Source organism: Pseudorca crassidens, chromosome 19 (genome assembly GCF_039906515.1).
Source record: "Pseudorca crassidens isolate mPseCra1 chromosome 19, mPseCra1.hap1, whole genome shotgun sequence".
Classification (NCBI taxonomy): Eukaryota; Metazoa; Chordata; class Mammalia; order Artiodactyla; family Delphinidae; genus Pseudorca; species Pseudorca crassidens.
This window is the reverse complement of record NC_090314.1, coordinates 34,665,037-35,241,752: the sequence shown is the minus strand read 5'-3', so window position 1 is coordinate 35,241,752 and position 576,716 is coordinate 34,665,037. Positions and strand designations below refer to the sequence as shown.

At 39.4% G+C, this 576,716-nt stretch overlaps 7 protein-coding genes, 2 non-coding genes and 4 pseudogenes across 26 annotated transcripts; 3 read left to right on the top strand and 10 right to left on the bottom strand.

Moving 5' to 3' along the window:
• Nucleotides 1–22,895: 22,895 nt before the first annotated feature.
• Nucleotides 22,896–86,158, bottom strand: YPEL2 (yippee like 2). Of its 5 annotated transcripts, none has more exons than XM_067715077.1 (6): nt 85,507–85,713; nt 70,112–70,185; nt 64,855–65,168; nt 32,751–32,794; nt 31,611–31,719; nt 22,896–27,611 (listed from the first exon to the last, which is right to left on the bottom strand). In XM_067715077.1, exons 3-6 carry the CDS (start codon nt 64,969–64,971, stop codon nt 27,522–27,524), a joined length of 360 nt encoding a protein of 119 aa, XP_067571178.1. In that variant the 5' UTR covers nt 64,972–65,168; nt 70,112–70,185; nt 85,507–85,713; the 3' UTR covers nt 22,896–27,521. The 5 variants fall into 5 exon arrangements, with proteins under 5 accessions (XP_067571178.1, XP_067571176.1, XP_067571177.1 ...); XM_067715075.1 differs by lacking the exon at nt 70,112–70,185 and adding an exon at nt 65,605–65,763; XM_067715076.1 differs by lacking the exon at nt 85,507–85,713 and adding an exon at nt 65,605–65,763 and having other exon boundaries at nt 70,112–70,160.
• Nucleotides 86,159–132,955: 46,797 nt separating this feature from the next.
• Nucleotides 132,956–177,236, bottom strand: GDPD1 (glycerophosphodiester phosphodiesterase domain containing 1). 2 transcript variants are annotated; one of them, XM_067715072.1, is made up of 10 exons: nt 176,759–177,236; nt 164,037–164,079; nt 152,283–152,418; nt 150,471–150,531; nt 143,592–143,710; nt 142,994–143,083; nt 138,876–139,009; nt 135,947–136,006; nt 134,167–134,218; nt 132,956–133,760 (listed from the first exon to the last, which is right to left on the bottom strand). In XM_067715072.1, exons 1-10 carry the CDS (start codon nt 177,234–177,236, stop codon nt 133,638–133,640), a joined length of 1,296 nt encoding a protein of 431 aa, XP_067571173.1. In that variant the 3' UTR covers nt 132,956–133,637. The 2 variants fall into 2 exon arrangements, with proteins under 2 accessions (XP_067571173.1, XP_067571174.1); XM_067715073.1 differs by having other exon boundaries at nt 150,471–150,516; nt 176,759–177,036.
• A 7,724-nt stretch (nt 177,237–184,960) lies between these two features.
• SMG8 (SMG8 nonsense mediated mRNA decay factor) lies at nt 184,961–189,536 on the bottom strand. Its single transcript, XM_067714084.1, has 4 exons — nt 187,728–189,536; nt 187,027–187,172; nt 185,869–186,741; nt 184,961–185,463 (listed from the first exon to the last, which is right to left on the bottom strand). The coding sequence occupies exons 1-4, from the start codon at nt 189,484–189,486 to the stop codon at nt 185,266–185,268; spliced, it is 2,976 nt and encodes a 991-aa protein (XP_067570185.1). The 5' UTR covers nt 189,487–189,536; the 3' UTR covers nt 184,961–185,265.
• A 4,950-nt stretch (nt 189,537–194,486) lies between these two features.
• PRR11 (proline rich 11) lies at nt 194,487–221,154 on the bottom strand. Of its 8 annotated transcripts, none has more exons than XM_067714088.1 (11): nt 220,697–221,154; nt 217,195–217,303; nt 208,284–208,416; nt 206,692–206,842; nt 205,946–206,068; nt 203,433–203,690; nt 202,056–202,154; nt 201,580–201,692; nt 200,621–200,680; nt 200,435–200,531; nt 194,487–196,416 (listed from the first exon to the last, which is right to left on the bottom strand). In XM_067714088.1, the coding sequence occupies exons 3-11, from the start codon at nt 208,409–208,411 to the stop codon at nt 196,294–196,296; spliced, it is 1,152 nt and encodes a 383-aa protein (XP_067570189.1). In that variant the 5' UTR covers nt 208,412–208,416; nt 217,195–217,303; nt 220,697–221,154; the 3' UTR covers nt 194,487–196,293. The 8 variants fall into 8 exon arrangements, with proteins under 8 accessions (XP_067570189.1, XP_067570190.1, XP_067570191.1 ...); XM_067714089.1 differs by lacking the exon at nt 220,697–221,154 and adding an exon at nt 220,547–220,686; XM_067714090.1 differs by lacking the exon at nt 220,697–221,154 and adding an exon at nt 219,239–219,365.
• Nucleotides 221,155–221,213: 59 nt separating this feature from the next.
• SKA2 (spindle and kinetochore associated complex subunit 2) lies at nt 221,214–249,504 on the top strand. Its single transcript, XM_067714102.1, has 4 exons — nt 221,214–221,369; nt 235,656–235,742; nt 243,974–244,150; nt 249,196–249,504. Exons 1-4 carry the CDS (start codon nt 221,337–221,339, stop codon nt 249,262–249,264), a joined length of 366 nt encoding a protein of 121 aa, XP_067570203.1. The 5' UTR covers nt 221,214–221,336; the 3' UTR covers nt 249,265–249,504.
• Nucleotides 249,505–253,181: 3,677 nt separating this feature from the next.
• Nucleotides 253,182–408,870, top strand: TRIM37 (tripartite motif containing 37). Of its 5 annotated transcripts, none has more exons than XM_067714078.1 (27): nt 253,182–253,625; nt 255,381–255,482; nt 265,997–266,037; nt 267,839–267,955; nt 269,891–269,978; nt 270,998–271,120; nt 272,801–272,924; nt 273,788–273,855; nt 284,749–284,873; nt 290,483–290,533; nt 291,604–291,685; nt 298,366–298,442; nt 313,971–314,150; nt 318,127–318,241; nt 319,126–319,344; nt 320,720–320,856; nt 325,650–325,735; nt 334,172–334,312; nt 334,974–335,168; nt 342,646–342,954; nt 355,700–355,828; nt 356,171–356,360; nt 358,235–358,353; nt 367,578–367,688; nt 369,005–369,083; nt 407,740–407,833; nt 408,511–408,866. In XM_067714078.1, exons 1-27 carry the CDS (start codon nt 253,605–253,607, stop codon nt 408,604–408,606), a joined length of 3,219 nt encoding a protein of 1,072 aa, XP_067570179.1. In that variant the 5' UTR covers nt 253,182–253,604; the 3' UTR covers nt 408,607–408,866. The 5 variants fall into 5 exon arrangements, with proteins under 5 accessions (XP_067570179.1, XP_067570182.1, XP_067570184.1 ...); XM_067714083.1 differs by having other exon boundaries at nt 253,503–253,625; nt 313,956–314,150; nt 408,511–408,870; XM_067714081.1 differs by lacking the exon at nt 334,172–334,312 and having other exon boundaries at nt 253,184–253,625; nt 408,511–408,861.
• LOC137211580 (palmitoyl-protein thioesterase 1 pseudogene) lies at nt 353,875–355,226 on the bottom strand (annotated as a pseudogene).
• Nucleotides 386,626–574,322, bottom strand: PPM1E (protein phosphatase, Mg2+/Mn2+ dependent 1E). Of its 2 annotated transcripts, XM_067714085.1 has the most exons (7): nt 573,721–574,322; nt 409,303–409,421; nt 403,426–403,625; nt 396,462–396,650; nt 393,940–394,083; nt 393,614–393,707; nt 386,626–388,652 (listed from the first exon to the last, which is right to left on the bottom strand). In XM_067714085.1, exons 1-7 carry the CDS (start codon nt 574,161–574,163, stop codon nt 387,592–387,594), a joined length of 2,250 nt encoding a protein of 749 aa, XP_067570186.1. In that variant the 5' UTR covers nt 574,164–574,322; the 3' UTR covers nt 386,626–387,591. The 2 variants fall into 2 exon arrangements, with proteins under 2 accessions (XP_067570186.1, XP_067570187.1); XM_067714086.1 differs by lacking the exon at nt 396,462–396,650.
• On the top strand, nt 421,799–423,001 carry LOC137212913 (peroxynitrite isomerase THAP4 pseudogene; annotated as a pseudogene).
• Nucleotides 472,941–473,048, bottom strand: LOC137213696 (U6 spliceosomal RNA). The gene has a single exon (XR_010938319.1). It is a non-coding gene; the product is annotated as a U6 spliceosomal RNA (small nuclear RNA).
• On the bottom strand, nt 556,135–556,900 carry LOC137211928 (synaptosomal-associated protein 23 pseudogene; annotated as a pseudogene).
• On the bottom strand, nt 566,162–566,997 carry LOC137212968 (small ubiquitin-related modifier 2 pseudogene; annotated as a pseudogene).
• On the bottom strand, nt 566,932–567,035 carry LOC137213710 (U6 spliceosomal RNA). Its single transcript, XR_010938333.1, has one exon. It is a non-coding gene; the product is annotated as a U6 spliceosomal RNA (small nuclear RNA).
• Nucleotides 574,323–576,716: the final 2,394 nt, after the last annotated feature.

Genomic DNA, 576,716 nt, shown 5'->3' with positions numbered 1-576,716 from the left:
TTTAATGTGACTGAGCACAGTTAGGGCCAGGATGCCCTGAACCCAGCATGGATCTCTTCTGGTCAGGCTGCTAAGACAAAGCTTTGATCTCATCCTGAGAAGCTCTCTGGCAGACTTCTTGCTGGAGGTCAGGAAGCAGGTTTCATTGGCCGGTCCCCGGAGAGAACCCAAGCTAACAGTGGAAACCCAGATTGAAACAATATGTTCCCATCCTCTCTTCTCCAAGGCAAAGCTGTTTTCTCATCTATTACCTGCCCCTATTTTTACCATGAGAAGCTCTCCAATGTCCCTTTAGCTATGATAATTGGCAATGAGTTTTGCAATTAACAGCAGCCCAGAATCAATTTCAAGGAGTTACACAGAAACCATTTCCAAAAAAGCACATTTGGGGATTACTCACTGCTTGCCTTTCCTCAATCCTTTTCCTACCCCACACATCATCTGCTGGAAGAACCTGAAACTTGAACCATGTGCCTAAATGCCCAGTTCTGAGTGTGTGGTAGATCTTTGAGAAATTCTCTGATTGATATGTATGTACCTAAGGAAAGGAATGGGCAGTTCCATAAGGAGTTGCTGTGTAATTCATAACAAAGAGCTGACTCATAACTCCTTTCTAATTTCAGACCAAAGCCCTCAGGGAAAGATTTGGGTAAAAAACTTGGCCTCAGAGAAAAGCCACTGAAGTTTATTTGTTCCCCCGAAGGAAAGCAATAGAGAATTGCCAACTGCGATGGGCACAGCTCAGTCTTTGCTGGTTTATCTTGCCCATCAGCCACACCAAGGAGGGCCCTCTGTGAAGCTGAACTTCCCACCCACCTCACCCAAGCCACGTGGAGACATAACCCAAGGCTTTGGTGAGTTTCTGAGCTTCTGCTCACATGTGGCATGGAGGGAGCCAGCGCTCTCACCAATACCCTCTAAATGACACTTCCAACACTGAAGACTGCGGGGCCTCCAATCACTTGAGAACCAGGAGGCGGATATTTATAGAAACATTCTGTCATCTGGGCAGCCTTGAGTGGATTTTTTTTTTTCTATCTTTCTTCAGCTCCTGATCTGGTGGGTTTGGGGCAAGGAAGCCTCCAAGGGCAGCAACCTCGGAGGAAGTGCTTGCTAATGCAAGAGAGGTGGGGCAAGGGGGCAGTCAGGGGGAGCTCAGGCTCCTGGAACCCTCAGCAGCTCAGGCCGAGACTTCCCCTCCTGATTCCACATCGAGCTTCCTTAAATCAGCCTCAGCGGAGCAGCTATCACGGGGCCTGGTGTTTACAGCTGAGCCCGAGACAACAGAGCCATGGAGATGCCGCCCCTGTTTCTACACTGACCCAGTGGTCAAGGAATCATCCCCTGGGCCCCAGGACAACCTCTGTTGCTTCCTCTCTGCAAAACACCAGAATGCCTTTGCCTCGAAGAGGTCGACTCTGTTGTCAGCTGTGGGAAAAAACAGCCAGAGTTGCTATTTACACCCTGAACTGCAAGCTGGGTAAAAATAGCACTAGCAGCTTTTGGTCCAGCTTCAAACCCCGCTGCAGAAAGAGATTATTTCTGGAAGAGAAGATTTTCCTCCCCACCCACAGATCTGAAAATGGTCACCTCCCTGGGGGAGAAGAGGAGAGACAACCCCACGCAAAGGTGAAATATACCCACTTCTCCACGTCCCCTGCCCAGGACGTGCACCAAGAGCCAGACTAGAAACGCCCTCCCCTTCAGGCCCCAGCACAGACACGCAGGTGACCTAGTTCAAGGTGCAGTGGGAATTAATTAACTTTGACTCCAGTGAGAGGAGGCTGCTCTCTGAACCTAGATGCTGCCATCATCCTGTTGACTGTTGTTGCTGGTAGGCTACCTGTTTGCCTTTCCAAAAAAGGAAGAAAAAAAGAATTGACCAAAAGAGTACATAAGACCCCAAAACAAGAGCCTAGATGATCTACTGCCTGAGGGCTTGGAAACTACCAAGCTTGGTCTGGTCCCACCTCAGTATTTAGGGTGCCCTGACTGCTGGGGGCTGAAACTCTTTCCTCATGTAAGTGCTGGAGTTTAGGACCTGGAGTTTGGGATCCCGGAATTTCTTTCAAGTTCAGGAAGTGGCCCATATGACAATCAGTGGAAGGAAAGTCACTTCTTTCTTTTCTGTGAAGAAGTACTTTATAGATACATATAACTGTGTAGATTATGACACCTTTGTAACTCTAAAGAGATATACACACATGGATAGTTCCTAGGATACGTGAAAAACAGCAGAGAAAAATACCAGATCCATGCTGTCATTCAATTGTCCTATAATCTGAGAGTGCCCAGGCCACCCAGAGCTGAGCCCAATAGGTACTTAATAAATATATTTAGGAAGGAAGGGGAAAAAGTCTCCCACATCCTATCTGCATTCTTCAGAGATCCAGGAACCAAAATGAATCTTCTACTTTGAGGAAACATACCTCAACTAACCAACTAACCAACTAAAAGAAAGGTGAGAAGATTGTAACATATCACTCCCCCACTTCTCAGCACCTCCCAGCAACACACATACAGACCTTTCCCACCTTGACCTCAGCATGAGTACTGGACTAGCAACAGAGGGGAGACAGCTGGGTCAAGGTAGAAGAAGCAGAAAAGGTAGGGATGTGCTTTAGGCACAAAGGCAGGAAGCCTGGCTTTTCTTCTGGCCTCAGACAGACCTAGTTTTTAGTACTATCTTTGTCACCTACTGTGTGACCAAGTCACTTTACCCTTCTGAATCTCACTTTTTTCCCCTTAGAAGAGGGGTAATAATACCCCCGTGTGGGGGCTGGTGCAGACTAAATGTAGCAACATATGCAGAACATGTGTTCTTTCAGAGCCTGGCACAGAGTAAGGGATACGCTGAACCCAGCATCCAGGAGCACTTCTATTTTTCCTGTGGCATGCCATAGCCAGATTTTGGAATCTATCCTGCTTCCAGCTGCCAGAGGAGGGCAAGTCTACCAAACGGCTAAAGTCTTAACTCCCTGAAGAAAGCATCACATCAACAGAAATTACTGAAAACTTTCTCCCACATTGTCAGGCCCTTCTGCACCATGCCCTTCATTCTCCCCTCGCACCTTTCTGTAACGCCCACTTTCCCAAGCCTTATCAAGAAGCCAGAAATAGAATCTCCTGCTCTGACGTCTCTGTCAATGGGAAGGTCTGGCCAGCCAAGGGCTGGGTCAGCACTGGCTTCTCAGTTGAGGGAGACCACAGAAATGTAGCCCCAGCACCTTTCCAAGACGCACCGACCGATGACATCGTGAGGGAAGGGTTGCAGCTCTGCTGAGTCGTAGCTATTTATTTGTTCTCAGGGCTCTGAGACTCCCCAAGGACCTGGGAAAGACAGCTGTATATCCCTTTGATCAGGACTGCTTCAGGTTTCTATTTCCAAAGTTGAGAAATCCAGACAGTGCTGACTCTGGCCCAGGAACGAAAGGAGCTCAGGTCTCTCTCTCTCGCTGACCTCTGGCCAAGGATTGTAGGCCAAGGTGGCCAGGCTCGCCCCTCCTGTCTAAGTCAGCTTCCTCCTGAGTCAGCTTTCTTCACCTCCCTATTAATAGCCACTGCTTTGGCTGGCTCCTCTCACAGTATGATCACAGTTTAATAATACATCTCAGATAAGGAAGCAGCAAACTTCCTGGAGCTGGGCTGCCGAGGGCTGGGAGAGCTCAGGCTCCATCCCAGACGGCAGAGGCAGAGGCTTGTCTCCTGCAGAAGGATAGAGGTCCAGGTGACTAAGTCACTGGTCTCCGAGACAAGACACTGCTTTGGGGTTTCTGTCTTGCTGAGATGCCTCTGGTTTAGGGCAGGAGACGATAATACAGGCTAACTTTCATTTTATTGGAGCTTTTATCCCCACAGATATTCCTGGACTGAAAAAGTGTGGTTCTTATCCAATGATGCAGATCCTTCAGCTACCTTGGATGGAAGTTTGGGCCAAGTTAACATTAGTCCCTACAGAAGTCACCTTTTCTCTGACACTACAGTAGCAAGGTGGCCTACTTAGAGAGGCTCGGGTTGTCTGGACAGGACAGGGTGCCGAGAGCCGACTGAACCCCAGCAAAAGAAAAATGCCCCCCTCCTCCCCCTCCTCTGTCACTTTCCAGTAAAAGCAAACAGCTAAACAATCTTTAGTGTTAGATTCATACTGATGAGTAATGTATTTGGGTTACCCTGTAATTTGTTCCAGCATTCTTGTTCTTCATGGGTCCTGGATGGGAAGAACACACAAATTTAGGAGCCGAGCAACCTGAGTACAAATTATGACTCAGTCTCTCAGCTGAGGGGCTTAGTAAATTTATTTTATTTTTCTGAACCTCCATCTTCTCACGTATATAAAAGAAATAATAATCTAGCCTGAAATGGTTTTATACCAGTGAAGTGAGACAACTTTGGAAAATGTGCCGAGTACAGTGCCTGGAATATAGTAGGTGATCAATAAACAGTCTTAACTTTATTTCCAGAAAATAAAATGTGGGGCTTCCCTGGCGGCGCAGTGGTTGGGAATCCACCTGCCAATGCAGGGCACATGGGTTCAAGCCCTGGTCCGGGAAGATCCCACATGCCGCAGAGCAACTAAGCCCGTGCGCCACAACTACTGAGCCTGCGCTCTAGAGGCTGCAAGCCACAACTACTGAGCCCGCATGCCACAACTACTGAAGCCCACGCGCCTAGAGCCTGTGCTCCGCAACGAGAGGCCACTGCAATGAGAAGCTCGCACACCGCAATGAAGAGTAGCCCCTGCTTGCCGCTACTAGAGAAAAGCCCGTGCACAGCAACGAAGACCCAATGCAGCCAAAAATAAATAAATAAAATAATTTTTTAAAATTAAAAGAAAATAAAATGTGAGGGCAAATCAAGGTCATCTAAGCCCCTCACACTAGTGGGAAAAAAAATGACCATCATCTCTAAATGTGCAGACCCACGATGGGAACATCTCTGATGTGAAAGCCCAGAAGAACAAGCAGAACTCTGTTTCCCTTCCTTAGATTCCTACCATCTAGAAGTCCCAAAGGGAGGCCCAATCTGTACTGTGATGCATCTCGCTGAGGCCATAGTGAGGAGTCTCCTGCCTCCATTTATCTTCTCTCGTGACATTTATCGGAGGTCTCACAGTTGAGAAACAAAGGATGGCACTGGGAAGAATGGGTAGGCACAGTGTAGGGTCTGTATGCTCAGCTACATTTCAAGGTCCCCCTTAAAAGAACCAGGACAATCAGACGTCATGGGCGAACCCTGCTCTCAGGAAGGCCAAAGGAGAAACAAAACATCATGCCTGCCCCGTTTTTCAACCTGCTGAGAAATAATCTGACCCTCAAACACCTGCTTATAAGATGGCAAATAACGGTCCCCTTAACCCGGTACCAGCTGGCTTCCCTCAGCTACTACTTGCAGTCTAGGAGGGTGACAGACTTTGTTCTTGCAACAGCTCGCTTCCTTCTCGCTTGCCAACAGCCGGCATATATCTGATAGGAGCTGGCGGGAGCTCCTGGCAGCACAACGTGGGGCAAGCCCCAGCATGACCTGCCCCCCGCTGGGCACTGAGTGGGGGCTGGTGTGGGGAGGAGAGACCAGGGCTGAGCTGACTTAGGCTCGTTTCCATAAAAGCAGTCCCCAGGGCTTCCCTGGTGGCGCAGTGGTTGAGAGTCCGCCTGCCGATGCAGGGGACGCGGGTTCGTGCCCCGGTCCGGGAAGATCCCACGTGCCGCGGAGTGGCTGGGCCCGTGAGCCATGGCCGCTGAGCCTGCGCGTCCGGAGCCTGTGCTGTGCAACGGGAGAGGCCACAACAGTGAGAGGCCCGCGTACCACAAAGAAAAAAAGCAGCGCCCAATGCCCTGCACCTCAGTCGGCAAAGGGGTAGGACTTCCTCAGACACCTCTTGGGGAGTGGTCCTGACTTCCCCTTTGGACCTATCCTTGGTATTAACCTAACATGATTTTCCTCATACGCAGACGTTGAGGGGAATGAACACACTGTGATTTATTTCCATGCCACAGAGACCACCCGTCTGAGGATCAGCCACCCAGACACCATTCATTCCTTCGCTCATGCAACAAATAGTTGTTGAACATTTCCCTCACACCAGCCCCGTTCTGGTTCTGAACACACACTGGTGAATAAAAAAAATGATGGTCTTTGCCCTAGGGGGAGAATTAGACACAGAATGTGAAAATTAGTAAGTATGTAATTCCAGTTGTGAGAAATGGTGGTAAGAGAAGTGCTCGGGTGCAGTAATAGAGAATGATAGTGGGGGGAGTTCCCTGGTCGTCCAGTGGTTAGGACTCCAGGCTTTCACTGCCGCGGGCCCAGGTTCAATCCCTGGTCAGGGAACTAAGATCCCACAAGCTGCTCAGCTCAGCAAAAAAAAAAAAAAAAAAGAGAGAGAATGATGGTGGGGGTGAGGGGTGTCTTATTTAGAGGAGAAGGTCAAGGGAGGCCACTCTGAGGAGGTGACATTTAAAAACTTGGTGGGATTTCGGTGGCAATTGTCTATGGAGGTCCCCCCTCACTGCTCAGCTAATTCCCTTCTCTCCCAATGAAAGACTATAAGAAGAAAAGGGTACCTCAGCCAGGGATGCAGTGAAGAACGTCCTGGGAGAAGGAAGGGGACTACAAAAGAAGTAGATACTGTGGGCATATCTACTTCTCTTCTCTCTCCTGCACCCCAGCTCCCATTTGTCCTCTGTCCAGGGCCTTCCTGGCACACGTTTCCCTACAAACCCTTCCTTGTTCCTCTCACCTGACAGGTTCTCATTACGGTGAGGACATTGCCCACCACTGGCACAGCCCAGAGGAGCCCATCATGGGCTCACTGTCTTTGAAAACAGTTTTCTCCAAGGTCCCCACAGGCCTGTCCTTGAATCTCCAGAAGCCAAATAGCTCTGACCTGCAATAGATAAAACCCATCATTCCTGCTGGGCCAGCAGGCTAATCACAGAGTCTTCTTTCTCCAACTCTTTATCTCAGGATTGTTTTCCTAAATTAGTATCAGCTAGGTTGACATCAGTGCCATCTACCGCCTACATTAAGGAGTTGGCCCTCTAGACCAGCGGTCCCCAACCTTTCTGGCACCAGGGACCGGTTTCGTAGAAGACGATTTTTTCACGGACGGAGGGGGGGCAATGGTTCAGGCAGTAATGCGAGCAATGGGGAGCGATGGGGAGCAGTGGGGAGTGGTGGGGAGTGGTGGGGAGCAGTGGGGAGTGGTGGGGAGCGATGGGGAGCGGTGGGGAGTGGTGGGGAGCGATGGGGAGCGGTGGGGAGCGATGGGGAGCGGTGGGGAGCGGTGGGGAGTGGTGGGGAGTGGTGGGGAGCGATGGGGAGCGGTGGGGAGCGATGGGGAGCGGTGGGGAGCGGTGGGGAGCGGTGGGGAGTGGTGGGGAGCGGTGGGGAGTGGTGGGGAGCGGCAGGTGAATCTTTGCTTGCTGGCATGCCACTCACCTCCTGCTGTGTGGCCTTGTTCCTAACAGGCTACAGACCCTTACTGGTCTGTGGCCCGGGGGTTGGGGACCCCTGCTCTAGACTGTTGGGGAACCAGCCCAGATATCAGAGCCAGACAGACGTGGATTTGAATCCCAGCTCCCCACTATTTTTTTTTAATGTATATATATTTTTTATATTTATTTTGTCTGCCCCAGATCTTAGTTGCAGCACACGGGATATTCCTTGCAACATGTGGGATCTTTTAGTTGCAGCATGTGGACTCTTAGTTGCAGCATGTGGGCTTCTTAGTTGCAGCATGCATGCGGGATCCAGTTCCCTGACCAGGGATCGAACCCAGGCCCCCTGCCTTGGGAGCACGGAGTCTTACCCACTGGACCAGGGAAGCCCCCCAGCTCCCCACTCTAACCAGCTCTGTGACCTTGGGCAAGTCGGGGGTCTTCTCTGGGCCTCAGGTTCCTTACATGCAAGACGAGGAGGGAGAAATTGCTTACTCTGCAGACTGGATGTAAGAATTAGCCAAGAGGGAGGCAAGGTGGATGAAACATAGTAGTGCACTACAAATGGGAGCCTTTGTTATGATATCAGCTATAGAATAACCTCAGTAGAGTTCTGGCAGTGCCTCTTTTAGGAAGGTGACCCATGGCTCTTCCAAGAATGGTGGCCAGGTCTCCATTTCACCAACCATTTGGCCACAGCAGCTCTTTAATACGAGTATTGCTAAGAACCAGGTGAAAGGAGGACACTTCAGGACACAGTAAAAGGCATGGATCCCAGAATCTCGGATTGGAAGGAATCCTAAGAAAATTCTAGTCCAAGTTCTTGCTATCAGGCAGGACTGAATTTCAGTTTGAGACAGATGGAAGTCTTTTCCAGTACATAGTTGAGCAGGCATCACCACGCTGCCCCAGCCATACTGTTCTTGTGATCACACAGACTTTACTATTCACTCAGTCCTTCAATCATTAATTCAGAAAATATTTATGGAGCAGTTACTATGTGCCGAGTACTATTCAAGGCACATGGATACGGAGGCAAGAAGACAAAGTCCTGTCCCTCATGGAGACCAGTTATATGTAGAGATTTTTAAAAGAGGGAGGGAGAAAGAGGAAGGAAGGAAGGGAGGAAGGAGGGGCGAGAGGGAGAAAGAGACAGAAAAAAAGAGAAGTGATATCAAGAAAATAAAACAAGGTAAGAGGATAGAGTGATGGGGGTGGGGGTAATGAGGTGCAGTGGTCAGAGATGCCCCTTTGAGGAGATGCCATCTGAGCAGAGGCCTGGTGGGTGAGGAGGAGGCAGGCATAGGAGGATGGGAAGAGCTTCATGCTTCAAGGCACAGAATGACTGTCCAGGTGGCTGTGGTAGTGTGACCGCAGGTATGAGAGCAAGTAGGGCCTTGAAGGTTGAATTTTATTCTAACTGCAGGGTTTTAAGCAGAGGACCGGCAACATCTGATTTATGCTTTGATTTTTTTTTTTTTTTTTTTTTTGGCTGCGTTGGGTCTTCATTTCTGTGCACGGGCTTTCTCTAGCTGCGGCGAGCGTGGGCTACTCTTCCTCGCGGTGCGCGGGCTTCTTGTTGCTGTGGCTTCTCATTTTGTGGAGCACAGGCTCTAGGTGCGCGGGCTTCAGTAGTGGCACATGGGCTCAGTAGTTGTGGCTTGCAGGCTCTAGAGCACAGGCTTAGTAGTTTTGGCACACAGGCTTAGTCGCTCCGCGACACGTGGGATCTTCCCGGACCAGGGCCCGAACCCGTGTCCCTTGCATTTGCAGGCAGATTCTTAAGCACTGCACCACCAGGGAAGTCCCTGATTTAAGCTTTGAAAAGATCCCTGTGGCTATTCTTGGAAATGTGCTATAAGGTGCATGAATGAAAGTAAGGAGACCAGTTAAGGAGGTCGTTGCCATGAGTCCAGGCAAGAGGAGATGGTAAAAACTGGCCAGATTTGAGATATCTTTTGAGGGTACAGCTAACAGGACTTAGCTATGGGTTAGATATGGGGGCTGGGTGTGCGGGGAGGGGGAAGGGGGGGTTGATAGGAACCAAAGATGACTCCTAGATTTTGAACCTAATAAACTGGGAGAATAGTAGTACTGTTTAATGAGATGGGTTTGTTTGGGAGAAATGACTAATTCCATGTCTTTCTCCTCTTCTGGACTATACATTCCATGAAGGCCGGGCCCCTAACTCTCTTGTTCACTGCTGTGTGCTCAGTGACTGGCACAACGTCTGGTTTGCAGAATAATAAAGGCAAACATATACCAATGACTGAGCGTGTAGTCCATGCCCCGTGCTGTGCTTCATGCTTAATAGTCATTCTCATTGAATTCTCACAAGACAAATGCGAGGAGATACTTGTTTGTATCCTCATTTTACAAACAAGGAGTTGGGTTCAGAGAGGTCACATGACAGCCTCAAGGTCTTGTAAGTACTAAGTGGTAAAGTTTAATAGTGGTGTTTCTGGCTCCAAACTCTAGGCTCTTCACCAGTGTACCACACAGTCAAAGGGTCTGGGTGGGTATATGGATGGGTGGGTGGGTGGGTGGATGGATCCAAGGATGGATGAACAGATGGATGGCTAGAAGGCAACACCACATGCTGAAAATCATTTATACCATAGTGTCTCTCTGAAAGTAAAAGAGATTCAAACTGGAAGGAGTAGATTCAGATCTACTCCTGAAAGGAAAAAATAGAAGAGCCAAGCATAAATTCCCACTAACGTTACTCCCAGGAATTCAGAGGAGATAGAATTCACCTGGGGGGGGAGGGGCGTGCAGGGGAGACAGAAAGTTCTAGAAAGCTTTGTTAAATTTTTTTTTAAACTTAGATATTTGAAGAAGTTATCTTTTCAGGGAGCATTTCCTAGTAGCTAGTACTTTTTTCAGTGACCTGGGATTACTTTAAGAGCATTAGGATCACATGAAATATTTTTGATATTTGAAAAATATCTTCTGAGAACAAAGGCAGAAAATCTTGCTATGAGTCAGGCAGCCCAGAACCTGGAGCTACTCAGGAGTGTCACTTATTACTTCCGTGGCTCAACAAGTACATCAAATCTTAGTTGTGGCCCATTAGGAACAGTTTCACAATGTTTTTTCAGTAGGTGCTCTATTAGATTACAACCTTCTCAGGGAGAGTAGCCTGCACCTAGTTGACATTGACAGTGACCCAGGTCAGGAACCCGGGACCCAGCCTAGATTCCTCCCCTTCTCATACTAAAATGATGTATACAGAAAATTTGTTGAGCACTTACTGTGCCAGACACTGTTCTCGACGCATGGATCTCATCTGATGTTAGCCACAACCCTTTGCTGTAAGTACTATTGTGTCCTCATGTTACAGATGAGAAGACCGAGGCAGGTGGGTTTAAGTATTAATACCTTGGCCAAGTCACATTGCTATGAAGTGTATGCAACCAGTGCAGTCTGGAGCCACATGCAGTTAACCATTACATTACCTCATGGTGAAGTTCCCCAACCAGGGATTGAACCTGGGCCCACAGTAGTGAAAGCGCAGAGTCCTAACCACTAGAGCACCAGGGAATTCCCTTGATACCCATCTGACTATGTCATGCTTCTGCTCAAAATCCTTTAATGGCTTCTTGTTGCCTGTGAGTTAAAGGCCCTTGTAAGGCCCTTCAAAGACCTGGTCCTGACCTCCTTGTGCAGCCTCATCCTCCGCTCCTGCTGTTTCCCTTGAACCCTGTGTTCCAGGCACACCAGGTATGAACACTATGCTTCCTTTTCCCCTCTGTGCAGTACCCCACCCCATATGCACAAGCACCTGTACACACATGTGTGCAGGCACACACACACATACACACTTTGCCTATTGGGTGATTTCTCTTTATTCTTTGAGACTCAGCTGCTTTTCCTCACTCTCACAATCAGATGTAGGTGCCTCTTCCTTCCCTTTGGCATTGTGCCTTCATAGCTCTGATAAAATACATCATTTTTTACTGTAATTGTCTCTCTACAAACTCTTTCTCTTTAAGATTGTCAGGTCCATGAGGGAGGGAACCATAGTTATCTTGTTACTATTGTATGCCCAGCATCTGTATATGTTCATAAATCTTTGTTAAATGAATGACTTGTTGAAATGAATTGATTTTCGAAGTAGAATTCAAAATCTGGGAAATTTTGGTCTTCACATTTTCCCGTTGTTAGACTTATCTACCTGTGGATTTTTGCTGCAATGGGGCTCTAGTTGAGATAGAATTTAGTAGTTGTTAAGAATGAAGACTCACATCACCTGGTTTTAACTTTTTTTTTTTTTTTTTTTCCTGCGGTACGCGGGCCTCTCACTGTTGTGGCCTCTCCCGTTGCGGAGCACAGGCTCCGGACGCGCAGGCGCAGCGGCCATGGCTCACGGGCCCAGCCGCTCCGCGGCATGTGGCATCTTCCCAGACCGGGGCACGAACCCGTGTCCCCTGCATCGGTAGGCGGACTCTCAATCACTGCGCCACCAGGGAAGCCCTGGTTTTAACATCTTTAAAAAATATTTATTTATTTATTTGTTTTGGCTGCGCCGGGTCTTAGTTGCAGCATGCCTGCAGGATCTGGTTCCCCAACCGGGGATTGAACCCGGGCTCCCTGCATTGGGAGCACAGAGCCTTACCCACTGGGCCACCAGGAAAGTCCCTCGCATTACCTGCTTTTAACTTGGCTCTACCATCTGCTATGGGCCCTTAGGTAAAAGTCACTCTCTCACTAAGCCTCAGTAAAACTGAGTTAATAATATCAATAGGACCTATCATAGGGCTAATGAGAGGGCTAATAAAAAAATAAAGAACAGGTGGGCTTCCCTGGTGGTGCAGTGGTTGAGAATCTGCCTGCCAATGCAGGGGACACGGGTTCGAGCCCTGGTCTGGGAGGATCCCACATGCCGTGGAGCAACTAGGCCCGTGAGCCACAACTACTGAGCCTGCGCATCTGGAGCCTGTGCTCCACAACAAGAGAGGCCGCGATAGTGAGAGGCCCGCGCACCGCGATGAAGAGTGGCTCTGCTTACCGCAACTAGAGAAAGCCCTCGTACAGAAACGAAGACCCAACACAGCCATAAATTAATTAATTAATTAAAAAAAAAAAAAAAAGAACATGGGAATTCCCTGTCGGTCCAGTGGTTAGGACTCAGCACTCTCACTGCCTGGGCCCCAGGTTCGATCCCTAGTCAGGGAAGTAAAATCCCATAAGCCGTGTGGTGTGGCCAAAAAAAAAAAAGACCATGTGGAGTGTCTGGTGGCTGGCACAGAGCAAGTGCTCAATACATATGAGCTATTATTAGTAGCTATCTTCCTGACAGCATCGCTTGACCCCATTGTGTCACCATCACTTTTTGAACCAAATGTCTAGAGTCTGGTTCTCAAACATGAACGCTCCGTTTCCGCATGCTCTCCATTTGCCAAAGTATTGGGTCACCCTGGATACAGGGCCTTGGGGAGTATGGTTGCAGATGACGGCTGAAGCCAGGAGTAGCCTTCTGCTTGTAAGTCATGATTTATTACCTAGAAACCAAAAATAAGCCTTGCCAACCAGTCAGCAGATTACCTGAATTCTTCAAAATTCCCACCCCTCTGCCCCCTTGCTGTCCCTTGCATTTGGTAAAAGAGAGGTGATAGGTGTAAGCAGCTTTGGATACAAGCAGCAATTTCTCCTTGGATGAAAGGAAGTGGGACATAGACTGTCAGGGTAGGATGTGGGGTGTTTTGTTCCTTTTGCTGGCTGCACAGAGGTGCAACCATGGATAAACAAAGCCCCTGGTGTGTGTCCCAAATACAGCTGGAAGAAATGCCTTCCTTTCAATTTTCATGCATAAGGAGGGGGTTGTAGTCTCTATTTCAGACCTGAGTTTTCTGGATCTCGATGCAAACAGCCTCTTTCAGAGGCCATAATAGTCTCAGTGGAGCCTGGAACTAAATGACCGAGATATAACTTGCAAGATTATCCTGAAAATGTGTGTGCCAATGAAGTGAATGAGGAGTGACAAGAAAAAAAAAAGATGAGTCCTCAGAAGAATTCAAAGACTCTTCATGTCAAATCACTTTCTAAAGAACTAAAAAATAACATAATTTTGGGTCAAGGGTGAGGTCTTCCTTTGCATGTGTATCTTTTATAATCATTTTCCATGTGGCTATTTTAGCAATGCCATTGTCCCACTCATCTTTCTGTGAGAGCTGGCATTTCTGGTTTAAAGGAGACTAAGGTGGAAAACAGGGGTTAACAAAAAGTGGTGGGTTTTATAATCTATGCTGAGAGCAGAAGTGAATTTTTCCCAATGGATTAATCAGAAAATTTGGCCAAAGGTATGTGTCCTACCTAGATGGGTAACAAAAAGGAACCATCCTGGAAAGGTTGAGACCCCATACCTCAGTCCCTCTTCCCAACACCTGCTCCTCACATCTTCATTTTTTCATTCTTATCTTTGTGTTTTCTTACGAAGCAAAATATATTTTTGCTTATTATGTAAATTTCCTCTTAAATTTCCTCTTGGCTTTATTTGGTCAGATAGGATTTTCTGCACATTTATCCCAAAGGAGAAACGTGTCAGTAGAAATCAGAAAGAAAAAAAAAAAGGAGTATCCACATCTATCAGAATGACTAAACTGAAAAATAAACAGACAGGCAATTCTGAGTACTGACACAGATGTGGAGCAACCAGACCTCTCACGCACTGCTGGCGGGAATGCGAAACGGCACAGCCCCTTTGGAAAAAGTTTGATGGTTTCTTCTAAATTTAAACATCCACTTGCCATGTGACCTAACAATCTTACAGCTAAGCATTTACCCAAGAAAAGTGAAAATATATACAAAATACATAACAAAACCTGTCCACAGATGTTAATAGCAGCTTTTTCATAACAGCCAGAAACTGGACACAACACAAATGTTCATCAACTGGTGAAAATACTGTGGTATATCCATAGAATGAAATACTATTAAGCAATTAAAAGGAATGACTTACAGATACATGCAATAGCGTGGATGAACCTCTCAAGTATTATGTTAAAGCGTTAGGAAAGAAGCCAGATTCAGAAGGCTGCTTATTACATGGCCTTCTGGAAAAGGCAGAACTATAGGAACAGAAAACAGATCAGCGGTTGTCAGGGGCTGGGGATGGGAGAAGTGGGTTCATTAGAAGAGGGACATGAAGGAACTTTTTGAGGTGAAGGAAATATTCTCTGTCTTGATTGTGGTGATGATTAGTTACATGACCGTACACATTTGTCAAAACTCATAGAACTGTATACCTAACAAAGTAAATTTTGCTGTCTGTAAATTACATCTGATTTGAAAAAATATTTGTATTTCTCTAGCTTTTGAGTTTCGAGTTTCAAAATCCTAGGTCATCAAGGGTAAGAAAAAAGGACTTTAGGCAAGAACAAGGTATGTGGGAGAAAACACCATAAATGAAAGCAAGATTTCCTCACTTCTGTCCTTCACTTGAAAGGGATTCCCTAGACCCTGAGAGATAGGGAAGAGAGAGGAAGAGGAAATGATTAGCGGGGCCTGGAGATGTAGAGGCTGAACTTAATGGGACCCACAAGAAGGATTAGAGTCCCTGTTCACCAGCTTCCCAGCCTATGACTGAGTGATAGGGAACCTCAACTTGTTGGCATCCAGGCCATACTGGTGAGGACTTTCCTCGGGCAGCAGACTGCTCATCACCCTCTGACCAGACAGCTGAAATAACTCATGTTTGTTCCCCCAAGACTGCCCAGCTCTCTGTCCGGCCTACCCCAGGTGGAGAAATCCTCCTGCCTTGCTATTACATGAGTGACTGCCCACCACCTCACGCTCCCCACCACTTGTAGTTGGTTAGACTGAATGAAACCATTTAAGAACCTTCACTCTCACCAGGAGATGTAAAACATGCCCACTTTAGGGCTTCCCTGGTAGCACAGTGGTTGAGAGTCCGCCTGCCGATGCAGGGGACGCGGGTTCGTGCCCCGGTCCGGAAGGATCCCACATGCCGCGGAGAAGCTGGGCCTGTGAGCCATGGCCGCTGAGCCTGCACATCCAGAGCCTGTGCTCCGCAACGGGAGAGGCCACAACAGTGAGAGGCCCGCGTACCGCAAAACAAACAAACAAACATGCTCACTTTAGTTACCTTTCCTGTCTTCTAAACTTTTCTCAGGAATTCCCTGGCGGTCCAGTGGTTAGGACTCCATGCTTTCACTGCCGAGGGCCTGGGTTCAATTCCTGATCTGGGAAAAAAGGTCCTGCAAGCTGTGCGGCGCGGCTGAAAATAAATAAATAAATAAATAAAAAGTAAACTCTCATTTACCTTATTGTTTCCAGTGGAAGGAAGGTAAAAGGTGAAGCAATCTTTCCTTTCCTCCACGTACGTTCAATAAATATCATGTTTCCTTTTGGGTTGGGATTGAAAGGAATAATACTTTTGTTGGCTGGCTGACCATCCCTTACATCCACACAATATTTTTTTTTGGCCACGCGGCTTGCGGGACCTCAGTTCCCCCATCAGGTATTGAACCTGGGCCATGGCTGTGAAAGGCCGGAATCCTAACCACTAGGCCACCAGGGAACTCCCCACGATTATTTGTTCATTAAACATTCACTGCTCGGCTATAAAGAGTCTGGGTCCCTGCCCAGGAAGGAGTCCTAAGGAAGGAGATAGACAATAAACTTGGTAAGGGCCATCGAAGAGGCCTGAGTCAAGTGCTAAAAGCACCCAGTGGGAGACAGGCAGCAAGGGGCTGCTGTGAAGCCTTTCTAGAACTATACTTTCTAGCCCAAGCCAGTAACTGCTGTGGTAACTCTGAGCTTTTCTTTACTGGGCAACCTCTCTCTCCCTTGTTACACAAGCACGTGCTGAAGAGATTGATGAAACTCCCTGAGGGCAGGGACCTAGTCTAGTTATCCCTAGCACAATGCCTGGCTCAAAAAGACTTGCTGGGGGGCTTCCCTGGTGGCGCAGTGGTTGAGAATCTGCCTGCTAATGCAGGGGGACACGGGTTCGAGCCCTGGTCTGGGAGGATCCCACATGCCGCGGAGCAACTAGGCCCGTGAGTCACAGCTACTGAGCCTGCGCATCTGGAGCCTGTGCTCCGCAACAAGAGAGGCCGCGATAGTGAGAGGCCCGCGCACCACGATGAAGAGCGGCCCCCGCTTGCCACAACTAGAGAAAGCCCTCGCACAGAAACGAAGACCCAACACAGCCATAAATTAATTAATTAATTAATAAAATAAACTCCTACCCCCAACATCTAAAAAAAAAAAAAAAAAGAAAGAAAGAAAAAAGACTTGCTGGGGCTTCCCTGGTGGCGCAGTAGTTAAGAGTCCCCCTGCCAATGCAGGGGACACAGGTTCGAGCCCTGGTCCGGGAAGATCCCACATGCCGCAGAGCAACTAAGCTCGTGTGCCACAACTACTGAGCCTGCGCTCTAGAGCCCGCAAGCCACAACTACTGAGCCCATGTGCCACAGCTACTGAAGCCCACGCGCCTAGAGCCTGTGCTCCGCAACAAGAGAAGCCACCGCAATGAGAAGCCCGCGCACCGCAGCGAAGAGTAGCCCCCGCTCGCCGCAACTAGAGAAAGCCCGCAACCAAGACCCAACACAGCCAAAAATAAAATAAATAAAATAAATAAATGTATAAAAGAAACAAAAGACTTGTTGAAAGAATGGGTAAGTTATTGTCCTTGGGGATATTTAATATTTGCCAAATATACAGAAATAAAGAAATATAAAATAAAACATGTTCAGAAAGTGCATGCAAAGAAAAAGGATAATTATAAACCAGCCTACTAATAATCCTTGTCATTTGACTATTGGTGCACATACACTTTTCCACTTTGAATAGCACACATCCGTGCTTTGCCTTTACCACTATTTAAGCAACAATAACCAACATTTCTTCAGCTCTGGGGTGCCGGGCACTTAATGTACATCATCTCACTTAGTCCTTACAATAACCCTCTTTTACAGATGAGTCAGCTGAGCCTCAAAAGGTAACCAACCTATCCAAGGTCACACAGCTAACTAAAGCCTGGAAGCCTGCTTTTTAATCCCCAAGTGCCTGGTAGTCTCATGCCCACAGGCAGAAAAGATCTCTCCAGGAATTCCCCTGTTGAGTTCTGTCTGCCTTATCTGCTTTTTCAGGTAAGTCTCCCTCAGGCTGAATCTAGCTCTACCCAAGGCAAGATGAAATATCTGATACATTGGACACAACAGGTCCAAACCAGTTATGTCAGTGGTAACTGACCTTTTCTTTGCAAGATGACTACCCAACTCCCCCTGGTTAGGCAGAAACTCCCAGAGCTCCCTCCTATAGCCAGGGCCCCAGAAGGTTAGTGGCTTTCCCTTTCCTCAACCTGCCTCCCTCATGTGGCTGACATTCTCGCTGGTACTTTCTTTATAATATTGTTGAGATATATACACGAAATGAAACCTGAGCCCTGGGTATGTCTCGTCACCATGGAAACGACTTCAAGCCTGAGTGCCTCCAGGAGATGTGGGTGCTATTCTTCCAATGGCCATGGAAATAAGGGTCTGGGAACTGGACAAAGCTAAAACAAGCCCCTGTTGGACTCATGGCAGTTTTGGTAATAAATACCATGTTCAATATAGGACTGTGTCATCAGCAGAGTGATCAACCCCTATTCTCAATTTCTGACACTGTGCTGGCTTGGTTCAGAACATACCAGCCCAATGAACATCAGCTCAAATTATCCTTCTTTTGTGAAGGGATGTTTTAAACACTACTAAGGTGGCTCAAAGACTATGGTAGACACACACACACAAAAAACATAAACAGTAATAAATTTCAAGAACATTCTGTAGATGAATTTTTGCTTCTGGGAATGGGAAACCAAAGTTTTCCCAAGAGATTTCATTATTAAAGCCATAAATAAAACATCCCTGATTCAGCTGCTTGGTTGCTGTGCTTGTGTGGCCGCGCTTTGGAGAAGTGGCTCAGAATCGGAGGCAGGCAGTCCAGGGAGGCTAGGGAGGTGAGCTCATCTGAGAACATCCTGCTTCTTCTCCTACAAGTGGCTAGCACATCAGTCCAGGGTGTAAGGATAATGAGCAAATTTTGCTTTATTGAAGACGACCCAAGGATGGTTACTACAAACATTTCAAACAGGATCCTAAAATGCAAGGATGTTTTTCTAGCTGACACCCTTTTTTTTTTTTCTTTCCCATAAAAGTACACACTCTTCTCTCAGAATAAAAGCAATAAAATAAAAGCAGCGTGGTGCAGGGACCACTCATCTGATTGCCTAGGTGCCCTGGGTTTCAGTTCCATTTCTGGAAACTTACCAGGCCCGTGACCAAGTGCTGGTTCTTAACTTCCCTGGGTGTCAGCCTCCTTTGTGGAGGGATGACTATTGGGTCCTAAATATCCTATGTGCTAGTAGTGCCCATAACAGTGAGTTCCAATCACTCAGCAAATAAAAAAGGACAAGTGACACATGTTAAGCCCTATTTGGTCTGGGCAATGTGCTGGGCCCTTTATGGCTGCTATCTGATCCTCACAGTAACTTATGCATCGTTGCTGGTACCCCCAATTTACAAATGATGGAAACTAGTCCTAAGAATTGCAGTGACTTCCTCAGAGTGATCAATGGATAAGCATGCAGTCAGGCTTCAAACCCCCATCTGTCCAACTCCAAAGTAACCTTCTTTCTATCTGACCTTGCTAATACCTGAGCTTGGGATAAATCATTAACATGATTTTAATTCAAAGTAAATATAACTCGCTAGTTCTGTCATAGCTTTCAAATAATTTGCTCATGCCTTGAAAAATTCAGCTTCTCTAGCCATTCTGTCTCTCATAAAAAAACGATCCTACAACAGTTGGGAATTAGAAGAATCTTCCTGCAACATGAACTTTTAATCTTGGCTTGTTCAAGCTGGCCTGGAGCATCACCCCCAATGGCCCCATAGAAATGCCATGTGTTAGGATACTTTACTCACTTCTGCGTGGGTAAGTTTTTGGGTTTCTGTCTTTTAAATCAGTCTGAACAACTGAAAGTAACACTTTTTTTTCCCCTCAAAAGAAATGAAAAATAATAGTGCTGCAATCAACAGCCATGAAATCCTGTAAAATAAAGGTATAATACAACAACTCTTCCTCGGTTCTAAGCTCTTGGCTTCCAGTGGAAAAGCCAGGGTTTCCATTTCATGAAAAAAGAATAAAATATGAGAGAGCAAAATAGCCATGACATTTTGGGTGTGTGCTTAGTCAGATCTGCCAGAAAGTTTCCTATTTGGTAGTTATTCGTTTTTCCTGAACAGCAGGCTGGGGACACAGATATGGTGTGGGCTTCAGAATCAGAGTTAAAAAAAAAATCCCAGCTCTTCCATGGACATGTTATTTATGCTCTCTGAACCTCAGTTTCTTCCTCTGTAAAATGGGGATGCTTCGTGGGATTGTTTTGAAATTCAACAAAAAATATACATAAAGAGCAAAATACAATAGTCTTCTTTACCCCACTCCAAATACAAAACAGACTTGAGCAATTCATAATGATAACAATCATTTTATTATCATTGACTCTTTACCAGGCACTGGGCTAGCCCTTTCCATAGATTACCTTTTTATTAAGGGAAACCAGTATTTGAAACCACGTGTTCTAATTCCAGGGCTTGCCCTGTGCCCTGCTCTGGTACACTATTATTGGGTTCAGATTAAAGGATTTATGAGCAATTGCTTCTGCAGGAAACAGCTGCCTGAGGGTCGTGGTCCATGTGGCTAGATATTCGGCCAACAGTAGGGAGAGCCATGCATAATCCTTTGTTCTCACTCCACACAATCAGTACCCCTGCTTTTCTGCTCCCTGGGGTTAGTTTCCTGACTAGACTAGGCACATAATAGATGCCCCCAAAGTACTTGCTGAATAAATAAATGCAAATTAGTAAACTGATTGCTCATGGTGTAACCATTTACTTTATGTAATATTTAATGCTAACCTCTTCTCCATTCTTCTCTTAGGGAAACTAACATGTTAAAGAGACTTTTTTCTTAACCTGTTAAGTCTCCACATTAATTCAGTGTTCACCAAGCACTTATTAAGTACCTACTATTAATCAAGGGGCCAAGGATTACATATGTAATCCATTACCGAGTATTAAAAAACAACAAAGCCCTGCTTATATTCAGCTGTGGAATACACAATACTTTGTAGGTAGCATTGACCTTTGTGGCTTTGTTTAATTTTCTAATTTGCATTCCCTGAACCCTATTTATTAGGCAGTCATGGTGGGCAGACTGGGAAAGTGTCTTTTTTTTTTTCTGGAGTATAATTGCTTTACATACAATGTTGTGTTAGTTTCTGCTGTACAACGAAGTGAATCAGCTATACGTATACATATAACCCCTCTCTCTTGAGACTTCCTCCCACTCCTCCTATCCCACCCCTCTGGTCATCAGAGAGCACAGAGCTGAGCTCCCTGTGCTATACAGCAGCTTCCCACCAGCTATCTATTTTACACAAGGTAGCGTATATATGTCAATGCTACTCTCTCAATTCATTCCCCCCCCCACTTCCCCGCTCCCGGGTCCACAAGTCTGTTCTCTACGTCTGTCTCTTTTCCCGCCCTGCAAATAGGTTCATCAGTACTGGGAAAGTGCCTTGTGAAGCCACACTAGAATTAAGGCTAGAGAGGAATCCCCTGGCGGTCCAGTGGTTACGACTCCACGCTTCCACTGTAAGGGGCATGGGTTCAATCCCTAGTCTGCATGCAATCCTGCATGCCACATGGCGCGGCCCAAAAAAAAAAAAGAAAGAAGAGGCTGGAGAAGAGAGAGGCTGAAATTTGGAACATGGTGTAGGGAAAGAACAAAGAACATAGGGCTGTGAAGTCCCACGGACTACGATTCCTGATCCTGTCACTAGCAAACCTCAATTCTGTCATCTACAAAATGAGGACGATCAGCATTTGTCACTGTTTTCCCACAGGGTGGGAAGGACTCCTAGGATGATACGAGGAAGTAAGTACCTCATTGTGAAGATCCTACGTGAGGTCACGGAAGCAAAGCACCCAACACAGGGTCTCACGCAAACCAAGCACTCCATGAGCATCTTTGCTCTCCCCTCCCTTTCTTCCAGCGTGATCTCCTGGACAGCCACTGTGGGCTATGAGAGCTTGGAAAGGTGAGAGGATCCAAGGGCTGCTGGTTTGAGACTGGTTGTCTCCTGCACATGTTATCTTTTCTCTCCTCCCTGCCTGCCAAAGGCAAACAAGAATGAAATGATAACAGGCATAGGCATTGAAGCAAAACAGGTCACAGGAATAAGATAATGCACTCAAGGACAAATAAAAGTTAACTGTAGCTGGGCCCAGAATAGGTAAGTAAAAAGTCTAGGGAAGTAGAGAAGGTATTTCCTATTTTATAGGGAATAGGCTTTTCAAGTATTATCACCAATGTGAAAACTCGCAAACACATACACTTGTGTGGCTTTAATATCCTCTTTGCTACTTTGGTTGCCTGCACAAGGTGGGAACGCTATAAGTTATGGATGCAAGCTTTTGAAAAAGTGCTTTAAAATATAGTATAGGGCTTCCCTGGTGGCGCAGTGGTTGAGAATCTGCCTGCCAATGCAGGGGACACGGGTTCGAGCCCTGGTCTGGGAGGATCCCACATGCCGCGGAGCAACTGGGCCCGTGAGCCACAACTTCTGAGCCAGCGCGTCTGGAGCTTGTGCTCTGCAACAAGAGAGGCCGCGACCCCGCTCGCCGCAACTAGAGAAAGCCCACGCACGGAAACGAAGACCCAACACAGCCAAAAATAAATGAATAAATAAATAAATAAAATTTAAAAAAATATATATATATAGTATAAATTGATGATGTCTAGGCAAATATGTTTTTAGCCTTGTTAAAACTGTACTTATAATGACTGGCTATGCAAGGTTGTGTGTACCTATGGACGAGACTGGAGGAAAGGTACTTGGGGAAAAAAACAGCTGCTTCATTAGGATGGTCGAATTGCCTTACTCAGTGGCTAGAACCTAACAGATGTTTAATATTTGTCCAGTGAGTGAGAAGACTTGATTTTCCATATATTATAACTGTGAATATGTATCTCCCTTTGTTAGCCAACCATTCAGAGATAATGTTGCCTCTTTTTGACATTATTTTGTTGTTTTACTTTTTTTCCCCTTCACCTAATGTATTTCTATCTCTAAAGAAAATTGATATTAACAGAAAAGCTTGCAGAGTCTAACAATACGGGGCTTAGTAGACAGAAATGATACATTTCTGCATTTCTGATCTCCAAAGCCAGGAGAAATGTTTGTAGATAAACAGAAGACCTGATTTGTATTCATCAATCAGCCAAGTGTCCTTAGGGAAAATAACCCCTCAGGGCCTCAGTTGACAGATCTGTGAATAGGGTTAGACAGATGACCACCTAAAGGTCTGTCAGTTACTTTAAATGTTAAATGTCAAGATAAAACATGCTGGGTCAATTAAGACAGATGAGCCCTCCAGAGAATTAATATTTGAAAACTTTATTTTCTCAAATGAGCACCAACACAGATTGGAAATATGACAGAAACAATGCACTTTTCTCTAATATTGAATCACTATGTACAAATACAGGAAAAGGTGAAGACAAATTACTTGAAAATAATTATCTTTGTTATTGAAGCAAAGTGACCTGAAAATGCCACTGAAAAAAAATTTTTAATTAAAAAAAAAAAAGAAAGAAAGACAAAACCCAAACCCAACAAATACAGTTTGTAAACACAAGCATAAATAGAGTCTGTATTGAAAGATAGTCTCTGCAGGTTGGAAAAGGGAACTGACTCTCACTTTCACCAAAATGTTATACAAAAACACAGGGACAGACAGAATTTGGTAATATGAGAACAGCTTGTTTCTTCTTGGCTTTACCTTTCACTGCTGGCCAATTTCACGACTGTATTTTATTTTAAATATTAAATATCTCTTTCCTTGAACTAGACCACTAGCATGTTTTCTCATTTGAGCAGACTCTTTTTTTAAAATATGTAAGATGATTGTGTTCAAGATTTGATTTCCCAGCCTCTTACTGAACCTGAGGCAATCTGACCTTAAAAAAAAAAAAAAAAAAGGTGTTTACCTCCAAGGTATGTGTATTATTTTATTGACGTTCTTTCTACCCAAACCAGTTTAATGTTTAACATGATGTGGCTTCCACAACAGCTGGAGCCCTGGGTTCATGATGAATACACTCACATCTCAGTGAGAAACACAGCTTTGACTCTGCTTGATCTTCACAACAACAGATTTCCTTTACAGTCTGTAAAAGTTGAGCACACAAAGAAAGACAAAAGGAGCAAACAGGCAACAGCTCCATGCTCAGGAAAACAAAGTCCTCGAGGGCTGTGCTGTTGGTCCGCTCAGAAACAAAACCACCAGAGAAAAAGAGAAGAAAAATCTTATGTGCCCAAGGTGTAAACTGTAGGTACAGTGTCCCCAATAAAAACGAAAACAGGAGGCACAATCCAAAGTGCTTTACACACACACACACACACACACACACACACACACACAAGTAAAAACAAGACTCCGAGACTCCAAACTGTTGGAAATTCTTCCAACAAGAGGAATCACTCTAACTTGTTACTAAATTTATTTGATTTTATCTATTTTCTTTTCTAGCCAATAGTGGTGCAACAAAATATTTCAATTCTCAACTTGGTAATGTGCTGCAGAGTCTGTTCCTTTGGGAAGAAATGCAGAGAGGCATTGCTTTATTGCCTCCGTCCAGACTAAAGTGATGGAGATCTTTTTTTTTCTTTTTTCTTTTTTAAGAGTATATTGGTGATCACTGTTTCCCTTAAGATATACTTCAAGAAATGCAGAGGAAACCACAGCATTTAAAAATGAAAATAAAAAGTGCTCTCAGGGGATCTGAGAAAACAGCACCAAATATATTATTTAAAAAATTAAATATTATTTACAAAAGTATATTTCACAAGCAACTGTTTCTTATATATCCACTTGAAAATCTTTTTGTCAAGGGGACACCTCTCTTTTACACACTGATCCACCAGTAAAGATTTACTCTGCTGTCTGGGGAATCGGGGGAGCACTCAGGCAGGCCCAGCTGACGATCGGTGGACATCGGCAGCCCGAGACTAACATCCCTCCCGGCAGGCTGGGTGTAATCCAGGACCGCGGAGGCCATATGACCTAGGGAGGTACAGGGGAGACGGAACTAGAGTCTGCCGGTTGGACTTCGGTTGAAAATGAAGGCAGCTGCTGGCTGAGGTATAAAACTTCTTCTGAACCTCAGTATAAATAAAAGGTTTTATACCTTTTCCCTTCTCACTTCTTCTCCCCTTCCCTACTCCCTGCACCCCACCCTAGCTTTATCATTGAACTCCAATTCCCCGAACCTCCCAGGGGTGAATGGATGAGGTCTTTGGTTATGCTCTGAGTCAATAATTTGGTGAGGAAACTAAGAAAGGAACTGACTGAGGCCTTGAGTTGACGCATCTCCATCGCTCAGCTGCGGTCTCTCCAATACTATAGACGGTAGATAGACAAGCATGAATGAAGCTAAAGTTATAAGAAGTACTTTTGGTTGACACAAAGGGAAAGCCTAACGAGTTGGGTTTTCTTCCCCTGTTGCAACATTCTGCTCAGATCTCTGGCACCAAGTACAGTGCCGTGCGCCCATTGGATGCTCAACGGATAGTAATTGAAAAAAATACCAGAACCAGGGTCTAACTGGAGCCTGCTCTGATCTGTGTAAGAGTCAGAGGCCCCATCCCCACAGACACAGTGGCACATCAGTCTCCTCTGCCCCTTGAAAATTCTAGGGGACCTCATGTCCAGTTTCTATATCACCACGCTCCGTTCTTACACACCTACCCATGTCCTCCCCAACCCCCCATACCGTCTTCTTTTTATGGAAAGGATTATCAATAGCCAGGACGTTTCCTGAGTCAAGGGGCTACTAAAAATACAGAAATGATTTTGTTATCCCTTCAGCAGGGATGGGGAGGGGAATCTATGATTTCTATGCTGGCAAGCCAGCTTAGGAATGTGAAAGTTGAATTTTTTTTTTTTTAATTGAGATCTGGGGCCTGGGAGCCAGAGGAACTATTTCTCTGGGATCGGAAATGAAAAGACTTCTTCTGAACCTCAGTCTGCTTTTTAGTAACGTGGAGAGAACAACTTAATCTCCCAGGCTACTAAAACCACCAAAAGATGTGGGCAAGAAGCCTTCGGGAACAAAATTCGATTTTTAAGAATCTTCTTTGTCTTACAGAAGCTGTCTGCTGCTAAACGTGTGGCTGGGCAGGACCACACCCATCTCAGCCCCTCGTTCCACAATCAGCACACAGAGACTCAAAAAGGCATTTCCACAACAGACTCGCCCCCTCTGGGAATTTGGCTCAATTCTGAAAATGTCCTGGGTTGGCTGCTTTAATCTTCGTTAAGAATTTTACAGGTTCTCATCTCCATGAACTCACTCTTTTGTGACTTTTAAGGTGAATTTTCCTATAGGATCAGCCTACTTGGGGAATGAGATGCTGAGAATTACCTAACATAACCGACACATATCTTAGCAATAATAATATTTTCAGTCTAAGCAATGAAATTAACTCAGTTAAATGAGTTTCGGTCATGCACCGTGTACTGGCTAAATTGCTGTAGAACAGACTTCACAGTGTTGATTAAACGTAACAAACTCCTCTCTCTCTCAAGAGCCTTACAGGGATTTGTTCTCCACTTCCCTAATATAATGAACTTTGGATGGGGAGGCGGGGAGTGGGGTGTAATACTGGAATTTATAACTTGCCGTTTGACATCAAATCTGAGACCTTCCCATCGCTGGATCACATTGACAGATTTGTCTCCACACAACACACGCAAGTAAAAGAGAACAGCTAGGGGCATGAGGAATCTACCGGCCAGGTTATCACTAAGCTCGAAGCCTTGGGACTTTGTTTTCCTGGATCTACAATGATAGAACTGGAGAAAAACACCCAAAACTCTGCGTACAAAGAATTGCTGATCTCAGTGAAGCCACTGCATACCAAAGAAGAAGATGCACTTAACCTGTTATGGTTCAAACCTAAACTATTCCCGGCACTGCCCCGCCCCACCCTCCCTTCCTTGCCACAATGCTCTTCTCTTACTAAGGTTCAGAAAAAAAGGTCAGTCAGAACTGCTAACTGGTTCTACTTTTTATTTTCTCTGGCCCAGTATCAGAGCCATTTCTGCAGGAGCACCTAAACTGCATCCCCCTTTGTTCCCTGTTACCCTCAATCACTGATTTTACTCGGTTGCTGGTCAAAGCCTTTGGGACGTTTGGATCTTGCACCCATTGCAAATGGCAGTCCCCTCTCCTGTCACCTACAGTGGCTGAAGAGGCAAAGATGATTACCCAGAGGAGCAGTGAGGCATCAGAGTCATCAAAACCATGTGGGCTTTTCCCGAGTCCCTCATTGCTGCCAGGACACCCCCCAGCTCGGCCCAGGGGAACCAGGCCGGCCCCTGCCCCGCCAGCTAGAATAAGGGCCACTTCTTGTGCTCATTTGCTAACCTGGCACATTTGGTGTCAGGAACAGAAGCTTCTGATCAGAGAGAATGCAGTCATGAGGTATTTTTTTTTCTCTTTGTCCTTTTAGACAAGTCGATTATTTCAAGCCTAAGTTCCCAGGTCTCCAGGAGCAGCACAAGTTTGTTCCTACCTCTACCCTCCCGTCCCCTACCCACCCAGGACCCTCCTGGTTCCCCTCTTCCTCACACCCCTGTGCTGTGCCACTGTTCTCCTGACAAGAGGCCATCAGGCAGCTCTTCAAGGGCCCTGGGCCCTTTATCAAAGTGGGCTGCCGCCATGCGGGCAGGCATCTGTTCCTTTTGTTGTTTTGCTTTCAGCCAACACTAGAACAGAGAGAGAAGCCAGGATCAACTCACAAACAGATACAAAGCAAAGAGACAGAGAGACAGCAATTTAGAGGCTGGTCACCAGAAAGATGGTGGCAGGGTGGGAGAATGCCCCAGATGGCAAGGCCCCTAAATGGATGGAACCAAGTGTTCAGTCACTCTCTCACGCTTGGGTAGAATGTTCGGTTGGATGGCATTCACGTGGACACTGGGTTGGGTAGATGCTCTCCAATCAGTCCCAGCCATTGTCCTTGATCATGTGTGCTAGCTCAATGATGTATTTGCCTTCTTTATATTTCTGGCTGCTTTCAAAGGCATGTTCCTAGGAAACACAAAGGAAGAGAAAAGACACTGAGTGACCAAAGACAAGCAGATGACTTTTGGGAGCATAGGAACCAAGGCGGGGCCAACGACAGGTATCAGGACCACTGAAGTCCGGCTCCGGCGTCACCCAGACTCACTGAGAATTCCTACCACTCAGCACACTATGTCCCCGTGGCTTAACTGCAGCACTGAGGCATCAGCAGGGCTTTCTCAATATTTACAATAGAATTTAAATATTTTTAAATTTAAATGTTCTGAATTTAAACATTCTAAATATTTTCTCAGTATTTGCAATAGCGTTTCTTCAGGATCTTTGCTCATTCAAGTCTCTGGCCAAACGTCACCATCTCAGTAAGGTCTTTACCAAAAATCACAACTTCCCAGGCAGCAATCCCTCCCCACCCCCCTCTTTTCCTGCTTTATTTTTCTCCACAGCACTTACCACATTCAAACATGCAGTATAACTTGCATATCTATTTTGTGTTTTGTCTGTCTCCCACTACCGCAAGATAAACTTCATGTTTTGTTCATTGATAGATCCATCTGTATGTGTGTGTGTGTGTGTACGCGCGTGTGAGTGTGCGTGTGTGTGTGTGTATAAAATCTTAGGGGCACTTGGTTTCTGATGTTTACCAGAAATCTGCCCTATGGAGGTATCCATAAAGTTTCTGTGTCATTATTTTATTTTATTATTATTTTTTGGCCGGTCTGTGTGGCTTCTGGGATCTTAGTTCCCCGACCAGAGATTAAACTCGAGCCCTCGGCAGTGAAAGCCCGGAGTCCTAAACACTGGACTGCCAGGGAATTCCCACTGTGTCATTATTTTAAACTGTGCTTGTTAGGCTTAGAGAAAAGACATTCAGGGACAGAAACAAAATAGATTGTGAGGCCAAACAGGTCTCTCTTTTATTTCTTATCTTGCTATTTCCATGTCAGATGTGTTAAGTTTGTTTTTCCATCATTGCTTTTCTCCAGGGAAAAAGGAGCTGTATGAACTCCAGGCTGAACGACCTGGCAGCCCTTGAGCCCTACCCAGCTGCCAGGCCTCCAGAGAAGGGCAAACCCAATGCAAACCAGCTGGGAGGTTACCAGCTGAAACTTACAGCACTGCAGGCTCTCCCAGCTAATAAGCCCCACAGAAATAAGTCCTGCATAGGTGTAGGGTCAAGGTGACATTCTATTTGCAGACACAGATACAAAAAACCATCTTGGTATATCATCTGAAAAACACTGGGTATCAGGGTCATCAGATGGCAAAGCTCATTGTGCAGAGCAGTGGACATCAGCTCTCCCTCCCGAGTCCCTAAATTAGGAAGGAGTTAAATAAATCCTACTGTCGATAGATTCCGGGCAGCATTTGTATGGACTGTATCTTCTGTTCTAGAGCTCAGGGGCTCCGGGTCTCAGAACAAGAGTTCAGACTCGAGCCTCTTGTTGAGAGAGGAATCATTCCACATAGCGGAGAGGGGAGGGGCACCGAGAGAAAGTGCAAACACACCACACACATACAAGAGCTGTGGGCTCAGCAGTAATTTCCCTGACACCTCATTATTCCCCAGCTCCGTTTGTGTGTGTGTGTGTGTGTGTGTGTGATGTGTACACAACCAGAGGAATGTGGTTTGGGAATAGGACCTATTGTTCCACAGTAGTGTATTCAGGATAGAGAGGAGGAAAAAACAAAACTAGCAAAGTGACAGTGTGTCCCTATTAAACAAAAAAAAAAGAAAGAAAAAAGTCAACACCCCCCAAGCCACAGGGCACTTACAAAATGTCACAACTGGATTCCAGTAGACAGCACTAGATCTGGAATTGAAACAAACATCCCCCCTAAACCCCACGTCTACTGCTTCCTAGCATCAGAAGCATCATTTAAGCATCTGACTTCCTTTTACAATTTACAAAATTATAAACTTTCTGTTTACAAAATTGGGATAATTACAAGTACTTCACAGGGTTATTATAAGGGTCGGAAGGAATAATTGAATGAAAGGTTGGAGCACTGGGCCTGGCATGTGAGAGGTGATCAATGAATGTCTGGGGAGATGGATGTTCCTCTGCTGTCCTGTCCAGCTGTTGTAACTTCACCTGTGGTTTTCCCCTTTGGTATCATGACTATAAACACCCTGAGGGCAAGAACTAGATCTCATTCACTTTTGTATCCAGCACAAAGGTTCTTAATAAAGCTTTGTCAAAGGACTGAATCATTTTACCTGAAGAAAGGAGCAAAACCAACCAAGTCAGATTTATCTTCTGTATATAAATCCAGCACATGTTCAAGGAATAAGACAGCCAAGAAGCTGGGAAACAAAGAAGCAGCAGAACACTTTTGGATAATCAAAACCAGACCTGTGGCCCCCAGGTCACTCAGAGGGGACCAGTGGCCATACAGGGGGAGAAGGGCCAAGGCCAGTTTCTCCCGTAGGAAGCTGTGGTTAAACCTTCTTGGCATCATGAAACACAGTGTCCAGGTTTTTTCATTCTCATTCTGAACGTTTCAAGGAAGACATGAAAAGATGGAATCTAAAGGCCATGCTGCTGCACTGCAGACTCCACCTGCAGCAGTTTTTTAGGTCTGCACTTTTTTTTTTTTTTTTGGCCAAGCCACGGAGCTTGTGGGATCTCAGTTCCCCACCCAGGGACTGAACCCGGGCCACAGCAGTGAAAGCCCGGAATCCTAACCACTAGGCCACCAGGTAACTCCCCAAGATCTGCACATTTTTGAACTTTATTTAAATGGAATCATACTTTCATGTCTGGCTTCTTTGGCTCAACATCTTTTTTCGCATACACTCATATCTTTAGAGCAGTTTTAGGTTCATCACAAAAAGGAGCACGAGGCACAGAGATTTCCCCTATGCTCCCTGCTCCCACGTGTGCACGAGCTCCCCCACTATCAAAGTCCTGCAGAGTGGGGCATTTACTGCAGTCAACAAACCTACACTGATGCAACCTCAACACGCTGTGGGCGGTTCTGACTACTCCTTCAGGCTCCTTCCCAAGCTAGCTAACGGCAGGTCCTATGAGCCAGCCCCACACTGATGCTCTGCAACGGACAGGACAGGGGATTTGAGGCATTTTACATGGAATAAATTGCCCTCCCAGAAACAGGAAGACTCATTTTTCAATATTCCCACAATGAGAGAGAGGGCAGAGAAAAGCACTGTGAAAAGATCTGCCAATAATAATAATAACAATAATACAGGTTGACTTTCACTGAACACATATACCTCCTCTCACCCTGGCAAGGGACTGCCTACTCTCCTAGGTACCAAGGAGATGTTAAAACTATCTATTGAGTTAAACAGTGCAGGAATAAATGTCCAGTTGGGCAAGTCCAGCCATGACTATATCTGACAGTGGACATTAATTAACACAATATTTGATGATGCCTAGCACAGGGTCTGGGACCTAAGAGATGTTTTGGGGACATTTACTGGAGCATCAAAGAACATGGGCTCTGCAGTCGGACCACCACCTGGACTCCTATCCTCGTTTGGCCATGTAATGGCTAGACAACACTGGACATACTATTAACCTCCCTAAGCCTCAGTTTCGTCACCCATAAACTAGGGATTAAAATGGGTAAATCCTTATATTCTAAGGATTCTGTGAAGAGTAAATAAAATAATGTACGTCTGGAACACAGTAAGTTGTCAGGAAATGTTATGTGCCATTGTTATTATTACTATTACTATTATTATTAATTAGAGAGGGTGTGTGTGTGTGTGTGTGTGTGTGTGTGTGTGTGTGCGCGTGCACGTGTATCAGGAGCAGGTGAAGAAAGGAGTAGGAGGGGTGGACTGTCAGTGAAAAGGGGATGAGTGTGGCAAACAGAAGTGTGCCAGGAACTGCTCTTTGAGCTCAGTTTCCCATCCTGGTCAAAGATAATCCCACAAGGCCACGGGAGGCAGGTAGAAGAAAACATTCTTCTAATGTGCGGCTCTCAGCTAGTTCCTTCATGGCCCTCTCTCCACCAGTCAGACTCTTTGGTACTTACATATTTCCAGCCCAGAGTGGTTTTGCAGTTTTCACAGTAAATGTCTGCGACGGCGTGCAGTCCTGTTAGCAACACGCGCTCTTCTGCCGGCCCGCAGCCCACGTTAACTCTGTGCCAAGGGACAGAGAGAGAGAGTGGGGCGTCAGGCACGTGCTCACCATCAGTTGTTCAAGCTGGACTCCCAGCAAAAAATTAACTGAGTACAGCTGCCTGAAGGGAAGCCAACACTGAGAAGAGCATCGTCTCTAACTGAAACCAGGAATAACCTCCGAAAAGGTAGCCACATGCAAACGTCTCCGTTGAGATGCATTTCAGATCTGCAAGTTCTGATTCAATGAGTCTACTAAAAGAAGTCTTTATGGTTGAGACTTTGCTCAGGATTTTTCTAACAAATGCTTTTAGCCTTGTGATTTAAGGGGACAAACTGACAACCACACTGAAGTCCACAGCCATGAGCACAGGTCCTCAGAGCTTCCTGAGGACTGATTGCAGCCAGAGATGTCAATCATGACGGCACAGTCCTGTCCTGATCACAAGGATGGGTGAGCCCCATCTATCAAATACATAGACTCCTTCACAGAGCACCTATTATTTTAGACTGAACACGCTAGATCTCCATTTTCACAGTTCATCAGGCTTGCTTTCCTAGAGAAAGCTGTAAGCAATGCTGAGGGCTGTGGCAGACTGTGCATCTGTAGGAGGGGATGAAGGCTCTTCACTAACTCCACTTTATGAAGGCTCCTCCAACCTTAGTCCTCCAGCAGACCCTGGGTCCTCTGTTCACCCTCCTTCTCTTCCCCAGAGACACATCTCAGGTCTAGTTATGAGACCTCCCATGTTGAAGCTCTCAGAAGCACTTCAGCTTCTTCCCTAGGAGACTACAGCCCTCTGTACTTACTGGGGGTAGTGACTATATTACTTTTAGCCAAAGATGATGCCCCCCCCCCGCAAAGTCCCCAAGGATGACTGGCTACAGCTTGTGGTAAATAATGCTCCATGGGTGTGTGTGTGTGTGTGTGTGTGTGTGTGTGTGTGTGTCAGAGAGGACAGGTTCCATTGTTTAATTATCATTGAGCGTTGCTTTTCCCCACCCCTCAAAATTTGCACCGAACAATGGATGTACCATTCAGAGACACTCACACTGAGTTAAAGAGGTATGCTCGTCCTTGACTTCCTTGGAACGACTGAAATGCAAGAAGACAAATCGATAGTTAGAGATCCGTTTCACCCACCCATTCGGGAAACCAGCCCCAAAGCACAACAGTCATGACCTTGCAGGGCTGACACGGCTAACAGGGAGCAGTGAGCCAGTTAACCCTCCAGCTAGCAGATGGCATGGTGGGAGGAGGAGAAGGCAGAATAAACAGAGCTACAGAGCCCGGGACAGCCCACGCTCGGACTGTTTTCACCAGCCCAGGTAAGAAAATATCATGAATCCACACTGGCCTTTCCTGGACCCACTGGATTTCAGCCACCTGTACTGCCCACAGCTCTCAAGGTCGGCTAGGGCATGGAAACCAGCACAAGCACCTCTGCTTGCCCTCTTGGTTCGACCCTGCAGACAGCAAAGAATCCCCAAGGTAAGAATAAACCACCAAACCCACACTTCTCACTGGTCTTGCTTTCTTGGAGATCTTAACTGCTAGATGAGTTACCATCCTCCCAAACGGCAGCACGAAAGCTCTCCTTCTGAGGTGTAAGCAACGTCAGCTCTAGATCACAGGAATGCTCATTAAACAGTAATCCCACTTTCACTTCCAGCTTAAAGAGGAGCTTCTTTCTTCTGGCTGGAGGATGGCAGGGAACAGGAGAAACAGGAGCCAGAGCTTGCCGTGCGACTTGGCATCTACTTCCATTAACACAGGCCCTATCCGTGTTTTCCTCCTCTGGTTACACTGAAACGTCTGGCTGACATGAGCCGTCCATGTACTGCATTTCTGCCTGCATTTTTAATGTGGCCTGACAACTGTACCCTGAATTAAACATCCTGGTCTGCTCTAAGACCACTCTTAAAATAAATAAACAAACAAACAAATAAAGGACTCTCCCATGACCTCTGCTATTCAGTGGCTGGAGAAGTCTATGGGTGACTGGTTAACAGATGACCAAAGGGTAGGAGAGAACCAGACGGGACACAGATCACTGCCCATGAGACAGCTGTTGTCAGAAGCACAGGACTTTAGGGATCAGTGCTGCCAGCCGGAGAGAAAGGTAAAATTCTTGACTTGTGGAAAAACTGCCTTTGGGGAAGCTAGATTGTTGGTTGCCTCCAACATACAAATGTACCAGAAGCCTTGGCTCCCAGGTGCAGCTCTGAGGAGCAAGCAGATGTTCCCCAGCTGCTGCTCAGGCTGAAACCAGCTCTCTTTCCTTTGGGTCTTGAAACATCCCCGGGGAACATAAGAGCTCCAGGCTAGCACTGAGCATGAATAGGAGTGTCACAGCCTCGAAACCTGGAACCCGGAAGTCCATGCCAAGTGTTTGGATGAGACAATGTCCCAGCAACACAGACCCTATATTTGGCCAACCTGTTAGTTCAACTTTGGAGCACAAGACATCCAAGCAGCGCCAGGATAGCAAAAGCTTCACGATCTGGTCCCACCAACCTCTGCAGTCTCTTCTCTTGCTACTTCCCCACTGTGTCCTTTGCTCTAGTCAGGCCGAACCACGTGCAATTCCTGGAACTTGCATTTCACCAACTCTGACCACCATCTTCCCTGAGATGGGGAGTCTCCTCCACTTGACCAATCCTAAGCCTGAGCTCAGCTTCCTCTCTTTCGTAAGGCTTTCTCTGACCTCCCCAGGAAGAGGTACCCATTGGTACCCATGTACTGGACTCCTCTTGTTCCCTGCCTGTTCCTTTTTCTTAGCTCTTAGCATACTGGATTTAAATTGTCTCTCTGTCTAACTCACTTACTAGATTGTGAGCTCCCTGAAGGCATGAACCATGTCTTCAATCTCTCTCTGAACTCACAACACATAGCATGAATCTGGCCATCATTTATAAAATATTTATTGCATGAGTCAATTGCCTCTAATTTCCTTTTTTTTGTTCTTTAAATGGCTTTATTGGTATATATCTGACATACAATAATAAAGTGTGTATATTTAAAGTGTACTATTTGATGAGTTTTGATACCTGCATATACCTGTGAAATCATCACCACAACCAATATTATGGACTATCTGTCACACCCAAAAGTTTCCTCATGTCCCTCAATCCGGCCATCTCTTCTCTCCTCACTCTCTTCCCACTCATCCTCAGGCAGACACTGTCTACTGTCACTATAGCTTGTATTTTCCATAATTTTTAATAAATGAAATCATACAGCATGTAGTGTTTCTTGCCTGGCTTCTTTCACACAGCATAATTCTTTTAAGATTCATCTATGTTGCTGTATATATCAATAGTTCATTCTCTTTTCATTGCTGAGTCATATTCCAGTCTGTGAATTTACCAGAGTTAATTTATTTTTGGTTTGATTTTAATAAGGGATTTGGACTAGTTGACCTCCAAGTCTCCTTCCAGCTCCAAAATTATATTCTCATATAATTCTGTGGTCCTACATTATGGATAATTGGGAGTGCCACCCTCGAGGAAACTTTTATCAAGATCTTCAAGCTAGAGCTTAGAAGAACGTGGTTATGGGAAAACAAATTCTAGAAGAAAGCAGACTGGAAAACGACAACATGAAGTAACACAGCTTCACCATTTATGGCAGGAAAAGACATTCACTTCTCAAAGACTCACAGATCACCTGCTACCTGCTGGGCACAATGGGAATGCAGGGAGAGAGGCAGCACTGCAAAGCTTTTCAGGGCAGCAGTCTCCCCAGAAGGTACACCAGACAATCCTTCAGGGTAGGGGGAAAATACTAGAAATTTTATCTATTTAAGTTTATCTTTAAAAAAAAAAAGTTTCACTAAACAGTATTTAGCAATGCTTTCATTTTATATGATCTTTGGAGTTCAGAATTGATATGCCTGTACAAAAATTAAAATGAAGGATATTCAAAAGAAAATGCAGGAGAAAATCTTTGTGACCTTGCGTTAGAAAACATTTCTTAGATACTACACCAGGAACACAATTTATAAAAGAAAAAACTGCTAAATTTCATCAAAATTTTAAACTTTTGCTCTGAAAAACACTTTTAAGAGAATGAAAAGATAAGTCATAGACTGGGAGAAAATATCTACAAATCACTTGTCTAACAAAGGACTTGTATCTAAAATATACAAAGAACTCTCAAAATTCAATAATAAAACAAGAAACCCAATTTTAAAATGGGCAGAGATTTGAACAGACTTCACCACATATAAACAGATGGGAAACAGGCCCATGCAAAGATGCTCAACATCACTAGTCATTAGGGGAATGCGAACTGAAAAACATAATTGAGATATCACTATACACACATTAAAATGGTCCAAAAATTTTTTTTAAACTGACAAAACTAAGTGCACTCAAGAATGTGTAGCAACTGAAATTCAGACATTGCAAAATGGCACAGCCATTTGGATAAGAGTTTGGCAGTTTCGATTACTCAAACGAAATGAAAACCTATGTTAATACACATAACATGGATGAATCTGAAATGCTTTAGCTAAGAAGATCATTGGTTGCCAAAGGTTATAGGTAAGGGGAAAGTGTGACTACACAGCGGTAACACAGGAGTTGGAATTTTCTTACCTTGATTTCAGTGGTGCATAAGTCTATGCATTTGTCAAAACTCATTGGATTTTTTAATTTTTAAATTTACATACAGTAAAATTCACTCTTGTTGGTGAAATCCAATAAAAATTTTAAAATAAGCCATCTCTAAACTCTCCTATATCTGAACACCGTACTCCTATATTTGTACAATTAGGAATTGTAAAAAATTTCCTGATCTATTTAAAAGTATTCCAAACAAAGAGCTTCAGAGGAGTTTGAAGTCTCGTTAAAAGGTACTTTTCTAAACTACAAAGTTCAGCAAAAACCTTTGTATAACTGGTGGGTGGGTTGGAAAATGGGGATCATGATTTTTGTAAGCTCAAGGATGCAAATGTTCCATTTGAATCTACCTTTGTAAGGAAGTTTTCATTACGGGCAACTGTTAAAATGAAGTATAGAAGTATACTTTCCTAGGGACACACCTCTGAATCACTGAATCACAAAGTGATAAACCAAGATTTTTTTTTTCCTAAAAAGAGGGCATATTCAATCATATATACCTTCAATAAAATAAGATTAAAAGCAAATTTACAATTGTTTTATTTTTTCTTCCATCCTTTTAAATTACAGAAATTATTAAAGTTTTCTAATATTTGTTTATAATGTAGGTATTACATAGTAACCCATGTATACCATTTATAAGTAAGTAGACATATTAGGAATACATGCTCAAACGCTTTACTGGTAGGGGTATATGATTTTAAAGGTTTGGAGGTCACTGTTCTGGGGGTTCCAATCTGTTTCAGGCAGGGCCTGAGAGTCACTTTCTCTGGCCTGACACAGATTCGAATTCCTAGAGAGTAGGGTTGGGGAGGGCACATGGCAGGGAAGAGAGTTGCCAGCCAGGCCCAGAGGCGCCTCACAAGGCCACCACGGTTCCTCCAGGCCTATTCTTCGAGAGAGAGTGCTGGCAGAGGTCCACACTCTGCAAAGGGTGCCGAACCCAATCAGGGCCGTCTCGGTGGCAATACCTACAGAGGTACCTCCCCAGCGACAGTATCTATGAGCCTGTCTCCTCAGCCTGGCACTCAGGACCAGCTGAATCTCTGGGGCAGGATTCTGGAAGCTTTTCCACCGTGGCTTCCACCCTGGGCCCCTGCCAAGCCAACATTTATGATGAGAAAAACATTCACAGAGGACAACAGGCATCTTGCAAAGAGACAGAGACAAGAATAGCCCGGCTGGGTCACTGTCTCCTGTGGGCCCCAGCCCAGCCTGGCACAAAGAGGCACGGTCTGGCGCTCCCTTGAGTGAGGGTGGTACCCAAGGTGGGGAGACTGAAAGGAAGTGAAGGAAGCAATTAGAATGAAGCAAACAGAATTTCAGACCAGGAGATCCCAAACAGACTGTCGGACACATTTGTTTGCTGTCATTACTGCCAGGCAACAAGGCAGCTCTCTTCCATGTTGTATATCAATGAAGGCTGGTATTCAGGACTCCAGAAAAGGTTTTCTTGTTTTTGTTTTTTAAATTATACAAAACTTTTCTTCTGTCCTTTGAAGGAAGGTAATAGTTCCAGGCCCAGCCCTTCCAGCCAGCTCAAAGGAACGGAAAGGGCTTTGAGTTTCCTGTTTAGTAGCCCAAACCACTGATTTCTGGCCCCTTTGAAAGTCTGGAAGGCAGCAATTCCTTTTAAAAAGTAGGAGGACCATTGAAAAAAAATGAATACTTGTGGGGGGAAGGTGGCAACAGAGCAAACATGTGGGCTCCTCCTTCACTTGAACAGGCTCAGGCATGAAGTCCTCCTAGCATGAAGCAGAGCCTCTCAATCGCCTCTCTCTGGGAACGTCAACCATCATCAACCGAGTATGTGCCCCAGGAAGTGCCCAGAGATGAGGGAAGCAGATACCCACCTGACTACTCAGCTGTAACATCTGGAAGCTAGACCAGCCCGTGCATATCTTCGTATGATAAGAGGATCTCACCTTGGCTCAGAAATTCAGGATAAAACCCTGGTTTTACAACTTCAACTTAATAGCTACTTGACCTTGGGAGAATTATTTAGCCTCTCTCGGCTGCCACATCTTTTACATCTGCAGATGGAAACCATGCCTATTTTCCAAGTTGTTGAGAACAAGAAGTAAAACAAGGTAAACAGAAGTGCAGAGTAGGGCTTCCCTGGTGGCGCAGTGGTTGAGAGTCCGTCTGCCGATGCAGGGGACGCGGGTTCGTGCCCCGGTCCGGGAAGATCCCACGTGCCGCGGAGCGGCTGGGCCCGTGAGCCATGGCCGCTGAGCCTGCGCGTCCGGAGACTGTGCTCCGCAACAGGAGAGGCCACAACAGTGAGAGGCCCGCGTACCGCAAAAAAAAAAAAAAAAAAAGTGCAGAGTAAAAAGATCAGTTCCCTACCTTCCCTTTTTGGCCTTTTCAGGAGCCTGGAGAAGAGAGAAGAAAAGGTTGACTCTCATCTATTTGGTTCTTCAAAATTCTTTTCTTCAGTGACTTTGGTGTCCCCCTTTCTCTATATTATGGCATAAGGCCACTCTTCCACTCTTTGTAACTCAATATCCATAAAAATGTAGGGATGGAACTGAAGCTCCCCATGATCCTTTCCACTTGTAATAATATGAGTATTTTAAAGCACCTGGTGCTTACTTCTCCAACCTACCATCCATAGGTACAGCATTCATTACATGGGCTTTGAAGAGGCAGGACTGCCAGAGTTTGAGCCCCGCTTGGCCATATACTCACTGTGTTACTAACTTGGTCAAGCCAATTAATTTCTCTGAGGCTCAATTTTCTAATCTGTAAAATGGGCACAATAATATAGTATTCACACTCACACCAGATCTGTGTAAGAAATAAATGAGATACTATATATGAAAGAGGTACTCCATAAACTTCAAGGTATGATAGGTAGATAGACAGATAGAACCTTACCATAAAAGTTACCTTTTTAAAAAAATAATTAATTTATTTATTTTGGCTGTGCTGGGTCTTCACTGCAGCACGCAGACTTCTCTAGTTGCGGCACGCGGGCTCTAGAGCACACAGGCTCAGTAGCCGTGGAGCGCAGGCTTAGTTGCGGTATGTGGGATCTTAGTTCCCTGACCAGGGATAAAACCCGGGCCCTCTGCATTGGGAGCTCAGAGTCTTAACCACTGGACCACCAGAGAAGTCCCAAAAGTCACCCTTAATGTATACAATTCAGGGGCTCTTGGTGTATTCACAAGATTGTGCAACCACACCACTATCTAATTGCAGAGCATTTTCACACCCCCAAAAGAAATCTTGCATCATTACCAGTCACCTTGCATTTCCCCTGTCCCTGGCAACCACAAACTTACTTTCTGTCTCTATGGATCTGCTCAAGGTACTATATGCTATACTATGTACCATCTCAGTGAGAAGGTAACAGAGGTATTAGATAGAGATACAATAGAGGATTTGTAAAACTCCTGCCTTGGGGTGTTGGCTAAATGTCGCACCTCAACATTTTGCTGGGGAAGGTCAGGGCAGTCCCTTTTCCTTTCTCATTCCTTTCTGCATCCATGGTAAAGCCTGGTAGAGTTTGCTATTCAGGGTCAAAGTAAACCACAGGTTCCATTCCAAAGAGCTGAAACCCAAGCAAAATAATACTGGATCTTGTTTGGATTTCACCCTTGAGGAAGCATATGGAGAAAGTGGGAAGGGTGGTAATAAAGAACAATGAAAATGATGAAAACTTCCACAATTAGAACCTGGTGCAGTTTAAAGAAAACTGAACAGTTAGCTAAGAGGAAAGAAGATTAAAGGGGATTTCTTCCATCTTCTCTGCAATAAGAACAAGAGGAAATAGAAGGAAATAAGAGAGACTTGGGTTAATTATAAGGGAAGAATTTCCTGACTCTGTATGACTTCCACACTAGGACACAGGTCACCAGGAAAGACTAGGAAAGAACAAAGCCATTTGTATGTGTTCATGGCTTACAAAAAGTTTTCACACATCTGTCTAGAAACTTCAAGATGGGGTAAAAAGCCATGTGTGTTGCCTAGGGGCAGAAGCATGGCTGCTTCCAGCCCTCTTTGGCTGGCTTCGAGCTTTGGTAGATCTCAACTGCTCTCCCATTCCTGAAACAGATGGAGGGAGGGGCAGGGAAGGGACTGGCTCTAAAGGAGGAAATATCTGCTGTGTGGAGTCATAAAATTCCAAGGGCATGGGAGCATACACGACGCAAACTATGCAAGGAACTGAATGGCAAAAACAAAAGGTGGTGTAGGGCCTGAGGCCTGGGGGCCACATTTAATTGCTGAAATGTGGAGATTTCGGGATCTAAGTCACTTAAATCATTTAACGATCAGACCTTTCAATTCAGCAGATGCCGCCAGCTCTCAACCTGCACTCCCTCCTGTTCTCCATAGAGAAGGCCTGGAAAACATGCATTCTCCACAGGGTTAAAGAGCAGGGGATTCGTATGATCAGACAAGCCCCATCCTCTACAGAAGAAAGGCTGACATGTCTGTTCCGGGAGACTGGCTTCCGAGTTAGAGAGTGAACAGGTGGAATCAGGATGTAATGGCAGCCAGTTGTTAATAGCTGGGTCCTTTGCAGTTCAAATATAAAACTAAAACTTTTAGGGGCTGAAATAATGGAGCTCAAATTTCTCTCAAAACCATCAGGCCGGGCTTCCCTGGTGGCGCAGTGGTTAAGAATCCGCCTGCCAATGCAGGGGACACAGGTTCGAGCCCTGGTCTGGGAAGATCCCACATGCCGCGGAGCGACTAAGCCCGTGCCCCACCACTACTGAGCCTTCACTCTACAGCCTGCGAGTCCCAACTACTGAAGCCCGTGTGCCACAACTACTGAAGCCCACACGCCTAGAGCCTGTGCTCTGCAACAAGAGAAGCCACCGCAGTGAGAAGCCCGCGCACCACAACAAAGAGTAGTCCCCCCCTCAGCAACTAGAGAAAACCCACATGCAAGCGAAAACACAATGCAGCCAAAAAACAAAAAATTAAATTAAATGAATAAATAAATTTATTAAAAAAAAAAAAAAAACACCAGGCCCTTCCACTTCCACCATCAGGTATATATTTGAAAAAACCAAAACACTAATTTGAAAAGATACCTGCACCCCAATGTTCACAGCAGCATTATCTGCAGTAGCCAAGGTATGGAAGCAACCTAAGTGTCCATCAACAGATGAATGGATAAAGAAGACGTGGGGGCTTCCCTGGTGGCGCAGTGGTTGAGAGTCCGTCTACTGATGCAGGGGACACGGGTTCGAGCCCTGGTCCGAGAGGATCCCACATGCCGCGGAGCGGCTAGGCCCGTGAGCCATGGCCGCTGAGCCTGTGCGTCCGGAGCCTGTGCTCCGCAACGGGAGGGGCCACAACAGTGAGAGGCCCGCGTACCGCAAAAAAAAAGCAAAAACAAACAAACAAAAAGAAGATGTGGTATACATATGGAATCTAAAAAAAGAAAAAAGTGGTTCTGAAGAACCTAGGGGCAGGACAGGAATAAAGACACAGACATAGAGAATAGACTTGAGGACATGGGGAGGGGGAAGGGTAAGCTGTGACAAAGTGAGAGATTGGCATGGACATATATACACTACCAAATGTAAAATACATAGCTATGGGAAGCAGCCGCATAGCACAGGGAGATCAGCTAGGTGGTTTGTGACCACCTAGAGGGGTGCGATAGGGAGGGTGAGAGGGAGACCCAAGAGGGAGGAGATATGGGGATATATGTATATGTATAGCTGATTCACTTTGTTATACAGCAGAAACTAACACACCATTGTAAAGTAATTATACTCCAATAAAGATGTTAAAAAAAAAAAAAGAAGATGTGATATAGATACACAACAGAATACTAGTCAGATGTAAAAAAAGAGTGAAATTTTGCCATTTGCAGCAACATGGATGGACTTGGAGTGTATTATTCTAAGTGAAGGAAGTCAGACAGAAAAAGACAAATACTGTATTTCACTTATATGTGGAATCTTAAAAACACAACAAACTAGCAAATAAAACAAAAAAGAAGCAGACTCACAGATATAGAGAACACACTAGTGGTTACCAGTGGGGAGAGGAAGGGAGGAGGGGCAACATAGGGGTAGGATTTTTTTAAAAAGGGTTATTATGGGATTATATGAAATCATGTGTGTGAAACTTTTGAAAATCATCAGGCCTTTGAAAACAATTCACTATGAGCTGCTGAAGTTAAGAAGACAATGCAAGTTAATACACCTAGGAAGAACACAGTCAATTTCCTGGATTTATGTTTCAATCTACACCTCTGCTCCCAAAACCACCTGGGCATTGGCGAATGGAAATGTCCTGACACTACAGAGGATTGCTGGAAAGTCAGTGGGCAAAACCTACAGACTCTCAAGGCAAGTCTTCCCCTGTAACCAATCCAGGCAGAAAGGCCGGAAGAGGTTTTCCTCCAAGACTAAAGCCACATGCCGCGGAGGGGGTTGCTTTTTAAACGTTTTCTAACCAGCAATCACTACAGTGAAACTGGAGGCAGTTTACAGATGAGACTGAGGTGGCTCATTAAAATAAATTGGAAATGGTGAAATAACAGCAGTCACAGCTCACATTTATACAGTGCCTACTATATGCCAGACAGATTCAAACTGTTTTACATAAGCCAAGTAATTTAATCCTCTCAACAATCTGATGAGGGAGGTACTTTTATCGTTCCCATTTGACAGATGAGGAAAGCAAGGCAGAGGTTAAGACGTATGCCCAGCATCAAATACCAACACATGACAGAGACCCAGGCAGTGCGGCTCCAAAATCTAGGGGAAAATGAAGATGGCATGACAAGGGTGTTGTCCAAGTGACTTCCTAAAAGAAAGGAGCTCAACAGAATTAGACTAATACTGACACGCTTACAGGACCTCAGAACGTACGAAGCACTTTCACATATATTAACTGATTAACCTTCAAACCGACAGAGGAGGAATCTGAGGTCCAGAGCTGTTGAGTGACTTACCCAGTTTCACAAAGCTTGTAAGTCAAGGTCAGAACTTAAACCAACAGCTTCTGACTCCAGGTCCCAAGATTTTTCTAGAATGTGTTCACTTGGAAAATCTGTCTCTTTGAAGAAGAAGGATGGATTAAGCTGTCAGAACTGATGAAAGTCTCTTAGGTTATTCACCTTCCTCTGCCCTGACTCCATATTTACTTAGCAACTGCCTAAATTTAATTCTCTCGCTCAGTGGGTTTACCTTCAAGGAAGATAACACACAGTCCAAGCTTTCGGGATTATCTGCTCCACTGTAAATTAATTAGAATTCTGGTCTACCAGTTAGCTTCCTACGAGTTGTGTTAGGGTGAATCACTTCACCAGAGCTTGGTCACTCTTGGGTGAATGGATAAAATTTAATTTGTAAACTTACAATGCTTAAGGCTGACAGGACCACCAAGAGAATGTTCTCTGCAACCTAACCTGAAAACAGCCTTCCCAGCTAACTACTGAATGAATGATTCTCGTTTCAAAACTCGTGGGAAAAAATAATTAAGGTAAAGAAGCCCTTTAAAGTACCCCCCCCCGCTTTTTTTTTTTTGGCACCTGGACTTCATGGCAAAGAATGAGCAGAGAACCCAGAAGAATGCTTTGGGGGGTTTTCAAAAAGAGAAATACTTAACTAATTGCAGTCTGCAGGAATCCCATGCAGTGGATTGTAGGTTGGGTAGAGTGGAGGATCTCAAAACAAAACAAAATATACTTATGACTTTATCCAGTTTTAATTTCATAGGTCACTGGAATTTGAGGAGCCCCAAAGTCAATTACACACCTGATGCAAAGCTCTTGTCCACATTTCTACCAAACCTCTGCTTAAATACTTCCAGGGATAGGGAATGCCTCCTCAGAAAGCCCATTCCACTGCCAGCAGTTCTGACAGTACCAGAACTCCTTCTACGAGCTCAACTCCTGAGAGCTCCCTGAATACTCCATCTTTACATCCTTTGGTGCCAAATAACTTTACAGCTTTGCCCATACCAAGGTCTCCTTCTGTGGGCTAAGCCTCTCCCAGTTCAGTAGATGAACTAGATTCAAATCCCAGTTCTGGCACTTTCTCTATTGTATGCTCTTAGGTACATTCACCTCTCTGTTCTCAAGTTCCTCACCTGTCAAATGGGCTAATAACACCCACCTCACAGACAGTAAAGTGCCTGGCATACGCCAGGCCCTCGAGAAGCAGTAGCATCCTTCCTTCTACCAGCTCCTTCAAATTTCCTGTACACAGCACGGTTTCACCCTCGTTGAGTCTACCACTGTGTTTTTTGTTGTTGTTGTTTTGTTTTGTTTTATTTATTTATTTGGCTGCATTGGGTCTTAGTTGCAGCACGTGTTATCTTCGCTGCGGCATGTGGGATCCTCAGTTGCAGCATGGGAACTCTTAGTTGCAGCATGCGGGATCTAGTTCCCTGACCAGGGATCGAACCCGGGCCCCTTTCACTGGGGGAGTAAAAAACCACCGTGTTTTTAACCTGATTTTTCATTTCATACTAGGTATTCCCTAAACACTTTCAACACTCTCCTCTCCTGGAAATGCTAATCAAAACACAAGGCCTTGCTTAAACAGTCAGGCTTCAGGTTGTACATACAAACTGAAGTAGGCCAAGTACTGTGTTCTCCCCCACCCCTCATGGCAGATGTCCAGCACTAGACTTTCCACCTGTGGCGTATTAGCATATATCTACATTTAACCTCTGTATTCATATACCCCCAGGGACGGGGCTGAGTTAGGAGTAGAGAGTTATATGAAATAGTTACCAACGAAGAGACAATGTTATTTAAAAGGGCTTGAAGAAACCACAGCCAGAGAGCTCTTATGAAAGAGACTTGAGCATACAAATGTTAGAAAGATGTGAGCATAAAGGGCTTGCCAACGTGCAAAAGTTGGGCACTGGTGGTTCTCAGTATTCCTTCTAGAAACAGAACACGACTGGGTCAGAACAACGAGCTGACCCCCTCCCACCCCTGCCAGGCAAGGCTAGATCATCTGCCTCCGACCAGCATGACTTCCTTAGGCAGACCCCTGATCCTCTGAACTGGGAGTTGCATCATCTGTGAAATGAGGGGGTTGAGTGAGGTTCCTTACGAGGGCGAATATTCCATGAGGCCATATTCTCAAGAGAGCAGACGCCTTGCACATTAAATGAACATTTCTGAGTCAGAGTTAGACCTCTTTTCTTGTGTTTTTAAACTTCCTGTTTATCTGCATAAAAGGGCTTTTCTGCTCATCAGCTGGTCTATCTTATCTAAGTCCTGGCTAAGACTCATCCTCAAGACACAGAGACTTAAATCCCTTTCACCTATTCTGGTGCTCAACATTTTCCCCTGGCCAACAAAAAAGCCTGAGGTACATTGTGAAATATCAGGCACTAGAAAATCATCTCCCAGGCAAAAAGGTTTTGTCACACTAAAGCAGTCTATGATAGTTTTTAAATGGCGGGGGGCGGGGGGAAGGGGGGAGATCTAAATCAACAAATATTTAATGTCCCAGACCTTGCTCAGCCCCAGAGTGTGTAGTGAGCAGCTCTGCCCAGAAGATGCTTCAATTCCAGCAGAGGGCTCTCCTGGGAGACAAAGTAGGGTGAAGAAGATGGCGAGGACCTAGTATAGCCTCAGCACAGCCTGTCTATATGCCCATCTCTTTCCCAGGGGAGGATAATAACTCCATGAGAAGTCAGCAGTGGTCCCTAGATATTTGCTACATAATAAGAAAAACAGTGATATCTTTTATCTCCCATAGTTGGATGCCAAGTCAGGGCATTGCCTCAGGTATTATCCCTGTTTTATAAGGCAGCTGATGGGGACAGAGTCACACCTGGAAGTTCAATCTCAAAAAGGCCCTGTCTCTCTTCTGGGCAGCTACTTCGTCTGGAAGTGTGTGTGAGCACTGTCCATTGTGTACACATCACTCCCCTCTCCACTGATCTTTCCTGTGGATGGGAGCGGACAGGGCGTGGGATCCTTAATAGCACTAGACAGCAAATTTGAAAGCAGACCTTGTTAGTTTTAAAACAAGGATCAGCCAGTTGGACCACAGAGTGGGTGTTCCCATGCAAATCCCAGCACTTTCAAGTTGCTCCCTGAACTGAGCCCAGCCAGGACAGCAAGCCGTGTTTTTTTGCAACAGGCACTTTGATTAGGTCTAGAGAGGGACTCAATTAGCATCATGGAAACACAGAGCAGATTTCAGAAAGGAAAGGTCAGCTGCAAGCCCTAGCATTTGCTATCAGCCATCTGCCAAGCAGGAAGTGCTACTCAGATCTATTTTTAATCGTCTTCCCTAGGCAAGGGTTCCTGGGAGAATTCAGAGGCCAGGCTTACTCCAAGAGAAACATTTAATTGCTACCTTTCTGTACACGTTTTTAAAATAGTCTCTGGATACTCTGGATATCATTTTAAATATATTCTGGACACCAACTTGTACACAGAGGCCCAGTTCTGTAATGGAGTGAGTGTACTAACTCCAGGGTTCATCTCCCAAACCAGTGAGACTGGCAAAGCTAACTGTGCAAGCTTCCTGGTCACTCTCATTTTTATTTTAAGTGCATCTATCACTTCAGAAAGGTAAACTAATACCAGTTCATCTGGCAGTAACTCATTTGTGACTCAAGATATGGACTGGCTAAAGAAAGGAGAAAGGCTTCATCTCTCCTCCCAGGGACCCAGCCTGTGCTGTGCTGGTCCACCCAGGCGCAGGAACGTTTTGTCCACTGGCTTCTTCCCCCTCCCAACTCGCAGCAGCACTCGTGTCTCAGTTCCATCCAGCCCGAGGAATGAAACATCTCTGCGAGGTCTGGACAGGGAGTCTGGCACGGCCATTGCAGATTATACAGAAACAGAGCCTGGCTCAGGAACCCCTGCATTCTCCCAGCCCACACACTGAACACCGAGTTTCCTTGTCTCTTGACACTTACAAACGTTCAGCCTCCAACTTCTAGCTTAAGGTAAAGCTTAGCGTATGTACAAGTATGCCTTAGCCAAGTCAAGCTCCATTTGCCAGTAAAGGACAGGGGCCAGGCAGCTGGCCACCACCCAGGGCTTGCCCCGCCAAACACAAAGCTGGGGAGCTACAGGACCCGCTGCACCCCATGACAAAGGGACAAAGGGGTCTGCCCCAGGTTTTACCCACCTCTCCACCCTCCCTCTTCCCTCCTCTTAGAAGCTTATCTGTCAGTGAGCAGCCGATGGGAAAGCTAAGCTGAAAGGGCACCTTGGCTGTGGGATCTTTGCCTGAGGATGTGAAATAAGAGACTGGGTATTTGGGGCAACTTAACACCAGTAGGAGCCCAGCCAGAGGGCCAGGGAGGAAGGGACTGAATAGGTAGACATGCGCCTCACAGGAGATCTAACCCCTCTGGGCTGGGGGGCTGGGAGTGTGGGGGAAGGGAGCAGGGCTGGAATCCCTCCCCTCAGTGGCATGGAACTCTGCTCTAGTGAGCTGTGGCATACAGGTCCCTGGGGGGAAGAAAAAAAAGGCCACTGCACAGGGTCACTCCCCCTGACCCAGTTGGACCACAAATCAATTGGGGCTTCTGAGCTCTGCTGAGTCTTGAGTTCCTCTTCTTTCTGGTTTCAGGAGCAAAGGGAGTTAATCAGTAAACAGCTTAAGAAAGAATAACTCTTCTTCTGCCCCTGCCAAAGATCACCTGTGCCCTTCCTCTGCCCCTTCCCCAGTTTGCCATGGCTGTACATGTCAGGAAACCCATTAACACAAACAAAAGGACACCCAAAGGAGAGCTGGGGTGTCATGTTTGGTCCAAGTGCTAAACCCCAGGTATAGAAAGTTACCTGGAGATTTCAGAGCCAGGCAGACTGCCTGGGAAGGACCAAGAGAGGGGGCTGGGCTAAGTTCCTTTGCTAATTCAGAGCAAGAAATAGGCCCTGTGGTAGAGCACTTAGGGGAGTGGCCTGGTGGGTCACACCTGAGTTCCAACTCTGGTTCTACCATTTCCTAGCGGAGTCCCCTTGATCAACTCAATTTGCCTAAGCCTCACTTTCTTCATCTGAAAATGGGAACAACAGGAGAAAAGGGAACCCTTCTATACTGTTGGTGGGAAATGTAAATTGGTGCAGCCACTATGGAAAACAGTATGGAGGTTCCTTAAAAGACTAAAAATAGAGTTGCCAGAAGATCCAGCAATCCCACTCCTGGGCACATATATGGAGAAAATTCTAATTCAAAAAGATACATGCACCCCAATGTTCATAGCGACACTATTTACAATAGCCAAGACATGGAAGCAACCTAAATGTCCATGACAAATGAATGGATAAAGAAGATGTGGTACATATATACAACGGAATACTACTCAACAATAAAGAAATAATGAAATAACGCCATTTGCAGCAACATGGACGAACCTGGAGGCATTATGCTAAGTGAAGCAAGTCAGAGAAAGACAAATACCATATGATATCATTTACATGTGGAATCTAAAAACATGATACAAATGAACTTATTTACAAAACAGAAATAGACTCAGACAAAGAAAACAAACTTATGGTTACTTAAGGGGATGGGGGGTGGGGAGTGAGATGTTAGGAATTGGGGATTAACAGATACATACTACTACATATAAAACAGGTAAGCAACAAGGACCTATTGTATAGCACAGGGAACTATACTCAATATCCTGTAATGACATATAATGGAGTGAGTGCCTCCTTAAATCTGGTGTCCTAGGTGACTTGTTTCTTTCCCCCATTAGGGGCTCTGATTCCCAGTCACATTCAGACCTACAGAATAGGAATTTCTGGAGGTGGGAACTTTGGATAAAAACCAGCCTTTTTATCCCAGCTTATTCTGATGTACTGTCAGATTCGGGAATCGCTGCCTAAGAATCCCCACTTTCCAATGCCAGTTTCAACTACTCTTAGGCCCTGAAAGCCATGCCTATTGCAGAAGCCACTTATTTTCCGCCTTCACTTTTCCCTGTCCTAAACTTCAAAACTACACCAAAGGCACCTGAATTCTGCAACTCAGTTCTCCCTTTAAAGTAACAGAAAAACTCAGACATGTGGGGTTGCAACGGCCAGCTTATGATGACTCAGTGAGTGAGCCTCAAGAAGCCAAGAGGGTCACATGAGAGGGAGTATCTTACCCAGAAAAGCAGGGAATCCAGGTCCTGGAGCACTCTGAAGGGCCCTCTTCTCAGTTATGGGTGCCTGGTGTTTGCCAATGATTTATCTGGTTGCTGTTTAGCTGAAGGCATCACCAGGAAGGGACTGACCCTGGTTATTAATTACAGCCACTGGCTTAATTATCGGTGCTTATTAACTTTATACAATATCAACATTCCTCTTCACACAAAGCTCACGGATATACAGTCTGTAGAAGTTAGAGAGAAGTCGAGTGCAGTATGAACCACATGCTATTACTCCCTTGCTTAAAAACTTTCCGTGGCTCCCCAGAGCATGCAGCATACACAATTGAGTCTAAACACCTTAGCTGGGCCTTCTGGGTGCTATGTGACCTATCCCTGCTGACCTCCTGCTTCCCTCTACATGCCCTCTCCATCTCTTACCTGTGGTCCCCAAGGCTGGATCTCCTCTAGAATGTTTCTATGCCTCTGCTCAGAATGGACTCCCCTTTCTTCTTCACTTAATAAACACTCATCTTGCTCTTTGCCCCCACAGCAGCCTGAATAATCACCTACTCAAAGCCTGTGTTTCACTACCTCGTATAATAGTTCACCTATTTGTCTTCCCCACTAGATCATGAGCTACTTAAGGGCAAGAATTTTGTTGTGTCCATTTCTGTATCCCCAGTGCCTCATACAGTAGTACTCAGTATGTGCTAAATGGTCAGAGAGCGGTCATTATCCAATGCCACCCTCCACAGTTAGTGGCGGGATTTCCCTGGTGGTCCAGTGGTTAAGAATCCACCTTCCAATGAAGGGGACGTGACTTCGATCCCTGGTCAGGGAACTAAGATCCCACATGCCACGGGACAACTAAGCCCATGCGCCACAACTACTGAGCCCGTGCGCCGCAACTAGAGAGAAGTTCCCACGCGCCACAATGAAGAGCCCACGTGCCACAGTGAAAGACCCTGCACGCCACAACGAAGATCCCACGTGCCGCAACTAAGACCCGACGCAGCCAAATAAATAAATAAAAAAGTCAGTGGCAGAGCCAGGCCCTAGAGCAGAGGTGGCCTGACCCTTTATTCAGGGCTTTTAAGGTGGTGCCAATGACTTGCCATCCACAGGGCCCCATATTGTTTTCCCACATAAGTGATGAGATTGTATGAAATTGTGTGCTCTGTCTGGCTTGGTTACCCTGTAACCTTTGGTGGGAACCAGCGTGCTAGATGGCTGAGGTTGAAGTTTGGCCTGTGCAGTAGAATTCTCTGGTGTCAATCAGACCTTGCCATTGAGCATAGTGCATCAAGTCCTATACTATCCCTACCAAGTGAAGCCACTGTGTTGATTTGGGATGCCTCCTGAAATCACATAAACTCATTTCTCCAACACCCATTTCACAACTGTCATTCCAATCTTCTATTCAGGGGTCAGCAAACAATGCACTAGGGCCAAATGGGGCCTCTCACCTGTTTTGTAAGTAAAGTGTTACTAGAACAGAGTCAGGCTCATTTGTTTATGTATCCACTATGGCTGCAGAGTTGAAACCCTATGGCCATCAAAGCCTGAAATACTATTATCTGGCCTTTACAGGTAAAGTTTTGCTGACCCCTGATCGAGCTGAAGGGAATGAAGACTCCAAACAGCCCTTCCCTTCTACCAAGAGTCTGGCTGCTCCCACTCTGGAAGTTAGTGGACCAACTGGCTTTTGCATGATGTCATTTCTTTTTTTAGCACTGGTTACAGGCCTGGGATCCAGGAGGAGATTTTGCCTACCAGAGGCACACAGGAGCCTGGAACACCTAAGCACAGGACCTGGCATTTAATGGTGATCAAGAAATGTGTATTAAATAAACAAACAAACAAAGGCCTGGGAAGTCAGCTAGTCTGTGCCCTGAACAAAGTCCATCCTCCCTCCTGTCCGTTTCAAGGTGACTAGTCACACAGGTGCCTGGAGCAGCCTGGTGACCTAGATTTGTCAGACCTTATCTTATCAGCTTTCCTTCCTCGTGTACTTACCCAGCACCTGGCCCCATAGTGCCCAGGGCAGACTGGCCTGTTGTTCTTCTAGAGAAGGAGACAGACTGGGAGGAACTCTCCTCCCCCACCGATACACTTTGCTGTTTTTCTTTCTCCTGCTAAGGGGAGGATCAAGATATACGGCGACTTGGAGCTTAAAGGAGCTCCAAGAAGTCTATTTTTTCTCACTTCCTCTCTCCTTAGGTTTCCTGGGTGAATGTGTCTAGGATGAACCTTAAAGGTTCCTCAGAGCCTTACCTGTCATTTGGAACATTCAGCATGTAAAGGGGAGGGACCGGCTGTGGGTAAAGTAAGCAAACCAGCAAAGAGGCCTGGTCCTAAGAACAGACATTCCTCCAAAGACATATCAGAGGACAGCAGGTCTGATTCGCTGGCCACCTCAAGCTGCAAGAGCCCGGCTGGCAGCTTTACAGCTCGGGCTGACACTGCAGGGGAAGCAGGGGTAATCAGGGGGAAAGCTGTACATATTTGGGCATCTCATGAAAATCAGGCAAATTGGGTAGAAAACAACATGGAACAACATGCCGGCCTCTCAGCTGCTCCAGACAACCCTGGGTACCAGGCTCACGATGGATCTCCCCACTTGTACTGCTGCCAGGTGCTTCTTCAGACTGGAGTCTGGGTACAAGTTGGGTGAGGGCAAGTTATACATCTGTTTGCCACTGTATCTCTCGTATCTAACAGGTCAGAGGAGCTCACTGAAAGCAGAACTGGTTGGGCTTAGTGCAGTAGGCTTCACACCAGGATCTTTTGTTTCGGCAAGGGAATGCTCTTCCAGGCCCCTCATTTACCTGTTAGAGTTGAAGTTACAGGGAATGCTCTTGGTGGGACCAGTCCTGAAAGGGAAGAGAAGGAATTTCCTGCCACCCCTCCCCCCGCAAAGAGAGATAATTTTCCTTTTGACAACCATAAATTGTCCCTTCAAAGATCCAAAGGCATTAGGGGATAGGGGGAGGGGAGAGTCCATGCCACCTGCTCTGCCTCTTGACATCACTGTGCTCTGGAGGGGAGGGAGTTTATGGACTGATTAGATGTTGTTGTTTTTAGCAGCAGCTGGTGGAGCTGTCTCCTCCTCTCCTCCCTCCTCCTCTCCTGAGTCACTGTCCAGCCACCAGCAACAGGCAGGGAGGGGATGGAAGCAGAGAGCTAAGGTTCTCCTTGGCTAAGCAGCCCTGACCCCAGAGACGATACTCTGGGTCACCAGGTCAAACCCTCCCCTCAGGAGTTGGCTGAGTGCTTTGGAAACAAAGGCATCAGAGATTCTTTTTTGGGTTTGTTTTCAAAGATAAGAAAAATGGCAGGGACGTCCCTGGTGGTGCAGTGGTTAAGTATCCACCTGCCAATGCAGTGGACACGGGTTCAAGACCTGGTCCGGGAAGATCCCACAAGCCGCGGAGCAACTAAGCCCGTGTGCCACAACTACTGAGCCTGCGCTCTAGAGCCTGCGAGCCACAACGAATGAGCCCAAGAACTACAACTTTTAAAGCCCGCATACCTAGAGCCCGTGCTCCGCGACAAGAGAAGCCACTGCAAAGAGAAGCCTGGGCGCCTCAACAAAGAGTAGCTCCCGCTCACCTCAACCAGAGAAAAGCCTGCATGCAGCAACGAAGACCCAACACAGCCTAAATAAATAAATAATGAAAACCATCTTTCTGTAACAAAAAAAAAAAGGAAAGAAGGAAAAATGGCTTCATTCAAAAGAAACTCGCCCCAGCCCCCCACCGTGGAACGTCACAGGGTGAACCAAACTGAGAAGCAATTCTCAGCTACTGCTGCAACACTCAGGCCCGGAATTCTCTTCCAGCTGCCCGGGCTGCTGTTGTCATGGTAGTTTGAGGTTTCTGTAACTGGCTGATGTGTGGTTCACGGGCAAAATAACCACCTGGCAGACAGGAAGGGAAGGGGGGTAGGGGGCAGATTTTTCCATTTAAATTCTAGAGAGGCCTCCCAGCTACTTGCAGGTAAGGCCCCCCAAAAGCAGAATGGAAGCTGCTGCTGCTGCCATTCAATTACCTCCAGAAACGTGTTGGTCCCTTTGGAATTACTATAAAGAACCAGAGACTTATACGGGTCTCAGAAGACTACTGACAACACCGTATAGCTAAAGGGCAATACCTGAGACTCAAAAAATGGAAGGAGTGAATATGCCAGAACTGTTATGGGTGTCAGGACCTGATTATGTTTGAGTGCCACTTTCTGTTTTTTGCTTAACGATATTCATAGATATAGAACATTTACTGAGCATTTACTATATGTCAGGCACTGTGAGAAGTACTTTATATTGATTGCCTCACTTAATTGCCACAAAAATCTTATAGGTATCTAACATTAATATGATTCCCCTTTTCCCAATGAGGGCACCAAGACACAGAGAGGTTACTTAACTTGCATAACTAATAGGCAAAGAAGCCAAGGTTTGAACCCAGGTAGCCTGACTCAGACGTTACACTGTTAACCACTAAGTTACGTTGCCTTGTATCATCTGCTGCTGCTATATTAGAATCAGAGGATGGGGGAGGTGGAAGGAACCTTTAATGACAGTCTAATCTAATGCCTCATTTGGATTGGGTGGATGAAGAAAAGGGAGAGCCTGAGAGAACAATCTTGCCCAAGACCTCACAGCTTGATACTTTCATTATCCCAGCTGCCAGCCCTCTCCTCCAGGGCTGCCTCTAGCATTTTCAAGCACCCCTTATGTGTAAGGCAGTAGGTGGCGTGTGTGGCAGGGAGGAGGTGGCAAAGTACAAAGTTAAGAGGCACTCGGTTTCCTAATCTGTAAAATGAGGAGTTGAACTAGAAAAACCCAGGGCCAAGGGCATTCGGAAAGTCTGTGACTCCAGGTTATTTAGAATCTTATTAGGAAACAAGACAATTACACATAAAAGTGCATGTAACCACAAAAACACAGACCGTATTATTACAAGAGTCATTACTAATTGCCAAATGAACAACCAGACAGTGAGTACTACAGATGTCCAGTGGAGGGAGAGAATCCTATAGTCCAGGAAGACATCCTAGGAAAAAATACTTAAGCTGGTCTTCAAGAATGGGTAGAAATTGAATAGAGAAAAAGAAGCATTCTCCAGGCAAGAGAAATGATAGGAGGGGAGAAGGGGTAGGATTTACCACCAATAGTACTGAGACCCAGAAAATAGTCAATGCCAAAAGGAGCTACCTAGGTCAAGCTATGAAAGAGGGTACAGACCTAGCTAGACCTGTATCCCATATGTTTTTGCTACCCCATGGCTTTAGGCAAGTCACTTAATCCCCACCTTGAAGGGATGTTGTAAAGTAAGGAGTCCCTAACACACAGTAGATCTTCAATAAATAATAGTTAATAGCAGCAATGTAGATTTTTCATCCTGTGTTTTTCATCCTGGCACCAGTACAACCTCATCTGTACCATTCTTCTGCCCTCCGTAGTGAGGCTTACATTCCCATGTACCCCAAAGATCACAGGCTCTCTGAGTGTAGGAATCCTGTTGGCTTCTCTCTATCCCTAGCACCCAGCCTAGGCCTGGCATGTTGTTTGAAACACAAAAAATATTATTGAACTCTATACAGCATCGCCACCAACAACCAAAAGCTGTAGCTACACATAACAAGATGAATAAATCTTTAAAATGTAATATTGAGCAAAGGAAGGAAGACATGAAAGATTTATACAGAGAAATTTTATTTATGTACATTTCAGAAACAGGCAAATCTAAATGTTCAAGTACTGAATATACACCTTGGTGGTTAAAATATGAAGAGAAAGGAGGAAATTCCTACACAAATCAGGATAATGGTAACATTCAAGGGGAAGGTTGAGAATAACTGTTGGCTTTTAGAGTTCTGTCAATGATCTACACTCAGTTACTTGAACTGGGTAGTGGTTAGATGAGCAATTCTTTAAGCCATACATTTGTGTTCTATGCATCTTTTTCTGTATATTTCATAATAAAAATTTAATGTATATCCTTAAAATACAAAATATATATATATATATTATTGAACTGAACAATTAGTGTATAATGGTAGATTCCAGTCAGACCCCAAAATACAAACAGCCAAAGAAGCAATGGTGCAGCTTTACCATTCCAGAGACCTAGGGAGTGCTGGTGCTCAAATGAAAACACAGGGGCAGGGGTTCTGCATCTACTTCTTGCTTCGCAGGGAGAACACCCTGCTGAAAAGAGACCGGATTTTCACGAGAAACACAGGCTTGCAATCACCAGCGTCCTTGCTGAATGCTGAGGCACGAACATACAAACCAAGCTTAGGACTGGAATCTTACAGGCATTTGCAAACCACAGAATTAACTTTCAGGGTATGCCTCATAGCTCAAGTCAACATTTCCTTTTGGTATTTAGAGCAACCACATAGAAAGGACCACATTTGAGCAGATTTGTGCTCCAGCTGCCTGCAGTCCACAGCAAAACACACAGATGATTCACTTGACTTGGTCCCTAGCAGTTCCTTTGGTAATAAATTGGTGAACAATTCTACTTATGCCCACCCAGATCATCAATTTTCACAGACTGTAGGACAGGTCTGCCTCCCAACCAAAGAGTGTGACTTCCTGAACTCAATTCCTCTTGTTCATGGCTATAAATGATAGAGAGAATTTTTCTAAGCCCTAGAATGCTTGTAGTTCTTTCCCAAGTGGTGATCAACAAGTATGTACTGAATGACCACCATGTGCCTGGACCACCTGCAGACCACTTAGGTGCATATACACTCGTTTCCCCAATTCTAGTCTCTTCTTAAGCAGTTCACCTAGGATACCACGACACCTGCCATCTAAAAGCAAAGCTCTGGTCATGTCATTACTTGCTCAAAAGTCTTCAGTGATGGGACTTCCCTGATGGTGCAGTGGTTAAGACTGCGCACTCCCAATGCAGGGGGCCCAGGTTCGATCCCTGGTCAGGGAACTAGATCCCAGATGCATGCCACAACTAAGAGTTTGCATGTCACAACTAAGGAGCTGGTGAGCCGCAACTAAGGAGCCCGCCTGCTGCAACTAAGACCCAGCGCAACCTAATTAATTAAAAAAAAAAAAAGAAGTCTTCAGTGGCGCCCAACTGCCAGCAAAATAAAGTCCGAACTTCTATTCTCCTAACAACCTGGCGTCAGCCTACTCTTTCAATCCGTTTTCGCACAGCTCTCAATGTTGCCCAAAAGAATGGCTCCTCCCCACACACTCCTGGCCTCTACTTCTTTGTTCGTGATGCTCCTTTTACCAGTCCCTCCCCATCCATTTCCACACGTCTAGGTTCTTGCCTCAAGGTACATCTCAGTGTCACTTCTACCAAGTCTTCCCAGAACTTCTGTTTCTAGACAGATGGATCTTAAGGGGGTTTTTTTGATCAACAATCCTTTGAGAACCTAATGAAAGCTATGGAACCCTCCCTAGAAAAATATACATACACATAGAATTAAACATACAATTTCAGAAATCCCTTGAAGCCAGCCCATGGACCCCAGATTAAGAGCCCCTTATTCTGTCTCTATCTTAGAGAACTAACAGTTATTTGCTCAGATATTCACTGAAAATTTACCAGTCTTTAGGAGCTGTGCTGGGTGCTAGAGACACAAAGATGATGTCACAATTATCTCCACAAGTAGTTCACAGACTAATGGGAGACATTCATCGTTATACTGTGATAAATGGTTTAAGATAAACATAAGGTGGGGAATTCCCTGGTGGTCCAGTGACTGGGACTCGGTGCTTTCATTGCCAGGGCCCGGGTTCAATCCCTGGTTGGGGACCTAAGATCCCACAAGCCGCGCAGTGTGGCCAAAAAAAAAAGAGAGAGACCACATAAAAAAACCATAAGGTGAAGGACAGTCATCCCACTGTGTCCACAGGGGACTGGTCCCAGAACCCACCTCAGATACTGAAATTCAAGGATGCTCAAGTCCCTTATATAAAATGACATGGTATTTGCATATAAACTACTATACTTTAAATCACCTCTAGGTTATTTATAACACCTAATACAATGTAAACGCTACGTAAATAGTTGCCAGCATGCATGCAGCAAATTCAAGTTTTGCTTTTTGGAACTTTCTGGAATTTTTTTCCTGAATTTTTTTTTTTTTTGCGGTACGCGGGCCTCTCACTGTCGTGGCCTCTCCCGCTCCGGAGCACAGGCTCTGGACGCGCAGGCTCAGCGGCCATGGCTCACAGGCCCAGCCGCTCCGCGGCATGTGGGATCTTCCCGGACCGGGGCACGAACCCGTGTCCCCTGCATTGGCAGGCGGACTCTCAACCACTGCGCCACCAGGGAAGCCCCTGAATTATTTTTGATCCACTGTTGGTTGAATCCCCAGATGTGGAACTGTGGATACAGAGGGTTGACCATACAAACTTCAAGAAGAGACAACTTATGGGGGAGGGGCCAAGACAGTGGGGTAGGAAGACCCTGAGCTCACCTCCTCCCATGGGCACACCTAAATTACAACTATTTATAGAGCAGCTACAATGACCTGGGGAATGACCTGAAGACTAGCAGAAAGGATCTTCTACAACTAAACGTATAAATAAGGAACCACAACCAGATGGGACTTGGAGAGCGCCCAGAAAACACCTTTACGGGTCCTTTATCAGAGGCCCTTAGCTGTGAGAACTCACACCATTCACTCTATGGAGACATGCTATGTGGATGGGCATCGTTTTTGCCTCTATCTAAAGATTCAAGTTGGAACCTACAATAAAGAGTTTGTACACGGAGGCTTTGGAAGAACCAGGCTGAACACTGACTCTGATTAATGTGACTGCAGACATTCCTGAGCTGGATGTTGTGTCTATAGAGGCTGACTGGCCCCCTGCTCTGGAGGACTAGCTTTCAAATTTGGAAACAAAGAGTAGGGTTTTGTGGCATGATGTGGACATCCATTCAGTATACACTATAAAATGGTTGTTGGGAGCTTCCCTGGTGGCGCAGTGGTTGAGAGTCCGCCTGCCGATGCAGGGGACACGGGTTTGTGCCCCGGTCCGGGAAGATCCCACATGCCGCGGAGCGGCTGGGCCCATGAGCCATGGCCGCTGAGCCTGCGCGTCCAGAGCCTGTGCTCCGCAACGGGAGAGGCCACAACAGTGAGAGGCCCACGTACTGAATAAAAAAAAAAAAAAAAAAAAAAAGGTTGTTGAACCACCATAACGGTGTCTTGGAAACGATTTGGATCATGTTGATCTACATATTTTAAATTTGTTGTAACATCTCAGGAGCTATACATGTGTATATTTTGTGTTAAATTGTTCTAAGGGAAAAAAAAGGGATGACTTATGAACCTTTTATCTCCCCAGACTAGAGTGAAAGTTCTTGAGGGTAAAATCCTCGAGGGTAGTATCATATCTAGTACAGTGCACCCCACCCCATTACATATTTTGTATTCGTGCAATAATAAAACAGAGCCAATGAGACAAAAGAGCAAGTTATAGGCACAGTCCCCACTGCCATCACCCACATGTACCAGAGGCCTCTGAGATCCAGTTAAGGTGGTCCCAACTTTGAACACTTATGCTGTACAAATTGTACCAGCCTAATTTATGATTTATCTCACCCTGACTTGATTCAATCTCTGCGCCCATGAGGAGAAGATACCATAAGATGTTCTATCTTACAAACTCTAAATAGTTTCTTTTCACCAAGAAACACTGTAATCTAACCACATTCCTTTGGAGATTTGCTGTAGACTGGGTTCACCTGTCACCCTTCCTGGGTGGTCGACAGATAGCTTATCTGTACCCCTCCAGAACTAACACTTCATTAGTAGGAGATTAGGGCTTTCAAAGATCAAATAGCTGAGGGAAAGAAGTAAGTAGTTTTAGGTTGGATATGTGATTTTCTTTACAAAAGCTAAATTGATTGAATGTGTTTTTAAACTGGGCTTATTGGTGTATGTTGGAACTCTTCCATAATTTGTTAATTCTGCCTTTACTGCACCTCAGAAATGCTCTTTAGGAAACTGACAAACACATAACAGTGTCTTGCAAACATTGCAAAAGAAGCAAAGGTGCCTGCTATATGGTATGGGTCCTGCAACGGTGATTGTTCTCAACCTTTTGTTTCTTAAAACCTAACAATCACTCTGGCCCTGGGTTTCCACTATTTTGGAAACAAAAAAATGGGCACTTATAATGAGACAGACATTTATAGGTTTACATGCAATCTGGCTTTTTTCCCTCTCCTGCTAGAATAGAAAAACTAATTTTACTGAATTATGGTTTTTGTAAAAATAATTGTCATCCACTGGATACCAAAACCTCTCAATTAATAAAACTACAATATGACATATATTTTGCAAGATAGATAAGCTCACAGAATTATCTTCAAAAGCCGTATCTTATTGTATACGTTCTTTAGGAATTATGCCTTTTAATGGGACACAGAGGTCACCAACACAACTAATACAATCTGATGCTCACTGTAACATTTTCCAGGGCACCTAGAGGAAAAGAAATGAATAGATTTTTAGAAGTTCTGTTCCTGTATTTATTTTTTACATGAAGTTTTTTCAGGACACAAATAACTGCATTAATATTTTGGAAAGTTAGTTTTATTGCACATTAAAGACAAGCTGGTGGGTAGTGGGGATTAAGAGAAACAAATACCTGAAACGTAGAGTTGACAGGATGGGACGGTACTCCCTCTTTGCCCACAACCTCTAAGTCACTGTGTTGGGGTACAAGACTTTTTGAGAGTCACTGGTGTAGAACGCTAGTGCTCAGAAGCAGAGGTGGGAGGCCGAGGGCAGAGTGGGCCTCTCAGCAGCCACCAGATCAATACAAGTCTTCAGGCTTCACAGCATCTTCCTCCCTGACACTTTTCTCAAAGCTATGCTGCGGCTTATGTCTAGGCAGGAAGGAAAAACCAAAATGTCACCACTGTGAGCCCAATGGAACCCCACAGGGAACAAAAAGAACCTGCCTCCTAATTAGACTGCAGCCTCAGAAGAGGCCCAGCTCCTCACACAGACAGCAGCTGAGGGGTGTGAGGCAGAGAAGCCCGACCCTGAGGCTGTGTAACCCCAGGCTGTCACTGAGTTGCCCACTCCACAGCCTCCAACACCTTCCCTCTAAGGACCCAGGGCACTTAGTGCAACCTGTGTCTTGGAATGAAGCCACCGTCCCCAAAGTGGGTTCATGATAGATTAATCCAATTCACCATTCTTAAATGGCCTACTTGCAACACCACTGAAGGGCTAGCAGGAGGGAGGCAAGGGAAGGACTGACTACAGATAATTTTTATGGAAAGTCTTGCAAAGATCCAGGTTTCCATAATAGATAGTATCCACTGAAATGAGCATTAGATTGTTTTCACTGGGGGCAACTAACTGTTCCAATTGAAACTATTATTATTTTATAACCAAAGTATATTTTTATACTGTGACTTGCACCATTAAGTGAGAAACAACAGCGTGAGCAATTCCTCGTGCCAACTCAAAATACCTCTGCGTGCAAACACTTCAGCATTTAGACCACAGCACCCCCGAAGAAAGAAATTGTAGGAGGCCTCAGCACATTCCCTAGATAGTTCTGTCATCGATTCAAAAAGCACCCCCAACGCCCCGCACCCCCCAGCGTCCTACAGAGCAAATGCTCTTACCTTTCTGCCAACACACACAACTTGGCTGTCCTTCTCTTCCATTGCCTTATTCTCTCAAATCCAACTCCTGTGCTCCAGGTTCTAAAGTGAAACTATCTTGGCTAAAGTAAAGTTGCTTAGGCAGTAACAATCCCCTCCACCCCACCTCCTTGCTTTGTTTTGTTTTTTTTTTTTTTTTTTGGACCTCAAGGCCAAGAGAAGCAAAGGGACTACTTTACATTTGCATAGAGCTTTGTGATTTGCAAGCCACCCACACATCGATGATCTCATCCAGCCTCCTAACAACCCAATGAGGTAAGCCTACTCCCCCCACTCTCAAATAAGGTAGGGCTACCTCCTAGGACTGTTCCGGCCATGGCACACAGTAAGCACACGAGTGCTAACTGCTAGCCATTAGACACAGCAAATATTATTTAACTCATTTTACTAGTGAGAAGCTGAGACTCAGAGGTTGGACAGCTGATTCCAGGCCTCTAGGAATCTGAAGCAAGCTGGGAAGACAGAAGGGCCTAGTGCAGGAGTCTTTCCACCACATCAGTACAGACCCTAACTGTTTAAAACTTGACAACTACACATTTCCACGGCGGCTTAGCCGTGCTGAGAAGACGGGAGCCCGAAGTCCTGATTCTGTTCCCAGTTCTCTGCTAGCCACGTGCTCTGAGCTTTAGTTCTCTGGACCTTTGTGTTGGCTTCTCCATAATGAAGGCAGACTCACTTTTTTTTAAAAAAAAAACAACAAACAATGGAATGTCAAGCTTCCAGATGAAAGTCTCTGTTACAAGTACAAAGTATCATTTAATTACACTGCTGCTCCAGTTAGCTGCTTCCCAGCTCCTAACTCCCACTGGGTGGATTCTGAAACCGCATAGGAGATTATGTCAAGAGGGGAGAACAGGAGAAACATTCTCTCCCTGAACTTTCTTAAATGGAAGAGAGGAACAAAATGAAAGGCCCATTTTCCAAGGAGGGGGCTGGGGCAGTGATCTTTCCATTAAGTGGACCTGCATAAGAATCTACAGATTATTTAGCGCCGGGGGTGGCTGTGGAATGAAGTAAAGGAATCTCTGTGCAATGCCAGCCACAGCCCCTCACTCTCTCCCCACCGTCAGGCATTTAACACAACTCTTTAATCACCAAGCTCTAATGCACCCCATCTGTACACGGGTTGTAGCCAATGAAACTGCAGCCTGTGCTGACTTTGGCCTGGACTTGTGAAGGAGCCTTTCTGCCCCAAAAGGGGCAGAAAGGAGGACATGAGGCCAACAGTCTTCTTGGCTCATCACTCATCTTCTCCCAAGGCTCAAGAGCCATCCATCTGTTTATCTGACCATTTATTGAGCTCTTGCTATGGGTCAGATTCTGACCCAGAGATACAAAGCTAATAGGACATGGCCCCAGGAGGAAAAGGATGTGTAAGAGCTCCTGTGAGAGAGGAAGGAGGTAAAGAAAAACGGATGCTTTTGGCTGAAGCACAGAGGCCCGAAACACCCCTATCTTCATATCCAGGGAAATGTTGCTCAGTTCCAAGTGGTTGGAACATAAATCAAGGAAGCAGCAGGGACCCTAACTCAAAAGCTAGGCTCTGCCACATCATCCAAGGCCCTGTGTACCAGCCAAAGAGGTAAGACATCAACTCTGAAGGCCACTGTCATCCCCGCATACTCCCTTCTGACCATTTCACAAGGCCCAGCTCAAATACCACCTCTTCCAGAAATTTTTCTTGAACACGCTCAAAGTAATTGCTCTCTCTTCTTTGAGAACTCAAGACCTGAGTTCTTAGACAACTTGTATGAGTCTCAGCTTCTCCATCCATATAATATATGACTAACATCACCTACCTTAAAGGCTTCTTATGAGGGTTAAGTGAGATAATATTTATAAAGTGTTAAGTAGCAGTTTTTAGCACACAGAAGGTGCTTAAATACAGTTTACGGTTACCTCCACTTCTTACGATACACAGTACTTCTTTTTTTTTCTTTTAATAAATTTAGTTATTTATTTTTAGCTGCATTGGGTCTTCGTTGCTGTGTGCGGGCTTTCTCTCTAGTTGCGGCGAGCGGGGGCTACTCTTCATTGCAGTGCACGGGCTTCTCATTGTGGTGGCTTCTCTTGTTGTGCAGCATGGGCTCTAGATGCATGGGCTTCAGTAGTTGTGGCTCGTGGGCTCAGTAGCTGTGGCTCGTGGGCTCTAGAGTGCAGGCTCAGTAGTTGTGGCTCAAGGGCTTAGTTGCTCCGTGGCATGTGGGATCTTCCCGGACCAGGGCTCGAACCCGTGTCCCCTGCATTGGCAGGCAGATTCTTAACCACTGCACCACCAGGGAAGTCCCCACAGTACTTCTGGATATTAAAAAGATGTCTTGGCTTCTACTCCTCTGGAGATTTCCAGAAGTAGGACAACTCATACTTTCCCTCCAAGCTTCCAAAGTGAAGAGGACTGACTCCCCTCTCCTCTCACTGACATAGCCTCCCCACATCCAAACTTCCAGGCTCCAGGGGTTCCCCAAAGGTCCAAGAGGAATCTGAGACAAGATGAGTTAGCTGACAGAGAAGGAAGCTATAGGCTGGCTGGAACACAAATAGCATAGAGGAGAGTAATTAGCAGAAACCTAGAGAAGGGAAAGCGGGCCAGAGACCAGGACTCTGAGGGCTGCAGGGTTCAAGCCTTTTGGTAACCCTAGACCCTAGAAGAGGCCTAGAAGGAGGAGTTCTTCCATCTGCAGTCCTGATTTGAGAATCCCCACTAACAGACGTGGTTGTTCAAGCAGCTTCTCCACTTCCTGTCAGATCAGCCAGCTGGACAGGGCTGTTCTGTAACTGCTGATCCTTCCTCCGGCTCTGCCCGGGGCTACCGAGCCAGAGGCAGGGAAAGTGATGCCACCTTTTCTAGCAGTTCTTGTAAACAGATCAAGAACACTAAATTTTTTTGTTTTTAAACTTTGTCTGAGTCCGCATAAATGTTTTTTTTTGTTTTTTTTTACTTTAATGGCATGAAGTCCAGGTTCTGAAGAAGGATGCTTTTTAAAGCGAAAAGTCCCCCATGAGCTCTTTCTCCTTTTCCTGCAGCCTACTAAAGCTGTTTCTCCTCCCTTGGCAAGAAGCTTGGGGCCAGGAGGGAGCAGCTCCCCTCTGAATGCTGCCTGAAGGAGCCAGTGTCTGGACTGCTCAACGGGACATTAGGTTTACTTATTTGTTAATAATCCCCCCACCCCAACTTCAGGAAGCAGGTGCCAAGGCTCCTCAGGGAAAATGGGGTTCCACTCTTTCTTCTGATTGTGACCAAACGTCATGCCATTTCACCTCACGTAGAAGCCCGAAAGGTCCCGACAAGCCAGTGGGTCAGCTCTTCACCAAGCCACTTTTGGTCCTCCAAAGGCCACCCATTTTAGTAACTAAATCATCTGGTAACCTTCCCTAGGGGCTTAAAAAGCAACATTCCCCTCTCTCATTTCAGCCATTAACCTCTCCTACAAGAGACCACCTTTCTCAGAATTCCTTTCTAGGCAGGCAGCACCCTACACCGCATGCACCTGCCAATACAGCCCAGGCAGGCAGAGCGCAAGGCTCCAATCCCTTTAGCCCCTCTCCCCTCCGGCTCGCGAGCCCCCAGCCCCCACAGACTCAACAGGGATGACATTTACTTTCCAAAGTTACAGATTAAACGAGTACACTCTCCCCCTAACTCCGAGTTATTTCTCAGCTGAGTGAGACAGCCATTTGGGTCAGCCCTCCCTGGACAAAAGAAGGAATACAAATGTTCCGGGCCCTTCGGCAGAGCTCATAAACGTCTGCAAACCTAGGAGCCAGAAGTGCCCTCCCCCAAGGTAGGCAAGGAAGGCCTGCAGGGAACATGTACCTTGGAAATAAGTTCATCATGATTGGCCAAGTGGGCTCTGCAGTGAATGCAGCTGTAGGTCCGGTGGCAAGAGGGCAGATATGCCTGGAAAGTCTTGGATCTTGTCATCTTCACCATTGGCGCTGCTGAGTGTGGGGTGAACTCTGGGGCGGCCCACGAGGCACTCCCACAGGATGGGTCGCACGGGAAACACCGGAAGACACAGGTAAAGGCCGTGGTTTGGCAGGGGGTGGGTGTGGGGCGGGCTCCACACACTGGTGATGTCTTCAGAGGAAGGACCCTCAAGCAGAGGTCTAGGGCTGGTTCTCAGCAGCCTGCAGTGCCAAGATAAGGAATATCATTAGCTGATGGGGCTGGGCTTCCTGCAAAGCCAGTACAGTAGAGTCCAACTGCCACCCGAGAGAGGGCAACATTTACAGGATAAAATGACCCCCCTCCTCTGTTCTTACACTGTGCCAAGATGCCCCATGAATAAGAAAGAAACCAATGGAGATCCCAACATTGCTGCAATTCTAGAGTCGGAGGTTCAGTATCAACTCAGGGCTCTCAGGAGTTACCCTACCAACATCTAGCAAACCGGCATGATCACCATTCCTAGGGAGCCCTAGAAAAGGCCAGGCTTAAAGATATGCTACCTCCAACCCCAGGGAGAGGACTCCTAAGGATCTCCTGATCCAACCAAGATAAATGGCTTGAAAAGTTTAGTCTCTAGAGATTTGCTACATCAACAGTCACAAGTGGATTTCTCACCCATTTCCAGATGCCAGGAGTCCTCCAGCACTTGCAACCACCATCTGAAGAGGCAACATCTTTTGCTTATGAGCCAACATCTTTTGCTTATGAACCAAGCATGGGATACAAAGGATCAAGTTCCCAGCCAGCAGGATCCCTCGCAGCTAGCCAGTACTTCTAGGAGAAGTGATTCTGTTTGTAATACCTTGCCCAGAAGTAGATGCTCAGCACATTTTTTTAAAGCAAGTAAATTAATGAAACTAAAGGCATAATCAGGATCCTGCATCTGAAATTCACAACGACAGTGAATCTGACCAGAATTTCTCTTCAACTCTCAAATTTTCCATTACTCATCCCACAGTACCCAGCATTTTTCCTTCCACAGCCTCAGCTTTTTTATTCTAATGGGAAAGAAGGAAACTGAGAAAGAGGGGTGGCTCCTAGGGCCGCCTAGGGTACGTCCGAGTAAAGGTCTGAGGGCAAAACCCCGAGGTCTGAGATCCGCTCCGTTTCTCTGTGGCTCACGTACCTGAGGCTCCTGGACCTACCTATTCCCTGGGCTTCACTGACGGGGGTGGTGTTCTCACTTGCCTACCTCCCAGGAGAGCCAGAGTGTTAATGAACGCCTGCGTCATGCTTTGAAGATAAAATTATTTAGAGAGACAGGGGAGGAAGACAAACAGAATCAGATCTTCCTTGCTGGACTATGCCTGGGGCCCATCTGGATGTTTGGAGAAAGCCCACAGATCATAGTCCTTTTTTTCCTCTGAACCTCACTGGAACCGAATCTTCAGCAGGGAAGCTGCCCTCTTCCCCGACCCAGGGTGACCAATTACACAAGATGTCCAACTGTTGAAGGGATTCAGACCTACAGGGGCCCAGGCATAATGTCTCCCCTGCTCGGTCTCCCACCGCTAATTCTAAAGATGAGTAATCAGATTAAACTGAACATCACAGAAATACTTCAAGAATATGGGGGTGAGAATTAACCTCCCCAGCTTTGCCTCGGAGGTAGGCCTGGCCATACACAGAGATAACACGACCCCTTGGATCAGAACCCCTGCGTCTCACCCAGGCATAGTGGAAGTGGAAGTGGAAGTGGAAGGTGAGTGGTCAAAACGAAAGCCCATGGTAGACCAATGTTGTTGGGTGTTGAAGTGGAAGAGGTGGTAGAAAGAGCTAAATACCCCACTTGGGGTTTCCTGAAATATCCTTGAACCTTCCAATACTCCTGTTCCACTCTCAGGAAGGACAGTATTTCCAGGAAAGTAAGGGGTGATAGGTCAGGGGGTAAGGAACAGGAAAGACGGAGGCAGGGGAAGCAAGCAGGAGGCTTGCCCCAGGCCAGCCGCTTCTGAAGTCCACAGCCTCAGCTGCCCGGTGGGGAGCTGGAGAGGCGCTGGCCCCATTCGCCTTATACAAACGCTGAAGGAAGGAAAGGAAACAATGAGCCCTGGCTGCCAGTCTGGGTTTACAGAGCAGCCACAGAGTCTGTTTTCTTACACATGCTGACGGCTTCTAAATTATGCCTTTCCCCAGAGTAGAATTATTTCTTTTCTCACTTCTCTTCTGTAGGAAACCCAAAAAAAGTTCACCGGCAGGGGTTTCTGCCGGTTTATGCTCAGCTTCAAATGTGAATCTCAAAACTTATTCATGGCTACCTTTGGAGAAATCAGCATTCACAGTCTGCATTAAATGTGAGTATGTCACATACAAACACATTCATTGCACACCACAGCTCAGAACTTAAAAAGAGACCATGCAAGCAACATCCCAGGCTGCCTGGTGCTGGAAAAGCCCCAGAGAGCCTAGGCTGCAGGCCTTGGACTTTGCCCTATGGTCATTCTGGTCCTCTCACTCTTTGCTAGGGATTGACAGGCACCCACAAAAGTGACTCCTTACCCAAGAAGGAAGAAAAGAAAAAGTGGCTTGCTGAAATATGAATCTTGGCCCACTGGTACAGGGCAATCAAGAAGGAATGAGAGGGCTTCCCTGGTGGCGCAGTGGTTGAGAGTCCGCCTGCCGATGCAGGGGACAGGGGTTCGTGCCCCGGTCCGGGAAGATCCCACATGCCGCGGAGCGGCTGGGCCCGTGAGCCATGGCCGCTGAGCCTGCGCGTCCGGAGCCTGTGCTCCGCAACAGGAGGGGCCACAACAGTGAGAGGCCTGTGTACCGCAAAAAAAAAAAAAAACAAAAAAGGAAGAAGGAATGAGAGAAGGAAAGTGGAAAGCAAAGTGAAGGAGAATCAAGAGGGGGTCCTCGTGCCTGAGAATAAAGGAAAGAACGGGATGAGTGAGAAAAAAACGTGAGAGCTAGGGGCCAAAAAATAATCACCTATTACTGTCTTCTTCCCTCTTAAGGGAAAATATTAAAAGCTGCTTTAAAAAGAAGTCTGTTTTTAAAAAGGAAGTAAAAAAGAAGTCAGTTTTTAGGAAGGAAGATGAAACAGATGTTTGTTTGGGTTTTTTTTATGGAAGAAATTAAGGGTATGGGGCTGTAGAACTCACCACATTTTAATTTTTGTACTCTGGTACCTGTTAATGGGGCCACAGGCTCCATGGGGCTTCATGAGTCCAACCCGCTGAACATACTGTGGAGTCTAAACTGATTTCCAACAATAATCAAATGAGTTCGCTTTTTTAAAGCCTCAGGGCACGTGTACAAATTAAACACCATTTTAAATGAAGTAATAATCCATCACAGTGGAAATTAAAGGAAGATTTGCTACCACCTCCAGCTGGCTCCCACTGGGCAGCACGGAAAGCAAAGATGTGAACTATTATGATTAAAAACAAAGACCTTAGGTACACCACTCTGAGAGCCAAACGCATAGGGAGCGCACAGCAAACCTGGCCGTCCCACCTCACGGGCTGGCCTTTTCCACAAGGAGCCACAATTGCAGGTGGAACTCAAAACAGAACCTTCTGAGTGTCCCCAGGATGGAGGGGTAGGAGGTACGAATTCCTCAGATAAGTCGGGAAGGAACTGGAAAAATGATGTGGGAACAAGATTGTACCGCCACACACAGAGCCACAGAAACCGAGAAGGTAGAACTTGCCAGGGGAAGTGACACCTCCAGCCACAGGACAGGACCACCCCTAGATGTGCCTCAGCGTTGCTGTTTTTGTGGGGTGTATTGGAGGAGGGTAGGTAAAGACTGTCTGGAAAAGAAGTGGGCTCTGGAATCAGAAGCCAGCTCTACTCCGTTCTAAATGAGTGACTTTGGCAAGTTATTCAACCACTCTGACCCTCAGCTTCCCCAATTCTAAGAAGACCAACATACACAGGGTTATGAGGATTAAATGAGACTGATGTAAGTACATACACAGTGCTAGCACACAAAACACACCAAAATTGTAGCTATTATTATTTTTAGTGGTTAATGAATTTTTAAAAATATATGTTGCTACTTAAAAAGAGAAGAAAAAGGAGGCCGAAGAGTTCAGAGACATACATAGTTTTCCTGCCACTTCCATGAGGACTCTCTAGCTTGTCTTCAAGCAAGGTAGATGGTACTACTGGGATGACGTTTCTCTAAACCTAGAATTCTCTTCTCAAGGTAAGACAAGGTGATGATGACCCTGGAGGAACCATAGGAGTATCTCCCTAAGAGGCGGTTTCCCCAGTGGCCATGCTCCCAAAGGCCCTAAAAGCACTGCCAGGAACCCAGCATCTCTGATTCACACAGCCCTGGCAGGCCCCTGAGCCTCCTTTCCCCCTTAAATCCACCCTCTGCATTTCAGCCGGTGTTATGCATTTAAAAAGCAGATCTCACAAACAATAAATGCTGGAGAGGGTGTGGAGAAAAGGGAAGCCTCATACACTGTTGGTGGAATGTAAATTGATACAGCCACTATGGAGAACAGTATGGAGGTTCCTTAAAAAACTAAAAATAGAATTACCATATGACCCAGTAATCCCACTACTGGGAATATACCCTGAGAAAACCATAATTCAAAAAGAGTCATGTACCACAATGTTCATTGCAGCTCTATTTACAATAGCCAGGACATGGAAGCAACCTAAATGCCCATCAACAGATGAATGGATAAAGAAGATGTGGCACATATATACAATGGATTATTACTCAGCCATAAAAAGAAATGAAATTGAGTTATTTGTAGTGAGGTGGATGCCCTAGAGTCTGTCATACAGAGTGAAGTAAGTCAGAAAGAGAAAAACAAATACTGTATGCTAACACATATATATGGAATCTAAAAAAAAAAAGGAAAAAAAATGGTTGTGAAGAACCTTGGGGCAGGACAGAATAAAGACGCAGACTGCATAGCACAGGGAGATCAGCTTGGTGTTTTGTGACCACCTAGAGGGGTGGGATAGGGAGGGTGGGAGGGAGATGCAAGAGGGAGGAGTTAGGGGGATATATGTATATGTATGGCTGATTCACTTTGTTATAAAGCAGAAACTAACACACCATTGTAAAGCAATTATACTCCAATAAAAACGTTAAAAAGAAAGAAAGAAAGAACTAAAGGAGGAGGAAAAGGAAAAAAAAAGCAGATCTCACCATGTCATCACTTTCATGTCCTTCAGAAAGGCAATACGGGACAGTGGGTAAGCAGATGGGTTCTGGATATTTAACTAAAGAAAACAAAAACACTAATTCAAAAAGATCTATGCACCTCTATGTTCATTGCAACACTATTTACAATAGCCAAGACATGGAAGCAATGTAAGTGTCCATCGATAGATGAATAGGAATGCGGTGTATGTGTGTGTGTATATATATATATATAAAATGGAATATTACTCAGCCATAGAAACAAATGAAATCTTGCCATCTGCAGCTACACGGTTGGACCTGGAGGGTATTGTGCAAGGTAAAATAAGTCAGAGAAAAACAAATACCATATGATTTCACTTACATGTCTAAAATACAAAGCAAATAAACCAACATAATAAAACAGAGTCGTAGATACAGAGAACAAACTGGTGGTTGCCAGAGAGGAGAGGAGTGCGGGGGGGACAAATGAAATAGGTGAGGTACAAACTTCCAGCTATAAAATAAATGTCATGAGGATGAAATGTACACATAGGGAATATAGTCAACAATACCGTAATTACTTTGTATGGTGACGGATGATGACGGCTGGTAACAGGTCTTATTGTGGTGATCATTTCATAATGTATAAACATATTGAATCACTATGTTGTACACAGAAAATGAATATTATATTGTACGTTAATTATAACTCAATTTTTTTAAAAAGACAGGTTCTGAAATCAGACTCCGAGGGTTTCAAATCTCAGTTCTATAATTTTCTAGCCGTGTGACCTTGAACAACTTACTTAACCTCTCTGGACCTTGCTCTTCTCATCAAAACCTAGGAACACTAATATTGACCTCATAAGGCTCTTGCGAGAATTAACTAAGCTAATACACATACAGTACTCAGCATATGCACCTGGCATGTAGTAAGCACCCAGTAAATTCCAAGTGTGTATTATTGCTGACAACCATTGACATCCATGAATGGCGTCCATGAGAGACTCACCTCTCATACTCTGTATACTCCATCTTTTGAACTGATATTTAAGGGTCTATTGTGTGTCAGGAACAGTCTCCTAAGTGTTCAGATTTGCCAGCCAAACTCTCTGTAGTTCCCCCGAATACACCACACCTGCATTTCACCCTTCCGTGGTTTTGCTGATGCCATTCCCTCCATCTGACATATCCTTCCCACCTCCTCACCAGGCCCTTACTTGTCCATTAAGACTCAGCTCAAATATCCCCTCAGCATTGGACTTCTTGACCCATCCTCTGTGCTCACTTCCATCTTAACACTTACCCTGTTGAAACTGAAATTATTCTCTTCTGCCTCTGTATCCTCTGCTAGAGGTAAGTGCCAAGAGTAGGGACCACATTTTAGTTGTTTCTGTACCCCCTGAACTCGGCAGCACAGAGCACACAGTAGCGGCCACTGTTGGACTGAACTACCCCTGCTTCTCCTTGGGCTGCTGACTAGACCAGTCTACTCATCCATGTGGGTAGCACAAATGATTGAGGCTCCTCCCTTCCCCCTGCCAGTAACGAAGCAGGACGCAGAATGACTCTGGCCCCATGGAACCCTATTCTCCCCGATAGCCCCCCCTCAGATCCTGTGCTGAGATGCCCGTAACTACAGTTCTTCTAGGCAACAGAAGGTTTTTTAAGTCCTGGATGTTAATCAAAGGCCTGTCATTGGCATCCATGCCCATTTTTCACACTCACAGGGTCTAGGTTAAAATATACTATAGTAAATATTTATATATATAGATACACATACATACACATATATATATATATCTGTTGAGGTAACAGCTTAACCATTTCCCAGCTTTCTCCATCTCTTACTTATTGTAGGAACTCTTAGAAAGCCTGAAGAGGCTTTAAGGACAGGAGGGTAGGAGCATGACTGAGTAGTCTGTTCCAGGAGCAAAGAGAGAAGCCCTGATTGGAGGCAATAAACAGGTGACAGTGGAAGGGGGATAGGTAAGCCATTTCTGGGACTGGAGACAGAAAAAAACAAAGAGACAGAATGGCTGTGGAAAGCCCCTATCCCAAGAGGGTAGTCCTCCTTCCCCATTCCTAATCTCATCAGAATCCTGGACTCAGACCAGGGAGCATAGAGACCCAGTTTCCCTGGGCTGCCACAAAGAGAAGTGGGTGGTGGTGTCGTCCACTGGTGAGGAGGACAGCATTAGAGACAGATGGACTTGGATTCTGTTTTGGTTCTTCTCACTAGCTGCATCACCACTGGGCAAGTTGCCTGAAAGGGAATAACAGTGCCTACTTCATGGAGGAGACAAAAGCGTCAAATGACATAAGGCAAGTGAAGCATTCAGCATAGCACCTGGCACATCATTAGTACTCAATAACCTTGATTAGCTGTGATCATCCTTACCAGGAAGGGAGAAAAAGCGTGGGAACTGTTCTTGTTCACAAGACCCAAATGAGCAGTGCTCCTGTCTGCCCGGTTGACTCATGGTGGCTAGAGGGTTAGGCCTAAATTAATCCACTTAAAGGTATACTGTGGTTTTAGTAGGTTTTGGTGGCTTAGCTGGGAATCTGACATTATTGCAATATCATTCCAAACAATAGACCATTCCATCACCTACTCAGTGAAGTGGAAGTTACCTCTGCAGTCTGCACTGACTCTACTAATCCCAGGATGAGGCCACTACTGACAACTTTACTGAAACTCCGCTATCAAAACCGCCACGATCTGATGTGCAAGACGTACTGGGAAAGCAATGCTATCACTTCATAGTTAACAACTTTATAGCTCTGGACCCAGGTGGTACTTCAAATCCATCCAGCTGATAATAAAAACCAGTTTGGATAGTCAAGAAACCACTCTTGGGCTTCCCTGGTGACACAGTGGTTAAGAATCTGCCTGCCAGTGCAGGAGACATGGGTTTGAGCCGTGGTCCAGGAAGATCCCACATACCGCGAAGCGACTAAGCCTGTGCGCCACAACTACTGAGCCTGCACTCTAGAGCCCGGGAAGCCACCGCAATGAGAAGCCCGCGCACCGCAACAAAGAGTAGCCCCCGCTGCCGCACCTAGCAGCAACAAAGACCCAACACAGCCAAAAATAAATAAAATCAAATTTTTTTTTTTTAAAAAAAAGAGAAGCCCGCACACCACAACGAAGAGTAGCCCCAGCTCGCCACAACTAGAGAAAGCCCGCGTGCTGCAACGAAGACCCAACGCAGCCAAAAATCAACAAATAAAAATAAATTAATTAATTAAAAAAAAAGAGAAACCACTCTCTTTCATAAACAAAACAAACCATTCATCTCTATGCTGGATACAGGGCCTAGTCTTGATTTCAGGAGCATTATCTGTCAGATGATAATCCTACATGATCTCTAGGGTTCCTTCACCTCCTGAAGTCCTGATTTCATGTTGTAATGATGTCTCTGCCAGCTGAACCCTGCCCCAGAACTGAGTACCCATCCACCCACCTTTATTCTGTTAAGACCTTGATTTCAGCGAGGTCACAGGACCTGCCAGTCTCGCAGAGTCCACTTGGATATGGCTGGACGGTGCTTTGCAACATCTGTTAGCAAAGCAATATATTTATCACATGGTCCTTAGTTCAGCACTCTGCCTGCCAGGCCCCCATGTGAGGCTTACATCTGTTAGAACATGGCACAGAGAAGAGGCACTTCCCCTTGAACATTCTGAAACCTGCATGTAATTTACTAGTTATTACATAGAAGTAGCTGTTGCTAGCTGGCTATGAAGAGATCAGATATCACTTTGGGTTGTTTCTACAATTTCAACCAAAAATGATGTGTCCGAAGATTTATTACCAAGGACGCTTGGCTAAAGTTCATCAATGGCTTTCTTCTTTTTCTTATACAACTCCAAGGTCCAAAAAGGATTTAAGGTGGCTTACAAAAACATAAACAATACTATACTATTAAAATAGATTAAGAAATTACGATAGGAGGAATAAAAGAACAAAAGGAGGGTTAGGACACAGAAATGCATACTATTAAATTGCTTAATATTTACTGAATTTCAACTGCAAATTTGGCTTTGAGCTCCCCAGTAACCAAGGCAGGAAAGAAAATACCAGCAGTTATAAGGTTTATATTTCCTATGAAATAAAAGCATCTTGGTTGTTCAGGATACAGATTTTCTGAGAGACATTTATTTCTCCTGTGGGTGGTCACAGGAGACAATGAACAACCCACCGCACAGAGCCCCAGCGCACATCAGCCCTCCCCACCATGGAACCCTCTTGCAAGACTTTCTTACAGGCCCCTCCATGAACACGGCCAGCGTAATGAACACCAAAGAGCAATTCAGTAAAAGGGATTCTACATGGGGTCAAATCAGGGCAGCCCAAGGACGTGGCAGCCCAAGGACCCAGATCCTGATGGTCTGGCTGGATCCAGTGATATCAGCTCTCCAGAGGAATGGAAGAGCTACAGAGCCTTCTGGCAATGCTCCATGAATATCATTTATCACAACCAGGCTTTTGAGTAACAAAAATATGGGCAGCCTCCAACATGCCAAGTCCAAACACTAATACTTTTGAATGCTAACGCTATTTGGCCCTGGTGCTGCATTCAGCTCTCTCATGGGCTGTTTTTTCTCTGAAACTCTCCCTTATGGGCCTCATCTTGTCTCTCTGGGTTCTTCTGTGTCTCTGACTGAGCCCCAATCTCCCTGGCTGCTCTTCCACCATATGCCTAGGTGCTTCCCGCCCCCAGCTTTCTCACCCATACCCAAGTCTTCTAAACACCTCTGTCCCCTGCTCCTGAACCCTGGATTCCTTTCTAAAGGGGGCCTCTTTCTGGCTCCTAGGAAGGCACTTCAAACTCCCAAAGCCAGCACCGTCTTTTCCCTTCCCCCTGATCCTATCCCCTTCACCCCCCTTCTGTTCCTTCCTCCTGAAGGTCCAGCTGCCCAAGCAGGAAACACCCTTTATTCTCTCTCTCTTCTATGTCACACTCCATCTGTCCCCTAGACAGTTGGTTGTGCCTCTCAATCCACCCTCCCGTTGCCATCCCCAGTCACAGCCAGCACATTGTGTGAGCCCCGTCCCCTCTCATCCTGAACCTCCTAAACTGGTCTCCCTGACTCAGCTCTTACCTCTCCAGCCCATTCTAGAATTCTATGTATACAGCACAATCTGATCACATCTCTCTCATGTTTCAAAGCCTCCAGTGGTTTCCTAGCAGCCTACAGGACAAGGTCCAACCCCTTAGGTGGCACGGAGAACCTGGGCCCAATTCTCCTTATCTTCTCATCACCTTCCCACCCCACTCCAAACCTGCTTCCCCAGCTGACCAAGCTCGTTCACCACCTTTTCTCAAGTTATTTCAGCCTCCTGCAAAGCCTTAACCTGTCTTCTCTGCCCGGGAAATGCCTGCTCATCCCTTAATATCCAGCTCAAATAAGACCCTAAGCAGAGCTGGGGACCCCCTTCTTCCAGCATGAAAAAAACTATTCTCTGGAATGACACTTTAACACACCACCGTTGTGTGTCTCCCAGACTGGAAAATTCCTGCAGTCAGAAGTCCAGTCTCTACCCGCCTTGGTTCCCCAGGACTCCTAGTATCCAGCACATTGGAGATTCTTGATAAATGTTAACTGAGTAAACTGAATGACCATCACTGGCACCGTGCTGCCCTTGTAAAGCTGATATTTTTTAGTCTCCTTGCTTTGCCACTATCCAGTACAATTTAAAATACTGAATTCTGAGCATTACATGGGACTCACACGCCATTAATGCTCCACAAAGTTTGGAAACTAGCAAACTCTTATGATGTAAACTTACTTGGGCTGCAAGTCCTGAGTCCTGAGGCTGCAACTCAGGACTGTGGAGCCATATCTCTGATGGGCCACACCACAAGAACCTCTGATGGTTTTACCCAGCTGCTGTCTGACGGCAGAAATATTTCCCATGCTGTCTCACCTGGCCCTTCCCACCATTTCTGTGTGTCACCTAGGGCAGCTTCCCGAGGGACCCTCCCCAGGCTGGCAGCAGCTTCTGGACCCCTAGAGAAACCCTTCCAGGTTGATCCCCACAACCCCCCCACGGCAGTCTGAGCTGCTGTTCTAGGCAAGACTGAGCCAGGGAAAACGCAGTGGGAGACTTGGTGCAGGCTAAGAGGGAAGGGGTCCCTCCGTCCTGCCTCTGCTCCACATTTCAGAGAAACCAGATCCACCGTTTTCTGCAGCTCCCAGAGACTGCCGCCCTCGGCATCAGTCCTGCACTTTGTATTTGGCCATGGTCAGAGATGATAATCCTGGTCAACACAAAGCGAATACTTTCTTCCCATGATCTGGGACCCAAAGAGAGATTGGGTCCACTCCACTGTCCCCAGACAAGGCTACACTTGAACTGTAATGTAAAAACAGACATTTAGAAGATCTATCAAGAAAACAACGTCTTGAAAAGCAGAGTAAGAGATGGCCAGTCTTCAGGCTACTTCACCAGGGAACCCTCCCTTTAGCCTCCTCCAACACCCACTAAGTCAGGCCCCCAATTCCAGAGGCATAGCACTTTTCACAGTTGTAGTTTTATTGAGATGATTATTTGATTGTCATCTGTGTCCCACACACTCAAATATCCAGTATTATTTACTGACTAAATGAATGTCTTTTGGAATATGGGCACTGTGTGACCTTGATTTCTCTTTAACTGCTGCTCCCCGAGGGCACAGCTGGGGCCTCAATTAATTACAAACCATCCATCCCAAATCTGCCAATACAATTCTATTGTTCAGCTGTCAGCATGCCTTTGGCTTTCTCACTTTAATCTCCCATTTCAAATAAATCCAAAACTCTAGACTCTCACATCTGTGGCTGGGCTCCCTGCCTTTCCACGACTGGAATTTGGAAATTGAACTTAAAACTCAAGAGAAAAAAAGGGCAGAGGCACTTTCAAAAGGATGCCTGTTGTATGTCCAAAGTCCCAGCCATCACCAACCCAAAGATGGATGCATTTTGTTCTAAGAATTAAACTGTCATCTAGCGTTGCCATTTATTGAAGCAGCGGAAAAGGAATAGGGTGGGGAAGACAGACTGATTCTAGAGCAAATTTCTGGATTTCTCCTATTACGGGAATGGGAGATAGATTTTAATAAGAAAGACAGCTTCTTTTCCTCTCAGGCCTGGCACACTAAGGGGAGCCTGCACATTGCCAGTGCAGCTTTTTCATATAATTTAGAAACCTCCACAAAGCTAGTAGTTTATGGGTCAATCTTCCCACTAGGCTGTGTGCTGTTCCTGACCACATCCAGAGACCATGTCTGGTTAATCACCCATCATAGCTAGCCCAAAGCCCCACGGGCACCAAGAGCTCAGAAAGTGTTGGTTGAAGGAGGGTGGGAAAGGAGGGGAGGAGATAGGGAGAGTCATCTGAGGCCCTTCAGCAACTGTCAGTAAGCCTCCAGGACTCTACAATTTATTAATTTCGTACTATGGGCCCATAAGGGGCCAAGTACTTGATATGCATTATCTCAGTCCTCACAACAACCCAGAGAGGCAGGCATTATGATGATTACTCCTATTTGAAAGATGAGGAAAAAGCTCAAGAGAAGTTAAGCAATTTGCCCAAGGTCACTCTACTAGAAAGTACCGTAACTGGGATCCTGGGAACAGCCCCCTCAACCTCCACCCCCCAGGGGATCCTTCAACCGAGACATGACAGAGGGGGGTCTGAAGATGTGCATCCTTGGTACTTGAGCCCTCTAAAACAAGCAGACTATCTCCCAGAGGGAGAGTCTAAGTCAATTAATCACAATGCAAAACAAAGATGTCAAGTTCTCTTAAAACATCTTCAGGCTGTCAGGGTTGGCTCAATGCATCAACTTTTAATTGCAGAAACCTGAGAAAACAAATAAGGGAAGGGAATAACCTGAACCAGAAGGTGGGACAACAGATTAGGCACAAGAAAAAGCTAGTTTTCAGTTCTTATCATCTCTTCATGCTAATGGGATATTTAGCTTTAAGGCTGCAGGCATGTGCGGGATACTTCTTCCCTCCAATCCTAAATAAAACAAATTAAGAATCATGTAAGCAAAACTAACCAAAAGCCCTATCTAATTTATATTTACATAATACACATGTTTATACCATTAGCACAGCAAATGCTGAAAGAGAATTCATTTCTACTTTATGGTCCATTTGGTGGTGGGTCACCTTAGGTAGGGACCCCCAACAGACAAAGACCAAAATGGTGATAAAAGAAGAGATAAAGGGAAAACAAACATAATGGATGACACACAGGAACATACAAACAAAAGAAGAAAAGGAAGAGGCAAAAATAGAAACTAAGGGAAAGGAGGCCAAAGGTTAAGGATGTTTAGTAGTTGGTATCTGCCAGGGAGAGCAACTACCTTAGTGATTTCCAGACCTCAGACGTGTGTGGGGTGGTCTGCATTAGGAAAACCTGGGAAATTGGGGTGGGGGAAGTGTAGGTATTAAATTCTGATTTTATAGCCTTTTGGCTGGGCCAGGAATTCTTAAGGCAACCAGGTTTGAGAATCCCTAGGGATAGTCTCACTTTTTTTTTTTGCGGTACGCAGGCCTCTCACTGCTGTGGCCTCTCCCGTTGCAGAGCACAGGCTCCGGATGCGCAGGCTCAGCAGCCATGGCTCATGCGCCCAGCTGCTCCGCGGCATGTGGGATCCTCCCGGACCGGGGCATGAACCCACGTCCCCTGCATCGGCAGGCGGACTCTCAACCACTGCGCCACCAGGGAAGCCCTAGTCTCACTTTTGAGGATGCCTATTATCTATATCAGCTAGCCTTCATCCTCCAGAGTTCTACTGCAAATGTAAGTCACGGTCCACATCTATGGAGCTCCTCTAAACTGTAGCAATGGTAGCCCAAGCAATATCTCCTTCCTGCATCTCATATGCCTCCTGAGCATTCCTCATACATTACCTGTCATGTCATTACCTCGGTGCCTTTGCACACACTGTTTCCCCTGGCGTGTTTCTGCATGTTTAAATCCTCTTCATTCTTCCCAGCCACATCTCCAAAATGCCTACCCTTCTTTCTGTATCTCTGTAATGAACTTAAACTCTTTCTACCTTGTACTCTGGTTATTGACATAGATGTCTTAATCACTCCTATTTGAGGATATGCTCTTAGGGGCAGGGGCCATATTATGACTTACCTTTTTCTCCCAAAGGTCTAATTATCTGTTGAATGATGAATACCCAGGAAAATAAAACAAAACAAAAATAAAACAAAATAAAAGATTGAGTTTCAGCCCCAGGCCAGAGGTTCCTCTTCTCTATCGCAAAATAGGAATCAAAATTTTCCTCAGGCAGGATATGTTCCAAGCCTATGCTCTCTTGCCCCAGGTACTCCCACCCAGAACACCATGGGAAAACAAAACAAATCATTAGGCAGGTCAATATTTCCTATAACTAAATTTCATATCAGATAGAATAAAACCACTTTCTTCTGCCCAACCAAACTCAACCACTGTTCACACCCAGCAGATCCTGTTTGAGCCTCAGTGGCATCCATATGCCATCTGGATATCAAGCCTTCCTTTCATGGCAAGAAATAGCCGAGGGAACTCCAGACACTAGAGGCTAATTTCATTCTGAGCAGGCAAGCTAATTTCACATAAAACCCACTAAGTCTGGACATACTACATTCTCAAGACCATGGGGGAGGGCTGACTGCCCTGCAACTCAGGAGACAGGAGAGCTCAGTGCTGCTGACCCAGCCAGGAAACAGGAATCAGAGTGGCAGTGCCACACCTCACTGGCAGATGTTGCTTTGTCCCATCACAGAGGGAAGGAAGGCTTTGCCTAGTATTGAGACATTATGGGTAATTTAGAGTTTAAGTCAGAAGTTGGTACTTTTCCAGAATGTACGGGAGTAGTAAGAGCCTTGGACCTGAGAAATAAAAGATATGATTTACAGTCTGTGCTTTGCCCAAATTAGTTCTGTCCTAAGCAAGTCCTTTTTGCCTGTTTGGGCCTCAATGTTTATATCTCTAAAATGTAACACCTAAAATGGATTTTAATACCCAATCCAGCATATATCTAATCAATAGAGTTATAAACCATTAACTTGAAAGCAAAGAAAATAAAATTATAGGGTTAACACTGGAAAAAATTGGGATGCAGGGCCCGACAGTTACTAAAGTCAAGCCACAAATTTGTTTCTCTGCTTCCTGGCAGCCAAAGCAAAAAAGAGAAACATGATCAGTTATATCCAATTGTCCACAAAGAAAAATCATGCCAGTTCCTTGGGAGAGGCAAAGCTTTTCCTAGCACTGGGTTCTGAAAGCAATTTCTCTGATTAACTTAACAGAGACATTAAGTGAAGTTGTAGCTTAAGTCTTCAACAATATAAATTCTTATAAGAAATGTAGTAGCAAGTTATATAAAGCTATTTTGGACAGCGTCCCTCCATAAAGCAAAGGGCAGGACACCCAAGTTCATCTCAGCGAAAACAATTCTGGAGGGGCTGAGGTAACATGGCCCAAGTATGCAGCTTTCAGTTGGCCCGGCTTAATTCAAGGATAAAACTTAAGACCAGGTAGACAACATATTCTTCCAAACACTTCTATAAATATTACTTCTTCCACATGGATGTTTATTAAGAGTTGGGTAGCAGTGTGCAATTAGATGACTTCTAAATTCCATTCTAGTTCTGATAAATCTAAGTGACATTTTTGGTCTTCATTTACTTACACTAATTTAAAATTTGGGAGTTTTCCCCCTCTTACTCCCCACTCCCAAATCAATGGATAGGGAATTCCTGCCAGTGAGAGAGGGAATCTAACTATTAATATTAGTCTTGTTATTAATAGCTAATACCAAGCGCTTATGTGCCAGGCTCTGTGTCTGGGTTCCCGTGCATTCTCTCATTGAATCTTCCCATCAATCCTGTATGATAGTAACTATTATTAGTCCCATTTTACAAATAAGGAACAGAGATGTAGAGAATTTTAGCAAATTGTCCTAGGTCACAGAGCTAATTATTCAGATCTTTCTGGTTCCAAAGCCAAGGCTCTTAGCTCTACTTATAGTGCCTAGTATTAATGAAATGTGATTACTGATAGAAATGCTTGTTTGTCAGAAGAACAGTGAAGCCTAGAATAAGGCTTGTAGGGGAGGCAAGAGTTATTAACAACAACAAAATAACAATGGAGCTTTTAGAGACTTTGGCAACCCATAAAAAAAATAAAAGGATGAAAAATATTGTGAAAAGCAGAAATCTCAAAAGAAAGTAATTCCAAGGGAACAGGAATTCCGAGGAAAAGAGAGAAAACTTCTTTTCCTCCTCTTCTCTTGAAAATAAGTATTATTTCTTACTCTTAAAGACTCTAAACCTTGGCTCTCTTGGTCATTCATTCATTCCACCAACAATTAGATATTTATCCTGTGCTACTCCCTGCTAGGCACTGTCAGCAGTGAGCAAGACAGACTGGGCTTCCAATCCAGCCATCAAGTAGACAATGCATTTCCAGATGGTATTAAAGTGCTTTGGAAAAAAAAAAAATTAAGGGGATTAAGGGCTGAGGGGCAGGGATGGAGGACTGTTCTAGATAACAGGTCAGGGAGGGGCTCTCTGAGACCCAAGTGTAGGAAGCCAATCATGCAAAAATTTGGAGACCAGTGACTACCAGTAGAAAGGCCCAAGGACAAAAACAAACCTTACTTGTTTTAGAAATCTCAGGAAGGCTAGTGCAGTTGGAGCTGGACTGAAGCAGAATGGACCAGGTGAGGGCTGGTAGGAGCTGGGGGGTGGGGGTGGGATGGGGGGTGGGGGGGTGGAGAAGTTGGGATGGGACGGGGGAGAGGTCTGCAATGCCTACAGGGAAAGGGGGTGGATTATTTCTGAAGGGCAATGTGAAAGTTGTAAACATGGGAGTGGCATAATCCTATTTACTTTATAAACCTCCAGTGCTGTATTTACAGCTCCCAGGGAAATTCAGGTAGGTGCAGTATCACCTTTTGTTAGGGATAATATCACTAAACTCTTAACAGAATCCCTTTAGCCTGTAGGCCCTGGCTTTCCATCATTGGATGCTAAAATTCAAAAGGACACTTCCTTTTCCAGAGCTTTATACCCCCTCATCATGCTAAGGGAATGCAACTGTCAGAGCAACTAGTGGTTTGGTTGACAGACCCTAGGGAAATGCCAAGATAATTTACAAAGAAAATTGATCCAGACCTCAATTTGAATCCCACCTGCTTTTCCTATCCTAGGATATGCCATCCTTTTGTTGTTTCCTTTTTTTCCATAGGCTCAAAACTAAACGTTAATGTGAGCTGCTTGACCAAACTGAACATTATTAAAGTTAATTTCAACAATCCTACAGTTAGTGTTCCCATATAAGGCATACCCTTGGCAGGAAGGACCACAGGTGAATTTGAATTTGGATAATTTAGAGTTCTCTTTGAAGCTAAATTGTAGCTTTGATAAATTCAAGGAAATTTCTTTTACCAACATGTTTGGACACAATAAGAGGGAAAGATACAACATGTGGAAGCATCAGGTGTGTGTATGTTTATGCTTGAAAGTAGAGACAGAGGTAACAGCATCAGAAACCAGAATACTAACAAGATCCACCTGCACACAGGAGCTGAGCTGTTACACAGGAAAGAACCAGGGCTGAGGCAGGCAAGGGGTTGGGGAGACTTGCACCTCTTCTTATTAACTGTTGACAGACAAGCCCCTGGCTCCCCTCCCCATGCCTAACAAAAATAAAATCACCAGTCTGCCCTTCTCCTAGATTACACAGCCTGGAATACACAGATATTAAAATCAACCTTTTCTGCTGCCCAAACCCTTCATGTCCCAGGCGCAATGACTGTGTCATTGACTCAAAACTATTAAAGTCATTAAAATAGTGAAAATTCACATAAATCTGTGAATAATACAGCAGGCTCAACAGCACTACTCATGACCCCAACCCCACACACCTAGAAACATCCAGTGGTACAGAACCATGAACAGCAGCCCTCAAGTGGGCTGGAGTGCAGGGATGTGGGGAGGGAAGGGGGGCTATCTCTTAGGGCCAATGCCTCATGACAGCTGAAATCAAACAACACTATACCCTTAGACTAGCCTGGGCTAGTGTGACAGATGAGGGATCCTGGGTTTGCATAGAGTATGGCTCACATATCTGACTAAGGCTTTGCATTCTTCTTATCTAAGTTAATGCCTTTCATTGTACATTGCCCCCAATTCCCACTAGTTCAGGGTTTCTTATCAACCACCTGTCTCACAACCTCATGGCCCATTTATTAAAAATGTGCCCCACTGAGAATAAACATCTCCAGACTGGACTTACATACTGCATTTTTAAACACTACCTGGGTCATCTTTATGCAGATTTAAGTTTGAGGACCTCTGCTCTACAGCAATGTTTCTTAAACTGTGGGCCGTGACCCGTTTGGTCAAGAAACCAAATAAATGAGTCATGACCAGCAGTTGATTTTTTTTTTAAGTAAGTAGGAAAAAATTATAAATAGAACACACTGCAGGTAGTCAGGGCAATTATTGTTTCTGGGAACTTATGCACTTGTGGACCTCTGTGCAGGGATGTAAAATGTATTCCTCACTGTGGATCCCACTCAAAGTTTGAAAACCACTATCCTAGAGGGAAAAAGGAAAACAATATTCTTGCACATGCGTTTATTTTCATTTTCCACCCCTAATTCCAAGCTTCTGGAGTTTAGTTCAAGCACAAGATATCAAGACAGAAAGGCTGTTATCAAATCCTAAACTGATAAGGCAAAGCCAAACTAAGGAGGGGGATGAGCCCAAGGCCCACACTCTGCTCCTGCCTGAGACCCTTATCATGGAGCTGGGGATAAGGAAAGGTGCCAAAGAGAAATTTGCACAACTCTCCTCAGGCTGGACCTGTTCCTTGGTAAAAAACCTGTAGCCACTTACTGTCACAGTTTAGAGGAATTAAAATGTTCCCCATGGGGGGGAATGGGGGGTCAGAGGAGGCTCAGTCTCAGTATAAGGGATAGACAGAAGTCAGGTTCAACCCATCTTTGCAGTCCTGTGGCAGTGACGAGGTCAAAGGAAAGTCAGGAAAGGGTGAATGGTCAAGTCTCACCCCAGCACCAGCGACATGAGTTGCCTTGGACAAGTCGCGTAACCTCTCAGTCCCCTAGGTTCCATGCATGGCTAATGTTCTGGGAGCAAGTGGGGCACACGCAATCAGACAGCTTCCCTTCTTGCCCAATGCTCTAGGACAGGGAGTCCCATCTTGCACATCTTGCCTGACCAGAAGAGAGGAACATGGGAGGAAGGGCAAGGGGGAAAAGATGGTAGCTAGCTGTGTTGTTAGCTTTCAGACTCACCAGAAGCAAGGACTTACTGAAAAGAGCCTCAAGACCCCAGGAGAGCAAACTGACAAGGAGGCCAGAGAGCAAAAAACCCAGCGAAGCCCAGGAGCATTTTCCCGTGCCATTCACAGCCGCGGGACTGCGGGAGGGTCAGCTACATAACAGAAATAAACGGAGGACACTCACTCACTTGGCTTTGTAAGCTCTCGTAAGCTGAGAGTGAAGTCAGAGGTGGCAGTCTCCTGGGCTGGGTCCAAAAGAACAGGTGGTTCCCCCCACCCGCCAACTAGAGAAAAGCCACCACTTGGGTAAAGACATCCAGAGGAAGTCAGCGGCCGAGGGTGAACTGGAAGCAGTGAGAGATCGGCGCTGCCCCTCAGCGCAAGTTCCCGAAAGGTACTCGCTGGAGAGGCCCCTTAATTCCGTCGGGCAGGAGTGAACTCGCGCCCACCCCTTTGGCAAGGGCACTGGGGAGGCGCCGGGAAGCGGCCAGGCAGGAACTCGGCTGCGGTTACCTCGGCCCAGGGCCGGCCAAGCGCTCCTCGGAGTCTTGAGGGCAGCCAGTCCCCCAAAGGCGGGGGCACCGAGGGCGGCGCCCCCGGACCCAGTGTCTCCAGCGGACACCCAGCGACACCGGGGACCGAAAACGCCCGAAGCTCCCACCCTGCCCCCCACAGACTCCGAACCCGCGGGAACTATGCTCAGGAAGAAGCAGCGACCAGGTCTCCAGGTCACCCCCCTACCGCCCCGCCAAACCGCGCGCGCCCTACTAGCCCCGCTCCTCGCACAGGTCCCGGGCCCCCGACCTGGGAACTCATGCCTTCTCGGCTCCTACCGCGGGCCGCCGCCAAGGCCCCGGCAGTGTTTGTAAACAAACCGGTCACGTGGCCCCGGCGGCCCGCTCCCCGCCCCCTGTGCCCGCGGCCCCCAGGGTGACCCCCCCACCGGACCCCGCCTCGGCCGCGCTGGGCAGAGGGTGCCGCGCGCTCCGGGGGAGCCGGGCCACAGGGACCACGGGACCTGCGCCCAGTGATGGGGGGGTCGGGCGCCCGCGCTGACAGCGCGCCCCACGCCCACGCACGCCCGGCTCGCGCAGTGCTCGCGTCTGCTTACCGGGCAGCAGGCAGCCCGGTCCGGCCAGCTCTGAGCTTGGCTCCGCGGGGGTGCGCAGCAGCAAAGGACCGCCCGGCCGGATCCCGGGCTCTGGGCGCGCTCTTAAAGCCACAGTCTCCGCCACTGCCGCCGCCGCCACTCCGCATCCCTCCGGGTCGGGGCCGGGGGCTGCCTGGTGACGGACGCGCCCCCGCGCCTATCCCCTCGGCTCAGCACATAGCAACACGCCGCGGGTTGGCTGGGCCCGGCCGCAGCCCATCCGTCTTGAGCCAATCAGCGAAGGACGGAACTCCGCCCCCTGCTTCCCCTACCTCCCACCCCCCACCTCTCGGCCCTGGCAGGGCTTGGGTGAGGGGAGTGTGGCGAGTGCCCGGCCAGGCCCTATGAGGCTCAGCCAGCGGAGCCTGGCCAAGCAGGGCAACTGGCCGGAGGAAGAGGGAGAAAGGGTGATGAGGATGGGTAGGCTCTCGGCGCTCGGGAGGAGGCCGTCTATTTGGGTTTGGAGTTTGTCCCCGCTTCAAGGCTGGGATTTCCAGAACCCGGGGTAGGGAGAGGGGAAGCTTTATAGTGCTTCTTCTACTCTCTAACTCCCTCCTCCCACCTTAGGTACCCCTAACTCAGAGGCTAAGTTACCTGAGGAAGCTCTTGGGAACCGGGGCAGTTGAATTAAATAAGACAGTGCCAGCCCGACGGGGCCCAGCCAGGACCTACTCAGAAGCAAGGCATTTCCCCTTTTCTCTCTGCTTTCTCAAATTTGGCGAATTAAAAGTAGGAACGAGGCATTACAGGAATTGGAAGGTACCTAGCCCCCAACTGCTGCTGATTTTCCAAGGCTTTTAAAGAGAAATGGTACGCCCCGGAGAGTAGGATTGTCAGTGATCATAGGGGAGGCGCCCACGTTCTGGGTCAGTGGAGTGGTGCTTTTCAAGGAAGAGAAGGTTAAAAAAATAAGCCCAGGGCAGTCAGGAAATCTAGGGAGGCACCAGGTGGGTGGAGTGGGGCAGTCTCCCAGCAAGAAAAAGGTCAGTTTGAGAAAGAATGCTGCCAGGGATCAGGGGCAGAGAGCAACCCAGCCTTTTCAGTTGGCCACTGTTAGTTCTGCAGTTCCTCAGAGAGAAGTAGGAAATGCGATGTTTTATTGAGCTGCTGTCAGAATGCGAGATGCTTCTGGGGGTGCTGCTGACTTCAGCCCTCTTCCCCACTGGTTTGCACATAAATGGAGAATGGTACGGGGTAGATCCCCAGGTGGCTCAAACTTCACCGCAACGCCACCTGGCAGTCTTTAAAATATATTTGATTCAGGGACTTCCCAGACGGTCCAGGGGTTAAGACTGCGCTCCTAGTGCAGGGGGCATGGGTTTGATCCCTAGTCGGAGATAGATAAATAGATAGATATTTGATTCAGTTAATATATTTTGCATTCAAATTGTATTCAGTTAATATACCTTGCATGGTTGGATGTGAATCCAGTCCTAATGTTAATAAAACGATAGTAAAAGCAACAAAAAATACCTCAAAAAATCGGTATCATACACATGTATCAGTCTCAGTGTAAGCAGTTTCAGTGTAAGCAAGAACACCTTGTCACTGTTCACAGTTGACAAAGTTGGAAAGTTTAAAACAGATTTTTTTAAAATGCTTTTCAGGTGAGAAAGAATCATGAACAAGAAACGTTTAATACTTAATCTATGAAGAGGTGGTGGATTCTTTAGAGTTTGATTTCTGCGCTCATCTGCCTCTTGGGCAAATTTCTTTGTCTCTCTAGGCCTTGGTTTCCACAGTTTAAAACAAAGAAAATTGAAATAGGATGATCTCTAAAGTCCCTTACCTCTCCAAAATCTAATCAGGGCCAGAAAGTCAAACTCGTTACAATGTTTCAGCAATATTCTCCTAGTGAATATTCATGTTGCCAGATCACCACTCCCCAACAGTAGATGTTGCATTAGTTTAACACCCTAGGATATTGGTATGTTATGTAACAAGATTGGTGGCTACCGTTTTCTGTTTAAGTAAAAGATAATGTGAGCTAAGGAGGACAAGCCTGGTGGGGTGGTTCAAGAGGGAGATGTGAGGACCCCTGCAGGCCTGCCGTGTGTATGCAGGGAACTGGAAGAGGCAGCGGGACTTGCAAGACCTGGAGACAATAGAACCAGCCGGCAACCAACCAAAAAAAGGGTGTACTAAGGCTGATGGTGCCTCCTCCCAGGCAGAAGAGCCAAGCACTGTGAGTTGTTAGGCCAGAAGGTAGAAGTGAAACAAAGTAGGAGAAGCAACTTCTCTTCCTCTCTGAAAGCACCTCGAATGGCCCCTCAGTACACATTTACTCAGTGCCTATTCTGTGCAGAACTTCCTGCTTGGCTTGGATGGTAGTTTTCTGAAGAATCTACCAAGAGGAGAGACCCTGAGGCCTAGGGAGAGTGTGTGAGAACTGACAGATATTTATCCCGTAGGGCAAAAATGAGGTGGAAAAAATATAGGGAGAGAAGTAAGTAAATTTGTTCAAATGTAGCCAGAGGGCTTTTTTTTTCCCCCTAGCAGTAAAAGTTTGAGAAGTTCCTAGCCTCGCAGACAGGATATCAGCTTGGCTTTGTCAGTGGCCCAGGACCCTTGTCTCCTCTGTGTGTGGCCAAATTCATTCATTGCCAAAGCCTTCCCAGCAATTATTTTCCAGCATCCCCTTTCTCCAATCCCACATTCCTACTGTTGCCACATTGACATCACTACTACCGTGAAAAGGTCACTTTTATGTGCTCATCTTAACTTCTCATAGCATTTGACATGATTCCATCCTCCTTTCCCTCAACCCCCACCACCAGTGCATCAGCAGGTCCTGTCAGCTCTACTTCAGAAATACATATTTGCTCTGAACACGTCTGTCTCTGCTGCTACCACCCTGGTCAGAGCCACCAACACCTCTTGCCTAGATGTTGCAACAGCCTGCCAACTCACCTCCCTGCTTCCAGTCTCTACACAGCAGCCAGATGGTAGTTCCTCAAAACAAACTCCTTACGATGGCCACAGGGCCCTACTAAGCCAACCTCTCTGGTCTTTCCCTGTTGCTCCTTTGCTCATGCTGCTCCAGTCAAGCTGGCCACCTTTCTGTTCCTCAAATACGCTGGGCCTGGTCTTGTTATAGTGTTTGTATTTGCTGTCCCATCCACCTAGAACACTGTCTCCAGAAGGCTGCCTCCTCACCGCTTGGTTTTCAGGTCAAACATTTCCTCCATAGAGGCCCCCCCGATACTTACATGCCCCCCAGGGTACCCTCTATTCTACCTACTCCCAAATTTTCTTTCTTTTTTCTTTTTAAATTTTATTTATTTATTTTTGGCTGCGTTGGGTCTTCGTTGCTGCGTGCGGGCTTTCTCTAGTTGTGGTGAGCTGGCTTCTCACTGCCATGGCTTCTCTTGTTGCGGAGCACGGGCTCTGGGGCGCTGGATTCAGTAGTTGTGGCTTGCAGTCTCAGTAGTTGTGGCGCACGGGCTTAGTTTGTCCGCGGCATGTGGGATCCTCCCAGACCAGGGCTCGAACCTGTGTCCCCTGCACTGGCAGGCGGATTCTTAACCACTGCACTGCCAGGGAAGTCCCGCAACTTTGCATAACACATATCTCTCCCTGAAATTACTTTCTTCGTGTTTTTATTTGTTTTCTGTCTCACCCACCTCTGAAGTGTAAACTCCATGAGAGCGTCCGGGACTTTGTCTGTCTTGCTTCCTGTTGTATCCCCAGTGCCAGCAACAGTTTCTGGCACTCAACCAATACTTGTTGAATAAATAACTGAACAAATGAATGAATATGCGCATCACCTCCTACACCATCTCCTGCAGTTTCTTTCACTTTCCTATATCTCCTTTCCGTCTTTGCTCTTTCCTCATTCCATCTCAAAGCCTTTTGCTTGATGACTCAATCCAAAGATCAGATCAAGTGTCACTTTTCTGGAAGAGTTTCCCCTAACCTCTCTAGAAAAACTAATCTTTCTCTTCTCAATACCTTCCATAGCACTGTATTCACAACTCTATTACATCACTCAGCACTCTACACTCCTTAGTAAGGGTTCTCAGTTATCCATTCTCTCTGCCAGTTCCTCCTGGGCTGCAACCTTATCAGATCGTCTTTGTATGTTTAGCACCTGGCACATGGCAGGCCCTCCCTCCAGGTTTATATTTGATTTGAATCCAGTAGGGATCCAAGCAGGAATGGATAGGTTCTGTCCTCAGAGTCTACTGATTTAACAGATAACAGTCTTACTTCATAGTATGAAAAGATTAACCTGAAACTTTAGGATATTCTATAATGAAAGGAGCTGCCTACATTTTAAAATCACAGCACAATGGAAACTTCCTGAATGCTAAAGGCTACAGGCTGTCACACTACCATACCACCTGGGAAAACATTCCCCTCTGCCTGTCTGGGGAGGGGGAGTTGCTCCTCCCAGGCTTCACTCCCATCTCCCCCCACAAGGAAAGTCCCATGACGTTACATCACAGAGGAGGGCCTGGTGCCATTTTCCTGCAGACACATCATGGCAACAGTGCTTTGTTTCTTTATGTACAATAAATGCTTTCTCTGATCCTTGTCCAAGTTCCTCACTTTCAGTCATGAAAGTGGCTGATTATGTGCCTTTCAGACTGTAAGTGGGTAAGGGTTATACATCAGCCCTCCTGAACACACTCTGAACAAAACAGCTGCTCTAATTTATTGAGCACATGTTGTGGACAGAGCAGTTTCTATTCTATCTTGTTATATTTAATCCTCAAAGCAACCTGCAAGATAGGTATTTTCCCCCATTTTTTAAAGAAGCTGATCCTATGGAATTTGAACCCTAATCTATCTGGCTTCAAATCCCATTCATTCTCTTTCTTCTACACCATCAAAGAGGACAAATGCTTCTCTCCTCTCCTCTTCAAATATCCCAATCCCTTTTACAAGGAAACTCATCTGAACATCAGACTACCCAACAAAGCAAAATTCAAAGTGCCCAGAAACAAGAGGTGTAAGGGCTTAGCACTTCCATCCTGAAAACAACAATGGAAACTATAATATTTACGTGGTGTTTCCTGTGTTCTGGGAGCTGGTACAGACACTTTACATGCATTGCTTAATTTAATCCAACCTTCACAACAACCGTATGAGGAAGATACCAGTGGGTCTACATACCTTAACCACAGTTCCAAAATCCAAAAAGCTCTAAAAATTAAAAGTAAGCTTGACACAGCTCATATGGAACAATAACAAGTCAATAGTATTCAATAACTAAAATCTGGGGACTTCCCTGGTGGCGCAGTGGTTAAGAATCCGCCTGCCAATGCAGGGGACACGGGTTTGAGCCCTGGTCTCGGAAGATCCCACATGCCGCGAAACAACTAAGCCCGTGTGCCACAACTACGGAGCCTGAGTGATACAGTACTGAAGCCGGTGCGCCCATGCTCTGCAACAAGAGAAGCCACACAGTGAGAAGCCCCCGCACCGCAATGAAGACCCAACACAGCCAAAAATAAATAATAAATAATTTTATAAAAAATAAAATAACTAAAATCTGTAGGGTAAAAAATATTTGGGAGGATACAGGAATTGTATTTTCCTTCTTTATTTTCACAAGCTACTAATAGTACTCTCATTGAGTATCTTTTAATTTCCAGTCCTTCCCATGTGGGCTAGTCTCAGTATTTGTCTAATCAATATGTTATATGTCATAATCAGTTACAGTACCATTGAGGATGTCTCTCTTCTGCACAATTAAAAAAAATTTTTTTTTATTTTTATTTTTGGCTGCATTGGGTCTTCGTTGCTGCGTGTGGGCTTTCTGTAGTCGTGGCGAGCGGGGGCTACTCTTCATTCCGGTGCGCGGGCTTCGCATTGCGGTGGCTTCTCTTGTTGCGGAGCACAGGCTCTAGGTGCGCAGGCTTCAGTAATTGTGGCGCTCGGGCTCAGTAGTTGTGGCTCACGGGCTCTAGAGCACAGGCTCAGTAGTTGTGGCACAGGGGCTTAGTTGCTTCCTGGCATGTGGGATCTTCCCGGGCCAGGGATCAAACCCGTGTCCCCTGCATTGGCAGGCGGATTCTTAACCACTCTGCCACCGGGGAAGTTCCCTGCACAATTTTTAAATTGATGTAATAAACCATAGAAGATTTTCTTATGCTCCACTTTCAAAAAACAAAAAATTTGACATAGCTCATTTGATGGCAAACTTCAGCTGACATGAGGTCATCCATAGGCTTTATTAATCTCATCTAGTATGTTCATATGTTTCTTAGAGGAATATTAATGTTCGGAAGAGCTCATACTCCCTAGTGTTTTATGTAATATGCAGTATATGCACTGAAAGTTTCTAGAATCTAAAACACATCTATGCCAGCGTTTCAAATATGGGATTGAGGACTACATTATTCTCCCTACTTTACAGATAAGTAACTTAGGTTCAGAGAGGTTAAGTAACTTGCCCAAAGTGACACAGCTAGTAAATAGTAGAACTACAATTAGAAATATGTCTGAATCTGTGAAAAAAAATATTTGGAACACATGTGACAGACTAAGGGCTAATTCTTCTGAAGGCAAAAATAGGAAGTGACAATTCACAGTAGAGGAAAAAGAAATAACTTGTAAAGATGTGAAAAAATATTCAGCTATAGTTATAACAAGAAAAAAAGTAAATTAAAATTACAATGAGGTACTATTTTTATCTTATCAGATTGGAAAGTAGTAAAAAGCTCAATAACACTGTGTTGGAGAAGATGTGACAGAACAGCCACTCGTATGTTGTTTGCAGTAAAGGTAAATTGGGACAGTTTCTATGAAGGGCAATTTGACAACCTCTCTCAAAATATACTCAGAAATTTCACTTGTAGGAATTTGTCTTTAAGATAGACTCACGCATGTGCACAAAGATGATATTAAAAGATATTGTAATATTGTTAGTATTAGCAAAAACTCTGACTCTCTGGGAAATGTAACTTTGCAGTTGATTAAAGCCCAGAAATTTTTTTTTTTTTTTTTTTTTTTTTTTTTTTTTTGCGGTACACGGGCCTCTCACTGTTGTGGCCTCTCCCGTTGCGGAGCATAGGCTCCCGACGCGCAGGCTCAGCGGCCATGGCTCACGGGCCCAGCCGCTCCGCGGCATGTGGGATCTTTCCAGACCGGGGCACGAACCCGCGTCCCCTCCATCGGCAGGTGGACTCTCAACCACTGCGCCACCAGGGAAGCCCTAAAGCCCAGAAATTTTACAACGCTCTAAAACTGATAATGGGGGATGATTATTTTTTTCTGTTCAATAGAAGAGAACCTCAAATGTTATTATTTTCACCCTATAGGACATTAGCCAGTTATCTACCAAAATTAGCAAAGTTATTTCAGAATTTCTTTTTATCCACTGACTTTACGATTTTCAACTTGCATATTATGTTTTGAACTCACTTGTCATCCTGGTGGTTTCTTCATTAATGAGTTAAATAAAACTTTAATATACAGTTTCTGTGCATTTATATTGGAAGTATGATTTTCATCTTTTAAAACTAATGCTTTGAAATAACCTAAATCCATCCATAAAGGACTGGTTGAATACATTACAATGCCTCTGCATGAAGGAATACTCTGCAGCCTTTAAAAAGAGGCAGGTTTATACATAGCTACTCCATGGGGGCAAGGATCTTTGTTTGGTTCCCCAATGAACCTAAGCACCTAGAATAGTACCTGGGCACATAGGGTTCTCAGTTTGCTTCTGGCTGTGATAACAAACAATTCCAAAATATCAGTGGTTAACCCACACATACACACAAAACACATTTATTTTTTTCTCATGGATATGTCAGGTAGCTATGGTGGCACTGCTCCAGGCTGAGGGTCACAGGCTGGGTTGAGGTTGTCTTCTAGTGTCTTCTTGTTTAGGGACCACGGATGTATAAGTACATGGTAACATACAATGCCTCTTAAAGCCTCTACTTTGAGTGACACATTGTCACTTAGGCCTGCAATCCACTGGTCAAAGAAAATCATGTGGGCAAGGGCTTCCCTGGTGGCGCAGTGGTTGAGAGTCTGCCTGCCGGGTTCGTGCCCCGGTCCGGGAGGATCCCACATGCCGCGGAGCGGCTGGGCCTGTGAGCCATGGCCGCTGAGCCTGCGCATCCGGAGGCTGTGCTCTGCAACGGGAGAGGCCACAGCAGTGAGAGGCCCATGTACTGCAAAAAAAAAAGAAAATCATATGGCCAAGTCCAAAGTCAAGAGAGAAGAGAAGTATACTTCACCTTCTTTACAGAAAGAGCCTCAAAAGTCACACGGCAGAGAGCAGGATGTATAACCCTCTTATGAGGAGTGGAGAACAATATTTCAATCTAGCATAATGCTTAATAAATATGTTAAATAGATGAATTGAATGAACAAACTCCAAGAATTCAGGGGGAGAAAAAGGCATGGGGCAGAACTATGGTACAAAGTATGCCACCATTTATTTTTTTAATATAAATATATAGAGAATGTATAGAAGTATGCTTGAATATGCCTTTACTATCCCTAGGAGAAAGCTCAAGAAGCTGGTACCTGTGGCTGCTGCTGGGAGAAGGACTGGGAGCCTGGGGGTGAGGAATGGGAGGGAGGCTTACCATTTAGTATCATGTGTATGTATTACCTATTAAAAAATAAAGTTAACTTCTCTACGGAGGACATAAAAAGAACAATCCAACGCAGTCTGACTGTAGAGTCCAAACACTAAAACCCTACGCTATGATAGCTTTGGGAGAAAGCCATGGATCAGAAGACTTCCTTTTGTTCTTAATTCATCGCAGACAAACCGTGCATGGCATCTCCTTTGTTTCAAGTTCCTGCAGACTCGCCTATAGCACCACACCAATTACAACAAAATTCCATCTCAGCCAATTTTTAAATGTTCCAGAACCATGATTTTCAAACCCAGTGGAAAGCTTCAGGAATGGAAGTCTCTGAAGAGAGAGGGGTGAAGCTAGTTCATCCTGATCCTTTCAACCAAATTAGTTCTGCTTTTAACTGTTTTGCTTCTGAGTTTAAATAAAACCCTTCTCCTAATAGTAAAATGAGATGATGACTATAGCTCTCTCATACTCACTTTGTGGTTCTGTGTGGAGCAGTACAGTCCTTAGGCGCCCTCAGAGCTTCAGGTAAAGTTCCCCTCCAGCAGTAACAATAAGGAGAATCAAAATGTGATGGAAGAGGGCTTCCCTGGTGGCGCAGTGGTTGAGAGTCCGCCTGCCGATGCAGGGGACACGGGTTCGTGCCCCGGTCCGGGAGGATCCCACATGCCGCGGAGCGGCTGGGCCCGTGAGCCATGGCCGCTGAGCCTGCGCGTCCGGAGCCTGTGCTCCGCAACGGGAGAGGCCACAGCAGTGAGAGGCCCGCGTACCGCAAAAAAAAAAAAAAAAAAATGTGATGGAAGAGATTGGACATCTACACAAAAGACTCCCTTCGTCAGTAAATGGGTAGATAGAGATTTAGGAGTGTCCATATTCAATTAGGGATTAGGGCATAATTTCTAAGTAAGAACGATTGTATACGTATTGCTATTGTACCCAAAGCTGTAAAATATTCTAGTCTCTGAGTGAGTGCATTGTGTTATATATTGTCTGAAGAATAGCCTCCTTCATTACTGAGATATCCCAGCAAAGAATGGGAATTCCACGACTGGAGGGTTGACAGTGTCACCTCATTCAATGGTTTCCTCTCAGCAGAGCCTGGGGAAACTTGCAGTTTAATGTGCCCTGTTTAATGGATTTACAGATTGTATTATATTACGGTGTTCAGTTTTCACTAAGTTAACCCTCATAAAATGGACAAGAGAGTCCCGAGTTTCCTGCAAAGAAACAGCAAATTAAAGATAATGCTAATAATTAAAGCCCAAGCCAGCAAGAAAGTGGTGGGGTTGACATTTCTCTTACCCTTAATATAAGCTGTCAGCCACATTACTCAGTAAAAAGCAATAACCTTCTTGTCGGATCTGACAAGAAGATACCAAAAAAATTCAAAATTATCCACAGATGATTTGAAAAAATGGATTTATTTTTGTTGTTGTTGTTGCTGTTAGGAACGTATAACCAGAAATGTTTGGAGACCCCTGGTTTGAAAAAATGACCCCTGAAGAGCAAGAATTCGTCAGTGACTCTCCAATGTGATTCAGACAGAAGGTGCCCAGCCAGAATCTGGGATATTTTATTCTGCTAATGGGTCACCCCTACAGAGAGGCTGAATGAATCCAGCTACTGTAGCTTGATGATACCGTCTTGTAAGATCACCTAACTCATTTCTCAATTATATTCTTTTTATTTTTTTATTTTTTGGCCACACCAAGCATCATGTGGGGTCTTAGTTCCCTGACCAGGGATCAAACCCACTCCCCCTGCATTGGAAGTGCGGAGTCTTAACCACCGAACCGCCAGGGAAGTCCCCTTAATTATATGCTTGATTTTCAAGTATAATTTATGGTTCTGATGTGGCTCCACATGTTGTCTTTCTTACAGATGTTTGAGAACGTACCATACAGTGTCGATGCCTGGTCATTGCATTATTCCAATATTGGACTCTTGTGAGCTTGGTTAATGTGGGTCCAACCCCGAGAGGCTGCTCACCTCTAAGTGTTATGACAAAATGAATTCCTGGATTGGTCAGAGTGATGCCCAGACCCTAGAAGACAGGGACCCTCAGTTTCCCCAGATGACTTCATCTCAGTACTCTCTCCTGGCAATGCTATAACCTAAATTCTTTTACCGAAGACCCTGAAAAGTGATACATATAGGAACCTGGGCCTTGTTTCTAAAAGAAGGGAGTTTCTAGCTCTGAATTGTATTCATTCTGTAGCACATCTAATGCTCTTCTTGCCCAACAGCTTTTTCTTCTGTGCTCTCAGTTTTTGAACAGTGTTAATTCACTAACTTGAAAGCTGATTGTTGCTTTGGTCTGCCAGGCACCAAGGCCCAGGCTCCCAACAAAGGCTCTTCAGACAACACAATAGCCAAGATAAACTGACCCGCAGAGCTGAGTTTACATAGGCTCCAAACTGCCTCTCTGCTCTCCTGGCCTGCTGCTGCAGCAGACTGCTAGATGATTGCACAGCCGGCCTCCGAAGCATTCTCCCTCCCGGACTCTTCCTTCTTTGAATAAAACTGACATAGATCCATTTCCTTTACTCAAATGACAATATCATCAGCTGTCTCAGCAGCTTGGCTGACCAGACTTTTATTTTTGCCTCACTGCCTGATGGCAATATTCCAACTCCAGCAATTTCTAGGAGTGAAGAGCAACCTATGCAGGAAAGGTAGGGTGGGCCCCATGGAACTGGGCTGACTTTAGATCAATTAGGACTGCCTGCGTTCTCAGCCTTGGTTGCATATTAGAGTCACCTGGAGAGCTTTTCAAACATAGCAATGCCTGTGCTGAACTCCTAGCAATTGTGATTTAATTAGTCTGGGGTGGAACCTGGGCATGGATGCCTTTAAAAGCCCCCAGGTGATAAGTGCAGTCAGTGGTGAAGACCACAGACTTGGGATCTTATCCTCCAAGGGAGGATTTGAGGCTGATACAATTCTTTTCTAAGCTAAAGCTAGAAAAAAAGCTTCTAGTCTAAAGCTCCCTCCATCATCTCCACAAATTCCATTCTGCAATTAGCTCACAGAGATATTTGCAAAAAGCTGCACAAGTAAACATGTGTTAATGATACAATGCCACACTTCACAGGTTCCAAGACATTTTCTCATATATTCTTTCCTTTGACTCAAAATAACCCAGTGAGGTAAACAGGACAGGTATTATTATCCACAATTTTCTGGTAAGGAAATTGGTATCCTGAGCCAACTGAGGACACAGACTTCTGGTTTTTGTTCAGCACTTTTTTTTTTTTTTTTTGGCTGCATTGGGTCTTCGTTGCTGCACTCAGGCTTTCTCTAGTTGTGGCGAGCGGGGACTATTCGTCATTGCGGTGCGCGGCCTTCTAATTGTGGTGGCTTCTTTGTTGCAGAGCACGGGCTCTAGGCACACAGGCTTCAGTAGTTGTGGCACGCAGGCTCAGTAGCTGTGGCGCACGGGCTTAGTTGCTCTGCAGCGTGTGGGATCTTCCCAGACCAGGGCTTAGAACCGTGTCCCCTGCATTGGCAGGCGGATTCTTAACCACTGCGCCACCAGGGAAGCCCCTGTTTAACACTTTTTAAATTACGTAATATATACTCTACAGTGACATGCATAACCTCAGCTGTCACATATAGGGAGGAAATATTGCACAGGAGTTAAAAGCAAAGTTGTAAAATCAGATGTAAAAATTTGAGTTTTAGTTTTCTCACATATTAGTTTTATGATATTGGGCAGATATATAATCTCTCTGAGACTCAATTTTCCTCTACTGGATATTGTCCTGGAATACCACCTTCAAAGGGGGTATCAGTGAGATATAATTGTTGATATTCTCATTATATGATCATGACACATTTACCTACTTGTGAGGATAGAAATAATTTCCAAGAATTATTTAAAGTCGGGACTTCCCTGGTGGCGCAGTGGTTAAGAATCCTCCTGCCAATGCAGGGGACACGGGTTCAATCCCTGGTCCGGGAAGATCCCACATGCCATGGAGCAACTAAGCCCGTGAGCCACAACTACTGAGCCTGCACTCTAGAGCCCGTGAGCCACAACTACTGAGCCCACATGCCACAACTACTGAAGCCCACGTGCCTAGAGCCCATGCTCCACAGCAAGAGAAGCCACCGCAATGAGAAGTCCACACACCGCAGCAAAGAATAGCCCCTGCTTGCTGTAACTCTGAGAGCCCATGCGTGGCAACAAAGACCCAACGCAGCCAAAAATAAATAAATAAATAATTTTTTTAAAAAAGAATTATTTAAAGTAGTTGACCTCCTTTATTCAAAGTTCTCTGCAGTATCAATCTTTGGCTTTCTTACCTGATACTCTGCAGAAAATGAGGGGCTTGATTGGTACTTGATAGTGGTATTTCTCACTACAGTCATCAAATGATTCCTTTTAAATCGGAAATCAGAATTCTAGCAAATCCACCATTTAAAATTTTTCTTCGTTTATTTTACCAAGGCAGGGCTTGATCAGGTGCTTTTTAAAAAAATTTTTTTGGCCATACCACATGGCATGTGGGATCTTAATTCCCTGACCAGGGATTGAACCCGTGTCCCCTACAGTGGAAGCGCAGAGCCTTAACCACTGGACCCACTGGATCACCAGGGGAGTCCCCAGGTGCTTTTAAAAAAATTTATAGACCTAATTTTTAGAGCAGTTTTAGATTTACAGAAAAATGAAGCAGAGGACAGAGTTCCCATATGATCCTTCCCCTGCACACAGTTTCCCCTATTATTAAAAATTTTTATTAGTATGGTACATTTGTTATAATTAATGAACCCATGTTGACACTTTATTATTAATTAAAGTTTGTAGTTATTCCGGTTTCCTTAATTTTTACCTAGTGCCCTTTTTCTGTTCCAGAATCTCATTCAGGTACCACCTTATCTTTAGTTGTCATGTCTCCGAGCTCCTCTTGGCTACAACAGTTTCTCAGACTTCCCTTATTTTTAATGACCTTGACAGTTTTGGGCAGTCCTGGTCAGGTATTTGTAGGATGCCCCTCTATTGGAATTTGTCTGATGTTTTTCTCATGATTAGACTGGGGTCATGAGGTTTGGGGAGGAGGATCACAGGGGTAAAGTGCCATTTTCATCACCCATGTCAAAGGTACATACTATCATTATGATTCATTGTTGTTGACCTCTGTCACCTGGCTGAGGTCGTGTTTGTCAGGTTTCTCCACTGCAGTTACTCCACACTCCCCTTTCTTTGGCAGCAAATTAGCATGTACAAACTACACTATGGGAATTAAGCTCCCCTCCTTTAGAGTGGCATATCTACGTGGTTTATTTGGAATTCTTCCGCACAGAAGATTGATCAAATGCTTTTGTTCATAAACCTCTTGCTGTCGTCACCCACCAAGTCATGACAATTAACCTACTTGGTAGTGGCCATAGCCCTGTGTGTTCCAGAATAGAACCATAATGGGGTCTAGGGAGACCTCTTGTGGCTAAATAAGGGCATAACCAGTCAGCTACAGGTTCTCACTATGCCACCAACATCCCTCCAGTTGTCCGGTGGTTCTCAATCAAGAGTGATTTTGGCCCCCAGCCCCAGGGAACATTTGGCAATATCTGGAGATGTCTTTGGTTGTCACACTTTTGGGGGGGTGATGCTACTGACATCTAGTATGAAGAGGGCAGGGATTCTGCTAAGCATCCTACAATGCACAGGACACATACAACAAAGAATTATCTGAGCTGACATATCAATAATGCTGAGGTTGAGAAGCCCTGTGGCCAACAGCTGTATACAGGTGTATAAAGGTGACAGCTATGCTCAAAGGAATATTGTTATAACAGGGACGGGGGGAAGACCCTTTTTTGTGGGAAAAGTAAAAGAACAAATTCTTCAATAAAATATGCAGCTCAACACTACTGATCACAACAGAGATAGAAGAAATGGTGAAGTGACTTCTAGACATGTGCAGTTTCTTTTCTTTTCTTTTCTTTTCTTTTTTTTTGGAAATGTGCAGTTTCTTTTTGGGCCAATCTTGTGCACATGGACCTGAGTGGCAAGAGCTCGTGCTACAGAGCTCTACAGAAGCAAATGGAAACAGGGAGCTGTTCTGAGCAGAAGAGGTACAGGTAAGAAAGAAATTAGACTGGGGCCAGTGTTTTGAGAAGGGGATTATGTGATAAAATTGTTCATTTCAGATAATTGTTTTAAAACTAAGAACAGTCTTGAGGGAAAAAATTTTAGCCAGTCCAATTGAACAACCACAATCCACAAATACTTTCAACTGTATTTCCTATACATACATATTTTTATGCTGTGGCAACTGATGAATATGACCATGCATATTCTGCTTTTTTCACTGAGTATTTTATCTGAAAATTTTTTCATATTCCTAGAGTCTCTATTATCTTTTTTAATGTCTCTATGATATTCCATAACATAGTTGCAACATACTACAGCCATTCTTCTATTGTTAGACAATAACATTGTGTCAATTTTTCCCTTTTCTAACACTGCAACATAGTGTTTTTCTACAGTTAAGTGTTTCCTTAGGTTTCCTTTCTAGGAGTCAGATTCTAGGGTCAAAAAGTATGAACAGTATGGCAACGTAGCAGAGTGGATAGGAACACAGAATTTGAAATTACACAACCTGGGTACAAAATTCACTCCTGCCCATTACCACCTACATGACTTGAATGATTTGCTTAAAGCTCCCAGATCCTCTGGGGACTGATATGATCCTGTATCTTTTTCCATCCCCTCACTTTCAGTCTGTATGTGTCCCTAGGTCTGAAGTGGGTCTCTTGTAGACAGCATATATATGGATCTTGTTTTTGTATCTATTCAGCGAGGCTGTGTCTTTTGGTTGGAGCGTTTAATCCATTCACATTTAAGGTAATTATCAATATGTATGTTCCTATTACCATTTTCTCTAATTGTTATGGGTTTGTTTTTGTAGGTCCTTTTCTTCTCTTGTGTTTCTCACTTAGAGAAGTTCCTTTAGCATTTGTTGTAGAGCTGGTTTGGTGGTCCTGAATTCTCTTAGCTTTTGCTTGTCTGTAAAGCTTTTGATTTCTCTGTGGAATCTGAATGAGATCCTTGCTGGGTAGAGTAATCATGCTTGTAGGTTCTTCCCTTTCATCACTTTAAATATATCATGCCACTCCCTTCTGGCTTGTAGAGTTTCTGCTGAGAAATCAGCTGTTAACCTTATGGGAGTTCCCTTGTATGTTATTTGTTGTTTTTCCCTTGTTGCTTTCAATCATTTTTCTTTGTCTTTAATTTTTGTCAATTTGATTACCATGTGTCTCGGCATGTTTCTCATTGGGTTTATCCTGCCTGGAACTCTCTGTGATTCCTGGACTTGGGTGGCTATTTCCTTTCCCATGTTAGGGAAGTTTTCGACTATTATCTCTTCAAATATTTTCTCGGGTCCTTTCTCTCTCTCTCTCCTTCTGGGACCCCTATAATGCGAATGTTTTTGTGTTTAATGTTGTCCCAGAGGTCTCTTAGGCTGTCTTCATTTCTTTTCATTCTTGTTTCTTTTTCTGTTCCATGGCAGTGAATTCCACCATTCTGTCTTCCAGTTCACTTATGCGTTCTTCTGCCTCAGTTATTCTGCTATTGATTCCTTCTAGTGTATTTTTCATTTCAGTTATTTTATTGTTCATCTCTGTTTGTTCTTTAATTCTTCTAGATCTTTGTTAAACATTTCTTGCATCTTCTCAATCTTTGCCTCCATTCTTTTTCCGAGGTCCTGGATCATCTTCACTATCAGTATTCTGAATTCTTTTTCTGGAAGGTTGCCTATCTCCATTTAGTTGTTTTTCTGGGGTTTTATCATGTTCCTTCATCTGGTACGTAGCCCTCTGCCTTTTCATCTTGTCTTTCTATGAATGTGGTTTTTGGTCCACAGGCTGCAGGATTGTAGTTCTTCTTGCTTCTGCTGTCTGCCCTCTGATGGATGAGGCTATCTAAGAGGCTTGTGCAAGTTTCCTGATGGGAGGGACTGGTGGTGGGTAGAGCTGGCTGTTGCTCTGGTGGGTAGAGCTCAGTAAAACTTTAACCTACTTGTCTGCTGATGGGTGGGGCTGGGTTCCCTCCCTGTTGGTTATTTGGCCTGAGGTGACCCAGCACTGGAGCCTACCCGGCTCTTTGGTGGGGTTAATGGCGGACTCTGAGAGGGCTCACATCAAGGAGTACTTCCCAGAACTTCTGCTGCCAGTGTCCTTGTCCCCATGGTGAGCCACAGCCACCGCCCACCTGTGCAGGAGACCCTCCAACACTAGCAGATAGGTCTAGTACAGTCTCCTATGGGGTCACTGCTCCTTCCCGTGGTTCCTGATGCACACACTACTTTTTGTGTGCCCTCCAAGAGTGAAGTCTCTGTTTCCCCCAGTCCTGTCAAAGTTCTGCAATCAAATCCTGCTAGCCTTCAAAGTCTGATTCTCTAGGAATTCTTCCTCCCATTGCCGGACCCCTAGGTTGGGAAGCCTGACGTGGGGCTCAGAACCTTCACTTCAGTGGGTGGACTTCTGTGTATACGTGTTCTCCAGTTTGTGAGTCACTCGCCCAGCAGTTATGGGGTTTGATTTTTATTGTGATTGTGCCCCTCCTACCATCTCACTGCGGCTTCTCCTTTGTCTTTACATGTGGGGTATCTTTTTTGTGAGTTCCAGTGTCTTCCTGTCGATGATTGTTCAGCAGTTGTGATTCCGGTGAGAGGGAGTGATCACACCTCCATCTACTCTGCCATCTTGAACCAATCTCCTCTTTGCTTGGTTGGTAGTTCTATTTTTTATTTATTTTTATTTTTTTATTTTTGGCCTCAATGCATGGCTTGCGGGATCTTAGTTCCCTGACCAGAGATTGAACCCAGGCCCCAGCAGTGAAAGCACCAAGCCCCAACCCATGGACCACCAGGGAATTCCCATATTTTTAATTTTTTGAGGAATCTCCATACTGTTTTCCATAGTGGATGCATAAATTTTCATTCCCACCAACAGTGCATGAGGGTCCTCTTTTCTTCACATCTGTTGCCAACACTTATTATTTGTTGTCTTTTTGATAATAGCCATTCTGACAGGTATGAGGTCATGTCTCATTGTGGTTTTGATTTGCATTCCCCTGACGATCAGTGACGTTGAGCAAAGAAGCTCATGCATCTGTTGGCTGTCTGTATGTCTTCTTTAGAAAAATAACTCTTCAGATCCTCTGCCCTTTTTTTTTTTTTTTTGCGGTATGAGGGCCTCTCACTGTTGTGGCCTCTCCCGTTGCGGAGCACAGGCTCCGGACGCGCAGGCTCAGCAGCCATGGCTCACGGGCCCAGCCGCTCCGCGGCATGTGGGATCTTGCCGGACCGGGGCACGAACCCGTGTCCCCTGAATTGGCAGGCGGACCCTCAACCACTGCGCCACCAGGGAAGCCCTCTCTGCCCATTTTTTAATCAGGTTGTTTATTTTTTTGATATTGAGTTGTGTGAGTTCTTTGTATATTTTGGATCTTAACCCCTTATATAATTTGCAAATATCTTCTCACATTCAGTAGGTAGCATTTTTGTTTTGTTGATAGTTTCCTTTGCTGTGCAAAAGCTTTTTAGTTTGATGTCATCCCATTTGATTATTGTTGCTTTTGTTTCCCTTGCTTAAGGAGGCATATCCAAAATTTTTTTCCTAAGACTGATGTCAAAGAGCATACTGCCTATCTTTTCTTCTAGAAGTTTTATGGTTTCGGGTCTTGCATTTAAGGATTTAATCCTTTTCAAATTTATTTTTATACATGATGTGAGAGAAAGTTCAGTTTGATTCTTTTGCAGGTAGCTGTCACGTTTTCCCAACAACATTTATTGAAGAGGCTGTCTTTTCCCCATCTTTTCCCAATTCTTGCCTCCTTTGTCATATATTAATTGTCCGTTTAAGTGTGGGTTTATTTCTGAGCTCTCTATTCTGTTTCATTGATCTATGTGTCTGTTTTTGTGCCGATACCATACTGTTTTAATTACCGTAGCTTTGTAATATAGTTTGTAATCAGGGCATGTGATACTCCAGCTTTGTTCTTTCTCAAGATTGTTTTGGTTATTTGGGATCTTTTGTGTTTCCATAAAAATTTTAGAATTATTTGTTCTGGTTCTGTGAAAATGTCATTGGTATTTTGATAAGAATTTCACTGAATCTGTAGATTGTCTTGGGTAGTATGGTCATTTTAACAATATTAATTCTTCCAATCCATGAGCAGCGTATAACTTTTCATTTTTGTGTATGTGTTTTCTTCAATTTCTTTCATCAGTGTCTTACAGTTTTTTGAGTACAAGTCTTTTACCTCCTTAGTTAGATTTATTCCTAGGTATTTTATTCTTTTTGATGCAATTGTCAATGGGATTGTTTTCTTAATTTCTCTTTCTGATAGCTTGTTGTTAGTGTATAGGAACACAACAGATTTGTCTATATTAATTTTGTATTCTGAGCTTTACCAATTGATGAGTTCTAGTAGTTGTTTGGTGACATCTTTAGGATTTTCTATGTATAGTATTACATCATCTGCAAACAGTGACAGTGTTACTTTGTCCTTTGAAATTTGGATTTCTTTTATTTCTTTTTCTTGTCTGATTGCTGTGGCTAGGACTGCCAATAGCATGTTAAATAAAAGTGGACATACTTATCTTATTCCTGATCTTAGAGAGAATGTTTTTTCAGCTTTTCACCACTGAGTATGATATTAGCTGTGGGCTTGTCACATATGGCCTTTATTATGTTGATGTATGTTAACTCTATACCCACATTTGTGGAGAGTTTTTATCATAAATGGAAGTTGAACTTTGTCAAAAGCTTGTTTCTGCATCTATTGACATGATCTTTTATTCTTCAGTTGTTAATGTTGTGTATTACATTGATTGATTTTCACATATTGAATCATCCTTGCATCCCGGGAATAAATCTCATTTGATCATGGTGTGGGATCCTTTTAATGTACTGTTGAATTTGTCTTGCTAATATTTTGTTGAGGATTTTTGCATCTTTGTTCATCAGTGATACTGGCCTGTAATTTTTGTGTGTGTGTGTGATATCTTTGTCTAGTTTGGGTAACAGGGTGATGCCGGCCTCATAGAATGTGGCAGTCTGATAGGTGTGGCTGCCCCCAGTCCAGTTGCTTGCCAGGCCCTGCCTTGTGCAGAGGCTGCCAGCTGCTGGTGGGTGGGGCCAGATCCCAGGGTCTTTGGCTGCAGAGCCCTGGAGGTCCTAGAGCTAGTATTGACCTGCTGGTAGGCAGGGCCAATTCTTGACATGGCTGGATGTGGGGTATGGGGTGTCCTGAAGCTGTATCTGCCTGCTGGTGGGTTGGGCTGGATTCCAGGGTCACTGGCTGAGGGGCCCAAAATGTCCCAGAGCTGGCATTGGCCAACTGGTAGGTGTGGTCAGGGCCCAGGGGGTCCTAGGGCTGATGCTGGCTTGCTGGTGGCCTGGGTTCTGACATGGCAGGCTGTGGGGCTGAGGTGGTCCTGGGGCTGTTGTCCATCTGCTGGTGGGCAGGGCTGGGGCCCAGGTGTTCCCAGAGCTATTGCTGGCCGCTGGAGGGCAAAGCCAGCTCCTGGAGTCTCTGGTGGATCAGGCTGGGTCCCGGGGCAGCAGGACACTCAAGGAGTCCTAAGGTAGTCGGCCCGCTGGTGGGTGTGGCTATGTCCCCACCTGGCTAGATGCTTGGCCTGAGGTGTCCCAGTTATGGTGCCAACAGGCTGGTGGGTGGGGCCAGGTCACAGCACTAATAAGCTAGAGGAAGACTCCAAAATGGGGCTTGTCAGCACCGTGGTAGAATGAGCTCCCAAAATGGTTGCCACCAGCATCTATGTCCCCAGGTTGAGCTCCAGTTGCTTCCTGCCCCTATAGGAGGCTCCAAGATCAGCAGATGGGCCTGAATTGGGCTTCTTTCAAGTTACTGTTTCTGCCCTGGGTCTCAGAGCTTGTGAGACTTTGTGAGTGAGTTTTTGTTTGTTTGCTTGCGGTGCGCGGGCCTCTCACTGCTGTGGCCTCTCCCGTCGCGGAGCACAGGCTCCGGACGCGCAGGCTCAGCGGCCATGGCTCACGGGTCCCCCCGCTCCGCGGCACGTGGGATCCTCCCGGACCGGGGCACAAACCCGCGTCTCCCGCATCGGCAGGCGGACTCTCAACCACTGTACCACCAGGGAAGCCCCTGACTTAAGTTTTTAACTGGACCGCTTTGGCTGCTCTGTTGAGAAAAGACTGAAGAAGAGCAATGGAAGAAGCAGAGCAGGGAAGAAGCAGGGAAAGCTTTTGCAGTAATCCAGGAGAGGGATGGTTTGGCTTGGCTCAGAGTTGCGGCAATACAGGAAAAAGTCAGAAGGGATCTGATTTTGCATACATTTTGAAAGTAGATTTGACAGGGTTCTTTCATGGGATTGGGGTAGAAGAAAAAGAGAGTATCAAGCATGGTTCCAGATTTTTTGCACAAACTTTCTGGTATAATTGATCACACAGAGAACCCGGCAGGAGTCAATCCTTCAAACCTCAAAATAGTAACGTAAAGTTTAGGAACTATTCCATGTGAAAACTTTTCTGTAATCGCCTTGAACCTACTTACACCTGTAATCAAAAAAATCATTTCTACTGGAGGAATTTAAGCCAGTTTACAATTATAACTGACAAAGAGTGGCTTTGTTTACGTCTCCTCCAAGGGCTCTAAATGCTTCACAAATCCCCCATGGCCAGTTGCTTCACCTCAACTACAAAGCCATTTCAAAAACAGAGAATTAAGAGGTGTGAAAGAGGCATGAGAATCTAGGTCAGGAAAGCTAACGCTGTCTCGTAAGAAAATAGGGCAAAGCTATCTGCAATGCTTAGTTAAGGCAAATAGAACTCTGAGTCTTACAAAACTGTTCAAAAATGACCTAAACAAGAAACAGCAGTACTCCTCTTATTTCCTACTGCAAGAGCAAAATTAAGGGAATTGCTTAGGGCATTCACAGAATGAAATGATCCTGGTCAATAAAAAGTTCAAGATTAGTATTAAATATGCACAACACAGCTGTTGGGTTTTCTCAGAAAATTATCCAAAATGCTTATGAGCCAGTTTTCCTACATGACAACAGCAAACCCCCATGGATTTCTGTCTTTATTGCCTTAATAAGGGGGTAAGATAAGTGCACACTACAATTTGTGTCACCTACTCTGAAAAAGGGGAATTCAAAAACTTTCAAGTGACAGGAAAAGTGTGAATAATCATCAGCAAGGCACACTAGACATGAAAGCATGAGGAAATGGCATCTTTTGCTGGCTTGTCCCGGTGCCCACATCTTCAAGTCAGCAGCCAGAACTGAGGGTGGAATTTGAGATTGCTACAGGTTCACCAGTGCAAAGCTGGTTTGCTCATTCACATGAGGATTAAATCCACAGACTTGGCCTCATCACCAGGTCCTAATTAACTGAACTAACTAGTCCTTTATGTCAGGGATTAGCAAAGTATGACTCATGGGCTAAATATTGCTTGGGTTTTCTGGGGGTTTTCTTGGGTTTTTTTTTTTTTTTTTTTTTTGGCTAGCCCACAAGCTAAGAATGGTTTCTACATTTTTAGATGGTTGAAAAAATCAAAAGGAGAAGAATATTTTGTGAAATGGGAAAATTACATAAAATGCAAATTTCAGTGTTCATAAATAAATTTAAATTGGAACACAATCCTACTTATCCATCTATGTAGGCTCTCTGGTTGCTTTTGCATTGTAACAGCAGAGCTGAGTAGTCATGACAGAGACCCTATAGCCTGCAAAGCCTAAAATATTTACTGACTAGTTCTTTACAGAACGTTTGCCAACTACCTACTCGATATCACACCGGTATATACAATGTAGAAATCACAGTTGAAGGAATTTATATTTCCAAAATGCAATTGAGGACACATCGTAGAAATGGAAAAGCACAGAAACAAAACTCTTTAATGTTGCATGTATATAGCTTTTACTTGCAGCACTTGGTGTTCATTCTTTCCAGGCAGTAGAAAGAAGAGTGATCACTTTTCCAAGTAAGGAAAGGGATACTAATACATTTAATCAGCTAGAATCAGATACTATTCATGTTTTCTGCTCTCAGATTGTTCTTTTCCATGGTGAGTTAGTAAAAGACAAAAGGGTGCTTAGAGACAGAAATTAGACAATGATGATTCAGTCAACATGCACACAGGTGGATTAAAATTTTAGAATGGATTTTCAGAATAGAGACCTTGCCTGTCTTTTTTCACTATGGTACACTAGAACCTTTACATGTGAGCACTCCAATATTTGTCAAATACTGCACTCAAATATCTGCACATACTTAATGAAGAAAGTTGGCTACTGTATCTCATACTTTCTTCAAGCAACAAATGAGCCATTTGGTTCTTGGCCTCTGATTGTTTTGGGGAAACTGAACCAGCAACACTTGAGACCTCTGCTCGGTTTCAGGATTAGAGTCCTCAGGAACCTAGTGGCCCCTTGTCTCCCTCTCTGTGCTCATGTCAAAGGGCAAGTATAGTTATTACTGAGTGAAGTCTCCACAGGAAGATTTATTTCTGGTTCCAACTTACTGGGTTGGCCAACATCAGACAAGCCTTGGGCCAGTATAAACAGAGTCATGTTGACGACACTGCTCAACCTCTATACCTCCTCTTCCTGCAGTCAAAGCCCTTTCCTTCTTGAAGAGTTTTTCAAAGACCAAAACAAAACAAAACCCAAACCAGAATGCTCTTATTAACACACAGGAAGCCATTTTATCTTCAATAAATACGGAAAGAAATTCATAGATCCCTTACCTAATTTTTTTAATTGCAAATATGGGATTAACTAAATTATCTGAAATATTAACCCTGAAGTATGTTGTTGTTGTTGTTGTCTACCCAAAATGAGAGTTTCCGTAGTTCAGTTTCTCTTTCCTAACTCTCTTCAACTTGACGTTTTAACGAAGATCTATCATGTACCTCCTATGCGTTTTGCCGAGTTGGGAAAGAGGTAAATAGCAGAGGTGAATGAGATGAGTTTCCTGCATTCCAGAAGCTCAAGGCAATAAAAGCTGTTTCTTGTGTGTGGCTGTAACCCCAAGGGAAAGTGAAATATATGCCTTCGCCACACGTTGCAGACAAAAAGAAAAATGTAAGAAATCTCTACTCCACGGGACAGAATTTACTTTAGCTTTATGACACCAACAAAAATTCCAACGAGAGCACTTTGGAGCGTTTATGCTATCATTGAAGACCTTTCAAAGATCGTTGTCTAAAGAGGTAAACAGCCAGAACACTGCTGGTTCTCCAAAATATTAAATACAAATGCACTACCAGCTAAGAATAAAAATTTTCCTTTCACCTACCATAACGAGACAGGAAATACAGAGAACGAAGTCAGATCTCCAGATTCTCTCCAAATTCAGATACTAAATCCTTCTTGTATATATCATGAGCTTTGCCTTTGAAAACCTCTGTGTGAATACTCTGTGATTTATTTCATCATCGACCTTGGGCAATTCTTGGCACTCTCTGAGCCTCTGTCTCTTCATGATTACCTCACAGGACTTCTGTGAGAATCAAGGAAGACAACGTATATAAAAATGCCTTATAAATTATAATTCCTCTCCAATTCCTTGAGAGTAAGAACTGCACCTTATTCCTTATCAAATCCCCAATGTCTAGGACAGTGCCTGGTATGTAGAAGACACTTAATTTTGACTGAAGGAATACTCTATAAGTATCAGTTATTATGTAGCAATTTTTACTATAGTTTGTGGATGAATAACAGGGTAGTAACCGAATATAAGATGCCAAGTTAGAAACTGTCCTTGGACCATTAAGCTCTTCTTCTGAGTCTTTCTCTCTAAAAGATGATTTTCCTTAAACAACAAGGTCCTACTGTATAGCACAGGGAACTATATCTAATATCCTGGGATGAACCATAATGGAAAAGAATATAAAAAAGAATGTATATATGTGTATAACTGAGTCACTTTGCTATACAGCAGAAATTAGCACAACTTTGTAAATCAACTACACTTCAATTAAAAAATATTAAAGATACAGAAACCTAAATAAATAAATAAATAAAATATGATTTTCCTGAGGGTAGGGTCCAACCACAGAGTTTTATACACATTAGACACTCCACATATGTGTATTAAATTAAGGAAATTGAGGGAATTCCCTGGTGGTCCAGTGGTTAAGACTCCGTGTTTTCACTGCCGAAGGCTGAGAACTAAGATCCTGCAAGCTGCGTGCAGCGGGGGTGGGGGTGGGGTGGGGTGGTAATGTACTTCTCAACTCCTCCGTGAAGCACTTTTTAAAAAATTACTTCAGGGCTTCCCTGGTGGCGCAGTGGTTGAGAGTCCGCCTGCCGATGCAGGGGACGTGGGTTCGTGCCCCGGTCCGGGAGGATCCCACGTGCCGCGGAGCGGCTGGGCCCGTGAGCCATGGCCGCTGAGCCTGTGCGTCCGGAGCCTGTGCTCCGCAGTGGGAGAAGCCACAAGAGTGAGAGGCCCACGTACAGAAAAAAAAAAAAAAAAAAATTACTTCAGATTACAATGGTTCTTATTACAGTCAAGCGTCAATGCAGGGGCTACAGGTTCGATCCCTGGCTGGGGAAATAAGATCCTGCAAGCTGTGTGATGCAGCCAAAAAAAAAAAATTAAATAAATAAATAAAGGAAATTGAATGTGGGCTTTTAAGGAAAAATGTCACTCCAAGGCTGATAGTACTGATGCCTATTATTTTGAAGATAATTTTATAACAATATCTGTTGGATATTGTGCTTAGAGCTTTCTCAGCAGTTTGCAGCGACCCAGCCACATTTCTCTCAGATTTTCTGAGAATAATGGCACACACTTGTGAAGCAGCTTGTCAGAGTTCAGTGATATGAAACAGTTCTTCTCCTCAAGAAGTGGCACATTCTGATGGGGCTCAAAGTCACACTGGCATCTCATTAACTCAGGTTCCAATTAATTAAACTAACCAGAGAGTAAAATGGCAGAGATATCAGGCAATTAAAAGATCAAGTAGGATTGGAGGCTCTGGGGATGAAAAGCACCATGGATAAATTCTAAAGATCAAATACCTTCAAAACTTTTTGTTTAAAACAAAAAATTTACTTTCAAAGTTTTTTGATTTTCTCTAACTTGTCTATTTATATCATTTGCTGCTATTTCTTTTGGATTTTTTTTTCACCATTTGTATGAGCTCTGTGTACACTAAAGAACTTAATCCTTTAACTACCATATGTGCTGCAAATATTTTTCACAGTTTGACTTGAGGGTATTTTTGGACACAAAGGAAATTTAAATTTTTAATACTTCATTGGGATATAATTCATGTTTCATACAATTCCAGAAGGTTTGATTTTTATATAGTCAAAAGTATCAATGTTCTTTGCTTTTTGATTTTATTTATTTTCTTCCAGTTTTATTGAAGTATAATTTACATACAGCACTATATATGTTTAAGGTATACAGCAATGATTTGACTTATATACATCATGAAATGATTATCACAGTAAGTTTGGTGAACATTCATCATCTCACATAGATACAAATTTTTAAAAATAGAAGAAAAAATTTCCCTGTGATGAGAACTCTTAGGATTTACACTCTTAACAACTTTTATAGATAACATATAGCAGTGTTAGTTGTGTTTATCATGTGGTACATTACATCCCTAGTACTTATTTATCTTATAACTGGAAGTTTGTACCCCCGAACCCTCGCCATCTCAGGTAACCACAAATCTGATCTCCATTTTTTTCTTGTTTATTTATTTTATTTTTGGCTGTATTGGGTCTTTGTTGCTGCGTGTGGGGTTTTCTCTAGTTGCGGTGAGCGGAAGCTACTCTTCGTTGCGGTGGCTTCTCTTGGTGCGGAGCGTGGGCTCTAGGTGCATAGGCTTCAGTAGTTGTGGCACGCAGGCTCAGTAGTTGTGGTGCACGGGCTTAGTTGCTCCATGGCATGTGGAATCTTCCCGGACCAGGGCTGGAACACCCGTGTCCCCTGCATTGACAGGCGGATTGTTAACCACTGCGCCACCAGTGAAGCCCTGATCTCCTTTTATATGAGTTTGTTTGTTTTTGAAGTATAATTGACCTACAACACTATGTTAGTTCCTGTTACACATGGTGATTTCATGTTTCTATATATTTCACAATTATTACCACAATAAGTCTAGTTACAATCTGTCACCATACAAAGATATTACATAGTTATAAACTATATTCTCAACACTGTACATTTCATACCCATGACTCATTTATTTTGCAACTAGAAATTTGTACCTTTAATCTTCCTCACATATTTCTTTCCTCCCCTCCCCTGCCACTGGCAACCACCTGTTTATTCTATGTATCTATGACTCTATTTCTGTTTTATGTTTGTTCATTTGTTTTACTTTTTAGATTTCACATATAAGTGAACTCATATAGTATTTGTCTGACTTATTTCTCTTAGCATAACACCCTCTAGGTCCATTCATGTTGTCACAAATGGCAAGACTTCATTCTTTTTTCATGGCTGAATAATATTCCATTGTATATATGTGCTATACACCTTTATCCATTCATCTATTGATGGGTACTTAGGTTGCTTCCACAACATGACTATCGTAAATAATGCACAATGAACATAGGGGCGCATATATCTGTTCTAATTAGTGTTTTCATTTTCTTCACATAAATATCCAGGAGTGAAATTATTGGATTATATGGTAGTTCTATTTTTAATTTTTTGAGGAATCTCCATACTGTTTCCCATAGTGGATGCACAAATTTTCATTCCCACCCAACAGTGCATGAGTGTTCTCTTTTCTTCACATCTGTTGCCAACATTTGTTATTTGTTGCCTTTTTGATAACAGCCTTCTGACAGTTATGAGGTGATATCTCATTGTGGTTTTGCATTTCCCTGATGATTAGTGATGTTGAGCAAGGATGCTCATGCATCTGTTGGCCATCTGTATGTCTTCTTTGGAAAAATATCTCTTCAGATCATCTGCCTATTTTTTAATCAGGTTGTTTATTTTTTTGATGTGAGTTTTATGAGTTCTTTGTATATTTTGGATATTAACTTCTTAGATATATTATCTGCAGATATCTTCTCCCATTAAAAAGTGGCCTTTTTGTTTTGTTGTAGTTTGCTGTGCAAAAGCTTTTTAGTTTGATGTCACCCCATTTGATTATTTTTGCTTTTGTTTCCCTTGCTTGAGGAGACATATCCAAAAAAAAAAAAAAAATCACTAAGACCAATGTCAAAGAGCCTACTGCCTATGTTTTCTTCTAGAACTTTTATTGTTTCACATCTTACATTTAAGTCTTTAATCCATTTAAAATCTATTTTTGTGTACAGTGTGAGAAAATAGTTTAGTTTTATTCTTTTGCATGTAGCTGTCCAATTTTCCCAACACCATTCATTGAAGAGGTTTTCTTGTCCCCCCTGTATATTCTTGCCTCCTTTGTCATAGATTAATTGCTCATTCAAGTGGGCTCTCTACTCTGTTCCGTTTACCTATGTGTCTGTTTTTGTGCCAATACCAAACTGTTTTAATTACTGTAGCTTTGTAGTATAGTTCATAATCAGGGAGTGTGATACCTCCAGCTTTGTTCTTTCTCAAGATTGTTTTGGCTATTTGGGATCTTTTGTGTTTCCATACAAATTTTAGAATTATTTGTTCTGGTTTTGTGAGAAATGTCATTAGTATTTTGATAGGGATTGCATTGAATCTGTAGATTGCCTTGGGTAGTATGGTCATTTTAAAAATATTAATTCTTCCAATTCATAAGCAGGGTATATCTTTACATTTTTTGTGTGTCTTCTTCAATTCTTTCATCACTGTCATAGTTATTTGAGTATAGGTCTTTTACCTCCTTAGTTAGATTTAGTTCTAGGAATTTTATTCCTTTTTTTTTCTTTATTTTTGGCAGCATTTGGTCTTCGTTGCTGCATGCAGGCTTTCTCTAGTTGTGGTGAACGTGGGCTACTATTTGTTGTGGTGCACGAGCTTCTCATTGTGGTGGCTTCTCTTGTTGCGGAGCACAGGCTCTAGGTGTGCGGGCTTCAGTAGCTGTGGCACGCAGCCTCAGTAGCTGTGGCTCACAGGCTCTAGAGCACAGGCTCAGTAGTTGTGGTGCATGGGCTTAGTTGCTCCGCAGCATGTGGGATCTTCCCGGACCAGGGCTCGAACCCATGTCCCCTACATTGGTGGACAGATTCTTAACCACTGAGTCACCAGGGAAGCCTGGAATTTTATCCTCTTTGATGCAATTGTCAATGGGATTGTTTTCCTAATTTCTCTTTCTGATAGTTAGTTATAAATGTATAGAGATACAACACATTTCTGTATATTAATTTTGTACCCTACAACTTTACCGAATTTATTGAGGAGTTCTATAGTTTTTTGGTGGCATCTTTAGAATTTTCTATGTGTAGTGTCATGTCATCTGCAAATAGTGACAGGGTCCTATGGCAGCCAGCCTGCTGGTGGGTGTGGCTATGTCCCCACCTGGCTAGATGCCTGAGGTGTCCCAGTTATGGTGCCAACAGGCTGTTAGGTGGGGCCAGGTCACAGCACTAATAAGCTAGAGGAAGATCCCAGAATGGGGCTTGTCAGCACCAGTGATAGAGTGAGCTCCCAGAATGGCTGCCACCAGCATCTATGTCCCCAGGGTGAGCTCCAGTTGCCTCCTGCGTCTATAGGCGTCTCTCCAAGATCAGCAGGTGGATCTGACTTGGGCTTCTTTCAAGTTACTGCTTCTGTCCTGGGTTTCAGAGCATGTGAGACTTTGAGTGAGTTCTTTAAGAAGGGAATTTCTATTTCCTACAGCCCTCTGGTTCTCCCAAAAGTAAGCCATACTGGCCTTCAAAGCCAAATGTTCTGGGGCTCATCTTCCCAGTGCAGGACCCCTGGGCTGGGGAGCCTGATGTGTGGCTCGGACCTCTCACTCCTTGCAGAGAACCTCTGCAACTGTAATTATCCTCCCATTTGTGGGTCATCACCCTACGGGTATGGGTCTTGACTATACAAATCTCTGCTCCTCTACCCACCTTGTTGTAGTGCCTTCTTTATATCTTTAGTTGTCGAAGATGTTTTCTGCCAATCTTGAGGTCTTTCTCACCAGTAGTTGCTCTGTAAATACTTGTAACTTTGAAGTGCCCAAGGGAGGAGGTGAGCTCAGGGTCTTTCTACTCCACCTTCTTGGCCCAAGCCTCTGGATTTTATTTTTATTTTATTTATTTGTTTGTCTGTCTGTTTATTTATTTTGGCTGTGCTGGGTCTTAGTTGCGGCACACGGGATCCTCGCCAGGCATGAGGACTCTTAGTTGCAGCATGCGAACTCTTAGTTGCGGCATGCCTGCAGGATCTAGTTCCCCAACCAGGAATCAAACCTGGGTCCCCTGCATTGGAAGCGTGGAATCTTACCCACTGGACCACCAGGGAAGTCCCCTGGATTTTATTTTTTAAAAAGACTTTTAAAATATGAGGTAGCATATAAATTTAGCCTATTTTTTTAAAAAAAGAATTCTTATGGTTTCATTTTATGACATTTAAAATAAATTTAGAATTTATTTTGTAATAAGATATGTGACAGGGATTCTTCTTTATTTTTTATTTCCCATGTAATTAGCAGATGTCACAATACCATAAAAATAATATTCCACATTTTCTCACTGGTTTGAAATATTATCTTTATAATGAACTTAATTCACATTTATATTTTTTCTAGAACCTATAGTTATTTTATTTTTTAATAAAAAATAAGGTTTTACTATACAAAATCAGTTTATGAGCATTGTAGAAAATATAAAAACGTTATACTAACACAACCAAAGATTACCTTAGTGTATATTCTTTTTTTTTCTTTTGGCTGCACCATACAAGCATGCAGAACTTCCCTGACCAGAGATTGAACCCATGGCCCCTGCAGTGGAAGCGTGGAGTCTTAACCACTGGACAACCAGGGAAGTCCTGTACATCCCATTGAGATATTTGTCTATGGAAAGATATATAGATATATGCATTTTTACCAAATGGGATTATATACATGTTGCTTTATGACCTTCAATTTATTAACCTCTACCTATTAATTTCAATAATTCTTCACCTCATTTAATACCCATATACAAATTTTACCAACCTCAAAATGGCCTTTACAGCTGGTTTATCAAAACCAGGATTTAGGGACTTCCCTGGTGGCACAGTGGTTGGGAATCCACCTGCTAATGCAGGGGACATGGGTTCAATCCCCGGTCTGGGAGGATCCCACATGCCGTGGAGCAACTAAGCCCATGAGCCACAACTATTGAGCCCGCAAGCCACAACTACTGAAGCCCACACGCCTAGAGCCCGTGCTCTGCAACAAGAGAAGCCACTGCAATGAGAAGCCCGCGCGCTGCAACAAAGAGTGGCCCCCACTCACCACAACTAGAGAAAGCCCTTGAGCAGCAACGAAGACCCAATACAGCCAATAAATAAATAAATAAATACCTACATACATTTATGTAAAAAACAAAAACAAACAAACAAACAAAAAACAGGATTTAATCCAGAACCACACATCTGGGTGTTATATCCCATAAGGGTCTTAAACTTGATGAAGTGGAAACACAGTGCAGATCTTTACTGGGGATCCTCCCCCAGTCCTTGAGAGTTTGTTCCTGGAGTACATAATGATGTTTCCACCTACAATTTGAATCATTATATGTCAGGAGTGTCATAGATGTTTCTACCAAGCCTGGCAGAATCTCTGACTTGACCCTAAAATAAATACCAGTTGCATACGAATGTAGACGTTAAGGAGCAAAATATGACCATTTCAAAGAGAATGTAGAGGAAGAACATGGAGCAAAGAAGTGACCCCTACCTGATCCCTCAGGAAGAAGCAATTAATATCCTCAGAAGAAAATAGGGTACTAGTGAGGCTACAGGATTTCTCTGTTGGTCAGGGATTTTTCAAGAATTGGTGCTAATAGTTTCAAGAACTCAGAAGAGGGACTTCCCCAGTGGCTTGGTGGTTAAGAATTCGGCTTCTAATGCAGGGGTCTTGGGTTCAATCCCTGGTCGGGGAACTAAGATCCCACATGTCACGGGACAACTAAGCCCACGTACAGCAAATACTGAACCTGTGTGTTCTAGAGCCTGAGCGCCACAGCTAGAGAGAAGCCATGCGCCAGAACGAAGATCCTGCATGCTGCAACTAAGACCCAAGGCAGCCAAATAAATAAATAAATATGTTTTTAAAAAACAACTCAAAAGAAAGACACCAGAAATTCAGAATACAGTAAAACACATTAACTTTGATGGTTTCCTATAGGAGCTCTTCAAAAGCAATTTGCCAGATTTTAAATTTGTTTTACCAGAGCTCAGGTTAGATATTATTCAAATCAGTCTTGTTTTGTGAGAAAATTTTCACATTTAAATAAAGAAGAGGTAAGACAGAGCAGTATCATGAAAATCCTTCCCAATGCATTGTTGTAGCCTACACTATGCTTTCACTAATGCCTCAAAATATCCCATGAATAGAATACGTTTGGATAATTAACACAGACTAGATTGCAAAATGAGAAAAGTAAGCCATAGAACAATATGAATAGTGTGATATGTGTGATAAAAATGGAATGATTTGTTTATACTTGAAAATATTCCAAACACATGACAAACAATTGTCATTTTTGGGATGTGGAGCTAGATAAAGAATGAGAGATCCATTTTTTTACTCTACGTGTGTCTGTAATTGTTGGATTTAAAAAACATAACATTTTTACCCTATTATGTTTCCTGAAGACCAAAACACATATGCTAAAATGTTATGTAAGTTAGAACACAGACCCTGAAAGCACATTCATTAATAAAGTGTAGTCATTTAGCTTTGTGATCCTTCCAAAGATGAGGATGAGTGGCTTCTGAGGCCATCTCCCACTCACCTCCCCATCTCCCCTAGGAGACTGTCATGAGACAGATTCTTTAAAAAAATAAAAATAAAATAAAGTGTAGTCATTTAAATGGTGGTATCAGGATAGAACAGACTCTAGTGCAACAAAATGATTTTCTTGTAGATTAGAGGTGGACAAAGCAGCAAAGCATAAGAAATTTGAGTTGCAAACCAAAGCGGACATCAAGGAGCTGAAATGGGTTGCTTCCCATAGTTATGAAAGCTCTCAATCACTGGAAGAACATGACTGGAGAGTAAATACTCTTCTATCAGGGATAGAAGTATTTCTGTTCGGGTAAGTTTAGAATAGATGATCAGTAAATGCTAATGTTCTAAAAGTATTAAAAATCTAAAATATTTCCATTTATTCCAATTTTGTTTAAGGACAGATGCAATGGGAATTTGCTGGTGATCCAGTGGTTAGGACTTGGTGCTTTCACTGCTGAGGGCCTGGGTTCAATCCCTGGCTGGGGAACTGAGATCCCGCAAGACATGTCCCCCCCATCCCCCCCCAAAAAAAAGACAGATGAAATAAACTTTTCTCTTCCCAAATTGTCAAGGTCTTATTAGGCCTACTAAATAACTTTAAAAATGGTTTTTAATTTTTAATTGTGATGAAATACACATGATATAAAATATGCTATCTTAATTTTTGTTTGTTTTGGATGGAGTTTTAATAAAATGTCAGTTGGCCAGTTACACACACATAAACTTTCACAGTTTGTTTTCAAATGATTGAGGTAGTATACGTTAGCAGAAATTACAGGCTCCCTTGTAACCTCTGGAGATGACTCTGTAGATGGAAAACCCTATTTATCCACCACCCAAAATTTACCAAATCTATTTTGAACTTATTTTCTAAAACCATGTTTTTATTTAATCCATCTTAACTATTTTTAAGTGTACAGTTCAGTGGCATTAAATCTATTCACATTGTTGTACACCCATCACTACCACCTATTTCCAGAACTTCTTTCATCTTACAAAACTGAAACTCTATCCATTAAACAAAAGCTCCTCATTCCTTTCTGCCCCAATCCCTGGCAACCATCATTCTACTTTCTGTCTCCATGAATTTGATTACTCTAGGTACTTCATATTAAGTGGACTCATACAATATTTGTCTTTTTGTGACTGGCATATTTCACTTAACATAATGTCCTCAAGGTTCATCCATGTTGTAGCATATTGCAGAATTTCCTTCCTTTTTAAGGCTGAGTAATATTCCATTGTATGTACATACCACATTTTGTTTATCCATTCATCTCTTGATGGTCACTTGGGTTGCTTCCACCCCTTGACTAATGTGAATAATGCTCCTGTGAACATGGGTGTACAAATATCTTGACAAGTCCCTGCTTTCAATTCTTTTGTATATTTAGCCAGAAATGGAATTGTTGATCATAGGTAACACTAGTTATAATTTTTTGAGGAATTGCCCTATTCTTTTTCTATAGCAGTCACACTATTTTGTATTCCCAACAGGGCATGAGGGTTCCAATTTCTCCACAGCCTCTTCTCTACTTGTTATTTTCTGGATTTTCTTAAATAGTAGTCATTCTAATGATTATGAGGTGGTCCTGATAACTTTTTTAAAAAATAACTTTATTTATTTGTTTATTTATTTATGGCTGTGTTGGGTCTTCATTGCTGCATGCAGGCTTTCTCTAGCTGTGGCGAGGGGGGGCTACTCTCGGTTGCAGTGCATGGGCTTCTCATTGTGGTGGCTTCTCTTGTTGCAGTGCACGGGCTCTAGAGCACAGGCTCAGTAGTTGTGGCACACGGGCTCAGTAGTTGTGGCGCATGGGCTTAGTTGCTCCACGGCATGTGGGATCTTCCCAGACCAGGGCTCGAACCTGTGTCTCCTGCATTGGCAGGTGGACTCTTATGATAACTTTTTAAAACAAATTGTTTGGGTGAAGTTATTTCAAAAACTGGTGAATTTGGAAAACAACAATTTTTTCTTGAGAAAAAATTTGCCATAGTTCTTCTCAACATTTCCCAATTGAGCCAAGAGGTATTTTTCTTCCAAGATGATATCATTTATCTAAGTTTTTGATAGATCACATTTGGATCGCTGTTAATGGTTAATAGGACAAAGTGTATCCTGTTACATTTTGTAAAACAGCCTAAATGTTTCTTATTTCAGAATCACGTGACCTAAAAGTGATGACTGCAGGTATATAACCAAGAAAAGGGGAAATAAATCAGCTACAGAGAAGGCACTGGGCAAAACTTGTAAAGAGTTATACAGCTCATCTGAACTTTTACTAAAGTACACAGAACTGTAGTTTCTTCATTGGTAAGTTTTAATATTTGACCTCAAAGATTGCAGAAAAGAGAAATGGTGAAATTCCTGAATTTTTTAAAACTCAAATTTCTTTATTTCATAATATGGTGAAAATGGTTAGAATGAGGAAATGAAAAAAAATCTCCTGTGTAACACCATACAACAGTTGGAAGAGGACCAGCACTGATGTATATCAAACATGAATTTGTTTAATCAAAAGTCTTGTTTGGAAAAGAAAGGAAAACAATTACATAAGAGCTAATTTAATTCTTTTTACCACACTCTTTCCATGGTCATATTTAAGAAATTAAGTGACCAAAGTTATGAGGAAAGAACCCACCTTTTAACAGCAGTGTTGTGTGGTGAAACAGCTTTGAACCTGGTCTCTGAAGAAATAGGCTTGCATATCAAGTTTACCACCTCACTAGCTGTGCAATCTTTTATGAGTCACTTAACCCATCTGGGCTTCTGTTTCCTCATCTGTAAACCGGAGATAACATCACAGGACTATGATAAAGATTAAATAAGATGATAGGTATGATGGCACCTGGCATACAAAACATATTGGATAAATGTTAACTTCATTCCTTTTTCCACAGTAGGGTCGGAGTTGTCTAGTTATTTTGTAGAGCTTTAAGCATGCGTACTCGGGCTGTGGATAGTGTTTCTCAAAGAATGACTTGAATCAGAATTTTTCATATTCCCTCCAGAAATATGTTTCTTTCCAATCTCAGTAAAGGACTCCACCATTCAATGATCCACTTGTAGAAGTCAAATCTATCAGTCAGCCTAGAGTTTTTCCCATTTCTTCCTCCACCAAGTCCACTGGTTCTACCTCCAAAATACATCTCAAATCCAGCCAGTTCTCTCCATCTTCACTCTCACTGCCATATCTCTATTTCCATCTTTTTTTTTCTTTTTTGTTATATTCACTAGTTTAGTTTTTAGATTCTACATATAAATGATAACATTCAGTATCTTTCTCTGACTTACTTCACTAAACATAATGCCCTCCAAGTCCATCCATGTTGTTGTAAATGGCAAAATTTCCTTCTTTTTTTTATGGCTGAGAAGTATTTCATTGTATATATATATATATATATATATATATATATATATATATATATATATGCCACATCTTCTTTATCCATTCATCTGTTGATGGACACTTAGGTTGCTTCTATATCTTGGCTATTGTAAATAGTGCTGCTGTGAACATTGGGATGCATGTATCTTACCAAATTAGTGTTTTTGTTTGGATATATACCAAGGAGTGGAATTGCTGGATCATACTCTATTTTTATTTATTTATTTATTCAATATTTATTTATTTGGTTGCACCGACACCTTAGTCGTGGCAGGCGGGCTCCTTAGTTGTGGCTCATGGGCTCCTTGGTTGTGGCATGTGAACTCTTAGTTGTGACATGCATGTGTGATCTAGTTCCCTGACCAGGGATCGAACCCAGGCCCCCTGCATTGGGAGCACAGAGTCTTATCCACTACGCCCCCAGGGAAGTCCCAATCAGACTCTGTTTTTAGTTTTTTGAGGAACCTCCATACTAATTTCCACAGTGGCTGCACCAATTTACATTCCCACCAACCATGTAATACAAGGCTTCCTTTTTCTCCACAACCTCATCATCATTTGTTATTTGTGGTTCTACTTCCATCTTGTCCTTTTCCAATCTATTCCTACTCAGCAGCAAGAATAATCTTTAAACATATACAACCCTCCTCTGCTTAAAATACTTAATGGTTCCTCATTGCCCTTGGAACAAAATGCAAATTCTTTACCATGGCCTGCCCAGGAGGCCCTACACCATCTGATTCCTGCCTAGCTCTCCAGCCTTATGGTGCAGTTTACTTTGCTCCAAGCACACTGGTTTCCTTTCTACTCTTTGAAAACGCCAAGCACTCTCCCACCTTTTGCACTTGTGGTTTCTTCTGCCTCAAATGCCCTTCCCTCAGGTTTTATCTCATGTTTCAGGCTGAAATGCCACCTCCACAGAGAGGCCTTCCCTGGTCACTGAATCTAAAGTTACCACCTGCTCCCTTAATCCTCTATCACATAATCATTAGCCATGATTAAGTTGCTTCCTTGTTGTGTGTCTCTTCTCTCAAAGGCAGGAACTGTGTCTCGTTACCTTTGTACCCATAACATCTTACCTGGTGCCAGGCACATGGGGCACTTAAAGAGCTGTTGAATGAATGAATAACTAAGTGAATTAATGAAAAGAAAGGGGGTAAAGGCTTGAAAATCTGCATTTTGGCTAGCTTCCCCAGTGAATTGGTCAGGGAATAAATAGGAAGCAGATGCATACTCAAATTAGACTAGTTTGAGTATTATTTAATAAGACATAATCTACAACGGTATGGGAAAACCACAAGGATAATAAAATGTCCAAGGACTAGTAATAGTGCTCTTACCACCCATAGAATGGAGAAAGTTTGGGAGCTGTTACTGGAACCTGGAAGGAGAGTGTCCTGGAGACAGAGCCACCTTGAAATAATCTTGCCCTTCAGTTAAAGGACTCAGTCAGCCCAAACTGATTTTATAGAAAGGAACCTGGGAAAAGCAATACCATTCTCTCTCTCTTCTCTCTGTCTCAACTCGTACTAGGGCTCCCCACTGGACAAACCAGAAGGAGATTCTGACTGGGGTTAGGGATCAGATAGCATTTTACCTGTAAGGTTTTATTTCTTCTGTTAGAAAAAACTAAAGCATATAAAATAAGATATAATGTCAATTCTGGGTGTTAGTTTCACAAATGTTTAATATTAGTTTTTGTTTTTATCTGAGATTTCTGAATTTCTCAGAAAAGTGGTGGTAGTTTTCCATTTACTTCCATGTTTAATGGTTTTGGTTAGTGATGGAATATCAACCATTGATTCCCATCTCCACGGTGCTGTCAACATTGTTTAAGTAACACTACCATATATAAAAAAGATAACTAATAAGGATCTACTGTATAGCACAGGGAACTCTTCTCAATACTCTGTAATGACCTATATGGGAAAAGAATCTAAAAAAGAGTACATATATGTATATGTATAACTGATTCACTTTGTTGTACAGCAGAAACTAACACAACATTTTAAATCAACTATACTCCAATTAAAAAAAATTGTCATGTCAGAGAACAGAACATACATTTGACATGTGGGAATTTTCTCTTCTGTAGCTTTTATTTGGAAATTTTACTTTTCATAGGATCACATTATGACCTCCCCTTCTACCTGGTTTTCGATGTTTCTCTCAGCACTGAATAGTGAATTGAAGACAAGTTAGAAAAATCAGAGTGAGTGTAAAAGTTAAGAAGACCCAAAATCACACCAATTCTAGCCTGGTGACCTTATAAATTCCCCCAATTTTAGTTTCATCTAAAAAACGGGGATGTGATTATATCAACTGCTCTACCAGGTTTTTGTGAGAAACACGTGAGAATGTATGTAAAAGTGAATAAAATCGAAATAGCTATATAAATGTAACATATTACCATTATTCAGCAATACCAAAACTTTTGAACCCACTGACACTTGAAGCTTAATTTGAATTTAAACGTTTGAAAAGGCGTTTGAGTTTGTTTTTTTTTTCTCCTTCTCTAACAACCTATGGGCTTGTTTGGTATCATCTATCTACGTAAATCTCCAAGTAGGTATCCTAGGAAACTAAGAAATACACAGCAGCTCCTCTCCGACAATTCCAGGCCACACTAGATTTCCTATTTTAGCCCCTCCATGGTCAGCTACAAGTGCTTCCTGCTCCAGCTCTCTCAGATTTCCTCAATTTACCCATCCTATCTCCACCTCCCCCCACAGGTAACCAATCTCCAGCTCTTCCACTTTGACCCCCCCATCCCCCCCGTTATGGACTGAATTGTGTCCCCCCTCCAAGTTCCTATGTTGAGGCTCTAAACCTCAGTGTGGCTGCATTTGGAATTAGGGCCTTTAAGGAAGTAATTAAGATTAAATGAGGTCATAAGACTAGGGCCCTAATCTGATAGGACTGTTGCCTTATAGGAGAAAGAGACACCAGAGACCTCCCTGTGTGCATATAGAGAAAAGGCCATGTGGGGATATAGCAAGAAGGAGCCATCTGCAAGTCAGGAAGAAAGGTCTCACCAGACACCACCCCTCCTGGTACCGCGATCTTGGACTTCTAGCCTCCAGAACTGAGAAAATTAATTTCTGTCATTTAAGCCTCCCAATCTGTGGTATTTTGCTATGGCAGCCCGAGCAGACTAATACACTACCTTTAGTTCTTCTATTTTCTTTCAAGTGCAAAAACATGCCAGTGTTGTACACTCCCAGTCTACCCTGGAGTATAAGAAAGAAAGATACCTCTTCCTCCTCTTCTCTCAGCTCTCGATTACCTACTAACTAAGCCATACATACCAAGGAGGGCAAGAATTTTTCTGTATGGCTTACATACATCTGTAACCCAAGTACCTGGCTTGGCAGGCATTCATAAATATTTGTTGGATAAATTACAACCTATTCAGTCTTGAAAGGGATCTTTGCCCACGTTCTTCTCTCTCCAATATTTCCAGTCTCTCTCCACTAGCTCCTTCACCTTTTCACACATTCATAAGCCTCCCCATTTAGGACACAACTCACTTGATACTGCTGCCTTTTCAAACGTCTTGGTTCTCCAGTTTCTTAGAATAAGTGGCTGATTTTTACTAGCCTCACTTAATACCATTCAGTCCTCTTCCCCCTTGCAGTCTGGTATCAATTCCATCAACCATAGGGATAAATAAACCCCAGTTAAGGAGGCCTCCTTTTTTTTTTTTTTTTACATCTTTATTAGAGTATAATTGCTTTACAATGGTGTGTTAGTTTCTGCTTTATAACAAAGTGAATCAGTTATACATATACATATGTTCCCATATCTCCTCCCTCTTGCATCTCCCTCCCTCCCACCCTCCCTATCCCACCCCTCCAGGCAGTCACAAAGCACTGAGCTGATCTCCCTGTGCTATGCGGCTGCTTCCCACTAGCTATCTACCTTACGTTTGGTAGTGTATATATGTCCATGCCTCTCTCTCGCTTTGTCCCAGCTTACCCTTCCCCCTCCCCATATCCTCAAGTCCATTCTCTAGTAGGTCTGTGTCTTTATTCCTGTCTTACTCTTAGGTTCTTCATGACATTTTTTCCCTTAAATTCCATATATATGTGTTAGCGTACGGTATTTGTCTTTCTCTTTCTGACTTACTTCACTCTGTATGACAGACTCTAGGTCTATCCACCTCATTACAAATAGCTCAATTTCGTTTCTTTTTATGGCTGAGTAATATTCCATTGTATATATGTGCCACATCTTCTTTATCCATTCATCCAGTGATGGGCACTTAGGTTGTTTCCATCTCCAGGCTATTGTAAATAGAGCTGCAATCCTTTTAAACCAGATGCAGCCATCCTTTCCAGGCCTTGCCTTCCTTGACCTCAATGTCCTATTAGGGACACTGCTGATAACCACTTTCTTAAATTCTCTTCTTTCATGCGGTTGAGGACACTCTACTTCCCTACTTCTCAGGCCACACATTCTCTGTTTCCTTTGAGCATATTCTAAGGCTTAACTCTCTGCTCAGTCGTTTCCCCCACTCACTTTTTTCAAGAATTTTTTTACTCTCCTAATTCAAATTATCAACAGGTTTGACTCTGGATAAATCACAGCTGAATTCATTTCATTTTAAATGCAGAATCTCAAGCCTCCAATTAGCACTCAGAACATCCCAAGAATCCCACTATGTTTCTCTAACAGGAACACATTCCCATTTCCCAAGGTGACTATGACAGAAAGGCTCCTGTTTCCTCAAAACTTTTACACCCCTTTCTCCATTCCCAGTTTTAGCAAAGACCTTGTCTCACCTGTCATCGAGAAATTAGAAACCATTGGATGAAAACTCTAATCTTCCCACCAACAAAGAACAAAGCCCTGCTTTCATTTGTACCTTGATTTTTTTCATTTACAATGGAGTAAGTGTCCTTCTTCCCATGAATAGCTAAGCTCTTCACTATGTCACATCCCACTCTTTTTTTTAATTTTTATTTTTTGGCCGCCCCTGGCGGCATGTGGGATCCTAGTCCCCCAACAAGGGATCGAACCTGTGCCCCCTGATTTGGAAGTGCCGAGTCTTAACCACTGGACCACCAGGAAAGCCCTGCCTCTTCTTTTTATTCTTAGTATCCACCAAGCTCTTTCCTGCCTCCGGGCCTTTGCATAAGCTCTTCCATCTGCTTAGAGTGCTCTTCCTCCTATTCTTTGGTTGGTTCATTCCTCTTGCTTTAGATCTCAGTATAAATGCCACCTCCTCAAAGAGACCTAACTTGACCATTTTACCTAGAATACGCTTGACTTTGTTCTTCCTTAGCTCAGTCCCTTGTTTATGTCCATAATATTTGCTTCAACTTGAAATTAACATTTGTTCACTTTTTTTGTTTGTATTCTCAAACTGAATGTAAGATCCATGAGTCTATATACGATGTCTGTCTGGCTTACCATTATACCTCCAGGTCTAATAAGTGACTGACCTACAGGAGGTGCTCAATAAATACCCACTGCATAAATATGTGATCATACTGATTTCCTACTTCCTCCAGAGAGGGAATTCAGTGATTGGAGGGTAGGAATGGGAAAGAGAAATTTCACCGTATATCCTTTTGTACTCTATGAACCAGTGAGTATATTACCTATTCAAAATAAATTACATTAAATTTAGAAAAAAGAAGGCAGTTGTATTGTTCCAGTCTATAGATGATGGTAGCTTGTACTAGGATGGTGGCAGTGGGGTTGAAAAGAAATATCAATAAATAGATTTGATATCTAGAATTTCATGACTGAGTATAAGGGGGTGAGGTATACATAAGAATGTTCATCACAGCATTATTTATAATAATGAATAATTGGAAACAAATTTCTAATGAAGGGAAATAGTTCAGTAAATCATGGCACATCTACTCAGTTAAATAGCATTCTACCTTTTTAAAAGAATTTATAACATGGGAAACTGTTCATGTAATATTAAGTGGAAAAAAACCCAAAATGTAAAAGTACATATAACAGTGTAATCATTACCATGAAGAAACCCCAAAAACTATGCACTGTAAAAAGATAGAAGAAAATAGAGCAAAAAATTAATAAAAAGTAAATGTCTTTGAGTTGTGGAGTTATGAATTTTTAAAAATTATTTTATTTATTTATTTTTGGTTGCATTGGGTCTTTGTTGCTGCATGCGGGCTTTCTCTAGTTGCGGCGAGCGGGAGCTACTCCAGATGTGGTGTGCGGGCTTCTTGTTGCAGTAGCTTCTCTTGTTGCAGAGCACGGGCTCTAGGCGCGCAGGCTTCAGTAGTTGTGGCATGCAAGCTCAGTAGTTGTGGCTCGCGGGCTCTAGAGTGCAGGCTCAGTAGTTGTGGCGCACGGGCTTAGTTGCTCCATGGCAGGTGGGATCTTCCCGGACCAGGGCTCAAACCCGTGTCCCCTGCATTGGCAGGTGGATTCTTAACCACTGCACCACCAGGGAAGTCCCTGGAATTATGAACTTTTAAAAAATGTCCAGATAATTTCTGGATCATATCCAAAGCAAAGCCATAATCCCTCTTTCCTGATTTGTTGGAAAGAAGTGGTTAAGCAGGAAAGCTGGATTCTTTGGTCAACTCCAAGTTGGCAGTTAAAGGTTTCTCTTCTCAAGAATTTGGAAAAAAGTCACCTGCTAAGGCCCTGGACACCTAACAAATCTGTGGTAGCTAGAAAGGATTTTATTTTTAAATTCTTTTAAAAATAATTGATCTCTATTAATTGTAGAAAAATTAGAAAACATAGACAAGTAAAAATAAGTCACTCATAATTCCATCATCACAAAAACCACAACTAACACTTTGGTAGCTATCATTCGCTTTTTAAATGAATATGTATAAATATTTTTTGATTATAGAGTATATGGTCTTATGGTTTAGTCTTTTTACTTAATAATATCTCACATCAGTACACACAGAACATTAATATTTTAATAATATCATTATTTGGATTTATCATAATTTATGTAACCAGTTCCTTCATGTTGCATACTTAGATTGTTTCTAACTTTTCACTATGCATATGTACCTTTGGGTACTTGTCTTGCTATTTTCTTAGGATATTATTCCTAGCACTGGAACTTCGGAGTGAAAGGATATATTTAAAAATACTGTCAAATTAATCCTCAAAGTGTTCTGCCAATTTATATTCCCACCAACAGTTCATGAGTGCCTGTGTCCCCATGCCTCTCACCAATGCTTTCACTCTTGCCCTTCTAAGTTAGAAATTGGTATCTCACTCAACGTTGTTTGAATTTATAGGTCTTTACTAGTGAGGTGAAACATTTTTTGATTGTTGACTTTTTATATTTGTGGATTACCTGTTCATATCTCCAACTCATTGTTCTTGAAAAGTTTTTGACCAGAAAGGACCATAAACCCTTGAGGAACTGACTGAATGAAAAAGGCTTAGAGTGAGTTAGGAAGGAAGGAAGAAAGAGCGGTTCTACTCAAGGCTGAAGGGGGAAAAGGTCTTAGATCAAAGATTACAGAAGCAAAGAAAAAATTTTTTTGCAGAAAACTCCTTTTCTAAGTCAAACTTTATGTGGAACTCACATATGAAACAGAAAAAAGTGAAGCAGCGCTTGTCGACTGGGAAGGGGTAACACCCAGCTATACCTGCTCAGCCCCCTCTTAGCATAACCATCCCAACTCACCCAGCAGAAGCTGCCTAGGCCCCGTCTTGGGGCTTCAAGGAACTAAAATTTACAACTAGTGGGCAATGGGGCTTCCCTGGTGGCGCAGTGGTTGGGAGTCCGCCTGCCGATGCAGGGGACACGGGTTCGTGCCCCGGTCCGGGAAGATCCCACATGCCTGGGCTCGTGAGCCATGGCCGCTGGGCCTGCGCGTCTGGAGCCTGTGTCCGCAACGCGAGAGGCCACAACAATGAGAGGCCTGCGTACTGCAAAAAAAAACCAAAAAACAAAAACTAGTGGGCAAACAAGACCAATGTATTTGTATTATTTTCATAAGCAATGAGTTAAAATTATGCCTTTTTATTATAGACTTCTCTACTTTTGAAAGAAGAGGGCATAAATGAGTGGGGAAAAATGTTATCATTCAGTCTCACTGTGGTATGAAGCATGCTATTCACAACATCTGGTGGCATAGCAACCTATTCAAATTGCAAGTAGAATACTGAGAAGGAACTAATATCACCTTTAAAGTGCTAGCTTTGGAACTTCCCTGGTGGCTCAGTGGTTAAGAATCCGCCTGCCAATGCAGCAGACATGGGTTTGATCCCTGGTCCGGGAAGATCCCACATGCCACAGAGTATCTAAGACCCTGTGCCACAACTACTGAGCCTGAGCTCTAGAGCCCGTGCTCCGCAACGGGAGAAGCCACCGCAATGAAAAGTCTGCTCACCACAACAAAGAGTAGCCCCCGCTCAACACAACTAGAGAAAGCCCACACGCAGCAACGAAGACCCAACACAACCAAAAATAAAATAAATACATAAAAAATAAATTAAAAACATAAACATTAAAAAGTAAATAAAAATAAAAACAGCTGAAATTTATGCTAAAAAATAAAGTGCTAGCTTCACAATACCTATAAAGTACACAAAATTCCTAAATCTATTCTTCCAGATCTATCCTTTCATCCTAGGGCTAATATACCTAAACTCGAACACCTTTCTGTCATTTCAAAGAGTACCCATATACATTATTTTTACCACCAAACTGGACCCCTCTCCAAGTTCCCCATTTCCTGCAGCTTTGGAGTTAGTAGTGAACTTTCTCTTCTCCTTTTAAGCTCATCTAGTCACTTATTAATTTTTCCGTTACAGAGACGCTTAGATTCATTGTTTCCCTACTTATATTGCCCCTGCTTTCATCTGGACACGTATTACTTCATTCCTGGATTGCTGCAAGAGTTTCCATCTTGTAGACTATTGCCAAATTAATTTTTATGCAATCTAATGTTAATTGGAACTGTATAGCCTTCTGACCTGGTTTCTGGACTATTCTCTGGTCTAGGCTTATATCCTTATTTCAGCTTATAGGATGATCCAACTTTCCAAACAATAGTTTGTCAGTGTTATACAAAAAAGGCAGAAAAAGATAAACATCACTAGTGGCTTTATGAATTATGTCGGTATGCTCCCAGCATTCTGATCTCTTTGACTCTTTGATCTGACCACTTTGGTCCTGATCTCGTTTTGGTGCCTGGTCTCTGACTGCTATTTACATCTTCCCTTTGGTACTGAAATGATTATGATATATTACTGTCTGGCAGTTTCAGTTCTTGTTTTTAACATCTCAAGTTTAGCCACCTACTTGACACATGACTTTTGATTCAGAACAAACTCTTCAACCTGGCATTCATGGCTTTCCTTAATTGGAAAGGAAACTTTTTTTTTTATCTATGGCAGATTCTCTCTTGATATATATTTTTTAAACCTTTTCAGGCCCACCATGTTGCACAACTCTAAGCAGAATCGTTCACATTGTATTTTGTGTCAATGATTTCCCATACTAGGACATACGATGATTTATGCTTTACGTTCTCTTTTCCTACCCCACTGCAGCCATTCTTTCTCCACAGTTGGGCTACTAGATGCCCACCTGTAGCCAGGGCCACACCCCAATTTCTAGAACAAGTCCTGGCCAGAAATGAGCGGTTGAACAGCTCTGGGACTCAGTGTCAACTTACTACTGTAATTAGTCCAGTGTTATCACTCTGTTTTTCGGTTCTATTAAATGAGCTTCTTTCCAAGATCTGGGTCCTAGTTCTTGTAACTTGTGTCCTGTTTTGCCTTGGTAACATGCCTCGGACCCTAGTCCTATAGAGAAACTCTTACTACTTCAAGTTAAAATTCACAAATTCCGGCAGGACTTCCCGGGTGGTCCAGTGGTTATGACTCCATGCTCCCAATGGAGGGGACACAGTTTCAATCCTGGGGAAGATCCCGCATGCCACGCAACGCGGCCAGAAAAAAAAAAAAGAAGATAGTAAGAAAATAAAATTCCCGGGCTTCCCTGGTGGCGCAGTAGTTGAGAGTTCACCTGCCGATGCAGGGAATACGGGTTCGTGCCCCGGTCCAGGAAGATCCCACATGCCGCGGAGCGGCTGGGCCCGTGAGCCATGGCTGCTGAGCCTGAGCGTCTGGAGCCTGTGCTCCACAACGGGAGAGGCCACAGCAGTGAGAGGCCTGCATACCACAAAAAAATTTAAAAAAAAAGAAAAGAAAATTCCCTCATGCCAATTTCCTACTGAAATACCTACCTGTAACTGCTGTCCACTGCCATGTATTTAGGATTCTACTGGCATGCTGGACTATAGGTCTGTCAAATCGTTTTTTTTTTTTTAGGCCACGCCTCATGGCTTGTGGGGATCTTAGTTCCCCACCCAGGGACTGAACCCGTGACCCCTGCATTTTAGGAGTGCAGAGTCTTAACAACTGGACCACCAGGGAAGTCCCTGGGTCTGTCAAATCTAGTGCCAGCTTCATCCCAGGCAAAGGGTCTAATCCCATCTTTTGACCACTTCTCTAGCCTTCCCTACCACGCAATGCCTAGCAATATCTCTCAGAATGAAAGGGAATCTAACCTCTTTTAAAATGTGATGCCCCAATCAGAAAAGCAATATTCAGATGTTATCTGATAACTCTCCTGTTATAGATACTATACTTTTATTAAATGAATTGAAGTCACCTTGACTATAAAATCATCAAACTTTTAAAACATGACTTTCTAAACATCTTTACCATGCTGAGTACTTTATCTTCTACTGATTGACACAAAAGATATGCTTGCCCTATAATATGAACTGCATCATAACTGAATCATAACAAAGCAAAAGCTGGAAAGGGTAAATTGCAAAAAGAATTATATCAAAGATGATCAAAAAGATCTCTAGCAACTATAATCATAAATTACTATAAGCGAAAGTGAAAATGATGGATTTAATGGATTACCTGCCCAAGTTATTTACTCAAATACCAAGCGGCAATTTCTTTACCATAAAAGTGTTTCTATATTTTATTTTCCTTACACTAGAGAGAAGTCTCAGGTGTATTTAGTTACACTATCAATTTACCATCTCATTAAATTCTGAAAAATAGTTATAAAGCATATTTGGAATTATGACTGCAAAACAAAAACACCACCAATGAAGAACGCTTACTTTGTTTCTGAAACTTTTATTTCAGTTTAAACAAAAAAACCAAATGTCATTTATGTCATCCAGGTGGGAGAGTATGATCATCCTTTGTAGCTGTTAGCTGGCAAACTTCAAATGTTCCAGATTATACTTACCTCCCAGAGAGATAACGAAAGTAAGTCAAAAAGATTAGAAACAGATTTACATGAAGTCACGTCAGAAAATCTGAGAAAGTGATGCCTAATGCTTTGAGAAATTCTCTTTCCACTAATACTCAGAAGAATAGATTCTTAAAGATCAGGAGGAGGTGGCTTATACTATAAGTTTTAGACACAGTGATACGCACTTTCATCAGTTTCATATGATTGTTAGGATTCAAGATGTTATTTAAAATCTAGATGTAGGTCCAGACAGTTAGTCATTGCCAACAATGGAAAATGTACATTTCTTTAGAGGAAACAAAAATGTGACTATTTGCATCTTGTCTTAATTTACAATTAAGTCCAATTTTAATGTTTACAAAAAAAAAAGACACAGTAGCTTTGTTACATACCTGAAAAAGATTCCAAATAGAATGTCCCTATTGACAACAGCAACCAAGAAATTCGAATTTAGTCTACAGATTTTATTTCTGATCATGTAATAAACTTTCAGTTATTTCTTTGAGTCTGCTTTCTGCTAACAATGTTCAACTTGTCAGATAATTACATCACTGATTTCCGAGCTCTCCTTTCACTGTATTTTTCCCCTTTAACTAAGATGTACCTAGAAATAAGAAGACAACTCGGATAGCTGTAATGGCCTTCAATAATTCTGTCTTACTGATTAGTTGATCTTATTCCAGTGAAGACTAATGTCAAATTTATCCAATAGTCTTTGATTTCAGAATTACTTATAATAGTAGAATACTGCATCATATACAGAAATCTTGATCGATAATCTTCTACTTACATCTCATAACCAGTTTTCTTTCTAAACAAACTATTTACAAATGTAAAATATGCAATATTGTTTAAAATAGATATACAATATATAGTTTCTACATTCTCAGACAGGCTTAAAAATGAGGTAATAAACACTTAACTGATTAAACCTTTTACCATTCCAGAAATGGCTTAGGGAAATAATAACAATTTTTTTTCTTAAGTCTTTTCATGTTTTCTTTGAATGCTTCTGAGTACCTCCTTTTCTATTCTGAAAAATTATGTAAAAAGTCCTTAAGTTTTGTTGGATAGTCTGTCATCACCCCAGTTGCTCCCAAATCAAAAGCTCTTTTGTATTCCTGCTCTTCATTTAATACCCAAATGTACACCTGAAAATTAGAAACATGAGAAATATGAGAAGAAATGTTAAAATAGAAAATTATTTTTATGGTAGCATTTATCCACTACAATCTCAGCACACTTAAAAATAACCTTTTAATAACCTGCAATTTTAAGAAATCGTTGAGCCCTTTAAACAAAGTCCACTTTGCTCATTAAATATGACCGTCCCACCTCTCGGCTTCAACTATTCTCACCAATACACAGGTGAATTCTGAAATGCCAATACTTTCTTGTTAACTGTAAGGCAGAGCTTAAGGTCTTCATATGAGAACCAGTAAAGCAGCAGAAGCAGAGTCAGGACCATAGTAAGTCAGTTAAAAGTTCCTGCCCCTTAAACTTGTGTTAAACTGCTAAACTACGCTGTTTCTAAAATGCATCATTCCAAAAGCTTACCTGAATGCCTCGGGCAGTGAGGTGGTCGAACAAAGCTTTTCTCATTAGTAGACTAGAAAAGAAAAGCACAACAGATTTAGGTACTCCTTAGCCCTAAAGGAGCACTAAAATTAGTCCTCAGTCCTAACTCAGTCAATTTAAAGTTTCTAATTCCTAGCTGAACTTAATCCCAACGTTTTGGCAATATAACCAACGGCCTCAAGCAATAATAGCTACTGTGGGTGCATTTGTATCTTAACTGCTGAAACTCCTTTCTACTCCTTGCTGCCACTAGATCCCCAGGAGATGTATTCTTATTGAAGCAGCTCAGTGCAGAAGGGGCTTCCTCACTTTCCTTGCTGGCATCATAATGAGAGTGAGAAATAACTGGGAAGTCGGTGTTCCTAACTTTCCAAGTTAAAATAAAGCAGTGAACTTGGGTCAAATTCTATAACATCACAGTCCATTTACAAAATGAATTAGTCTTTTGTGAGCTATCTTAGAAACTTAATGTCCAGGACTTCCCTGGTGGCGCAGTGGTTAAGAATCCGCCTGCCAATGCAGGGGACACGGGTTTGAGCCCTGGTCTGGGAAGATCCCACATGTCGCGGAGCAACTAAGCCCATGGGTCACAACTACTGAGCCTGCGTGCCACAACTACTGGAGCCTGCGTTCCTAGAGCCCGTGCTCCTCAACAAGAGAAGCCACCACAATGAGAAGCCCACCCACCACAACTAAGAGTAGCCCCCGCTCACCACAACTACAGAAAGCCCCCGTGCAGCAACAAAGACACAACACAGCCAAAATAAATAAATAAATAAATGTATATCAAAAAAAAGAAACCTGATGTCCATTAATTACACTATCCTTTATATAGGGAAAAAAAGCATTTTTTTTCAGTTCCAAATAACTAACTTAAAAATGAACTTTTAGAATACAAATCACTTGAGCAAGATGGGAACTTACGGTACTGAAAAGCTACACATACTGTTTCTATTCTGTTTATGTCTATTAGAATGATTAAGTAACAGAAACTAAAAATCATATGCATTTAACACCAATTAAAAATGCATCCTTAAAAACTAGAAATTAAATCAGGAATACAGCAGAAAAGAAGAAACCCTGTGGCACAGAGAAAAGATACAACTAGTTTTCCAACTCTATGAAAGAGGAGCTAGTGATAAAAGGTTGTGATTTATGACTATTACTTAAGCATTCAAGGTTCCACTTTAAAGCAAAGTATAGCACAATAACTTTGTGGGGTTTACCTAACATTAAACTCAACACGTCTCAGAATTTAACGCATTTTATCTAAAGTAGATGCCCACCATATAGACAGGGCTTCCTTTTTGCTGTTAAGTCTCGCTGCAGATTTTCCTGAGAGATGTGCCATTAGTCAATATATACTCTTACATATATTGCATTGCTATACACACTTCGTTTCACTGTATTTTTGACTGCAGGCTCGTGGAAACAGTGACTAAGTAGAGGGGATGGGTATATATCCCGGCTCTGCTACTAACCAGCTACATAACGCCAAGTACTGTAAATCATCTAACTTCGGGTAGGTGGGTGCTCAGTTTTCTCCTGAGTTTGATGAGATTATCTCTCAATTCTTCTTAAGGTTTTGTGACTAGCAATTAAGCTAGTTCTAAATGATTCATACATCATCCGTTTGTATAGTAGATGTTCAACACATCCCTGTTACAAATTACATGTAGAAAGCCTGCTCTAAACTATAAGCATCGTATTTAATAGAGTTAAAACAATAATTTGTATATCAAGAAACTAAAATTCTTACATATCAGAAAGCCAGATGAGAAACTTTTGACTTCTGGACATGGTGTGTGGTTCTTTTAGCCTGAGGCAAAATAAAATTTAAATCATAAATTAGAAACACAGGAATATATTAGTGTGATAAAATAAAACAAGTACAAAAATAAAAAGAGTGCCTTGTCTGCACTTAGTATATGTTTAAAAAATATTTGGAAAAGGGCAAAAATAAGTTCAAACAAAGCCCATTTGGGGTTTCTATTTTCATTGATTTCAAGCTAATTTTTTGCTACAATTCAAAGGTTAAAATTAATAAGTTATCTTTCCAGAGACCCTGGGTGCCCAGAACTCATGTCTCTTCTCTTTTCTGGTGAAGCCTCTTTCTTTTGCTTTGTCTGCTGTAATTTTGCTATGTAGTAGATTTAAACACACAACCAAACTTTACTATGGATTAAAAGATATTTGGGGTAAAAATGAGACTAAAAAAACCCTAAAGGCATTTTTTTCTTTCACTTTCAATGTTTTAAGACCTAGGCCCTGTCCTTTTAAAATATCTCTCCTACTGAAAGAGTATACATGACTTTTAGACCTAAGCTGAGCTCCTTCTTCAACCTCTTTGATGCCTAGAGCAGCACCTGTGTCATTAACTCTGGGTTGTGTCCAGAGACATCTCTGATTAGTCAGTCTCTCTACTATGAAGATTCCTCAGCTTCTTTCTAAGTTAAACAGCACAGAGTGATTTTTATTCTCCCCAGATCTTCATTTCTTATTTCCTTTCTAACTCCTCCTATCTACACTAAATTCATTTTTTAAAAAATAAATTTATTTATTTTTATTTTTGGCTGGGTTGGGTCTTCGTTGCTGCTCGCAGGCTTTCTCTAGTTGCGGCGAGCAGGGGCTACTCCTCGTTGCGGTGCGCGGCCTCTCGTTGTCATGGCTTCTCTTGTTGCAGAGCACAGGCTCTAGGCGCGCAGGCTTCAGTAGTTGTGGCACGTGGGCTTAATAGTTGTGGCTCACGGGCTCTAGAGCACAGGCTCAGCGGCTGTGGTGCACAGGCCTAGTTGCTCCGTGACATGTGGGATCTTCCTGGGCCAGGGATCGAACCCATGTCCCTTGCATTGGCAGGCAGACTCTCAACCACTGCGCCACCAGGGAAGTCCACTAAATTCATTTTTTGTCTTTTTCTCTGAATTCAGTTTTTATTTGAAGCTCTCTAAATAAACTCTTCTTTTCCCACTAACTCTAGCCCAGGTAGAAAGTCCTGATTGCAATTTCAGGAATCCCAAGAATTTAATAACTCAAAATACTAGTTATTGACAACAAATGATTATGTTGTCTTAGGAAGTACCGTCTTTCATTAAAAAAAATAATAAGGACTTCCCTGGTGGCGCAGTGGTTAAGAATCTGCCTGCCAATGCAGGGAACACGGGCTCTATCCCTGGTCGAGGAAGATCCCACATGCTGCAGAGCAACTAAGCCCGTGAACCACAACTACTGAGCCTGTGCTCTAGAGCCGCGAGCCACAACTACCGAGACCCCAAGCCACAACTACTGAAGCCCACGCACTCTAGGACTTGTGCTCCGCAACAAGAGAAGCCACTGCAATGAGAAGCCCGCACACTGCAACGAAGAGTAGCCCCCGCTTGCCGAAACTAGAGAAAGCCTGTGCGCAGCAACGAAGACCCAATGCAGCCAAAAATAAATTTAAAAAAAAAATAATAAAATATACAAACACATAATATCCTACCAGTGTCTTAATCCATAATCATTTTTTAGAGAAAAAAATTAATTCTATGAAGTTTGTTCATATGTCTATTTTTTAATAATATTTGCTTCTAAAAGGAACACATGGAGATGATCTAGAGAGCACAACAGTACACTCTTGACCAGAGGAAAGCTAAGTACTTTAGGAATAAATGGTTAGGAATTATTTTAATCTAACAAACAAAAATGGTTTGTTTGTAGACAAGAATGATTTCTGCTGTTACGTTTCAGAAACAGCTACAAACACTGCTAGTAAATGTAATTGGGAATAGATAAAATAAACATACTCATAACTAACAAACTCAAACTGGAAGACAAGCATGAAACATAGATGCTGAGTACAGGGGTACTGATCAACTTGTTTCTCTTAATGATATTTCCTAATGACTTATGCACTAATGTTCAGCTTGATTTTTTTTGAAGTTCTGTGGGGATGAAAAGAGTTTTCATGCAGGTGAAGTCACATTTAAATGATCTCCTCAGAAGCTCTGAATTCCTTTGTCATGGCTCGGTTATTATTAGAAATGTATAGCTAGGAATGACATTATAAGGGTAGGGGATTGTGAGATGAAGCTCTCTAATAATAATGATAAAGATAATTTAACAATAAAAGTTATCATTTATTGACTGCTTATTATTTGCCAGGCAATGCTAAGTGTTTTATATATTTTTATCTTTGTAGTAAATTAGTGTGTGAAAAGCAAGGCTTTATACCCAGCAGAGAAATTACATAAATATGGAATTACATAAATATGTTAGTTTTATAAAAACTAACTCTATCCTTTTCTTCCTCCCATCTCCAGAGGTTTTTCTGCATTGTTGTTGTGGTGGTGGTGGTGGTGATTTAATACTAGTGGTGAATTTGGAGCTTAATGGAATTTCAGCTGGGTATAGTTGTCAATCAAGCAGAAGGAAGTAAGGGAAGGTGGAGGGCAATTGCTATTAGATGTTTCAATGATTAAGCTCAATTCTTTTTACCTGACTTCTGAGTACACAGGCACTGAAAGTCATTGTTACCTGAAATGGGTCAGGTAAATACTTTAAAACCTTTATTATTCATTTTAGAGAATGAATCTTAATTATATCAAATATGGAAATAACTAGAGCAATCTATTCTTTATCACTGATATCAACAAGTCTTCATCTTAGGTTTCCTGTAATTGAGAATTGATGAAAACAGGGTAACCACTTACTTCAGTATGATAGAAGGCATTGGGATTTCAAAAAACTGTTCTCGAATGGGCACAAAGGGCAAGAGGCCAGTGAAGAACAGGCCAAGAATGAGCAGAACACGTTGTAAACTGAAGAGTATAGGAATTTCTGAATTCTAAAAGACACAAACAATATTGTTCAAATATTGTTCAAATAAAGAGGTTTATTTCACAACCTTCAAAATTTCCCAAGACTGTGTCTTGACATCTGTTAAAAGTACTCCCTGAATTATCAACATCCATTTCTAACACACCACACTTAGAAATGACTAGTCCTTGACAAATGGCTCAGGATCTATCTTGGAGGCCTATAGTATTAATTGATACTCAAGTTTCTCTATTCCCTACTCTCTGCTTTTGCAATACCATTTCTGTCTGTTATTGCTTGTCCTTATCAGTAGAGATTAAACATACCAAATTTAATTGGAACAAGATAAAGAAATAAAATATTCAGTAACCTTCTACATATTCAATAACCATATATATAATAAATTTTTAAACAGTATATGATACAGATATGAATATAGATATATATTAATGGTGTTGAAAATATGTCACCTTTCAGCTACATATACATATTTTCAAATGTAAATAGGACTTTGTAAACTAGTCTAAGAATCTAACCACCCTTCTAAGTTTCTATTACAAAATGTGTTCAAGATCCCCAAACCCTTCAACTGCAAGCTTCATATATATGTGAACTCTTTTCATCTTGCAAAACTGAAACTCTGTACCCAGTAAAGAGCTCCCCATACCCGCCTCCTCCAGCTCCTCCTATGTCTGTCTTTAAAACAAATAAACATTATAATAAATTTGAATATTTCTGAATAAAAGTAATATATTGAAAAAAACATAATTTATTTTCAATATTAGCTCTAAATTACCTACTTCTTTATTTTTTAAAAATGGAGTAAATAAGTTTGAGGACTTCTTTTGCTCCTAAGTTCACATGCTGCTTTGTAATATTTTCAGTTTATTTATATACAGGTGTTCCAGCTGCAACACAGTATACAAGTCCCTGAAAAAACTTTGATTTATGCAAATTCATACACTAAGAATAACAGAGCTCATAGGAGGAAATAGGGCTAGGGGCTGACCCTCACAACTTATGCAACTTTGGAACCAGAGAACTAAAAACAGTAACTGGTACGTCTGGAGAGCCATGCAAGGTCACTGGTAGGAGAGGGCTAGGAGCGGTATGCTGGCATACCGCTGGCATAATAACTGGTTGTCCCTGTATTCAGTTAGAATATCTGGAATGGCACCCAGGCATTAGTATTTTTTGAAACAATTCCGGTAATTCCAATACACAGCCAAGGATAAAAACAACTGCATTAAGTATGAGCGAATAAAATGTCATTAGATGAGAATAAGTGCCACATATTTTTCCCAGCACCACTGTGTCCCCCACTTTCTTTTATTTTTATATTTTTAGTTTCTAGCATCTGGGAATTAAAGAGCTAATATGAAATTCTCATAAATCATACTTTAAGAATTGTAAAAGATACATGACTTAATTATATAGCATGTTCATAATACGAATGACAATTATTGTTGAGACATTCTTACTGCGGTGTTTGAAAATTGCTGCTGAAAATTTTGGAGTTTTTAAATTCTAAAATGACAGAAAGCCAGAGGCTTCTAGAAAAATATGTGAATCAAGGGAAAAGTTCTGTGATTCTGGACCAAAAGTGAACTTACTTTTAATTTTGAAATAATTATAGAGTCACAGGAAGTTATAAAAATACAGTAGAGGGCTTCCCTGGTGGCGCAGTGGTTCAGAGTCCGCCTGCCGATGCAGGGGCACGGGTTCGTGCCCCAGTCTGGGAGGATCCCACATGCCGCGGAGCGGCTGGGCCCCGTGAGCCATGGCCGCTGAGCCTGCGCATCCGGAGCCTGTGCTCCGCAACGGGAGAGGCCACAACAGTGAGAGGCCCGCATACCGCAAAAAAAAAAAAAAAAAAAAAAAAAAAAAAAAAAAAAAAAAAATACAGTAGAGCCTTGTATATCCTTAACCCAGCTTCCCCAAATGGTAAAATTTGATGTAGCCAGTTGTATCAAAACCAGGAATTGACATTGATATATTACTGTTAGTTAGACTGTAGACCTTATTCGGTTTTCACCATTTTTAAAACCTGTGCTCGGGCTTCCCTGGTGGCGCAGTGGTTGAGAGTCCGCCTGCCGATGCAGGGGACACAGGTTCGTGCCCCGGTCCGGGAAGATCCCACATGCCGTGGAGCGGCTGGGCCCGTGAGCCATGGCCGCTGAGCCTGTGCGTCCGGAGCCTGTGCTCCTCAACGGGAGAGGCCACACAGTGAGAGGCCCGCGTACCGCAAAAAAAAAAAAAAAAAAAAAAAAAAAACCTGTGCTCATTTGTGCATGTGTATAGTTCGATGCAATTTTAACCCATGTATAGATTTGTGTAACCTCCACCACAATCAAGGTGCAGAACTGTTCCATCACCACACAGAAACTCCCTCCTGCTACTTCTTTTTATTTGCACCCACACCCAGTCCCTGTCCTCTGGGAGCCACGAATCTGCTCTTCATGTCTGTAGTCTTGAGAATGTTATATAAATGTAATCATATAACCATTTGAGGTTAATTTTTCTCACTAAGCAAAATGCCTTCTAGGACCATCCAGGTTGTCGCATGTGCCAGTAATTCATTCCCCGTTACTGCTGAATAGTATCACATTGTATGGATGTGTTAGTTTGTTCAGCCACGTACTCACTGAAGGGCATTTGGCTCATTTCTAGGATTTTGGTATTGTGAATAAATCTGCTATAAACATTCATGTATAGGTTTTTGTGTGCATAGTTTTCATTTTTCTGAGATAAATGCCCAAGAGTAAGATTGCTGGTTAATATGATAAGTGTATGCTTAGTTTTGTAAGTAACTACCCAACTAATTAAGAGAGTGGCTGTTCTATTTTACATTCCCACCAGCAACGCAGGTGAGATCCAGTTTGTCCTCTTCTTCTCTAGCATTTGCCATTATCACTATTTTTTAATTTGAAAAAATTTTTTGAATGATGTAAAAAGATCAGCCGGTCATGAAGCCTCCAGTATACTATCTCCCTTTTAATGACATGTGAAAATACTATCAGACAATGATTAGTTATGGAAGTCTCAGTCCTAAATTGTTGGAGACCTGAAGCTACTCAGCCCATTGATTATTCTGTTCTCTCCTTTTGTACACAGATACCTTGGGATCTCACAGAGCCTGCTGCACATAAATAAAACTTACTTGCCTTAATGAGAGCCTCATTACTTTTAATTGTACTTTTAATTGTAATGGTTCTTGAATCTATGCTTTTGCCTTCTTTGCTAGGAAGGAACACCTTCTCAAAAGAATTCTTTGTATTTTAGAATTACTACTTGTGTCATGATATTCCTTCTGCACCATCACTTGTATTCTGAAAGAGAATCTTCAGTGTTTAAGGTTTTTAACACTTTGAATTTCAAATCCTCTTAGCTGATTATACAGCTAAATTTGCTTATAGAGGCTTAGTGTACCATTTCAAACTATATCAACTTAATTTTTTATAGATATATTTTCTTCAAACAGAAAAATTTCAGTTGGTGGATGGCCCTACTTTTATATACTACCTGATAATCATGATCCTGGCTTAATTTGATTAATTCTATTTGGGAGTATGGTAAAGAAAGCTTGAGCTATAGAGTTGAAGGATTAAATACTTTCCTTAATTCAAAATTACACAAAAAATTTTGATTAACTAACAAAAACTAGACACTAAAAAATAGAAATCATATTTTGTTTTATAATATACATAATAAAATTAATAAAATGTTGGCAAACAACTAATATTACCATGTGAAAATAATAATTCTGTGAGCCAGTCCAATTATATTGAACTTAAATTGCAAGGTCCACTATCTCTACTAAATCCATTATCTATAAATTCATCATCTTTATTCATAAATTTCTGGTTAGTTGCTTCCATCCAGTACCGTCTGCCTTTGCATCAAGGCTATGAAATAAAGATATTAAAAAAAAATTATTACTGTATTTACTTAACATTTAAAGATATACAACAGCAACAAAAATAGATCATTCTGTATCATTTATGAAGCTTACCTCTTTGTAGCACTTTTCTACAATTTCATAACTGGCATTACCCCACACTGTTATGTGTTCTCGTCTGTACTGCTTCACCAACTCTGAAACCTACATGTGAAAATTCAAAATTTTATGCATGTGCCTATTTGTAAATCCACTTACATGATTTCACTTAAACAATGGATTACAACTGACTATCTGCCAGTGCATACTATAAAATTTTGGAAGAACTGATACACAAATTCAGATTATTTTATAAAGTACAAGAAATTACATTTTACCATTATATGATTTATTTAATAGAAGACAACTGTTTAGTAATTTGCTATAAACTAAGTACAAGTGAAACTAGAAGAAGTTAATTAGGTAAATGCCAGAGCGATGGGTTCACAGAGGCTCACTTTTATCCATGCCTGCGACATGACAAGTCACTCTGAAACAGGCTTTCCTACAGTACAGTGATGTCTTCTACCAGGGCAGTATTTGAAACAATACTGATCCCTAGAGTATCACATTTCCTTGAACATTATCAATCTATGCAGGCACCTACTCTAGGCTTATTTAGTTTGGATGAAATCGGATGCAACACACTCAGAGGACGCAATGCCTTAAGTACCTTCTTAATCAGCAAATTGTTGTTGACTTTGATATCGATGTTAATAGGAGTGTTAGGAAAGGCCTCAAAAACTTCCTTCAGTAATGGAATTCGGTTATCTTTTCCTTCACATTGGCATGCTGAGAAAGCAAGATTTTTAAATGTATTTTTAAAAGATAACTTACAGTTTTTTGATGATTAGAAAAGTTATAGTATGTAGTCATAGTAGGACACTTACAAAATGATGAAAAATATAAAGAAGAAAAGAAAAATCGTCTAAAAATCCAACAACTTAGATAAAACCATTGTGATCATTTGGTGTATTTTCTCTCCTCTTTTCTTCCTATGCATAATCTAATTAGAGTTATAATATAGTGTCCCTTCAGATTTTAAGCTGATTTTTTCACATAAGTAAAACTAAGTATTGCATGTTAATACGCTGTATTTATGATTATGATTAAAATTTTTTTCCATTAAATTTTTTGAGATAACTGTAGATTCACATGCAGTTGTAAGAAAGAATACAGAGATCTGTGCAGGCTTTACCCAGATTCTCCAATGGTAACCTCTTGCAAAACTACAGTACAATATCATAACCATGATATTGACATTGATATAATCCACTGATCCTATTCTGTAATTATTATTTTAAAAGGTTTTAAAATACTCCACTGAGTAGCTATACAACAGTTTAATTTTTAAAATTGAACCATTCCCCTTGAAGGGGAACATAGTTTGCCCCTGCAAAATATGCCATTTTGGCATAAGGATTATTTTGAAGTGAATGCAATTGAGAAGCAGCAGATACAAGAAAAGCTCTCTGTCCTTCCCCTATCTGCCTAAAAATAAGACTTAAATTATACAAAAATTAATCAACAGCAACCCTTGACCCTTGTCAGCACCAAAGGACTCTACATAACAAACTACTGACTAGCCTTTATCTTCCATTAATCCCCTATATATTTACCTTTCCACAATTTGCCACCCTGGACACTCAAAGTCCTTTTCCTTTGTCTTGTTACTTCTCTGAAAATTTATTGGTTTTTTTTGTTTGTTTTGTATATTTGTTTAAGATGCTATATAAACTCAAGTTCTAGCCATGCCTTTGAAAAACTTATCCCTGAGTTTCTCCTATGACACATACATATTAATAAACTTCTGTTTTTCTCTTGTTAATCTCTTTTTTTATTACAGAGTCCAGCTGAGAACCTAAAAGGATAGAAGAAAAAAATTTTTTTTCATCCCCTTGACCCTACTAGTGGATACTGAGATTGTTTCTAAAGTTTTGCTGTGACATAATCATTGAATTTTTCAGAGATTGAGAATATGTTTAGGCAAGGGAAATACATGCTAATCAGTAATGGGTTGAAGAATTATATCAATGCAGTTATTCAAAGAAAACTGAGTCATGAAAAAATCAGAAGAGGATTTTAAACATTCTTTTTATTTCCTGAGGGTCATTTTCTTTATTCTTTCCCTAGTTCCTTTTGCCTCTAATCACTTATATAATATACTATACATACTATATAACGATTATAAAATTTCCCTTTCCACCTCAAACGTCAATTCCACTAATCTGTGAATAACAAAATGGTGAAAGATCCTTTATTTCATCTTCATTGTACGACAAATCAAAACAAAGAAGCATATCAAAAAAAAGTAAATTAAATCCATGTCAGAAAACTTTTTTTTAATAAAGACTCATGTGAAAAGCAGGATGTGAATGGGGGAAAAAAAAAGAAAAAATCTGTTACTGTTTTGTCTGTTCTGTATTCTATTCTTATTGCCTTTTTACTACCCCTTGTAATTCAGATAGGGCTCTGGGTCATTCTGAAGGAACTGTCAATCATTTGGCTTTGCCTCCCTGGCCACAGAGAAAGCACATGACCTTTTAAGCATAACAATATGGACCACAGGTGATGTTGTCTGAAATCCTCAGCTGAATGGATCATGTACTTTTGATGTTATCAGAGGTCCATCTTTATGTGGAGAAGGTGTGCCTGAGAACAAAGCTAACATCGATGAAAGTAGACCCAAGAAATGGAGATAAGAGAGACAAATTATTGCTTGAGCAACTGGAATCAGTTATGTTTGAAGGCATATAACCTCTACACTCATTAGTTATGAGAAGAAATAAATTCTTTTTAATAAACTTTTCTTAAACTATCTTGAGGGCTTCCCTGGTGGAGCAGTGGTTAAGAATCCACCTGCTAATGCAGGGTTACATGGGTTCGATCCCTGGTCTGGGAAGATCTCACATGCAGCGGAACAACTAAGCCCATGCGCCACAACTACTGAGCCTGCGCTCTAGAGCCCACGAGCCACAACTACTGAGACCACGTGCCACAACGACTGAAGCCCACACACCTAGAGCCCGTGCTCCACAACGAGAAGCCACCGCAATGAGGAGCCCACGTACCACAACTAGAGAAAGCCCACGAGCAGCAACGAAGGCCCAATGCAGCTAAAAATAAATAAATTTTTTTAAAAAATCCAGATTAAAATAATACAGCAAACTATCCTGAGATGGATTTCAAGTACTTAAAACTCAAAGAGTTTGGACTTAAACTACAGAATTGAACTATAAAAGTTAATTTAAAATTATTTATTTATTTATTTATTTATGTCTGCGTTGGGTCTTCGTTGCTGCTCACAGGGTTTCTCTAGTTGCTGTGAGCGGGGCTACTCTTCGTTGCGGTGTGTGGGCTTCTCATTGCAGTGGCTTCTCTTGTTGTGAGGCATGGGTTCTAGGCGCACAGGCTTCAGTAGTTGTGGCATACGGGCTCAGTAGTTGTGGCTTGCAGGCTCTAGAGCACAGGCTCAGTAGTTGTAGCACAGGGCTTTAGCTGCTCCACGGCATATGGGATCTTCCCGGAGCAGGGATCGAAGCCGTGTCACCCTGCATAGGCAGGCGGATTCTTAACCACTGCGCCACCAGGGAAATCCCTGAACTATAAAAGTTAATTATTGTTAATATATAAAAATTTAGCTATTGGGACCTCCCTGGTGGTGCAGTGGTTAAGAATCCGCCTGCGTTCAAACCCTGGTCTGGGAAGATCCCACATGCCGTGGAGCAACTAAGCCGTTGTGCCACAACTACTGAGGCTGCGCTCTAGATCCACGAGCCACAACTACTGAGCCCAAGTCCCACAACTACTGAAGCCAGCGCACCTAGAGCCTGTGATCCACAACAAGAGAAGCCACCGCAATGAGAAGCCTGCACACTGCAATGAAGAGTAGCCCCCTCTCACCGAAACTTGAGAAAGCCCACGCACAGAAACGAAGACCCACGCAGCCAAAAGTAAATAAATAAATAAATGTATATATTAAAAAAAAATTAGCTATTGTTTTTACCTACGTAGCATCCTTCCTTCCCTTGGAAAACCTCCTTCATTCCAAATTGTTCTGGTTGGGCTGTCAAAAACATGACCCACTCCCCACTTACTCTCACAGTAGGCATATGACCTAGGTCTGGCCAATCATAATAGCCTATCTCTTTGTCCACAGTGAATAGTTCAAGATGGACACATGATCCAAGTTGGGGCAATCACTGTCTTTCTCTAGAACTTTTCCTTTCCCTGGGGTCACAGTACAGGCAGGATGTGAATTTACAGTTATCAGTGATCATGTTCCTGCCACATGGCCCAAATCCATAAGACCCAAGAGAAGCAGAACAATGGAATAAAGCCAGAAGAGTCCTTTTTTGTACCCAAGGATCCAAAAATGTTTAATATCAGATCCACCACATCTTAGAGAGTTAATGATAAAATAAATGTCTTTTTTCCCCTTAAGCTAGTGTAAACTGGTTTCTGTTACTTATAACCTAAAAAGTCTGAACATGATGTTCTATCTGCACAGTCCAATAGGGTAGCCACTAGCCACATAGGGCTATTTAAATTAAAATGAAATAAAATTTAAAATTCAGTTACTCAGGTGCACTAGCCACATTTCAAGTGCTCAGCAGTCACGTGTGGCTATTGACTCTTGTATCAGACAGTGCAAGTGTAGAACATTTTTATCACTATAGAGAGCTCTATTCAGACGATGCGATTCTAGTTAAATAAAAATTTTGTTAGCTTATTAAGTGTGGAAAAATTAATTTTGCAGTCAAAAGAATTACCATGGGCAATAGCTATTCACACCCAAGTAAGATGTATGCAAGGATCAATTTAGAAAGAGATCAAACAGACAAAACTAACTTTGGAACAGCAAAATGACACATCACACAATAAGAATAATATTGCATCAAACAGTGGGGGAAACAAGGAAATAAAAAAGTGCTAAGAGAAAAATGTGTGCTAAAGTGATGTAAAGGTATTTAAATTAGATGACTTGGCCAGCAGAGAGTATAGAAAAAGAGTTGGAGGAAGAAGTTGTCCCAGTATTGTTTTGGGCAGAGAATAACCAGCTGGGAAATACTACCAAAAGGGAAAGAGGAAAATAACAGGAAAACAAGAGCTTTAGACTAGGAGTATGCCATAGGATGTGTTGGGTGATGGAACAGGTGAAGTAGCTCTGGAGCATGCTAGAACTTTAAAACTTATCACCATAGTCAACTCTGATTATCCAAATTGTGTATTTTCCATGAAAAAGAGGTTGCTTTCAAGTAAGCAGGATAGATAATAACAAACCCTTTGGTTAACACATTTTTATGTTCCTTCTTTAAGTTTCCTTTTTAATGTAGCCTGTGGCACATCGAAGCATCTCCTCTCACTGCCGCGGCCTCTCCCGCTGCGGAGCACAGGCTCCGGACGCGCAGGCCCAGCGGCCATGGCTCACGGGCCCAGCCGCTCCGTGGCACGTGGGATCCTCCCGGACCGGGGCACAAACCCGCGCCCCCCCCCGCATCGGCAGGCGGACACCCGACCACTGCGCTACCAGGGAAGCCCCGAAGCATCTTTTAAGCGAAAAAACTTAATTCTTCTCCAGTTAAGTTGTGAACCACAAAGAAAGCAAGAGGCCTGAAATTTGTATTCCTCTGAGAGTTGACTCACACACACACACACACACACACACACACACACACACACACACTCTCACTCTCTCTCTCTCTCTCTCTCTCTCTCTCTCTCTCTCTCGCGCGCGCGCTCGCGCTCGCTCTCGCTCTCGCTCTCTCGCTCTCTCGCTCTCTCGCTCTCTCGCTCTCTCTCTTGCTCTCTCTCTCTTCTCCTCCTCCTCTCTCCAGTATTTAAAGAAAACAAGAGTTCCGAGCAGGGGAATAGAAGAGTAAAATAATGAACGACTTTCTGCCTAATCTGAGTCAAGTTTTTACAGTACTATATATTAGTCTGTTTCAGATGCAGTAAACTTCACATTGGAGGCATAGTCTTTAAGTTAATTATGATATGAGTTGAATACAATATGAACAAAAGTTAATTATTAAATTTGAGAGTATGTGGCACTGCCATTAATATGGGATTTGAAGAGATTCTGCAGATAGAGAGGCAGTATAGATAGCTGAACACTGGCCGGGTAAGAAGACCTAGTTTCAAATCCCAGCTCTGTCATTTATTTGTTTTACAACCTTAATCAAGTTCATTTACATCTTTAGGACTCTGTTTCCTTCCTGTAACAGGAGGAGACAGGATTAGATGGTTTCAAAAGTCTCTTCAAGTTCAAAACTTTTATGACTTTATGTGGTAGGTATAAAACCAGGAAAAAAATTAAAATATATTTTTTTCTCAAAGCATCTCATAATCTTTGTGAGGCTTTGGCTCTGCTCTCTACAAAGGGAAAACTAGGAAAAACTTCACTTATGAAATTTTCTTAACCTTCCCAAGTCCACAACTGACACCAATATTGAATAGCTTTGCAAGTATAATCCTACTAATTATAAGAATAAAAGGTCACACAATTGTAAAGCAATTATACCCCAATAAAGATGTTAAAAAAAAAAGAATAAAAGGTGTTTCCTCAAATCAATAAAAGCTTAATGATACTTGTCTAGAAGGCAAAGTCCAACAAACATCAGATCGAAACGTCCCGTAGAGATAACTGATGCAAACGGTTTTCTGATTTTTATTTGGCTTTCTAAGGTTTCTCAATCAAGGAGAAATTATACCAGCCAATTTTAAATTTAGCTCACAGAGCAGTTACAGTTCTTTTGAAAATTAATATCAATATATCCTTGGCCTAACCAAGGTTTCAACTATATGCAAGCCATACCAAGGACCATAACATGAGCATTTTGCACTTTTCCTGAGTTACATGTAAATCATTCAAAACATGAGGCTGAATTGTGAAGGTGAGGTAGCTCAGCACCTGTATCTCGAGGTTGTGTATTTTCCATCCTAACATGTTCCATCCTAACATAACTAACACATTGGGCCAAGGGACATATCTCTTTGTGCGAAATGTTCCCTCAAAAGAAAAAAAAAAACTGCTATGCTGGTGATTAAAAAGTGAAGATGACTAAGAAATGGATGGTTTATTTGAGTAATGGAATACTCTTAATAATTTAAAATATGGAGTAGCTAAATAACACAGAATGAAAAAATTATAGAATCAGTAAGGATCTGAAAGGGGTCGCTTCAATTTCTTTTCATTTATTCTTCTTATTTATGTTGGATTATTTACTACAAGTTATAGTAATATTCTAGAATTTGAAGCTTTAGAAGTATACAAGCTTTAGAAGTATGGGTTTCTCGTAATTAATATTCAGGCTTAAATGAACTGTATATAAATTTAGATAGAATGAGTCAGTTAAATCTTTGGGCATCATAATCTCAGAGTCAGATGACCATCAAGATTTCAGATTTGTAGGCCTGAGCAAACAAGCTTTGAGGGTAATACTTTTAGTTGGAACTTCTTATCACAAGATAATGCAAATGTATTTCTAATTCTCAGCATAAATGAATACACTTTAGTGTAAATGTTTAATCTGCAAATGTAAATTATTACCTTTTTGAAATGAGACATCCAGTTTTCCAAGGTAAGGTGGGAGTTCCTTTAAAAGATATGACTGAAAAAAGTTAGCTCTCAAAAAATAAAAGTATTTTAGTGTCTTACATTAAGACATAAAGATTTGCTTCTTGAAAAACATAAAAATGAAACACTACAAATGTTTATATAGAAAACTCATTAGTAGAACATCCCCAACAGCAAACTGACCATATAATTACTTACTTTCATGACCTACAAGAAATCTGTACTGTCTAATATGGACCATTTGTCAATAATAAATACACAAAGATCTCAGTAGACAAATGTCAGGAATAGACAATTCAAAGGGGAAAAAAATCATAAAGAAGAATCTTTAAACTCACTAATAAGCAAATGCTAATTAAAATTTAATCTAGCAAATTAGGAAATTCTTGGTATAATTATAATGCCCCTAAATGGTAAGGGTGTGGCAAACTTGGAATTCTTTTAATATCAGATATAAAAAATCTTTTAAACACTTTAAAAGAGCAAGCTGGCAATAGCAACTTTCAATATATATCAAGAAACTATAATGTTCCTAATCTTTTACCCAATAATTTCCTTGCTGAGAGTTAATATAGGGAAATAATTTTAAACATAGAGAAAACTTTATTTTTACACGTATAGATGTTCAGTGCAGTGTTATTTATAATGGTGAAAACTGAGAACTAATTCAAATGCCCAACAAAATAGGAATGGTTAAAGACAACTATATATCCACTCAATGGAATAACTTCAGTCATCTGAAATGTTTTTGAAAAATAAGCATAGAATCTGAAAAGGCTAAATACTGTGTGATTCCAACTATATGACATTTTGGAAAAAGCAAAACTATGGAGACAGTAAAAAGATTAGTGATTGTCAGGGGTTGGGGGCAGGAAGGATGAATAGGCAGAGTACAGAGGATTTTTAGGGCAGTGAAACTATGTTGTATGACATTATATTAGTGGATTCATGTCATTTTCATGAATGTCATGTCAAAACCCATAGAATGTACAATACCAAAAATAAATCCTAATGTAAGCTATGAATTTTGGGTGATGATGCTGTATCAGTGTACATTCACCAATTGTAACAAATGTACCACTCTGGTGCAGGATATTGATAGTGGGGGGAGGCTGTACCTATGTGAGGTCAGAAAGTATGTGGGAAATCTCTATATTTTCTGATCAATTTTGTTGTGAATCTATAACTGTTCTAAAAAATAAAAGACTGTTAAAAAAAGAAAAAATGTATATCATGCCATGATGTTAGAGTGTTTAAAAATACAATATAAATAATATATAATGAGAACATAACTATGTAAAAAACGTTCAGGGTATACATACAGATAGTATCCTGTTAACATACTTTTTTTTAAGGTAGTAGAATTAGGCATTATTTTTCCCTCCATTTATTAGTATTTACTATAATGAGCATGTAACTACTAAAATCAGATTTTTAAAGGGTTCTTTCCTATACCTGAAGACTAAAACTAATTCATATATTTAATCTGAATCAAATAAATTGTAGAATATGTCAAATAAGTTGAACTCCAGTAGCTTTACATTTGAGGACTTTGGTAATTTTGTTGAAATAGTTATCAAAATAAGTCTCCACAGATGTACGCAATAAATACAAATCCTCACTGTAAGTCAGAATAGTTTTTTAACTTTCCTTTGACATCCATTATTTAAACACTATCTTTTTTTATTATTACTTATTGACGTGCTATCTGGCACTCACTGTTTATAAAAATCCTACAGGCCCTAATATCTACTAGTTATTAGTTTATCATGCATTTTCACTTACACAGTACTTGAGATCAGAGATGTTTACATTGACTCCAGTTGATCTCTTTAGGTTCTCATCATGTGACACTACAACTTCTTCATCTTTTGTGATATGGCAGTCCAATTCCAACATATCAGTTCCAACTGTAACTGCACTGAAGAAATACAAAGAAGAATAATGACATTCTGAAACATAAGTAAACATTTAGGTTACATACATTAGATGAAAAAGTTCAGAGTTACAAATCAAAATAGTAGAAAATCCCATAATACTAAAATTTCTCCTCAAGACTATTATCTATTACGAATAATTGATATAAAAATATTCTAACTGAACTTAGAATAAGAGACTCATGTTGCCTCTTTTCCATAACTAGTAATCCTTAATTCTGGCAACCCAGTATAAAGGAAAGAATACTGGACCAGAAGTTGAGATTTGGGCACCAGTTCCTGCTTTGCTATGAACTTGCTGGGTAACTTTAGGTGAGTAACTGCTCCTCTCTGAAGCCACATTTCCACATCTGTAAAATGAAAGCATAAAGAACAAGAAAAGGATGCCCACTTTTGCCACTTAAATTCTGCATAGGATTATAAGTTCTAGAAGGGCAAATGAATAAGAAAAAAAAAAAGCATCCAAGTTGGAAAAGAAGAAGTAAAATTATCTCTATTTGCAGATGACATAATCTTATATGTAGAAATAAAGGTTCCATATACACCACTGTCAGAACTAATAAACAAACTCAGTAAAGTTCTGGAATACAAAACAAACATACAAAAATCAGTTTTATTTCTATACAATAATAATGAAAATCTAAAAAGGAAATCATGAAGTAATTCCATTTACAATTGCATCAAAAAGAATACAAACTTAGGAATTAACTAAAGAGGTGAAAGACTTGTACAATGAAAACTACAAAACATTGTTGAAAGAAATTAAAGATATAAATAAATGGAAAGACACCCCATGTTCATGGATTGGAACACTTAATATTGTTAATATGTAAATACTACATTGATGTACAGGTTTAATGCAACTTGTATCAAAATCCCAATGATGTTTTTTACAGAAATAGAAAATCCATCCTAAAATTCATATGGAATCTCAAGGAACCTTGAATAGCTGAAATAATCCTGAAAAAGAGTAAGAAAGTTGGAAGACTCACACTTCCTAATTTCAAACTTACTACAAAGCTACAGTAATCAAAACAATGTGGTACTGGCCTAAAGACAACATATAGACCAATAGAAGAGAGAGTCCAGAAGTAAACCTTCACACATATGGCCAAATGATTTTTGACAAGGATGCAAAGACCATTCACTAGAGAAAGGGCAGTCCTTTCAACAAATGGTATTGGGAAAACTGGATATTCACATGTGAAAGAATGAATTTGAATTCTTACCTAAAACTATATCCAAAAATAAACTCAAAATGGATCAAAGATCTAACTGTAAGAACTCAAATGAAAAAATCTCAGAAGAAAACATACAGAAAAAGCTTCATGACATTGGATTTGGCAATGATTTCTTGGATATGACAGCAAAAGCACAGACTAAAAAGGCAACCCATAGAATGGGAAAATGTATTTGCAAATCACCTATCTGATAAAGAATTAACATCCACAATACATAAAGAATTCCTAAAATGCAACGACAACAAGACAATCAGACTAAAAAATGAATAGACATTTTGCAAAGAAGATGTGCAGCACACATGAAAAGATGCTCAACATCATTAATCATTAGAGAAATGTAATCAAAACCACAACGAGGGGCTTCCCTGGTGGCTCAGTGGTTGACAGTCCGCCTGCTGATGCACGGGTTCGTGCCCCGGTCCAGGAGGATCCCACATGCCGCGGAGTGGCTAGGCCTGTGAGCCATGGCCACTGAGCCTGCGCGTCTGGAGCCTGTGCTCCACGGTGGGAGAGGCCACAGCAGTGAGAGGCCCACGTACCACAAAAAAAAAAACAAAAAAAACCCACAATGAGATACTTCACTCTCATTCAAATGGCTATTAGAAAAAAGAAAGAAAGAAAAGAGGGAAGGGAGGAAAAGAAAAACAAAAAAACAAGTATTGGGATTTCCCTGGTGTTCCAGTGGTTAAAAATCCGCCTTCCAATGCAGGGGACGCGGGTTCGATCCCTGGTCGGGGAACTAAGATCCCACATGCTGCAGGGCATCTAAGCCCACGTACTGCAACTACTGAGCGCACGAGCTCTGGAGCCCACGCGCCACAACTACTGAGCCCGTGCGCCACAACTACAGAGAAGCTCACGTGCCACAAGGAAGAGACCATGCACCGCAACGAAAGATCCCATCTGCCACAACTAAGACCCAATGCAGCCAAAAATAAATAAATATTAAAAAAACAAAAACAAGTATTGGCCAAGATGTGAGGAAACTGGAACCCTTATACATTGTTGGTGGGAATGTAAAATGGTGCTGCCACTATGGAAACCAGTATGGCAGTTCCTAAAAAAACTGAACATAGGTTAACCATATGATACAGTAATTCCACTCTGGTTATATATAGAAAAGAATTGAAAGCAGGAACTTGAAGAGATATTGTTATACCCATGTTCATAGAAGCGTTATTCATAATAGCCAAAAGTAGAAACAACCCAATGTCCATCAACTGATGAATGGATACACAAAATGTGGCATATACATACAATGAAATAGTATTCAGTCTTTAAAAAGAAAGGAAATTCTGATATATACGACAATATGAATGAACCTTGTAGACATTATGGTAGGTGAAAACAAAAACAAAAGTACCAATATTTATGATTCTACTTATACAAGGTACCTAGAACAGTTTAATTAACAGAGACAAAGTATAATGGTGGTTACCAGGGCTGTGGGACAGGGAGCTTGGGTAGTTATTATTTAATGGGTACAGAGTTTTAGTATGAGATGACTAAAAAGTTCTGGAGATGAAAGGTACAAACTTCTAGTTATAAGATAAATAAGTGCTAAGGATGTAATGTACAACATGATGACTATAGCTAACTATTGTTATGATACATAGGAAAATTGTTAAGAGAATAAATCCTAAGAGTTCTTTTCACAGGAGAATTTTTTTCCTTTTTTTTTTTTTATTGTATCCTTATGAGGGGATGGATGTTAGCTGAACCTACTGTGGTAGTCATTTCACAATATATGTAAATTAAACCATCATGCTGTATGCCTTACTCTTATACAGTGATGTATGTCAATTATTTCTCAATAAAACTGAAAAAAATAAAAGGTGAAAAAAAAGTTGTAGAGATGTATAGTAGTGATGGCTGCATAACAATGTGATATACATAATGCCACTGTACTGCACACTTACAAATGGTTAAAATGTCAAATTTTATGTTATGCAAACTTTACCATGATAAAACTAAAATTTTAAACTTAACAATTTAAAAATTGTTTAAAAAAAAGAAAAACATTGGAAAGATAATCTCTAAGGTTCCTTTCACCGCTAAGATCTTTCGACTTTTAGAGAGGGTATACCACAGTGGTTAAGAGCACAAACACTGAAAAAAAAAGGTAAATATGTGAGGTGAGGGATGTGTATTCACAATGTATACACACATTATCATTTTCACATTGTACACTTTAAATACATTATAATGTTGTCAATTATACCTCAATAAAGCTGAAAAAAAAAGCAGCACAGACATTGGAGCCTGCATTCAAATCCTGGCTCTGCCACTTACTTGGGCAAGTTCTTTACGCTTGTTTTCTTATTTGCAAAACAGTGATGATAATATTACTTCTCTTCACCTCCTCCCCACCTTGCACCTACACTCCAAGCAGCCCCATGCTCTCTAAATACTTCCTCTGTCTGAAATGTCTTTCACAGAAAAACAATATAATTGTTTTCTCACTTCACAAATGAGAATTTCCAAGTGTTGAATAAACGTATGAACAGAAATTCAACATCAAAATTCAACAGGGAGGAAGGACTTCCTTGGTGGTGCAGTGGTTAAGAATCCACCTGCCAATGCAGTGGGCATGGGTTCGAGCCCTGGTCCAGGAAGATCCCATATGCCTCGGAGCAACTAAGCCCGTGTGCCACAACTACTGAGCCTGTGCTCTAGAGCCTATGAGCCACAACTTCTGAAGCCCAGACGCCCTAGAGCCCATGCTCCGCAACAAGAGAAGCCACCACAATGAGAAGCCCACACACCGCAACGAAGAGTAGCCCCCACTCATCCTAACTAGAGAAAGCCCGCGCGCAGCAACGAAGACACAACGCAGCCAAAAAAAAAAAAAAAAAAAAAATTCAACAGGGAAATGGATATTAAAACTACGAGACAGCACTATACACCATCAGAATGCCTAAAATTAAAAGGACTGACAGTAAGTTAGCAAGACAGTGGAGCAAATGGAACTCTCATATATTGCTGGTGGAGTGTAAGTTGGTACAATCCTTTGAAAAGTATAAATATCCACCTACCCTATGACATAGCAATTCAACTTCTGCTAAGTATATACCTGAGAGAGATGAATGCATTTGACCATTAAAAAACATGTACGAGATTATTTCACACATCATGGATGAATTTACAGATATAAATTGAAAGAAAGAAAAGCCAGAGACAAAAATGTAAATACGGTATGATGATATTTATGTTATCAGGAACAGAAAAAATCAATCTACTGTTATAGAAACTAAAATAATGGTTATCTAGGGGAAAGGAGTACAGGCTGGGAAAGGTCACAAGGGTGCCTTCAGGGGTGCTAGAAATGTTCTATAATTTTATCTGGGTGGTGGTCACAAAGGTGTATACATATATTAAAATTTTTTGGGCTGTGCACTTAAGATTTGTGCATATTACTGAATGTATATTATACATACTACAACAGCAGTTTTTTAAAAAGTCTTTCTTCTTCCCCTTATCTGCTGACTCTTATTCATCTTTCAGGTGTAAGCTTAAAAACTACCACTTCAGGATACCTTCCCTAATCCCCTGACCCCAGACTGGATTTTGTAGCCTATCTACCAGTTATCTGTCAAATTGCCAGGACTTCCTGTAGCACCTGCGTTTACTGTGTCAGAGTACTTACCACACTGTTTTGAATACATCTATTTATCTTCCCCTACTTGCCCAATTAGACAGGTGCTCTCTGACGAAAGGGTTTGTGAACTATGGCTTGTTTACTATTGTAAACAAGTGCCTACGCATGGGGATGGGCACAGCAGGTACTCCATACGTATTTTTTTTTTTACTTTTTAAAATATTTTTTTAATTATTATTTTTTAGCTGTGTCAGGTCTTCGCTGAGGCATGTGGGATCTTTTTTTTTTTTTTTTTTTTTTTTTTGCAGTGCACGGGCTCCAGAGCACGTGGGCTCTGTAGTTTGTGGCATGTGGGCTCTCTAGTTGAGGCACTCAGGCTCAGTAGTTGTGGCGCGAGGGCTTACTTGCCCCGCGGCATGTGGGATCTTAGTTCCCCAACCAGGGATCAAACTCACGTCCCCTGCATTGGGAGGTGGATTTCTTAACCACTGTTCCACCAGGGAAGTCCCATGTATTTGTTAAATATTGAATTAATGAATGAAAAGAGATAGCTCTCTGTATATATAAAATGCCTACACAGCACTTTATGTTTGTTTTTTTGTTGTTGTTTTTGTTTTTTGGCTGCGCAGCATGCAGGATCTTAGTTCCCTGACCAGGGATCAAACCCGTGACCCCTGCAGTGGAAGAGCAGAGTCTTAACCATTGGACCTCCAGGGAAGTCCCTTGTTTGTTTGTTTTTGTAAGCACTTTATGTATCAATTACCACCAGTGACATTTCAAGATGAAAAAAAAAAGTAAACATGGGTGCAGCAGGGAGAGAGTTTTAGAAAGAAACTTTTACTTTTTTAAAATTCAGGAATGGAAAGAATAAGGGCTGGGGTGAGCAGAGTGAGAAAGCAGGAATGAGAAAACGTAAAAGTAGATAAATTACAGTTTATGTAATATATTCCTATACATTCAAATTGTTTTTTATAAGATGGAAACAATTTGAAATGGAACTGACTTCATATAAGGTCATGTCTCTACAACTAGATACTAAATTCCTAGTGAGGAAGGTATCTGTCTGTTCCATACTTTCCAACGTTCACGATGTTGGGCATATTGCAGGTATTCACACATTTCTAAATGAGCAGAGGGACTTCCCTGGTGGCGCAGTGGTTAAGAATCCGCCTGCCAGTGCAGGGGACACGGGTTCGAGCCCTGGTCCAGGAACTAAGATCCCACATGCCGCGGAGCAACTAAGCCCGTGCGCCACAACTACTGAGCCTGCGCTCTAGAGCCCACAAGCCACGACTACTGAAGCCTGTGCACCTAGAGCCCGTGCTCCGCAACAAGAGAAGCCACTGCAGTGAGAAGCCCTCACACCACAACGAAGAGTAGCCCCTGCTCGCCGCAACTAGAGAAAGCCCGCATGCAGCAAAGAAGACCCAATGCAGCCAAAATTAAATTAATTAATTAAAAAAAAATAAAAATAAATGAGCAGAATGAATATTTTGGTTATCAATGGTTATCAAAGCCATATCAAAGCCATATCAAAGCCATATTTTGGTTATCAAAATGTCTATGAACATTTTAAATTTTAATTAATTATCATCCAGCTAGCACCTAAATGTTCATCAATGATAAGCCATAGCCATAGTAAGTACCACACTTCAAAGAATCAAGTATTCACTTTATTCAATGAAGTTTTTATTCCAACAATGGAATGTCATTGTTGAATCTAAATGAAAAAAAAAGTAGGTATGGTATGATCCCATTGATAAAGTGTGTGTGTGTGTGTGTGTGTGTGTGTGTGTGTGTGTGTGTATATATATATATGTATATCTGACAAAATTTACCTTTGGAGCCAACCACTTCGGAATTTTCTCATACTTGGTCTCTTCTGATGATCCAAGCCCATCAGAATCCCACTCCAAAAGACCCAATGACCACTTGCTGCTTTGTGCCAAAGTCTCATACCGCTCCTCTACTTCTCCTTAAATAATCTTCCCTTTCATTGTTCTGATTATCACCAGTTGTTAGAGGAAAACAAACAAACTTGGCTCCTTAATGTAATTCTTACTAAGATGTAAATAATTGTTAATTGTACATGTCCTCTTCTAAAGGACATCCACCTTTAAAAGAGATTATTTGCCAGTTGTGTGTTTGCTAGAACCACAAATGTGTAAAAATAAAATCGAAAAGTAGGCAAATAAGGACTTCCCTGGTGGCCCAGTGGGTAAGACTCCGTGCTCCCAATGCAAGGGGCCCGGGTTCGGGCTTCCCTGGTGGCACAGTGGTTGAGAGTCCGCCTGCTGATGCAGGGGACACAGGTTCGTGCCCCGGTCCAGGAAGATCCCACAGGCTGCGGAGCGGCTAGGCCCGTGAGCCATGGCCGCTGAGCCTGTGCTCTGCAACGGGAGAGGCCACAACAGTGAGAGGCCCGCGTGCCACAGAAAAAAAAAAAAAAAAAAAGGGGGCCCGGCTTCGATCCCTGGTCAGGGAATTAGATCCCACGTCAGGGAATTAGATCCCACATGCCTGCCGCAACTAAGAGTCTGCATGCCGCAACTAAGACCCAGCACAGCCAAAATAAATAATAAATAAATATTAAATGTTAAAAAAACCACACAAATAGGCAAATAAAAACAGGTTTTAGGTTGATAGAATTATTTTTCTGTATTTTAAAATTTCCTTGAATATTGTTAAACTATGTTTAGTTTTTTTAAAAAAAGAATAAAAAATGTAGACATTGTAAGTGACATATAGAGCCAGCAAACAGGTTTAAAATAAAATTCCAAGATTCTTTATATAGCTAAAAAAAAAAAAAATTGGTACTGTTGGTACTGCTGATTTTTGGTCACATACATGTCTTTCTTTTATTTTTGTTTTGGTTTTGTATGAGTGTGTAAAGGAGGGTAAGAGCAGGGGTTATCTATATTTTCCTGTATTTAAAAAATATTATACATATTACCTAAAATCTTTCTAAGTATAAAGTTTGCCTTTAGCTGAAATGTTGGATATTTTTAGAAATGTTTAGGAATTATAAAAAAATTTTTCTATTTATTGTATGTTTATCTCTTATTAACAGCTAATAAGTAAAAATTTAGAACAATAGTAAGTGTATCTAGGGCAATTTGTAAATTATTCTAATAAAATCATCTCAAATTTGATACACAAACAGCTAGAACAGAGCAAGAAAACTCTTTTTTTAATCACTTTGGCTTTCAAATTTTTCCATAAATAACAATATGCATCTACTTCAATTGAAACACCAAACATTGTATAGTTGCATTTCTGATAAGCTGATGACAAACACAGAAAAAAGCTAGGGAAGCCAAGGCTTCAACATTTCCAGAAAAAGAAATAAAAACTCTAGCTCTAAAAGAAGTGAAATTACTTCAAACTTCACAAAAACAATGCATCATAACTTAAAACTGACTCTATGTTAAAGAATTTATTTGAATCTCATTTATTCCTCAAAACATTGAGGTTGTATTATTATTCCCATTTCAGAGATGAGATAATTAGTATTGTATTAATTAGACATTCTAAAGAATTTTATCATGAGAATCAGGTCACTGATTAATTACTCTGACTGTCTGCCAACTTATCCTTGCAGCTATTGCCAATACAATTTGTTTCTTTCTCTAAGCGTTCGTGGTAATATCACAGGGATCGAATTGTCCTATGGGTATTTACAAAGGCAGCCTGGTTTAATAACCTAGTTTTATTAGCTCTTAAGAACCAGATTTTACATACTCAGGGGCTTAGTGACTCTGTGTGTGTGTGTATCTTTGTAGTACAATTCCTTAGTTTTTGGTTACATATTTATTATGAATGGGATTCTGTCTCTGTCTTCTGTTAAAATTCTGCTTTTTTTTTTTTATTGGAGTTTACTTGCTTCACAATATTGTGTTAGTTTATACTGTAAAGCAGAGTGAATCAGCTATACGTATACATATGGCCCCTCTTTTTTGGATTTGCTTCTCATTTAGGTCACCACAGAGCATTGAGTAGAGTTCCCTGTGCTATACAGTAGGTTCTCATTAGTTATCTATTTTATACATAGTATCAATAGTGTATATATGTCAATCCCAATCTTCCAATTTATCCTACCACCCAATATTCTCCTTTGTTCTTGAGTGCCGCATTCCATGTATCATTCAGTAAGTGATTAGTGAGAACCTATTAGCACCAGAGCTAAATGTTAGGGATTGAGAAATCAATAAGGATTCTGGCTCCCAAGGAATCCCAGAAGAACCACATTCATAACTTAAGGTGTCTGTTAAATTATTTTATAAAGCACATTAAAGAACTTTTATAAATTGTGAGATGTAACTATTTCTCTGTGTCAGTACTAATTAGTTCTTTAGCCCTACTATAATGTAATGAACATATAATGAATTAATTTTCCATGCATTCTTAAGGTCCTTTCAATTTTCTAGATGTATCTTGTCCACATACCATCACATCTTAACCTCAAACATTTCACATTTTTAAAATAGCTTCTTCCTCTCCACCAAATGATAGCTCTCCTAATCCTGGTATCTTTTCAATTTTCTGGTTAATCTTAACTAGGCTTTCCACACCAACTATTTATATTTTCTCTAATATCATCTTCACCTCCATGTCATAATATACATGCTTTGTGAAGTATATGTCTAACCGTATATATAAATAAGATCTAAGTTTTAGCTGCTCATTGTATTTTTTACTATCTCTCCTTCAACTATATATCCTTTCAAGCATATACCATAATTAAGCACAGTGTCTGTCTTTCGTCAATTATGTATTATAACTCTTTATCTTTTTAGTATATAGTATCTTAAAAATAGTACGCTTAAACAATTTTTTTCTTGTTGTTCATGAAGTAGGCATATTAAAAAAAAACTTTCTAAGTGTCCTAGCAGTTAAATAGAATATTTATAAATGAAAACAAAGTACAATTTAAAAAACTACTTATTGAAAGTAAGAGCACTGATGCATAAGACAAAACAAAACAAAAAACAAAATCATCACCACCAACAACAACAAAAATTAAGTTTAAAATTAAAGCCTATTTGATTTAGGTTTTCTATAAATTTCAAAGTCAATTAGCAAACAGCCTTACAAATAAATATATCTAATAAACACTAATAATAACATACGGAAGAGTTGCTTTCTTCTTTTAAAGTACCAGAAAAACCTCCAAAAAACTAAAGTTATAGAAAGCTACCACATGATAGACTGTAGTACTCTTCAATAGTTACTGCTTGAACAAAACAATATAAAAACAAACCGCTTGAAGACTGGAAATGAAATTTTGTATCTAGCAAGTAAAAACCATCTAAATTATTCTTTGAATATCAAAAAATTTTTCAGAGGATCAAAGTCTTCAAAGATAAAAAACATTTAGATACCATCCTTAGAAATAATGTATTATACAAATGTACCATCCTTAGAAATAGTTTAATTTCATAAATAAGGGTGTTGCGTAAAGATTTAGCAAAAAAAAATATGGAGAAAAACTTACAAAATAATATACTTTTACATAAAGGAATGCTAAAAACCACTCAAAGTTATGAGCAGTTTTTCCCCAGGTAATATATATTACTACAACACAGGCAACAAATATTGGATAAATGATAGTGAATGAGGGTGTGCGTGGGTATGCATATGTGTGTGTATATCACAGTGAAAATTGTTCACATAAAATTAAATATATTTTGCTATAGGAGCTAGCTACATAATCTCAGTAGAGAAGATAACAAAGTAATTTAAATTAAATTATTCTGTTTCACAGTCAGTGACAGGAGGAAAGATTTTGCATTTTAGAGCTGTAAGAGACTTGAGATTACAGTCAAAAGCATCACATTATAGAACAAAAAGAGTTAGCAATGACAAATACAGGAGGATAGGATTTAGACGAAACTAGACTATGGAAAAGCAGTACCTTGGGACCTGGTAACAGGAAAAGTAATCTCTAAAGTGTCTTTGAATGATGAGAAGCAGAACAAAAACTTAAGCCAAATTATCCTGATTTATTGGCCCCAATTATACACATAAAAATGGCTCAAAAATTACATAAGAAAATATTTTTCTTACTAAATATGGATAGTAATGTTTTTCTTGGGAGTTAACTTATCACATTCCCCATCTTATTTTTCAGGGGACAGAAAACTGTTCGCACCATTACCACAGACTGATGATAATCATTCACTCTAAGACAAAGAACAAGGTATCAATCAGCTTTCATTCCTGTGTCTCCGGCTGCTTCTCTGTGAGGTGCTCTAAAAGACATCTATATGAAATATGAATAATCTAAAAATTGAAAAAAAAATTTACCTGATTTTAAAAAATAAGATCAACACTCCTAAGCCTTCAAAGAAGAAAGACCAGATGACAGCTTGACCTGACCTGTGGAAGAATTACTGAGTAGACACATAATCCTACTCATAAATAACAGCCAATGTAACAGTGTTTTCATTTTCTCCTTTTCTCTTTCTCTCTGAGGCTAATTAGCATTACACACAGTATGTGCCTTGTTACAAATGTCTTCTTTCAGCTTTGGAACTATAGTATCTTTTGATTACCCAAAACTCTGATCTAGTTTTTCAGTTATGCAGAAGCCAAACACTCTTTGTAACACTTCAGACTAACTAAAAAAAAAAAAAAAGCCATTTTAATAAAATAGAAACAACTACCACAAGTGGATGCTACACGTGTACTATCCTCACTTGGTGAATCATCATCACTTTAAAGATAAACTGTAAAAGAAAAGAATACCTTTTTATATACTTACTGCTGAAAGGCTGCCATTGTATTCTCCAAATTTTCTCCAGCACCTGTGAAAACATTAAATTGAAGCTAATTTGAACATTTTATTTTGCCAGAAATTCACCTAAAAAAGATACATCAAATGAATCATGATGTTTGTATATTATGTAGACATTACAAGTGTTTTAAAGAATGTAGGGGTATTTTGAATTGCTTTTAGCTGCACCAAGAAGAATCAAAGATCAAAGCACAGCCACAGCAACGCAGGAGGGTTACAAGAACCTAAACATGCATTTAAAGCTATAATAGAAAAGACAGAGGAGGACTTGCACATATACACCTCCTCAGAGTTAAAGTGTCTCTCCTCTGGGTCCCCAAGGTCTCTCACGCATCTTTCTACTAAGGCATTTATCATATTTATAGCATAAAGTGTTTACCCATCTCTTTTCTCCCTTTCCCATTAATTACTTAAGAGAAGTGACTGTTTTAATCATCTTGGCTGAGGGTAATATAGTGTAGTAGTTGAGGGTGGGGCTCTGGAGTTAGGATCTCTGCTCTCAAGTCTGTTTGATACTTGTGTGACCTTGGGAAAATTACCTCACCTTTCTATGGCTGAGCTTCCCTATCTATACGGATGAGAAGGGACTTCCCTGGTGGTCCAGTGGCTAAGACTCCATACTCTCAATGCAGGGGGCCTGGGTTCAATCCCTGGTCAGGGAAGTAGATCCCACATGCATGTCACAACTAAGAGCTAACATGATGCAACTAAGACCTGGAGCAGCCTAAATAAATATTTTTTAAAAAAACAACAGAGAAGAAAAACCCAAACGAACTTTTTAGCCACCCAATAATTAATGGAATGCACAGGAAAAATACTTTGGAAATACTTTTCTAAATACTTGGAAAAACAGACAATTTCTTTTTTTTTTTAAATAAATTTATGTATTCATTTATTTATTTATTTTTGGCAGTGTTGGGTCTTCGTTTCTGTACCCAGCCTTTCTCCAGTTGCGGTGAGCGGGGGCTACTTTTCATCGCGGTGCACGGGCTTCTCATTGTCGTGGCTTCTCTTGTTATGGAGCACAGGCTCTAGATGCGCAGGCTCAGTAGTTGTGGCTCACGGGCTTAGTTGCTCCACGGCATGTGGGATCCTCCCAGACCAGGGCTCGAACCCGTGTCCCCTGCATTGGCAGGCAGACTCTCAGCCACTGCGCCACCAGGGAAGCCCGACAATTTCTTCTTAACAAAAGAGACAATTCAAGTTTAAGGTGCTGTTCAAATAATAGAATTAAAATGTCTTACATACAATAACATCTGAACATATTTGCGAGAGTATTAGAGTTTTCTTCTTTTATATTGTTAGATTGTATTTTTATGGCAACCTAATTAATAATCAATAGAAACACAAGGTATGAAGAAATGAATATATTAACCTAATGTTCTAAAAGTTCCATCAGTTTAGCAGAGAGAAAGGGGTACCTATGTGAAACAAGCTACTTTGGGGACTTCCCTGGTGGTCCAGTGGGTAAAACTCCACACTCCCAATGCAGAGGGCCCAGGTTTGATCCCTGGTCAGGGAACTAGATCTCACATGCATGCTACAACTAAGAGTCCACATGCTGCAACTATGAAGTCCATGTGCCACAACTAAGAAGTTTGTATGCTGCAACTAAAGATCCCATGTGCCGCAACTAAGAGCCGGTGGAGCCAAAATAAATATATATATATATATATATATATATATATTTTTAAAAGCTACTACTTTGACTTTAGGTTCACTTTAATTACTAGAGTTAAAGCACAATAGAAAACAGATGAAGCAAATATGGAGATTAAAGTTTTTTCAAAAGTAAGTGCTCTTTTGACATTAAATGACTTTTAAAAGTCCAGTCAGTGCTTGTTTTAGTCAAAAACTAAGGAAATATGTTATAAACAGATCATCAATATTCAAGAACAAAGCACTCTAGAATGCTACCTAAAAGAAAAGAGTGCTAAAATGGTTACTTGTAGATTAGGTTAAACTGCTGCCTGTTGTACCAAAAAGCAAGGAAGTTAACAGGACACAGAAGCCAGTTTGAAGAAGCTCTCACTGGCCAAACCTGAGACAATGTTAGCATCAAAATAATGATAGTAACAAACTTTAAACCATTAAACAAAATAGGATATTCTGAATCCACTTTAATAACTGGACCAAAAGTTTGATAAGGAATGGAGTGTTTATGTGGTTTCAAAGTACTTTCCTACAAAAATACTTACTAACTACAAAGAGAAAAAGTAACTTCACAATGGAAAAGTCTGGCAGACACCACTTTCACCAAGTAATCAAAGTCAACATCATTAGCTCCTTCAAGCTGACTTCTGTGTCCTTTTAATTTCCTTGCTTTTTGGTACAATAAACAATCCGTTTGGGAATTCCCTGACAGTCCAGTGGTTAAGACTCCGTGTTTTCACTGCTGAGGGCACGGAACTAAGATCTTGCAAGCCGCGTGGAGTGGGGGGGAAATATTCACTTCTCAACTCCTCTGTGAAGCACTTTATAAAAAAATTACTTCAGATTACAATGATTCTTATTACAGTCAAGAGTTAATGCCTTAAACTAGCAGGTCCTAACCATTTTGGTCTCAGGACTCTTACTGAGTACCTCAAAGAGCTTTTTTTTTAAGCATTTTTTAAAAATTAATTAACTAATTTATTTATTTTTGGCTGCGTTGGGTCTTCGTTGCTGCACAAGGGCTTTCTCTAGATGTGGCGAGCAGGGGCTACTCTTCGTTGCGATGTGCAGGCTTCTCATTGCGGTGGCTTGTCTTGTGGCGGAGCATGGGCTCTAGGCGCATGGGCTTCGGTAGTTGTGGCATGCAGGCTCAGTAGTTGTGGTGCAGGGACTTTGTTGCTCTGCGGCATGTGGGATCTTCCCGGGCCAGGGCTCAAACCCGTGTCCCCAGCACTGGCAGGAGGATTCTTAACCACTGCGCCACCAGGGAAGTCCCTCAAAGAGCTTTTGATTATGTGGGTTATATCCATTAATAATTACATATTAGAAATTGACTTCTAAATTTTAAAACTTTGAAAATAACAATAATAAATCCATTACATGTTAACATAACATTTTATGAAAAATAACGATCTGACAAAAATATTTAACACTAAGAGTGGCATTGGTTTACACTTTTGCAAATCTCTTTAATGTCTGGCTTAATAGAAGGCAGCCAGATTCTCGTATCTGCTTCATACGTACATATCAACCTTCACACAGATAGTGGGAAAAGAAAGATTCTTCTGTGATACTGCAGCAAAATTCAACAAATGGCAGATTCTTAAAAGTTAGTTGTAATGTGGAATCTGAACCGTATTAATGACCTCTTCATACTCTATTACATGAAAATCGATTAGCCCATCTTGAACTTTGAATGGATCTTTCACCCATGCATGGTTTTTTGGAAAATACTGATTCACTGAATTATGCTGATCTTCTAAATACTGACACATTTCATTACACAATATTTTTTAAAAATCACATTTGTTAATACCTGATACCATCAGGAAAATCTTTAAAAATTGGAAAGCTACCAAGCTCACAGTGGATGATATAAGTTTTTCAGAAGTCTAATTTTTGCTTGAAAGCTCAAATTTAATCATTGGCATTGCTTTAATAGAAGGCAGCTAGATTATTTTTTATTCTAATGACAGACTCACTTTATTAATTTTCAAGAACATATCTGCTGAATACTCAAGGCTGAATAACCAGTTCGTCAGTCAGTTTTTAAAGTGAAAATGGGGTTCTGTGACCCTCTTGCACTGTTGGTGGGAATGTAAATTGATACAGCCACTGTGGAGAACAGTGTGGAGGTTCCTTAAAAAAACTACAAATAGAACTACCATATGACCCAGCAATCCCACTACTGGGCATATACCCTGAGAAAACCATAATTCAGAAAGAATCATGGAGCTTCCCTGGTGGCGCAGTGGTTGAGAGTCCGCCTGCCGATGCAGGGGACACGGGTTCGTGCCCCAGTCTGGGAAGATCCCACATGCCGCAGAGCAGCTAGGCCCATGAGCCATGGCCGCTGAGCCTGCGCGTCCGGAGCCTGTGCTCCGCAATGGGAGAGGCCACAACAGTGAGAGGCCGGTGTGCTGCAAAAAAAAAAAAAGAGTCATGTACCAAAATGTTCATTGCAGCTCTATTTACAATAGCCCGGAAATGGAAACAACATAAGTGTCCATCATCAGATGAATGGATAAAGAAGATGTGGCACATATGTACAATGGAATATTACTCAGCCATAAAAGAAATGAAATTGAGCTATTTGTAATGAGGTGGATAGACCTAGAGTCTGTCATACAGAGTGAAGTAAGTCAGAAAGAGGAAGACAAATACCATATGCTAACACATATATATGGAATTTAAGGGAAAAAAAATGTCATGAAGAACCTAGGGGTAAGACAGGAATAAAGACACAGACCTACTAGAGAATGGACTTGAGGATATGGGGAGGGGGAAGGGTAAGCTGTGACAAAGAGAGAGAGAGGCATGGACATATATACACTACCAAACGTAAGGTAGATAGCTAGTGGGAAGCAGCCGCATAGCACAGGAGATCAGCTTGGTGCTTTGTGACCGCCTGGAGGGGTGGGATAGGGAGGGTGGGAGGGAGGGAGACGTAAGAGGGAAGAGGTATGGGAACATGTGTATATGTATAACTGATTCACTTTGTTATAAAGCAGAAACTAACACACCATTGTAAAGCAATTATACTCCAATAAAGATGTAAAAAAAAAAAATGATGTTCTGTGGAAAACAATAAAGGCTAATTCAGCTCAGAATTCAAGCAATTGCACAAGTACTTTTCCTCAAGACAATCATCTTCCTACTTTGGTATGCAGCAAAAGTGATTTTTGTGTACTTCCAATTTTGTCACACAGAATATTAAAACTTATGTGTACTCAAGGATTGAAATTTAATAAAATTAATAATTTTTCTAATACATCAAAGATATTCTTAAATGAAACTGCCTTTTTAAAAAAAAATGTGAGTGCATGATGGTGAGGAATACAATGGCTACTAGTACATTTGGTACCAGTATTTTCATTTGTGCTAAAGCAACAGCAGTTTTACCGACTACTGCTTTTGCACCATCAGTACAAATGTCAACAAGGTGAAAAAGGTAAGTAATGTCTTATGAAAATAATTTTGACCTTGTAGACCCATGAAAGGTCTTGGGGACTCCCAGGAGTCCACAGACCACACTTTGAAAACCACTGTCTTAAATAATCAAGGATCAGGGCTTCCCTGGTGGTGCAGTGGTTAACAATCCACCTGCCAATGCAGGGGACATGGGTTCGAGCCCTGGTCTGGAAAGATCCCACATGCTGCGGAGCAACTGAGCCCGTGTACCACAACTACTGAGCTTGTGCTCTAGAGCCTTCGGGCCGCAACTACTGAAGCCCGTGCGCCTAGAGCCCGTGCTCCGCAACAAGAGAAGCCACTGCAATGAGAAGCCCGGGCACCACAAGGAAGAGTAGCCCCCACTCACCGCAACTAGAGAAAGCCTGCGCACAGCAACCAAGACCCAACGCAGCCAAAAATAAAATAAATTTTTTAAAAATTCAATGATCAGAAAAGTCAGAGGAGTGGTCACCTCTGGGGATGGAGAAGGATAGACTGGGAAGGGAACCAAGGGAATCTTATGGGATTCTAGAAATGTTCTATATCTTGATCTGAGTAAATGGCTACCTGGATGTACACATATATTAAAAAAGATATTAAGCTGTACACTTAAGGTTAGTGCTACCACATGTATGCTATGCCTAAATGTTTGTTCAAAAAGCCTTTATTTCTAAGTCCTATGTTTTTTATATTCTGGTACACCACTTAAACCCTGAGGCGGCTTTTTTTTTTTTTTTTTTTTGCGGTACGCGGGCCTCTCACTGTTGTGGCTTCTCCCGTTGCGGAGCACAGGCTCCGGACGCGCAGGCTCAGCGGTCATGGCTCACGGGCCCAGCCGCTCCGCGGCATGTGGGATCTTCCCGGACTGGGGCACGAACCCGTGTCCCCTGCATCGGCAGGCGGACTCTCAACCACTGCGCCACCAGGGAAGCCCTAGAAGGCTTTTTGAAGGCAAGTATTGAGAGGAACATCTATCCCCAGCTACCTGTTCCCACCTAGTGAAGGAAAATTCCACTCTAGTCCGCAAGGAGGGAAAAGAATGGAAGGAACACTTTTAACCCTTCTTTATTCCCTCATATACTCCTCCCCATGGGAGCAGAAGCCACGTAGGAGAAAGAGCTGTCCGTCCATCTGTGACTCAGCCCTTCATAGTCCCCTTAATTTGGAGTGGCCCACCCTCAGAAGGAACAAAATTTCTGCTCAGCGCAGCATGCAGGATCTTAGTTCCCTGAGTCCCTTGCAGTGGAAGCACAGAGTCTTAACCACTGGACTGCCAGGGAAGTCCCATACCTCTATCTTTCTGTTGCATGCATTTTATTTCTAAGTTGGTTCCAAAGTTGGGATGGGAAAGTAAGCCTTCTCAAATTTCAATAGCAAGGGCTTTGTAATATACATGTGTAAGAATATTCCGCAAAACAGTGTTCAACAAATATTTATTAAGTTTGAAACGATATGATATTTGTTTCAAAATAGTACAGGTGAGAAGAATGGGCAGGGATACAGATGAAACAACATTGGGCATGAGTTGATAATTAGTTGTACCTGAGTGATAGAGTCTTACTACTTTTGTATATGATTAAAATGTTCCATAATAAAAAGTTCAAAAGATACTTATAGTTGGCTCTTTTTGTTTTGAGGAAAAGGAGTTAGGAAAAATATAAAATAGAGATTCAGAAATCTGAAATAAATTTCCCCACAGTTAATATAATTTTTACTACTAATATTTACATTCAAAGTCTACCTGTTTGTCTTTTATGTCTCCTTTCCATATTAATTTTATTTGTAATTCATTTAAACCTAAGAGCTTAAGCATGCAAGCATTATTAAGATCTTTGATCTACTTTATAAAATTAATAGCCAGTACTAAATAAAATAAAATATTGAAAAGGTGGTCAAGATATTAATAATTAATAGAAGCTAGATACTGTGCTTAGCACTCTATATATTATTTCATTAAAATGCCCACAACCATGGCAAGATTTCTGGCATCTCCGGAAATAAAATTGGTAAGATCACATAGCCAACAAGGGGAACTGAATTTCGAGCATAAGCAGTATGACTTCAGATCCCACCCTTTTTACCACTAACTATGCTGCAGTTTCTATGCTTCCATTCATATTTCTCCTTATTTCAGTTTTACAGATAAGTTACTCGTATTGGTCCTTATTTCCATATTCTTACACTTGTTTGTAAAGCTTGAAGATAAATCCTACAATGATAATACCCACAAATTACTTGTTAAGATTCATATGGTGAAAGCCCCGAGAGTAACTAAGGGACTAATTTAAAAGTAGACTAATTTAAAAGTATGCCATTCCTCTCCAAAGAATTATTTGGTGATAGCTCTTCTCTCACGAAATGGTTTGAATTCCTTCTCCTTTCAATTATCATCATATCATTCATAGAGCACACCTGCCGTTAATTTTTCTTTTTCCTCAATAAGCAGCTTAATGCCTGGCTTTGCAAATAACCATTCAGCATGTAAACAAAAGTTTGTTAATTAGTTATGAAGTTAATTATGAAATGTGGATGAGGATGAGTATCATAGATTTGACATGCTGTGCTACTATAATTTGTTCATAATTTCTCTGCTTATGTCCCCCTGCCTCCCTCTCCGCCAGTTCTCATTTTTCACTTCTTTGAGAAAGCTTCACTTCCTAATACTATACAAAGCTATATTTCCCAATTTTTCATTCTATGTTAACTTTCCTCTCTTAATAGTACCTCATAATTACTTTGTGACTGGTTAATTTCTGTTAGGATAGGAAAAGTAAAGGAAACATTCTCTTTTGTATCTTTAATTAGATTTAAATGCTGTAAAGGAAAGAAATGTCTGGTCAGTTTCCTTTTTACCTCCCAAATGTTTTACATACCAATAAACATTCAACAAACATTGTACATTTGTTTTACAGTTATCCTCCAATGACCACTATCATTAACATCTTTTGTATACATGCTATATGTGTGTGTGTGTGTGATGTTTATAAAACTAATGACAAATATGACAATATGCACCAGCCACAAAAGAACAACTTCCAAATTAAAATTTTTCTGATATTGGAAAAGATAGCTTAGTGCAAATAAAACATATTTTAATGTTTGAAGACATAACCTTATATCAACTTAAAATGGAGTTGTTATTCAGTAAATCAAGCAACAAAGTAAGTTCCTTCTCCACTTCTAAATTCACTTGTTCATTCAACATTTATAGTGCACTTTGGAAACTATATATATTTCCATAAGAGCATGAAGAGCTTGTAAGGACTACAGATGGTATATACAAAAGAGCATTTCTCAATATGCGATCCCTGGAACACTGCGGAATTGTTTCTATATTTCAAGGGGAAAATATTAGTGAAATATATATTTGCAGATATAAGAAAAAAATTAAACACATCAATAGCATAGAAGGATGATATTCAAAGTGTATATCGATACAGCGGCAGCATTTACCAACTAACCACCATATGTGTGCTCTTTTCAATAAGTGGTTTTTGCTATCTTGTCATACGTTCAACTTTTTCTATAACGATATTTAATTTTTCTAAGTTTGTAATATGTATAATTTTTTTAATACAGGGAAATATAGATAACACCTGCTTTTACCCTCCCTTTACACACTCATACAAAACCAAAACCAAAATACTTCCAGTGACACTTTGAGACTCAAACTGATGCCTCACTTTCCTCCTTGAGCAAACAAAGTTTAGGACTCAGAAGCAGCCAGTGTCCATGAGCAATATTTACCCTCAAACTTATCACCTCTGAAATCAATCTGGCAAAATGCCCAGATTGTGGCAGTACTTTGCCTTGCAACCAAGGGTGAAAGATTAAAAGGTAAGGTGAGGAATTTATCAGTTGATTTTTTTTTTAATTCTTTGGCCACCGAACCCTAATAAATGAATCTCTTTTTTAAAAGCCTGTTGCTTAATTCAATTGGCCCATAGAGATAGCTTAGGGAGTATGAAAAAGTTATTTCCCTGCTATCCTAACTCTAGTTAACTCAGTGGGCATTTGAAATATATGTATATATGGTATGATTCCAAATGTAGTAAAATACGTACTTAAAGGATACACTTCAGGGGACTGCCCTAGTGGTCCAGTAGCTAAGACTCCACGCTCCCAGTGCAGTGCGCCCAGGTTCAGTCCCTGGTCAGGGAACTAGATCCCCCATGCCACAACTAAGAGTTCGCATGCCACATCTAAAAGATCCCACACACGGCAACGAAGATCCCACGTACGGCAGCTAAGACCTGACAGCCAAATAAATAAATAAAAATAAATATTAAAAAAAAAAGACATACTTCAAAATGTTAACAGAGATTATGTCTGGATGGTGAGTTTTAGGAACTATTTTTTCTTTTTTAATTTCTATATTTCCCAAGTTTTCTACAATGAATATGAGTTACTTATGCAATTGTAAAAATATTAATAAAATTCATAATTTCATAGAGAAATTATAAAAATAGACTTTGAGAGTATGACTTGCTCTCGATTTAACCCAAAGGGTACATCTTTGGTCCTATTGGTATTTCATCAATACACCGTAGTTACAAAAAGTGTTCTTTGGTCAAATAGATAAGGAAAGACATGGAAAGTATCTAGCACACAATAGATAATTAGCAGACAGCAAGCTATTATTTTAAGTGTATGTTAGGATCTGTACTAGAGGCTAGAGACCCAAGCATTAGTAAAATCTAAAATCTGCCCTTGAGGAACTCATAGTCTAATAAGGGAAGCAGGTATTACAATATAATGTAATACAATGTATGCTTTAATGAGGTAAGAACAAAGCAGGCCTACACCACTTAATTTTTAAAACATTAGAGTATTTTCTACTTTCAAGGACAATCAATCAGTAAAAGGCAAAAGTGTTCATTAAAACTAAGACATTAAGTATAGGGTGATCTCATTTTCTCTCACTCAACTCAAAGTCCTATTGCAAAATACAAATGTGACCCCTTGTATCCATGCTTATATTTCTAAACAATTTTACTGTGTTTAAAGTGCTTTCTGTACACCTAATCCTCATAACAACCCAAAGAGAAGCAAGGTTATATTGCTTCTATAATAACCAAGGCTTATTCCCAAGGTTAACTAGTGATAGGTCCAGAATCTGACTCAGGTGATAGTGCTTTCATAGCAGACATAATATAGTACACATTAAGAGTTTTAAGTTAAAGCAATTCAGATGTATATACTTTATACATATATAATGATCAATGTTTCAATCTTGGAATGATCATACATCTGGTTTTCATGAAATATCAGGTATTTGCAGTTAGGGCAATAGAGAATTAGCCCAAATGTTCGTGACATGCATGGAAAAGTTTGCACAGATAACACTGATTGCTGTTATCAGTGTCCAAGACAAAAATAAAAAGCAAGCAGAAGCTGACTGCTTCCTAGTCTATTATTTTCCAGAAACTTAGTATCTTGAGTTACAAAGTGTTTTTTAGTAAATATATCCGCTATCACCCTGGATTCAACTGTATTATTTGACATACATACTCAACAAAAGCATATTAAGCACTAACACACAGGAATTTACTACAGTGATTTAGGACTGTAAACGTATTTCAAGCCTACAGAGTTAAGATTATTTCTTCTAAAATAAAATCTAGATCACCCATAACGACCGTTTAGATAGCTTTTTAGAGGACCTAGTTTTGTTTTGGGTTTTTAGTAAGCACACTTTTCTTTTTTTTAAATCAGTAAACACAACTGGCAGAAGGTACTGACTATCTCCCGAGTAGGACTACTACCATCGAAAATACTTCTATGGCAACAACTCAAACACTAAAAGTTGTTTTTTTGGCTGTAGTGGTTGAAGGCACGTTAGTAGTCATATGTCATCCTACAATTTAACTTTGTATCCATTAAAATACAGGTAAACCAAATAAGAAATAACTTGGCATTTAGCTGGTGATAGATCCCTTAAAACCTTTCACACTTTTCATGAGTAGGAGACTAGCATAACCACTGAAGTCACTCTTTAGTACTATGTGTAACTGATTAAATTATACAGATTTTACAGGAGCATGCTAATGTACTTCTGTGATATTTAAAAACTTATTCCTGGGACTTCCCTGGTGGCGCAGTGGTTAAGAATCCGTCTGCTAATGAAGGGGATACGGGTTCGAGCCCTGGTCCGGGAAGATCCCACATGCTGCGGAGCAACTAAGCCTGTGTGCCACAACTACTGAGCCTGCGCTCTAGAGCTCGTGTGCCACAACTACTGAGCCCACATGCCACAACTACTGAAGCCCGCGCACCTAGAGCCCGTGGTCCACAACAAGAGAAGCCACTGCAATGAGAAGGCTGCGCACCGCGATGAAGCGTAGCTCCCCGCTTGCCGCAACTAGAGAAAGCCCACGGGCAGCAACAAAGACCCAATGCAGCCAATAAATAAATTCATTAAATTAAAAAAACCCCAAAACACAAAAAACCCCTTATTCCTGGCCAATTCTTGTTAGCAAAGGAGTCATGGTACTAAATCAAATTTTAGACTGTAAACTAGAATTTTACCATTTCAAGTATTAGACTGTAAATTCCAAGCAATTTTAACCTAGTTTAACATTCATCTCTAAAGAACAAGCTAAAATTGATTGAAATAATCCAATCTCACAACATTTTATACATCATGCCTGAAATGAAATAAAGACATTATTGCACAATAATGAAGAGGCAAAGATTTGGCCTGCTGTCTGGGAAATGAGAGGGTTCATCTACATTCCTTTTCGCAAGACGCTGTTCCAAAAGAAACTTCTTTGTTTTCGTCAAACAATACAGTCCTGTCATTAACTAAATCATCTTTTTGTCTTTGGAAATCCACCGGTCACTGCTGGGGTGCAAGGTGGGGTTGGAAAAAAAAAAAAAACAGGTGCGAGGTTTGCAGCTTTGGGAACCAGGACGCTCCAGTTTCTGTCCCAGTCCAGCCCAAGCTATAACCGTGACCTTGGGACGTGTCCCCGGCTCAGGGACTCGGTTTCCCCCTCTTCTCAATTATCATGCTTAGAATGGGGGGATGGAGGGGTGAATTGGGACCGGCCCCCAGGGACTGCAGATGCCCAGGCTGCACCACGCTCCAGGTTCACGCAGTTCCTCAGCCCTGGAAGCAGTTCGCCCCATCTTCCCACAAGCTCAGCCACTGGCTGTCTCGGAACAAGTCTGTTCCCGGTTCCCCACTGCGGGGTACCCCCGGCTCGGCCCGGTGCTCCCCACTTGTGCCTCACTGCTAGGAAGGTAGCTTGCCATCATCCTTCCCTCCTCCGAGAAACCTCCATCTACCTTTCATTCTCACCCTGGTCCTTCCTCCTTCTGAGAACCCCTGACATCGCCGCACTCGAGAGGTCCCCACCTTGGCTCTGTCTCAAGACCCCTTTCCTTCCTTCAGGCGACCTCCCCTCCACACTGCCTTCACCTCCGGGGGAGCCCTCTATCCACACACGCCCATCCTTCCTCAAACTCTCACGTATTTCCACCCGCCTGCCTTTTGCGGAGGACCCTCAGCTCTAGTCGTGCTGGGGCAAGGTGGGGGGCCTCCCCCACCTCCGACACCTGGTTCTGGGGACCCCTCTCACCTCCGCGGTGAGAGATGTGTTTACTGAGGAATCGTTGCTTCTTTCTCTGGTGCAGCAAGGTCGGGTATTTGAGCAACAAGAAGGAAGTCACCAAGTACCCTCCCAGGGTGGAGAGAAGGTAAAAAGCCGCGGTGGACGACATCTCAGCCACCCTGTGGGAAGTCTCCCACCGCCTGGCCCTCTGAACTCCGCTGAGACGGTCGCAACGGCTGCAGCGGCGGCGGCAGCTGCTGAAGAGGTCTGTTCGCCCCCAGCCGGTGCCAGCGGTGCAGCGCACTTGCCGGCGCCGGTCCAACACGCAGGCGCAGCCGGACTCTGGCAGCCAAGCAACAAAGGGGCTCCGACACGCAGGCGCGCTCAGGCTGCAGGGTATGAGCCGGCGAAGGTCCCAGAGCCCGCTTTTGTCACCTAGCTTTGTGGTCCGACTCGCAGCGCAAGTTGAGTCGAATGCTTGGAAACCCGCCAGTGCCTTCGCCATCACTCGGACCGAAAAGGCTATTCAAGGATAGCCTTCAGGAAGGCCTGACATAATGAGAAAGTTCACATCAAAAAGGGATGATTCCAGGGCGCGTCTTTAGCCCTAGTCGAAGAAGTGCAAAGAACTCTTACCGATGGAGGAGTTAAAGCTTACTGAAAACAAATAATAAACACACTCATTTGTCCAGCCAAGGGAGAATTTTCCCTTTTGTCACACATACCATCAAAGGTACTAGTTTATCAGTCAAGTATTTGAGGGATGGTTCCTCTCCTCTCGCATTTTACTGTTAAAATGCAAACCTCATGCCTTGTACGCGATAGGCAGTCAAATGTTTGTTGACTTACAAGTCCGTTTAAAATAAGGAAACGTTGACAAGGTTATAGGTTATAACTTAAAAGTCTTGGGAAGACTGGAAACTAAATTTCCTTTCATCCCACACAAACTACTAATTCTAAAAGCCACATTTAAGTGCAAAAGAATTAACCCAGGGCTGAGGGAGAAATTTTGGCCAGAAAAACAGGTCTCTCACAGAAGTAGAATGCAGAGTGATTATTTAAAATCATGTGATTCTTGACTCTGGCCTTAAGCAAATTTCTTTCTTCTGTTTTCTTATCTGTAAAATGAGGAATTTTTTTACTAAATGATAACTTCCAACTCACACATTCTGTTAATAATGACTTCCCAAAGATTTTACCTTCCTTTAAGAAGAGTAAATAAAATTTGGAGGATTCTTGAAAACAAGGGCCTTCATTAGATTTTAAAAAGTTGCAGAGAAAGACTTTTGCATCCGTTTACCAACACAGTAGTCTTATTTCTTGGTCTAACACCAATATACGCAAAGAAATGATAAAGCCTTTGTAGAAGAGAACTAAGTATAAAAATTTCCACATACAACCAAACTTAAAATTAACAACATTTAAAGGGAACTCACAAGTTGAAAAATACTGCCTTGTTAGGAATTAAGGAAAGTATCTGTTTAGGGCTGTCAAATTATATCCTATAGAGTAGCTGTGCTCATGGTTCTGTTTCCCTTTTCCAAAATCTCTCTTGACAGCAACTTTAAATTTGATGACTACTTTATGATTAGTATAGATATATGTATATGATAAATATTACCAGGAAAAAAAATGTAACTAAGAATATTTAACCTTCAACTATAGAGGCACCAGTGGCGTAGCAGACAGAGCTCTAAATGTAGAACCCATAGATTGATTTATTTATTTACTTTTTGGCCACACTGCACAGCATGTGGGATCTTTGTTCCCTAAACAGGGATGGAACCCACACCTCCCGCACTGAAAGCACGGAGTCTTAAGCACTGGGCTGCCAGGGAAGTCCCTAGAACCCATAGATATAGCTATGCTATTTATAAACTGAGTGACTCTGGGCATATCACTTAGTTTAAGCCTCAGTTTCACATCTGTAAAATGGGGGATAATAATATCTAACCTCAGAGCAGTATTTTGAGGATCTAAGGAAGTAAAATGAAAGCACTGAAAGTATCCTAGGGAATTCCCTGGTGGCCTAGTGGTTAGGATTCAGCAACAAAGTTGGGGAAAGTATACAGAATTATTCAAAATAAGTAACCAAGCAGGAGCACACACGCCTTAGTGCAGGCCCAAGAAAATTAACACCAATGAAAGAACAGGTGAAAGTATAATAGTAGAAAAGCATCTTTTAAAAAATTGCACTTATATGATGAGAGATATCTTCCAAGATGAAGGCCATATTTTGCGGGAAATTTATGAGACTCCAAAGTTAATAAGACATTATTTAAGCCAAGAAAGGCAATTAGCACAGGCAATCAATTATCATAGGGGGAAAATGTTGGAAAAGAAAGAGTATCAGAAATCACTGGCCTGGGACTTCCCTGATAGTCCAGGGGTTAAGACTCTGGGCTTCCACTGCATGGGGCATGGGTTCCATCCCTGGTCAGGAAACTAAGATCCTGCATGCTGTGCAGCATGGCCAAAAAAATGTTAAAAATAAGGAAAAATAAAAACTTAAAAAAAAAAGAAATCGGGCTTCCCTGGTGGCACAGTGGTTGAGAGTCCGCCTGCCAATGCAGGGGATACGGGTTCGTGCCCCAGTCGGGGAAGATCCCACATGCCGCAGAGCGGCTGGGCCCGTGAGCCATGGCCGCTGAGCCTGCGTGTCCAGAGCCTGTGCTCCGCAACGGGAGAAGCCACAACAGTGAGAGGCCCGCGTACCGCAAAAAAAAAAAAAGAAAAAAAAAAAAAAGAAATCACTGGCCTGTTTCATTGAGAAGAGAAAACTGATATCTGGAGAGGTTAAGTAGTTTGCCCAAGACTATACAGCTAGTGGCTGATATAACAACAAGGTCATCAATCTTAACTCAGTTCAAGGGGTTGGAGAAGATAGTACTGATCTTACGAAAAATAAAAGATTTGAAAAATAATCTTGCTCTTCATGGAAGATAGCATTAAGGAAATTCCCACTTAAAAAGTGTCCTTGGAAGCATATCAGAGGTAGCAGATCCAGGATGCGGTATAGTGAAAAGAACATTCATGCTAGTCAAATGTTTCCTTAACCTGTCATTTCAACCCCATCTACAACTGTATTGCCCAAATTATCAGGGTTCTAGATAGCAGATGCAATTGACTAGGAACATAGATCATTGGGACCAGAAGGCATTTACCCAAGAGTTCTAAAGGAACCCATAAATTACAGTGTGATACTATGCTAAATAAGAAAACTGCTGCAATAAACAGCTAGTGTGCAGACAGACTGGCAGACTGCCATTAGGATTCTCAACTCTAACAGTGGGAATCTGATACTAGGTTAGAGCATGGTTCAACTTTCTTCAGGGCAATTTAGCAAAATATATCAAAACGTAAAATGTGTATATCCCTTGACCCATCAATCCCAGGCCTAACAGTTTATTCTGCAAAGAAAATTTCACAAGTATTAATAAAAGATGTATGCACCCTGGTATTCCATCGTTCATAGAAGCCCTAAATTTAAAAGAACTTAAATATCAAACAATAAAGGACAGATTATATAATTCATGATAAGGGAAAACAATGCAGCTATTAATAATACATTCATTTATTGACAGGAAAAATGTCTACCATATACTGTAGAGTGAAAAAAAGCAGATTACAGAACAAGACGTATTCTATGATTGCAGTTATGTAAAATTGAATACATATCCACATGTGACTGTCTGCATGAGATGTTTATAAGGATATTCACTAAAATGTTGCCACTGGTTAGCAGAGAGCATTTAGCAAAGCAGTGGAACTTCAGGTAACTTATTCTTATCTTTGTTTAAAAAAAACCTATGAAACAATAACAGATACAATGACTACATATTCATTTTACAAAAACAACAAAGGTATGTTCAAAACCAAAAATTGTTTTACATGGGATTGTAAACTAAGGAGTCTTGCTTTTATATTGAGAAAATAGCCAGGATAATATAAAGGATAAAAGTCACTCAATACTCGAGACTTCCCTGGTGGTCGAGTGGCTAAGACTCCACGCTCCCAATGCAGGGGGCCCGGGTTCGATCCCTGGTCAGGGAACTAGATCCCACATGCAGCAACTAAGAGTTTGCATGCCTCAACAAAGATCCCACGTGCCGCAGCTAAGACCCGGCAGCCAAATAAATAAGTCACTTGATCCTCAAGTACATGTAACTTTGTAGGAGAAAGGAAGTAATAAGCAACTGTGGTCATATAGTCCTCTAAGAGTGTCTACCATATCTCATTTTTCTGACATTAAAAACTCACCCAGGGGACTTCCCTGGTGGTCCAGTGGTAAAGAATCTGCCTTACAATGCAGGGGACGTGGGTTTGATCCCTGGTCAGGGAACTAAGATCCCACGCGGGGCAGCTAAGCCCACGTGCCACAACTACTGAGTTCATGTGCCTCAACTAGAGCCCACGTACCACAAACTACAGAGCCCATGGGCTCTGGAACGCACGCACCACAACTACAGAGAGAGAAAAAACCCACACGCCGCAACAAAAGATCCCACATGCCTCAACGAAGATCCCGCATGCCACAACTAAGATCCAACACAGCCAAAAAAAATAATAAAGTAAACAAATAATAAATCTTAAAAAAAACCCCAAAACTCACCTATTCACAAGTCTTAAGACCAGAATCAAAATATTCAGCTGGAGAAACTGACACGCAGGTTTTATTTTTATATTTTCTAAGAAGGCAGAACATAGGAAGAGTACAGCTTTGAAGTCAGAGTCCTCAATTTAAATTCTGACTTTGTTACTTCCTAGCTATGTGACCTGGGACAAATTATTTAATCACCTCAAGCTTTAATTTCCTGATAAAATGGATGATATCTATCTTGCAGTGCTCTGAGGATTAGAGGCAATGTATACAAAATGCTTACTAAATTACCTAACAAGAGGATATTCAAGAAATAGCTATTATTATTGTGTGCCATTCAGTACACAGTAGCTATTGTTATTTTTATAAATCAGGCTTCTCTAGTTCCATTTTTCTAATTTTTTTCCTGTTCCTTTAAAGTCTTTTTAAATTTTTAATTTAAACTAAGAAACAAAACTCACTGTTTAAGTAGTGCAGGGGAGTCTTAATTTTAAGTAAACCAACGTATGAAACCATTTAAAAAATTAGATTAATGTAATTTACTTTATAAGGTTTATCATAGTAGTCCTTTAAATAGTTAGCACTCTTGAATAAAATATGATTTACTTCCTAAAAATTTTAATTCTATACAACTCTTCAAGGACACATCAAAAGACTTACCAATAAGCCAAAGAATGCCCTTCTGTCCTAGTGATTCTTAAAAAAGAATCAATTTGAAACATTTGCTTATATTTCAAAAAAAAAATCTGCTAAGCAAAGGACAATGCAAATGCTGCTACAGAAGAAATATAATTTCTTTAAAAAAACCATCACGTTTGAAGTTTGCTGAAATAAGGTTTGTAGGACTAAAGAGAAAGGTAGTAAGCAATACAGACCTGCATAGTCCACATTTCTCTAATGTGACACCCTGTAAACTTATTTATGGATAAAAACAAGCATGAAGAAGTGCTGCAATTGTATCTTAAGCAAGTTATAAGTACAAATAGCATAAAAATTTTGTATTTACTAAGTGAAGTAAGTCAGAAGGAGAAAGACAAATACCATATGATATCTTACATGTAAAATCCAACATATGACACAAATGAACTTATTTACAAAACAGAAACAGACTCACAGACATAGAAAACAAACTTATGGCTAACAAAGGGGAAAGGGGGTGGGGGAGGAATAAATTAGGAATTTGGTATTAGCAGGTACAAATTATTGTATATAAAATGATAGGGACTTCCTTGGCAGTCCAGTGGATAGGACTCTGTGCTTTCACTGCTGAGGGCCCAGGTTCCACCCCTAGTTGGGGAACTAAGTAAGATCCCACAAGCTGCATGGCATGGCCAATTAAAAAAAAAGATAAACGAGGTCCTACTGTATAGCACCGGGAACTATATTCAATATCCTGTAATAAACCATAATGGAAAAGAACGTGAAAAAGAATATGCATATATAGGGACTTTCCTGGTGGTCCAGTCGTTAAGAAGCTGCCTTCCAATGCAGGGGACACAGATCTGACCCCGGTCCAGGAACTAAGATCCCGCATGTCGCTGGGCAACTAAGTCTGTGCACCGCAACTACTGAGCCCGTGCACTCTGGAGCCCGCGCACCGCAACACAGCCCAGCACAGCCAAATAATAAACAAACAAACAAACAGATGGAACAAAATATTATGCACAAAATGAATAAGCTACAAGGGTATATTAAAATAAAAAGAATATGTATATATATACGTATAACTGAATCACTGTGCTGTGTACCAGGAACTAACACAACACTGTAAATACTTAAACAAAAAAAGTTTTGTATTTAAAAATGCTATAGAAATTCAAATTAAGGTGGCTTCTGTAACCAAATATAATCAAGGAAAATTACTTACTAATTTAAGCAGTAATGTAAAGTTGTTCCATGTAGAATGATATCAAAAAGGAAATAAAGAAAAAAAGACACAGGTTTGCTCTTCTGAAATCTATCTGTTCTCATAAACTACTTTCTTATAGTTCCTCTGACCTACAAGCTTACACAACCTGTTAGTCAAGTCTTAGAGGCTATTAAAAAACAATACAACTATTAGTATATGTCCTACAGAACAGTCTAGCTATATTTCCCAAATGCAACTACTAACGACTATGCTTAATACAAAAGTAATTGTGATTTTTAAAACTGATATAAAAAGAGTGAAAGATACAAAGGAAAAGGATGAAAAATAAGGCTGAGATGAAAGAAGAATATAGACTAATTTTCATATTGGCTCAGATTCTCTTCCTAATTAAACTACAGTAAAATAGGCATAAAAATACACCTAATTAAATTACAGTTTTAAATTGGCTGCCAGTTATGTGTTTCTCTATATAGATTTAAAAATCAAAACCTAAGTAAGTAACTGTTTTAAGCTGGTAGCAAGATGTGTTAAACAAATACTACATTTCATGGGACTTCCCTGGTGGCACGGTGGTTAAGAATCCACCTGCCAATGCAGGGGACACAGGTTCGAGCCCTGGTCCAGCAAGGTCCTACATGCCGTGGAGCAACTAAGCCAGTGCGCCACAACTACTGAGCCCACGTGCCTAGAGCCCGTGCTCCAAACAAGAGAAGCCATCACAATGAGAAGCCCACGCATCACAATGAAGAGTAGCCCCCGCTCGCCGCAACTAGAGAAAGCCTGCGTGCAGCAACGAAGACCCAACACAGCCATAAATAAATAAATAAATAAAAACAAATACTACATTTCATATATATTGCAACTAAAATCTCCAATTCTATTTGCTCAGCATTTCAAAATCAATGTGCCCAGGAAAATATAATCAGTTACATTAGAATTCTGGCATATTAACTTATTTTGCACACTTAGCTAATTAGTGATATATCAGTGTCATCATGTTGATGCTGGTGAACGTTAACATCGATATGAATTGATAAAATTTGTATCACTTAGCAAATTGTTTCATAGTATGTACTAATATCCTGGATAAATAAGTTTTAGTTCAGAGAGCATTCATTTAAAATATGGTATCTCATCAGTCCAAGAATAAAATGGTGAGAACAAAACAATGTAATTCAGGTACCAGAATGGTAAGCCAAACAGTAGGACATATTTTTGCAATTAAGTCCTCATACAATTACCAGATAACCTACTGGATCATCTCGTTTTTTTTTTTTAAAGATACTGTGGTTTCTGCCTCTCTCTCTCTCTCTCCCCCTTTTCTTTTCTTAAAATTTATTTATTTTTTGGCTGCGTTGGGCCTTCGTTGCTGTGTACGGGCTTTCTCTAGTTGCGGTGAGCAGGGGCTACTCTTCATTGTGGTGCATGGGCTTCTCATTGCGGTGGCTTCTCTTGTTGCAGAGCACAAGCTCTAGGCACGCGGGTTTCAGCAGTTGTGGCTTGCGAGCTCTAGAGCTCAGGCTCAGTAGTTGTGGCGCCTGGGCTTAGTTGCTCTGCAGCATGTGGGATCTTTCTGGACCAGGGCTCAAAACTGTGTCCCCTGTATTGGCAGGTGGATTCTTAACCACTGCGCCACCAGGGAAGCCCTGGATCATCTTGATTTGAAGATAATTTCAGGAGCAGCATTTTAAGGAAAATCCCAGCTAAAACATTTTAGCAATAACAAAGCTTTGGCTCAACCTGATAATGCAACATTCAGTTATAATAGAAATATGTTTTATTATGGACAGTGAAACAGAAACAAAGAGAGAGTGGAGGTATCAACCATGTATTTCAGGTCCTTTTCTAGAATAAACAATGTTTATTAGGAAGCTGTACCCCCATTTACAATAAGTATCAACAATATCATGAAACAGTGGAACAATTACTGTCCAAATACTGAACTCCTGTAACCAAAACACATTTTATGTTCAAGAAAACACAGTATCACACACCAAAAATCACCCCATACACACCAAAACCAAAAATCAGCTCCAGTTTAGGACTGTACTGGCTGGAAAACACTTATTGTGTTACTGCTTTAAGAACCCCACGGAGCACCTTGTAACTCATCAACTGCACATTTTCCTTCGTAGGGAAACAAGGTCCTCTCTCAGTCACGTAGGCATATGGAAATCTCAAAACCCAGAGGCCATCAGGTGGGAGAGTTATTTCTTGTTTTTCTGGGTAGAATACTGGACATGGTGGTGGGCCTGGCTGAACCTGAAAAACACAGGTTATATGATTAATATATTTCAATAAGAAACACCTGAAAGATAAGTGCCTAAACAAAGGATAAGTTCACAGAGCACATAAGATTAAGCAGGTAATGTGTACATTCTTAACTCCAATCATATCTGATATTACATTAAATAATCTCAAATACTATCCTGCTTTTCTACAGATTTTTAACTTCAAGTTCTGCCTCTAACCAGATGACGTGAATTGATGGGTGAACTGATTAACACACCTACAATCTATTTTTCAAGAAACACAATGTTAGGTATAAGAGGTATTTAAAATTAAGACCTGTTTAATTAGTTTGATACCCTGTACTTTTTTCATATAATCAAAACAAGCATCGGCATTTTTTGTTTGTCTGAGGACAAAAAGGGTTATATTTCTTACCTGAGGCATTAGTATTATCTGCAAAGGAGCATCAGGAACCACAACGAAAAGCCTCATAAGTTGAGCATAATGTGGTTTTAGCCCTCTACCCTGAGATGATGACAGAATATATAAGGGCATATCACTATTCAGGGCTTTTAAAGCTGATTCCTTGGGCCCACTTCCCATTACTTTCATTACTTTGTCAGGTCCTGAGCACATAAATCTTCGTCCTCGAGAGTCTTCATATTCAAAGCCCACAAATGCTCGCGCTATGTCATCTCGCCGTCTTCCTCTTCCCATTACAACTGCACTTCTCTTTCCAGGAACAGCTTTATTTGGAGCAGGCCAAGAATTTGTGTCTAAGTCTCCTTCATCTTCAGCCCTAGTCCTGATGACAATGTCCCAAGGCATAAGATAGTTTGTTCCTGGAATGAAGCCCTGTTGGTCCAAACCAGTATGAAAGTTATAAGACTTAGCAGGGCCTAGTTTAATCAAAGACCAGCTGGAGAATTTAGGTAGGAGACCTTTGGGGCAATTTGAGTGTAGCATGCCCGGGAGATATTCAACCGTGGATGCCTGCCGATCAACCAAGTTTGGTCTCTTCTCAGTTTTTACTTCTCCTTGACCATGAACTTCTGGATTATCTCCTCCTGCTTGTGGGTCAGCTGGATAGGTACCTAAACTATCTGTGGATTGGCCTAAGCTCAAAGCTAAACTCAGGCTTGTGCTCTCTCCTTGGGTTTGAGGTTCTTTTTCTTTAAGTTTATCAGCATCTGCATCTGGAGGGGCAGGAGATGATTCGTTTTTGGCAGGAGCAGGATCTGGAGTACTTGGTTCAAATACTGGGAAATTGATGTGATCCAATTTTCCACAACATTTTTCTTCCAGAAGCTATGGAGGAAGGAAAAAAACAAACAAACTAATCCTGTGAACCTTTCACTGAAAACAACACATGCTTCACATTAAAAAGCAAGATCAACAGTTAATGGGTAAGCAAATAAGTACATATAAAGAAATTTCCCTTGTTAGATATCACACTGCAAGTCACATTTACTTATCTAGATATTTTGCTCCTGAAAAAGTATATTTTTACTCAGATGGTCGTTAGCAAAAAAAAAAAAAAAAAAAAAAAAAAAGAGAGAGAGAGAGAAGAGGAGGAAAAAATGTAGAGCCTACCTGATAAAAGTCATAGTTAGCTGCCTTGATATCAAAGGGATCATCTCGAGGTGCCTGTTTCCTTCCACAGTTACAGGCACCAGTGGATCGAGCTCGGCTATTGTGATACAGCACAGGAGGATTTCTATCAGGCTCTGGTTTTTCTCCTGGAAAATATAAGTCACTATTAATTTTACACACAATGCAGACCCAAATTTATTTTGCATTCAATTGCACCTTAACCCCCAAATTTCTCCAACCAGTTCTTTGGAAATGAGAAGTAAAAAACCACCCAAAACACAAAAACTTGACTAAACACATCTAACAGAAGCAAGTGAAAATACATGACATAATATGTATTTTTAATCTAAACTTTTAGGGTCTCTAAGTAAATTTTATCATCATCATAGTGCCCATACATTTCACTATATTCATTTCAGTTAAACAAAAGGTAAAAATGTTAATATGAAATTCCTGAAACTTTGTATTATTTAATAGTTCTCATTTACTAATCCCCTAGGGTTCATTCTTTAAATACAAGAACATAATTAGTAGTCATAGCTGATTTTTCTTTTTACAGCAGGAGAAAAAACTTAAATCTGATGTACGTAAATTTCTGCAGGGCCCTCTTTTTAAAGACATAATGAACAAACTCTCTTAAAACAAGAATAAAAACACAGCTCAAAGTTTTGATTTCAAAATACTGAGAAAATTTTGGCCACCTGATTTAGGTAAGGAGTGAAATTTATGTACACAGTGTTGATCAGTTAAACTCCTCTCCTCACAGAGCTGATGGCCATTGCTCCAAAACTTGTAGCAGTCCTCGTGTAACTGCATGGCATATTTGTGAAAGGCTGGACCCCTAGCATGTTGACTGTATACTCGAAGAGCCTGGGCAAGCTGATTCTTATGGACAGTCATTGTGTAATTATGAGGCAAATTTGACTGGTAGGCACTATGGGCCATGGGTAAAGCTTTCTGGCACCGGTTCTCTGAGAATTTTGTGTCAATATCCAAAAACCCTTCCAAGACTTTAATACTGCTTAAAATCTTAGACGTTAGCTCCCCAGTGGGAGAGCCCGGGTCCTCCTCTTTCCCATCGATAGCTACTTCGTACAGTTTTGAAGCTGCTGAGATCCACTTCTGATAAGTAGGAAGTTCAAAATGGGAAGGCTGTGGGTTCCTGCCCACACTGTCATCAAAACCTTTCTTGCTTAGTACTAGCTCTACATGCTGCCATAGGAATTCCCGAAGAGTGAAATCCACTAGCTGCCCAGAAGAACTGGAACTGCTAGTGTCAGTGTGGAAAGAAAGCTGCTGTCGGCTGTGCTGCCTCATCACCTGGTATCGCCTGGACCCAGAAAGGGGTGCAGGGACCAGCAAAGATTCAGGGTCTTTCACAGTACAATGACTCCTAAGTTGGTCCAGCAACATGCCTACTGGGTCCTCCTCCTGGCTTCCAGGAACTATGTACACAAACGCCTGATTGGCCGGCACAGTAAAGAGGCAGTTGATACTCTGATTAGTCAAGACACGACTCTTCCGGAAGATTCTATAAATCTGGTCTTCCAGGGCATGCTGCAGTCTCCTTTTGGGAGAATGCTTCTTGGGCTTCTCTGGATGAGCTGGGTCTTGATTCCGAGGGGGTTCCACCTTGAGTGCTCCATTGAGTTGAAAGAGGAAAAGGAGTCTAGGTGGGCAAGGTCTGCAGTTTAGCTTCCAGTCTTTGCCAACTGGACAATCCTTAATGGCTGTTTTGAGGAGGGGCAGTACTTTCTGTCTCAGTCCATCCAGGGCTCTGAATACTCGATCATAAGTGATGTCAAAGGAACAAGTGGGATGGACCAGAAGCAAGATGTGACAGACGGAGAAAAGGTAAAGGAGACTGAGGCACTGCAGTTTCTCTTGATGCTTCCAGAACTCGTGCGCTTCCGCATGAGGTAAAGGGAGGCCACCTCCAGCTTCCCCGCTCTGAAGGGCCCGACAAGCCCGGAGAAGCTGGGAATTGTCACAGATGGAAGTTAAAAGAAGATACAGAACTTTGCTTTCCTGGTTGTAATAGGCTTGCAGAAGGCTGTAGTCCTGGGAACCTGGCTCAGTTCGGTTCCCTTCCGCGACAGCTACACCTCCCCGAACTGGATCACCGGACCCGGCGCCAGGGACCCCGGCTCCACCAGCCTCCCCGACGACCCCAGCCTCGGTCCTGATTCCAGGCCCCGAGTCTCCAGGATCTTGGCGGCGAAATAGGGGGAAAACCTGTCGGTCGCACACGGTGTTCACAAGTGAAAACTTCTCGGAATTCAGGCGCAGAGCCGTCTTGCCGAAGATTCCCACCACGCAGATCTCATCCTCCCGCCAAGGAGGCTCCGGTCCGCCAGCCGCGCTCCCACCACCCTCTGTAGGGGACCCCTCGGGACTTTCAGAGCCTGTCCAGGCTGAAGCGCCCATTAAAAGCTCTCTCAAACTGACAGGACCCGCCATGGTGCGGAGACTACTCTAGCGTTCTTCCGGTCCCTCCGGTAAACAGAACCGGCTCTCGTCCAAGTTTGAAATCCCTCCTCCGCTTCTTCAGTTCCTGCTTTCCTCTCACTTTAGGTTCCGCCTCTCGCTTCTCCTGTCATAGTTTTTCACCAAGGTTTTACCTAGTCCTACAGCCCAGCTGATTTAAGATTTTCCTTAACCGGAGACTGTAGGAATTGAAATATCAGAAAGACATTTAGAAGCAGTTAGGGTTTTTTTTGTTTGTTCTTCTTGATAGACAAAACGTTTAATGAATGTTAAAAGTTACAAAATCATTTTAGTGAAAAGGAGAGCTGTGTTTATGACAATCTAAAATGACATTACATGCAAGATAAAGGCAGAAGTAAGTAGTTTTGAAAAGGAATTATATTCACACTATGCTAGATTTAATTCTTGTCAAATATTTATAGAGCATCTACAACAGGTTTATTGTCCTCACCACATTAACCTCTTAATCCTTTCTACATCGTATTTTCTTTCTGACAAACAACTACTCACCCACCCACTCATCTCACCTCCAACTTTTTTTTCACTACCAGTAGTGATTTTATTTTATTTTTATTGAAGTATAGTTGATTTACAATGTTGTGTTAGTTTCAGGTGTACATCAAAGTGATTCAGTTATACATATTTTTTCCTGATGCTTTTCCATAATAGATTATTACAAGATATTGAGTATAGTTCTCTGTGCTATACAGTAAATCCTTGTTATTTATCTATCTTATATATATTGCTGTGTATCTCTTAATCCCATACTCCTAATTTACCCCCCCTCCTTTTTCCCCTTTGGTAACCATAAGTTTGTTGTCTATGTCTGAGACTCTATTTCTGTTTTGTAAATAAGTTCATTTGTGGTTTTTTTTGGATTCCACATATAAGTGATATAATATTTGTCTTTCTCTATCTGGCTTACTTCACTCAGTATGATAATCTCTAGGTCCATCCATGTTGCTGCAAATGGCAATATTTTATTCTTTTTTATAGCCAAGTAATATTCCATTATGTGTGTGTGTATGTCATATATATGTCACATATATATGATATTATATATGCCTCATCTTCTTTATTCATTCATCTGTTGATGGACACTTAGGTTGCTTTCATGTCCTGGCTATTGTAAATAGTGCAATTGGGGTGCATGTATCTTTTCAAATTAGAGTTTTCATCTTTTCCCGGGTATGTGCCGAGGAGTGGGATTGCTGGATCATATGGTAACTCTATTTTTAGTTTTTTTAAAGGAACCTCCATACTATTTTCCATAATGGCTGCACCAATTTACATTTCGACCAACAGTGTAGGAGTGTTTCCTTTTCCCCACATCCTCTGTAGCATTTATTATTTGTAGACTTTTTGATGATGGCCATTCTGACCGGTGAGAGGTGATAACCTCATTGTAGTTTTGGGTTTGCATTTCTCTAATAATTAGCAATGTCGAGCATCTTGGAAGCAGTTAGTTTGCAGTTCAAGGAATAAAAAAATTCCACAAAAAAGAGTGTCAAATCACTCTTCTAAAAGTAGGAAACTGTTTCACTTTAAGCTCCAGAACCTTGCTGTAGAAGGATTAGTCTGCAGCCCAAAGAAGGAGCTTGTTAGAAATGCAGAATCTTAGTCCCCACCCCAGACCTACTAATCAGAACATGAATTTCAATAAATCCTAATGATTTGTACACACTTTATAGTTTGAGAAGCACCACTTTAAAAACATCTTTCAAAGCAAGGTGAACAGATTTCTTTCTTGACTCGTATCAATGGAAAAAAAAAAGGCAGGGATTTTGAAAGGTTTATGGAATACAACAACAATAAAATATTATCAAACTCAGAAGAATATATACCAAAATGTTTAAAACGTGTTAGGATTTGTTTAATTTTTTTCTTTACTCCTTTTTTCCCTGCTTTTTAAAAAAATGGATTTTTTTTTAGAGCAGTTTTAGGGTCATAGTGAGATTGAGCACAAAGTACAGAGTTCCCATATACCCTTTGCCCCTACACAGTCATAGGTCCCTTTACTATCAACACTGGGCTGCAGAGTGGTACATTTGTTACAATCTCTGAAACTACTTTGACAAATGATTATCACTCCCAAATTCATAGTTTCCATTAGGATTTATTCTTGGTGCTGTGCATTCTGGGTTTGGATATGTATCCACCATTAACGTGTCATATAGAATAGTTTCACTGCCCTAAAAATCCTATGCATTCTACCTATTCATTTCTCCCTTCCCCCAAACTCCTGGCTACCACTGATCTTTTACTGTCTCCACAGTTTTGTCTTTACCAGAACGTCATATAGTTGGAATCATACATACAGTGCATAGCCTTTTCAGATCGGCTCCCTTCACTTAGTAATATGCATTTAAGTTTCTTCCGTGTATTTTATGATTTGCTAGCTCATTTCTTTTTTGTGCTGAATAATATTCCATTATCTGGATGTACCACAGTTTATTTACCTATTCACCTACTGAAAGACATCTTAATTGCTTCCAAGTTTTGGAAATTATGAATAAAGCTCCTATAAACGTCTGTAGGCAGGTTTTTGGGTGGACATACTCTTATTTTTATATCTCTATTTTCTAATTTTTCTACAATGAACACTTTCTTCAATGTGTAATATTAAAAAAATTCTTCCTTGAAGAAATGTGGAAAGCCTTAATTCAATGTTTGATTTAGCTGGCTGGAAGTTCAAATAGTTAAGATTTATTACTTTAAGAAAAATACTCTGGCTTTAAAGTAGAGATGAGATTAATTTGTGTTTAATGAGCTCTTACTTGGATGTCAAAAAATGATCACAATAAAAATCAAACAGATTAGTTACTCTGTGTATGGCTCTGTGCTAAGTCCTTACCAAGAATTATCTCATTTATGCATGATCTCACTTATCTGTGGAATCTAAAAAAAAAAAACCTAACAGAAACAGAGAACAAAGTGGTGGTTGTCAGATGAGGAGGTGGGTGGGGTAGTGGGGTGGATGATGGGTAGGAGGGGAATGGATGAAGGTGGTCAAAAAGTACATACTTCCAGTTATAAGGTAAATAAGTTCTGGGGATGTGATGTACTTCGTGGTGACTCTACACAGTTAACAATATTGTATATTTGAAAGTTGCTAAGAGATACATGTTAAAAGTTCTCACCACAGGAAAAATATTATAACTATATAAGGTGACCAAGGTTAACTAAATTTATTGTGGAAATCAGTTTGCAATAGATACATATATCAAACCATTATGTTGTATACCTTAAACAAATACATTATATGTCAATTATATCGCAAGAAAAGTGGTTAGGGGGAAGAATTATCATTTAATTCTCAAAGGAAGGGAGGGGTCCTAAGTCCTGGTGATGGTATTTTTACTATATTAAGCTGTGTTGGGCTTCCATAAATTCTTCTCAATCAACACTTATTTACTAACAAGAATTTAGAAAGGAGTAGAGGTGGGCTTTCAAATGTATTTTTAAAAATTTTGTTTGTCTATTTGGTTTTTACTTGTTTGCTTCTCTACTTCTATATGTCCAGATTCTATCTCTCTTCTAAAAGCCAACTAAGATAAGAAATTGTACATGTTTATCCACATAAATTATATTGTGATCCTCATCATGTAGATTATTTGCTATGTTTAGTATGTGGCTTTGCTACTATAATTTTAACAATTCTTTGACTTACAAATCCAGGAAAAAGTGTATATTAACCACATCCTTTTGTATAGATTTCCCAAGTAAACAAAATGTTGAGAAACCAAATTGAAAAGACTCTCTATGCAGCTGCTTCCCACTAGCTATCTATTTTACATTTGGTAGTGTATATATGTCAATGCTACTCTCTCACTTCGTCCCAGCTTACCCCTCCCCCCCCGTATCCTCAAGTCCATTCTGTAGTAGGTCTGTGTCTCCAATAGATGTTAAAAAAAAAAAAAAAAAAAGAATCTCTAGAAGAAAACAAGAGTAACAACTCTCATACTTTGCTGAAGGGACCATAGATTGATTGGTACAACCACTTGGAAAACCAGTTTGACAGTATCTAGAAAATAGGCATGCTTTATAACCTAGCAGTTCCACTCCTAGATATACACACTAAAGTAACACTTGCATAAATGTACATGTTCAAGAATGTTCAAAATGGCATGCATAGCTCATGATAGCCAAAAACTAGAAACAACCTTAATGTCCATTGACAACAAAATCAATTAATATACATCAAAAATAAATTATCTATAGCATTGCACAATAATATGGTTGAATCTTAAATGTAGATTGAAAGAAGCCAAAAACAAAAGAATATATAATGTATGATTCTATTTATAGAGTTCAAAAGTGAGCAAAATAAACCATAGCATTTAGGGGTGCATACTTAGAGGGCAAAGCAAAAAAAAAAAGCAAGCAGATCAGTAGTTACTGGGTTTTTGTTTGTTTGTTTGTTTTTTAATTAATTATTTAAATTTTGGCCGCGTTGGGTCTTCATTGCTCCTTACGGGCTTTCTCTAGTTGCGGCGAGCGGAGGCTACTCTTCCTTGCCGTACACAGGCTTCTCATTGTGGTGGGCTCTAGGCGTGTGGGCTTCAGTAGTTGTGAGCTCAGTAGTTGTGGCTCGCGGGCTCTAGAGCACAGGCTCAGTAGTTGTGGCACACAAGCTTAGTTGCTCCACAGCATGTGAGATCTTCCCAGGCCAGGGCTTGAACCCATGTGCCCTGAGTTGACGGGTGGATTCTTAACCACTGCGCCACCAGGGAAGTCCTTCATAGTTACTTCTTAAGGAAAGGTATTAAGATAAGGGAGGGACACAGGCAGGATTTCTAGGCACTTAAATGTCCCTTTTTTTGGTGTTTATATGAGTGTTTTATGATTTAATTTATATATTTATATTTTATGTACTTTTCTGTATGTGTAATATTTCTAGTAAAAAAATGTTAAAGAAGAGAAAGACCAAAGGCTCAGTCTCAAAATAAACACTGGAAGCATATGATCAGCAACAATTTAATGAGGCCATAGCAGTTACAGGATTCTCAAATGGGTACAGTATAAAACCTGTCATAAAATTAGTAAGAGATGTAAGACAGAACACACTTCAATACTGGTACAACGGTAATAGCAGCTTTACAAATGTTTATCTATAGGATTTCTATAGTTTTTTTTAAAAATGAACCTTTATCTCACAAGAATGATCAAATCATTTAAAATAAATTGATACAGTACACAGTGGTTTATTAATATTATAAACATTATAAATGTCCCAGAAAATATTTACAAATACTCACTGGCTTTATTCTCAGTGATTATTCCCTTTAATTTCACTTAATATGAACATAGTAGCAGGTTTAAAAAAATTATTAGAAACAGACATATTTCTTTTTTTTAATATAAATTTATTTATTTTTGGCTGCATTGGGTCTTCGTTGCTGTGCACAGTCTTTCTCTAGTTGTGGCGAGCGGGAGCTACTCTTCATTGCACTGCGTGGCTTCTTGCTGCGGAGCACGGGCTCTAGGCACGCGGGCTTCAGTAGTTGTGGCTCGCGGGCTCTAGAGCGCAGGCTCAGTAGTTGTGGCACATAGGCTTAGTTGCTCCGTGGCATGTGGGATCTTCCCGGACCAGGGCTCGAACCTGTGACCCTTGCATTGGCAGGCGGATTCTTAACCACTGAGCCACCAGGGAATCCCAGAAACAGATATATTTCTTAACTTCCATTATCTGTTTAATTTGCATCCATAAATGTAAATATAAATGTGGGTCTCATGAAAAAAAGAACACTGTCCCCACGTCTGCCTTCCAGTTTGGTGACTTTCCACAACACTGTATTTGGCATCTCAAAGCTATATGTATCTGAGGAAATATAGGCATTTTGGGGAAATTGCTAAAATATCTCTCTAGCCTGAGATAACCAGGGGATATTTCAGAGATATCATCTTATGTAGCTGTTTCCTGTCGGGCTAGAAAGTTCAGTGAAAAACTGCCACTCCTTGTTTCCCCTCCATGAGAAGCTGCTATCCTTATTCTTGGAACTGCAGCGGAAGTTATCAGCATCAAAGCTAATCCTGTGCCTTCAGAGTCACACTTACCCTAATGAGAGTTCCTCTTCTTCCATATTTATCGCATTAGTGATTAGGGGTCCTGGCTGAAGCTAGAGTAGTGTCTACTGCTAAGTAGACATGTCTGACAAACTGGGGGCTCCCAGAAATTGGCAACTTTGTAGAAGACTGACTGATAGGTTGCCAAATAAAATATAGGATGTTCAGTTGAATTTGAATTTCAGATAAACAACGAATAATTTTTTAGTATAAATATGTCCCATGCAATATTGGGGACATATTTAAACTTCAAAAAATTATTCATTGTTTAATGGGACATATTTATACTTAAAAGTTATTTGTTTATCTGAAATTAGACTTTGATGGGGTGTCATGTGTTTATATTTGCTAAATCTGTCAACCCTGTACTGTCAGGAAAAAGCAAAATCCAGTGAGGTGTGCATGATCACTGTTATTGAATCAATAGGTGGCTGAGGACAGGGAATCAGATCTCACAGTGAACCTGCTATGGACTTCAGAGAATCCTTGGTGGGGCACTGTGGAAAACACAAGGTTCCTGTTGAGGTCTTCATGAAATTTATATTTAGCGTCATGAATGTGGATAGCAGATATCAAAGTGAGGAATATCTCAGACTTCAGTAAGCCAAATATAACTACCTACCTAAGATGCTAGAAATGATATTCTAATTTTTTTAAAAACCATTTATTTATTGTTTTGGTTACGCCGGGTCTTAGTTGCAGCAGGCAGGCTCCTTAGCTGTGGCTCCAGGGCTCCTTAGTCGCAGGTTGCCAGCTCCTTAGTTGCAGTATGCGAACTCTCAGTTGCAGCATGTATGCAGGATCTAGTTCCCTGACCAGGGATTGAACCCAGGCCCCCTGCATTGGGAGAGCGGAGTCCCATCCACTGCACCACCAGGGAAGTCCCATGATATTCTAATTTTTAAGGTCACATTGGAGTTTTTGTTTCAAATTCTTTTGGAACAGTTAGGTTTGAATGGGGGATGGTTTTACTTCTTAATTGATTATAGGGAACAGAAATAAAATCTAGAGGGTCTGTTTTTTATGGTTAAGTTTGTAGCACTTAATGAATGCATGAACTTTACAGGCTGAAATACTTCGCTTTTCAATTACCTGAGACTACCCAAGATGAATGGGCACCAGGTTATTTTCTTAATGTCATAACTGCACCTATAGAGTAAAAATTAGAGTTATCCAGTTAAACTTGAATAACCTCCCCAACCTAAATTTGGTAATTGCAGGATAAACATCACTTTGGGGATTGCATTTTCCCATCTGTTCTATTATTGATCATGTAAACTAGAAAATATCCTAATACTTGCTTTATACTACAGTATGTATGGGCTCCATACATATTTTAATTCTTCGAATGAATTATATATTAATATAATTCTTTATACATACTACATTAAAAAAAGGATTGGGATAATATTATCTGTATATTTTATGGATCATCATATGGAGTCAGGCAGAGGTGGCATCATTTTGTTCATCAAAGCTGCTTGTAGAAAGTGGCAGAGTTTGAGTTGGGCTTCTAGGGTGAGCCAGCTATGAAAAGAAACAAAGGTCCCAAGTATAATATGAATGATGTTCTTGTGGCCAGCACAGCTCTTCTTCTTCCTCACTAACAAAACCCAGATTTTATGCAAGGCAGCAATGCATCTGGTTTCTAAAAACCACTTTTCCCCAGCTTCCCTGATATTATCAGAAGTTCCTGGATATCCCCTGTTTAAAGAGATGAAGGGCAGCTTAGTTAGCACACCCTTTTGCCCTTTGCCCTTCTTATCTTGCCTACAATGTGGACGTGAGGCTTCAGGAAGTGTTGATATTCTGCACTGTAAGGATGAAAGCCACATATTAAGGATGGAAGAGAGGTGATTACATGGTCAAGCTGCTGTACCCGTTACGCACTGCCTATTTCCCAAGGCAATATGCAGAAAAGAAAAATAAGGCCTTATTTGGTTAAGTCACTATAGTCAGATTTCTATTACGAGTAGGCAAATGCAAAGCCTAACTAATACAGTTGCTTCAGAATTAAATGAAAAAGGAAGTCTAAGGAGTGGGAAAAGTCATTCCATGTCTAACAACAGTTTTTACTAGATATCTTCTAGTAAGTGGATTTTGAGGAGCACAACATATGGCATAGGTCTTATGTGTGATTTTTGATGTCATTGCTCAATATATGGGTTTATCGTTCATTATATTTTTAATTGTTTCCACATTACGCAACCCACTATAGTAGTTATGGGGTAGGGCAGGGACAAAAAGGATCCTAGAGCTAAACAAAGAAAGGAAGTGAGGGTTCTTCCCTCTGCCCATCACAATTTGTGGTATTACCAAGGATCTGGGGGTGGACTCCTATTGGATGCTCCAAAAGGAGGAAAGAGGAATCCAGTCACACCTCCAAAGAAGGTCATATAGTGCCCAGGAGGACCAAGTTGATCGGCAAGAGGGAAACAAAGCTGTCCTGCAAAAGGCACTGATTCTCTCTTTTTTAAACGGTAGTTGATTTACAATGTTGTATTAGTTTCAGGTGTACAGCTTCAGATTCTTTTCCACTATAGGTTATTACAAGATAGTGAATATAGTTCCCTGCACTATACAGTAAATCCTTGTTGTTTATCTATTTTATATATAGTAGTGTGTATCTGTTAATCCCATGTTCCCAATTTATCCCTCCCCCCACCCCCCGCCTTTGGTAACTGTAAGTTTATTTTCTATGTCTGTGAGTCTATTTCAGTTTTGTAAATAAGTTCATTTGCATTATTTTTTTTAGATTCCATATAAGTGATATATAATATTTGTCTTTCTCTGCCTAACTTCACTTAGTATGACAATCTCTAGGTCCATCTGTGTTGCTGCAAATGGCAGTATATCATTCTTTCTTATGACTGAGTACTATTCCATTGTGTATGTGTGTTTGCGTGTGTGTTTGCGCGTGTGTGTGTGTACCACATCTTCTTTATCCATTCATCTGCTGATGGACATTTAGGTTGCTTCCATGTCTTGGCTATTTATAAGTAGTCCTGCTATGAACATTGGTGTACATGTATCTCCTTTAATTAGAGTTTTTGTCTTTTCTGGATATATGCCCAGTAGTGGGATTGCTGGATCATATGGTAACTCTATTTTTAGTTTTTTAAGTAATCTCCATCCTGTTTTCCATAGTGGCTACACCAATTTACATTTCCACCGACAGTGTAGGAGTGTTCCCTTTTACCCACACCCTCTCTAGCATTTATTATTTGTAGACTTTTTGATGATGGCCATTCTGACCAGTGCATTTCTCCAATAATTAGCAATGTGGAGCATCTTTTCATGTTCCTGTTGCCCATCTGTATGTCTTCTTTGGAGAAATGTCTATTTAGGTCTTCTGCCCATTTTTTTGGATTGGGTTGTTTGTTTTTCTTGTTATTGAGTTGCATGAGCTGTCTGTATATTTTGGAAATTAAGCCCTTGTCAGTCACATTGTTTGCAAATATTTTCTCCCAGTCTGTATGTTGCCTTTTTTTTTAAATTCAGGTTGTATTCTGCTGTCTTTTTTGTTTTTTTAAGATTTTTTTGATGTGGACCATTTTTAAAGTCTTTATTGAATTTGTTACATTATTGCTTCTGTTTTATGTTTTGGTTTTTTGGTCTAGAGGCATGTGGGATCTTAGCTCCCTGACCAGGAATTGAACCCACACCCCCTGCATTGGTAGGTGAAGTCTTAACCACTGTACTGCCAGGGAAGTCCCTGTAGGCTGTCTTTTTGTTTTGTTTATGGTTTCCTTTGCTGTGTATAAGCTTACAAGTTTGATTAGTTGTCATTTGTTTATTTTTGCATTTATTTCTTTTGCAAAAGGCACTGATTCTTAACAAGGGAATGAAGGAAGGGAGGACAGTGCTGGGGTGGGAAGAGTGTCTGCAGTGGAGTTTGTGGTGTGTCTCTTGGCCCAGAGGGAGATGGAAATATAAGCTTCATAGCCAAAGAGGCCAGCAGCCCTGTGCCCCAGCACTCTAGCAGGGGTGGTGGAAGGATGGCTCCTTCTCACAGATCTGATGATAGAGGTGATCAGGGAGATGAGACAAACAGGGTTTGGAAGAAATCACACAAGGGCCAGCTGATGCACTGGATTTTGGTGTATGGGTCATACATGTAGGTGACAAAGAAGAAAGCTGCCAAGACCTTTTCTTATCAGCTCTGCATGATCTGACTCCTATCCCCATCTCTATTCCTATCTTTCTGTTACAGCCACACCGGCCACTTTTCAATTCCTCAGATAGACTGTGATCCCTCCCACAATGAGACCCTTGCACCTGCTGTTCTTTTTCCCTAGAGCTCTCCTCCCTGACATCCAAGGTGGGCTCACTCCACAGGTACCCTCTCCAGTTAATGCCTATTCATCTTTCAAGTCTTACCTCATCCCTTCCTAAGGGAATCTTTCCTAGATCATCCAGGCTAGATCAAGTTCCCCCCAACAGAATCTTGTTCCTTTCCTTCACAGAAGTTACTTCAGTGCAAAATTATACAAATTGTGATTATATGATTAATATCTACTTTCCCCACTAGACCGAAAGATCCAAGACAGCAGATCTGTGTCTGTTTTTGCTTACCACTATACCCCTGGTACTCCAGCACAGTGCCTGGCATATAGGAAGTGCTTAATAAATACTTATTAATGAAATTAATAAAGCCAGACGTTCATTGCTAAAGTGGAGATGATAATCCTAGCTATCTCATAGAATTTCTTGAAGCCTAAATATGAAAGTGCTTTATAAAGCATAAGGAACTGTTTTAAAATTACTATTATTAAGAAAGATGCTTTAGATTATGATTCTAAATAAATACATTTGAAGAAAAGGATCCAAAGTCTTTTTTTCCCTAAAGGCTTACCTGAAACTTTCTCTTCAAGGCCTGGGTCATTACTGGGGTCAGCCCAGTTCCTGTTTCCATATTTTCTTTATTGGTAAGTGGGGTTCCACCTGGGCTCCTGCAAAGGTATTGAAAATATTAGGAGCTGTGTTTTATGCTGAATTTTCAAATGAATTTAGAAAGCATAAAGATAGGAGAGTGGATTACCTCTCTACATCGACTTTTCTGAGTAGTTTTCGCAGATCTAACTGGCTTTTACCAGGAGTACTGATAAAATACAGAAACAAAAGTTAGAGCTTGCCAGATTTTATAATTTTTCCAAAGCAAAGCAGTCATTTCTATAGGCAACATCCTAGAAAGTAGTTTGTTGCATTTGTTACTATTTATTACATTTAAAAATAGCAGTAGATGCAGATAGGAGCATAAAGTGATATAGTGATTCTAATAAGTAATAGTTTTTGACTCAGTAATTACACATGTAAGAATCCATCTTAGGGCAAAACTCAGCTATGCATACAGATGATGGACAAGGATGTTTACTGAAGAGTTATAGAAAAAAAAAATCACAAACAACCTAAATGTCTCAAAACAGGATTTTTATCTATGAAATTCACATATTAAAAAACTGCATCTATTGAAGAAGTCAAAATGATGGTTTAAACTAATTTTTAATGAGATATGGGAAAGTTCATGACATATTAATGGGAAAATCCATATCTGTATGTATAATGATTATACACAGGTACACACATAAACATATCATATTTCATTGATTCCAAAACATAAACATATCATGTTTCATTAATTCCAAGAAAACTAGTTTTCTTATTTTATTATTTCTGAAATTGTGCTGCTTTGAAAATTCCTGATAATATTTCCCCCCCCAATCTGTTATTAAATCAATGGTGTATTTTGTAATAAACAGCATCATGAAATGGAAATAATAGAGTATATGTCCAGAGAAAGACTAGAATGATAAACAACAGTATGTTAACAGTATGTGGCTATCTCCAATGATAGGATTATTTGCATGATTTTTGTTTTCTTCTTGAAACGTTTCTGTAGATTTCAATTTTCAATGATCACATGTAACTTTTAAAGTTAGAAATAAGCAAAAAATCATTATTTTAAGTAGCAGTAGAGTGTAGTACTGTGTATTTCCTTACATTAAGACATTTGTAACTCGAGTTGATAACACTTTGGACTTCGGTTTCAGGGAAACGCACCGCAGGTCGGAGACAGTAACTAGTGGATTCTGTGCCTTTGGTGATGGTACAAGCTTTAATCACAAAATGAGACACTATTAAAAACACATTTAAAAATAGCATTCAAAATGTAAACATACTAAAACAATAAATATTTGAGTGCTGAATATGTGTAAGATATATCTATTCAATTTTTATTCCAAAGCTTCAAAGTATATCTCTGCCTCTTCAAACTAATGGTTGGTAGATAAAACTGCCTAATTAAATAATTTGGGGATTTACCTATTTTGTTGAGGAGATCCAAAATTACTCAAGAAAAAAAAAATCAAATACTTACCTCAGAATGGTTTCTATATTTAAGACTTATGCTTATTTTCCATTAAGGGACAACCAGGTTAAAAGCCGAAAGACCACATGTTTGGTCAATGACATCTTACCTTCCTCCTTTCATCAAAACTCTGTGTCTTCTTTAATTTCACAGTCAGTAGATCTTTAACTGTTATATGCATGGGTACATTTTTTTTTAATGGTCCAGCCTTAAAATACATGGAGAGGTTAGAATTCAAATTGGAACCAGGACATCTAGTCAAATGCAAATCCAAATCTAATTTTTGAAGACTCTTTAAAAATTAACTTAAAAATTAACTCTTATTTCCCCTAGGAGCCTATCAAATTCTTTCCATTCAACCAAGAACAATTCTGTTTTCAGTATCCATGGATGCTAAGGCTATTGAAAAGTATTCACCAAAATGTAAGGCTTTGATAGTAAGAGATGGGCTAGTTCCTTGTAACTATGCATCTTCCTTAGGAGTCATTGTAATAGGACAGGAGATGAAGGAGTTCCTTAAATCAAAGTGAAATTTTGGGGACTTCCCTGGTGGCTCAGTGGTTAAGAATCCACCTGCTAATGCAGGGGACATGGGTTCGAGCCCTGGTTCGGGAAGATCTCACATGCCATGGAGCAACGAAACCCGTGCGCCACAACTACTGAAGCCCGCGCGCCTAGAGCCCGTGCTGCGCAACAAGAGAAGCCACTGCAATGAGAAGCCCGTGCACCGCAACAAAGAGTAGCCCCCGCTCGCCACAACTAGAGGGAGCCCGCGCGCGGTAACGAAGACCCAACGTAGCCAAAAATAAAAATAAGTTAATTAATTTAAAAAAATTTTTTAAAGAGCAAGTTAAAAAAAAAAACAAAGTGAAGTTTTGCCTGATCTCCCTAAAAGGATGACTCAGTTCCCATAGAGGAAGGACGTATATTCAAAGAGGTATATATTAGGGCAAATATAACAATAGGCTCTGCATTTAATTCAGCCATTTTCAACCAAATATATCTGTAGTGAAAATTCAGCAGATTTTTAAATAGGGCCAGGCCTATCTTAGTGATTCACAAATACTCTGGTCCCCTTGGAAGATAAGTAACTCTAATGGAGACTGGTTCTCCAGCCTAATGGCATTATACTTTAGGATCCACAAATTCTTTTTATTCTGACTTCAGTCACTAAGCTATCTTTGTTTTTAATTTGGTTTCCCAGAGAGATTTCCATTTTTGTAAAGAATCCAACAGGAATCTCCCACCTTGCTGGATTTCATTCATTTATCCTTGAAAAAAAATCACTTTCATTTCCAAATCCCACTTTCGTGATCTCTCAGAGGACTGTGTCTTTAAAAACAATAATTGACATAATTAAGATATGGAAACAGAACAAAATGCAGCCCTTCCTGTCAAAGCCCTTAGCCCAGCCTTAAAAGGACACCTGGCTGTACTCCTTCATTACACACTGACCAAAACACACCTTTACTAGATTGTTTTTTACCTGATGTGCCTTAGTGAGATCAGATTTTCTGAGCAGCAAAGGTGCTGTCAGTGGTGGAGGCGGAGGGAGCGGGGGCGGAGGGGGCGGGGGCGGTGGCGGGGGCGGAGGATGACGACTGGCTGGCTGTGGCAGTGAGGTGGGCAGTACAGCCTCGGAGTCTCCAGGGGTGGTTAGAGCACATGCAGGCACATTTGTAAGTTTACCACGCATGTGACACATCTGACCACAGCTTGGACAGGAAGAATTTTCTGAGACGGCCTGGAAGAAAACGTTACAGTTGGCAAATGAAGAACAGATTTATTTGGTTCTTATGGTTGAGAGTCATCAAAACCATACCTACCACGTATTGAATGCTTTCTCAGTATACCATATGCTCCGTAATATTTTCTCATTTATCACAAGCTCATTCATTCATTCATATATTTGTTCTGTGTGTGCTATATGCCAGGCACTGTGGGTACAATATGAGCCCTGTCTGTCACCTCATCGAGCTGACAGTCCGGCGAGGAAGACAAGACATTAAACATACACAAAACACATTCAAAACAAACCAAAATGATACTTCAATAAGAGCCATGAAGTGTGCTGTGAGCATGAATAGTCAGAGGTCTGGGGAGTGATATTTAGCCATGATCTCAAAGATGAATTTAGCTTTAGCAGGTGAAGAAGGGAGAGAAAAACTGGGGGAAGAGTTCCTGGCAGAGGGAAAAACAATGCAACCAAGAATATAGTATGTTCAAGGAGCTGATAAAAAAGTTCAAGGGCCTGGAACATGACTGTTATGGGCTGAATTGTCCTCCCCCATTACAACTCATATATTGAACCCTCAACCTCCAGTACCTCAGAATGTGATTGTATTTGGAGATAGGGCCTTTAAAGAAGTGATTAAATTAAAAGGAGCCATTAGGGTGGGCTCTAATCCAATGTGACTGGTGTCCTTATATAAAGACGAAACTTGAACAAACAGGAGACACCAGGGATGCATGTGCACAGAGAAAAGACAATCTGAGGACATAGAAGGCAAGTTGAGGAGAAAGTCATTAGAAGAAGCCAACCCTACCAACACCTTGAGCCTAGACTTCTGGCCTCCAAAATTGTGAGAAAATAAATTTTTATGGTATAAGTCACCCAGTCTGTGCTACTTTGTCATGGCAGCCCTAGCAGATGAATACAACAACCCTAAGAAGTACGGGGGCATACTACAGGCTGCTGCAACAAAGTATCACAAACTTGGTGGCTTAAAACAAAATTCATTCTCTCACAGTCCTGGAGGTTAGAAGACTGAAATCAAGGTGCCAGTAGGACTGCACTCCCTATGAAGGCTCCAGGGAAGAATCTGTTTCTTGTCTCTTCCAGCTTCTGGAATCTACTGGCATCCTTTGGTTTGAGGCCCCATGACTCCACTCTCTGCCTCTGTGGTCCCACTGCTTCTCCTCTTCTCTGTATGTTCTACTCTGCGTGTCTTTTATAAGGACACTTGTCACTGGATTGAGGGTCCACCCAGATAATAAAGTATGATCTCCTCACCTCAAAATCCTTAACTCAATTATATATCTGCAAAGACCCTTTTCCCAAAAAAGGTAATATTTACAGGTTCCAGGGATTAGGACTTGGACATGTCTTTTGGGGGGCCATCATTCAGCTCACTACAGATGGCATCTTCCCACTTTATAGATGAAGAAACTGAGGTCCAGGTTGTGAAGTCCAGGTAATGAGGTGATTTGCCTTTCCTCCTCTGGTTAGCTCATCTTGAGGCACAAATTCTGGAAGTAGGGGTGTAATCCCAGAAGTGTCTCTCCAAACCAATGAGCACAATGTTTATTCTTTAGGTTTTAGACACTGAGAATAGGGGTCCTGCTTAGGGGAGTTCGGAGAGAGTGGATATTTATAGTTTTTTCCTGCCTACATCAGTCAAGAAAATAGAAACCACCCTGAGTATTTAGAAGAGGGGACATGTAATATAGTGAGTTGGTTATACTGCTGATGGAAGAGCTGAGAAGCACGCAGGGGACAGTGAGGCATCCCAGAGATTAGCAACGGCATAAAGCCATGAACACCCTGACACTGCATGGCCAAAGAGAAGGACAGTATAACCAGATCTCTGGAGCTGGGTTAACCCAGAGAATCTAGAAACATGGTTGACTTACCTAGTGGGAGCTGGAGTTAGGGAGGCAACAACAACAATTGCTGGAGAAATTGCCCAACACAGAGAACAAAGGGGAAAAATACCCCATCCTCTCTCTCCTTCTAATCTCTCATCAGTGTCTCCCATTAGTCCAGCACACCAGGAGCCAGATGACATGGAGCTTGGGAAATGTAGCCTGCAGGGGTCAGCCCCCCTCCAGCAGAGCCTCTGAAGTTTAAGGACTAGACCTGAGAGCAGACATGCCCAGAACTAGCACTAGCCTGTAGCCACTCCTCCTTCTAGTAAAAGCACACTGGGGTTCCAATGGGGGACAACCCCTTCCCTCCTTACCTAATTCTGGATTTGTTTTTCATTTGATAATACTAACCTTCAATGCTTCCTGGAGCTTGTGTAATTCACTTTCCAAAATGCGAAACCGTTGTTTTAGACTATGAAGTTCTTGGTGGCAGAAACGGGATGGAAAGATGGTGTCTTTCAATACTTCCAAACTCTGAAATTAAAAATAATCAAGCCTGAATCCAATGAGCAATATGATAAGGACAAGAAAGTGGTTTGATGTATGTTTTATAGAAGTGAAGGCAATAACAAGGACCTACTGTATAGCACAGGAAACTATATTCAATATCTTATAATAATTTATAATGGAAAATACTATGAAAATATGTGTGTATGTGTGTGTGTAACTGAATCACTTTGCAGTATACCTGAAACTAACACATTGTAAATCAACTATATTTCAATTAAAAAAATTTTTTTTATTGAAAAAAAAATTGGGCTTCCCTGGTGGCACAGTGGTTGAGAGTCTGCCTGCCGATGCAGGGGACACGGGTTCGTGCCCCGGTCCGGGAAGATCCCACATGTCGCGGAGCGGCTGGGCCCGTGAGCCATGACCGCTGAGCCTGCGCTCCGCAATGGGAGAGGCCACAACAGTGAGAGGCCTGCGTACAGCCAAAAAAAAAAAAAAAAAAAATTGAGGGCAGACATGACCACAAAATTTCATCTCATCTGAGTTTAGCCTGAGTGTCTGCTGACCTGAGCACACACACATATGAACACACACACCCAGTATGCAGAAAAACCGAAATGCTGAAAATATGTATGTCAAACCCATACCCAGGCCATGCAGTTCTGAAACCAGTTGTATATAGACCATACTCTATTTGTCCAAAGCTTTACTGCATCTTTAAAATTGGGAAATTTGAAGTTCCAGGACGGTCTTAGCCAGCTTCTGCTAAGGGGTGTATCTGTTGAAGGAATAACCACTCTGTAGGAAAAACAAAACCAAACAAAGCAAAAACTCCTAAGTTGGAATTAGAATTAACTCCTAAGTCTAATTAAATAACAAGCTAGTTTTATAGTATGACTCAGGAGCAGAGACTATCTAAAGCCAAATTCTTCATTTACTTCTAGAATTCCCAGATTAACTTATGCAACAAATATTTATTGAGTAAATAAATAGTAATAAATAAAACAACATAGTAAACAAATAGGTATCTGAGATTTAGTAATGAACAAAATAGATAAAAATCCTGCCCTCATAGAATTTACAGTTTCATGGAAGAAAGGTAAAAATAACTAAATGAATAATATATGTGGGTTGTTGGGTAGTGAACAAATGCTAAGGAGCAAAAGATAAAGCAAGAGAGGGAATGTGAAACGTTGGGTGGAGGTGAAAATTTAGATAGGGTAGCCAGGGAATGTCTCACCGAAAAGGTGACTTTTGAGAACAAACGTCAAGGAAGTGAAGAAACTAGCAGAGCAAATATTTGGGATAAGAGCATTCCTGGCAAGAGCAATAGTAAGTGCAAAGGCCCTGAGGTGGGAGTTTGTCTGAGGTGTTTGAGGAATAGCAAGGAGGCCAGATGACTAGGGTGGAAAGATTGAAGGAAGAGGATTAACAGATAATGTGAATCAGACCATAAAGGTCTTGTTGGTCATACAAAGGATTTTCATTTTTACTCTGATAGAGGAAGACCTTGGAGAATTTCAGCAGAGGAGCAATACGAAATGATTTTAATAGGCTCACTTTGGCTGCTATGTTGAAATACACTGCAGAGGCAGCAAGGGCAGAGCAGGAAGACCAGTTAGAAGGCTTTTGCAACATTCGGGAGAGAGAGGAGTCAAGGATGGTATCATGGTTACTGCTTTTTGAGGGTCTGTTTGTTTTAAAATTTTTTCTGTAAAGAGACCTTTAACAAAAAATGTATAAATATGTTATTGTGAAACCTACTGCCTTAGAGTTCTTAGATTTTAGAGTCTCTTTTAATAACACATTTAAGCCCTGAGTCCCAGAGAATAAATGATCAAACTTTACCAAAATAAAGATTTAAGTTTTAGTCATATACACCTCTTTCATCACTAAGTTACCAGGTTTATACAATTAAATCGACTAGGAAAGTAGAAAATAGTTACTGTGCACCTCAAACACAATTCCTTGTGATTTTTACTTCATTTGAACTCTTAAGCTATGATCGCTACATAAAATCAGGACGCTCAGTTAAAATTTAATTTCAGATAAAGGGTGAATAACTTTTTAGTATAAGTATGTTAGAAATGTTGCATGGGACAATACAAAAAACTCATTCATTGTTCATCTGAAATTCGAATTTAACTGGGTGTTCTGTATCTTTATTTGCTAAATCTGGTAACTTGTTCCTAAAATGATCAGACTTTTAATATTTTCTCTGTTCCATATTACGCCTTACCTTTCTGGTGAGGGTGGTGGAGCGGGAGGTGTAACTAGCTTAGACTGAAAGTGAGAGGCCTCTTTTCTTTTGAAAAATCTTTTCGCTTTGGCTTTTAGCTTTCTTCTTTGTTGCTTGAACTTGGGCATGGTTTCTGTAGAGAAAATTTGTTTTTACGTTTTTTATTGAGGAATAATACATATACATAGAAAATACACAAGTTTTAACTACAGTTCAATAAATTATCACAAAGTGAACACATTCTTGTAACCGCCACCTTGGTTAGGAAATAGGTCACCACCAGCAACCCAGAGTCCCCTTGAGGCAGGAGATAGATGGGCCCCAGGCTGAGCAGCTGGAATCTGTTCCCTGTAGACAGATATTTCAAGATGAAGATAATGGCAGGAGCAAGAAGGAGCTGAGTTCTGTTTGGATAAAAAGCTAAAGAGACCACATATTTCTCATTCTTGAGGTCAAGGAGACCCCAAGCGACACATGTGCAAAAAGGATCCTTGGGGAGGGGGAGCCAGACCACAATATGTTCTGCTAACTCCTCAGAGACCAAAGATGGAATCCATCTCGGCTAAAAGATGTGCATGCACACAGGGGAGGGCCCTGTGCCAGACCAAACATGGACTCAAAGTCAGACAAAGCAAGATGATTGGCCAGAGGTAACCCAGAACTGCCCCCATATAAGTAACATAATCCACCCCAAAAGTGTGTGCCACTCTCTCTCTCTTGCTCTCTGAGTTCACCCGTGCTTTCTCTGCATGTATCTTCTCTCCTAATAAGCATGTTACTTGCCTCACTACTTTTTGTCTCTTTGCCGAATTCTTTCTTCAAAGCAGACAAGCACCAGGGCAGTGCTGTGGTCAGGGTCCAATCCCTGGTCAGGGAACTGAGGTCCCACTTCAAGCCACCGCAGGCTGGAGCCACCTCACAGCCACCCAAGATCACCCTAAACTTGAGGAAAATTTAAACCCAGATTTAAACTATCTCTAGAGATACCTTGGCTTTGGCATTATATTACTCTCTAATTTTGTTTTTGTTTTGCTTGTTTTGCTTTTCTTCATTAAGTCAAGTGAATTTCCCTTTCTTTATAATGAAATCAAGCAGGACCTTTCAGGGCCTTCCCAGTACAAAAGCCCTTTTTGTTCCCTTTCTCTTGTTTGTAGAAAAAAGACTTCAGTCTCCTAAGCCTTCCTCAAGTTCCAAAGAGCAGACTCAAGCAGTTACTAATTAGAGAAGTGAGGGAATGCAGAAACAATGATAGGTTAAACAATAGTTCAGAGATAAAGCAGAGTCACAGGACTCCTAGTTCCTCCTCAAGGGATATATATAATGATCTGATGCATATCTTTGTGTTGTCCTGCAGAATCTAAGACCACACCCCCCAGGTAAAAGATGGTTACCACATGCTGACCACCAGCACTTAGACCCCAGACTGGTTAGAACCATAAATGTTGATGATTAAGATTCCCCAGATATCACCCTGTTACCTTACCACCAACCAAAAAGTTGAAAGTCCGCCAGCTGATCAGGCATCCTATTACCCTCACCCCTAATGCCGCCTTTAAAAATCCTTGCCTGGGCTTACCTGGTGGCTCAGTGGTTAAGAGTCCATGCTTCCACTGCAGGGGGTGTGGGTTCGATCCCTGTTCTGGGAACTCCCGCATGCTGTGTGATGCAGCCAAAAAAAATCCTTGCCTGAAAGCCATCGAGGACTTTGGCGCTTTTCAGCACCAGCTGCCCTTTCTCCTTGTTTGGTGCCCTGCAATAAACACTGTACTTTCCTTCACCACAACCTGGTGTCAGTTGATCAGCTTTGCTCTGAGTTGGGTAAGTGGACCTGAGTTTGATTCGGTAGCAATAACAGAGAAGATGGCTACAGTTGGGTTATGTCAGTTATTAAAAGGAAGTAAATTTCTTTGCTGGTAACATTTACTGAGATTACAATGTACAAAGTTGAGTTGGTAGTGAAAGAAAAACAAAACTAACCATTTATATAATGCCCATTTACTTTTAGACACCTTCACATACATTTTTTCAGTGAATCTTCATTACCGTGCAAGGTATTTTTCCTGAGGAAGAGGATTTTTATTCCCATTTTTACATAAGAATAAATTGAGGCTTAGAAAGATGAGATGATTTATCCAATGTAATGCAATAAAGCATTAAGTCCAGATTCATAAGTCTCCAAAGACCACTTTCTTCCTAATACACTGTGATGCAATAGTAGAATAGGTGATATACAACAAAATAACAATTACCCCAAATCTAAGACATGGGTGTTTCAAAACATTTATTTTAAAGCACTTTTAAACACTAACTAGTATATTTAGATTTTAACCCAGAATCCTTTTCTGAAGAAAATTAAGTCAGAGCTGGTGTGATGTGAAAAAGTGCTTTGCCGGTTTCAGTTTTTGCTACCTGAGGAACAAAGATGTTCTTATTCAAGTAGCAGAACTAAAAATGGTCTCAAAGGCTGGGCCTCCTTCTCTTCAAACTTACATTTGAATAGGAACAATTGGTCTTTAAAATACACATTCATTCCACTTTTGTTCACCCTGTAACCCTCCAGCACTTGGTATGTAGCTCTATGCTTGCTCAGCTCTCAGATTCCAAGGGCTGGAGAACCTCCCCCAGCTCCAATGTGGATAGTAAAAACTAAGAAATGTTTTAGTTCCAAGAGCACTGGACTCGCAGAGGGCACCCTCCATGGCAATGGGTGATAGAACGTATGTCAACAACTGGTCTAGGAGTAAAGTTTCTTGATAGCATCTTATTTAACAAATTGCCAGACCTCAGATTAACAGCGTATTTCTTAACTGTTCTTACAGCCTTGGGAGACATACCCCAAGACACCTGATTTCACCTTTATTGCATCACTTTTCCTTTCTACTGAAATAATGAATAAAGGCTAAGTGGGGATTTTTAAACACAAGGGATATCTACAGGATTAAAAAAAAACCCACAAAACAAAAATACTATGAATGAAGATATTTAGGAAAGCCTCAGGAAGCAACAAAAAACTTATGGTTGCTTGGAAAAGAAATTAAACCTCATCAAATCCATGGCCAAGACTACCTGTCAAGAAATGTCACTGGAAACCTCTATCCAAGGCCCAGAGTTCACTGGTTGGGATCCCCAGAATCTGAGATTTCCCCAGTAACCTCCCCTTCCTGTCTTCCGTCTGCCCCTTCACAGCCCTCCCCCATTCTGTTCCTGTTCCCTCTCACCTGCCTTGATGTCTTTTGTTAGAGAGCAAACTGACACAGAGAACTGGCCTCCGGCCTCCCTTTTTCCTACATTCACCAATCAATCCCTCAGTTATGAAAACAGACTTTAGAAAGGAGCTGGATGTTCTGGTTAAACTCAGTGGATTGACTCTATACCTTAACCTCCACTCCAGTGGTGTGTAGGGATTAGCCCTGACTTTTACATTTTTAGGAAGTCTGTGAGCCAGTTGTTAAACAAATCTACCATTTAAATTGTTATATAAACTTACAATTAGGTAATTTATATTTTAAAAGATAATCAATACACAAAACTCACCACTCCCTAATGATCTTAATATTATGTATGCTCTTGAGGTTTTTTTTTTTTTTTTTTTTTTTACCTGATTGTATCTATACAGTGAAAATGCTTTAGAATGGTGTATTATTGCTCATTTTTTCCCAACTGCACATTCAGTGACTTCATATTGGAAACTTGAAATTGCCCATGATGGGAGAATTTACACCATGGCTATTATAAAACACTACAAATTAAGGCTTGGTTTATTATTTTGTTGATTGTTAAGAAAGTGATGAAAAGAATGTTAATAGTGCAGATTAAACTTAAAAGTGTATCTTGTCTGTAGTTACATTGTGAATAGCACAAAAAAATTGAGGAGTATTATTCCAGTATTTGAAAATGATTATCTGATTCATCAGAGGTTGCTTACTGAAGTGAAGTTCCAAAATAAATCTTTGTGTTTTGCTTTTGTCTTACTTCACAGAGTAAATGAAAATATAAACCAACATTCATATCGGGACTAAGCTTGTTCATAGATTGCAACCACAGGTTGGTTACAAATAAAAGAAGTCTATAAAAATCAATAATAGCATTTTGTGAGAATCAATTGGCTATGAAATTTATGAGTATTATATATTTTATCATTGCTTATAATAATTATGTTATATATCATAACAGTATATAATATCAGTAATTTATAATAAAATTATGTATATATATTTATAAATATTTATTAGCACACTACTGGTGGAGCATCATGAAAACATCATGAAAAAGGCAGTAAAGGAATAAAAAAGGCATAAACCCACAGGACGAAGAATGGGAGTAGACCCTATAATAGATGATAGATGTGAACTACATCATCTACAAGTAGTAGTAACTGACTTGGCAAAGCAGAGGAAAGCTGAGGCTTGCCTGCCTGGTAGGGAAGCCAACAGGAAGCAAGACCATTCCCAGAACTCTGAGAAGATTCGGGACTTGAAAACACCTAGCTCCTTTGAAGGTTTGGGGTAGGGCTTAAATTGGATTGATTAAAAGTCTTTATAAGAATTGGATAGGCCTTTGACTTCTGCCCTCCCATCCTTACAGCCAGGCAGTGTCCTGGCTTTCATTTTATGGACAGGTTTATTCTCTGGAGAAGTTGAACCTAGAGGTGAATTTGGGTCACCAAGCATAGCAGGGTCATGTCTCTGTCACTATACAGAAGATGGGGGATGATCCTAACTGAAAAGTGAGACTTTCAATCCCCTTCCTCAGCTCCGCTCCCAAAATACAGGTCACCAAGTTTTTTTTGTTTTTTTGTTTTTGGGCTGCGTTGGGTCTTCGTTGCTGCGCGCGGGCTTTCTCTAGTTGTGGCGAGTGGGGGCTACTCTTTGTTGTGGTGCGCGGACTTCTTATTACAGTGGCTTCTCTTTGTTGTGGAGCACAGGCTCTAGCCGTGCAGGCTTCAGTAGTTGTGGCACATGGGCTTCAGTAGTTGTGGCTCACAGGCTCTAGGGCACAGGCTCAGTAGTTGTGGCGCAGGGGCTTAGTTGCTCCGCGGCATGTGGGATCCTACCAGACCAGGGTTTGAACCCGTGTCCCCTGCATTGGCAGGTGGATTCTTAACGACTGCGCCACCAGGGAAGTCCTACAGGCCACCAAGCTTAATTCTCAGCCTCAAACCCCCACATCTCTCATTCCTCCTGGAGGAGACTAGAAGATTCTTCTCCAGGGAAATTGGCCCAAGAAAAAAGACCTACAGATATTGACATTTGGGGTTCTAGCCAAAGTGGCCAAGTCCTTGATGATCAATTACCCACTGTGGTGCCCACAGGTTGACAATATCCACCTCCACTACTTTGAGCTGCCAATCAATTATCTTTTTTGTGTATTCCTTTGATAAATAACAGCCAAGGATCATCAATCATTTTAGGAAAAGTCTTTACCATGAAGAGCAGAGACCAAAATAAACAGGAAGAGAAAAAAAAAAGAAACGGATAAATTACCTAGTGTGTTTGATCATTCTGAGCAGAATTTGCTGTTTTTCTGTAAAGTTAGGGCCAAGTTACTGATAAGAGCTTGAAAAAGTAAGCATATTAAAAATGTCTGGGAGGGGGTGGGACTTCCCTGGTGGTCCAGTGGTGAAGAATCCATCTTCCAATGCAGGGGATGCGGGTTCGATCCCTGGTCAGGGAACTAAGATCCCACATGCCGCGGGGCAACTAAGCCCACGCACCACTAGAGAGCCTGCCTGTTGCAACTACTGAGCCCACGCCACAACTAGAGAGAAGCCTGTGTGCTGCAATGAAAGATACTGTGCGCCGCAACTGAGACCCAATGCAGACAAATAAATATTTAAAAAAAATTTGTGTTTAAAAATAATTAAATAAAAAAATAAAATATTAAGAAAAAAAGTCTAGGAGGGGGAATTGCCTGGAGGTCCAGTGGTTAGGACCCTGGTGCTTTCACTGCCATAGCCTGGGTTTGATCCCTGGCTGGGGAACTAAGAGTCCACAAGCTGCAGGGCGTGGCAAAAAAAAAAAAAAGTCTAGGAAAAAAGTTCTAGGAGAAAAGAAGTGAAATCATAGTAATACTGTATGTTCAGCTGTTACACAATATTTTATAAAATATTTTATAAATATTTTATAGTATAAACACTGAATGTTTATTTAACTAAAAATTATGATATATTGGGAAGACAGAAGGAAAGAAGGAAAGAAAGTGGAAATCAGCAGTTGTCTAAATTTATATAATGTTTAACCCATTGGGGGGAAGAAAAAAGGAAGAGTATTATAAACATGTTACTTAGAAACATGGAGGTAAACACCAGAAACAGTTACAAAAGTGGATAGGGTTGCCTTTGGCAAGTGGGAGTCAGGATTATAGAGAGAGGATTAAAAGGACTATCGTTTCTTGTTTGTTTCTTTCTAAATATAAAAAGCCTTCCGGTAGTATTGGACAGTTAACCTTTGGTATGTACTATTAGCTGGAAAAATAAGAGTACCACCATTCTGAAACTGGGCCATCATTTTCTAGCCCTTTCCTGGTGGTTGTTCCAGCGCCCATGCCTTCAAATTTCTAAAGAGTTCTACATAAGCCAATGTATGTCATTTTGGAAATTATTATTATTATTATCATCATTATTTTTTTGGCTGCCCTGGGTCTTCATTGCTCTGTGCGGGCTTTTTCTTTTCTTTTCTTAATAAATTTATTTATAAATTTTTATTTTTTGGCTGTGTTGGGTCTTCGTTGCTGCATGCGGGCTTTCTCTAGTTGTGACGAGCGGGGCTACTCTTCATTGCAGTGCGTGGGCTTCTCATCGAGGTGGTTTTTCTCTTGTTTTGGAGCTTGGGCTCTAGGCACGTGGACTTCAGTAGTTGTGGCGTGTGGGCTCAGTAGTTGTGGTGCATAGGCTTAGATGCCCCGTGGCATGTGGGATCTTCCTGGACCAGGGATCGAACCCATGTCCCATGCACTGGCAGGCGGGTTCTTAACCATTGGACCACTAGGGAAGTCCAGAAATTATTTTTTAAATGAAAAAAAATCTGGGAACTAAATCATATTTTCTCCTCTCTCTTCTCTGTGTGTGTGTGTGTGTGGGGATGTCCTGGGCCCTGGGTCATCATTACTATTTAATAACTTTCTAATTCAATACAGTAATTGACACATGCAGAGAATTAAGAGAATATGTCAAATCTGTCAGGATAGAAAGATGCAGTCTGAGATAATTCCTAGATTAACGTTATATTAAAAAATAATCATAGCTCTTCCAAAAGTGAAAGATAATGAATTCCTACCTCAAACAGGACAGAGGACACAGCAAGCTAAGGTTTGTTTTATTATCACTGCTTTACTAAAAGCTTTAGATACTCTGCAGAGGATAACTGTCCAATTATAAAAAGAGTACAGAGCAATCTTTATCTAGGTGAGACATGTAAAGTCCCCTTTCCAAAAGAGTAATGAGACATACAAATTCTTTTTGCTAGATTAGGTGGGATTCCAATTGCTAACACTAGACAGAAGCTCATTCTTTCATGATTACTCAAAGCATTTTTCCTATCTCTTAAATTGAAAAATATACTTCCTTTCTTTTTACTTGCCTTGTTTTGAAAAGAATCTAAGGCCAATTAAAAACAAAAACAAACCTGTACCACAACATTAAAAAAAAAAAAAAAGAAAAAGTGAGGAAATTAGAATACTCCGTTATAGAATAGGCTATACGGGCTTCCCTGGTGGTGCAGTGGTTGAGAATCTGCCTGCCAATGCAGGGGACACAGGTTCGAGCCCTGGTCGGGGAAGATTCCACATGCCACAGAGCAACTAGGCCCGTGAGTCACAACTACTGAGTCTGCGCATCTGGAACGTGTGCTCTGTAACAAGAGAGGCCGCAATAGTGAGAGGCTCGCGCACCACGATGAAGAGTGGCCCCCGCTTGCTGCAACTAGAGAAAGCCCTTGCACAGAAACAAAGACCCAACACAGCCAAAAATAAATAAATAAATTAGAATAGACTATATTAAAATTATATATTATTCATAAACATGAATCAGAAATAATTCTCTGATTAATTCATCCTGTCCCTTCTCCTTACCATCCCTCCCCTTTCTGTCTTGTATCTTCAGTTGCCTTCACCATCTTTCCCTGGGCTCTCCCTAGTTTTCCATCTTTTTTTAATTTTTATTTTTTAATTTTTTTAATTTTTGGCCACGTTGGGTCTTCATTGCTGTGCATGGGCTTTTTCTAGTTGCAGTGAGCGGGGGCTATTCTTCCTTGTGGTGCACGGGCTTCTCATTGCAGTGGCTTCTCTTGTTGCAGAGCACAGGCTCTGAGCACACAGGCTTCAGTAGTTGTGGCACGTGGGCTCAGTAGTTGTGACCTGCGGGCTCTAGAGCGCAGGCTCAGTAGTTGTGTCACATGGGCTTAGTTGCTCTGCGGCATGTGGGATTTGGACCAGGGCTCGAACTTGTGTCCCTTGCATCAGCAGGCGGATTCTTAACCACTGTGCCACCAGGGAAGCCCTGTCTTTTGATATAGTCTATTTTCCCCTACTCTTTTAATTTTGAAAAATTTCAAACCTTGAGAAAATTTATAAGAATAGTATAATTAACACTCATATATCATTTGCCTAGATTCACCAACTGTTATCTGTTAATTATCTCTTCATAGGGGTATATATATGTGTGTGCAATGTACAATATATATTATACATGATAATGTATAAAATATATAACCACGTGTTTATGTAATTTATATAATTTTTACATATCATATTACACAGACACACCCCTATACAGAAAGATAACAGTTGGTGAATCTAGGTGCATGATACATGACTATTTATTATACTATTCCTGTAAATTTTCTCAAGGTTTGAAACTTTTCAAAGTAAAAAATATAATATATAATAAACGTACATAAATATAAAAACTACTTACACATGCATAAAAGTTTTTAGTTTTTGACTGAGCAGAGTTAGCTGCAGACATCATACTTCACTCCGAGATACTTTAGCTTCAGTTTCCTTACATGAACATGGACATTATTCTACAAAACCACAATCAGGAAATTTTACTTTTGAATATAGTCCATATTCAATTACTATTCAATAGTCTGAACAATATCCTTTACAGTTGCTTCCTTTCCCTCTCCACATTGCATTTATTTATTTATTTGTTTTTAAAGATTTAATTTTATTTATTTTTGGCTGCATTGGGTCTTCGTTGCTGCACGCGGGCTTTCTCTACTTGTGGTGAGCAGGGGGCTACTCTTCGTTGCACTGTGTGGACTTCTCCTTGTGGTGGTGTCTCTTGTTGCGGTGCACTGGCTCTAGCATGCAGGCTTCAGTAGCTGTGGCTCATGTGCTCTAGAGCACAGGCACAGTAGTTGTGGCACAGGGGCTTAGTTGCTCTGCAGCATGTGGGATCTTCCTGGACCAGGAATCAAACCCATGTCCCCCGCACTGGCATGTGGATTTTTATCTACCACTCCACCAGGGAAGTCCCTCTCCACATTGCATTTAACTGTAGTATCTCTTCAGTCTCCTTTAATTTATAACAGTTCCTCAGCCTTTTTATATAAGTATTTGCCTTTCTTCATGTTTATATTCTTGAAGAATTCCAGCTAGTTGTTTTGGAAAATGTTCCTCAGTTTGGATTTGAGTGTTCCTCCAGTGATCTTCCTACCTTCAGTCCTTCTCCTTGCCAGTTTATTTTCTACAGTGTTCTGGAGTTAGTCTTTTTTTTTTTAAATTATTTTTTAAATTGATGTATAGTTGATTTACAATGTTGTGTTAATTTCTGCTGTACGGCACAGTGATTCAGTTATACACATTCTTTTTCTTTTTAATATTCTTTTTCATTATGGTTTATCACAGGATATTGAATATAGTTCCCTGTGCTATACATTAGGATCTTGTTGTTTACCATTCTAAATGTAATAGTTTGCATCTACCAACCCCAAACTCCCAGTCCATCACCCCCCCACCCCAACTCCCGCTCCACCACCCTTGGCAACCACAACTCTGTTCTCTATGTCTTTGAGTCTTGTTTCTGTTTTGTAGATAGGTTCATGTGTGCCATATTTTAGATTCCACATATAAGTGATATCATATGGTATTTGTCTTTCTCTTTCCGACTTACTTCACTTAGTATGATAATCTCTAGTTGCATCTGGAGTTAGTCTTTTAAAACAAAAATATGACCCTGATATTCCCTGTTTAAAAGCATTTGAAGGATACTTATCACCCACTGGATAAACCAAATTCCTTAGCATACCTTTCAAAGCTTTTCACAATTCAGCTCTAACAGCCCTTTGCAGGCTCATCTCTTCTAATGATTAACAGTTTGTACTTCAGGCAAACCAAACACCAGATACTTTCTATAGTGTTATCAGTCTTTCCCCCTGCTTGGGATATCCTCCTTCAGGTCAATTTATGTAGCCTTCCAGATTCAGTTACTTTTTTTTTTGCCACGCCTTGCGACATGCAGGATCTTAGTCCCCCAGCCGGGGATTGAACCAGTGCCCTCGGCAAAGGAAGGGCAGAGTCTTAACCACTGGACTGCCAGGGAGGTCTCTCTTTGTCTTTTTGGTGAGTGCTTATAATCCTCCAGGTACTATGGTAGGTGCTAGGATACAATATAGTCTCTGTCCTTATGGAATGTTTACTGGCTGATACGTCATCTCTTTTGTGCTTCTATAGCACTTTATACACACCCTTATTGTGACATTTATTATATTGCATTGTAATTTTTGTTTGCATGTTTGTCACCCCACTGGATTTGAGTTTTTCAAGGGTAGGATAAATTTTATTCATCTGTTTCCCCAGGACCTAGAGTATAGCAGGCATTAAATACCATTTCATTCAATAAATGAATGAAAGAATAGCAAGTGTTCTCTATTTTGATTAAGGAATATGCTTTAATACCATTCCAGAAAATCTCTTGGTGAGGGAGATTTTTAATTCTTCAAATCATACTGCACCTTCATATGGTTAAAGGATGGGTCCAAAACTATTTCCAGTAGGAAGATGCAATAAATAATAGAGTAAGAATTACACTCCTCTGCATGAGTTGGCACTGCTGCTTCTATTAAAACTCCACCCTGTGATACAAAAAAATGCTTTTGGTCAGGGGGTACTTACAAAGCTGTGGCAGCAACAGAAATTGAAACCAAGTCCTATGTCTAATTTATAATGAAAACTAGTGCCCGGGTTTTTGTTCTTTTTCTTCTTCCTCTTTTGTTCCCTTTTGGCCTAGCCCATACCTGTTGGATCACGTTTGCATAATCAACAATAAGTAATGAAAGTCAGGTGCCTTAAGGCACAACTTTCAGATAAACATCACTGTTTATCTGCTGTTCTGAATTATCTTCCAGGGTAAGATGACCTTTATAGATTATGTTGACATAGATCCCGGGGGCCACAGACCACTGGACTAAAGACAGGGTAGACCGCAGATGACTAAGATGATTAACCTCAGCTCCTTTGTTCTTCCCCTTTAAAAACCCCTAACTCAGAGACCAGTTGGAGTGACTTGTCTCCCACTTCCTCGCCTGGCTCCCTGCAATAAAATCTTTGCTGCAAGCTCCCGCTGTCAGTTTGGCTTTCTGCACTGCGGGCACAGGAGCCCTTTGTTCGGTTTAAAAACGACAATTGGATTTCTTTAATATTGTCCTAAAACACATTTTTATGGAAAAACTGTGTTTACACTCCCATAAACAGCTTTCTGTCAATTAATCACTTTCCATTACCAGTTCAACTGATTCCTCTTGAACATCCATAGGGCTATTGCTGGTACTTGCTTATATCTAAATTACATTTTATGTTGTGCAGCATTATTTTGTTAGCTCCTGTCTTGTTTCTCTAGAGATTGCGGTTCCCTAAAGCTTAGTCCAGCACAGCACTAGTCACATAGAAAAAAGGACACACTTTTTAAACTGATACTCTCCCAGAAAGTCGGACGATATTAAGACTATATTAAGGAACATAGTACTACTCCCTATCAAAAAGTGTATGTTCTCAAACTTAAAGTGCATAAGAATCACGGGGCGGGGGGAGGTCTTGTTAAAATGCATATTCTGATTCAGTAGGTCTGGGTGGAGCCAGATAATCTGTATTTTAAACAAGCAGCCAAGTGATGCCGATGCTGTTGGCCCGCGAACCACGTTTGGAACAGCAAGTATGTAAAGGACTGTGCAAAAGGAAGGCGACTTTGCTCCAAAACATATTTTTGAAGAGCGTTAATTAAATAAGAGTATGATTAAAGTGGAGCCAGGCGGAGCACTTCTTACCCAGCCTTAAACCTCCTCTTTTCCGATCCGTCTCCCCTCCGAGTCCAGCGAAACTTCCCACCTCTGTAAACCGTAAGACCACAAGCAGCAGCAGGCCCAGCTACGGAAGATGCGAGCCCAGGTAACGTAGAAAGATACCCCTGCACTTACTAGGCTAAGAGTCCGGGGATTCGATGGGGTCCCGGCAGTGGCCTCTCCCTCGCCATAAAGAAAAATTCAAAATTAAAACCTTATCGTGTAGGGACCAATCGTAGCCTTGGTCTTTCCACAATTCGCTCTGCGTGTAGTGTAGGATCACAGCTTGGCTTGTGATTGGCTGAGGTAGAGCCACACTCCGACCAATCAGAGCCGAGGCGCTTCTTGTATGAATATGGAGGAAGGCGGGAGCGAAGTGGAGGGGAAGCTGGAGAGGAAAGGTGTGTCACGTCTTCTTTGCTGTTTCTGGAAGCTTTTGTGTAATTGGTTGGCTCTTCTTCCGATTACACCAATCGCAAGCTCTTCTCTGCTGAATTCTAACTGTGAAATTGAAAGTAGAGATGAGGGTGCAGCCAATGGAAAAAAAAAAGGGTACAGGAGCCAATCCTCCTGCGGCGTTTTGTGTCCTTGCCCAACAGGAAAAGGTGTTTCATGCGGAGGGGCGTTTCCCAGTCGCCAATGGGCGGGCGCCGGTGAAGCGGCGGAACCAATGAGCGCGAGACGTTGAATGACAGCTGTCCAATAGGGACCCTCAGTGCTAGTACGGTTTGCGGCTTAAGCGCCGCCGCGGTCTGAGGAATGTCAACTATTCAACATGGAGGCGGAGGTCGATAAGCTGGAACTGATGGTGAGTGTAAAATGAAGGAGATCTACTGGGTAGTTTATTCTTCCCCGATGGCCTCCAATGTGGAACGCAATTTGGAGTCGCCGGAAACCCTGGGCGGAGGAGGCTGGACTAGACTCGAGCTCCTCCTCCTGCACCAAAGGGAGTCGCCGCCGCCTGGTCTCTTAACCGCCGCGGGGGGAAGGGGTTACATCCGGGAAACTCGTGAAGGAAATGGCGGGAGATGCTGGGGGTCCGGGGCCTTTGGAATTCCTTGTTCCTCGCCCTCACCTTTCGCCTCTCAAGGAACTGTGGATGGTGCAAACAGCGTTCTGTGTATTTCCACCAAAAAGACCTGACTGTAATGGTCTCTAAACGCCCCAAGAAGGGGAGAGGTTTTTCACAGTCCGAGAAAGGGGGATGGAGGGTGGGGAATAAACAGAGAAGGGGGGAGAGAAATCCCTTTAGGGCTGAAGCGTTCATATTCAGCCCAGGGCAGGCTGAGAAAGGATGCGAGAGTTGCGTGCACAACTTCCTAGCGGCCAAGGAAGCCCCTAGACCAGTTTGGCCCATCGGTGGGGGAGACGTGTGAGCCTTTGGAATCTCAACCACGAGCTTCTTTTCCTGGAGCGCGGGCGGGACCTGGGACGTGGGAGGCTCCGCTGCTCTGGAGTTGCCTAGTTTCATTCATTGTGAAAGTAGGGGGCGGGGGCGAATAATTGGGAAGGACTCCCGCGGCTGCTTGGCCTGCTCTAGGGCGCCAAACTGGAGGGCCGTACTAGTTTTTTCTTTGGATTCTTCCCTCACTTGTCCTCTTTATTCTCTCCCTCCCATCCCTAGACTACCGGCTGGATCGCCCGCGCTTTTTTCTTAGTTCCCTTGTTTTATCTTCAGTCCCTTTACCCCCAACGCATTACGAGTGTTTGGATTGGGCTGGCTTCCTTTAGAGTGGGGAAGTTGGAGAACGCACCCATCATCGAACTCCTGTCCGTTTTTTTGTTAAAGAAAAACAACAAGATTAAGTAAAAAAGCCAAAATCTCCATCACAATCCTCTTCTCCCTGCCATTCCTTGGCGTTACTCCTTAAGTACCATTTGTGCCTGTGCTACTCTTCTCCAAGCGGAACCTTGGGTCTCTTTAATATCTGCAACGTGTAGTGATCTTGGAAGACCCTCACCCCCAAGACCTTGCGAGACCTTGATATATCTTATTACTGTTTTCTTCTGATGTATTAATGAATTGTAGTGGCTCTCATATACAAAATTGACTTTCATTTGCTTCTAACGTTTTGAATTTTGATTTTCTTTGTGGGGTGTGTGTGTGGGAATTGGGAAGGTGAGAAATGGCAGCAAAGAAGGAAGAATTTCCTGCAGCTTTCCAAACCCTAAATAATGAACTTCTAGTTCAAAGTTTTGTTATTCTTATCATTAACTGTCTTTCAAAAAACAAAACAAAAAAACAGTATTAAGTATTGTAATTTGATTCTACCAACAGGCACAGATATTAACATTGTCTTGCCCATCTCCTCCATCATGAATTCCTCCCTCCAGATGGATATTTCTGCCTAATTGTAAGATGCTAAATGATACTAATTCTGCTTTTAACAGTTTTTTTTTTCCCTCTCAAGTTGGCTTTTAATTTTGAGGTACCAATGAAGCCTTTTTTGAAGTTTGCATTAGAGTCAATAGTCTCACAGGACATGTTTAAGATTGAACACATTTTATTTTAAGGGGAAAGCAATTACGTGTACATCTTGAAAAAAAAGTAGGTTTTAGAAAATTATGAGGTAGCCAGACTCGAACTTTTAGGTGTTTGAATGATGGGGTAGTTTTTAAAAATTCTTTTTATGAGAGGAAGAGAAGAAAACAGATCTTCTTAAATTCCTTTTAACTAACTTAGTCATAACTTTTTTTTTTCCTGTTCAAATTATTAGTTTCTTTCCATAATCATTAGGGTTTAAAAATTGTATTTGAACAATTACACTTTTATTATTACTGCTTTGTACTGGCTGGGTAGTATAAGACCATACATCTCACCTTTAGATTTGCCATGTGCTTTTAGAAAAAAATGTTATATCTGTGAACTGGTTTATTTTCTAAGATTCCAAAGGTAAATGATTTCCTGTACAATCCTCTGAGTTTTGGGTTTATATTACTTGAATAAAGGATTTGTTGAGGAACCAATGTTGAATATTTAATAAGTGAAATAGAATACTTATTATCTAACTTTGAAAAGAAAGTACTTATTTTAATTTTTTAAGATATCAGACAAATATCCTGATCCTCTTAAGTTTAAAATTTTCATATATTTTTCTAGTCTTAACCTGATTCAGAAAATTAAACATTTGTTTTTTAAAATTTTATTTATTTTTTTCTTATTGCTTATCTGTTTTATACATATTAGTGTATACATGTCAATCCCAATCTGCCAATTTATCCCACCCCCCATTTCCCCCCTTGGTGTCCATATGTTTGTTCTCTACATGTGTCTCTATTTCTGCCTTGCAAACAGGTTCATCTGTACCATTTTTCTCGATTCCACATATATGCTTTAATGTATGATATTTTAAACAATGGAAAGTGTTTTTGCATCAGTCAACATTATTAATGGAGGAATAAACTCATTGTAGGGTAATCTTTGTTCTATAACTTTTTTCCCTTCACTTATTGACTGAGTGGTATTTGGCTAGTGTCTTTCTTTTGTGATACAGGTAGAGATTGTACACAAAAGGTAGTGCAATGTGATACTATGATACTATTTCTATTTCTGTGTTGACATCTGACTTCACAATGGTTTCTTACCAGTTAAAAGGTTAGAATGTTAATTGGCTTGAATCCAAGGAAACCTCTTAAATCTCAGAGCCGTCTCCTCCTCCCATTATTATTTTCTCTTTGATTTTTCTGCGCTTGAAGGAAATGGAGATGTTCCTCTTATATTTAAGATGTTTTAGGGGTTATCTGAAATTTTAAAATCCCCTTTCATAGCATTCAGTTAAGTAGCTCTAATGGTATCCTGTTTACGAGACATTGATTCCCTGGAAGTCTGTGAACTCTTGATATAAGATGGTAAGTGCTTTTTATATTGTAGTTTAGATTCGAGAGAGATAGGGTTTATAGAAATTGGGAAATATTATTTCACTTTTCATTTATTTTCTTTGGTAATCTTACTCAAAAGGCTAGTTTTATATGGCAGTTAATCGGTCAATTGCTATGGAGGAGCTAACCAACACATCTCATGACAGAAATATTTTCACAACTTTGCCTTAAGTAGTAATTATAACCTGTTAATACCAGTCCTGAGGTATTAACAATACCCATGTGAATAACTCATACAGCTTATAACATATTTACAAAATTCCTTTCTACATCTATGCATGTTTTCAGTTTGCATATTAATCATAGGTTAGTCGTCAAAAACCAATACCACTTTGATATTTAAATCCTAGTCTTCTTTTTTTTTTCTTTAACATTGATATAAATGTTCTTAGGTTTTGGATGTCTTCTGTCCAAAGAGGCAACCCTTCTTTGTATTCTTTTCACTCTGAAGCTTCAACTGATGCAAGATGCTCTTGTGTGTCTTTCCTACCTATTACTGCTGACGAATGCTCTGACTTTATTGCACTACTGTACTTTACAGCTAGCAGTGCAATAGTATTGTCAAAGCATCTGAAAGCAGAATGTACACCAGAATTTTGGTTCTTGCCTTACATCTTTCTTCAGTGTCTGTGAGTAATTTACCACAACCTTTGTTGCTGAAAACTATATAATTTTATTACAAAGTATATGTTTTAGAAAGTTATAATTTGAAAAAAAAATGTTTTCAACTAATTAAAAATTCACCACTGTAATGCATTATGAAACACATTGAGAGGATACATTTTATAGCTAAAGTTGTTATGGCTTGTCTAAACAAGTAGTACTTTGTCATTTGCTTTCTGTTACAGATTTGGATAGGTTCTGACAAATCTCAGGTTTTCTTTAATTGAGTTTGAAGATGAATTAGTATGTGATGAATACAATCTTTGCTGTATATTTCCTGTGGTAACCTGCCTCAAATCTTAAGTGGTGTTAATTTTGTGTATTGTATAGTAAATGCTTGAGTTTAAAACTTTAGAATGCATGTCTTAATGTTCTTTTTGTAATTATGAGATATAATAAAATGTGACTCCATCACTTGTTTTTTTGTAATCAGTTTGAGATAATTTGCATAGAGTAAAACTCAACAGTTTTAGTTGTACAATTTCATGAGTTTTGATAAATGTGTACAGTCATGTAACCACCACCACCAGTCATGATATAGAACATTTCCCTCACCATAAAAAGTTCCCTTATGACCCTTTGCAGTAAACCTCCCAAACTCCCTGGCAGCCACAGACCTCTAGTTTTGCCTTTCCTAGAAGTTCGTAAAAATGAAATCATATACACAAACCTTCTAGTCTTTCGTGTCTGGCTTCTTGCACTTAGCATAATGCTTTTAAGATTTACCCATGTTGTTGCATGTATTAGGAGTTGGACCATTTTTATTGACGAGTAGTATTCCATTGTCTAGAATGTCACAAATTGTTTATCCTTTCACCAGATTATGGAATCGTTAATTGAAGATTTTGCCTATTATGAATAGTTGTTCTAAACATTATAATACAAGTCTTTATGTGGACATAATGTTTTCATTTCTCTTGGGCAGCATGATAAAAGTATGATTGATCTTAAAAGAAACTGCTAAAATCTTTTTCAAAGCTCTGTATTAGGGTTCCAGTTTCTCTAAGTCCTCACCAACACTTGGTACTATTGTCAGTCTTCTTCATTTTAGCCATTCTAGTAGGTGTGTAGTGGTATCTCATTATAGTTTCAATTTGCATTTCCTTAATGGCTAATGGTATTGAACATCTTTTCATGTGCTTATTTGAAGTTGGTATATCTTCTTTAGTGAATATCTGTTAAAATCTTTTGCCTATTTTCAAATTGAGTTGTCTGTCTTTTTATTATTACAAGAGTCCTTTGATTTTATCTATTTGCCTTCTCCCTTAAAATTTTTTGATGGAGTCCAGTTTATACATTTTATTCTTCTATGGTTTATGCCTTCTGTGTTCTATCTAAGAATTCTTTGCTTAACTCGAGGTCACAAATGTTTTCTTCTAGAAGATTTATAGTTTTAGTTTTTACATTTAGATCTCAGTCCATTTTGAGTTAACTTTTGTTAGGAAGCCTTGAAATCATCTAGTATAAGGCTTCACCCATTGCTCTTGTTTTCTAAAACTTTTAAATTAATTTACATTTCCACATAATTTTTCTGTCAATTTCTATAAAAAAAAGAGGTGTACTGGGATTATGTTGAATCTAAAGAACAATTTGGGGAGAATCGCTATCTTAACAATATTGAGCCTTCTGATACGTGAACATTATCTCTCCATTAATTAGGTCTTTTAAAATTTCTCTCAACAGTGTTTTGCAGTTTTCAGTTTATAGGTCTTACTTTTTTTTATAACCTGCTTAGTGTGATTTTTTTAAATTAATTAATTAATTTTTGGCTGTGTTGGGTCTTCGTTGCTGCATGCGGGCTTTCTCTAGTTGCAGCAAGCTGGGGCTACTCTTCATTGTGGTGCACAGGCTTCTCATTGCAGTGGCTTCTCTTGTTGTGGAGCACGGGCTCTGGGGGCACGGGCTTCAGTAGTTGTTGTTCCCTGGCTCAGTAGTTGTGGCACACGGGCTTAGTTGCTCCGCGGTATGTGGGATCTTCCTGGACCAGGGCTTGAACCTGTGTCCCCTGCATTGGCAGGCGGATTCTTAACCACTGCACCACCAGGGAAGTCCTAAATAAGTCAATTCTTGATTCTTTAATTCATTGTTTTTGTTCTCATTTTATAAATGAGGAAATAATCTCAGTTTTCACTTAAGATTTTCATGTAGTGATTAGTGACTGTAAAATAAATTTAGCTTTTCAGAACAATTTATTTTTGTTAGGAGATGTGAGAGTTGTAGTAGTTCTTATTAATTCCTCCTCTCCTCTCTGTAATTTCTCCAATTTTAGATGATAGTACTTCATACTTTCTTTTGGTAAGTGTTACTAGGGCAGGCTGGTACCAGAGGCTAGAGATATTAAGGAACTTATCTGGGAGACATGGCTAAATACATTGAGACAGATGCCATGATGGGATAAGTAAATGTCAGTTGTTGTGGGGGCACATTGGAAAGAGGCACCTAACCTGGGGAAGGATTCTTGTTAGAGGTGAGAGGTAATCTGAGACTGGAAGGATGAGTAGGGATTAGCCAGTGAAGGAAACAGAAAACTTTCCAGGCAAAGGAAACAGTGCGTGTGAAAGTACAGAGGTGTTGCACAAGTGGGGGAAACCGCAAGTTGTCAGTACAGTTTTGAGATGGGGGGCAGGGGGGTTGAGATGAAGAACTAGTAAAATCAATTCTAGCTATTAAGTTGAAAACCTCCACCACACTTCCTTTATTACATTCTAAACATTTAAAATTATTGTAAATATTCATGTTCTGTAGTAATTATGAACCTATGTTCCTTAATTAAAAAAAAAATCTTATAAACACCCAGTTAAGGTTTTGGATAAAATATAGGGAAATTTAATGACTTCTGATAAAATTATATATTGATTTCTGTGTTCAGAATATAAACACCCAGTTAAGGTTTTGGATAAAATATAAACATATTACATATAAACACCCAGTTAAGGTTTTGGATAAAATATAGGGAAATTTAATGCCTTCTGATAAAATTATATATTGATTTCTGTGTTCTACACTCTTTATTGCTCTATTTATAAGGCATAGGATACCATAAATAACAGAGAAGTCTTTAAAAAAAAAAATAATGAAAAGGAGGACTTCCCTGGTGGCACAGTGGTTAAGAATCCACCTGCCAACGCAGGAGACAAAGAGTTCGATCCCTGGTCCGGGAAGATCCCACATGCCATGGAGCAACTAAGCCTGTGTGCCACAACTACAGAGCCTGCGCTCTAGAGCCCGCAAGCCACAACTACTGAGCCCGCGTGCCACAACTACTGAAGCCTGCACGCCTAGAGCCCGTGCTCCGCAACAAGAGAAGCCACTGCAATGAGAAGCCTGTGCACTGCAATGAAGAGAAGCCCCCACTCAGCAACACAGCCCCAACGATGAAGACCCAAAGCAGCCAAAAATAAAATTTTTAATTAATTAAAAAAAAAAGACTACGTTGTATAGTCTAGATTCTTTTTTTAAAAATGTATTTATTATTTATTTATTTAGTTTTGGCTGCGTTGGGTCTATGTTGATGCGTGTGGGCTTTCTCTAGTTGTGGCAAGCGGGGGCTACTCTTCGTTGCGGTGCGCGGGCTTCTCGTGGCGGTTGCTTCTCTTGTGGAGCACGGGCTCTAGGTGTGTGGGCTTCAGTAGTTGTGGCACACGGGCTCAGTAGTTGTGGCTCGTGGGCTCTAGAGCGCAGGCTCAGTAGTTGTGGCGCACGGGCTTAGTTGCTCTGCAGCATGTGGGATCTTCCTGGACCAGGGATCGAACCCTTTGTCCCCTGTGTTGGCAGGTGGATTCTTAACCACTGTGCCACCAGGGAAGTCCCTATTCTAGATTCTTTTGTAGGTATATTTTTATTTTTTCTAAACCAGGTTCATTCTATATATTATGAAAATCAAAATCTATCTCTGTAGTCTATTATGTGTCCATAGCACAGTTAACATAAATAACCTAAGATCCTGAAAGCTTAAAAAAAGTTAAGTAGACTACTTTAACTGATAAAGTCAGGCTCATGTGTACTACTCTCTTAATTGTTACATGAAAGTCTGCAGATTAGGAAGTGATGAACCTGAAACTTCACACTTTCTTCTGCTTTGATGTTGTTATTTGCCTGAAATAACATGTCTGTAACTGGGTGCTTGTGCATATTGCTGCTTATCTGTTTCAGACAAGCATAGACATGTGTTTGTTCTCTCTGGAAGAGAGTGGATAATAGTCAACTCTCTGGCAGAAATATACAAAAAACCAATTTTGACTGTGTAGACATTAGAGGTGGCGCTCAACTGGTTAAGAGCTTGAAATATTTATTAAAACAGGCTTTAGAATGTTGTTGGATTCCCAGGCTGTTCTTTCAAATGAATAAATGTTCTTTAATCTATTCCCTTTTTTCACTGCATATTAAAAACCAGGGATATAGAAGTGAAAAGACAAGTCTCTTGCCAGCAAGAAACTTGAAATCAAATGGTGACACCACCATGCAAACAAATGATTGTAATATAAGACATGACTTGGTAAACTTTATTCATGAAAAAAATAAAATGAGAATAGATAAAGGTGTTTCTAAACCTGTATTGGAGAGATGGGAATGTAAGGAAAGGGGTGCTTTAAGTAGTTTCTTTGGTTGATAATACAGCTAACCTAGATCTAGGAGTGTTAAGATACCTAATTTGCCGTTAAAACAATGTTTCTATGGAAAATGTATTTCTAAGCCTAGCCACTGAGTCCAGAACATACCTCTACCAACTCCTCTCATCAGAGGCAAGGCTGCCGTATTTTCCCCCTTCATTTCCCTGTGTTTTGATGTTGAGACAGGCTCTCTCAGAAGACGATGTGTTTGGAGCTGGTCCTTTTGAAAGGGAGCATTTTTGTGGCAGTGGGAATCTATGGGTTTTTGTAAAGAGGAAATGTTTTTTTAAACTGTACTGCAATTATGTTCTTTTCTCCTTGCTGCCAAATACTTGAGTGGTATGTCATACAGTGTGCCTTTTATCTAAAGCCTTAAGCTTATCATAATAAAAACTAGTATGACGGAATGTTGTGTTTGTGAAATATGTGGCATGCTCTCTAAAACTCTAAATTATTTCCTGAAGTATTTTTTTCCCATTTGTACAGTATCATCCTTACAATCCCAGTCTTCTTCCAAGGATGTCCAATTGGCAGAATGTAATTTGGTGGTCTTTGGGGCTTTAACATTGATTTCCATGGACTTTTCCCAGCTAAATTGCATATTTCATTTACCACTCTTAGGATTGATATAAAACTTTTCCCATTTATTTTTATTACTGATTTAGAGAAAACTGTGAATATGAAATATGAATGTCTTGGGCTTTAAAAAATTCACTAGTTTTATTTTAAATATTCTAATATGCCTAAAAATAAGACAGGTAGCTAAAACTAATTAAACAGCAACCTCATTGTTTACAAGGCTTCCAATGTGAATGAAGTTTAGCAATATCATTTTGTTCCATTAATCAGACACTAATGAGTTTTGGAGACTGTCATAATTGGTCAGTAAATTTCCTACCGTGTAACTAGAAATTTTCCTGTTTATCACCAGATCCTAGAACCCTATCGATATTGTCTCTGCTGTGTAAATAGTTCTGAGTAGTGCAATATTGCTTATAGGGTTTTGGTGTTTGGGAAGAACAATGGGCAGGTTGCAGAAATGATGCAGCTGAAACTGAAGCAACAGTCATCTTTGTTTAGGAAGAAAACAAATAGTAGAAGCTACTTTTCAATACATACATTAAAATCTGAAACTCAAAGGTCAAATTTTTTTTTTTTTAATTTATTTTTGGCTGCATTGGGTCTTCGTTGCTGTGCGCGGGCTTTCTCTAGCTGCGGCCAGTGGGGGCTAGCTACTCTTTGTTGTGGTGCACAGGCTTCTCATTGCGGTGGCTTCTCTTGTTGCAGAGCACGGGCTCGAGGCACGCAGCTTCAGTAGTTGTGGCATGCGGGCTTCAGTAGTTGTGGCATGCGGGCTTCAGTAGTTGTGGCTCGCAGGCTCTAGAGTGCAGGCTCAGTAGTTGTGGCGCACGGGCTTAGTTGCTCTGAGGCATGTGAGATCTTCCCAGACCAGGCCTCCAACCCGTGTCCCCTGGATTGGCAGGCAGATTCTTAACCACTGCACCACCAGGGAAGCCCCAAGTTTTTATATATTAGGAAAAAGAAACACTTTCATTAATTTTAACATTTTGACAAATTAAACTTTGGTTTATTTGTGGTATAATGATATAATAGAAGTTTAGTGTTGAAAGGGACTAGATTTCCATCTCTCTCATTTAATAGGAGAGACTCAGAGGGAAGGTACTGGAGGCCACATAGCTGGTTAGTGAGACCAGAACTAGAACTTCTGCCACATATCTCAATCCTCTTATTTTCTTTTCTTCTGTACCAGACTACCAGGTTATATTCAGAGAGAATTTTTTAATGGACTAACTGCAGAGATATTAGATTTAAAACTTAAAAAAAACTGTTTAAATTTAATATTAGGTAAAGTCTTTACATTTTACCCCCATCTATGTGATTCTTATTGGATTTAATGTCATGTATAACTTTGGTCTAACTACATAAAAACAGAGTAATGAAAATAGAACTAGAGGGAAGTCACTTAGACTATTTCTTCATTTATAAAATGAGGGGTTCAGATCAGAGAATCTTCATTGTTTTTCTCTTTCTCAACATTGCATTGGCACCCTTTTTCCTTTTTTGTCCCCTGCTTAATCCACAGCCCACTGACTTCGCTAATAAGTAAATACTTCCCCTAGGTTTTATCACAAAATGTTCTGTTCAGTTCTTCAAGGAGGATAACATTCTACTCTCAAACTGTTTTTCCTCTTTTAAAAAAGTTTTAAAATTGTGGTTAAATACACATAAAATTTACCATTTTAGGCATTTAAAATGTAAAGAACTCAGCAGTGTTAAGTACATTCTCATCATTGTGCAACCATCACCACCATCCATCCCCAGAACTTCATCTTTCCAAACTGAAACTCCACATGTTAAACAATAACTCCCTATTCCCTGTACCCCCTGTCTTTTAAAATCTGTTTAAAATTCTATTTGTTCTCTGAAATATTTTCCAAATAGAAGTGTGGGTATATTACTTAAAGGGGGGATGGAAATTTTTTTAAAAACCTTTTGAAAGCAGTGGTATACATATAAGTGCAGCTGTGGTGGGAAAGTGGGAAGTCCTGAATTTTAGCATTTGCCAGTTTCCCTGGTGTATGTATTTCCATCCTAGCCGAGTTTAAGCTATCAGCATGATGTCACTGAAAATGGAGTTGGAAAGACATGCAATAGTAGCATGTGATATATTTCTACTGTATAGATATGATAGACCTCAAGAGCATAGATAAGAGTAAAATATAGTAAAATAACTAGGAAGTTATGGTTTTTGTGTATATATTTGTTTTTAATTATTTAGTTGTAAATTTAATAATTTAATTTTTAGTGATGGCTGTGTTTAACAATTGGCTTGCAAAAATTCCTAAAAATTTAGCCGGCTCCATCATGCCATTGATTGGAAGCACACTCTTTGGTATCATTTATTTATTCATTCATTCATTCATTCATTCATTTAGCTGTGCTGGGTCTTAGTTGCAGAACGCGGGATTTTAGTTGTGGCATGTGGGATCTTGTAGTTGTGCAATGTGGGATCTAGTTCCCTGACCAGGGATTGAACATGGGCCCCCTGCACTGGGAGCGCCGAGTGATAACCACTGGACCACCAGGGAAGCCCCTGGTATCTTATTAAAATATAAAAACTTAAGGGAAGGAACCACTTCTTTTTGGTACTATTGGTGATTTTAGTACGTTGTGGACCCCCAGGTATTACGTGAAGCCATAGCTGAAACCACTCCCTTGAAGAGAAGACATTGTTAAATGGACTGTGGGATTATACTAGATAAATTTAAGCAGAACTAAAATATCAAGTTAAAAAACATTGGGCTTCCCTGGTGGCGCAGTGGTTGAGAGTCCGCCTGCCGATGCAGGGGACACGGGTTCGTTCCCTGGTCAGGAGGATCCCACATGCCGCGGAGCGGCTGGGTCTGTGAGCCAGGGCCGCTGAGCCTGTGTGTCCGGAGCCTGTGCTCCGCAACGGGACAGGCCACAACAGTGAGAGGCCCGCATACCGCAAACAAACAAACAAACAAAAATATATAGGCTTGGGCCTTCCCTGGTGGCACAGTGTTAAGAATCCGCCTGCCAATGCAGGGGACATGGGTTCGAGCCCTGGTCCTGGAAGATCCCACATGCCGCAGAGCAACTAAGCCCGTGTGCCACAACTACTGAGCCTGCGCTCTAGAGCTCGTGAGGCACAACTACTTAGCCTGTGTGCCACAACTACTGAAGCCTGCTGCGCCTAGAGCCGGTGCTCCAAAACAGGAGAAGCCACCGCAATGAGACACCCGCGCACCACAACGAAGAGTAGACCCCGCTCACCGCAGCTAGAGAAAGCCCACGCGCAACGAAGACCCAACACAGCCAAAAATAAATAAATTAATTAAAAAACACAAAAACATAGGCTTAAGAATATCTGTTCCATAAACAAGGACTCCTAGAATAGAGATTCTATTTTAAGGTAACCCTGGAGCAACAAATCCCATAATCCTAAGAATTTTGTGGTAACTTAGTAAGTTTTAAAAACTTTTATTTAAAATTATGCTTTAGCATGGTATACAGGCCTTGAATTATACATAAAGCTACAGAATTGTGGTCTACTTCAATAATTAAAACAAATCAGGTCTTCAATGTGTAGAGCCTTTGCTTTATTTGATTTGTTCTACCCCATCCCCTCCCCCTACTTTCCATCCACATGTCATACAGGTTAGTGTACTTTTTTATATAAAGGAAAAGACAATTCTTGAGCATATTTTAATGTGGGAATTATGCCAACAGGAATTTCTTTATATATACACACATACATATATAGTAATTACTAATATGCTTCAAGAAGTCTAATTATTGATAGATTTAATCATGGCAGCTAATAGAACAAGTATATATGACAAATGAAATGCCTCCGGTTTTGGAAAACATTATAAACACTTTTTAAATAGAGAACTTCTAGATTTGTTTTTCTGGCTCATAGCAACTCCTTGTCGTTAGAGATGCAAATCAGATACTGATTATTGGAAAATTTTTAAAAACAAAGACTGACTCTTTTCTTCAATTTCTACTCTAGAAGTTTTTGGTTATAAAGATAGAATTTTATTAATTGCAAAGTTTTCCAATCAAATTTAGGCCAATGATGAGAAATTATTAGTGATGGAAGCTTTAGTTTATCTCTTTCTGAAATTCTGTTCAATAGTGACAGCTTCTGACTTCAGAAGCATTTTAACTTCTGAGAGCCATTTTTTCTTCCTCACTCTACCTTCCAAAGTAGAATCCTTGGTTTACTTTTTGTATAATAAAAATATCTGTATACTGCTTCTCATTGGATCTGAGAACTACTTTTAACAGTTTTTGTTGGTTTATACTTTTTCCATTAAGGCTCCAAATTTTCAAGAAGCAATCTTTATTCCAGAGCTTAAGTTGACAGAAAGGTCAGAAAATCTTCTCAGCTGTGGGCTATGAACAGGAGACCTTCCCTGAGGAAATCATGTTTTGCCTTTCACAGTAAACTCAAAGGATGGTGGTTGTTTCCCTGACAAATTCAAGGCAGTACATGCTTTAAGATCTAGTAAAAGATGTAGAATTCCCCCAAATTAAGAATAATTTGTAGATTATATCACATTCAGAAATAAACCACTTTTATTTAACACCCTGATCTATATCCTTCCCAACGTTTCTCTGTGTACGCACAAGTATTTTACAGCCTATGGCAGTTTTCTGCTTTTTCTCTCTTAGAAGTTTACTGCAGATCAAGGTCTCACGCTAGGACCCAGGTTAAATAAATTGGAGTTATTCGGACTGCTACTCCTGTATTAATGTAGCTTTTTTTGTGTAATTTATGACTCTTTAAGCCTTCCAATTTTGGTCTGTGTGGCACATATTTGTAGTTCTTTGGTTAATGGGGTTGCAAATTATGTTAACAGCCGGAGTATCCCTGAAAATAAATTTGTTCAGTGTTTAAATTTGAAACCACATATCCTACCAGAGGTAGAAAAACTGCCTATTTGATGAGAGTGTGAGTAACCTTAGGGAATTCTTGAAGCCATTGCTAGTTCTTAATAGAGCATGGGTATTCTAGATCAGGGGTCCCCAACCCCCTGTTAGGAACCAGGCTGCACAGTAGGTGAGCACAGTAGGAGGTGTGCGGTGGGCGAGCGAAGCTTCATCTGCGGATCCCTTGCATTACAGCCTGAACCATCTCCTATCCCCACCCCCGCCCACTCCCCCATTCCGTGGAAAAATCATCTTCCACAAAACCGGTCCCTGTGTCAAAAAGGTTGGGGACCAATGTTCTAGATGATGGAGGTTCTGTATACTTTTCTATTTCCATATTTTCAAAATCAGTGTATATCATATTAAAATATGTGAAAATATAAAGAAAAAAGAATACAGTATCATGTTTAGTAATACATCTTCTAGTTCATGAAATAATTATTTCTGCTGATCTTTAGTTCCAGAAGGCTGACTCTGATCTGGATTACATTCAGTACAGGCTGGAATATGAAATCAAGACTAATTATCCTGATTCAGCAGGCAAGGTAATCTGAAAAAGAAACGTTTTTTTAACAGAATATTTTATTAAAAGATTTTCTGATAGTATTTCTAATAGTAGTAGATTATAACAATTACATTATTAAATTTATAGACTCTTTTTTGTGTTGGAAACTTGGTCACAGAATATTGGAGAGATTATACCCATAGTCAAGGAAATTTGTGGCTCCTCTTTTTTTTTTTAACCCATAAATAAGAATTATTGAGTCCAGAGGTGTAAACCACTATGGAAGCCTCTGAAATTCTGAGAGAATATAGATACCTCTAGGGCAGTGGTTAAATAAGAGGGGAGAAATCCTAGCAGTGATGATATTCTCTGAGGAAGATGATGATATACTATTAAATTCGTTACATGAACTGTGATTTTTGCATAAAATTATGTACTTAGTTATTTCTAAGTTTAGGTTGATTAGAAATATTATCTGTTTATATGCCATAAATTATAACTACATGTATACACGCCTATCTATAGAGATAAAGCAGACAATTTTTAAGCATTGTCTGCTAAAATTAATTTAGCACTTAAAATATTAATTTACCACTTAAATCATTAATGTTTATCTTTTATAGCATTTGCTAGCAGACAAGAAATATCATATTTTCCTGTTTCTCAAAAAATTTATACAATTAAAATTTGGGAGGAATTGAGTGGAAGTGCAAATTAAAATAACATTTTATATAAAATTGGGAAAGCATTGTGAATGTTCAGTTTTTACTGCTTTACATGAAATAATGGAATGCCAGGATTCTATGGGAGTACAGTTTTAACTGTTCTACCTCCTTAACTGACTTGACTTTTTCTTTGTCTTTTCCTCTTTTCTCTTTTACTGAAGAACAACCAACCAATTCTGGTCCAGTGGTACCACCTAATTGACTGGCCAAAGCACTCATCTGAGTCAGTATCTTTCGAGTACCATGTGGAAAACATTTCATGTGGGGCTTCCCCTTTTCTTCCACCTTCCATCTCTCATTTTAGTTACACTTCCAGTTGTTTTTCTCTTCTACAACTTTTTTTTTTAAACAGCTTTATTGACCTATGACTCACATACCATGAAATTCACCCTTTTAAAGTATACAGTTCAGTGGTTTTTAGTTTATTTAGTTCATTGGAATTTTTAGTAATTTAGTATACTGTACAGCCATCATCACAATAAATATTTGAATATTTTCATCACCTCAAAAAGAAACCCATACCCATTAGCTGTTTCTCCCCATTAACAACCACTTCTCCTGCCCCTGGCCAGCTCCCAACAACTACTAATCCACTTTCTGTCTCTGAAAACTCTACAGATTTGCTGTCTGAACATTTCATATAAATGGAATCATACAATATGTGGCCTTTTATGTCTGGTTTCTTTCACTTAGCATGTTTTTTTTTTTTTAATTGACATATAGTTGATTTACAGTGTTTCAGGTGTACAGCAAAGTGATTCAGTTTTACATACACACATATATATATATATTCTTTTTCAGATTCTTTTCCATTATAGGTTATTACAAGATATTGAGTATAGTTCCCTGTGCTATACAGTAGGTCGTTGTTATCTATTTTATATACAGTAGTATATATCCGTTAATCCCAAATTTCCAATTTATCCCTCCCCTGCCTCTTCCCCTTTGGTAACCGTAAGTTTGTTTCCCATGACTGTGAGTCTGTTTCTGTTTTGTAAATAAGTTCATTTGTATCATTTTTTTTTAGATTCCACATATAACTGGTATCATGATATGTCTTTCTCTTTCTGACTTCACTTAGTATGATAATCTCTAGATCCATCCATGTTGCTGCAAATGGCATTATTTCATTCTATTTTATGGATGAGTAGTATTCCGTTGTGTACATATACCACATCTTCTTTATCCATTCATCTGTCGATGGACATTTAGGTAGCTTTCATGTCGTGGCTATTGTAAATAGTCCTGCTATGAACATTGGGGTCCATGTATCTTATTTTTATTTTTATTTTTAGGGGTTCGCAGGCCTCTCACTGCCGTGGCCTCTCCCGTTGCGGAGCACAGGCTTCTGACGCGCAGGCTCAGCGGCCATGGCTCACGGGCCCAGCAGCTCCACGGCATGTGGGATCTTCCCGGACCGGGGCACGAACCCGTGTCCCCTGCATTGGCAGGCGGACTCTCAACCACTGCGCCACCAGGGAAGCCCTTTTTTTTTTTTTAAAGAAGATGTTGGGGGGAGGAGTTTATTAATTAATTAATTAATTATTGCTATGTTGGGTCTTCGTTTCTGTGTGAGGGCTTTCTCGAGTTGTGGCAAGCGGGGGCCACTCTTCATCGCGGTTCGTGGGCCTCTTACTATCACGGCCTCTCTTGTTGCGGAGCACAAGGCTCCAGACATGCAGGCTCAGTAGTTGTGACTCACGGGCCTAGTTGCTGGACCAGGGCACGAACCCGTGTCCCCTGCATCGGCAGGCGGACTCTCAACCACTGCGCCACCAGGGAAGCCCTCTTTTTTTTTTTTTTTAAATTAATTAATTTATTTTTGGCTGCATTGGGTCTTTGTTGCTGCACGCAGGCTTTCTCTAGTTGTGGCGAGCAGGGGCTACTCTTTGTTGCAGTGCGTGGGCTTCTCGTTGCAGTGGCTTCTCTTGTTGCAGAGGGAGCATGGGCTCTAGGCGTGTGGGCTTCAGTAGTTGTGGTACGTGGGCTTAGTAGTTGTGGCACACGGGCTTATTGGCTCTGCGGCATGTGGGATCTTCCTGGACCAGGGCTCGAACCCGTGTCCCCCGCATTGGCAGGCGGATTCTTAACCACTGTGCCACCAGGGAAGTCCTGTAGGTTCTTTTAAATTTAGTAACACAACTAATGGCATGTTTCCTTTTGTTTCTTTCAAAATACTTAGTTTTTTGCTCACATGTTGGCTTTTCTTCTTCCTCATCACTAGCACTGTCATAACCAGAACACTTCTTGTATATTTTTGTGAGCTGCCAAAAGTGATCACCCACTTATAATAAATAAAACCCTAAAACGAACTGAAATGTTATAGGCACAAAATTAAATAAAGTGCAGAATAGTTTGCAAACACTAATAAAAGAACACGGTGGCTCCCAAGAAGCCAGTCACTCAAAACAGGCTGTGTGCACAATAATGTTTTCCTCTGTGGTGTGGTGCTAAGTCCTAAAATCACGTTTCCTGAGTTAATCATTGCCATCTCAATTTTACTAGACCCAGTTACTGTCACAAAACACGTAGTATGGGTAATTGACTAACTACCCTACGTTAACTCTTAGCTCTATGGCTGTTTATTCCTTACACCTTATTCACCAATTCCTTCTTTTTTCCTAGTTTGGGAGATCATCAGGATTAGTTCTTAACACATTTTTTTCCCCTATAAATTTGTATCAATATTTGGGGAATTCGTTATTCTTATGGTTTATATGTATAGTGATCAATTCACTACTGAGCTCCATTCTAAAGATCATTTATAATTGCGTGATCCCCTGCCATCTCACAGTTGATGTCCTCTACCCTCAAATCAATTTTCCTCCCAACCTGAAACTTCTATTTTTGTCAAATTAATTTTTATAAATAATTAGAAAAGTCACAGAAGTACATAGTTACAAATAGTAATTCCTTGTTTCACACTTATATTTCAGCATCTTCTTGTATTTACCTCTATATTTCTAAGTAGTATGCTTGTATTGCTATTTTTCCTCTGATCTGAAAAATCTACTGATTTCCTGGATACAAACTATTCTAGTTCAAATCCCAGCTCTGCATTGTGATCTTAGGCAAGTCACTTAACCTCTCTGTACTTAGTTTCCTCATCTATAAAATGGTTTATTACTGCCCACTTTGTAGGTTAAGAGAGAATAAAATTATATATATACATAATGTGTTTAGAACTGTTTGGTCCAGAATATGCGATATATTTTAGCTGTTATTATTAATAACTTCCTGTTATTGACAATAAAGATTAAATACTTTACTATCCATAAGTATCCTCATCTTCACAATTTCTGGATATATCATTCAGTATTTGTTTATATTATTATGTCTTAGTCTGTTTTGGGGGCTGCTGTAACAAAATAGTAGACTGGGTACTTTTTTTTTTTTTTTTTTTTTTTTTTTTGCGGTACGCGGGCCTCTCACTGTTGTGGTCTCTCCCGTTGCGGAGCACAGGCTCCGGACGCGCAGGCCCAGCGGCCATGGCTCACGGGCCCAGCCGCTCCGCGGCACGCGGGATCCTCCCAGACCGGGGCACGAACCCGTATCCCCTGCATCGGCAGGCGGACTCTCTACCACTGCGCCACCAGGGAAGCCCTGGGGCCTTCTTTTGGGTTGCAGACTTTTGGTTGTATCCTTAAATGGCAGAAGGGGAAGATCTCTCTAAGGCCTCTTCTATCAGAGCACTAATCCCATTCGTGATGGCTGTACCCTCATAACATAATCACCTCTCAAAGATCCCACCTCTTAATTCCATCACCTTGGGGGTTAGGTTTCAACAAACGAATTTTGCAGGGACACATTCAGATCACAGTAATTATGGCTCTGCAAATATTGCTTTTATCCAAGTTGCGCAATATACTATGTTTGCTTTTCCTTTCTTACACAACTTGTTTTTCAGGAGCTAATAATTGTTTTCTTTTTTTCCCCTTCAATTTTCTTAGTTTTTCTATGCATTTATCGTTAATTCAGCCTCAGACTTTTCTACCAGAACTGTTAAACTCCTGTCAACATTGTCAGACACATCACATGATCCCTAAGTTTCATTTTCTTCCACATCCCTTGTGTGCTGTCTGTCCTCTTGCTCCAATCTAACCTTCGGCTCTACAGGCTTCCTGCATGGCTGGGAATTTCTTTACCATAATTTTGGTAATTCCCTTTGTTTTACTCCCTTTAGTTTGGATCATATATTTCACTCTTTGAGATGTCAGATGTTTGAAAATGTATTTACTTAACCCTTATTTAATCCTTTAGTTGATGGATGGTTTGGTTGAGTATGGAATTCTAGGTTAGAGATTATTTTCTCTTAATTTTAAAATCATGGTTTTGTGGTTTCCTAGCTTCCAGTGTTCTTGTTGAGAAATAGATGCCATTCTAATTCCTGATCAGTTGTATTTGTCTTCCTTCTTACTTTATACCTTCCATCCCCCCCCACCCCGCCCCCAAATCCTGCAGCACACCTATCTGTCTTGGAACTTTAAGAATATTTTATCTATGCTGTGAAATTTTATAATTATTTTATGATTATGATATAGGTCTTTTCATTAACTGTGCTGTCACTTGGTGGGGCTCTTTAAATATGAAACACGTGAATCTAAAGTCATATCACTTTTCTTACCCATATATTCATAAGAAAAGAAATCCTCTTTTGTGGCCTTTCCCATTACTGAAATATTGGACTTCCTGAATCTATCCTCTATTTTTCTTATCTTTCAATTTTTTCTATTTCCCCCCTCCTTTTTAGGATATTTTTTTGACTGTATTTTCCAGTTTTTCTACTGGCAATCTCTTAGAATGTCTAGATACATTATGAGAAATGAAGGGTTAGGGTACAGGTCTCAGTGTCATTGGGGTGTTTACTGAGTAGATATCCCAAAAGGCATCTTAATATACAGTATTTGCCAGACTATACATTTGGTGTCATCTATATTTCTTTGCCCATATCAAACATACTACAAGTTTTCTTAACTTTTTTATGGTGTCTCTTTTGTCCTTTTCCTGCTTCTACTCTTCATGCCATAGGTCTTGGTCACTCTCTGCAGAGTTATTTTAACAGTCTTTAAGTTAGATTTTCTGTTCTTATTCATTCCTGTTAGAATCATCTTTATTTATCAGTCTCCAAAGAAGAGGGGAGTAGAGGGCCATGAACTGAGCCTCTGACTATAGCCATGAGGTAGGGTCCACAAAGGAGATACTTGAAGAGTGGGAAGATAAGCAAGATACTATAGTTTTGTGGAAATCAAGAGTTCATTTTAAGAAGATTAGAATAGGAAAGAAATAAGGAGAGGCAAAAAGAGGGATATCAAAATTATAGAGCAAGTCTGACTTTTTGATTGTTTAAAATAATTTGGCAAAGGACTCTGGTCTATGGGGTCTTCTGTTATTATTATTTATTTATTTATTTTTGGCTGCTTTGGGTCTTTGTTGCTGTGCGCAGAGCTTTCTCTAGTTGCGGCGAGCGGGGGCTACTCTTGGTTGCGGTGCGCAGGCTTCTCATTGCTGTGGCCTCTCGTTGCGAGGCACGGGCTCTAGGGGCACGGGCTTCAGTAGTTGCAGCACACAGGCTCAGTAGTTGTGGCTCGCAGGCTCTAGAGCGCAGGCTCAGTAATTGTGGCGCACAGGCTTAGCTGCTCCACGGCATGTGGGATCTTCCCGGACAAGGGCTTGAACCCGTGTCTCCTGCATTGGCAGGTGGATTCTTAACCACTGTGCCACCAGGGAAGTCCCAGGGCTATTTATTATTAAAAGGCCTAGGAAATGTATTATTATAGGACCTAGAAGGTTGGTGGCAAATGGAGTAAGAAAAAGGAAACTGGTTTTGAATTGCAACAGAGTCAAGAGAAGAGTTAATTTTCCCCTCAGTATAGGGAAAATTTATATATATTTGAGGTCTGTATAGAGGGAGGTATGAAAAGATTATTGAAATATAGGAAATTTAAGGTTCTGGAGGATATGGGGAGGACACAACAATAATAGTGGTAGTGGGACTTCCCTGGTGGCACAGTGGTTGAGAATCCACCTGCCAATGCAGGGTACACGGGTTCAAGCCCTTGTCCGGGAAGATCCCACATGCCGTGGAGCAGCTAGGCGCATGCGCCACAATTACTGAGCCTGCGCTCTAGAGCCCGAGAGCCACAACTACTGAGCCTGCGTGCTGCAACTACTGAAGCCCGTGTCCCTACAGCCTGTGCCTCGCAACAAGAGAAGCCACAGCAATAAGAAGCCTGCACACTGCAACCAAGAGTAGCCCTCGCTTGCTGCACCTAGAGAAAGCTCGCGTGCAGCAAAGAAGACCGAATGCAGCCAAAAATAAATAAATAAACTAATTTATTAAAAAAAAATAGTGGTAGTGTTAGGGGCTAAGTAAGGATCAGAATGTCCATAGTGTTTTCATTTTCAGTGAAAACGCAGTAGTAGAAACTCCTAGATGGTTTCTGTCTTCTCAGTAAAGTAGTTGGGGTGAGGTCTTTTGCCAAGAAGGGGTGGATGGGAACTGGAGGGAGTGGAGAAAGTTTGGAATAGCTAGTATTGGAGGGTTTGCCAAGAAACCACTAGGGAATGAAAAGAATAACCAAGTGGCAGAAAGCACCCAGTTGAAATGTCTTTTATGGAATAGTGGTTTATATTCCAAAATGAATTTGAAAAACTAATGTAATTTATAAATATAGTTGCTTGAGTTGGCATGCATTTTGTATAGTGAGGTCAGTGAATTGGTGCTCATACATACTTTAGCCCCATGACAGTGTATTTAAGAATTTCAGGACTTCCCTGGTGGCGCAGTAGTTAAGAATCTGCCTGCCAATGCAGGGGACACGGGTTCCAGCCCTGGTCCGGGAAGTTCCCACATGCCACGAAGCAAATAAGCCCGTGAGCCACAAATACTGAGCCTGCACTCTAGAGACCGTGAGCCACAACTACTGAACCAGCGCGCCTAGAGCCTGTGCTCTGCAACAAGAGAAGCCACGCAATGAGAAACCCGCTTACGGCAACGAAGAGTAGCCCCGCTCTCCTCAACTAGAGAAAGCATGTGTGCAGCAATGAAGACCCAATGCAGCCAAAAATAAATAAATTAATTAAAAAAGAATTTCATCCTAAGTGGTTTCAAGTTGTCTTATTCAACAAATCAAAATAGTTCCTTAAATCACCTTCTTTATAATAACATTTAGAACTGTATTTTAGAAGTATGGTGTAATTAATTATTGTGAGCTATACATCAAATATTACATATCTAATGTGACCTTATTTGCTGTTTAATATTGCTGTTTTGTGTGTGTGTGTGTGTGTGTGTGTGTGTGTGTGTGTGTGTGTGTGCAGGGGAGGGGTTATTTCTGTGCCTAGGCTTTAAATTCCTTGAGAATAGGATGTAGGTCTTATACTTCTCTCTTTTTTCCTTCCTCCCATCCTCTGTCCCATAGTTGCGTATTAAATACAGTGTTCTATTAAATGGATGGTAGAATGTGCTGTATATATTTTAATTCTTAAAAGAAGCTTAATTTTTCCTTTCCAGGTTTAATATATATTAATTTTTTTCCTGATGTAGAAAAATCCTGTTACACTCTTAAAGGAATTGTCAGCAATAAAGTCTCGATATCAAACTTTGCATGCACGCTTTAAACCAATTGCTGTCGAGCATAAAGAGACTAAGAGCCGCATTTGTGCTACTTTCAATAAGACTATGACCTTGATACAAGAACTACAAAAGCAAACAGACCTGAAGGTAATGCTTTCAATTGACCAGTTGGATTTGTAGAATTTTTATTCTGAATTTCTCTTTGAAAGATAAATCCCCAGTAACTCTCATTTTGAAATTCAGCAGTTGGAACTGTTGATAGAAATGAGATTTTCCTGATTCCCTGAAGTATAATAGCGCTCATCTTCTTTATTTTATAAATTTAATTTATTTTTGGCTGTGTTGGGTCTTCTTTGCTGTGCGCGGGCTTTCTCTAGATGCGGTGAGCAGGGCTACTCTTCGTTGTGGTGCGCAGGCTTATTGCAGTGGCTTCTCTTGTTGCAGAGCACGGGCTCTAGGCACCTGGGCTTCAGTAGTTATGGCACGTGGGCTTAGTTGCTCTGCAGCATGTGGGAATCTTCCCGGACCAGGGATCGAACCCGTGTCCCCTGCATTGGCAGGTGGATTCTTAGCCACTGCACCACCAGGGAAGTCTCCCTCCTTTTATTTTAAAATGAGCAGGTGGACTTGACATGGTTAATGAAGAGGTATGCTGTCTTGGATTATGTAGCCATGGCAGAAGAGAAATCTTCCTAATACTTATTAAATCTACCAGTTCTGCTGGTTCCTGTAAGAACTAGTGAGACTGAGAAATCTAGAAAGCATCTATACCAGTGACTTTTTTTTAGTTCTCCTTTTCTTCAGTTGGGTTGGTGGACTTGGGTAAGCCTGACCTTCATCCTCTTCCTCCATTCTGCACCCCCTTCTCATTTACTGTAAGAATCTCATTTAGTGTAATCCTCTATCACTGATGTGTAAAACTCTTTAGATATGTTGGAGTAGGAAAAAGAATATGAACTGCTGACCTAGGCACTGAGATCTCGAACAGCCAGTTGAAGAGTTTGCTCGCATTTTCATTTACAATGCAAAGGTGAGGGCTTTTGAAAGAAAAGATAGCCTAATGTAGATGGAATCATAGAGTTGAATTTAATTATCTGGACAAAAGATGTCCAATAGGTTTTAATTTCTGGTGCTAACTCCAATCAGTTAACTGGTAACACCTGCTTAGAATGCTGTATTAAGGAGCTGTGTCTGGGCATGGCAAAAAAGCTATCTGCTGTGGCATGCTGCTAGGGGCAGCATACATGGTATTTATTTGCCAAGTCTGAACTAAATTATGGCTTAAGTTACTTGAATTATAGGCTTGCAGCAAGAGTAGATCTCAAAGGTTGATTACCCAGGTTAATTTGATCAAGAATTCTTTATGTTACCAATGGAGGAAAAGAGAACAGTGCCTGGGTAAAAATCATAAAATGACACCTTAAATGCATGTCATGGAGAAATGAATAGTGGAAGAGGGGAGGGCAATTAAAAAGGGCACAGAGGGAATAGGGAGCAGGAATTTAAACAGTATGGGTGGCGTCACCTGCTAATAAATAAAATGCAAAAAAGATGTAATAACCTTTATAAATAAAATCAAGTCACATATTCTTCATTGTACATGTGATCAGAGCCTGACAACAGAAGCACATAAACTTGTTCTAAGGAAACAAATCTTGAAGGAGACTAAGAGTAGTTCTGGATGTATATATCAACATATATGTATAGAAATCCATGAATTTATTGAAGCACAATAAATTTGGGTGAGTAAAGAGAAAAATGAAAGAGAAAAATGATTTTTTGAATATTTACTAAAAATTGTCTCCATTAGATACAATAAATAAATGGCATATTTCTGAGATTAAAAAAGTGGTACAGAAAAGTAGTTATGATGGTGATAGGGGATGTCAAATCATTTAAATATCTATAAAAGTCTTCATTTAGTTAAAAGAAGTATCTGAAATGAGGAATAATTATATCAAAGGTAGGAAGCTAAGGGTTTTCTCTTTGGATCAGATGATGACAAATAAGGAGAAATGACTGAAAGGCAGGTTATAAACCTTGAAAAAGGAGATCATATTTTAGAATCAATGATAGCCAAGTTGGGAAGTGTTGAATATAGTGGGTCTTATACCCACTAGTTTAAAAATGAGATAGTAGTAGAAAATTAAGGGAATTTTTTTTTTTTTTTTTTTTTTTTGCAGTACGCGGGCCTCTCACTGCTGTGGCCTCTCCCGTTGCGGAGCACAGGCTCCGGACGCGCAGGCCCACCGGCCTTGGCTCACGGGGCCCAGCCGCTCCGCGGCACGTGGGATCCTCCCGGACCGGGGCACGAACCCGCGTCCCCCGCATCGGCAGGCGGACTCCCAACCACTGCACCACCAGCGAAGCCCAAGAGAAAATTTTTATGATCAAAATGTGGAAGAAAAGGGAATGGCATCTATAGAGAGTTATATAACCAAAAATAGTTGTATGAGCCCAGAGCGTAAAGGACGTGTAACGGAATTTCAAGTATAAAAAGAGGTATATTAGACATATGGTCAGAACTGTGAGAATAGTGAAGAAAGCCAAAGGCTAGATTGAGCTGAGGATTCTGAAAACTTCTAAAATAACCAAAAGGGCTTTTAAAATTATTTTGGGAACATGAAGAACAAGAAAGGGATCTCTACTTAGGGCAAATGGTCCTTTGTTCATAAACAAAAGAAAGCAAACAAAGTAAAACGGTTCAGTTATTATCTTGCTATGATTTTTATCAAGTTGAGTGGTTTTTCATTTGGAAGGACAGAAAATGTATATTTGAATTAAAAAAACTTGAATTGGTAATAGTAAAAAATAAATAGGGAGGTAAGAACAGAAAAGGAGGTGGAAGGAAGGGAATACATATTAATTTCCTGATCTTTTTAGTTGCTGTTAAGACACTGAGGTTTAAATATAGTTAATTGTAAAGGTGACCATCAAAAGAAAAAAAAGGACTAAACTTGTTCCAAATAGAAGATAGCAAAACAACCCCTCCCAAACAAAAGTATAGCAATAAACAGAAAATTAAAAAGGCATTAAAGATAGAATGTATGGTATTCCATCGATGCTCTGAAACATTTGTATTAAAGAAGAAAAATTTCTACACATTTTAGACTAGTTAACTCCTGGAAAACCTCTTTGAAGTTTTATTTTATAAACAGATGGTCTGAAATCTCTCTGAATTTCAGAGATCACAATGAGAAACATGGATTCATGGAGAACAAAGTCTTGCCAGAATAATGCCTTTTCCTGTTTTTGAGACAGAAGAGGGAAATTCTCTTACTATTTGGGCTGCAGTAAGGCCTATGATTGTTTTTCATTTTATCCATGTGAACATTTTGGGCAAATGATGGCTTGATAAACGAAACCAGGTGGGGTGTCCAATGGCCTCATGTGGCTATATAAATTAAAATTAAAAGTAATTAAATAAAATTAAAAATTCAGTCCTTCATCTACTGATTGGACCGTGCAGATACAGAATATTTCCAGCATCACAGCAAGTTCTATTGGACAGCATTGCCCTAGAGCTTCTGATTCTGTAGGTACGAGGTGTTCCAGATTTGGCAGTCTCTCTAGAGATGACCTATATAGTTAAGCAGATTTGTAACTATTTGAGTGATTCTTCAGGTCCTACCTCCTATTATTTCCTCATTAACCCTATGTTTCAGCTAGCCTGTTTGTTGGTGCTCCGTGAAAGCCCCTTACAACTTGCCTTCGGCTTTTCTTTGTTTTTTAATATATAAATTTATATACTTATTTATTTTTGGCTGCGTTGGGTCTTCGTTGCTGAGCGTGGGCTTTCTCTAGTTGCGGCGAGCAGGGGCTACTCTTCGTTGCGGTGCGCAGACTTCTCATTGCTGTGGCTTCTCTTGTTGCAGAGGGTGGGCTTCAGTAGTTGTGGCTCGTGGGCTTTAGGCGCAGGCTCAGTAGTTGTGGCGCATGGGCTTAGTTGCTCTGCGGCATGTGAAAATCTTCCCAGACCAGGGCTTGAACCCATGTCCCCTGAATTGGCAGGCAGATTTTTAACCACTGCGCCACCAGGGAAGTCCCCTTCCCTTTTGCTATTTAGTAGTCCTTCTACCTGCTTTTGTGAATTCTGTTTGCTGGTTGTTTTCTCAGCATCTGTTCTCTCTTCCTGCCTAAAAGATAACTGACTCTCTTGAGATGTGTGCCATTCCTCAGACTCAGGCCTGAGGTAAAGTTGCTGCTATCCTCAGCTTCAGGGGTGTGCCTGATTTGCAAGGGGAATGGATTTTCCTTTAACTAACATTGGTTCAGGAATAGGTTTGTAACGCAAATGACATATGAGGAGGGAAAGTCTGAAAGTAGGAAATTAGGAAGAGTTTCCCCACTGCTGAGAGAACTCTGGGAAGAGAAAGCTTTACTTCTTCTAAACATTGTGTACAGATGTGACACCTAGCACTGCTAGAGCCATTTTCCTGTCAGCTTGAGGATAAAGCCACCATCAAGGATATCAGAGCTGTTAGATGGAAAAAACTGAGTCCTTACATTGTTGAGCATAAACCAGCCCTGAAACCTGCCCTTCTGTATTTATTGTGCAATGATAATACATTTTCTTATTTATCCATTTTCAAATGTGTCTCTGTTACTTGCAGATAAAAGCATCTTAATTATCCTTCAAAATTTAACCCAAATCTCTACTTCTGAAGAAACTTCCAGACTATTTTTGTTCCCACTTCTTTTTCAAAGTACTTTTAGAATATGCTGTTCAAATGTGACTTCCTTGGTTCTGTTAAATTACTGTCCTTAAATTGTTTGATTTCTTGGTCTTGTTTCTTCAATTTAATTGCAAGTTCTTTGGAAACTCAAACATCAAAGTAGCTTGTATATAGATAGCCAATATGTATTTTTTCCTTGCCTTCCTAAATTTGTGATTACATACATAGTATGAACTTATGGAAACATTTATTGGTGTAACAAAGCAGAAATTAATTCAGCAGTGTTTAAAGATTTTTTTAATTAAAAAAAATTTTATTGAAGTATAGTTGATTTACAATATGTTAATTTCTGCTATTCAGCATAGTGATTCAGTTATATACATATATACATTCTTTTTCATATTCTTTTCCATCCTGATTTATCACAGGATATTGAATATAGTTCCCTGTGGTATACAGTAGGACCTTGTTGTTTTAAGGGATTTTGAAATAAAGATTTTGTCATTTGTTTTGTAGCTGTTACCACTGACTGAAGAAGAGAAAACTGCGGCAGAGCAATTAAGAGCTCACATGTCAGACTTATGATGAAGAAATGGACTTGCAAAAGGGAACTCTAATGGGGAAGAGATCAATTCCAGAGAGATTTAGGAAGCTGTCTTGTTAGCATTTGATGACTGTTGGTGGGGGGATGACAAAGGAGATTTGGCTTGGGTTACTGGATAGTGATGCCTTCCACGAGAGAGGGGAATACAAGAAGAAGAGCAGATATTGTACTCATAATGTTCAGCCAAAGGGATGGAATGGAAATAAAGAGATTTAAACATACATATGCGTATACACTTAGTCTTGTAATTTCAGGCAAGTCTCAACACCATTTTGTATCTGTTTTTGTATAATCAGGATAACACAGATGTCCTGGCCTATTGTAAAAGAAAATTATGTACCACCAGTCAGTCAAATGTGAATGAACATGCTTTGGAAATTAAAGGATAGAAAAAAAATTTGTATTATGTTATATATATGTATATAATTTTATTATTGAAAATTCTGATTGCAGATGTGGTCACATTATTGTTGAGACTGCTAATGTGTGACTTAACAGTCTCCCATAAAACCTAACTTAGTAATAAGCTGGCTTTTCTGTGACAGCCTCACTTTTATTTTTGTCCTATTCCTTCTTCCTGCTAATGTTGAGCAGCATGAGCTCTGCTTTCAAACGCTGTTTTAGATTGTCCCTGTTATACTTCAATACTACCTTTGTTCTCCTCTGGTCTATATTACTGTAATTGTTCATTCTACTGTATATGAAAGCTAAGAAACTGAAATGAGAGGATCACTGGCAACCGCTACTTGCCAGTTTGTTTTGTGTGTGCGCGCGTGCGTCAACTTCCCTATTTAAAAAAAGAAAAAAACTAATGGCAAGTAAATATGAAAGTAAATCATGGTATATCTATACAACAGAAGGTCAGGTTGCCAGTAAATTATTACTGTTAATGTTCTGGGAAATGTTAAAGCTATGCTAAATAGGTAAGAGGAGAAGCAGATATTGTAGCTTTGTCGTCAAGATTGGGCTTTGGACTCATACCGGATATGTAAACACAGGTTTTAAATTCTAGCTCTACGACCCTGAGCAAACCACTTGACTTGTGTGTGTCAGGATGGCTGGAAGCACAATAAGATGGTAAAGTATTAGGGTTTGATATTTAGTAGTCCTTCAATAAATATTTCTATATATGTCATAAAAACAAGGCATTGAAAGATTAGGAAAAGTGTATCAAATGTTAGTTTTACAGGTTATAGAATTATACTTTAATGTAATTTTAAAAGAATTTTTTCTGTTATGTTATTAACAAACTTATAATAGCTGACAGACAGGGTTGGAAGAGTAGCTTCAGTTAAAATTGTCTTGTCTCTTCTGAATATCTGGAGAACAGAAAGTAACCCCCCCCCCTTTTAAATTACAGATAAATAAGTCACACCTTAGTAACAGATAATATTTTTCTTCAGTACTCAGGCAATGAATATTGAGGAAGTTCCTGTCATCGTATGGCTCTGGGATGTGATGGTGATGGTGATATTGAAAAATGGTGGTTATCATGAAGAGGTCTTAACAAGTTACTGGTGTTAAAGGGTTTTGCTTTCAATCAGAAAAAAATCTAGATTGTACTGTTTTTCCTGTATGACTTCCTTCACAAGTTACCTTCTAAATGTTGGTTCTTCCCCTCATCCCTCTTAAAATTGCTCTTGTTTATATATTCATTTATTTCCCAAGGTTCATTTATTGCCCTTTTGGGGAATGATTCCCAAGTATAACTTATTTCACTAGACCTAGATCCAAATTTCCAATAAAAACCTCTACCTGAATATTCAAATTGAACATGTCCAGAATACTTAACAGATTTTCTTATTTTGTTAACAGCAACTATTCTGTTAGCTGGCATTAAAGTTTGCATCCCTTTATCTTCTTAGTTAATAAAATCTATAATTCTATAATCTATAATTCTTTGAAATCTATAATTCTTTGAAATGTTTGTTGTATCCAACCTTCACTTTACCTTCACTCTTACTACCTAATTTAGACCTTTTTTATTTCTCATCTGGATAATTGTTTTCTCCTATGTGACTACTAGTGTTTTTATGTCTTAAGTTGTGATACAAATTAATTTTAATTAGGTTGTATTTTAAACACTTTAATTTTAAGAAATTAAAAAAATATAAGTATGCTTATTCTCCCAAATAACTGCAACTTTTTCAGATGTTTCTACATGTATACAAATTAAAAAACATTTTAAACAAAAATAGGCTGATACTATATACTGTACTGCAGCTGCACCCTTTTTTTATCTTAAAAATAATTTTGGTATCTTCATATCATTCTTTTGAACAGCTGTATATATAAATTTACCATAATTTTTACCAGTTCCTCTTTAGGCGTTTAAGCTGTATAATACACAAGTTAGGAGATTTGGAGGGTGGGTAAAGGAGGATGGCAAGGTCAGCCTTTCCTTAAGGAATTCTAATAGAGCACATGACAGGTTTCTCAACGACACACAGCAGTTTAGCATCCTGCCAACTAAATTCCTTTTTTGCTTAGTTAGCCAGAATCTGACTTAGTGCTTGCAAGCAATGACCCCTAATTAGTTGTACGGGTTTTCTAATTTTCCACTGTTATGAACTATGGCAATAAATCTTTAAACATTTTGGGGCTCTTGGGCAAATATATCTATTAGTACAAGAACCTATTTTAATATTTATCATACATTGTAATTTTACCTATTTGCTTTCTGCTATGCTGGGTTGCAAAGACCACTTCTCATTACCCTTTGAGTCCCAAGTAGTATAGTACCGTGTTTCCCAAGTAACTTTTTAAATTGGGGTAAAATTCACATACCATAAAATTAACCATTTGCCATTATTAAAATGTACAACTGAGGGCATTTTAGTATAAAAGATGTGCAACTGTCACCTCTATGTAGTTCCAAGACCATAAATAATTTTTGCTGAAAGAATTTTTTCAGGCACAATATTCCTAAATTATATCTTTGTACATGGCTCATGGAGTTAAAAAAAATTGTTATGCCCACTACTTATAAGAAAGTCCAAATGCTTTGATATTTAAGAAATTCTTCCTAGATAATTGTTGATTCTTTTCAGGTGCATTCACTTTCCGTTAAGTGTAACAGTTGTTTGCAATAAACTGGAAAGGAAAAATTAAACTCAAGAATTTGATGTACATCCTTTGCCTCACACCTTCAATTTCTGCAATCTTTAAACATTTCTTACGCTAGAAAACTGTAGAAAGCAGACGCCAATATGGGAAAGCTGAATACAGCTGATACTCTTGCACTTTCCACAGTCTCAGGGCGATAGCTCACCTCGAGCCCCAAGCAATGCAGGGCGAGTGTGGTTGGGTGTGGGTCTGATGTCTACACCGTCCGTGGTCCCGTCCTCCCACTCCCGACTCTGAAATTATCGCTCTAAGCTTCACAATCTGGAGCTTTGCTTCCGTACGTGGGGCGGAAGTCTTAAAAACCTTAGAATCTGGGCTTGCTCCCCGAGAAAGCAGCACTAGCCACGAATCCTCTGCACCACAGTTTCTCAAGGTGCGGACCACAAGCCACCTGCAGCCAAATCACCGAGAGAATTGGTTGAAAACGATTTCGTGGAGCCCCACCCTAGAATCACGGAGTCCGAATACCTAGGGGTGTGGCTCCGGAGTCTGCATTTCCCACAAACCCTCCAGGTGGCTCCAGCCTTTGGCGCGCGAAAGTTTGAGACGGGTAGAGCACCGCCCCTCCCCTGAGGGAGATGGGGCGCGGTCAAGCGCCGCGCCCTCCTCCGCCTGCGCTAACACGGGCCGAAGGCACGCAACTCTGCAGCAGCCAGCGGCCAAATCTCGTGTGCTCCCCTGCACCGCGGGAACTAGGCGCCCGCCGCTGGTCCGCTCCCTTAGCGCTGCGGCCTGCGCGCATGCGTGCACGCGGGCCGCGCCTTTTCTCACACCGCACCTTCCGCTACCGTGGTTACCGTTGGTGTTTGCGAATTCCCAGCGGCAACTGAGTTGCGGAAGACCAGCGCCGCCGGGTTTCAGCTGCGGTTTGATAGGCGCGCGGCCGCGTCACGTGGGCAAGGCTCCTGCTTGGTCGCTGGCGGGCCGCTCAGCCGGGAGGAAAGAAGCTTGTGGCTACCGCTCACCCTCCCACTGCGCCCTAGGGCTGGCGCGCGGATAAAAATGGCGAAGTGTGGGTAGCTGGCGCTGAGCCCGAAGCGATGGGGCACGCAGGTGGGGCGGTGGTCGGAGACCCCTGATGTAGTCGCCCGGCTGTTCTCCGCGGCGATTTGACTTGGTGACCTCAGGCCGGCGCCTAACAGGTCAGACCACGGACTCCGCGGGTCGCCGAGCGCCCCACCGAGAGCCGGAGGCAATGGATGAACAGAGTGTGGAGGTGAGGGGGCTTGAGGAAGGTGGTGCTTAGTCTCCCTCGCTACCCGCTGAGCGTTCTTTATTCGAGGCGCTTTGCCCTAGTCCACCCTCTCGTAGGACGTCTTGCCCTAGTCCCCCCACCCCGCCGCTGCCTTTGTGGAGGGGGCTGGCCCAGTGCAGAGGACGCCGTGCTCGTTCTGCAGCCCTCCGGCTGCCCTGTGCTCTGACCCGCAGTCAGGTGGTGCGTATCCTGGCGTTTTCAGGATGTTTTGGCACGGGTACTCATCCCCACAGGGTTTCTGCAAACTACAGCCTGTGCAGAGCAGAACTGCAGATTCTTTAGACGGACGTGCGCTGCGACTCGCCACCAGTTCTTACGAGTTTTTGCGCGGATCCAACTCTCCCTCCGAATGGATAATCATTCCCTCCCAGCGGTACATTTTGTAGACATCTGCCCTTCCTAGATTGATTGAGGATATAATTTTACTATCCTGTTTGACTGTAGTTTTCCAGAGCAACCTATTCTTTTTATATATGACTCTTGTAAACGATGATTTCAAACGTTTGGGGTATTTACGTTAATGCTAGGAACTTAAAAAAGATTGCTTATTGGACATAATTGTATAATAATAATAATTGTCAAGACTTGAACCTTGCAATTACTAAAATACTAAATCGTTGATAAGGAACAGCTATATTACCTGGGCACTCCACTTGAAACTAGTTCATCCAATGGTCGTATTTTCCCCCGCCGTACCCCCCATCCCCCAACGTCTGCATCTCACAGATTCTTTCTGGTCCTGCAGAGTCATGGTTAGACTCGTGAGTAATTTTCTCCTTAATTCCTCATGTAAAAGTATTATAAAAGTTTTGTAACCTTACCTTGGTTTTAGAAGAGTTTAATTCCTCTGGAATGGAGTAAAAATAAATGTGAGTACTGTAAAAATAAACTTAAAATATATAATAACCTACATTTAATTATATCTGTTTTCTTGTCAGATACTGCCTAAATGGATTCATCTGAGGCTGGCAAAGATAATACTGCTTCTTCTGTTTACGTATTTTTTTTCTTCCCAAAGCCTTCATAGAGCTACCACCAAAATTCTCCATACGGACAGAATTTCAGGCTCAAATAAGTAGCTAGTTGGTTGCAGCAGCATGGCAGAAATTCAGAGCAGAAATTCAGATTTCTGGATTCTGAATTACATTGTTTCTCTCTTGATCAAAGTATGCTGCCATTAATGTATCTTTTTATACTTAAATTATAAAAGCAGTGCATCCCCCTTGGGGAAATTGCAGAAAAAGTCACAAGTTCATAGTGTTCATACAGTCACAGTTTGCCTTTTTTTTCCTTACTGTCACACATCATAAGGGTTTTTTTTGATCATTAAACAATTCAAAAATATTTCTGTGACTATCATAGTCTATGTTAACTCCTGTAACTTAATATTTTGACGTTTGGGCTATAGCCAGATGCTTGCCATTATAATTGATGTTTCCGTGAAAATATTTGTGCATGTCTGTGTTTGCATTCCATATTCTTTTCTTAGACTAGAACCACTGTGAAGCTTAGAAATAAGGAAGCATTTTTTTCCCAGGAGATGTTCTGAGGTACCCTGGACCTTGACTAACCAAGTCCTGATATGGAATATAGTTAAAACTGGGATGTTATCAACCCAAAATAAATGTAATTGTCAGGTGAATTATTGCAAGCATGCCTTTTACTCATGATTCAGTAGCGTAATCTGGTGAACCTTATATCTTTTATTATTTTCAGAGCATTGCTGATGTTTTCCGATGTTTCATTTGTATGGAGAAATTGCGGGATGCACGCCTGTGTCCTCATTGCTCCAAGCTTTGTTGTTTCAGCTGTATCAGGGTAAGTTGTATCTCTTTTTACATACATTTAGTATATATAGGGTGTATTGTAAAAACCATTTTCTTTATCTTGTTTTAATTTTACATTTTATGTCCTTTTAAAAATGTCTTAAATGATTGTTTCTTAATAGGGAGACCATCAATGTGTATTGTTTAGTACTATGGAGATGAATAATCATCAAGTCATAATTGCCATGAAGTGTCTGGAAACCAAAGCCCAGTGTAATTTTAGTATATTTACATTATTAAATCACTGTACATTTAACAAGTACTTACTAAGTGCTTACCTGCGTTGTGTTTGGGGTTGAGGATACTAAGATAAGTGATGGAAGTGCCTGCCCTGCAGAAGCTTAAATCTAATTGAGAGAATGGTCTTTGTGTTTATATTGAAGAATGTGCAGTGTCCTAAAGAGGCCCTCACAAAGTGCTATGAGACTCAGGAGGGAGAGTTTATACTTGTTTGATGGGTAAGATAGAGAAAAAGCTAGTAATGGGTTAAAAGGCACATAATAAAATCATATAATCTTATAGTTAAAAGAGACCTTAAAGATGAATATAATCCATTGGCTTTAAAAATTGAATGTAGGTGAACCCCAGAAACAAAATTATTAGGAAGCTTAAGATATAAAGCAGAAGAGCTTATTTTGGTTGTGTGTGGGGATTCAGTCACACATCTGCAGGCCATAGTTGAAAACTGCCTGGCCCACATGACTCTTAGTAGATTATTTCCTTTATTGAGAAAGTCAAAGTCATCTAACACGCTCATCATCTCAAAATTTCTCTGTGGTTCCTTATTCCTGCCTGAGGAAGATAAATATCCCTTTGTCAAGAGTAATATCTGTAACACTTAAATCATTTGCTTCCAGTCACACATTTAGCAAATGATGGAGCTGGATTTGAACCCAGGAAGCCTGGGTCAAGAGTCTGTGTTCTTTGACACTACACATCTACAGAGGGCCTAAGTTACATACCATGCTGGTTCTCCCGCTCAGAAACTGAGAGACTTGATCTTAGCATTGTTTTCTCAAACAATAGGATGTGGATAACAAGATCTGTCTCACAGGATGGTTGTGGCGTTAAATGAGATAAGCTAAAAGGTAATTTAGAAACTAAAATGTAGTTAAGACTTCACCTTCCAATGCAGGGGGTGGGAGGTTCGATTCCTGGTTGGGGAGCTAAGATCCCACATGCCTCTCCACCAAAAAACCAAAACAGAAAACAGAAGTAATATTGTAACAAATTCAATAAAGACTTTAAAAATGGCCCACGTCGGGACTTTACTGGTGGCGCAGTGGTTAGGAATCCGCCTGCCAGTGCAGGGGACACGGGTTCGAGCCCTGGTCCAGGATGATCCCACATGCCATGGAGCAATGAAGCCCTTGCGCCACAGATACTGAGCCTGTGCTCTAGAGCCCGCGAGCCACAACTACTGAAGCCTGCACGCTTGGAGCCCGTGTTCTGCAATGGGAGAGGCCACTGCAGTGAGAAGCCTGTGCACCGTAGCGAAGAGTGGCCCCTACCCCCTGCAACTAGGGGGGGCACGTGTGCAGCAATGAAGACCCAACGCAGCCAAAAATAAAAATTAAAAAAAAAAAAAGGTCCACAACAACAAAAAAAGAAAAAGGCTGATGGTGGACACTTGTTTAAAAAAAAAACTAAAATGTACTCTCCATTTGTAAAGTGTTGTATTATTCTATTGTAAAAATAGCAACTCATACATATCATTATGTTTTATAAATGGTAAAGCTGAATGAAGCTAGAGAAATTAAGTAATTGGCCTCTATCACTGTAGTTAATTTATTGGTAGAGTAGATCTGGACTCAGCTCTTTTGATGAAGGTTCAGCATACATATGATCTATGATCTCTGGTTATTACCTTATACCTCACTGATTCTTTTTTTTGTTAAGTTTTTTTTTTTTTATGTGGACCATTTTTAAAGTCTTTATTGAATTTGTTACAATATTGCTTCTGTTTTATGTGTTTTGGTTTTTTGGCCCTGAGGCATGTGGGATCTTAACTCCTGGACCAGGGATCAAACCCACACCCCCTGCATTGGAAGGCGAAGTCTTAACCACTGGACTGCCAGGGAAGTCCACTCATTGATTCTTCATTTCTTCACTTTTCCTCTTCCTCTTCCTGTTCCTTACAAGTATTTATTTCTTAAATATTGCGCTGGCATTCTCTATTATGAAGTTTCTGGGAAATTTTTATCTACTTTGAGAAATTTGATTTACTGTTGCAGGTTTAACTATCATCTGTGTGCATGGCTCCTAAATCTACTCCTTCAGCATTGACCTATAAATGTCTTATCTGATTGTCCTTCCAGCATCTTGAACTTTGTTCTAGATCAAATTCTTCCTGTTATTTTCTCAAATTGACTCTTCTTGAATTCTTTTTTTGTTTGTTTGTTCTTTTCTACTAATCAAACTTGAAACCTCTGACACCAATAATTTTTGTCTTGTCAGTTATCTCCTAGTGTCATTTATATCTGTCCTACCTTTCTGTTCTTATTATTACCATCCTAATAGAGAAATACAGACATCTATTACCTCATGCTTAGATAATTATAGTTACTATCTAACTGATCTCTCTGTCTTGAGTCTTTTCTTCTCTCGTCCATTTTGTATCCTGCTGCTATATTGATATTTTCCAGTAATGTCATTCTTTTTCCCTCCCAGAAGCCTCAGAGATTTATTGCCTGAAGGATAAAGTCCAAGAACATTAGCCTTATATTCAGACTCTCTGAATAATATAGTTCTAACCTTCCTTTTTCAGAGTTGTTCTGGTTCCTGAATTCACCATTCATTTGTTCATTCATTGAACAAATATTAATTGTGGACTTGGAGTTAGGCACTGACTTCTCAAGGAATTGACTTGTTTTCTAGTTGGGATATAGGCAAAAAAGTAAATGGCTATATGTTAGATATTCTTCATAGCATAAAGAAAAATGAAACTGGTTGAGGGTATAGAGTAGGGACTTCGAGAGGTAACTGGCAGGTTGGTAGCTATTTTAGTTAGAGTAATCTGGGAAGGTCTCTCTGAGTAGATGGCATTTGAGCAGAGACCAGGATGAGAGTGATGGGAATATGTAGGGAAAGAAAGTCCCAGGCACAGAAATCAAAAGGGGCAAACACCGTGAGAAAGAAATATGTTTAGTGTGTTGAGAAATGCCAAAGAAGCAGTGTGTTTAGAGCAAAGTGGACAGAGGGAGAGAGGGAAAGGAAATGAGTTTGAAGATGTAGCTAGAGGCCTTGGTCAAGACCTTGGATTTTATTTTAAGTGTGCTGCTAGCTATTGAAAGCTTTTGAGTGATTTGAAGTAATTAATGTTTTGAAAGCTATCACTCTGGCTACTGTGTGGAAAGTGGACTGTAGGCAGATGGGGAGAGAGTGAAGAGAGCAATTAGGATGTGCTTTATTAGTGAAAGATGAATGGTAGTTTAGACCAGAATGGTAACAGTGAAGGTGGTGAAAAATAGGGCAATTCTGGGTATGTTTTGAAGGTAGAATCAGTGGATTTTCATACAGATGGGATGTGAGGAAAGTTTTTTACAGCATCTGGGTGAATTAATGGTTTCCCATTCTGAAATAGAAAAAACTGAGGGAAGAACAGATTTGGGTAGGTTATAGATGTAAAAGTGTTTCTTTTTTTTACTTTTAAATTACATTTTACTTAGTAACTACAGAAAACCATTGTTTTTGCTAGTGAGAGCAATATGATTTTTTATTATTAATTTATTATTGGCTGCATTGGGTCTTCGTTGCTGCACGTGGGCTTTCTTTAGTTGTGGTGATTGGGGGCTACTCTTTGTTGTGGCGCGCTGGCTTCTCATTGCGGTGACTTCTCTTGTTGCGGAGTACGGGCTGTAGGCACGAGGGCTTCAGTAGTGGCTTGCGGGCTCGGTAGTTGTGGCACATGGGTTTAGTTGCTCCGCAGCATGTTGGATCTTCCTGGACCAGGGCTCAAACCCATGTCCCCTGCATTGGCAGGCTGATTCTTAACCACTGTGCCACCAGGGAAGCCCGCGGTATGATTAAATATAGTTCTTTCTTTAAAAAAAAAAAAGAAACAAAAAACCAATTTGTGACTCTGTGATACTCCAGTTCAAAATTTTGGACTAGTTCACTTTATTACAATACTTGTAATTTTTAAAATCTTAAAAAAATTTAGATATAATTCACATAACATAAAATTCACCCTTTTAATGTATAAAGTTTTTTTGTTTTAATATGTAAAGTTTGAGATGTTTATTATACATCTAATTGGAGAGGTTGACAGTTGGAAATATGAACCTGGATTTGAGGAAGGGGAATGAACCTGGATTTGAGGAAGGGGACGTTAGAGAGATTGAATAATTAGCATATAGATAGTATTTAAAGGCAGGGGACTAGATGAGACCACCAGATTACCTCCTGTGGGAAGAGATTTTTAGGTCTGAACTCTGGGTCACTCAGTGTTTAGATGTTAGGAGAAGGATTCAGCAGGATAATAAGAAGGAGCCAGGAGTAGTGAGGCATCACAGAATTCAACTGAAAAACATGTTTCAAAAAGGAGTAGTTTAGGGCTTCCCTGGTGGCATAGTGGTTAAGAATCTGCCTGCCTATGCAGGGGACACGGGTTCGATCCCTGGCCCAGGAAGATCCCACATGCCGTGGAGCAACTAAGCCTGTGTGCCACAACTACTGAGCCTGTGCTCTAGAGCCTGCGAGCCACAACTACTGAGCCTGTGTGCCACAACTACTGAAGCCTGCGTGCCTAGAGTCCTCAACAAGAGAAGCCACCACAATGAGAAGCTCGTGTACCACAACAAAGAGTAGCCTCCGCTTGCTGCAGCTAGAGAAAGCCCACACACAGCAACGAAGACCCAACACAGCCAAAAATAAATAAATAAATAAAATAAAAAACTAAAAAAAAAGAGAGTAGTTTAGCTGTGTCATATGGTTCTAGCCTGGGAATTGACCATTGGATCTGATTTTTTCTTTCTTTTTTTTTTTTTTGGCTGCACTGCGCAGCACGCGGGATCTTAGTTCCCTGACCAGGAAGTGCAGTGTCTTAACTACTGGACCACCAGGGAAATCCCTTGGATTTGAGAATATGTAGGTTATTGGGGACCCCGATAAGTAGTTTCAGTGGAACAGTGGGGGCAAAAACTTGATGTCAGAGAGTGGGAGGAGAATGAGACAGCAAGTATAAAAACTGTCACAGAATCTCGTTGTAAAGGGGAGAAACAAGGTAATGGGTTGAAGGGGGATGTTGAGAGTCATCTTTTAGGAGAAGGTTTATACCTTCCTGGGACTGAACCAGTCGAGAATAATTGGAGAGAGGAGGGGTAATTACAGGAGCAAAGTCCTTGAGACGCTGAGCACTCCACACAATCATATTGTAATATTGTTTATTTGAATGCTTTTCCTTCTCTTCCATCTCATCTCTGTTCATTTGTCCACAGAAATTGAACTATCTTTGGCAGTCCAGATACTTGTGTCATTTTAACAAACTAAGGCCCAGACGCATGAATAGACTTGTCCAAAGTTACGTAGTAGTTGGTGACAGACCAAGACTAAACTTATCCCCAGGCCAGCACTCTACCCACGACTCCCTGATGCCTCTACAGGCATACCCCAAAGCAGGAACACTGGCTGTGTTTTCAGGCCAGGTCTTCATTTATCTAGCTGTACTCAGTTGATTTTCTCTCAATACCTGTTGCTCTTTTGTATTTTTTCCCGTTATTTTGCCACATCTTTCTCATCCAGTTTTTTCTTACCCCCTCTTGATTTTTAACATTGGTAGCAATTTGCCAGTAATTATTGACTTTGTTCTTAATTTTTCAGCCTTTTAAAATTAGGTATATTTGACATACAATAAACTGCACGTATTTAAAGTACACAGTTTGATAAGTTTTGACAAATGTATACACTTGAAAAACCATCCCTACAGTCAAGATAATGAACATATCTCTAATCCACAGAAGTTTCTTTGTGCCTCTTGGTAGTCCCTGCCTCCTCTTGTGTTGTTCTCAAGCAACCAGTGATCTGCTTTCTATCACTATAAATAAGTTTGCATTTTCTAGAATTTTATACAAATGGAATCTTATAGTATGTACTCTTAAGGGTCTGGCTTTTTTCTCTCAGCAAAATTATTTTGAGATTCATCTATGTTGTTGTATCAATAGTATTCCTTTTTAAAATGGTACAGATGAACCGGTTTGCAGGGCAGAAATAGAGATACAGACATAGAGAACAAATGTATGGACGCCAAGGGGGGAAAGTGGCAGGGGGAGGTGGTGGTGGTGATGGGATAAATTGGGAGATTGGGATTGACGTACATATACCAATATGTATAAAATAGATAACTAGTAAGAACCTGCTATATAAAAAAATAAATTAAATAAAATTAAAAAAATAGTATTTCTTTTTATTGCTGCATAGTAGCATTCCGTTGTATGCATATGCCGTAATTTGTTTATCCATTCACTTGCTGATGGACATACAGGTTGCTTCTAGTTTTGGGCATTTACAAAGAAAACTGCTATGAATGTTTGTATACAAGTCTTTCAGTGGACTTAAGCTTTCATTTCTCTTGGGTAAATAGGAGTGGAATGGCTATATCATATCGTAGGTGTATGTTTAACTGCTTAACAAATTGTCAAACTGTTTTCTAAAATAATTGTATCATTTTACATTCTCAACAGCAGTGTATGAGAGTTTCCATTCTTCCATGTTAATGCCAACACTTGGTATTGGTATGTTCAGTCTTGAATTTTAGCCATTCTTATAGGTATGTAGTAGTACATACTTCCCCCTTAAGATCAGGAAAAAGACAAGGATGTGTAGTTTTATTACTTTGGTCCATTACCCTCCCCCAACCCCTGGTAACCACTGTTCCTTCTTTATGAATTTGACTACCTCATATAAATGGAATCATAGAATATTTGTCCCTTTCTGTTTATTTCTGGGCTCTCTATTCTATTTCATCGTCCTTATGCCAGTACCAAACTTTTAATTTACTGTAGCTTTGTAGTAAACTTTGAAATCAGGAAATATGAGTCCTCTAACTTTGTGACAAGTTTCCAGTCTTTCACCATTGAGTATGATGTTTGCTGTGGGTTTTTTATGTATGAACTTTTATCAAGTTGAGGAAGTTCCCTTCTTTTCCTGTTTCTTGAGTGTTTCTTTGTTTGTTTATTTTTTTTGTGGTACACGGGCCTCTCATTGTTGTGGCCTCTCCCGTTGTGGAGCACAGGCTCCGGACTCGCAGGCTCAGCGGCCATGGCTCACGGGCCTAGCCGCTCTGCGGAATGTGGGATCTTCCCGGACAGGGGCACGAACCCGTGCCCCCTGCATCAGTGGGCGGACTCTCAACCACTGCGCCACCAGGGAAGTCTGAGTGTTTTTATTATGAAAGGATATTAGATTTTGTCAGATGCCTTTTCTGTATCCGTTGAGATGATCATGTGGGTTTTTCCTTCATTTTCTTAATGTGATTATTATATTGATATATTATAATTGATGTATTATATATATCATATATATAATTATATATGATATATATAGATATATTATAATTGATATATATATAATTGATATAATTGATATATATATTGATATATCAATTTAATTGATATATATATCAATATATATTGATATATATAATTGATATAATTGATATATTATATTGATATAGTTGATATATTGATATAATTGATATATTATATATAATATATATAATTATATATAATTATATATAATATATAGATATAGATAATTATATATATCTATATATATTTATATTATAATTGATATATATTATATATATAATTGATATGATTGATATATTGATATATAATTGATATATTATATCAATTTAATTGATATATGTCTATATATATTGATATATCAATTATATATATAATATATATAATTGATCTAATTGATATATTGATCTAATTGATATATTGATATATTATAATTGATATATATATAATTGATATAATTGATATATTGATATAATTGATATATTGATATAATTGATATATTGATATATTAATATATTATAATATATTATTATATTTCTTAATGTGATGTATTATATTGAATGATTTTTGTAGGTTGAACTATCCTTGTATCCCAGGAATAAATCCCACCTGGTCAAGGTGTATACACTTTTTGAATTTGGTTTGCTAGGTTTTTGTTGAGGATTTCCCTTAAACAGCTTTGCAGAGTAGGAATGCTGATTCTCTTGTTGCATATGAGGAAACTTGAGATCAGTCACATGTCTGGTGTCGCATAGTAAGTGCCAGAGCTAGGAATACGACTCAGGTTTGAATAATGTCTCAAGCTTGTGATTCTTCCATTTAATGAAGGAGAGAAATTAATTCTTGTTTTTTAAATTTTATTTATTTATTTATTTTTGGCTGTGTTGGGTCTTCTTTGCTGCGTGCAGGCTTTCTCTAGTTGCAGCGAGCGGGGCTACTCTTTGTTGCTGTGCGTGGGCTTCTCACTGCAGTGGCTTCTCTTGTTGCGGAGCACGGGCTCTAGGTGCGCGGGCTCTAGAGTGCAGGCTCAGTAGTTGTGGCGCATGGGCTTAGTTGCCCCGCAGCATGTGGGATCTTCCCAGACCAGGGCTAGAACCTGTGTCCCCTGCACTGGCAGGCAGATTCTTAACCACTGAGCCACAAGGGAAGCCCGAGAAATTAATTCTTAAATTGAATGTGAGGGAATTGCTACAAAGGTGTTTCTTTAATTTTATTTGAGTACTAATATTGTATCACTGGTTCTTACCTTTGGTTTTGGTTTGGTAGAAACATTGTTTTTCCTCAAAGTATTAAAATTGCCATATTTGTTTTGTGATTAAATTAGATTATAGAATACAAGGTAAAAATGCTACAAATAATAAGAGAAGGGAAAGATCACTAGCCTGGGATAGGCAGGAAAGTATTATGGACATAATCAGTGGACATTCCCATGGGACAGCACGTGGATAGAGGGACAGTATAAGCAAATACACAAATAGGATGCCAAGAGTGGTATATATTATAGCAATAAGCCTGTTTTGGCTGGAAGGGAGGGGCATAATAAAAAATATAGACTGTGTCATTCCTTACCATGGTCCCAACCTTTATAGGGCTTTTACTTTAGTAGGCCAGGGGAGACAAACAAGTCAGTATACCAAGTGTTATAGGTACAATGAAAGGGGAAGTATAGGTTACTGTGGTAAAGCATGACAGTGGTATTTAAATAGTCTATAGACAGTCAGGGAGTTTTCTGGAGGAAGTGACATGTAATCTGAAATCTAAAGGATGAGCCGGAATAATCTAGTTAAAGAGAATTGTTGAATATCCTGGGCAGAGAGGGGAAACATATTTAAAGACTTAATCTTGCTGGATCCCCTAGGGTGAGGTAGAAGATGAGGCTAGAGAGGTGTGGGCTGAGACCAGTTCTTGAGGAGTGCTATGACTTTAGCAGAGCATTGTTTGAGGGAAAGAAACCTGACCTAAATCTTGTTTTGCTCAGGGACCAAAGAAATGATGTTCAGGGTTGTTAATGGAATCCTTTCCCATCTATTTTTTTTCTTACAGCTTTATTTTCTGTGGTATGAAGTACACTTCCCCCTATTTAATCTTCTATTGTTCTTTAAGGATTCCTTGGGAATTTTATTTCTGAGTTAATTATTTGACTTTAGGTAAAAGCTTAGGTTCTTTCATAGAAATAGGAAGGGATAAACAGAAATAACAGATATTGAGAGTACATAGCTATTGGATTATATATTTATTTACCTCAAAACCTGTTTACCAGACAATTAAAACAAAATATTTAACCATGGAGCTATTGTTTTTGGAAAGGTATTAGCATCTCCTTTGTATATGGTGTAAAACTGCTCCCTATCCAATAATAACTAAAATGGTTAAATTAATAGAATTTGAGGTTTAGTAGAGATATTATTCTCTTGTAAAACTTTTTATAATTACGAGGAAACCAGGTTATATAGATGTTTAAATGACTGAACTGTAGAACTCTTTTAAGACAAAGTTTTGCTGTATTGCTTATTTATGTTTTTCTGTCTAATTTATATAGCCATAATGTATATACCTTACAATTAGATTGCTTTTCAAAAAGGAATTTAGTAGTTCCTTAAAATTCCTCAGAGATTTTATGGTGGTGGGTTAGTTAGAAGAAAATCATCATAGTGGCTTATTTTGGGGGCGGGTAGTAACAACATCATTATTATTTTTGTGAAGATTATTCACACCTTCCCTGTGAGATCCAGAGTCCTAGGATCACTTTCTTCCCTGTGAGAAAATAGCTTCTTAGTAATTATTTTGGAATGAGTTCTGTGCCTTTGAAAATTTATTCCTGTCGCGATGATAATGAGACAGATTGCCTGCTATTCTATATGTATCTCTATAATTAATGCAGGCACTAGAGAGTTAAACTCATTAAATTTGGTATGTAAGGTTTCAGTATGTACAAATTAATGGTGTTATCTGCAATCAAAATCTAATTTTTTTGCCTCCTTAGCGCTGGCTGACAGAGCAGAGAGCTCAATGTCCTCATTGCCGGTAAGTGTTTTACTATGATTATTTGTGAATTTGGAAAGTAGTAAGGTGATGGGGTCAGCGTGTGTCCTAATACTCATAACATTCTTTCTGCAACCTGCCACATTTCTACTCCTTGCAAATACAGTTGAAAAGAAAATAAGCAATCTATCTCGATAAAGAAATGCAGACTGATTTACCTGACTTAGAATTATGTAGAACACATTACATTGTTTACTTTCTTTTGGAAAATCATTGTGTAACTTCTTAACTTACCTTTTATAACTAAAAAAAAAAATAAAGTTTCTGTTAAAAAAAAATCCAGATAGTAATAAAAAGGTTTCTGATTCTGATACCTGACTTGATTTTTTCATGATTTAACTTTCAGAAGAAATTGTTAGTGTTAGGTTTCTATACCTGTTCTTCTAGACATTTTTCTATATATGTACTGATGTATACATATAAATGTTTTCTTAAAAAGTACAAATGATATAATATTATTTTGCTTTGCTTTTTTTTCATGTAAAATATGGTGATGCCTTTATTGATCATATGTACATATATGTCATTTAAAATCAGTGTTTGAATAATAATCCACTGTAAGATTATACATCGATTTTTTTTTTTTTTATGCTTATATTGAGACACATATAGGTTGTTTCCATTTTCGGTTATTTCAAATGATGCCAGATTGCATTGAAGGGAAAGGTCTTTTTACCATTTTATGTTCCTAATAATAGATACTGAAAATGCTTCTTCCTCACATTCTTGCCAACACTGGGTATTACCAGTCATTTATTTTTTTGTCATTCTGCTAAGTGAAAAATGGTATCTCGTTTTTAATCTGCTTTTTAAAAAAATGATTGAAACTGAGCATCTATTAAAACATTTTTAGCCATTTATAATTTCTTTTTTTCTTAAACTACTTCATATCTTTTGCCCATTTTTCTTCATGTACTGTTCACTTTTTTCATACTAACTTTTAAGAAGATCAGCAGTATCAAATAGAACTTTCTGTATGATGGCAATGTTCTATAGCCTTGCTGTCAACTGTGGCAGTAGAGCACTTGAAGTAAGCCTAGTGTAACTGTGTAAAGAAATTTTCTTTTTTTTTTAACTAATTTGAATTTTTAATTTAAATAGTCACATATGAGTAGTGGCTGTCATTTTGGAGAGTATAGCTTTAGACTAAGGAATTAAGAATTCAGTTTGGGGCTTCCCTTGTGGCACAGTGGTTGAGAGTCCGCCTGCCGATGTAGGGGACACGGGTTCATGCCCCGGTCTGGGAAGATCCCACATGCCGCGGAGCGGCTGGGCCCGTGAGCCATGGCTGCTGAGCCTGCATGTCCGGAGCCTGTGCTCTGCAACGGGAGAAGCCACAGCAGTGAGAGGCCCGCGTACTGGGGGGAAAAAAAAAAAAGAATTCAGTTTGTAATCTGAATTGCTAATTTTTTTATTCATTTTTTTTTGTAAATGATACATTATTGTAAAAATAAGTTACAAACCATACTTTTCATTGTGTTTTTGTTATTATTTTGATAGTAATATGGTATGAATATGATTGTGAGCCCTATTTTGAGGAGTGTTTATTTTTTCTTGATTTATAATTTGCTTTTTTTTTTCCAGCTTTGTTGAGGTATAATTGACAAAATTGTAAGGTATTTAAAGTATAAAATGTGATTGTTTGATACACATATACATTGTGAAAGGATTCCCCCCATTGAGTTAACACATTTGTCACCTCAGTATTTACCTTTGAAATGTGTTTTAGAAAATGATCTCAAATTCCTGACTGAGAGTACATGTATGTATATTTTCTCTCCAGTGCTCCACTCCAGCTACGAGAACTAGTCAACTGTCGTTGGGCAGAAGAAGTAACACAGCAGCTTGATACTCTTCAACTCTGCAGTCTCACCAAACATGAAGAAAATGAAAAGGACAAGTATGTCCTTAGTTTCTTTGTTCAAGTGTTTCATAGATTGTGCCACATGGTATTTTAATGACATTATTGAAAGTTTAAGCTTCCTAGGTGAACACTAAGACAATTTTCTTCTGGCATGGTGTGGGTGTCTCTATTTGGAAAGACCCTTCTAACTCTGACTTCTTTTATTAAAACCTCTCATAAAGGATTAGAACTGCCACAATTTGCTAATTACTAATCTTTCTTCTTTGCTTCTTGATGCCTACTGGCCCCCCCTTGGGTTTGCTAAAGGTGCCTATATATAAGCCATTGATTAATAATGGTTCTGATAAATTTCCTATATTGTAAAAGCTATATTCTAAATTCGGTAGTGTGGAAATCATGCTAAATGAGATAGTATCTAATATGCTGTTTCTTCATGCTTTTATTAATTTCCTATTGGATATTCAGATTACTTATAAATGAGAAATACAAATTGTCGACCTATTTAGGTATTTTCTGTAAGCTCAGTGTGATTTATCAGTGAAAAGCTTTTTAAAATTGCAACAGTGTGTCCCCTTTATAGGCAAGAGAAACAATTTTTTAAATTGCGGCAAAAGAAACAACATAATATTTACTATCTTAACCATTTTTAAGTATATAGTTCATAGTGTTAAGTGTATGCACGTTGTTGTACAGCAAATCTCCAGAATTTTTTCATTTTGCAAATCTGAAGCTCTCAATTCATTAAACAATAATTTCCTATTTCCCACCATTTTACTTTCTGTTCCTATTTTCTCCCATTCCATAGATTGCCCTTTTTCTCTGTTTATTGTGTCTTTTAATGTACAGAAGTTGTTAATTTTGATATAGTCCAATTTATCTATTTTTACTTTTGTTGTGTGTGCTTTTGGTGTCATACCCAAGAAATCATTGCCAAATCCTGTATCATGAAGCTTTTCTCCTGTGTTTTCTTTTAAGAGTTTTATCATTTTAGGTCTTATGTTCAGGTCTTTGATCTATTTTAAGTTACTTTTTTAATATGGTATAAGTTAAAGGTATTTAACTTAAAGGTATTTAACTACTAGGGCTGCCATAACAGAATACCACAGGCTGGGTGGCTTAAACAACAAAATTTATTTTCTCATGGTTTCAGAGGCTGGTAGTCCAAGGTCAAGGTATTGTCAGGGTTGGTATCTGGTGAGGCCTCTCTCCTTGACTAGGATATAGCTACTTCTCACTCCATCCTCACGTGGCGTTTTCTCTGTGAGTGCACACTCCTGCTGTCTCATTCTCTTCTTGTAAGGACACCAGTCCTGTTGGGTAGGCCTCCACCCCTGTGATTTCATTTAACCTTCATTACCTCCTTAAAGGCCCTAACTCCCAATACAATTACATTAGGGCTTCAGTGTAGGAATTTGGGGGCACACAATTCAATTAATAACCATGTCCAACTTTATTCTTTTGCTTGTGGTTATTCAGTTTAAGGGAAAACTTTTTTAAATTGAATTGTTCATTTCTAATGAGGATCTGGTATTGTGCAATTAATCACCTGTGTCTTGGTTATTGTTGACTTTGGTCACATGTAGAAAAAGTGTGCATGCATACATGCTCATGTAGGCATGGACACATAATCTGATTTGCCCAAAATGTAGTAATAGGATAGAATTTATCGTCTATACAGTTTCTCAGAAATGATGTTATCTTTGTACTTTAAATAGAAACTAGTCTGCATTTTTCATGTAATTTTAAAGTCCTTATAGATGGATGAAAACAATACTTAAAAAAAATTGTCTCTACATGTAATTGTTCGGCTTAATTCACAGAAGCCATGGAGTACATTTTATATTTCCTGAGATATAGTCATTTAAAATTGACTGACCTGTTTGCCCAAACTTAGGAATTTGTTGCAGTAACTATGTTCCAGTTTTTAAATTTATTTAATTTATAACTGTACTTTTTTTTCATAATGTATAGATGTGAAAATCACCATGAAAAACTTAGTGTATTTTGCTGGACTTGTAAGAAGTGTATCTGCCATCAGTGTGCACTTTGGGGAGGAATGGTAAGCAGAACGAATTCAGCATATTATTTAGAGTGTAGAAAGCACTGAAATATTTGTTTGTTTTAGATAGAAAGTAATATCATTTTACTCTGTTTATAGAATGAAAGTTAAATGTATCTGCTTTATAGCGGAAGGTATTGTACCTTCTCTTATTCCAGAGAAACTTCTTTTGTTGGGAGATTTTGATGTATGATGTGCAACCCTTACATAAATATTTTATTTTAATTAAAAACCTGTAAAATGTCTACTCATATCAGTTGATCTGATATCCTGGCTGTGATTTCCAATTTTAGTTTCTTTAAGATGGAACAAAAACTTTATAGACATTTGTGAAACAATATGAATGCAGACATCTAGTTCTTATGATTTTTTTTTAATCTTTCTTCCTCAAGTACCTTTCTAATTTATTCATTTGTGCTAGAGACTAGGGGTTCAGAGATGAACACGGCAGATATCAAACAACTAGTTCTGTACTTAATTACTGTTGTGATAAATATTAGGAATAAGTATACAGTGCTGATGAGAGTGAATAACCATGGGACCTGACCCTGAGTTAAGCTCCAAAGGATTGAGTAGGAGTTAAGTGGGTGGAGAATTTGGACAGGGTGGATGAAAGAGAATTATTTTTGAATAAGACGTTTCTTTTGCAATGGGCTGTGGGAAGAGGTTTGAGGTCATGGAAGAAGGCTAGTACTGACCAAAAGAAGAGTGACAAATAAGGTTGTGTCAGGTGGTTTGGGCCATTGTTAAGGATTTTGCTTCTTTCTAATGAGTGAAAACTTCTAGATAAGTAAACATTTTGCTAAAGTCCATTATCTAAAATCTTGAAGGATTTCCTATATGGGCCAAGTGATTTTAAGCAAACTCTGGCCTGTTTTAACAAAGTGAAGGCAGCCAAAAGATAAAATTCATTTGAAATTATTTACCAGTTTATTAGTATCCATAGAGTGTTAAGGAAGGAATGTAAATGCAGATGAGATATATGGAAATGTTCAAAAACTACTCATTACTTTAAATAGCATGGTGGACATACCTTTAAACCTTTGGCGGAAATTTATGAGCAGCATGTTACTAAAGTGAATGAAGAGGTAGCCAAACTTCGTCGGCGTCTCATGGAACTGATCAGCTTAGTTCAAGAAGTGGTAAGACTACTACTGAAAGATCATTATCCCTTTTATAGTCTATAATATATATTTTTCATAATATAAACCAATCAGATGTTGAACTCAAGATTTGAAATTTTGATAAGATATACTTATAGTTCTCACCAACTTCAAACTAGCTGAGGAATTTGCATCCAAACCCCTTGCCTGTTCTGAAGTTGGAGCCAGAGAATTGCCTCCTCTTATGCAGAAATAGCGAATCAGTGAATGAATTAAATAAACCTGTTTGTTACATAGTCAATAATTGACTCCTAAACAGAATCAGTATTGACTTTTACAGTCATTAAGTCATTCATTCTTTGGGAGAGTTTCTGCTACCAGGGAATGAACTATTTCTGATGTCCTGAATTAAAACTGAAGAATTCAAAGAGTAATATTTAACACTACTCTTTAGATACTGAATGGGTCAAAGAGCTCTGGTGAGCTATTTACCATTTGTAATATTTCTATGGGAAAATGTAATAAGCATCAAACATTTAAGTACTAAATATACTTTTGGAATATATTTTGTTTAAAGTTACCAGAATGACAGTTATTCCTGAGGTTTGCAGACCATTCCTAACTCAAGATGTTGTCTTTATTGTACTCATGTAGGAATCAAGATCGAGATCATCATTTATAACATTCTTTATACAGAAAATAATGTTTTTGAGTTACATGTATGCTACACAAAGTCATTTTGGAATATAAACAAGTTGGATGGCTTCTATTTGGCCTTTGTTTAGTTACCTTTTTTTCTATTATTTTCTCTTGACAGCATTTTAATTTGGGCATTAGGGAGGTTGTTCTAGTTTGAGATTTTCACTGCTTGTGCTTATAATAATACTAAGTATAGGAAAGATTGCTTTTTATTTTTGGTAGTATGCTATTAAAAAAACTATGTGCTCTGCAATCTTTAAAAACCCTATTTTTTTCTTTGTTTGTTTCGTTCTGAAAAAAATTTAAAACTTTGTAAATTGGAGTAGATGTGGTTTTTCAAATTTTTCATTTGTTTTAGAGTTTTGTGTGATGTGAACTGGCTTTAGTATAATTTTTTGGTTTTGAACAGTGGTTTCCTATATGATTGGGGCTTTGAGTATGTGTTTTGTATGTGTTACCCAAAGCAGTTTTTTTTGTAATTACATATCTTTCTGTTTAACTGTTAAAATATTGTGTACTTTGTTATGCTTTAATTGTTTAAGAATTTTTTTCTGAGTTTCAGGAATTCAGCTGACTTTAAGAATAATTGCAGTGATTGCATTAATGTCTGTTTACTTCTATTTAAAAAAATTCTTCAATTAAAATTTTTTAATAAATTTATTTATTTATTTTTGGCTGCGTTGGGTCTTTGTTGCTGTGCACGGGCCGTCTCGAGTTGTGGCGAGCGGCTGCTCTTCGTTGCGGTGTGCGGGCTTCTCATTGCAGTGGCTTCTCTTGTTGTGGAGCATGGGCTCTATGTGCACGAGCTTCACTAGTTGTGGCACGAAGGCTCAGTAGTTGTGGCTCGCGGGCTCTAGAGCACAGGCTCAGTAGTTGTGGCGCACGGGCTTAGTTGCTCCGTGGCATGTGGGATCTTCCCGGATTAGGGATCGAACCCGTGTCCCCTGCATTGGCAGGTGGATTCATAATCACTGCGCCACCAGAGGAGTCCTAAAATTTTTTTACCTGCTTATCTTCTAGGAAAGAAATGTCGAAGCTGTCAGAAGTGCAAAAGATGAGCGTGTTCGGGAAATTAGAAATGCGGTGGAGATGATGATTGCACGGTTAGACACACAGCTGAAGAATAAGCTTATAACACTGATGGGTGAGTTTTTCTATGCTGCTTGTGTACATGGTGCTTTGAACCTCCTTGAGGTTCAGTGGTTGGTGAGTTATTATAGGCTAAGAAAAGATTGCTTTAAAAAATAGAAGTTCTACCTGTTAATTGTTCCTCTGTATCAATTAACATTACACCAAATTGATACAACTTCTGCTAACTTCATGGGATATGCTTCCAGCTCTTCAGACTTTGTGATTTACAAAGTAGGTGGTCTGATTTGGCAAGCGTGCCTATCTTTTTTTTGTTTTGTTTTGTTTTTGTGTCATGTAAAGCAGTTTCTTTCTTGCTTCTCTATAATAATAATTTCTGTAACAATAATTCCTTTATCCTTCTGTGTTTCCAGCTTCTTTGAGACTGTTTTCCTCTCTGGACATTCTTTTTTACAGGTTCCTATTATGTTCAAAGCACATACCTCTTGCTGACATTTAATATAAACAAATGGCCCACTTAACTACATTCATCTTTTTAGGCTGCATTTAAATTTGGGGGGAGGAATTATTTTAGAATAGTTGATTGATTAAAAATGTTAGTTTTCTATAGCTTTATATTCCTTTAGAAGAAGCAATAATGTTAATTTCATTACAAAGTATACTGTCACTGTATATTTCTTAGAAGTATTTAATAGACCCTGCATTGTCCTTTGTAACTGTAGTTAGGGTTGGTTCTGAAATCCTCTTGTCAAAGCTACTATAATTAAAACTCTGGAAAAAATTTTTAGGGTAGCTGTAATGAAGAAGTTTTGCTTACTTGAGATTGATTCCTTGTTATTGAACATGTTCAATGAAATTTAACTTTATTCTTGAACCATAAGAAGCCTGAGTGTTGGTCTTCTCCTGTTTTTTAAATAGGTCAGAAGACATCTCTGACACAAGAAACAGAACTGTTGGAATCCTTACTTCAGGAAGTAGAGCACCAGGTGACGAAATATTAAATGAAATGAGATAAAGTCTTTATCCTTTTTCTGTTCATGTACTTTAAAAGTTTTTTGACAGATTATGTAAGATCAAAAGATCTGGGGATCTGTGTGCTATAGTAGGGATTTTTATGAAATAGGAATCAGCTGATTCAAGGTTTCTCCATCATGTATGGGAACTAGATAAAATAATACTAATTTTGTTTTTGAAAAAAACAAAATTATTTTTACTGGGAATAATAGCCAATAGGAATCTTTAAAACATTAAAATCTTCTGACATTGTGACTTAAGTGGTGACTTCGAGATAGAATATTATTGCCAATTACTTACACATAATGATTCTTAGGGTAAAATTAGCATTTTTATTTATTAAGGAAATTTTTATTACATACCAAATAGATAGCAGGCATTGCTTTAGGTGCTTTGGAACACAACAGTGGACACAATGGCAAAATAATCCTCAGAGAGTTTATAATTTAGATTCGGGGTAGGTGGGGATAAAGTACATAGTGAATGAATAAATAAAATGTATAGTGTCACATAAATATTTGATAATTTTATCTGTCTTGAATTTGGTTTTTGGAATTCTCGAATTCCTCTCTATGCCTGATACACAGCTGTCTCATGCAGTTGTTCTCTTAATTATCATCCTGGGGATCCCCTTCATTTCTTTCTTGGGATTCAACCCAAGAATCCTGATTCCTGATTTTCATGGCTTCCATGCTCTTGATTTACACGTTTGTTTTGGTATCACATTTCCTCTGTGGCTTTCATGAAAGGGTAATCAGAATAAATTTTTTGAGACTGCATGTCTGAAAATATTTTTATTCAATCTTTACATTTGGTTGATAGTTTGGCTGGTAGAGTTCAGTACATAAGTACTTATATATTGTTTTTCTCTTCAGTATTTTTTTTGACCGTGCTGCACGGCTTGCGGAATCTCATTTCCCCAACCAGAGCCCTCGGTGGTGAAAGCTTGGAGTCCTAACCACTGGACTGCCAGGGAATTCCCCAGTATTCCCATTCTTAATTGTGCATGTTGTTCTCCTAGTCCAGAGATTTTATTTTATCCCTTCCAGAGAATAAACTAGCAGCCTTCTGCTGGAGTGATAGGACAAATTTAAACCAGCTATAAGTGGAGTAGGGGTGGGATCTGGGGATCTGTGCACTTTTTTTTTTCTTTTAACAGCTTTATTGAAGGATAATTGACAAAAAATAAGCTGCATGTATTTAAAGTGTATAATTTGATAAGGTTTGACAAATGTATACACCTGCGAAACTATCACCATAGTCAAAGTAGTAACTTTTTTCCTCCAGAATTTTTTGTGCCTCTGTATAAATTCTCTTGCTTCTCCCAACACTTCCCTCTCCAGGCAACCCCCTATCTCCTTTCTGTCATTATAGATAATTTTGCCTTTTCTAGCATTTTATGTAATTAGAATCATACACATTATATACTTGTTTTATGTCTGACTTCCTTTACTTAGCAGAATTATTTTGCAGTTCATTCATATATCAATAGTTGTTTCCTTTTTAATTGCTGAGTAGTATTCCATTGTATGTATATACCACAATTTGTTTTTCCATTCAACTGTTTATGGTCATTTGGTTTGCTTTCTGGTTTTGGGTTTTACAAATAAAGTGGCAGTGAACATTCATTTACAAATCTATAGATGGACATATATTTCCTTTTCTCCTGGGTCCTCCTAAGATAGAGTGGTAGATACATGATTAGGTTTTTAATAAATGCTGTCTGTTTTCCCAAAGAGATTGTACCATTTATATTTCCATCAGTAGTCTTTGAGAGTGCCAGTTCCTCCACATCCTTGCTAACACATGATATAGTCAATCTTTAATTTTAGCTGTTCTCATAGGAGTGTAATAATATTTCATTATGGTTTTAATTTGCATTTGCCTTATACCTAATGATGCTAAGCATCCTTTCTTGAACTTATTTGCCATCCATATAGCTTCTTTGTTGAGGTGTCTGTTCAGATCTTCTTTGTTGTTTGAAGTTCAGATCTTTTGCCCATCATTTTATTGACTTGTTTGTTTTCTTACTGAGTTTTGAGAGTTCTTTATAAAAAAAACTGGGTAGAAGTCCTTTATTAGATATGTACTTTGCAAAGATTTTCTTCAAGTCTATGGCTTGTCTTTTCATTCTCTTGAAAGTGTCTTTTAAAGGGAAGTTTTAAAATTTTGATGAAGTGTAAGTTACCGATTTGTTCTTTTGCTGTCATAGCTAAGAAATCTTTACCTAACCCAAGGTGACAAAGATTTTCTCCTGTGTTTTCTTCTAGAAGTTTTGTAGTGTTAGGTTTTATATTTAGGCATATCCATTTTGATCCTTTTTTTAAAAAATTTTATTTATTTAGCTGCACCAGGTCTTAGTTGCATTATTCAGGATATTTTAGTTGTGGCATGAAGGATCTAGTTCCCTGACCAGGGATCGAACCCAGGCTCCCTGCATTGGGAGCGTGGAGTCTTAACCACTGGACCACCAGGGAAGTCCCTGGTCCATATTTGTATGTGAGGTATGGATCCAAGGTAGTCTTTTTGTTTTTGTTTTTTATATATGGCTATCCAGTTTTTCTAGCACTATTTGTTGAAGACTAGCCTTTTTTCACTGAATTGCCTTTGCATCTTTTTCAAAACTTAGTCCATATACACATTGTCTATTGATTTATTTTATGTCACTACTGCACTGTTTTGATCATTGTTGCTTTATAATAAAAGGAAGTGTTAGCTCTCCAACTTTGCTCTTCCTTTTTTTTTTAGAGTTGTTTTTTGTTATTCCAGATCCTTTGCATCTTTATCTGAACTTTAGAATCAGCTTATTAATTTCTGCCAAAAAAAGTTTTGGGGTTTTGATTAGAATTACATTGTATCTATAGATCAATTTAGGGAGATGTGATATTTTAGCAATACTGAGTCTTCATTTCATGAAGACTTTATTTCAGCAGTGTTTTGTAGCTTTCAAGGTACAAGTTTTTCACATCTTTCGTCAGATTTATTCAGTATTTCAGAATTTTTGATATGATAAAGGATGTTTTTTAAAAATTCCAATTTCTGACTTGTATCTATACAATTGATTTTTGTATATTGATCTTGTATCCTGTGATTTTGCTAAATTCATTTATTAGTTCTAGTGGCTATCTTGTAGATTCATTGGATTGCCTGCAGATAGTCATGTAATCTCTGAATAAAGACAGATTTCCTTCCTTCCTTCCTTCCTTCCTTCATTCCTCCCTCCCTCCCTCCCTCCCTCCCTCCTTCCCTACCTCTCCCTTTCCCCCCTTCCCCCTTCCTTTCCTGTCTTTCTGTGTTTCTATTTATTTATTTACTTGGCTGCTAGGTCTTAGTTGCGGCACATGGGATCTTCAGTTGCAGCATGTGAACTCTTAGTTGCGGCATATGGGATTTAGTTCCCTGTCCAGGGATTGAACCCGGGCCGCCTGCATTTGGAGCGCAGAGTCTTAGCCAGTGGACCACCATGGAAGTCCAAGACAGATTTTTTTCTGATCTGGCTGCCTTTTATTTCTTGTTAGGTGTTACTGCCCGGAACTTCTCGTATAATGTTGATTCAAGTATGATGTTAGCTGTGGGTTTATTGTAGATGTCCTTCATCAGGTTTAGGAATTCGTTTCTATTCCGTTTGATGAGAGTTTTCATTAGGATTGAATGTTGGATTTTGTCAAATTCTTTTTCTGCATATATTGAGATGGTCATATGGTTTTTCTTTTTAGTTCTTAAAATAGATGAACATTTAAGAAAAATATCAAACCAACTTTTATCCTGGGATAAAAACCCTGAGTTGATTGATGTATTGTCGTTTTAATATATTACTGGATTTGATTAACTAAAATTTTGTTTAAGATTTTTGCACTTCTGTGCATGAAGGATATTAGACTGTAGTTTTCTTTTCTTAAAGAATTGTTGTCTGGCTTTGTTATCAAAGTAATGCTGGCCTTAAAGAATGAGCTTTAAATTATGCCCTCTTCAGTATTTTGGAAGAAGTTGTGTAGAACTGATAATGTTTCTTCCTTAGTTGTTTGATAGAATACACCAATGAAGCCATTTGGGCCTTGTTTTCTTTGTGGAAAGAAAAAAGGAAAACAAAAAGTTTTCAGTTTCTTTAATAGATACAGGGCAGTTCTTGGGACTTCCCTGTTAGTCCAGTGGTTAAGACTCTGTGCTTCCTCTGCAGAGGGCACAGGTTCATTCCCTGATCAGGGAACTGAGATCTTATATGCTGCGCAGTGCAACCAAAAAAAAAGAAAAATTTAGATATAGGGCAGTTCATATTGCCTACTACTTCTTTTTTTCATTCATTCATTCATTCATTCATTTATTTTTGGCTGCATTGGGTCTTCGTTGCTGCGTGCGGGCTTTCTCTAGTTGTGGCGAGCAGGGGCTACTCTTTGTTGTGGTGGAGGGCTTCTCATTGCGGTGGCTTCTCTTGTTGCGGAGCATGGGCTCTAGGCACACGAGCTTCAGTAGATGTGGCTCTCGGGCTGTAGAGTCCAGGCTCAGTAGTTGTGGCACAGGAGCTTAGTTGCTCCGCGGCATGTGGGATCTTCCTGGACCAGGGCTCGAACCCGTGTCCTCTGCATTGGCAGGCAGATTCTTAACCACTGTGCCACCCGGGACGTCCCTGCCTACTTCTTCTTGAGTGAGCTTTGGTAGTTTGTGTCTTTCAAGTAATTATTCCATTTTATTTGAATTTGCTAAATTTATTGGCATAAAATTAATAATATTCCCTTATTATCCTTTTAACATTTGTAGAATGAAATGTCACTTCTCTCTTGACATTGGTAATTTGTATCTTCTATCTTTTTTCCCTGCTCAGTCTGGCTAGAGGATATTGATTTTTGTTGATCTTCTCAACTAGGTTTTGGTTTTTGTTTTGGTTTTTTTCTGTTGTTTTTCTTTCTTTTTTATTGAGTTTTATTTTGATTTAACTATTTTCTTTCTTTTGCTTAGCTTGAGTTTCATTTGCTCTTTTTTTCCTAAAATCTTAGGGTGGAAGCTGGGGTTATTGATTTGAGACCTTTCTGTTTGAAATACATTCTTATATCCCCTGTGACTTCTTTGACTCAAGTAGTTTCCAAATATTTGGGGATTTTTCTGATAGTCTATAATGTCAGGTCAAGTTGGTTGATGATGATATTCAAGTCTACTATATCCTTGCGAATTTTCTGTCTCCTTGTTTTATCAATTATTGAGAGAGGGGTATTGAAATTTTTAGCAATAATTATGGATTTGTCTGTTTCTTGCAGTTCTTTCGGTTTTTGCTTCATATATTTTGGGTTTTGTTTGTTTGGTTTTTGTTTTTTAAAAAATATTTATTTATTTATTTGGCTGAGCCAGGTCTTAGTTGTGGCACATGGGATCTTTTAGTTGCAGCATGCGGGATCTAGTTCCCTGACCAGGCATCAAATCCAGGCCCCCTGCATTGGGAGTGTGGAGTCTTAACCACTGAACCACCCGGGAAGTCCCCAATTTCATAAATTTTGAAGCCATACTAGTAGGGGCATAAACATCTAGGACTGTTATATTCTTTTTTTTTAACTTTCTTTTTAAAAATTTATTTATTTTACTTATTTTTGGCTGCATTGGATCGTTGTTGCACGTGGGCTTTCTCTTCTTGTGGCGCGTGGGGGCTACTCTTCGTTGCGGTGGGCGTGCTTCTCATTGCGTTGGCTTCTCTTGTTGTGGAGCATGGGCTCTAGGCGTGCGGGCTTCAGTAGTTGTGGCACGAGGGTTCAGTAGTTGTGGCACACGGGCTTAGTTGCTCCACAGTATGTGGGATCTTCCCTGACCAGGGCTGAAACCCATGTCCCCTGCATTGGCAAGCAGATTCTTTTTTTTTTTTTCCCCCCGGTACGCGGGCCTCCCACTGTTGTGGCCTCTCCTGTTACGGAGCACAGGATCCGGACGTGCAGGCTCAGCGGCCATGGCTTACGGGCCCAGCTGCTCTGCGGCATGTGGGATCTTCCCGGACCGGGGCACGAACCCGTGTCCCCTGCATTGGCAGGCGGACTCTCAACCACTGCGCCACCAGGGAAGCCCGCAAGCGGATTCTTAACCACTGTGCTACCAGGGAAGTCCAAGGACTATTATATTCTCTTGATGAATTGTTTCCGTTATCAGTGTGAAAGACCTGTTTGCTTTGAAATCTAGTTTATTTGATGTCAAAAAGCCATTTTAGCTTTCTTTTAACTAGTATTACTATGTCATATCTTACTCTGTCATTTTATTTTTAATGTATTTTTTCCTAAATATTTAAAGTGTGTGTGTCTTGTAGGCAGCATACAATTGGCTCTAGTTTTTTTAATTCATTCTGACAGTCTTTGACTTTTAACTGGGATGTTTAGTGTGCTCACTTATAGGGTGAAGTTTGAGTCTAATATCTTGCTGTTTGTTCCACCTGCTCTTTGTTCCTTTTTTTTTTTTTTGGTTATTTTTAGGTTGAGTATTTTTTTGGATTTTGTGTATTGTCATTAGTGGATGACACTGACATCAGTAATAAAAATAAATGTAAATGGATTAAGTCGAAGTTTTAAAAATCCCATGGTGAACTTCTTAAGACAGATCTAGAGAATGATGAGAAGTTTAAAGTGAAAATATTACGAGTGATAAAAAGAGAACAATCTACCTTAGGAAGATAGGACAGTTATGATTTTGTGTTCCCAAAACATAAATTCATTATATATAATGCAGATGCTGACAGAATTATAAGATTTTCATAAAATTACTATCTGTAGTGAGTGATTAAAAATAAATTATTTTATTTTATTTAAATCTGATAAACTAATGGTTCCAACTAACAAAAGATTGTAAGAATAGAAGATCTTTGAAAAAGAAAATTGAGAGCTTTATTTAAAAGGTATATGTGGAATTCTGAATCCCAAACTGAAGAATATATATTCTTTTTAAGTCCACATGGAACAGTTTCAACATTTTGTCACATACTAAGGTATATAGAATTCTGAAGAAATTTAATAAATTTATATAAACAACATGTTCTGTGACCACAGTATAATTAAGATAGATATCAAAAACACAGTTTAAAAATTTACATATATGTATGTAAGTACGCATTTAAATATATGTTAAATATCTCCATAGTTCTTAAGTGAAGGAGGACATTGCCATTGGAATGATAAATTATTAAAATAGATGTAGCTACAGGATATTTAGAAGGAAACTTTTAGTCTAAAATGAAGTTTAAGAAATTATGAATAAGTGAAAAAAGACAGAAAAAAGAACAATGGTATAGAAGCATAAAATGGAAGGAAATCACAGAGGCAGTGATGAAATAACAAGAGAGTGCCATGAAATAGTTGAGAGGATCAACATACCCAGTATTGGATCTTTGAATAAATTAATTTAATGGAAGATACTCTAACAAGGTTGATTAGGAAAAATGAAGAAAATGTCCAACAGTATATTGGGAAGAAAAATGGGACGTGACTACAAATATAGTAGAAATTTAAATAATAAAAATATTTTACAAAGTAATTATGGATATAGCATTTACTATATACCAGGCACTATTCTATGTGCTTTACACAAATGAGCAACTTTATTCAGGTAGAATCTACATGAAGAAGATAGTTTTCCAGGAAATTGTAATTACCAAAAATGACCTAAGAAAGAATATAATTTAAAGTAAGAAACATTACGTAAATTATATTGGAAGTATATAGTCAAAAGACATCAAAAAACATCAGATCCAGACTAATGGAAAATTTTTACCAGATCTTTAAATATCTGTTATCTATCATAAGCACTTTTTTTTCCTAAAAGAATACAAAATGTACCAAAGCTAACATCTCAGTCTTTGAGATTGATGTAATGTTAATAACGAGTCAGCATAAGAACACTGTAAGAAAACAAAATTAAAGCCCAACTCTATTATAAACATAAATACCATAATGTTAAAATACTGACAAATCAAAATTAGTAGGATACTTACTAAAACAAAACAAGAAAGCAAGACTTGGTAGGGTTAATGAAAGGAATGAAAGGAATGTTTCATTATCAGAAAAATCTCTTGATTGTAACTCAAGAGTTTAAAGGGCAAAACCACATGAACATATAAGTAGAAATGAATAGAATAATATTAATTTTTAAAATAACATTCAATTATATTCGATCCTCATTCATGGCCAAATTATTCAGCAAACTAAGAGTAAAAGGAACTACCTTAACTTTATTAAAGGTATCTATTTAAAAGTCTACCTTTGGAGGAAATAAGGTCAAGGAAGGATACACATAGTATGCATTCAATAAATATTTGAATGAAAGCTATAAATTTTGGTATTTATCATATGATACCAGTTATGTTATATCGTTATTCTTGGTGAGCTGTAAGCAACTATCTTCTAAAAGACATAAACCCAGTTGTCGTGGGTTTTTGAATATCATTTGTATGGCACTTGATAGTGTATTAGTTTGTTAGGGCTTCCGTAACAAAACACCACAGACTAAGAGGCTTAAACAACAGAGATTTATTTTCTCAGTGTTCTGGAGGCTGGTAGTCCAAGATCAAGGTATTGGCAGTTTGGTTTTCCCTGAGACCTCTCTCTCCGGCTTGCAGATGGCTGCCTTCTCGTTTTGTCCTCTGAAGGGCTTATCTCCAAATATAGTTACACTATGAGGTACTGGTGGTTGGGACTGGAACAAATGAGTTTGGGGTGGGGACACGATTCAGCCCATAGCAGTTTACAAAGCTGTCTCACATACAACTTCATGCTTGATCTAACAAACCAGCACAGCAAGCAGCGGTAGATATTATTCCAGTTTTACACATTAACAGACTCTGAGCCACATAATTGGTATGTGGCAGGACTAGGACTTCAAACTGGTTGTCTTGAGTACAAAATCAGTAGTCTTTTAACTACCATGCTTATTTTGCTAAAGTTGGATTTCTCACTTTTTACCTTTGGTATAACTTAATGTTTCCTAGATTGATAGAGGTTAAGACTTTTTTCTGTGTGTTAGGTCGTAACATTTCTCTGTTCCCTGGAGTGCAATTTGAGAAATCCTTGTTTGAAGGTCGTTGACTTTTAGGGGTTTGTTCATTTATATACATGATGGCTTCACTGTACCAGTCTAAAATACATTTGTAGTTGCTTAGAATTGGATTTATGCTAATATACAATGAGAGAAAAATACATTAAAATCAAATACATTTACTCAATAACTTTACTGTTATAATGGAAATTAATAAACCTAGATTCTTAACTTTCAAACCCACTTTGAAAGAAGCTATTGTGTTGGCCAAAAAGTGCCTTCGGTTTTTAAGTAAAAATAAAAGACACATTTTTCATTTTCACCTAGAACTTTATTGAACAACGTATTCACCCTTTTGTTCCACTACCTTCTGCCATATTTCAGACAACTTCATAATTCTGTCTTCTGAAAACTTTTTATCTTTTTGAGCAAAGAACTGTTCCAGGTGCCTTTTGCAGTTTTCCAGGGAATTGAAATTTTTTCCATTAAAAGAATTTTGTAAAGACCTAAATACATGGAAATCTGAAGGTACAGTGTCTGTTGAATACAGCAGATGAATCAGAACGTCCCAGCCAAGCTGTAACAGTTTTTGCCTGGTCATCAAAAAAACATGCGGACTTGCGTTGTCCTGATGGAATATTATGCGTTTTCTGTTGATGCTTTTTGTTGAGTGCTGCTTTCAGTTGGTCTGATTGGGAGCAGTACTTGTTGGAATTAATTGTTTGGTTTTCCGGAAGGAGCTCATAATAGAGGACTCCCTGCCAGTCCCACCATATACACAGCATCACCTTCTTTGGATGAAGACCGGCCTTTGGTGTGGTTGGTAGTGGTTCATTTTGCTCGCCCCATGATCTGTTCTGTTCCACATTATTGTTCAGTATCCACTTTTCATCGCCTGTCATAACTTTTTTTTTTTTTTTTTTTTTGCGGTACACGGGCCTCTCACTGTTGTGGCCTCTCCCGTTGCGGAGCACAGGCTCCGGACGCACAGGCTCAGCGGCCATGGCTCACGGACCCAGCCGCTCCGCGGCATGTGGGATCTTCCCGGACCGGGGCACGAACCCACGTCCCCTGCATCGGCAGGCGGACTCAACCACTGCGCCACCAGGGAAGCCCTGTCATAACTTGTTTTAAAATCGGAATATTTTCATTACGTTTAAGTAGAGAATCGCATGTGGAAATATGGTCAAGAAGGTTTTTTTCACTTATGTGGAACCCAAACATCAAAGCAATGAACATAACCAAGCTGTTGCAAAGGATTTTCAACACTTGATTTGGATATATTGAGTATGTCGGCTATCTCCCGCATGGTATAACGTCAATTGTTCTCAATTAATGTCTCAATTTGACCGCTCTCAACTTCAACTTGTCTGCCCGACTGTGGAGCATTGTCCAGCGAGAAATCTCTAGCACGAAACTTTGCAAAACACTTTTGACATGTTCAATCAGTCACAACACCTTCTCCATTCGCTGCACAAATCTTTTTTTTTCATTTTGGTTGCGTTTTTATCTTTCTTGAAATAATAAAGCATAATATGCCGAAAATGTTGCTTTTTTTGTTCCATCTTCAGTGTTAAAATGGCTACACAAAAATTCACCAATTTTGAGAAGTCTTTCTTTAAATGCACCCTGATATGACAGCTGTCACATACAATCTAACAAAACTTTTGAATGAAGTTAAAGACAACTAAGTGCTACTACAGCCAGCTTACAGAAAAAACCGAACAAAACTTTTAGCCAACCCAATATTTTTCTTTATCTCAGTTTTTTCAGTATATAACCAGAATAATTTCCATTTTCCTTCTTTATTAAGGATTTTGGGGGTGCCAATGCATAGTAATTTTTTTATTCAGACAGTTCTTTTCCTCAAACAGTTGCGATCTTGTAGTAAGAGTGAGTTGATATCTAAGAGCTCAGAGATCCTCATGATGTTTCAGCAAGTTCATCGAAAGCCCATGGCGTCCTTTGTTACCACTCCTGTTCCACCAGACTTTACCAGGTACGACACATTTTTTTTTACTTTATTTTCTTTTGAAGTTTATGTGCAAATGCATATACTTGTTTCAAAATAAAGCTGTTGCTAACAACTAGAACTCAGGTAGTTCTCCCTGACCAATAAGGTAAGTCTTCATTTCTTTGTGAACTAACAAGCCAGATAAAATATTTATATCTTATTCAAGCACTGAATATTAATAAAAGGGCTGGGTATTTGCTCTTGTTAAATAGATTTGAGTCAACCAGGGATATTCATTAATATTCCAAGGCTGCCTCTTTGATAGTGTGGTCAGCCATTTCAGTTTTGAAGATACCTTTTCTGAATTACTCTATCCGTCATCAGTGGAATGAAACGAGTTTTGATATAAATACCATATATGAAGATAAGGGTTTTACAATTCAGAATAGGGTACATGGATCTCCTGTATCAGAGTCAGGAGTGTTGTTCCAAAATGAAAATTCTCAGGCCTGTTCCCTGACAGTCTTTGGAGATGGTATCTAGAAAATGAATCTTGAGCACCTCAAGTAACTCTGCAGTAAAGTTTGGGTACCATTGATAGAGGTAAACTCCTATACTGATACTACTTGCAACAGGTTATCAGGCAAGCAACTCTGCTTGACTTCTTTTTTTTAAAAAAATATTTATTTATTTATCTGACTGCGCCAGGTCTTAGTTGCCACACGTGGGATCTTCGTTGTGGCATGTGGGATCTTCAGTTGCGGCATGTGGGGGTCTAGTTCCCTGACCAGGGAACAAACCTGGACACCCTGCATTGGGAGTGAGGAGTCTTAGCCATTGGACCACCAGGGAAGTCCCTCTGCTTGACTTCTTGAGTGTCAGTTTCTGTCACATCCAGTGATTATTTTGATTTTTTTTTTAAAATTTATTTATTTGTTATTATTTTTTTTGGCTGTGTTGGGTCTTCGTTGCTGTGTGCGGGCTTTCTCTAATTGCGGCGAGCAGGGACTACTCTTCGTTGCAGTGCGTGGACTTCTCATTGTGGTAGCTTCTCTTGTGGAGCTTGGGCTCTAGGTGTGCGGGCTTCAGTTGTCATGGCATGTGGGCTCAGTTGTTGTGGCTCATGGGCTGTAGAACACAGGCTCAGTAGTTGTGGTGCACGGGCTTAGTTGCTCCACGGCATGTGGGATCTTCCCAGACCAGGGCTCGAATCATGTCCCCTGCATTGGCAGGCCGATTCTTAACCACTGCTACCAGGGAAGTCCCTATTTTGATTTCTTTTTCCTTTCTAATTGCACAAGGGACTCAGAACCCCAATAATACCTTCCTTTCACTACCTTCTTTTTTGGGTATAGATGGAAGGGACTGAAACTGGGGTTGGGATGGGGGAGGTAGGAGGCACATCAATAAAGAAAAAAACCACCAAAAAGTAAAAAATAAAACTCTGATAATTAAGGAGATTTCCCTGGGAAAAGGTCACCTTAGGGCCCTCTCCCTCTCTAGTAAACCTTACTGTCTTACTGGAAAACTTGCCTTATAACTTAACTGTAATTTTTATTAGAAACTTAGTTTATGATTTGCAGTATAGAGGAAGCAGGTGTTCCATCTGTTGATTCATTGATCAGCAAAGAAAAGAAGGCCAAATAAGAAAGGCTAGGGGCTTCCCTGGTGGTGCAGTGGTTAAGAATCTGCCTGCCAGTGCAGGGGACACGGGTTCGAGCCCTGGTCTGGGAAGATCCCACGTGCCGCGGAGCAACTAAGCCCGTGCGCCACAACTGCTGAGCTTGGGAGCCACAACTAATGAAGCCCGTGCACCTAGAGCCCACGCTCCACAACAGGAGAAGCCACTGCAATGAGAAGCCCATGCACCGCAATGAAGAGTAGCCCCTGCTTGTGGCAACTAGAGAAAGCCTGCGTGAAGTAAGGAAGACCCAACGCAGTCTTTTTTTATTTATTATTAAATAAATAAAAACATACATACATACATATGTAAAAAGAAGAAAGAAAGGCTAGCATTTATGGACATTAAGTTACAGACCAAAGTTTAGATGTTCAAAGCAGCGGTGATTGTTTCTAAGCTTTGAGATCATGGAACTGAGTACCTTATATTCCATCGGTTGATGATTTGTGATAGAGCCACAATGGCGAATAAAAGGTCATTAAACAAAGTAATGTTATTTATTAAAGGTCATCTATGTGCTCAGCACTGTTGTAAGTCCTGCATAGGAGCCATGGAAGAGGAAGTAATCTTACTGGATATATATTCCACATGAAATGGTAGAGAATTGTATATTAAAATTGAATATTTGTTACTTAGTTACATCAGAAATTCTGAGAAGTCAGGGTAGACTGCTGTGGTAAAGATGACTTCATAGCCTAGAAAGGAATTGTGGAAGACCTTGAAAGATACTTAGAATTTCATTAGGCAGATGAGAATAGGATATGTATACATGAACAAAAATATGGGGATGTGATAAGAGCTGCTATATTTGGAAGTCAGCAGAGAAATCATTTCAACCAGAATTTGAAGGGCTGTATTGTTGGGGCATTTAAGTCTCTCAGGGAGGACTTAAATAGCAGAAAAGTACAGTTCTCAGTCCATAAAGAGTTTTGGTTTCTGGGAGAATGGTCAAGTTGGGATGGAAAACCAGTTTTTATGTAGCTGACCAGTCTGTTTTCTCAAGGGAACAATGGATACTTATCCTATTTTTCTTCCGTTCATCCCTTAAGTCATGATGAAGTCTCTGGTCTAAAGATTTGCAAATCAGTATTTTTCAGAATACTGGGCTAGAGATGTTTTGAGGCTAGCCTCTCCGTATTCCGTGAAGCTTCACGGACACCATCGTGAGATGAGTCCAGTCATCATAAAGACCAGAGTAGAAGAGGTATAGAAATAAAAGTTTGAGAACATAAAGCTGTGCCTTATTTGCAGACAGAGTGGTAACACCAGTATGATTATAGATAACCTCTGAACAAGTGAGCATAATGTGGAGATGTTAATAAATACTTAAGGATGGTAGAATTGATAGAATTAGGTGGCTTAGCGGTCATTGTGGCTTTGTGTATATATGTAAAGAATACAAAAGAAATTTTGAGTAAATACTTCTACCAAATTACAAGAATTTTCCAGCAAATATTTGTAAATATCCATTCATTCAGTGAATATTTGAATGCCAGCTATGTTCCAGGCATGTGCCAGATACAAGTAGAGAGCACAATAGAGAGTTCTTGTTTCCTCATAATGTGATTTAGTGAAAAAGATAGGTGATTGAAGCAGTAATAAAATAAAATGTGATGACTGGTGATAGGGGAAGTATATGTATCCTGTTTTAATGCTTCCCCATAGCACTAATTTATTATAATGTTATTTGTGTCTGAAAAGTTTTGGCTAAAAAATTATACATATGTAGGAGTATGTCATAGTAGGATTGATAATTGTTTTCTGTGCTCTGAATGTTAACATTTATTCTCAGCAAGTGAGAGCCATACTGTACCCTCTTGGTTAGTAAGCTTTAGCTACCTGTATGCATTAACTTGTAAGCTTTCTATCTCGCTGTTCTAAGTTAAACATGTCCTCTTCATCTTCTGTTTATTTTGTGTCTTGGTGAGCTCTTTGACCCTCAAGAGCTGATTAAAAATAGGACAATGATATTCTGGTCTTAGAACAAAAACAACAACAAAGGAAATATATCACACCGAGTATTAAGGACATGGTGGAAGAAACAGTATGAAGATCAGCAGGCAACTGGGGATTGCCTGCATAATGTCTGTAGACATTTTGAAAGATGTTTAGTGGGAGAACTAAACAACGTTTGTGCGGTTGGAAGTTGCACAAAATTATAGCCAAAAGCATATTATAACTTGACCAAATTTGAAGACTATCCTGGAGAGATTCCTTGGAGCTCTGATTAGGTTTTTGGTTCCAGGAAGGCTTCCCAGGCATTAATTGCATTGGTTCTGATAATTGGAGTTTTGTGTATATTGAATGCTAAGAGAGCATATCGTGGGGAGAAGTTAGAGCAGACCTCCAAAGGTATGTGACTTCTAATTTGTTATCTGAAGGAATTGTAAGGATTAACCAGACAAAAGGATCTAGGAATGAGGAATGTGAGAAAAGGTAACTACTGACTAGGGCTGTGGTTAGGGGTGCTTGACAATTGGATAATAGCTCTACAGTTAATAGTTGCAAGGCAAACCGCATCTACTTGTGAAAAAGATGTGAGCTGTTTAGCTACATATACTTAACCATAAAATAAGACTGATGTATTTTTAATAATGTATACTATATTTTCACTGGCAAACCACTAATTTCTTCAGGTACTGTCACAGTGTGAAAATGCTTTAGATGCATTTTATGTCTTATTTTGGTAATAACACATTTTCATGAATTGAACTTTAGAAAATATAGCTGAATATGTGTTGAAATGGCTTGCAGTTTATCTTTTTGGTAAATTTATAATTTTATATATTAAATATATTACACTGCATTACAACACCATGTATGATAGTGTCTTTATCATAAATGTTTTACTATCTCTGACTTTTGAGGTGTTCTAATGACAGTGCTAGAGACTATTAGCGTGCTGTGGGTGTAGTTTAGTTCTCTTTGAAGATGTAGTTTAGCTCTATGGATGTAGTTTAGTTCTCTTTGGAGAAGACTGTATGGAACTAAAGTTCCCTAGGTAATCTTGCCTTGCCATGAAACTGTTAATGTGCTTATCCTGCTTGACCCCTATGTGATTATGTATTCTTATCCTATAAAATTGTATAGATTTATTTGCTAGTAAATAGTCTCAAAGTATTTAGGGTCTGTCAATATTCCTCATAATTTGTTCCGAAGAAGGAAGTTTGGGGATTTATTGTAATATTTTATCCTTTTGTTGTTTCTTTTGATTTTTTAAAATAGTTTATATGTTTTCTATTTCAGGTGTCCAGCCTAAGTACCTAACTTTTTTCTTTTCCTATTTCCATATTAGTTTTTAAATATCTCTTATAGTTATTTTAATACTTAATCATATATTGCCTTTTTTTAAAAAAGCTATATTATAAAGTATTTGTTGAGTCTCCAATTTAATTGCAAACCTTTGATGTCAGCTTTTGATGGTTTTATGAATTCATTTGATTTAATGTTGTTTAATAAAGTTTTAAAAATATTTCTTAAGGCCTTATTTTAGTTTAATAAAATTTGTAAGATGTTACTGAGAGACTTAACTTCGTTTCTTTTTTTTATTAAGATTTATTTATTTTGGGGGGCTGCGTTGGGTCTTCATTGCTGAATGAGGGCTTTCTCTAGTTGTGGCAAGTGGGGGCTACTCTTCGTTGCGGTACGCGGGCTTCTTGTTCCGGAGCATGGGCTCTAGGAGCGCGGGCTTCAGTAGTTGCAGCACGCGGGCTTCAGTAGTTGCGGCGCGTGGGCTCAGTAGTTGCTGCGCAGGCTCTAGGGCACGCGGGCTTCAGTAGTTGTGTCTCATAGGCTTAGTTGCTCCCTGGCATGTGGGATCTTCCCCGACCAGGGATCGAACCCGTGTCTCTTGCATTGGGAGGCAGATTGTTAACCACTGCACCACCAGGGAAGTCTGACTTTGTTTCTTAATTAAATGAAATGTTAAACTTGTATAAGCCAAATAATTTTTTTCTCTTTTGTTTCTTTTTAGTGAGTTGGTACCATCTTATGATTCAGCTACTTTTGTTTTAGAGAATTTCAGGTAAGAGTTTTTGACAACTTTAGTGTTTTTTTGTATGTGTACGTAAGTAAGAGCTAGGTAGGTGTCCTTCCTGGGTAGCATACAGACCTAATGAACTTTGTCACTCAGTGTGTAGTCTTCGAAGAAACAAGTTTTGTATTAGATACATAGAGGTCATTTGTCTGGATTGTTTTATATCTTCTAGATGGATTGCTCCTGTAGGGTGGGAAAAGGAACTTTTTTTTTTTTTTTTTTAAAGAAGAGGTAAGGTAAGGTAGTAAGGTAAGGTGAATGTAAGGTAAGGTGAATGGGATGATAGAGATCAATGAGCCCTCCTACCCATCCTCAGAAATAAGAGTGGTGGGAAGTATGGGATGGGAGGGTATTATTGTAAGAAATTTGTAAGCTTTGTAACTTGCATGCTAAGTTTGTTAGCTTTTACAGCTTTTTCTCTGAGATTAGAAGCCAAGATATTAAAACACAAAGGTCCTAAGGGACTTGTCTTAAAGGGCAGCATGGAAGTGGGGAATGAAGAATATAAAAGGTCTTGCCTTGGGAAGAGAAAATCCCAAGAGGTGATACCATCAAACTAAGGCCAAACTGAGAACTTATACCACTCCCCATTTAATTTGTTTTTTCTTATGGGATAATTCTGTGGCTAAGATATAAACCGAGGATTACCCCACATTTTTTTTCCATATTAGAAAAGGATAATTATACTGTGGGGATGTGAGGAAGAAACTTTTTTTTTTTCCTTTAACGGTGGAAGACTGTTTGTTGAAGTGGTAATTAGATTCAAGGCACTTAGTTATATTTTTCTTTTCCCTTAAATGACAAAATTTTGAGGTTTTTTTTTTAACCTGAAACTTAAAAGATACTGCTGAATATTTCTGTATCATTAAAGTTTCTTTTATTTCAGAATGTTAGTATATATAAATTTATACAGTGGAATCTTGACTTCTTCAGTCACCTTCATTTACTGGTCCAGGACTTCAAATAAGTAACATGAAGTGGTTGGGTTTTGTTTTTGCCTGTTTGCTATTTCCCAACAGTTTTGATCTTGGGATTCAGTTGGTTTTCTTTTACTTTAGTACTTTGCGTCAGAGAGCAGATCCTGTTTACAGTCCACCTCTTCAAGTTTCAGGACTTTGTTGGAGGTTAAAAGTTTACCCAGTAAGTTTTTCATTATTTCTAATAAATTTTGAAACCAAGATCTTTCTTTTAGGGTTCTATAGTACACTGGTTCACTTTTTTAGTGGAGAAAGGAATTAAAGTAATGACAGTTTTGTTTCTTTATAGGATATGTTGCTAAACCTGTGAAAAAATGAGTTAAATATAAACAGTGTAAACACTGGCATATTACTGAACCTTATTTCACTAACATTTAGAAGAAATGTTTAAAATTCTTATTTTAAAAATCATTAAAAAAAATACATTTACAGATGGTCATCAGAAACACATGTGTGTGTTGACTGCATACTCATGGTGCATTCCAGTATGTTTCTTTGACCTGTAGATTTGCTGCATATTGGCAGCTGGACCCAGTGGTATGATGAGCTGCATAGTCAATTCCTATGGCAAGAATATAAGCAGTAGTGTGTGCTTTTATCACATCATATCTAGTTGCATATCTTTTTGTCATATTGATGCACATTGCCTACATCTGTTAATTCACTGGAAGTTGCAGAGTAGTGATTCTCATTTTGTTTCTTTTTTGCTTATTACGTATAATGCTTTTATAAAGAGATGCTTACCTTTACCTATTGTTTGGTTATCCAGTATTACAGTTCATATAGAATAGGCAAGAATCTTTCCTGTTATTTAGTGATTTTCCTTATTCTCTGAAAGTAATTAACTAGGTTTTTAAAAAAAATATCATTATGAACTCATGGATTTATACATATTTAGTCTCTTTAAGTTGGCTTCTGTGTCACTTTGCTCTGACCCTAATAGTCTAGTAGTGACGCTAGTAGTTAGCTTTCTTGTCCTCTTCTGTGGCAAGATGTTCTAGTCTCATCTTGTACATTTCCTACTCTGTACCTGAAATTGGTCATTTTATCCAAAAAGCCCTGATTTCTTTTAGTGGGAAAATTGTATTTCAAGACCAAACTGGGCGTTAAGCGTGCTCATTTCTACCAGGTTAGTCACTGTTTCTAGGCTTTCTTCATGAGCAGAACTAGGGAATTACATAGGCAAATGTATGTGGGGGTTTGGGAAGGGGGAGGGATTAATATGTATGTATGTATGTATTTAAAAATTTATCTAATAGACTCTATTTTTTAGAGCAGTTTTAGGTTAACAGCAAAATTGAGTGGAAAGTACAGAGAACTCTATTCGCACCCACTGCCCCCACACATGCACAGCCTCTGCCACTATCAATATGCCCTGTGCCAGAGTGGTACATTTTTTGCACTTGATGAATTTACATTGACACATTATCACCCAAAGTCCTAGTTCATTCTTGGTGTTATACATTTTAGAAGTTTTATTTGTTTGTTTTTAGCCCAAAGACCATACTTTGAGAAAAACTGGGTAGGAGTGTGCTTAAAATTGAAGTGGGAAAAACTCCAGTGATCTTAATAGAGAAAAAATATTTATGAACACTTTACAATTGCTATATAATTGTAGAATATCAGGGTGTCACATGTATGTATGTATTTTTTAGAGATAAAATAACTCCTGAGTTAATGCTCATGTTTACAATTCAAATTAAGGATTATAGAGTTTTTTAAACATAGTCTCTTTACATTACACCTGTATCTCCTTCTATTCTAGGAATCCTACTTTTTGAAGCCATAGGAAGTGATAGAATTATAATCTCATAATCAATCACTTATTTGCCTTATTTCACCTTACAAACACAAAAATCTCAGAAGGGGAACTCTAATTCCATCATTGATTTGATTACTGAGAAATGTTTAAAATTTTATTTGGAAATATACTCTCCACATTTCACTATGCCATGTCTGGACAACAGTTAGGGTGTTCAAAGCTTGTTCTCTAGTAAATTCTACTGGAAGGGCTAATGAAAGCAATATTTCCTGAATTTTTGTGTGTTGAAAATAGTTTGTATCCTTTATAAGCTAAAGCCAGTATTGCTCGATGCAAAATTCTTGGCTCATGTTTTCTTTCACTGGGTATCTTAAATATTCAATTCCATTTTCTTTTGGTAAAGTCTGATGATAAACTGATCCTTAAAAGGCATTTGCTAATATTGTCTAGGTGCCCAAATAATCTAATTCTTTTTAAGTCCAGTAATTTACTGCTGTATGTTTTGGTTGTTCTTGGTCAGTATTCTCAGTTACATGCTGGGCTCTTTCAATATGTAGTTTTAGACTTTTTAAAGAAAACGTTTCCTGAATTATAGTTTTAAATATTTACTTTGTTTCTGTCTTTGGTTTTCTCTCTTGGGACTTGTATTATCTTCATTTTACATCTTCCTTGCCTGTCTTCAATATTTACCACTTTCTCTCTGAACTTTTCAGCTTTTTCTTCATTTCTTTTTAATTTTTAAAATTTTCTTTTGTTCACTTATTTTTTGAAAGATATAAACTGTTGTGCTTATTTGCTCTTGTGTTCCTTTTAGTTCAGTCTTTATTTCTTAAATAACTTTTCCTTTTATTTCTCTTTCCTTAGTCCTATTACCTGATTTCTGAGTTTTTCTAATACTGATTTGTGTTATTCTTTCATATCATATTATTTTCTTATTTTTTCTTTTCTTCCTGTGGGCCGTCATATTATTTTCTTAGTGTCTATTAGGTTCTTTTGAAATGGTTACAATTTTGATCTTTGAGTATGTTTTTCTAGGGTGCTTTCATTGTCTGTAGGGATGTTATTCTCTTTATTTCCTCTTTTTTTAATCTTGGTAAGTGATGCATAACATAAAATTTACCATTTTTATCATTTCTAAGTGTACATTTAGTATTGTTAAGTATATTTACATTGTTTTGTAACCAACTTCCAGAACTCTTTCTACTTGCAAAACTGAAGCTTTCTGCCCGTTAAACAGTAATTCCCCATTTCCCCCTCTTCTCAACCCCTGGCAACCACCATTCTACTTTCTCTATGAATTTGACTACTCTAGGTACTTCATGTATGTGGAATCGTAACACAGTAACATCTTCTTGTTACTGCTTCTTTTACTTAGCATAATGTTTGTAAGGTTCCTCCACTTTGTAGCATGTGTCAGAATTTCCTTCCTTTTTAAGACTGAATAATATTCCATTGTATGTATATACCACATTTTGTTTATTCGTTCATCTGTCAGTGGACACTTGGGTTGTTTCTACCTGTTGGCTATAGTGACTAATGCTGCTGTGAACATGGGTGTGCAAATATCTCTTCAATATCCTGCTTTTGATTCTTTCAGATATATGCCCAGAAATACTATTGCTGGATCATACGGTAATTCTGTTTTTAGTTTTTTGAGGAACCATATTGTTATCTACAATGGTTGCACCATTTTACATTCCCACCAACAATGCACAAGGGTTCCAGTTTTTCCATATCTTTGTCAATACTTTTTGTTTTCTGTTTCTTTGATAGTAGCCATCCTGATGGGTGTGAGGTAATTCATTGTGGTTTTGATTTGCACTTCCCTAATGATTAATGTTGTTGAGCATCTTTTTATGTGCTTATTCATGGCCATTTGTATATCCTGTTTAGAGAAATGTGTATTCAAGTCCTTTGCCCATTTTTTAATCAAGTTTTTTGTTGTGTTGTAGGAGTTTATATATTCTGGATATTGACCCCCTTATTAGATACCTGATTTACATGTATTTTCTCCTATTCTGTAAGGTTTCTTTTTACTCTGTTGATTGTGTCCTTTGATGCACAGAAGTTCTTAATTTTGTTGTTGTCCAGTTTGTCTATTTTTGCTTTTGGTTTCATATCCAGGAAATCCTTACCAACTCCAATGTCATGGAGCTTTTCCCCTATGTTTTCTTCTAAGGTTTTATAGTTTTAGGACTTATATTTAGATCTTTGATCTATTTTGAATTAATTTTTTTATGATGTAGGGGTCCAACATCATTCTTTTGCATGTGGATAGCCAGCCAGTGTGATAACAATCAGAAATCTGGTGCCTTGCTTTCTGAGAGATTTCCTCGTTCTTCTCCCCTTCTCATCTGGACCTTTTCCTTCCTTTGTTTGTATTATTTCTATGCTGTTTATCTTTTATTTTCCTCCTAGCATTTCCTTTGCAGTCTTTGGACCTGTCCTAAAAGGCCGTACTTATTCGTTTTTAAGAGTTTAGAGTGACTAGACTGCGTTTAGTTTTCAGACTTTTTAATATTAGGCCCCCTTATACTCAGTTGGTATTATATTGAGCAACTCTTCAGTTTCAGCTGTCATATGTGGCTTGTGATGCTTTTCAGTGACTAACTTTTGTCCATTTTGTGGTTTTCCTTCTTTCGGGTCCATTAGATGTCCCATTGTTTCTCTTTCCTTTCTCCCACACTGTTGATATCATGCAGATCTTTGTGGTTATAATTGGTATGTCTTTACCTGCTTATGTTTTGGGGGTTGTGGAGATAACCTGTCATTTAATTTTGTTATAAATGTTGTTTGTGAGCTTTTGGTTTTGTTGTTCAGTTGTTTTGTTTTGTTTTATGTTTGGATTTAGAGAGTTGTAAAAACTATGCTGCCATTTTGGCAGTCTTTCCAGAATCCTCTGCCTATTGAAATTCTTAAAGCTAGGGACTTCCCTGGTGGTGCAGTGGTTAAGAATCCACCTGCCAATGCAGGGGACATGGGTTCAAGCCCTCGTCCGGGAAGATCCCACATGCCGTGGAGCAACTAAGCCCGTGTGCCATAACTACTGAGCCTGTGCTCCAGAGCCCATGCACCACAACTACTGAGCCCGCGTGCCACAGCTACTGAAACCCGTGCGCCTAGAGCCCGTGCTCCACAGCAAGAGAAGCCACCACAATGAGAAGCCCGCACACTGCAACAAAGAGTAGCCTCCGCCCGCCGCAACTAGAGAAAGCCCACATGCAGCAACGAGGACCCAATGCAGCCAAAAATAAATAAATAAAGAAAAGAAAAGAAAATTCTTAAAGCTAGTATTTTGTTAGAGGTACAGATGGCATGTCAATAAAAGTAGTAAAAATTTTGTTCCTTAAGATTATGATAGGGCTTCCCTGATGGCGCAGTGGTTAAGAATCTGCTTGACAGTGCAGGGGACATGGGTTTGAGCCCTGGTCCGGGAAGATCCCACATGCCACGGAGCAACTAAGCCCGTGTGCCACAACTACTGAGGCCCTCGTGCCACAAATACTAGCCCATGCGCCTAGAGCCCATGCTCTGCAACGAGAAGCCACTGCAATGAGAAGCCTGTGCACCGCAATGAAGAGTGGCCCCCACTCGCCGCAACTAGAGAGAGCCTGCGCGCAGCAACGCAGACCCAACGTAGCCGAAAATAAATAAATAAATAAATTTATTTTAAAAATAAAAAGATTATGATAAAAATTAAGTCAAAGAAATTTCTAATCTTATTATCTGTTAAAATTAGGAGTGAAAAATGTTCATTATCTTTTATTAATTGATTTCATTCCAGGGAAATCGTTTTAGGAGCATAATTTAAAAGAAGAAAAAAACCCCAGCTATTTGAACAAGGATATTGGTTGATTTTTAACAATCAGTGTAATTTGCTATATAATTTATGTTCAGTAATATTCACTAATTTTAGCAAGTTTTCACAAATATATATAGTTGTATAATCATTGTCACAATCATGACTTTTATCACCCTCAGAAGTTATGTAATTTATCCTTTTCACATAATCCTTTTTTCTCCTTTCCTGGCCTCTCTGCAACCACTGATCTGTTTTTGTTACTATAGTTTTGCTTTTCCAGAATTTCATATAGTAGGATTATACAACATATAAGCTTTTGTGTCCAGCTTTTTTCACTTAAGTGATGATTGATTTATTCGTAATATTTATTGAGTGATTACCATGTCAAACCCTGAAAGCTGCCTCAGGACCTTTTGGAGCAAAGTAGCCTAGAAATGAAGGGGTTAAGAAGTACATGTACCCCTCTATAGACATATTCCTGCCCTCAGCCCTCGCAGTCTAGTTGGGGAAACAGATCTTTTTACACATAGTTATAACAAATATAATCTTCTCACACAGTACTGGAGAAATACAGAGGGGAATAATTGTACTCATAAAAATCTCTGTAACAGAAATTTAAACAGCTTTTCAATCTCCAGACAGAATCTTATGTGAAATCCTAACATATAAAACATAGAAATTGTGGGTTCGTGCCCCGGTCTGGGAAGATCCCACATGCCGCGGAGCGGCTGGTCCCATGAGACATGGCCGCTGAGCCTGCGCGTCCAGAGCCCGTGCTCCGCAACGGGAGAGGCCGTAGCAGTGAGAGGCCCACATACCGCAAAAAAAAAACATAGAAATTATATTTAATTACTTTCAACATCAATCAAGTGTTACCTTTTTCTGTTTTACTCTCTTTTGATCTTATATATCTTTTTTTTTTTTTGCCTCATTCCTAGTGAAATTGAGGCTTTTCTTTTTTTGGCGTTTTTCTTTGCGGTTTTGATTTTTCTTGGAGGCTCATTATTAAGAGTTCTGTATGTGTTAAAACTCTTAACTCTTTTCATAGTAGTTGATATTTTCTTTAGTTTGTATGCTTTAATATTTTTTTTTAATTGCAAAAGTTTTAAATTGTTATAGATTCAGACCTCTTGGTCTTTTTATTATCTCTTATTGTTTTTAAGCTTAAAACTACTTTGGCATCCAGATATCTGTATTTTGTTTGTTTCATTGTGGCTTAAATTTTTACATTTAAATTGATCTGGAGTTTGTATAACATCTTTTTCTGTTTTTTTTTAAGGATGGAAATGGAGTTGTTCGTGGTTACTACTTATCTGTGTTTCTGGAACTCTCAGCTGGCTTGCCAGAAACTTCCAAGTAAGACATGCAATTAAGTAACAAACTTTAGTGTGTATTTACATACCTTCTTAGCATTTTTTATTAACTACTTTTGTTAATTACTACATTATGTCTGTTAAGATGTATACTAGTATGGAATCCCTGGCATAGTATGATGGCATAGACTGACAGTTCTCAAATTATATGACCTCAGGACTCTTTATACTCTTATTAAATTTTACTGGGAATCCCAAAGAGTGTTTCTTTATGTGGGTTTTATCTATTGATATTTTCTGAATTAGAAATTGAAACAAAAAATTTTAAGTTTTTATTAATTCAGTTTAAAGTAATAATAAACCTATTACATATTAACATAAATAACATTTTCTTGAATAACTGTTTTTCTAAAGCAAAATAATACTTGGTGAGAAAACTTATTGTTTTGTGTTTTTAAAAAAATCTCTTAATGTATGGCTTTTCAATTTACTGTAATAAGTTGTTTTGGTTGACGTATATGTATAAAATCTGGCCTCAGGGATTTTGGATTTCATATGTAGTTGGGAAAAGTTTTTTTTATATGAGATACAATTCACATACCATAAAATTCACCTTATAAATAAGTGTACAATTCAGTAGATTTTAGTATATTCACTGAATTCTACAGCTATCACCAATATCTAATTTCAGAACATTTCATCACCCCACAAAGCAACCCTGTACTCATTAGCAGTCACTTCCCTTTCCCCTCCCCACCCAGTCCCTGACAACCATTAATCTTTTTGTTAGGGAGGAACACTTTAAAAAGCAGTTTTAGATAACTGTGAATTATCTTTGATTTTACCCCCAAATTGAACAAGTGGTTGTTTCTTAAATGTAATTTGCAATATGAAATCTGGAACCACATCAGTGAATTTATTTCACTCTGTTACATTAAAATCTGTTGGTTTGGTATGAGATGTCTGCTTCCAGTTATGATGGAGTAATGGAAGTAACCATTTCTTCTGCAACAACTGAAAAGTAAAATAACATTTCCTAGACACTGGACATGAGACAACAAATGAAAACAATCCCTAGAGACAATAAATAAATAAATCAGATCTATGATTGCCTCGCTTAACCTTGAGAAAGTTTTCAGGCTGTAACACGTGGAGGCACACTGCAAGAGTCTGGCTGACTCCTTGAGTTGAGGAAACAGTGCTGAGTGTCTAGGAAGACCAGCGCACCTAGAGTGCAGTGGACAGAACACCAGAGGAGAGAGCTGCACAAAGAACTCCAGAGACTTGCAGAGAGTTCTCTTCAAATATCAGCAGAGTACAGAGTAGGGCATGCACGTGAAGAAACCTACCTGAGGTTGGCAGAATAACCATTTGAAAGGATTAGAGGGAGTGGTGCCTGGTGCTAGTAACTGTGTCAGTTCCTACCTCTATAGTGGAGAAACTTGTAATCCATGGGACACTGGGTGAAGTACTCAGGAAATTTTTGCCTCACTAGTGGGGAACAGTTAGTCCTAGACTGGACACTGCTCCAGACCCATCTAACAAAGGCAAGACCTGAAAGGATCAAATTGTTTCCAAGTAACCTAACTGCATCCCAGAGCAGAGCGCAAGAAAATTTATAAGATTACAAAAATATCCAGCACCCAACAAAGTTAAGTTTACAATGTCTGTTGTTCAGTCAAAGATTAATTGGCGCGCAAAGGGGCAGGAAGATATAACCAATACTGAGGAGAGTAATCAGTTAATTTAAATTGATAAAGAACGGTTTTTTTGTTTGTTTTTTTTTAATGTGGGTTATATCGGTATTTTCTGAATTAGAAATTGAAATAAATTTTAAAAATTAATTCACTTATAATAACCTATTGTATATTAACATAAATAACATTTCAATGAATAGTAACTTTCTCTAAAGCAAAATAATATTTGATGAGAAAACTTGTACTGTTTGTGTTTTTGGAAATCTTTGTATGGCTTAAAATAAGACAACTGGATTCTCATGTGAGAATTACGAGAGAATATTTAAGACAGTTTTTATAACCACTCCATTTGTTCAGAAGTTAAATAGAGATATGGAAGATATAAAAGACCCAAATTGAACTTCTTGAGAATGAACTATATTTGAAATGAAAAATACACTGGATGGCATGAACAACAGATTAAACATTGCAGAAGAAAAGATTAATGAACTTGAAGGCATTAGCAGTAGAAACTATTCAAAATATGAACATAGAAAAATGAATTCCTAAACTGAAAAACAGCTTGAAGTAGCTTAATGTACAGATATCTGGAGTCCTCAAAGGAGGGGATGGGAAGAAAAATGTAAATACTTTCTGAACTTGATGAAAGCATTAAATCCACGGATTGAGGAAGTTCAGTGAACTACAAGCACATGAAACATGAAGAAAACACCAAAGCACATAATAATCAAATTGCTCAAAGCCAGTGATAAAAAAATCTTAAACTGGCAGTGAAAAAAAAGATGTTATATTTAGAGGCACAAAGATAAGGGTGAAATCAGGTTTCTCACTGGAAACAATACAAGTGAAATGATAATACAGCAACACTTTTAAAGGATTGAAAGAAAGAAATATTAACCTAGAATTCTATAATCAGCAAAAATATATCTTAAAAAATATAGAGAAACTAAGACATTTTCAGGCCTGGACTATAAGAAATGTTAAAGTGCATGCTATAGATAGAAAGGAAATAATACCAGTTGGACCTCTGAATCTAAACAAAGAAATGTAGAGCATCAGAAATGGAAATTGCCTGGTTAAATAAAATTTTTTTTCTGTTACCAAAGTAATTTTAAATGATAATTGTTTAATAAAAAATGATAACATTGTATTTTGGGATTTTTAACCTATGTAGAAGCAAAATACATGATAACAACAGCTGTATAAAGGCCAAAAGAGTAGAGCATGGAAGTATAATGTAAGATTCTGACAGTATATGTGAAGTGTTATAATAACAATTAAAGCTAGACTGTGATAAGTTAAAGATACGTACTATCCTATTTCTGTTGCCTGCTATAACAAATTACCACAAGTTTGGCAGCTTAAAACAATAGGAAAAATTTCCCTCACAGTTTTGGAGGCCAGAAATCCAAAAACTATTGCTAGGGCAAAATCGAGGTTTCAGCAGGGTTGTACTAGCTCCAGAGACACTAAGGGAGATCCATTTCTTGCCTCCTTCAGCTTCTGCTCGCTGCCAGCATTTCTGGGCTTGTGACCATGTCACTCCTGTCTCTGCCTTTGGTCACATGGCCTTATCTTTTTTTCTGTCTGTCAAATCTTCGTCTTCTTTTCTCTTACAGTGACACTCATGGTTACATTCTGGGTCCACATGGATGTTCCAGGATAGTCCCCTCATCTCAGGATCCTTGGCTTAATCACAACTGTATATTCCCATTCACACGTTCCAGAGATTAGGATATTGATATCTTGGGGACACTGTTCAGCCTCCCACAACTATAAACTATAAAGCCACTGCTAAAATGACAAAGACATTTAGTTTATAAAGCAACAAAGGGGATAAAATTGAAACAAATCCTAATCTTAAGGAAGGCAGGAAAAGATAACAGGTAACAAAAAACAGATGGGACAGATACCAAGACGTGGTACTATAAATGGTCTACACACCCCAGTTAAAAGGCAGAGATTGTCAGATTGCCTAAAAAAGCAAAACTCAAGTGTATGCTAACCCCAAGAAACATACTTTAAATGTAAAGATATACCATACTAGTACTAATCAAAACCAAGTTGAAACTGTTGTTTTAATATCAAAGTAGATTTCAAAGGAAAGCATATTACCAGAGATATAGAACTTTATTTCATAGTGATAAAAGGATCAGTTAATGAAGAGGACATATAACGACTATAAACATTTCTGTTTATACCCTGATAACAGATCTTCAAAATACATGAAACAAAAACTAATAGAAGTATAAGGAGAAATAGACAAAAACTAATCTCTCAGTTGATATAACAGGTAGGCAGAAATCATCAAGGTTATAGTACATTTGAATAGCACTGTCAACCAACCTGACCTGATTGACATTTATAGACCATGTGATCCAACAGTAGCAGAATACAAATTATTCTTACGTGTGCACAGAATATTTACCAAGAAAGACCATATTCTGGAACATAGAACATGTCTCAATAAATTCATAAGTATTCAAATCATTCAGATTTTTTTTTACCATAATGGAATTAATTTAGATGTTAGTAACAGATATTTTGAAAATCTGACGTATTTTAAAGTTAAATAACACACTTCTAAATAACCCCTGGATCAAAGAGGAGATTATAAGAGTTTCTTTTTAAGTGTTTTAAACTGAATTAAAATGAAAACACAACATACCAGAATTTGTAGAATGCTGCTAAAGCAGTAGGTAGGGGGAAATTTATAGCACTAAATGCCTACGTAAGTGAAAAGCAGAAAGGCCTTAAATCAGTGATGTCAATGTCTACTTTAATAAACTAGAAAGAAGAAGTTAAATGGAAAGTAAACAGAAGAAAGGACATAACAAAGATCAAAGAGTGCAGTGAAATAAACAAATGCTGTAGAGAAAATCATTGAAATCAAAAGGACAACAAAATTTGAGGGCTAATACTATATGACTAAGATTTATAATAAGGCCACAGCATCAGCATGATACAACATAGTATTAGCATAAGAATAGACAGATGAAGAATGGAATATACAGATTTCTTCCACTGTCCAAAAGGAGAGCGGTCCTATGAAACCTTTTGTAGGCTGAAATGGCATAAAGTGAAGGAACAATTACCTTAGGACATATCTTGCTAATGGATGCACAGAATATATCAGGACGAAGCATAGATACTCACAGACACAGTTCAAAGCTATGGCGGCTTGATACTGAGATGCTGGGTATGATTCCCAGGGAAGGAGCTTGGCGGTGCCGCTCTTGCTGCTTGGAGCATGCCTCTATAATGACTTTCTACAAAATAAGCACTGAATGCTGTTTTCACTTTTCAGCTTTTTTTGTAAAAACAAAATTTCTCTTCAGATTTCTTTTGGTTAGCAAAAACAGGTACTAGTGTAGGTTCTTTTGTAAAAGTTAAGTGGCATAAAGAGAATGTTCAAAAATGGGGGATACCTGTACTATGATTCTAGAAATAAACACACTTTCATTAGGAAACTATTTTTTGACAAAGACGCAAAGACAGTGCTATGGGGAAAGTGTAGTCTTTTCAACAAATTGTGCTTGAACATTTGGCTATACATATGCAAAAAAATTGAACTTGGATCCATACCTCACACTATATACTTAAACTTACTGAAAATTGATCATAGACCTAGATTTAAGTCCTAAAACAATAAAACTTACTGGACACAACATAGGAGAAAATTTTCCTTTGGGTTGGGCAATGATAGTTCAGTTACAGTGGAAAAACACAATCCATAAAGAAACACATTTGTAAATTAGGCATCTTGAGAATTGTAAAGTTCTCTTCTTCAAATTATGTGGATTTGTATCAAGAATATATAAGGAATTTGAAATTCAACAATAAAAAAATAAACAAGGTCTCTTTTCCGTAAGGGCAAATAGTTTGTCAGACACCCCACTAAAGAAGATTTATGGATGGCAAAATAATCCTGTGTAAGATGTTTAATAGTATAAGTCATTAGGGAAACAAATTTATCTACAGAACTTCCCTGGTGGCGCAGTAGTTAAGAATCTGCCTGCCAATGCACGGGTCATGGGTTCGATCCCTGGTTCAGGAGGATCCCACATGCCACGGAGCATCCAAGCCCGTGCACCATAACTACTGAGCCTGCACTCTAGAGCCCGCGAGCCACAGCTACTGAAGCCCACGCTCCTAGAGCCCGTGCACCGCAACGAAGAGTAGCCCCCGCTCTCCACAACTAGAGAAGGCCTACACGCAGCAATGAAGACCCAACGCAGCCAAAAACAAATAAATAAAATAAAGAAATTTTTTAAAAAATAGTAAATTAAAAAAAAAGAGAAATTTATCTACAATACCACTGTGTCCTATTAGAGTGGCTCTAATTACAGAGATCATACCACGTGTTGGCAAGAATATAGAGAAATTTGAAGTCTTATACGTTTCTGGTGGGAATGTAAAATGATACAACCACTTTTGTAAACCATTTGGTGATTTGTTAAAAAGTTAGACATATGGGCTTCCCTGGTGGCGCAGTGGTTGAGAGTCCACCTGCCGATTCAGGGGACACGGGTTCGTGCCCCGGTCCGGGAAGATCCCACATGCTGCCGAGCGGCTGGGCCCGTGAGCCATGGCCACTGAGCCTGCGCGTCCGGAGCCTGTGCTCCGCAACGGGAGAGGCCACAACAGTGAGAGGCCCGCATACCGCGCAAAAAAAAAAAAAAAAAAAAAGTTAAACATACACTTACTGTGTGACTCAGCTAAACGACTCCTAGATATTCACCCCAGAGAAAAGGAACTAGATGTCCATTCAGAGACTTCCAGAAATGTTCATGGTAACTTTATTTGGAATAGCCAAATAAAATCAACCCTAACTGCCACCAACAGATGACTAGATAAGCAAATTTTGTTATGTCTATACAGTGGAATAACACTCAGCAATAAAAAGTAATGAACGGTTGATACGTGCAACAATGAGAATGACTTATTTTTTTATTTCTTTTAATATTTACTTATTTATTTTGGCTGTGCCAGGTCTTAGTTATAGGATCTTTTAGTCGTAGCATGCAGACTCTTAGTTGCGGCATGCCTGTGGGATCTAGTTCCCTGACCAGGGATCGAACCCAGGCCCCCTGCGTTGGAAGCATGCAGTCTTACCCACCACCAGGGAAGTCCCTAGGAATGACTTTTAAATTAATTATTCTTAGTGAAAGCAGCCAGATAAAAAAGAGATATATATGATTCCACTTATATAAACCTCTAGAAAAATGCAAACTAATCTATAGTGACAGAATGCAGGTGTGCGGTTGCTTAGAGATCAGACAGGCTGGGCTAAGGTTGGGTGGAAGGTGGAGGGAGAAGGTAAGAGGGAAGAATTACAAAAGGCAGAGGAAACTTTGGGGATGATGGATATGTTTAGTATCTTGATTGTCATAATGGGGTTGGTTTTATGGGTATATATAAATATGTGTGAAACTTACCAAATTATACATTTCAGTTACACTTCTTTAAAGCTGTTTTACTCATTGGTAAAATGTCATTGGTCTGTCTTATACTTTGCATGGATCTTTTACTCATGCGTGATTTTGTAACAACATGGAATAATCATTTGGAAAATAACAACTTACTAAGTAGTGTTGACACATTTCATTATGCAGTATCAGTCACATTCATGGATATCACCGTTTTCACAACGAAAGTCTTGAAGTATTGGAAAGCTTTTAAGCTCATGTGGTACATACAAATTTTCCAGGATTATGTTTTTTCACTTGAAAGTGTGTTTTATCATTGGCAACAAACACTGACAGTTCTTTTCCTTAGTTGTTTTGGCACAGAAAATGTCTGCTGGGTATCCACAACCAAATAACCATTGTTTGTCAGTTCTCTGAATTTGAGGTTTCACAAAAAAAGTGACTGATGATATTGGAACTCAGCTGAACAAAGTGATTTTTCCAAGGCAACCATTGCATATCACAATGCAGCATAAGTACTTTATGTATATTTCCCATTTGTGACACCAAGCATTAAGGTTTAATAACATTTATCATTTTTACTACTTCTTCAAAGACGTTCTTTTTCTAAAAAACTTTATTTTATTTATTTATTTTTGGCTATGTTGGGTCTTCATTGCCGCGCATGGGCTTTCTCTAGTTGAGGCGAGCAGGGCTGCTCTTTGTTGAGGTGCGTGGGCTTCTCATTGTGGTGGCTTCTCTTGTTGCGGAGCACGGGCTCTAGGCGTGCGAGTTTCAGTAGTTGTGGCACACGGGCTCAGTAGTTGTGGCTCATGGGCTCTAGAGCGCAGGCTCAGTAGTTGCGGGGCATGGGCTTAGTTGCTCCACGTCATGTGAGATCTTCCCGGACCAGGGCTCGAACCTGTGTCCCCTGCATTGGCAGGCGGATTCTTTTTTTTTTTTTTTTTTGTGGTATGCGGGCCTCTCACTGTTGTGGCCTCTCCCGTTGCGGAGTGCAGGCTCAGCGGCCATGGCTCACGGGCCCAGCCACTCTGCGGCATGTGGGATCCTCCCGGACCGGGGCACGAACACGTGGCCCCTGCATCGGCAGGCGGACTCTCAACCACTGCGCCACCAGGGAAGCCCAAAGACATTCTTGAGAGACATTGAAAATTTTTTTTCCCATCTGAAAGTGTGTAGCAGTGAATATAATGATTACTGGTACATTTTAACTACCGTTGCTTTTGCACCGTTAGTGCAAACGTCAAACACTGCGAAAAAGGCAAATAACATCTTAGCGTTATCATGAAGATAGTTTTGACTTTTTGGATCACTGAAAGGATCGTGGGAACTGACCCCCAGTGACACAACTTCTGACATAGACTAACCTTAGTGAAGAATATTCTTGCCATGACTGGTGAGTCAAACTACGAATAATGCTAGTAATATGGAAAGGATTCTGGCCTCTGAGTTGAAAGTGTGTTTTAGTCATAGCTCTGTTCCAAATCTCCTGTGTGATCTGAAACAGTGGACTTACCTGTATTGTTATTGTAACAGCTCACGTCTGCTGAATATATACTTTGTGCTATGCACTGTGCCTTGTATAACTCATTTTGCTTTACTACCACCTCGTGAGCTGTTAAATGCTATTTATCACTCCCATTTCACAGGTGGAAATATCATAGCTAAGTTATTCACTTGAGTTCAGCATTGTTAAGGTATAGTCTTTTTAACATAGATTTTTCTTTCTCTGTATTCTTTGTTCTTAACCACCACGCTCTGTTTTATTCCCTGAAATCAGCCTTTGTGATTGGGAAGGTGGTTGATCTTAGGCAGAATTGTAAAAAGTTTAGTGATTATAGGATTTTGTTCATAACCCTGTTGCTACCATTAATCTTGGTTCTCTTCTTGTCTCTTGATTAATTTATTTCCTATATACAGGCATACTTCAAGATATTGCAGGTTTGGTTCCAGACCACCACAATAAAGCAAGTTACATGAATATTTTGCTTTTTTGGTGCATATAAAAGTTATGTTTAAACTATACTACAGTCTAGTAAGTGTGCACTAGCTGTATGTCTGAAAAAAAATGTACATACCTTAATTTAAAAATACTTCATTGCTCTAAAATGCTAACCACCACTGAGTCATAATCTTTTTGCTGGTGGAGGGTCTTGCCTCAGTGTTTGATGGCTGCTGACTGATCAGGGTGGTTGTTGCTGAAGTCTGGGGTGGGTGTAGCAATTTCTTTAAACAAGACAACAGTAAAGTTTGCTGCATTGATTGACTCGTCCTTTCATGAATGATTTCTCTGTAGCATGCAATGCTGTTTGATAGTATTTTAGCCACAGTAGAACTTCTTTCAGATTTGGATTCAATCCTCTCAAACCCTGACTCTGCTTTATCAACTAAGTTGATGTAATATTCTAAATCCTTTGCTGTCATTTCAACAATCTTTACAGCATCTTCACCTGGAAGTAGATTCCATCTCAAGAAACCCTGTTGTTTTGTTTTGTTGTTTTTTTCCTTATCCATAAAAAGCAACTCCTCATCCATTGAAGTTTTATCATGAGATTGTAGCAATTCAGTCACATCTTCAGGCTCTACTTCTGATTCTTATTCTCTTGCTATTTTTACGATATCTGCAGTTACTTCCTCCACTGAATTCTTGAACTACTCAAAGTCATCTGTGAGGTTTGGAATCAAGTTCTTTCAAAGTCTCCTTAATGTTGATATTTTGACCTCTTCCCACAAATCATGAATGATCTTAATGGCACCTAGAATGGTGAATACTTTCCAGAAGGTTTTCAATTTACTTTGCCCAGATCCCTCAGAGCAATCACTGTCTACGGCAGCTATCGCCTTATGAAATATATTTCTTAAATACTAAGACTTGAAAGTCAGAATTACTCCTTGATCTGTGGGCTGCAGAATGGATGTGTGTTAGCAGGCATGAAAACAGCGTTAACCTTGTACGTCTCCATCAGAGTGCTAGGGTGACTAGGTGCATTGTCAATGAGCAGTAATATTTTGCAAAAAATCTTTCTTTCTAGAGCGGTAAATCTCAAGTGGGTTTAAAATATTCAGTTAACCATATGTAAAGAGATGGGCTGTCATCAGGCTTTGTTGTTCTCTTTATAGAGCACAGGCAGAGTAAATTTAACATAATTGTTAAGGGCCTTAGGATTTTCAGAATGGTAAATGAGCATTAGCTTCAACTTTTAAGTCACCAGCTTACATTAGCTCCTGACAAGAGAGTCAACCTGCCCTTGGACGCTTCAGATCCAGGCATTTACTTCTCCTGGATAACTTGCTGCAGCTTCTATATCAGCACTTCTATGTTATGGAGACAGCTTCTTTCCTTCAACCTTATGAACCACCTCTGCTAGCTTCAGACGTTTCTTCTACTGCTTCCTTGCCTCTCCCAGCCTTCGTAGAATTGAGAGTTAGGGCCTTACTGTGGACTAAGCTTTTGGCTTGAGGGAGTGTTGTAGCTGGTTTGGTCTTCTATCTAGACCACTAAAACTTTCTTCATGTCAGCAATAACTGTTTAGCTTTCTTAATTATGTTTTCACTGGAGTAGCACTTTTTAATTTGCTTTTAAGAATTTTTCCTTTTCATTCACAACTTGGCTAATTGTTTGGCACAAGAGGCCTAGCTTTCGGCCTATCTTGGCTTTCAACATGTCTTCCTCACTAGCCTTAATGATTTCTAGCTTTTAATTTAAAGTAAGACATGTGACCTTTTTCTTTCACTTGAACACTTAGAGGCCATTGTAGGGTTATTAATTGGCCTAATTTCAATATTGTTGTGTCTCAGGGAATAGGAAGGCCCAAGAAGAGGGAAAGAGATGGGCGGGGAGGAGGGACAGATGGCTGATAGGTGAAGCAATCAGAACACACGTAACATTGATCAGTTAAGTTTGTCGTCTTATATGGATGTGGTTTGTGGCGCTCCAAAACAATTCCATCGAAGGTCACTGGTCAGAGATCATGACAACAGATGTAACAGTAATAATGTAAAAGTTTGAAATATTGTGAGAATTACCAAAATGACACAGACATGAAGTGACCAAATGCTGTTGGAAAAGTGGAGCCAATAGACTTGTTTGATGTAAGGTTGCCACAAACCTTCAATGTGTAAAAATGTAATATCTGTGAAGTACAATAAAGCAAAAACACAATAAAACAAGATGTGTCTGTACCTGTTTCTTGCCTTGGGAAGATTCTCCTTCTCTTACTGGTATGTAGATTTTTTGACATTTCTATTGTTTTTGGTACAGGTTTCATCTTGGGTACTTTTATTGTTGACATATATACTTCAGGAACTTAGTTTACATTGTCTTATAAGCAGTAATAACATTATCAGTGGTAATGAAATATTATCATTCAGGATACTAAGCTTGAAAGAGATTAGAATTTGTGTATTTGTTAGATATTATCTGAATACCTTAATAAGAATGTTCTATTTGGATAAAAACAGACATCTTATCCTCTTTTTTTTTTTTTTTCTGGCCATGCCATGCAGCTTGTGGGATATTAGTTCCCTGACTAGGGATTGAACCCGCACCCTTGGCAGTGAAAGCGCAGAGTCCTAACCACTGGACCGCCAGGGAATTCCCTTATTACCTGTTAATTCTCTTAACACTTCGGCAAGCCTAGAGAAGAGTCTTGAATACTTTCTTATTAATTACTGAAATGTCATTCAATTATGAAATTGAGAGTTTAACAGTGAGGTAGTTTTACTGTCAAAGTATGAAATAAAAATGTAAATCATTGTATTATCTAGTAGATTTTAATAACACTTGGGACCCTGCACAAGTACTTTCATAATTTCATTATACTTAAATATCTTTCTCACTGTGTGCGTTATAATACACCTATGTAGGCTTTCTGAGGAAATTTGTGCATGAGTGACATCCTTGAATTGACTCTTAACAGTATTTACTAATCTGACTTTTGTTTTAGAGAAGGAAATTTCTTTGAGTTGCTTAAGCAAAGAGTAGAACTTTCCCTTGGGGAGTAATATTAATGAGACTAAAATTTTAAGTTAATAATTGTTAAAATTCATTCAGACTTTCAGTTTGATAAAAGAAGGGAATTTAAGTTGGAATATTCAAATTTGAGGTTTTAGTTTTATCTAAGATTAGGGTTGAGATGCTCTATAAATAATTTAACTTGGATTAATTGCTGTATTTAATAGAAACATAGATATATCTCTGTCATGATTTTAAAGAACTAATGCAGATGAAACAATGATCTTTTTTCAAACATTATATGCTTTTTCATATAAAAAACTGATTTTTAAAAAAGTGTTCTATATTGATTTTAAACTTTTACCTGTCTTGATCCTGGATGTATTTAACCATCTGCATTAATGTCTTTCTCCTTAGATTTTCAATATTCTTGGTTGTTTCTCTGAATTTTGAATTTTTTTACTACTCATTTTTAAAATAAAAGTAAAAATTTTTTTGAGGTGAGATTCATATAATATGTAATTAACCATTTAAAAATACACAATTTAAGAACTTCCTGGTGGCGCAGTGGTTAACAATCCGCCTGCCAACGCAGGGGACACGGGTTTGAGCCCTGGTCCGGGAAGATCCCACATGCCACGGAGCAAGTAAGCCCATGCGCCACAACTACTAAAGCCCGTGCGCCTGGAGCCTTTGCTCTGCAACAAGAGAAGCCACCACAATGAGAAGCCCACGCACCGCAATGAAGAGTAGCCCCCGCTCGCCTCAACTAGAGAAAAGCCTGCGCGCAATGAAGACCCAACGCAGCCAAAAATAAATAAATAAAAAATACACAATTCAGTGGGACTTAGTGCATTTCCAGTGTTGTACAGTCACCACCTCTCTCTAGTTTCAGAATGTTTTCATCATCCTAGAACACCTCGTACCCATCCCTTCCTTCCCCCAATCCTAGACAACTATTCTTCTCTGTGTATTTGCCTATTCTGGATATTTCACATAGAAGTTCATACAATTTGGGATCGTTTATGTTTGGCTTCTGTTTACCTAGCATAGTGTTTTCAGGGTTCACCAAATGTTGAAGCATATATCAAAACTTCATTCCTTTATATGGCTGAACAATATTCCATTGTATGTATGGACCTCAATTTGTTTATCAGTTCATCTATTGATTGACATATGGGTTGCTTCCATCTTTTGGCTATTACGAATAATCTTGCTATAAATATTCATGTATGAGTTTCTATATGGGCATATGTTAATTCTGTGTTTTTAACGTTTTGAGAAATTACCAAACTGTTCTCCACAGTGGCTGCACCATTCTCTGTTCCTACCATTTTAAGATTACATTTTATAGCCATCCTAGTGAATATGGAGTGGTATCTCATTGTGGTTTTGACTTGCATTTCCTTAATGACCAGTGAAATTGAACATCTTTTCATTTGTTTTTCTGGCCATTTGTATATCTTCTTTGGAGAAATGTCTGAAATTCAAGTCTATTTTCCATTTTTAAATTAGGTTGCTTGTCTTTTAATTGTTGAGTTCTGAGAATTCTCTCTGCATTTTGTATACTAAACCCTTATCAGACATATGATTTGAAAACTTTCTCCCATTCTGTGGGTTGTATTTTTGCTTTCTTGATAATGTCCTCTGATACACAAAAATTTTAAATTTTTGCGAAGTCCAAATTACCTATTTTTTCTTTACTTGTTCATACTATTGGAGTCAAATCTACGAATCCATTGCCAAATTCGAATTCATGAATATTTACCCCTGTGTTTTCTTCTAAGAGTTTTAGAGTTTTAGCCCTTACATTTAGGTCATTGATCCATTTTGAGTTAATTTTTGTATATGAAATTAGAAAGTTGTATATGAAATATACATATGAAATTTGTATGTGAAATTTGCACGTAGCAATCAGATTTTCTCAGCACCATTTGGGTTTTTTGTTGTTGTTGTTTTTTTTTTTTTTGTACGCGGGCCTCTCACTGTTGTGGCCTCTCGCGTTGCGGAGCACAGGCTCTGGACGCACAGGCTCAGCGGCCATGGCTCACGGGCCCAGCTGCTCCGCGGCATGTGGGATCTTACTGGACCGGGGCACGAACCCGTGTCCCCTGCATCGGCAGGCGGACTCTCAACCACTGCGCCACCAGGGAAGCCCTTTGTTGTTGTTTTGATTTATTTTGTTTTGGTGGGATCCCAGTTGCTTGACTAGGGATTGAACATTTCACTGCAGTGAAAGCAGAGTGTCCCAGCTACTGGGACACCAGGGAATTCCCTCAGCACTGTTTGTTGAAGAAACTTTCTTCCCTGTTGAGTCAGAACCCTTGTCAAAAACCAATTGCACACTGATATTGGGGTTTATTTCTGGACATTTAATGGCACCCTTTGCCTTACAACTGCCATAATAATTAGGCAGACAAAATATCACAGCTTTTGTATTAGTTTGTGCCATCAATCTGTATAATGCACTGTGAGAGATACTAATATAAAAATCATTTGACAGTACTTAAATACGGTTGACCTTTGAACAACGCAGGGCTTAGGGGCGCCAACCCTCCACACAGTCAAAAATCTGCATGTCACTTACAATTGGCCCTCCCTATCCTGGGTTCCTCTGTATCCATGGTTCTACATCCTTGGATTCAAACAACTGCAGATTGTGTAGTACTGTAATATTTACTATATAAAAAAAAATTCACAGTTAAGTGGACCATTGCAATTCGAACTTAGGTTGTTTAAGGGTCGCCTGTACACGTTTATTTGTAGATAAAGAGCTGTAATTTTTTCTTTTGCCTTTGCAAGTAGAAATAGCAGACTGAGGTATTGGGTTTTTCTTTTAAAAGTTTATCTCTGCTAAAAAAGAAGCTTTATGGCTACTGTTGGATGTTCCTTCTGATGATCTTTATTTTTTCACTTCTCTTTCTTGCGATAGCGTACTTTCTCAGTAAAAATGACTTCGAAGACTTGAGAGTTTTATACTATATAAGATGCGGAAATCTAAATTTACTGGCTTTCCCATTTATACTTATTTTCTATTAGAAAATTTTATAGGCTTGAATTGCTGAATACACAGTTGATTTATGATAACTTGAATTGGAAAAATATAGTAGAGTATTCAAAATTTATTATTTATTTACCTCAAAGAAAATGGCAGAACATTGTGAGGAAACATAGGTAATGAATATATGGAAAAATACATAGTGTTGCTAAAATGTGTAACTTTGAAAATACTATTTTATACAAAATTTATTCATTATTTGAGGTGGTATTTTATACCTGCTATATTGGTAAACATTTTTAAAGGGGAAGAAGGACCTAGTGCCAATCATATTGTGGTAGCCCATTTATATTACTGTTGTGACAGTCCTTTCTGAAAGACATGTAGCTGTGTATATCATTAAGTTTCTTCTTAGGTACTTAATCACCTTAATGTTTTGATGTCATTTATTCTTGCTTTACTAACTCTATATTAATAGTCTTTTCAATTTTAGATACGAATACCGTGTAGAGATGGTTCATCAGTCCTGCAATGATCCTACCAAAAATATCATTCGAGAATTTGCATCTGACTTTGAAGTTGGAGAATGTTGGGGTTATAATCGATTTTTCCGTTTGGACTTACTTGCAAATGAAGGATACTTGAATCGACAAAATGATACAGTGATTTTAAGGTAATAGGAAACATTTATATTATGGCTTTTATCACAGGAAATAATGTCATCAGAATTTTAAAGTCTTTTCACTTAACAAAGATGAATATTGAAATTCATTCTAACTCTAACCTTACCATGTTCTTAACCATTTAATTTCAGAAGTCCTGTGTGGTCAGTGAATAAGTTAGTCAGAAATGTGTTTGACATCTAGTTAGTAGTTCCATAAAAAGTAAACTGCTGGGGCTTCCCTGATGGCTCAGTGGTTAAGAATCCGCCTGCCAGTGCAGGGGACTCGGGATCGAGCCCTGGACTGGGAAGATCCCACATGCCACAGAGCAACTAAGCCCATGTGCCACAACTACTAAGCCTGTGCTCTAGAGCCTGCAAGCCACAACTACTGAGCCCATGCACCACAACTACTGAAGCCCGAGTGCCTAGAAGCCCATGCTCCGCAACAAGCCACCGCAATGAGAAGCCCACGCACCACAACGAAGAGTAGCCCCCACTCACCGCAACTAGAGAAAGCCCGTGTGCACCAACGAAGACACAATGCAGCCAAAAATAAAGTTTTTCAAAAAAGTAAACTACTACTTCCAGTAAATGTGGTAATGTCCCATTTATCTATTGAACTTCTAGCAACCTCACCATTTGGAAATCCAAGAATAGTGTGGGATCAAGTGCTTTTTTTTTTTTTCGTGGTACGCGGGCCTCTCACTGTTATGGCCTCTCTCGTTGTGGAGCACAGGCTCCGGATGCGCAGGCTCAGCGGCCATGGCTCACAGACCTAGCCGCTTCGCGGCATGTGGAATCTTCCCGGACTGGGGCACGAACCCGCGTCCCCTGCATCGGCAGGCGGACTCTCAACCACTGCGCCACCAGGGAAGCCCTCGAGTGCTTATTTTTTTCCACTTGGCATTGTGTATTATGTTTGGATGACTGGTTTTGAAAGCTTAATTTAACAAAAAGATTTTCAGTTTCTTCTAGATAACAGCAAATTAAAAGTAAGGGAATAGAGATGAAAATTGATGAAAATAAACTAAGTGATGGTAGTTGTGTTATTTGCAAGAAAGGACAGAACATAAACAGTGACTATAAAGCTACAGCCCTATTTAATATTGGGGTAACCCTTGTAATTCAGTTTTGGGGCATCATTGCACCATGGTTTAATTTGATGATCAAAATGCAAGCTTGAGTTTTAAAAAAATAAATAAATTCAGGGACTTCCCTGGTGGCACAGTGGTTAAGAATCTGCCTGCTAATGCAGGGAACACGGGTTTGATCCCTGGTCTGGGAATATCCCATATGCCGTGGAGCAACTACGCCCATGCACCACAACTACTGAGCCTGCGCTCTAGAGCCTGTGAGCCACTACTGAAACCCGCGTGCCTAGAGCCCGTGCTCTGTAACAAGAGAAGCCACCACAATGAGAAGCCCACGCACCACAATGAAGTGTAGCCCCCGCTCACCACAACTAGAGAAAGCCCGCATGCAGCAACAAAGACCCAATGCAGATGGAGCCAAAAATAAATGTATTTAAAAAATTTAAAAATTAAAAAAAAAATTCAAATATGTTTTGAACTGAGTGGTTTCAGAATGTTTAACAGTTTAGTAAGTTTCCATCAAATAATTTTAAAAGCTCTTTTCCTTAAAAGAGATTTGAATATACTCTTTTAAATTTCACTTATTCTGATTTCTTTGTCCTTGAGCATGCTGGATGAGTTGCTGTTATATCACCCTTTACTATTATGTGTTCTTCATAACTTTTCTGGGAGAATAAGGATGTATAAAAAGAGATTATTGCATTTTGAGATATGGGAACATATGTATATATATAACTGATTCACTTAGTTGTGAAGCTGAAACTAACATACCATTGTAAAGCAATTATGCTCCAATAAAGATGTTTAAAAAAAAAAAAAAAAGAATAGAAAGAGACACCAGAGCACCATGCGAGGGCAGTGAGAAGGCCACGCACGTGCAAGCCAAGGAGAGAGGCCTCAGAAGAAACCAAAGCTGCCGACACCTTGATCTTTGACTTCCAGCCTCCAGAACCGTGGGAACGTAGACTGCTGTTGTTTAAGCCCTCCAGTCTGTGGTCTTTTGTTATGGCAGCTCGAGCAGACTAAGCCGTCACTGTGGATGCTCCTCTTAATATTTCTGGAATTGTGTAATAACATGAAAGGACATCCTTTCCTGCACATTACACTTTCCACTGCCTGAACAGAGAGGGTCGTTTCTGCCGCAATCTTCAAGAGCCTCTCTAAATCCTTTAGGAGTTAGATCATCCTCTTGGAAGCAACCATCCTGCCGTCATCCTAGTCAGTTTTAACCCCTTTGGTTGTTAGCTAGTCCCACTCTTGTCAACAGCTCTGCTGTGATGTGAGCAGTTTTTCAGCACTGCTTTCATTGCCTTTATGCAATACTACGTCCTTGTGAGATTTGTGATTATTTTCATTCCATTTGCATTATACCTTTGGATATACCTCATCTGAAAATCAGGAAGAGATGGATTATGACACTGAGCTGAAGGGGAGGAAGGAACATAAAAAAAAAAAAAAAAAAAAAAACTCTTTTCCTTAAAAGAGATTTGAATATACTCTTTTAAATTTCACTTATTCTGATTTCTTTGTCCTTGAGCATGCTGGATGAGTTGCTGTTATATCACCCTTTACTATTATGTGTTCTTCATAACTTTTCTGGGAGAATAAGGATGTATAAAAAGAGATTATTGCATTTTGAGTGTAGAAAAAAATTCATGTTTTTGTCATCTCTTTTGGGGGATTATTTTAGTATCATTTTATAACCTTTTAGGTTTTCTTAAATTATTCACTAAAAGAAATATGAATAATTTGTTCCTGTTTCACACTTTAACCAGAGAGGATTGTAAAACTATTCAAATACTAATTTTACCAGCCTGCAAAACAACCTTTTTTTTTTTTTGCGGTACGCGGGCCTCTCACTGCCGTGGCCTCTCCCGTTGTGGAGCACAGGCTCCGGACGCGCAGGCCCAGCAGCCGTGGCTCACGGGCCCAGCCGCTCCGCGGCATGTGGGATCCTCCCGGACCGGGGCACGAACCTGCGTCCCCTGCATCGGCCAACCACTGCACCACCAGGGAAGCCCAAAACAGCCATTTTTTATGACCTTAGTCATCTCTTTATTGGAGTCATAGTAATGTAAATGGAGTCATGTTCAGCTATCTAACAAAGGTAGGGACGGGTTTTTTTTGCTTTAATAAGTATTAGTTTTTTTAAAGTACCGATAACTCTGAAGAGGTCAAGATTCTATCGTGTATCCATTTATATGCTTTAATATAGAGATACTTGTTTTTTTCCTAACCCCAGCTGAAATATGCCATATTGTGATATATGGAGAGTTTTGATTTTAAACTGCTATCTGGATGGGGTTGGGAATGTAGGTTATTCAGAGCATGTAATTCTTTGAGGGACAGTAAAGCAGTCCTGGGTAGTTGACCCTTTACGTGATTTTTTTTTTTTTTTTTTTTTTGCTGTGGAGTAGGAAATATGGGAACTGGAGATAGAAAAGGAATGACAAAGAGCAGTGCCTGAAACAAACTTCGCCTGTTTTACTAGGGTCTGACACAGGCAAGAAAGGAGAAGGAAGGCATTAGCTGTCTCCTTCCTGCATAGTGTGATCCTCTTCTTCCCAGCCTATGATCAACACTGTATTTGAGCTAGATTATTATAGTAAATATGTTTTAGTAGATGAGTTTGGAAGTTTAACTGTGATGTGTAATGTTATTTCTTTAGAAAAATACAGTTTGAATTTAGACAACTGACTTTTCAGAACCATGTCATTATAATTTGTGAACTACATATATAAATGGCAGATATCAGGAGCTCTGAGTTCTGAATTTTGGCCTTATAATGTAATCAAGTAAACTTAAAATTCTAGAATTTATAGTTATAGACTTAAGGCTTGGTTCATAATATTTTACTGTTTGGATTATTTTTCATGTGCAGTTATTCTTTTAAGGTTTCAGGTTCGTTCACCAACTTTCTTTCAAAAATGCCGGGACCAGCATTGGTATATTACTCAATTGGAAGCTGCACAGACTAGCTATATCCAACAAATAAATAACCTTAAAGAGGTAAGCAAAAAAACATATATTTGGTTTTAGTGTTTCATATTGTCTTACCGGCGTATTACATTTGTAATTAGATTTTGGATATTATTGCTGTTTGTAATTTTGTAGAAAAATCCACTTGTTCTTTATTCTCACTACCTTTGAACCTCTAATTCTGGACTGTCCAATTCAGTAGCCACTAGCCACATGTGGCTGTGTAGACATAATTAAAATTAAAAATTCAGTTCCTTAGTTACAGTAGCTAGCTTGTATTGGGAATTGCAGATGTAGAACATTTCCATCATTGCATAAAATTGTATTGGACAGTACTTCTCTAGTTGAGGCAAACTCTGTGTTTCTCTCAGTGACTTGGGTATTTCTCTTTCCCATGCTGTTTGAATTTAGAGGATTATAAACTATGGAACAATTGAATGTTGCCCTATCTTGAAGTCTCACTATTGTTGAACTGAGCGCTGGGGAGGATCAGTTAATGAATTTTTATTTTACAATGGTAAACTAAATTATGTAAGGAATGTCTCTTTCTACAAGTGGATATGGGGATGTGATGAGAAGTTTGAAGTGCTGAGAGTGGTTAACATATGAGAGAGGAAAAGATGAATATTTTCAAAAATTTTTATGTTAAGTTAAACTGCCTGTATTTACTATGCGGTTTGCTGATTGTGTAGCTTGGGCTAGAAATGAGAAGAAAGATGAAAATAAATTGGGCAGTTTTTCTTAGTCATAGATTTTTCCATAAGCAAAAGTCAGGAAGGTATGAGATAGATGGTGCAAGAAATGGTTTTATGAACATCTGGATATATGGTTTGTTTTTTTTTTTGCTTGAAATAATTTTACTGTACGAGTGGAGGACTGCTTATGACTCTGCTTGTGTTGTTTTGTTTTAAAAGAGACTTACTATTGAGTTGTCTCGAACTCAGAAATCAAGAGATTTGTCACCACCAGATAATCATCTTAGCCCCCAAAATGATGACACTCCTGAGACACGAGCTAAGAAGTCTGGATCATGTGCTGACATGCTTCTCCAAGATGGTCCTACTACAGCTTCTGTAAGAGAGGCCAAGGAGGATGAAGAAGATGAGGAGAAGATTCAGAATGAAGATTATCATGTAATAATTAGACCTATTTTAGATTCATTTTGTGTTTGAAAAGAGAAATGATATCATGGTTTCCAACATATGATAGGGGGAATCAATGTGCTGAAAATCTTGTCCACTTATATTTTCATTATTAGTGTATGCCCTTTTATAACTGTTAATAAGTCAGAAGTTGTTGCATCAAAATTATTTCAAGGTTCTAAAAATTAATTTATTGTAGAAAACTGTACATTCTACAAAACAAACTGTGATGTACATTTTAGAAGCTATGTAAGTTGTGGATTTTTAAAATGTGTCCTGGGGCTTCCCTGGTGGCGCAGTGGTTGAGAATCCACCAGCCGATGCAGGGGACACGGGTTCGAGCTGTGGTCCAGGAAGATCCCACATGCCGCGGAGCAACTAAGCCCGTGTGCTGCAACTACTGAGCCTGCGCTCTAGAGCCCATGAGCCACAACTACTGAAGCCCACATGCCTAGAGTCCGTGCTCCGCAACAGGAGGAGCCATCGCAATGAGAAGCCCACATGCCGCAACGAAGAGTAAACCCCACTCGCCACAACTAGGGAAAGCCTGTGCCCAGCAGCGAAGACCCAACGCAGCCAAAAATAAATAAATTTAGAAAAAAAATCTTAAAAAAAAAAAGGTGTCTGCTTTCCGTTCACTGAATCTAGTTAAAGTACCTTATCATTGCCTATGTATGTAGGATGATTTAGGTTTTGGGAGATAGCCAGGTTTTGTCCCAGCTAAACTACAACTAGAAAGAGATTTCAAGAAGTGGTTGTTATTGTTTAAGATGAGAGACAGAAGGAGAGAGAAGCTCTTTTTGAGGCTTCAGGTATATGTTATAATGAAGGAGCCAGTGGGGAGAAAGATTGAAAATCAGGTCCAGGTATTAACAAAACCATTTATTTAAGGAGATAATAGAGGTTGGAATGGAGCACTCAGGTGAAGCAGTTAACCTTTGATAGAATGAGTTAAAGGTAGGGTGGAGTTTGCAGGTAGGGCAGCTGAAAGTTGTGGGCATTTATGCTTAATAGCCAATATGTTTTTCTGTGTAGATAGGTGACAGGGTTTTATAATCACGTTGAGGATAATAGACGTTAGATAGGTCTTGAGGAGTGATGGTTTGAAATGTTACTTTGTGAGGAAGCTGATGTGGACTGTATGAAGCATTTCCAGTCATATCGAAGGCCCAGCTGACATTGGCAGAAATAACTTATTAGTGGTACCAGGTAGTGTGGTTATGTGAGTTATCTCTACAGGGCACAGCAGTCTAGGCACAGGAGCGGAGAATTCTGATGATTACCTTATTCTTTGGTGCTGGTGCTTGGGCCATGGGCTGAGTGAAAACATTTGAGATAGAAGTCTTCTTTCTTTGCCTTAATCTAGCATGAGCTTTCAGATGGAGATCTGGATCTGGATCTTGTTGGTGAAGATGAAGTAAATCATCTCGATGGCAGCAGTTCTTCTGCCAGTTCCACAGCAACAAGTAACACGGAAGAAAATGACATTGATGAAGAAACCATGTGAGTGTTCACATTAACTACCACTATAAATCATCTAAGTGGTAATTATTAGAAGCATATTAATTAAGTTAGGCCTAAAAATGTGGATATTAAGGATTTTTTTTTCTTGATCTACAGTATCTTATATAAATAAATAAAGGAACTTGAAGGGAAAAGTGAACTGATTTCCTCCCTGTCATCTCTGGGTTCCAAACTGAGTTTTAGTTTTTGCTTTAGCTTTAATTTTGCAATTATTTCATATTTAAGAAAAGTTGCAAAAATAGTAACAGGGAATTCCCGTATTTCCTTTGCCCAGATTAATTCCCCAAATTTAATATTTTGCTTTGTTATGTTTCTTTTCTCTCTATATAACTTTTTTGTGGGACATTTGAGATTAAGTGAATATACTTCTCATTGTGTACTTCTAAAACCAAGTATGTCTCTTATGTAATTTCAGTACCATTATCAAAATCAGGAAGTTAACACTGATGTAATACTATAATCTATGACCTTATAGAAATTTTGACAGTGATGTCCTTTGTCTGGTTTAGGATCCAATTCAGGATCACATGTTGCTTTTTTTTTTTTTTTTTGGCGGTACACGGGCCTCTCACTGTTGTGGCCTCTCTGGTTGCGGAGCACAGGCTCTGGACACACAGGCTCAGCGGCCATGGCTCACGGGCCCAGCCGCTCCGCAGCATGTGGGATCTTCCCGGACCAGGGCATGAACCCGTGTCCCCTGCATCGGCAGGTGGACTCTCAACCACTGTGCCACCAGGGAAGCCCCACATGTTGCTTTTTGTTAAGACACTTTAATCTGCTTCGGTCTGGTTCATGTAGTCTTTTTTTTTTAATTTGTTTTTCATGAGTTTGACACTTCAGAGAAATACAGAGTGGTTATTTTGTAGCAAGTCCCTCAATTTGGAGTAGTCTGATATTTCCTCATAATTAGATCGAGGTTATGCACTTTTGGCAGGAATAAGACAGAAGTGATGATGTAGCTTTTTCAGCGCATCAATATGAGGGGACAGTGGAAGGCGCATGTCTTCAGTCTGTCCCATTATGGTTGATTGATTTAGGATACTTGGTTAAGGTGATATCTGCCAGATCGCTCTACTTTTCCCCTTTGTAATTAATAAGTATTATGTGGGGACATATTTGGAGACTGTAAATATCTTATTTCTTGTTGTACTTTAGTCCACTAATTTTATCATTCATTGGTGATTCCTGCTTGAAAAAGATTACTGTGTTGATTGCTGAATGATGATTTTCTAATGCCATTATTCCTTCTACGTTTATTAATTGGAATTCTATTCTAAGGAAGAACTTTCCCCTCTGCCCCATTCATTAATTAACTAATTAATTTCATTAGTATAGACTCATGGAGTTTTGTATTTTTAAATCATTTAATCCACTTACTATCATAATTTATTGCTCGGATTGTCCCAGATTTGGCCAGTGGCAGCCTTTTAAAAACTCCTGTGTCCTTTCTAGATGTCCTCATTATTTTATAAGCACTTTCTTATTTTCTGGCACTACAAGACATTCCAGGTTCATCTTGTACTTTCTCTGTCCCAGCCCTGGCACCAGCCATTTCACAAGAGTAAGGTGAGAGTTTTAAACCCCCTGTTTGACCTCACCCCCCATTTCCACAAATTAGCTCCTCAAAATAGACCTTTTTCACTTAATGTTCCCTCTTTAGCATACGTGGCAAATTGCCTAAAAGGGTTAGTTGAAATGTGAAGCCTTTAAGTCACCAAATGAGAAATCATTATTAGTGATATTTTTAAATATATAGAATAGAACTGATTAATTTGAATTAACATGGAAAATTCTTTTAGATGGTGATTCTATAAAGTGGAATCCACCTTGATAATAGCTTAAATACATGGTTCTATCTGAATTAATTCCTTTGACTGTTAGGTCTCTTGACTTTTTTCAAGGTAGTTTTGAGGGCAATTGGATTTTACGTAAAATTGGATTCACAGCATCTCATTAGATTGACTTTTTAATGCTTTTTCTACTAGAAGGTATTTGATTATGTTCCCTTTATATACATCTATAATAATATCTTGATCCAAACTGTTTTATATAATTCATAGAAACAGCACAGTTAATCTTGAGCTAATTTGAGCATCTGGGGAATCATAAACTGTTAGCTCTTACAAATTAAGGTCAGTTCCTTGTATAGATGGGGAAATAGATACACAGTTGATTTGGGTAGTGGTTATTATAAACAGCTTTTAGTTAACTAGAACACATGTATCAAGTAGGCCTTTCTTCTCTTCCTCCACCTCAGTCTTTCTATGATAGTATTATATATTTTCTTCCTGCTGTTTTTTTCTTTTTATTTTGAGGTAATTGTAAATTCACTTGCAGTTGGAGGAAATAATACAAGATCCCATATACCCTTTGCCAAGTTTTCCCCAGTAAAATTTGTATACATGCTTTGCAAATACTTTCTCCCACTCTGTAGCTTGTCTTCTCCCACTCTGTAGCTTGTCTTTTTATATTCTTAACAGGGTCTTTTGCCGATCAGAAGTTTTTAATCTTTCAACAGTGTTTTGTAATTTTCAGAGTATATGTTTTACACATCTTTTAATTCATTCCTAAGTATCTTATTCTTTTTTATGCTATTGTAAATGCAATTGACTTTTCTTTTTAAATTTCCTTTGTGTATTGTTCTTTTGCAAGTACATGAAAATCCAGTTGATTTTTGTTTCTTGCAACATTGCTAACTCGTTTATTAGTTCTAATAGTTTTTTTAATGGATTCTTTAGGTTTTTCTATATACAGTATTACATCTGTAAATAGATTTAGTTTTACTTCTTTTTTTCCAATTTGGATGCCTTTTATCTCTTTTTCTTGCCTAAGTTCACTGCATAGAATGTTGAATAGAATTGGTGGTAGTGGACATTCTTTTTTTTTTTTAATAGATTTATTTATTTATTTAGGCCGCATCAGGTCTTTGTTGCTGCACGTGGGCTTTCTCTAGTTGCGGTGAGTGGGGCTCTTCGTTGCGGTGCACAGGCTTCTCATTGCAGTGGCTTCTCTTGTTGCAGAGCATGGGCTTTAGGCACGTGGGCTTCAGTAGTTGTGGTACGAAGGCTCAGTAGTTGTGGTTATGGCTCATGGGCTCTAGAGTGCAGGCTCAGGAGTTGTGGCACAGGGGCTTAGTTGCTCCACGGCATGTGGGATCTTCCCAGACCAGGAATCGACCCCGTGTCCCCTCCATTGGCAGGTGGCTTCTTAACCACTGCGGGGAGTGGACATTCTTTCTTGTCTTATTCCTGATATTAGAGGGAAAGCGTTCAGTCTTTCACCATTAAGTGTGATGTTAGCTGTGGGTTTTACATCTATGCCCTTCTAGTCCTGGTTTATTGAGTGTTTTTGTTATGAAAGGGTATTGGATTTTGTCATATTCTCCTTCTGCATCTATTCAGATGATCATGTAGTTGTTTTTTTATATTCTGTTGATATGGTGTTTTACATTAGTTGATTTTCAGATTCTAAACCAACTTTGTATTCCTTGGTTAAATTCTATTCTGCCTTGGTGTGTAATTCCTTTTATGTTTTGCTGGATTCCATTTGAGAGTATTTTTTTATGTTCTTAATAGTGTTACACCTTTCTCTGTGGCTCAGTTTTTAGAGCCTGCTTCCTTCTGCAGGCAAAATCTCTGAGCCAGAGCTCTGAAGCTGGAGTGAGCACAAAGGTGTACTTATTTCTCCCACTTTAGAAACTGACCCATTGTAGATGGGCAAGTTGGGGGCTGTAGCCTCAGATCTTTTCGGTTTGTCTTCTCAGGCCTGGGACTTCTGCTTTATGAGTGAATTGGGGCACTGGGGATCTGGGCCCCAGTTACCTCAGCATGCTGCATCCAAGGTAGAGCCTTGGGTCTGGGTAGAAGAAGGGAATCCCTACCTCTTGGTCACATACACCTGACTTTAGCCTCAGCCACGGGTGGCTGGGAACAGGATGAGAAATGCTGATGTCTTACTCCTCCTGGGAATATAGCCCTTCTATTGGGGAGCTGTGGGAAATGGGAGCCCTATGTTCTTGGCTGTACCAGTCTGAAGTGGAATTTCTGTATCACTGAATGGAGGTGGGGAGTGGTCTTGGTTCAAGTACCACAGGCTCACTGTTGTTACCAAATTTTAGTACATTTTTTTGAGGAGATGTTTTCATTTGCTATATGCTCTTAGAACCATTTCCAGAGTCTAAATGGTTGCTTTAAAAAATAATTTTCACCAATGTCACTGAAGCAGATCGGTAGAGCTCCTCGTGCTGTCAGTCCGGGAACTGATTTTAAGACTACTTTAAATACTCAAAACTAGCACTGATTAGTGCTGTTCCATATAGTACTTTGTCGTTTAAAATAAGGTGATTGTGTTTTGATAGACAACACCCTCTTTTCTGAAATAGTATTTTAAGAAAATAGTGTTTAGTCACATACAGTAATTTAAACATCTTTCTTAACCTTAAAGTGTACTGTGTTAAGCCTAATTTACTACCATTAAGTTACAAATCCTTTGAAGCTATAATCTCTTCTGCTTACAATGGTTTTCAGATTTTCTATTTTAAAAATTAAATGTTGCCAACCTATCTTGGTATTTTAAAAAGGTAGATTGAACATTAATAATACTGCCCATACATGTGATAATGACAAAAGTCTTTTCCCTCAATTTTGTATTTAGAAATATTCTATTACTTCACAGGAGAAAGCTATACACAATTGTTATGAAGTTCACTGAGGTGTGACAAGTAATATTAATTGTACTTACTGTGTGGAATGATGAATTTTATATATTCTTAGGTCTGGAGAAAATGATGTGGAATACAACAACATGGAATTGGAAGAGGGAGAACTCATGGAAGATGCAGCTGCAGCAGGACCTTCAGGTACTGAGGCCAGGCCCCACAAGCTGTTCTGCCTTCTCTCTGCTCTTCTCTGAATGTATCATATTTTGATATGTGGCAGCCATTGCTCTACATGGTTCATGGTGTTAGAAGGACTATATTTTATGTATGGATTTTAGAGTGAATTACTAATAGTATTTAAAACAGTAATAATAGCTAAAATTTAATGTGTTCTTATGTACCAGGCACTGTGCAGAGGCACTTTATGTGTACCTTATCTCATTTGCCTATAAAATTCTTGGAGATAGGTTTTAATATTATCTTCCTTTTATAGCTATAGAAACTGATGTGTAAAGGAATTAAGCAACTTGCTGTCTTTTCACAATTAAGTAAATGAAAGAGAGGAATTAGAGTTTTCAGTTTATTTGAATCCAAAGCTCATCATCTTATCTACTTTTATATACTTAACTGTCTTTTACGATACATAAGTCTTACTTGTATACCTATCTCAATTATAAGAATAATCTGAATAGAATTGTTGAATCTTTGACTTAAAAAGGGCCTTTTGAGAACTCATTTTATATGTGGAAATAACTCAGAGATTAGTTGCTTAGATCACATAGGTAGTTGTTGGTATAGCCAGACTAGAACCTCATATCGTCTTCGTGGACCCAGTTTTTTGCCAAAGTACACTGCTCCTCCTAGGATAACCTTACTTAAATAGTAGGTGTTTCTTTTGTGTTCTTGGACCTATTTAATTAAGCATGGGAAACTTGGCTAGAACAATTATCAGCTAGTTTGTACTACTTCTACTTTACTGGTGCTGCGTCGGGTCTTAGTTGCGGCACACCGGATCTTTTGTTGCGGTGCACAGGCTCAGTAGTTGTGGTGTGTGGGTTTCTCTCTAGTTCTGGCATGCAGGCTCCAGAGCGCGTGGGCTTTGTTGCCCCACGGCATGTGGGATCTTAGTTCCCTCAGCCAGGGATTGAACCCGTGTCCCCTGCATTGGAAGGTGGATTCTTAACCACTGGACCACCAGGGACGTCCCCCATACTGTTTGGATGACTGTAGCTTTGTAGTGTAGTTTGAAATCAAGGAGTATGATACCTCCAGCTACGTTCTTTCTCTAGATTGCTTTGGCTCTTCAGGGTCTTTTGTGTTTCCATACAAATATTAGGATTCTTTGTTCTAGTTCTGTGAAAAATGCTGTTGGTGTTTGAATCTGTAGATTGCCTTGGGTAGTATGGTCATTTTAACAATATTAATTCTTCCTATCTATGAGCACAGTGTATCTTTCCATTTGTGTTGTCTTCAGTTTCTTTCATCAATGTCTTAACAGTTTTCAGAGTGCAACTCTTTTATCTCCTTGGTTAGATTTATTCCTGGGGTTTTTTTTCTCCTTAATGAAGTTGTAAATGAGATTATTTTCTAATTTCTCCTTCTGATAGTTTGTTACTAGAGTATGGATATGCAACAGATTTTTGTTTTGTATTAATTTTGTATCCTGAAACTTTACTGAATTTGTTGAAGAGTTCTAGTAGTTTTTTGGTGGTATCTTTAGGGTTTTCTATGTATAGTATCATGTCATCTGCAAACAGTGACAGTTTTACTTCTTCCTTTCCAATTTGGATTTTTAAAAAAATTTTTCTTCCTGTCTAATTGCTGTGGCTAGGACTTCCAGTATTATGTTGAATAAAAGTGGTGAGAGTGGACGTCCTTGTCTTGTTCCTGATCACAGAGGAAATGCTTTCATCTTTTCACTGATGAGTATGATGTGAGCTGTGAGCTTGTTGTATATGGCTGTTATTATGTTGGGATATGTTCCCTTTGTACCCACTTTGTTTATAGTTTCTATCATAAATGGATGTTGAATTTTGTCAGAAGCTTTTCTTGCATTTATTAAGATGAGCAATTTTTATTCTGTAATTTGTTAATGTGGTGTATCACATTGATTGAGCCATCCTTGCATTCCTGGGATAAATCCCACTTGATCACAGTGTCTGATCTTTTTAATGTTTTGTTGAATTTTGTTTGCTAAAGTTCTGTTGAGCGTTTTTGTTACTACGTTCATCATTGATATTGGTCTGTAATTTTCTTTTCTGGTGGTGTCTTTGGTTTTGGTATCAGAGTGGTGCTGGCCTCATATAATGAGTTTGGAAGCATTACTTCCTCTTCAATTTTTTGGAATAGTTTGGAAAGAATAGGTGTTAACTCTTTAAATGTTTGGTAGAATTCACCTGTGAAGCCATGTGGTACTGGACTTTTGTTTGTTGGGAATTAAGTTTTTTTTATTACTGATTCAGTTGAAATTTTATTACTGGTTATCAGTCTATTCCTAATTTTCTATTTCTTCCTGATTCAGTCTTGGGAGACTGCACATTTCTAGTAATAATCCATTTCTTCTAGTTTGTCCATTTTATTGGCATATAATTGTCTGTAGTAATCTCTTATGATCTGATATGTCTCTTTGTATTTCTGTTGTGTCAGTTGTAACTATTTCTTTCCTTCTACTAACTTTGGGTTTTGTTTTTTCTTTTTTTTTCTAGTTCCTTTAGTTGTAATGTTATGTTGTTTATTTGAGACTTTTCTTACTTCCTGAGGTAGGCTTGTATTGCTGTAAACTTTTCCCTTAGTATTGCTTTTGCTGTGTTCCATAGATTTTTTGGATCATCGTGTTTCTGTTTTCATTTGTCTCAGGTATTTTTTTATTTCCTCGTAGATTTCTTCAGTTGATTAGTAGCATATTGTTTAGCCTCCACATGTTTGTGTTGTTTGCAGTTTTTTTCTTGTAGTTGATTTCTAGTCTCTTAGTGTTGTGGTCAGAAAAGATGCTTGTTATGATTTCATTCTTAAATTTCCTGAGACTTGTTCTGTGGCCTAGCATGTGATCTGTCCTGGAGAATAATGTTCCCTGTGCACTTGAAAAGAATGTGAACTCTGCTGCTTTTGGGTAGGATATTCTGTATATAGAGATCGATATCTATATATCTCTATTAAGTCCATCTAATAGATGGACTAATGTGTCATTTAAGACCAGTGGTCTAATGTGTCATTAAATGCCAGTGTTTCCTTATTGATTTTCTGTCTGTATGATCTATCCATTGATATAAATGGGGTGTTAAAGTCTCCTACTATTATTGTGTTACCGTCTATTTCTCCCTTTATGTCTATTAACATTTGCTTTATGTACTTAGGTGCTCCTACGTTGGGTACATATTTATTTACAATTGTTATATCTTCTTGTTGGATTGATCCCCTTACCATTACATACTGACCTTCTTTGTCTTTGTTATGGACTTTGTTTTAAGTCTGTTTTGTCTGATGTAAATATTGCTACCCCACGTTTCTTTTTGTTTCCGTTTCGATGGAATACCTTTTTCTATCCTGTCACTTTCAGTCTGTGGGTGTTTTTAGATCTGAAGTGAGTCTTGTAGCCACATATATATGGGTCTTGTTTTTGTATCCCCTGGGCTACTCTGTGTCTTTTGATTGGTAGGTTTAGTGCATTTATGTTTAAAGTAACTATTGATAGGTATGTACTTATTGCCTTTTTGTTAATAGTTTTCCATTTCTGTATTTCGTTTTTGTTCCATTCCTCTTTTGCTCTCTTCCCTTATGATTTGATGACTATCTTTAGTGTTAGTTTGGATTTCTTTCTCTTTTTTGTGTGTGTATCTATGGCTTTCTAGTTTGTGGTTACCATGAGGTAACACACACACACATACAGACAGACACATGATTATTTTAAATTGCTGATCTCTTAAGTTTGAATACATTATAACAACCCTGAATTTTTATTCCCCTCCCCACCCCCACTCCATGTTTAATGTTTTTATGTTATATTTTACCTCTTTTGTTTTGTGTACCTCTTAACTGCTTATTGTGGACATAATAAGCTTTTATCCTTTGTACTTGCCTTATAAGTATTTGATCTACTACAATCAAGATGTTAAGCTGTCCGTTAAACAGATCTTTCTTATACAGAAGCCTAGGTATATAGTAAAATAGTATTTACTAAATTTAATTTTTTAGACAGTATTAAATAATGATATAGCTTAAAACAAATATTTAGTGACTCAGGTGGCCTCATTCCCATAAGAATTGCTTTTAGTTTATTCAGTTATTTTCTTTTAGTTGCAAGAGAATTTAGGCTTAATAATATGTGCTGAAAAGGGTTTTAAATATTTTTCTAATGTAGAACATTAGCTAGTTGAATCAGCTGAGTATGAAAAATCTATTCTGTTGATATAATTGCCTGCCATGTGTAACTTATGAAACACTGCAATAATACTTCTAATTTGAGAACTAAAAAGTTTTGACAGTATAATACTGTCAAATTGACATATACAAATTGACATTGTATAAAGTTATTACTCAAAACATCTGTTATATATTTCAGGTTAAAGATTTTTAAGGTTCCTTGTTCCACAAATGTTTAATGAACACCCACTAGGTATCAGCCATTGTGTTGTTCATTGGGTTTATAAAATGAATGAGCATCACTTTTGCAGCACTAGTCATTGTAAAACTTTGTGGTTATAAATATAGATACAGGGTGACACCAAAAATGGAAAGAACAGCTAATTGGAAATGGGTGAAAAAAGGTTTCAGAGAGAGAGAGTGATACTTGATCTTGCTCTTTAAAGATGAGCTCAGTTCATTAGGCGAACAGGGAAATAATGAGATTAAAGAGCAAAGGCATTCTAGGCAGAAGTCGCAGCATTGTCCTTTTTGGGAACTTCAAATATTTGAGAGTTTAGTTTATATGGGGGCAGGCCAGTGTGAGATTGGTAAGCAGGAACAAGATTAGGTAATGGAAAGTCTTATTTGCCAGACTAAGGAGTTTGGGCTTTAAAGGTCTTTTTTTTTTTTTTTAAATAAATAAATAAACGTGCATTGGGTCTTTGTTGCTGCGTGCGGGCTTTTCTCTAATTGCGGAGAGCAGGGGCTACTCTTTGTTGCGGTGTGCGGGCTTCTCATTGCGGTGGCTTCTCTTGTTGTGGAGCACGGACTCTAGGCGCATGGGCTTCAGTAGTTGTGGTACGCAGGCTCAGTAGTTGTGGCACACGGGCTTAGTTGCTCCGCGGCATGTGGGATCTTCCCGGACCAGGGCTCGAACCTGTGTCCCCTGCATTAGCGGGTGGATTCTTAACCACTGCAACACCAGGGAAGTCCCCACTAAAGGTCTTTAAAAGCGAATGTGATCAGATTTGTCTTTATAATGGAAAATGGATGAGCTAAGATTAGTTAGAAAACTACCGCGGGAATTCCCTGAGAGTCCAGTGGTTAGGACTCCATGCTTTCACTGCTGAGGGCACGGGTTCAGTCCCTGGTTGGGGAATTAAGATCCTATAAGCTGTGTGGCAGGGCCAGAAAAAAGAAAGAAAGAAAAAAAAACTACCTCAATATTCCAGGAGAGAAATTTTCAGGGCCTAAAATAAGGTAGTAGCAGACAAGGTAAAGAAGAAGAAACCTTTTGAGAGATGTTAAATAGTATCTACACAACTTGCGAGTGTCTTACTGGATTGGTTGGAGTTGGTGGAGATGTGGGGATGATGCTTAACATTTCTAGGTTAGCCCGTGCCATTACATAAGCGAATGAGTCCAGGAGCAGAAGATAGTATATTCCGTTTGATCCATGTTGGTCTTGAGAGGCCTATGGGACCCCCATGTATTGATCTCCAGACCCGTATAACTGGCTGCTTAGAAGACCGCAGGTGTGCATTCTGGTCTATTAATGTATATTGCTTTTTAAAAATAAGTATCAGAATTTTTATTCATTAGAATAAATGAATTAATTAAAAATATTATTCAAAAGTTTTATCCATAATATATAAAGAACTTTTACAAATCAATAAGAAAAAGATAAGACAACCTTTTAGTAAAAAAGACAAAAGACAAGAATAGACACTTCACGAAGGAGGCTGTCTAGGTGACCAGTACACATTTTTAAAGGTGCTCAGCCTCTTTTGTCAGAGAAACGCAAATTGTGATGTGTCCCAGTGTGGATCTCTTGAGTTTATCCTACATGAAGTTTGTTGAGTTGAGTTTTTTGGATGTTTAGATTAATAGATTTCATTATATGTAGGAAATTTTTATCCATTTTTCTTCAAATAATTTTTCTCCTCCTCTCTAATTCCCATTATGTGTATGTTGGTACACTTGGTGGGGTCCCACAGGTCTCCGAGATTCTGTTCATTCTCTTTTTCAGGAAATGCCAGATAAAAACCACATTATGATACCATTGCATACCCACTGTAATGGCTAATACATTTTAAACTGGCAATATTAAATATTGAAAGAATTTGGAGAGGTGGAAACTCTCATAGCCTGCTGGTAGGAATGAAAATTGATACCACTCCTTTGGAAAACTGTTGGGCAATATGGGCTGAAGCTGAACAAACACATCCTATGGCTTTCCCAGTTCCAACAGAGTGGGAGGTGGTGTTTGCCAGTCGAATTTTACAAGATAATTTAGAGCAGCATTGTTCTTTTTCAGGTGGTTTTGTTTTCTTGTGTTTTTAATTAAAAAATATAAATGTAATTTATAACAAAGTAAAGGATGTGAAAAACTGGAGAAGACTAGAAAGGTAGTTTGGGTCTAGACTGTGTAGAACCTTGAATGTCATTCTGATGCATCCAGGCACAGAGCTTAGGTAAATCGATGTAATATTTTAGCAGGGTTAATCTGCTTGGCTTAGGAGGAGAGGATCCGTTTTCTTTTTTATGAGGTGTTTTTTTTTTTTTTTTTCCCCGAGTGAAGTTCAAGAGTAGAAATCTGCTTGTAAGTTCAGTAGCTTTATTCCTAGTAGCCAAAAGCTAAAAGCAACCCAAATTCTTTCCTAATAGTAATAAGGAAAGAAACTGGATATATTCACATTTTGGAGCCCTGCACAGAAATAATGAAAATGAATAAACTGCTGTATATAACAATATAGATGAATCTCATGAATATCATGTTGAGCAAAGAAGCAGGATATGAGTACAACTCTATCATAACATTTATGTAAAGTTCAAAAACAGGCAAAACTAATCTATGGTGTTTAACTCTGGATGGAAGTTACCTTTGAGGAGGAAGGTTAGTGAGCAATTTTAGGAGGCATGGAGGAATTTTGGGGTGCCATTAATTTGTGACCATACACTAGGCTGTATACTTATGTATGAGACAGACAGACACACACACACACACACACACACACAGAATGATGGCAGTGTTAGCTCTGAGAGAGGGAAACTGAAATAGATGCTAAAGTCTTTGATGCCCATGGATGAATGTGATAGTGAGTAGAAAGGGTGGGAACATGGGAGGGAGGGAGTAGCTGAAGGGCATGAACCACAAAGGAAAGGAGTTTTTGTTCATTGGTGAGAGTAGTGACCTGGAAGAGGGGTTAGAAACAGAAGACTGTTAATGCTCCTTACTGTACTGGGGGTCCATTTAACATGGGAGAATGAGCAACTTGTTTTTTTAAAGAAGAACTAGATATCCGGACGGTAGATACCATACTCTGGGCTACTGAGTTTATTTACTAAACAAGAACCACCTGAGTAGCTTTTTGGAAAAAGGTCCTGGATCCCATTCTAATATTCTCGTTCGGTACATCTAGAGTAGGGCCAAGAATTTAAAAAATTCCTCCAACTGACTGATATGCAGCCTGATTCGGGAACTCCCTAGTAAAGGAAAAGGGCTAAGAAACAGTTTCGAGGTTGAGGGGGGATAGTTTTCTGCCTTTTAAAATAGGAGTTGCAGTGGGTACAGAGGCTGAAAGAAAAATTGGCAATGGGATAATCCTTAGAAGAGGAAGAGGATGGGGACTTCCCTGGTGGCACAGTGGTTAAGAATCCGCCTGCCAGTGCAGGGGACACGGGTTCGAGCCCTGGTCCAGGAAGATCCCACATGCCGTGGAGCTACTGAGCCTGCGCTCTAGAGCCCGCGAACCACAACTACTGAAGGCCGCGTGCCCAGAGCCCATGCTTCGCCACAGGAGAAGACACTGTGATGAGAAGTCCGCGCACTGCCACGAAGAGAAGACCCTGCTCGCCACAACTAGAGAAAGCCCGCGCACGGCAACGAGGACCCAATGCAGCCAAAAATAAATAAATAAAATAAATAAATTTTTTTTTAAAAAAAGGAAGAGGATGAAGAAGTAGGAGAAGGTAAGGACATAAGAATGTGAACATAGATGAAAAACATATAAGTAAATAACTGGCCTGAAGCTTCTGAATAACTAAACTTTTCTCCTAAGTTTTTCCCCCAGATCTCTTTGGAAGCACTCATGAATAGTCAGAACCTGATTATTTCATGCTATTTTTTATATTATCTACTTTAAGACTTTGCTGCATGTAACATTATTTAATGTTGTGTTTCTTTAGAATATATTTAAATAGCTTTATTTAAGGAGGTCAATTTTTTTTTTTTTTTTTTTTTTTTGCGGTACGCGGGCCTCTCACTGCTGTGGCCTCTCCCGTTGCGGAGCACAGGCTCCGGACGCACAGGCTCAGCGGCCATGGCTCACGGGCCCAGCCGCTCCACGGCATCTTCCCAGACTGGGGCACGAACCCGTGTCCCCTGCATCGGCAGGCGGACTCTCAACCACTGCGCCACCAGGGAAGCCCAAGGAGGTCAGTTTTAACCAACATTTCCATATCTAACACTTGTTAGGCATTGTACTAGGCGCTAGAGAGAAGTCAGATGGTTTCCTTGGCTTAAGGAGCTTATTATCAATACAGGTAATATAGAGATGACATTATTTTCAGATGTCTACATTATGCATCAGCAAGATAAGTCTGAAATCTTCAAACTGTACTTCAGTATTTAATCAAACTAGAAAAAATGTCTGCCAAACCGTCATGACCTGAGCATTTTGCTGTCCAGAGACCTGGAGAAGACTTCTGCTATTTTGGTGTCTCGTTCCTTGGGATCTGTTATACCAGGGAGCTTGACTTTGATCCAAGACCACTGGGTTATGCGATATGTTCTCCTTTTCCTTACCCTCATACCCCTAACCATATATACCGTACACATTGTCACCTTTTTATTTCTAGGGTTGAGGATTATGCCTGAATTTTGAGTAGTAATGAGGCCAGTCATCAGCCACTGTTCTTTGTACACCTCTCTGGGCAATATGGTTTCTTCTCTGTGCTTCTTATCATGAACACCAACTCCTAAGAGGTCCATACACAAGTATTCAAACAACATCAACCAGTTTACTTTTTCTTTCTTTCTTTCTTATTAAATTTGTCCAATTATATAGCTTTCATTTTCTACATCTCTTTCTTGCAGGTAGTAACCATGGCTATATGGGTGCCAGTAGCAGAATGTCAAGAAGAGCACATTTATCCTCTGCTGCTACCAGTAGTTTATTAGACATTGATCCTTTAATATTAATACATTTGTTGGACCTTAAGGACCGGAGCAGTATGGAAAATCTGTGGGGCTTACAGCCTCGCCCGCCTGCTTCACTTTTGCAGCCCACAGGTAAAATATTAACAATAATTTCCCATTTTTCTGTGCTTCTCCAGAAGAACTCTTAAATTTGAACCCAAGTATCTTAAGTGTTGGAACATGGTATGTTTCTGTAGCAAATTGATTTTTCATTGTATGTTATAAAAATATATCAATCAAATCAATTTTTTGTTGTTATTGTTCAAAGGTGTTTTGTGCAAAAATAATGTCAAAATGCCTGTAAGAAGGTTTTTATATGATTTGCCTTTTAGATTGTGACTGATTGACCGTTTGATCCATATGAAATACAGTTGTCCTCTTTGTGAATGGACTTCAAGTTTTGCAGGCTTCATGAATACCCTAACTTCTTAGTGGAACTGTGTCTAAGTTAGAAATAGAAAAAGAAGGTTTACTTATGTTTTGATGTTTAATAGCCTAAAAATGTATACCAATTAGTATTTTTTTTTGAAAAATTATTTGTTAAAGAGGAGTGACATTTGTGTTACTGTAATACACTGTATACACATACACAATTTAAATGTATAGTCAAACCTGGACTTTTTGAAACTTTTAGACATAGGCATTTACTTTAAAATGACACATTTTAAAAACCATTTTTGTTGGAAAGCTTCCTAAAATATACTGCACATTTTTCTTTCTTTTTTTTTTTTTTTTTTAAGGAATATTTATTTTTTGGTTGTGTTGGGTCTTTGTTGCTGTGTGCAGGCTTTCTCTAGTTGCAGCGAGCAGGGCCTATTCTTCGTTGCAGTGCATGGCTTCTCATTGCAGTGGCTTTGCTTTGTTGTGGAGCACAGGCTCTAGGAGCACAGACTTCAGTAGTTGTGGCATGTGGGCTCAATAGTTATGTCTCGCGGGCTCTAGAGCGCAGGCGCAGTAGTTGTGGTGCACGGGCTTAGTTGCTCCACAGAATGTGGATGCTTCCCAGACCAGGGATTGAACCTGTGTCCCCTGCATTGGCAGGCACATTCTTAACCACTGCACCACCAGGGAAGTCCCTACTGAACATTTTTCTACCTTCCTAAACAACAGTTACTATACAGATTAAATCAATGATTTACAACAGTGATTTTGATGCTTCTTTAAAGCAGCAGAACTCATTTTTCAAGTAGAATTTAAGGCAGAGTCTCAGTGTAGAAAACAGAGAAATAGAGCTGCTCTAGTGGGGGATAGATCAGAGCTTGGATTATTTAGGCCTCTTTTTTCCTAAGGTATACTTCCTGGAAGCCTGGGTCCTCAATCTGAGTGTCTCCAATCAGGTTATGAAACAGTTGCATTTCATCTATGGTCGAAGTACATTTTGTATTATGCCTGTACTCTTGTAGTACTTACCACATGTAAATAATTTTACATTTTTTTTCTGAGACATTTTTGTTTTAGAAAACTTTTTTTTTTTTTTTTTGTGGTACGCAGGCCTCTCACTGCCGTGGCCTCTCCCGTTGCGGAGCACAGGCTCCTGACGCGCAGGCTCAGCGGCCATGGCTCACGGGCCCAGCAGCTCCACGGCATGTGGGATCTTCCCGGACCGGGGCACGAACCCGTGTCCCCTGCATTGGCAGGCGGACTCTCAACCACTGCGCCACCAGGGAAGCCCTAGAAAACTTTTAAAATATAGAAAATTGTAAATTGAAAATAAAAATTACACATAGTTCTTGTGATCAACAAAGAAATACCCTTAAAAAAAAACCAACTTATCACACTGGCAAAGGTTTTGCTTAAATTATAACCAGTGTTAGGGCTTCCCTGGTGGCGCAGTGGTTGAGAATCTGCCTGCCAATGCAGGGGACACGGGTTCAAGCCCTGGTCCGGGAAGATCCCACATGTCGCGGAGCAACTAGGCCCATGAGCCACAACTACTGAGCCTGCGCGTCTGGAGCCTGTGCTCCGCAACAAGAGAGGCCGCAATAGTGAGAGGCCCGCGCACCGCGATGAAGAGTGGCCCCCGCTTGCCGCAGCTAGAGAAAGCCCTCGCACAGAAACGAAGACCCAACACAGCCAAAAATAAATTAATAAGTTAATTAATTAAAAAAAATTATAACCAGCGTTGTTTGCAAAGACCTAGTGAAACAGACAAGTTCTGTTTCTGTAGGTAGATGTATACATTGGTTTAACAATTTTGAAGGAAAATTTTGTAGTAGGTCTAAAATACCTCTATCCTTTAATCCTGTAACTTCACTTCTAGGAATATATTCCAAAGAGAAAATAATCAGAGTTGTTGAAAATATCCAACAATTCAGTTATGGTTGAAAAATTACAGTTTTGCCATGGAATAGCATATTTTACAGACAGGTAAAATCATGTTTTTGAAAAATATTCAATGTCATCGGAAAAAAAAGAATGCAGACTACATAAACAGAGTAAGATCTTGGTTCTCTGAAAGTTTAGCTTTCTGTTAAAATTAATAATATAAATGAGATGACTTGAGTTTCAAATCCAGGTGATTAACATGCTGATGACAAGGAGGATGGGGGAAATAGTAGAGAGAAAGAGCAAGGCTTGGATTTAAACATCTTGAGTTTGACATACCAGTGGGATATCACGGTAGAGATGCCCAGTAGACAGCTAAAAATTAAGAACTGGAATACAGGCAGTTATTTGCCTAGAAGTGATACTGGCTTATTAAAACTAAGGGAGTAAGATTGCAAAGGGGTGAGTTTCAAGGAGTTTTTCAAAGAAAGGGGCTAGGGACATAATCATGGTGAACATCTATTTTTATTGAGTGTGTGGAAGATGAGTCAGATGAAGAGGCTTTGGAAAGGAGAGAGAACAGAGTCATGGAAGCCAAATGAAGATAACCTTTCTATGAGAGGATATTTAAAGGATAATGTTAGAAAAAGATCCAGCTTTCTTTTTATTAAAAAGATTGCTTGGATTTCGATGTTCATTTTTGATTCTTTGCATATTCTTTCCTTCTCAGTCTGTATACTTTCATTTCCTTTTTTTGTCATACTGCATTAGCTAGAACTTCCGGTAGAGATTAAAAAGGAGTGGTGAAAAGGTGTTCCTGATCTTGATGGGAAAGCTTCAAGTTTCTCACCATAAAGTATGATACTAGCTGTAGGTTTTCTTTTTTTATATGTATAAATTTATTTTATTATTTTAAATTTTTGGCTGCATTGGGTCTTCATTGCTGCACGCAGCCTTTCTCTAATTGTGGTGAGCAGGCGCTACTCCTCATTGCAGTGCGGTGGCTTCTCTTGTGGCGGAGCATGGGCTCTAAGTGCGCAGGCTTCAGTAGTTGTGGCACAAGGGCTCAGTAGTTGTGGCACAAGGGCTCAGCAGTTGTGGCTCGTGGGCTCTAGAGTGCAGGCGCAGCAGTTGTGGCACACGGGCTTAGTTGCTCCGCAGCATGTGGGATCTTCCCAGACCAGAGATCGAACCCATGTCCCCTGCATTGGCAGGCGGATTCTTAACCACTGTACCACCAGGGAAGCCCTATAGGTTTTCCATAGATATTCTTTATCAAGTTAAGGAAGTTCCCCTTTATTCTGAGGTCTTATCGTGAATGGTTGTTGGATTTTGTCAAATGCTTTTTTTTGCATCTGTTGATATGATGTGATGGATTACATTAACTGATTTTCGAATGTTGAACCAGCCTTGCATACCTGGGATAAATCCCACTTGGTTGTGGTGTATGAGTTTTTAAATATGTTGTTGAATTCAGTTTGCTAATATTTTGTTGAGGGTTTCATGTTCATCAGAGATACTGATCTGTAGTTTTCTTGTAATGTCTTTGTCTGGTTTTGGTATTAGAGTAATGCTGACCTCATAGATTGAGTAAGGAAGTGTTCCCTCTGCTTCTTGCAGAGATTGTAGAGAACTTATATAATTTCTTCTTTAAATGTTTGGTAGAATTCACCAGTGGACCCATCTGGGCCAGATGCTTTCTGTTTTGGAAAGGTATCAGTTACTGATTAAATTTCTTTAATAGATGCAGGCCTATTCATATTGTATATTTCTTCTTGTGTGAGTTTTGGCAGATTGCCTTTCAAGGAATTGGTCCATTACATCTAGATTCTCAAATTTGTTGGCATAGAGTTGTTCTTAGTTTTCCTTTATTATCCTTTTGTTTCTTTCAACACATATTGAGTGAACACCTATCATGTATCAGACTCACTGCAGGTTTTTGTTCTTAACCACTGTGCCATAGAAAGAACGTCGTAAGGGGCATCAGGGTTTGAACAACAGATAATGTAGCCGAACTAGATTTTAAGGTACATGTAGTGGTAAATAGAAGTGGAAAGTCAAGTTGGATCTGTTCTGTGGAAGGCCTTTCATGCTTGCCTGAGGAATTTATTCATAGTGGACAGTGGGGAGCCATTGTTTTAGTTTAGGAGTAGTTTGATTCAAACTGTATTTTAGAAAGCTTGCAGGGCTGAGAAAGCTATCAGACATGAAAATCTAATCAGGGTATAGTTGTAGAAGTTTATTTGTGGTTCCTAGTATGAGAGGACAAATTCCTACATTTCTGTGTATTTTCTCAATTATTATATGCTTAAAAATATGTGGAGCTGGGATAAGGTCTTCAGAATCTTTTGACATTATAAAAGTTGTACTTAACCTCTAGGGAACAGATTAACCTAGGCAATGTATAATTAAGATTTTACTTATAGCAAACAGTTATGCTTGTAAAGGTAGAGTTTATGGGGCTTGGCAACTAATTGTAACATGGTAAAGAGGACTCTGAAGTGGCTTAGGTGACCAGGAGAAGGGTGACAGCATTGACAGATACTGAAGTCTGGAGGAGAAGCTGTAGAGAATTGTCGTTCTTGAAAGGCACAACTGAGTGATATGAAAGAAGTGTTATAGCTGAGACTCTCAGTTCTATTAACCTTATAACTTGGCAAATTCAGGAAGGCTTCTCATCTTCAGTGCAGTAAGTATCCTTAAGTTGTCAGGTTCCTTTGGTGAAATTCCACAGCACCTTACACTCTCCTGTCTTAGCACTTAACCACACAGTACTGAAGTGGATTGAGAGCTTTGTGAGGGCAAAGACCGGGTGTTCGTCTTGTTCACTGTTATATCCTCTGCGTAGCACAGTGCTTAGCATTTGAAACAAACTCAGTAATTGTTTATTAACTGATTTTTCAGATGATGGAGGTTTGTTTAAGTCTGTTTTGTATTTTTCCATTTGGGCTTCCTACTTTTAAAAATTCTTGTCAGTTTCTAGTAATAATAAACCGAACCATGTGGTTTAATACAGGTTTTCATATTGAAGTCCAGGTGGATGTGGGGTGGGAAGTGGGAGCCACAAAGATTTTATTTAGCAAAACATTTTGAGTATTTTGTGCCATAGGTTGCTTGGCCTGGAATATAAAGATCACTAAGATGTAATCTCAGCCCTTAAGTTGTTCACATTCTGCATGTTTGTCTTCCTTACTGTAATGTGATAAGTGCTGCAGTAGAAGTGGACTCCCTGTGCTCTACAAAATTAGGTGAGAATTGATTTGAAAGAAGGGGAGCAGCTGGTGGTTTAGGTGCCTGAAGAAGGAGACATTTCAGATTACACCTGATGAGTTTGGGTTAGTAGAGCAAAGGAAAGAGGACGTGTGAAAAGGATGAAAACGAGATAGAACATGGCTGGTATGTTAGAGATGCAAACAGTTCCAAAGATTGGATATGTTTGGGATAGAGGCAGAAGATAAAGCCACTGAGAGTGAAGGTGGAATCAGATAATGTAGGGCCTTGTGTGCCATGCTGGTGCTTTCCTCAGTGAATCTAAGCGGGAAAGTAATACCTGATTTGGGTTTTAGAAAACTGCCCTGACATCTTGGTGGACAATGGGTTGAATGGAAATGTGCTACAGAGTGTTTTCACAGACATTAAATCTTCTGAGCTTCACAACCGTCCTGTTACATGTATATTATTGTCTTCATTTTACAAATAAATAATAAGTGGACTCAGAAGTTGGAGGACTTAAAGGAAGTTACAGCAACTAAATGGTAGATCTGCAACCAAATCCTGGATTTCTAAAACCTCTCTCTTATTCTTGCTTTCAACTGTAAGTAACAAAATGCTGCTAATCGTGGCTTAGCTAATAATAATAAAGGCACTTTATTATGCATATTAAGTCTGGAGGTAAGTGATTCCAGGTTCATCAGGTATTTAAAGGCAGGGCAAGGGATGGTCTTCCTGCAGTTCTCTTGCCTCTTCTGTCATGGCAATAAGATGACTGCCACAGCTTCATACATCATTTATTCACAAGAATATGTTACTAGCAGGAAAGAAAAGACTGGATGGAAAAGAGACTTATTCCGTGACGCTGGAGAGCAAACTTATTAAGATCACTGACTTTGGAGGCAGACTCCTTCGTTTGAATTCAAGCTCCTCTACTTATTATCTGTATCACCCAACATAATAAAATCTCCCTATCAGGATAGAAAATCTCTGCCTCCGCTCCCCCCAGCTTTTGGCTGAAACTCTGAGTCATGTGCCCACCCTAAATGCTCAAAGAGGAATGAGCTTAGACCAGTCCTAGACTCATATCCTCTGGGGCCGAACAGGATGGACCTAACCGTCCAGAGCACACTGCTGCCCACCTAATACCTGAACACAATCTGGGTTCTTTTCACATGGTAGAAGTGGGGTGATAGCTGTTGCACACACTAGGATGCTACCTTGCCCTGTTATATGGCAGTAGATTGTTACAGTGTGTAAGCAGGTTCAGCTATCATTCCGAATTGTTCTTTTGTCTACTTAGGGTACCTGTTGGTCCCCTGTTTGTTGGGGTGTGTGTGTGTTTTTTTTTGGGTAGGCAACTTGGTTTCTTTTTGCTTTGCGTCAGTCATAATGTTCTTTGATTTCCAAAATATCTACCTCATTTGCTCTTCCTGCATAGAAAGTGTGTGTTTTCCTTGGTCATTTCTCTCTTGTTAATATTTGGGTGGGCAAAAAGAAATTAAAAACAACTTTAACTACTTTCTCTTGGAAGAGTGAAAGCATTGTTAGTTTAGTGGCTGCAGAGACTCAGTAACAAGGAACTAGTTTTTTATGATATTCCATGGCACTTAATAGCTGTATCTACATTGGATGATAGTTCAGTAAATCAGTTTTTTAAATTCAGTTAGCATATATTTTTTATATAATATGTATAGCATATTAGACTAAGTGGCTTCTAGGTTTATGTTTTTTCTGTTTTTTTTTATTGTGAACATAATAAAAGCTCAGTATAGAAAATTTGAGAAAAGTGGAAAACTATAAAGAAGAAAGCCCAGGCAGTAGGGCAGCTTTTAAAAGTTTTAGAAGTAAATACATAATTCAGATTTGAGTGATTATAATGTGACCCAGATTTTAACTTTGTAGGTGTGAATAGAGTAGGATACTTGTGTCTGTCTTTATTTTCATTAATGGGATTTAATGCATGCTTTTATGTTGATACCACCTAAATCACCTTAAGTTATTTACACCTCAAATTTGCTTATAGTCACAGTATAGAATGGTTTCATGAATGTTAAAGTCTATATTAACATGACTTGTCACTTTCTCTCTGAAGCATCGTGTTCTCGAAAAGATAAAGACCAAAGGAAGCAGCAGGCAATGTGGCGAGTTCCCTCTGATTTAAAGATGCTAAAAAGACTCAAAACTCAAATAGCTGAAGTTCGATGCATGAAAACTGATGTAAAGAATACACTTCCAGAAATAAAAAGCAGCAATGCTGCTTCTGGAGACATGCCGGCAGGCCTTCTTTCTGTTGACCAGGCAGCTCTGGCTGCATGTGGAACCGAGAACTCTAGCAGATTACAGGATTTGGGAATGGAGCTCTTGGCAAGGTCATCAGTTGCCAGTTGTTACATACGAAACTGTAAGTGAAAAAGATCCTATTAGTTTTATTTCTCCATGTGTCATTTGGGAAGCTAGAGGACAGGTTATTTTCAGAATAATAATATTCAAACATCTCCCTCACAATGAATTAAGACTACAAATGCAAACAGCCTTTTCTCCCATCCAAAACTGACTCTGTATTTTCTGCTGTGTAATAGAGCTAACATTTCTTGGTTGCTTATTCTATATGGGTCAGCAAACAAGACAAAATCCTTAACCTCGTGGATCTTGCATCCATGTATTCATGTGATAGGAATTGGACATTAAAATGTGTAGACAAGTAAAGATAATTTCAGTTGGTAAAAAGTACGTGAAGGAAACAACAGAGTGAGATGGGCAGAGCAAGTGAGGTGTGTGCTATTTTAGTTAGGGTAGTCAGAAAGTCTCTCAGGAGGGAACAGTTGAACTGATATCTGAAGGTTAAGAAGGTGGCAGCCATGCAGAGATCTGGGGGAAGCATTCTTCAGGGTAAACAGAATGGAAAATGCAAAGTCCCATATAAAGGATTTGCTCTGCATGTTTGAAGGCTCGAAGGAAGACCATTTGGGCTGAACATGGTGAATTAAGCAGAGGCGAGAGTGACAGGAAATAAGTCAGAGAGGTAGGCAGGATCTAGGTCAGGTAGGTCTTATAAGACCTCAATAAGGAGTTTGAGTTTTATTCTGATTTTAGGAGAAAATCTCTAGAGAATGAAAATCAGGGGGGTGTTTATGATCTGATATACCTTTTTACAGAGATGACTTTCTTTGTTGTGTGAAGAAGGGTCTGAAAAGGGTTGAGAGTGGGAGTTGTGAGACCAGTAAACAGCCTGTAACAATAGCTTGTGTGAAATACGGTGACTTATTCTGGAGTTACTACACTGGGTAGGTGGGCTTGCTCATGGTCTTCCAGCCTTTCTTAATTCTCCCAAGGATGGTATATAACTAGTACTACTCTAGATACATAGGACAGAAGTTAATCTATTACATACAGTAGATATTTTAGACCAGGAGGGCTCAGTTCTTTCCCACAAACCTCGTAAGAAAGGTTTAAGGGAAAGAAAAAAAGTAAGAATGATGTTTCAGTGTTTGGTCTGAGCAACTTAGTGACAGGTGGTGTCATTAATTGAGACACAAATCAAATAAGGAAAAAGACACAAATCAAATATGGGGATTGTTGTGCCATAGGGGCAGGAAGTCGGGAGTTCTTTTTTAAACATACTAGGTTTGAGATGTCTGCTAGATACTCTAGTAAATATCTCATAGGCAGTTGAGTGCTACATAAGTCTGAAGGATATGGGGTTAAAGCTGGATATAAACAGTTGGAAGTCAACAGTATCAGATGTTGTTTAAAGCCAGGGATCAAGTATGAAGGGAATTTAAATGGAGAAATTTTGGTTCTGGGCACTTAAATATTTAAAGGCCTGGTAATGAAGGGGAAGCCAGCAAAGGAAATTGAAAAGAGCAATCATTAAGGGCAGAGAAAAACTAGAAGAAATGAAATCTCAAAAAAATTTTTAAATGCATCTCAAAACAGTGGAGTGGTTGTATCATTGAGAGGCGTCAAAATGAAGGGCGGGTGACCCTTTTAAGAACCATTTCCATTTAGGGGTATAGCAGAAGTGAATGAGGTGAGAAAGCAGAGCATGTCTGTGCAGCTCCTTCAAGAACTGTCACAATAAATTGGGTGGTCCCTGGAGGGTTGTGGAGTCAGGAAAGAGTTTGTTATCTGTGTGTTGTTTTCTTTCATTTTCTTAAACATATATGCTTTTCTTACCTGGGTGTTTTTGGTGGTACATATACATAACATAAAATTTACCATTTTAACTTTTTTTTTTTTTTTTTTTTTGCACGTTATGCGGGCCTCTCACTGTTGTGGCCTCTCCCGTTGCGGAGCACAGGCTCCGGACGCGCAGGCTCAGCAGCCATGGCTCACGGGCCCAGCTGCTCCGCGGCATGTGGGATCTTCCCAGACCAGGGCACGAACCCGTGTCCCCTGCATTGGCAGGCGGACTCTCAACCACTACGCCACCAGGGAAGCCCCATTTTAACTATTTTTAACTGTACAATTCAGTGGCATTAAGTACATTCACACTGTCGTGCAACAGTCATCACTATTCACCTCCAGAACTTTTTCATCATCCCAAACTGAAATTCTATATCCTTCGAACAGTAACTGGGCACTCCCCCTTTCCCCTACCCTCTGGTAACTACTATTACACTTTCTGTTTCTATAAACTTAACTATTCTAGATATCTCATATAAGTGGAATCATACAATATTTGTCTTTTTGTGTCTGACTTATTTCACTTTAGCATAATTTCTTCAGGGTTCATCCATATTGTATCAAGTGTCAGAAATTCATTTCTTTTTCAGGCCAAGTAATATTCCCTTGTATGTATATGTGTGTGTATATATATATACACTACATTATGTTTACCCATTCATCTGTTGATGGACATTTGGGTTGTTTCCACTTTTTGGCTGTCATGAATAATGCAGCTATGAACACATGTGTGCAAATATCTGTTCAAGTCTCTGCTTTCAGTTTTTTGGGGTATATACCTAAAGTGGGATTGCTGGTTCATATGCTAATTGTGTTTAATTTAAAAAAAATTTTTTTTAAATCATGGTAAATTTTACCACATTTTGTTAAACAAAATTTACCATCTTCACCTTTTTATGTGTACCTATCAATGGCATTAAGTACATGCACGTTGTTGTGCCAGCAACACCACCATCCATCCACAGAACTTTTTTTTTTATCTTGCAAAACTGAGTCTCTATACCTATTAAATGGTAGCTCTCCCTTCTTCCTCCCCCCATCTCCTGGCAGCAACCATTTTGCTTTCTGTCTGTATGAATTTGATTTCTCTGGGTACCTCATATAAGTGAAAACATAGAGTATTTGCCCTTTTGTGGTTGACTTATTTCACTTAGCATAAGCTTCTCAGGGTTCATCCATGTTGTACCATTCAGTGCAAATATCTGTTCAAGAATAGATGTTTCATGAACAGACACAAGGAATATCTTGTGGGATGCTGATATTCTCTTCCTTTTTATGGTTGCATAATATTCCACTGTGTGTGTATATACTCATTTGTTCACCCATTCATCTTTTGATGGATACTTGGGTTGACCATGTATATGAGGATTTATTTCTGGGCTCTCCATATGTGTGTTTATTAAAATGGGATATATTAATGCTTGGTACTGATGGCAATAATACAGTAGAGATGAATAGGAAAGGGGATAATTGCCAAATACATAGGATTCTCTTAAATAAAGATGACAGTATGATAGAAAAATGAGTAAAGGTTATGATTAGGTTGTTAACATAAGTAGAAATACAAAACGGCAGTAAATGTATGAAAAGATACTCAACCATATCTAGTTGTCAAGGAAATGAAAATTTAAAACCAAAAGAAATGATGCTTTTTGGATGGACTTTTGCAAAAAGTTTTTGTTACATATTTCTGCAGATACTTCCCCTGTTGTCACTTGTTTTTGTTTTCTGGTAAACGTGAAATTTTAAATTTTTAAATTTCAAGATCTATTAATAGTATTCATGGTTTGGGGATTTAATGTTTTTATTTGGAAGGCCTTTTCAACTCCAAGTTTATAAAAACAACACTTATTTCCTTAGTTCTAGTTTTGTTTTTTAACTTTTTTACATTTAGGTCATTATTCCATATGTAATTTGTTTTTTCCATGATGGTGTGTGAGGTAATAAGTTCAGTGATCCACCCCCCTGCCCAACCCACCCACCCAAACGAAACATGTTCTTTGTGGGGTTTTTTTTTGTTTTTTTTTTTGTTTTTTTGCGGTACACGAGCCTCTCACTGCTGTGGCCTCTCCCGTTGTGGAGCACAGGCTCTGGACGCGCAGGCTCAGCGGCCATGGCTCACGGGCCCAGCTGCTCCGCAGCATGTGGGATCTTCCCGGACCGGGGCACAAACCCGTGTCCCCTGCATTGGCAGGCAGACTCTCAACCGCTGCGCCACCAGGGAAGCCCACGAAACATGTTTTTTGAAGAATCTGCTCTGTTCAACAATATGGAACTCATCCTTTATATTATAGACCAAATTGCCGTATTTACATAGTTCTGTTTTTAAATTCATTCATAGAGGTTGAACCAGGTGAAATTGCCAATATGAGACTTTTTGTTTGTTTCTGGCCACACCACTCGGCTTGCAGGATTTTAGTTCCCCGACCAGGGATCGAACCTGTGCCCCCTGTAATGGAAGCACAGAGTCCTAACCACTGGACTGCCAGGGAATTCCCAAGAAACCATTTTCTTTCTTTCTTTCTTTTTAATATTTATTTATTTATTTGTGGTTGCATCGGGTCTGAGTTGCGGTGTGCGGGATCTTTCGTTGCAGCACACGGGCTCTTTGTTGTGGCATGCGGGCTTCTCTCTAGTTGTGGCGCACGGGTTCCAGAGTGCATGGACTCCAGAGTGCATGGGCTCTGTAGTTGCGCACGCAGCCTTAGTTGCCCCTCAGCATGTGGGATCCTAGTTCCCCGACCGGGTATCGAACCCGCGTCCCCTGCATTGGAAGGCAGATTCTTAACCACTGGACCACCAGGGAAGTCCCATGAAACTTTTTTTTAACATATAAAAACAGCAGTTTGATATTGTTCAACCAGATATTTGTTGTGTTGTGTACCAGACCCACACTTTTTTAACCATTGTAGTTTTATAGTTTGTAATACTGTGATATGTTTGCCTTCTTTTTTTTTAATTTTAATTTTCAAAAAATTTTATTGGGGTAATTTACAATATTGTGTTAGTTTCTGCTGTACAGCAAAGTGACTCTGTTATACAAATACATACAATCCAATCTTTTTTAGATTCTTTTCCCATAGAGGCCATTACAGAGTATTGAGTAGAGTTCCCTGTACTATACAGTAGGTACTTGTTAGTTATTTATTTTATATGTAGTAGTGTGTATGTCTCAATCCCAGTCTTCCAATTTATCCAGCCCCACTCCCCAGTAACCATAAGTTTATTTTCTGCATCTGTAACTCTATTTCGGTTTTGTAGATAAGTTCATTTGTAGCCTTTTTTTAGATTCCACATATAAGCGACATCATGTGATATTTGTCTTTCTCTGTCTGACTTACTTCACTCAGCGTGAGAATCTCTAGGTCCATCCATGTTGCTGCAAATGACATTATTTGTTCTCTTTTATGGCTGAGTAATATTTGACTGTATATATGTACCACATCTTCTTTATCCATTCCTCTGTTGATGGACATTTAGGTTGCTTCCATGTCATAGCTATTGTAGCCTTCATTTTATTTTTGTTTTCAAAACTTCTTTGATGGCTCTTACATGTTTACTCTTCCAGAAATTAATTTTGACTGGAATTGTGTTACATTTAATGCATTAATTAACATTTAATTTGAAGAATTGACATCTTTTCAGTACTAAAACATTCAAATTTAGGAATGTGGTGTTTCCATTTGTTCAAGTCATCTGTTATGGACATATACTTCTTCAGAGTTTTAGTTTTCTTCATATAAGTTCTGCATGTGTCTTGTTATTAATTTCTAGGTATATTATAATTTAGGTTGCTGTTGTGATGGGATCTCTTTTCCCCCTCATAATATTTTCTAATTATTAGTTATTGACATACAGGAAGACTACTGGTTTTAATATGTATTCAACCCACTTAGTGAACATTTTAAATTGTTAAGTTTTTTAGTCAATTATATTGAATTTTCTATGTAGACAATCATATCATCAGGAAATAGTCATCGTTTATCCACTCCTTTCCTGCCTATTTACTTTTCATATTGCATTGTCTAGGCTGGGACCTCAGAACAATGTTAACTAATAGCAATTATAGAATTTTTGTAATGTTTTCAACTCTATTTGGGAATTCCTTTAGTTCTTAATCTCATTAAATTCGAATTTTGCTATGTTTCAAAAGGTAGTTTTTATCAAGTTGAAAAATATATCCTTCTATTCCTAACAACAATAATGGTTAACATTTACTATAATGGTTAACATTTACTAAGTGTTTATTGTGTACCAGGTATCATTCTAACTATTCTGAGTCACATGTATTAACTCACTTAATCCCAACAACTCGATGAGGCAAGTTATTTTTATCCCCAATTTACAGATAAAGAAACTGAGACACAGGGCATTAAAGGGTCCTAGAGTTTCACAGTGGTAATTGCAGAGCTAAGAACTTGAACCTTAAAGCCTGTGGCTTTCACCATTACACCAAACTACCTCTTTTCCTACTGTGAATGAAAAAATGTTGTGTGCCATATCAGTAAACAAAGGATGTTGCAGCTGCGTGAGGAAATTCAGAATGGGAGAGTCCTGAGGGAATTCAGGATGAGAAAGAAAGGAATGATTTCAATTAGCCCAGACTCTTGCATCTTCCCATACGTAGAAAAGTGCTAATTCATTAACTTGAGATATCTGTGGGATTTTTTTTTTTTTTGATATTTTGTAACTGACTGTAATCTTTTGATGTGCCAACTACCTGGCCTTTGTTGAAAAAACCCATATATATCCTGGCTCCTCCATTGCCTCTTTGGAACAGTCCCTCAGAACTATTCTGAGAGGCTGCCTCCCGGGCTTGAAGTCCTCAGAAACTCTGCCAAATAAAACATAATTCTCAACTTTTAGGGTGTGCATTTTTTTCAGTCAACACTACTTACTAAGAGTTTTTTTAAGTCAAGAAGTTGTGTAGAATTATGTCAAATGCTTTTTTATTGTCAGTCAAAACAATCATATTATTTTGCCCTGTTACTCTGTGAACACAGAGAATTATATTATTTATCTAATACTGACCATTCTTGAAATTCTAGAATGAGTCTTTCTACTTGGTGTTGGTTTGTAGTTTTTTAATATACCATTGACCCTTGAACAACATGGTTTTGAACTGTGTGGGTCCTCCTATCCACAGATTTTTTTCAATAAATCCGCAGTTGGCTGGGTCTTTGGATGCTGAACCACTGATAAGGAGGGCCGACTCTAAAGTTGTGCCTGGATTTTTGACTGCGTGGAGGGTTGGCGTCCCTAATCCCCTATTCTTCAAGGGTTAACTGTACTGGCTGTTTTTAGTTTGCTAATACTTAGGATTCTTTTTTTTTTTTTGGCTGCGCAGCATATGGGATTTTAGTTCCCCCTACCAGGGATCGAACCTGCACCCCCTGCAGTGGAAGTGTGGAGTCTTAACCACTGGACTGCCAGGGAAGTCCTAGCTAATACTTAGGATTCTTGACTATGTAGTCAATAAGTAAAACTGAGCTATAGTTTCATTATACTATCCTTAACACATCTGAGTTCCAAATTTATGCCAATCTCCTAGAATAAATTCAGAAGCTTTTGTCCTTTTCTATGCTGTAAAATTATTTTAACATGTTATCTGCTCGTTAAAAGTGTAATGAAACTCATCCATAAAGCTATCTAGTGGTTCTTTCAGGGATAAAACTTTAACAGCCTTTTTCATTTCTGTGTGTTTATTGGTCTCATATTTCTGCTGCTTCTTAAATCAGTTTTCATAATTAATTTTCCGAGAAAATTAATTTTATTAGATAAATGTATTGGTATAAAGTCATTTGTTCCCTTAAATTTTAGAAACTTCCTCTGCATATGGGATATTAACTTTTTCAGTTATATCATTGCTTATTTGTGTTTTATTTTTTCCCTTGATTTGACTTGCTAGAGGCTTGTCCATTTTATTCATGTCTTCAAAGACCTAGTTCTTAGATTTATTTCATCTAGTGTCTTCTTTTTATTATGTTAATTTCTGCCTTTGTTTCTGTTAATGCATCTCTTCTTCATTTTTTTCCCTTAACCAATAGTTTATGTATACTTTGCAGTGGAGAAATTGGTCATAATTTTTTCTCACAGCACCTTTTTTCCCCAGATGTACAATTCAGCAGTTTTTAGTATATTTACAAAATTGTGTGACAGTCACCATTATCTAAGTCTAGGACATTTTCATCCCTCCTCTTATTACCAAACTTAGGTTCGGCTGCTTGCTGCTCCAAAGCCAATAATTTGAGAGGCAAGTGTCAGTAGAAAGGAAAGGTGCTTTAATCAGAAAAGCCGGCAGTCTGGGGGGACGGTAGACTTGTGTCCAGAGGCCAACTGCGAAGATCATGCTTAGCCATGACAGTTTTTAAGGGGAAAAATGGGGTGGGGGGGTGGGGGGGAACCTCAGTGAATCATCGAGGCAGGAGGTTGGGTTCTGCATCATTCTCCAGTCTGTGTGCACATTGGCTGACTCTCCCTTCAGATGTTACCTCGCCCAAGTGATCCCAAGCAGGATTGCTTAGGGGGGCTGTTGGGAGTAGAAAGGTAGTCATTTTTTTAAACTGCTAAATTCTTCATTCTTACTTCTTTTTTTCTAGGAAAAGAATCAACAAGGCATGGTGTGCATTCAGGAGAGCAAAAGTCAAGAGTTGGGTTAAATTGCCTAGTGATCTCATTCCTATAATTAGATTCTTTTAAGGTTAGAGGGGAACAGAAATGGGCAAACAGGAAAGGGACAAAAGAGCTGCTTTCACTCTTGCTGTAAACTCCATACCCATGAGTTGTTATTCCCCATCTTCCCCTTCCCCCTATCCCTCTGATAACTGCTAATCTATTTTGTCTATGTGGATTTGCTTCTGGACTTTTCATATAAATGGAATCACACAATATGAAGCCTTTTGTATCTGGCTTCTCTGGCTTAGCATATTGTGTTCAAGGGCCATCTGTAATGTAGCATGTATTATTTCATTCCTTTTTATGGCTGAATGATACTTCATTGTATGTGGGTACCACTTTTTGTTTGATCTACTCATCAGTTGATGAGGGCTTGGATTTTTTTCCCCCACTTTTTAGCTATTATGAATAATGATGCTATGAACATTCATGTACAGTTTTTTGTGGGGACATATGTTTTTATTTAAGTATATGCTTAGGAGTGGAATTGCTGGATTGTATGAGAACTATGTTTAACTTTTTGAGGCACAGCCATACTGTTTCCAAAGCAGCTGCACCATTTTACATTCTTCAGCAGTATATAGGGTTCCAATTTCTCCATATCCTTATCAACACTTGTTATTGTCCATCTTTTCTTTTTCTTTGCCCATTGAATTATCTTGGCCTCCTTGTCAAAAATTAATTGACCATAAATGTAAGAGTTTATTTCTGGACTCTCAGTTCTGTTCCATTGGTCTATACTTCTGTCTTTACACCAGTACCACAATCTTGATACTATAGTTTTATGGCAAGTTGTGAAATCATAAGTGTGAGTCCTCCATACAAGAGTGTTTTGGGGTATTCTTATTCTGGATCTTCTGCATTTTTCTATGAATTTTAGGATCAGCTTGTCAATTTCTGCAAAAAAAAAAAAAAAAGACAGTTGGAATTTTTATAGAGATTGTGTTGAATCTGTATTGTAGATCAAGTTTGGGAGTATTGCCATGTTAACAATATTAAGTCTTCCAGTTAATGAACACAGAATATTTTTCCTTTTTTCTTTATTTTCTTTCAAAAATATACAAGTCTTAACATTTCTTTGTTAAATTTTTCCCTAAGTATTTTATTCTATTTGATGCTATTGTAAATGGAATTGTTTTCTTAATTTCATTCTCGGCTTGTTCTTTGCTGATGTATAAAAAGTCAGTTGATTGTTGATCTTATATCCCACTACCTTGTTGAACCTGTTTATTACCTTTTTTTTTTTTTTTTTTTTTTTTCGGTACGCGGGCCCCTCACTGCTGTGGCCTCTCCCGTTGTGGAGCACAGGCTCCGGACACGCAGGCTCAGCGGCCATGGCTCACGGGCCCAGCCGCTCCGCGGCATGTGGGATCTTCCCGGACTGGGGCACGAACCCGTGTCCCCTGCATCGGCAGGCAGACTCTCAACCACTGCGCCACCAGGGAAGCCCTGTCACCTTTTAATGCATCTCTTCTGCTTTCTTTTTATTTCTTTTTATCATTTTTCCATCTCCTTGAGTTTATGCATGTTAGGCCATTTAGTTTCCATTTTTTCTAATTCTTTTTTTTTTTTTTAAGAAGCTACTCTTTATTTTAGACAACTTCATAGAATTATTTTCACACGTCCCCACTTCTTACCTTTCATCCTCTTAGTTGAAAAGTCTTGAGAGAGGTGAAAGAAAAATCACAGAGGGTAAACTTTGCAGCAGTAACAAAGTGCTTCCCCCAAGTACAGCTAACCGTTTCCGCAAACTGGCATTCTGCAGAACAGTCTTCTAAAAAGTGTTGCTAGGTTTTCATGGGATAAAGGAGTAGGGGCTAAGACGTCCACACTCAAATAGTGTGGGAAACGGTAGATTAAGGTTGGTGTTCTGTACTGTAACAGGAATTCTCAGAGTCCTTAATATTCTAAGGTGGGTTGATCTTCAAGAGGAGAAAAGGGATATGGAATACTCCCTAAGCTTTTTGAGCAAACAATCTTTTTTTCACAGAACACAGCAGAAGTAATTTGAAGTGTGCAGTAATCTCAGGTTTTTGAGCTGGAAGTTAGAAAGCCTGATCTCTTCACATTTTTCCTCCCATTCTTTGCTAATGCCAGCAATAGAGTGACTCTAGAATCTGGACCACAAGTCATATTTAGAAAGGACAGGTTCATCAAGGATGGAATGGAAAGAGCCAGCTACCTCCTCCTTTTTCATTTTACATTTTTCTTTAAACCTCCCCCTCCCCGTGTAAGCTAAGCAATAGGTACACTTCCTCCCTTAAGCAATCCTTGGCTGCTATTTCCCTGCTTTTGTGACAGAGCAACTAATTCATCACTACCTGAGGAGACAAAAAAGTGCTACCAAGGCAAGATGGTGGGCTGCCGGAATTTGTCTAATAATAGCTAAAACACCACAAAAAGCAGCACACTCACAGAGAGGAGGACAGCCTCAAGAAATAATGTGGACACATCATCCAAGCAATACTTTTCCAAGCACTGGTCAAATCTCCACCAGCACAACTGAAGCATTTATGTGAATACCTCAGGCCTGGGTACTGGCCTCTTGGTTTGAGATGTGGCTAGATTTTCCTGAGAAAGGCATCTGCCTTAGACTCTGTCTCATTGGTTTACTTTGTTCAGTCTCTTCCGGGCCTGGGCACAGTTCTGCCACTGACCTGCAGCAAACTCCTAATTCCTAAAACAGTCTGACCACATCAAAGAGTTGTAAAGCAACCTCCATGGTTATTTAGCTAATTAAACTTGCATTCAACATCATATGCTGATAGGATGAGGCAAAGGATAAGATTCCAATCTTGGGTCTTTCCAAGCAGGGCATGTTAGATGGTGACAAGAGAAGGATTAGTTGCTAGCTGGATCTGAGCTCAGGCTTGGCCATGGAGGGAACTGGTTTGGAAGCGTGAGGGGTTTCCTGAGCTCTGGTGCAAACTACAACGGTTTCACTCAAGGAAGGGTATGATGTGGGCATAAAACCATGCTTCAGACTGTTGAAGATGGTCCCCTTCGAGAGCCAGGAACACCAGCTGTCCTGCGTTGTCCATTGCCTTTAGCCCCAGGGGGTCCTGTGTGTACAGGGTGCTCTCCTGTAAGGGAATGATTTCCTTGGCTTGGCCACTTCTGTAAAATCCAAACCACTCAGAATCCACGGGGTCCACAGTGGAATCATTGAGGAATTTCACCACCACAAACTTCTTCAGGGCCATCAGGTTTTTCTTGTAGGACTCATTGACACCTCTCTCCTGATTAGTATCTGCCAAGAAGATGCTGTGGTTGCTATGTCCTTCTTTATGGGGTCGTGCCAATATTCTGCTTGCACCAGGCGTTCTTGTATAGCTTTGTTGTAAGCTCCAGCATTCACTGTTTTTCTGATCAAGTCACAGATGTGAGAGCTCTCTCCTGGGCAGTGAGGGAGTCCAAAAACACCTTGATGTTGTCCCTCAACTGAGATGAGATTGATCATAGGAGCATCTCTGAGCCACTGCCCTCAGAAATTGGCCTCCCTAGGAGAATCCCATAGCATTGTAGCCTTGCTGCAATTTAGGATCCTTAGCAAGAATCTGACACACCATTTTTACTTGGGAGTTGACATTCAAAAAGAAGCTGTTCTCCACATCCTCTACCAGGATCTTCCCAATCTCTAAAGATAAGACGTAAATTCCAGGTATTTTCTTCTCAACCATTTGTTTAATAGTGCCCGTGCTTAAGGGATTACAACAGCTGTCTCCCATCCCATGCCAGATCACCAGGGGCAGTGGCGCTGGCAGGTCGAGATGCCCCAGCACCGGGGAAGTGCAGGACCCCGGCAGGAAAGTGAGAGCCCTAATTAATTCATTTTAAGGCTATACATTTTCCTCTAATTACTGTTTTAGCCACAAACATCTTGAAGTATTATAATTGTGGCTTGTTTCTAATTTAGCGTTCATTTCTTTTTAATCCAGTAATATTCTACAGTTTCCAAGTGTTTTGGTGGTTATTGTTCTGTTGTTAATACTTAGTTTAATTAAACTGAGATTAGAGTTCATGTCTGGTACGATTCTTCTTTTGGAGTTCACTGATAATTTTCTACTTTTGTAAGTTGAGACTGTTCCACAAGCAGCAAAATAGGAATACCTTTGGCATAAAACCCCAAATAAACCAGTTGGGACCAGAGTGTTCTGTTTATTTTTGGACACAGTAGATGGGAATACCTTTCATGGATGATAAGATTAAATCTTTCTCTGACTTCCTAGGTAATAAGTTTTGTGCTATTTTATCATAATCAGAAATATTTTAAAATGTCTTTACAGCCACAAATAAGAAGAGTAATTCACCCAAGCCAGCTCGGTCCAGTATAGCAGGTAGTCTGTCACTTCGAAGAGCAGGAGACTCTGGGGAAAATAGCCGTTCAAAGGGAGATTGTCAAACTCTGTCTGAGGGTAAGTTTGGAGAGTTTAGAATGTGATCTTGGTGGGTAGATGTCTGTTACTCGAAATTGATCTGATGGTATAGCTTTAGACCTCTAAAGGCACCAAAAATGCTGAAACTCAATTTGAAAGTTCCTTGATCACACAGAACAGACCCATCAGTAAGAAAGTGCAGCCATTAGACTGCATATTAAATAGTTGGCATCAAAAAGACTAGGTTATATTTTAAAATTGTTTTTGAGTTTTCCTGCAGTTTAAAACTATATGTATAGTGAGATCTCCTAATGTGGAAACTAGAGAGAGAACTTTTTGTTTGTTTGCCTTCTTTCTGAATATCCCCTTCATTTTTTGTAGGCTCCCCAGGAAGCTCTCAGTCTGGGAGCAGGCACAGTTCTCCCCGAGCCTTGACACATGGCAGTATCGGTGACATTCTGCCAAAATCTGAAGACCGGCAGTGTCAAGCTTTGGATTCAGATGCTGTTGTGGTTGCAGTTTTCAGTGGCTTACCTACTATTGAAAAAAGGAGAAAAATGGTCACCTTGGGGTAAATTAAGTTCTTTTGTTTATGTAATGGAATAATAGCTAATAGTTTTGTTTGGCACTTTAAGTCTACAACGTAATGAACATAATAAACTTCTAGTTTGTTAATTTTTTAGCAGACAGTTTATTTGTTGTATTAAAATGTAACTTCAAGCATCAGAGACCTTACCTTTTTCTTTCTTCACAGAATGAGATAGTACCAGAAGTTCAGTTTGAATACATTAGAGCTCATTTTCACTGGTTAGGATAATAATGTTATATAATCTTGGGTGACCTCTGCCTTGTGACATTTTTGGGTCAACTTTTTTTTCCATCTGTCCCATATTTTTCAAAGACATTTGTGCTATGCTATATTATGTCCCATAGGTCTTTTACATGAATTTTGTATAGAACAAAGCACTTCTGGCGATTTTATTTTAAAACTGCTTTTCTGCTTTCATCTCACCTTTTTTTTCCCTTTTATGAAAGTGTCCTCAAAACACATAGTTGGAATTTCCCAAAAGGATATATATATGTGGTCATCAGTACCTTTATGTCTCTCCCAGGAAACATAAACTCAAATCCCAGTCATGTCACCCAAACATAAACTCAAATCCCAGTCATGTCACCCAGTCGACATTGTCAATTAAACTTCCATCCATTTAAAAGAGAGTGATTATGGAATGTATTGTCTGTGAATGTGCTAGATGAGCCATTAATATCCATTTGCTGATCTATTATATGCATATTAAATACATTTCTAATTTTAAACAATGGAATAATTCTACCTTGGAGGCTTTGAAAAGAACTTTGAATTAAATTTAGAGAAAGATTAATATCCCTTAAGTTTACTTAATTGTATAGAGTTTTAAGATCTGGATAATTACCAAATCTAATAGGACAGCTGGTGGCTGTTTTCTGTTCTAGCTCAAGTTTAAGCAGTGGAAGGGTGTTACAATCATTGGAGATTGTCTGGTCCTCCGCATTGCCTAGCCTGGTTTTATACATGTTCCTTTCAAGATGAAGCTGCAACTAGTTTTTATATTTTGTTATGGAGATTTATATCTGCCTTTAGTCATAAAGATTAAATGTGTACGAATGTGCACTTTTTTCTAGATTGTAAAATCCTGTATAAATGTGTAAAGCTCATAGCTATAACCCTCATTTTACAGTTAATTACACTGCCAACCTGGGTCATGTGGTGTTTTCCAGCTTGTGTTTTTTTTCCTTGCCTTAAGGTAGTATAAGCAAAAATTTTAAATGCTAGTAATAAATGGTTCAAAAATGGAAGTTAAAAAAAAGAATATTAAGTTAAAATTTCCCCATCTTTGTCTCCCATCTGCTTTGTTTTCCAACCTTCTGCCCACACACATTCCTGCTGTTTTTAATTTTTTGTATATGCTGTCTTCTCAGCTTTCACGCATATTTAAGCAATATTTAAGTGACCATATAGCTTTTTTAATACGAAAGGTGCACCTTGTTTTCTCACTCAGTATACCTCAAAAGTCTTTCCATATTGGTGAGAACATGTTATTAAGGACTTATATTTATTTTTAAATTGGAATTCTTATTGAGATAATTGTAGATTCACATGCAATTATAAGAAAGAATAGAGGGAGCCTGTGTACCTTATCCAGTTTCCCCTAATTATAACATTTTGCAAAACGCTGACATATTATCACAACGAGGATATTGACGTTGATGCAATCTACCACTTTATAACCTTTCATTGTGAGTCTTCTAGTGAATCTTTTAAAAGTAAAACTTGAAATTTAGTATTAAACACCAGTGCCCTATACCCTACTTAGTTTGCTCAGTTTCTGGACAGGAAAAAAATCTAGATTATTGTATCAGTGACTAGTTATACAAGAATATCAGGTTATTTTCTCCCTCTTTGAGGACTAGTGTTAAAGGAGGTCGTCTGGAAGGAATGCAAATGACTGATTTGGAAAATAATTCTGAAACTGGGGAATTACAACCTATACTACCTGAAGGAGCTTCAGTTGCCCCAGAGGAAGGTAAGGAATGGTAAAGTCATAGTTGGCGGGAGGCGAAATAATCTTTTTTTGGTGGTGGTCGGGAGTGGTTGGTTTAATAAAACAGTTACTGAGATGTTATCTACTATCTGACATGCTTGATCTGAAAACAGCATTTGTTGTGCCTCTGAGTTTGATTTACTAGGACATTAAGCACAATGGAAGGCAAAATGGATAATCGACTACATAAAAGGACATCTTACTAGAACAGGCATTTACAGGGAGAAAGTCTGCAGATACTTCATTTGCTCATTCATTAAATGTGTTATGCTACCTACATGATAGGCATTGAAGTTTTGCTAGATATGAAAAGATTAAATTGGATATGTTCAGTATCTTACAGGAAAAACATGCCCCCAAACAACTAATTAGAATATTAAATGTTAAGTACCTTGTCTTTTAAAGTCAGTCTTGATTAATGTTTATAGATTACTTTGCTCTTTTAGAAGGATTCCAAACTTTAACCATTTAAAAAATCCTTTATGGTAACTGACTTCTACTCTGCCAGTTCATTCTCAGTTACATTTCTAGTATTTGTCTACGTGTTCTTCCAGGTCCATTATTCTTTATCTGAAAGTGTAGAAGACTTTTTTGTAATTTTGAGTTAACAGAAGGTGCTTGAAACAAGGCTATGTGTGTTGCCCTTGCTTGTCCTTTATATGTTAGCAGAAAAGCATGTCAACTTTATTAATGATATTTGACACTGAGATTTTTCATTTCTTAGTGAAACTCTGCCACCTACCACCTCTGCACTTATTTGAATTTCAACGATTGATGAATTGTAGCTCAAAGCATATATAAAAGGTGCCAGCATCTACCTCTGACTGCTCTGTGAGTGTGTGTGGGTGGTGGCATTTTCAGGCTTTTCAGTTAAAGAACACTAAACATTTTGGTCTTCCATCTTAGTTGGTGCTCCTGTGGTGGGCAGCATTATTTCAGTAGAAATTAAATGGAAAGGATTTTCAAAGTGAAGTGTTGATTGTTAAAACAACAGGAAAAATATATTATGATTGATCTTTATAGAAAGGACCTATAAGGATTAGCTTAGCTAGTTTCCATGTATTTATACATACTGATTATAGATTGTAGTGGCTTAAATTGTTTTAGCATGTGCTGGAATTATAGGCTCCTTCTATTTATGCACCATTTGTGAAATGCTTCTAATTTGTCTGGCATTGTTTTGATGCTGGTGATAAAGTAATTCCTGAACCTACTGTTTAGTTCAGGGTTTCTCTACCTTGGTGCCATTGACATTTTGGGCCAGGTGATTCTTTGTATTAGGGGCCTGCCCTGTGCATTGTAGAATGTTTAGCAGCATTCTTGGCTTTTAACCACTAGGTGCTAGTAGTACCTCCTCTGAATTACAGTAACCAAAAATGTCTCAAGACATTGCCAAATGTCCCCTGGGAGGCAAAATCATCCCCAGTTGAGAACCACTGGTTGAGTTGAAAACTCAAACCAGGGGTGACAACTCCTTAAGAATCACTTGCCAGAGTGGGTCATAGTTACAGATGGGAGCAAGGTGTCCTCAAGTATGCTGGGTATGTGTTGGTGGTGGTGGGAAGGGAGCAGGGAGAGCAATTGAAAACCAAACAACAGGTGTTAGAGACCAGTTAATAGCCAATTATGATATGGAATGATGAGTGCTGTGATGGGGTATATAGGGAGCTCAACTAACAGGTATGTAATAATAAAAATAATAGATAATATTTGCAAGCCCTCATTAGGTATTAAGACTGCTAAAGACTTTACCAGTATTATGTTTTCTCAGTACAGACCTACATGGTTACTTTATTATATTGATTTTACAGGTGAGTAGGCTGAGGCCTAGAGATGTAAGTTACCTTACTCAAAGTCACAGAGCCGATGCTCTTAACTGTCACCTCTCTACCAACCTAGTCCACACTTGGAAAGATCATCCTAAGGGATGAGTATGAGTTAGTATGAGTTGTGAAGACTGGTGAAAGATGAGGCCAGAGTGGAGGCAGAGGTCAGATCATGAGGAATTATACTGTATGTCTAGCTAGAATTTGGACTTTGTCCTTTGAATGGAATATAAGCAAGGAGTGAAATAATAAAATTATGTTTTAAAATTCCTACTCTAACTGAGTTGGGGACTGGGAATGGGGTGTGGAACTCTGGGGACAGGAAGACTGGTAAAAGAAGAATGTTAAATTAAACTTGGACTTTTAAATTTCAGCCTTCATCTCATAAATTCACATTTTCTCAGCAGTTTTTCTATGTAAATAGCTAGTTAGCACCAAAAAAACCCCCTAAGTTTTGACATTAGTTCCATTTCTTTTTTTAAACAGCTTATCCTAAACTGGAGAAAGGCATTTGCTTGGCCACATTTAGGATCTGCTCTGCACTTTCAAGTCTTTGAATCTGAGATTTAGTGCTGTCAGTGTTACTCAGTAACACATTTTTTCTTATGTAAGGAGTGTTGTAGTGATGCAAAGCACCTAGAACTCAATAAGAAAAGTTACTGTAAACATGCAAATCAGTAGTGCCAGGGAAGTCCACTATTGCAATTTGTTGGTATCTAAACAGCTTATTTACCACTAGAGTCCCAGGATAGGCAGTGAGGAGACTAATTGATAAGGCTGGAAGAGGGGAATAGGTAAACTAAAGGAGCTCTGTGCCTTTTGAAATTTGCTTTGTGAGAGGAGAATGGGGCCTGCCTTACTGCTGTGGGTATATTCTATCATCAGCAGGAGCCAGTTCTCAAGAAAACCTTTACTTTTCGCACCGGTAAGCCTTGGTGAAAAGTTGAGTGGGGTTGTCTTACATCTGTGCTTAGGAATAACGAGCCTCTTCATTCTTAAGCAGAATGCCTAAAAGAAAATTTTCTGTGGTAGGTCACTGTAAATTGGTGCCTCTTTCCTCTCCTCTTCCTCCCTCCCTACTGCCAGGCTGTTTGAAGAAACTTTAAAATTTTTTTTAAAGTTTCCAGTTTTAAAGTTTTTAAAACTTTAAAATTCTTTGTGTTTACTAGTTGGGAATTTGGGACAACTAAAGTGGTCTCTTAAATGTTCCTGAGAGTCAATAAAAAGTGACTTTTCTTAGACTTGACAGTCATCAACAGGCCTTTTCCTTTCTAACTGGGATCATATGGGACAACCTTGTGTTAATCTCCTAGTTAATGGCTGCATTGCAAAAATCTTGATTTCCTTCTCACACACCCCCTACCCCAATTGATACCTACAGAATTCCTTAGGTAGACCGGTCTCTTCCTTGTTCTTTCTAAAACTGGAGACTATGCGATTGACTTCTGAATTAGCACAGTCCTTTTCAATTAAGTCAGGGGTGTCACCCATCCCAGGGAAAGCCATGGCATGCCTATTGCAAACCTTACTGGCACCCTATCTAAGAGCAGTACACAAGTCTGATGCTCCAGCATTGCTGATCCCTTTTGGTGTATCAATGAAGACATAAGTTACAAAAACCCAATCAGCTGGTTTAAGCAATAGGAAGATTTACTGTCTTGTATTAACAAGAAGTCTCACCTAACTCTGGTAGGGCAGTTTCAAGGTTGGAAAATTTACCTGCTTAATGTCATCAAGAACTCATTTCCTCCCACCAGCCCCGTCCCCCCATCTTTTGCTCTGCCATTCTAAGTGAGTTGGCTTAGCTCCCTTCAGGATGGCAAGGTGGTTGCTGCAGCTCCAAACTTTATATGGAGTCAGAAAAACATTCTGGGAGTAGGGGAGGATTATTTCATTTTATATGTCTCTGTTTATCAATGTTTATCAATGAGAGCATATCTCATTAATCAGTAGTGAAAAAAAAAGGAAACTTGGCAAAGTCTGAACATTTGGTTCCCCTCCCTGATCCATTCCACGTGGCCACTTGGAGAAGGGAAGACGGCTGAACAACATTGAGGTTCTGCTGGAAAGGAGGAAGGCAAGTGAAGCATTAGTGTTTGGTCTACCAGGTGGTTAATGTATTTTCCAAGCAGCTGAAGTTTGAGCACCCCTGAATAAGGGCGTTATAACTCATAAGTTAGCTTTGGACTACTGAGCATATAGTGGATACTCAAAAAATATGGTAGGTGATTGATATAGAAATACCTTATTTCACATTTTACTTTAAGATGCAGGGTTGATTTTGGGGTTTTTTTCCCCCACATGAACATCGCTGAAGCATCTTCCATTTAATGGTATCTTACAATAATTATCATTGACAGCCAGTTTTGTGAAAACTTGTTGACACCTTCTGGTGAGATTAAGAAAGGTCCTGTATTCAAATTTCTTATAGTTGGTGAAATATCACTAGTTTGCTTTAACCTTAATGCAGTGGGTAGACATTGCAGTGTATGGGGCAAGGCACATAGCAAATAGCTTGTGACCTGTTACTTGACAGTAGCTACTTTCATTTCCAAAAAATGAAAGTATTTGACCTTATGTTGTGTTTACTTGCTCTCACTGATGTCAATGGGTTGTACAGGACCTGGTGACCCCATAAGTCAACTATTAAGCTAGAGGTCAAGAGACCAATTTTTTTTCTCATTACATTCACAGAGCTAGGGAACTTCAGATCTTAGGACTTGATAAAAAAACAAGTAGTGTTTTCATGCAGGAATTTGTTTCCAACACTTCTTGGGAAATGCATGTTTTTCTGAATCCTAAGAAAAGTAAGTCAAGAAATCAGAAAACCGGAAAAAATTATTCTAGTTCTCCTGTTAATCTTAACAGTCAACACAGAAACATGGGGACTTCCTGGCGGTCCAGTGGTTAAGACTCCACGTGTTCACTGCATGGGGCACAGGAACAGTCCCTGGTCGGGGAACTAAGATCCCACACACTGCATGACGTGGCCAAAAAATGAATTAAAAACAAAACAAAACAGAAAAAAACAGAGAAACATGACTGCTTTGGAAGAATCCACTAATGGCAAGTTGAAAGTATAAACTGGAAATGCTGGTACCTTGAATCAAAGGTTAAGATCAATGGGAGCACCTTGAAAAGAAGCAGTTGCAGTCAAATCAGCCCTGGCTGTAGCTGTTGCCATTTTATAAGTATGTGTTCATGGCCCTGTCTGCTGCTATGTAAATATTAATGAGTCTATACTATACTATACAGGAATCCTGTGAGTGGTGCTCCAAGAAATAGGAAGTTTCAAAAGCAAAAGAATTCCTCATATTGGCATTTTTTAAAATAGATTTATTTTTGGCTACGTTTGGTCTTCATTGCAGCGCACGGGCTTTCTCTAGTTGTGGCGAGCGGGGACTACTCTTCGTGCACGTGCTTCTCATTGCGGTGGCTTCTCTTGTTGCGGAGCACGGACTCTAGGCGCACGGGCTTCAGTAGTTGTGGCGAGCGGGCTGTAGAGCGCAGGCTCAGTAGTTGTGCACGGGCTTAGTTGCTCCACGGCATGTGGGATCTTCCCGGACCAGGGCTCGAACCCGTGTTCCCTGCATTGGCAGGCGGATTCTTAACCACTGCGCCACCAGGGAAGTCCCCATATTGGCTTTTTTTTCTTTTTTTTTTTTTTTTTGCGGTACGCGGGCCTCTCACCGCTGCGGCCCCTCCCGCCGCGGAGCACAGGCTCCGGACGCACAGGCCCAGCGGCCACGGCCCACGGGCCCACCCGCCCGGCGGCAGGCGGGATCCTCCCGGACCGGGGCACGAACCCGCGCCCCCTGCATCGGCAGGCGGACTCCCACCCACCGAGCCACCAGGGAAGCCCCCCCATATTGGCATTTTTGATGTGATTCCATGTAGTGCTATAAACCTTACTAAGAGTTCTAAGTGTACATTATTCAACTATTACCCAGTAATGTTCACAGCATTTTCCAGTATTTGAATATTCACTGTAGGCTACAGTTCTTGTAAATACTACAAACTAACCAAAAATTTTAAAAGATACATAACTTTATTAGAGTTTGAAAAATATTGTAAGTGTTTAAAGAATAACTTGAGATTTGGGGAATTCCTGAGAATTCCAGTTCCTCGTTTGTGAATCCTGGAGGTTAATATATGTCAGGAGTTCAGAAACACTAGTACGAAGAGGTCAAATTTGTGCCTAGAATTTGAGTAACTCATGTGGGTTTGAGTTTTCAGCAGCAGTTCCATGAAGGGCCAGAAGGTGGAGGTGGTGCTTCATGCAAGTAGCTGGTTTATTCTCTTAACAGTTAAGTATCACTCTTCACTCTTGAGAGCAGGAAAGTTTTTTCCTTTGCTTAGTAAGGAAATTTCAGAAACGTCCACACATCCAGCCTATCTTCAAAATATTTAAGGGAGAAGTAGTACTACACAAACTCTCATTGAAAACAGAAGAGAAGGAATTCACCAGTAAAGCCATCTGGGGCTACAGTTTTCTTTGTTGATCTTTTTTTTTCCCCCCCTTAAAATTTATTTATTTATTTTTGGCTGCGTTGGGTCTTCGTTGCTGCGAGCGGTCTTTCTCTCTAGTTGTGGCGAGCGGGGGCTACTCTTCGTTGTGGTGCATGGGCTTCTCATTGCAGTGGCTTCTTTTGTTGCAGATTACGGGCTCTAGGCGCACGGGCTTCAGTAGTTGTGGCTCACGGGCTCTAGAGCGTAGGCTCAGTAGTTGTGGCGCATGGGCTTAGTTGCTCCACGGCATGTGGGATGTTCCCGGACCAGGGCACAAACCTGTCCCCTGCGTTGGCAGGCCAATTCTTAACCACTGCGCCACCTGGGAAGTCCCAGGGAAGTCCCTGTTGATAGTTTTTTAAGCTACAAATTCTGTTTCTTTAATACTTAAAATACCTATTCAGGTTATTTTTACCTGAATGAATTTTGGTAGTTTGTGTCTATCAAAGAATTTGTCCATTTCATCAGTGTTCTTGATTTCAAGAGCATAAAGTTTTTTATACTGTTCCCTTATTACCCTTTTAATGTCTGTAGAATCTCTAGTGATGTCCCCTCTTTTATTCCTTTTTTTTTACTCTCTTTTGTCTTGGTCTGCCTAGAAGCTTTTCAGTTTTATTGGCGTTTTCAAACAACTCTTGTTTCAGTGATTTCTTTTTCTTTTGTTTTCCTGCTAATTTAATTTCTGTTCTTTATTTCCTTTTACCCAAGTTTATTTACTCTTTTTTTTCTAGTTTCTTAAAGTAAATGCTTAGACCATTACTTTGAGGCCTTTTTCTCTTCTAATATAAGCATTTGATGCTGTAACTCTATCTTTAAGCACTGCTATAGCCACATCCCCAAACTTTTGATATGTTGTACTTTTATTTCCATTCAATTCAGAATGTTTTTCATTAATTATGGAGAATTCTTGGCCATTTTCTCTTAATATATTGTCTCTCCTTTGCTGTCTTTATGGCTGTCTAGTTGACACAGTTTGAACCATTCCTTTTTTATCCCTGTGTTTCTTAACCTTTTTTTTATAATGGCAATCTCATTGTTCTTAAAAACTCTGGTTAATTTTCTCAGTTCTGTCTTTAAGTTTTTCAACCTTGCCTAAATTCATCTATTAATAGTTTAATTTTAATGACTATATCTGAAAAGTCTAGTAATTAAAAAAAAATCTGTCCTTTTCCACATTAAACAGAATTTTGTACTCTATTTTGTGAAAAAAATTCGTGGTATTGTCCTTCTATTTGTATATCTGCTGACTCTTACTTCAAGTAGATTGTCTGCCTTGTTTGTAAATTTTGATTGGAACATAACTTTTTGAGACTTTTTCTACCCCTTGTGAGAATCATCCCCCCCACCCCCCACCACTATAATTGTTGTGACCTGGATTGTGGAAGCTTCCCACCACAGAGGTCTTTTAAATATGTTTCAAGACTATTCATGAGCATTTTTATATCTGCTTTAGTCTGTGTTAGATAATTTCAACATTATCTCTGTCATCTCAGCACTGATGTTCGTTCTTGTCTTTACCTGGTTTTTCATACAGTGAAGCAATTTTGGATTGTATCCTGGACATTTTTAATATGATTTTATGAGACTCTGGGCCTTGTTTAAATCTGCCAATTTGTTGGTACTTCAAATTCTTGTCTACTCCAATATGCCTGTCCCTATTTACTTTTCAGAATCCTCAAGTAGCCACTTCATGCATTCTGTCCAGGTTTTATAGCTGCATTCAGTGGGAAAGATGGGGTGGAGTATGCTTGCTTCATCTTACCTAGAACCTTCCCTCTAGAGGAATAAATTGCTTTATTCGGATCACACTAGCTCCTGACCAGTTTCTATGTTACTTTCCTAAGATTTGAACCTCAACCTTAATCCCAAACTTAAATGATGCACACAGGCCTTAGTTTGAATTCTGAGGTGAGCTGAGCCCAGAAACAAGACAAAATTCCCTGCTGTCTTCCTGTGACAGTAGACAGAATTATTTAGTTTATTCTTTCAGTAAGAGTTTTAGCTTTTTGCAGGGAGTGCAGTTTTAGTCTCACTTTCAACTCCCTTTCTATGGTGGATCCAGAGGTTTTTTTCCTATCCCCAACAGAGTATTAAAGACTTCCGCATCAAGCTCTCTGGGGCAACTGCATCTACCCCACTAGTTTTCCATATCCTTTTTGTCTCTATACCTGTGGATTTCCATTCATTCTTTTAAATATAGCTGTTCATTAAAATTTTTAAGTTTATATTTTATCTAGCATTTATAAGGGTTTGTAGCAGAAAGATTTTCAGATTTTCTTGATCACTGTCTTGTTGAAACAGAAGTACTTTCTGTACTATAAAAATTCTATAGAACTTTTCTTTTAAAAACCTACTCATATGCAAAAAACAAAATTGGAGGCCCAAATGGGATAGTAACTCATTTATTGCTAAAATTACTGGAATTTTTTTATACACACAGCTAAATATAAGTGTAAATATGTATTTGTATTTATGAGTGTTTATATTTATATATGTTTTAGGCTAGAAACTGTTGAATCAGGATTAAAAGAGCTGTTATCTCTTATGACTCTTTAGGGGGGAAAAAAACCTATGTTTGCCTTGGAAAAAGTGTTCTCAGTATAATGAAATTAATACTGCCTTCAAATTCTAACTTTTCAGGTACTGTAGAAAGGGCAGTTTTTGAGGACGAAAATAAATACTGCTCTAAATAACTAAAGAGAACTTAGGTTTGTGTGGTTACTTTTTTCTTTGTTTTGTTTGCTTGGTATCTTCTGTTTTCTTGGCATTCAGTGTGAAATTCACTAGGAATCTCAATTTATGATAGGGAGATTGCCTTTTTCTTGCAGTGGTTACTTGTCAGAAACACGTTCTCTGCTTCTTTCCTGCCAGGAATGAGTAGCGACAGTGATATTGAATGTGACGCTGAGGACGAGGAGCAGGAGGAGCGCGCCAGCCTGGGCAGATTTAGCGACTCCTTCATGGCACGGCTGCCGGATGAAGGTGCAACCCATGACGTCATTTCATGGGGATTAATTAAACCATCTCTTCTGCTGCTTCCTTTGCTTCTCTTTCTGCTTCTGCTTCTTCTGCTTTGCTGCTTCTGCTGCTTTTTCTTTTTTTAAATTATTGTCATTTGTGAGACGACATTCTGTGGGATAAACTAAATGGTGCGCGTACTGAAAAAATTTGGTAGGCGGTCAGACACCACCTAATGCGTGCTACTTACTGGGTGGAGCAAGTGTTGGCAACCTGCTTTGGTACAGCCCATGACCTGAGAATGGAAAAAAAAAAAAAAGCCAAACAAAAAAGAATTTTCCATGGAGAACATTTGTGGCCTGCAGTGCCTAAATATTTACTATCTGCTCCTTTGTAGAAAATGTTGCCAGCCCCTGGGGAGGTTTCAGATTTTTTTTTTTTCTTTTCAGAGATATTTGTAGCCTAGCTAATAAGGGAACTTTTTTAAAGATAACTCTTTCTGACTTCTTAGAAATGCATGCTGATTATGGAATCATTGATTTTATTACCACTTCCTCCTAAAAAAGTCTCAGGAAAAAACTGACTGAGAGAAACCCATTGTTAGCGTTTTGTTTTGTTTTATTTTAGGTGTACAGCATAATGATTTGATATATGTATACAGTGCAAAATGATCACCACAATAAGTCTAACGTCCATCCCCCATTGTTAATATTTTATCCAGAGACCTTAACGATCAGTCTGAGCATTCCTCTGTAAGAGTTCCTGGAATAACAACATTGTCAGGCTTATGCTAATTGTCGGCTTTATATTTTACATGTTTCTCTGATATTCTAGTGTCTTTTTTAGTACAGACTCAGTCACTTGATGATTTTTTAGGTATTAAGGTACTCTTAGCAATCTTCTCTGCTTATAGAAGCAGCAGCCAAATTTCAGGCAAGTTATCTTGAGTGCCGATGAGTTTTTGTAGTGATATTTGCATGCGCAGTTTAATTGGCTTTGAAATACATTTTATATTTACAAAATCAGTCTTTAGAGTGTACATCGTCATCGTTTCCTATTCCCTTCTTTAGCTGCTCCCATAGTGTCCCCAGGGCGACAAAGTCAGGCAATGCCTTTCAACCTCTAATTGTGGGCGTCTATTACACATTTTGGTTTTTTCTCCTTTATTTTCCCTTTGTGTTTGTTACACTTGACTCAGATCAAAAATTCTCTAAAAATAGAGATTTGTTCACAACCCAGCACATCTTTATCACTTAAATAACACACTTGGTAAGATCGTTTGGAGATAAGGAAAAGAAAATACTGGTCTTTTAAAAATGTTAACTCTTTTTTTCTCCTAGATACACGTTCCAGTTTTCCTGATGGTGAACAAATAGGCCCTGAAGATCTCAGCTTCAATACTGATGAAAGCAGTGGAAGGTAATTTTCAGATCAAGAAAACTGACTTGCAAGCTACCTTGAATTTTGCTGTAGTTGGTGCTCAAACTTGTCAACAGTCAGATAATCAGATTTGGTCTTATTTTTTTCATCATCTCTACTTGAAATAGTAATTCTGAAACTTTAGAAAGTAGCACAATTCTAGTGTAAGACATTAGTACACAGGAAAAAGTTGTGTGGGAAGAATTCTGTGTAATGTAATAAAATAACAGTGTAGCCTCAATTAATTTAGTAAATAGTATATTCATAAAAGGCAGTTTGTCTACTGTAACAGAAGGGCAATTAACTGCCAGGAAACGTACCTGGAGACAGTGCATGCACTCAGTAACCTGCTCAGCATCGGTGCTCTTCTGTCTTGGCTAGACACTCAGTTGTGTTTAAATGACCACCTTTATATTTTGGGTTTTAATTATAGTTTATAGTTTCACTAGTGCCTGTAGATTAGTGAGCAGAAATATTACTAATGTGTAGATTCTTCCCTGTAGACACTTTATGTGGATAACTGAAGTAACACTAGACTGAATCTCCTCTTTGGAATATGTTGACTGACTGAGGTTAATTTATTTATCTTTTCTTGTTTGTTCAAGTGCAGGCACACTAATTAATGACACCTAAGCTTTCTTTTGTGTGACCTTTACAAATGTAATTTTAAATGAATTAAGTTAATATGGATTGGTTATGTTTCTGGTCGTATGAACACATGTAAGAACACTTAAAATTATTTCGTTTTTTCTGCTTCTTACTAAACAATTATAATGTAACGGGTATTTTAAAACCCTGTTTTCTCCTTTATTTTCATTAGTTGGACATTGATTTCAGTGTCAATACATTTAAAGATTCTTATATATTGTACTGTGGCTTACATGAAACTGTGGTATAAAGTTTACTTTCATGCTCAGAAATAGTCCAAAATAATTGCCAAACTTTATCATTGTGCTCTTGCATTTGTTTTTGAGCTGCTATGCTATTTGTGAAAATTACACTGAAAGTTGACTAAGAGACTATTGAAAAAGCATGAATATATACACGTGAGAGGCATCTCATCTGCTTATTTTTTACTTAATGAATATTGTTCCCCTTTCCATGTCTAGTGTCTTGCCGAATGCTGTGTGATTCATGGTTTGCTTTTCTTCAAAACAATTGGCACTTTTTGTTAATAAAATGATGCTGAGAAAATGTTATGCCTCTGCAATTTATTAAAAGTGGAGCAGGAAGCCCCCCTTTTTCCTATTCCTATTGCCTGTGTATAATAGAGGCTGTTGAGCTGTAAGTAGATGCATGGGGAAGTTGGAAGACTTATTTATGATCTCCATAATGTGTAATGTGTGGTTACTTCTTCTCCTTAAATTAGTTGGAAATATTTAAGTAGTATAATCACATGAGAAGTTAAAATTTAGCATTTGCTTACTACCATGATAGCATTGGCTTGCTGTCGTATAGTTATTAGGTAGCTTATTGTGCAATGCTCTGAAACATTACTGGTAAGTTCTTCACATTTCATTTTCTATTAGCTGGAAATGTATTTATGTTCATTACATTTTGATGAGATCATATTCTAAATCAAACTTATTTCTGTGCTACATTGTAATGGGTAAAACTATAATGTAAGAATTTTGCACCTTTAGTGTTGAGCAAATCATTGTAAGAACTGATTTTGTAGAGGTTTATTTTTTAATTGAGGCTTATCAGAATTCATAAAGACAAGAGTGATTGACTTTGCTTTGGAACTCTCACTATTGCGTAGCTGTTTCTTGACCTGTATATGATATAGAACTGAGTGCTTTCCAGTGTACCTTTATAACTTATTTTCAAAATATGGAAAACCACTGTGGTTAAGAACTAAGAGAAGCCAGAGAATAGACTGTTCATTTGGGGAAATTTACTTGTAAGAGCTTTTAGCACAAGTGATTTAATCGTGAGATTCTTTTGGGTCATTAATCTAGACAATAACTTTTTTTTTTGAATTTTTGAATTTTATTTTATTTTTTTATACAGCAGGTTCTTATTAGTCACCCGTTTCATACACATCAGTGTATACATATCAATCCCAATCTCCCAATCCATCCCACCACCACCACCAGCACCCCGCTGCTTTCCCCCCTTGGTGTCTGTACATTTGTTCTCTCCATCTGTGTCTCAATTTCTGCCCTGCAAACCAGTTCATCTGTACCATTTTTCTAGGTTCCACATATATGCATTAATATACGATATTTGTTTTTCTCTTTCTAACTGACTTCACTCTGTATGACAGTCTCTAGATCCATCCATGTCTCTACAAATGATCCAATTTCATGCCTTTTTGTGGCTGAGTAATATTCCATTGTATATATGTACTACATTGTCTTTATCCATTCGTCTGTTGATGGGCATTTAGGTTGCTTCCACAACCTGGCTATTGTAAATAGTGCTGCAGTGAACATTGGGGTGGGTTCATGTGTCTTTTTGAATTATGGTTTTCTCTGGGTATATGCCCAGTAGTGGGATTGCTGGGTCATGTGGTAGATCTATTTTTAGTTTTTTAAGGAACCTCCTTACTGTTCTCCATAGTGGCTGTATCAATTTACATTCCCACCAACAGTGCAAGAGGGTTCCCTTTTCTCCACACCCTCTCCAGCATTTGTTGTTTGTAGATTTTCTGTTGATGCCCATTCTAACTGGTGTGAGGTGATACCTCATTGAAGTTTTGATTTGCATTTCTCTAATAATTAGTGATGTTGAGCAGCTTTTCATGTGCTTCTTGGCCATCGTTACGTCTTCTTTGGAGAAATGTCTATTTAGGTCTTCTGCCCAGTTTTGGATTGGGTTGTTTATTTTTTTGATGTTAAGCCACATGAGCTGCTTGTATATTTTAGAGATTAATCCTTTGTCCGTTGCTTCATTTGCAAATATTTTCTCCCATTCTGAGGGTTGTCTTTTCGTCTTGTTTATGGTTTCCTTTGCTGTGCAAAAGTTTGAAGTTTCATTAGGTCCCATTTGTTTATTTTTGTTTTTATTTTCATTACTCTAGGAGGTGGATCAAAAAAGATCTTGCTGTGATTTATGTCAAAGAGTGTTCTTCCTATGTTTTCCTCTAAGAGTTTTATAGTGTCTGGTCTTACATTTAGGTCTCTAATCCATTTTGAGTTTATTTTTGTATATGGTGTTAGGGAGTGTTCTAATACATGTAGCTGTCCAGTTTTCCCAGCACCACTTATTGAAGAGACTGTCTTTTCTCCATTGTATATCCTTGCCTCCTTTGTCATAGATTAGTTGACCATAGGTGTGTGGGTTTATCTCTGGGCTTTCTATCTTGTTGCATTGATCTGTGTTTCTGTTTTTGTGCCAGTACCATATTGTCTTGATTACTGTAGCTTGGTAGTATAGTCTGAAGTCAGGGAGTCTGATTCCTCCAGCTCCATTTTTTTCCCTCAAGACTGCTTTGGCTATTTGGGGTCTTTTGTGTCTCCATACAAATTTTAAGATTTTTTGTTCTAGCTCTGTGAAAGATGCCATTGGTAATTTGATAGGGATTGCATTGAATCTGTAGATTGCTTTGGGCAGTATAGTCATTTTCACAATATTGATTCTTCCAATCTAAGAACATGGTATATCTCTCCATCTGTTGGTATCATCTTTAATTTCTTTCATCAGTATTTTATACCTTTCTGCATACAGGTCTTTTGTCTCCCTAGGTAGGTTTATTCCTAGGTATTTTATTCTTTTTGTTGCAATGGTAAATGGGAGTGTCTGCTTAATTTTTCTTTCAGATTTTTCATCGTTAGTGTATAGAAATGCAAGAGATTTCTGTGCATTAATTTTGTATCCTGCAACTTTACCAAATTCATTGATGAGCTCTAGTAGTTTTCTGATGGCATCTTTAGGATTCTTTATATATAGTATCATGTCATCTGCAAATAGTGACAATTTTACTTATTCTTTTCAAATTCGTATTTGTTTTATTTCTTTTTCTTCTCTGATTGCCATGGCTAGGACTTCCAAAACTTCGTTGAATAATAGTGGTGAGAGTGGACCTCCTTGTCTTGTTCCTGATCTTAGCGGAAATGCTTTCAGTTTTTCACCCTTGAGAATGATGTTTGCTGTGGATTTGTCATATATGGCCTTTATTGTGTTGAGGTAGGTTCCCTCTATGCCCACTTTCTGGAGAGTTTTTAATCATAAATGGGTGTTGAATTTTGTCAAAGGCTTTTTCTGCATCTATTGAGATGATCATATGGTTTTTATTCTTCAGTTTGTATCACATTGATTGATTTACGTATATTGAAGAATCCTTGCATCCCTGGGATAAATCCCACTTGATCATGGTGTATGATCCTTTTAATGTGTTGTTGGATTCTGTTTGTTAGTATTTTGTTAAGGATTTTTCCATCTATATTCATCAGTGATATTAGTCTGTAATTTTCTTTTTTTGTAGTATCTTTGTCTGGTTTTGGTATCAAGGTGATGGTGGCCTTATAGAATGAGTTTGGGAGTGTTCCTTCCTCTGCAATTTTTTGGAAGAGTTTGAGAAGGATGGATGTTAGCTCTTCTCTAAATGTTCGATAGAATTCACCAGTGAAGCCATCTGGTCCTAGACGTTTGTTTGTTGGAAGATTTTTAATCACAGTTTCAATTTCATTACTTGTGATTGGTCTGTTCCTATTTTCTATTTCTTCCTGGTTCAGTCTCAGAAGGTTGTGCATTCCTAAGGATTTGTCCATTTCTTCCAGGTTGTCCATTTTATTGGCATAGAGTTGCTTGTAGTCGTCTCTTATGATGCTTTGTATTTCTATGGTGTCTGTTGTAAATTTTCCTTTTTCATTTCTAATTTTATTGATTTGAGTCCTCTCCCTCTTTTTCTTGATGAGTCTGGCTAATGGTTTATCAATTTTGTTTATCTTCTCAAAGAGCCAGCTTTTAGTTTTATTGATCCTTGCTATTGTTTTCTTTGTTTGTATTTCATTTATTTCTGCTCTGATCTTTATGATTTCTATCCTTCTGCTAACTTTGAGTGTTGTTTGTTCTTCTTTCTCTAGTTCCTTTAGGTGTAAGGTTAGATTGTTTATTTGAGATTTTTCTTGTTTCTTGAGGTAGGCTTGTATAGCTATAAACTTCCCTCTTAGAACTGCTTTTGCCGCATCCCATAGGTTTTGGATCATCGTGTTTTCATTGTCTTTTGTCTCTAGGTATTTTTTGATTTCCTCTTTGATTTCTTCAGTGATTTCTTGGTTACTTAGTAATGTATTGTTTAGCCTCCATGTGTTTGTGTTTTTTACATTATTTTCCCTGTAATTGATTTCTAACCTCATAGCATTGTGATCAGAAAAGATGCTTGATATGATTTCAATTTTCTTAAATTTATTGAGGCTTGATTTGTGACCCAAGATGTGATCTATCCTGGAGAATGTTCCATGCACACTTGAGAAGAAAGTGTAATCTGCAGTTTTGGGATGGAATGTGCTATAAATATCAATTAACTGTATCTGGTCTATTGTGTCATTTAACGCTTGTCTTTCCTTATTAATTTTCTGCTTGGATGATCTGTCCATTGGTGTAAGTGAGGTGTTAAAGTCCCCCACTATTCTTGTGTTACTGTCGATTTCCTCTTTTATAGCTGTTAGCAGTTGCCTTATGTATTGAGGTGCTTCTATGTTGGGTGCATCTATATTTATAATTGTTATATCATCTTCTTGGATTGATCCCTTGATCATTATGTGGTGTCCTTCCTTGTCTCTTGTAACATTCTTTATTTTAAAGTCTATTTTATCTGATATGAGTATTGCTACTGCAGCTTTCTTTTGATTTCCATTTGCATGGAATATCTTTTCCATCCCCTCACTTTCAGTCTGTATGTGTCCCTAGGTCTGAAGTGGGTCTCTTGTAGACAGCACATATATAGGTCTTGTTTTTGTATCCATTCAGCAAGCCTGTGTCTTTTGGTTGAAGCATTTAATCCATTCACATTTAAGATAATAATCGATATGTATGTTCATATTACCATTTTCTTAATTGTTTTGGGTTTATTTTTGTAGGTCCTTTTCTTCTCTTGTGTTTCCCACTTAGAGAAGTTCCTTTAGCATTTGTTGTAGAGCTGGTTTGGTGGTGCTGAATTGTCTTAGCTTTTGCTTGTCTGTAAAGCTTTTGATTTCTCCATTAAATCTGAATGAGATTCTTGCTGGGTAGAGTAATTTTGGTTGTAGGTTCTTCCCTTTCATCACTTTAAGCATATCATGTCACTCCCTCTGGCTTCTAGAGTTTCTGCTGAGAAATCAGCTATTAACCTTATGGGAGTTCCCTTGTATGTTATTTGTCATTGTTCCTTGCTTTCATTAATTTTTCTTTATCTTTAATTTTTGCCAATTTGATTACTGTGTGTCTTGGTGTGTTTCCTCGTGGGTTTATCCTGTATGGGACTCTCTGCGCTTCCTGGACTTGGGTGGCTATTTCCTTTCCCATGTTAGGGAAGTTCTCGATTATTATCTCATCAAATATTTTTTCGGGTCCTTTCTCTCTCTCTCTCTCCTTCTGGGACCCCTATAATGCGAATGTTTTTGTGTTTAATGTTGTCCCAGAGGTCTCTTAGGCTGTCTTCATTTCTTTTCATTCTTGTTTCTTTTTCTGTTCCATGGCAGTGAATTCCATCATTCTGTCTTCCAGTTCACTTATCCGTTCTTCTGCCTCAGTTATTCTGCTATTGATTCCTTCTAGTGTATTTTTCATTTCAGTTATTGTATTGTTCATCTCTGTTTGTTTGTTCTTTAATTCTTCTAGGTCTTTGTTAAACATTTCTTGCATCTTCTCAATCTTTGCCTCCATTCTTTTTCCGAGGTCCTGGATCATCTTCACTATCATTATTCTGAATTCTTTTTCTGGAAGGTTGCCTATCTCCATTTAGTTGTTTTTCTGGGGTTTTATCATGTTCCTTCATCTGGTACGTAGCCCTCTGCCTTTTCATCTTGTCTTTCTGTGAATGTGGTTTTTGGTCCACAGGCTGCAGGATTGTAATTCTTCTTGCTTCTGCTGTCTGCCCTCTGGTGGATGAGGCTATCTAAGAGGTTTGTGCAAGTTTCCTAATGGGAGGGACTGGTGGTGGGTAGAGCTGGCTGTTGCTGTGGTGGGCCGAGCTCAGTAAAACTTTAATCCGCTTGTCTGCTGATGGGTGGGGCTGGGTCCCCTCCCTGTTGATTGTTTGACCTGAGGCGACCCAACACTGGAGCCTACCTGGGCTCTTTGGTGGTGCTAATGGCAGACTCCGGGAGGGCTCACGCCAAGAAGTACTTCCCAGAACTTCTGCTGCCAGTGTCCTTGTCCTCCCGGTGAGACAGAGCCACCCCCGGCCTCTTCATGAGACCCTCCAACACTAGCAGGTAGGTCTGGTTCAGTCTCCCCTGGGGTCACTGCTCCTTCCCCTGGGTCCCGATGCACACACAAGTTTGTGTGTGCCCTCCAAGAGTGGAGTCTCTGTTTCCCCCAGTCCTGTCAAAGTCCTGCAATCAAATCCCTCTAGGCTTCAGAGTCTGATTCTCTAGGAATTCCTCCTCCCATCGCCAGACCCCCAGGTTTGGAATCCTGACGTGGTGCTCAGAACCTTCACACCAGTGGCTGGACTTCTGTGTTCTAAGTGTTCTCCAGTTTGTGAGTCACCCACGCAGCAGTTACGGGATTTGATTTTATTGTGATTGTACCCCTCCGACCGTCTCATTGTGGCTTCTCCTTTGTCTTTGGATGTGGGGTATCTCTTTTGGTGAGTTCCAATGTCTTCCTGTTGATGATTGTTCAACAGTTAGTTGTGATTCTGGTGTTCTCACAAGAGGGAGTGAGAGCACATCCTTCTACTCCGCCATTTTGAACCATCTCCTACAATAGCATTTTGAGGTGTCCTTCTGTCCTTTATTTGGGGGAAGTATCCATTGTGTTTTTTGTTTTTAAATTGTAAATGTTCTTAACCCTTACTCTTATTTTTAATGACCTTGAGGTCTTTTTAGTCAGTGGATTCCCCATAATGGCATAGGGATATTTGAACTATAATACATTTTGGATCTTGAGTATTTTATTTGGCTTTTCTTTTGCTGTCAAGTTATGTATAAAAGCAATTAGGAGTGCTGCCCTTGTTTTAGATGAATTGAGAATTGGTTGAGACCCTTTTACATTGGTGGAATTTGAGTTCACTGTGTCAGCAAGACTATTTTTGGTTGTTATAGCTATAGAAAATTTTGAAGGTATTTCTTTATGGTTGCACAAAAATTTTGTAGGGAAAATTATTTGAACTTAATTGGTATATTATCTTCTCATATATTTTAGAAACCCAAGCCATTTGTACCATATTCTGATTTCTGATTCTATATTAAGAATAAAGTCTATCTCTTGAAAAGTAAAAAATGTAAGCTTCTAAAGAAATGGTTTGTAACTGCCCTCCTGGCATAAAATTCTCTATTTTTATAATTAAAGTTGATAACAGGTTTCATGAAAAAAAACCCAACTTGTAGGTAGCTAAAGGATGTACTCAAAAGCAGTTCTCCTGTGATGAAGAAAATCATGTCCTGTCTGTTTTGTTGGGCTCCAGCTCACCTCAAGTATTGTTGTTTGTGAATTTAAAAATAGTAAGAAATGGGCTTCCCTGGTGGCGCAGTGGTTGAGAGTCCGCCTGCCGATGCAGGGGACACGGGTCCGTGCCCTGGTCCGGGAAGATCCCACGTGCCGCAGAGCGGCTGGGCCCGTGAGTCATGGCCGCGGAGCCTGTGCTCTGCAACGGGAGAGGCCACAATAGGCCACAATAGTGAGAGGCCCGCGTACCGCAAAAAAAAAAAAAAAGAAATATGCAGCATATACAAATTCACACAGTCCATTGAGGTAAACCTCTGGGGTTCAGTTAACAAGTATCTGTCTGGCATTCCCTCTAGGGGTAGACATCCACCTTGTTGTGTGAATCAGAACTTTATTCCTTTTTACTGATGAATAGTATTTCACTGTATGGATGTATACGATTTATTCATTTACCCATTGAAGGACATTTGGGTTATTTCTAGTTTAGGGTGATTATGAACCTTATAAACATTTGTGTGTAGATTTTTGTGTGTGAACATAAGTTGTCATTCTCTAGGGTAATGTTTGCCTTGGAGTGGGATTGCTGGGTATGTAATAAGGAATTTGGCCTTTGTCCCTGGTTCCGGGGACATAGCCTCTTAAGTCCTTGGAATTTCCTGAGCGATAGGAGTGTCTATGTTACTTATGGTGGATCCTGATAGCTTAGTTAATGAGATGACTCAGGATAAGGACTGGCCGTGCCAGAAAGACTAACCATGTGATTAGAGGATTGGGCCGCTGAGTCACATGTTATCAGCTGAATAGTTTAGACTCATTGCTAGTGAGTCAGTAATGCTTATGTAATGGATATTGAAGCTCAGCTGAGCTTCCCTGGTTGGCAGTACTCTGTCATAAATTGATGTTTTGGGAGGGTAACATGCCCTCATCACAAGGAAGCTTCACACTGGAACCCTCCTCTACCTCACCCTATGTGTCTCTCCCTTTGCCAGGTTCTGATTGGTATCTTTTTGCTATAATAAAACTGGAATTGTAAGTATTTTCCTGAGTTTTGTGAGTTGTTCTAGTGAATAATCACACCTAGGGGAGGGTTGGTGGGGGACCCCAAACTTGCAGCTGGTATCTGAAGTGAGAGCAGTCTTGTGGCTGACTTTGCCTTTAACCTGTGAAGTTTAACCTAACTCCAGGTCGTTGGTGTCAGAACTCATTGCACTGAGTCATGTGGCAGGTATATGCTTAACCTTATAAGAAACTGCCAGGCTTCCAGAAGGCACTGCCGTTGCATTCCCACCCGCGACATATGAGGGTTTCCAGTTATGCGTATGTTAGACTGGTACTGTTCCATAGCTCTTATATGTTCTGTTCTGGATTTATTTTGCTTTTGTTACTCATTCATTCTTTTTCTTGTGTTTCAGTTAAGGTAAGTTTTATTGACTTATCTTTAAATTTTCTGATTCTCTTCTCAGCAATGGTAGATCAACTGATCAGCCCATCAAAGGCATTCGTCATCTTTGTTACAGTATTTTTCATTTCTGGTATTTCTATTATAGTTTCTGTTTCTTTGCTGAAATCACCCATATGATCTTGCATGTTGCCCACCATTTCCACAACATATTAACCATAGTTATTTTAAATTCTGTCAGCTCCAAAATCCTCGGCATATCAGATTCTGGTTCTGATGGTTACTTCACTCTGTGTGTGGTTTTTTTGTTTTTGTTTGTTTATTTTTTGGAGTTCATGTTTTTTTTTAAATTTTTATTAGAGTATAGTTGATTTACAATGTTATGTTAGTTTCAGGTGTACAGCAAAGTGAATCAGTTATACATATACATCTATTAACTCTTTTTAAGATTCTTTTCCCATATAGGTCATTACAGAGTATTGAGTAGAGTTCCCTGTGCTATACAGTAGGTCCTTAATTAGTTATCTATTTTATATATTGTAGTGTGTATATATCAATCCCAATCACCCAATTTATCCCTCCCCACCCCCTTCTCCACTGGTAACTAATTAAGGACCTACTGTATAGGTATTTACAAACATAAATTTGTTTTTTACATCTGCAACTCTGTTTTGTAAGTAAATTCATTTGTACCATTTTTTTAGATTCCACATATAAGTGATATCATATGATATTTGTCTTTCTCTTACTTCACTCAGTATGACAATCTCTAGGTCCATTCATGTTGCTACAAATGGCATTCTTTTGTTCTTTTTATGGCTGAGTAATATTCCATTGTATACATGTACCACATCTTCTTTATCCACTCCTCTGTTGATGGACATTTAGATTGCTTCCATGTCTTGGCTATTGTAAATGGTGCTGCTATGAACATTGGGGTGCATGTATCTTTTCGAATTATGGTTTTCTCCAGATATATGCCCAGGAATGGGACTGCTGGATCATATGGTAGCTCTATTTTTAGGTTTTTAAGAAACCTCCATACTGTTCTCCATAGTGGTTGTACCAGTTTACATTCCCACCAAGCTCAAATTTAATTGGCTCAAGTTACAAAGGTCCCCAAGGAGGGCCTGGGAGGGGAGGCCACCTGGAGAGAACCTGGGAGAGGCAGGTTCCCTGCCAGTACCCACTACCCTGGTTAATTCACTCTTAAGAACACATCTTTTCTTGTTTTCAGATGCATCTGTGTATTTTGTTGAAAGCAGCACATTTTGTGTAGGGCAGTAGATTGATGAATGGTTTTTCTGCCTAAAAATGGGCAGGCCTTTCCTGCTGCTTAGACCTTTACTGCAGAATTTGAATTAATCTAGTTAGAAGTTGTGTTTGGTTTGAGGTTCATGGTTGCTGTGATTAACCTTAGTGGCTTCAAGTTCCTATAGCAATACATTGCATTCCTGATTGGGGATGGATTACCAGAGCAGTGTCTCTTCCGACCTTGAGTTTAGGGCTTCCGTTTGTACTGTGCCTCAGAGAGTTGTTAAGTCTCTGATGCTGTTGTTGCTTTCCTGTCCTTCTCCCAGAAGTGTTCTGTTATTTGAAGCTTGACTGGAGGCAGGGGAGGGACTGACATTCTCGGATTAAGGGGAAGCTTTAGGCACTGTGTGTTTCAGGTTACTGTGTCTTGATACACTTGCCCCTCCACAGCTAGTTGTAGGCCCCGTGATATTCCTGCCTCCTCAAGAGTAGGGTTTTTCTCCCCTGTTCCCTTTCATCAGCTGCAGTGACTTTTCATAGGTACCCTAAGGGTGGCAGCATTTGTGGCCCTTTTCCCCCATAGAATAACATTTATGTAGGAGAGATGGGAGAAAGGGTCTGATAGTTTCTTGATTCTCCCACATCCCACTGCTGGGTCTGAACCACAGTTGACCCTTAGGGCCCTTTCCAGTCTTTTCTTTGAGCACCTGGTAGAGTTTGCAAGAGAGTGCAGACTCCACTAATTTCTGCAGCTCCCAGGACTTCCCACTGTCCTGTCAGCACCAGTTCATTACTAACTCATGCTGAACAGTTTCTTCCAGTGCCTGCTTATAGCTATCCTATGTAAACGAGTGCCGACGGCTCGTCTTTGCAGGCAGGTGCCTGCCCCTCTTTAGATTTGGGCCAGTTGCAACCTCAGCTCTTTGAAAAAAGTCATAATTTGAAGTTAATCTGGACTTTTATTTACTTTCTTTTGTAAGGGTGGAAGCAATATTCCCTTTAGCTCTGCATTTCAGAATTGGAAGCTGGAAGTACTGTGGTTTTCAAAATATATATATTTTTTGAATTAAAAACATAAGCGTAATTAATTTCGCATTCACAATTCAGAAAGTAATGAGCCATTCTTAGTTTTCTATCCAAAAGAATTTTTTATTTTTCTTTTAATTATAAAGGTGATAAGATTATAGAAAGTTCGGGAAGTACAAAACTGAAAGAGCCATGCGTGTGTTTCTGTTCCTCTTAGTCCTTTCATAGTGATATTTTTAGATTTCCCCTCATTTATCGCTAGTTCCCATATTAACATACAGCCATACATGGCTTCATAGTCTTACAGAAGTTTCATAGAAGTTTTAAAATTCTGTCTAGGGAGGGTTAAGAGCAAATGGTGACATCTGTCATTGTATAGTTTGGGACATAAATTATATGGACTTCTCTGTTTCTAAAAACCTTTTTCTCCACTTGGCACATTTATGTGTTTTTTTCCTATTACAGAGAGTCTTCTCTTCCATTCCTGCAGAGCCTCTGCCCAGCCAGAGCCCTTGCCTGAGTCCCGCAGGGCAGTTACGTCTGTCTCCTTATGTGCCTCCCTGCCATTCAGTTTCATTTGATCCCACAGCAACTCTTATTGGCTTAATTGCCCACCCTGAATGCCCTAGCTCCAGGATCTCCCAGTGTTAACAACTGGCAGGGACAACTTTTTCATCTTGGGTTAAATTCCAGTTACTCATTTGAAAGATGGTTTCTCCAAATACATATAATTCCTGACATATTTCACATTTATTTTTTCCCTAGTCCTAAAGCAGGATAAGAAAAATCAGAACCTGTGTGTGAAGGGCCCCTGCTTGCACCATGAAGCAGGGCACATCTCATCTGGAGGTTTCATGACTGGGGGTCTTAGGCTCAGCATAAGCAGCATGCTAAACTCAGCTGCTCAGGGCGAGAGCACTTTTCTCCTGATCACCACTTAACAGTTTTGGGTCTCAGAGAGGAATTAGATTTGTTTGAAATATAAATTAAAAAGGATCTTCCATGACATTATTCCTTGGCCAAGCAGAAGTAGGTTTTCCTAAAGAAGTGCAATGGAAGAGTGTTCTTTACTAATTGCTGTTAAAATGACAGACGACAAACTTGTAACGGAAAAAGGAAATGAACAATTAAACACCTTATTTCAGGCAATCATACTTGATAATTTGGTAATTTAGATAAATTTCTATTAAATTCAAATGAGTTCAGTATACTTAGTGGTTTGCTTAATATCTTGCTGTGTGCTACTGCTTCAGAAAGGCATGTTCCTTTTGAACTAAGAATACTAATAGGGGATTTTTTTCAAGTATAAATAATACTTATCATAATATTGCTTTTCTTTCATTCCCTGCTTTAGCAAACTCTTGCAAGTACATGATTCTTGCAGACCTTCACTTTGTTTTCTCAATTATTCCTTCTTTGGGGTCTATATAGAGTCATACTAAGTACTTGAATGAATTTAAGTAATTAGGAGTTTAAGGTTGTTACAACAACTATGAAATTAATTTTCTAGGAATTAATGGTGGGGAGAGGAGGGTAAGAATGCAGTGTATTGATTAGGTTTACTTATTTTTCAGGTTTAATGCCATTCCCTTAGACGGAGATGTCTTGTTTTATCAGCTTTATTTCTGTCCCCCACATTGTCCTTTCTTTCTCTTTTTATCTCCTGTTACTCTCTTAAAGCATTCTTCCTGACAGACTTTCAGCCACAATTCACCTGATTATTTCCTTTCTTCCAGTTTGAAACGAAAAGGGGAAAAAGACTTAAGGGAGAGGGAGGAACTTGGGCTGGACTCAGAGTTTGAAGAATAAAGTAGTTGGAGATTGGCGGAGTCAGCACTTAGCCGTTGGCAGGTCCTGTTCCTCATTTCATCTCTTTTAGGATAACCCGCTGCCCCCAACATTTAAACTGATGGGGGAAACGTGTAAGATGAGCTATATCTCTTCTGGTTTTTCTGGGGAGAGAATAACAGTTGTAGCAGCACTTAGCAAACTTTCTTTTTAAAATGTTCCCACTTTAAGAGGTTTAGAAAACTGCCACCTCAGGATTTTATTATTTTCAGCTCTGAGGGAATCAATCACCCTAAATCCCAGCACGAAATAACCTTCCTTTGAATAAAAAAGACAAATGCCTAGTGGTTTTAAGTTGCTGGGTTTTATTAAGATATTGGCAAAATTCCAACATACTTCTTACCTGAATGAACAGTTTTAATAAAATATGAAGGATCACTCATGATTACAACTGAACTCAAAAGTGAGCTGTAGAGAAGATTTATAAATTGATAAATTTGCTTGGTAAGAAATGATTCACTTCATTTGCTCCACTCCATAGAGAATTCTTTGCAGAGAAATGTCATGAACAAGAGAACAAAGCCTGTCTCTCACCAAAGAGCACCTAGAGTAAGAGGTAACACTGACGTGTCTGTACGTTATTTCATACATCAAAGTTTATCAGAGTATTTTCCTTTTCCAGAACAACTGCTGTGTCAGTCTGGAGCTCCCTATCTTAGTTCATATTTTCTGATTAGTACAATATAGTCGTCTTTAAAACAAGATAAAATGCTGCTAGAGGAAGTAACAATTATTTTTCAACACAGTACCATTTCTGGGAAATAGTCATAACACTGGAAGTATCTCGTTTTGGAAAAAAGCATTTAAGCTATTCACGGGTCAGAACAGAAGAGTGGGTATCTGTCCTTTACCGTCATGTGATTTTAAAAGGTGAAAAGAAGCATGTTCTTTTCTTTTTCTAATTTATGATCCAAAGACTAACTCTCCTGAATTATGGTATGACCAAAACTTTTATGGCATTGCTTCGGTGTGAATGATCACTGAGTGAACAAATTATGTTTAAACAAACATTAAAATAATAATTTAGATCACTTTCTCACAAAGCCTCAGCAAGCCTTTGATGGGGAAGGAAGTACTGGAACCACAGCAGTTTTATCTGTAAACACTTCTTTATGCATCATTTCATCTGCCCGTTGGATGTTGCGCTTCTTACTGGCACAGTGTTCCAACAAAGGAGTATGGTTGTCATGAAGATGCAGTGTGACACTATACCACCACGTTGACATTGTAGTACCACTATAAATGTGGTCAGAATCAGACTCCGTGTTGACATTGACATTGTTGACATTGTCCTTGGAAAAGGTGTTAACTTTCGAGGATCCTCCTAGTTAAATTAAATGCAACAGTAACTTTGTATTAATTCAAGGACAATGGATGGCACTTTTAGGTAAAGAAAAGTTATATACATGTATTTCCACCATCCTTTTCAGTACAGACCTAAATGGGATTAATAGCCCCAGTGTTTGGTGCTGTAGTGTTGCTTAACCTCAGATATCCCTCAAAAGTACACATCCAGAAAGTGAACAAAGGAAACCTTTAAATTAGGGACTGATTCCCTTTGAAACTCACAGTGAATGTACAAGGAGTTTGTATTGACTTCAGTCAGTGACTTGAAGTCTGTTTCCCTAACCAGCACTACACTTTCTTTTTTATATTTATTATTTCCTATTCTAACAAAACTTGAGCAAGCAGACAAGTTGATGCAGATCATGTTAAACTGTAAAAGGGATACTGCCATCTTAAGGACTGAATGTAGAACTTCCACCATCACTAAATTACACAATGAATAAAAGTACAAGACACGTAATTCAGACTGTACCTCAGCATTAACGGTTAATATATATTATATACTTTTATATCTGTCTAATATTTTTACAATCACCAGATACACCATCATTAAATACAAGTTACAGAAATGTGTAGACACCATTAGTACGAGGGGGGACTTATTGCTTACGTCAGCAAGCAGCAGATAAGGGCACAGGATTTGAACTGAAGGGAACTACTTTCTATCACCAGTGGCATTAAGATATAACACTGCATTTCACAAAGCACTGCTTTTTATCTAGTTTATAGAACCAAGAGCAGTATATATCAGACCAATAACCACTACTTTAATATGTATTATAGAATTTTAAAGGACTTACCTTACAAGTGGTACCTAACGATTCTATAAATATGCATGTCGTGAACAAATGAATAGTAGTTGCTATTTTTCACAATATTGGCTTATAACGTGACCACACTAGAACTACTTTGCTTTATTTTCTAGAGGGCTACTGGTATCAGAAATGGAGTTAACGCTGCTTATGTAGTTACACCTACAAAATTCAGACCCTTAAAGATGTGGTCTCTTAGTCCCAATTTCATCCAACCATTTTTCCCCACTGAAAAAACCTGTCATTTGTACCTTATTTCCTTTCACCTTCTTTATTCTGATCAAAATCATTAGCAATAGACAACTATAGAAAAATCTTTAAAAAATTTTTACCTTAGCTTAGTGCTTTGGGCTATAATATATACCAGTGTTCTGCTGCCTCTGTTTTCTTGCTTCCTTAGATGATAATTTGATTTGAAACTGACCCTGCACCTGATGGGTTGTTAACAAGATCTAGGCGTCCAAAAATGACAGATGTGAGTGAGGTCCATGTATGGGGGTAAAGCATCAGGATGGTGAAAAGATTCTGGTACTACGGTTGGAGCCATGGGTGCTCCCTCCTTTTCAGCCATGTGTCACAAGACTTGAGAAGAAATGACTTCAAAATAAGGGAAAACGAATACTGAAAATCGCTACTTACATCCAAACTTTAAAAAGTAAGATCTGTAGATTATCAATCTGTTGCTAAAGTGAATCTGTTTTTATTTGTTTGATAGAGCTACACTGGCACCCCAAAATACGCTGCAGTCCTCTGTTTTTAAGATCCAGGAATCTTAGTCCTCCATTATGAGTCTGGGGAACATAAAGTAATTAGTGTGTTAGTATTATGTTAAAACAGGATTGCTCAGTGCACGTTTCCCAGCAAGAGCATTTAGCACCTCCCAACAGTATGAGGGAGTGAGCCCTGCAGCAGGCAGCTCCTGTGCATCGGCGTGGCTGCTCCATGCTCGACTGGGGGAGGGTAAAATGTCACGTGGAGACACTCATGATTCTCAAAGAATCAGGCTGCCTCCCTGAACGAATCTGATTATTAGTTTATTTGCCGCCTCTAGTTGCAGATATGGTTCTGACTTGAAACTGTAGAAATGACAAAAAGCAGACAATTTCAGAGTATCAAATGTAAATAAATATTGAAAAGAGAAACGTGTACTATTTGGTCTGACGCTGCAGGACTCAAATTTACAACTAAACAGACCTCAGCTGCAGTAATCTGCATTCTCCTTTGCACCTGGCCTCTGGGCTCACTTTAGGCAGTACTTTCAGCCTCTTCCACACCAATTATTTCATTCCCTTGGGGGAAACAATTTTATAGAAGTTAGAACTAATATTTTTCATTCTCCAACACCACTTTTTATTTGATCGTAGTACATGCCTTTGCTGTCTGAACTTTTTTTTAAAAAAAAAAAGGCAGAAAAAAATAGAAATACTATTTGATTTTCTTTTAAAATGGCAACTTGATTCTAGTATATCTGTACCTGAAATCATCTCCATTAAAGAAGTTTACTCCTGAGATGAAGGTACAGTGAAAAACACATTAGCATCATAGGTTAAAACCAATTGACAGCAGTCTTCTAAAAAATAATAATAATTCCGTCAAAAGCACCATAACAGGTTATGAAACTCCCAAATAGCTACAGCCCTAGGAAATACTTTTTAATTCAAAAAATTTTCATTGTTGGTCTTCTATGTTACAGGAAAAAATTAGTGAATCTGTTTGACTATATACCACCTCACAAGTCTGAGAATATGACATTTTTACACTAGTTTTCTACTTTCATTGTTACCAGTTAAAACCCATGTGGCTTTTAGCCTTTTACCTACCAAAAAAGGGGAGGGGCTTTCCCTTATAGTCCCCAGTCTTTTGAGGAACATTCCCCAACTAGATCTAATTCTGCATTAAGTTTTCCAGAGATCTATTAGGCACATCAGAACAGATTTCACCTGCTGTGAGATTTCAACACTGTATCTCCTGACTGAAATAACCAACTTGCAAGCTTCCACTAGTGACGTGAAAGGGTCATGGGGTGGGGGTGGTACGTAGGTACAGAGACACGTCACTGGGACCAGGTGTATAATTTTGCTAGTGAAACCGCCAGTACTTTTTTATTAGATTGAAAACACTGTAGTGAGTTTCCTAGAGATCTATTTACATTTAAGAGTTGAGCCATCCATGGCTCATAATGAAGCACACAATATTTCAGAAATGTCTACCTTGTTTCTACTCTGATAGTGATGTCTTTACTGGGGGAGAGCTAGCTAGCCTACTTTAAAGAGAAAGTTATTTATTATATTTTAAAACTCCAGGGAAGAGCTGGGTATGGAATAGCATTACTCTTTTTAAGCTTCCCCATCATGTTTTCACTGTACCCTTTCCAACTGTTTTGTCTCCATGGTAGAGAACTTCTTAACATCCTATTTCTCTTCCCACTTCGAATAAGTGAGGACAGGCTAGTGCCTGTTTTGTGGGAAGGCTCTCGAACAGAGAGAAAAGAATAAAACTTTGGATTAAATCTGAATCCGTGCCGCCTCTTTGAGTAGTGGTAGTGTAAACGATACAATCTAGAAACTCTCTTTCCCAGGAATTTGAACTGTTCATTTTCCAACCTAGAACAAACAGGAGACAAGCTCTCCATTCTGCATATCTGCTGCCCTGTTGAACCCAAATTAAAAGAAGAGGGAAACTCTCCAGCACCACTCCGTTCAGGCAATGATGATTGAACTGATTTTTTCTCCATTATTAGCTCATTAATAAAATTTGCCTTCTTTGGTGCACCAGGACCAAACCTCTCAACTGGTGGCAAAAACTGGGCACTGTGAGGTTTGCTTGCTTCTATTTGTGTGAGATCTAGGTAGCCTGGGTCTTCCAGCACGTTGACTTGGGACCCTGGGCTCAGGCTAGTTCTATCAGTGAACGAATCCACACGCCCATCATAGCCTAGATCGGCCGGTGCTGAGCACTGGTGCTGAGGCCAAGGGCGTTTGCACTCTCCATGATTCTCCTTATCATCCCCACCATCTTCTTGCCCTCCTTGAAAAGAGTTCTCTGTCCAATCTGATTCCTCACTAACATTTACAGCTTTGTTCATGTCCCTCAGGAATACCACAATAACAGTGATGTTATCACTTGACCCAGCATCACGAGCTGATGCCACTAATTTGTGGGCAACCATGCTGCTGTCTCCATTATTCTCCTTCAAGTGATCAGACACAACTTTCACTGCCTCATCAGGGTTCACGGTGTCATAGAAGCCATCACAGGCCAGAATGAGGTAGTCTTCAGTTCCATCCAGAACAGTAGAGGCAGAATCTGCATCCCCACAAATATATGGCTTATGTTCAGCATCTCCTGTGGGCATTAGAAAATACATCAGATTTTGGTCTATCTTGCATGTAAAAACGTTTATGGCCAGCTCAAATGGCCTAAGCAGAGAAGGGTGCTCTGTTGAGGGAACAGTATCAGCAAAGACACAGAGGTAACTGTTAGGGAGTAATTTGTACTTGAATATTGGGTGCTTGGAGTGGCAACAGACTGGAGACCTGGGGCCCAACTAAGCTAGGTTTCTGTCACCAGATTACTGAGATAATTCATCATCTACAGAGCATTCTGGAACTTTCAGATCCAGAGCACTTCCAGATCCCTTGCTTGTTTATATTCGTTGTTTTCCTTTAGTACTTGGAGAGAGCCTTAGCAAACAGGTCCTTTGCCTGTTGGGTAACCAAATAACATTACTACAAGGGATACTCATTTACCTCTTTACATAAAAAACATGGAGTATTGAGCAATCGTTCCTAGTTTAGGGTATCATAATTCACTGGCAAACAGTAGTTTAAAAAAATTTTTTTTTACAAAATGCTTTATCATTCTTAAAGTGGTAGCATATAGCTTAGTGGTTAACAATGCAAGCCCTGGAGTCAGACTGCCTGCATCCGGATCTTAGCACTTGTTACTTACAAACCCTCTTCAATTACTGTCCATTTTATTGTACTAAAATTGAACTATCTGATTAGGGGAAGATAAAATGAAGTTACATATACTTAATTAAACGATGTGGCCATATTGTCACTGTTTCTGATATCTGTTATAGGTTCTCTCCTACCCAAGTAAAGTTCTCTCCAATATTTCACATCCCTGTTTAATCCTCAGATAGGCCCAAAAAGCTCAATGGGAACCCTATGGATAACTCTGCTAGAACCACTGTGGGCCACATACCCTATCGAGCAGGCTGCATGACGGGACACCCTGAACAACAGATACTTACTTAATATTTAATTACCTGGGTTAGTTTATCTACAAAGTAAGAAACTAGTCTTTTTCACAGACTAAGGTAGCCAGAACCATCTTCCTCAAGTATGGTTTTGATTTCGTCAACTTCACTGCTATACTATGGCACCTCCCAGTAGCCTGTTAAAGCTAATTAAAACTTCCAATCAGGCTTCCCTGGTGGCGCAGTGGTTGGGAGTCCACCTGCCAATGCAGGGGACGTGGGTTCGTGCCCCGGTCCGGGAAGATCCCACATGCCACGGAGCGGCTGGGCCCATGAGCCATGGCCGTTGAGCCTGCGCGTCCGGAGCCCGTGCTCCGCAACGGGAGAGGCCACAACGGTGAGAGGCCCGCATACCGCAAAAAAACCCCCAAAAAACAAAAACAAAACTTCCAATCACTGGGGATTCAGTGTCCTCCACCAATCCACTTTACTAAATTTCCCCATTCCCTACTCCACCTGACTGTATTATTATCATCATTATTTTCTGAATTCCAACTCTAAAAATAAATGTGTTCTGAGTCATACTGTTCCCAAAAATCTTAGTGCTTCAATTAAAAGGCTACTGCAACTGTTAGGTTGGAACAGAACATACAAAGATCTGCACAGAGAAAATGCTGCCAGAATTCTGGCTTTTCACCTGATCTACTGTTGGATGTCAAATTCATGACACTCTGCCCCCAAATTTGGTGGGAGGGCATGACTATCCATTCCATTGTAGAAATGGCAACATCCTTTTGTCTAAAACTTTCTCTCTCCATATGCTAGATAACATGTGCCTCTTGTCAACTTTGGATCATAAATCTGAAGGGCTCATGGGGAGAAACAGTTGAAAAGCGTTGTATTTTTAAAGTGTTAAGTGTTATTTACTTTCTAAGCAGAGTTGAACTCTGCTCAGGAGTCCTTTTTCTTTTTTTTTAATTAATTAATTTATTTATTTATTTATGGCTGTGTTGGGTCTCCATTGCTGTGCCCTGGCTTCCTCTAGTTGCGGCGAGCGGGGGCTACCCTTTGTTGCAGTGCATGGGCTTCTCATTGCGGTGGCTTCTCTTGTTGCGGAGCACAGGCTCTAGGCGTGTGGGCTCAGTAGTTGTGGCTCACGGGCCCTAGAGCGCAGGCTTAGTAGTTGTGGCGCACGGGCTTAGTTGCTCCGCGGCATGTGGGATCTTCCCGGACCAGGGCTCAAACCTGTGTCCCCTGCATTGGCAGGCAGATTCTTAACCACTGCGCCACCAGGGAAGTCCCAGGAGTCCTTTTTCTTGTCCTTATTTAGCCCCTGTTTTATTCCATGAGCTTTCCAAATCTTTCTCACATTCTTCAACTCTTTCCAATTAAGTTATTGGATTTTGGTAGATGGCCTAATTTCCTATTTCAAAGAAAATTAAGTTTATCAGGCCCGAATTCCCTCAATTCCTCCCTCCAACTTAAAAAAAAATCTTTAGTGATTCACCTATATCCACAACCATTTTCTATTTTCAAAATTCTATGACTTGACCTCTGCAGCATTTGACCCTATTGACTACATACTCCTACAAACCCCCTTCCCCAGCATCTGTGATACCCCATTTCTATGTCTCTGATCCCTTCCTGATTTTCTTCACTGGCTCCTTCACTTAAAATCACCAAAAATCATTGTGTGCTAAGACTGTGCCAGGCAGGGTTCTAAGTGTGGTGTGTGTATTATGCCATTTAATACAGAAACTCTATGAGTTAGATACTGTTACTATTCCTGCTTTACGAAGGGACAAACAGATACAGAGAAGTGCGGTAAATTTCTCAAGACCCACAGTTGGTAAAGTGGCAGAGCCAAGATACAAACCCAGAGAGCATGACTTCATGTTATTCTACAAGTAATGAGTCTCATCCTTGGTCTCTCTTCACACTAAATATTCCTGGGCAATGTCATCCATTCCTGTAGTTTCAACTAATATATATATACACACACATATATCACTTCACAGGTTGCTAATATTATTGCCAAAATGGGGTGAATTCCCATATCTCTATCTCTAACTCAGAACTCTGCTCAGGTCCAGATCTGTATTTCCAATTGCATATAAATTATCTCTTCCAAGACATCCCACAGGCACCTAGAGTATAAAATATGTCCAAAATGAACTCATTATCTGCCCTCCTCCCCACTCCCAAACTGCTGCTGCTGCTTTATTACAAATGTTTTATCGTCTTCTCAGTCACACAAGTCCGAAACCTGGAAGTTAACTTTCCTCTTCCCCCACAAACTGTCGTTTCTGTCTCAGCAATTTATACCCTCCTCTGTATCCCTTTTTTAGCTGTCCTATCTCTGAAACAAGTAGTATCAACAGCCTCCTGAATGACCTCTCATCTAGGCTTTCTACTCTAGTTCGTCTTCCATAATTATTACAAATATTTATAAATACAAACCTGGCCACATGGGCCCTCATCTTATTCACCTGACAAAGTCCAGACACTTAGCCTGGCATTTAAGCCCCTTTGTACTCTGGTGCCAACACTTATCTCTTCCCACTCCCACCCTCTGCCCCAGCCTCCTGCACTTGTCACTGTTCCTAAAACAAGACATGCCCTTTGAGATGCCCATGTGTTTGTATTTGCCATACCTGGGATGTCCTTCTCTGCATACTATCCTCCATGTCCACTTCAGAAGTCACTTCCTCTATGAAGTCAGCCTGGTTTTCTCTTAGATTGTCACTTATTCAAGGACATTCTTTCCCTGCTTTTCCCCCTTGTGTCATATTTTTAGAAGCAAGAAATGATAAGTATCCTCTAGTATAAAGTTGGTTCTATAACAAGCATTAAAGTTACTTCTAAATACTCGGACAAAGACAGATCAAGAGAAGAGGTCTTTGGTTGGAGTTGTCAAAAATAATTCTATTTGAGGGTGTGTTTTAGAAATCAGAAATTTCTCCCTTTTGGCCTTATTCCAGAGTTCCTAATAAGTCCCTCAGTCTAAGGTAAAGCCAGCTCTCAGTTTTTCAAGAGGTACTGCAGAATCTTTGAGCTTCCTCCTTCTCTCTCAGCCTCTGCTGCTCCCATTTGGGCCACTTCACAGCTTGCCAGCACCTTCCCAAAGAGTAGGAGGGAAATCACATCAGTGGTGAAACTGAAATCAGTCCTTTGAGATTTTGTTAATGTTCCTGGAATATTTTGGTAATGATAAGCAAAATTTGGGGATTAGACCTCAATTCCATTTGTCCATGTTATCCCTATGTCAAACTACTTCATTTATTTAGGAGGCAGTGACTGAGAACTGCAGTTTATATGCATATATGCATACCACCCATATAGACACATGCACATTGATTTGTTCTTTTTAAAAACACATAAAGTGGAGCTGAGCCATGAAGCCTAAAGCAACAGACCCAGGTGCAAAAGTGAAACAGACAGAAACAGCACTACAGCCCAATGCTTTGAACCACACCTTTGCATTCTGTCCAGACAGCCTAGCTGTTTACTCTCTCAATTTTAGACAAAGAGTTTTATCGACTTCCCCTTCTTTCAAAGAATTTAGGTCCAGGGAAGCAGATTCGCTGAAACCCCAGGGTTATCTGACAAATTACTATATTCCACATACAGTAAAATTAGTTTTCTAATTTTAATATAGTAAAAATTGTTTTCATCTAAAAAACACATTATTTGTGTTATTTTAGAATTCACTGAAAAAATTAAAGATATAAGCAAGGTAAAATATGGGGGGGAAGCTTCTATTTTATGGAAAGTACTGATTTAAGCTAAGTATGACCCAAAATGGAATGAAAATCACTGTGGTTTTAAGCAGATTTGTATGCTAAAGATTAAAGGCTTCCATTAAAAAAAGAAACTTGTAAGAGAACATTTCTTAATATAGTTCTTTTAAGAATGGAATTTATATAAATGAGTAGGTTAAATAATTAATTAAAAGAAGCATTATCCAAATGTTATTTTAAACAGTAATAAGCACTCTGAAAATCTGTTATCTTCTCAGGTTCCCTTGTTGTATCAGATTAATATAAGACAGTGTTCTGGTAAAGGAAGTTTGGAGAAACAAAAATTAATCGGTTTTTCCTACCAATAGCTCTGGAGACCGACAGACTTCCATTCACCCTCCAGGCACCAAACCAGACTACACAACCTCCAAGGGCCTCAATTCGCTGCTTTTCGTCCTGTACAGTAATGTAATAGAAAGAAGCAAATAACTGGATTCAGGATTTATTCATCTACCTTAACAGTAAACAACAGATATAATACTCATCAGCTTCCTGGAAAGGGTTCTCTTTATTATTCCTTTGGAAGGTGGGCATGGTTACTGAGATAATGGTGATAATTGTAAGTGAAAATCCGTGACTAGAAGACTGCCTTTGTGGCATGTGCCCTAACAGAACAGACCATACTTACCTCTCTGTCCGGTTTGTGTGGCTTCATTAGTTCAACAGCTTGGCCCTTTCTCACAAGCATAACCTGGGAATCACCTACCCAGGCCACATGTAGCATGTTGCCTCTGATAAAAGTCACCACTCCTGTGGTCCCGCATCTTAAGCTCTGAAAGTAATTTAAATAAGAGTCACTAAAAATAAGTAGACAGCAAATTCTCATTGAGAAGCAATTTATAGGTAATACAGACTTTTCAGTTGGAAGCTAGACTACTAATAGCTCGATTTCACAAATAGCACTTCCCATTTCTCAATGCATTCTTATGTGCTTGTATGTGTTCATATGTGCACACACACATACAGACCATTTTATCTGTGATGTGCAAGGCAGAGACAATTATCAATTCCATTTTATACACAGGTACTGTGGCAGGTTATGTGACTTGCCCAAGATCAGGTAACTGATTAGAACAGAACTGAAATTTTCTCCTCCTAGTCCAGTGCTAAGCCACTATATCAATCCTTAGAGTAAAGATTTCCATACTCTGGTCTCTGTTTTGTTCAGGGGGAGAGTCCTGGCTTCACAAAATAACATACAAAGCATCTGGTGTGTACACAACAAATGCTTCCATACTCTGGATATTAAAACAGGAGCCAAGAGATTACATACATCCCCTGGAGTGCTAAGTTGCTTGTACCTTTAAAAAACAAAAATAAAATCTCCTACAGTAATTTTAGGGACCTTTGCTTTCAGAACATTGCATAAAAAAACAAACAGCCTGGAATTTCATCACAATAGCTCAGTACCACTGTACTTAATGTACTTGATACTACTGTCCTAAAATGACATCTCCATTTGACATGAGTCACTACCAAACGAGCATGACTTTCTGTTACTAAGGACTTGGCCTAAATTAGAACCAATGCGTCAAGATGGTAGAAGGCCCCTTGTATCCAATAAGAAAACAACTTCTCATTTTCCCTATATAGGGAAAGTTTGTTATAAATCCTCACCCACCAATAAAATGTCTTCCCACACAGAATGTTCAAAACCTCAGCCCCCTGGAACACACGATAAAGACACTTCAGTACATATGCCCCTGAGAGAACAGGAGGCAGGGCTGCTGCACAACAGGAATAGCTACTTTCTTCCCAGCAGTTAGCAGCACATGGAAGCACAAGGAGAAAAGTAACTGCTGAGACAAACCTAAATTATTCACGAGAACTGTTGGCAAGACTAAGAGACACTAGGATCATTGGCAAAGCAAATGAGGTGAACACGGTCAGAAAAAAAAGCCATGATTTTGAGGACACAGAGTCTAAAAGGGATAGAACGGAGGATGAAGAAGACAAGGTGATTCTCTTAGTTTCACGTTCATGATTTACAGATCACCTCTCAGGGGCCAGGTCTTGTCCTCAGTCAGAATGATGACAGCCGGCAGCTCCAAGACAGGCAGAACCAAGCAATGCCGGACCTCCAGAGACTGGCAAAGTCTGAGGTCAACGACTGTATTTTGTCTTCTAGCCCCACCTCTATTTGCAGACCACAGTGGTTACTATTGTTGGATCTGCATATTAATCTAAACCTGGGGTGCAGGTGGGGAGATAGAGAATATTGCCCTTGCTTAACACCAAGTAGTTCTGAATTATTGCTTCATTAATTCCAAACCCCACTGTTGCTGTGTAGCATAACTATGAGATCAAAGAAAAAGATTCAGTGATTACCCTGTTCTCTCCAAGTCCATTTCAAAAAGAGTTAATAATGTGTAAGTCATAGGGCAGGAATCTTATTTTCTGTGTGTATACAATTCTGCAATTACTTTTTAAAATTAAAAGTTATTCTCTTTCTGTTAGTCCCTAGTTGGAAATGAAGATAGAGTCCTGTAGTTAATTGTGTACCAATGCCCAGAATGATAATAGATCAAAATTTTTACTTTTAGATCTTAATTTAGAGCCCCTGTCGTTCATTCAGAGTAAAACCTTAGGTCTGATTAACCTTAAGAAATTAGGACATGAGCTCTGACCTTTCTTCCTGTTAAGAGAAAATCAGTTCAAGGATCATCTAAGGATTTACTCTCTCCAAACAAAACTTTGTTCAAGAGATACACAGCAAAACACTGCCGACCCATTTAGAACCAGCTGTATCGAGAAATCCCAGCTTCTGTTTCTCTTTTACAGACCACTGTTTTAATCACCATATCCAGATTTTGTCAGCAAAAGTCTGCTTAGAGAGATGGTCCTGGTGTGAACCTGACAGGCAATGGTGAATAAGATAAAAGTCACCTGCCAAATCCAGCAATGGACTGGCTTTCTAGAAAATTATAGCTTGGGAGTTTCTATACAGTACATCCTAGCACCCCACTAAATCTATTCCTAAAGAGAGAGTCAGAACTACAACAATCCAATACTGTGTGTCAAGAATATAGTTTGGAAGAGAGCTTTAAATAATGTCTACCACAAGAGAAAATCCAAAATAGCCTTTTAACCGCAGAACAAGTAGATCTCAGCTAATGCATCATGGCTGGAATTTATGTGGAAACGGCATACCTCCCTGGCTGCCTTCTGTACAAACCGCTCGTCAGTGACCCGGAAGGCCCGGCACAGGGCCTCAGCAGGATCATGGGGGAACATCTCCTGGCGTACTAAGTTAACATGCAGGTGAATGGAGGCATAAATGGCAGCGTCCACTCCCCCATGGCCATCAAACACTGCAAAGTAAGCTTGTTCTTCCTGGTCCTGTCAATAGGAACACAGAAACAGTTAAGGGAGTTAGGTATAGCATGACTCAAATGAGCCAGTCCCCCGCACTGCTGCCCATCCTCCTCCACTGCTTTGTCACCCAGATAATGAGACTAAATGTTTCCCTTTTCTGACGTGCCTGATCAAATGCTAAAATACCTGCAACATTAGGGCATCTGTGTTTACACACCAGAACACTGGAACACATCATGCCCAATTAGCTCAGGCTGAAGCGCCCTCTCTCACTGTGAAAGCTGTTGTCTTGTACCATGGAAACCACCTACATACACTGGCTTCAAAGTTGCTGTTATAAGTTGTGGGGAGGGGGAGAAAGAAAAGCTATGAGGAGGAATTAAAGCAAAGGCTGTTCTGGATTGAGGATTTTTGTCAAAAGGAAAGTACTTTAATAAAATCAGAAACTGAGAACAATAGGAAATAACTGGCCTTCCAAGCACAAGGCCAATTATGTTAGATTGTTTAAAATACACAGAGAAAATGAGAGCATACACATACTTCTAAACTATAATATCACCTTCATAAATCATTCATGGTCACACTGTATTCTCACCATAAATAACACAGTCTTGGGCTTCCCTGGTGGCGCAGTGGTTGAGAGCCCGCCTGCCGATGCAGGGGACGCGGGTTCGTGCCCTGGTGGGGGAAGATCCCACATGCCGCGGAGCGGCTGGGCCCGTGAGCCATGGCCGCTGAGCCTGCGCGTCCGGAGCCTGTGCTCCGCAACGGGAGAGGCCACAACAGTGAGAAGCCCGCGTACCACAAAAAAAAATAATAATAATAACACAGTCTCTAAATTGGTTACCCAAACTTGAACCACATCATATGTCTATGTCTTTACCTAATCCCCTAATTCAAGATGTAGCTTCACATTTCCTAGCTCACCCTCTGCTTGAAGCCCTGTGGCAACTGCCAGAAGAGAGTCTTCCAAACCTGTGATTTGTCTTGACAACGGAAGCCTAATCACAAGAGTACCTTTAACTCATTAAGTACTTAGTTTTTTCTTTCTCTTCAACTCAGGTGTTTAAATCTCAGCTCTGGCTCACTTAGGAGATCTGTAACTCACTGAACTCTCACTGAGTTCTGGGCTCCTTTTAGGCAACACTATGTAATAATTTTCATTTGGAAGCTTTGACTTCTTCCTTGGGCTCTTGGAGAGTTGAGTCCAGGCCCTGTCATTCAAAGTGAATAAAATATACAAAGTAAAGCATATAATTTTCTTGTGCTTGTTTTTTCATCTATTAGGTAGGGATGAGTTGGTATCTCATGGGGATTTGGAAGGACTACTAAAATATACTAAAACAACAGGTATATTTGTGCTTTGAAAAAGTTCTTTTGAAACGAACTATTACATTTACAAAAGTACCAAATATAAATGTCCATAGAGTAACGATACAACCTAATGTTATGAAATCTATATCTAATACAGATTATTACAACTAGTTAATTTAGCAATATAATCAAACCATCTATAATGCCACTGAAGATGACATTGATAAACAGAACTCTTTAGAAAAAAACTCTGACATGTAGAATTTCTACCTTGTACTAAAGAAGTACTCATTTTTCGACAAGGGGGTAATATCCAAACTATATTAAAATATATATAATATGTTAAAAACATTAAATATATAAAATATAAATATATTTATATATATATAAATAGTTCATACGAGTCAATATCAAAAAAACCCAAATAACCCAATCAAAAAAAATGGGCAGAAGACCTGAACAGACATTTTTCCAAAGAAGATACACAGATGACTAACAGGCATATGAAAAGATGCTCAACATCGCTAATTATCAGAGAAATGCAAATCAAAAGAACAAAGAGATATCACCTCACACCTATCTGAATGGCCATCATCAGGAAGAACACAAGTAACAAATGCTGGAAAGAATGTAGAGAAAAGGGAACCTCCTACACTGTTGATGGGGATGTAAATTGATGCAGCCACTGTGGAAAACAATATGGATGTTCCTCAAAAAACTAAAAATAGAACTACCGTATGATCCAGCAATTCCATTCCTGGGTATATATCCAGAAAAAACAAAAACACTAATTCAAAAAGATACATGCATCTCAATGTTCATAGCAGCACTATTTACAATTGCCAAGATAAGGAAACAACCCAAGTGTCCATCAATAGATGAGTGGATAAAGAAGATGTGAAATAGATATATATTATCCAGCCATAAAAAAGAAATTCTGCCATTTGCAGCAACACAGATAGACCTAGAGAATATTATGCTTAGTGAAATAAGTCAAACAGGGAAAGACAAATACTATGTGATATCGCTTATATGTAGAATCTAAAAAATAAACCAAACAAACGTATATAATAAAACAGAAGCAGACTCACAGATATAGAAAACAAACTAGTGGTTACCAGTGGGGAGTGGGAAGAGGGGAGGGGTGAGATAGGGATATAGGATTCAGAGATATAAACTACTATGTATAAAATAAAAAAGCAACAAGGATATATTATATAGTACAGGGAATTATAGCCATTATTCTTCTAATAACTTTTAATGGAATATAATCTGTAAAAATACTGAATCATTATGCTGTACACTTGAAACACATTATAATGTAAATCAACTATACTTCAATCTTTAAAAAGGGATAAAGAGATGTGGTGTGTATGTATACACATACACACACACACAAAATAGAATAGTACTCAGCCATAAAAAAGAATGTAATTTTGCTATTTGCAACAACATGGGTAGACTTGGAGGGCATTAGGTTTAGTGAAACAAGTCAGACAGAGAAAGACAAATACTGTATGTTATCACTTGTATGTGCAATCTAAATAAAAGAAATGAATATAACAAAATGGAAATAGGCTCACAGATACAGAGAACAAACTAGTGGTTACCAAGGGGAGAGGGAAGTGGGTGGGGGCAATGTAAGGGTAGGGGATTAAGAGACACAAATGACTATATATAAAATAAATAAGCTACAAGGATATAATGTATAGCACAGGGAATACAGCCAATATTTTATAATAACTTTAAATGGACTATAATCTATAAAAATTCTGAATCACTATATTGCACACCTGAAACTAATTATAAATCAAAATACCTCGATAAAAAATTCTTATTTAAAATAAATAGAGTAAATTTTTTTTAATGTACTCATTTTTAAATAGCTCAATTGGCAGGATAAGGGTAAAATTGAAAAACTGCATGTCCAAGCAGTTTTTTTGGTTTTGGGGTTTTTTTGAATTTTTGAATTTTATTTATTTTTTTATACAGCAGGTTCTTATTAGTTATCCATTTTATACAGATTAGTGTATATATGTCAATCCCAATCTCCCAATTCATCCAAGCAGTTTTTAAATGATGAGTGGGCTGATATGGGATCATCACAAAGAGGAAGAGGGCAATAATAGCTTTATGTGGGCATGAGAATGTAACTTTAAACAATGTGAGATTGGTGAGGAGATTCTTAAACAATATAACATCAGAAGAAACAAAGGAGCCAAGTGGATCTCTTTAAAAAAAATACTGATGTCTTCCCTGTTATAAAGATAATGTATGTCTATGGAAGCAACTTAAATGTCCATCGACAGATGAATGAATAAAGAAGATGTGGTATGTGTGTGAGTGTGTGTGTGTAATGGAATATTACTCAGCCGTAAAAAAGAATGAAATAATGCCATTTGCAGCAACACAGATGGGCCTAGAGATTATCATACTAAGTGAAGTCAGACAGAAAGACAAATACCATATATCACTTATATGTAGAATCTAAAATATGACACAAATGAACTTATTTATGAAACAGAAACAGACTCACAGACATAGAAAACAAACTTATGGTTACCAAAGGGGAAAGTGGGTGGGGAAAAATAAACTAGGAGGTTGGGACTAGCAGATACAAACTAAAATACATAAAACTGATAAACAACAAGGTCCTACTGTTTAGCACAGGGAACTATATTCAATACCCTATAATAAGGCATAATGGAAAAGAATGTGAAAAAGAATATATATATGTATTCTTCAGAATACATATATATATATATATATATATATATTCATATAAAATAACTGAATCACCTTGCTGTACACCAGAAACTAACACAACACTGTAAATCAACTATACTTCAGTTTTTAAAAAAAGATAATGTATGTTTACTTGGACTAATAAGAAGTGTACAGAAGGAAATAAATATCTCTAATCCCACCATCCACAGATAACCAGTCTTTTTTCTATAAATGTAAATTTTTAATAAAATAAAATTAGAATCATAATGTACATAAAATTTTATATCCTGCTTTTTGTTATTTGCCTTATCATTAGCATTTCCCCCAAGTCATTAAGTATTTAAATGGATAAGTACTATACATCTTACGAGCATATCATAGTAATCATTTCCTATATATGACTTAGATCATTTCCAGTTTTTTATTAGTGACTATGTTGTGTAAAACATTTATGTCAAACAAAACATGTAAGAATTTCCTGCATTTCTTTTACCTTCTAAAAGTAAAAGTGAAATTATCGGGTTTCCCTGGTGGCGCAGTGCTTAAGAATCCACCTGCCAATGCAGGGGACACGGGTTCGCGCCCTGGACCAGGAAGATCCCACTTGCCACAGAGCAACTAAGCCCATGCGCCACGACTACTGAGCCTGCGCTCTAGAGCCCGTGAGCCACAACTACTGAAGCCTGTGAGCCTAGAGCCTGTGCTCCACAACAAGAGAAACCACCGCAATGAGACGCCTGCACACCACAACGAAGAGTAGCCCCCACTCACCGCAACTAGAGAAAGCCCGCACGCAGCAATGAAGACCCAATGCAGCCAAAATTAAATACATAAAATATTTTTTTTAAAAAAGTGAAATTATCAAATCAAAGGGTGTGAGGGGCTACCCTGGTGGTGCAGTGGTTAAGAATCCGCCTGCCAATGCAGGGGACACGGGTTCGAGCCCTGGTCCGGGAAGATCCCACATGCCGTGGAGCAGCTAAGCCCATGCGCCACAACTACTGAAGCCCGTGCGCCTAGAGCCTGTGCTCCGCAACAAGAGAAGCCACCGCAATGAGAAGCCCGCAAAGCCGGCAAACCAAAACGAAGAGTAGCCCCCGCTCGCCGCAACTAGAGAAAGCACATGCGCAGCCAAAAATAAATAAATAAAAAAATTTAAAAAGGGTGTGAAAATTTATAAGGGTCTAAATATATGTTCCCAAATTGCCCTCAAGGTCTGTTTCACTACAGCAAAGCGCTCCTTTCTGAGTGAGGCCTTTGGGTTGATTTTTGAGGCAAAATGAAAACCAACCAGGTCAACAAACGGCCATGATGCCCTCAAACCTGAGTATAATCTTCAAGTGGGTGCAGTGATTTAAGGGCTGTTTATCACAGTACGGCCTTTAGGGGTTACATTTGCACGGGTGTGGTATTAGCTGATCTTTCTTGTAACGTAAGCACCAATTACCAGCCCACCATCACTGCTTACCAGACCTTGACAGTCAGCTAAAATTTAAAGTTAGCTGCTAAATGAAGGAAACAGTGTGCTTTGTATAAATCACTACATTGTAATTTTTAAGTTATGGACTTGAGTGAGGAAAAGCGGCAAGTGACAGGCATAGGAAACAAACCTACATCTGTTTGCATTAACATAATAGAAAAAAAAGAGGAAGATAAGAAAATGGTTATTAAATTGACAAGGCTCATATGATCCAATTTGTCAGTCACAGAGATTCATGAAATGCAATTCCAGCTACTTTCCTATCTCAGAAACCAAGATTTAAAAAGTAAAGTCACATGAGATCAGAAAACTGTCTTAGTCTTAAATTTATTCTTTTATGTTTGTGTTTTGTGTTGCTTCAGAAACATAGTAATGTGGGAACTTAATAGACAACGTTTGATTATACTATAGAAATAGGTTCCTTTTAAAAACAGCTTTATTGAGATATAACAGCTTTCTTTTTTGTTTATATGTTTATAGAATGTCTCTGGAAGGTTACACAAGGTCTGGTAACTTTGCTTGCCTCCGTGGAGGGGATATGAAGTGTCTGAGAGACAAGGATAAGAGAGGGATTTTTATTTTCCAATTCTAAACCATGTGAATGCATTACCGATTCAAAATAACGTAAAATACCTAGAGTCTGTCATACACAGTGAAGTAAGTCAGAAAGAAAAAGACAAATACCGTATGCTAACACATATATATGGAATTTAAGAAAAAAAAAAAATGTCATGAAGAACCTAGGGGTAAGGCAGGAATAAAGACGCAGACCTCCTAGAGAAGGGACTTGAGGTTATGGGGAGGGGGAAGGGTGAGCTATGACAGGGCAAGCGAGAGTCATGGACATATACACACTAACAAACGTAGTAAGGTAGATAGCTAGTGGGAAGCAGCCGCATGGCACGGGGATATTGGCTCGGTGCTTTGTGACAGCCTGGAGGGGTGGGATAGGGAGGGTGGGAGGGAGGGAGACGCAAGAGGGAACAGATATGGGAACATATGTATATGTATAACTGATTCACTTTGTTATAAAGCAGAAACTAACACACCATTGTAAAGCAATTATACCCCAATAAAGATGTTAAAAAAAAAACACAACGTAAAATAGTTCCTTTCCTTTCAACTAATGGAAGCAAATTTGTGCCACTTTGCCCTTAGTCCTATTCGAACCTATCAGAGATATTACTACAGCATATTAGAAGTTCTCTCGGTAGAAAACAGGCCTGTGGTGGTGTTTTGCTTTCCAAATCTCACTGACACTTCAGAAGTGCCCTTTACCTCTAGGTTGAAGAGCATATTGAAGTCAGGAATGCAGACATGTTTGTCCTCCATTTTCCTGCGCATGTTTTTGATGGCATGGATTGATGTCTCATAATAAAGCTGGGGTCTCCTGCGGAGAGGGAAGTCTTTCACCCAGCTGCAGCAAACCTCGTGTAGTTTACTGAAGACAGAACGGGCCAATTTCACTGTCTCAATCTCTGTGAAAGAAACAGAAACCCCCAGTGAAGACCCTTGTAAAACTGCTTTTCACTTGCCTGCTTGGTAAAGACCAAAGTAGGTCACCTTGGTCAAGCTCCTCCTTAATAGAAGAAGCTCCTCCTTCTCAAGAGAAGCGAAATGTTGCTGCTGAAGAGAGAAAATGACAACCTATCTAGGAGAAAACCATCAGCCAGCAGCTGCCACTAAGATATCCTTATGTCATGAGGAGAAAACCTCTGAGCAGGGCTGATCTATTCCTAGGCTGGAGTTCTTCCAGCCGGTGAAGTGCTCTGGCAACACCATCTAGTTCAGAGCACTTCTGTTTGGCTGCCAAGGTTATCATCTGGAAACCCAAGCCCCCTGTGCTTAGAAGAATGACTCAAATATGAACAGTGGTCATCCAACTAATTGGAATATGAAAGCCTTATGAAAACAGATCATTCATTTATAAACAACACGAATAAGAAGAGTTTACTTTGATTACCATTTGTCTTAAGTCTCTCTCTTTCTTCCTGACCTTTTCCTTTACCTCACTCCAGTTCCCTTACTTTTCTTTCCTGTAACTGATTATAATTCAGAACTAAATTATATATCTTTGTTATCTGATGTATTTTTAAATTAAAGTGGTAGGCAATAGCTTAAATAGTTTAACCAAGAGGTTAACAAATGAGTCTAAAAGTTTGATATTTCTCTAAGGAAAACATGCTTACATTCTGTCTATGTGTATAACCCTAGATAGAAGAAAAGAGATAGCAATCAGACGATTCTTCACCCTAGACTATTAAGTCTACTACTTGACCCATTAAGTGGAGTAGACTAAGCTCACTTCTGAGGCTCCCTTGCATCCCTCAGTGGATGGACATGTGTGTAAGCCTTTCAAGCAACACTGAATAGTACTGAAGAGACTGTATCTCACATCATCTCCACTCAAGCGATCCTCTACTCAAATTGCAGCTGTTGAAATAACCAAGGGAAGATTAGGTTATCTCAGGCCAGTATTTTAGAGGGTCCCCCTACATCCCAAGTAAAAATATTTAGAATTCTCCAAAAAAAATTTTTTTTTAACTTTACTCAATCAGATATAGCTTGACAGCCTGAGAAAACGTGTGCCAGATTGGCACACATGTTGCACATACCTCTTCTGATCTAGAGCACAAATCTCAAAGAAGAGAGATTACGTGTTCTAGAATGGCCTGGGAACTTAGACTCCCATTTCTTTATTCTTTACCCTGCTGTTGCCTTAATCTGTAACTTTACCTGTTTTCTTATTCAGAATTCTTCTTTCAGTGACTATACTCAGAAATCTGGTCTCAAGGTTTTTGTTGCTTTTCTTTTTCTCATTAACATAGTACAGGGTGGCAAACCATGTTTGTGACTTTGTCCCCTTTGACATTTTTATATAACCGAAAGTCAGGGGTACATTTGAAAGAGAAAAGAAGTTCAAAGAGCAAGCACAACCTGAGGAGGTGTGTATAAGAGGGAAAAACTGAGGCCAGTAGACAACACAACATTTAGCAACTCCAATCTTTCTGTTTGTCTGTTTAAAGCACCAGTTACCAGAGACTGTCTCTTTCAGCCAGCAATTACCTATTTGTATCTCTCCAACCCATCTGGTCTCTGCAACAGCATATCCCCCCAAATCCAGACCCTACATTTGGGTGTGCATTTGACTCAATCACAACAGAAGACTGCAAAACAGTAAGTGAATTCAGAAACTTTGAGGGAGCATGGGGTGGGGTGAAACAAATAACTGATATTAACTACCAGGATAGTTCCCAGATTCCCAGATAATAATATAAAACATTATATCATACTTTGGTTTGATTATTACTGTTTATATGACTCTTAGTATATATACCTCTACTGTCCATTCAGGTAGTTTACTAGCTACATGGGGCTATTTAACTTTAAATTAACTAAAATTACATAAAATTTAAAATTCAGTTTTTTGGTCACATTAGCTATATTTCAAGTACTCAGTAACTATATATGGCCACTGGCTACCACATTGGACAATGCAGGTAGAGAACACTTCCATCATTGTGCTGTCTACTGGACAGCCCTGGTGTAGACAGATTAAATTGATCAAGGGAAGCAATACCAGCTTTCTCTGATATTCAGTAGACCACTAGATCTGTCTTTGATCACACCATCTATTATAGCTCTTACCACAGTTTTAAACAATGTATAACATTTATTGACTATATGCTACATTCTATGTCTCTGGAACATTTCACAAACAGGCAATACCATTCTCAGTGAGTACTGCCTGTGAGTCTATGTGAGTCTATCTGTGAGTCTATCTGACTCACACCCATGCTCTACTTTTCCCAAATTAGATAGCAGATAGAGACTGTGTCTTAATTGTCCTGGATCAGTCATAGTAAGTACCTAGCAGATAGCAGGAGCTCACAAGATGTTGACTAAATAAATGAATAAGCAAACTTTAATAACCACTAAAATATTAAAATATTTGTAGGCTTCTTGGTTGTTAATTCTTCTTCACTGATCTCTCCAACTGTTTCTACAATGACGCCATTCTTTAAAAATTACTATAACTTTATAACGTGCTTTAATATGAGGAGAACTAATTTTCCTATCATTCTTAACTTTAAAAGACGTCAATTGGGTAGTTTGACATGTTTATTCTTCCAGATGAACTAATTATTTTGTCAAAGTTTGAGGGGGAACTGTGTTGCCATTGTGTTTGGGATCATATTGAATTTACAGAGTTATTTGGGAAAAAATTGACTTCTTTTTCATATTAAGTCTTATTCGGGAACAAGTTATACTGTTTCATAAATTTAAATCCTTTGTTTGTTGCTCAATAGAGTTTTAACATAGGTCCTTCTTATTTCTTACTGAATTTATTCCTAGTTATTTTATTTATTTGCTACTCTGAGTCAGAACTTTGTTTTCATGTGTTATTTGCCACCTAGCAAACATTCCTCTTTCTACCAGGAACATTTCCTTCTCTACTCTCAGTCCATGTGCATCTAGGGGTAAAACGTTATTCAGGTCTAGCCAATTAGGAACCACATTCCTCTGGCCACAGTTATTCGTTCAGGAAAGGGAAATAACCTAAGCTGGGCTGATTACAGTGAATCCTGTGATTTATGTAGGAGCAACTGAGTAAAGTCGCTCTTATTTTCCTGCTTGTTTTGAACCTGGGCAGATGAACATCTGGTGCTCCTAGCAGCCATTTTGCCATCCCACGGAACCTGAAAATAAAATCAAGATGAAAAAGAGTACAGCTGATGGTTGGAGAAATGCCAGGTCTTTATGACATCATGTGAAGCCTTGAATCTAGCTGTGTAGCCCTTACCTGAAGGGGAGCCAGTAAATTGTTTTGCTGAAGCCAGCGGTCACTTGCAGCTAAAAAATTCTTTAGTATATACTTTAAGCATACCTGCTAGGTTTTTGGTTTGAGCCAAATCTGGTCCTACAGTGTCCAAGATGTATCCATCTAGTTCTACTCTATTAAGTGTATTTTAAAAATTAGGAATGAATATTGAAGTTTATCAAATGCTTCTTTGGGCATCCTTAGAGATTATTCTGTTTTTTTCTTTTGACCTATTAATATACAAATTATGTAATAAATGTCCCAATATTTTTGTTTTTTTCACTGCTGTTTCCCCAGGACAGTGCTAAGCTATAGTAAGCCCTCAATAAAATACTCATTAAATGAATTGTTGTACTCAATATACAAATATTTCACTTAAGATTTTTTACATTGATTACTAAGACTTATCTCTCATTCCTTATTTTAGTTTTGTCTTAGGCAAGTTTTGGTATCAGTGTTATGCTGTGCAAATTTTCCTTCTTTCCCTATGCAATTGGGTAATTCATTTTAAAAAGCAATGGAATTATCTGTCTTGTTTGAAAATGTTCACCTGTAGAATCACCTACGCCTTTTGTCCTTTTTGACAATCTTCTCAATTTCTTTCTTCTTAGGTGAAGTTTTGTTAACTTGTATATTTCTAGAAGATACCCAGGTTTTCAAATTTATTTTCACAAAGTTTTCATAATTTCTTTTAATATCCTCTGTATTAGTGATCATTTTCACCTTCTTGTTTTTAATTTTTACATTGGTATATTTTAAATTGATTTTAGGTTTTCTGGACAGGAGTTATGTCTGCCAACAGAAATGCAAGGTTGTTTAACAAACATTGTTAGGGATGACATAAACATTAAAAAGAACTTTAAGGTAAGGATTTTTCTTCTTTAAGTCTGTTTTTGGAAACACCTAAGAGAAAAGTCAAAGGGCATTTCAGTGGGGACTTCAGTGCCTTTAAGACAATGACAGCAGGCCTTATTCAGTATGCTCATTTCCCACTCTGATGTATGGCTAAACACAATACGCCCTGTAGAGATTCTCCTCAGTGCAGTTCACACTGAGTGATTTGGGTTAAAGAGAGGAAGGACGTGCAAACAGTCTGGAACTATAATAGATCATTCTGAATCACAGCAGTGGCACGGAGACATTACTGGGTAGTCTCTTGGGAAAATATGAAATCTGAATGACCAATGATATCCACCAAAACAATAATCCTTAATTACACTTTCGCTATCTTATGGGGGTTCAGAAAATTCTTCCAAAGTAGGCACGTAGGGCAACACTTCCATCTTGCTACGTTAAGTATTCTCCTGCAGGTAGTGGTGTAAGAACATCAGTATATAAATAATTGCTGCTTGAAATGGAAAAATAAAATTAAATTAAAAAGGGTGCGAAAAAGAGAAAATTGTCCAAAGTAGCAGTCCACCCCCTCACAGCTGTAAATTACTCATCAGTCGTTAATGTCACTGTACTGAGCTGGAGCTGAGTCAGCCATCACCCTGGCTGCAGTGAAGCAGAATTTAATCTCCCTCATCTTTTCATTATAGGGCTTTTACTTCATGCATCAGTACAAGAGGAAAGACCAATGCTTTGCAGCAGGAATTCCATCCAACTTGACTCTGGAACAATTTGGTTCCAAGTGAATCAATTACTCTCAGTAAAAACAAGCAGAGGAATTCCTTCTTTGCCAGTTTTCTGTCAAAAATTATCTAGAGAGATAAAGGAAGAATAAGAATGTTTATTTTTATATCTGCCTCACATTCTCTGGAATCCAGCTGTCCTGATTCATTAATATACGCTTTGTTCCTTCTGCACCATGTTTAAAGGCAAATGCTTAAAATAGAACAAACAGTGAAATATTAAAATTCCCAACAATTTTGAGTAGCCATTCCCTAATTTTTACAACAATTGGTATTTTTTTAGTCTGTCAAATATGTATAAGGCTAACACATTAATAAACATGCCTTCGTTAATAATTAAAGCCTCATAATTTACCTGGAAAAAAGATGTACAATGATCCAGGCAATTAAATCACATTACATAACTGTCACCTCTCCATTTATCTAGGTATTATTTATGATAACATACTGTTACGATAATCTCTCCCTCCAGTTACCTTCATGTGGTTTCAAAATATGCCTGTATTTTTCCCTCTTTTCCCTACTTTTATTGATTAGTTTGAAAAAAATTTTTTTGCTTTTTTTTCTCTTGCTACTACTATTAAAATCAACCAGTGGGTAAACATAATTAGATATAGTATTTTGTAGACATTTTCTGTGAATCACTACACAGGAGAAGATTTTAATATTTTAAAACAAATAATGCAGAAAAGTACTTACCCACAGTCCCCTCTGTGCCATCGGTTTCCTTTGGAATATAATGTGCAGAAAGATCACTCTGAAGGACTTCATCTGATGTGGCTCTGGCTAAAGCAGCAGCCAAAAAGGAAGGGCAGTTACTAAAAGAGAAAAAAAAAAGGCTATTTCAGTAAGAATTAGGAACCATCACATTTTAAATTATTACTAATTACTTATTAATTATTAACATTGTCTCAAAACAAAATTATACCTTTAAACAATATTCACTACATATTTGTTGAGGGCATATAATATGGTAGGCAGTCACCTAGGCACTGAGTATACACTGGTGAATAATACAGATATGGCCCCTGACCTGGGGAGGCTTAGGGAGACAGATGATAAGTAAACAGAGAGGATATAACTTAAAATTGCGATACGTTTTATAAAGGAAACAAATAGGATTGAAAGTATTAAAGGGAAGTACCTACTTAGAATAGTCAGGAATGCCATACCTCAAAGGATGAGAAAGACGCAGTTATGTGGAAGTGGGAAGCTGGGGGAGAATATTCCAGACAGAGAAAACAGCATGTGTACAGGCCCTTTCTGAAAGCTTGGTATGTTTGAGGAACCGGAAGAAGCCCAAAGAAGATAAAGTATAGTGGGTAAGGGGGAAAGTAGTGAGGAATAAGGTCAGAGGAACAGGAACAGGCCAGTTACATGGATCTTTTACTCAAAATGCAGGGGGAAGTAACTGAAGATTGTGAGCTAGACAGTGTCATAACCAGGCATATTAATTAAAATACTACTTTGACTGCTGTGTCAAAGAAAATTGGACAGCAGCAAGAATGAAGGAGGGTGACCAATAAGGAGACTGTTGTAATCCAGGTGAGATTTTTTTTAAAAAGTGATTTTGGAGAAAGAAAATATAGAACCTGCTGATTACTGTATGTAGAGGTGAGAGACAGAAAGGAATGAGGCTGAGTCCTAAGGTTTTGGTCTGAGCAACTCGGTGAATGGTGGCATCATTCACCTAGATGAAGAAACCAGGAAAAGACAGATTTGTGGAGGAAAAGGGTAAAGTAGAAAATAAGAATTCATTTTAGCCATGTTAAGTTGGAAAAATCTGTGAGATATCCTTGTGAAGGTGTCAGATGGCTAATTATATATTTTAGTGTGGAGCTCAGAGATGTCAGGAAATTTGGAAGTCATGAATGTATGGATGGGATTTAAAACTATGGAAATAGAGGGGAATTCCCTGGCAGTCCAGTGGTTAGGACTCCGCAATTCCACTGCAGGGGGCATGGGTTCCATCCCTGGCGGGGGAACTAAGATCCCACAAGCCGCGAACCGTGGCCAAAAAAAAAAAAAATTTTTTTTTTAAACTATGGAAATAGAATAGATCACATAGAGAAAACATAAAAAGAGAACTACTATGGACCAGTGACTTCTATGTGCCTCCTGTTTTCCCCCTTTTGGAATAGTAAGTACCTTCCCAACATACGCATTGTATGTTGGGTAGTAGTGGGGAAGGGGGTAGATAATATGCCTCTTTAGTCCCCAAGTTTTCAAATCAAATGGAACTATATTCAAGGAGCTGTCATCAAGAAATTATATCCAAGGAATCTCACCTGGACCTGACCTCGCTGAGATCCTGAACCTCAAGCCTGAGCCTGATGCCATTAAGGGATGAAACTTTGGGAGACTTTGTGGGGAGGGTGAGTGATTTTTTTGCATGTGGGAAGGATGTGAATTGTGCGGGCAGAACAGACGGTGGCAGATTGTTTCTCTAAAAAAGGTCACAGCAATATTTCTGGTCCTACATGCTCTTTAAGAACTTTACCGTTCCAAGTGAAGAGGCAGAATCTGTTTTCCCTTCTTTGAATGTGAATGAGACTTTGACGAAAAAAAAAAAAAGTGGCAAGAGTGATGCTGTGACTTCTGGGATTTGGTCATAAAAGACTACAAGACTTCCCCTTGGCTTTCTCTTCTCTCTTCCTCTCTCTTCCTCCCCTTTCTCCTTTTCCTCCCCTTCCTCTGCCATTCCCCTCCCTCTGGGACATGGACAGGTTCATGTGGGTGTCAGCTGAGGCTCCCAGTCAATGGCTGTTATCAACTGCCTGACATGTAATGGCAAAGGCCTTCAGATGATACCAGTCCCAGCCTGAGGCCCCAGACATCCTGGAACAGAGATAAGCTGACCCTGCTTTGCCCAGTCTTAATTCCTGGCCCAAAGAAACTATGAGCATCATAAATGATTGTTTTATGCCACTAAGTTCTGTGCTAATTTGTTACACAGCCATAATCACTGAAAACCCAACACTGAGAAGCTTGGTGGAAGATAAGGAACCTATAAATACTGAAAAGACAGCAAGATAAGTAAAAGGTGAACCAAGAGAGTAGAATATTTGAAGAACAGAATGGTCAACTGTGTCAATACTACTGAGAAGTCAAACAAGATAAGGGAAAAATCAGATACTGAATTTAATAACATGTAAATAAATCATCACTGACTGGGCGCAAAGACAATTCAATGGGGAAAAAAACAGTACTTTCTACAAATGGTGCTGGGACAACTGGACATCCACACACAAAATAATCAAGTTAGTGTCTTTCCTTACACCATATACAAAAATTTACTCAAAATGGATCATGGACCTAATTATAAGAGCTAAAACTATAAAAATCTTAAAAGAAAACACAGCAGTAAAACCTCAAGACCTTGGATTAGGCAATGGCTTTCCTAAATATGACACCAAAAATACAAGCAGCAAAAGTAAAAAAGAGTTAAACTGAACTACATCAAAATTAAAAACCTTTATGCCAGACTTCCTTGGTGACGCAGTGGTTGGGAAGCTGCCTGCCAATGCTGGGGACACAAGTTCAAGCCCTGGTCGGGGAAGATCCCACATGCCGCGGAGCAGCTAAGCCCATGCGCCACAACTACTGAGCCTGCGCTCTAGAGACTGTGAGCCCCAACTACTGAAGCCCGCGCGCTCTAGGGCCCGTGCTCCACAACAAGAGAAGCCACCGCAATGAGAAGCCTGCGCACCGCAACGAAGAGCAGGCCCCACTCGTCGCAACCAGAGAAAGCCCGCACGCAGCAACAAAGACCCAACGCAGCCAAAAAATAAAATAAATAACACTATAGAAATATTAAAAACAAAAAAAAAAAGAATTTTAGTGGTAGTGGTAGTACTTGGGCATATAACCTAAAAGGATGGAGTGTTGTAGTCTGAGAACAGGATACCTGTGTGTATGATTTTGGAGCTGGTGCAATTTTTGTGATAACAGGGTTTAGGTGGGACCAAGAAAGTGAGTGGTTTAGAAAGAGATAAAATTAAAATGTTTATGTTCTAAGTCCCCAAGGGAATATAAAAAACTTAGAAAATTCTGTTTATCATTCATCAGTATTCTTCAAATTGTAGATTATGATCCATTTAGTGGGTAAATCAATTTATGAACTGTGAGCATTTTTTTTAAAAAAAGGAAATAGAATAAGGTGCATGAGGTAAAGGTAAGTATTCCAGATATATATTAAGTATATACTGAATCCTGATTATGATGAAAAAATTTTTGAAAGTTACTATCCTTTAACAATTATGAAATAAATTGATGGCATCCTTTGAAATCCAAATGCTTTATAAACAATATCGCCATTTCTCCTTTCATGCTAAGTTAACCGAATTTTTCTTGATGAGTCAAAATCTTCCTTCATAGACCTAAACTCTTTGTCAGCATTGCCTGTCTTTACCTTTCATCACGCTTTATTTTGATTAACTGGACACATCCAGATATTTTGCCCAAGTGGACTTTTAGTATATAGTTATAACATTTACTTGGTCCCTTTGCTGTTTTAAAATTAATGTTTAAAAAAACCTGAAAACCTTTATTGCAACCTTGTTCCCAAGAGTTGCCCCCATAAAGGATATCTTTTGTATAATTATTAAACTATCTGGATCTCGTTCACCAAAGGTAAGAATGTGAAAACTTCAGAGAATAAGGCAAGAACCATTAGTCTCATTAATGTGTCATCTGCAATACATTTTTAGTCGCAGTTAATGTAATTTTTTACTTTTTGTCAGACAGAATGAAAATATTTTCAGTGAAGTAGGGAGGAGGATTAGCTGATGAATAGCTAGAGATAAAACATCAAGCTAGACACCTCACCCACATCAGCTATTCCTACATGTCAAAAAGCTACAACATTTAGCATGAATAAGTTCCTATGGTTTTGACTCTGATTGAAAGTGATTATTTCTGAAAAATCAGAATTGCAAATATATTTTAAAACATAGTCACATCAGAGAATATTTGATCAACTCAAATGAAAGCTTATCATTAAAGCTTGTCATTTCTAAGAGAACTACCGAGAGAAACTAACATGATAATAACATAGCAAACTGCTTGCTTTCATCGTTTCTCATACAATACTTGAAAGATCCCTATACAGCAGGTTTTAGAGTTTTAAAGTTTGGCAAATGTATTACATAGAAAATATCAGAGGAGGGCCAGTAATCAAGGCAATCTGGGGAACTGGGATTACAAATGTTACTATGTTGAGAACATTGCTGAAGAAGAGTATGATTAGAAATTTTTTAACTTTTGCAGTATGTGTCATTTTGGGGGACTGGCTCTTTTAAAATCAAATTAATCTTGTTAAGGCCCTTCAAATATAGTCCAAGAACACTCTTTTGCTATTTACTTATATTAACAGATATTTATAAGTGCTTATTACCATTCCTATCTTCAAGCAGTTCACATCCTGCAAATAAACGGAAATACGTTTTCATACATACCAATTTGTTACTTTCTTGTTTGTTTTGGGAATACAAGTACAGACTTTATATAGTCATAGATAAAAATAAAATCTTTAGTTTATGTCTAAGTCATATACGAACTATATGCATAAACACCTTTTGAACAATGTTGAGATATCATTAGGGGTCTGGTTAGTTTTAAATTTTATTTATTTATTTTAAATTAATTAATTTTTGGCTGTGTTGGGTCTTCATTCCTGCACGCGGGCTTTCTCTAGTTGCAGTGAGCAGGGGCTACTCTTCATTGAAGTGCATGGGCTTCTCATTGCGGTGGCTTCTCTTGTTGTGGAGCATGGGCTCTAGGCGCACAGGCTCAGTAGTTGTGGCGCATGGGCTTAGTTGCTCCGTGGCATGTGGGATTGAACCCATGTCCCCTGCATTGGCAGGTGGTTCTTAACTACTGCGCCACCAGTGAATTCCCTGGTTAGTTTTAATTTTTAAGTTCAGTGACATACATAAAAAAATTCCACTTCACAGGAATTCCCTGATGGTCCCATGGTTGGGAGTCCTTGCTCTCATTTCCGAGGGCCCAGGTGAGGGCCTGGGTTCAATCCCTGGTCAGGGAATTAGGATCCCACAAGCACAAAAAAGAAAAAAAAGAAAAAAAATTCCACTTCATTAAAGCTATTTGTCAATGAATACATGAATGCATATTTGGATTTCTGTGGATACTGACTTTTTCAATGTTATGTATGGTGAAGCAGAAATCCAGCTCTATTAAACTTCATACACTGAACTCTATAAACAAAGCACAGGGTCTTGCTTTAAGCTAACAATAGTTCTTCAGACACACAAAATAAAACTCAGATTCATAAATGTTCTGACTCTTCTTCCCTGCTGCTCAAATTGGCTAGTGTCATCTTTATCCTCAGACTATTTATCTGAGTAGGTCAGTCTCGACTCCTCAATTCTATTTCAGAAATAACCACAACCCAAAACATGCCTGGTGGAAGATTTTGAATTATAAAAATACAGTTGTATCCTAGTGACCTTGAACAGTTCAGTACTTATCAGTGTTTATACTATTTTATTTTAATCAGTATTTTCCCAAATTAGTCCTTTAAAAAGCCATAGAGTATATCTGGGAGCAGTATTTAAGGATGAGGTGGATGTTAAATCATTGTTACAGACTGAAAGTTTGTCCCCCCCACCACCCAGATTCATATGTTAAAATTTTAATCCCCAGTGTAATGTAATTTAGAGGTGGAACCTTCGGGAGGTAATTAGGTGATGAGGGTGGAGCCCTCATGAATGAGATTAGTGCCCTTATGAAAAAGAGACCCATGAGAGCTCCCTTGCCCCTTCCACCAGGTAAGGACACAAGGATAAGACAATTATCTATAAGCCAGAAAGCATGCTCTCACTAGATACCAAATCTGCCCAGGCTTTGATCTTGGACTTCCCAGCCTCCAGAAATGTAAGAAATAAATTTCTGTTGTTTATAAGCCTTCCAGTCTATGGTAATTTGTTAAAGCAGCCCAAATAGACTAAGACAATCATTATGGAACTACTCAAATCATTATCATAATTAGTGGAGCACAAGGAAGGAAAACTTCAGTACTGAGTATGTTCATGTTTTTTGCTCTAGATGAGCATTGATTTCCTTAGATTTCATAACAGGACCAAGTCATAAGAGAATCCCTAGCATTACTTTCACCTAATGTGCTTCCAAGAATTTTTTTAAGTGATGAAGAATATTTAGGGATCACTTTGAAGCCTGGACATAAACACAAGCGAGACCTAAAGTTTCTGCCAACTTATTTAATTGCTATTCAACTAACTTGTTGGAGACAGATTATAGCATAAATATAAGGAGTTAGAAAGCTGGGTTCTAATTCTAGCTGGGTAACCTGAACAAAGACTCTTAAATTCTCTGGATTTTAGTTCCTCAATAGAAAAATTAAGAAATTGAAATAAAATAACTCTAAAGTCTCTACCAGGTTTAAAATTCTAATTCTATGATTCTATTCCAATAAGGTTTTGAGTTTGTAAGATGGGACAAAGGCAATGTAAAGGTAAAAATTAACACACTTCAGATCCAAACAAATGTTTTTATATACACCAGCAGAATGGAAATAAATTCTATATATTCCTTTTGTAAGCAACATAGGGATATTCTGCTTTATGTACTAGTGTCTACTTAAAAGCTGAATGTATATTTATTTTGATAAATATAATCAATCCTTGCAGTGAATCTACCAGTTAGGAAAGAATCCCTTAGATTTTATATATTAAAAGAAACATGCCATAACATCTATAAAATAATATAGTTACCAACTGGTTATGAAGCTTTATATTTCAAGCAAAAGAGTACTATTTTGGGGTTCCCTGGTGGCGCAGTGGTTGAGAGTCCGCCTGCCGATGCAGGGGATACAGGTTCGTGCCCCGGTCCGGGAAGATCCCACATGCCGCGGAGCGGCTGAGCCCGTGAGCCATGGCCGCTGAGCCTGTGCGTCCGGAGCCTGTGCTCCGCAACGGAAGAGGCCACAACAGTGAGAGGCCCGCGTACCGAAAATAAATAAATAAATAAATTTTTAAAAAGAGTGCTATTTCTTACCTCTTTAAAAATATTTATTTACAAAAGCTTATTCTTCCTCCACTCTACAGGTTGACATGAGTCCAATCCAATTTTTCCATTAGAGAAAAGGAAAGGAGTCAGATTGGAATTGAATATGAAAGCTGGCTCTCTTTCAGCACTATATATTGCCATCTTGGTATAAAACAGGAACCAATAGATAAATAGATTATTCTAGCATAAAACATTTAATTTTCATTTATTTTCATATATCATGGGTGGGTAAGTTTTGTTAGATGGACAGGACAGTATTTTAGTCAGATCTTTTTTCTAACTTGTTAGTATCTTCCACATGCATATTAAGACAATACACATTTTAAGACTGCAAACTGAATTCTTGTTATAAACCAAGCCAGGAAGCATTTTCCTCACAATGCCAAACCTACACAAATCACTAAAGACATTATTAGAGAAATTAGAGGTTTAAAAGTACATCCTTCCTGACACTGGCAATGTGGGCATCAGCACAGCACCCACAGCTGTGTTTCAGTCTTGGCATAGCATTCCTAAGGTAATAAAAATTCTTGAAGGTGGGTAGTTTCTGTCAATTAACTCTGAGAGAAACTCATCTGAAGCAGCCTCACCTCAGCCCACGTATCACGATGATGCTGTCTACTCAATATGCCCTTGCTAGGGTGACAACATGTAAATGTTAAGTTTCTGATCACTCCCCTCCCCCAAGTTAATCATATGTATTCTAAATCTAGAATACACATTAAATTAAAGAAGGCAAATTCTCCACCAGACTTGGTATTCTTTTTCTTAGTGGACCAAATGGAGTTAAACTCAGGGTTGAATTCCTTCCTCATTAAGCTATTTTCTTTCTTTCTATAGCAGCCTCCAGGAACGCCACCTGGAGTCAGCTGATTATAATGCCCACACATCACAGATTCTCTTAGTTAGCCTTGAATATATATAATGCCAACTACCAAATGACTGGCTCCTGAGGTGCTGGGTTTGGGGTTCTTACAACAGAAATTTCATTCCCTACTGTTGCTCTCAGTGTAATCTTAACAATCATTTGTTCACTCTGACCAGGTTGATACTGAAGCATAGCCAGCAGGATCTTAAGTTTTCTGTGAATGGCAACCTAGATGTTACACATTTACCAAATATCAAACTACTACTAGTGTCATAAGACCACAAAAAGAAGAGAGCTTAGGGCTTCCCTGGTGGCGCAGTGGTTGAGAGTCCGCCTGCCGATGCAGGGGACGCGGGTTCGTGCCCCGGTCCGGGAGGATCCCGCGTGCCGCGGAGCGGCTGGGCCCGTGAGCCATGGCCGCTGAGCCTGTGCGTCCAGAGCCTGTGCTCCGCAACGGGAGAGGCCACAACAGTGAGAGGCCCGCGTACCGGAAAAAAAAAAAAAGAAGAGAGCTTAGCAGTAACTCTTCTTCGTCATTATTCTTCCATGACCAAAAGGAAACTGCACAAGTTAACTGAAACTTGTCAACATCATCAATGTACCTTCCTGTTGCTAACTCCTACACCCTGTTCTCAGATCTGACTCACTTAGAAGCATCTGACTGCTGATTATTCCCTCTACTTTGATAAACTCCCTTCTCTAGGTTTCCAGAACATCATACTCTCCTCTGTCACTCACAGGATTCTGTCTTCTCAATCTCATTTGATGGTTCTTTCTCTTCTTCCTGCCCTTGGAATTCCTCTTATCATGTTGTAAGTCTTTTTCTTTTTGCATAGCCTTCATCAATTTCTTGTATACAATATGCATTTCTTACTTATTATGTTTATCATTTATTTTATGACTGCATTCCTTCTCCCACTAGACTGCAGATATTTTTGTCTACTTTTGGTCATTGATGTCTGATGCTCAGATCAGTGCCTGGCACACAGTGATCAATAAGTATTTGCTGAATAAATAAACTTCTGTCTTTCTGATTTATATTGATATATATTTAAGCCATTCCCTAACTTCTTAGAATGAATGTTCCTTAAGAGGAGAAAATCAATACATTTACATAAGAGTATGTCACATAACATGATGTTGAGTTCTTACATGTAGGCTATGAAACTTGGGCTAGTATTAGTAAACAGGTGATAACCATTGGCAAACAGGAACTATGGTCATATTTACACTTTTGTTGTCAACTCAAGTAACTGGTTTATGCTATCTCTAGTCCCTTTCACTAAGAGATAATGTATTCAAAAATTTAAAATATGTATGGCTTTTTAGTAGGAACTTTAATTCAACCAATATTTTTAAACCATTGACCAGTTTTAAGAAAGCAGGGGCTTCCAAACCCCCTAGGCTGTGCAGACAGCCATGGGGGGCCCCAGCCCAACAACCAGGAGGCCAGCAGCCCCATGTACCTCCTGGGTTGCAGAGTCAACCTGCCCTCCAGTGGGCGCACAGCCACTGCACAAGACACAGCCTCACGGCCAACCAGACCAGAGGCCAGCCCTGCCTACCAGTGCACCTACAGCAGTCAGCTCATCACAACATAAGGGACCATGCAGCCCACACAGGGAGCACACCTAGAGCATATAACTCTGGTGACCAGAGGGGAGTGTGCTGTGGGGCCCCACAGGATGTCTCCTAAAAAAGGCCACTTCTTCAAGATCAGGAAACATAATCAACTGACCTAACACATAGAAATAAACAGATAATTGGGCAAAATGAGGATACAGAGGAATATGTTCCAAACAATGGAACAAGACAAGAACTTCAGAAAAAGAACTAAATGTGGAGATAAGCCATCTGCCCAATAAAGAGTTCAAGGTAATGATCGTCAGGATGCTCAGCAAATGTGGAAGAAGAATGGAGGAACAGCGAGAATTTCAACAAAGACAAAACATAAAGAAGAACCAAACAGAGCTAAAGCATACAGTAACTGAAATTTTAAAATACACTAGAAGTAATCAATGGTAGATCGGATTATACAGAGGCATGGATCAGCAATCTGGAAAAGAGAGTAGTAGAAATCACCCAAACTCAACAGAGAAGAGAATTGTAAAGAAAGCAGGATAGTTTAAGAAACCTCTGAGACAACATCAAGCATAATAACGCTCACATTATAGAAGTCCCAGAAGGAGAGGAGAGAGGGAAAGGGGCAGAGGAACTATTTGAAGAAATAATAACTGAAAACTTCCCTGACCTGGGAAAGGAAACAGACATCCAGGTCCAGGAAGCACAGAGAAGCCCAAACAAGATGAACCCAGAGAGATTTATACCAAGACACATTATAATGAAAATGGCAAAAATTAAAGAGAAAATCTTAAAAGCAGCAAGAGAAAAACAACTAGTGAGGTATTAGGGAACTCCCATAAGACTATCAGCTGACTTTTTAGCAGACACTTTGCAGGCCAGAAGGAAGTGACATGATATATTCAAAGGGATAAGAGGAAAAAACTTACTAAGAATACTCTACCCGACGAGGTTATCATTCAGATTTGAAGCAGAGACAAAAAGTTTTACAAACAAAAGCTAAAAAATTTAGCACCATTAAACCAGCTTTAAGAGAAATGTTCAAGGGACTTCTCTAAACAGGAAAGAAAAGGCCACAACTAGAAATATCAAAATTATGAAAAGAAAAATCTCACTAGTAAAGGCAAACATACAGTATAGGTAATAGATCAATCACTTATGTAGCTCGTAGGAAGGTTAAAGGACAAAAGTAGTAAAACCGGGCTTCCCTGGTGGCGCAGTGGTTGAGAGTCCGCCTGCCGATGCAGGGGACACGGGTTCGTGCCCCGGTCCGGGAAGATCCCACATGCCGCGGAGCGGCTGGGCCCATGAGCCATGGCTGCTGAGCCTGCGCGTCCGGAGCCTGTGCTCCGCAATGGAAGAAGCCAAAACAGTGAGAGGCCCGCGTACCAAAAAAAAAAAAAAGGTAGTAAAACCATCTATATCTACAAGTAGTTAAGGGATATACAAAACAACAAGATGTGAAATATAACATCAAAAACATTAAATGTGGGGACTTCCCTGGTGGCGCAGTGGTTAAGAATCTGCCTGCCAATGCAGGGGACACGGGTTCAAGCCCTGGACTGGGAAGATCCCACATACCGCGGAGCAACCAAACCCATGCGCCACAACTGCTGAGTCCGCGCTCTAGAGCCCGCGAGCCGCAACTACTGAACTCGCATGCCACAACTACTGAAGCCCGCGTGCCTAGAGCCCTTGCTCCGCAACAAGAGAAGCCACCACAATGAGAAGCCCCACACTGCAACAAAGAGTAGCCCCCATTCGCCGCAACTACAGAAAGCCCACGTGCAGCAACAAGGACCCAACACAGCCAAAAACAAATAATAATTAATTAATTAAAACAAAAAAACATTAAATGTGGTGAGGGGAGTAAAAATGTAGGGCGATTAGAATGCCTTTGAACTTAGGAGATAATCAACTTAAAATAATCATTCATACATACATATATATATATACTGTTATATGTGAACCTCATGGTAACCACAAACCAAAAACCTACAATAGATACATATAGAAAAAATAGAAAGGAATCCAAACAAATTCACTAAAGACAGTCATCAAATCACAGGGGAGGGGCTTCCCTGGTGGTGCAGTGGTTGAGGGTCCGCCTGCCGATGCAGGGGACACGGGTTCGTGCCCCGGTCCAGGAGGATCCCACATGCCGTGGAGCGGCTAGGCCCGTGAGCCATGGCCACTGAGCCTGTGCATCCGGAGCCTGTGCTCCGCAACGGGAGAGGCCACAACAGTGAGAAGCCCGCGTACCGCCAAAAAAAAAAAAATCACAGGGGAATAGAGCAAAATGAGAAGAAAGGAACAGAGAAGAACTAAAAAAAGCAGAAAACAAAATGGCAATAAGTACATACCTATCAGTAATTATTTTAAGTGTAAACAGACTAAATGCGCCAATCAAAAGACATAGAGTGGCTGAATGGATAACAAGACCCATATATACACTGCCTACAAGCACTCGTTTCTGGTCTAAAGACACACAAAGACAGGCCTAGGGCCGGTTGCCCAGGTGGCAGGCAGCTGGGCGCCGCCATCTTGCCATCTTGCCATACAGTGGGAGCTGTGTGCCAGGCTCCCATGTCCTGCAGCCATGTTGCCTTGCACCCTCCCCCCAGGGCGGTCCTGCCCTGGTCTGGGCTCAACGAGGCAAGGGCTGGAGCCTGGCAGTGGCAGGGCAGCCCAAGGTCCGAGATGGTGATCTTTTGTGCAGCTGTAAATTACTCCAACTGACAGGGCAAGGGGGAGAAGCACGCTGTCTCCTGCCACAGGTTTCCCCCTAAGGGACTCAAAATGTCTGATCCAGTTATTAAAGGCTGTTCAGAAGGATAACTGGACCCCCACTAAGTAGTCTTTCCACAGTAATGAACACTTCACCAAAGAAAGCTTCTCCACGGGGCTGGAGGATGAGCACTGACTGCTCAAGATCGTGGCCATGACTTCCATCTTCCACCTCACTGAGAAGAAGGGAGCTGGAGGCCGTGGATGCACCAGGAGAACGGATACCAGAAAGTCCTCAGGGGGCTTGAGGGGACATGTGAGTGAAGCAGACAGGCAAGGAGCTGCAGGGTCATCAACATCCTCAAGTGAAAACCCAGTGGTCAAGCTGGAGTCCTGCAAGTTGAAGTGAGCTGCACTGTAGGGTAAAACTGCACCCAGGGCCAGCCCAGAAGCCACCAGTCAGAAACTGGTGCAGCAGCCTCTGGAAGTACTCCAGAAGCCGATCTGGCTAGCGCAGCATTAGACAGCCAGGGAGAAGCAAACATGTCTGCTGTAGATGCTGGCAATCAGAACACCACCTCCCCTGATGGGGGCCTGGTAGGTAAGAGTGGCATTTCCATGGATGACTTTATCCCCCCAGTACCTGGGGCTTGCAAATTTACTGGCTCACTTCATTCTTACAGTTTCTCCTCCAAGCATGCCGGAAAGAGGCTGTCTGTCCCCTGAGAGCCTGCTGACCGACAGAGGCTGAAGAGAGACATGGAGCCTGACTGCAGTAAAACCAGCCTGCGGCCCAAGAAGGGCTTGGCACAGAGCCCCACAAGTTTGTCCCTCACAGCAATGCCTCAGAAGCCCTCCCAGAGCCCCTCCACCCCTCCAACAGATGTTACCCTGAAGCCAGGCACAGAAGCTGTGCTAAGTGAGCACAGGGACACCAGCCCCATGTTCATCAAGGAGAGCATCCTGGCAGCATTGGGGGCCTACAAACTCGTCAGTTTGTTGCAGTCCTGCTGCTTCTCATCCTGGCAGAACAAGAACAAAATGTGCTTCCTATGGGAGCAGGAGGAGAAGAACAGCAAGCTAAAGACCCTGCAACACAGGGTCAGCTGCTTGGACAGCCAGGCGTGCAAGCTGCAGGAGAAGCGGGACCAGCTGAAGAGAGCAAGCTTCCCCTAGCTGAGCAGGCGGCCGTCCCCTTAGCCCCCACCCTGTGGTCAGTACCAGAGCCTTGAGGCTCCCACACTGCCTGGTTATTATGGGGCGGGGTTCTTGCTGATGGCCTCTGAGCACTTCCATGTGTTGCATGCTCCCTGCTGTCTCCGCAGAGGCTATGACAGTAGCTGTGCCTTGTAGAAGAGGAGCCCAGGTTGGTGAGCTTACCTCACTCACTTCAGGGCACACTCACGAGGCATCTCAGGAAAGGGGGTTCAGCTAGTGAGAAAGAAGGCATTTCACGTCAGCTGGGAAAGCCAGAACTATTCAATGAATGGTTGACAATTGGTTTTCCACTTGAACGGGGGAAATCTCTTTGTATTGCATATCTCACACAAACATAAAATCCTAACGAATTAGGATCTAAATGTAAAATAAAATAGACATAGTAAACTATTAGAAAAATTATAGGAGACTCTTAAAATCATGTGGAGGTTTTTTCATTCATGTTCTAATATCCGTGACGTTAAATAATTTCGAACATCAATAATAATTTCTTTAAAATAAAAAAAAAAATACACACAGAGTGAAAGTGAGGGGATGGAAAAAGTTAATCCATGCAAATGGAAACAAAAAGAAAGATGGAGTAGCAATACTTATATTAAAAAAGTAGCCTTTAAAACAAAGCTATAATAAAGACAAAGAATGACATTACATAATGATAGAGTGATGAATCCAACAAGAAGATATAGCAATTGTAAATATATATGCACCCAACATAGAAGCATCTAAATACATAAAGCAAATATTAACAAACATATAGGGAGAAAGTGACAGTAGTACATTGGATACACAGTGATCCAAAATCTATGGGATGCAGCAAAAGCAGTTCTAAAAGGGAAGTCTAGTGACACAAGCCTACCTCAGGAAACATGAAAAATCTCAAAAAAGCAATCTAAACTTACATCTAAAGAAACAACAAGAAGAACAAAGGAAACTCAAAGTTAGTAGAAGGAAAGAAATAATAAAGAGCAGAGCAGAAATGAAATAGAGACTAGGAAGTAGAAAACACTGATGAAACTAAGAGCTGGTTCTTTAAAAATATAAACGCAATTGATAAACCTTAAGCCAGACTCATCAAGAAAAAAAAAGAGGCTCAAATTTAAAAAATCAGAAATTAAAAAGGAGAAGTTACAACTGACACCAGAGAAATACAGAGGATCATAAGAGATTACTATGAACAATGACATGCCAATAAATTTGTCATCCTAGAAGAAATAGGTGAATTCCTAGAAACACAATCTTTTTTTTTTTTTTTTTTTTTTTTTGCGCGGTACGTGGGCCTCTCACTGTTGGGGCCTCTCCCATTGTGGAGCACAGGCTCCGGACGCGCAGGCTCAGCGGCCATGGCTCACGGGCCCAGCCGTTCCGCGGCATGTGGGATCTTCCCAGACCGGGGCACGAACCCGTGTCCCCTGCATCAGCAGGCAGACTCTCAACCACTGTACCACCAGGGAAGCCTGAAACATACAATCTTGAAGACTGAATCAGAAAGAAATAGAAAATATGGACAGACCAATTACTAGTAACAAAATTAAATTAAATCAGTTTAAAATTAAAAAATTTTTTAATTAAAAAATTAAAATTAAAACAAAATTAAAACAAAATCAGTTTAAAAAAAAAAATCCTGACAAATAAATGTCCAGGACCAGAGAGCTTCACAGGTGAATTCTACCAAACATTTAGAGAAGAGTTAACATCTATCTTTCTCAAACTATTCCAAAAATTTGGAGAGGAAGGAATGCTTCCAAACTCATTCTATAAGGTTAGCATTACCCTGACACTAAAACCAGACACCACAAAAAATGAAAATTAGAGGCCAATATCACTGATAAACATAGAAGTAAAAATCCTCAACAAAATATTAGCAAACTGAATTCAACAACACATTAAAAGGATCATACACCATGATCGAGTAGGATTTATCCCAGGGATGCAAGGATGGTTCAATATACACAAATCAATCAATGTGATACACCACATTAACAAACTGAAGAATAAAAATCATATGATCATCTGAACAGATGCATAAAAGTTTCTGACAAAATTCATCATCCACTTGTGATAAAAAAAAAACCTCATCAAAGTAGGTATAGAGAAAATATAGCTCAACATAATAGAGGCCAACAGTTACAAACCACAGCCAACATCACAGTCAACGATGAAAACCCGAAAGCATTTCCTCTAAGATCAGGAACAAGACAAGAATGCCCATTGCCCCCACTTTTATTCAACATAGTATTGAAAGTCCTAGCCACAGAAGTCAGACAAGCAAAAGAAATAAAATAAATCCAAATTGGAAAGGAAGAAGTAATACTGTCACTATTTGCAGATGGCTTGATACTACATATAGAAAATCGTAAAGCCACCACTAAAATACAGTAAGTCCCCTACATACGCATGAGTTCTGTTCCGAGAGCACCGTCATAAGTCCAATTTGTTCATAAGTCCAACAAAGTTAGCCTAGGTATCCAACTAACACAGTCGGCTATATAGTACTGTACTGTAATAGGTTTATAATACTTTTCACACAAATAATACATAAAAAACACAAAAAATAAAGAAAACACTTTTAATATTACAGTACAGTACCTTGAAAAGTACAGTAGTACAGTACAACAGCTGGCATACAGGGGCTGGCATCAAGTGAACAGGCAAGAAGACTTACTGGAGGAGGGAGAGGAGGTGGGAGATGGTAGAGCTGAAGGATCGTCAGCAATAGGAGATGGAGGGCAAGCTGCAGTTTCACTCACACCTGACGGTGATGGCACAGGTTCTGGTTCCTTGCTGGATTCAATTCTATCTACCCTCCTGAAAAAATGATCCAGTGATGTCTGGGTAGTAGCTCTTTTTTTCTCGTCATAGATGACACAGTAGCACTGGATTGCATTCTGAATGGCGGCTGCAACCCTCATGTACCGTTCTATGTTCGGGTCCTGTGCCTCTAAAACTAACAGTGCCTGGTCAAATAAAGAAAATCCCCTTGTCATTTCCTGCATCGTGAGTCTCTTCGGTTCTTCAGTTACTACTTCTTCCTCTTGTTTCTGTGTCCTTTCTCTGGGCCTCCGATTCCACCAGGTCTTCGTTAGTTAGCTCCTCGTGTTGCACAGCAAGGAGTTTGATGAAGTCATCCTCTTGCAGATCTAGCTCCAGCTTGTCACTGAGGGTCACTAAGTTGCTGAAGACCACGTTCACATCTTTGAAAGTTTGCAACTTGAAGGTTCATATGTAGGAGACTTACCGTATACAAAGCACTCATACAACTCAACACCAACAAAAACAAACAACCTGACTAGACAATGGGCAGAGGGCCTGAATAGACATTTTTCCAAATAAGACATACTGATAGCCAACAGACACGTGGAAAGATGCTCAACATCACTAATCATCAAGGAAATATAAATCAAAACCACAAAGGGATACCATTTCATACCTGTCAGAATGGCTATCATCAAAAAGACCATGAGGGCTTCCCTGGTAGCGCAGTGGTTGAAAGTCCGCCTGCCGATGCAGGGGACAGGGGTTCGTGCCCCCGTCCGGGAAGATCCCACGTGCCGCGGAGAGGCTGGGCCCGTGAGCCATGGCCGCTGAGCCTGCGCGTCCGGAGCCTGTGCTCCGCAACGGGAGAGGCCACAACAGTGAGAGGCCTGCGTACCGCAAAAAAAAAAAAAAAAAAAAAAAAAAAAGACCACGAATAACAGGTGTTGGTGAGGATGTGGAGAAAAGGGAATCTTCGTGTACTGTTGGTGGGATTGTAAAATGGTACAACCACTACAGAAAACAGTATGATGGTTCCTCAAAAAATTAAATATAGAACTGCCATATGATCCAGCAATTTCACTTCTGGGTATTTACCTTAAAAAAGTATGAATTTGAAAGCATATATATACCCTGAAATTCACTGTAGCACTTTTTACAATAGCCAAGATATGGAAGCAACCTAAGTGTCTGTCAATAAACGAATGGATAAAGAAGATGTGTTGTATATATACAATGGAATATTATTACTCAGCCATAAAAAATTGAAATTTTGCCATTGCGACAACATGAATGGATATAGAGGGTATTATGCTCAGGAAATAAGTCAAACAGAGAAAGACAAATACTGTATGATCTCAATTATATGTGGAATCTAAAAAACAAAAAACAAAAAAATGAAAACAGACTCATAGATACAGAGAACAACCAGGTGGCTGCCAGAGGGGAGGGGTGGGGGTGGGGAACAAAATAGGTGGAGGAGATAAAGAGGTAAAAACCTTCAGTTATAAAATAAATAAGCCGTGGAGATATAATACACAGCATAAGGAATACTCTTCAATAGTATTGTAATAACTGTATGGGGACAGATGGGTGCTAGACTTACTGTGGTGATCATTTCATAATGTATGCGAATGTCAGATCTCTGTAGTACACCTGAAACTAACATAATATTATATATCCAACTATATATTTTTTTAAAAAAAAAACAGGGGCTTTACTAAGATGAAACACAATTATTCTTTGAAACACAACCAGAAATAGAACGCTGTTTAATGATTCTACTAATCCACATCACTATTTCTAGATATTACTTTAGGTCATAAGCTGTTACATATACATTCTGAATACAATATTGATATGGCCGCTGAGCCTGCGCGTCCGGAGCCTGTGCTCCGCAATGGGAGAGGCCACAACAGTGAGGGGCCTGCATACAGCAAAAAAATAAATAAATATATATATATTCCAGGTATACAAAGTGTGAATTTCTGAAGCGTATACTAAGATCACAACTCCTTTCTTGTACAACTTTTTTTCCCTAGAGTTGATGACTGCCTCACTTTTTCCCATTTGATTTGTTTTCAACATACCTATCAGTGATTCTTTCCAAATGCTCCAACAACATTGTGGCACACGATTCAATGATTTTTTCCGTATGTTCAAGCAAATCAGTTTCTCTTTTTTCTCCTGGAAAACCCTGGACTCTACAGTCTTGCTGTACAAATGACACCCTGGGACTTTCTTATGGAGCTTTTCTGTGTTTGGTTTGCCATTTCCTAGATCCCTCATCTTCTTTTCTTATCAACTAGCTTTTTAGATTTTGCTAGAGTACATCCTCTGTAGTTTTACAGCTTTCTACTATCTCCCCCCCTTATCCTCCCAATGCTTCTGAGTCATATAATATCTACATGTCAGAGTTTATAATATATAAATTCTGTCCTAGAATAGTAAGCCCCCCATTAATCCTATGGATTCAATGCTCATATCAAGCCTTTTGCTATATTTCCATCACTTGGTTATCTAAAGTATGTCCTCCAGTAGTTTCTCAAGAAGGCATTAGGGAAATTATATTTTCTGAGTTTTTGCATGTTTAAAACCATTGCCTTTTCACCTGAACAACAGTTTGAGTAGATATAAAATTCTTAGGTCACACTTCCCATCCTTGAGGACTTTACATTGCTCTACTGTCTTCTGACACTGAACTTTTCTGAGAATTCTGAAACCAATTTGAATCTTTCTCCCTGTCATGTTTATTCTTTTACTCTGGAATCATTAAAAAAGTTTTTTTTGGCAGTACAATAACACTACTAGATTATGCCTTAACGTTAATTGTTCTATGTAAATTCTTCCTGACTCATTATGTGCCCTGTCAATCTATAGATTCAAATCTGCATTTGTTTTGAGCAGTTCCTTTGAAAAATACTTGTAAATATTATATTGTATTACTTGAGTTTTATTCTTCAAGGACAACAATTATTCTCCTTTACCCATGTGCCACATCTGACACTGGGTCTTTATTCCTTTTAGACATGTGGTTAAGTTCCATTTCATTTTGTTCATTTTTTCTCAATTTTACCCTCCGTGTACCTTACTGTGTTTTCCAGAAGTGTCTATTCTTTTTCCTGCTTCCAATATGCCCCTCATTTCATTGACAATTTAATTTTTCTCTTCCCCTTATTTTTCAAGCTCTGTTAGCTAAACTTCACCTTTTGAACTAACCCTTCCTTGACCTCTCTGCTTTGAGTTCTACTTTTATCAAAGAACTTGCAAGATTAATTTTTTAAAATTATCATTCAAGACAATTTATCTTACTGCAACTTTCATCAGGAATATTTTTCAATTGCCATTTATTTTATTTTTATTTATGTCAACTTTTTAAAATTTTTATTTATTTATGTTGCCATGCTGCTCGGCATGCACGATCTTAGTTCCCTGAGCAGGGATCGAACCTATGCCCCATGCAGTGGAAGTGCAGGGTCTCAACAACTCGACTACCAGGGAAGTCCCTACTTCAACTTTCTAAAATTGTAATCTCTTTATATAAAATCCCTGCTGGTTCCTTTATGATAATAATCTATAAATGAAGTGCGTTTTTCCTGGACCAGCTCTTCATAAGACGTTCATGTAGCTCAGAATGAAGTTTCTGAGGACCCAAGGTTGTGTGAGGGAGTTATTTTATTCTTGACTTCTCCCTAGCCAACAAAGCTGCTAATGATACAGAGTCTCTTGGGACTTCCCTGGCTGCGCAGAGGTTAAGAATCCGCCTGCCAATGCAGGGCACATGGGTTTAAGCCCTGGTCCGGGAAGATCCCACATGCCGTGGAGCAACTAAGTCAGTGAGCCACAACTACTGAAGCCTGTGCACCTAGAGCCCGTGCTCTTCAACGAGAAGTCACGACAATGAGAGGCCCGCGCACCACAACGAAGAGTAGCCCCCGCTCGTCGCAACTAGAGAAAGCCCGCACATAGCAACAAAGACCCACACAGCCAAAAATAAAAACAAATAAATACATTTTTTTAAAATATGGTGTATTTCCAATTCCTCACTCAACTTATCCTCTTTTCTTTCTTGGTGCCAAACTAGGTATTGAGGAGTCCCTGCTGGTAGCCTGTGAAAGGTTCCAAAATTATTTTTGCCCCCACAAAGAATACCACCTTTTCTGGAGCATACACCTTACTGGCTTTCACTGAGGTCTTCAGATGAAAGCATTCTATCTCATCATTTTCTGAAACCCACTTGGTCTTTGTTGCATTTGGTAGCCCTTAATTTTCTGATTTGGTGTTAACAGATACATCCTACTCTTACTGAAGATGGAGTTTGTATTTTTCTTTCTTGTTCATCCTCCTTCTTCTTTTTCCTGGCGATTTCTGAGAGAAGCAGACAATGTCATTGTTATTCTACTATTTTAAAGTCTGTAATGAGCCCTTACTTTTTTTTTTTTATCACTCTCTGAACTGCTTTTCAGACAGAGAGTGATAATTACTCACATAATATTGAGGCACATGCATTAAGTCTATCTTGATTCTTGACTATGGCAAACAAGACAAAATAATACTTTCTTGAGGAGTGCATATTCAATGAGTTGAATCAAATACATTCAACTATGAAGCATAATAAATTAGGCAAAGAAATGATTCCAGAAGGAAAATTGATGTGTGAGAAAAATCTGTAATTCTAAACTCCTATTCTATGCTACTTAATTTATGCTATGACCCTGTATTAGGCATTTTGCCCTCAGATTCTTCTCTGTAAACTTAAAATCTTTAGTTATTTGTTGCATGTATTTTGGATGGAATGTTGAGATCCTGTTTAAATATAAATGTGTAGCAACTGAGTAATACTGAGAGTAAATATCAAATCAACCAAAATTTATAAAGTGTTTATAATTACCTTTTATTCTCCTTCCTGCCCTCTAAATTATTCCAATAAGCCCAAGGAAAACTGAAGCCAGGCAAAATCTGTAGCAGGTTGTAGATTCCTTCTTTCTAGTCTGTACAGCTAACATATGTGCAAAACCAACTGCATTCACCAGAATTTAAATAAATCACCAAGGAGAAAAAGCTGTAATTTACTTTCCTACTTTATTTTAATCCACATGATTATATAGAAATTCCAACAAATAGTCTTGCGAATACCTGCTTCTTTTTTTCTTAGTATTTATTTATTTGGTTGCCCCGGGTCTTAGTAGCGGCAGGCGGGCTCCTTGGTTGCGGCTCACAGGCTCCTTAGTTTCAGCTTGCAGGCTCCTTAGTTGCAGCTTGCCAGCTCCTTAGTTGCAGCACATGGGTTCCTTAGTTGTGGCATGCAAACTCTTAGTTGCGGCATGCACATGGGATCTAGTTCCCTGACCAGGGATTGAATCCAGGCCCCCTGCACTGGGAGCGTGGAGTCTTAACCACTGCCCCACCAGGGAAGTCCCGTACTTGGTTCTTATAAATTGTGATCGAACCTCAAATAAATTCTTAGGACAGAGGTAGGAAGAAATTTTCCTGATACTGAAAATAATGACAATTTATCCCATTAAGATCTTCCAAACTTACCAGAATTTGAAATGATGAGTTGAGATTAGGTAAGTTAATTTCTCAATGACATATATAAACAAAATAACATGGTAACATAAATAAATCCAGCAGTGTTTCATATTAGTTTTGTGACAACTTACATCCAGCCAGAAACATAATAAGTAACTTAACTTTCAAAGGTAATTGCTTATATTGCTTCACTCTGTGAAGTAAATAAGGAAGCAATTGCTTTTGAGGGTATTAAATGCTTTTTGCTTTCTCAGTATTCTATGATGAAAATTTTCAAATGTACAGAAAAGTTAAAAGAATTTTACAGTAACTATTCACAATCTCATCACTCAGATTCTTCCATTAATATTTTGCTACCCATCTATTTACTCATCAATCCATCAATCCATCTTATTTTTTATGTTTTAAAGCAACATGCTGATATCAGTATACTTACCCTTAAATATTTTAATATGCATATTACTAACTAGAATTCAATATCTGTTCTAGCAAAATCTACATACAATAAAATACACAAATCTTGTATGTATTTTCACTGAATTTCAACAAGTGCATGTACCTATGTAACTCTCCTACAAAGCTACAGGACATCATCAGTACTCAAGAAAGTTCCTTCATGCTCCTTTTCAGTTATTCTCCACCCCCAGCTTCCCACTAGTCTCACTTTTCACACCACAGATTAGTTGCATCTCTTCTTGAAAGTAATATAAACAGACTCATAAAACCATGTACTTTTTGTTTGGCTTGGTTTTTTGGGGGTTTTTTTTTTTGTACGTGGGCCTCTCACTGTTGTGGCCTCTCCCGTTGCGGAGCACAGGCTCCGGACACGCAGGCTCAGCGGCCATGGCTCACGGGCCCAGCCGCTCCGCAGCATGTGGGATCTTCCTGGACGGGGCATGAACCCACGTCCCCTGCATCAGCAGGCGGATTCTCAACCACTGCGCCACCAGGGAAGCCCCATGTACTTTTTTATGTAAGTCTTCTTTCACTCAGCAAAATGTTTTTGATATTCATCCATATTATTGTACATTGACAGTCCATTCCTTTTTATTGCTGAGAAGTTTTCCATTGTGTTAATATACTGCAGTTTATGAAAGAAACTGAAGATGACACAAACAGATGGAAAGATATACTGTGTTGATGGATTAGAAGAATTAATACTACTAAAATGACCATACTACTCATAACAATCTACAGATTCAATGCAATCCCTACCGAAAATACCAAGGGCATTTTTCACAGAACTAGAATAAGTAATTTTAAAATTTGTATGGAAACACAAAAGACCCTGAAGAGTCAAAACGATCTTGAGAAAGAAGAACAGAGCTGGAAGAATCATGCTGTCTGACTTCAAACTATACTACAAAGCTACAGTCATCAAAACAGTGTGGTACTGGCACAAAAACAGAGACATAGATCAATGGAATAGAACAGAGAGACCAGAAGTAAGTCCACACACTAATGATCAACTAACCTATGACAAAGGAGGCAAGACTCTACAATGGAGAAAAGACAGACTCCAATAAGTGGTGCTGGGAAAACTGGACAACTACAGGTAAAAGAATGAAACTAGAACATTCTCTAACACCATATGCAAAAATAAACTCAATATAGATTACAGACCTAAATGTAAGACTGGAAACCATAAAACTCCTAGAAGAAAACATAGGCAGAACACTCTTTGACATAAATCATAGCAATAGTTTTTTGAATCTGCACCCTAAAGCACTGGAAAGAAAAGCAAAAATAAACAAATGGTACCTAATTAAACTTAAAAGCTTCTGCACAGCAAAGGAAGCCACTGACAAAATGAAAAGACAACCTACTGAATGGGAGAAAATACTTTCAAATGATGTGGCTGATAAGGGGTTAATATCCCAAATATATAAGCAGCTCATACAATTCAACATCAAAAAAACAAACAACCCAATAAAAAAATGGGCAGAAGACCTGAATAGAATTTTTCCAAAGAAAACATACAGATGGCCAACAGGTGCATGAAAAGATGCTCAACATCACTAGTAATCAGACAGATACAAATTAAAATCACAATGCGATACCACCTCACACCTATCAGAATGGCTATCATCAGAAAGAACACAACAAATGTTGGTGAGGACGTGGAGAAAAGGGAACCCTCGTACACTTTTGGTGGGAATGTAAATTGGTGCAGCCACTGTGAAAAACAGTATGGAGGTTTCTCAAAAAAACTAAAAATAGGGACTTCCCTGGTGGTGCAGTGGTTGGGAATCCGCCTGCTGATGCAGGGGACATGGGTTCGAGCCCTGGTCTGGGAAGATCCCACATGCCACGGAGCAACTAGGCCCGTGTGCCACAACTACTGAGCCTGTGCTCTACAGCCCACGAGCCACAACCACTGAGCCCGCGTGCCACAACTATTGAAGCCCGTGTGCCTACAGAGCCTGTGCTCTGCAACAAGAGAAGCCACCACAATGAAATGCCCACGCACCACAACGAAGAGTAGCCCCCGCTCGCCACAATTTGAGAAAGCCCACACGGAGCAATGAAGACCCAACTCAGCCAAAAATAAAATAAATAAATAAATTTTAAAAAAATATTTATTTATTTATTTGGCTGTGCCAGGTCTTAGTTGCGGCATGCGGGATCTTTAGTTGCAGCATGCGAAGTCTTACTTGCAGTATGTGGGATCTAGTTCCCTGACCAGGGATCGAACCCAGGCCCCCTGCACTGGGAGCGCAGAGTCTTAGCCACTGGACCACCAGGGAAGTCCCTGAATAACTTGTTTTAAGTACACATTTATTTTATACATTTGAACTTATAACATTTACTATTATAAAGTCAGTTCCAGGGACTTCACTGGTGGCCCACCGGTTATGAATCTGCCTGCCAATGCAGGGAACACGGGTTCAATCGCTGGTCCGGGAAGATTCCACATGCTGTAGAGCAAGTACGCCTGCAAGCCACAACTACTGAAGCCCACCTGCCTAGAGCCCATGTTCCGCAACAAGAGAAGCCACCGCAACAAGAGAAGCCACCGCAACAAGAGAAGCCACCACAACAAGAGAAGCTACTGCAATGAGAAGCCCGCGCACCACAATGAAGAGTAGCCCCTGCTCGCTGCAACTAGAGAAAGCCCATGCGCAGCAACTAAGACGCAAAGCAGCCAAAAATTTAAAAATAAATAAATAAATAAAAAGTCAATTCCATTAGAAAATGAGGTTGGTTTAATTAAATACTTTAAACCTGAAGTTGTAGATATTGTTGCAAAGTTCTATCAGCCTTGATATCTAGCTTTCTTATTCTATTTTGTTTTTGTTATGTTGTACTGAAGACAATCCAATTTTGACCATGTAAATAGTCCATTTACCATGTAAATGGTAACAGTTTTTCCTTAAATGGGCTTCTTCTAAAATCTCAAGCTACTCTTCAATTAAATACAAGTGGCAAAGTTTATTAGGAGATGAACACAAACACAAAATAATCTCGCAGCACAATTAATTGGTTGTGGTCTCTAAGGGAATTAATATTTGTGTTTCTTCATTATAACTTTTAGATAGCATATATAAAAACCAAAAATATATGTACAAACATATATAAATATATTTTTAACTATATAAAAAATCAAAAATACAAAAGGACTTATAATAAAAAGCAGCAGTCCTTTTCCCTCTTCTTTTAGTTCTAGTCAATCAGAGATAACCTAGAAGTAATCCAACTGTCCCATCAATAGGGCACTGGTTAAATACAATGGAACACAATGCATTAAAAAGCCAGGGAATTCCCTGGCAGTCCAGTGGTTAGCACCCTGTGCTTCCACTGCAGGGGGCACAGGTTCAATCCCTGGTTGGGGAAGTAAGATCCCACAAGCTGCGTGGCACAGCAAAAAAAAAAAAAAAAAAAAAGCCAGTAAAAAGAATAAGGTAAACCTATATATTCTGCTGCAGACAGATGTCCAAGATATATTGTTAAGAGAAAGAAGCAAGTAAGAGAATCAGTATTTTAAAAAGGGATTTAGGTGTTGACAATGTACACACACTTCTAAATAACTGGACAGCAGTAGTAGGAAATGAAAAGTTTCACTTTTCTGTATTATTTGAATTTGTAATCATAACATAATATTACTTTTAGAAATAAAATAAATAAATCAATGGCATAACCAGGAAGCCTGACAGTTTTTATTACATGAGCTATCTAGAAGTCCTAGGTGACATAGTGGCTAGGGTTTGAGAATCATCTCCTCCAAGAATCAATCCAATCATGTCCTATATCTCAGTCACCTCAAAACGCCAACATCTCCCAGGTAATCCCTTATATCACAGTCTCTCATCTCCATTAAGCTCTGTATGTCCCTTAAAATAATCCAGACTCAACCTCCCCAACGCTTCCACTGTGCTCTCTGGAACTAAAGGTCTTTCGTTAACAAATCTCATGTCTTCAGCCTCTTCTCTGAGTATTCCATTCCTTTCACCTTCTTGCATTACCGATACTTGACTCCCTTGAAGATACTGTTTTCCTTGAGCCCTCTCAGTTTTTTCTTTCATCCTTGTATCACCTGGCCTTGAGATAGGTTAGATGTGTTTCTTGCTTGTCACTGCCACCTACCTTCTCCCTAAAACCCTTTACAACTACGCTGTTGGACTATTCATTCACTACCTACTACCATCAGAGTCTTCAGCAGACCTCCACATCATATGGTCTCATTACCCAAATATTTAGCACCTACATTACTGTCCTTCCACCACAGCTCTTATAAATTTTTAGTGATTTCAGTGTCTACAAAGATGATCCTTCCAACATTCAGAGGAGATGGGCCTCCTCACCTCCAATGATCTTGTCCTCCACTTCAAGTCGGTCCCATGATCATCCCCTAGGCCACGTCATTACTAAGAACCTTCATAATACCCGTTTCAAGCATCCCACTCTCCATCTACCAGCTCCTACCTTTCCAAGTCACTCCCTACAGAATATGGACGTCAACAATTTAACTCCACCAGGACCTTTAATCCATGTTCCCTACAGTCTTCACTACTCTCCTTTCTCGGTGCATCCTTATAATAACCCCCTTGCGTAAATTCTCAAGTCACTTATCCTTCTGCCAAACCCACTTTGTAAAATCCTGGTTAACTCCAACTCTCTCCTTACTCCAGCCATCACACAAACAGCCAAATGTGACAAAAGTAAAATTCAAACATACTGACTTGTCTTCCTTTAACTCATGACCACTAACTTTAAGAGGGCCCTTAATGTTGCTTAACGACTTACTATATATTTTCTAAATCAGCTTACTCTCTCTTCCTTCCCTCTCCTCATTCTCATTGAGAAAACAAATGATTAGAACTCACATAAGCTCCCATCACATAAACTATGTACACCTGTAACTGTAAGCGCTTTCTCCCTATTACAATGATAAAACTGTCCGTGCTCCTACATAAGGCCATCTCTTCCACTTATCTACCAGATTCCATCCCCTCTAAAACCACCAAGGATATTACTCCTGCAATTTTCTTCTCATATTATCAATTTTTCTCTCTGTAAATCAGCCCCAACAGTATAAAGTACCTCCAATGTTAAAATACAAGTTTCTTGACCAAAATCTCACCTTCCCAGCCAATGTTCCATTTCTCTGCTGCCTGTTACAACCAAATTTGAAAGAGCAATTTGTATTTGCTGTTTCTACTTTCTCTATTCCGTTGTCTCTTTTTAAAAAATTGTTATTGTGTTAAAATACACATAACATTAAAATTTACCATTTTAAGTGTGCAGTTCAGTGGTATTAAATACATTCACAATGTCGTGCAATCATCACCACCATCAATCTCCAGAACTCTTCTCACCTTGCAAAACTGAAACTCTACTCATAAAATGCCCCACAACAAATCTCCTATCTCCCCATTCCCTCCTCCCCCAACCCCTGGCAACCACCATTCTACTTTCTATCTCCATGATTTTGACTACAGTAGTACCTCATATAAGGGAAATCATACAGATTTCTCTTTTTGTTACTGACTTTTCACTTAGCATAATGTCCTCAAGGTTCAGCCATGTTGTAGCATGTCAGAATTTCATTCCTTTTTAAGGCTGAACAATGTGCCATTGTTTACCACATTTTGCTTGTCCATTCATAGGTTGATGGACACTTGGGTTACTTCCATATTTTAATTACTGTGAAAAATACTGCTATGAACATAGGTGCACAAATATCTCTTGCTTTCAATTCTTTTGGGTAATTCTAATATGGTAATTCTACTTTTAATTTTTTTGAGGAACTATCATACGGTTTTCAACAGCAGCTGTACAATTTTACATTCCTATGAACAGTGCACAAGGGTCCCCATTTCTCCATATCCTCACCAACACCTGTTATTTTTTGTTTTCTTTTCAATAGCAGCCATCCTAATGGATGTGAGGTTGTACCTCATTATAGTTTTGATTTGCATTTCCCTAATAATTAGTGATGTTGAGCATATTTTCACGTGCTTATTGGCCATTTGCTTATCTTTGAAGAAATGTCGATTCAAGTCCTTTGCTCATTTTTGAATTGGGTTTGTTTTGTTGTTGAGTTTTCAGAGTTCTCTATGTACTCGGGATATTAATCCCTTATCAGACAGATGATTTACAAATATTTTCTTCCACTCTGTCGGTTGCTTTTTTACTCTGTTGATAGTATATTTTGATGCACAAGATTTTTAATTTTTATGAAGTCCAATTTGTCGATTTTTTCTTTTGTTGCCTATGCTGTTGGTGTCATATCCAACATATCATTGTAAAATCCAGTGTTGTAAAGCTTTTGCTCTAGATTTTCTCCTAGGAGTTTTACTGTTTTAGGTCTCACATTTTAGTCTTTGATCCATTTTTAAAAATTAATTAATTTTATTTTTGGCTACGTTGGGTTTTCATTGCTGCACTCAGGCTTTCTCTAGTTGTGGCGAGCGGGGGCTACTCTTCGTTGCGGTGCGCAGGCTTCTCATTGCGGTGGCTTCTCTTGTTGCAGAGCACAGGCTCTACGTGCGCAGGCTTCAGTAGCTGTGGCTTGCGGGCTCTAGAGCACAGGCTCAGTAGTTGTGGCGCATGGGCTTATTGGCTCTGTGGCATGTGGGATCTTCCCAGACCAGGGCTCGAACCCGTGTCCCCTGCATTGGCAGGCAGATTCTTAACCACTGCGCCACCCGGGAAGTCCCCTTTGATCCATTTTGAGTAAACTTTTGTCTATCATGTTAGGTAAGGGTCCAACTTCATTCTTTTGCATGTGGATATCCAGTTTTCCCAGCACCATTACTGCAAAGACTTTCCTTTGCCTTTTGAATGATCTTGACAACCCTTTCCAAAATAATTTCACCATATATGTGAGGGTTTATTTTTCGGCTCTCTATACTATTCCATTGGTCTTTATATCTGTCTTTATGCAGTACCACACCATTTTGATTACTGAAGCATTACAGTAAGTTTTAAAATTACGAAATATGAGTCCTCTGATTTTGTTCTATTTTTTCCCCCAAGTTTATTTTAGCTATTTGGGATGCCTGGAGATTCACATGAATTTTAGGATAGGTTTTTCTATTTCTGCAACAAACATAATTGGGATTTTGATAGGGATTGCATTGAATCTGTATTTCACTTTGGGTAGATATCTTAATAATATTACATATTCCAATCCACAAGCATTGGATTTCTTCCCATTTATATGTCTTCTTTAATTTCTTTCAGCAATGTTTTGTAGTTCATTATAAAAGTCTTTCACCTCCTCGGTTAGATTAATTCCTAGGTATTTTATCATTTTTGATGCTATGGTGAATGAAAATGTTTTTGTAATTTCCTCTTCAGATTGTTCACATATAGAAATGCAATTGATTTTTGTGTGTTGACTTTGTATCCTGCTACTTTGCAGAATTCATTTATTAATTCTAACAGGTTGTTGGGTTTTTTTTTTGGTGGAACCTTTTGGGTTTTCTACATATAAGCTCATATCATCTGTAAACATATCATTTTACTTCTACATTTCCAATATGAATGTCTTTTATTTCCTTTTCTTGTCTAATTGCTCTGACTAGAACATTCAGTACTACGTTGAATAGAAGTGGTGAAAGTGGGCAGTGCTATGTTGACTAGAAATAGCGGTAGCTCTGCTCTTATTTATGGCTCCGTTAGAATGCCTGGGGTCTTAACGATACCAACATCCCAGTTTACTTAGAATAAAATTTAGATCTCATGACTATAGCTTATAAAAACAATGTCTTTTTTTTTTTTTTTTTTTTGCTGCGTTGGGTCTACGTTGTTGGGAGTGGGCTGCTCTTCGATACGGTGCATGAGCTTCTCATCATGGTGGCTTCTCTTGCTGCAGAGCACAGGCTCTAGGGTGCACAGGCTTCAGTAGCTGTGGCTTGCGGGCCCTAGAGCGCAGGCTCAGTAGCTGTGGCGCACGGGCTTATTAATTACACTGCGTCGTGTGGGATCTTCCTGGACCAGGGCTTGAACCCGTGTCCCCTGCATTAGTAGGCAGATTCTTAACCACTGAGCCACCAGGGAAGTCCCAAAACAATGTCTTTTCTATATGTTATCTAGATTTAGATCTTGAATTCAAGAAGCAAAGATCCACCTGAATCCGAATCTTTGAAAGTATCTAAATAAATGTTTCTTATTCAGTTTGTAAAAAGCTATTTTAGGAAATTTATGGTAGGTAAAAAGCACCAAACTAAAATTGTAAATTAAACATGATAAGTCATAATGAGATAGTACAGCATTAAATCTAGCCTTACGTGAAAGAGGATTTTCTTTTACTTGACACAAATTCCAGTCATCTAAGTAATCTCTACCTGATAAAGGAATATGCCCTTAGGAATTCTACCAGTTTAAATAGTTCAATTTCTGAAGGACCTAATTTTAAATAAGCCTTAAATATGCACCAAACCCCAAGACAGTTGGCAGCTTCAGAAAAGCTTAATTACCCTTATTCTTTTAACCATCCAAAGAAACCAATCCAGTGACTATAGTACTCATTACCTGCTGTGAGCACAGTCAAATGGATTCCCCACTGTTAAATTCAGAAAATAAACTAGGGAAGAAGGAGAAAAAAGAAAAGAAATGGCAATGTTGATGGGGGAAGTAACAAAATATAGCAACCAGCGACAAAATGACAATCTCACACTGGCTTTTGGTACTGAGAGAGATCTGAGAAATTATTTTCAGGAATTACATGAAAAACATCTAGGAAAAAACCTTTGTTCATAGTGGTATAATTTGAATTTGAAATGATCTGGTAAGGTCAATAAATGAAAACTGAAAAAACTTAAAAAACATGGTCATAATTTTTTTTTTTATTTTGGCAGAAGAACCGTAACAGTACAAAGCATGTGTTATTCTCATAACGAGAAGAAGAAATAATTGGCACTAGACACTGGAGCAGGGCTCAAAATCATTCCGCTTTCCAGCTATAGCTTCCCTTCTGAAGTCACCATAAAATCGGTCTGTGCTGTTTAAGTTAAACCATGAGTAGTGGCATCAAGCTGAACAAATCTGATTGCAGAGAGCTACTGCCTATTTTAAAATGGTTTTTGGAAAGACGTCTCCTTAATGGAAATGCTGAATTATAACCTTAACCATAGCAGCACCTCTCGGCATCGCCTCAGGAAAAACTATCGTAGAAGTAAATGGACTGAATGGATGCTATATTTAAAAAGTGCTATAATTCTCTAGCTAGGAAAACAAATATGAACAAATAGACAATAGCAACAATTACAACAGTAATAATAAACTCTAGGTCTCACGAGAAAAAAAAAAATCTTAACACATCAGGTATACCCTTTAATTTCCAGTGAATATAGATAGTTCTTATAGTTACTGAAGGAATCTCTGTCAACTAGCTAATTAGTGGTATATCATATATTTGTATCCTACTTTACGTTTAAAAGTGGTTTTCACATGTATTATCTTGGTTATCCCTTATCAAACCCTGTGGGGTAGGTATAATAGGTATTAAAACATAAAATCAGAAGGAAGCATAGAAGTTATGTAGTCAACCTTCAGTTTTTAGGTAGGAATTCTTTCTATAGTATCCATAACATCTGATTAGTTAGCTTCTATTATAAAATTTATTTAGCAACAGGGAATTATCAAAGGCTTACGAAGAATGAACAAGGCTTAACTGAATATTTACTTAAATAGGATCAGGAAAACAGGGCAATAGAAAATTCTACCTCTATCAGCTATTTTCTGTTTATTGAGAATTTATTATGTGCCAGGCATTGTCTTTATGTATATGATCTCATTTAATCCTTACAACAACCTGTAAGGAGCAGCTATTAACTGCTTAATTGAAATATTTTGCTAGAAATTATTTTTTCCCAAACTATTTAATGGCCTTTAAAATCTATTTAAATGGAGCACCTCTGAGAATGCATGTTGAATAGCAGGCATAGCTGGAGATAAGATATGATTATTCCCATTTTACAGATATGAAAAATGAGTTAGGTAAATTAGTCACACTTACAAAGTAATGGGACAGAACCTAGAACACAGATCTTCAATCCACTAGTCCAATACTATTCCATTCCATATTGCAAAGTAAATAAACTACAATGCATTTTAATAGAGATAAACATTTTAAAGTCCCTTGAATTTACAACAAAAATAAAACTATTTGGGATATAATAATAGTGTTTAACACAGCCAACTCTGAGTTGAGTGAGAGTTATAAAGATGTGAAACTTCTCAAATTAACTACCTAGTGACCATACGTGATTCAATACAGTCTTTGGTCATTGCAACTACTGATACGATATACTTGTGGATTACTACAAACTCAGGCATAAACAAAGCCTGTCTCCCTGTCCCTTCTCTCTCTTTTCCTCCCTCCTCCCCGCTCTCTCTCATATACACACACCACAAAATGACAAGCTTTGATGCTGAACAGTGAATAATCATGGAAGATACGGAGAAATGTCAAAAATCTAGATTTAAATTAACTTTGTCACAGATTATGTGTACTTTTAGTGAGTACAGTCTATAGAAAATCATAAAGTGGACAAAGCTTTCTCAAAAATCAGGTTTTGTTCCCATGTTATCTCTATATCAAAATCTGTTCAACATGACTTGAGCAGATTACATCCTATCAACATGACTTATCACTGGTAACATCAACCTTGACCACTTGGTTAAGACAGTGTTTGCCAGGTTTCCCCGTACATTTTCATTTGGACGTGAGTCAGCCCTCAAGGCAGGGACAGGGTTAACTCACCTCCTGGAAAAGGGCACTTCACTTCTGTGTATTCTTCTAAAAAACCTGTAACACCAGTCTAGCCATTTAGAAAACATTATCAGATAAATCCAGTTGAAGAACATTCTATAAAACACCTGGCCAGAGTTCCTTAAGACTGTCAAGGTCACAGGAAACAAGGAAAGACTGAGCAACTGTCATAAACCAGAAGAGACTAAGGAGACATGATGATTAAATGTAATACGGTAGCCTGGATTGGGTCCTGGAACAGAAAAGGGACATTAGCAGAAAAACTATGAAGTGGACTTCATATTAAATCTGGATTTTATTTAATAGCAATGTACCAGTTCTGGTTTCTTAGTTTTGTCAAAGGTATAATGGTTATGTAAGATGTAGGGAAAACTGAGTAAGAGGTAGATGGTAATATTATCTTAACAGCTTCTTGTAAATCTAAAATTATTAAAAACAAAAAAATTTATTTAAAAAAAAATCTGCTCAAGGTTACATACTTATAAGCTCACTCATTACCTTGCTGACCGTGTCCTACAACTCTACGCTTTCTTCAGTCCACTCTAGTCATACTGGCCTCCTTGTAATTTCTCAAACATACCCATCATCCAGTCACTTCAGGCCCTTTGTTCCTTGCATCATTTCCTCTGCTTGGAATGATCCTTCAGATATTCATATGGCTCATACCCTGACTTCCTTCAAGTCACCATCAAATGTAACATTATTAAAGGGGAGTTTTCTTACCCACTCTGTATGAAAAAAACAGCTCCTTACCATTTTTCTTATTACTTATTTGTGAATGTATTGTCTGTCCACAGGGACACAGTCAGTTTTGTTCACTGCTTTTGTCTCCATTACCTAGAACAGTACCTAAAAACAGGTTTTAAAAATCCTTCATGGGTATCTGCCTCTTAACAAGAACAAAGCCTTAAATCAAAGGAACAAACCTCTTGTGCTGTAATTTCAGATATCATTATTAACCAGTAGAAGTATTTCAAAATAGAACAGCCTTCAAACCACCCCCTGAAATCACGCATAGATTGTTGCTTACTTCATCTGGTCCTAAGGCCCACACTATTCTTTAGTACACAGGAAGTGGTTAAAGGTTATCCGCTATTCTTGTGTTACAATGAAAATTGAGGGAAGAAATGTAGAGAGACATTTAAATTAACATGATTAGAGCCAAAGCAGGAAATTAAAGCTGTTTTTCTGAATATGTACATTATGGAGAGGATACTCTCAAATAAATAACTTTGGGACAGTGATATGTTTCAATATGAAGGGCTCATATCTAAAACTAATTTCTCAGATTTGATAGGAGTACGTTATTCAGACAATAATGGTGCCAAATTATATTATATTCTTAAATTTCTTTGATTTGTTAAAATTAAATCTTTAATGTCAGATTTTAACTTGGATGACAAAAGCCTAAAAGCTAGTTTTAGTTCAGACGGTCATATTAAAATCTACCTGTTTCTAACGCATATCGTATAGCATGTGGCATTGTATCTCATCTGCACCTACAGCTAAGCATCACAAACTCAAAGTGTTCTTGCATCAGCAAGCCAACTGCTTCCACTATATCACATTCCCACTCTCTGCCAAACTGTTTACGCATCAGGCAAAATGCTAAAAATGAACTAAAATGGGTTCTCAGAAACAATTAAGGTTTACAGTTAAGGTCCAGTTACAACTGTCTTCATTACAATTAAGGTCCAAGATATAGTACAGCTCAGATGAACTCAAAGGTATCAAGATAACTGGAACTACTAACAAATCTGTGCCAGCCCACATATTCCAAGTTATTAAAATGAGAGAAAAGCTTGATTAATCATTCATTTATTCAACTAATATTTACTAAGTGCCTGCAAAACATGATAGAATGATCCCTTTTTGTGCTGTGGGGCACAGAAAAATATATAACCCAGTGGTTAAGAATCCACCTGCCAATGCAGGGGACACGGGTTTGATCCCTGGTCTGGGAAGATCCCACATGCCACGGAGCAACTAAGCCCATGCGCCACAACTACTGAGCCTGCACTCTAGAGCCCAAGAGCCACAACTACTGAGCCCATGCGCCACAACTACTGAAGCCCGCGCGCCTAGAGCCCGCACTTGGCAACAAGAGAAGCCACCGCAGTGAGAAGCTCATGAACCACAACGAAGGGTAGCCCCCGCTCGCCACAACTAGAGTAAGCCAGACCGCAGCAAGGAAGACCCAACGCAGCCAAAAATAAAGAAAATAAATTTTAAAAAAAAAGTGGTTTACAGTCCATTAAAATAATTAAAACTTGGGCTTCCCTGGTGGTGCAGTGGTTGAGAGTCCGCCTGCCGATGCAGGGGACACGGGTTCGTGCCCCGGTCCGGGAAGATCCCACATGCCGCGGAGCAGCTGTGCCCGTGAGCCATGGCCACTGAGCCTGCGCGTCCGGAGCCTGTGCTCCGCAACAAGAGAAGGCCGCAACAGTGAGAGGCCCACGCACCGCGATGAAGAGTGGCCCCTGCTCGCCGCAACTAGAGAAAGCCCTCGCACAGAAACGAAGACCCAACACAGCCAAAAATAAATAAATTTATTTAAATAAAAAAAAATGGGCAGAAGAACTAAATAGACATTTCTCCAAAGAAGAGATAAAGATAGCCAAGAGGCACATGAAAAGATGTTCAACATCGCTAATTATTAGAGAAATGCAAATCAAAACTACAAGGAGATATCACCTCATACCAGTCAGAATGGCTATCAGCAAAAAATCCACAAACAGTAAATGCTGGAGAGGGTATGGAGAAAAGGGAACCCTTTTGCACTGTTGGTGGGAATGTAAGTTGGTACAGCCACTATGGAGAACAGTATGGAGGTTCCTTAAAAAACTGAAAATAGAGGTACCATATGACACTGCAATCCCACTCCTGGGCATATATCTGGAGAAAAACATGGTCCAAAAGGATACATGCACCCCAATGTTCACTGCAGCACTATTTACAATAGCCAAGATATGGTGGCTTCCTGCTTTAGAATGCAAACTCAGTGAAAACATTATCTTTTTATTCACTGCTTATCCATAGTGTCTGGTAAATAGAACTGAAATATTTGTTGACTGGCTGAATGAATGAATAGGACATGGTCTCTTCTCTTCAGAATATCAGAGACTTCTGGGGAGGATACCCTAGTTAGATAATCTTTATACAAAATTAAGACAGACTTACATGTTAGATGCAATAGAAATCCAAAAGATGGCTATAGGACAGTTTCCTGTAACAGGTGGGTAACAAAACATTAACATATGTTTTACTTTGTTTCTTAAGTTCAGCTTGTTCTTTTCCTCAAGGTTAAAAAAAAAAAAAAAAAAAAGGGCTTCCCTGGTGGCGCAGAGGTTGAGAGTCCGCCTGCCGATGCAGGGGACATGGGTTTGTGCTCCGGTCCGGGAAGATCCCACATGCCGCGGAGCGGCTGGGCCCGTGAGCCATGGCCGCTGAGCCTGCGCGTCCGGGGCCTGTGCTCCACAACAGGAGAGGCCACAACAGTGAGAGGCCCGCGTACCGCAAAAAAAAAAAAAAAAGTGCCAATATTTATTCAGTATTTACAATATTCTAGGCACTATTTTTAGTGCTTTTGATTTAATAACTCATTTACTCTTCAAAACAATCCTATGAGACAGATACTATGATAGCTGAAGAAACTGAAGCACAGAAAGTATAAGTAACTTGCCAAGAGTCACATGATTCAAAATTGGGCATTTTGCTCTTAGTCACTTCAATAAGTTGTCTCTCAAAATCAATCAAAATAGTTTTTTTAATGGAAGAACACAAAAGTAGCTTTATAACGAGATTTTTCTTCCAGAAGGAAGGAATTTATACTATGGATTAAGTACCTAGCTCCTCAGTAAAATATTAACAAATCAAATTTTTTAAAGTATAAAAAGAATTACACACAAAGACCAACTGGGATTTATCTCAGGTGTGTAAGGCTCATTCAACATTTGAAAATCAATTAATGTAATCTATCACATCTACAAACTTAAAAAAGAAAAATCACATGATCATATCAATAGATGCAGAAAAAGCATTTAACAAAATCCAACACCCATTCATGATAAAAACTCTTCTAAACCAGGAATATAGGGGAACTTCCTTCAACTTGATAAAGAATATCTAAGAAAAACCTACACCTCTAACATCATACTTAATGGTGAGATACTCAAAGCTTTCTCATTTAGATCACGTACAAGCAAGTATGTCCCTCCCACCACCATTCCTTTTCAACATCTTATTGGAAGTCCTTGTTAATGCAACAAGGCAAGAAAAGGAAATAAAAGGTATACAAACTGTGAAGATATAAAAGTACCTAGCTATAGGCCTCTCATTTTCTGAAGAATGGTAAGTTCTTACCCAATGCTATTTTCACACTATAATAATTCTGCAATTCACAATTTCCATATTATTCTTTTATCTCAATATAGTCTCTAAAGAGGAATGCCTGATTTAAAATATTATGTCGATGAAATTTTTAGTACATACTCACAGTACTCAACGAGAGAATAAAGAATTTTAAATGTCATTTACCTTGGTTTTTAAAATTCTACTATCATTGAACTCACAAGGGAGTTCATCTTGGCTATATATATAACACAACTCCCACAGTAGAGGGGATTTCTGGCTCCACCAGTAAGTCTTTTGTCTTATGGAGAATTTCCACATGCTCATTGCCAACCATAATTTGTCCTTGGTAAGAGTGACAGCACTCCAGGAACTGCCCCTACTCTATCATAATTTTTCCCTCTCTAAATAGGATATCCTATCAGCATATAAACATGCTATGATAGCTCCAATATATTTTTTTAAAGGCTGTTATTCCCTCACTTAACTATTCTCCTACACAACTAAATTCCATGAAAGAAATGTCTGTACGTACTGTCTTTAATTCCTTTCTTCCCATTTTCTCTTGAACCAACCGTTCACTAAAACTGTCTCTGACAAGGTCACCAATGACCAGTCCAATGATAATTTCTCAAATCTTACTTTATTTGACCCATTGGTAGCATTTGACATAATCTCTCCCCTCCTTCTTGATATAATTTCTAGGCCACCTCTCTCTCTCTTGGTTTCTCTAAATAAATAGTGATGTCCTCCTCAGTCTTGTTTTCTGGTTCATCCTCCGTTTCTGACTTCTAAACTTTGAGGTACCCCAGGGGTCAGTCCTTGAACCTCTACTATTGTCTATATTTATTCCCTAAATGATCTTACCTCATCTCGTGGTTTTCAAAACCACTATTTCCTTATGACCCCCTAATATTTACTTCCAGCCCAAACTTCTCATCTGAACCCCAGGCCTCCATTTCCTCTTGCTTACTCGATAACTCAACTTGCAAGTCTGATAGATGTTCTGAACTTAACATGACTAAAGCCAGACTCCTGACTCCCAGTTCCCAAACCCGATCCTCCTACCATCTTCCCAATTTCAGCAAATGGCAATTCCATTTATTGATAAAAGCCTTCAAGTCACCTTTGACTCCTCTTTCTCAGTCCTACATCAGCAGATACAGGTGACTTTTTCTTCAAAATATATCCAGATTGTGACCACTTCTCACCATCACCACAGCTACCACCCTAGTCCATCTTCTGTGATAGCTGAATAGCTGGAATCTGCCTCCACACAAACTTACAGTCTATTTCCGACACTGTAACCAAATAGATCAAACTCCAAACTGAAGTCAAACTCCAGTGAAATGATGAATTCAGGCAAGAATGATTAATGGATATGAGTCAATAGATGAGATGGTGGCACTGTGGTTATGTAGGTGAATATGTTTTTTTTTTTTTTTTCTTTTTTGCGGTACGCGGGCCTCTCACTGTTGTGACCTCTCCAGTTGCGGCGCACAGGCTCCGAACGTGCAGGCTCAGCAGCCATGGCTCACGGGCCCAGCCGCTCCGCGGCATATGGGATCTTCCCGAACCGGGGGCACGAACCCGTGTCCCCTGCATCGGCAGGCGGACTCTCAACCACTGCGCCACCAGGGAAGCCCGAATATGCTTATTTTTTAAGTATGAAGTGTTGTAATTTTCAAATGGCTCAGCAAAAATAGATAGACAGACAGACAAAACAATTAAGGCAAAAGGTTAAGAGCTGCTGAAACCAGAGGGTGGGCAACTGGATACTCATTTTAGTATTTTTTCAACTGTTTTAAATGTTTGGAAAATTTCATAATAAAAAGTTGGGAAGAAAAATGTTTTAGGTCAAATTATGTCTCACTCAAAACCCAATGGCTTCCCATTACATTCAAAGTAAAGCCAAAGTTCTCACAATGGTCTACAATGCCCTGAATAATCTGTGTCTGTTCCCCACTAGCAACTCTTAGCCCTAACTCTCCCCACTATCCACTCCTTTACAACACACTGGCACCTGTTTCTCAAATATACCAGGCACTTCTCCTCTATCTGAAAAAAGTATAACCTTACTTCATATGAGACTCAAATCTACCTTAACCCTATATTATGCCGCAGTCTCTTCCCCAATCCTTCGTGCTTTCTAGGACCCTTACTTTCCTTTATTTTTCTCCATAAACTCATCCTACCTTATATATTATACATGTTTGTTTTTGTTCACTGTCTGTTCCCCCAAAGTAGTGCTCTCCATGAAGGCCAGGACTTAATCTGTTCACTGCTATAGTCCTAGTACAAAGGACAATATCTGGCACAGAGTAGTAAAATAACTAGTATTTGTTACCTGAAGGAAGAAAGGAATAACAAAAAATTTTGAGGCAGCATAAACTGTTTTCTGATTAATTTAAATAAATATCCATGAAGAGAACTCTATTACAAAATTTAAAATGAAAAACTGGAGATAGAGGAACCCACATATTTTTCCTTAGAAATAAATCTATTATCTTCATCCTTATGCTTTTCATGCATTAGCAGTTCTCATGATGAAAAATAAAATAAAAATTCTGAGTTAGGCTCACAAATTGAAATTCATTCTGAAACATTCTTGGTCATTTCATGTATAAAAGATCACTTTTATACAAAAAAAGCTCCAGCTTAGAAAACTAGAGGGAACACTGATGATCCTGAAAAAGGAAATTTGAAAATAACAAACTAATCTGGGTTATTTTAGTGTAAAATAACCAACTGACACTGAATTATAGAGTAAGTATATATAATTCAGTTATAGAAAACATAACAATGCCTTCCTATGGGAACTGAATTAGAGGCTGAATGACAGAGGTGAGAGAAAGACGTACTTTTTTACTGTATACCCATTTGTATCTTTTTGTTTGTTTGTTTTTTAAAGTTTTTTTTAATTGAATTTGTTACAGTATTGCTTCCGTTTTATGTTTTGGTTTTTTGGCCGCAAGGCATGTGGGATCTTAGTTCCCTAACCAGGGATTGAACCTGTGCCCCCTGCACTGGAAGGCAAAGTCTTAGCCACTGAACTAACAGGGGAGTCCCCCCACTTGTATCTTTTGAATTTGTATCATGTGCAATATTAAAAATAATTTTTAAAAATATTTTATGTAAGCTTCAACTTCTGGCATGAGACTATGTATTTAGAGTAACTCTTTCACTGAAAATAATTAAAAATGCTATTTAAAAATCTTCTTTAACATATCCATGAGTTAGCAAAAATCATGCAATACTCACCAAAAAACTAAGTGAAGGCAGGGAGCCCCCAGAGATGTAGGATGAACACTGAAGCTAGCTTCTGTCTTGAGGACATTTGCTAACTGGTGACCTAAGCTTTGATTTTCAGAGCTTAGGTTGATTTGGAGGTCAAGAGACAAAGCCCAGAGTATTCCCAAACAGGAAATCTAATAAATGATACCCTCATAAAGCATGGACTTCCCAAACCACCCATCTCAGAGTAAAGGTAAACTGGAAATGCCACCCTCCCAACTTCAAATGCTAGAAAAAAACCTGTTTTTAATCACAGCATTGAGTGGAGATGGAAAAAAAAATCCTGTGAATTCGTAACCTCAATGTGGCTCACACAAAGGACTGCAACCCATATCATACTATCTGTGAAGTCCAAGAAAATTTATGTTAATAATTTACTTGAAAGTTGTCTGGTAATATCCTTAGGGCATCGAACAGAAGCAAACTCAAAATCCTGTCTGGATGAATCCAAGCCTCATTCTAGGCCTCAAATAATTTTCCACATAAAGTTTCAAGGAAAATTATAGCTCATAGTCAAAAGTACAAAGGACACAAGGAAAGAAGTCACCATGAGCAACAGTCAGCAGAAACAAAAGATAACAGAACTTCAAAATCAGATATGTGAACTACCGTGTCAGGCTATAAAATCATTCTGTTTACTATGTTTTAAAAAACAAAAGACCTGAAAAATCTAAGTAAAAAAAACAAGCAGATCCAAAAAAAATCAAACCAAACATCTAGAAATTAAAAATATAAACTCAATGGATCAGACTAAGAGGGGAATAAATCCAATTAAAATGAATACTAGTAAATTAGAATATAAATATGAAAAAAATTCTCCATAATGCAACAGAGCAGCAAGAGATGAAAAATGTAAGAGAGCTCCTAGCCACAGCAATCAGACAAGAAATAAAAGGAATCCAAATGGGAACAAAATAAGTAAAACTGTCGCTGTTTGCAGATAGGTTGATACTATACATAGAAAATCCTAAAGCCACCACCAAAATACTATTAAAATAAATGAATTCAGTAAAGTTGCAGGATACAACTTTCAGTAAAGTTGCAGGATACAAATACAACAGAAATCTGTTGCATTTCTATACACTAATAACAAAGTATCAGAAAGAGAAATTAAGAAAACAGTCCCGGGGCTTCCCTGGTGGCGCAGTGGTTGAGAGTCCGCCTGCCGATGCAGGGGACACGGGTTCGTGCCCCGGTCCGGGAAGATCCCACATGCCGCGGAGCGGCTGGGCCCGTGAGCCATGGCCGCTGAGCCTGCACTCTGCAACGGGAGAGGCTACAGCAGTGAGAGGCCCGCGTACCGCAAAAAAAAAAAAAAAGGCAAAAAAGAAAACAGTCCCATTTACAATTGCATCAAAAAGAATAAAATACCTAAGAATAAATCTGACCAAGGAGGTGAAAGACCTGTACTCTGAAAACTAATAGGACATTGATGAAAGAAACTGAAGACAACACTAACAAATGGAAAGACATGCTGTGCTCATGGACTGGAAGAATTAATATTGTTAAAATCACCATACTACCCACGGCAATCTACAGATTCAATGCAATCCCTGCCAAATACCAAGGGCATTTTTCACAGAGTTAGAACAAAGAATCCTAATATTTGTATGGAAATGCAAAAGACCCTGAATAGCCCAAGCAGTCTTGAGAAAGCAGGAAAAACTGGAGGCATCATCCTTCTTGATTTCAAACTATACTACAAAACAGTGTGGTACTGGCATAAAAACAGATACACAGATCAATGGGACAGAATAGAGAGCCCAGAAATAAACCCACACTTATACGGTTAGTTAATGTATTACAGAAAAGGCAAGAATATACAATGGGGAAAAGACAGCCTCTTCCATAAATGGTGTTGGGAAAACTGGACAGCTAAATGCAAAAGAATCAAAGCAGACAACTTTCTCATACCATATACAAAAACAAACTCAAATATGGATTAAAGATATAAATGTAAGACCTGAAACCAAAAAGCTCCCAGAAGAAAACATAGGCAGTACACTCTTTAACATTGGTCTTAACAATAGTTTTTGGATCCGTCTCATCAGGCAAGGGAAGCAAAAGCAAAACTAAATAAATGAGATGACATCAAACTAAAAAGTTTTTGCACAGTGAAGGACACTATCAACAAAATGAAAAGGCAGCCTACTGAATGAGGGAAGATATTAGCAAATGATCTATTCAATAAGGGGTTAATATCCAAAATACAAAGAACTCATACAACTCAACATGAAAAACACAAACAACCTGATTAGACAAGGGGCAGAAGACCTGAATAGATATTTTTCCGAAGATGACATACTGTTGTCCAAAAGGCACATGGAGAGATGCTCAACATCACTAATCATCAAGGAAATGCAAACCAAAACCACAAAGAGATACCACCTCACATCAGTCAGAGTAGCTATCATCAGAAAGGCCACAAATAACAAGTGTTAGTGAGGATGTGGAGAAAAGGGAATCTTCTTGCACTGTTTGGGGTTGTAAAATGGTTACAGCCACTATGGAAAACAGTATGGTGGTTCCTCAAAAAATTAAAAATAGAACCACCACAAGATCCAACAATTTCACTTCTCAGTTTTTACCTAAAGAAAACAAAAACTAATTCAAAAATATATATATGCATGTCAGTGTTCACTGCAGCATTATTTACAATAACCAAGACATGGAACCAACCTAAGTGCCCATTGACTGATAGATGAATGCATAAAGAAGATGGAATATTACTCAGCCGTAAAAAATGAAATCCTGCCATTTGTGACAACATGGATGGATCTAGAGGGTATTATGCTAGGTGAAGTAAGTTAGACACAGAAAGAAAAATACCATATGATCTCACTTATATGTGGAATCTAAAAAACAAAATAAACAAAGCAAAATGAAAACAGACTCGTAGATACAGAGAAGAAATGGGTAGTTGCCAGAGGGGTGGCAGGTTGGCGGTGGGGAGTCAGATGAATGGGGTTAAGAAGTACAAACCTGGGGACTTCCCTGGTGGTCCAGTGGTTAAGAATGCCTTCCAATGCAGGGGATGCAGGTTTGATCCCTGGTCGGGGAACTAAGATCCCACATGCCGTGGGGTAACTAAGCCTGCGTGCTCTAGGGCCCGCGCACCACAACTACCGAGCCTGTGCGCTCTGAAGCCCATGCACCACAACTAGAGAGAAGCCCGCATGCTGCAATGAAAAGCCCGCATGCCTCAACAAAAGATCCTGCATGCCGCAATGAAGATCCCACATGCCGCAACTAAGACCTGATGCAGCCAAATAAATAAATAAGTAAAAATTAAAAAAAAAAAAGTACACACCCGTAGTTATAAAATAAATAAGCCATGGGGATGTAATATGCAGTATAAGGAATATGGTCAATAATACTGTAATAACTTTGTATGGGGACAGATGGGTACTAGATTTATTGTTGTGATCTTTTCATAATGCATGCAAACGTCAAATCACTATGTGGTAGACCTGGAACTAACATAATATTGTACACCAACTATATTTCAATTTTAAAAAAGTAAGAGAGTTAAGAGACATGGAAGATATAAAGAGCAGGTCTAACATTTAATCACACTTCCAAAGGGAGAGAGGAAACAATGAGGAAGAGGCAATATTTGAAGATATAAAGACTGAGTATTGGGTAGGTGTATATATGATTACTTTCATAAGAAACTGCTTCATCTTTTTTTCAAAATGGTTATTTCTGTCTTTTTGACATCTTTCCATCATTCTTTGAGCATCTTCTTATTTTCAGGCACAACATATTCTAGGATCGACTTTTATATCCTTTCCCCAGCTTGGAATCAGCAACTCTTACAGATAACTCTGGTTCCTTTTAGTGGGTAACAGTATTCAGAAACTCTTATTTTGGCACTAGCTGTGCTCACTGATATTGGATATAATTACCTCCAGGCCTTCTCAGTAGACACAAGTAGAGAATACATGTATGAAAAAATATACATGTATATCTGTGTGCACACGAACACACACATATACACATTTCATCTCTATTTCTATATATATGTCCACAGATACAGAAAACCATGTGTTCACACTGATAATCTCTAATTCCAACTTAACACTACAAAGCTCATTCTAGGTTTCTTCCTTTCCATATGTCTAATTCTCTATTCCGACAGTAAGAAACTTGGCTCCTACTATCCTTAATATATTTACCTATTATCTTTAATATATCCTTAATATGAACAATCCTCTCATACGCAGTCAATTCCCCATTACCGTTATCCCACTCCTACCTTGCTCCAGTGCTTGCTCTCCTCATCCTGCTTGGACACCAATGCCCCTCACTTGGTCAGAGGTGCCTCCACTCTCTGCAAATACTCTCCTAACCCTAGGTTAGTCTCTAACACTCCTAATGTGATGACACTATTACCTTCCTGCGTGTAATCCCTCTTCACTCTTTTTAGGCTCTTATATACCCCACCATACCATCCACCAACGGCCCTCTCCCCTGCTTATGGACACCCTCCTTACCTCACTTGGGCTCCAACAATCAATGCCAGGATGCCCTTTTATGTGGATACCCACTTCACCTGATTCAAGTTCTGACAACCTGTGCCAAGACGCCTCTGACGTGGACACCTTCCTCATGCTGTTTGGGCTTTGACATTCCACAATGGGACAGAGCTACTGCTTCCATGATCTCACACAAACATGTTTCTCCGTATTCTAGGCCACCCTCCCACATAGATGCTCTCCTTACTCCACTTGGATCACCTCTCTACATAGATTTCCCCCCACCAATGCAGATACCCTCAAAACCTGACATCACATTGCTCCTCTACATGGATACTCTCCTCACCTCACTTAGGCTCCAACAACCTGTGTTAGAAATCACACAGAATATGTTCTCAGAGCACAGTGAACTTAAGCTAAAAATCAATCTTTAAGAGATAACTAGAAAGTCACCATTTGTTTGAAAATTGTATAATTTGCTTCTATATGATCCATGGGTCAAAATGTAATCACAGTGGAAAACAGAGAATACTCTGAACTAATGATAATGAAAACACTATATGTCAAAATTTGTGGGACACAGTTAAAGCCACACTAAGAAGAAATTCATAAAATGGATATATTAGAAAGAAAAAAAGAAATTAATGAATGAAAAAAATAAACATACAACAACAAAGATCAACTAAGACAATGAAAAGTCTAGTTTAAAAAAAGACTAATAAAATTTATCAACCCTGGTGTGGCAAAAAGAAAGAAAGCATAAATTACTGATAACAGGAATGAAAAATAGTATAGAGTTATAAATCATACAGGTTAACAAATAACCAAAAGGATTTTAAGAAAAACCGGTGCTAATGTTTTAAAATTTAGGTAAAGTAAATAAACTCTTAGAAAAATACAACCTATCAAAACTCTGTAAGAAGAAATAGAACAGAAATTCTGAATAGACCTTAATCTATTAAAGAATTTGAATTCATAATTTAAAACTTTCCCATGAAAAATTCCAGTCCAGGTGGCTTCAACAATTAAATCTAACATTTACGAAAAAATTAACACCAATCTTACACAAACTATTCTAGAGGATAGAAAAAGAGGAAATAAATCCCAATTCTCTTTATAAAGGAACAACTTAGATACCAAAAATCTAACAAAATTAGAAGACAGTAAAAGAAAAGGAAATACAGGCTATTTTTGTAAAAGTACAAAGGAAAATATTAGCAAATTAAATAATACACAATAACTAAGTTAAAATTATTCCAGAAAACAACAGTAGTTTAAAATTAGAAAATCAATCTTCAGGACCTTGGTGTAGACAGTTTTCTTAAACAGGACACACAAAACTCTAATCTTAAAGGTTTAACACATTTGATCATATTAAAGTTAAAAACTCTGTTCGTCAAAATAAAACTTTAAAAATTGTTTTCAAAAACTTTAAAACAGTGAGAAGTGAGGATATAGAGATGAATCTTTTGAGAAGTTTGGCTATAAAGAAGAAAAAAAGTGTGATAATAGTAATTAGAAGAGGGCTTTTTTTAAAGATGGGAGAGACTAAAGTGATATCTTTGAATACTGATAATAAAGAGCCAGTGTAAAAAAAAAAAAAAAAAAGGAGAAGCTAAAGATGCAGAAGAGACAGTAGCATATGGAATTAGACCTCTCTCTAAGCAAGCAGAAAAAGACGTAATTTAGGTCACAGGTGGAGAGGTCAGTCTTTGACAGGAGGACAGGAGGAGAAGACAGATGCAGATGAGCCTGTAGAACTCCTGTCTGTGAGAAAAGGAAATTTTCATTCAGTCTTTCCTATTTTCTCTATGAATTATGAGACAAGCTGCGGTAAGGAGGGAGAGGGCATCGGGAAGTCTAAGCAGACAAAAAAGTATGAAATAGAAAATATGCAGTGCGGAAGAGTGAACTTACTAGAGAAAATGAGTTAATAGCTACTCAGCTGAGGTTGTTTATCATGATTTTACAGTGAGCCCACAAGCCTGGTTATGGATTTTTCTTGAGCACTGCTCAGTTGTTTGCAAGTAGTCACAGAGAAAGTGGGGGTAGGGTTTTGCTAGGCAGATGGTATACAAAGAGAGAAGGGCAAAGGACCTGATCGTATATACAAGAGCATGATTATAATGAAGAATGGTAAAATCTAAGTTGAATAAATTTGAGAGTAAAAATAAAAGGGAACCAACTGAATGAAGGTGTTAATGAAATCAAAGAACTGTTGCAGTAGGGTGCTTGAACAAATGCATTTGGAGAATAGGAGGATGTGGTTGATGAATGGAATGTCTGAATTAACAATTTTGGAGGCAGGGCAATTTCGGGTAATTACAAGATCTTTGGACAGAGGTAACACTTTGGCAGCTGAGAGGCAGAAAATGATAAGAACTGGGGCTAAGAGGATATTTGCTCATTAGCAGTTCCTTAAACTGCTGTTTCTCATGAGAGTGCCTAGAGGAAGGTAAATCCATATGTTAAGCATAGTTAAGCAACTATATTCCTACAGAAGCAAATTCAAGGTTGATCTGTAAATATATACTAGACCAGTTAATGACATGCAACATATAAGAGTAGGCTGATACAAAAAGGGGAAATAAAGTCATCCAGTTATATCTGAATTCAACTCACCTGTATGACATCTCTTTCTCATATTATAATGATTAAAAGTTGATAGTCACCCTCTCCCAGTTTGGATATATAATAAAAACAAAGTTAGGGACTTCCCTGGAGGTCCAGTGGTTAAGAGTCTGCGCTTCCATTGCAGGGGGTGCAGGTTCGATTCCTGGTCAGGGGACTAAGATCCCACATGCCACGTAGTGCAGCCAAACAAAAAACAACTAAGTTATAGCTGATGTACCTCAAGCACTACAAGTTTAAGTGATCATTACTATTTGTTCCTCACTATGTGGCAAAGGGTGTTTGCTGGCTAACAAGTCACCGCAACCAATGCCTTTTTTTTTTTTTTTTTAGATGTTGGGGGTGGGAGTTTATTAATTAATTTATTTATTTTTGGCTGTGTTGCGTCTTCGTTTCTGTGCAAGGGCTTTCTCTAGTTGTGGCAAGCGGGGACCACTCTTCATCGCGGTGCACAGGCCTCTCACTATCGCGGCCTCTCTTGTTGCGGAGCACAGGCTGCAGACACGCAGGCTCAGTAGTTGTGGCTCACGGGCCTAGTTGCTCTGCGGCATGTGGGATCCTCCCAGACCAGGGCTCGAACCCGTGTCCCCTGCATTAGCAGGCAGATTCTCAACCACTGCGCCACCATGGAAGCCCCAACCAATGCCATTTTAAAAAAAGGGATTAATTTCCAAAATATACAAACAGCTCATACAGCTCAATATCAAGAAAACAAACAATCCAATCAAAAAATAGGCAGAAGACCTAAATAGACTTTTCTCCAAAGAAGACATACAGATGGCCAACAGGCACATGAAAAGATGTTCAACATCGCTAATTATTAGAGACATGCAAATCAAAACTACAATGAGGTGCCACCTCACACCTGTCAAAATGGCCATCATTAAAAAGTCCACAAATAAATGCTGGAGAGGGTGTGGAGAAAAGGGAACCCTCCTACACTGTCGGTGGGAAAATAAATTGGTACACCCACTATGGAAAACAGTACGGAGGTTCCTCAAAAAATTAAACATAAAGTTGCCATATGATCCAGCAATCCCACTCCTGGGCATATATCTGGAGAAAATTCTAATTCAAAAAGATACATGCACCCTAATGTTCATTACAGCACTATTTACAGTAGCCGAGACAATGCGAGCAACCCTAAATGTCCATGGACAGATGAATCGATAAAGATGATGTGGTATACACATGCAATGGAATATTACTCAACCATAAAAAAGAATGAAATAATGCCATTTGCAGAAACATGGATGGACATAGAGATTATCATACTAAGTAAATCAGATAGAGAAAAACAAATATATCATATGATATCACTTACATGTAGAATCTTAAAAAATGATACAAATGAACTTATTTACAAAACAGAAACAGACTCACAGACATAGAAAACAAACTCATGATTACCAAAGGGGAAGGTGGGGCAGGGGGAGGGATAAATTAGGAGTTTGGGATTAACAGATACACACTACTATATATAAAACAGATAAACAACAAGGACCTACTGTATAGCACAGGGAACTATATTCAATATTTTATAATAACCTATAGTGGAAAAAATCTGAAAAAAAAAATATATGAATCACTTTGCTATGCACCTGAGACTAACACAACATTGTAAATCAACTATACTTCAATTAAAAAATAATAATAATAAAAATTAAAACAGAGGCACTAGGATTTTTGGCAATGCAAATTTTGTATTTACTTGCTGAACTAGTGAGAAATGTCTCAACTCCAACTTATCTTATTGAATTTCAACAATATAATTTTAAAGTTTTGATTTATATAGCAAATTGAAAAGTTTCGCCTCAGTTTAAACTGTCATCTTTTTTATCAAAATGGAAATATCTTGTTTTTTATTATAAAAGTATTAATATGCTCATTATAAAAATCATAGTAAAGGGAATTCCCTGGTGGCCCAGTGGTTAGGACTCCGCGCTTTCACTGCCGAGGGTGCGGGTTCAATCCCTGGCTGGGGAACTAAGATCCTGCAGGCCAGGAGGCTCGGCCAAAAAACAAAAAACAAAAAGTTAAAAGAAAGTCATAGTAAAAATAAGAATTAAAACTCTAGCTGTTGGTGTTTTATATAAAATAATAAAATACACATAGATAAGACATACATAATGTAAAATGAAGGACATTTCTTAAAAATATAGATGAGTATCAAAATTTATTCAGTTCTCTAAGAATTTTAATAGTTTCTCACCTTATCTCAATTGTTAACCACTTTATCTAGTTAAAGCAACATCATAGCTATGGTCTCCCTTACCTTCCCTCTAGCTATAATCAGAAAAGTAGGCATACCATTTATAAACATTAATTAATGAAGCCAAAGACATTAACCCTGCTTGCTTTCAATGAGGGCAGAGGCTAATTAGTACACTTCTTGGCAGACTAACAGTTACAATTATACTAGCTTTTCCAATGGCTGAAGTTTTTTAAATACTTCCTAGTTGTAATTGATTTTTATTGTATGACATTTGGCTGTATCTGGTTACTAGAGCTACCTTTAGAATAAACTGCAAAGAAACTGTACTTCATCGCTAGCTAGAGAAAACAAATTGTTAGTGCAGAATGACTGATTATTCAAAATTATCCTCAAGTATTCACATAAATGTTGTCACTTTCATAGTGTAGGTTTATAACTGATCTTGCTGTTTAATAAAAACCATTCTTTTAACTGCTTTTCTTCACTTTTTTCTTCTCCTTTATTCCATTCTACTGAGTAACAACACCATTACTTCAAATACTCAATAACACAGTTGCCAGTAGTGGTTTGCTAGAATTAAATTATGTATAGTGAAAAGTAATAGATAATTAGCAACAAGATAATAAAATATCAAGATAGCTCTTACTTGTATGTCATTATGGTGCTAAGAGATAGCTCCCCCATGGGATAGCACTGTATTAGGAACTTACAGGTAGTTACCTAAGAGTTAAGGTAAACTTAACAAAATAGGAAAGGAAGGCAGTTTAATAAAATTCTTCCAGCTTTACTTCTCTAAGGAGGTCTTCAGTGGGAAGATTACTGGAGAAGTAGACAAAAGGCCCCCAGACACCTTAATGTATCATATCTGGTCCATGCTCTCTGCCTTCAACCTATCCCTCTCATGCACCCTTTGCTCCAGTCACATGGAACTACTTACACAGTAGAGGCAGCCATAACTATGTGTTGTTGTTGTTGTTGTTTTTATGTTAACACAAACTCATAGATGTCATTTCCTCAGCTTGAACCACCTTTCTTTTCTTCTTCACTTAGTCAACAACCCTTACTGGGCTTTACAAAACTCATTTAAAGCATTACCTGCTTCAGGAAACTTCTTTGACTCCTTTCTTTCTACTTGTATACCTTCATAGCATCTTTTTCATTTATTACACTAGAATTATTTATTTGCTTGTATAGTTTTCACTAGTCTGTAAGATTCTTAAGGGTAAAGACATATTGTACTCAAATTTATTCTATCTCAGCTCTCAGAATTGTATAGGCCTCAATAATGATTGTTGAGTGTTCTTAAATTCTCCAGTCTTTTTTTTTTTTTTTTTTTTTTTTGGCCACACCGCGAGGCATGCAGGATCTTAGTTCCCCAGTTCCCCAACCAGGGACTGAACCCATGCCCCCTGCAGTGGAAGCGCAAAGTCTTAACCAATGGACTGCCAGGGAAGTCCCTGTTGAGTGTTCTTGAAATTATTTCAAGCTCATAATGATACTTAACAGATCTGGGTTTTATGGACTCATTATAGATCTGTGGTACTTTATCATTCCTTAATGTCTATTAAAATATACAATAATATTTTATTTGGGAGATATTATTTGCCTTCTAAATAACTGAGGAAAAAAGCCTACGTAATAGGATGCTTTACTCTGATTTTTACAGCAAGACAAATATAATATACAACTTACTCATTTTATTACTCATGTTTCCATTATTCATAAGTGCTCAATAAAAACTGAACAAGCTAATAATTAACCGTAGGCAGAAGGATGGGGTGGCATCTGTACATCTATGGATGAACATGTAAGAGTTTCAGGGTAACTTATTAAGATTTTAATTTGCATTTTATTCGCCATTTATTTCTTCCTTCCCCATTCTAAATAGGTAACCAGGTCTTTGGGCTCCGTATTTAATGGAAGATCTTTACTGAATGGAAAATAGAAGTTACTCATGGATAATCTGCCTTCTAACTTTCATTTTTGGGAGTTTGATTTAAAGGCAAAGCTTCTGAGGCCTGTCAGGGAGACTGGGAAAGAGCCTCCCAAAGGCAATTTCCCCAGAATGGAAAAGGTTCAGCAATATCAGGCACAGCAGATACCTGAATCCTACTGCATAGCAGTGCTTCAAGGAAATAGCAAGACCACCAAGAAGAATGGCTGCACGGAGCACCTTGGGAGGCTATACTCTAGGTCCTGGGGGAGCTCAAAATCAGCAGAGACTCTCATGCACAAACTTGGCCAAAAAGCAGTAATGTCGTCTTACTTTAAGGAACATATGGGCTTTTTAAATAAGAATAGCAGTTAGGGGCTTCCCTGGTGGCGCAGTGGTTAAGAATCTGCCTGCCAATGCAGGGGACACGGGTTCGAGCCCAGCTGTGGGAAGATCCCACATGCCGCGGAGCAACAAAGCCCATGTGCCACAACTACTGAGCCTGCGCTCTAGAGCCCAAGAGCCACAACTACTGAGCCCACGTGCCACAACTACTGAAGCCCATGCGCCTAGAGCCCGTGCTCCGCAACAAGAGAAGCCACCGCAGTGAGAAGCCAGTGCACCGCCACGAAGAGTAGCCCCCGCTCGCCGCAACTAGAGAAAGGCCCGCGCGCAGCAACAAAAGACCCAACTCAGCCAAAAATAAATAAATACATAAATTTAAAAGGTTAGGGAAAAAAAAAAGAATAGCAGTTAGGATCATGATAAACTGCAGACAAGTGAGCCCATCCCACTTTGTTTTCTTTTAAAAGGCCCTTAAATTCTTAGGTCGGGGAGGAGAAAGGAAGGAAAGAAAGTGAGCCTCATTCTTCTCCATGGGCTCCCATGATGACTAATATGACTCACCATCTTACCAGGTTGGGCAATTCAAAGTCAGATTTATCAGAAATAAAATAATATTACATTTTTTAAAATATGAATTTTTGGTATAAATTATCTAACTAAACATGACAATATGAATCTGTATGTTTCTAATATACTTTAGTATACGTTTTTCATTGTTCATTTTTGTATTATTTGTGCTTCACAGCCCCTATAGCGGAATGATTGAAATTGTTGCATTTTGGAAGTCTAAAAAGTTTTTTTTGGAAGCAAAACAATGATGGCTTTATGAGCAGAACTGATTATGGCTGTTAATAAAAAGTTCATCATCATAAGAAGTATAATACTGCAAGATAAATTTATAATTTAGATTAAGGGATTACAAACAAAACATCTGAAGGCGTGGGAGAAAAAAGCAATCTCATTAAGGGTTCCCTAGAAAGGCGTATACATAGAAACTGACGACAAGACTACTTTCATCCCACATGCTAGACTAAATGAATGATATTTTGTTAAAAATCAAACAAACAAAAAACCACTGAAGGATCCCTAGCATCCTAAAATCTACCCATATATAAGGCTTATCTGGGAAAGATAAATACAAAATTCAGGGAAGTGCTTCAGTGGGAGGGAAGGGGCAGGCACAGGATTAAGGAAGGGCATGTAGAGGACCTTCAACTTAGATTTGCAAGGCTTAGTTTTAAAAAAATCTTTAAATAAATATAGCAAAACATTAAATATGGGTCATGGGTTTATGGGGTTTTGCTTTGTTCGTTTTTCAATACTAGTCTGTATTTTTGGAAATTTCAAAATCAAAATCTAGCATAAGCATGTATCCTAATTTTTTCCTGAGTATAAACCTTCTCCTCTGCAGTTTAGAATCAGGATAGTTTGATACAGAGCCTAGTGCATTACTGTGCTCAGTAAGTCCATGTTTGCACAGAACTTTAAAAGGTAATAAAAAAAAAAACCTGATTGGTTCATTATTCATGCCTTTCCAAATACAGCAGCTTCATCCAAATGAAAAAAGAACCAATAAAAATAGAGATAACAAGAGATATTCACTGGTATAAAATGTGTAACGATTTCCACTTCAATATAGTCTGCAATTTTGAATTAAGACAGACCCATTTGCAGAGAGATTTAATTGAGTTATTCAATTACAATTTATTTAATTTTAACTATGTGAAAGACCCTATGTTAAGTACTAAGGATACAGAAATGAATGAGAAAGGATCCCTGTTCTTCAGGAGCTCATAGCCTAAAGAATCCTGAAAAATATTAACATAAAATGTAATAGATGTTATAAAAATGTACAAGGCGATATGAGATCACTCCATGAGTACTGGAGGGAAGGCTAATTCTGTCTGAGAGAGCTGGGAAAGGTTTCAGAGATAGGATAATCTTTAAGATGGAACTTGAATAATGAGTAGAAGGTCAAGAGATAGAAAAGAAAGGAAGATGTGCTTCAGGCAGGAATGAAAAAAAAAATATATATATATATATTAGGTCCATATTATTCAGAGTCTCTATTTGCAAATCCACCTATGTACTCACTAAAATTTATTTGTAACCCTGAAGTTACTGTTTTCTCAGTCATTTATGGACATACACAGAGTGACAAAAAAATTGAGTTGCCTCAAGCACGCACTCCAAGATGAGGTCAAGCAAGGCAATACTCACTACTCTGCCTTCTTGTTTCAGCTTTCATACTGTTAAAAAAGTGTTCTTTTCACAGTCTCTTTACTGCCACATCTGTCTCATTTTTGTGCTTTGTGTTGGTGATTCTGCTGTTTAAAATGGTCCTCAAGCATAGTGCTGAAGTGCTAACTAGTGTTCCTAAGCACAGGAAGGTTGTGTTGTGCTTATGGAGAAAACAAGCATATTCGATAACCTTCATTCAGGCGTGAGTTATAGTGCTGTTGGCTGTAAGTTCAATGTTAATGAATCAACGCAAACACACATAAAATGAGGTGTATCGAATGGTTGATGAAAACGTTGTGAGAGGCTCACAGGAATCTAACTCTATATTTCCCCTAGGAAATATGGCTCATTATTCACTAATTCAGTGTTTGTGGTGACTTTATAGAACATAACTACTGTGAATAATGAGAATCAACAGTGTGTGTGTGCATTTGCGTGTATTCATTAGTTAACAAAATATTTCTTTGAATAAAAGTTATTTATAGGAACCACTGACTACTTTGATTAGATACACATAGCATAGTACCTTGTCTTGAATAAGTAATGAATAATTAACTATAATAAAGATAACTGACAGCTTATTATGCATACTTACAGTCTTTAAAGACTTTAAATAGCATAGATATTATGAGGCATTTTGAAGTTTCTAGTAGGGGGCAAAAAGACCTTGCTTTAAAGATAGCTAAAATATTTGCAACCACTTAAGAGATGGAGTAGAAATTTACAGAAGCAGATGTGGCATAATTTTACTGATTTAGTTATTTCTACAAGGTATTATTGTGGATAATGGTAAAAGCAGTATGGTAAAAACTATGCATTAGAAAAATCCCAAGATTATTTTTAACAGTTTCCTCAATCAGTTAACAGAACTGAACTATTACTTTCCCAAAGTGATTCCAATGAGCAAAAAACATAGAAGATCCCACACACAAAGTAGCTCATTATAATAAAAAAGAAGCAGGTAATATCCTTTAACAGTCTTGTTGCTATAAGGTTAATCTTTACAGAAAGGTAGAACAAGTGAGTTGTACTGTTTAATACTTTATGAAGACTTTTCTTAACATTTACATTTCATGTAATTAATTATACCAATAGCTTTGAAGCACATACTTTAAAAATTCACATTTTCTTTCATTAGAATAAAGAAAACGAAAAACCAAAATGAACCTAAAAGAACACATACACACTTGGGTCATGATGTCATAAATCCTTATCTGATTGAAAAATGTTATATTTTAAGTTTATAATGCCACGTTTTCCACCTTTGGTAAATGGCCTGCATCTTTTAAATTATATTCAACAGTTCTACAATTAAGAGCTACATCTTACACATTTTAAATATTCATTTATAGTTTGGGTAGATAGTTTTCAGATGCTAATGAGATTGACAATGCTAACAGATAAAAGTCTTCTGATAATTTCAAATTCTATTTAAAAATACAGAAAAGCAGTAAGGATGAAAATCACTGTTTAAAGAGGTCAGAAGAGAACAAGAGATCAACATCCCATAATGCAAGAAAAAATAGTACAAGTTTTCATTTTTGTAATAGATAGTAATTGTAAAGCCAGTTCCATGGATTTCACTCACTTATAGATAATGCTTAAATTTGTATCTCCAGTCATACCTCTCTTCTGAACTTCAGGTTCTTATATCCAACCACACATACTCAGTATTTCTACTCAGATAGGTGCCACATCTGAATGTGTCCAAAACCAACCTCTTGATTTTCCCTTAAATTTAAGCCTGCTTTTTCCCCAAGCCTTCTCCATCTTAGTAAATGGCAATTTCATTCTTCAAATTGCTAAAACCAAACTCCTTGGATTTATCCTTGACTCTTTTCCTTTCTCATATACCACATAAACAAATCCTACTGTTTCTTCCTTCAAAATATATGCAGAACTTGACCTTTTCTTACTGCATCCAAGATTACCTCTTTGGTCTAAGCCACCATCATTTCTCACTTGGGCAACTGTGTTAGCCTATAAACTGCTCTCACTTTTTCTACCTTTTTCCCTTCATACTCTAGTTTCCACACAGCATCCAAAGTGATTCGCTTAAAAATAAATCAGATCATGTCCTTCCTCTGCTCAAAACCCTCTATTGCCTTCCCATCTCATTCAGGGAAAAATTCAAAATTCTGATGGTGGTTTATAAGACCCTATTTGATCTAATTCCCTGCCACCTCTCTGACCTTGTCTTCTTATACTCTTTCTTTCACTTCACTCTAAGTCACACAAATCTCTCTGCTGTTCCTCAAACCTACTAATAAGCATTCTCTCACCTCACTGTCCCTGAACTCCTTGACTCTTCTGCCTAGAAAGCTTTTCACCCAGATACCTACATCACTCACTCCTTCACTTATTTCAGATATCTACTTGATCTTATCAGAGAGGGTTTCCTTGATTAACTTACAAAAAAATAATCAAACTCCCTATGCACCCCTACCCCATCATTCTCTAGTCCCTTATCTTGCCTTTATTTTTTTCTTTATAGCACTTATGAAAACCACCTGACTGAAATATTTAGTGTTTATTTTCTGTCTTTTGCCCATTAGAATGAACTTAAGTTCCTGGAAAGAAGAGGCGTTCTTTGTTTTTGCTCAGGGCTATATCCTTAGGATCTAGACTAGTACTAGCACATAAAAGATACTCAATAAACATTTGATGAATTATGAATGAAATGAATCCAAATAATAATTATTTTTTGACCCCGGCAGTGTAGCACATGGGATCTTAGTTCCCCAACCAGGGATCGAACCTTTGCCCCTTGCATTGGAGTCTTAACTACTGGACCGCCAGGGGAAGTCCCCAAATAATTATATTAAAAGAAGGTCTCACTTATAAGATGAATAAACCTAAACCTCTACAAGTTAATCTAAAAATTAATAATTATATGCTCTAATAATTTTGTTTAAATTTGCTAGCCAGGATACAAAGAGCTTTATATATGCAATGGTTATATTTCTATAATTTAAAGTGTAAATCCCATTTTAAGACCTTTTGAATTTACATTTTAACAGACGATTTTTTAGAGCAATTTAAGCTCACAGCACAAGAGCTCCCTCACACTCTTTGCCTTTATACACACACAGCCTCCCCCACCAACAGTCAAGCCATTCTCTCTAGATTTGTCTCTTCTGGACATTTAATATAAACATAATCACAATTATTTATCCTTTGCATCTGGATTCTTTCACCTAGTGAAAGAATAGCTTTTAAAAATTAAAAGCTTTGGGGGGCTTCCTTGGTGGCACAGTGGTTGAGAGTCCGCCTGCCGATGCAGGGGACACGGGTTTGTGCCCCGGTCCGGGAAGATCCCACATGCCGCGGAGCGGCTGGGCCCGTGAGCCATGGCCGCTGAGCCTGCACGTCCAGAGACTGTGCTCCGCAACGGGAGAGGCCACAACAGTGAGAGGCCCACGTACCACAAAAAAAAAAAAAAAAAAAAAAATTAAAAGCTTTTTTAATTTTTAAAAATAGCTCATTGGTCACCTTGGAAAACAACTCTTTTATTTTTTTGGCTGCGCTGCACTGCATGTGGGATCTTAGTTCCCAGACCAGGGATCAAACCTGTGCACCCTGAAGTGGAAGCGCAGAGTATTAACCACTGAACTGCCAGGGAAGTCCCTAGTATAATATTTTTGAAGTTCTTTCATGGTGAAGTATGTATCAATAGTTTGTTCCTTTTTACTGATAAATGGTATTACATTACATGGACATACCACTTTCGTTTTAATTGCAAAATAGTAGTCTATTATATGGATATACCACATATTGTTTAGAGTTGCCAAGGTGGGACCTTATCTTTCTTATGTGTCAGAAAAGAGGAGCCCTCAATGAATGTCAAGAATTAGAATTGATGAGAGGAAGAGGGGAAGTAAAGGAAATAGAATTGTGGTTGAGTAAAACCTGTTCCTAGCAGAGATGGAGAAGTCAAGCTCCAGTGAATTATCTGTAGGTAGAGGAACCTGCCCTGGCTGTAAGAATTCGAACTCTTTCCACTGGATCCTATGACCTGAGTTTGTTCACTACTACTTGCTTGCTATAAGGAGGAAGGTGAGGTCATGGCAGCCACCCTCTACATCTATAGGAAGAAAATTGGTCTTTTCTTTCCTGGTGTTAGAGATTGCCAATCCATTATATAATTAAGCAGTGTAACTAAAAGCAAGTATAAAATATTTTTAAAATAACATTCATCTGATGACTTCTGGTTAAAAAATGGCAGATCAGGTATATGCATTTAACCCTTCTCCTTATAAAATGACAGCAAAGTAAATTAAAAGATTTAAATCCACAAGGAGAAAGCAACCAAAGAGAAGGCAACAGTAGATAAAATATTTCAATACACTTTTGGAAAAGGGAGAACAAATGGAGGAGTGGTATGTGATTTATTAGGTGGAAGAAACTATAAGCTCAGGGGGTCACTGGTGAGAAGAGAGCCAATTCACCCCCAAAGAACCTGGGAAACACTCAGACTTTGAAGTACCAAGTGGGTGGAGGGGAAGGACAAAATGAAAAAACAGGATGAAAGTGTATGTATGTGCCTGAAATTAATACAACACTGTAAATCAAGTATACTCCAATAAAATTTTTTTTTAAAAAGTGTATGTATGTGAATTATTGATTCCCCTCCCCACTCCCACATATAGAATGCCAGCAGCTAAATGCACATACTCCAGCCCTGATAAGAGAATGAAAGTTTACCTCTAGAGAAATTGAAAAGGAGTGTTCTAGATCAGGAGACACCGGGCAAGGTAGAGACTAGAAGTGAGACAGAATAAAAAGTAAGGGATTTATCGAAATATCAAATGGCAGGACTTTAATTCCTCTAACCATTCCTCTACCCACCCCGCCCCACCCTTAAACACTTGCATTTTATTGCCCGGGCAAGAAATTTGTAAGGTCTTTTTCTGGAGGAACGGAGCAATCCTAGAGAAAAGTCTTCCTCATAGTGATGTATGGCCATGTCTCCATCCCCAAATGAGGCTACTCACAATAAATCTTCTTACTCCTAAAAAGCTTCTAATCAGTTTAAAACAAATATATACAGACCATCAACAGTCATCAGAAATGTAAGGAAATCATGAAAGATTAAAATCAGATATCAAAAGAGATATTTGATACTTAAAACATAATTGCTGAAATAAGGCATAAAACAGAGGTTGTGAAAATCCTCAGGAAAGTAGAACTAAATATGAAATGGAAAAGTGAAAGAAAAGATAGTTAAAGAACCAATCTAGGGAGATTACTTTTGACTAACAGGAGTTCCAGGAAAAGAGGACAAAGAAAAGAGATGGAAGAAAATAATAACAAATACTTATCAAAGGCAGAGTATATGTGCTAGGCATTGCTCTAAGTGCTTTAAGTAAATTAATTTTAATTAACTAATTAATTCTCCAGTCAGCCTATGAAGTAGGTATTATTATTGTCCCCATTTTATAGATGAGGAAAATTAGGAATGTAGAAGTTAATCTAATAGCTAGTAAGTATCAGAGCCAGAGTTCAAACCGCAGCAGTCTGGTGCCATGACTCACACTCTCAGCAACTATGTACTGCTGCCTCTCTACCAAAGAAATCATATTAAGAGGGCAGGCTAAGACGGCAGACTGAACGTGAACATTCAATTTACTCCCTCCAGAAACTCCACTAAAACACTAGTACGGGGAATTTTTTAAAATACATAATCCCAAAGAGTGAGAAGGCAAAGAGAAAAAGAAAACAACAACAACAGATTTTGGGACACCAGAAAGTAGATGATAGAGTGGTAACTGATTTAGCAGATGAAAGCCAAGTCTAAAACCAACAGTGAGGAAAGCTGAGAACAAACTCAATATATACCACAGAATCCTCTAAACAAACAAGAACTGGCAACACTTAGGTACCTGTAGAACTGCAGGTAAGTGGGGAGTGAGATGGATAAAATAAGAACTGGGTGAAAACGGTTTAAGAAGCTGTTAGATCCCTAGGTCCCCTCTCTCTGTTCTACATGCCTAGGTGACTGCCTCTCCCTAGTTCCCTAATCCTGGCAGAAGTCTGCCACTTATCCCCTGGAGAGGGTAAAACAGGGATTCTTGATTAGGGGACACCAGGCAGTTAAGGGAATAACTACCATAGTGAAAAACAAAGGGATTAAATGACTTCATGCATAAGTAAATGCTGAATTCTAAGATTAGTGGTCCTCTTCCTCCATTCTATTTAGCCAGACAAATTAGAAAACTTTTTTTTATGAATCTGGGTTAGGGTCAGAAGATTCCCTAACAAATGACGCAACCAGGTTATACTAGAATGAAACTCAAAACTCCTATTCTTGTGCTTAGGCCTCCCAATCTTAAGAACAGCCAGCTGAGGGACGTCCCTGGTGGTCCAGTGGTTAAGACTCCACGCTCCCAACGCATGGGGCCCAGGTTCGATCCCTGGTCAGGGAACTAGATCCCACATGCATGCTGCAACTAAGAGTTCACATGCCACAACTAAGGAGCTGGCCTGCCACAACTAAGGAGCCCGCCTGCCGCAACCAAGACCCGGCACAACCAAATAAATAAATAAATATTTTTTAAAAAAAGAACAGCCAGCTGAGATGACAAGATAACCTAAAGGAAGTCTATATATGGAAGACAGAGACCAAAATCAATAAGAGAATACAAAGCAATTAGGTAGAAAGAAATCATGCAAAGAAAATTTTAAGGAAAAAAATATTTCCAAGAGATACTTAAAACAAATTAAACTTTAAGAGAAATATAAAAAGAGGAAGGAACACTTCTAAACTAATTTTATGAGGCCAGCATTGCCCTGATACCAAAGCCAGACAAGGACACCACAAGAAAAGAAAATTACAGGCCAGTATCCCTGATGCACATGGATGTAAAAATCCTCAACAAAATATTAGCAAACCAAATTCAACAATACATTGAAAGGATTACACATAATAATCAAGTGGGATTTAATCCAGGGATTTAAGGATGGCTCAACATCTACAAATCAATCAATATGATACATCACATTAACATAATGAAGGATAAAAATATCATCTTAATAGACGCAGAGAAAGCATTTGACAAAATTCAACATCCATTTGCGATTAAAAAAAAAAAAACCTCTCAACAAAGTAGGTATAGAGGGGATATACTCAACATAATAAAGGCCATATATGACAAGCCCACAGCTAACATCATCCAGATTAGAGAAGAATAAGTGAAATTATTTGTTTGCATATGACATCCTCTTATATGTAGAAAACCCTAAAGACTTATTTAAAAACTGTTAGAATAAACAAATTCAGTAAAGTTGCAGGATACAAAATCAACATGCAAAAACTTGGTTGCATTTTTATACCCTAACAGCAAACTATCAGAAAGAGAAACTAAGCAAGCATGCTACAAACTACAAATACACCTACTACTGTATGAATAGCATTTTGAGTGCTTCTTAAGGGCAAAAATGAAACTTGAAGCAAAATAAAATCTCGTGTTCATCATGCAGTTTAAAAAAATGTACCATCCCAACAACAGAAAAACATAAACTCTTTATCCACTGAAGAGATATATACTCATATGTATTCCATGGAGTAATTCTCTTCAGATGAGGTATTTGTAAAATCTCTCTCATTACTGACAGTGCTGATGTGCTGACATCCTCAGGATGTTTCACTGAGATTCAAACTCACTGTATCCCATCTCCGGAGTCTCTTCTTTGATAAGCTGCATTTCCCCCCTTTTGTATTATCCATGATGTTAGTAAGGTTAGAACTAAAACAGACTTAATTACAGTACATTTCAAATAAGTTACTGAATATAGTTCTTTGTTCAGTCAACTCAACTTTGTTCAGTGATTGCCCATGAAAATTACAGGAGTGTTTAAAAACAAGATGAATAGGAGTCTTTTAAATTATGTCTGGGACCAAAGCTTTTCTTACATGGGAATTTATGAGATAACTTATATTTGGAGAATTGATTACAATTTTAGGAAAGTGAACTTTGTTCTGCCATATGGGTCTCAAAATGGCAATACCTGAAACACTGAGATTTACAAGTACAGTATGGAGTCCCCCCTTATCTACGTGGGATGTGTTCCAAGACCCCCCAGCGGATGCCTAAAACCATGAATAGTAGTGAACTCTAGATATACTATGCTTTTTCCTATACATACACACCTAGGATAAAGTTTAATTTATAAATTAGGCACAGTAAGAGATTAACAACAACTAATAATAAAATAGAGCAATAATAATATACTGTAATAAAAGTTATGTGAATGTGGTCTCTCTCTCAAAATATTGTACAAATTTAATGCCTTTTCCATCTTAACTAAGCATTGAATCAAGCACTGTGGCCGTAAAACTAGCATGAATTTGTTTATCTCGCAAAGTAAAACTGAGGATAAGGGGGACCACTGTGTATATTGTACCTGTTCATTTTTTTTTTAACATCTTTATTGGAGTATAATTGCTTTACAATGGTGTGTTAGTTTCTGCTTTATAACAAAGTAAATCAGTTATACATATACATGTTCCCATATCTCTTCCTTCTTGTGTCTCCCTCCCTCCCACCCTCCCTATCCCACCCCTCTAGGTGGCCACAAACCACCTAGCTGCTCTCCCTGTGCTATGCGGCTACTTCCCACTAGCTATCTATTTTACCTTTGGTAGTGTATATATGTCCATGCCACTCTCTCACTTTGTCCCAGCTTACCCTTCCCCCTCCCCATATCCTCAAGTCCATTCTCTAGTAGGTCTGTGTCTTTATTCCTGTCTTACCCCTAGGTTCTTCATGACATTTTTTTCCCTTAAATTCCATATATACGTGTTAGCATACGGTATTTGTTTTTCTCTTTCTGACTTACTTCACTCTGTATGACAGACTCTAGGTCCACCCACCTCACTACAAACAACTCAATTCCGTTACTTTTTAAAAAATACGGAACACTTCACGAATTTGCGTTGTCATCCTTGCGCAGGGGCCATGCTAATCTTCTCTGTATCGTTCCAATTTTAGTATATGTGCTGCCGAAGCGAGCACTGCCTGTTCATTTTGAAACAAAGAATTGCTTCTATGAGAGCCAAGCAAAGAAAGATCAAAGTAAATTTATGAGACCTAACTACAGGTTCAGCCAAGATCAAGAGAGGATATCCTTTGACTCACTTTTGTCCACATTCCTCAAGGCATCAATTTAAACCTTACTTTCTTTCATAAGGTTCTTTTCTCCAAACCTTTTCTTTCCTAGTTGCCTGCTGCTAATTAGACAAATTGATACTGATACAAAGAGCGTATATTATGTAACATATAATACAGAGCTACTTGGTTATAGAGCTACTTGGTAGAAAATGTTGTTTCTCAAGTTCATTATGCTATATTAATTTACTAATCTAAAAGAAATCTGTAGAGCAGTCTTTCAGACCTTCTGTTTTTACATTTATAATTAGCTAAGTAGACAGAAGTTCTATTGTTTTTAGAAATAATAATTTTATGAGTTAAGCACATCAAATTCACGACAGGTTGCCTCTCATGGAAAGAGACAGAAATGAGACAAAGATGGGGTGGGGAGAGGACAAAGGGTAATTTAGCTTTATATAGTCATGTTTTGTTACTTTTATTTAAAATTTTTAAATATTGTAATTTCTCAGAATAAAAATTTTAAAAAACTGTGTAGGAACTCATATATACTCCTCATCACAGCCAACCAATCTCCTTTCTATAGGCTGTATAGGAAATCACAATGTGCAGAGTTTCCAACGGGGAAAGGCCAGTTACTTTCTCCCACACATCTTTAAAGTCCCAATTATCCAATAAGTCACTGAGAAAGTACCCAAACGCTCTCTGAGGTAGTCCAAACCAGATTCTCACTAACTTCTCAAAAGACCCACATAGGCACATATTATTATTGTTAACTGGTATCTCTGAGGTCCAGAATCCACTTCTACCTGAGTAATGACATCTTCATATAGACATCTTACAGCATGAACACTCTGGCATAATTCATCTTATATTCTCAGACATGAAATATTATTTTCATCTGGGGAGATTTCTATAACTATTAGAATCTTGATAGAACTCTCAAAGCTACAAGAATATAATCAGTGATAAAATCATAAAACATTAAGTCTATTTGTTCTTCAGTAGTGAGAGACTGATTATACAAATAGACAACGACCAGATCATATACAACTCTGACACACAGTCTCTTTGGAGGGCAAACAACCTGGGAAGTCAAATCACAATCTCTGCAGCAATCACTTCAGAAGTTAGGATTTGGTCAATGACTGCCAGCTTCCTTTTTTTTTTTTTTCCCCCTCCACAGCCCACCACACACTTTCAACTCAGCACCAACCAGAGGACAAATATGCTTCCCAAACCAATTACCTAAGATGATTGGCTTCTAGTTAGCATTTCAGCTTCCCCACGCAAAACAGTCTCCAATCAGCGTATCTTTTCTCTTTTTCACCATAAAACTTGCCCACTCCCATGTGAATCTGCCAAATGCAAGTGATGGTGGTAATTTTCTTGTTACCAATTGTTATTCAATTTCTTTGAATTTATAGCCTGTTTGTTCTCATTCTGGGTGGTCTTTATTTCCACAGTAGTGCAAAAATCATGCAAAAAGAAAACTAACATTATGAGCATTTTATTCTAATCCGGTTAAGATCACACTTCAATCTGGCTGTTAGCTATTGTTCTGTTTGCCAATCAGCTCACCAGAAACAATTTATCTCTTTTGATAAATGGTCTTTCATCACTTGAAAGACAAATCTGGAATTCTACTTCAATATTTGATGTTTCAGACTCACATTGGTACAGTTTGTTTCTTGAGAACTGTGATCACTTGAAAATAATAACCTAAGAAAAGACTGTGCTATATTTTAGAAAAACAATAATGCTGGTGGTATAACTTAGAACTAAATAGTGCAGTAAAATATCTGCTGTCAGTCTGTGAATATATCTGCAGAAAATATCAGAGGGTGACTCCTAAATTTTGTTGATATTGAAATGGTAAATCAGAGCAACCTACAAAGAGTTATGAAAATTTACCTGTAGTAAATTGAAGTTGTTTTGGGTAAATCGTGAGTTTATAGCTACAATGGCATAACTAATGTGAGTAGAAATTTTAATGACTTTATAAAAAAAAGGTTAAGAATGAAAAATCAAGAGCATTATATTTTCAATCACATCTCTGAGATTTGGTAATAATGTAATTACTTAAGGAAGTAAAACAAAACTCCAAAATGTTCTCAGTTCTTTGTGTGATATTATATACCTGAAAAAAAAATTCAAAATATTTGTTAGAGGAATGAAGTATAATATGTAGGAAGTAGTGTTTATAGTAAACATATTGAACTTTTACCGTAAATTATTTGCTATGATAGAGGAGCTTCCACAAATTATTAGAACAGAAGTTTTATCAAATGTTTTTTTAAACCACAAGTGGCCAGAGAATTGAATAATTTACTGACTTCAATTTTTATTTATCTTTTTTAAACTTCTATTATGTGCTATTCCAGGAAGTTGTTCTAAAGAGCTTCGGAGTAGAACTCTAGGCTTTCTCCTATATAGTTTACAATTTGAATTTTAATGTCATTATTTTGAGAAAATATTCCTATATTGTTAAAAAAATAATAGCCCCTTCAGAAATAAGTTCATCTGAAATTCCATTACTAACTCTTAAGAGCAGAGTAATCTGAATAAGCATTTCTACTAAATATTTCTACTAAGATTCACTGCCCTATCTGACAAACCCATTTCTTTCAGTTGCATTCATTATCTTGATAGCTTCGTCTAAGTGTTGAATATTGCTGAACAAAAGACCACAGCCTCAACTGTAGGACAGTGGTAGCTCCAATTAGGAGACAAAAGATTGATTTATGGTTCACATTTGAAAGGAGTGTTGTTATTCCAGAAGATGATCTCTGTATTATATGAAGTGATATACCATTTTAAAGAACTAATCCCATTTGGTTGAAAATCGTGAACCATGACCTGAATTATAGAGGAATAAATCTGTAAAATAAATCTAGTTGCTAGGCTGCTATATGCTACCATTGGGTCCTTCCTGAAAATGCTAATTAATGATGACTACCAGAACATACCCAGATATGTACTGTCAGAAAATTCTAGTAAATTCCTATTTCGTCACACAATTCTCCTATATGATTGGCTATACTAAGACTGGGCATTCATACATAGACAAAGTCTATCATAATGGGCAAAGTGACCACGTCATTCCTTGAACGCATAACTAACTTATAGTCTACCTCCGCATCCACAGTTCTTCCATATCTGAGGTTCCACATCCAAGGATTCAACCAACCCATGGATCGTGTAGCACTGTACTATTTACTATTGAAAAAAATCTGTATATAAGTGGACCCATGCAGTCCAAACAGGTTTTGTTCAAGGATCAACTGTACAGGCATACCTTGGAGATACTGCAGCTTCGGTTTCAGACCACTATAATAAAATGAGTATCACAATAAAGTGAGTCACACAAATTTTTTCATTTCTAAGTGCATATGAAAGTTATGTTTACACTATACTGTACAGTCTACTAAGTATGCAATAGCCTTATATCTAAAAGATCCATGTACCTACCTAAATTAAACAACATTTTTTTGCTAAAGAATGCTAACCGTCATCTGAGCCTTCAGCAAGTCATAATCTTTTTGCTGGCAGAGGGTCCTGCCTCCACGTTAGTGGCTGCTGACTGATCAGGGCGGTTGTTGCTGAAGGCTGCGGGGCAGGGCGGGCGTGGCAATTTCTTAAAATAAGACAACAATGAAGTTTTCTGCACTGATTGACTCATCCTTTCGTGAATGATTTCTCTGTAGCATACAATGCTGCTTGACAGCATTTTACCCACAGAACTTCTTTCAAATGTGGAGTCAATCCTCTCAAACCCTGACACTGCTTTATCAACTAAGTTTATGTAATATTCTAAATCCTTTGTTGTCATTTCAACAGTCTTCACAACATCATCACCAGGAGTAGAGTCCATCTCAAGAAATCACTTTCATTGCTCATCCATAAGAAGCAACTCCTCATCTGTTAAAGTTTTATCATGATAGCAGCAATTCAGTCACATCTTCAGGATCCACTTCTAATTCTGGTTCTCTTGCTATTTCCTGCAGAGAAATTCATTTCTAGCTTTTGATTTAAAGTGAGAGACATGTAACTCTTCCTTCCACTTGAACACTTAGAGGCCACTGTATGGTTAATAATTGGCTGAACTTCAATATTGTCTCAGGGAATAGGGAGGACTGAGGAGAGGGAAAGAGGTGGGGGAATGGCCTGTTGCTGAAGCAGTCAGAACACACACATTTATTGATTAAGTTTGCCATCTTATATGAGCACAGTTCATGACGCCCCCAAACTATTACAACAGTAACATCAAAGATTTACTGATCACAGATCACAACAAAAAATACAAGGAAAAAGTTTGAAATATTGTAAGAATTACCAAAATGTGCCAAAGAGACATGAAGTGAGCATATGCTGTTGGAAAAATGGCACTGATGGACTTGCTCAATGTGCAGTTGCCACGAAACTTCAATTTGTAAAAAATGCAGCATCTGCAAAGTACAACAAAGCTAAGGACAATAAAATGAGCTATGCATGTATGAGAAGCCAGTCTAATAATCTAATGAAAAATGATAACATCCAATAATACTTGAATAAAAGATTATCAGCAGAAATATTTAACTTAAAAAATTTAACCTTTAAATACCATTGGTCTTAGTTCAAACCAAATTGTCTGTAGGATCATGTGATATGCCAGTTAGTATGTTTTTCTTATTCAGGTGCAAATATCACAAAAATCACATTTTTGCAAATGTCCAATATTCCAAAGATTGACTGCTGATGTCTTTTTTTCACTGAATCCTTATAAAATATACTGCCTCTATAAAAGACTCTAGGTAGAAATAAGAATCAACAGTGAAATAAATTCCATTAACACATTTTTATGGAAATAAGTTTAATGACAGCCTTCAAAAGCCCCATGTGGAGAGGTGATCAACTATCTTTTAAAGCCCACACTGGGGGGCTTCCCTAGTGACGCAGTGGTTAAGAATCCAATGCAGGGGACACTGGTTTGAGCCCTGGTCTGGGAGGATCCCACATGCCGCGGAGCAACTAAGCCCATGCACCACAACTACTGAGCCTGAGCTCTAGAGCCCATGAGCCACAACTACTGAAGCCACGTGCCACAGCTACTGAAGCCTGCGTGCCTAGAGCCTGTGCTCCACAATAAGAGAAGCCACTGCAATGAGAAACCCGCGCACCGCAATTAAGAATAGCCCCCGCTCGCTGCAACTAGAGAAAGCCTGGGCACAGCAACGAAGACCCAACACAGCCAAAAATAAATAAATAAATAAAATAAATTTTAAAAACTATGTATTTCTGGGCTTCCCTGGTGGCGCAGTGGTTGAAAGTCCGCCTGCCGATGCAGGGGACGTGGGTTCGTGCCCCGGTCTGGGAGGATCCCACATGCCATGGAGCGGCTAGGCCCGTGAGCCATGGCCGCTGAGCCTGTGCGTCCAGAGCCTGTGCTCCGCAACACGAGAGGCCACAACAGTGAGAGGCCCGCGTACCGAAAAAAAAAAAAAAAAAAATTGTATTTCTTTTCAAACTAAATAAGACACTGAAGGATATATTATATAGGCCAGCACTCATACAATGTTTATTTACATTTTTCTTCATAGTTTTTAATCTCAACTGAAAAATTATACCTGACATCACTGTTTTAATCTATAAACATTACACTCTCATCTTTATTAAAACACTTTACTTTCTTCCTTTTAAAGTTATCCTTATCATTCATGTCCATATACCCATTTGTAATATAAATTACAATTACCTGTAATTCATTTTATACCAGAAATCTTGGTAACTTTTATTTTTTGTGACCACGTCACACATCTTGTGGGATCTTAGTTCCCCAACTAGTGTTCGTACCTGGGTCCCCTGCAGTGGAAGTGTGGAATCCAAACCACTGGACAGCCAGGGAATTCCCAGTAACTTTTTAAATCATATTAGAAAATCTTCACAATAAATTCAGATAATAATCCAGTACATTTGTAAATATGGATCGTTTGTTTTTAATCTCTAAAATGAGTAAAATTCTCTTATATCTCAGGACGTATATAAGGTAAAATAATATTGGAACACACTTCTCAAAAAGTAGTATTTAATTCTTATGGAATGAATCCCCCAAATAATGCATCTCCACATTCAGCCGTAATATGGTATACAGAAACACATGAAAATGCTGTGACAGAAACTACAGTGATTTGCCTAAAACAAATACTTGCAAAACAAACCCTGCCCCTTCCTTTGAAGGTCTAACATTTGTTTAAATTGTATGCTTGGGGCTCTTAGTTATGACTAATCACTTCATACATACCATTTTCCCTATGATCTTCTTTGTTCCACAGGACTATCTTTTAGTTAATCAAAAAATATTTTTACAGTTATAGATTTAAAGACAAACTGGGCATAAAGCAGAGTTTATCATCACCCCCCACACACACATACACACAGTTTCCCCTATTATTACATTAGTATGGTACATTTCTTACAATTTATGAACTAATATTGAAACGTTATTAAGCAGTCCATGGCTTATTTGGATTTCCTTAGTTTTCACATAATGGCCTCTTTCTGTTCCAGTATCCCATTTACGATACCACTTACATTTAGTCACCATATCTGTTTAGGCTCCTCTTAGCTCCTTCGTTTCTTTTTAGGATCTTGACAGTTTTGAGTAGTTCTGGTCAGGTAAATTGTAGGTTGCTTCCCTATTAGAATTTTTGTGATGCTTTTCTCATGGTTAGACTGGGATTAAGGACTTTTGTGAAGAAGGTCATAGAGGTTAAGTACCATTTTCATCACATCATATCAAAGGTACATACTATTTATAATGATTTATGACTACTGATGTTGACCTTGATCATCTGGCTGAAGTAGTGTTCATCAGATTTCTCCCATAAAGTTACTCTCTGTGTCTCCCTGTTCCCACTTTCCACACTGTATTCTTTGGAATGAAGTCACTGTACACAGCCCATACTTAAGGAGTGGGGAGTTATGCTCCCCTGCATAATTTGGTATTATTCTGTATGAAGAGATTTGTCTCTTCATCTCCATTTATTAATTTACCCAATTATTCATTTATATCAGTACAGACTCACAGATATTTATTTTAAACTGTACTATATTATTTTTTGTTGTTCAAATGTTTCCAGGCTTGCCCATCAAGAGCGCTTTCAGTTTGTTCCTAATGCTTTTTTTTTTAAAAGCCCTTAAATGCTTCAAAAATTTAAAGCATACCCCCACTAATGGGGGGTATTTGTTTTTTTTTAAGCCCTTCCTTACTTTCTGCCACTACAAGATGCTCCAGGCTGATACTGTATATTTTTTGCTCCAATCCTTGAAACACAGACACACAACACACAGAGACATATACACACATGGGGAGAATGACATGTAATGATGGAAGAAGACTGAAGTGCTCCAAGGATTGCTGGCACACCACCAGAAGCTAGGCATAGGCAAGAAAGGATTCTCCTCTACAGGTCTAGAGCAGCCCCTTAATTTTGACGTCTACTCTCCAGAAGTGTGGAAGAATAAATTTGTTGTTTTGAGCCAAACAGTTCATGGTACTTTGTCATGGAAGCCCTAGGAAACTAGTATACTCACCTGAACTTTGCCCCTGCCCTATATGATTTTCCCCACACAGTAAATGGTACCACATTCACCCAGCTGCTCAAGTCGCTCCCACAAACCTGGGAGTTCTTGATTCTGCTCTTTCTCTCATCCCTACATCTAATTTATCAGGAACTTTTGTTGATTCTATCCCCCAAATATACCCTGAATCCATCCACTTCCATCTCCTCGGCTACCACCAAAGTCCAATGACTATTATTCCTAGCCTACGCAAACTACTGCAACAGCCTCTCAATTGGCCTCCCTACTTCAATTCTTACCCTTTTCCAGTCCTTTCTCCACATAGCAGCCAGAGTTATCTTCTTAAAATGTAAATATGGGGCTTCCCTGGTGGCGCAGTGGTTGAGAGTCCGCCTGCCGATGCCGGGGACACGGGTTTGTCCCCCGGTCCAGGAAGATCCCGCATGCCGCGGAGCGGCTGGGCCCATGAGCCATGGCCGCTGAGCCTGCGCGTCCGGAGCCTGTGCTCCGCAATGGGAAAGGCCACAACAGTGAGAGGCCCGCGTACCGCAAAAAAAAAAAAAAAAAAAAAAGTAAATATGATCATGTACTTCTTTGCTTAAGAAAAAAATTCAAACTCCCTATAGGAGTCACAAAGGCCCTATGAGGGTCTGACTTGACTCCCGCCTAACTTTTCCAACTTTATATCTGGTTACCCTCTTCCTCATCCACAAAGCTTCAGCCATCATGGTGGCTCTCAACTGCCTCATGGCTTTTACCCTTCTGTCTGGACTCTTCATGTGGTTAGATCTTTCTTCATGTGGTTAGATCTTTCTCAACTCCTTCAAGTCTAATCTTAAATATTTAATACATATATATTTTTGAGATGAATATACGATGAGAATGAGTTCCTTGGTAAATGCAGTTATAGAAACTGTCACTCAGGAAAGAAAAAATATTATTTCCTACCAGTATTCAAATTAAGAAAGTGTTAAATAAAGTCACTAATATAATGCAGGTAATTTATTGGTGTTTATATTATATACAAGATCTCTATTAGGTCAGGAGGGAAGGATACTAATATAGAATCTAAACAAATACTGTACCCTTATAGACTTGGAAAATAGTGGGTCAACTCTTGTTTTCAGAGACAATTCCCTTATTTGGGCAGAATTAAAGATATCTGGCCCGGAAAATTTTCCCTACTGACAAGAAAAACATTCTTACCTCATTCCTCTTTAGAATTTACTCAATGCCTATAGCCTTTGCTCTAGAATAGAACAAATTAACAATGTATCAGGTATTAACACCATACAGACACAAACTTAATTTTATATTTCAATTGCTTTATTTATCTTCAAAATCCCCTCACTCATAACTTTTCATAGCTGTCTTCCCTAAAGCTAAAAAAAGGTATATTCTTCATATATGCCATATTAATCAGGTCTTTCAAACAGAGGGTCTGTTTTATGGGTTGTAAAATCAATCTATGAGTGAACGTTTTTTAAAAATGAATAGAAATATCAGAGTTCATTATTGTATTAAGTTTCATAAAACTTTGATTTCAGGTTGTATTTGTGTGTGTGTGACTGCATGTATGTAGTAAGTCACAATACATCTCTTACTGTGAATTGAAGTTAAAAAAAGATTAAAAGCATTGCTATATATGTCTACCTAAGCAATAATCAGATCATGTCACTCATGTCACTCACATGCCTAAAATTCTTCAGTACCTTCCTAATTCACTTAAAATAAAATCTAACCTTACCATGATCTATAAAGGCCCCATACTGAACTCTGCTTCTCTTTTCAGTGTTATCATATGCCACCTTCCTCTTTACTCACTAATTCCCCAGTAATATCAGTCTCCTTTCAGGTCCTCAAACATGACAAGCTATATTGTCCTCAGATCTTTGCATATGTTCTTTTCTCCTTTGTTATATTATCTGTAAAAAATACTTTAAAATACTTTAGTATACAGTGAGATGGTTTGTTTAAATCTCTTGTTTCTCAATAAGGTTAGGGGTGAGATGGGATGGTAACAGGTGAGGTGGCATGCTCCCACAAGGAATACTAGAAAGGTCTGTGTGGAGGGGCAGCTTTTGTTACTACAACATAACCTGGGGGTGAGGGTGGGGCTGCCACTGGCATTTGTGGGCAGGATTCAGGGATGCTAAATATCCTGTAACACGTAAGATACCCTGCCTCATGAAAAACTGTCCTGCTCAAAATACCAAAAGAACATTCTCCTCACCACCCACCCCCATTATGACAAACAGCATCCCTAATCTAAGGGCAGTTAGTTAATATTTGAATCACCATAATTCAGGAATATCCATTCCAAGGTATCTGAATTACGTACATACATGCACACACACATAAATAACAAAAGCAAAAAATCCTACCCTCTAAATTTTAGAGTTTGGTCTACTCACATTTAATGCAATTACCAATATGGTTGGATTTACGTCTGTTATTTTGCTGTTTTCTGTACGTCTTACAGCTTTTTAGTTTCTCTATTCTTCTTTTACTGCCTTCTTTTATGTTAGACAATTTTGAGGGGTACAATTTTAATTTCTCTTATTTTTAAACTATAATTTTGGATTACATTCTAGTATATTTCTCTTAATTGGTTGCTCTAAAGATTAAACTACGTATCTTATCACAATCTACTTAATGCTAATACTAATTCCGGTAAAATACAGGAGCTTGGCTATAATATAGCTCCATTTTCTTCTCCTTCTTTTGTCCTAGTATTGTTATATATACAATACTTCTATCCATTATAAGCCCAACAAACAGTATTATAATTATTGCTTTATACAATCTTTTTTTAAAAAATATTTATTTATTTATTGGTTATATTGGGTCTTAGTTGTGGCACACAGGATCTTTCGTTGTGGCACTCAGGCTTCTCTCTAGTTGTAGCACGTGGGCTCCAGAGCTCATGGGCTCTGTAGTTGTGGCACACAGGCTCTCTAGTTGTGGCGTGAGGGCTTAGTTGCCCCGTGGCATGTGGGATCTTAGTGCTCCAACCAGAGACTGATCCAACGTCCCCTGCATTGCAAGACAGATTCTGAACCACTGGACTACCAGGGAAGGCCCAACAATCTTATATTTTGAAAAGCTACTACTAAAATTAAAGAAAAAAAATGTTTATACTATCTTTTACATTTACCCAAATGGTTACCATTTCTGGTGTTCTTATTCCTGTGTATTTGAGTTATTGTCTGGTGTCATTTCCCTTTATCCTGAAGTACTTCTTTTGGTATATCTTGTAATTTTCTCAGTATTTATCTAGGAATGTCTTTATTTCACCCTCACAGTACTGCTGAATATGGAAATCTTGATTGACAATGTTTTTACCCCCCAGCATTCCACTGCCTTCTGGCCTCCACTGAAACAGTTATACAATTTGTTTCCTTTTACACAATGAATCATTTTTCTCTTGCTGCTTTCAAGATTTTCTCTTTGCCTTTGGTTCTCTCAGTAGTTTGATTATGACTATGATGTATCTAGGCGTGGTTCTCTTTGTGCTTATCTTTTTGGGTCTTGGGTGTTTACTGACCTCCTTAGATCTGCAGATTAATGTTTTTCCATCAAATTTAGAAAGTTTTCAGCCATTATAAGTTCAAATACTTATTTTGCCTCTTTCTCTTCTCTCCTTCTGGAACTCCTCTTACACTTAGAGGGGTACACATTTGTCTCTAAGGTTCTGTTCATTTTCCTTCAGTCTCTTGTTCTCTGTTCTACAGATTGGATACTTTCTCTTGATCTATATTTCAATCCACGAACTCATTCTTCTGCCATCTCAAACCTTCTGTTACCCATCTACTGAATTTTTATTTCAGTATTTTACTTTCCAAATCTAGAATTTCCATCCAGTTCTTTTAGTTTCTATTTGTTTACAGATTTAATTACTTGAACATATTTATAATACCTGTTTTAAAATCTTTTAACTGCTAAATACAACATCCAAGCACACTCAGAGTTAATTTCTAATGGCTGCTTTTTCTCCTGAGTACGGCTCATAATTTCTCGTTGAAAATTGGAAATTTTTTACATCTTTATTGGAGTATAACTGCTTTACAATGGTGTGTTTCTGCTTTATAACAAAGTGAATCAGCTATACATATACATATATCCCCGAATCTCCTCCCTCTTGCATCTCCCTCCCTCCCACCCTCCCTATCCCACCCCTCTAGGTGGTCACAAAGCACTGAGCTGATCTCCCTGTGCTATGTGGCTGCTTCCCACTAGCTATCTATTTTACATTGGCAGTGTATATGTGTCCATGCTACTCTCTCACTTTGTCCCAGCTTACCCTTCCCCCTTCCCGTGTTCTCAAGTCCATTCTCTACGTCTGCATCCTTATTCCTGTCCTGCCCATAGGTTCTTCATGACCTTTTTTTTTTTTTAGATTCCATATATACGTGTTAGCATACGCTATTCCTTTTCCTCTTTCTGACTTACTACCTCTGTATGACAGACTCTAAGTCCATCCACCTCACTACAAATAACTCAATTTCATTTCTTTTTATGGCCGAGTAACATTCCATTGTATATATGTGCCACATCTTCTTTATCCATTCATCTGTTGATGGACACTTAGGTTGCTTCCATGTCCTGGCTATTGTAAACAGAGCTGCAATGAAAACTGTGGTACATGACTCTTTTTGAATTATGGTTTTCTCAGGGTATATGCCCAGTAGTGGGATTGCTGGGTCATATGGTAGTTCTATTTGTAGTTTTTTAAGGAATCTCCATACTGTTCTCCATAGTTGCTGCATCAATTTACATTCCCACCAACAGTGTAAGAGGGTTCCCTTTTCTCCACACCCTCTCCAGCATTTATTGTTTGTAGATTTTTTGATGATGGCTATTCTGACTGCTGTGAGGTGATATCTCATTTTAGTTTTGATTTGCATTTCTCTAATGATTAGTGATGCTGAACATCCTTTCATGTGTTTATTGGCAACCTGTATATCTTCTTTGGAGAAATGTCTATTTAAGTCTTCTGCCCATTATTGGATTGGGTTGTTTTTTTGATATTGAGCTGCATGAGCTGCTTATAAATTTTGGAGATTAAACCTTTGTCAGTTGCTTCATTAGCAAATATTTTCTCCCATTCTGAGGGTTGTCTTTTCATCTTGCTTATGGTTTCCTTTGCTGTGCAAAAGCTTTGAAGTTTCATTAGGTCCCATTTGTTTATTTTCTTTTTATTTCCATTTCTCTACGAGGTGGGTCAAAAAGGATCTTTGCTGTGATTTATGGCACAGAGTGTTCTGCCTATGTTTTCCTCTAAGAGTTTTATAGTGTCTGACCTTACTCTAGGTCTTAATCCATTGTGAGTTTATTTTTGGGTATGGTATTAGAAAGTGTTCTAATTTCATTCTTTTACATGGAGCTGTCCAGTTTTCCCAGCACCACTTACTGAAGAGGCTGTCTTTTCTCCATTGTATGTTCTTGCCTTTTTAAAAAATAAGGTGACCATATGTGCGTGGGTTTATCTCTGGGCATTCTATCCTGTTCCACTGATTTATATGTCTGTTTCTGTGCCAGTACCATACTGTCTTGATTACTGTGGCTTTGTAGTATAGTCTGAAGTCAGGGAGCCTGATTCCTCCAGCTCTGGTTTTCTTTCTGAAGATTGCTTTGACTATTTGGCTTCTTTTGTGTTTCCATACAAATTGTAAAATTTTTTTGTTCTAGATCTATGAAAAATGCCATTGGTAGTTTGATAGGCATTGCACTGAATCTGTAGATTGCTTTGGGTAGTACAGTCATTTTCACAGTGTTGATTCTTCTAATCCAAGAACACAGTATATCTCTCCATCTGTTTGCAACACCTTTAATTTCTTTCACCAGTGTCTTATAGTTTTCTGCATACAGGTCTTTAGTCTCCTTAGGTAGGTTTATTCCTAGGTATTTTATTCTTTTTATTGCAATGGTAAATGGGAGTATCTCCTTAATTTCTCTTTCAGATTTTTCATCATTAGTGTATAGGAATGCAAGAGATTTCTGTGCATTAATTTTGTATCCTGCTACTTTACCAAATTCATTGATTAGCTCTAACAGATTTCTGGTAGCATCTTCAGGATTCTCTGTGTATATATCATTTCATCTGCAAACAGTGACAGCTTTACTTATTCTTTTCCAATTTGGATTCCTTTTATTTCTTTTTCATCTCTGATTGCTGTGGCCAGAACTTCCAAAACTATGTTGCGTAACAGTGGTGAGAGTGGACAACCTTGTCTTTTTCCAGATCTTATAGGAAATGGTTTCAGTTTTTCACCATTGAGAATGATGTTGGCTGTGGGCTTGTCATATAGTGCCTTTATTATATTGAGGTAAGTTCCCTCTATGCCTACTTTCTGGAGGGTTTTTATCATAAATGGGTGTTGAATTTTGTCGAAAGATTTTTTTGCATCTATTGAGATGATCATATGGTTTTTCTCCTTCAATTTGTTAATATGGTGTATCACATTGATTTATTTCTGTACTTTGTAGAATCCTTGCAACCCTGAGATAAACCCCACTTGATCACAGTCTATGATCCTTTTACTGTGCTGTTGGATTCTGTTTGCTAGTATTTTGTTGAGGATTTTTGCATCTATGTTCATCAGTGATATTGGCCTGTACTTTTCTTTCCTTGTGACATCTTTGGTTTTGGTATCAGGGTGATGTTGGCCTCACAGAATGAGTTTGGGAGTGTTCCACCCTCTGCCATATTTTGGAAGAGTTTGAGAAGGATAGGTGTTAGTTCTTCTCTGAATGTTTGAGAGAATTCACCTGTGAAGCCGTCTGGTCCTGGGCTTTTGTTTCTTGGAAAATATTTAATCAGTCTCAATTTCAGTGCTAGTGATTGGTCTGTTTATATTTTCTATTTCTTCCTGGTTCAGTCTTGCAAGGTTGTGCTTTTCTACGAATTTTTCCATTTCTTCCAGGTTGTCCATTTTACTGGCATATAGTTACTTGAAGTAATCTCTCATGATCCTTTGTATTTCCGCAGTGTCAGTTGTTATTTCTCCTTTTTCATTTCTAATTCTATTGATTTGAGTCTTCTCTCTTTTTTTCTTGATAAGTCTGGATAATGGTTTATCAATTTTGTTTACCTTCTCAAAGAACCAGCTTTTAGTTGTATTGATCTTTCCTATTGTTTCCTTCATTTCTTTTTCATTTATTTCTGATCTGATCTTTACGATTTCTTTCCTTCTGCTAACTTTGGGAGATTTTGTTCTTCTTTCCCTAATTGCTTTAGGTGTAACGTTAGGTTGTTTATTTGAGATGTTTCCTGTTTCTTGAGGTAGGACTGTATTGCTATAAACTTCCCTCTTAGAACTGCTTTTATTGCATCCCATAGGTTTTGGGTCATCATGTTTTCACTGTCATTTGTTTCTAGGTATTGTTTTGATTTCTTCAGTGATCTCTTGGTTATTAAGTAGTGTATTGTTTAGTCTCCATGTGTTTGTATTTTTTAGATTTTTTTTTTTTTTTGCGGTACGCAGGCCTCTCACTGTTGTGGCCTCTCCCGTTGCGCAGCACAGGCTCCGGACGCGCAAGCTCAGCGGCCATGGCTCACGGGCCTAGCCGCTCCGCGGCATGTGGGAATCTTCCCAGACCAGGGCACGAACCCACGTCCCCTGCATCAGAAGGCGGACTCTCAACCACTGCGCCACCATGGAAGCTCTACAGGTTTTTTCCTGTAATTGATATCCAGTCTCATAGTGTTGTGGTCAGAAAAGATACCTGATATGATTTCAATTTTCTTAAATTTACCAAAGCTTGATTTGTGACCCTAGATATGATCTATCCTGGAGAATGTTCCATGAGCACTAGGGAAGGAAGTGTATTCTGTTGTTTTGGGATGGAATGTCCTATAAATACCTATTAAGTCCATCTTATTCAATGTATCATTTAAAGCTTGTGTTTCCTTATTTATTTTCATTTTGCATGATCTGTCCAATGGTGAAAGTGGGGTGTTAAAGTCCGCTATTGCGATTGTGTTACTGTTGATTTCCCCTTTTATAGCTATTAGCATTTGCCTTATGTATTGAGGTGCTCCTACGTTGGGTGCATAAATATTTACAATTGTTATATCTTCTTCTTGGATTGATCCCTTGATCATTATGTAGTGTCCTTCTTTGTCTCTTGTAATAGTCTTTAATTTAAAGTGGATTTTGTCTGATATGAGAATTGCTACTCCACTCTTCTTTTGATTTCCATTTGCATGGAATATCTTTTTCTTCACTTACATTCAGTCTATATGTGTCCCTAGGTCTGAAGTGGGTCACTTGTAGACAGCATATATATGGATCTTGTTTTTGTATCCATTCAGCCAGTCTGTCTTTTGGTTGGAGCATTTAATCCATTTACGTTTAAGGTAATTATCAATATGTATGTTCCTATTACCATTTTCTTAATTGTTCTGGGTTTGTTACTGTAGGTCTTTTCCTTCTCTTGTGTTTCCTGCCTAGATAAGTTCCTTTAGCATTTGTTGTAAAGCTGGTTTGGTGGTGGTGAATTCTCTTAGCTTTTGTTTTTAATTTCTCCGTTGAATCTGAATGAGATCCTTGCTGGGTCGAGTAATCTTGGTTGTAGGTTTTTTCCCTTTCATCACTTTGAATATATCCTACGACTCCCTTCTGGCTTGCAGAGCTTCTGCTGAAAAATCAGCTATTAACCTTATGGGGATTCCCTTGTATGTTATTTGTCATTTTTCCTTTGCTGCTTTTAATATTTTTTCCTTGTATTTAATATTTTACAGCTTGATTAGTATGTGCCTTGGCATGTTTCTCCTTGGATTTATCTTGTATGGGACTCTCTGTGCTTCCTGGACTTGATTATTTCCTTTCCCATATTAGGGAAGTTTTCAACTATTATCCCTTCAAATATTTTCTCAGTCCCTTTCTTTTTCTCGTCTTCTGGGACCCCTATAATTCGCATGTTGGAGCGTTTAATGTTGTCCCAGAGGTCTCTAAGACTGTCCTCAATTCTCTTCATCTTTTTTCTTTATTCTGCTCTGTGGTAGTTATTTCCACTATTTTATCATCCAGGTCACTTATCTGTTCTTCTGCCTCAGTTATTCTGCTATTGATTCCTTCCAGAGAATTTTTAATTTCATTTATTGTGTTCATCGTTTGTTTGCTCTTTAGTTCTTCTAGGTCCTTGTTAAACATTTCCTGTATTTTCTCCATTCTATTTCCAAGATTTTGGATCATCTTTACTATCATTACTCTGAATTCATTTTCAGGTAGACTGCCTACTTCTTCTTCATTTGTTTGGTCTGGTGGGTTTTTACCTTGCTCCTTCATCTGCTGTGTGTTTCTCTGTCTTCTCATTTTGCTTAACTTACTGTGTTTGGGGTCTCCTTTTCGCAGGCTGCAGGTTCGTAGTTCCTGCTGTTTTTGGTATCTGTCCCCAGTGGGTGAGGTTGGTTCAGTGGGTTGTGTTGGCTTCCTGGTGGAGGGGACTGGTGCCTGTGTTGTGGTGGATGAGGCTGGATCTTGTCTTTCTGGTGGGCAGGGCCACGTTTGGTGGTGTGTTTTGGGGTGTCTGTGAATTTGTTATGATTTTAGGCAGCCTCTCTGCTAATGGGTGGCCTTGTGTTCCTGTCTTGCTAGTTGTTTGGCATAGGGTGTCCAGCACTGGAGCTTGTTGGTTGTTGAGTGGAGCTGGGTCTTAGCGCTGAGATGGAGATCTCTGGGAAGCTTTTGCAATTTGATATTTCGTGGAACTGGCAGGCCTCTGGTGGGCCAATGTCCTGAACTTGGCTCTCCCACCTCAGAGGCAGAGGCATGACACCCGGCCAGAGCACCAAGACCCTCAGCCACATGGTTCAGAAGAAAAGGGAGAAAAAAAGAAAGAAAGAAAAAAATAATAATAAAATAAAATAATTAAAATAAATAATTTAAAAAATTATTAAAAATATAAAAAATTGAAAAGTAATAATAGAAAAGAAAGAAAGGAGAGCAACCAAACCAAAAAACAAATCCACCAATGATAACAAGTGCTAAAACCTATACAAAAAGAAAAAAGGACAGACAGAACCCTAGGACCAATGGTAAAAGCAAAGCTATACAGACAAAATCACCCAAGGAAGCATAGACATACACACTCACAAAAAGAGAAAAAGGCAGAAAGGAAGAGAGCAACCAAATCAATAAACAAACCTACCAATAAAAATAAACTCTAAATGCTAAACTGAGATAAACATAAAACCAGAAACAAATGAGATGCAGAAAGCAAACCCCAAGTCTACAGGTGCCCCCAAAGTCCACCTCCTTAATTTGGGATGATTTGTTGTCTATTCAGGTATTCCACAGATGTAGGGTACATCAAGTTGATTGTGAGGATTTAATCCGCTGCTTCTGAGGCTGCTGGGAGATTTCCCTTTCTCTTCTTTGTTCGCACAGCTCCTGGGGTTCAGCTTTGGATTTGGCCCCGCCTCTGTGTGTAGGTCGCCTGAGGGTGTCTGTTCTTTGCTCAGACAGGATGGGGCTAAAGGAGAGGCTGATTAGGGTTCACTCAGGCCAGAGTGGAGGAGGGAGGGGTATGGAATGTGGGGCGAGCCTGCAGGCAGCAGAAGTCGGCATGACGTTGCAACAGCCTGAGGCATGTCATATCTTCTCCCATGCAAGGGGTCCCTGGATCATGGGAGCCTGGAAGTGGTGGGCTGCACAGGCTCCCAGGAGGGAGGTGTGGATGGTGACCTGTGCTCGCACACAGGCTTCTTGGTGGCTGCAGCAGCAGCCTTAGCATTTCATGCCCGTCTGTGGTGTCTGTGCTGATAGCCACGGCTCGCACCTGTGTCTGGAGCTCGTTTAGGCAGTGCTCTGAATCCCCTCTCCTTCCACACCCCAAAACAATGGTCTCTTGCCTCTTAAGCAATACCAGACTTTTTCCCGGACTCCCTCCCGGCTAGCTGTGGCTCACTAGCCCCCTTCAGGCTGTGTTCACGCAGCCAACCCCAGTCCTCTCCCTGGGATCTGACCTCCTAAGCCGGAGCCTCAGCTCCCAGCCCCCGCCCACCCCGGCGGGTAAGCAGACAAGCCTCTCAGGCTGGTGAGTGCTGGTCGGCACCGATCCTCTGTGCGGGAATCTCTCCGCTTTGCCCTCCGCACCCCTGTTGCTGCGCTCTCCTCCGTGGCTCCGAAGCTTCTTCCCCCCTCCGCCACCCACAGTCTTCCCCCTCGAAGGGCCTTCCTAGTGTGTGTGGAAACCTTTCCTCCTTCACAGCTCCTTCCCAGAGGTGCAGGTCCTGTCCCTATTCTTTTGTCTGTTTTTTCTTTTTTCTTTTGCCCTACCCAGGTACATGGGGAGTTTCTTGCCTTTTGGGAAGTCTGAGGTCTTCTGCCAGCATTCAGTAGGTGTTCGGTAGGGGTTATTCCACATGTAGATGTATTTCTGATATATTTGTGGGGAGGAAGGTGATCTCTACGTCTTACTCCTCCGCCATCTCGAAGCTCTCAAAAACTGAAAATTTTAAATAATATGCCGTAGCAACTCCGAATTCCCACTTTTTTCCAAAAGGTTGTTGTGGTTACCTGGACTTAATCTGTAGAAACTGTCTTCCCCATGATGTGCAGCTGTTACTGCTCAGTTTGTTTGCTTTTCATTCTTGTATTATTTTTCTTTTTTAGCCTGCTTCCCAGGAATCACCCCATTGACTGCATAGCTTAGTGATCAGCCAACGACTGAACAGAGATTGTGCTCAAACATATCAAGCCCATTAGGTTTCCACCTTCTTCTCATGTTTCTGTGATAGGTTGAGGGGTGTGCATCCAGAGTTTCTGCTGGGCTCTTTCAATTCTCTCCTCTGCTTTCTTTCAGCCTTCCAGAGACTGGGGGGAAAACTTACCTAGCCCTTTTATGGCTTTCTCATTTCCAGTGTCTCCCCATCAGATTTCTGGCTGGTCTTCCATTCACCCTAATTGGGACTGCAACTTCAGGCTAGCACAGTTTCAGATTTTCATTTCCTATCAAATTTGCTACTTTTACTGATAATGTTGCCAGGGTTTTCATCTTCAGCTCAAAATCATATCTGCCCCCTCTAGCAATAAAGCTTCTGGTTTTCAAGGCCAATTGCATCTTGCTAAAACTACCATGCTGATAAAGCTGGTAAAGGAATGGGAACAGCCCCAGAAAAGGTCACAGGCTCCCACTGTTTTCTTACCTGAAATTACAGCAGCTTTTCATGAATAAATACTTCTCAATTTTTTGCCTTTTCCAGAGCACTGAAATAGTTGTTTTTGAAAATTCTGTCCAGTTTACAATTGCTTTTGGGGAGAATATTTGCTGACCTCTTCACTATCCCATACCCAGAAGTCCCCTGCACCTTAAAGTTTAGAGCTGTACTGTCTAATACAGTAGCCACTAGCCACTTGTGACTACTAAGCACTTGAAAGGTGGCTAGTCCAAATTGAGAGATATTGTAAGTATAAAATATACTGCAGGGCTTCCCTGGTGGCGCAGTGGTTGAGAGTCTGCCTGCCGATGCAGGGGACGCAGGTTCGTGCCCTGGTCCGGGAAGATCCCACATGCCACGGAGCAGCTGGGCCCGTGAGCCATGGCCACTGAGCCTGCACGTCCAGAGCCTGTGCTCCGCAACAGGAGAGGCCAAAACAGTGACAGGTCCGCGTACCGCAAAAAAAAAAAAAAAAATACTGCGTATTTCAAAGTTTTAGTACAAATATATATAAAATATCTCAAAACTTTTTATACTGATTACACATTGAAACCACAATATTTTGCAATATACTATCTTAAATAAACATATTATTAAAGTTAACTTCACCAATTTCCTTTTACCTTTTTAAGTGTAACTACTAGAAGATGTTAAATTACCTGTGTGGCTCACATTATATTTCTAACTGACAGCACTGGTTTGGAAGGTAGAGATTGAGTTTAGAGTTAAAGAAAGTCTACAGTCTAAATGGGAGTTATAAGTTCTTCAGCCATCTTTATCTAAATTAATGCCATAGGTTTTGTTCATTGGCGTAAGAGATGTTACCAATAACTTTTCACTTGTGAAAAACAGTGTTCATGATTTGTAGACTGGGTGTTGTATTAGTTATCTATTGCTACATAGCAAATTACTCTAAAATTTGGTGGCTTAAAAAAACCAAATATTTATTGTCTAACAGTTGCTGTGCATCAGGAATTTGGGAGTGGGTTAGCTGGATGGTTCTGACTTCGGTCTCTCATGAAATTGCTGTCAGAATGTTGACCAGGGGTTGCAGTCATCGAAAGGCTTTGCTGGGACTGGATGATCTGCCTCCAAGCAGGTTCACTCACTAGCTGTTAGCAAGAAGCCTCTGCTGACAGAAGGACTCAGCTCCTCTCCATGTCGGCCACTACACAGGGCTGCCTGAGTGTTATCATGACATGGCAGCTGGCAGAACAAGTGATCTAAGACAGAAAGCAAGGAGAAGCCACATGTCTTTTATGAGGTAGCCTCAGAAGTCATATGCTTCTATCATATTCTATTGGTTATATAGGCCCACCATAATAAAATGTGAAAGATGACTAGACAAAGGCATAAACATAGAAGGTGGGGTCACTGGGGGCCACTGTAGAGGTTGGCTCTCCCATAAAAATACTTACATATAAATCTAAAAACATACATATAGGATTTGTGTATTGAAAACTACAAAATGCTGATGAAAGAAATAAAAAATAGCCTAAGTAACTGCAGAGACATAACATGTTCATGAACTGGAAGACTTAACATAGTAAATTTCTCTCAAAGTCTATCTGAAATTGGTTTAATGCAATTCTTACAAAAATCTTAACAGGATATTTTTGTAGATTTAGACAAGCTATTTCTAAAATTTATATGGAAAGGCAAAGAAGGCAGAATAGCTAAAGTGATTTTGAAAAAAAAGAGAAGAAAATGGGAGGTATCACACTATCCTTTTTAAGACTTACTATGTATGGGGGAAGGAGTCAAGATGGCAGTGTGGGAGGACGCAGGGTTCACGTCTCCCCACAACTAGGGTACCTGCCTAACGCTGGTGGGGAACCTCTATGCCCAAGGAGATGGGAGGAACCCCCGAGCAACTGGGTAGGACATGGGGGGAAGTAAGTGGGGGAGGAGAAGTGGAGGCCAGACAGGACCAGTGCCCCTGAAGAATGGCTGGGAGAAAGGAAGGGTACCCATTCCTGGAGACACCCTTGGGGGCCTGGAGGGTCGGGGGGAGCGTGCCTAGCGTTACCCCTGGCCAGTCAGGCCCTGGGAAGCCTGCTGGGCTCCCGAGCCAGGTCCTCTGCCCTCCGAGGCCTCCTCTGGGCCGTGTGGGTCCTAGGGGCGTGGGAGGGAGGAGGGGGAAAGAGAGAAGCAGATGGTGGGAGGGACCCTGCAGGACTGGAGGATCAGGGGAGGTGCAGAGGGTGTTTCCGCTGCCCACTTGGGCCCAGGGAGCCTGCTGCGGTCCTGGACCTGGTGGTCCTCCACCCTCCTAGGCCAGAGGCATTCCCGGGCCTCTCCTGGCCCAGGAGCCTAAGCCACCCATCCCACCCCAGGGCCTTTTCCTGCCCTGTGGGTCCCAAGCAGAGACCCCGCCTGCCACCTAACCCCCGCCCCTGCGTAAGCCCTGCCCCCCACAGGCAAGGCCTTTTCCGGGGGGGGTTTTTTTTTTCTCTTCTTTTTTACTACTGTGGTTCTGTTTTACCTTCCAGTTGTTGTTTCACCTATATTTTTATTATTTTAAATTTTTTCTAACATATCTGTTAGTTTTCTAAACGTACTTTATTTTTTACTCTTTGTTACTGTTCTGCTTTTTTTTTTTTTTTTTTTTGGCCACCCTGCACAGCTTGCGGGATCTTGGTTCACAAGCCAGGGGGCGGGCCAAAGCTCCTGTGGTGGGAGCTCCAAGGCCGAACCACTGGACTAACAGAGAATCTCAGACCCCAGGGAATATTCATCAGAGTGAGGTGTCCTGGAGGTCCTCATCTCAGCACCAAGACCCAGCTCTACCCAACAGCCTACAAACTCCAGTGCTGGAAGCCTCAGGCCAAACAACCAGTAAGAAAGTAACACAATCTCACCCAGCAAAAAAATAAATCAGATGACAAAATAATATGTCACTGATGAAGGAGCAAGGTAAAAACCTACAAGACCAAATAAATGAAGAGGAAGTAGGCAACCTACCCGAAGAAGAATTCAGAGTAATGATAGTAAAGATGATCCAGAATTTTGGAATTAGAATGGAGGCACAGATTGAGAAAATACAAGAAATGTTTAACAAAAATCTTGAAGAACTAAAGAACGAACAGAGATGAACAACACAAAATGAAATGAAAAATACACTAGAAGGAAACAATAACAAAATAACTGAGGCAGAAGAACGAATAAGTGAGCTGGAAGACAGAAAGGTGGAAATAACTACTGAGGAGCAGAACAAAAAAAAAAAGGATTGAAGACAATCTCAGAGACCTCTGATACAACACTAAACGCATCAACATTCAAATTACAGGGGCCACAGAAGAAGAAGAGAAAAAGAAAGGGTCTGAGAAAATAGTCGAAGAGATTATAGAGGAAAACTTCCCTAACATGGGAAAGGAAATAGTCACCCAAGTCCAGGAAGTGCATAGAGTCCCATACAGGATAAATCCTATGAGAAACACACCAAGACACATATTAATCAAACTAACAAAAATTAAATTCAACGAAAAAATATTAAAAGCAGCAAGGTAAAAGCAAAAAATAACATACAAAGGAATCCCTATAAGGCTATCAGCTGATTTTTCAGCAGAAACTCTCAGGCCAGAAGAAATCACAGCTGACACTGCAGAAATACAAAGGATTATAAGAGACTACTACAAACAACTATATGCCAGTAAAATGGACAACCACAAAGAAGTGGACAAATTCTTCGAAAGGTACAATTTTCCAAGATTGAACCAGGAAGAATTAGAAAGTATAAACAGACCTATCACAAGTAATGAAATTGAAACTATAGTTAAAAATCTTCCAACAAACAAAAGTCCAGGATCAGATGGCTTCACAGGCAAATTACATCAAATATTTAGAGAAGAGCTATCCCTATCCTTCTGAAGTTCTTCAAAAAAATCGCAGAGGGAGGAACACTCCCAAATTTGTTCTACGGCCACCATCACCCTGATACCAAAACCAGCCAATGATATCACACACACAAAAAAAACTACAGGCCAATATCACTGATGAACATAGATGCAAAAATCCTGAACAACATACTAGCAGACAGAATCCAACAACACATTAAAAGGATCATTCACCATGATCAAGTGGGATTTATCCCAGGATGCAAGGATTCTTCAATATACGCAAGTCAATCAATGTGATACACCATGTTAACAAACTGACGGATAAAAACAATATGATCATCTCAGTAGATGCAGAAAAAGCTTTTGACAAAATTCAACACCCATTTATGATAAAAACTCTCCAGAAAGTGGGCACAGAGGGAACCTACCTCAACATAATAAAGGCCATATATGACAAACCCACAGAAAATATCATTCTCAAGGGTGAAAAACTGAAAGCATTTCCTCTAATATCAGGAACAAGACCAGGATGTCCACTCTCACCACTCTTATTCAACACAGTTTTGGAAGCCCTAGCCATGGCAATCAGAGAAGAAAAAGAAACAAAAGGAATACAAATTGGAAAAGAAGAAGTAAAACTGTCACTGTTTGCAGACGACATGATACTATACATAGAAAATCCTAAAGATGCTACCAGAAACCTACTAGAGCTAATCAATGAATTTGGTAAGGTTGCAGGATACAAAATTAATGCACAGAAATCTCTTGCATTCCTATACACTAACAATGAAAAATCAGAAAGAGAAATTAAGGAGACACTCCCATTTACCACTGCAACAAAAAGAATAAAATACCTAGGAATAAACCTACCTAAGGAGACAAAAGACCTCTATGTAGAAAACTATAAGACACTGATGAAAGAAATTAAAGATGATGCAAACAGATGGAGAGATATACCATGTTCTTGGATTGGAAGAAGCAACATTGTGAAAATGACTCTACTACCCAAAGCCATCTACAGATTCAATGCAATCCCTATCAAACTACCAATGGCATTTTTCACAGAACTAGAACAAAAAAGTTTCACAATTTGTATGGAAACACAAAAGACTCCAAATAGCCAAAGCAATCTTGATAAAGAAAACCAGAGCTGGAGGAATCAGGCTCCCTGACATCAGACTATACTACAAAGCCACAGTAATCAAGACAGTATGCAGTATGGTACTGGCACAGAAACAGAAATATAGATCAATGGTACAGGATAGAAAGCCCAGAGATAAACCCACTCACATATGGTCACCTAATTTATGACAAAAGAGGAAAGAACATACAACGGAGAAAAGACAGCCTCTTCAGTAAGTGGTGCTGGGAAAACTGGACGGTTTCATGTAAAAGAATTAAATTAGAACACTACCTAAAACCACACACAAAAATAAACTGAAAATGGATTAAAGACCTAAATGTAAGATTGGACACTATAAAAGTCTTAGAGGAAAACAGAGAAAGAACACCCTATGACATAAATCACAGCAAGATCTTTTTTGACCCACTTCTTAGAGTAATGAAAATAAAAACAAAAATAAGCAAATGAAACCGAATGAAACTTAAAAGCTTTTGCACAGCAAAGGAAACCGTAAACAAGATGAAAAGACAACCCTCAGAATGGGAGAAAATATTTGCAAATAAAGGAATGGACAAAGGATTAATCTCCAAAATATACAAACAGCTCATGCAGCTCAATATCAAAAAAACAAACAACCCAATCAAATAATGGGCAGAAGAGCTAAATAGACATTTCACCAAAGAAGACATACAGATGGCCAAGAGGCACATGAAAAGATGTTCAACATCACTAAATATTAGAGAAATGCAAATCAGAACTACAATGAGGTATCACCTCACACCGGTCAGAATGGCCATCATCAAAAAATCTACAAACAATAAATGCTGGAGAGGGTGTGGAGAAAAGGGAACCCTTTTGCACTGTTGGTGGGAATGTAAACTGATACAGCCACTATGGAGAACAGTATGGAGGTTTCTTAAAAAACTAAAAACAGAACTACCATATGACCCAGCAATCCCACTACTGGGCATATACCCTGAGAAAACCATAATTCAAAAGGACACGTGTACCCCAAGGTTCACTGCAGCGCTATTTACAATAGCCAGGACATGGAAACAACCTAAATGTCCAATGACAGATGAATGGATAAAGCAGATGTGGTACATATATACAATGGAATATTACTCAGCCATAAAAAGGAACGAAATTAGGGCATTTGCAGAGATGTGGATGGACCTAGAGTCTGTCATACAGAGTGAAGTAAGCCAGAAAGAGAAAAACAAATATCATCTATTAATGCATATATATGTGCAATCTAGAAAAATGGTACAGATGAACCTATTTGCAGGGCAGGAATAGAGACACAGACACTGAGAATGGACATGTGGACACAGTGGGAGAAGAGGAGGCTGGGACGAATTGGGAGATGAGGTTTGACATAAATACACTACCATGTGTAAAATAGATAGCTAGTGGGAACCTGTTATACAGCACAGGGAGCTCAGCTCAGTGCTCTGTGACGACCTAGAAGGGTGGGATGGAGGGCAGGGGTTGGAGGGAGGTCCAAGAGTGAGGGGATATAGGTATACATATAGCTGATTCACTTCACTGTACAGAAGAAGCTAACACAATGTTGTAAAGCAATTATACTCCAATTTAAAAAAAAAAAAGACTGTAGATAAAAGTAATGAAGATAGTGGTATTGGTAGAGAGATAGACACCGAGATCAATAAAACAGAATAAAGACGCTAGAAATAGACTCACACATATAGACACACTAATTTTTGGCAAAGCATAAAAGCAATTCAATCAAGAAAGGACAGTCTTTTTAACAAATAGGGATCTATATCCAAAAAAATGAACCTTGACCAAAACCTCACAATTTATACAAAAATTAACTCCAAATGGATTATAGATCTAAATGTAACACTATAAAATTTCTAGGAGAAAATATAGGAGAAACTCTTTGTAACCTAAATTTAGGCCAAAACTTCACAGATACGACACCAAAAGTACAATTCATAAAATAAAAAGTTGGACTTTATCAAAATTAAAAACTTTTGCTCTGTGAAAGATACTGTTGAAAGAATAGAAAGACCAGTCACAAACTGGGAGAAAACAGTACTAGCAAATCACATGTTTGACATAGTAATTATATCCAGAATATACGAAGGACTTTCTAAACTCAACAGTAAATAAACAATTAGAAAATAGGCAAAAATGTAACCAAAGAAGATACATGCATGGCAAATAGGCACATGAAAAGATGTTCGACATCATTAGCCATCACAGAATGCAAATTAAAGCCACCATGAGATACCACTACACATGTATTAGAAAGGCTAAAATAAAAAATACTGACAATACTATACTGGGATTAATAGTGCCCCCTGAAAATTCATATCTACCTGGAATGCAGAATGTGATCTTATTTAGAAAGAGGGTCTTTGCAGATGTAATTAATTAAGATGGGGTTATACTGGAGCAGGACAGGCCCTCAATTCAATGACTGATGTCCTTATAAGAAGAACATATGTGAACATACAGAAATAGAGCAGATACATAGACAGAGGAAGACAGCCATATGAAGACAGAGGCAGAGACTGGAGTTACACTGCCACAGCATAAGGAACACCAAGGATTACTGGCAACCACCAGAAGATAGGGCAAACACATGGGATGGTTTTTTTCCTCAAAGCATGGCCCTGCCAACAACTGATTTCTGACTTCTAGCCTACATAACTATGGCAGAATAAATTGCCACCCCGTTTACATAATTTGTTACGGCAGCCCTAGGAAACAAATACAAATACCAAGTGCTAGTAAGGACGTGGAGCAACAGGATCTCTCATACACTGCTGGTGGGAACGTAAAATGGTACTGTCACCTGGAAAACTGGCAGTTTCTCATACAGTTAAACAAACACCACACAACTCAACAATCATACTCCTGGGTATTACCCAAGAGAATTAAAACGTGTTCACACAAAAACCTCCACATGAATGTTCATAATAAGCTTTATTTGTAATAGTCAAAAGCTAGAAACAACACAAATATCCTTCAATGGATGAATGGAAAAATAAGCTGTGGAATAGCCCATGAACTACTGATATATGTAATGGTGTAGATGGATCTCCAGGGCACAATGCTGAGTGAAAAAAAATCTCAAAAGGTCACATATTATATGATTTATGTAACATTCTCGAAATGACAAAATTACAGTGATACAGAACAGATCAGTGGCTGCTAGAGGTTAGGGTTGGGAGAGCATGTGGGAGTTTCTCCGGGAGTTCTATACCCGAATTGTGGTGATGGTTATATGAATTTATACATGTAATAAAATTTCATAGACCTATACAGCAGAAAAAAAGTTTTTAAGAGTTAATGTAAAATTCGGTGAAATCCAAATAAGGTCTGTAGTTTAGTTAATAAACAGTATTGTACTAATGTTAGTTTTCTGGTTGTGATAATTATACGATGGTTATATAATTTAGCCTATAGTTCTCTCTTTCAATATCTTAACAAAATATATACACACAGATCCAGGTAGTAATAAATTTTCATCCATTTACACTCATGTTATGAATTTGGCTTTGGGCTTTTTATTCCTGCTATTTGCATTTATTTGTTGGTAGAAATGTATGCTTCAGAGGCTTGGCAAAGAAAGCAGATTTGCCTCACCTTTCTTCCACACTTTTCCAATGACATCCAATCTGTGTATCAGTCCTACAGAGATAGTTGTTTCTACTGGGTGAAGAATACATGTGAACTCTCTACTATCTCTGCAACTTCTATGTGAGTTTAAAATTATTTCAAAATAAAAGTTTTAAATTATTTTTACTTTATTATAGCTCTCAACCTACAACCCAAAGTTGTAGTATAATTATACTGGGGGATGGGGGTAAGTGGTAGCGGGAGTTGTGATTGTTAAATCTTTACCTTCTAGAATAAGAAACAAAGATTATAAAATTGAAAAAGCATGAAACAGCAATAGAAACATTCTTTAGAGACATAGAGGTATATCCCAGAAAGAACTTAAAGAATTAAAAATAGTTGCCTCAGGGAATTCCCAGGTGGTCCAGTGGTTGAGACTCAGCACTTCCACTGCAGGGGCACGGGGTTTGATCCCTGGTCAGGGAACTAGGATCCCGCATGTGCAACCAAAAAAAAAAAAGTTGCCTCTGAGGAGGAACTGTGGGTAGAGAAGAAAAGGGTAAGAGATTGCTCTTTTTTACTATAAGCTTTACAGTATACTATTTCACTTTACCCTAAAAAACTGCAGGTGTTACATCCAATAAAAATGAAATTATTTTTAAAATCTACAGTTTCCAATGTTCTACTCCCAGACCTACTGTGTAACAATAAACGAATAGATACATATTTCAATGGCCTTAAAAATTTTTAACTGGTTAGTTCAGTTGGATAAACCATTAGTGTAAGATCATGGACTTAAAGCCCAATGCAGGCTTTGCCATATTCCATGGACTCGAAAACACACTCTCAATCCTAGACAGTAGATTTAAATAAGCATTCAACTCATTACAAAGAGAGCTAAGAAAAAGTTTAAATGAGTCAGTACAATCCATCACCACTACATCACCACAATCCAAAGCCTTAAAAAAGTCAGACAGTAAGTTAGAATCTTTGTACGTTAAGGAAAATCATTTACATTGACAACTTAAAACTAATTTCTCTCTTGCAATCTAAAATGATAGACAGTAAGCAATAATTTTATCATATAATTGGATTAAGTGTACCTTTAAAGTACTCTCCTCCTTCAATATAGCTTATCTTTGAGGTTCTGCTGAATTTTAGTTGCCATAACAACCTGAGTAAACCCTTTATTGCTGTAGATATCTGTAGCTATTTATAAATGCAACAGCTGGATCTGTTCATCAATTCCCAAATATTAAGCAGTTACAAACAAAGAAACAAAAGATAAAAGAATAGCATTCCTTCATCTCCAAATACTCCTGACCATGACTAAAAACCCCAGAAAAGGGATCAACGGTTAATATTCATAAAACAAAAACCCACCCTATATTCCTTCATTCTCAAGAAAATTTTACTTTTCAAACTACGCTCACAGGTATTTCCAGAGCCCTTCCAACTTCCAATAAACCAAGACTGCCAGAGGATGAGCATGCCGCTGGTCTCTATGGTGATGACTCGTCAGCCTATCAATGTCATCAAGGTTTCACAATGCCCACTCCATGCCCTCACCACAGCCCTCTCCTATACTAGTAAAGCAAATAAGACTACTGGGGGAGCAAGCCAGGGACTGCGAGCAGCCAAGTAAATCAGCTGCCAGGCTGGGAACAGAATCCAGGATATCATCCCATTACTAAGATCTGTCCATTTAGCTTTTGTCTGTTTTTAGTTTCTCCCTGTATTTTTTTTTTCCTTCTGAATAAACAAGCTTGCTCTAAGACAGCAAGACTCTCAAGATGTGAAGGCTCCTTCTTCACATGCAAGCTGTAACTCCTCAAGATCTCTATTTTCTGCATGTGAATATATTATTACATTAGATTCATAGATTCTCTGTAGTCTCTGGGGTGACTGCAAATACAGATCCAGAAACAACCACTGGAAGAACAACTACCCTCAAGGTATGTGAATTAAAGACCTTTGTTTTCAGTTTTGATGGATTCGAGACCACTAAAACCTAACTCATTCATTATTCTTTCAACAAATATTTATCGAGCACCTACTATGTGCCAGGCCTGTGCTTGGCACAGGGTATATAGTGATTTTAAAAAACACCACCACACACTCAAGGGCAGAGATACCAGGGACAGAGGTCTACTCTAAGATGAAGTATGGAGTGAGTCCTTAGGCATTATTATTTTATAGTAAGAGGATCATTAGTCCTTCTCTGGCTTTTAAATGCTGTAAGGATGTGTTAAAACAGGAATTCAATACAAGTAAGCAAGCATTTTTGACCACCCACTATGTACCCATCACTGAACTAGATATGATAAAATTCTAAAATGTACTGGAAGGAACCACGTATTGTTGAAAAAACATAGATTTTTGAATCATAAACTCTGATCTGTCAAGTCCTAGTTGTAAAGCTGGGACAGGTTACTTAACCTCCCTGAACTTCAGCTTCCTCAACTTGAAGTGATGAGAAAACCTGTCTGGTAAGGATTAAATGAGATATAATATAAAGTGCCTTGCAGAGGGTAGGTGCTCAAGAACTGTTTATTGTCTTTCTTTCAAAGAAATTAGGGCCACTGACACCAATTAAGAGATTGCCAATGGGAGGGAAGTCCAAAAGGGTGGGGATATCTGTATGTGTATGGCTGATTCATTTTGTTGTGCAGTGGAGGCTAACACAACACTGTAAAGCAACCATACTCCAGTAAAATTTAATAATAAAAAAAGAGATTGCCATTTTAGTAGATGGTCTAGACTAGGACAGCAACAGTAAGACCAAAGGAAAAGTAAGAAATACCAAAGGCAGTCAAACAGGCAGGAAGGACATTTAGCATTGCATCAAAAAGGTTTCATTATACTCACGAACCAAAAGAAACATTCTTTTAGGGATAACCAAAATATGGTATATATCCATACAGTGTAATATTGTTCAGAAAGAAAAAGAAATGAAGTACTGATATATGTACAACAAGGATGAACCTTTTAAACATTATGCTAAATTAAAGAAATTATTCCCAAAGAACCACCTACTGTGTAATTTCATTTATATGAAATACCCAGAATAGGCAAACCCACAGGGACAGAGGTATATTAGTGGTTGCCTCCATCTGGGGGGTGGGGGAGATTGGGAGAGATAACTAAAGGATGTGAGGTTTCCTTTCGCAGTGATGAAAATGTGATTGTGATGGTTGATGGTTGCACAACTCTGTGAATATACTAAAAGCCATTGAAGTGTATACTTTAAGTGGTATGTGAATTGTATTGAAAGTGAATTATACAACAATAAAGCTATTTTAAAAAGATTAAATAAGACAATGCTTACAGCACCTTGGAAGTGCTCAATAAATGTAGGCTGATGATGTTACTAATATTGTTGTTTCCAGAAGAAAATACATTTAATGTCATTTTTTTATGCATGTAATTGATGAGAATCATCTACACCCTTAATCCAAAATTATAAAATTATAATCCAAAATTATAAAATCCAATTATAAAACCATTATGTAATACAGAGGAAACAATAAGAAATCTCAGCAATGGTCTAATAACCTAAACTCCTATAAATGTTTAAAACAATCAGAAATAACATTTATAACAATCAGAAATAATAACGGTGATACCAATGAAGTCTTCCTCAACTACCTCAGGTGGAGTTTACGGCTCCTTCCTCTGTAATTTATCTATTAGTATTTCCATCACATCATTATCTATCGTATATGACATTTTTCCCACTAAAGTGTGAGTTCTATCAGAGCAAGGACTATGTCCATTCGTTTTTGTATCCTTTGGGAGAGCATATTGCAATGCTGGTACACAGTAAGTGCTTAATAAGTGTTTATTGAATGAGCATTTAACTGAAAAAAAAACTAATTTCTCTCTTGCAATCTAAAATGATAGATAGTAAGCAATAATTTTATCATATAATTGGATTAAATGTACCTTTAAAGTACTCTCTTCCTTCAATATAGCTTATCTTTGAGGTTCTGCTGAATTTTAGTTGCCATAACAACCTGAGTAAACCCTTTATTGCTGTAGATATCTGTAGCTATTTATAAATGCAACAGCTGGATCTGTCCAGCTAAATTCTTTTATAAAACACAAAAGGAGTTTTCATTTGTTCTGAATAAACTTGAGAAAAGTGTCAGGGACCATTAAAAGTAAAACATTTTTATATTTTAAAATATACTATAAACTATATAGAATAAGTCAGAAAATGCCTGCCAGCATTGTTTCCTGAAGAAATATCAATATAAACACAAAGCTTTTAAACTGTCAACCTTTTCCTGAATTGAAATATGCTTAGATATTTTAAATGAATTTCTTCTCTCCATAGTTAAAAAAAAGTGAGACAATCCACAAAGAAGTAAACAGTAGCATTCACATAAAACAACATTTATCAGCAGCTAAGGCAAATTAAATTCATTAAGAAAAATAGAATAAATATTTTATTGCTGAATCCTTTCTCTTTTCAAAATGATTATATTGGTTTAATTAAAATTACTAATAATATTTAGACTGGAGAAATGTCTATCTTCTCTGACATGAGGTTCTGAGTACACACGATTTAAAAATAAAAGGTTTATTCTTCAGCATGTAGCAGTTGATTAGCAGTTCTTACACAGGGTCCCCATGCTACACAGTCTCACAAAGTGTTGGCTCAACAGATCACTCACATTAAGACCTCTATATTTAGGTCAACCTACAGTTTTTAATCACAGGAAAAAAAAGTTTTAAATTACGTATAAATAAAAATTTTGACTGATATTGTTACATACATTTTTCTACCCTGGATTGAGATTTTCATCTATGTGCTCATCTCCTTTCAAACCCCTTTCTCCAATTATAATTCATATGTTTTAAAAGCAAATATAGTATCTTAGACATCAGCATATTTGGGGACAGTCTATTAATTTGTATGAAAATTAAATTTCCACCTTGTCTATATTTAACATAATCCATGCTTAATTTTACAAAATTAAAGATGTACAAAAGACAATTTCCTAAGGAAATAAAATTAAGAACCAAACAATGGGCAATCCAAACAGCAGCAGCAATGTTATTTCCAAATTTCATCGGTTAACAAGAGAGGCATTAAGAACTATTCTCTTATATTCATTTCTGTTGTATTTTGATATAAAACATATCCAATTATTAAATGAGGCCTTTTCCCTTTCACCTAAATCTTTTGGAGAACAGCATAATTACAATTCTAAGAAACTATTCCTGTGCCTGGAATTTCAAGTAAGTCTGCCTTTCATGCAAGTACCCACATGATTATTTTCCTGTTACTTTTACAGTTCCTTTCCTGCCCATTCCATTCCTTGAACAATTTATCAAAAGTGCTTATATGGCAGAAATATGTCCATTTAAGCTTCTCTTCAACTAGATACAATTTTCCTTGGGTGACAAAAATGAGATTAAGACTTTATTCTTATACTTTGCCTTTATAGTTTAAAAAGTGCTCACATACACTGTATAATCTGCTGTACAAATAATGCGCTGACATAGGTAAGAGAGATATTATTCTCATTTTGAAAATCAGAAAAAAATAGGCTAGAAGGGTTTGCCCTAGGTCAAACAAGAAGAGCAAGAATAATTAGAACTCAGCTCTCCTGACATACCTTTTTCACAACACTTTGCTGCCTTCCTATTTTAGGTGACAAGGAGGAAAGAGTGGTGCAACTGACTTTGGCAGCCTGCAGTTGTTACAGACCCTGAACAACAAAATCAATTACAATCTATATTCTTCAGCAGCAAGTCCTGGCAGTATGGCAGACCTGTCTGATATCACAGCTTTATCAACCAGAGGCTTAAACTTATGCTTGTTATAATCAGAATTCCCACAGGGAAAAAAAAAAAGCACACTGTATTCCATAAAAGAACCACCTATTAGACCCACACTTTCACATTTTCTATTCATGGCCAATCAGTGTTTAAAATAGGAATTATCTTAATCAAAGAGCAAGTTTATAAATGCCTATGGGCTATACCTTTAGGAATGTGAATACACTCTAATTTTAGGAAACACTTAAATCCTAGTATGAGGCCAGAACAAAATGGAAACAGAAAATGGAAATAGAAGAATGTCCAACTTTGACACTCTTCCTACCAGCTAACAATACGGCAAATGCTTTTTTTTAAATATATTTTCTTTTTTTACTTTTTTTTTTTTTTTGCCTGTGCCATGCAGCTTTTGGGGTCTTAATTCCCTGACCAGGGATCCAACCTGGGCCATGGCAGTGAAAGCACCGAGTCCTAACCACTGGACAGCAGGGAATTCCCACAAATAGTTTTAATTTGTTCTAACCCTAAATATTAGCTAAACCCATAACAAAATCAGAGGCAAACTCATATTCTCTCCTGCTTTGGGGGAGGAGGGGGACTGGTATGAGAGTATGAGAGTGTGAGAGTGTGAGAGAGAGAGAGAGAGAGAGAGAGAGAGAGAGAGAGAGAGAGAGAGAGTGTGTTAGCAACTATCCTTCTAAGTAAACAACCCACCACTGCTCACATTTTATAACGCCTGTTCCTGTTCACATACTTGTTTATCTCATTCAGTGCCTTGTTTCAGTGCCTCCTTTCTTTGATCTATTTTCCACATTTTTTTTGTTTTGTTTTTGTTTTTGCTGTTGTTACTTGCCCACTTCCATTATTATATCTTTCTTTCCATCTCTCTTTTTAGTAATCCTCATCTCTAACTGGGCAGTCTTTATCTTCTGCCTGCCAGATTCCTCCCTGATGCTGCCACCTCAACTCCCACTTAAAGCTTTGCCTTCACCAACTCATGCTTTAAAATGTTTTAAAATTATCTTACTTTTTCCTTGATCACCTTTCAAAATCTTTACCTTGATACATCTCACATAGTTATTAGAAAAGCTAACTGATTAAAGTAGTTTGTACTAAAAGGTGCATAACTCTTGAATAACTGGTGTCATTACAGATGGAATGAGGGGAGAAACTTAGGAAAGGACAGATTTCACACAATTCAGCTCACTCCCATCCCTGCCTCTAGCAAAGAATAATGGAGTTAGTAAGCCTAAGAAAACCCTTTCACCAATCCCATCAGTTCTTAAAATAAGTTCCCTTCACTGTTGAAGAGGACTTTAGTTATTATTCTACTTCCATCTCTTCTTCTAGTTTCCTGAGGCCCTAATATTTGCTCTACAATGAGGAGTCCATTTCTATCATATTGGGAAAGTACCCGCTTGCTCTAAGCTAAGTTAAATCAAACACCTAAAGTGTTTATACAAAGATATATGATTATTCTGGTCCCTGAGTGGCACCCACTGGAAAAGAGGCTTGAGTGTAGGAATCTTCACATTAAAATGAAATTGCTTCTTCTTTTTCTAGTGAACTCCTTCCTCCTAATCAGGTGACTATAAAAACACAAAGTTTAGCTGAAGGACATTAATATTAATTTTTTATATATATACCTATATATGTATAGAGAGAGAGTATAATCACTTATAGGGACTGCTTACCAGTTACACTTGAAACATCATACCTTACAGTTAGAATTAAGTACACCAATAAGTGTTTCAGATTAAGTCATGTTTTGTTTTATTATAACACAAAATTTAGTATCATAGTTTGTTATTCATACAGCACAGTAATCAGTAGGACTATTGCTACTAACTCCTAATTATGACTTATTCCCACAAGTAATTTCATTTATTCATGATATACTTTATTTTATTTATTTATTTATTTATTTTTGCGGTACGCAGCCCTCTCACTGTTGTGGCCTCTCCCGTTGCAGAGCACAGGCTCAGCAGCCATGGCTCACGGGCCTAGCCGCTCCACAGCATGTGGGATCTTCCCAGACTGGGGCACGAACCCGTGTCCCCTGCATCGGCAGGCAGACTCTCAACCACTGCACCACCAGGGAAGCCCTATTCATGATATACTTTAAATGTATTTATTTTTAAACACTTATTTGTATACCTAAATGAAATAGCTTAATTTGCATACCTAATGAAATAACTTAGCACATAGACAATAATTCTGTTGAGCTTTGAGCACAATTTGGACACTATGATGAAATAACTGATGGGAACTCAAAATGGATTAAAGACTTAAATGTAAGATCTGAAACCATAAAACTCCTAAAAGAAAATATGGAGAAAAAAGGATATTAGTCTTGGCAATGATCATTTTGGACTTGACACCAAAAGCACAGGCACCAAAAGTAAAAATAGACAAGTGGCACTACATCAAACTAAAAAGTTTCTTCACAGTAAAGGAAATAATCAACAAAATGAAAAGGCAACTAATAGAATGGGGGGGAAATATTTGCAAGTCATACTTTGATATCTAAAATAAATAGCAAAAAAAAAAACCCAGCAAAACAAAACAAACAAAAAAAAACAACCTGATTAAAAATGGACAAAAGACCTGAAGAGACATTTTTCCAAAGAATACAAAGAGATGGGCAACAGGTACATGAAAAGATGTTCAACATCACTAATCATCAGGGAAATGCAAATCAAAACCACAATGAGATACCACCTCATACATGTTAGAATGACTATTATCAAAAAGTCAAAAGATAACAAGTGCTCAGATGTAGAGAAAAGGAAACCCTTGTGCACTGTTGGTGGGAATGTAAACTGCTACAGCCATTATGGAAGACAATATGGCAGTTCCTCAAAAATTTAAAAACAGAACTACCATATGATACAGCAATCCCACTTCTGGGTGTATATCCAAAGGAAATAAAATCACTATCTTGAAGAGACATCTTCACTCCCATGTTCACTGCAATACTCATAGTAGCCAAGATAAGGAAACAACCTAAGTGTTCATGGACTGATCAATGGATAATGAAAAAAAAAATATATATATATATATATATATATATAATTATTATTCAGCCTTAAAAAAGAAGTAAATCCCACTATGTGTGACAACATGGATGAATCTGGAGGATGTTATGCTAAGTGAAATAAGCCAGATGCAGAAAGATATATATCACATTAACTCACTTATATGTGGAGTCTTTAAAAAAAAAAAAAAAAAAAAAAGGTCAATCTCACAGTGATAGAGAGTAGAATGGTAATTACCAGAGACCAGGGGGTAGGGGAAAACAGGAAATATTGATCAAAGGGTACAAGTTATAAAATGAATAAATTCACAGCATGGTGACTATAGTTAATGATAATGTATTGCACTTGAAATTTTTTAAGAGAGTAAATCTCAAGTGTTCTTACCACAGAATAGTAACTATGGGAGGTGATGGATATGTTAATTAGTTTGATTGTGGTAATTATTTTACAATGTATACATATATCAAAACATCATCAGAGAGAGAGAGAAGAGAAAAAAAAAAAAAAAACATCAGATGTATACCTTAAATACATATGTTTTGTCAAAAATACACAAATTTTTTTTAATTTTAAAAATAGTAATGTGTATTCAGTCTTTATTTTATTCATTCGAACTTATTCAAATATTTTGTCAGAGTTTTAAAGTTATGTATATGTGTTTTCTATTTACAGCATAAAAGGAACATTCCTTTAAGACACTGATCATGTCTTATATAGTTGATTCCCAAGTAATCTGAAACAGAAAAATAACATTTATTGCACATTCAAATGGGTCCTGGATTTAGTTTAGCATATCACACATATTCTATTATTTAATCCTCCTAGCAATCCTGTTAGGATTTCTATTTTCCTGATAAGAAACTTGAGGTTTGAGAGGCTAAGTGCCTTGCTCAAGGTTACATAATTAGTAAGTGGAGCCAGAATTAATTCCAAGTCCTTCTGATACTGAAATCCATGCCCTTTATCACTGTGTTTTATTGTTTCTCATCTATTCAAGAAAAAACATGTAATAGAAGTATGGCTATGGAGAGTCAACAACCATAACAACATTTACAGTACAAGATTTCATCATCTTATTTGATAAGGATTTATAAAGAGAAAACAGAGCTTTACAAATCTATTCACCAAAGACTTATTGAGCATTTAGTATATACTAGGCATTGTTCAAAGATTCCTGTCATTATGGAGCTTATATAAAGAGGTATTTCCAGGAAGCAAGAAAGTTTCAAGAAAGTAAGAGAGAGGCACTACAAAATGACAAAGTACAAAATGGAGACGGTAACCATCAATAGTAAATTTTACCCAGGATCTACATAATCTAGTGTCACTGGCTTATACATGGATTGCTAATGCATGAGATACCAAGAAGATACTGAACTTGGGGACTATATTAAATAAAAGCTTATACTAATTAAAGTCTGTATATGGAAATAAGTAGCCCGCAAATATCTATAATTAAAATCAACTATCTTTTTCCCTGTATCCTTACAATAGTAATCTGAAGAGGTTTGGGCTCACCTTTACTGTAAATTCATTAAGATAGGAATAAAGATACATTTATTATCTTTCTTAGTGCCAACAAGTAGTCACTAAAATATGCTTTTGGGTAAAGATGTCCTGAATTAAATATGAATCTACTACTTGTTAGCTTGAGTGGCCTTAGGTAACCTATTTAACCTCTCTGTATGCCTCATGTTCCTCATCTGTAAAATAAAGACAATAAAGAGTTCCTACTTGGTGGTTGCTGTGAGGGTTGAATTAGATAATGTGTTTAAAGTACTCAGCACAGAGTCTGGACACAGCAAGTATTCAATAAAATTTATCAGTTATTAAATACTGTCTCTTTTTCACCCTGTTTAATATTATTTACTTTTTAACTAAGGTACTAATAATGGACTAGATCCAGTACAAATTTAACTTTAAAAACAAAGAGAGAGTTTATTCCTCTTGGGAAACTCAAGTACTTTCTAGGAGAAAGTTTTATTACCATACAAGTTTCGGAATGCTTGGAAACCCTGAGTGTTAACTAGTTTGAGAAGTGGCATAATTTATTTATAGCATGTTTCACTTGCTGGAATGTAAGAATTTTTCTAGCTTCTCAGTGAATGTATATCAAAGAAATGGCTACTTAACATTTCCTTCAGAAATCAAGGATTGTTCAATATACCCAAATCAATCAATGTGATACACCATATTAACAAACTGAAGGATAAAAACCACATGATCATCTCAACAGATGCAGAAAAAGCTTTTGACAAAATTCAACACCCATTTATGATAAAAACTCTCCAGAAAGTGGGCACAGAGGGAACCTACCTCAACATAATAAAGGCCATATATGACAAACACACAGCCAACATCATTCTCAACGGTGAAAAACTGAAACCATTTCCTTTAGTTATTAAGGAACAAGACAAGGTTGCCCACTCTCACCACAATTATTCAACATAGTTTTGCAAGTTTTAGCCACGGCAATCAGAGAATAAAAAGAAATAAGAGGAATCCAGGGCTTCCCTGGTGGCGCAGTGGTTGAGAGTCCACCGGCCGATGCAGGGGATGCGGGTTCATGCCCCGGTCCGGGAAGATCCCACATGTGCCACGGAGTGGCTGGACCCGTGAGCCATGGCCGCTGAGCCTGAGCGTCCGGTGCCTGTGCTCCGCAACGGGAGAGGGCACAACACTGAGAGGCCCATGTACCGCAAAAAAAAAGGAATCCAAATCAGAAAACAAGAAGTAGGGCTTCCCTGGTAGCGCAGTGGTTGAGAATCTGCCTGCTAATGCAGGGGACACGGGTTCGAGCCCTGGTCTGGGAGGATCCCACATGCCGCGGAGCAACTAGGTCCGTGAGCCACAACTACTGAGCCTGCGCATCTGGAGCCTGTGCTCCACAACAAGAGAGGCCACCACAGTGAGAGGTCCACGCGCCGCGATGAAGAGTGGCCCCCACTTGCCACAACTAGAGAAAGCCCTCGCAAGGAAACGAAGACCCAACACAGCCAAAAATAAATAAATTAATGAAAAAAGAAAACAAGAAGTAAAACTGTCACTGTTTGCAGATGACGTGATACTATATATACAGAATCCTAAAGATGCTACCAGAAAACTACTAGAGCTAATCAGTGAATGTGGTAAAGTAGCAGGATACAAAATTAATGCACAGAAATCTCTTGCATTCCTATACACTAACAACAGAAAATCTGAAAGAGAAATTAAGGAAACAATCCCATTCACCACTGCAACGAAAAGAATAAAATACCGAGGAATAAACCTACCTAAGGAGACAAAAGACCTCTATGCAGAAAAATATAAGACACTGATGAAATAAATTAAAGATGATACAAACAGTTGGAGAGATATACCATTTCTTCGATTGGAAGAATCAACATTGTGAAATTGACTATACTACCCAAAGCAATCTACAGATTCAATGCAATCCCTATCAAACTACAAATGGCATTTTTCACAGAACTAGAAAAAAAAAGTTTCACGATTTGTATGGAAACACAAAAGACCCCAAATAGCCAAAGCAATCTTCAGAAAGAAAAACGGAGTTGGAGGAATCAGGCCCTGACTTCAGACTATACTACAAAGCCACAGTAATCAAGACAGTATGGCACTGGCACAAAAACAGAAATATAGATCAATGGAACAGGATAGAAAGCCCAAAGATAAACCCATACACATATGGTTACCTTATCTTTGATAAAGGAGGCAAGAATATACAATGGAGAAAAGTCAGCCTCTTCAGTAAGTGGTGCTGGGAAAACTGGACAGCTTCATGTAAAAGAATGAAATTAGAACACTTCCTAACACCATACACAAAAATAAACTCAAAATGGATTAAAGACCTAAATGTAAGGCCAGACACTATCAAACTCCTAGAGGAAAACATAGGAAGAACACTCTTTGACATAAATCACAACAAGATCCTTTCTGACCCACCTCCCAGAGAAAGGGAACAAAAACAAATGGGACCTAATGAAAGTTAAAAGCTTTTGTACAGCAAAGGAAAGCATAAACAAGACAAAAAGACAACTCTCAGAATGGGAGAAAATATTTGCAAATGAAGCAACTGACTAAGGATTAATCTCCAAAATATACAAGCAGCTCATGCCGCTCAATATCAAAAAAACAAGCAACACAATCCAAAAATGGGCAGAAGACCTAAATAGACATTTCTCCGAAGAAGATATACAGGTTGCCAACCAACACATGAAAGGATGCTCAACATCATTAATCATTAGAGAAATGCAAATCAAAACTACAATGAGGTATCACCTCACGCCAGTCAGAATGGTCATCATCAAAAAATCTACAAATAATGCTCGAGAGGGTGTGGAGAAAGGGAACCCTCTTGCACTGTTCGTGGGAATGTAAACTGATACAACCACTATGGAGAACAGTAGGGAGGTTCCTTAAAAAACTAAAAATAGACTACCATGTGACCCAGAAATCCCACTCCTGGGCATACACCCTGAGAAAACCATAATTCAAAAAGAGACATGTACCACAATGTTCACTGCAGCACTATTTACAATAGCTAGGACATGGAAGCAACCTAAGTGTCCATCAACAGATGAATGGATAAAGAAGATGTGGCATGTATATACAATGGAATATTACTCAGCCATAAAAAGAAATGAAATTGAGTTATTTGTAGTGAGGTAGATGGACCTAGAGTCTGTCATACAGAGTGAATTAAGTCAGAAAGAGAAAAACAAATCCCGTATGCTAACACATATATACGGAATCTAAAAAAAAAAAAAAAAAGGTTCTGACGAACCTAGGGGCAGGACAAGAATAAAGATGGAGACGTAGAAAGTGGACTTGAGGACACAGCGGGATGGAAAGGGTAAGCTGGGACGAAGTAAGAGAGCAGCACTGACATATATATACTGCCAAATGTAAAATAGATAGCTAGTGGGAAGCAGCTGCACAGTACAGGGAGATCAGCTCGTTGCTTTGTGACCACCTAGAGGGGTGGGAGGGAGGCGCAAGAGGGAGGGCATATGGCGATATATGTATACATATAGCTGATTCACTTTGTTATACAGCAGAAACTAACACAACGTTGTAAGGCAATTATACTCCAATAAAGATGTTAAAAAAACAAAACAAAACAACAACAAAAAACACTTCCTTCGGGCTTCCCTGGTGGCGCAGTGGTTGAGAGTCCGCCTGCCGATGCAGGGGACGCAGGTTCGTGCCCCGGTCTGGGAGGATCCCACATGCCGCGAATCGGCTGTGCCCGTGAGCCATGGCCGCTGGGTCTGTGCGTCCAGAGCCTGTGCTCCACAACGGGAGAGGCCACAGCAGTGGGAGGTCCGCATACCGCAAAACAAACAAACAAAAAAAAACACTTCCTTCAAATTTAGAGAAATGAAAAACCGCAAAGTACTAAAAAGGCAAATCTAGAAATGTTATTGCCCATAAAAAACACATTTATAAAATTCTAAGCCATCTTCATATGTTAAAATGAAAATACTATATTTTCAAAAAAAGCCTTCCAAAACTATCTTTTCAAACATAACGCCTGGTGCCGTCACTGTGAAAAAGTTTGGTGATTCCTCAAAGTTAAACACAGAATTATCATATGATCCAATAATTCCACTCCTAGGTATACACCAAAAAGAGTTGAAAGCAGGGACTCAGATAATTTGTACACCGAAGTTCATAGAAGCATTATTTACAATAGTCAAAAAGTGGAAATAGCACAAGTGTCCATTAACAGATAATAGAGAATTCCCTGGAGGTCCGCTGGTTATGACTCCACACTTTCACTGCTGAGAGCCCAGATTTGATCCCTGGTGGGGGAACTAAGATCCCACAAGCCGTGCAGCATGGCCAGGAAAAAAAACAAAAAAAAACAAAAAACAGGGCTTCCCTGGTGGCGCAGTGGTTGAGAGTCCGCCTGCCGATGCAGGGGATACGGGTCCGTGCCCCAGTCCGGGAAGATCCCACATGCCGCGGATTGTCTGGGCCCGTGAGCCATGGCCGCTGAGCCTGCGCGTCCGGAGCCCGTGCTCCGCAATGGGAGAGGCCACAACAGTGAGAGGCCCGCGTAAGGCCAAAAAAAAAAAAAAAAAAACATCCCTAGTAGATAATCAAAATTTGATTTACATAATCTGATTAAGAAAACTCTTCAAAGCACTGAGAAAAACACAAAAAAATAAAAAATATGCCTTGAGGGGCTTCCCTGATGGTGCAGTGGTTAAGAATCCGTCTGTCAATGCAGGAGACACAGGCTCGAGCCCTGGTCCAGGAAGATCTCACATGTCATGGAGTAACTAAGCCCATGTGCCACAACTACTGAGCCTGCGCTCTAGAGCCCGCGAGTCACAACTACTGAGCCCGCATGCCACAACTACTGAAGCCCTCACGCCTAGAGCCCGTGTTCCGCAACAAGAGGCCACTGCAATGAGAAGCCTGTGCACCACAAGAAGATTAGCCCCTGCTCACCGCAACTAGAGAAAACCCGCCCAGCAATGAAGACCCAATGCAGCCAAAAATAAATACATAAAATAAAATAAACCATGATAACTGCAGAAAAACGACAGATAAAAATCTCCAAATATTATTTAAAAAAAAAAGCCTTGAAAGGAACAGCATTAACAAAGCTATAACTAGGTACAGTCAAGAGAAAGCCCATATTCACTTCACCCCTTCTGGGTATCTCTAGTAGAACATATGCTTTTTCCCAATTATTAACTGCATTCAAGAATGATACAGTGGTGGTCTGATGTGGCAGGGATCAAAATCAGGACAGCACTACTTCCATATGCTAATTCTGAAGAGAGCCAAAGCAGTATACACTCTCCAGGTAAAAATCCTAGCTTACACAAACACAAATCACATGAGACACTGAATAACAGTACCGTCAATTTAAACTTCCAGCTTCCTATCATGTTGTGTTTAAGACTGCTGGATAAAGTAGCACTCAGTTATAACAATGTCTCAGCCATAATTTCCAGTTAACACTGATTTTAAGGAGTTCAAAACATCATTCAAGATTTCACTCTGACTTACACAACTAACTGAGAATTCTGAAGTTAAGGGCAAAGGTTTAAGTGGTTTACCCAAGAATTTAAGGGCAATAACTTTAAAAGGGAAGAGAGGAAGGTGGATGGACTTTTACCACTGAACATCCACATGCACTAAGTTAGAACTATTACCATGCTGTAAATAACTCCTATAACTCATGTATTATTCCTTAAAACAACCTATACCATGTAAGTGCAGAGCTCAAGGGTGCCCAGTCTATGTCAGGAGTAAGCAAACTTTGGGCTGTGGGCCAAATCTGGCTCAACACCAGTTTTTGTAAGTGAAATGTTATTAGAATATAGCCACACCCATGTCTTTACATACTGCCTATGGCTGATTTTGTGCTACCACAGCAGGGCTGAGCAGTTGAGGCAGATGCCTTGTTGCTTGGAAAGCCTAAAATACTTACTATCTGGCCCTTTACAGAAAAAAACTGCCAATCCCTAGTCTGTGTGAATGCTGCCCCTATAATAATGCGGTGCACAGCTTATGTAGCATCCCTGGAAACAACCTATTAGAAAACAAACTTGGGACTTCCCCGGTGGTCCAGTGGTTAAGACTCCACGCTCCCAATGCAGGGGGCCCAGGTCTGATCCCCGGTCAGGGAACTAGATCCCGCATGCTGCAACAAAAGAGCCCACGTGCCACAACTAAAGGATCCCAAATGCCGCAGCTAAAATGATCCCACATGCTGCAGTGAAGATCCTGTGTGCCGCAACTAAGACCTGGTGCAGCCAAATAAATTTAAAAAAAAAAGAGAAAAAGAAAACAAACTTATGGTCACCAAAGGGGAAGGGGGAGGGACAGATTAGGAGTTTGGGATTAACAGATACAAACTATTATAAATAAAACAGATAGGCAGGACTTCCCTGGTGGTCCAATGGTTAAGAATCCACCTTCCAATGCAGGGGACACAGGTTCAATCCCTGGTCAGGGAACTAAGATCCCACGTGCCACGGGGCAACTAATAATAAGCCTGTGCGCTCTAGAGCCTGCGTGCCACAACTAGAGAGCCTGCCTGCCGCAACTACTGAGCTCGCAAGCCCTGAAGCCCAGGCACCACAGCTGAAGAGGAGCCCACGCACCACAACTAGAGAGAAGCCCATGCAACAAAAGATCCCATATACTGCAACAAAGATCCTGCAACTAAGACCCAATGCAACCAAAAAAATAATAATAATAGATAGGGACTTCCCTGGTGGTCCAGTAGCTAAGACTCTGCGCTCCCAATGCAGGGGGCCCAGGTGCAATTCCTGGTCAGGGAACTAGATCCCACATGCCACAACTAAGAGTTCGCATACCGCAACTAAAGATCCCACATGCTGCAACTACAAATCCTGCATGCTGCAACAAAGGTCCCACACATGGCAATGAAGATCCCATGTACTGCAATTAAGACCCAGCACAGCCAAATAAATAAATATTTTTTTAAAAATAATAAAATAAAATAGATACACAACAAGGACCTACTGTATAGCATAAGGAGTATATTCAATATCTTCTAATAACCTATAATGGAAAAGAATTTGAAAAAATATATATATTCATATACATATGTATATCTGAATCACTTTGCTGTACACTTGAAACTAACACAACATTGTAAACTAACTATACTTCAATTTAAAAAAATAAATAACAAATCCAGATATTTCCACTAAATCACACAAGATCATGTATAAATTGGGGCTAGTAATAATACCTCCCACAGCTGTTCTTATAAGTCTCAAATAAGTACATGAAAATATTGGAGAAATGTTAGTTGTTACTAACATTACAGAGTAAAAATTAAATACTCATATAGTTTGGCCTTACATTCTCCTTTACCCTTCCATAAAATCAGGGCTTTAACCATGCATGCCTTCACATTTACCAATCCCCCAAAATGAGATCCTCACACTCCTATTCTCAACACCTGCCATCTATCTGAATACTACTCCTTTTCCAGAATCAACTTAAATGCCACATTCTTGCTGACACCTTCTCTGATTCTCTAATCAATCTTCATTGCTCTTTCCTATGTTCCCCTATGGCTTATTACTGCAAATTCTGTTTAACATTCGTTTAATTCTATTTTCTATTATTTACTGATCCTATTTCTCCCACTGGATTTTACATTGCTTAAAAGACTATTTCTTATTCATCCTTACATCCACCTCCACCTCCCTCCCTGCCTACAGTGTCTATCAAAGTTTCTTGTACAGGGACTTCTCTGGTGGTGCAGTGGTTTAGAATCCGCCTGCCAGCACCCTGACTTTATACTACAAAGCTACAGTAATCAAGACAGTATGGTACTGGCACAAAAACAGAAACACAGAGCAATGGAACAGGAGAGAAAACCCAGATAAACCCATGCACATATGGTCACCTTAACTTTGATAAAGGAGGCAAGAATATACAGTGGAGAAAAGATAGCCTCTTCAATAAGTGGTGCTGGGAAAACTAGACAGCTACATGTAAAAGAATGAAATTAGAACACTCCCTAACACCATACACAAAAATAAACTCAAAATGGATTAAAGACCTAAATGTAAGGCCAGACACTATCAAAGTCCTAGAGGAAAACATAGGCAGAACACTCTATGACATAAATCACAGCAAGATCCTTTTTGACCCATCTCCTAGAAAATGGAAATAAAAACAAAAATAAACAAATGGGACCTAATGAAAGTTAAAAGCTTTTGCACAGCAAAGGAAACCATAAACAAGACAAAAAGACAACTCTCAGAATGGGAGAAAATATTTGCAAATGAAGCAACTGACTAAGGATTAATCTCCAAAATATACAAGCAGCTCATGCAGCTCAATATCAAAAAAACAAACAACACAATCCAAAAATGGACAGAAGACCTAAATAGACATTTCTCCAAAGAAGATATACAGACTGCCAACAAACACATGAAAGAATGCTCAACATCATTAATCATTAGAGAAATGCAAATCAAAACTATAATGAGGTATCACCTCACACCGGTCAGAATGGCCATCATCAAAAAATCTACAAACAATAAATGCTGGAGAGGGTGTGGAGAAAAGGGAGCCCTCTTGCACTGTTGGTGGGAATGTAAATTGATACAGCCACTATGGAGAACAGTATGGAGATTCCTTATAAAACTAAAAACAACTACCATACGACCCAGAAATCCCACTACTGGGCATATACCCTGAGAAAACCATAATTCAAAAAGAGACATGTACCACAATGTTCACTGAAGCTCTATTTACAATAGCCAGGACATGGAAGCAACCTAAGTGTTCATCAACAGAGGAATGGATAAAGAAGATGTGGCACATGTATACAATGCAATATTACTCAGCCATAAAAAGAAACGAAATTGAGTCATTTGTAGTGAGATGGATGGACCTAGAGTCTGTCATACAGAGTGAAGTAAGAAAGAGAAAAACAAATACCGTATGCTAACACATATATATGGAATCTAAAAAACAAACAAACAAAATGGTCGTGAAGAACCTAGGGGCAAAACGGGAATAAAGATGCAGACCTACTAGAGAATGGACTTGAGGACACGGAGGGGGGAAGGGTAAGCTGGGACAAAGTGAGAGAGTGGCATGGACATATATACACTGCCAAATGTAAAATAGATAGCTAGTGGGAAGCAGCCACATAGCACAGGGACATCAGCTCGGTGCTTTGTGACCACCTAGAGAGATGGGAGAGGGAGGGTAGGAGGGAGGGAGACGCAAGAGGGCAGAGATATGGGAACATATGTATATGTATAACTGATTCACTTTGTTATAAAGCAGAAACTAACACACCATTGTAAAGCAATTATACTCCAATAAAGATGTTTTAAAAAAAAGTATATATTTGAGATATATGTTCAAAATATAATGAAATATAATTTGAGGTAAGAAAACAAAAAAAGAATCCACCTGCCAATACAGGGGACATGGGTTCGAGCCCTGGTCCAGGAAGATCCCACATGCCACAGAGCAAATAAGCCTGCGTGCCACAGCTACTAAGCCTGCACTCTAGAGCCCACAAACTACTGAGCCTGAGTGCCGCAACTACTGAACCCACGTGCCACAACTACTGAAGCCCGAGCGCCTAGAGCCCATGCTCCGCAACAAGAGAAGCCACCACAGTGAGAAGCCCACACATCGCAACGAAGAGTAGCCCCTGCTCGCCGCAACTAGAGAAAGCCCGGGTGCAGCAAAGAAGACCCAACACAGCAAAAATAAGTTAAAAAAAAAAAAAAGTTTCTTGTACATAGTAAATATACACTGAATTGGACTCCTGACATTATATACCTAGTTCTGCCCTATATTCTAATCTGTTGCTTATTACACCAAGCTAGGTTGCCTCCAGTACATCTGTCCACTGCTCAAAAAAGTCAACAATAAAGCTAGAAAACTCTTCTAAATGAAATATACAAAGATTTTTCAATTTCTACAATGTTCAGTGTGATATTCAATATGAACTCCTCCCTATAATTTAGTAATGTTTCTTTAAAAGATTAATGATTTCATCAGGTTTTTCAGTAGAATTTATTTCCTCATTTAATCTTTATACCAAATTGTTCATACTTAAATCCTCTCACAAATAAACACAATGTTCCAACTCAGCTGTTGGCGGCAGAATGTGTTCACAATGAGCAACCCCTACTATCCTGGCAAGAATTACAGGACTAGCTAATTACAGGACTAGTACAGTCTCTCATATCTGTTTTCACTGGGATAAGGAACAATATGGATATATCAAAAAGCAAATGGCCCAGAAAGACATCTCAGGATTTTTCCACAGATATGGAAGTCCCACTAAGTTGACTTAAATTGGGTTTTTCTCCACCATGTGCACAGTTTTTCTGTGATAGTAAGAAAAATGCCAGAATATGAGGTTTTCATGAGAAATAGGATAAAAAGATCCCATTGTACAAGCTAGTCAAGACAAAAGTATTTTAAATAAGCTGGAGATTTATATGGGCCTGAAGTTTGACATAAAGAAGATACAGATAGACAAAATATAGAAGACAGTCTCTCCCATAAAAGAGCCTGGGTTTTCTTTGGGGGAGAAAACATACGAAACATATGAAATAACTTCAGAATAATAATGAATATCATATCTTGATGCTGGTGATTCAAAATATTTCTCTCATCTCACTGCTACATCACAGATTAGAACCGCTGCCCTAAATAACTCATACGTTATTTGGTCCTAAGACTGAGCCACAGAAACTGAAGGAAAGAAGGAGATTATTTTCATTTTTCATGAATTGTATTCCACTTCATGAATTGTATTCTCTTCTCCAGCTAATCATATGAAGTTTAAAAAGAAAATGGGCTTCCCTGGTGGCGCAGTGGTTGAGAGTTCGCCTGCCGACGCAGGGAACACAGGTTCGTGCCCCAATCCAGGAAGATCCCACAGCGGCTGGGCCCGTGAGCCATGGCCGCTGAGCCTGCGCTCCGCAGCGGGAGAGGCCACAACAGTGAGAGGCCCGCGTAACGCAAAAAAAAAAAAAAAAAAAAAAGAAAATGTACATTAGAGGAACAGCACAAATGCATTCACTTTATGCCTGCTAATCAATAATTAGTAATATCTTACAAAGACAGGTAAAACAGGACACTTCACACTTAGATGCCTACAGTTTAAGACAACAGTTAACAATACAAAAGATGTGACAGTGCAAAGAATGAATTCTAAAATTTCTATTTTAAAAGACAGAGTCTCATTTTATGTTGCTGTAGATATATTATTTCTCCTATTTTTTTCCTAATTAATTAACTAAAAATATCTTATATCTTCCATTTCAGGCAAAAAGAACACTAATGTACCCTGAAAAAAAACCTTGTAAGTCACCTAAAAATTCTGGCTAAACTATGAAAACTATCTTGAGATAAATTAACATAAACTCACAATCAAAATCACAAAATATAGGAAACAAGCCACTGTGATTAAGGGTCAGCAAAAATAATAAACATGAGACTCATGCCCACAAAGACAGTGAAAATTAACAGCTGCCGAACAACATTTAAAGAAACAAGAAAGGATATAAAAATATGAATAAGGGGCTTCCCTGGTGGCGCAGTGGTTGAGAGTCCACCTGCCGATGCAGGGGACACGGGTTCGTGCCCTGGTCCAGGAAGATCCCACATGCCGCAGAGCGGCTAGGCCCAGAAGCCATGGCCGCTGAGCCAGCATGTCCGGAGCCTGTGCTCCGCAACGAGAGAGGCCACGACAGTGAGAGGCCCACATAACGCAAAAAAAAAAAAAAAAAAAAAAAAAATATGAATAAGGAACAAACTCCGTTCAATAAGCAGGCAGATTTAAAAAGGAACCTGATAGAATTTCTAGAAACTGGATAATTAAAATTAGAAACTTGGTAGATGGTTACACAGCAGGATAGATGAACCTAAAGTGAAAATTCACAGTTTGAACTAGAAGAGAGATCCAAAGAATTTACTCAGATACAAAATGGAGACATAATAGAGATGAAGTTAAGAGACAAAGAGGAAAAAGTAAGAATGTTTAAGAATCTAATTAATGCTTAATCCAATTAGAGTTCCAGAAGAAGAAAACAGAGAGACAAGACAAGAGGCGATATTTGAAGAAATAATGGCTAAGTTTTCAAGCTTGATGAAAACCACAGATTCTCACATTCAGGGAGCCCAACAAATCACAAACAAGATAATAACAAAAGAAAACCACCCTATATACAGTGTGGGGGAAACTGGAAAAACCAAAGGCAAAGAAAATATTTTAGAGGCCACAAGACAGAAAAAACAGATACCTGATAAACAGACTGACAGCTGATTTCTCAACAGCAACAATAAAACTCAGAAGACAGAGGAATAATAACTATAAAAGAGCTAAAAGAATAACCACCAACCTGGATTTGAAATACATAAAACAGTCTTTAAAGGGTGAGAGCAAATAATGACATGATCAAACAAACAAAAACTGATAGCATTAAGTACTGAGACCTTTTTAAAAATATATATATACATTTAAAAAAATAAAAATATAAAAAATAAAAATATATATATACATTTATTTATTTATTTGGCTGCACCAGGTCTTAGTTGCAGATCTTCGTTGGGGCATGGGATTTCATTAGCTGCAGCATGCAGAAACTTTCAGTTGCAGCATGCAGGATCTTCAGTTGCGGCATGGAATTCTTAGTTGCAGCATGCATGTGGGATCTAGTTCCCTGACCAGGGATCAAACTCGGGCCCCCTACATTAGAAGCATGGAGGCTTAACCACTGGACCACTAGGGAAGTCCCCTAAGAGACCTTTAAATGCACTTCTAAATTATGCACTTTAGTAAGAAGGGAATTTGGAAGAAAGGTCTATCTTGAGATGCAGGAATTCTAACAACAACAAAAAGATAAACATGAATAAATCTAAACAAACATCTATTTATAAAATGATAACAATGATGTCTACTTTGCAGAATTAAAATTTTTTAAAAATAGAACTAAAATATCAGACAACAAACAATCACCCTTAAGGAAAATTTATCAGCATTTAAACATTCAGAAGCCCTTGTCATATAAGGGAACTGGGTAAATATATTGATTAACTTTGGGTTTTAGGTTAAATACACGTGTTAACATTTTTAGAATAACCAGTAAAAGAAATATATTGTGTGTATATTCCAAAGAAGGACAAGAAAAAGAAAACGAGGAGGAGGAAGGGAGGAGGAAGAGAGAAGAACCATAAGAACAACAACAACAAGCAGAGAAAGTGTGACAATAAAAAACATAAAAGATGGTAGAAATAAACCTATGTCAGTAATAAAAGAAAGTGTAAATGGACTAACATCTATAATTAAAAAGACTGTCAATCTAGATTTTTTAATATTAAAATCCAACTATAGGGACTTCCCTGGTAGCTCAATGGTGGCTAAGACTCCACGCTCCCAATGCAGGGGGCCCGGGTTCAATCCCTGGTCAGGGAACTAGATTCCACATGCCGCAACTAAGAGTTTGCATGCAGCAACCGAAGATCCCACATGCCGCAACTAAAGATCCCGCATGCCTCAACAAAGATCCTGCACGTGGCAACAAAGATCCCGCGTGCTTCAACTAACACCCAGTACAGCCAAATAAATAAATTTTTTTTAATCCAACTATATATGTTTTCAAGAGACATCTAAAATATAAGAAAAGAGATTGACAGTAAAAGGATGAGTAAAGTTGTACCAGACAATACTAACATTAATATCAAACAAGATAAACTTTTGTGCAAAAAGTATTACTAAAGTAAAGAGGGTCACTACATGATGAAAGGTTCAATTCACCAGGAAGACATAACAGTTCTAAACTTGTGTGTAACTAATAGCCAAATGCCAGAATATATAAAGCAAATACCAATAGAATTATATGAATAAATCAATAAATTCACTATCATAATAGAAGAAATTATAACTCATCTCTTTCAGTAATTAGATCAGACAAAAAAATCAGTACAGATACTAAAAATGTGAACGATATAATTAACAAGTTTTATTTTATAATCATATTTAGTAATGTACCCAACAACTAGTGCATACACATTCTGTTCAAGCACATATGAAATATTTTTGAAAACTGACTATACAATAGGCCATAAAGCAAGATTCAATAGATTTCAAAAACTGTATCATATTACAGACCATATTTTCTGACCACTACTCAATTAAGTTAAAAATTAATAACAAAAAGTATAACTATGATAGAGAATACTTTAATAGAGAAGTAAGCAAACAATTGATTAGGGAAAATTCTTTACAGAAAAATTCAGCTATTAGATGCAGAAGTAATGACAGAATTAGACAGTCACCATTTTCAATAATTAATGAGATATGAACGTAGGCAATTATCATCAATGGCAGCTAAAACCATTAGGTGAAAAAGTCTAAATGATCAGGTTGACAATAACTGAAACTTTGGACCAAGCTTAACATAAAAAAAAAAAAGACATTATTTGCCTACTGCTGGAATGCAATATAAAATACAAAGCACCACCTATGAACTGTTCTTGACAAAGACTCAAACCTAAGTCAGATCAAGCCCCTCGAGCTGTACTGCCCAATCTGGTAGTCACTAACTGGTCACCTGTGGCTACTGAGCACCTGAAATGTACCCACTCTGAATTGAGATATGCTGTAAGTGTAAATTATACAACAGGTTTCAAAAAATAAGAAGGAATGTAAAATATAATTATTTATATTGAGTATATAAATAATATTTTTGATACCTTGGGTTGACTAAAATGTGTCAAAATTAATTTCACCTTTTTCTTTTTTAATGCAGGTATTAGAAAATTTTAAATTAATTATGTGGCTTGCATTTTTGTTTCATGTTATATTTCTACTGCACAGCATGTGCTGCTCCAAAACTACCTACCATTTTACAAAAAACATTTTATAGATTACCAACAAATGATCTGGTTTCTTCAACAAATAGGTGGCAAGAAAAAAAAGGAGGGTCAGGAAATTGTTACAGATTATAAGAGATTTAAGAGACATATCAAAATAATGCAAAGTACAGATTGCTTTGAATAGTGCTTTGAAAACTGACTGAATATTAGATGACACTAAAGAATTATTGTTAATCTCTCTAGGTGTGAAAATGGTATCGTAGTTAAGCTTTTTGAAAAGAGACCTTTGGGACTTCCCTGTTGGCACAGTGGTTAAGAATCCACCTGCCAATGCAGGGGACACGGGTTCTATCCCTGCTCCAGGAAGATCCCACATGCCGTGGAGCAACTAAGCCCGCAAGCCACAACTACTGAGCCTGTGCTCTAGAGCCTGTGAGCCACAACTGCTGAGCCCACGTGCCACAACTGAAGCCCGCGCACCTAAAGCCTGTGCTCTGCAACAAGAGAAGCCACCGCAATGAGAAGCCCACACACAACGAAGAGTAGCCCCCGCTCGCCGCAACGAGAGAAAGCCCACACGCAGGAACGAAGACCCAATGCAGCCATAAATAAATAAATTAAAAAGAGACCTTAGATCTTGGAGACACATATAAACTTATGAAAGAAATGAAATTATGTCTGAGATAGGTTTTAAAATAATCCAGAGGAGAGGTTAGACAGAATTTGGAGGAAACGGAAAATAAGATTGACCAAATTGGCTGTTTTGGAGTTATTGTTCTATTTTCTTGACTTTGTGTATTTATTTATTTATTTATTTATTTATTTTTGCGGTACGCAGGCCTCTCACTGTTGTGGCCTCTCCCGTTGCGGAACACAGGCTTCGGACGCGCAGGCTCAGCGGCCATGGCTCACCGGCCCAGCCGCTCCGCGGCATGTGGGATCTTCCCGGACCGGGGCACGAACCCGTGTCCCCTGCATCGGCAGGCAGACTCTCAATCACTGCGCCACCAGGGAAGCCCTGTGTATTTATTTTTAAATGTCCATAATAAAAAGATTTTTTGGTGTGTTTACCAGATTAGTAGTTGCCTGGGGCCAGGGGTGGGTACAGAGTGCCAGTGGGTACAAGGTTTCTTTCTGAGGTGATGAAAAAGTTCTAAAATTAGATTGCGATGATGGCTGCACAACTGAAAATTTCCTTAAACGCACTGAACTGTACTATACACTTAAAATGGGTGAATTTTATGGAATGTAAATTATACCTCAATAAAGCTGCTTTTTAAATTCACATTATTCTCTCTCTCTCTCCAACACACACACCCCTAAAAATAAATCTAACAAAAGAGTATGAGATCTTTATAAAGAAAATTATAAAATTTGATTGAAAGATACTAAAGCCCTAAATAAATGGAGAAATATACTATCTTCATGAAAATTCTTTTCAAAATGACCCATAAATTCAAAGTAACTAAATATAAGCTCAATAACAATCCAGCAGGACTTCTCATAAGACTTGCAAGCTGATCCTAAGGTTTATATGGAAGAGCAAAGGACCATGAATAGTCAAAACATTCCTGAAGAACACTTCTGAAGAAGGTGACCCTAGTAGATGTTAAGGCTTATTTTAAAACTACAGTAATTAAGCCAGAACAAAATTGATGCATAGATAAACAAACACATTTAAAATAATAGAAAGCCCAGAAATAGGCCCGTGAAAATGTGAAGACTTGATAAAGGTGGCATTACAGTTCAATGAGGACAGGACAGAATACACATACATAGGTGCATATACAAACACACACATACACATACCCCTAGGAGTAGAACTGCTGGATCAAAGGATATGTGCATCTTCAATTTTACCAGATAAATATTTTCAAAAGTGATTGTACCAGTTAACATTCCCACCAGCAACATATAAGCCTTCTTGCTCCTCTACATCTTTGTCAATGCTTGGGATGATCCAACTCTAATTTCCACAAATCTGGTAAGTGTAAAAATTTTGTTTCATTGAATTTACCACTTGCATTTCTTTGATCTCTAATGAGGGTGAGCATCTTTTTAGTATTTCTTGGCTACTCTTGTTTCCTCTTTGTGATGTGCCTGTTCCTGTAATTTGTCTATTTATCTATAGAGTTGTCTTTCCTTATTGATTTGTGGGAGTTCTTTCCTTTATCAGTTATATGTGTTACAACTATCTTCTCTGAGTTTACATCTTGTCTCTGCATATTTTTATATTCTTTTTTAAAATTGGGATATAATTCACACATTATAAAACGTACTCATTTGAAGTATTCAAAATTCAATGTTTTAGTATATTCACAGAGTTCTGCAAACATCACCACTATCTAATTTCAGAACATTTTCTCACCTTAACAGTATTAACCAAAAAGCCCATTTTTACTTTATATATCAACCACTGCTTAAATATTCATTACATTTAAAATTGAGCAACAGGATTTCCCTGGTGGCGCAGTGGTTAAGAATCCTCCTGTCAATGCAGGGGACATGGGTTTGATCCCTGGTCCGGGAAGATCCCATATGCCATGGAGCAACTAAGCCCATGTGCCACAACTACTGAGCCTGCGTGCCACAACTACTGAGCCCGCGTGCCACAACTACTGAAGCCCACGTGCCTAGAGCCCACGCTCCCCAACAAGAGAAGCCACCACAATAAGAAGTCCGTGCACTGCAACAAAGAGTAGCCCCCGCTTGCCACAACTAGAGAAAGCCCGCGCACAGCAATGACGACCCAACGCAGCCAAGAATAATAAATAAATAAAATTTTTAAAAATTGACCAACAAAGTATTATATTCAGTTCAACTCAGATGTTTATTTATTGAGCGGCTACTACATGTAAGGCACTCAAAAATATACAACAGGGCTTCACTGGTGGCGCAGTGGTTGAGAGTCCGCCTGCCGATGCAGAGGACGCGGGTTCGTGCCCCGGTCCGGGAAGATCCCACATGCCGCGGAGCGGCTGGGCCCGTGAGCCATGGCCGCTGAGCCTGCGTGTCCGGAGCCTGTGCTCCGCAACAGGAGAGGCCACAACAGTGAGAGGCCCGCGTACCGCAAAAAAGAAAAAAAAGAAAAAAGAAAAAAACAATATACAAGATATAGTTCTGACATTCCAGGATTACAGAAGGATCCTAACAATCAAGTATAATCACTAAGACATTTTCTTTATTATAGAAAATATCAAACATATACAAAAGTAGAGAGAATAACATAGTAAACTCAAGTACCTGTATCTGTTTGAGTATTATCAACATAAAACATTTTCTAACACTGCTACAATTAGGAGCTACTAGCATTCACTGTGAGATTTGAAGAACTCCACTGAAAACTTTTTTTTAATGTATTAATTATTTATTTTTAATTTTTAATTTTTTGGCCATGTGGCATGTGGGATCTTAGTTCCCAGACCAGGGCTCGAACCTGCAACTCCTGCAGTAGAAGCATGGGGTCTTAACCACTGGACCACCAGGGAAGTCCCCAAAAGTTTTTTGTTTTTTTTTAATGCAACTATGACAAGGTACAAAGCAGAAAACATGGAATAATATGATTAGACTATCCTGCAGTGGATACTTTCATATTCCTTTTACCTCATCCCTGTCTCTCAATTCTACATTACAAATCACCAAAGACCTAGTCTGACAAATGCTAAGCCCTCCTTGGAGGGAGGGGAAAATGGAGAAAATTGAATTAGCAAAGGCAGAACTGACATTAACACACAGAGGGAGAGCAGAAAGCTAAAAACTCTCACACACTGAGTTTTTTCCCATCATATTTTTTTACCATTTATTAGTTAGAAAAGGGATCTAATTACTCTTTCAACTAAATCCCTATACTGTCAACTAACTGTTTCCATCTTAGCCTCTTTTCTACATAGTTTACATTTCGGATCCTATTAATTTTCTCAGCAAAATGATAGTAATAAAGAACATGGATTTTGCAGTCGATTGGTATGAATCCCAATTCTGACGCTACAAGCTGCGTGACCTTAGCAAGTTATTTTAATTCCTGAAGCCTGTTTGCTTACCTGCAAAACTGAAATACTTCCTAGTTTCAGAGGGCTGTTAAAGAAGTTAAACAAGACAGAGTATATATAGCACTTGACATATAGTAAGTCTTACCAATTTATTTTTCCTCTAATGTCCTATCAGGTGGCACATTCCTTGACCAATTTATATAAAAATTCTCCCTGCTTGGTATGAACAGTTCATCTTGCTCTAACCATGCATACATATATAAATGACAAAAGCATCATCTTTGACTCATTAAGAACATCACTAGAATTATCTTTACATTTTTTACATTTTCTATGTTTTATTAACATGAAGCACATAAAACTGAAAACCATTAATTGAGCTAATTTTAAAAATTAACACAGCAACTCTCTTATGTTTAGTTTAGTACTAATAAAGTATGGTATATTTTAAATCTTTAATAATAAGAAGAACTTGCCATATGCCAGGCACTGTGCTAGGTGCTTTGCATATAATTTGATCACTTGATGCTCACAATAATCCTACCACTATTTCATAGATGAAGAAACTGAGGCTTTGAAAAGTTAGCCCATGTTTTTCTGGCTTTCTCAAAGATAGAAAAATGCCTAGGGCACTGTAGAAGGGAAGACACCCCTGGTTTTCCTACTTTTCCTTGTTAAAAATTTATTAGAGCTCCAGGGATACAGTAGAACTGAGTCCTATCTATTACACAGCTTAATAAATGTTTTATACCATTTGACATCATAGAGTATCACTAGATTAAATGCATCTTTCTCACAGAAATGGCATTCTTCTTACCTAGATGACTCCTTGCTGAGATTTACTCATGGTTAGTGAATAATATTTCTAAACTCCAAAACTTAACACATGAACTGCTGCTGTCAAAAATTATTACATTTAGTACTTAGGGGTTTGAAACAAAACAACATATGAAAAAATGGTCTTGATTTAATTAGTTGGTTTTTTTTTTTTTTTTTACTGAAAACGTGTCCTATGTGTTTTAAATTCTACCTTTTTCTTATGTAAATAATAATTAGTGAGGACTAACTTTCCAAAGGGGAGAATAATTTTACATTTTTTATAGCATTTTCTTTACATACCTGCTAGAAAAGAGGACTCAACACTAATACTGGTAAATATTTTGTTCATATTACACATAATTATTATTTTCCTTCATAAAAACCACAATTTTGGATCCTGTTGACTCTTCCATAGATGGGAAGACAAGCCAGTATGAAATAAGATAATGAATACGGAAGAAAATGTAATAGTATAAGTACTGAGTATCTGAACTCAACTTATTCATTGAAAATCAAAGTCAATACATTAAAAATTAATTATCAATTCTCATCCTAAGCTATAAAACAACTCTTCCTTCATACCTATGCTGTTGCCTTTGCAGAGTCCAAAACATACACATTATACAGAGAGCCAGGTAATTTCTGTGCACCTGACAGAATATAGAAGAGAATATAATGTTGAAAAAAAAAAATGAATCCTGGGACCCACCAGGGACTTCCCTGGTGGTGCAGTGGTTAAGAATCCACCTGCCGGGCTTCCCTGGTGGCGCAGTGGTTGAGAGTCCGCCTGCTGATGCAGGGGACACGGGTTCCTGCCCCGGTCCGGGAAGATCCCACATGCCGCGGGGCGGCTAGGCCCGTGAGCCATGGCCGCTGAGCCTGCGCGTCCGGAGCCTGTGCTCCGCAACGGGAGAGGCCACAACAGTGAGAGGCCCGCGTACCGCGAAATAAATAAATTAATTAATTGAAAAACAAAAAAAAAAGAATCCACCTGCCAAAGCAGGGAATATGGGCTCGATCCCTGGTCTGGGATGATCCCACATGTTGTGGAGCAACTAAGTCCATGCACCACAACTACTGAGCCTGTGCTCTACAGCCTGTGAGCCACAACTACCGAGCCCGAGTGCCACAACTAATGAAGCCTGCATGCCTAGAGCCCATCCGCAACAAGAGGAGCCACCACAATGAGAAGCCCGCACACCACAACGAAGAGTAGCCCCCGCTCGCCGCAACTAGAGAAAAGCCCACGCACAGCACCAAAGACCCAACACAGCCAAAAGTAAATTAATTATTTAAAAAAAGAATCCTTGGGCTTCCCTGGTGGTGCAGTGGATGAGAGTCCGCCTGCCGATGCAGGGGACATGGGTTCGTGCCCCGGTCCGGGAAGATCCCGCATGCCGCGGAGCGGCTGGGCCCGTGAGCCATGGCCACTGGGCCTGCACGTCCGGAGCCTGTGCTCCGCAACAGGAGAGGCCACAACAGTGAGAGGCCCGCGTACCGCAAAAATAAATAAATAAATAATAAATTAAAAAAGAATCCTTTTCTAATGCTTATTTAGTTTCATAAGTCTAAAACACTATAATCTGTCATACTTCTTTAGTGAATGGGATCATATGAGCCATACCTCTTGTTTAACAAGTTGGAACTTGTTGTTCTAAAAAGACTACATCAAAATCAATATATTAATATATATGAGCAGAACAGTCTGAGCCTCACCCTAAAAAGTTACCAGAACTTCTCTGGATCCATATTTTAATAAATCATATACCTTTAGGTTACCTGTTCTTATAGGTGCAATGATTTTACACAGACGCAAGGATAGCATATTTGCTTTCTTCATATTAAAAGAAAAAAATATTTCCAGATCCTTAACGATCAGAAAATGCGAGTAGTTTGTTTTCTGATACCTATAACACTACTAGTATGTTAATTTTCCTCCCACTCAGGGCTATTTTGGTGAAGTCACATATTATCACAGAATATCTGGAATAAAATTATATCAGTACATACAAGTGGATCTATGTATTTATATGAGGATAATGGCACCATTTGAGAGCAACAGCAAAAAGATTCTGTAACGGGTACATTTTAACTAATATTTTCTCAAACAATTTTTGAGTATCAAAGAACTATTATACCTGATTATAATGTTTGGAAACTGTACAAAATAGACAGCCTATCTTTAAAAGTTCAATCAAATTTATTACTATAACGAAACAAGTGAATCACAACATGTGAAGTCAAAACTATTTTTATGCACTTCAAATGCCATCTTCCTTCTCTTACTACTTCCATGTCTTCCAAAGATCTATAAAATATTGATAAACTATATGGATAATTCACTAAAATCTGGCTAACTGAGAATTAAACCTAGTCTGAGAGAAATGTTTTCGTAGGAATAAGAAAATAAAACAGGAAGTCAGAGGGCATATCCTCAGTCACTGGCGGGCTAATAGCAAAAGGTATAAAACCAAATTAGTATCTCAAAAAGAGAAAACAGGGATGAGGCAGAAATACATTTGAAGAAATAATGACCAAAAATTTCCCAAATTTTGGAAAGACATAAATTTTCAAATTCAAAAGCTTAGTGAACCCCAAGTAGGAGAAATACATAGATAACCACATCAAGGCACATCAGTCAACCTGAAGAAAATCAAATATGATGAGAAACTCTTAAAACCTGCCAGAAAAAAATCACACAATTTAGCTGACTGAGAAGACAATGAAATGACATCCCTAAAGTAATATAAGAAAAAAAACAACAACCCTGCTAACCCGTAATTCATCTCCAGCGACAATATCTTTCAATAATGACAAAAGAACTAGAAAATGATTAGATAAATGAAAACTGAATTTGTTTCTGCAGCACTATAAGAAATGCTAGGGCTTCCCTGGTGGTGCAGTGGTTAAGAATCTGCCTGCCAATGTAGGGGACACGGGTTCAAGCCCTAGTCTGGGAAGGTCCCCCATGCCACGGAGCAACTAAGCCCGTGCGCCACAACTACTGAGCCTGCACACCACAACTACTGAAGCCTGTGCACCTAGAGCCTGTGTTCCGCAACAAGCCACCGCAATGAGAAGCCCGCGCACCGCAAGGAAGAATAGCCCCCGCTCGCCTCAACTAAAGAAAGCCCACACGCAGCAACGAAGACCCAACACAGCCAAAGATAAATAAATTAATTTTTTTAAAAAGGTAGTAAACTTCATGTAAAGTAAAAAACAAAAATCTCAGGGAAGAGAGATATACTTAAATTGGAATCTTCCAGGAACTTTTCAGAGAGAAAGTGGACTTAAAATAGCTCCCAGAAGATATATATAAACAGAAAGGAGAGGAAAGGCAAATCAAGGGAAGGGGAAGGATACATGCAAAGAAAGACACAAAGGTAGGAATAAGAATGGTGTGTGAGGAAGAAGCAATGTTAAGTAAAACCTGAGTAAAGAATTACTTCCTGGACCATACTAAAATGAAATTAGGCAGACTGTTCATGTGGGGAATAATAGAAAATAAAATAGGTAAGGGTTACAGCGGATATTGATAGAATAACAGACTTCATCTGAGCCTTAGTTTTCTTCCAGAAAGTAGGCCCACTTCTGCGCTCCTTGGCATCAGTCCCTCCCATCATCTGCCTAACCTCATCTATGTATGTGATGTGCCCCATCATGATTAAGTTCCCAAAGTTGTTCAAAGGCCTAGTGCTCAGCCATAATCTCTGGAAGGCAAACAATGCCCCAATCACCTGAGTCCTGGGTGTAGGGTATTTAGTCAGTCCAGAAAACCTGGAATTGTGTGCTTGAATAGAATGAAGCATTGCTATACAAGATGGACAAGGAGGAATGTTTTTCTGCTAATGAAGTAAATTTAACCTTTTTGTAGTTATAGACTACTTTGAGAATCTAGTAAAAGTTCTTCACCATTACTTCAGCAGATATTAAGCATATATGCCATGTACTGGGGATACAGTTAAGAACAGGACAGATATAGTCTCTGCCTTCATGAAATGCATAGTTGAGCAGGAAAGACAAAACATTATTAAACAATTATAGGTTGGCTTCTCTGATCATCTAAATTAGGTTTTCCCTTTATTCCTGTTCATCTCCACCCCTAAATTTAGCTGCTTTAAACAATTCATTCTCTTTCAAGAGTCTGTGGGTTGACAAGGCTTAGCTGTGTAGTTCTCACCTGACCTTCTCACAAGTGGTTGTAGTCAGATGGTCCTGGAGAATGAAGTCATCTAAAGGCTCAACTGGACTAGCTGTCCAAGAGGGCTCTCTCACATGGCAAGTTGATGTTATCAAAGCTCAGCTAGGACTGAGTGCCTACACAAAACCTCTCCATGTGGCTTCAGTTTCTCACAATATAGTGGCTGGGTTTTGAGAGGGATCATTCCAGGAGAAAACACTCTAAGAGACCCGAGTAGAAACTGCAAGGCTTCTTAAGACTTGGTCTCAAAAGTTCCAAAACATCACTTCTGCCACATTGTTTTGGTCAAGGAATTGAGCCCAGTTCAGACTCAAGGTAAAGAGAACTAGACTCTACTTCTTGACATGAAAAATAGTATGCATGGATATAAAGGGAAGGAATTGATGGTGTCTACCAGACTACCCTAAGCGGCCATTTGTTTAGCATTTGCCTTTCCCACCAGATCATAAAGGCAGAAACCAGATCTGCCTTTTTCAATGACATGTACATCACCGTGTTTGTCACATAGTTGAGTCCTCAATAAATGTTTGCTGAGTTAATTCATTTATTCAATAACAATTTCACAAGTACACAAGAACTGCCACACATTGTGCTAGACTGAAAATTCCGTAGTGCCTGCCCTCAAGAACTTTACTTTCTGGTGGCAACGATAAAAACAAACAAAACTCTGAAACTGGGACTTCCCTGGCGGTCCAGTGGTTAAAGACTCCATGTTTCCAATGCAGGGGGTGTGGGTTCGATTCCTGGTCGGGGAACTAAGATCCCACATGTTGCATGGTGCAGCCAAAAAATTTAAAAAAAAAATTTTTTTAAGGGAAAAACTTAAAAAAAACAAAACTGTGAAACTGGACCATTATCTTATACCATACATAGAAATTAACTCAAAATGGACTAAGACTTGAACATAAGACCTGAAACCATAAAACTCCTAGAAGAAAACATAGGCAGTAAGTTCCTTGGCATTGGTCATGGCAATGATTTTTTGGATTTGATACTAAAAGCAAAGGCAAGAAAAGCAAAAATAAACAAGTGGCACTACATCAAACTAAAAATCTTCTGCACAGCAACAAAATGAAAAGGCAAACTACTGAATGGGAGAAAATATTTTCAAATCACGTATCTGACAAGGTGTTCATATTCCAAAACATATAAAGAACTCATACAACTCAATAGCAAAAAAAACAATGTGATTTTTAAAATGGGTAGAGGATCTTAGACATTTTTCCAAAGAAGACATACAGATGGTCAACAGGTACATGAAAAATGCTCAACATCACTAATCATCAGGGAAATGCAAATCAAAACCACAATGAGATATTATACTTGTTAGAATAGCTATTATCTAAAAGACAATAAATAACAAGTGTTGGCAAGGATGTGAAGAAAAAGGAACTCTTGTGCACTGTTGGTGGGAGTGTAAATTGGTATAGCCACTATGGAAAACAGCATGGAGATTCCTCAAAAAAATAAAAATGGAACTTACATAAATGAAAACACTAACTCAAAAAGATATCTGCACCCTCATGTTCACTGCAGCATGATTTACAATAGCCAAGACATGATAGTAACCTAAGTGTTCATCAATGGATGAATGGATAAATGTGGTATATATGTGTGTGTGTGTGTATATATATATATATATGTGTGTGTATATATATATATGTGTGTGTGTGTGTGTGTGTGTATATATATATAAAATGGAGTGCTATTCAGCCATAAAAAAGAAGGAATATTGCCATTTACAACAATATTAATGGACCTTGAGGGCATTATGTTAAGTGAAATAAGTCAGACAAAGACAAAAATCATATGATCTCACTTTTACGGGGAATCTAAAACAAAATTTAAAACCGAACTCTCATAAAAGATTTGGTGGTTGCCAGAGGCTGGGGGTGAGGGCGGAAGAAGTGGGTGAAAGGAGTCCAAGGTACAAACTTCCAGTTATAAAATAAAGTCGGGGGGATGTAATGTACAGCATGGTGACTGTACTAGTACCATACTGTATATTTCAGAGTTGTTAAGAGAGTAGATCTTAGAAGTTCTCATTGCAAGAAAAAAAAATTGTAATTATGTATGGTGATGAATGTTAACTAGACTTACTGTCATCATTTTTCAATATATACAAACACTGAATTACACTGTCCATCTGAAACTGTTATATGTCAATTATATCTGAAAAAAAAAACTAGCTATTTCAAAATAGTGAGATACATACTGTACTGAACATGGATGAGATGTCTAACCCAATCTTGAGGGGGAGGGGGTGATGGTGCCAGTGGTCAGGGAAGAGATCTTAATGATATCCAACTGAAGCCTGAGAAAACAGATTACTTGATAAATTGAGAGCATGGAATTAGATAAAAATCAAATGCTTGCTGAACGTCTGAAATAGGCAACAGAGTTCTTGTGTATCACATCAGGAGAAGGCAACAGGCTAGGATCACAAGTACCATGCAAAGGGTCACATCTAGAAGTCATCTAAGTAGAAAAAATGAGAATAAGATGCCTTTTGTTCAGACAGCAGGTAGAATCAAGTTAACAAGAAAAGCACTACTGGATCATCGCTCTTCTGATAAAACATCCTACACCTTGAGACGGAGAGGTTAGCTAGTGAATTCTGCAGAGTTCCTCGGATTACCTCAGAGAGACACATGATGAAAGCAGTGTAAATTTAACCTACTACCAGAGAGAAGGATGTAAGCAGGATAACAACTAAAAGGCATAAAAATGAAGACCTGAACTAAGGTGGCTGCAATAAGAATAGAGACTCTGAGACATTTCAAAAAAATGACAGAATGAAAGTGGGGAATAACTGAATAGAAGTGGGGATGGAAAAGAATGAGATGACTGAGTCTTTAGAAATTCTAAAGAGGTGCTATTTGGTGAGGAAAGAGGCAGAATCTTGATCTGGATGTACTAAAAAGAAAAGTGACTATGCTTCCTATGTTCTCTTAGAAATATGGGCTTGAGCTCCAGTGAGAGTGAGAGGCTCAAGGTGTAGAAGTCTATCATCATAAAAGATAGAAAAGGGGCTTCCCTGGTGGCGCAGTGGTTGAGAGTCCGCCTGCCGATGCAGGCGACACGGGTTCGTGCCCCGGTCCAGGAAGATCCCACGTGCCACGGTGCGGCTGGGCCCGTGAGCCATGGCCGCTGAGCCTGTACGTCCCGAGCCTGTGTTCCGCAACAGGAAAAGGCACAGCAGTGAGAGGCCCGCGTACCAAAAAAAAAAAAAGATAGAAAAGGTCATCTAATTGCTTTTACTAGGCCATCGTTCATGTTAAGTTTGATAGCCCATTTTGTGATCTGTCATGAAAATTCTCAATCTTGAGGATATGAAAATAATATACCTGAAGCATCTGCCATGTCATTATTAGGATTAATTCAGTTGATCTGGCTGGTTAGGTGAGCTCTGAGTCACTGGCCAAAAGTAAATTTACCAAAAATCATTTTATCTAAAGGCCAATTCACTGAACTCACCTTAAGTCTTGAGTTGATAGGATTTGTCTTCATAACAGCATTTAAAGGAACGTTCAATTTGTTTGCCCTAAATCCCCGCTAATGCCACCAGACACTGAGAGGCAGAGAAAGGAAAAGGACTAGGCCTGAAGTCTCCAAATTCTCCACTGATAAAGAATATATTCATTGCAATTATATTCTTGAATATGAAAAGTTTTTCTCTGTCCACCTCCTTAATAGCAGCAAGGAATCAGAGGAGAAACAAACTGAATATTCTTTGAAATGTTACTTAAAAATATGAAAACCGATCAACTAACTCTAGTTAAAAAGAAGCAAATTCAGGGAATTGGCATTTGGGGAAATGGACTTCTTCAGCAAAATAAATGTACCCTTCTTCCCTCACAGTTATATGTGATCCCTCTTGAAGCTACACCTTGATGAAAGTACTATCCCACCAGACTGAAGAGGCTCATTCTTCTGTCTAGGGCATACAAATTACTCCAGTCGCCATCTTAAGCAAAGAGCCTCTTTGGATGAAAATCAAGGAAAGAGAGTTTATGTAGTTTGATGTACTGAAAGACTGTGAAAATAGAAACCTGCAACAAAAGTTTCTATAAAGGAGTGGCATTCTCATGCTTTGAAAAAACTTATCTCTGAACGTAGCAGAGCCATTTTTTTCAGACTATTAGCATTTCAAAATTACTGTTTCTTTTCAAGCATCATTTTATTCTTATAATTCTGATTTTCCTCTTTATATTTCAGGCTAGAGCAATAATTATGAGTTGTAGGCAATTATTTCAACTACTAAACACATTTAATAATTCTACAACTGAAATAGCTACTAACAGCTGAACACTATTAATTAAATATACATTATATAGGACTTAGATGTCTTGATCAGAAATGCTATTGTGTATATTCCCCCCCAAATACTAAAATTTATATATTTAAGATATCAGTAAATTTTGATTTACATTTAAGTATCAAAGATTTCTAATTCCTTTTCCATTCTCTTTTTTATTACATTGAGTCAAGAAACAATTTCTATATTGATTATGCATGCTCTCTAGACCATCTGGAATGGCAACACTACACAAATGAAAATAATACAAAATGATTAGTTCATGGGGTCCAAGAATAATGAATCATTAAATCTACAGAGAAAAATCAGTCTTAATTCCTATTTTTTAAAAACAACCTTTGGGGGCTTCCCTGGTGGCGCAGTGGTTGTGAGTCCGCCTGCCGATGCAGGGGACACGGGTTCGTGCCCCGGTCCGGGAAGATCCCACATGCCGCGGAGCGGCTGGGCCCGTGAGCCATGGCCGCTGAGCCTGCGCGTCCGAAGCCTGTGTTCCGCAACGGGAGAGGCCACAACAGTGAGAGGCCCCCGTACCTCAAAAAAAACAAAAACAAACTTTGGGCCAATAATGCATTCGTACTTAACAAGTCATGTATATTCAGAGAACTTCTGCACAAAATACCTAATCTAATAGAGCCTACTCTGTAAGAATCTTGCCATTATAATTGTTTATGTCCAGTCTGGGAGCCAGTGGAGTTTTGCAGCCACAAAGTCCTGTATACCATTTTTGCCATTTATTAGTTATACAATTTTGGACAAGTTATCAAACTTTGGCCTTGAATACCTTATCTAATAGAATTTGTAGGATAATTAAATATAACTACACACACAAACTATTTGGCACATTGCCTGAACCACAGTCAGAGGTATCAGCGGCTATTGTTATCTTAAATGAGCCGACAACTACAACAATACATGCAACCCAGGATTCCCCAAATCAGTTATACAGCTAGTCTCTAGTTGGTATTTGTTGGAAGAAATCCTTCCAGAAAATTATCTAAGGAAACTATCCAACAGTAGCCTAATAGGTTATGCACAAAGATTATCATTACAATGTTATTTAAGTAATAAAAAATTAGAGTAAACCCTAATATCTAAAATAAGGGACTGATTTATTAAATTATGTAAGAGCCTGCAGATGAAACATTTAGGCAACAACAAAAAATAATCTGGAAATCTATACAGCAATATGGAAAGTGTGTATTATATTCATGTACTAAGTGAAAAAGGCACTATATATAATTAGCACATTATGATTGCAAGTGTATAAAATGTGTATGTTTATGGGGTGGGGACTAGAAGGGAATACACAAAATAGTGAAGTTGTGCAAGGGTGGTAGAATTATGCATTAGTTTCTCATCTTCCATAGTTATTATATTGATATTTCTTACTAAAAATAAAAGTTATACTATTTAAAAATTCAAGTGTTAAGACAATTCAATGAGGAAGAGAATAGTCTTTTCAACAAATGGTGCTAGGACAACTGGATATCCACATGCAAAAGAATGAAGTTGGACCCTTACCCCTACCATACGCAAAAATTAACTCAAAACGGATCACAGAACTAAATGTAAGAGCTAAAACTATAAAACCCTTAGGAGAAAACACAGGAGCAAATCCTTGTGAACTTAACTTAGGCAACACCAAAAGCACAAGTAAAAAAATATACAGGCATACCTCACTTTATTGGGCTTTGCTTCACTGCACTTCCCAGATATTGCTTATTTTTACAAATTGAAAGTTTGTGGCAACCTTGTTTGAGTCAAGCAAGTCTATCAGTGCCATTTTTTCCAACAGCATATGCTTGCTTCGTGTCACTGTCACATTTTGGTAATTCTTGCAATATTTCATTAATATTGTGTTATGATGGTCTGTGATCAGCGATCTTTGATGTTACTGTTGTAATTGTTTTGGAGTGCCATGAACCATATAAGACACCAATCTTACTAAATGTTGTGTGTGTTCTGATTGCTCCACCAATCGGCCGGTCCCCTCTCTCCCCCACTCTCCTTGGGCCTCCTAATTCCCTGAGACATGAGAATATTGAAAACAGGCCAATTAATAACCTTGCAGTAGCCTTTAAAATCCTAGGGTCCTTAAGACTTATGCTAAATCTATCCTGCCTGTGCTCTACAAACGGAACAACAAAGCCTGGATGACAGCACTTCTGTTTACAACATGGGTTACTGAATATTTTAAGCACACTGTTGGGACCTACCGCTCAGAAAAAACGATTCCTTTCAAAATACTACTGCTCTTTGACAATGTACCTGGTCACCCAAGAGCTCTGATGGAGATACACAAGATTAATGTTATTTTCATGCCTGCTAACACACATCTGTTCTACAGCCCACGAATCAAGGACTAATACTGACTTTCAAGTCTTACTATTTAAGAAATACATTTCTTAAGGCTATAGCTGCTACAGATAGCAATACCTCTGATGGATCTGAGCAAAGTAAATTGAAAACCTTCTGGAAAGGATTCACCATTCTAGATGCCATTAAGAACATGTGTGATTCGTGGGAAGATGTCAAAATATCATCAACATTAACAGAACTTTGGAAGAACTTGATTCCAACCCTCAGGGATGACTCTGACAGGTTCAAGACTTTAGTGGAGGAAATAATTGCAGATGTGGTAGAAAGAGCAAGAGAACGATATTAGAAGTAGAGCCTGAAGACGTGACTGAATTACTGTAATCTCATGATAAAACTGTGATGAGGAGTTCTTCTTATGAATGCATAAAGAAAGTGGAACCTACTCTGGAGATGGAACCTACTCCTGGTGAAGATGTTGTGAAGACTGTTGAAATGACAACACAGGATTTAGAATATTACATAAACTTGGTTGATAAAGCAGTGTCAGGGTTTGAGAGGATTGACTCCAAATTTGAAAAAGTTCCACCATAGATAAAATGCTATCAAACAGCACTGCATGCTACAAAGAAATTGTTTGTAAAAGGAAGAGTCAATTGATGTGGCAAACTTCATGGCTGTCTTATTTTTAAAAATTGCCACGGCCACGCCAACCTTCAGCAGTCACCACCAGCTGATCAGTCAGGAGCCCTCAACATCAAGGCAAGACCCTCCACCAGCAAAAAGATTAAAAATCGCTGAAGGCTCAGACGATGGTTAGCATTTTTTAGCAATACAGTATTTTTTAATTAAGGTATGTACATTGTTTTTTAGATATAATGCTATTGCATACTTAATAGAGTACAGTGTAGTATAAACGTAACTTTGATATGCACTTGGAAACCAAAAAATTTATGTGACTTGCTTTACTGAAATATTTGCTTTATTACAGTGGCCTGGAACCAAATCTGCAATATCTCCAAGGTATGCCTGTACATATGTAAATTGGACTATATAAAACATTTTAAACTTCTGTGCTGCAAATGATACCATCAAGAAAGTGAAACACCCACAGGATGGGAGAAAATATTTACAAATCATATATCTGATAAGGGACTTGTATCCAGAATATATAAAAAACTTTTACAACTCGATAATAAATGACAAATAGCCCAAGTAAAAAACAGTAAAGGGTTTGAGTGGATATTCTCCAAGGAAGATAAACAAATGATGAATAGCATATGAAAAAATGCAAAACCAATACATTCAAAAGTCATTTAAAGACTTCCCTGGTGGCACAGTGGTTAAGAATCCACCTGCCAATGCAGAGGACACGGGTTCGAGCCCTGGTCCGGGAAGATCCCACTTGCCACAGAGCAACTAAGCCCATGCGCCATGACTACTGAGCCTGCGCTCAACAGCCCGCGAGCCACAACTACTGAAGCCCCGCCCTCTGCAACAAGAGAAGCCACCGCAATGAGAAGCCCGCGTACCACACAAAGAGTAGCCCCCGCTCGCCGCAACGAGAGAAAGCCCCACGTAGCAACTAAAGACCCAACACAGCCAAAAAAAAAAAAAAAAGTCATTTAAATTTTAACACCCTCTGTATCACCTTTACCTGGGTAGTAAAGTAGCCTTGCTCAAACTCTACACACACAAACCACTGCCTCTCAAGGCAGCCTGTTATTTTCTAAGCACTAGAAAATTCTTCCTTCTGTTGGTTTGAAAGTTGTTTTTCTATAATCTTTGGTACCTGAGCTACTACTTTATGGTTCACATTAAGTCTACTTCTTTTTCTACACCACAAATGCCTGATACTGCGGTCATTGGGACTTATGCTAATTTCCTCAAATGTGGTACCTAAATCTGGATACAGGCTAGGTGTGGCCTAACTTCCCTTGTTCAGAAAACCATAATAATCAAATTTTGGCAGGCAAATCATGCTGCTGATTCATATTAAGTTTACCAACAGGGAAATTCCCTTTGTCATAAATACTCCCGCTAGGCTATTTATCCTTTTTCATCAATTCTTCAACTCATTTTTCTTTTAACCCAAATGCAGGATTATATATTCAGTTATACTAAATTTCTTATTTAAACCAATATGTTAAGTGCTTGTTGCTATGGACTTACAAATTGTTTTCATTTCTTGCATAAAAGTCCAACAAGCTTTGTGTCATTTCTGAATTTGATCAACGTGCTGCCAATGTCCTCACCTGTTGCTTGCTCACTTCCATTCTTATTCCCAATAATTCCTCCAAGTTTAGCTTTCTCACCTACAAGTATGCACAGCATCCTCAGATATAACTAGTTCAGGTTATGAAAATAAGTCCTATTGAGCAGTTAGATGCCTCCTTAATTAATTTCACCTATACTGGACTTTAATTCTCCTTTACTAGGTAATTTTTTGTTGTTACAGCATAAAGATTGTTCTCCTTGACAGAAAATATGGAAACCAAATAAGAGCTGTTAATATTAAGTAAGCATGTATCTTCCTTATTATTGTTTCTGAATATAACTAAGATTTTATAATTATCTTTAGTATATTCCTCACATCTGTGATTTCCGGATTTTAGCTTTTCTGACACACTTAAATGTTTGTGTTACTTTTATATATTCATCTTCTATAAATGTCCTTTTAAAACCTGAGCTAAGATTGCTCCAAGTGGAGTCAAAGTAGTTTTATTTGCTTTTGCCTTTTAAAAAACTCGTTATAATCTGTAACTGTATAACTGTCCAATTATTTTTGTGTTCTTCCCACCTTTCCTAGTCTCAGGTCATAAGGTCATGACAATATATATTTTTGTTTACTTTTTATAAGTTTTATTCCTACAATCTAGAGTATGTATATATGTGACCACTTCTAGAATTCTCTACCCCAGCTATAACAAACTATATAATGATATGGTCACGTTGTCTCCAAAGGTTTCTTTCATTTCTATCCACCAAGCAATTCTTCCTTAAGAAGAATTGGCTATAAATAGATCCAGAGTAGCAGTATCCTTCATTGCATTCTTTACCTCCCGGCTATATTATTTTTACTAAACAAATAACATTTTTTTTTTTTTTTTTTTTTTGCATTGGGTCTTCGTTGCTGCACGCGGGCTTTCTCTAGTTGCAGTGAGCGGGGGCTACTCTTCAATGCAGTGCACGGGCTTCTTATTGTGGTGGCTTCTCTTGTTGTGGAGCACGGGCTCTAGGCATGTGGGCTTCAGCAGTTGTGGCATGTGGCCTCAGTAGTTGTGGCTCATGGGCTCTTGAGCACAGGCTCAGTAGTTGTGGCACACGGGCTTAGTTGCTCTATAGCATGCGGGATCTTCCCGGACCAGGGATCGAACCCGTGTCCCCTGCATTGGCAGGCGGATTCTTAACCACTGTGCCACCAGGGAAGTCCCTAAACAAATAACATTTTTAGTGATAAAAATGTAAAACAAAGTAGAAAAAAAAATTAAATATATCTGAAATCTCTCCATCCAGAGAAAATCACTGCTAATAATTTTTGTATACCCTTCAAGATTTTTTCTCATACAAATATATAAATATTTTCCCCTTATAGTCTAAGAGAGAAAATGTCAGCAAGGCAACAATTTGTCAAATAACCTACTGTTATGTTTCAAATGAACTTGATTGGCTGTGAAGCCTGCTGAGAAATCTGCACTTTTGTTCAAACGTTTTCCTATCCAAAAAATATCTACCCTTACTCCAACTCCTTATAAAGCTTAGATTCATGCTCAAACCAACTATATTTACCATCAATTCAAGCATTTTAACAAAATTAGAACTTCCTTCAGAAACTCACTGATTGGAACTTCCCTGGTGGTCCAGTGGTTAAGACTTGGTGCTTCCAAACCAGGGGGCGTGGGTTCAATCCCTGGTCAGGGAACTAAGATGCCACGTGTCACACAGTGCAGCCAAAAAAATAAAAATAAACATGTAAAAAAAATTTTAAAAAGTCACAAAAAAGAAACTCACTCATCTTCCTTATTATAAGAGTTGTTTAGTTATCAGAAGTAATAATTATATCAACTTTAAGTAGCCAAATGTAATACAAAAAACAAAAATTAATTCTCAATGAATAAACAAGAAAAGCTATAAGTATAGAGGAAAATATAAGAAAATAAGTGGAGAAGGTCAGTTATACCCTTTAAAACATGATATAAATCCCAGAATCCATAAAGAAAAAAAAAAGCTGATTTGATCAAGTACAAAAAGTTAAACTTCTAAATAGAAAAAGATTCCATAATAAAGTTTCAAAGACGATTTATAGACTGGGAGAAGCCATTTGCAACATATAATACTCAAGAGGCTAATAAACATAATACATAAAGATTTCCTACAAATCAATAATAAATAGAAAGATCCACAAAGGCTGTAAGCAAGCATTAGTAGAAGACACATAAATCGCCAATAAGCATATGAAAAGATGCTAATCCAATACATTCAAATTATAAAAGAGACTTTTTGCTCATCAGACTGGTAAAAATCGAGGTTGAAAATATCCAATGTTAACACTATGGGGAAATTTTTTCCCTCATATACTATTAAAGGTAGTACAAACTGGGAACTCCCTGGCAGTCCAGTGGTTAGGACTCTGCACTTTCACTGCTGGGGGCCCTGGGTTCAATCCCTGGTTGGGGAACTACGATTCCACAAGCCACGTGGTGTGGCCCAAAAAAAAAGCAACACAAAAATCTTCATTAACAATGGAAAGGTTAGAATATGATCTACCTATAACAGAGTACTAGGCAGCAGACAAAAGAATGGTGTAACTTTTTACATGTTGATATGAAAAGATATCCATGATACATTAACTAAAAAACTTAAAAGGTGTTAGAATAACAGCATTTTTGTTTAGGGAAAAAAATGTGTGTATAGAGATTGATATAGAGAGTGAATGACTGCATAGAAAAATCTGAAAGTCACTTTACACTTTGCACACTTTGCATAACACAATATCATGTGTTAATTGTGTCCTAGTAAAACTGGAGGAAAAAATTAACAAAAATTACATAACGCCCATGCCCAGGACCAATGTAAGGCAAGTTATTAAACTCTACTGAGGGCCATAAAAATAATTTTAATAATTTGACAGTGTATCTCACCTTTGCATGAAAAAAAGAAAATCTGAAAGGATATACATCAAACTGATAAAGAAGACTTTTACATTTTAACACTTTAGCAACAATTTATTATAACCAGCATAAATTACTTTAGCAAATATGCTCAAACACACTTTTAAGAACTTATACCTACCGGCAAAATAATGGAAAGAACCGAATTTGTCCAATAAAAGGGGCATAACTGAATTACAGAATACTCATACAAGAGAACTGTACTTTTCCAACTGTAGGCTGCAACCCATTACTGAGATGCAAAATCAGTTTGGAGGGATGTGACAAGCATATTTCAAAAAAACAACATATGAAAGAATCAGAATTCATCACACTTCATAACTACTGCTTTACAATTTTTAATACAATTAAATGTTTATGTATAGTCTTAATCACAAAGTAAAATGTATTTATTATTGTGAATTTTGAGCAAAACTGCACTTAGACCCTTAACAACCTTTTAACATGTTTTCAAGTAACAGTTAATGATTTAGAAAAGTGCTCACTTGAAAGTATTAAATTAAAAAAGCAGGGCACAAAACTATATGTATTATGTGTATGTGTGATCTCAATTTAGTTATAAATATATCTGCATAAAAAAGAATTAGAGAAAAATATTCCTAAAGAATGGCTATTTGAAGTTGCAAACTACAAGTAACTTTTCTGTTTCATAATAGTTTCAAATATTTCTACAATGAGCATGTGTCTTTTATCTAACCAGATATAAAAATGCCATTTAAAACATGTTAATTATTATGTATATTTCACCACAATAAAAAACATGTATAAACATCTATTCCATTTACTCATCAAGTACTTACTGAAAACCTACTATGTACTCAGCATTCAGTATTCTAGGTATTGAGGATAGGATGGTAAGTAAAACAGAGTCCCTGCCTTCAGGGAGCTTATATTCTAGTAGGAAACTCTACATAAAATAAGTAAATACAGAATAACTTCCTTGCATAAGTAAATTAAAATTCTATTTATTTGAGAAATAAGACAATGATCATTCTTCCTACAGTTAGTAAATGCTTTACGTACTCTCTAAAGGTACTCATTAGGTACCCCTCTTGACTATGTTTGACTCCTCCTAGCCATCAGGTAAAATGACACGTTTAGTAGCACAATCAAATATTTAATTTATATTTTTAAAAACTTAAATATTTACAGCAAGGTTCATACTGGTTTCAAACTTAGAAAAAATATTTTGTTCATAAAAAATGATGTTTATTCTCTTTCCACCATTAACAAAATGACAAAATATAGATCAAAAGATAAAAGTACAAGAAGTATCTTTTCCCATATAAAAGTGACACTTCCTTAAGAATTCCACAGATAATTCAATGTTCATCTGTTTTTCAGTTTACTAGATTGTAAATTTGCACTGAAAAAATAAAAATAATGTTATTAAGAGCCACTTAATTGGGCATACCTATGATCTTCTTATTCAAGATTCTTAGAGCCCACCTCCTCATTGTGGAACCCTTTATTCTAAGGGTAAAAAAATTTCTCTTCTTTATTTTCCATTCTGGGTTTCTCTAATTTATGTCTCCTCTTCTTCTGAGCTGTCCTGATTATAACAGAGGTTGGTGATATTTTAAAACTGAACTTTTTAAACAAGTTAGTGTTTTGATGGGACAGATTTTTAAAAACAATTAACATATTAAAACACAGCCTACTATATAGCATTCATAAGTTAGCTATTTTTACAAGGTGGTTAAATCACCTTCAGTATTTATTTATTGAAACAAAACAATTAATGACACCTAAAATGACCAATTTGTAGAATTAAAAATAAGGAAATGACACAGACCAAGGACAGATATTTTCATGTGTACCACAGAAACACCAATTAAAAAAATGTAGTTTTTGGGAATTCCCTGGCGGTCCAATGGTTAAGACTCCACGCTTCCAATGCAGGGGGTGCGATTTCAATCCCTGGCTGGGGAACTAGTGATAAGATCCCACATGCCTTGCGGCAGGATGGTCAAAAAAATAAATTTGAAAAAAAATGTACTTTTTGTAGAGAAAAACTTCAGTGCTTTATCAAAAAGAATATGTATTACTAAACATCTTGTATATATAATTTTAAAAAATGATCAGTATGAAAATTTATCTAGCTTTTTTATTTTCTAAAAATCTGTTAAGTGGAGCTTCCCTGGTGGCACAGTGGCTTTTAAGAACCCACCTGCCAATGCAGGGGCCACAGGTTCGAGCTCTGGTCCAGGAAGATCCCACATGCCATGGAGCAACTAAGCCCATGCGCCACAACTACTGAGCCTGCGCTCTACAACCCACAAGCCACAACTACTGAGCCTGCGTGCCACAACTGCTGAAGCCCATGGGCCTAGAGCCCATGCTCCACAAGAGAAGCCACCATGATGAGAAGCCCGCACACCACAATGAAGAGTAGTCCCCACCCACCACAACTAAAGAAAGCCAACACGCAGCAACGAAGACCCAATGCAGCCAAAAATAAATAAATAAATATAGTTTTTAAAAAATCTGTTAAGTGTTCCAATAGCTTCTGAAAATTAAAATTACTGGACCTGGGACTTCCCTGGTGGTGCAGTGGTTAAGAAACCACCTGCCACTGCAGGGACACGGGTTCAACCCCTGGTCCGGAAAGATCCCACATGCCACGGAGCAAGTAAGCCCGTGTGCCACAACTACTGAGCCTGCACTCTAGAGCCCGTGAGCCACAATTACTGAGCCCACATGCCACAACTACTGAAGCCCACACACTCTAGGGCCCGCGTGCCACAACTACTGAGCCCACATGCTGCAACTACTGAAGCTCGCACGCCCAGAGCCCATGCTCTTCAACAAGGGAAGCCACCTAAATAAGAAGCCTGTGCACCGCAACAAAGAGTAGCCCCTACTCGCCTCAAATAAAGAAAGCCCGTGCACAGCAATGAAGACCCAACGTAGCCAAAAAATAAAACAAATAAAATTTTAAAAATAACTTAAATTAATAAAATAAACTTACTGGACTTTCACTTGTGTCAATCAGATTGCCAAAACAATCTTTTGACAGCCAACTAATTTTAAGTAAGAAATCTTGATATTACTACGTAAAATCAGTAAAAGTAAGAATAGCATTAAGACCATTCAAAAAAGATGATGTTTAGATATACGCTGAATTTGTTTAAAATTTTTACTTGGAAACATGTGCCAATTATTATTACTATTGCTGGAAAATGCTCCTGATAGTGACTAAGACAAAGTCAAGTTATGTGCTAGTTAAAAAAAATAATAACATTATTGCAGAGTGGTTAAGAGTGCTGACTCTGAAGCTACTCTGTAGGGGTTCATATCCTAGCCACTTACCAGCTACGTGAACTTGGACAAATTTCTTTCTCAATACCTTAGCTTCCTTATCTGCAAAGTGTGGTTGATAACACTGCCTACTTCATTTGGTTGTTGTGAGAATTAAATGAATTAATATATACATAGTATCTGGACCAGTTCTCTACATTATAAGCACTTTTTAAGCACTTCTTATCTTTATTACTATTATAAGAACAGCTTAAGTTTATAAAACAATTTATATTTTAATTTTTTTTTAATTTATTTTTGGCTGTGTTGGGTCTTCATTGCTGCGCATGGGCTTTCTCTAGTTGTGACGAGCGGGGGCTACTCTTCATTGCAGTGCGCAGGCTTTTCATTGCGGTAGTTTCTCTTGTTGCAGAGCACAGGCTCTAGGTGTGTGCGCTTCAGTAGTTGTGGCTCACAGGCTCCAGAGTGGAGGCTCAGTAGTTGTGGTGTGTGGGCTTAGCTGCTCCACAGCACGTGGGATCTTCCCAGACTAGGGATTGAACCCGTGTCACCTGCAGTGGCAGGCGGATTGGATTCTTAACCACTACACCACCAGGGAAGCCCAAAAATTTATATTTTAGAAATAAAAGAACTACCTGGATGATGAAGATCTATACTGGAGTTGCTTGCTACAGCTTATCCTAGCCCTTATCAATTTAAACAATACATAAGTCAAGATAGTTGACAATCTATCAACAATTTCATATTTTTAAAAGTCACAGATAAAAACATTCACAGACAAGTAAATCTAAAATACAATGTGTTGTTAAAGATAAGGAGAAGCATATATGGTTAAATGGTATCTAAACCACACTACTTCTTACAATAAAACTATGAGTCACAAACTATATTATAGGAAATCATGCCTTAAAAGACATCTATGCATACAGCAATACAAGAACGTGCCAATAAGAATGTTCAAAGCATCTTTTCTTAGTCTTTAGTTATAAAACCATGGTGTTTTACTTCAAATGCATTCAAAGAAAATGGTCATCAATATTCTAAATTATTTACATCTAAATATGCTTTTTAAGACTAAAGTTCCAGAATACTGAACACTGATCTTTCCTGACATACAGAAAAACTTCACTGAAAATATCTTCCTGTTCAGTTCTTTCTTCTTATACTTTCACCTTATATGCTATGTACAAAATGCTACCGTTTTTTAATATAAATTTATTTATTTATTTATTGGCTGTGTTGGGTCTTCTTTGCTGCACGCGGGCTTTCTCTAGTTGCAGCAAGCGGGGGCTACTCTTCATTGTGGTGTGCAGGCTTCTCATTGCGGTGGCTTCTCTTGTTGCAGAGCACGGGCTCTAGGCATGCGGGCTTCAGTAGTTGTGGTTCATGGGCTCTAGAGCACAGGCTCGGTAGTTGTGGTGCACAGGCTTAGTTCCTCTGCGACATGTGGGATCTTCCTGGACCAGGGATCGAACCCGTGTGTCCTGCATTGACAGGCGGATTCTTAACCACTGCGCCACCAGGGAAGTCTCGCTACTTTATTTTTTATTTTTTTTTTAATTGAAGTATAGTTTGTTTACAATGTTGGGCCAATCTCTGCTGTATAGCAAGTTATACACATATATACAGTTATACACATATATACATTCTTTTTTAATATTCTTTTCCATTATGGTTTATACTTTATTATTTTTAGCATTAAGCACATCTGCAATTCAATGTAATTTTAATTTGGATTCCTGCATTCTCCCTAAGGCAGTGGGTTCTCAAACTTTAGTGTACATCATAATTATCTAGTGTTTTTACTCAAAACAAGATTACTGGAAACCATAGAAATTCTCATTCAGTAGGTGTGGGCAGAAGCACAGGAACTTGCATTTGGAACAACACATTCCAGGTGATCCTGAAGTAAGTAATTAATGTCCAACACTTTAAGAAACACTGCCCTAATGATTTAGCTTATGATAGGGATGCTATGCTTTAATTCATTAAATATTAGCTCAATGCCTTATACGTACAAAGCTTAGTGCCGGGGGTCAAACATGAAGGTACGCACAGTTTAAATGAGGAGATGAGACATGCATATAAATGATATTATAAAAAGGAAGGAATTATTGGATGTATTTTTAAAAGATACAGATAAAATGCTGGGAAGTTCAGGAGAGGGAATAATTACTTCCAGCTGATCTGAGGGAAATTCTTCTACTAGAAGACAGCATTTGAAATGAATGTTGAAGACTATCTCTTTGGATTGTAAAGATGGAGAAAACAAACTAATAATCATATCACTGAATGTTGAATGTGTCTAATGATAAACATCACTCCTTCAAACTCAGAAAAACCATTCCCTACCTCCTAGATTTTATATGTTGATTTCTAACCAGGTCATGGTCTTGCGTTGTCCTGTATATCCACCTAGCAGCTTGATGTGCATCTATCTCTCCAAACATGTCCTTGAAAGGATCTGCTTTAGTACTTTTAGTACATTTATCCCCTGAAAGATAAGGTCATACAGGGGATACTGCTACAGAGGAACATACTTAGCCTTTCTTAAATCTTTAGGAAGTAAACAGAATTTAGAATAGTTGAATTGAGAACACTTTAGGCAGCCTTCAGTTCTAAAATCTCCACAGTTTGGCATCAGGTAGTATGATGAGAGAAATGATCAGAAAAAGAGAGAGAGAGAGAGTGAGAGAGAGATTTTACAATTTAGAAACCACTGTTCTAAAAGCCAAATAAAACAAATTAGAGGACAGAAGAGCATAAAGTTCTTCTCTTTCCTGATTATGTGGCATTTTGTTAACATTAGTGGCATTTCTCTGACTTGTAGTTTTAAAAATTCCAATATCATCCCAGAGATGCAGTGAATAGAGTCTACAGTGCCCAATATTGACTGAATAAATGAATTAATGAATGATTTGGGGGTTATTTCTCCAGTTTTTTTTTGCAGGTTTACTCTCCTTTATTCAGAGAAATAAGGGCTTACAAGCCCCAAATGGGCTATGCTTTCTCATCTCTATGCCTTTGCACAAGTTAGTATCTCCGTTGGAAAGCTTTTCAGCTCCCTCTTCCTCTTGGCTAATTCCTATTTAGTCTTTTAAACTTAATTTAAGCATCCTCTTCCAGAACCTAATAGCCTACATTGGCACACCCACCTTACGGTCTCCATAAATCCTCTGCATCACTCTGTCTTAACTCTTACCAGTATAGGGAGGCAGCAAAATAAAAAGCTTTGGAGTCAGACACATCTGAGTTCAAATTCTGATTCTACCACTTACTGTGTGACCTTAGATGAGTTAACTAATGTTATTAAATATTAATTTCCTGATTTAAAAATAGTGAATAACAATGTAATGCGCTTAGTATATCACCTCCTACATATCAGAGTTAATAATAATTTTTATTGTACTCACATTGTACTGTACTTGCTGGTTAACTTGTCTGACTTTTTCTCTAAACCACACACTTCTTGAGGAAAGGAACATGTATTTTATTTCTGTATAAGCAGCATTTACCACAATGCTTAGCATATGGTAGACACTTAACTTTTTTTGATGACTAAATAATTACTCCCATTATAGTAAAATTAATCTGCCACTTGAAATCCTTTCTATAATGAGGTGAAAAACAAGTGAATAAGAAAACAAACGCCATTAACATTAGTTTCACGAAAGGACACTGTCTTTAACTCTAATCATATTCTTTTTAGGATTTACTACTAATTATACATATTACAAAATACCAAATAATTCAATATCTTGCTTGAACATAGCTGATCATATATGCTTCATGAATTGAATTCCTATAATAACTTTTTCGTGGTATACATTAACCACAAAATTACCAAGCCACACATAAGGCTATCTTTATGTAGACAGTCACTTAGAAAAGCTGTAGTAACATACAAACAGCTTTCTAAAATCAAGGAAATTCTTAACATAGCAAAGCTTAATTAAAATCTCTTTCATAATCCTTGGGGAAATGAGAAGAAATTCAGTTTCATGGTTTGGTAATTTTGACCTATGTAGGAATATAAAAATTACTAATTACTTAATGTAATATTTAATGAACTTTTCCACTGTAATGTTTAATTGGTTTGAGTATTTATAAGGCCTCATTCTGAGAGAATGCTTTTATTTTATACTTGATTTTCAATGTATTTTGATCTTATACATATATATATATATATATTTTTTTTTTAGTTACAAAATTTAATTGTAAGGATCAAACAGTGGTTATTGGTCAAACCAGTCGACATTAATAGCTTTGAAGCGTGCAGGAGCTAGTTTTTAAATAAAGGTGACAAATACCAATCAGATTCTTATAACACTGTTCAGGATCTAAACAAATGTGATTCTGGAAGTTGAATACAAAAGGCTAAGAGAATCACAGTGCAATCATCAATAAGTAAACCAAAGACATAATTTTCTGAATCATTTTTAGTTAAACAGAATAAATTCTAGTTTTAAGAACAGTTTAAAGCTACATAAAACTCAAAGCAATCTAACTAGTTTCTACCTGAGATCAAAACAAGTTTCTTTTTTCCTATCCAAACATAATTCTTGGCATTGAGGTAAATCTGAATTCACGTGATGTACTTTGTCAAACTTTTCCAAAAAATTTTAAGCCCCGCTGTAGAGAGAAATTCTCATATTATATATACATATTTACATATTTTTTCTTCAAAGACTAATAACAAATTTATGAGGTTAATAGGCCTGTAATGGGACCATGATACTATTAATAATATGAAAATAAAAAGCCATTCATTTATACCATGTGTTCCTATATGGTGCAATATAAAATGGGATCATAGCATCTATGTACATAGATCAATCACCAGGAGTTCAGAAATTAAGCTCACTTTAAGAAAACTCATTCTATTCTTTTTTGAAGCAGAGGTTGCAAAGTTGTGATGTATAACAAAAATACTGTATATACAGGCTCCAAAACCAAGCATTGGCCTAAATTGGCAATAACTGCAACTTAAATAGAAATTAAACCCAACTACATCTTCACTGTGGTTATGCAACTTTTGGCTTTAGGGTCTGCAAGTTTTACTGAGGTAACAACTTCTTATCTCTTACCTTTCCTCCTTGTGCCTGCCCCCACTGCCTTTTACATGACTGCCTTTGGCAATGCTTCCAAATTGTGAAAGCAGGAGAACTTGCTAAGTAAATGGAGAGAATGAAAAATAACACTATACATGATGTATGAAAACCAACCTAAGAGTATGGACCAAGAAAGAAAATACTAGAAGGAAAACTAAGCAGCAGCCTACCCTCAAGGGAAAAAGAGAAAATAAAAGAATAGAGGGGCTGTTATTCCTAGATCTTCTTCCACATCATCTCCCGATTAGAAAAGTGTGGAACCAAAATTTCAAACTCTGGAAAGGTAATGGCTTTGAAGGAGGAGCTAGGGAGGTGAATGAATGATAAAGTACAGCAGTAGCTTTAGCTGTCAATGCATTTCTTTGCTCTGGCACTGGCATTGTCAATACGATCTTTGTTGGTGTCAGCCTTTTCTGTGATCCGTTCTATTTGTCGATTTTGAGCCTCAATCTCATTGCCTAAGTCCAGGGCCATGTTTTTTAGATTTCCTAGGATACTGCCCACTTGAGTCAAGTTCTCTTCTATTTCGTCTTCCCTAGCATCATTTGTTATACATTTAATGTATCAGCCGCTGGCTGCTGCTGTGGTTGCTTGCTGAGGCTGACCATTTGTCACTCGGCCTGGCTTCTTAGATACTACATTGCTAGTAGAGTTGTCTCCAACACCTCCCCATGTTGCCTTATAGGTTTTACTAGACTCAAAAGTTCTTTGTCCTACTACATGGGCATAGACAAAAGCCACAGCACTTGTTTAGTTCTGTTAAAGTCTTCTCTGCTTCTCTCATGTCTTTGTTTATTTGGTCCATGCCTTCTTCTTTGCATTTTAGTTGTTCCCCTTGTTCATCCGGCATAGTGATAGTTTTGATTCCTGCATCCTGAGACTCAGTGGCTCAACCCAGGATTCTCCTTGTACTTTCCAGAGACTCATCAGTAACCTGGTTAGCCCTCAGCTGAATTTCTTCTGCTAACAGATTATCCATGATGAATTAAAACTCTTGATATGGTGCAGAAACTGAAATGTGGATATTCAAGCAGTTCCGGCCACTCCTCTCCGGCCGCAGCAGCTCGGACACCCGCAAGCCAGACACCCAGCTGCGCTCCAGCTGCGCCCTTTTTGCGCCTGCACTCGCCGGACCTGCGTGCCTGTGCACTTCTTCAATATATTTGTACAGATCTACATTAGAAGGTGATATCACTTGTCCTATTTCCTCCTCTCCTTGATAGTCAAGGATAGTTTTACTTTAATATCATGTATATGTTGAACATAAACTGGATATTTTAATATATAAAATGGAATTCTGACTAAAAGACAGTCTTTATTTTGAGCCACTCTTGAGTGCATTATGCAAAGAAATAATGATTTTACAACGATAATGATTCCAAAACTATGTTACAGCATAAGGACCCAATGATGGGAATACACTTCTAGAATATAAGTGATCACTGCTTTAATCCATAATCCACTGCTTATTAATGACCAGTATGTATTTTACTGGCTTCTAAAAGATAACATACTGAATATATGACATTAATATAGATTGCAAACTAATTGAACAAAAGAATACTTCTCTTTATACTTAATTTAAAAAAATTTTTAAGGATTTCTTTCCAAGAAACACTGTGTTGAGTAGATGGCTATTAAATTAGGCATTAAAAATCTATAGAAAATAGGTGTCTTTGGCTACTTCAACAATTAATACCGAAGTTAAAAAATTGAAATAGGGCTTCCCTGGTGGCGCAGTGGTTGGGAGTCCACCTGCCGATGCAGGGGACATGGGTTCGTGCCCCAGTCCGGGAGGGTCCCACATGCCACGGAGCGGCTGGGCCCGTGAGCCATGGCCACTGGGCCTGCGCGTCCGGAGCCTGTGCTCCGCAACGGGAGAGGCCACAGCAGTGAGAGGCCCGCGTACCGCAAAAAAAAAAAAAAAAAAAAAAAAAAAAATCGAAATAGATTACAGGATTAGTCAAGTACAAAATGGAAAAAAATAATCTCCAGGCACCTTATGAGCTATATACCAAGTTGTGAACTTTCTGTCAGTCTACTGTTTAAAGAATTTCTGGATTTCAACTGTGTTTTCAATAAGCAGCATGAATTTTTAGTTTTTTCTTGTCTTTCATGAGAGGCCAGAGTTCAGAAAAATACTTGATGCAAAAACCTTAGCATGTTCTTTATTTATAGTTAATACTATAGCACTTTATGGTTGAAGATAGTAAAAATCCAACCACCCTCTCTCCGTCAAAAGGTAGGTTAGTTATAGTTAGCCAAGAAAGTGATGTTCCATGAGGAAGAAATAGCATCTACAAAGGCAGAGAGGCAAGAAATAATTTGATATCTTTAGAGAAAATTCAATTATGTCAGAAAACCCAGGGAGCCTAGATTAGAGGGAAAAGAGACTAACGGCAGGCACATTAGTTAGGAGGCTACCAAAGTAATCAAGGAAAGAAATAAGAGCCTAAACTCAGAAATGGCAGTGCTCAAAATTCAAACAATTGAACTGCATCTTCGCTGTGATTTTTCCCTATAGAAACATGTTTCTAACATAGCATGAAAATTATAAAATGAACTTTATAGCTATAACCCCTGGAATCAGTCTGCCTGGGTTCATGTCCTAGTGACACCACCGATGGCGGAAACTTGAGTTCTTTAAACTTTCTGTGCCTTGGCCTTCACATCTGCAAAATGGGCTAATAATAGAACCTAACATCAAACAGTTTTTTCAAGGATTAATTGAGGTATTAAATATAAAACAGTGCCTGAGCAAGCTCTCAATAAATGTAGTAGCAACAAAAGAAACAGGAGCAGCTTACTACTACTAGCTCTACAATTATTATTTCAGGTGCAGAGGTGTAAACCTCTGGTTCACACTGCTAACCAAGTCTTATAGAAAGATATTTATGATTAGAGACTACCCTGGTAAAGGGTATTTAAATGCAAAGTTGTATTTATCTGCCTTAAAAAACTGAAAATTATTTTTAGATGCACAGTTAACTTTCCATATGACCTTGAAAAACTGAAAATATTTATGTTCCTCTGATTGTATAAGTAGACTGTGAATAATACAAGTCTCCTTCTAAGTAATATATGAGATTATTTATAAGCTGCCTAAACCAAGACTATATGAACTAATAAATATTCAGTGTTGCCAGAAATCAAATTCCAAAACTTCAGAGGTCATTCCTATTGCAAAAGCAGTGATAGCCTGATTTAATGACTATCACCTCTCATATTTATGTGATAACTTGTTAGGTTCAGTGAAGAACATGTTTAGAGCATGATTCTTGCCCTCTAGAGTTTTAGCCTAAGAAAGAATTTTACATACCACACACCTCAAAGACAATTTTATAAATTATATATATATATATCAACTTAAAAGCATTATATTTTTGTTGCTTATTTTTATATGCAAATGTGAAAACTGGCTGTAGCACAATATACTTCTCAAGAAACAAGCTTATTAAAAACTTTATTTTTTTTTTATTTTTTTTTATTTTAGTTTTTGTTTTTAGATTCACAAAGTAGAAAAATGTGAATAAATATCAAAGATCAGAGGCTGTGCCTTGTGGTAGAAGCAGGTCAAATGCTTCAAATCTATAAAAAACAAAAACTGTAATGTTTCTGTAGGAATCTTATAATTCATTATGAAATCAAGTCACCAGGAAAAAACTTATCTTTGCTATTTCTAACCCAGCAGATTAGTCTTTTGGTTCTTTTTTTTTTTAATTTTTTTTTTAATTGAAGTATAGTTGATTTACAGTGTTGTGTTAAAGTCTTTTGGTTCTTTTTCTTTGATGACTTAAACTAAGATAGGAAGTAATGGACTGGTTTTCCTCCGAGCTATATACCAGAAGGTAAAATCTTAAGTGAAAATACACACAAGGAATTAAGAATACTCTCAACCTTTTAACTAGCTCATTACTCTCTACAAAGTATTATAATGCTTCAAAATTGTCATTGTTCACAATATTCTCAAAGAATTTACATAAGACTACTCTTCTAAGCCCACAAAAATTTTCATTTACAAAATTGTGGAGTGTTAATCAGTAATAAAAACTGCAGGCCTTCCCTGGTGGCGCAGTGGTTGAGAGTCCGCCTGCCGATGCAGGGACACAGGTTCGTGCCCCGGTCCAGGAAGATCCCACATGCCGCGGAGCGGCTAGGCCCGTGAGCCATGGCCACTGAGCCTGCGTGTCCGGAGCCTGTTATCCGCAAGGGGAGAAGCCACAACAGTGAGAGGCCCGCGTACCGCAAAAAAAAAAAAAAAAAAAACCTGCAAACATATTTCTGCCACTAGTTGAAAATGTTAATACATACCAACAATAACATAAAACAGGAAGCCACGTTCCTCCACCATTCAGAGTAAAGCAAAGGAAGAAAATAATAACAAAGAGAAAGAAGGTAATGAGAATAGGCCTATAAAAATCTAGAAAGGAAACAACCTGGACCGAGCAGAAAAAAAGTTGAAGATTCATTCATTTATTCAATAAATATTTAATGAGTGCCTACTATGTGCCAGGACCTGTACTAGGTGCTGGATACACAAAGGTAAACAAAACATTCTTTATCTGTTGCCCTCAGTGTGGGACAGAGACATCAAATAACTAACACATGAATACATATATGTATAAATTATAAGTGGATATAGAGAAAAAGTAAAGGATACCATGGAAACCAAAAACCAAGACTTAATTTAGACCATAGGTAAAGAAACACCTCTATGAGAAAGAGATATTTAAGATAAGATCTAATGGTTGAGTTGGACAGTTGTAGAGAAGGGGGCAAGGTGCTTGGGCAAACAAAACAAAAATACAGAGTCCCTGAGGCAGGACAGAGCATGGCAGTTTCTGGGAATTAAATCAAGACCACTGTGACTAAAGCATAGTGGCTGAGCAAGGTGAGACCCAGATAACTGTTATACGGAAAACTGACTGAAGGGAGGGAAACGTGGAAAAAGCAATAGCAGTTAGGAGTACCGCTACCGCCAGCCAAGAGGTGATGGAAGCTTGGACCACACTGTTGGGAGTAGAGACAAAAAGAAACGGGAAAGGTATTTTTCTTTCATTTAGAAGTGAAATTAAAAGACCTCTAAACAAAATAATTAAAATGTTCTTCCATCTTCTTTCTCTACTGTAGCACAAAGAATTACTAAAATGGTCTCCCAAAGATGCTCACTAAAATCTGTGAATACTAATTTGATATCACTCCTGTGATTGTGTTATACTATATGGCAAGTTGATCTTAAGAGAGGGAGATTATCTCGGTGGACCTGATCTAATCACATGAGCCCTTACAAGCATAGAGCTTTCTCTGACTGATAGTAGGGGAAGCCAGAGAGACTAAAGCATGAGGAAGCATGTGCCACTGCTGGTATGAAGACAGAGAGGGTCATATGAGAAGGAAAGTGGGTGGTTTCTATCAATAGATAATCAGCCCACCTCCTCACCACCCCACAGCCAGCAAGGAAATGGGAACCTCAGATCTATAACAAAGATCTAGACCGTTAACAACCTGAATGGGCTGGGAAGTGGAGTCTTCCCCTGAGTCTCCAGATAAGAGTCCAGCCTGGCCAACACTTTGACTTCAGCCTTGACTCGAGACCTTAAGCAGAGAACCCAGCTGAACATTAACAGACTTCTGACCTACAAAACTGTAAGATAGTAAATGGATGTTGTTTTAAGCCACTAAGTTTCAGTAGCATGTTACACAGCAATAGAAAACTATCACACTATAAACTATGTGAGGAGAAATTAACAATTCGATAATCTAAATCTAAATCATATTATTCTCCAGACTTCCCTGGCAGTCCAGTGGTTATTAGGACTCTGCATTTCCACTGCAGGAGGCATGGGTTCGATCCCTGGTCACAGAACTAAGATTCTGCATGCCGTACAGCATGGCCAGAATAAATAACTAAAAGCTCTTGTGTGTGTGTGTGTGTGTGTGTGTGTGTGTGTGTGTGTGTGTGTGTGTAGTTCTCTAGTCATAAAAAGAAATCTAGGAAAAACAAATTCAGCTTGCTATTTCTCTAAAGGCTAGATAAATATGAATTGGGTGGAGTGAGCATCCCTTTAAATATGAGTTTGAGGGACTTCCCTGGTGGCACAGTGAATAAGACTCCGCGCCCCCAATGCAGGAGGCCTGGGTTCAATCCTTGCTCAGGGAACTAGATCTCACATGCATGCCACAACTAAGATTTGCATACCTCAACTAAGTAGCCAGTGAGCTGCAACTAAGGAGCCCTGGAGCTGCAACTAAGGAGGCTGCCTGCCACAACTAAGACCCGGGGCAACCAAATAAATAAATAAATATTAAATAAATAAATGAATATGACTTTGAAATTAAATGTCAGATATGTGTTACAGAATTAAAGTTTTTGTTATTAAATCTAAACCTGTGCCATTCAATATGGTAGCCACTAGCCGCAAGTGGCTACTGAATATTTTAAATGTGATATTCCAATTGAGATCTGCTTTACGTGTAAGATACAAACAGGATTCTGAAAACTGCTATAAAAAATGAAAAATATCTCAATAATATTTTAATACTGATCACATGTTTAAATGATAACATATTTAGATACACTGGGTTAAATAAATTATTAAACTAAATTCACTTTCCATTTTTAAAATGTGGTTAATAGAAAATTTTAAGTTATATATGTGGCTCAATTATGTTTCTATTAGACAGCACTGGTCTAGACTTTTAGGAAAGTGTCCTCCTCCAAAATGCCCTAAACCAAGACCACAGTCACCTATAAGTATTCTCCTCTTTCCAACAGAGTTCAGTGGCATTAATGGCACACAGCTGTGTAGAAATACAAGCCAAGCAGTACTGCAATTCAAATATTAGTGAGAACATGGAGAAACCAGACCTCTCATACAGTGCTGTTGGACAAAGTTATCTGTCAATATCTAACAAAGTAAAAGTGTATGTAACTTCAACCTGACAATTCCATTTCTAGGTATATACTCCAGAAATCTATGAACACATGCACAAGGAGACATGTCCAAACTGTAGAATTATTTGTAAAGCAGAGAATACCAGCTATCCACCAAAGTTATGTGGTTTTTTTCTACATGGTATGAAGTTGTTTCTTAACTGCCAAGCCAGTGACTACATTTCCCAGTCTTGTTTGCTGGTAACTGTGGGCCCTAGGTGGTGTCACGTGACTGGAATTCTAGTCAATGGAAAGTGAACAAAATTATATATGCCACTTCCAAGGACTGGCCCCTAAAAACCTCCAATACCATTCTCCACTCTTATGTTTGCTGGATGTATTTTGATGCCTAGAGCAACCTTGGAAACCACAAATTGAAGACGACAGACTCTCTATTAGCCTGAGTCCCTTAATCACTCCATAGAACACAGCACCTTCTCCACTGAAGGTACTCTATGAGCAAGAAATAAACTAACATTATGTTAAGCTTTTGAGATTTCAGGATTTACCCACCAGAGCAGCTATTTTTAACCATTATAGTGCATAACATGCAAAAATTAGAAACAACTCAACTGTCCATCAATAGGAAATTGGATAAATAAAATACACTCATATAGAATGTTATATAGTAGCTAAAATGAAAAAACTATATCTATGTGTATCAATATGAATAAATCTTTTTTAAAAAGGTCAGTCTCAAGATAGCTACTTATGAAAACAAAAACAAAAAAAGCCCACCATATACTGACCATACAAATATGCGTGTAGTAAAAATATAAAAATATAGAGCAGAAGGATATATTCCCCAAACTCCCAGATTACCTCTGGAAAGAAAGAAAAGGGAATGGGTTCATAGAAGACAGTGACAACAAAGTCTTCAATTCCTTATGAAATTTTTTATTTCCTTAAAATAATCTTAAACAATTTGTTGAAACTGAATGGTGGGTATATGGATATTTTTATTATTTTCTGTTATTTTCTAAATGTTTAAATCATTTCGTAACACCAATAATCTTTCTCTTATATATAGCTGCTTAGAGAGCAAACTAGTAAAACCTTGTTAGAAGACACTTAAAAACTATGTACCAAAAGCCTTAAATATGTGAATATATTTAATGTAATCTATATACTATATATAAATACACTCTAAGAAAACCAAAGGTGTGCTCAAAGGATGACCATCAAAATATTCTTACAGCAACCAAAAATTGGTAACACCTAAAATGTTTAATAGAATTGTGATCAAATTACTGTGTATTCATTTAAAAATTACACAGAATATAAATAATGGGAGGTAGGGTGAGATGTGTGAAGATATAAATGAAAAAAGATTGGCCACAAATTGATCATTGCTGAGGTTGGGTGGTAAGGACACTATTTTTTATATACTGTAAATTTCCTATAATAAAAAGTTTTAAAAATATGAGAATCGCAAAATTTACTAAGTTTTTTAAAAAGCAGTTGAAAGTAGTAAGAATAATATCTTATTTTTAATCTCTTGGCTCATTCATTGGATCAGCAAATATTTACTGTGTGTTGTATATGTCCCTGTCATTACTGACCTAGGGATGTGATGGCAAACATGTAGCTTATAATCTAATGCAACTGTCTCCAAACACTTGCTCAAGCACTCTATCAAAAAAATTTGGAGGAACCATAAACAAGACGAAAAGACAACCCTCAGAATGAGAGAAAATATTTGCAAATGAAGCAACTGACAAAGGATTAATCTCTAAAATTTACAAGCAGCTCATGCAGCTCAATATCAAAAAAACAAACAACCCAATCCAAAAATGGGCAGAAGACCTAAATAGACTTCTCCAAAGAAGACATACAGATTGCTAACGGACACATGAAAGGATGCTCAACATCACTAATCATTAGAGAAATGCAAATCAAAACTACAGTGAGGTAACACCTCACACCAGTCAGAATGTCCATCATCAAAAAATCTAGAAACAATAAATGCTGGAGAGGGTGTGGAGAAAAGGGAACCCTCTTGCACTGTTGGTGAGAATGTAAATTGATACAGCCACTATGGAGAACAGTATGGAGGTTCCACAAAAAACTAAAAATAGAACAACCATACGACCCAGCAATCCCACTACTGGGCATATACCCTGAGAAAACGATAACTCAAAAAGAGTCATGGGGCTTCCCTGGTGGCACAGTGGTTGAGAGTCTGCCTGCCGATGCAGGGGACACGGGTTTGTGCCCCGGTCCGGAAAGATCCCACATGCCGCGGAGCGGCCGAGTCCGTGAACCATGGCCGTTGAGCCTGCACGTCCGGAGCCTATGCTCCGCAACGGGAGAGGCCACAACAGTGAGAGGCCCGTGTACCGCAAAAAATAAAAAAAAGTCATGTACCAGTGTTCACTGCAGCTCTGTTTACGATAGCCAGGACATGAAAACAACCTAAGTGTCATCGACAGATGAATGGATAAAGAAGATGTGGCACATATATACAATGGAATATTACTCAGCCATAAAAAGAAATGAAATTGAGTTATTTGTAGTGAGGTGGATGGACCTAGAGTCTGTCATACAGAGTAAAGTAAGTCAGAAAGAGAAAACAAATACTGTACGCTAACACATATATATGGAATCTAAAAAAAAAAAAAATGGTTCTAAAGAACCTAGGGGCAGGACAGGAATAAAGACACAGACGTAGAGAATGGATCTGAGGACACAGGGAGGGGGAAGGGTAAGCTGGGACGAAGTAAGAGAGTGGCACTGACATATATACACTACCAAATGTAAAACAGATAGCTAGTGGGAAGCAGCCGCATAGCACAGGGAGATCAGCTCGGTGCTTTGTGACCACCTAGAGGGGTGGGATAGGGAGGGTGGGAGGGAGATGCAAGAGGGAGGAGATATGGGGATATATGTATATGTATAGCTGATTCACTTTGTTATACAGCAGAAACTAATACAACAATGTAAAGCAATTAGACTCCAATAAAGATGTTAAAAAAAAAAAAAGAAAAAAAAATTTGGAGCATCATGAATACCCCCACCCCAAATGTAGATACACATCTCATGTGTGTATACATACAAATACAAATTCCACACATACACATCCATGCATACACACCACTCTCACCAGCAATATATTAGTATTTCTTTGAGTAAGCTGTATTCCACATAATCTACTTAATAGTTCCATTTTTGTGGATTTCTCATCAAATATAATCACCTTTAAAAAAATCTAATATAAGTAAAGATGGGAGAAATATAGGCTCTTAAGTTTTGTTCCTTTTTACATTTGCATTACAAATATTATGTTCAACCCATGATTTCTTTGCAGGAATCTTTTTTTTTCATTTTAAACAAGAAGTTTATTTAAACTTGACTTGAAGGGAAAACTACCTAGGATTCATTTCTTTTAGAGTAATTTATCCCTACTTAAAGACAGATTGTAACATGTAACATGTAACAGCTACATACAAAGAAGTTGTAAAATTGTCCTTTGTTTTACAATGATAAATGAAAAACATTAAAATTCTCCAATCGAACAAGGTATGCAAGAATTTTTATGTTGTTCTTTTTTTGTTAAACAGTGAGAGCAAAATAACTTACTGGAATATAAAGATAAGAGCTGATGAGCATGCCACTAATGGAGAAAAGGGGGTATCTTCACAGAACCAGTATTTTTCCCCATTCCATCTCCATCTGATGTCGATCAAAACATACCATTGGCCATTTACTTTAAAAAAAATGCAATATGCTTGTATACCGTTTACTTTATGTACAATAAAGGAATGGAGAAGGGGAAAATGAAAGAATAGAGAAACTATATAGCAGGAGTCAGGATGTGATGGAACCCAATTGCGGTTTTCTAATTGAGAATGTCTTCTTGGTCTGGAGGAACAATTCTGGAGTAAAGTAGCAGGTTCCCTTTTTAGTAGACACCTCCGGTCTGCTGCTGGAACACATCTATTGTATCTTCATCCTCCATTTTCAGCTGTGCAGGTGTGTCTGTTTCACTGATTGGCTGCCCATCAAATCGGAATCTGATCTGCCTCATTGACAAACCCTGTTGTTCACAATAGGCTCTCATTAGTTTACTAAGTGGTGTATGCCTCTTAATCTTAAACTGCACCACAGAACCATCCTGCCTCATCAAATTATTATGATCGTTGTTGTCAGTCTTGACTCCTTCCTTGGGCTTTTCGTCGGCCACGGCGAGCAACAGTCTCCTCAGGAATGCTTCACGAATTTGCGTGTCATCTTTGTGCAGGGCCATGCTAATCTTCTGTATCCTTCCAATTTCAGTATATGTGCTGTCAAAGCAAGCACTTTGCAGGAATCTTTAAAGTCAACTGTCTATTTCGTAAGGGCTAATTTTGTTAGAACCAGTAAATATAATCAATGAATCAATTTAATGAGAGCAGGTAAACAAATAATTCATAATGTTCTGAAAATTGGAGTAAGGGTGCCACTGTCAACTCTTCTAAGCTAAGAAACTTGCACTTCATCAGGATACCTCATTTACCACGTCTGACATGAAGTCAGTTGTCGTACAGAACAAGCTGCCTCAATCAATATATCAAATATTACTAGCACCTAACTTCATTATTTTTTTTTGGCCACACCGTGTGTCTTGCAGGATATCTTAGTTCCCCCACCAGGGACTCAACCGAGGCCACGGCAGTGAAAGTACTGAGTCCTAACCACTGGTCAGCCAGGGAATTCCCTTAAGTTCATATTTTGTATACAAGGAAAAAGACTTTAATATTTTATTCCTTCACTGAAATGGATTATTTTGGGTACACCTTATTTTGAAGACCATTAGTCAAGTAAAAGATATATAAATATTCGTGGACAAAAAAATAATAAACAAGTGCTACAAAAGGAGTAAGCACTGGGTATTCTGTAAGAGGATGTGGAAGAGACACCTAACTCATTTTGAGTGTGAGGTTGGTGAACAAAGGAAGTGACGTTAGATGGAGACCTAAAGAATGGGTAAGAGATTGGACTGGGTGAGGTGAGGGTGGGATAGCATGGTAGATCAAGAAGAAGGAATAGTATGTTATGTCCAAAGGTGCAGAGGTAAGAGCAAACACAACACATTCAAACTAATATATTAATAGTCTAAAACAGCTGAAGTATAGCTTCTAGAGGTGGGATGGACTGGGTGGATAGTGATTCAGGGATGAGGCTGATAAGATTATAAAGCTTTGTTTGGATTTTATCTGGAGGGCAATGGAGAAATAGGTGATGAAGGTGTACAGTAAATAATTGGCTTTGCCCAAAGAGAGGTCTGGCCTTTGTCCTCAGCTCCTGGGAGTAACCTCTAAATCCCTATTTCTAAAGTAATAGGATTGTCTTCGTTATTCGGGTGGGCCCCTTGGATCACATGGTATCAGCCTGAGGGGAGACTGGAAACTAAGTTCAACCATGTGAGCAATCAATCAGTAAGTCCCAATAAAAACTCTGGACACTGCAGCTCAGGTGAGCTTCTTGGGTTGGCAATACTCCATGAGAGAGAAACACATTGCTGAGGACAATGGAAGCTTCACATTTGAAACCCTTCTAGATAGCACCTCATGCATCCCGTCCTTTGGCTGGTTCTAATTTGTATCTTTTCCTTATAATGAACCATAATCCATTAATATAATAGCTTTCAGCGAGTTCTTTCTAGTGAATTATCAAATCTGGAGGTGTTTTTGAGAAACCCCAAACTTACAGTCAGTGTCAGAAGTGAGGGTGGTCTTGTGTGGACTCTTCCCTCTAACTTTGTATTTAGACCCTAACTCCTTGCAAACTTCTGCCTCAGGCAGACCTGGCTTTCTGGAGGACTGTGCCTTTGACCTCACAGTTTGGCTAACTCCACGGAAAGAGTAAAAATGTTTAAGCAGTGGGTGATAATTAGTCAATCTACATAATCTAGACTCTAGAGGAATCACTTTGGCTACACTGGGGAGAATATATTGGAGAAGAGTAAGACTGGGAAGAGATGACAATAACAGTGGGGATGGTGAAGGACATATTTATGAGATATTTATAAGGCAAAATTTGACTGAATGTGAGGGTGAGAGAAGGAGAAATCAGGGATGAACCGACCAAAAAGAGAATTAGGTTTTAGTTTTGTCTTCTGCAGGGGGGAGAGAGGGAGTTGGAGGATTAAATTCAGTTTTGGACAGTTTGAGAAGATACTTAGACATCTAGATAGAGCCATTCAATTAGCAGTCAAAGCAGGGACGGAGACAGTCAGGAGCCATTAGCATAACTACAATAACCAAAATCATGGGAGAGATTGATGTTGACTATAGACAAATAAGTCAACCGCACTTGAAAAGGCCAAGGACCAGGACTTCCCTGGTGGCGCAGTAGATGAGACTCCGCGCTCCCAATGCAGGGGGCCGGGGTTCCATCCTTGGTCAGGGAACTAGACCCCACATGCATGCCGCAACCAAGAGTTCACATGCCACAACTAAGGTGCCTGCATGCTGCAACTAAGGAGCCCACTTGCCACAAGTAAGGAGCTGGCAAGCTGCAACTAAGGAGCCCAAGTGCCACAACTAAGGAGCCCACCTGCTGCAACTAAGAGCCAGTGCAACCAAATACATAAATATTTTTTTTAAAAAAAAAGAAAGAAAGAAAAGACCAAGGACCAAATACCAATATAAAAGGGTTAGGCAGAGTATTAAAAGCTCACAGAGAAGTGGCAGCCCGAGAGGTAGAAGAAAAACCTGAAAAGTATGGCTTACACTGAATGGTTGGTATTTATTTTCTCCTTTTTGCTACTTCTTACTACCTTTTAATAAGAAAAAAAGGTACTCTAAATGAGTAGCATAACTTGCATCCATGTATTTTTCCATATATATACACAGACAAAGCTTAATGGTTTTCTAACCTATCTCAAAGTCATTAATGAGTCACATAACTCAATATAACTGAATTATTAGTATCTATAAACAATGATTTTCTTTTCCAAGCCATTTTTAAAGTGCCCACCCTCATTACTACTGTAAACCTTCTGTACGTACTTAACTTTGTCAGGCTGCTGGGACATCTGTCTCCCCCCTTGAGAAGTCCAACCCAGACTAAATGAATAACTGAGGAAAAAACTGCTCTAAAAACGTAATGACATATAGCTCTAATAAAGACTTCAGAGTATTTGTTTCTTCTGGGTTAAAACAAATAGATTTATCCCCAGTAAAATATAGAGAAACAGAATACAGTATTGACCCATGTAGCCTAGCCAAGGTTATTCATATCTCCTACAAGATCAGCTGTAAATTTTATTGGCAAATTATTTCAAAGCTATAAAATATCTCACCTCCACCTTTTCAAAGAGATTCATTAACCTCAGAAATCCTAATATTATATCATTAGAAAGTATTTATTTTAATCTCTTGGGGGGCATTTTAGTTTAAAGGAGTAAAGGAGATAATTTTTATACTAACAGCTAAAGGTTCCAAATCATTGGAATATTTTATTGACAAGTAATAGACTAATTCAGTGATACAGTTCTAAAGTATTGCCTGAATTTATTATTGATTCTTAAGGTTTAATTAGTTGAAACAAAATTGTTTAAATGGTCCTTTAAAAAAAGTATTTAGGGGGGCTCCCTGGTGTCGCAGTGGTTAAGAATCTGCCTGCCAGTGCAGGGGACACAGGTTCGAGCCCTGGTCTGGGAAGATCCCATATGCCACAGAGCAACGAAGGCCGTGTGCCACAATTACTGAGCCTGCGCTCTAGAGCCCGCGGGCCACAACTACTGAAGCCTGCGCACCTAGAGCCCGTGCGCCTAGAGCCCGTGCTCTACAACAAGAGAAGCCACCGCATGAGAAGCCCGCGCATCACAACGAAGAGTAGCCCCCGCTCACAGCAACTAGAGAAAGCCCAGGCAGAGCAACGAAGACCCAACGCAGCCAAAAATAAATAAATTAAATAAATTTTTTTAAAAAAAGTACTTACAGTCCACAGCAGACATCTTTCTCATCCAAGGGGATTTTTACCATTTTGAATTATTTTTCTTTCAAAATGTTACATGTTTATATCTAGCAGAGAAATATCTAAGTACATATTTCCTATTTTGAAGGCTAACGGCAAAATTCTATCCCAAACACTGAAAAACTTTTAAGTTGCTAATTATAACCATATTTTGTCCATTCAAACCTTGATCCTTTACTTATCTAAGTAACTGCTTATCTCAAGCTAATCCTAAACTTTGTGCTTACCAAAATGAAGAATGATAAATATATCTGTTCTTATTCTAAAAACTCTGAGAGAAGCAAAATAGTGAGAAAAACATTCACTATATTTTTAAAAGTAAAATTTCAGCCAGTGCATACATAAACAGTATTGAGAAGGTAAGCACCCTTTTTTTCTTCAGCGAACCTCAGTCTGTTTAGCAGTTTCATACTGTATATTTCTAAAATACTAACAGAAAAAAAACAAGCTAGAAACTTACGAAACTGTTATTATACGCAGTGTTATTTTCTTCTTACATTAGTCCCAACTGTGAAACTGGTGAATATATATTTCAGGTAACTTCATTTAAGAATTTTACCACTATTTGACAAGCATGACAGAGCTTTTAAAGAATATTAAGAATTCCCAAAATAAACAGAGTGGGTATTTGAGAAAATATTTTGGGAAAAAAAAATCTTCACCTTCTCCAAATTAGCAATTCCAACATATCCCTAATCAGAATTATTTCAAAGTATTTCCTAGGAAATTTGACAACCCAACATTTCAAATATGTCGGAGAGTTCTGAGGTTCAGAGATTATGGAAATGTTGGAATCATTTGTACATAATTTGTCATTTCTGAATCTGGATCCTCAGTTCTCTCATCTGTAAAATAAAGCGAACAGGAAAATGATCTATCTCTCCAATGTTCCAGTCTCGATTCTTGCGGCTAAGTGATATGATTTTCCTTTATAAATAATAAAATAAAAAATAAAAGCATTAAAAGTATGTGTTTTTAAACTGTGAGACTTTGGGGTTTGTTTGTTTGTTTTTAATCTGTTAAGGACCTTGAAGATACTTTACATAAACAAGCCAGCCATTTTATATCTGAATAAAAATAGGTTAATAGCTTCTGCACAAAACAGTATATATGATGAAATCTCTGATTTAAGGTGAAATAATGTTTTCCAACTTTAATTTTGCTAGTTTTACTTCAAATCTAAACTTCTGTTCTCAATTAGATGGCCATTTTATAATTTAAATACTTTTCTAGTTTATACATGTATTGAAAATCTTGCTTCCTTTCCATGTGGAAAAACACACATCTACTTACCATCATCTTTTATATAGATTTCATTTTTTAAAAAACTTTGGCACATGTTCAAAGTTGTTCTAAAGTAATGACTCTTTTTTAAAAAATGGACCTTCTCTAATATTTAAATGTGTGTTTCTTTAATTCTGCAACTGCACTTGTAAAGGCAAGAACTGTCAAAATAGAATTAGTCTGATGCTGAGATACACCCTTCCACTTTGGTAAACGTTTCCGTTTTATTTTAAGCAGGAAGTCTTAAGTGTCTTTATATAGTATTAAAAATGACATTTCATACGCCTTTTTCTATGATACTTTACAAACACTAGGAAGAAATACTCGAAGATGTTAATACTGTTTATATCTGGGTAGTGGTATTACATGCCATTTTATCTTTTACATTTCCCCAAAAGCATTATTACTTTGGTAACCAGATAGTATTTTAAAATTAAATTTTAAATAGAGTGTAAAGTGTGGGACATCAACACAGTCCACTTCTACAGCAGACATTTAAATACTTTTTCCCTACTGACAAGCCTCTGTTTTAACAGGAAGAGTGATTTGATCAGGTGTCTGTTAGGTTGGATAAAGACAAAACATTTACTTTCCAGGTCCTTCTCTTAATCTAAGTTTTTGAGAAGATCCAAGAAGTGAATTTAACTGCAATGAATCTTGCAGTAGTAAACTTTCTGAGGGGTACAGAGTAACACCTTTCATTACAACTATCAGCAGAATAGGGAAAGACTCCCCAGGTTTACCAGTGTTCTCGGAAACTTGTTCGTATTCTCCTTTGTCATTATTTCAGAACAATTCCATTTAGAAAGAAAAGCAATTGTAAACTTTCTATTTCAAGCCCATAAAAACTGGGATGAAACGAAAAGCCTTGACCTTTCTATTTTAGACTTTCATCTGTGTAGCTAAGCCACCTGCTTTCTCTCCCCTACCCCATCTACTTAATGGACTGAAAATACTGCACCTAATTGCAATTTTATCAAACCAGCCAGAGTTTTCCACTTTAACGAATTACAACTGTCTTTCACCTGAAGGCTCGCATTTAAAATTTTGCTCACTCGTCCCTCCCAATTCCTTCCCACCTCCCTCAACTGTGAGTTATCAAATGTCGTTAGACGAAGATACTAGGCTTCCATGTATTAAGCCATCTACACTTTCAACACCGAGAGCCCGACAGAAAATCTACTCCAGTCTCTCCTCCTGTGGATCTGGGGCTGGGATTATCATCTTTGTTGCGGTTACGCAGGAAGCACCTAGCAGCTCTGCCTAGAAAGGAGTCCCGTCTCTCCGCCGCCAAACAACACGGGACTCAGGCTGGGAACAGGCAGACCCGGGTGGGAAGAAACCTCCAGGAGGAAGAAGAGAGCTGGGAAGAGGGAGCTCTCAAGACTGGAAGGAAGGACCTTGCAAGGCACGAAGGGGAAAGGGTGTGTGAAGTGGAGCAAGAAGTGGGCGGCAGGGGAGAAGCGGGAAGCAGGGGACGGCGCCCGGCGGAAGGGCGCGGGGGGCGGCTCCCGGGCCGGGTAGGAGGCGCGGGGGCCGCGGCTGGCGTGGGCAGCTCGCAGACAACAGCCCAAGTCCGAGCAGCGGGGGCGCTTTCAACCGCGCCAGGCGCCAGCGTTGGGGGGGGGGGGGGGGGCATGAAGAGCGGAAAGAGCAGTTTGAGGGGCCGAGGGAGTCGCGTCGAGGCCGGCGAGGCGGGGACAGCGGGCCCACCCCCAACCAAGCCCCGCTACTTAACTATTTGTAGAGCTGCTGCAGGCACAGGTCCAGGCTCTCGCCCTCCACCTCCTCGCGGGTGATGCGCTCCGACAGCGGCCGCGGGAGCGGGGGCAGCGGCGGCAGCTGGGGCTGCGGCGGCGGTGGCACGGCCGACTGCCCCCGGGATGCCGCCGCCTCTTCCTCCTCACCCTCCGCCGCCACCACCTCCTCCTCGGGCTCGGGGTCTTGCTCCTGCTCTTGCTCCCCCTCCTCCGTCGCGGCTACAGTGGCCGCCTCCTCCCCGGGTTCCTCAACCGAAGCCTCGGGCGCCTCAGCCGCTACCAGTTCGGGCTCGGGCTCGGGCTCCGACTCGGGTTCGGGTTCCGGCTCGGGCTCGCCGCCGCCGCACGGTCCGCGAAACTCGCCCAAGAATAGCTCCAGGAAGCGCCGGTAAGTTTTCTCCTCGGGGCTGCAGCCGGCCATCGCTGCTCATGCCCCGGAGCCGACCGGGAAGTGGGTGGGGGAAGCCCAGGAAGGGGAGGGGGCTGCTCGCGAGCCTCGGGATCCTGCAAGGGCGGTTAACTGCCGCACCGGCACGAGCTATCAGCACTAGGTTCCTCGGAGAGGGCTCCCGCAGGCGTGCGCGTCGCCGAGCCCGGACGTGCGCGGCCCGGGGGCGGGGGCGGAGCGCGCTGCCCCTCTCTGGTCTGGAGGGAAAGTTGGTCGCGGGCGCGCGCGCGGGGTCCAGCGACGGCCCACCCTCTAGCCCTACGAAGAGCTCAGCCCACGCTGCCTAGAGACTGTCGCCATGGCAACCGGCTCTAATTAAGAATTTCAGGTTCCCTCCCGTCGAGTCCGCGGAGTCGAAAGGGCACTCGACTTGTCCCCTCTCCAACTCTGAATGTCTTCATTGTATGCATATCCTAACCTCAAGTGGATAAGACCGAACTAAGACATCTCCAGGTCTAGCTGTTGGTTCCCACTTGGATTCAGTTTTCCTTATCTGTCCTGCCTTGCTTTAGGGTGCTTATCTGTTGAAAGATACCACAGTGTGAACACCTTTTGTTGTTGATGACACTAATTAATAGTTTGCGGGGGGAAGGCATCCAACACCTACCAAGTGGTAGTTTCCTTTGCCTACATTCTCTCATTTGATTCTGTGAAGAAAGTGATGTTATCCTCATTTCTCAAAAAGAGGAAACAGGATTAAGTACACTCCTTTTTTTTTTTTAACATTTATTTATTTATTTGGCTGCCCGGTCGCGTGCAGGATCTTTTAGCTGCGGCAGGTGGGGTGGAACCCGGGCCCCCTGCACTGGGAGCACGAAGTCTTAGCCACTGGACTACCAGGGAAGTCCCTAAGTACATTTCCTCTTTTCAAGGTGTCAAAGCTACTAGCCATGGCATTGGAATTAGAACCCAGGTTGTAAGCTTCCAAAGCCTGTCTAGACCCTTTTTCCTGTACTCTTCTCTGCCTCTGAAGATTCCACAGTGTAATAATACGTCTATAAAGCCTTATTTTTAAAAGGCTTTATAGTTTACGAGTCATTTTCATCCCTTTAATCCTTACAATAGTGCCTCAAGTTAGAAGATACTACCATGATTCCATTTTATAGATGAGAAAACTGAGACTTAAATACATTGCGACTTTGCTCAAGGTCACACGCAAGTGATGTAACAAGGACTAAATCCAGGTCTTTCCACTGCAAAGCCATCAGTTTTCCAGCACACCAAGACACCCTTCTTTAGTGTCTGTGTAATATATATTAGACTTTATTACATAATATGTGTTTTTTGGTACATTTTGTTTGCTCTTCTTCCCCATCCCCCTGAGCCTTTTTCTTTTGTAGATTGAAACTGGAAGAACTTTAAATTATTCTAATTTTCTTACCAAACTACACACAAACCTACTATTTTTAAGCCTTACTGAGGGGGGTGGGAGAGGGAGAAGCTGTGTTGTTATACAGCTGTATAGATGACAGCATCATTACTGCATACTGCCATGTCCACGGCAACATACAATTCAGCAAAAATATAGTGATTCTTTCTCTACTTTGAAAAACATGTTCACAAAATATCCACCCCATCCTCTCCATTTATTGTTTCTGGGTTTCAGTTGGATTTAGGGTCTGAAATACCATTTCTAGTCAGTTATTAATGGCAGAAGGAATCTCCCTGCCAACTGTTTTCATATAATACTGTATTCTAAATCCCTGACGTGATACCGTTATTTTAAGAGTAAATGGGTTGATCTTACTAATGTACATTATGGCATCATGTAAAATAGACATCCGTTCTCTCCTAGCTTGAGATTAATTAATACACGATAGAAAGCGTATAGTGAGTAATGCACATGAGTCCTCTGTAACTACTTATTTTTGTCTCAAAAGTAAATGGAAAGACCTAATAAATAAGTCTGTTTCCAGACAAGCTAAATGTATTTATACGTGTTTTGTTTAAAACATCACCAGTGTAGAGCAACTTCTTTATGAGATGCCAAGATAGTCTCTAAATTCCTCATTTGTCTTTGTTTTCAATCCACCTGTTCATTTCCGTTTCAGAATGTCTAGAAAAGATTGACAAAACTTATAAGGCTGCAAAACATCAAAATGTCCACAATTTTACATTCCAGCAACTATTTAATATCTCAGAATTTGACATGATGACATTTAGTTCAAGAGTACATAGCTGTCAACTGTAACAATTCACATCAAGCTACACCTTCCTATTTTGTAATGTAGTTGCCCCCCTCACCTAGGTGACATTCATTTGTGACATTAATTTATGACTCAACCCACATATCAAAGGGAAGTGTTATATGTTGGGGAAACATTACTACTAAAAGAAAAAGGCTACACCTCCACATTACTATAAATGAGAGGTGTGTTTGCTTAGTTTAATAAAGATATTTCTTTACAAAAGATCAGTATGGATCCTATTGCATCCATTTGACAGAGTAGCTTTGCCAGAAGGTTGCTGACAGCAGTGCTGGGATCTCAGAGCAGCTGTGTAAGATGATTTTGCCATCGTCAAGAA

Coding starts and splice junctions, on each gene's coding strand:
- YPEL2 (XM_067715078.1), bottom strand. CDS start 64,971: ATGGTGAAGATGACAAGATCCAAGACTTTCCAGGCATATCTGCCCTCT. Junction 32,795..64,854: donor ATGATGAACTTATTTCCAAG/GTACATGTTCCC, acceptor CTTGCATTTCAG/TCGTTCCAAGGAAGTCAAGG. Junction 31,720..32,750: donor GCATACCTCTTTAACTCAGT/GTGAGTGTCTCT, acceptor CCCTTGGCACAG/AGTTAACGTGGGCTGCGGGC.
- GDPD1 (XM_067715072.1), bottom strand. CDS start 177,236: ATGGCGAAGGCACTGGCGGGTTTCCAAGCATTCGACTCAACTTGCGCT. Junction 143,711..150,470: donor GGATGTCTCATTTCAAAAAG/GTAATAATTTAC, acceptor TTGCTTTCTCAG/CATGCCAATGTGAAGGAAAA. Junction 133,761..134,166: donor TCACTGCCCGAGGCATTCAG/GTAAGCTTTTGG, acceptor TCTAATTTTCAG/GTGTACATTTGGGTATTAAA.
- SMG8 (XM_067714084.1), bottom strand. CDS start 189,486: ATGGCGGGTCCTGTCAGTTTGAGAGAGCTTTTAATGGGCGCTTCAGCC. Junction 186,742..187,026: donor CTAACTATGACTTTTATCAG/GTAGGCTCTACA, acceptor CTTCCTCCATAG/CTTCTGGAAGAAAAATGTTG. Junction 185,464..185,868: donor AGATAATACTAATGCCTCAG/GTAAGAAATATA, acceptor TGTGTTTTTCAG/GTTCAGCCAGGCCCACCACC.
- PRR11 (XM_067714088.1), bottom strand. CDS start 208,411: ATGCCCAAGTTCAAGCAACAAAGAAGAAAGCTAAAAGCCAAAGCGAAA. Junction 206,069..206,691: donor TTCAGAACTGCATGGCCTGG/GTATGGGTTTGA, acceptor TTTTAATTTCAG/AGTTTGGAAGTATTGAAAGA. Junction 201,693..202,055: donor GTTTTGATGAAAGGAGGAAG/GTAAGATGTCAT, acceptor TTGTGATTAAAG/CTTGTACCATCACCAAAGGC.
- SKA2 (XM_067714102.1), top strand. CDS start 221,337: ATGGAGGCGGAGGTCGATAAGCTGGAACTGATG. Junction 235,743..243,973: donor ATCCTGATTCAGCAGGCAAG/GTAATCTGAAAA, acceptor TTCCTGATGTAG/AAAAATCCTGTTACACTCTT. Junction 244,151..249,195: donor AAAAGCAAACAGACCTGAAG/GTAATGCTTTCA, acceptor TTTGTTTTGTAG/CTGTTACCACTGACTGAAGA.
- TRIM37 (XM_067714083.1), top strand. CDS start 253,605: ATGGATGAACAGAGTGTGGAG. Junction 367,689..369,004: donor GGCACGGCTGCCGGATGAAG/GTGCAACCCATG, acceptor TTTTTCTCCTAG/ATACACGTTCCAGTTTTCCT. Junction 369,084..407,739: donor ACTGATGAAAGCAGTGGAAG/GTAATTTTCAGA, acceptor AATTGATTTTAG/GTTTTCTGGACAGGAGTTAT.
- PPM1E (XM_067714085.1), bottom strand. CDS start 574,163: ATGGCCGGCTGCAGCCCCGAGGAGAAAACTTACCGGCGCTTCCTGGAG. Junction 403,626..409,302: donor TGGCACAGAGGGGACTGTGG/GTAAGTACTTTT, acceptor TTTCTTTCACAG/AGATTGAGACAGTGAAATTG. Junction 388,653..393,613: donor GTCGGTCTCCAGAGCTATTG/GTAGGAAAAACC, acceptor TAATGCCCACAG/GAGATGCTGAACATAAGCCA.